At 32.1% G+C, this 576,716-nt stretch overlaps 7 protein-coding genes across 25 annotated transcripts in view; 2 read left to right on the top strand and 5 right to left on the bottom strand.

Moving 5' to 3' along the window:
- The window catches only part of LOC125073656 (latrophilin Cirl), a 282,217-nt gene extending 41,632 nt beyond the window's left edge, over positions 1 to 240,585 (top strand). Inside the window, exons 3-26 of one of the 7 annotated variants that reach the window (XM_047684572.1) lie at positions 27,117 to 27,158; positions 127,511 to 127,951; positions 224,966 to 225,155; positions 227,904 to 228,010; positions 228,151 to 228,359; positions 228,466 to 228,619; positions 229,178 to 229,309; positions 229,570 to 229,711; positions 229,941 to 230,101; positions 230,485 to 230,592; positions 230,815 to 230,945; positions 231,086 to 231,245; positions 231,543 to 231,710; positions 231,818 to 231,940; positions 232,207 to 232,388; positions 232,887 to 233,014; positions 233,156 to 233,381; positions 233,835 to 234,000; positions 234,135 to 234,349; positions 234,437 to 234,534; positions 234,876 to 235,044; positions 235,371 to 235,550; positions 237,206 to 237,499; positions 238,558 to 240,585. In XM_047684572.1, coding sequence (XP_047540528.1) covers positions 127,591 to 127,951; positions 224,966 to 225,155; positions 227,904 to 228,010; positions 228,151 to 228,359; positions 228,466 to 228,619; positions 229,178 to 229,309; positions 229,570 to 229,711; positions 229,941 to 230,101; positions 230,485 to 230,592; positions 230,815 to 230,945; positions 231,086 to 231,245; positions 231,543 to 231,710; positions 231,818 to 231,940; positions 232,207 to 232,388; positions 232,887 to 233,014; positions 233,156 to 233,381; positions 233,835 to 234,000; positions 234,135 to 234,349; positions 234,437 to 234,534; positions 234,876 to 235,044; positions 235,371 to 235,550; positions 237,206 to 237,499; positions 238,558 to 239,403 — 4,650 coding nt within the window. In that variant the 5' untranslated portion in view covers positions 27,117 to 27,158; positions 127,511 to 127,590 and the 3' untranslated portion in view covers positions 239,404 to 240,585. Of the gene's footprint in view, positions 1 to 27,116; positions 27,159 to 103,641; positions 103,686 to 127,510; positions 127,952 to 224,965; positions 225,156 to 227,903; positions 228,011 to 228,150; positions 228,360 to 228,465; positions 228,620 to 229,177; positions 229,310 to 229,569; positions 229,712 to 229,940; positions 230,102 to 230,484; positions 230,593 to 230,814; positions 230,946 to 231,085; positions 231,246 to 231,542; positions 231,711 to 231,817; positions 231,941 to 232,206; positions 232,389 to 232,886; positions 233,015 to 233,155; positions 233,382 to 233,834; positions 234,001 to 234,134; positions 234,350 to 234,436; positions 234,535 to 234,875; positions 235,045 to 235,370; positions 235,551 to 236,145; positions 236,510 to 237,205; positions 237,500 to 238,557 lie in introns of those variants that run through there. The other 6 variants (XM_047684573.1, XM_047684574.1, XM_047684571.1 and 3 more) reach the window with 6 other exon arrangements.
- A 2,290-nt stretch (positions 240,586 to 242,875) lies between these two features.
- Positions 242,876 to 247,660, bottom strand: LOC125073736 (growth/differentiation factor 8-like; the record flags this gene model as incomplete). The annotated part of the gene is made up of 2 exons (XM_047684751.1): positions 242,876 to 243,546; positions 247,112 to 247,660. Coding segments are annotated over 2 exons (933 nt in total), but the record flags the coding sequence as incomplete, so codon positions are not given.
- A 35,214-nt stretch (positions 247,661 to 282,874) lies between these two features.
- LOC125073688 (glycine receptor subunit alpha-4-like) lies at positions 282,875 to 291,259 on the bottom strand. 5 transcript variants are annotated; one of them, XM_047684650.1, is made up of 9 exons: positions 291,161 to 291,259; positions 288,892 to 289,152; positions 288,398 to 288,581; positions 287,877 to 288,103; positions 287,480 to 287,562; positions 286,546 to 286,680; positions 285,055 to 285,231; positions 283,715 to 283,920; positions 282,875 to 283,240 (listed from the first exon to the last, which is right to left on the bottom strand). In XM_047684650.1, exons 2-9 carry the CDS (start codon positions 288,978 to 288,980, stop codon positions 283,067 to 283,069), a joined length of 1,275 nt encoding a protein of 424 aa, XP_047540606.1. In that variant the 5' UTR covers positions 288,981 to 289,152; positions 291,161 to 291,259; the 3' UTR covers positions 282,875 to 283,066. The 5 variants fall into 5 exon arrangements, with proteins under 5 accessions (XP_047540606.1, XP_047540608.1, XP_047540607.1 ...); XM_047684652.1 differs by having other exon boundaries at positions 288,892 to 289,135; positions 291,163 to 291,259; XM_047684651.1 differs by having other exon boundaries at positions 291,171 to 291,259.
- A 2,730-nt stretch (positions 291,260 to 293,989) lies between these two features.
- Positions 293,990 to 299,990, bottom strand: LOC125073762. Its single transcript, XM_047684793.1, has 4 exons — positions 299,614 to 299,990; positions 297,732 to 299,243; positions 296,261 to 297,019; positions 293,990 to 295,526 (listed from the first exon to the last, which is right to left on the bottom strand). The coding sequence occupies exons 1-4, from the start codon at positions 299,678 to 299,680 to the stop codon at positions 294,502 to 294,504; spliced, it is 3,363 nt and encodes a 1,120-aa protein (XP_047540749.1). The 5' UTR covers positions 299,681 to 299,990; the 3' UTR covers positions 293,990 to 294,501.
- A 5,526-nt stretch (positions 299,991 to 305,516) lies between these two features.
- Positions 305,517 to 367,781, bottom strand: LOC125073755 (endothelin-converting enzyme homolog). Of its 4 annotated transcripts, XM_047684782.1 has the most exons (15): positions 367,596 to 367,781; positions 352,349 to 352,459; positions 314,752 to 314,917; positions 312,073 to 312,285; positions 310,998 to 311,211; positions 310,303 to 310,375; positions 309,545 to 309,865; positions 309,276 to 309,373; positions 308,797 to 308,960; positions 308,303 to 308,485; positions 307,995 to 308,156; positions 307,247 to 307,436; positions 306,933 to 307,063; positions 306,642 to 306,781; positions 305,517 to 306,097 (listed from the first exon to the last, which is right to left on the bottom strand). In XM_047684782.1, the coding sequence occupies exons 1-15, from the start codon at positions 367,626 to 367,628 to the stop codon at positions 305,921 to 305,923; spliced, it is 2,376 nt and encodes a 791-aa protein (XP_047540738.1). In that variant the 5' UTR covers positions 367,629 to 367,781; the 3' UTR covers positions 305,517 to 305,920. The 4 variants fall into 4 exon arrangements, with proteins under 4 accessions (XP_047540738.1, XP_047540736.1, XP_047540737.1 ...); XM_047684780.1 differs by lacking the exons at positions 352,349 to 352,459; positions 367,596 to 367,781 and adding an exon at positions 339,999 to 340,708; XM_047684781.1 differs by lacking the exons at positions 352,349 to 352,459; positions 367,596 to 367,781 and adding an exon at positions 339,999 to 340,708 and having other exon boundaries at positions 312,073 to 312,282.
- A 362-nt stretch (positions 367,782 to 368,143) lies between these two features.
- LOC125073723 (dihydropyrimidinase) lies at positions 368,144 to 425,893 on the top strand. Of its 2 annotated transcripts, none has more exons than XM_047684711.1 (14): positions 368,144 to 368,340; positions 402,375 to 402,469; positions 413,533 to 413,717; positions 414,008 to 414,084; positions 416,875 to 417,072; positions 417,930 to 418,076; positions 418,338 to 418,464; positions 419,185 to 419,290; positions 419,841 to 419,989; positions 420,592 to 420,779; positions 421,067 to 421,151; positions 421,680 to 421,814; positions 422,727 to 422,849; positions 423,288 to 425,893. In XM_047684711.1, exons 1-14 carry the CDS (start codon positions 368,299 to 368,301, stop codon positions 423,365 to 423,367), a joined length of 1,737 nt encoding a protein of 578 aa, XP_047540667.1. In that variant the 5' UTR covers positions 368,144 to 368,298; the 3' UTR covers positions 423,368 to 425,893. The 2 variants fall into 2 exon arrangements, with proteins under 2 accessions (XP_047540667.1, XP_047540666.1); XM_047684710.1 differs by lacking the exon at positions 368,144 to 368,340 and adding an exon at positions 401,277 to 401,392.
- Positions 425,894 to 427,426: 1,533 nt separating this feature from the next.
- LOC125073652 (protein pangolin, isoforms A/H/I/S) lies at positions 427,427 to 575,271 on the bottom strand. 5 transcript variants are annotated; one of them, XM_047684560.1, is made up of 13 exons: positions 575,042 to 575,271; positions 547,995 to 548,458; positions 511,551 to 511,614; positions 495,016 to 495,131; positions 445,005 to 445,128; positions 444,677 to 444,773; positions 444,199 to 444,294; positions 443,007 to 443,117; positions 435,795 to 435,999; positions 435,060 to 435,225; positions 432,728 to 432,797; positions 431,582 to 431,738; positions 430,397 to 430,526 (listed from the first exon to the last, which is right to left on the bottom strand). In XM_047684560.1, the coding sequence occupies exons 2-12, from the start codon at positions 548,160 to 548,162 to the stop codon at positions 431,612 to 431,614; spliced, it is 1,344 nt and encodes a 447-aa protein (XP_047540516.1). In that variant the 5' UTR covers positions 548,163 to 548,458; positions 575,042 to 575,271; the 3' UTR covers positions 430,397 to 430,526; positions 431,582 to 431,611. The 5 variants fall into 5 exon arrangements, with proteins under 5 accessions (XP_047540513.1, XP_047540514.1, XP_047540515.1 ...); XM_047684561.1 differs by lacking the exon at positions 435,060 to 435,225 and adding an exon at positions 434,217 to 434,370; XM_047684557.1 differs by lacking the exon at positions 431,582 to 431,738 and having other exon boundaries at positions 427,427 to 430,526.
- Positions 575,272 to 576,716: the final 1,445 nt, after the last annotated feature.

Below are 576,716 nucleotides of genomic sequence, written 5' to 3'. Positions count from 1 at the left end.
GGTATTGCTTTAATTTTTATTTGTTTACTTAGCTCCGTCTCAAATTCTTGTCGCTGCAACCAAGTTTTTTAGAGAAAAAAGTAGATCAGTTTTTATTACAATAAAGTTTTGTGGCCAAGCTCGTACATTGTTCGTTTTATATTTCCTTTGCTTCCGTTTTGAATGTCCTTGCTTCAGTTAAATCAACGTCGTGACTACATTGGGAACAATTTTAGGGAGATCCTTTTTGTTCATACGTAACAATACCTACTTTTGAAAATTGACTACTATTTAGTTTCCTCTTTTTTGTCAGTTGAACATTCTACGCCATTAACACTTTAACTAATTTATTGTAGGATTTTTGCTTTATATATGTTTCTGGAGTATTAATTTATTTTTTGACTTAATAATAATAATAATATATTTTCGCTTTTATAACAAGCTATTAGTTACAAAATTACAAACATTTTAACAATTTTTGTACCATAAAGTTGTCCGAAAACAATGTTAAATTGAAATAAAATACCGAATTTTATCGTGGAAAGAAGCACCTATTACAAAAAGAGACAAGTGTAAATGAAAACATTACGCAAATACTTTAGTACAGTCGCCGAGGAAACTTCAACTTTTTATCTTACTTTTAAACGACATTATCTTCAAAATATGATAATATTACAAGGGCAATCTATGCACAAAGCGCTCAGTACCAGGACCATGGAGAAATTTGTCAAGGTTCTCAAAGTAAACTCTAAGGGAAAAACTACCCTCCTGCTTCGGAAAGATAAGGAGATGTAAATTACGCTCTTGGATGTTAAACGAAACTCTGAGCTGCTTTTGAAGGAAATTAATGTCACAATAACAGTAAGATGCTATGTTTGATAAAATTGTATGTGTTACGCGGAGTTACTCGATGCCATATCTCCAATGATTTTTGTCATAGTATTTTTATTAGATATATGGATGTCTGAAATTATTATTGATGTAGGATTGACTATTGCTTGAGATTAACAGAATTATACACTGTTTGACTGAAAATCGTGATAGAGTTGACACATATAATTATGTTTTTCTTCAGAATAGGTTTTTATATTATGCTTTTATTTGTGACACGGCGCTAGATGGCGCTGCAGCATGTCAAGGTCTTCATTGTTCAACCGCTTACGATGACAATTAGTTATATACACATACACAACATCCGCCAAGTTTTGCTAGTATGATAGCAAAGAAGTATTAAATTTTTTTATGTAACTTGTGTGTATTTAAATAATTAATGTCATGTGATTTTAATTGTTGTCTAATTTTATATGGCTGTTTTGAGGTGTAACGTATTAATTTTAAAAGCTTGGGAATGACCTTTTAGTGTCGTAGCCGTTACTTCTTTATTATTTAAGAGAACCTTTGTTCAGGTTGCATAATAAGCTCCTTTTTAGTTGCTTAATTTTGCAGCGCTATCATTAAAATTAGTAGAACGTATAATGAGCCATTTATGTATGTTTAGTTACACGACCCGTTAGGTTTACTTGGTCGCGAGTTCTGTATCTTATATGATTTAATGTAACTTTACATAAAACTTGATACATAAATTGTAATGCTAGTTTAAAATAAATCTCACGTTTATTTTTATTTATCATTGGTATAGTATATAAAAACAGTGTCAAATGCACGTACTAATCAAAGGTACTAATCAATTGGTGACTAAAGGTTAATAAAAACGGACATGACAGACCAAACATGCTATCCCACCAAACTAAGACTTAATTGAGTTATACAGAAAAGAGCTTATTACACAACATCGTTCACATCTTAATTTTGTCGGTTTATACTTAGTAATAATTTATCCACACAGAGATACAATTTAAATTTAGAATTTATTTCAAAACAAATGCCGTTCGATATTTTAGAATTGGCGATCATAAATTAGGACAAATTCAACACCATCTTTTTATATATTTTCTTTACCTTAATCTACTAATACACACGCTTCTTCGTTCATTTATCAACACGTTTGTTTAAATGTATGTGTCATCAGATATAATTCAATGCCGTTCGATATTACATGACTAGGTTATTGTTCCCTTATCTGCACAGTGGTGCATGATGCCCTAATGTGGGACAAAGTCGCTTTATGTGCCGTAAGATAATTTCAAAGGCAGGAATAGCGTGCAGTGTCACAGTGTTTGTCGATAAGCTGTATAAAATTTACTAGCTCTTTCTTGCGGGAAATTAGAGCTCTATCTTAAAACGCAACAGCTTGAATCTTTGATATATGTAGAGATTAAAATTTGATCAAAGACGGTTCTTGAATTTAATAACAAAAATATGTGCAAATATATCAATAATATTATTTGAAAATGTTCCTTTGATTTGTAGAAAGTTAATATAATTAGATTACATGAGTACAGCGAAGGTTAATATCGGTTGAGGTAAGAAAACGAATACATTTTTAATTTGTATAAAAAGAAAGAGACAAAACTCGTCGTTTCTACTTCAAAAGTGTTATTATAAATCCCCTTAATCGTCAAAAATACGGGCTTTATAAGATTTACTTTAATCCTGTAGCAAGAATTCCTTGCGATTGAGCCGTGGCTAAAAGTTAATGGACTATAAAAATATGAGAACGCTAGGAATAACGAAGTTTTATAATACTCTTACTAAGTACCAAGTAAAGATACAAGTATACTTAATGTTTTACGTAGTTTATTATAAACATTTTAACTAGTGGTTGGGTCAAGTGTATGTTACCTTTCTTTCAATTTTGTTACTTTTCTGCATAGAATTAGTACCTAATTCTGTGTTCTGATCAAATTTATCGGATTGTCAATAAAAAGGACTTTAGTAAAAAAACTATATGTATATAGTAAAGTTTACATTCAATTATAAAATTAAAATCTTTAATAGATTTAACATTTCATGCTTCACAAGATTTTATAGATGATGATGAACAATAAATGCTTATAAATATACTGTTAACAACTTAAATTAAATTTGGAGTATAAAAAACAGCCAGATCTTTGCCGGTTCTTGTCGGGAGAATCGACCTTCGGAACTCGTGGGAATTAGCGTTAAGATGTTCGTATAAGCCTATTAGATCTATGAGAATATTTTGTTATTTAATCTATGGCTTAGGGCTTTGTGAGACTATTTCATACTAAAATAATTTGCAATAATTAATAAAAACCTGCATCGCTAAGAATATTTTCCACCGTTTTATTCATATTAAATCTATAATATTAACATTTGATTCTTTTAAGTTAATTATAAGTTCATAAGTTGATCCACTCGTATTACCTGTTTTGTTTCGAGATTGGTATCTGTCAATTAAATTAGCTACCGGCTGTAAAACTATATGATAGCTTTTATGACGAGCCCATTAAAGATTTTCTGCTATACGAACTGTAGTAAGAATTCTTAGTAGTAAAATTAAAATGGATATAGTTATTGAATATTTATTACCAAATTATTATCTCCGTTAAACTTACTTAATTGAAATCAGATTTTCTGAAGCGTTACTTATAAGATTAACGAATATCTCATCAATTTTATCACGTTTTAATAATATTTATATGAGTTATCTTTTGTTTTTTTTTTCGACAGTTTTATTTCTTGTTGCATAAAAAATGTTAATGAAACGAATCTTTAGTGCGACTTGATTATTCTCATTCAGCAAACTACCAAGGAAAACGATTCGTTTAATTTCGACATATATAAGAATTTCGCTCATAACTTTAAAATTTATGTCGTCAATAAAAGAGTCGCTACATCTAAATAAATGCTGAGGCACAGTGGGTGCAAACGGCCGATAGCGTGGACAAAAAGATTCCCCTGCATTGTAAGGAAGGCACAATGGCGCGCGAGAGGCAGACTTGTAATTACTATTTTCCTTCTGCCGTCTTTTCAGGGGTATATTTTTCAGCAAAATGGAATATACGGGTTTCCTTTGTATGAAATTTCATATCGGTCGGGCCAATGTTCGGTATGCCTCAATTGTGTCTACGTCTATTCTTTGATAGTTTGATATGTTTATTAGAATTGTTGCTACATGATTTCTATTTGGTTTCAACAGATTCATATCAAATATTTATTTTATTAGCCAAAATTTTATCCTTTTCGACTTACGACGAAAATTTATCGACATTAATTTATGAATGTTGTATGTAAATGTTCACAACATATAATCTTCTTTAATTTTAATAGTCAAATGGAGAACGAAGTATCTGACAAATGAATGCTAGTTATAAATTAGTTCAAATTGCTCAGATGACTTTTACAACGTAATTAAGAACAGCTAACACATCCCTGTCAAACATTAGCGTGATTAGTGACCCAAGTTTATTTGTCGTGTCACAAATTATCGAACTTTGAAAATATATAGGTATCATTTTTTTTGACAATTTATTTACATATTTACATTTTGTTTTTGCTCTGATTAGATTCTAATAGAAGGTTTCTCAAAGACCTTTAACTCAAAACAACATACTTCTGAATCAAGATCTAGAAATAGATACTATGATTAGTTTTGATAATTTACTTTATAGATCAAATGAAAACTCACACCAAATAATAAATTAGACTAACACCTGAAGAGTCTGTAAAAATATTTTAATAGAGTTTTTAATAATGTTAATAAAGTAAAAGATATCTTAAAATATCTGCTCTGAAATAGCGAGCGCCAAAGGACTATTTTGTTGTAAAAGTTTTTAAGGATTATTGACAACTTCTAGCACAAAGGGATATTTTTAAATTAAAAAAAAATCTACTGTAACTTTATTGAAGTTGACAGAATATTTTAAGTTTAAAGCTATGAATAAACGTTGCTTATAATATACGTAATAATGCTTTATTTCAGATTTTAATTTTCGTTATACGTAAAGTACCCGTAATCTGGTAAAGGATATGCATAATAGCTGTGTTCAAGAGAATAAAGTGCACTTCAAAGGCAAATGACAGCATTGAACCGATCTCACTGCTCGGATATTTAGCTGGATGGCACATCTGTAATTACAGTGCATCGTATACAAGACTTAAAATATCTCGCCGCTTCGTATCATTTCTTGTTCCTGGAATCTTGGCGTAAATGCCCTTAAAAACAGGCAATTTTCAACCTTATTAACTCTTATTAGCCGATGTTTAGGCGACAAAATGAAAAAAACTGTATACAAGTTAATAACTACAATAACATTACACGCTTTCTGAACTTATTATATTCTTTATTGCACTAAAATATGTTACAATCATGGTACAGTAATATATGTACAGGCAAAGGTGGACTTATCTCTAAAAGAGATTTCTTCCAGTCAACCTATGGAGGTGAGTGACAGGGTGATGTAGCGGGCAAAATAGTGCATACTGTAGTATAAAGAAATATGAAAATATAAATACTTACATAAATAAAAATATAATACATAAACATACATAAAAATACAATACACAAAATACATATACTACGTATATTATTTATATATACTATATAAATACATATACATACATATTTACAAATCGGTGTTAATTTAATATGCAAAATAAAACAGAAAAGACATGGGGAGAAGTAAGGTTAAGATGAAGGGTTAGCTTGTGAGAGAAAATAATGTTTCAAGCGGCTTTTAAATAAATCAATACTACTACTGTTTTGGATGGATTTCGGCAGGTTATTCCACAGTATCGGAGCTCGTACTGTAAACGATTGCAGACGAAATTTTGTATTACTCCTAGGCACATCAAGCATCGAAGTGATGCAAGAGCGCCTGGAGCGTATGGGAGTGGGTAGGAGGTTGATCCGGGAGCTAAGGTACGAAGGAGTATGCGGGTTATTGAGTATGTTGAACAGGACTGAAAGGATGTGCATATCTCGGCGAAATCGGATAGGGAGCCATTTAAGTTGAGCGCGGAAATGAGAAACATGGTCATACTTACGTAGCCCGAAAATAAAACGAATAGCGAGGTTTTGTAGGCGCTCTAACTTATTAAGTTGCTCCTCCGTCACATCTAGAAAGCAGGCATCGGCGTAGTCAATAATTGGGAGAAGAAGTGATTGAGCGAGCATAATTTTGGTATTGAAGGGGAGAAAATATTGGAGACGTTTGAGAGAGTGAAAAGTGTAATGAAAACGCTTACTGATATCGTTGAGGTGAGCAGTCCAGGACATGTTGCAGTCTATGATCAGGCCCAAATTTTTTACTTTGTCATGGTATGCTATTGGAACCCCAGCATACATGACACAGGGTACAGATGACCAGTCTATTTTACTTCTTAATCTACTGCTACCAACAATCATGGCCTGAGATTTGTCGGTGTTAACCAATAAACCAAAGGATTTAGCCCAGGACTGAACAGCCGAAAGATCTTCATTAAGGCAATTAACAGTGTCAGACAGCTCACTCAACTCAAAATGACGATACAACTGCAAATCATCTGCATACAGATGAAAGGGAGAAGAAATAACACGTGATATATTATTAATAAAAATAGAGAAGAGCAGAGGTGAGAGAACGCCACCTTGAGGAACACCGGCAGTAAGGTTTGTCCAATCAGAGGATGAATCCTTTGTTTTTACACATTGCCGGCGCCCGAAGAGATAGGAGTGGAACCAATCAATGGTAGTTGAAGAGATGTTAACTGCTCGGAGGACACCGAGAAGAATGTCAAAATCAACAGAGTTGAAGGCATTGCTGAAGTCCAACAAGGCAATTACAGTAAGCTTGGTATTATCCATAGCATACCGCATGTCCTCAGTTATATTCAGCAGTGCTCCAACAGTGCTGTGGGAAGGTCGGAAGCCGGATTGGTAAGGACACAAGAGGTTGTTGATGGTGAAATAGGAATAGAGTTGCTTGTGAACCACAGACTCTAGGACTTTAGAAAGGATGGGCAGTATAGATATGGGTCGGAATTGCGAAGGGGAGGAGGGATTGGAGGTTTTTGGTAATGGAATGACATAGGCATTCCTCCACAGTGATGGAAAGACATTGCACGATAGTGAGAAATTAATAATGTGTGTGATCACAGGTGCAATATCCTCCAGCACAGGAAGAATCATGTCCAGGCTGAGATTGTCACTGCCGATGGCTTTCGTGGAGATAGACCTGACATTCCTCTTTACGGTATCTTACACCGAGTTGTAACGTCAATTTAATGTTCTTACTATCTTTTATTGGTGAAACCTTTTACATTTAAGAGTTGAGGTCAAATGTGATGTGACTAATACATATGGACAAAAAACATAAACACGCTACTTATTACCAATAAAAATTTGAGAGAACAACGCTTAAGTGGCATTTAAGTGTCAGTCAACTGGCGTTTAAGACGTTTCAGCTCGAAGCGTACGTATGAGGCGGACTGGTTTGGTCGAGCCGGTTGGGCTAAGTGTAGCGACTTAGTAACTCGGTACGGATACTCCTTTGTGGGCACATTCCGATAGATACGGCCCCGGTCGAGTGAAATGCGGATAATGAAGAGCGGTTATTGTGATTTGTGTGGCATCCGAGTTCGGAACTAGACATACGTTGCAGCTCGTCCTGTACTCTCGGATCACTCGATTTATGCCCCCGGCCGCGTCTTTAACATGCTAGATGTGAATAAATTGCCCGCACTTAAAGCTGCCGCTGGCGCGTTTTGTAAAAAAGTTACGTGTACAGAAAGCAAATGGAATGAACCTTTTTTTAAGACACGACGCGGCGTGAATCTTGTGTTATTCAGCCTTAAAAAACCTCGGGGCACGCGGCCCGAAATCGGGTGTTTTACGATTCACAGATAGGGTTATTTATATTGGGTGTTTTATTTAATAATGTTATCCGAATCGTTGTCGTTAAACCCGGTAATGTTTTGTCGACTGCGTATTTTAGGTTCTTTAAAAAGGAATTCCGCTTCGCACTGTTCGTTAGTGGATATTTTTCTTGAAACACCTTATCTGGTAATGATCGTGATTACGCCGGAGTTTCGGGTTATATAGTGGCACTTTTAAATTTGATAATGGAAATTCGCATTCGAATTTACAAACTTAACTTTTTTATTTATTTAAATCTGAAACCGGTTTTTTAAGATTTGTTTTTACCGTTATTACTAAAGACAGAAGGAACGTACTGTTGTAAACATCACGGAAATCTTTCACTGCCTGCATAATGTTGATTTAAATAGTGTGTTGGCTGCTGTTGCCGTGTTCTTAGAATCTCTTGAATATCTAATGCTTCATCCCCCACTGTTTCTTATTAGTGTTTTGAGACCGATACACTTTGTTTAATTTTAACATCATGTAAATTAGATATTTCATCGTCTAGGCCTATTCTGTGTAATTGATTTCGAATCATAAAAAGCGCTCTAAAGTTAAGTTAAAATAAATAAATACAGCGATTTTTTTAATTGAAATTTATACTTCTAAACATAAAAAATATATTTGAGAAACGTAAAAGTTTTATTGAATATTTACTACTTAAAGTAGGATAATAATAAATTGAACGAATTCATTTTATGCTAATGATAAAGAGTATCGAATTAAAACATTTGTATGTATGTTGTGGGTGTTTTGTATATTAAATATAACTTATGTTATATCTCTCACAGATGCATGCTATTAATATAATAAGGGGCCAAGAGTTCAAAGATGATCCGATGATAATTATGAAATGTTTACGAACAAATTGACTTTGTCTGGTTTTATCGCTTATTAACTGTAATACAGCAAGAATTATCTTCAATATAAACAAGCCTATTGTATTATACTACCAATTTTGAATGTATGTTTGCCACAATTGTTTTAAGTAAATTATATTTTATTCAAGTGGGGTTTTATAATCACTTTTTTATCGTCACTTTCATTGATGGTTTCGCATCTAAAGATACCATCGGTTCGATTAGATTCTACCAAGAACTGATAAGCAACTGCAAATTGAATCTCACTCTCAAATGAAGTTAAATTTACATGGTGGTAAAGCTTTGTTCAAGCCCGTCTTGGTACCACCAGATATTCTACCGCTAAACAGTAATACTTAGTATTTTTGTGTTCCGGTTTGAAGGGTGAGTGAGCTAGTGTAACCACAGGCATAAGGAATGGTTAATATTTCTTACAGCGAATATAACCCTATCATCTAAATAATCTTATATTGAGTAAAATGTCTTAAGTTAAACTATAATGTGAATCTTCAAACTGATTACAAGTTTGAGAAAAACATAGGCCTAATGCTAATTGATCTTTAGTAATTTATATTTGTTATTTAAGATAACAAAAGAGAGAAATTTGAAAACATATACTCGGAGCACCCACTTAGATTTTTGGAAATTTCATCTTTAAGAGGTTCAAATGGAAAGTCTATGAATTTTAAGGGCAGCTGTATAATATTCTTATCGCAATATACCTGCAGTTATAAAACAACTGCTTACGCTAGATTTAATGTAGCAAATAGGAGTGACTTAATACCAATTCAGTCGTGTTGTACGCCCAGTATCACATTTCTGTTGTAACGATGTTTCCATTAAGGCTTTTCAATCCCCCCATGCTTACTATATAAATTATCTTTGTTATTAAATATCATCTTTAGCTAGATATCATCTAAAGATATATCTTGAGCTGGGGTTACCTTGGTGGTTAAAATGGAATAGTGAACACTTGATTTTTTAGTCAAGATTGCGGGTTTGAACACAATTATTGGCAATTACATTGGTATTGGAGCATCGTAAGGTAACCTACATGCGTTAAACATGCATTTGTTATTCTTATATGTTACATGACATTATCGTTACTAAAATCGTTGTTGTCTATTCTGGTTGGAATCCACTCGCTCGCCGAATATTTTATCGCCAACAGGTCAACACTGAATTGTTGTGTTCCAGTTTGATGGGTGAGTCACCGAGAGTAATTACCAGGCTATGTCATCATACAAGAAACATATTTAGATTCAATGGTGATTGCTTAGTGGTATGGTATAAGGGTTAAGGTGACGATTTAAAATCCGATGGTATCTGGTGGTCATATACATACATCTAGTTAGAATAAATTTCACTTCATGGTGCAATATAGTAAAATACAAAGGACACTTAGCTCGTTATATCCTTGTATAGCGCTATACATCCAATGAAGAACCGGCCTAAGTGATGTGGGCCGTCATAATAGGACACATCCTGTATTCGTTCCTATGTCGTAATACAATTTACTGTAATCACATTAGCCGTAATGACATCAGCTGTAATCCTTTTAACCATAGACAGAATTATGTAACTAGTTTTTAGTCTATGTTCTGAATACTCTGTGGTTAGTCCTGAAACTATGTCAAGAAATTGTTGTGAATAATTAAATTTATTTGGATATGCTGACTGTAAACATATACCATGTTTTTAAGAACGTTTAATTTAGTGGCCTATAAATTTAAATAATCTAAGAACATTTTTAGGTCTTACAAAATGTTATTACAAATTTTTTTTTTACGGACTCTATGGCTAACGAAAAACACTTAAATTGTTACAGAACTGTTAGTTTCTCTTACATACAATGTAAATTACATTTATTTCGCTTCAATCAACATAAATATAGATTTTCACTGTAGTTTTCATTAATAACTTTTTGTCATAATTTTGCAATTGAGACTGTGAGGCTGGCTGGTAATATAAAACAATAAGCAGGCACATTAAAACAACACAAATAAGGTATAACAACGGCACACACAGCGCGTCTATGGAGATACAATATTTAAAAAAAAAAAATAGTTTAAGCGGTACTTACAAAAACATGACGTAGAAGAATTTCGAATTATTAACAATGGCATCATAGTTTGTAGGAGTCATTTATGAGGCTTATATAAATAAACTATAAATTATATAAAATTTCTAAAGAGTTAATAGCTCAACGGTATCCAGAACGTCTGCGATGTAAAACTCTTGGGACGCAGATTCAATTTCAAACTCTTGGGCGAATATTGTACTCATTCTTATGTGTATTGTGTGTATGTATTGATACTAACAAGCAAACAATTTCAACTTATAATAGTGTTTTTTTTTTTATGGTATTGGTTGGCGGACGAGCATATGGGCCACCTGATGGTAAGTGGTCACCACCGCCCATAGACAAAGGCACTGTAAGAAATATTAACCTTTCCTTACATCACCTATGTGCCACCAACCTTGGGAACTAAGATGTTATGTCCCTTGTGCCTGTGATTACACTGGCTCACTCAACCTTCTAACCGGAACACAACAATATAGTGTACTGTTATTTGGCGGTAGAATATCTGATCAGTGGGTGGTACCTACCCAGGCGGGCTTGCACAAAGCCCTACCACCAAGTAGATCATATTTAAATTATAAAAAAGGTATTTAATATCACTCAAATTTAAAACAAATTTTACGTATCAACTTAAACAGAAACAAAATTGTTTACATTCAACGCGCGTAACACCGAACCCATTGTTTTAACGTTTAAAATTCATGAGAAATATTTTGTATATATTTTATGTGTTATTCGCGTTGCATCTCAAGTTGAGTGACGTAATAACAGGTTAGAATTAACACGGCGGAAATTAGGTAAGTGTTGTATCTTAAGCGTTTCCATGCTATATAATTACCATTAACATTGAATAACACGAATGCTCAACTATCCTAATATTATAAATTCGATAGTGAATTTGCTAAATTGTTTGTTTCTAACATTCATTCATTCATCATAAATTTTGCTATGTTGTCAGGGTCACACAAAAAGACATAGGGTACCAATCTAACACCTGTCTCCTCCATATCATACGTGGTCCATATCACGCATCGTTCGGAAACGAGCGCTACTAATTTAAGAATGGCTAATTGAGAAAATGCGCTTCACACACGATACCACGTAGCGCAGTATGGATTTAATGTATCGTTGGTGTAATAGCTGGGTTCAAACCCCAGGTCGAGCCGAACAAAATTATAGGGTTTTTCTATCACAAAAACTCTCAGTAACCGGCCGAAGACTGGAAGTGTGCACACTCTCGCGCGTGGAAGCTGATGGTCAAGCTGTTGGTCCTCCGCCTTAACACTTTCCTGTTGCCTAATCAGATTTGCCGTTCTACTGGATTATGAGAGTAAGGGGATTGAGAATGTACACTTATGCACAATAATATGTCCAGCTTAGTTGGCTCGTTTATAACATAAATTTTAAGGCATATATATATTTAATGTTACATATGTATATTATTCGTTATTTGAGCAAATAAACGATACTAATATTTTTATCGTAAATTCTTCGTCACTTTAAAGTGAAATCGGCCCTTTGATCGCGGACCTGTCAGGAATGCATGCCCTCAGCGACCGGACATTAGTACGACCGACGCTTTACAAGCATGTGCACCTGTTTTTGCACACACATACCTGGACGATTATCTCTTTTGAACGTGAGCTCGACTCCGTTGACAGTCACAGTCACACTCGGGAGAACTCTCTAGATATAAATTTATCATATTGTAATTGACAGTTGTTCGGAAATTTTTATTTTCTAAAACTATAAACAATTCTGTTCTAATTATTTAAAGTTATTTTGTATAGTGAGTCATGTTTACTTAGGAATAGCACGATTTGTAAATATTTAGAATAATTTTGCACACCTCGCAATATGTCGAAACAAATACAAGTAACTGCCTTCCTCGATACATAGTAATGACTGTTACCAACTTCAAACAGTAGTCTACACTGTTTTCAACTTTTTTAGATTTGTATCGTAGAAGTCTTATTTTATTTATCAACGGTAGGTCAAATTTTACTTCATTCAATATCTACAAAGCACTTTTGAATCGTCATATTACAAAATGCCATTGTCACTTAACATCTAGATAAACCTTTTCGACCTTAGGTATGTTAAATTATTATATATTTAGCATGAAAATCAAATGAGTCATGCTTAAGCAAATTTTGCACGATTTGAAAATACTAAGAATAATTTTGCACACCTCGCAAAACATTTGGAAACAAATATACAGACTGCCTTCCTTGATACAAAGTAATGAATGTTTCAAACTTCGAACAATAGTCCACACAGTTCGATAACATTATAACCATGGAACTCTGTGCCTTATTCTGTGTGACATAAATAATATTTTTCTATTAATACATTTGTAATTCAATGCGTGTGTTATTGTACGTTATTTTATAGGCATATTCTTCTGGGTCTTTTATTACGGCACGTCAGCGTTCTTGCTAATATAACGTTTATTAACTATTGTTATTAGTGACCTTAGTATAAGCAAGCGTGAATTGGTAATGAAGCTTTGTTGTGAAAATATTTATTTTCGAATCTTTGAAGGGTGACTTATTGGTTGAAACGGTTGGGCTTAATACTATAGATTTGTTCAGGTATCGAATATGAATCATTTATTTGTTTGATGCAAGCCTAGTCTGGGTTACCACAGGTACCACCCGCTCAATAATCTACCGCTAGACAGTAATAACGCATGTTGCGTTTGTCACAGTTACGTTTGTCGAAGTTAAAACTCACTGAGGTTTTTTTTTTTAATTTCGTTAATGACAAAGATATCGTCCACCCCATTTTTTCTATCTTTAAAATCATCGTATTCCTATATTTTTGTTAGCAATGAATGACATTTTTTACATACCACCGTATGTAAAAAAAAATATAGTTCGAATTTCGACCAATGAGCAACCACTATATTAATACAATATTTTATAATTGACAGCGCGTTTCCAATGAACACTATATAATATTACCTGCAAATATAAATAAAAAACATATACAATGGCTCGTTTGCTAGCTGTCACATTAAAGTCAGAATATATTCGCTCCATTTGTTTCTAAATAGGGAATTTAAAAATTCATATATCAAAACAAACGCAAAAAAATTATGATGGACGAGATATGTTACCGATATGTACATATAAAAATGTTAAACCCCGCTGTCAAACTAAAATATATTAAAAATCAGTCAAACCGCAAAAACACAGCAAATACAATGTATTCGATTGGTATTTTATTACTCGACAGTTTTATTGAACATAGTAATACAAATCGACGCGAGATGTGTACAAAATAAAATTTAAAAAAATATATTTCCGTCCTTGTTTCGCAAGTAAGAAAATATACGCGGTGGAAGGAGACGGCTTTTTATGGCCCAATGGTTCGAGAACCGATTGTTGCAGCCAAAAACATTTATTACACACCATCAAGTTTTAAAAACCCGTGTAACGTGACACCTCAGAAACAAACGAACTCGTTCAAGACAAGCGTAAATGTTTGTCCGAACACGCGCACAGTGGGCGCATAGCGATACGGCATGGCCGTAAATTCCCTCTTGCCAAAGTTGATATAAAACGCACTTAAATTATACTCAAATTGAACGTTGAATAAAATGTTTTAAAAAAACAACATTGTTTTGAAATAAAATAAAATGTCAGTCAAGTTTTAAATTGTTATATGCATTTAAATAATTAAATAATTAATTTAAAATATTTCATTTTATTTACATAACTAATATTATTTTTGTATTTTAAAATGTTAATTCTAATGTTTTATTAAACTTATTTATAAAAAATCGGTAAAAAATAGGTTTTAAAAAGTAACAAGACTTATAATAATTGTAGTCGCTAGTTTAAAATTTTTAAATTGTTATTATAACGTCGTGAAATTTAATTACGTTTTTAAATTAATTCTTTCGATATAGAAGTACCTGTACGGAACGAAGATATCGAAAAAAAGTATTGAATTTAACAAGGGTCGGATTTCAAGGGTTGTTTATTTGCATCTAGCCCGTCAGAATATCGTTAAGCTATTTTCAACGTTAACGACATGAATATAAGATTTATATTCGATCAATACGATATATCAGTCTTATTATTTCACATGTAAACTTGACAACTAGTGATATCGTTATTTGCGATATCTTTTTTTTTTTATTCAAGACTCCGTAAATTTTTCGGTTCCGAAACAAATTGCTTGTTTATTAAAAAAAAAAAGTTTGTAAATTGGAGTTCGAAAATTGAATGAATTATTTTGACCTATTTTAGAAGTTTCATTGTCTTTATTTTGAGTACATATGAAATTTAAATCATTAAATCGAAAAATTTATTTTCGTAAAATCGAACACTGAATCTTCCAGGTTTAAATTAAATTTAAGCCACCGTTTCGGAATGTATAATTCTACGGAGAAGAAACAGCCAGACAGTCAGTGGCTACTTTTCTCACCAATCAAATTACTTTAGGTATCGTTAGGAAATTAACGATAACTACCCCCAAGCTTCCTATCATCTATAAGTACGTACGTTTTATGTTTTTAACGAGATTTAAATTTATTATGTGGCATAGTATTTGCGGCATTTTATAACAGAAACATGTTAACTAATGACGGCCAGTGGTGACCACTTACCGTCAGGTATCCCATTTGCCAGTCCGCCTAACTACATGACATACAAAAAAAAAATAGTTTTTCATTAATTCTGGTGTTTATACATTGTTTATAAATATACTACTGATACTTTTTTCACCTAAACAGTCATGCGAATGTTAGTAGCTATTCAACATTATTAAAATAAAACAGAAGGGATAGTCGCGTGCTGATATTGTATTAAAATTAATTAGTTCAAAGAGCTCTTTTTGGACCAACTAATATATACTAGAAAATACATATTTAAAAGGGGTCGGGTTTTATTTTTTAAATTCTTAGCTGACTGTTTTATTCCAAGTATTAAAAGTATATTCGGCGTTGTGATTGTATTACAAACATATTGTTTGCCGCAACTCGGTCAGTCATAAAATTAAACGTAAAAGCGTAATGGGTGCCATTACAGAGTTAATTAGCAAGACGTTTGTCAGGGAGAGTTTACGAGGTACGTGACTGCTGAAAATCGGTACCGTTGACCATATGTTCAATGCTACAAAGTAACTAAATAGTGCACGGAAGATTCGTTTTTATTACCTAAACATTACGACTCAAACTGCCGTAAAGTGTTCTAGTTTGATTGATTGCTGAGTGCAATCATCCCTTCAAAATTGAAACACGCTAATTTCATGGTTATGCGCTTGTGATAAGTTTCACTTTGGCGTGTAATTATAGGCGAATTTGTGGTTAACTAGTTGCGTGGTACATCTTAAAGTGTTTTAATGGGATATAATGATCGTTCTTATGTTTGTAAATGTTTTCTTAATGTTTTATTGAATAGAAAAGAGTATAAACATTAATGCAGTCTTTTTAAGAACTCTATAAAAACTCTAAATCATCATCCTCATCCTCCTGCCCTTATCCCAATTTTACTCTGGGTCGGCACAACATGTCTTCTTCTTCCATACTTCTCTGTCGGACGTTATCTCACAAGTAAAATTCTTTCTAACCATATCGTCTTTTACACAATCCATCCATCGTTTTTTTGGTCGTCCCCTACCTCTATATCCATCCACATCCTTTCTCAAAACCTTTCTTTGTGAGAAAGGTTTTGAGAATAGATGGTCCTCATGGTCCTCATGGTTCTCATTCCTCTGACAAAAACTCTTAAAGTTGAATGAAAATAGATACGTATAACATTTTTTGAAGGACGATCAAGGCTTAACGAATCTATGAACAAGTCAAGAGACAAGTGATGAATTATCGCATTTGGGTGCAGTCGTGAGTATCTGATGATATCAAAGTTACCAACTGCAGTTTTTATTAGGAAGACGAGCGAACGGCTTCCTTGATGGTCATTTATGATATCTTACAGAGACAGCGTGTACCGGCATTGCCTCTGTAAAATACATAAATAATATCTAATATCGTCAATGAGCTGCCAATCAGGATACCTAGATGAGTCATGAGACACTGGCACAAAGCTAAAGAGTTTGTTTGTTAAAACGCACGTTGAAATTGCTGATAAATCTTTGTATCAAACGACAGATTGGTGACAACTTGTTAGTTTCTTTTTTGATACACTATCACGTCTCAAATTATCATGAAATCTTCCATACATATTATCAGGGGTACCGAAAAGTATCCAACACATTCCCCACCCAAACTGTCGAAGCGAACGAACACTTGAATATAATAATAATTCGCACAACAAATTTTATATTTAATAATATCAAGGGATCATTGACCTAAATATGAAATCGGTCATATAATAACTGGAAGGGGCCATTACTATATAATAATGTATTAAAAGTCAACGTTTCTCAGACGTTTAATTAACTTGAGTAGGTGCAGAAAGGTTCCGTGAAGAGTCATTTCCTTGCGTTATGAACAGACGTGAGCGTATGCGAAGTAGTTGAAATGGTGTGTTTTTTTTTTCAGTCAGCTCGTTAAAATGAGATTTTCATGTTTAAAAAGTCAACTAAACTAGCACCCTTTAGCTTAAGTATTGTTAAGCACGGCGAGTTAATTGTGTTAAATAGGGCAACTTTTGTCTTAATACATACAAGTTATAAAATCTCCTGACGTTTTTACTTATATTATAAGTAAAAACATTGCGGTAGGATTTGCTAAGTTTATACTGCAGGTCTTTTTTAGGTTAGATGTTGTATCGAATTGCGGGTAGACTGAAAATTTAATAAAATCATTATCGGATAGCATTTTATATATATATATATATATTTGATTGGTATATTAATAATAATGTTATTAGTGTTCGTTCGCGGATCCGCTCAAATTTTATAGGTCGGTCGTCAGTGTAAGACTAAAAAAAGTTACCCATGCTTGCAGTTCAACCTTGCTTCATACCAAATTTCACCAACAGACATACATCGTTTCTTTCGCGTTTATAATATTAGTATATATTACCCGGATACAAATACCACATACAAATACTGGGCTACATGTCTACAAATCCATTTCATGACAGCCTGTAAATTTCCCACCGCTGGGCTAAGGTCTCCTCTCCTTTTGAGAAGAAGGTTTGAAGCATATTCCGCCATGCTGCCCTAATGCGGCTTGGTGGATCATCATGTGGCAGAATTACGTTGAAATTAGACACATGCAGGTTTCCTCACGATATTTTCCGCTAACGTCGAGCACAAGATGAAATCCTCGGTTTAAATGCACGCGTTCTAACCACTAGGCCATCTCGGGTCTTATAATACATACATATACGGATTAACATGTCCATAGCTCCCCATTGAATTAGCATTATGAGGTGCGCTCCCAAAAACTTTCTTCAAAAGAGGTTTTACATTTTCATAAACAGCACAAGCAATAATGTCAGATCGGTTACTTCGCGATCTTTGGACAGCCGCGACGTCCACTGAGCCATCTAGATGATTTATCAGCTCAATGATAATGTATTGAAAATTTACTCAACTTTGAACAAGGTTTGTATTTATGCCATCGTAATCGTCACGATCTCAAATTGGCAGAACGAAGTAGGTTAAACGACTTCGACTTCCCTTACGCCGTTTCCTCAAACCTATTAAAGACAAATTTCGATGTCTCAAAAGATTTCGTACGGTAAAATTTTACGAGCGATGTAATTTATCGGCATACTGATCTTATATGAATGTAATTTCGAATTTAATATCTGTACATAATAATTCCATCAATTTCGAATTTGAATTGATGTACGAATACTATTTGTATAATATTAATGACAAATTATGAAATGTATTACGAATTTTCTTGGTGGTAGGGCTTTGTGCAAGCCCGTCTGGGTAGGTACCCCACTCATCAACAAGAGTGCTTAGTATTGTTGTGTTCCGGTTTGAAAGGTGAGTGAGCCAGTGTAACTACAGGCACAAGGGACATAACATCTTAGTTCCCAAGTTTGGTAGCGATGTAAGGAATGGTTAATATTTCTTACAGCGCCATTGTCTATGGGCGGTGGTAACCACTAACCATCAGCTAGCCCATATGCTCGTCCGTCAACCATAGCCATAAAAATATATACATATATATACTTCTTTTTGACCTACATATGTCATGTCATATATTATAGAATTTAAAAGTAAGAAATAAAATTTACCTATTTAATATATATGTACGTATATATGTATTCTCAATGATGAATCGGTAAAATTACAAATATCTACGATATATATACATATAGAAAGAGATTGATCTCCGAGCCCAGGATTTTCGTTTTTCATGCGTTATCTGATATTTGGCGTCTTAAGATAAATTCCACATAAAGGAAAATCGATTAAACCTATCTCTTAGTCTAATCGAACAGAATCGAGTTAATTTAAACAAGAGTACACGATGGACGATAGTTATTAATTACTCAATCTACTTTGAGTTATAATAGTTAAATCGATATTAGTGTACCTAAATTATAATTCTATATTGAGAACTTGAATATGAAATAAACTTACTTTTAGGTAAGGATTTACGTAGACCGCAATTCTGTCGACTGTTTTACCGATACTGAATATTCTATAAAAAAAAAAAAAATACAGACGAATTGATAAACTCCTCCTTTTTGAAGTCGGTTAAAAAGACTGAATTTGTGTCATCTAGATACTATTAAGGATTGTCACAGAACTGTTGACATGTCATTGTAGAAGACTGTTGGTTTTTTTTTTAAATTAAAATTTTACTGTATTATTTGAAAGAATATTAGCGACAATCATGATTCCAGCTTTACATAAAAACATACATACATCAGTGCGATTCTGAATGAATTCACTTCGTGATTCACTAGTGAAATGTCGACAGTCGAGTTACGTTGATACGCCATTTTGAAACCTGTATCCTATTCATTTTATAATTGTTATGGTCAATATCGGATATCTAATTCTGATACGTTCGTGTTCTGCGGCGAGTTTCGACTTTCTTGTTACATAGCACCTGCTTACAAAATATTCGGAACATACTTAAGAACTGCCCTTACATTTCAAATTCATCAATATACAATAAATAAGTTTGTGATCGTAATTCTATTACGTCGTATAATTTAATTGAAATTATAATTGCTTTTTATTTATTTAACTGTATTTTAAAAGGGCCATAGACGATTTATTTTAACGCTTGAATACTAACCAACCGACTAGAGCCTGACCCTAGTTGTAACAAGATTCGATCGTAAAATAATAATTAAATTTTATATTCTCAGAGAACGGAAGTATTTAGCGATTACCGAGCGATAATTATTCATTATAATTACTTGTAAAATATTTATGGGCTATTGTAGTTTTACGAGTTCCTCGCGGTCTCTGGACCGTTGCTTAAAATATAGTATTTATGTATTATAATTTCGTTTTGGACCCCAAGATTTATGCCCCAATAGACGCATGATTTGTGACCTGGTATTACTAAACATAAAACGGAAACGTTTAATGATAACGTTCATTTATTGATATTTTATGTATATGTTACTCTAAAAGCTCGAACTGCGGTAAATCCTAAGATTTTCCAGTAAAACCAAAGATTTACCAATTCTTAATAGTAAATGCTCAAAACGGTTTGCGATTCGACCTTTTGCCACCATTCACTTAGTAAATCTTAGGGTTTATATTTCAGGCACGGTAAACGTTGAAAAAAATTATGTCATAACGTGTTATAAAATAATATCCGAAATGAAAATAATTTAATAGGTTAGGTTAGTTATTTAATTATTATCGTTTGATGCCTAAGGTTTTGACTAATAGTTAATTGAAATAAGTGATTAGGAATTACTCATTGTTTTATTGCTAAAACCAACATCTACCAGCTGACAGCGGTAAATATTCTGAATTCGAATGGTAAAAGCCCGAAAAAATCGTCCCATTTTCAGAAATACTTACATTCACCAACTCGTATCGGTAAATCCTAAGACTTACTCTTAAATCTTAGGATTTACTGTAGTTCGAGCCTTTACAGTAAGATACACATGTTAGACGTATACGTTTCTCTCATACTGACATAGAATAGATACGTCATAGTAATTTCTAGAAAATTCAATAAATTTAATGAAGAAACAGACTCATATAAAATGAAAAACATTTCTTTGTAACGATGAGCGACATTAGATGACAACTCAAGAAAGCATATGACGTAACAATGCTAAATTTATCCGTGACATAGACAATTCGTGTGATTTCATAAGCGCGTTAAAATCACTAGCCAAAGCTTTTATAAGATTCGGTATTCTTGGTTATAAATTTTCTGTTATTTTGACGTAACGTTACGTTTAGAAACACCGAGCAACTTATCACGTTCACGAACAACATGACCTAGACGTCAATCACAACATTGTCACGCTTAAATATTGTAAGAAATCAAGGAGGTCTTTAGCTATTTTTTATCTGTATGAGATTTGTTCCAAAGTTTTGAATATGAATAATTAACAAATGAAAAATATTTTAATATTATTATAATTATGTTAATCTATATAACGCTTCTACAAGGTTATTTGTTACGATTTTTTGCACTCGACTTCGATATACACTTTTTTTGTTGCAATCGTTATCAGCATGTACGAAGGTGTGAATTTAATTAGATCGTGAATTTATTTTTTATTAACACTGACCGGTTAAGTTAATCCGTCATTCATTTTAAAAATTAAATTATATGTTTTAAATTTAGAATGTTGTTTTATAAAAACTATAAACCTCCTATTTGACGCCCTTAGTCACTCGTGATTTGTAGAGAAACCATTGTAGATTTTCATCTGCATCTAATTAAGGGCTTAGTGTAAATAATTCTTATGTATAAAAATACATTTATAAAATTTAAAAAAAAGCTTTCTTTTTAACTGAATGACTATTTTTTATCCATTAAAATATTACAGTTAAAATCAGCTTGGATTTTATATACTTAACATTTGATTTTCCTTATATGAGAAACAAATCAAACACGTACACGAAGAACAGAGAATCGAATTTCGGGGCAGGAGTGTACAATGTTCTATAATACTATATAAGTGATTACAATATTAATAATCTTATTTATGTTTAAAAAAAAATCCAAATTCAAATATAATTCTTTTCATTAATAATAATAAGTATGTAACAGATGTTTTAGATTCTGAACAATTTACTAGTTAATAAAATTAATTGATTCAAATGTATACAATGAACTCCAGAGTCAGCTATGCCGTTCAATGACCCCCAAAAAAAAAAAATTCGCAATTTTTGTCGAAACATAAAAACAGTTAAAAATTATCATCTCGGCGTATTGGGCGTGTTTCGTTAATTGCTTTAGTTGTTCCTTCCCCGATCAAAACATGTCATTTTCATTCATGTGACTTCACGTTTATTTACTAGGACTTCATTGTAAAAACACGGGATGAAATTTGACTTTTAAATGTAGCGCTTTTTTTCTATTTCATTAACAAATTATCGCTTGATTCACAATCTGCTTGGCATAACCTAAGGATACCATATCGATGGATTTGAATCGAACTAGCGACAAATCTGGGAGTCAGTTGCAAACCATAAGATATTAATCATTTTGTTTTTGGGCATATTAAGTTTGCCCGCCTTTCGAAATCCATTGTCTAATATTGAATTGTGTAATTTGTAAGTACATAGATCATGATAACTTTTATATGATATAATAAATAAAGCTTTAAATATAGCTAATCGAAATACATAATTCTTTCATTTGGCAGCGACTGTGATAAATATTATAATATATATTCTTTGTCACTTTGTAGAATATTTTCTATTAATTTTTAATAACAGTTTTTTGATATATTTAGATATTAAGTAGCTTTTAGAAGATTATAATCAACTAATTAAACGTATAATATATTGAAATAAAACTAGTTTTTTAAGACAACATTACGTATAATATATGATACAACGTAAAAATTATGTCATTACGTGAATAATAAATTAAAAATAGTTGCGTCGGTGATTAAATTACGTATGTTTTCCAATAAAACCGACAGTGACCGACTTGCTAAATATACTTTACTTGGCCGCTAGTGTAGAAATCATCAACAAAATTAGATTTATGTGTTTTATTATCTGTTTTATCTGTACGTCGAGAGTAATGAGATGACACGCTGGTGTAATGGTTACTGTAATTCGTTGCTGTTACAACGTTCTTGAGTTCAATTCCAACTACTGACTATAATGCAATAATTAAAGTATTTTCAGTATTTATATATCGAAATCTACAGTATGAAAATGTATGTGTGTGTAATTCGCACACGATAGCAATGAGACTTAATATATATTTATTTCTTGTAGTCTCTATTCGTGACGCAATTTCGTTTCATCAAGTTTCAAATCGCAACGATTCTAAATATTTCACGAGTAAAGTAATATTACTTTAACATTTAACAATGTTAACCTGAGAACTCTTTTTCTCAAGTGAATAACGGACTGAAATTGAAACATAAACGTGTTAAAGCAATTAAAATAATCAATTTACTAGTATTCGCCTGCAGATTCGTCTGGGTGTGGTCGTATATCCTTTGTCCTTTTACGTGTGTAGAAATTACATGACGATCGGTTGTGTGGTATATCCGTGACAGCGTAACAAACAAGCAGACTCGTATTTATATTAGTTACAATTACGATACCTAATAAGTAAATATTATCAGCAGAGCTGTTCCAACGAGTTTACAATGCTCAAGCAATGTGAAGCGGAAAGTGCGTGATACCGAGATCAAAGTGAACGAGTGAATGAACGGTTGGTCTGTTCAGGCGAATGATTCGCTGGAGTGACCGTGTGCGTCAACCGACGAGGCGTTCAGACGTTAAACTTTCTAGGCTTTTAATAACTAACTTGTGTAACGTGTATTTTTAATACTCGTTATAGTTTAGATTTATTTATCTTAACAATTTAATTTTAGATTGATATTTTAAATTTATTAATTGTACTCACATTAACAAATTAAATTAATTCTGTTTTTTTTTTTTATATTTTGCACATTAAAACATTACAAACTGACATGTATACGAAATAAAATTTATTATGTTTTTACGTTGACGTATGTTTGCTCTGTGAGATATCTCATAATAATATGGAATTATATGTCTGCATGCTCACCGAAGAATTGACAAGTATAACAAAAAAAAAAAATTCGGTCCTTCGTATAATAAGTCTAAACCAATAAACACTGTTTCACATTGATATCAGCAATGTATTCAATAATAGTATTTAATAAAATTAATTTAATATATACGTCTCGTATATCAAAATGACTGCTCTTGAACTAAAAAAAAAAAACATAACCTTTGTAATATTACAAAGCTCCGCGTAATATAAATGATAAATATAATTTATTATTTTGTTATGAAGAATCACCAAAAAGTATTACATTTTTTATCATTCAAACTCATTCATTTGTCGAGAAGAAAATATTACACGAATTAAAACTAATTTATATAGAATGAAAAGGTGAATATATATGTAAGTTCCAAAGGTAACTTAGAACCTCGTCTAAATAGTAAAAACTCGCAATAAAATAAAATAACCGCCCATAAATGTGACACTAGTAGACAGAGGTCCTTGTGTAGGGTACCGAGTCTAATCCGCCATGCTGTTCTGTGTATTAGCGGGGATACACATGAATCAGCATTAAGAGAAAGGCAGGTTTCCTCACAGTGTTTTCACTGCAGAACACGATATAGACTTGCAAAATTCACAGGTGTCCGGGCTTAGACTCGTTTAGTTTCCTAATTCGCTCGGCTATTTTTGTTACGTGTTACGTAAAGAGATAAAATTGTCATACAAGCTGAGCCCAAAATAATTTTCATATTGAGAACTAAGATTATATATCTCTCATGTGTCAACACACTGGCTCACCCTTCAAAATGGTACATGATAATACTAAGTAGGTAGTACTTTTAACGGAATAAATAAGAGTCGGTTGTACCTACCCGTCTTACTACCAAATTTATTACGAAATCTATATATAAACATTCGATCAATTTTGTCTATATTACTAATAATAAAGACGTATGTGTCTGTACGACGAATAAACTTTACATTACTTAGCTAAGTGTTGAAGTTTAAACGATTTATTTATTAGAAATTATGTGTGTGTGTCACGCTGTTCATTGAGCCAATGAAATGGTTTATACAGGAATGCGTTCACTTCGGATTGAGTAATATTAACTTGTTTGTTAAATTATGGTCGTTGTATTCTGTCTAAATATTATATATACTGGAACTAAAATAAGTGTTGTGGTAAACGCTTTATGAAAATTTATTGCGTGTTGCTCATAGGGAACAATTGAATTTGTCATAAATAAACTCAACTGCGCCAAAATGAACCGAAAATTTCGATCAATAAAATATAAATCAACATCTTTCAAATTGGTGTTTATGGATGTTTTTGAATTGTGTTTTAATATTTACGAGTCTAGGGTTAGAAAGAAAATTTAAAAAAAATAATCAAAAAAGTCTTCGCGTTAAATAATAAATAAATATTGGACAACATCACATACATTACTCTGATACCAATGTAAGTAGCAACGACGGTAACACAAACACCCCGACTCAAGACAACATAGAAAACTAATGAACTTTTTCTAATTCAACTCGACCGGGAATCGAACCCGGGATCTCGGAGTGGCGTACCCATGAAAGCCGGTGTACACACTACTCGACCACGGAGGTCGTTAATGTTAGTAGAGAATTAATTTCATGATTATGATAATTAAATAAATTGAAAAGAACATTATAATTCGAACTGAAAACCTTTTTTTTTTAAACTGATTAACACGTTGTCATTTCAGCTTCATTTAAATATATATCCTTGTTCAATTAATTACTTATTAACATACCAAGTAAACGAATAAAATTACATAATTTTAATATTGGATTATGTGACATTTTCTGATTCTAATCTCTTAATTACACAATCGTAATCAGTCACTTGTACCATTCAGAGCGGAATTGAATGAATGAACGGCTGATTTATTTGCTCGCCGATCCCAGCGGAATGGTTGCATGTAAATCGGCCTACAAAGCTTTGACCGGAATTATTTAGAATGCTTAAATAGATGAAAACGAGTATTTACTTCGTTCAAACACGTCTTATTTTAGACAAGAGTTTAAATGGAGCTATAGGTGTTTTTGTTTGTGTATTTAAACATGTTTTAAATACATATATATATATATATATATATATGCTATAAAGTGTGTCTGTGTTATCGTTGTACGCTTAGTATAGCATATCTTGTTAATAGTTACAAATCTATTTGTCCCTTTCGATCATCGGTAATTTCACATTTGAAAGAAGAAGACAACACTATGTAATTATATACTTATAGATTAAAATCAGTAATTCGAAGGCAATTCAAATGTATATGCTTATGTCTGTTTTCACGCTATCTTGACTGTAAATATATATATTTACTAGCTGAACCTGCGGCTTTACCCGCGCGAAATAAATAAAACACAAACTTCCAAACCCCCGTTTTACCCCCTTAGGGTTGGAGTTTCGTAAAATTCGTTCTTAGCGGATATCTACACCCTATAAGGATCCTACCTGTCAAATTTCAAGTTTGTAGGTGTTATAGTTTCACTCATTAATCAGTGAGTGGTATTTCGCTTTTATAAATATAGATTAAAAGAATTTTAGCAACCCAATTTAAGCTATTACTATTTTCCTATTTACCCCTCCAATTAGTTTAAGGCTTGTGCTGGAAGTGGGGAGGACAATAGCCTAAAGGTTCATTCAGGGTCAACATTGAACCACCGACTTATTACATCGCTAGCTGCCCCGTAAACCATTGCGCTATTAACGCTTAAAAGTAATGTTTGTAATTATTCCACAAAGTGTAGGGCCAATTTTAATCCCAAACAAAATCGCGTCTAAAACATTGATAATAAAAAAGTTCTGTCACCTACCGTGGTCGATAGCAAGTAGGGTGGACAAAAAAAGGTAAATACGTATATTATACCTCCGTAGGCTTTACTCTCGAAATTTGTCCAACAAAAGAATCTTTTTTTTCTGTTCAATGCTAAGAAGACTTCGGTTTTCTATTGAAGTACCGTACGCAAAAAAAGTCTCGACATTATAGACATCGTATTTTTTGCTTTTATTGTAATAATTTTAACGTTTTACGACGAAGTTTTTCTATTGGGTTTATAAAGAATTAAATGTTATAAATAATTTTAAGAAAATGTAAGTTGCGGTAATATTTTTTAATTTCCAATGACTCAAAATGTTTTTTCAACTATAACCTCTACCTCATCAAATAAATATACGTTTACCTAAAACAGTTCAGTTTCCAAGTTGAATATTATATTTCACAATAAAGTCTTTCGACTATTTTTTTTATTTTTTTTTTATTTATTGGTAATGTATTCTATAATTAATTTTAATACATTTTGTTACAGGTACATACAACATATATATATATAGCAACACTGAATTCTAAGGTAAAATAATATTGAAGTTTAATTAATACCTTCCTCCACATATACTCGCAGATTTTTGTATTTTTGCAAAGTCGTCCAGAATTTCCTTTTCTTGCTGACCCTACATCTAACCAAAGGGACTGAGACGAATGCCGAACAAAGGTAGAGAAACCAATTTGTTACGTGATAATATGCCCCCTCCCACCCCCCTAAATACGAAATGAGACTTATTTCAACTTTACTTCTTGTCTTTAATAAAACCTACAGCGTCCATTATTTTTGGATCAATGGAACATAGCATAGACAACAATTAACAATTTTTGTTTATTATATTTATTTGATTTTAGATATATTCGTTGAATTCCAAGTTTAGTTTTCATTTTTGCTTTCAAATTTATTAATGATTAATTTTCGCCCACGACTTTGCCCGTCGCGGTATCACTTTTTAGGTATAAAAATGTCCTTTCTCATCTTAGCGATGCTGATTCTATTAATTATTATTTTTTTGTAACACGTAGGCTGACCGGCAAATGGGCCAGCTGATGTTAAGTGGTCACCATTAGAAATATTGACCATCCCTTACTTTGCGAATGCGCCACCAACCTTGTGAACTAAGTTGCTATGTCCCTTTTACCTGCAGTTACACTGGCTCACTCATCCTTCAAACCGGAACACAACAATACCTAGTATTGCTGCTTAGCGGCAGAATATCTGATGAGTGAGTACCTACTCAGACAGGCTTGTCCTACCAACTATATATAAGGCCTAACTAAAAAGGCTCATCATCATCCTCCTCCCTTATCCCAATTTTACTTGGGGTCGGCGCAGCATATCTTCTTCTTCCATACTTCTCTGTCAGACGTCATCTCACAAATAACATTCTTTCTAACCATATCGTCTTTCACACAATCCATCCATCGTTTCTTGGGTCGTCCCCTACCTCTATATCCATCCACATCCATACTCAAAACCTTTCTCACAACATTGTCCTCATTCCTCCGCATAACATGCCCATACCAAGACAGCCGGTTTCCAGATAGCTTCTCGGTTACCGGTGCCACTTTCAAACTTCCTCTTATGTACTCATTCCTTACTCTATCCATTAAATTAATATTAGATAAAACTCAAATTAGAAGATATAGATAAGTCACAGTTAAATTAAGACTATTTAAGTACAAGTATTAATGTTTGTGCTTAACTTTACAAATAAGATCTGTTTGCAATAAACGAATATAGGTATATGTTCTTTCAAATTCAACTTCATACTAATTATACATCAAAATTTCAATTTATATGAAATGATTATTGTCATATCTCCGAATTCCTAAAATTACGTTTTCACAATAAATATAGGTAATTCTCGATTCCGAGAACTCTACGAAAATCGACTTACGTCAATATTCGTTCCCTTTTCTATTGGTCCAATATTTGTCAAAGACAGAACATTCTAGGGCTGTAGAAGATAATATCTATAAGGCGCTTATGTTCATGGATTTGTCTTTGAGGATTGTAATATGAGAGCAAAGATTATACTTAAAATATTGTCTTTGTGTTAAATAAGGTGTCAAAAATTTATCATTGATTTTATGGGTGACTTAATCTTCTAATTAGTAATAACTAGTTTCCGATAGCTTTGGAGGGGGAGGGGGTTATCAGGTTAGATTTCCTATGTTCTTTTCTGTACCCTGGCAACGTGTTTGAAATCATTATCATCGAGTATTTAAGAGGTGAAAGCGTAATAAACAAATCTCTTTACGCATTTCACATTTAAAAAAAGAACACTCAGTATAGTAATGTTCCTTTTTCCAAATTTCCATTATTTTTTATCTGTGCTGAACTAATTATTTCGCAAAAAATTAAGCAATTTAGTTATCGTCTATAGAAACTTATTTGCGTGTAGATGAATGTCGAAATACTTCGTAACTTATTTACAGAGCGAATCAAATTTTGATATTGGTGTCAATTTCAAAAGCCGAAGTAACTAAAAATAAATGTCCTCGTAACAAATAAAATGACAAAAATGATAGAATCATCCTCAATATACTTTTTGAAAACTTCAACGGACGGGAATCGTAACAAACTTTTATACGTTGTAAAAGTATTGATGTTCATCCATTGACTCGGTTATCAAACGAAACAAGCTTGAAATTAAAAGTAGTTCGATTTGAAAGAAGCAAAAAAAGCAGCGTTTAATAGCTTTCAAAGCACCCATGAGAACTCCGTAACCGGTTAGGGTTACTTACCTTTGTAAGCAACCGGCAGATAGAAAGTAAGAAACGATACCACGACACGCATACGTATCACGATACTAATACAACTTTTAATTGTAATCGTATTATGTAGTAATAAATTTTCCTCCTCTCTATTTTAGGAAAATATTTTGGAGCTAATTCCACATTCCTGCTCCAGTATGGGTTGGTGGATACATATGTGGCAGAATTTCAATGGTGCAGGATGCAGAATTTCATGATCATTTCAATCATACATGCAGGTTTCCTCACGATATTTTCCGTCGAGCAAGAGATGAATTATATAATTCAAATGTTTGACATTTACCCATGTTAGAGGAAGAGAAACCGATGTATAATACTAAGTCGCAATACATCGCCTATTAGTAAAGCGATATCACTTAACAAGATAATGATTTATGTAGCAATGTATATAAAATAATTTTATTGCACATTTCGAACAGTGTCTTTTAATATTTATTTTTTAGAGGAATTTATAATACCAAATAAGCTTATGTTACTTATAGGATTATACAAAACTAACCTTTTGTATAAATAACACAATAAAAATAAGAACGAATTGTCACATTTTTGTAGTATTACAGATTAAAAAGCTATGGCGCATGTCACTGAAAATCCTATTACAATTAACTCCAGCAAATCGTAAAACTTACGTGACAGATCACCTATCTCTCTTTCCCTCGCTTCATCTCTTTTACTCTCAATAAACAGAATACTTTACTATTTAGGTCAAGTAACATCTAAATCCTTTATTCAGAACCAGCCTTAAGCTCGTTCTAAATCATTTTAAATATTCACTATAATTAACTAGGACAAAAGCACTCAGTACATTTATCGTATTGCATAGTTGCAAAAATGAAATAATAACAAAATTAATACCTCGTTTCATTGATTTTCCAATTGATATAATTGACAGCTTCCATTGAAACGCAGGATCTATTTAGATTGACTTATTGAAATCTGTAACCCGTATGCTTTGATCTTTTGTAATTCTAGAAACATCTGTTCGTAGAGCTGGATTAAATTATAATTATGGATGAATTTTGATTGCAGATCAATTCACTATGGTATGCTATTTTTTTATAAGTATATTCTTGGTCCATGATAGTTAGTATTTGGGTCAAAAGATTGATCAATACTAGTTGATGTTGATGAAACATTTATAGAAATAAAAAAATAATTAATACCATATCTCACACCTGGGTTACAAGAAAAATGGGAGAGTTCCTTACATATCATTAATCTCATCTAGTCCAGATAGTTCCAGATCATTGTAACCAAATGTGTTATCTTTATGCTTGATCTAACAATCATTTGGGTGTCGAAAATATGTGACAGACTTTCTATTCCTATTCATTTAATTAATATCTCCCACTACCCTTTGGATAAATCATTCCAAATAATACCTGTGATGCTTTGATAAAGTCTTAAAATTATAAAATCCAAGTCCAAAAACCCTTAAAAACGTAGTTGATTAGTTAGATCTTTCAATTTTTCCCAGATGTTGGTTTACGAATCCGAATATTAAACAAAACGAATATAAGCGAACTAAAGCAGTATGAACTAGTTTATTTCAATGTGTTGTTAAAGCAAATACCATAATACAATTTGAAAAACATCGAGTACATCTGATAGTACTTTTATTTGAACTTTTCCTTTGTATTCACAAAGAGAATTGCCTAAATAAATAATCATATAAACTTTTTCAAACAGTGACAAATTAAATATGCATACTGTATTAACATATTTAGCTCCAATTTACATAAACGTAAGTAGCTGTCAGGTTCGGCCACTTTATGACACTAGCGCAGTCTATAATGAATACGAGTTTATTCCTATCTCCCCATGTACCCATTACCCACGATGGGGAATCGGGGAAAAACAAACACATGCCTGTGCAAATACAGTGCCCTTTTCGGTGCGTCCCATGTGGATGTTACTGTCATTGTTTGAACAAAGAACGTGAGAGTTTTTTGACACTTGAAAAAGGATCAAGCTTTTTTCGTTCCAATTCTGTTTAGCAAAATATTTTTACTAGTGATGGGTGTGATTTTATTTCATGACACTGTTGAATCTTCTGTTTACAGATTAAGCAAAGTTTACGTAGCCATGTCGGCAACCAGCTTTAGAAGATTAATGTAAATATCGTATTTAATCTTCTCTGTGTTGTAATAATATTATTTTTAAAATAGCGCAATCTTAGCATACATTTTAAAAATACACACTCGCACTGACACATACACACACATAAATACAGATACAAACACAGGTACAAAATTTAAGTGAAACTTGCAAATGTTTAGTTTCTTTCCTCAACCTTTAGTTAATTATAAATAATTTAAACACTTAGCTTGTTAATTATTAATCATAAATAGTAAAGATGGTATGTAAACTCTTTGATTCATTGTAAACCTATTTTTAAATCTTCTGCTTAAATAAAGAAAAACAATAAAAACCGAAGTTAGCTTCCAATTTTAAAATTTGGTTCAGACAGTCTAATAGTTATTCGAATATCTTACAAAGATATAAAATAAAACTGCGTTTACGAAGAATAAACAAAATTAATGGTTATCATCTTCAATATTAAATCATGGCCTCATACTTATCTCCCCTTTAGAAATACCATTCAGCAATCTCCTATATTTATTAGCAACGATTTGCACGTGTTGGACACGTGTCAACTATATTGGTTGCTACCATATTGTATTGGGCTGTGGTGACCCAAGTGATTCAATTATAATTTCTGCTTAGCAATAATATACCATAGGCAATTGTTATAAAAGCAAAATTTGCTTGATAAAATTTGCATTACCAAACCGCTTGGCCCAGTGTATGGAAATTATGAGGTTTCATGCCTAACTTTTCGCACATTTACAAAACGTCCCTTAGGAGTGAGTTGAACTTAGTAATCTGCCCATTGATAGAAAGATTCTTTATAAAAGATTGATATTTGGCATTTGTGTGACGTTTCGTGGACCTATTTATCAGGCTTAGCGACAGTGCCCTTTTGAAAATTATACTTTATTTTCTATATGATATAAATATTAAACCTTTAGCATCCTATCTTTATTATTATGAACAAGAAACATGCCACTGTCTAGTTTTTCTTTATTTTTATTACCGCAACATACAGTAAAAGATAAAAGTACGTTGTGTTTTAAAATTTCTCATTGTTTGGAAAGGTCTTTGCCCTTAGAAATACTAAAATAGACTCCTATATTTATATTTTACTGAAGGTTATATTATTCTTAAGGCTTCAAAACACGCAATGCATGAATGGTAATTACAATATTGGACTTTAATTGGTCATTAAATTATTACAGTTTTGACTGCTTCGCTGGTCTAGTGGCAAGCTAAATGAGGCTGCAGTTCTCAAGTTTCTTGGTTCAAACCCCGAAGTTTTTCAGTCAAGATTTTTTTTAAGGCAATCCGTACTTTTGAAGATGACAGTGTGAACATTCCTGTGCTTTGAAAACCACGTTAAACTACAGGCCTTACACGCGAATTCGCTCCGGTTAAGTCCAATTGCCATTCCATCGGATTATGAAAGTGAGAGAATAGAAAGAGCGCCAGTTGCGCCCATACTTAAGCACAATAATATCTTCGCAGTTGGCCATACGCCGTCTAATGGCCTGATGAAAATCGATTAGGAAGACATAGAGATCATCATTAAACATTTCATAACGTATCAATTAACGGTACGCCTATCTCTTCTCTAAAACATACGAAGATGGTTTACAAAAATATCCTGATCACCATCTGTTTTTAAATGAAACTTGTCAAGCGAGACTAACAAATCGGAGGTAACAAAAGCAAAATGTTTGACCTAAAAATCTGAAAGCTACGCCTATCGTCGATACAGCTTTAAGCTTGAAATAGTAAGGGCAACATCACACGCTATGACTTGATAATAATTATGTATATCATGCTTATACAAAATAATTTAAGCAAATTGGATTAAACAAAAGACAGAAATAATTTGATCTTAAAAGTTATCACAGTTTTGATACTGTAATTTCTTAAGAGTTAAATATTATCATAAGTTCTATATATGTCGCTATGAATTTATTTTCCATAAGGGCTTACGGCTTTATTAGTTTAGTTAGTTATGATAGTTGTTTGTAGTGTATGTAGGAGCCCTATCCGCGATTCAAGAGAGGGTGTGGCGGACGTGGAAATTGCGTTCCGGAACCCTTTGTCAGCTACGCTTTTTTTTATTTACTTCGGCAGGTGTCGTTTCTCCAAACGTCGGTACATAGGTATGAAGTATTGGGATGTGTTGCTTTCACTGAGTTTCTTCTTTCTCCCCTATTTTTGTTTGATTGATCTTGACTTTGTAGTTTTAGGAAAAACATTTCAGAAAAATTGCAAAAATATTTATAATTTTTTTCTCAAATCGATTCATTATAATTTTTTTTTTCATCGTTCACAAAATAATTGCCAAAGCGGAGAAGTGCTACAGGGATCGAAAAAAATTGAAACTCGTTCTAGATTCTAGACAGTAATGAACTTCGCGACTGAATGTCACAGCGTTCGCGTTTTGTAGGCACTGAGCGTGTCAGAAAAAAAAACTGCCCGAACCAGTCTGCAATGAAGCGGTCGGTGCCAATTATTGGGGGCGGGTTATTTCGTTTTTAGTAACGATAGACTTTTTTTCAGTGCAAAATACATCATTAGTGATACTTAAATTATTTTGTATAAAGATATATGAAAGATTAAGGACATTTTTTCAACTCAACAAACATGTCAGATATTTTTTCTCATGTGAATTATTAACGTTTAAAAATATCTTCTGTTGTTGTACTCCGTACTATGCACTATAACACATTCGTGTTTGTCCTTTAGAAGCTACGGAGCAAAGCCAAACGTGATTTTTAGCGTCAAAGACGAAGTCAAAATCTTTATTTAATATAAGAGCTTTTCGTTTACTTATTGATTGTCAAAAATCTACTACAGATACGTTACTTTTATTCCGGAGTGCATGGGATTGAAGCCACACATGGCTAGTGTAAGCTCGATATTAGTAATGGCTTAAAATGGATTCCGAGTAAGAAAATATTTCTAGGATTGGCTAAATGGTTCCAACGATCTCTCCGATTGAATATTAAAACACAAAAACATTAATTAGTGAACGTTAGTAGAAGCCAAAACGAATCAGGTATAGAATTTTGTGTACACGATATTTAAATCTAAATTCGTCGAAACAACTTCACTTGTAATATTTATAGCTTATCCAGACTAGCTAATATTTCAGAAGTGACAGCGATAATACTAAAAATGTTATAATATTCATCTATAAATCAAAGCGATTACGATCAGATAATTGCTCTTTGTTAAATTGGTGCGGTCGACCTCATAAGAATAACGGTAGATATTTTGTTCTAGTAACAACGATTCTTGCGTCTATGCACATGAATTATTGTCTTTGAGAATGATAATTTTAAGTTATGGATAATCAATCATTTATTTGTAATAATTGTATTTCTGATTTTAGATATCGAAAGCCTCCTTATTTAAACAATTATATTTTTGAGTTTAAAAACAAAGTATGCCGATATAAAGAAATTGTGGACCGCGTAAATTTTAAAATTTTAATCCTTCATTTGTTTCAATGATTCCTTTGTTTTGTTCGCACGCTTGAATAAGAAAGTGCAAAATTCCGGAAATAGGAATTTAAAGACAATTTAAATCTAAAGTTGACGAATAAAAGACTTGTAATCGTTTTGATGTTTTGATCGATATTCATTATTCATGTTAGATATATTGTCGAATAAATTTAAGACCTTATAGAATTTAAAAGTGGCAGGAACTGTAAAGGCGCGTCACAGTTTGTTTTGATCAAAGAGATTTGATTTTAAAAGCAATGTCATATAATGAATTCGAGTAATCGTTTAATCGAAAGTAATAGTTAGAGCTTATTTTTGCGAACTAGTTCTATGCTGGTAATTAAAACAAATCCAATGGATTAAAAGTAAGTGCTTGATGATATATAAAGCAATAATATTGTTCCCAGTATTATTGAAATTTTTAAGAATGTCAAATATCACATTGATACAAATTGAATCGAAGTTTATGTTATATGTTTGAATAACGTTTCTTCTTAAATTAAAACAGTCATTTGTTTTATCTCGAGATTACACGTAAAAACAAAAAAATCAATTAGTGCAAATTTTAACTTTTAAACGTGCATAAAAATGAAATGTTGGTTATAGTAACGTCGTTTATAGTTGCTTATTTTGATGTGTCTTCTAAAAATGAATTTACAAGTGTTACAATTATCATAATATTGTTAAGTTCAGTCAGCGTGCTTAAACGTAAATTTTTTCCACTATGAATTCAATTTCTGTATTCACTATAATTATTCAGTTTCTATCGGTATTTCTACAGAAAATACGGTACAAACCTGTCGTACCTTTAAATTTAATACAATCTTCTAAAATGAGAAAAATTATTATCACAAGTGCTTGTAAGACCTATTTGATTAAACATACATGACTTTGTCGTCAGCCTTAACTTGAATAACGCACGTTGTACGTAAAGGAAAATCAAAATCGACTAATTGTCGCTTAATTGCCTTTTAGTGATCCTGATGGCAGATTTACCAAATTTAAGGACGTTAGTGATATAGCTAATTGTTGATATATGTTGGTACACGTAAATGTATATGTGATAATATTGTATTTAATTCATAGCGTTGTCGATGGTTTAATATATCGTGTAAATCTACAAACATTCATTCAATTGGAATAAATTTGACAAATTATTCTCGTCAAAAGAATCATTTTGCCGAGCCGTAGAATATTTGAGGAATATCTACCGCCTAAACTTAGTATTGTTAATGTCTGTGTGTTTATATGTTGTGTATTAGTATTGCAGTGTGAAGGGCAAGTGAGCCAATGTACAAGAGACATAATACCTGAGCTCCAAGGATGGTGGCATATGGTTTAATATTACTTACAGCGACAATTTCTATAGGACGTGGTGCAAACCTAATATCAGTTTTGCAAGTACGCCTAATTATTAAAAGAAAAACAAAACTTACTGTTAATATTATTATAGAAATCTACCCGTTCATTATATTTATCATGGCAATAGAAAAAAATACCTACGCCGCTACGTACGCCGTAATATAATATATCATTAAAGGCTTTATTAACATCGTTAAAGTGCTTAAGTTGATTATGTAAACACGTGTAATGTAACGGATTGAACTTGGCTAAAAATTTATCAAGTACGTTTTTCCTCAATTTATTAATAACAGGTCTTATTTATTCTTGGACACCATATTTTACGTAAAATGTATTCATGCCTAAAATTCCTCTTTCATTGTTATTAAAACACTATATCTCTCAGATATATAAAAGAAATATACACTCGAGGTGAAAATAAATTCGATCTTCCCACTCGACACATCCACTAGATCTAGGCGGAAATCATTTGCGCCAATATCACCCCCTTTTCCTCCACCCCTCCAGTCTTATATAGGTTGATTTAATAGGGTGACGAGTACTTGAGGAACTTGGTAAATATAATTTTTGGTAGGAAAATATTGGCCTTGTATGTCAAATTCAAGATTGTTTGATATGTATTCATAGAAATTGTTTTTTATTAACTCTGTCTGTTAGTCCATTGTCTTCTTTTTAAGAAATGTATGTAATGTCTCGATTCTCAGATCATTTCTATGTTCATAAAATTTTGGTCAATACGTATTAAAACAGCTTAGTATTAACTGTATCGTTCTAATATCGTTTGTAAACAATAATCTATTGACAGAGTATCTTTAATAGTAAATTATCAATATTGTCAACTGCTGCACTAATGAGCCTCATAAAACCTGCTTTTGTTTTCAAACATAACTATTAATATAATACTAATATATAGTTACGATATATATTTATATTTAAGAATATGGAAATTGAAATATTTCAAGCTGAAGAGACAACGAAATAAGACAAATCCTTTTTACACAAAATACTAGTGTTCCAAAAAGCCTCAAGGCTCATTACATCACTTCCAATTCTTTTCAATAAATCGAAGCTCGTGTATTGTGCTCTTCGACTATTTTGTGACGAATTGGAACACTTGCCAATGTCAGGATGGTGAGAGAAATTGGCCGTAAGTTCAATTTCGCTAGATGAAATTGTGGTGTATGACTTTAATATGTATTGAATTACCATGCTCGAAGGTTGCATCAATTTATATTTCGGCTGTACAAATTTGATTAAAATTTTCTGTCATTTTAGTTTTATCTACTATTTTATTAGTAATCATTGCATTATAAGTTTGATTATTTTATGCTTTACATTAAATTATAATATGATCATTATTAAATTATACTTCTACATGAGTAAGGATTTTTTTATTGCTATTTGAAGTCATTTTATTAGTTAATATTCATCAAATCTACCTTTGAGGATTTTGACAACAGTAACTACTGAGTTGTCTACTGACTCTACTCGTTCGAATCTACATTGCGAATTGGTGGTAGCCTTAATCTTAATTTACCTTGTAATGTCATGTTGAGTAGTCTTTAAAAGATTACTTGAATGATGCAATTTTGGCTAACACTGGATATAAATGCTCATGTTGAAAGTAGTGCTTCTATCAAATAAATAATATCAATTTTAGAATTCATTATTACTTAAAAAAAAAACAATGAATAGTTGTATAATTAAATGAATTCCACAAATATGAATTGAAATATATAAAATTTCATTAAGAAGTATTTGTTCGCAATTATTATTTAAAATTACAAAGTAATTAGATTAAATATTAATTGAAGCTTTAATTATCACCTCAATAGCAATATCCAATAACACCAATACTACCTGCTAAATTCTAATTAACACCAAGTTGGTTTTGGCAATTAATTTTAAAATTATTTTATAATTATTAAAAATGTAAATAAACTGCTGCCAACTGCTGGGCTAAGGATTCCAATCCATTTGAGGAGAAGCTGACCTTTACACTGATTCCATAACGATGTTCCAATACGCATTTGTGGATATAGAGCAGATTATATGAAAATACAGCGGAGCCTGGTCTCAGATTAAGATTCAGGTGTTCTAAACACTTAACCATCTTGGCTTAACTAAAATTGAGAGCTTACGAACAATGAAAATCAATTGCATAAACTTTATAGTTATATAAATAAATTTATGTTCGAAGTTGAATAATAACAGGTGCCTTTTAAGTGAGCGTGTGAGGGAATGTGATTCCATTGGCTTCCATTTCGGAAAGTGGTTTTCTTAACACTTTGACTTGAAAGCATAAGTTAAGTTTCCGTTTCGACGTGATACGGCAACGGTCAGACCATATTTCAAAGAGACGAGTTCTTGGGCGAAGTCGTGACCTGGATTCATTCTGTCCGGATAATCAGCACGTATGGACGAAAAATGTTTGGACATGCAAGAGATTATTGAACCAATTCTTTCATTTGCCTTCGTTTTTTTATGTTTATGTTAACTTGCTAAACTTCTGCTTAACTTACGTTTTTAGCATTGATAATTGCATAATGATTAATAATTAACAATAGTTTTATTATTTAAAACGAAACGTGTATTGTCTGTGTTTTGTTAAAGACAATCTTGTCCCGATAATCCTAAAATGTAAGGTATACAAATTGGTACTTAGATCAGCTAAATTATCTTACTCTCTTTTAGTTTCTTTCTTTTTGAGGAGTTTTGGAGATTATTCCACGATACTGAAAAAGTATGTGAGAATTTCTAACAGGTATCATGCAACGTATAAAATAACATATTTTGTACGAAATCTAAATTGACATTAATATATCCATAGAAATACTCAGACGATCCGAAAATACCAAAAAATATATAGACGCTCGTTAAAAGTACATCCTAAAACTGTACGTTATATTTAAACATATCCGCAATGAAACTGAACGAATCTTTGACTTTCAAAGCAGGCTTGATAGGTTTTCCATGTTCGGAGTGAGTTTGTTTTTGTTGATTCATAACTCGTAACTAGACAAACATGGATACGTTTTTACGATCGGTATACAATTTGGGCACGGATAAACTTTTCAAATTGTTTCATCAATAATGATTTCCATCGGAGGTTACCATCAAATTTCGCTTGTGTGTTGAATTATATATGATTATATGGCAAGTTTTGTTGTTATAAAATTATCATTTATTTTAGCCTATATTTTAAAATAAAAATTGTAAAATATTTGTATGGTGTAACTACAGGCTCAGGAGACATGACATCTTAGTTCCCAAGGTTGGTGGTGCATGGGCGATTTAAGGATGGTTAATATTTGTAAGTGTCAATCTATTTGAACAATTTATCTATCTGCTTACATATTCTAAATAAAATTAGATATTCTATCACTCTCATAGATATATATTATTTATTTTCTATACATTAAATCATCTAATGTTACCTATATGACTTATAAAAGCTTATTATCTATTCTTGTAATTAACAAACATTTCCTTTATATCAAAACACAGTAAGGGATATTGTTGATATAATATAACGCATTAATAATTTTAACGAAGAACTAAAGTTACCCGCAAGATTGTTTATTAACTTATATGACTGTTGACTGATGTTGATTTCAAATATTCTAAATATTTAATTTAGCTATTGTTCCATAATTGATTTGATATTAAAATATGTAATAATTTTAAAAGGTTTAAATATCTTCAAAGCTGCCTTTTTGATTCCTACGTTATTTGCGTAGAGCTGTAGATGCTACCACACTTTCAAAATATGAACTTATGTACAGCGCTTACAGCGTCTTAGGATCTGAGTTTGAGTCAGATTGCTAGTTAGGGTTGTCGACGCCTTTGAAATATTTGTAATTTTATTTTCACTGAACTTAATGAAATTGTGTTCAAAGTATTGACGCTGTAAATGTCATCTTCTGGATTGTAAAAATAAGTAATTATAAGACTTATAAGTATATGAACAAGAACCTATTCATTCTTCAAAGACCGGCAACGAACTTGCAAGTCCCTATGTGATGCAGGTCGGTCCATGGGCGGCGGTAGTCACTTTCTATCAAATTAGCCTTATGCCTGTTTGTCATCTTTTACATAGAAAAATCGGTTACTTATATAAAAAATGAGGACTAACGTAACTACCCGTTTATGTTCTACGTTTTTTTTAAGAAACAGAGCAGCAAAGTATTTTTTATGGAAAGAAAAACACTAACACATAAGTATACATTTGAAAGGAATGACAATTATTCTACATAATATACAGTATATGTAAAACGTCGCTACAAACATATTATATACTTAAAATAGATATTTTATAAGCGAGTTATCCAAAATGTCAACCCTAGCCGCATCTTATCTCACGAAGAGACACGCTTGACGTGGCTGCGTCAATAGAACGAACCTATGGGCTGTGGCACAGCTCGATGTCTGTCGGTGTGTGCGAGGCTTTATATTATCTGACGTGTGCGCTTTTAAACCCTCGTGTAGGTCGGATCTTTATATATCCTCCTTATATTATAAGGACGTAGAATACACATTCGATATTTAATAAAATATAAAAGTTAACTTGTATGAATGATTTTTCTGATAATCTTTGAACGAAAATGACCTTTCAATATTCTATCACTGTTAATTGACTCGATATTATATTCAACAATATCCGAGTCCAATACTGTTAGGATTGAAAAATCTAAAGATAATTTAGAAATGAATAATCAAAAAAAAAAAAAAATCTAGACGCTCTCAGACTGCGCCGAATCCGAATTTTAATTGCAATAAAATTTATCAATACAGAAACTACGTAAGTGGAAAGATTCGGAAGCGATCCGCATTTTTCCGACGTAGGAAAATATGAATTCGAATTTAATCTTCAATTTTTTTATCGCGAAATAATTTTCGAAATATTAAACTTGACGATTCGATATTTTCATTTGTTAAATAATATAGTTAAGATGGTGCTTCGGAAGAAAAACAAGTTACTCCTGAAGATAACAATAATATCAGAGAGACATATAGACCGTTTCGAATGATTAAGATGGCTGGAATCGTAAGGTATGGCGCTCTTGGGGATGAATTATAGGAATTAATGCGTGTTATCTTTACGATTGTTCAGTCTACGAGTGGATCTTATACTAATATTGTTCTTGTCAAATTATTCTATATTAGTAAACCGCGTCTTCGCACGGGTGCATTAAATTAATAGAGCACTCAGGATTTCGACCAGTGTAATTAATTTAGAGTTGTGTTATAAGTTTTAAATGTTCCTACATACAAACAAACAAATTGTTCTCTTTATGTATTACGATTAATAAAAACTATTAAACGTATATATATTGTATGTATAAATAAAATGATAATTATGTAACTAACTCCAATATCTCTAATTCCATTTTATTGTCTTACTTTGATATAGTTTATACTTATATTCCGGTAGGTATAAAAAAGTGAGTCGACACTGAGCAGCATTTAGAACTCGTAAATCTTAATCGATTGCGGGTTTGGGAAGCGTCTCAGAATATACACGTGGTCTATTCTCCTCAAAGAGACACGAGACCTTAGGCTTACATTAGAAAATTTACAGTCATCAAATCATAAAAAAATCAAATCAAAATGCCAAAAGATTATAAAAAGGAACAAAATATACGATGAAAACATTGATAAACCCGAAATCAATTACAAAAGAACAAGAGTCTCCATTGGCACAGAACGTTTAGTATTGGTTCCATGATAATACATTTCCTCTCCTGGTCCCGCTGTACATCTGTTCGACTTATTAAGGCACCCAAATTACTGCGGAACACCGTTAAGTAGGAGTACGTATCGCTAGCGGAATGGCTCCGAGATTATCTTGAATAAAAATAAAAATTTCCTACAAAAAACCAACCAGGCGTGGGCCCGCTCAGATTAAACGCACATTCTGCAATATTTTCCACAAAAGGATACCTTAATCCTTAACAAGTGGGGAGCGAGTACGGGGGCAATTCTCGAATCGCTCTCTTCATTTAGACTATAGACGTTTCAGCCATGTTAGAAGAATGAAAAAGCGGGAATAAAAGTTTTTGATGAGGGGGATTTAGGCGGATTGCTTTGCTGAAAGCAAAAATCAGGAAGCATGAAAAATATGAACGTTCGTACGTAATCACGAGACGCTATCAATGTCAAAATGAAACTGCAGTTGTATTGGCGGAGTCTGTACATACAACAGGTGGTATTGATTTAAGAACATTCTAGTTTAATGTACCTAATATTAATATTTTATTGAAAAACATATAACGTAAACATATAACTTTTCCACTAATATGAGTTTTCAAATGTCTCTTAAGATTTTAATTCAAATTAATTGTATCCTCAAAAATTTTTGAAATATGCACTTGATAAAAGTAACTCATTTAAAAAAATATATATAAAATAAAACCAATTTTTAAATTATGAATAGAAAGTAAATCTCCAATCAATCACTTACCCCTATTTAGTTTTCTCAGCGTCTGAGTCGTGTGCGATAAGCTTATCGCGTGGTTGCCTAATACGTACCGGCTCTCATTTCAATATTAATATTCCAGTTTCTAGGTACATGCCGATGAGTTTTATCCTACCCAAGCCTTTCATCGGAACTTTTTTTTTAATTCTGCCTCTATAGGTAACAGCTGAGCGGTCAATGACCGTCTCTAGTTTCATTTCATCCACTCCTTCAGTGTTCAGGGATATTAATTACCGCTAAAGGATTTTGGAGTAAAGTGAAAATTTTAAAAGACGCTAAGGTGAAAGAAAATTTTCTAGATTATCATCTATAAAGAAATGATCTAAACTGTAATGGGAAGTTTACTATTTTCTTTAGTCATTTGCGTAAATTACATTAACATCTCTAACACAATTTAAAAATCCTCCAAGAAAGTACACGACAAAAATATTTCTCGTAACATGAATGCTTTTAATATTTTGTCTGAGAACGAGACGAATTTGATTGCAAGCACTGAAAAATATGAAGAGGATTTGAATTCACTATCACTTGTTCCGTGCTTAAGTATTCTAGACATTTCAACTTCCGCTTAAAAGACTAAAGGAAAAGCATGTTTACAGTCTTACATAAACGAACCTTAAATGTATCGAGTTTGAATACTATACGCAAATTGAAATCTTCCACACCAACGATTAACCAAGGTTTTGTTTTTAATTTAAAAGGTAAATTTGAGGTTACATTAAGACTTAATTCGAATTTATATTTTAGACGGCAATAAAAATTCTGAGTCCACTTTAACATTTAGCATAAATCTGCAATGCTTAAAGTTTCCTTGGGGAGAAGCGAGTGTTGTCTTTTTCGAAAACGAGGAGCTTTTAAAGATGTTTTATGTAACTATTGCGAATTTTCTAAATTAATTCATATTATATAATTATTTGATATTTACTTTCTCGTCTTCAAATAATAAGATTAAATACACATAAAATATATGATAAGGCAGCTTAGAATTTTGGTAGTAGACATTCGAAGATATTTCTCCGAAATGAAATGTCACTTACAAAAATACTAGTGAACATTTTAATACATACGGAATGAATAGTCTTACGTAGAAATTCAATAAATATACACGAATATAACAAGATAGAAAATGACCAACAAAAGTTACCAAAATAAAATTGGTTCTACCATGAATAAAATAATAGAGGACACGTGATGATCACGATTGTTTTAAATATAAATTAAAGTTGAGTAATCAGTAAATCTACGTCATCACAAAATACTTTTATAGAGAAAATATTTCAATACTTCAAACGTAATTCATGTAATTACAGGGTCTCATGACAAGACTCTGAGAAAAGAAGCTAATTAGTCGTTTTTGTCATCACTTTTATAACAAAACGGTTCCTTTTTGTCATTACCCTTTAAAAATATTCTGGCTCGTTAAATAAAAACTCGAAAAGAGGATATAAAAATTTAATTACCAAAACTTTGTTCGCAATGTCCTTTTAAGAACAAAGAACCTAAAATGGCGAGTGAGAAAAGGGTGATTTTCTTATAGAAATATTATTAAACGATGGCGGATCGATTTTAAGCTTTGTGAAGACAAAGGGATGATGGTCTTTCAATTTGCTTTTAACTTGTTTGTTTGTAAAAGACCTTTTGTTGACCAGTTTCACCGGTAGATTTAATTAAATATTTTTAGATGTGCTAATATTTTTTGCCCTCAGGAGAAATTGAAACGTGTATTATAATTTTCATTATATAACAGTTTGAATCTGATATCTAAAATATTTTAAATCATATCAAATATTCAATATTGCCCAGACGGTATCTTACTAAAAACGAAAATATAACAGAAGCAGTTATACCATCATCAAATTCTTGTCGTTTACTTTTCAGTCCCAGAATTTCATTACAAACTTATTTCTCTCCGTCCTGAATATTAATTGAGCCGTTTCTGGTTTGATAACTCGCTTTTAACTGCCTAATAAATTGTTTAATACGCCATGAACTTAAAAAGATTGCTTGAAATGGTCTATAGTTCTGTTAGAATATTATGTATGGTCCTTATTTCATTTAGTTTCATTGTTACCTATTCGTTCATCTTTTAAGTCTTGTACTTGGTTAGCGTTTTCAGTTTTAGTTCATCAGTTTATCTTCCACTACTTTTGTTATCTGTAATAATAGTTATGTTGATTAAAGGAAAATATTTTACTTTTAAATGATTACGTTTTTGGTGCAATGAACGATATTTTCCTAAATTAATATTTACAGAGTGGTTTTGTTTTACGAGGTCTATGTTTATTTTGTATATCTAGTTTAATTAAACAATACCTAACAAAAATAAACCCTTCCAATTCGGTATGATTATTTAAGTAATATGCGCTTTGGGGTACTAAAATATTATTGCAATGGTTAAAATTTCTTCGTTTACAATAAAATTTTGGGCATCTACGACAAAACGCAGGAGCGTCGATGCGGCGACTCCATCCTAATTAAAAATTTACATTTTAAAGAGATGTTTTAATTCATTATTAAAATTTTGTGGTCGGAGTCGCTTTAACGCGAATAATTCACATAATTCACGTCAAATAACGTATTATCGCGCTAAAAAGAGGGGGCCCGTTGGTGGGGGTCCACCCACAATTGTTTTATTATGTAAACCACCCGTAAGGGTGTCCCTAATTCTTTGGTCGGAATCTTTTCTAACTTCTCCTGAATTATGGTGTTTAAGCTTAATTACTTTGGGTTCGTGACACTTCCATAAAAGGACAAACGTTTTGAAATATAATTTCTTTAAAATTCTATTAAACTAGCTAACACATACACACACATAGAATATAATTAATCATTTAAATTTATCTTATGTTTTAATTGAACATGAAGTCTGTTTTATGTTCCTCCTTTAAATTTATCCCTTTATTTCTTTTTTTTTATTATTCTTGAAACAGTTATTTACGTCTTATTTACTTTCATATCAATCAAAAACGTTAAAATAAAACTACAAGACATTATAAACGAAAAGATAATTTTCTCTTTGAAGAAAAGTAAGTAAAATATTTCTTTGGTTTACTTAAATATATAATAAAATGTCAAAAATAATTAAGAGAACGAAATGAGTATATTGAATCCACTTGAATTAAAATTACCCAATATTTGCCTTAGAAATAAAATGATCAAACTTAATATTTAATTTATAAGGTAGAACAGACATAAAAATTCTGTCAATAAAGTTTTTAAAATAAAAATAAAAAAATCCTTATACGAAAATCAATTGGGATAAACTTTCTAGAACTTTCTTCAATATCTTAGCAGGTGACAAAAATCCGTAAAAGTCAATAGTAAACGTAGTTAAGATTCCCTTTACAGTTTAACTCCTTTGATTTCCAATCCCCGAGGCTGTACGAAAAGACAGACAGATATAAAAATGTTACTTAACTCATCGCGCCAAATTGGGCTTTTTCGGTCGGTCATAGAGTTTAAACTTTATTGCACCGAACGTCAATAAAACTTACGAAGTTATTTCGATCTACCCTCATGTTATGAATTATTCAGGTGGCGTTTAATAACTAGGAGTGTAGTTTGCGGATGGCCGCTGGCTGGGATAAATGGTTTTGAATTTACATCAACTGTCTCGTTCTATTCTTTTAAATTTGAAAGAGATAGACTTCAATAAGTGTAAGATTGAGCGATCAATGCAACACCGAGGCGTTACACTTTGTCTCGGAATACATTTGAATGAACAAATCCTCGTAAATCAAAAGAAGACGCTTTGTGTCGATGCCGTTGACAGGTGACAACGTCTAACGTATAAAATAGGACTAAGTTGAAATGTTGTGGGGTAATGAATTATTTAAACAGTAATTCACATTTTTATTTACATTCGTCTAGAATTTATTAACCTAAGTATTTTAGGTGCTTAAAATTTCATATGAATAATCAAGTATGTATTTCCATTTCAGGTACACGTCAAGTTTATCCTGCTTCTAAATATGCCTAGTAAGATTTGAGATATATACTACGATTTACAAACAAACTTCACAATTGCTACAAATATGTTCATAACGTCTGGTTACCAGATTTTGTCGCCATAATGGTCCTTGAAGCCGGATATTGATTACAAATACTTAGATCCAATATAAGTTGGTCTATTCTTTTGTTTATAGTTCTTACTGACGCTTTATATATTCCCGGTTTCCATTTTAAACCGGTTAGAAGGCTTTTCAAAATATTATCATATTCGCTATTCAATCAAACATCAACCCTTACATTAATATCATTAAATTTCGTGTCATTTTTGATTCATGACAGCGTTTATTAATATTTATTCTTAAATATAATTAATATTAATGTATAAAGTCGGGTTTGCGTGAAAAGAATGATGAATATAGATGAAGGAAAGAAGTGTGTCGGGAACGTGACTTCATTCTGTCCTCGCAAGTGACACTGATATTTACATATTTTATATTACGCTTTTTAAACCGGAAAATCAACATTTTATATCATTTAAACTCGTAAGTACTTCTTTTACATTTCGTAATAAGTTCATTTATAACATTTTTTTCATTTGTTTTTTTTTTTCAATCCTTAAAAGTATACTATATGTAATTGTTTATCCACACACATATTCCGTGCCTTTGGTGCATCCATATTCCTTTTTTTTTGTTTGTATATTTTGTCACTAGGCAGCAATACAATTCCATTTTCAAGTGGTGTTATTTGTCTACTTGGGATTCGGGATTCCTAGGCCGGTCTGAATGGTATTCGGTCAGTCTGTTTACTATCGGATCGACTCGATCGTAGTACAGAAACTCCTCGGTAATCGCTATTTGTGTCCTCTTCAGTGTTTTGTATTCATCTACTTTAAAACGTATACTTAAAAAGCTTTCAAAATTGTAATTCCTCTATTGCTCTGTTCAAGATATCAAATTAATAGTGTCTGTTTTATTGTTTCTAAGATAGTTGCTAAATTATTTTTCTTGGAGGTCATACTTACTAACGCGCTTCAATATTTGACAATACGTATTGTGTTTTGTAGATTTCAAACGCTCATAACGCTTTGTAATATCCCCGTTTATGAACACCTTAATATAGTTTAATTTAAACTAGTGAAGTTTATTTAAAAGTCGATGAATAGAAACAAAACTCGTAATAATTTATCGTCGTGTTTCAACTGCAGTGTGTGACAGGAACTTCTTTTGAACTTGTAAAGCGATATTACTCCCACGGTTGTGTCGGCTTGATTAATTGCTTGTATCGACTTGTTTTGCTATGGATTAGTGATGCACTCGTATGTAATATTTTATAGGCTTGTTGCTTAAATTGTTGTTTTATTTTATTTTCGCCTTATCGACGTAATGTGTTTAGCTTTTAATTACCATTTTTTTTTAATATCACAATTTCCTCGTCTGCCCTATTTGTTCGTCTAACTTTTTTTACGTCGCGTATGTCACTAATATCTATCGTCTGTATAATAACATTATCAAAATATTTATTACCTAAAAGACCATTTATTAAAACATCACTAATTTTTACTATATTTTGATTGTAAACATTGTAATCTCTTTCTAGATTGGGCGTTCGCATGTTTATGTTAAGGTCTTTATTTGTTGCGAATAATATTCACAGCTTCTAAGATAAACTGTTTGTTCTGTAGATATATCATATTTTCAAAGCAATTTGTATCTATCTCAACTACCTTACCAACGACATTGGTACGTGAGCTATGTGTTGGTTTCCGAGCTATGTATTGACGTAAAGTAATTTAAATGCACTATTCATATGGACGGTATTATGATTTCGTTTGTGTATTTATTATTTAACTTGTAAAGATACGGCAGGATATGAATGGTTCTCATTATCCGTTAACTGAAAATTGTAGCCAGCGTAATTAGTTTCCAAGTGTTCTCTAACTTTTGTCCTAAATGATTCGTATTACAGAAGAAATTATGTTTCATTATTTTATTTTCAAATAAAAATTAGTAGAATTAATTATAATCATTTTAGAGCCGAGATGGTTCAGTGGTTTAAATATGTGAATATTAATAAAAAAATGCAGTATCTAAAGTGTTATATATGTGTGCGTTTTTTTTAATATTACAAACAGACACTTTTATTTAATTATATGTAGTTGTGATGAAACCTCCATGACAGATGACAATCTGCCAAATATGTATTCACAAAACTGCGTTGGAGTATCGTATAAGCTTCAATCCTCCTCAAAATGGAGAGGAGATCTTACCTCAACGTTAAGACATTAACGGGCTGTTACTTAATTTTTTTCTTTTCAATTTATAGAATACTAGTTTTTACCTGTTGTTAAAGAATTCAGGTATAAAATCTCTTGTGTCCTTCCTTGGAGCTCCATACAAAATTTCATCAAATTCAGTTCAGCCGTTTAGCCGTGACAGAGTAACAGATGGACAGACACAGAGTTCCTTGCGTATTTATAATATTAAGTACTAGCTGACGCTACGGCTTTAACGCGCAAACCAGCACACATTTTAGCGAGGGGTGAATTAAAAAAAATAGCCTTTGTCCTTCACTGGGACTCAAACTATCTACATACCAAACATCAGAACGTGTTCTGCGATTTAAACGTGAAGAGCTATTTTCGTATTCATACATACATTAATACAGTATAGATTATGTCAGTATAGATGGAGTAATTTGAACATGTTCTACTTATTGTTACAAGCATCATCAAAAAGGAACTTTTCCATAAAAATTACAGTTCTCCCATAGAATTGCGGCTAAATTTGCGCACCAAATAGCCGGCGGTAATAAAGACAAACCGCGTTGGCTAATGGGATTTTATTGTTTGACTCAATCTCGCATGACTACAACCCTAAACTAGGTCAGTGTTGGTGCATACTGCATGAATGCTTGAAACCCGTTCTGTACTGAATTAACCCCGTCAATTGACTTCACATGTCTTTTATTACAGATATTATGCTTGTTCTGTGGTAGTGGTGCGAGCTGCGGACGGTGTTATGCGGAGGAAGCATCAGATTAAGACCGATATGAATCTGTCATTATAGTTTTTGTTTTTATTAACGGGATGGGGAAAGGGCTTGTTCTGTTTAAATTGCGCCTTCAACTATCATTAAAGGCTCGAAGCTGAACCACATATTACAATCACTTTACCGCAATAAATTCTCTATACTAATATTACAAATGCCAAGTAATTGTGTCTGTCTATTTGTGGCTCTTTCATAGCGAAACCACTGAACCGAATTTGATAGAATTTGGTTTGCTTCATAAGCAAGCTATGGCCAAGAAGATAGACACTTTTTTAAGGACAATAAACAGCGCCGCCTCGAGCACTAGTTTTATAATACAGATAGAAAAAAAAACACTTGTGTATGGTTGGACCAAAGACTTTGACATTATAAAACAAATAAGCATTTCTGTTATCGCCAACGTGACATCGACTATGTTTACTAAGATATCCTGTGTCTGTACTTACACTGGATCAGTCAACCTACAAACCGGAACACAGCACGAAGTATTCCTGTTTCATATAGGATAAATGATGAGCGGTTAGTATCTACATGGTTCGCCACAGACAGAAAAATGAAGTCAACGCTAATAGCCTATAAAATTACTACTGTTGGGCCTTGACGTTAATTTAATTAATACTTACATGTAAATAATTTATGTGTGTGTGATTTAAACGAACTGTGGAAAAATGTAATAACGAAATATTTTCGTACTATTAGAATTTTTCTTATCGTACATATTTTCTCATTTTATATAAAAAATATTAGACCACGTAATTATTAACGAGTTCACACATTTCATTCCGGCCGTATAAACCAATGTTTCTTAGCAATAGAAGTCTCATGACACTCAACACTAGTCACAACCAACAAACAAAACCCCTTAGCTCTTATCGTCATATTAATAGAGCTCATAATTAGAAAAACATGTCTAACTTAATTCTGTCAGGTGTAGCCTGTAACTAACCATTTTAGTCGTTATTTTTGATACGAATAAGGTTCATATTTTTTATAACGGATATAACACGGCCAATTTAAGTAGGTCAGTCTGTTTTATACATGTACATTCTTCGCGAGGGCTCTCACGCCGATTAGTACGGTAATTAGGTTGGAAAAAACCCTTAGTATTAGTCTATTCCTATTTAAATTGAATTACGAAAATTTTATATATATTTTGCAACTACTTTTATATTGAAACATTCTATAATACATATCTATACTACATATAATAAAATTGGAGTGTCTGTTTGTAATATTAAAATAACCGCTATTTACTAAATTCATACTTATGTTTACACGGTACATATACCAAAATAAAATCTTCTACAATTTGTGTCTGTCTGTTTGTTCCGGTTAATCTCTGGAACGGCTGCACCGATTTTGACGGAACTTCCACTGGCAGATAGCTGATGTAATAAGGAGTAACGTAGGCTACAGTAACAAATTTTTGTTAAATTCAAACGCGCACGAAGGGCAAAGCTAGTGGTTTTATATATGGAAACGGTGCTAACGGTGTGTCTAACTGTTGGACGAAATTTTATAAAAATTACCATAGGGTTCTATATTTTTTAGAGAGGAATATACAAGAATTAAAAATAATATAAGTAAATGATATCTCTATCCTTACTATTAATATAAATGCGATTCTGTTTGCCTTAACTACTCAACTGATCATGACGAATTACAGAAAAGAACGGTACCACCTGCAAAGTATTTCAATAACCATGACACTAATAATCAAAAAGTTTTTATATTTTATATACATTGAATATGTCACAAATATATAAAAACAGAATTTACTTCGCGTATTATCATTAGATTTAAATCATTTTATGAGTAATTAGTTGCTTGGTTCTCGGGGTAATGGGATAATTTTATTTATTAAAAACTCTTTACAAACTGCGCGTGTTGCTCCTCAGTAGGGCTACCATAATCAAGACTTATGAGAGGATTGTTTTAATTAGAGTTGCCATTTAAAAAAATGCTACTTCATTTAGAAGTCACTTATTCTTAATTATTCTGCTGTATAAGTTTGTTATAATTACCAAATGTAAAATATTAAAATATTGGGCAACATCACATGTAGATTTGATGACGTCGTCCTAACAGATTTGAGCTACAGCGGCTAATCTCAACAGAAACTAGTCAACTACGCAGGACGTATAATAGTACAAAATAATGTGCGTAAACTGGAGCACTCTTCATTCCCTTCCGGTACGGTACGGTACGGTACGGTACGGCAAAACCGACATGACCTTCAGAGTTCGGGTAACGGCTTTACTTGCTTTTCCGAAGCACGAGACTGTTCACACATCAAATTTCCAGACTCCGGGCTGTTACGATATAAACAATTTATATATACACAGAAGAAACAGGAAAAACTTACTAAGAATAAAAACACGAGAACGATAGAATGAACGAAAATTCGCAATGATTGTCACAATTATATTTCATACATGGTCACCCTCCTCGTCAGTAATAGAAGCACGTCTTGAAATGGTTACGCCGGATTTGGGAAGCTCAGGAACACTTGAATTTTTGCTTCGGTGTGATTTATTTTTCTTTTAAATGTTATTATTTATTATTTTTAAATTCTTCCAGAATCTCGACACTAATAAACTGTTCTCTTATAAACTTGTTCACATAACATAATTTATATCTTTGTTGATACTTGAAACGTGATTTAGTTTTAGCCCCACTGATGGACTGTCTCTTTTTGAAAAGGTTTTATTTTTTTACATATTTATTAAGGACCATCACTTACACATGTTATACATAAAACCATATTTATACTAAATAAAAAATAAAGTGTGCGACTCTTTAAGACGGCCACAACATGCATTTTTAGGTACAATACACAGGTATATTTTTACTAAAATAATTTTATAATAGTAAAATACTAGAGATTAACTACTAACTAGATTAAATAAAGCAATAAATATTATAATTAACAAGCTTAGTAATATAACTGATCACGTTATATATAACATACAAGAAAATAAAATAAATTCAATAAAAAATGAAGAGAATTAGTAAATAGTAATAACTTAAAAAATTTAATTAATTAATAAATTAAATATTAAATTTAAAAATAGTAATAAATTTAAATACATTTTTCATTGATCTATAAGATTAAAAGTTTAGATTAGTATAATTTTCATTAGAATGAAGCAGGTCAGCTTTAGCACACGAAAATTCGGTAGCGCTCAGATTCACGTGTTCCATGACAGCAGAATGTAATGTTTTACAAGAACAAATATATTAAATAATATATTTATTTATTTCGATTGATTTTTCGTAATGATTATAACATTAAGTAATGAATTCTACTTTATCTAAGTTAAAGTCTTTATAATAGTCACTTCTGTTATAATTCAATGGCCCATACGGCGAATCTCCATCATAAATCTAGTATAATAAAGATTTCGTATTTAGGCGCAGTCACCCGTCAATATTCGATAATCTATTGCTCCGCTTACATTAACAAACGGAGCGGGGACAGAAGCGGAAGCGAGAAATCATAGGCCAGAGATTATTTTAGTTTAAATATTTTAAATCAATATCGTATTTAATTGATGCCATATTTAAGTATGTAGCGTGTTAGTATTAATTCCGTGTTGTAATTAGACGTATTGTGTTCCATATTTAAATTATTTTTTGTCAATTTTCTCAAGCATCAATTGGTAATAAACTACAAGTATGAAACCGTCATCAAGAGCAAAAAGTAGTTTAACTGGCTGAAACCGGTTTGAACTGACCAGGACCGCTTAGCGTTTTGAATGTAGCGTAACGTAATTGGCTTGACAATATTAAATTATTGTAAGATGTCATCGTGATACCCGCTTTCGCTCATTCAATGTAGTACCAATCTGTCGATATCGTGTGTTAATATATTTTTACGTCCCATTATTAACCCCCTCTCCCCTATCCATTACGAACGTATATTAATCCATTTAATCGTTTATTATATTTTTAATATAAATAATACTTATCTACAGTTACTGTTATATAAGTCTGTTTTTATTTATTTTGCTGTTAATATCGAAAACGAATGGACTTTGTGTAAACCCGTCTGTGTAGATACCACCATAATATAATGTAGATATATTTATTGATCTTATTTTTTAAATTAATTGTCTCTGGTATTATTACTGGTTTACACAATTGTCTATGATGAATATAATTGTATATTATGCGTCGTCCATAAAATGACACTAAATTTAGTGAAAACCATAAAATGTACAACTAACTACCGGCACGTGACTCCTCTCGTTCACCCCTTGTGATGCAGGATTCACACAGTTAACGAGCGATGGGAAACTACTGAAAAAACAGTGTTTAAGTTGAACCAGTGGTAGTTTTATTGCTTAATATTTTCCAGTGACTAAAAACGTGATTTTTATATAGATTACGGGTTCAAACCCGGTTTGACACTACTGAGTTTTAAGTTAAGAAAAACGTCGCGTCGTGAGAAAACTTGTATATTTTTGTTAGTTTTTACAAAGACAATTTTAAAGTATCTTCCATCTCAACTTAATACTTTATACAAAGATAATAAACAATAACACTGAATATTTCTTAAGAAAGTCCTAGAAATAGTTCGCGCAAAAGAGAAATTAAATAAGAATAGTGTAGACGTCATTTTTCAAGACCTATCGGGACCTCTCGAGTTTTCTTTTAAACTAATATTAAACGTAATCAACTGTTCACGTCAAGATAAGAAACTGTAGTGTAAATAAGTACTTTTTAACACTTTTATTTCGAGAATACTGAACCAAGTGAAGGTACAATCAAGTAATTATTCCACTCTTGTGAACTGAACCTTTAAATTAAATTCGAAATTTTACACATATTATTTATTTAAATTCGCACGATAACACACCTGGAATTGAAGCCGCGACCATAGCTATAAGATGGTAATGGTGTTTAAATTGACTACGAATACTCTTGTTTGGTGGTAGGTGGCATTCTCTATGCACCATCTATCACACTGGCTAAATCAACCCTTCAAACCGGAACACAACAGTACTGAGTATTTTTGTTTGGTGGTAGAATATCTGATGTGTGGGTGGTACCTACACATACGCTTCCACCAAGCAATTCAAAAGATATTCATACAATAACACCCAAAAATACTTTAGTATATTGTACATATATATATCAATGTCGTACAAAAATATCCCAAGATAATAATTTTCTAGATAACATATTGGACATTAGAATGATACACCCCTCTTTTTGGGGTAGCTATCCGTAGTTCGTAATAAAGGTCCTATTGTCCTACCCTGTATTTATTTCAAGGGAAAGATAATCTTTTATTCGGCACAATTTATTTACGTAGCATTTCATTTGTCATTGATGTTACATTGTAGTTGTACGATTGTGAGTCTATTGTTGATACGAACTTTTGAAATATTGGATTTTAGTAATCGATAGCAGATTTTTTATTGTACTTTCGAATGATAGACGAATATTGCATGAGATATGGAAACGGATTTACTCTGATTTTTTTTTTATGGTCGGTAATCGTCGACCATATATCACTATAAATATTAACATTTTTGTCATCTAACAAATCAAATTATAATTCAAGTACATCTTGCAATCATTTTTAATCGTGTTTTAAAAAGATTATATTAAACTAACCAAAGTGGCTTTACTAAACCACAAAATGGTAATTTAAAAAAGGTAGCCTAACACTTCACCTATGGCACTCATAACGTCACCACGTCTTACCACTTCTAGGGGGTGAATTATGAAACTAATTCTACGTCATTTCCCCGGGACTATAACCTTACCAAATTGTATCTAAATCGGTATATATGTAGTATAAGCTTGAAGAGGTAACAAGAGTTACTTTCGCATTTATAATATTAGTTTTGATACAGTCAAGCTACCGGCAACAAACTCAAAAGTTTCTTTTGTCCACTGATTAAATTACATCCCATCAAAAACATAAATGTAAAAATGAGAGCCAAGTTAAATATTATGATATATACCTTGGTTGTTGTCTTCAACGACAAAAGAAGTGAGATCTAAATTTGTGCCAAGTTAAATAGTCCTTTCTGAAATGTATTTATAACTACATAAAATATAATTTCTTCTTATAACTTGGGGTAATATATTGTTGCCTAAGGTCTGACTTGGCTAGTTCTTATATGTTTATAAACACAAATTGTAGTTTGTGTTTAGAATAACAAATTATAACTCAGAATTGCTTAGTTAGTATTAACGTACATTAAGAGCTGCGATGGACCAGTCACTAGAAAACATGAATCTTAACCAGATATTGCGAGTTCATATCCAGACAAGTACCATTGAATATTTGCGTGCTTAATTTGTGTTTATAATTCATTTGTAAGAGGCTTAAAACTTCCGAAGGCTATAATATAATTTGTATATAAGAACTAGCCAAGTCAGACCTTAGGCAACAATATATTACCCCAAGTTATAAGAAGAAATTATATTTTATGTAGTTATAAATACATTTCAGAAAGGACTATTTAACTTGGCACAAATTTAGATCTCACTTCTTTTGTCGTTGAAGACAACAACCAAGGTATATATCATAATATTTAACTTGGCTCTCATTTTTACATTTATGTTTTTGATGGGATATCACTACTTTTTGTATATAAATTATTAGTAGGTACTTATTAATAACAAATTTAATACCAAATGGTTTTTGTTAAGCTATTCTATTTTCTTATGTTTACGGGGTATAATTGTCTTTTTTTTGATACATTCTTATTTTTCTTGTAGGTACCTCTGAAATGTTTGAGTGAATTGCCCATTCAGTGTCCGGATCTTTTTTACGCGTTTTCTGTTTATACTTAATTTGCCCAAGTAGGGGTAGTTTAATGTGCGCAGATGGTTGTACTCTACAATAGAGCTCTCTTGTGTCTTGATTTGACTTGGACCTAAATTGATAAGATGTACTCCATCTACCTTGTGATTTGTGTATAGTAGTAAAATATGCTAAGCAAATAGAGAATTGTTTCTTTTGAACATATATGTACATTACTTAATATCTGTAACTTGGTTTGGCTTCTAGTTCGCAAATTAAATTATGTTTAAATTGAATTGTTATTTTACGTGCGCTATTGCTGTTGTCGACGTCCTCAATGTACTTTCTCTATTTTTCCATTGGACCCTTTCACCAGTCCTTTGCTGACATCAGCATGCTCGCTCGATACTGTTCTTCCAAGCAATAAGGAACCCCGTTTGTAGCGCTAGAGTACAAACTTAAATCATTCCTGTTACGATATACATACTCTACTACAGTCTCACGAAACCTATTTTATTGTTGTATACTAGTAAACTCAAACAAAAAATATGCAGTCGAATAGACTAGGCAGCTTCCATCGGAAGGCATTGAAATAATTCTTATGAGCGCGGTTGCCACTCGCTCAGACACGTCCGCGTTAAGGTTTAATCGCAACGCTTCTATCCCGCTGCTTCGGCGTCACGTCGCGTGTACCGAAATGCCTATTATTTTTTTTTTTTAAAGCATATATATATAGATTTTGCACCATTGATGTGCGCTAAATGCTAGTTAATAACGTAATAAATACCAAAGTCGGCTATACTAATAAGCAATAAAACGGAAATATTTGGATTTAAAAAACTTAAGGGTGGTATTCAACTTGTTATATATTCACGTGAAGACCTTAAAATCTACATTAAGACCGGCTGTTATAAGTTTTGATTGCTGGTTCTTACATCATTTTTTTTATTAGTACATTACAGTTATTACAGGAACTAAGTATATAAGTGTTCCTATAGACCCAATAAAATGAAAAATTATAATAAAATGATAAAAAATTACCAGTTTCAGATTTTTTCCTTTATATTGGCCTAATTATCTACCTGCATGCCAAATTTCAACTTTCTAGGTCACCTGGAAGTAGGTTATAGTTTTGATCTATAGGTCAGTCAGTGATAAAAATGACGATTTTTAGACGTTAATATCTAAATAACCATTTAAGATGCGTTTATGAAATTTGGAACACATATGTATCTCGCGAGTCTCAATATATGAGCCAAATTTGACACATTTATGTCAAATAGTTTTTGAGTTATGAGGAGGTCAAAAGTGGCTCCAAATGGTTCGTGTAATATTACACACGGTGCTGCACGCCAGTTCTGTTACTAGAACTTGGCTGACACGCTACCGCGTGTCTAGATAGGTACGTTAATTAGGCATTTTGCCAAAACGCCAGTGGTGTCTTTACGTTTAATTTAATTTTTGTAAGCTTGTTTTAGAGTTAAGAATCAGTTAACATGTTAAAGAGACAAAACTCTTAATGTCAGTGAGATAACCCGCTGATTAGAATACGTCGATTTAAACAGAAAATTGTGTTTTAATCCAAGAAGCACCTTCGAAGTAGAAGACAACATTATGAGGAATCATTTAGACCTAACAAGTCTATGTCAAGTTGTGCGACGATCCCGGGCTTTTTACTTGTATAAAATTGCTGGACCAGTATTTACCACTCACCGCCCATTGGCGTTTTCAGGTTTCTCTCGAGGTACGCATCCCAAGATCAGTGGTGCTAACCCGGGATGGAATCCGAAATCTTAGTTTTATATTCACGCGTTATAGCCACTTCTCGGCTCAATTTCTAAGCATTAAACAAACTTACTAAGCCAAAAGGTAACACCTTAATTATTTATTATTGACTGGTTGTCGTCGGCTTCGCTCGCGTTTAAGGGGCTGGTTGTCATGTGTTGGGCAAAAAAAGTAGCCTATGTCCTTCCTTGGAGTTCAAGTTTGCTTCATACCAAATTTCATCAAATTTGGTTCATTCGGACAGACAGAGTTACTTTTACATTTATAATATAAATAATAATATAGATAGATAGATGCATCTTAACCGATGATTTCGGGTTCAAACCCAGGCAGGCACCACTGAATTTTCATGCGCTTAATTTGTGTTTATACTTCATCTCGTGCTCGGCGGTGAAGGAAAACATCGTAAGGAAACCTTCATGTGTCTAATTTCAACGAAATTCTGCCACATGTGTATTCTGCCATCCCGCATTGGAGCAGCGTGGTGGAATATGCTCCAAAACCTTCTCCTCAAAGGGAGAGGAGGCCTTTAGCCCAGCAGTGGGAAAATTTATAATGCTAAAAAAAAAAGACGCAGTACTGATTTCGATGCTTCAGTATACCGTTCCGCCCGCTCCATCTGCATTTTGTTTTATGCATTTAGCTTTAATCCATAAAATCATGCGATAATTATTATTTTTCTTTGCAATTGTTACACCGTCAACAATCAGCATATCGATTAAAAATGAACGATTAAAGTCAACGTTTTACGATAAAGCGTAATAACTTCGATTATAAACTATAATTGATTTTTAAATTATCGACTTTAAATTATGTGGTGTAATCATAGTCAAGTTTTTATTGCTCTAAGTATTTATTTACATCATACACTAGTTGCTCCTCGATTTCAATGATAATGATAGTTAATCAATAAAGTTTTTTCGATTATTTTTATATATAGTAAGAGTGACACATAAAACAAAAGTGTTAACTTTATTCTTTCTATTTTTTCTTGGTGTGCGTGACAGCTACGCTCGACAAACGTCATAGTACTTTACTAGTGTGCGTGTACTTAGTACAATTTTATTTTGACCCGTTCTCCGCGTCTAACCAGACATATAAATAATCAAAGTGTAGTCCAGTCCATCAGTCATCCAGTTTTACCTCACACATACAAAGCCGTGAACTGTCTTCAATAAAATTTAACTGATTACCAGTTAAATTTTATCATGAAGGACTTTAATCAACGATATCACTCACCAAAATTCATGTCCAGTTTACCACGTTGGAACAATGCAAGTATACGAAGAAGTAATACGCGTTTAATTTACATTTCACGCACATGCATATCGACTTAATTCTCACAATTAATTGTATAACTGAAAGTTAAATCATCGTCAAATCAGACTTAAGTTTAATCTCATCTTGAATAATAATTAAACAGACCTAATTACTTCATAGCATATTACACAGATTTGTTAAAATAATGAGTACAATATCTCTTACATCTAGCTTAAAACAAAAATAGATATGTGTGCGTCTCGAGACGCTCGACAGAATTAATAATTTAAGCTTCCCGAAATACGGATAACGCCGTGGGTTAGAGTGAGAGGGGAGGAACCTGCCTACCGCTGCTGTATGCGTAAGAGATAATTAGACAAACTGACGCCGTAACGCGTTACGTAACGAAGCGGTTTACACTTCCATAAGAAGTTATCACATCAAAAATAAAAATAAATTATATATAAACACAATTATTAGATGTATTTGCTCCCAAAAAAAAGCTTTTTTTTATTATTAAAATACGTCTATTTTATTTTAAATAAAATAACTGGTATACAGTGTAACAGTAGATTCATAATTTATTTTTTATTTATCGCTGTTCTGAGACTTACTCACGTTTCATTGTTAACGCAGATCGAAAGTATGTTAATAAATGTCGTATGTCTATATTTCTACCTAAATCATAATTATATGATTTAAGTATGTGAAATAAAAAATATTATTATCGCCTAATGCATTAATACCTTTGAGCGTAATGCATTTAAAAAAAAAGCGCGCGATCGCCTGTCACAGAAGGCTTGGGTTTACTTTTTGGCGCGAAATTTGAGTACTTCAGACTTATTCTGAGACGTAGAAAACTTGTCATTTTAATTTTTGTTATGGATTATTTAAAGTAATTAATTTTATTTGTAAATATAAACTCAGATAAAATCATTTTCACTTCTCGTAGTAATATATTATTCTTTTAGTAGTAAGTTTCTCGTTTCATTTGTTATATTCTCGTTTTGACTGACAGCAGCTTGTGACCACGACAGGTGCAGCTCGAAACGTCGGGCAAATAATAAAAAAGGTACGGTCGCGGTCAAAACCTGATCATAATTTATGAAAGGGTTAAGTTTAACGCGTACGATAAAAAATACTCTACAATACATATTATTAAAACGTATGACTACAATAATTGAGACACAAAATAAAAAACAAGAAATTATTTTTATTGTAATTTATTAAAAGCACTTTTGAATCAGTCATTTCACAAAAGATATTCCATTTATCGCTCTCACTAGTTCGGAATGTAGATTCTACCGATGATAACCGGTATATTTTTTTATATGATATCTTCATTCATTTATATATCCTGTGTGAAAATCAAGGAATACAAACTCTACGCACTTTTATTATCTGTGTAATCTTGTACAGAATAATATGCCTTGTTTAATTTTGATGACTTTTAAATATATCGGTAAATGTGTCTTACCAACTACTATTTGCATCGTAGGTACCACCCATAACTTACCATACCGTCAAACAATAATATTTAGAATTATTGTGTCCAGTTTGAATGGGGGTTGGTCCAGTGTAACAACAGGTACAAAGGACATATAAATTTAATCCTAAGTTTAGTGGTGATTTAATCGCTTAATATTTCATATTCTACCAGCACTATATGCGGTAGTGGCCACTTAAAATTAGGTGAACTATTCTCCAGTCTGAAAACTTCTACGAAATAAAAAATGAACTAAGAAATAATGTCACACTTTAATTGAAAGCTAGGATTTACAATTCAATAATTGATTATGAAATAAAACACGTTCAAACAAGCGCAGGTCAACATGAGCCTGATTGCTTCACACTCAACAATAACCTTTTGATTCCTAAGGAGCCATTGTGTCTAGAAACTTTAGTGCTCATTAAATCAATTTATGTTGATGAAAATCATTCGCAGGGTCGTAAACTGCGATACGTAATTAGACCGCGACCGGTGGCCATTGCTATTGCATTTGAAATTCTAATTGAAATGGGAATGTCATGTTGAATGGTTATATTTGACGTTTTATTTAGGAGTTTTTTGGATTCCGGGATAAATAACAACGTAATCTTTCGACCAATAAACTATAACTGGGAAAAATACGATCGGTTGCTCCGTTGCAAAAGTAGGACAAACTAACGAATATAGTTTTGAATTTGTAGTACTTTAAATTCGGAGATTTATTTTGACTTCGAATTCTTTTTCATTAGCCGGATTTAATGTACCATATGTACTTTAAATCTGGCTAAAATTTAATTTGTCAATTTTTTTTTATGATTTCGGTAGTTTGGATAAGCAACCTGATGGTAAATGGTAGTGACCATATACCGACAAAAGACAAGGGCGCTGTAAGAAATATTAACCATTCCGTACATCAACAATACGCCACCAACCTCGGTAACTAAGATGTTATGTGTGTTGTGCCTGGTACACTGGCCCACTCACCCTTCAAATCGGAACACAACAATACTGAGTACTGCTGTATGGCGGTAGAATATCTGATGAGTGGGTGGTACCTACCCAGGACGTGCTTGCACAAAGCCGTAACACCGAGTAATAATAATTCAAAAAAAAGGATAACACAACGTCCCCATACTAAATAGAATAACGGCTGCTCCAAATTGGAGTTGAGACGTTATAGTAGGACTATGTCCATTAGTAAATCTTTTAAAAACTGGTGAAATGTCTGTATGAGAGACCAATATAAATTCTATGACTTAATAATTTTAAAATTAACAATTCGAATAATTGCTTCAATTTTTTACCAACAAATGTATATTTATTAATTAATTATTATAATAACAGCTTATTAAATAGTTGCCTTTTGTAAAATCAAAACATAATGAAATAGCAAAATCTAATAATGATTTCATTCATTCACTCATTCAATAATGAAATTCCTATTTCAATCTATAATTAGTTCCAGAATGTGCGAGTCAATACAATTTGTCGTCGTTTGATCTGCATAAGCCATTTTGCGGAGTGTTAGCTATTCGCTGAAAATACAGTTATTTATACGAAATGAATGTGTTTTGGTTGAATTTAGAGTATTTGAATGATGTGTTTTCAATGACTGTGTTCGAATTTTGAATTATATTAATATTTAGGCTTAAATGTTTTAGTTGTTTTACCACAATAGAATATAATGCTCAAGCTATTTCCAAGAATTGATGGAAGTAATGGAGGTGTAGGGTTTTTTGAAAATAAAGCTGTGTAGTCGTAAAACAAAGCTAACTACGGCTTAGGAATCTGCAACTGGAAATGCTGTTACACGTTATTTATGCTTCTGTACGTTTTTGGTTCGGTTACCACGTTTTAGAAGAAACAAGAAAAAAACCCGACCTGAAAATTTTAAAAATGAGATTTTCTGGGTTCTTGATAAATCTGGAAATTTATCTGCGCTAGAGAATAGGACACGTGGTTCTTATATTATGGTTTGATCGACCAAATATAATTGTCTTGTTTGTTGTTGTTCATTTCATTTGTGTTCATTTACTTCACGGTCGACGATGAAGAGTATTCCTTCCATCTTGAGGAAGCCCCTTTTAGTTAGATGAATTTCTGACACATCCACGAACCGGCGTTGAAACAGCGTGAAATAAGCTTTCCATTCTCCTTACGAGAGCATGTTTAGTCGCAAGAGCAATTCATCAGGAGGCTAAATAATCATATACAATTTTGGAGCAATTAATAAATTTATAATATCTGCGTCTCTTAAGTCCAAATTACTAGCATTGTAATCTTTCAAAGCCGTTCAGAGAGCTTTTGACGAAACACGTGTTACGCAATAAATGCTTAGTATTATTTACTGAATTATTAACACGAATGAAACACACGCGAACATATTCATTAATTTGATTGGAAACTTAACTAATTTTCATTTTTCTGGTTGATTACATTTGGTTGAATTGTTTAATTTAACCTCATAGTTTGATCGTTGTTTTTGTATAATTCTGCTTCTGCTTATCCTGATCGAAACGTAACTACTGGTGTTACTACTTGCTCTCACAACTGACCATATTTCATAATTTATGTCTGATGTGAGCGAACGAGGTACGTGCGTTCGTAGCGTAGTAAGGTAAGGCCGTGTTTCCTATTCAAAAAATACCTACACATTTTTATGTCATTGTTTCATTCATATAATTGATATAATTATTTTCATATTATATAGAGTATATCATCAAATTGATATGTTAAACGAAATAAAACAATTATTAATTAATATATATATAATTCGACGAAACTCTGCCACATGTGTATTCCGCCAACCCGCATTGGAGCAGCGTGGTGGAATGCTCCAAACCTTCTCCTCAAAGGAAGAGGAGGCCTTTAGCCCAGCAGTGGGAAAAAAAATTACAGGCTGCTAATGCTATATATATAATACATAATGTCTTTCAAATGTAGGAAAAGAGTAACTACGGAATTTTTTACCAGATCTTCTCAGCATAATCTACACGTCGAACCGGTGCTAGTTTTACTTTTAATATAGTTTTGCAATATGACGAAAAGTGCTCGTAAAAGCCTACTCGAATAAAGTATATTTTGAGAACGATTGATATATTTGGGAACAGTAAAATCATTTTTCAATAGAATTAACGTCAAAGAATGGTAATCCCACACGTATGGTCAAGGGAAATCTAAAAATCAGATATTGCACGTAAAATTTTTGTGTGGAAATATTCAACGGAGTACTTCCAGACAGCGCTGTTCTTATGGTTATATATTTTATTGACATATAAGAAAATTCAATGAAATTGAACAAAATGGTGTAGTTTTATTATTTGTGTATAGGTATGGTAACGAATACAAACGTCGACATAAAATTCGAACGTGAATTGTCACGAAGTTAGATGTCGCCTTTAACTCTGTGACACTTCACTTCAATATAATTATAATAATAATAAAAAAATATTCTTCGATTGCCAAATTTTTGTGGAAAAGATTTGTAGGCCAATTTTTTAAAGTCTTTGAACATAGGCTCAGCCTGCGGTTTCCATAACAACGGATAAATTTTGAAGTTCATTCTGAAACGGGGCCATAAGTAGCTTGGAACTAAAGACTTTAAAGTCGATGTCTAGAATGCCAGGAAAGTAGCGAGAACAGGTTCAAAAAGTTCTTATGAGAAAGTCGGTCTTTTGTCAGAATTTATTTTGATATGCTATGTCTACATAATAATATAATATGTCTATGTTTGCCATTAAAGTACCTTTCATAGCACCGAAATGGCCCAGTGGTTAGAAAGCATGTATATTAACAGATGATTGCGAGCTCAACCCCAGCACCGCCGACACATTTGCAAGTGCGTGATTTATAATTAATCTCGTGATGAATGAAAACATTGGAATTCGGCCAGTTCTTCAGTTCAATGTTAGCCACTAACATTGGAGCAGCCTGGGGCATTAGGCTCCAAACCTTGTCCTTTAAAACGGGAGGATGCCGAAGCCCAGCAGTGTGACATTTAAAGACTTTAGTTTTATTTTTAGCTTTAAAAGTGACAAAAATATGTCTTACCATTTATAAATAGATTATGAATATAAAAAATAAAATAATGTATAAATTAATGTCATAATACAAGCGAAAAAAGTATGAATGTAAATTGCTATGAGGAAAACGAATGGCCGGAAAAAATATGGGCGAAATCTTGATAGCTGACATGTGTGAGGAGGTAAATGAGGATATGACTCGAGACGGAGATGAATTAAAGGAAAAACCTCCGCACCGACCCTAAATAAATGGGAGGAGGCCAGCGAATGATAATAATCATACAAATATTATGAATGAACGATAGATTCGAAGGTCGTGTTATAAGGACATTGTGCTTGGATTATTTGATATTAAATAATTTTATTTATTCACAATTCTCTTTTTTAATTGATCAAATGTTTATTAATTTTATATAATGTAAATTATTATTATGGAAATTAATACTTATATAATCATTTGTTCCTGTACGGTAATAAAATACTGCAAACACTACGGAATACGAAACTCAATATTTGTACGGATTGCGGTTTGGCAAAATTATAAACGGAAAAAAAAATAGAGGTTTAATCATAATTAACGTTGCTTCTCAGTTCTTATCATCAGGTAATCAATTAAATATACCGTGATTACTGTTTACTAGATAAATAATAGACTTTAAATAGCCAAATATTGACTAGAGCAATATCATATTCTATGAAAAATGATTCATTCTAATCAAACAGAAAAAAGCTAAATAAAACACTTACTATACTTCAGATAGATGTCAATAACGCTTGATCTCCGACTTCTGACCTCGCAAAAGGGGAGTAAGATCTAGCTAGCTAAGTAGTGTCAACGGCTGTTTAATATTGATGATGTAGTTCACACGAAATCTTTCGAGAACATTCTTGGTAATATTTTTACAATCGTATTCGATTTTCGTTCTTTTATTGTTATTTTCGTTTATTTTCCAATGTCAATAAAGAATATATTATATCCTTTTTTGTGTGTTAGTTCTTAAAAACAAATGAGATAAAGATTGCTAGGTATGAATATGTTTGAAAATATTACTACTGTAAATAATAAATATTTATAATAGTATATGTTACCCCACTGCTTTATGAGCTGTAACGACCAAGTGGTTACAATACAATCTTAACTAAGATTGCTGGTTCAAATACAGCAAGAATGAGTTCAGACATGGAATATTTATACATGTAAAAAATATATCTGGGCTTAGCAGTTTCATTGTATCCATACGAAGTCGAAGTAGGAACTAGAGGTTTAAATAAAATGTACAAATCATTTTTCACACACACACACACTTGGACAAAGTTATACAATATATTCAATGTAAGATAATTCTTTATAACCTCATTTATGTAATGAAATTTTGAACGCAAAATAATTGTAATCCTTCATTATTTTATAAACTTCAACGCTTTGATGTTGGCGCCGTGTCGAAATCATAATTTAATTCATACGTAAGCAAGATAAATACGAATGTTGAACACGAATTTGATTATAAATTAGTGAAATAATCTCCTAATCCACGCCCACATTGGAATAATTGATTCTATTCATACATCGAACGTATTACGATTCGTTTGTTTAAATACAGGTTGCATGAGGTTTTTCTTGCTCACTAACATATGTGGACAGGAAATCTTGTAAGCTTGTGTCTTTAGTGTGTAAAACATTCATTATAACTTTGAAAATAAATTTAATTGATTTATAGTTAGACAACTGATGTAGATGATTTCAATATTTTAACGCTTGGTGATAGGGCTTTGTGCAAGACCGGTTTTGGTAGGTTATCCAGTCATCTGATGACCGTCAAACAGCGATACTTACTTTTGTTGTGTTCGAAGGGTGAGTGAATAAATGTAAACAAAAACAACAGGACAATTACGATTATTTAACGTAACAATTTGATATATTTGGACCTTTTGAAGTATTAGTACACCTCGTCCTATTGCGTCCACTGGTGGTTAATTTTTTGTCCAGAGGATCGGAATTGCAATTCGACAAGAAAATGATGTTGGCATTTTTGCCACCATTCCATGCGGTCATGATTTGTAATTTTAATTTGTTTATAATGGCGTTCATGTAAATAATGATTAGAAGCTGAATTATCACTCAAGTCAGAATTTACTTTAGATATTCAATACACTCTCTTAAAAAAATGTAATTACTCTATAGTAATATTCGTATTAAAAACACTTTTAATACGTCGTAAATGATGACCGCAATTGCAAATTATATGAAACAACCCACGCTATCGAACACAATGTTTATATAAATTAATACCATGAAGCCATTGTTTTAAAAACATGACTCCATAAGGTATTGAGTAATGGAAAACAACCTACATTTCTTACTTACTTATTTAGAACATCTTAAATTACTGCGCGTCGTGTAAAAGTATTTTCTTTACTATTCTTTCCTTACGTAATAAGACGAAGATCAAAGCTAATCTTTGTCTTATTTAAATATTATGTAAAGATCAGTCAAGCTTATCAGAGTTAGTTAGATTTGTAATAAAAGAATTACATCAAAAGATTAAACAGATCAACCAAAAGTTTCTAAAGTAAAATTATCGAATATATTCCATTTATGGCAGAATTCAGGTTCTTTCAGATGACACATTTAAATAGCATATAGGTAGCGTTCTTGACTTCTGAACACGTAGCTTGCATAAGGAGATAGTATCCCAAAGGTGTATCTTGAGTTCCGTATGCACATATACCTAATTAACTAAAGTTCTTAATTATATTAACTTGGAGTGTATTTGTTGGATATAAATAACATTTTCTTTATCATAAAATTTACCGTTTTATAATTAGTTTCCGTATGAAAGGATAAAGATTAAGATATGGGCCCTATACTTTTATACTCCTGACAACATATATATGCTAAAAATCATGATGATCGGCTGTCTAAAATAGAAAATTTCTTAGGTAGGTATTTTGCTAGTTTAAATCTAAAGATTTATGATAAAATTTCGGTTTAAGCTCCAACCATAACCGAATATTTGAAACGTCGAACCGTCAATTTTGAATACACTATTTACGCGTAGAATTTAAGCCACATGTTCTATGCCACTAGCAGAAACTTCAATCTAATTATTAATGAAATTTCATACATTGTTACTATATTTTGAAAGTGGCGATTTACCTGTAAATTAATTGTGTATCAACATTCAATATTACATGTGTACAACCCTAGCTATGTATAATTAGGGCTGTCGCGTGTCGACTGTTTGGAAATACTTGTTCGATTTAATTAAACGTCGCCCCTGTGATTATACTGCGTGTTTTAATAAATGCGTATGAATATCAAACTCAATCTATTTTTTTATTTGTATTACAATCTGTAGACGTTAATTTTTATTTGTTCGAATTGATGTCTTGAAACAAATTTACCTTTATTATAGTTATGGGAAAATATCGGTGACTTGTATTCCGAGTAAAGATATACAATTCGGATTGTTTTTACCTCTACAGATATTACCAGAAAATATTTTTTTTTATAGAAAATAGATTATTTCACATTTAAATGTGTGCAATTAAGATGGATTTGAGTTAGGTAGAATATTATATAATTATATATATTTCGTTTAAAGTAGTAGTTATATTTTTACTAGAAAATGATTTGGAACCTAAGTCATTACTCTGCTGGTTAGTGAATAAACATGAGGTAGATTTACATCCAGGTTTCTTGAAAGTGTTTTGCTTCCAATAACTCGAGGACATGATCTCGAATTCTGTTTATGTTTCGCCAAATTTTCTAGAGTTATAAATATATAAATTAACAATACGCTGTAATTGTTTTGAATATTTCCGCAATGAAAATTAAATATCTATTACAACAAATCAATAAATATAATTAATAAATTACTTTATTGGGATAATTTCAAAGAATACCAATAATTAATTTCAAAATTTTCACAGACAACCCTAAAAGGCCTCGTTCCCTAGGGTTGGCAACTTCGCCAATTTAGTTGGACAAGTTCGGCCAGTGTCCGCATAACGTATTTACTGCGTCGAAATATTAATCTGCTCTGTAACGAACCGGCGATAGTTCGGACAGCTGACACAGATGAGTAGGTACCTACGGCAGACACGACACTCTTTGTTTCGGTAGTCATTGCTCTAAAGTTTCGTTAAGTACTTTTAAAGTTATGAAAATAAGTGAAGTAACAATCTGTTTTTGGTGTTTGGTTGGCCTCTCCTTTTGAGGTCAGGATCTATTTCCACGACTATTTCAATGTATACTTTCATGTATACACATATAAAAAAATTCCACCGTGTAATACGAGATCAATTATAAACACAACACGTTTAGTTATAAATATAAGTTATAATGTGTTCATTGCAAGGGACTGTCATGAAACTTTAACATAGATATAGGGATTCTCTTCAATGAATATCCCTGGATACTAAATCGATTTAATAACGTATAACGTGTAGGGATCTTATTCTGATCTTTGAATGAAAATGATAAATAGAATCATCAGCTTGCAAACACGACCTTATTATTCTAAGAAAGTATATCGATTTTTATATTACTATATCGATAACATGTTAATCAATTTAGTATATATAGTTATATTATATTCTCTGAAATGCAAATGAGTTAAATTTATGTATTTTTTTTTTTAATTGTAAGATCAATGACAGATGTGCGAAGAATTGCAGCGTTACTTCGGTAGAACTTTGAAGAGGTTCGAATTTCAAATTTGTGCGTTTCTATCTTATGTTAGTGTTTCGTGTCATGATCGATAACATCCCCAAGGGAGTCGGACTCGACAGGACGGACCTTACAATTTACCAATTAAAAAAAAAGAGACATCATATACTAGAGGATAAAGCTTGTGTGGCTTCTATTTTATGATTTTAGTCTATGTTAAAACTAAAGTGTACAACGTAGTATTCATTGCAGAAGTTACTTTATACCGGATCATAATAATTGCGTTTGTCGTTTAGTTTTAAACCTTTATTAACTATACGCTGTTTTATCTCGTATATGTTTTTGAATAAATTATGTGTTAATACTATGTTCTGTTGAAGTGTTTATGCGGGTTTAGTTTTAACGTAATAATGAGATAATTTTAATGTTATATTATACAAATTTTGATTCTTAGTATGAAATTCGGTATATATGTTCAACCAATTAATTAATTTAAATGTCGTGTTACATTATAATAGATAAATAAAGCTTATTACACAATAAAATTTGATTTTAATGGAAATAAATAATATTTTCATTGTAAATATTTAATCAACAAACCTATCCAATTTAATTTGTGGAAAAGATGAATCTATTTAGTGACTATTCAATAAAAAACAAATTCACAAAATATTAAGCAACGGTAAATTGTCTAGGATGTAACGAAATAGCCCCATTGCTACTTCGAAACTCCCGGTGTTGCAGACACCTTCAATAAAGTGAGCCTTGTTCGCCACTTACTCCATAAGAAAAGACATGCAAAGAAGATAACCGAAAACTATTTGATATATTTAAACGACAAGGAAATAAAATGGGGGTATTTACAAAACAATTTAGTCCATTTATCAATTTGACAATATCTATCAAATATCTTGAATAGCTTCATGGTAGACATGATTTCAATTATTGTATGAAAATTAATTTATGATAAAAAATAATATCTAATATGATAATCAAATTAATTACAATGTCGAGGATAATCCAGTACAGTCTACCCAGTACACAGTGCCAGGTTAAAGACAAGGCCGTCAGACTGGCGCCAGGTCCTTTTATATCCCCTTAAATAACTTGTTATGTAGTGGTGAGATCGTATAAAGCGTGATTAGTGCTGCTTTCACTGAATATCTCTAATTCAGGAAATATTCGTACAACTTACAACGAAACCAACGAATATAATATTTAATTTAATAACATATGAATTAGCTATGTCGTCAAAAATAGTAAAAAAAGTGCCTGTGACATTCGGACAGACAGACAGACATGACGAATCTATAAGGGTTCAGTTTTTTGCCATTTTTGCTACGGAACCCTAATAAAATATTCTAATATCTATACGAGTTTGCGAGCACAAGTTCGTGTAAAACAATTTTTTAAAGTTTTACATACGAGTCGAAGGTTTCGCGTATTCCGTTGTGACAAACTTTCAAACTTTCCAGCATCAACGGTGAACGATGTCCTTTTAACAAAAACAAAATTTAAAACAAATCACATTTGCCATTGTCACCTGTGAAAAATAAAACTGCATGACGATCTGCCGTTCCGTTGGGACAACTTTCATACTGACCTTCCAGTTGAAGCAGAAATATGAGCGTTTTCATTATTTTGTAGTTTTATAATAAATTAATCTTTTGTTCTATAAATCACTTCCTCTTATTCATTGAAACTGCTGATGTTTTAAAGAGAAAAATTGGTATGGAACTGTTTACCCACTATAATTTTTTTGAGAAGGTGTTTAATAGAAAAAGTAAATAGTGTTATTTTTATTATTATATTTATTATATAAAACTTGAAAGACACATCCTTAAACATGGAATATATGTTATCAAAAATGTTCTAGAATTTACGTGAATTCATAATTGTTCCAGTGTTTGATGACATAATTTCCGAAGAAATATATGAACTAAAATCACAAACAAAAATAAACTCTATTGTTAATACAAATAGTAACCCAGATGGCATTGGACGTGCTTTTAATCACACGGTGACAAGCATAGCTGCCACTGCGCATGCTAATGATAAAGACGTAACAGTAGATCACGTTTATCGTATCCGTTAGAACAATCAAATATTCGTAGAATGTGATGGCAGGCAGGTATGCTGTCATTATGACAGCATCAAAGATAAAGTTTGATTGATTGCCACACGATAGATATATGACTATTTAAGAATTCCAATATGAAATGACCCAGTAATAAGACATTCTAAAATTGAAAGTTTTTTATATTTGGTTTGGCAGTAAGTATATGTAAGTGGCCTTACCGATGGATGGTCGAAAAAGCATCACTGACCTTAAATATTGATGCTGATAGATATATCAGATGCTAGGAAACCATGTGGTAGAAAAAACTGTCACTTTTATAAAACTGGATATAATAGAATTGACATAGAAATCGAGCTCATAGAAAAGGCTATATGACAGACGGATTAACCTTCAAGCCAGCACTTGAATACTTAGTGTTTTTAAATTAATTGTTCGTTAGGTAAAGGTAGCAAATACCCCTATCGTCATATGTGACGACTGCGGATATCAGTAATTATCGAGGGTTTTATTTTTTTCTAACTTTAATAATGGATGTTTTCGGTCGTTAAATGTGAGGTGCTCTGTATTTTTATCGCAAAGACTATGACTTTAGAAATAATTCTAAGCAACTAATGAAATTGCAATTAGCTCATATAATAATTCCTCCACACTCTTATCACCTTAGAAATTATGGCTATTCAGTAATTTTTATATCGATGTTCATATTTTTAAATATGATGTTTCAAATTTAAGAAAATATTTGAACTCTATCATGATTTTTATATTTACATTAAATATGTCACACTTGTGGAATCGAAGCTGTATGCCTTACAAATAAATAAAACTAAGAGTTTAAACCAGCGCCACCGCACTGCAGTGGATGAGGAGCTTAATCTTCTCTCCAGACAAACAAATAGTTCTAAAACCCAAGTGTGAATGAAATCGTCGACCAGACGTCTGCGGAGGAACATTTTAACGCTAACATTATGGCCGGGAATTGGTTTAAATCTAGAAATATCTTTAAATTTTTATTTGGAAAAAATCGTAATATGTTCGGTTTTGGAAGTATTTTTTTTTTATCTTTGAGCTATAAAGCACCCATAACTACGTACCAAAAAAAAACGTTTTCAGAGGAATAAATGTGTAGTATAGTAGTATAATACTTCAGAGATGCGGTGCACCTTGATATATTTTTCAATATCGAATTCTGTATTTCTAAAGGTATTTCAATTCGCCTGAATGTTGTTTGTGTTGGTATGCTACTATTGTAAAAATAACACATGTACCTAGCACCTGACTCTCACACGCAGGTGAAGCCGTGGACTTAGAACTAGTTTTATAAACAGCTACTACAGTAGCATAAAATTAAAAGGTACAACTGTCGCATAGAGGCGTAACTTAAGCTTAATGCACATATTAAATGTATCAAACTACTGAAATAAATCTTGATCCTCATAATGCGAAATATAAACCAGCAAGGAGTTTCCCTATTTGAGAAACTTTGGCAAATAACATATAAGTACGCAAATGTCATAAATAACAAAAATATAAGAAACAGGAATGGCTGGTATAAGGCCGATTCTTGGTCCGTTCGAAATTTGGAAGGATGAGTTTATAAAGCATGGAAAAAACGCAAAGCCTGTAGTAGATTTGTCGCCCCGTTCTGAGTATGAGAGTGGATATTTGTGTTTTAATACCTACTTGTGTACTAAAATTTGTCCTGGCTGCTGGCCGACCCCTTGAGATCATCATCATTTATGCAAAAAAAATCTCACTTTATCTCAACAAGATCTCGTCTCACGATTTAGCTTTGCACTTATAATAAAAAGTTAGCAACCAACGCAGACGTCAGCGTGGTACTTAAAATTCTTTTCAATAAAACTTGAGAGATATTTCACCGAGTCAAAAAGAGACAGATATCCTAAATAGAACTTTCTAGATTTACGATGGACAGTTTTTAGTTGAATTCTGTAGTGTAATAAGTTTCGAGTTTCGGGTTATATGAAAATGTTTCGTTCGCGTTGACTTAGTTCGGTCTGTTTATTGTAATGTTATTTTTAAGTCTGTTGAAATATATTTTATGTTTAGAGAGTATTATGGCTTCGCACGAAAATAGCATTTGCTTGCGGAACTTAAATTGGAATATTTTTTTTATCAAGATATGATTTGGCGTCAGTTTGGAACAAATTACGTTTAGCATCAGCGTAAATAAGGTGTGCAATTGATTACAGCTTGTGGGATTTTTTTGATTCCACCCAAATGGATGGACATGGTTTAAAAGTTAATTACTTAAGTGTATTTATGTTTATTATTTAGTTAATTAATTAAGTGAAAATGAATAGGGTTTTTTTTTTTTAAAAAAAGCAAATTAATTATTATAATATTTGAACAATTGACACAAATGAAAATGATTTTCGCTCCAATTTCTTATATTTACATTATATTAGAAAAAAAAAAAAAATTTAACAGTAAACTATTATCTTATGAAATAAAGTTGGCACAGATCATTAAATTAATAGCAAACATTCCGAAAACTTTCAACATTTGTTTGATTCCAAAATATTAAAATAAAAAAAAAACAAAGATTCTGAATTGCCTATACATCTTGTTACACAAAATGTAATTGTAGTCAAATCTTTACCCGAACAGAAACTTCAGCTATTACATCTAATGGCCGCTTTAATTTCGCTATAAAACTTTTCCAAGGCCCTTGTTTACGTGTTTCCTGCTCAAAGCCCTTCCCGACTCTTATATAAGCACTTTATATTATTCTGAATGATAGTCCAAAATTGTTCATCGGACAAAACATATTCTTATAAAACTTTGTGCAATTTGAAATCGTTTTTGTGTTTAAACTTGCTTCTAATAATCTGTTTACAATTAATAATAATAATTATTATTATTATAATAATAATAATGAAGCTTTATTTCCCTTATTAGTTATATATAACAGTTTCATCGTTTATTTATTAGTATTTTAGTTTATTTATTTATTTATTCTATTTTTGTCTTTTTTTCTCTAATGTATATTTTTTATTCTATGCCGCCATTTGCGGTAAAAGCCTCCTCCTCCTGTTTATAATTATGACGTATAATATTCGTCGTTGAGTTCGTAAAAAAGTACATATTTGTAAATAACTCTCTTGAGTGGTAAAGGTGTTTTGTCCTCTTTAGGAAGCCTTGCAGCTTATAGCCACAATACGAATAGTATTGTAACAAAGCTGGTTGATGGAAACCTTTCGGTTTTTTGTTTATTTACCGCCGAGCAATACGTCACAATCAGTACATATTAACGCTAGTCGATTAGCTAGATATAAACATAATGGTGTATGTCCGAATTTAAACGAGCATTCTTCTGTTAAGATCCACCAGTTTTATACACTGAACTATGTAAGCCTTTAAATAAATGACGCGTCCTCGGGGCGTGTCCCTGCTTCAATAGAGTAACGAAATCGGCGAATGTATGTTAATACAGTTATTTTCACGCACGATACGTGTATTTTATTAGGAAAATATCGTATAGGCACAAAAGGTTACCGTTATGAATCTGCAGTTAATGTATTGTACCGTTAGCCTCTGGATATTGTAAAAGGCGGCAGCGGAAGCGAGCGCGTGTTAGGTTATTTTTGGTTTGAGTTTTAGTTTATATAAGTTTTTTTTGTCTTTTATCCATAAAGATAGTTAAAGATAAACTTCTTTTGAAGTTACAATCTATTCTTAGTAAAATTATCGCAATTCGGAATCGTAAATCTTTTTTTTATATTTAAGAAGGAACTTGTTACCTTATTGGATGAAAGCGTTTATTTTTATTGTAATCATATTTAAAAATAACACGTAATGTGATTAATTCCTTAGACATATAAGTTGTTTTGTAATCAACGACCAATCGCTACATCGCCCGCTTCCGCGTGTTATGTATCAATAACCTAATATGAGATCTACCTCATGTAGCGTACATGCCTTGACATCCTGGCCTTTGAGATCATTATATATCTAATGATCGATAGACGTTACATTACGATAACTGTAAATTAAACAGATAGAAATAAATTAATGAAACATGCGAATATGCAGGTCTCCTTGCCTTTTGTGTCTCTTCTAAGAGTTGGTAATTTCACCGTTCAGAAACGATGTATCGTGACTTGGATTTTATAGAGTTATAAATCTACGAACTGTTCCTTTTCGGTGTAAATGAAACCAACGTAAATGAACGTATTTTCGTACAGATTTTATTTAAATCAGAATACATTTAACATGCTAACGAAAAATCACACTGTATGTCTGTTACTAATAACAATATAATTAAAAAAAAATTCACGTGAAACTGGCAAAATTCTTCGCCCTTTTCCGCATGTATATTTTTTAATATTCATTAGCTAATTTTTTATTTAATATATTAATTGTTACTTACTTATCTTTTAGAATGAAACTTAAAAAGGTTTACTGAATTAAATAAATTTAAATGCTTTTGTTTTAATCATTTCATTTTTGAAACAGCGAAGCGGTAGATTTTCTAACACTTAATTTTAATTTCGGTAAATATTCATCCCCGACGACTTTCCGCTGAGATTTTTCAAGCTCCTCTGCAGATGTTTTTTAATTTTCCCAGTTTTCACTTTCGCTAATGAGTCCCCAAACTGGCTAATTACTTAAAATACTTGTTTACTGATCTAAACGTCGCTTAGCGAAATTAGATTACGCAGTTATGTAAATGGAAAAAAAACTGACCAGATAGAATAAAATTAGTTTATTAATATGCAGAATAGAAATTATTAAAGGCTATATTATTAATAGCAGTAGAAAAAAGAGAATTCAAAGCTTTACTTACATTAGCAGCCTGTAAATTTCCCACTTCTGGGCTAAAGGCCTATTCTCCCTTTAAGGAGAAGGTTTGGAGCATATTCCACGCTGCTCCAATGGTGGAATACACATGTGACAGAATTTCGTTGAAATTAGACACATGCAGGTTTCCTCACGATGTTTTCCTTCACAGTCGAGCACGAGATGAATTATAAACACAAATAAAGCACATGAAAATGGTGCCTGCCTGGGTTTGAACTCGAAATCATCGGTTAAGATGCACGCGTTCTAACCACTGGGCCATCTCGGCTCAGCTTTACTTGTTTTGCCTAAATCGGAAATTCAATACGTTTCTTTTTCTAATTTTGGTATAAAAATGTTCAATCCTAAAACCGATAAATTGAAAGGTGAGATCGTTTTAATTGGCTAGTTTCAGATATACGTAAGGGCAAAAGTTTTTAATAGGTTTCGAAAAATGTACCAACATTTTTGACGAATTAAATGCAAAAAATTTTCGCATAAACAAAGGTTTTCAGATAGATCCATACAAGATATAAAAAATAATTTTAAAATGATAACATTTTCACGTTTACATAGAAAATAATTAATATATGATAAAGTTTTAACATCTGTCGTTTAAAATGCTTTAGATGAAGGCTTGTACAATTTCTATAACACAAACATATAGATGGTACGACTATGTTCGTGGGATGTTAAGTGCGTCTTTCACCTGCGTGTTCGAACGTTTTTAGTTACACGACTGTGGGCGTCTTTACGTTTGATATTTATGTTTTATGTATCACATTCAGATGTTTAATCATTAATTTGATTTCGTTCCTATCAATATTTGAAATTATGGCATGTTCTTGTATTGTCTGTCGCATGTTCCTTTTAAAATTAACATCTATTTTAATATTAATCTCACTTGCAACCATTTAAATTGGAATCAAGTGATTTGTTGCTTTACTTTTATTTGCTACTGTTACATTTACATCTTCAATAGTGACTCGATTCGAGATCTCTTTCGTTACTTTATCTTCATTATCATTATATTTAGGTCATACAACGAATTCCGTCACCTTTCCTACATATATTTCTTCATTCCTTTCATCTGTAGCTTTAAAGATTTTAAAAGTATATTTCATCACAACTCTCCAACTTCTGCAGCCAGTTTTCAAAGTACCGTGTCATTAGTCCCGTAATGACAGTACGTGAGAGGGTTGGTCTAATTAAATATTCTTATTCCGACTTGGCTAAGTGAGGTCCGCTACCGATATAAGCAGATGGTCGGGATATCATATTTACATAATTAAAGTTCGTATGGAACACCTTAGTGTCATTAATTTTAAGTGGGCGTATGTTTCTCACCTGAGGATTTTGTGTTATGCGACATTCAAACGTACTGTCATAGACTTAAGGTTTATTTATAGGTTAAATTATATTTATTATAATTTTTGTTCTAGTAATTTTTTAATTTATCATCTAACATGCATTTCTGTTTATATTGTTTGTATGAAATTTCGAATTCAATTATAATTTTAACTCATTATGATGATCGTAATTCAAAGAATGACTCCATGTCTTACAAATAAAAACGAACGTTTTGATGGAAACGTCTAACATATTAGTTACAAGAATTATTAAAATTCTTATATTAATACTTGAATTAACACCAGTGAAGTTGTATTTAAATGTTGATTAGAAAATAATAAGTGCTGAGTATTAGCTTAGTCATAAAACGTAATAAACTACAATTAATGACTGACGATTCTATTGATACCTTTTAATGGACTATAATTATATGAGTATTATCGTTTATTAGCTCTATCAGTTATTTTAATATTTGATGCAAAACGTTTTTGATAATTTCTTTAAGAGGAAGTTCTTCATAAAAAAAAATACTTAATTCTTTAATTTTTATAAATATCAACACCAAAAAGATTGTTATTAAAAACTTGGTTGAGACTATTAATCAGTGTACAGTTGTCCTCAAACCTTTGTTTAAGACCGGGTACTAAAACGAGCAATAAAAGTACGGAGAAAATTTTCATCTTCCTCTCTGTCCGGGTTTTTTTCTTGGCATTCGTTGGACTGGTTTTAGTATTCATTATTTGTCTTGTGTATTCGAAATGTAAACTATATGACTAATTTATCAAATATTTATTCATAGATATAATTTTATGTAAAGATGAAAGTTTATTAGGATTATAAATGTTAAATATACCATCTAGATTCAAACTCGACTCTCTAGGGCATCTTGTACGAATTACTGCCAAAGAGGTACCTAATATATCTAACCGGTTACCGTCATGACAATCACGACGATTACATTTGAACCTATAATTGCCATAAATTGAACTACATTACGTATTAAAATTTAAAGATGTGACATCATTTTTTATTTTTAAAATTAATACGAAGTAAAAGTAAAGTTTCAGCCATTAAATGTCAGCTGAGCTAAGGGTTACCTCTTTATGGAAACGTATTGAGATTGCTCCACCAAGCTGTTCAAATGCGGATTGGTAAAAGATAACTTAGCTAGTTATGAAATCTGTCCTTAATTTTTTTTTTATATTGGCCTTAACTATCAAAGGTTTTAATATCATTGTCATTACAAAAATGCAGACTAATGCTGCTTTGTGTGAAGAATTAACATCCATAGAAAGTCGGCTGTGAATATCTTAGATACGAATTATCTCACGCCGGCGAGAGCTATCAATTTATCGATATCAATAGGTAAATTACTTTGTACATTCGTCTGTCCGTGTCATTAACTCGAGTTATAACTAATGTCAGAACAATGAATGTCATTACAGTCTTAGAAGAAGAATGGAAGATTTTTAATTTTTTTTTTTTATAAATACAAACTTATTGCTTCATAATTTTTAAATTTGAAACTATAGATCCGATATTCAGCGGCCATTCTCATAGATTAACCAACTGTTTAGGAGATATTATTATATTGCACACGTATACTCGTATTCCCTCACTCATAATCTAAGAGGATGACATTCCAACATGAACGGAGAGAGTTCAGGTATAAGACCCATGACTTCACGTGCTTTTCAAAGTATGGGAGTGTTAATTCTGTTTACTTCCATATTTTGGATTTCTACTGAGAATTTCATTAGAGAAATACTCAACTATCAATTGGCCTGATCTGGAGCTTCAATCCTGATCTCTAAGCCAATGAGGCAGTCAGACTATAAAATGAATGTTATATCGATTTACAAATACTAGTACTGATCGACAGAGCGACGATTTAAATACAAATGCCGATCGTTTTGACTGTGTTTTCTTTTGATGAATGTATATTGCATACGTACAATTTTATTAAGATTTTTCAATTTTTATATTTAATTAAATTACTGTTGGCGTTATTAAAATATAACATCTCGTTTTATTGCTTCTACTTGTGACAGGAGGGCTAGTTCATATTTCGCCTAGAGGATCGGAATTGCGATTCAACGGGGAAATGCCGCTAACATTGCTTGCCACCATTCCACGCGGTCATAATTTATTCAGTAGTTATTTTTAATTTTGATTTGTGTATATACTTAATATCATAACGTAAATAATTCTCATGTAAATAAATACCAATGCAAACATACGCGTTTCATTTAATACTTGTGCTGTTTTTATTTCGATTTATATTTCGTTTGCTGAAAATTAAAGATTAATTAATATCATTATTGAATTATTGTAAATCATGAAAGGTTGTGAGGATTGTCAATGATGTTTTAATTATTGCAAGAGCATGAATGTTCTGCGGAAACGTCATCAGCACTATCAATCACAAGTAACGCGTTCGACCAAATCGTCTTCCGTTCGAGTAGAGAGGTTTGCATATTAATTAACAGAGCGGATGCAGGCTTCATAAATCTTCACGGGTGACCTTTGTGAGTTTGGATTGCGATAGCTTTGCTGTTTGTGACCGGGTGTGCAAAGGTATGGAGTTCCGCAAGGTAAATTATTAGGGCCGCAACGTTTCCTTTCATTTATATTTGAATATTTTAATTTTATTGACGAATCGAGAATATTTAAATATATTATAGATATATTAAGATTGCGCATACATATCTTTAAATTATGAACGTATATGCTTAGAACTTTTTGAAACGTCGATTTAAAAATAAAACACAAATATTTTGATTCTATTATTCCTAATTTATCTCGAATTTTTTTTTTTCGTAGTCATGCGGTCGTGCTATTGGGTTCGTGATGGTATGTAGTCACCGCTCCCATAGATATTGGCGCTGTTAGAAATAATAACCATTCGTTACATCGCCAATGCGCCACCACCATCTTGGGAACTGAGATGTTACGTCTCGTACCAGAAGTTACGTAGCAATAATACTAAGTATTGCTGTTTGGCGGTAGAATATATGATGAGCGGTTAGTACCTACCCAAAGCTCAACCACAAAGTAAAATTATTAGCCACGTAAATTATTTTAAGTCTTGCAAAGACCTAACTAAACCTACGGATTATGAATTAACCACAAGTATCGGATTTCTAATCTTTCACTAATGAGGCTTCAAAAGTCAAGAAAGAACATACGTTAGTGGATTATTTACTAAAACGCAAACACAAATAGACAATGTCTGTTTAAATATTAACATTGGCAAGGCGTACACCCTAGCATTGATCGGTCTAGCCCCTTCATTACAGATTACGCTCAGGAATACTACCTACTATGATGGATAACCGGAATTTGTCGGTACAGATACTTGTGATACCTATTTCTCGGCAAATAGTTCATCTGTTATTCCATCAAAACACGATTAAGATCATCCTAGATATGAGTTCAGTCGTTTCTCGACGCTTGATTATCTTGGATGTATCGTCTTTTTTACGTGTAGGATGATACGATTGCGTGTTTTATATGTTGATCGCTAACAATGAAATTTAACTTTTTGGCAAGAAGTTGTTATATATGTTTTAAGCGTCTAGAAATACAGTACATTAGCAGACTGTAAATTTCCCACTTCTGGGCGAAAGGCCTCCTGGACTCCCTTTGAGGAGAATGTTTGGAGCATATTCCACCATGCTGCTCAAATGCGGGTTGGGGAATACACATGTGGCAGAATTTCGTTGAAATTAGACACATGCAGGTTTTCCCACGATGTTTTCCTTCACCGCCGAGCACGATATGAATTATAAACACAAATTAAGCACATGAAAATTCAGTGGTGCCTACCTGGGTTTGAACCCGTAATCATCGGTTAAGATGCACGCGTTCTAACCACTGGGCCATCTCGGCTCTCAAGTAGAAATACAGTGTAGATGTATATGCCGAGAAATACTACCAACTTATCAGTTGTTCTAAATCAACACTTTATGTAACGAAAGTGTCTACTATCAGGTAACCTATTTGATAGTCTACTTATTTAAATTAATTAAAAATAAAACGTTACGTATAGTAACGTAGAATTCCTGTTAGACCTTTAAACGATAGTCTTATCGCTCACATACAATCTATATATAAAAAAAAAAACTTAAATAAATGGAATTGAATTGAAAACACTCATTATTACAACTAACATTTTTTCTACTTTTAATTCTAATTAAAGAATATTTAAAGTAACTTTTAACACACATATTTTATGTGTCAAATTAAAACTGACATCAGAAGTCGTAAACCTTTTTTATTAAAATAGCTTTATTAACAGCGCGTAACTTCGTCTCATATTTCCATGCATAATGCATAATCATGCTCGCGGCGATGCCGGGACTAAGAATGGTAAAACGTATTAAATCTAAATACTGTAATACTAAAATTATATCTTAATAACTCGATTATATAGCGATGAGGTTAGTCTATGAATATCGTAATTTAACATGCCTTACTATTACTTATAAATACATGTTTTATTCCACGCATTGAAGTTTTAAGCTAAAGTAAACTAAATTGTTAGCTGTAGCGCTATTATTTTACATCGCAATGAACTAAGCGATGATGAAGCAGCGATATATTAACTATTTGCGTAAATATTCTAAGCCATACTACTGTTAAAAAAATTACCTCTATTTCTAAATCTAAATTTCTATCAAAAAAATTTCGTTATTTTAAAATAGGTAGTCAAGCTTACACATAGGTCAGCTGATGGCAAGTGAAATGAATGGAATGGTTAATATATCTTAAAGTATCAATACATTTCAGGATATATTAACCTTAAATTCAAACACAACAAATTAGTGGGGGTTTCATGCTAAAACGGGTTCGCATAAAGCCCTACTACCAAGTAAAATGTCTAATCTTTGTTATTTGATTGCAGGTAATCTTCTCGTTTCAACCGACAAATCTATCAACAATTGTGAGTCATGTAATTTTTTTACTCCATATGTATATTGTGAACACCCTATATATTAACATGATGTCTAGTCAATCGCACTTAATGCACTAAATTTCCATACATTGCTGTATGCAATTGCTTTAAATGATCGAAAATCAATTTACGTTTCAAGCCATCTGCAAAATAACAATTTATCGGAAATGGAAAATGACCTCAAACGTTGTCACGGACTTGTCAGAGCGACAGGTGCGAAATTAAATTTTATTATTACATTATTTAATGTACAGGAGACAAAGGTTCACCGCCCCTGGCTTTGATTGGTGAATTAAATTAGACGGATTCGTTTTTCACTCGAATCAAAAGGGAGGTTACATTAAAGCGAATTGAAATTTTAAATGATTTTCCTAATCCATAAATGTAACTTCGAATAATCTTAATATCGAAACCTTGCTAAAAGTTTTCCAGATTTAAAAGTTACATAATGTCATTATATATGATTTTTTCTTCTCTAAGATAGACTTCATTCAAACGTAGTTTATTTTTACGATATATATTTTTTTCTATTTTGGCTTATATTTGTGCAAAAAGGACACTTATTATTTCGCATACTTGTAATTTAATAGTTAAAATTAAATTTCATATTCCAAGATGTAATCACAGTGTCAAATCGTTTGAAGGTAAATGCCTTAACATTCTTAATTATATTTATAGAGCAAAGTTTTAGGACTATATAAAATCATACTACGAACCAACGCGGCAGAACCGTAAAGAAAATAAAAATCATATCAGTTCAGAAGACTATATTATTATGGCTAGAAGGAAACATATAAATCCTGATATAAAATTTTCGGAACGTCCTTCACCGATCCCTCACACCATAAAAAGCATCACATGCTATTTGTATCAATTATCCCCAAGTATTCGACATGGCGGCCATTATTCTTAATCGTGACCCCCATAACTAAATGGACCCACGCCTATTTCACACTAACCCAATACTTGCCCTATTTTTACTGACTACAATGACCAAAACGGCTTACTAAGTCATTATGTATATATTTGCATGTATAAAGATATGTAAAGATAATTATATAATATAATTATTTTTAGTTATATATCATATAGAACTACATATATAAGTATGTTTTCAAGAAAGAAAGTTAATATATAACCCTATTATAATGTCGACTTTATTGTCTCGCGAGATGGTCAGTTCTACTGATCGCCATAACAATTTGTAATTACGTATCAGGCAGGATAATCTATCGGATTTCGTTATTAATAATATACAATATATTTTATTAAATTTTCCCAAACAATATACTCAAATTAATTAAGAGAAGTAATATTTGTAAAAGATAAAATCCTTACTAATATTTTAATATGGCGAAAGTTTGTATGTATTTTTGTTACTCCTTCACGCAAAAACTACTGAATGGTTTTTAATGAAACTTTACAAGCATTAGCATTAGCAGCCCGTAAATGTCCCACTGCTGGGATAAAGGCCTCCTCTCCCTTTGATGAGAAGGTTTGGAGCATATTCCACCACGCTGCTCCAATGCGGGTTGGCGGAATACACATGTGGCAGAATTTCGTTGAAATTAGATACATGCAGGTTTCCTCACGATGTTTTCCTTCACCGCCGAGCACGAGATGAATTATAAACACAAATTAAGCACATGAAATTTCAGTGGTGTCTGCCTGGGTTTGAACCCGAAATCATCGGTTAAGATGCACGCGTTCTAGCCACTGGACCATCTCGGCTATTTACAAGCATATAGCTTATATATTAGATTAACACATAGACTATAATTTTTAAAGATAAGACCTGTCAACGAATCCCTAAAACGCAAGCAAAGCCGCGCATTAAAACAAGTAATTATTAAAAAAAATATTGGAAAGATTATTTATTTGTAATGTAACCCTAACTTATACTAAGATTTATGTATGAATATCTGTGTTACATATATAAAAAACCTCTTTGATTCTAAACATGTCATTTCAAGAAGAACTCCTTAAATCTATATAAGATATCTTCGAACAAAGACTGTCTCAGAAATCAATATTCAGTAACGAATATAATTCAACTCAAATAATTTCCAAGTAGTCTGTTTTAATCAAATCAAACTTAAAACTCGGGAAGCCGCATCACTTAAGTAATTAATATTCGTGTTAAATTTCAAATTAATAGTAATGTTTCATGCTTAGTAATAATATAATATTTTATCATTTAAGCAACGTTTACTGAGATTTTTAGGGAATTCGTATTATAGTTGAACCCTTGAGGTTCGCTTAGTATATAAATATATATCTAAGTAATATTATAAATCAAGTGTGTAATCTAAGTAATATTATAAATTAAAATGTGTGTAGTATGTGAGCCGAGATGGCCCAGTGGTTAGAACGCGTGCATCTTAACCGATGATTTCGGGTTCAAGCCCAGGCAGGCACCACTGAAATTTCATGTGCTTAATTTGTGTTTATAATTCATCTCGTGCTCGGCGGTGACGGAAAACATCGTGAGGAAACCTGCATGTGTCTAATTACAATGAAATTCTGCCACCACGTGCATCCACCAATCCGCATTTGAGCGTAACGGAATAACCTCTCAATTTTCTCCTCATAGGGAGAGCCTTAGCCCAAAAGTGCGTCATTTACAGGCTGTTCATCTTACATGAATACAAGTGCTATGAGTTTTTTGATCGGTTATAAAACTCGGCTCCATCAGAACGAAAATTAGTGTTACTTGGTGAGAATTTTCACGCCGGCGTGTCATTTCAACCCTTCTAATTAATATACGTCTCTTGAACAATTTGTTTAATAGGCGTATTGATTGTGTGTATTATAAATTGGTTTCAATTAAAAATTATTACGCTTATTTATAATTGATTTTATTCGGCTCTGGTACTAATTATTTACGATAAGTTGTGTGAGATTTGAATTCTTATTACAAAGACCACAGTGGCGTGCATTTGGAGAGGCCTATGTCCAGCATTGGACGAATGTGGGCTGATGATATATATATATATATATATATATATATACATACATTTTTAGAACCAGCACCAAAATCCAAACGAGCAGGTATAATGGTTAGCGTATGAGGCTGCAAATCACAATACCCGGGGTTCAATCAGTAAAATGTTTATAGGTTTTTCGACTTTTAGTCGAGGATGTAGAGTTTTTCAAACATTTTTTTTAATAGTATCGCTGGAAACCTGATTTAATAAATTATTTAATTTAATTATTTTGCTTCAATACGCAGACATACATACAGACTTTCAACTTTCACGAATAGCAACTTTTGTCTGCGCTGCTAAGTTGCACAGACAAAATTCAATAGAAGTCTATGCCAAGTCTGTGTCGTGTAGATCTACCATAAGAATAGACCGTACTTGTGCTCATGTACAACTTTGTATACTATAGTATATTCTGCGGAGATCGCTACTGTTTGTGTAATGTTTACATTCGTGTATTTGTGTGAGTTTCTTTATTCCACCATAACTTGTAAATACTGAACAGATACTAGGACTTCCTATTTTGGCAGGGTTATCGTATTATTTAGACACTGTGACCGAATACACCAGGAATATAAATCAACATCATAGGTATAAATTAAATCTACCCACTATTTCCTCTTTTCCAAACAAAAGTAAACAATATATTTATTTACTGAATAAATATACATCTCATAATACAAAAACTGCTATAATATTTCACAATTCGTACGAAAATCGTGTTCTGCGGATAAACGAAAATATAACCCTGTGAGTTTATGTATCCAATATTATAAGATGCCGTTCTTACAAACTAAATGAAAGATTTCTCGCAAAAATATTATTTCTATTGAAATTTGTATCAGAAAATTGAAATAAAAATTCAAGGTCACAAGTCTCGAGATTCCAAAGTTCGACGTTTATAATTCATATTCCATTTTCCCACTGCTGGGCAAAGGACTCAACTAATATCTACATATTCCTTAATATCTTAGGAGATGTTAAATGTTTTTGATTCTTATATTGGTGTTAATGAAAATTTGTTTCTATGAAACTTAGACACGGGTTGTCTGATGAAAATCGACTAGAAATCTTGTCCTCGAAAGGATTCCATAGGTCACCAGTTGGCATTTACACGCTGTTGTTTTTTCAAATGTATATGTTACTGTAAGAGCTCGAACTACGGTAAATCTTAAGATTTTCCAGTAAAATCTAAGATTTACCGATTATGAATAGTAAATGTCCATAAAACTTTGGTATTCGAACTTTTACCATCATTCATTTGGTAAATCTTAGGATTTACATGTTAGGTTAGGTTGGAATGGTAAAAGTCCGAAAAAGTCGTCCCTTTACAGTAACTATATACATAAGTCACTTTGACAAATTTATGATCATATTTTTGAAAAAAAGTACATTAACAGAATACCGGTACGCTTTAGCTTATCTTATTTTCAACAAGTACATTTCTTATAACAATAGTTGATCCCTGTAAATAAAACTCGTTTTACTAAACTAAATATATGACATTGATATAAAAAGCGTTATATTTCAAAACAGTTTCCATACGAAAGTGAACTTTAACGCGTTTATAATATGATTGAAAATCAAATAGAAAATCATGGCAAATTATTTGACAGCACAATGTCCCGGCTAATTTAAACGAGACAGACAGACTGACGTCGATTAAACTAAGAATAAAATTCAATGGCATTAAATGGTTAGAACTCGACCCTCGAAGATCCTTTATTTTTAAACAAAACATTTGTATAAAACTTGAATTGTCGTAAGGGAGATGTAGGATTTATTTTTAAAATAGCTTTTGTCGAGTGAGTTAAGTTGTTTAATATTGTTCGCTAGTCATTTATGATTTAGCGTTCTGAATGCGATGTATATAAAATTCTGGTTGTGTTCGAGAGCGATTTCACTATTCACTTTTCACTTGATACAGATAAAATTAGTTATTTCTGGACGGAGTAGCTTATCTTGCGTTACACTCCAGACACTTGGCAAATGCTAGACCGAAATTCTTGTAAGACTTATTTATTTAATTCTCGAATCTCCAACAAGAGATACACATTAAATACATATTCTTAAAATTAAACAATATAAGCGTTACAAGTTGTGTGCTCCTTCAATTATAGGAGACCACAGCATGCTATCAGCATAATCATTTAAATACAATTAAGTTCAAAAGTGAAAAAAAATATACGTCGCAGTAAAAAACAAATACAAATTAGTAACTTAAAAATTAGGAATAGCTTATTAATTAAATATTTTTTTTGTGTTAGGTTAAGAATTTAGTTAGACACACTCTGAATTTGGACAAACTGTTACGATGAATATCGACTTATCTATAATGTGTGTGTGTATTTATAAGTTTCTGTTTATGTATAGGTATAATACTGCAGTATGTACACGTGGCGTTCATAACAGCTGTATCCGTAATCTACAATTTTGTTATATTTCTCTTATATATATATTAAGCAAATGGGCCACTTGACTGTAAGTGGTCACTCATTGACCGCATAAGTCATTTTAGCCATTCCTCAGAGCACCAATGCGCAGTCAACCTAGGAAACTAAGATAATATTACCGGAATTAATTTTAAGCAGTCTTGGTGGTTTTTTGGTCATCTGCTTTCTAAGTCACGTTCGCCAATAACACTGGCGTAGTGAAATGTAAGAACCTGTCCTTCATCAATACTAGCCATAGGATCAAATATATTTTGTCCTTCGAGTCATTAATCACACAGACGTATTCTCTATCCAAACCGGAAGCATTATTATATTGCAAAGATGTATAAAAGGATTTAAATATAGAGTTTATTTTTGTGTTAACAATTATCTATTAACAATTATGTCTCTTGTGTTTGTAATTACACCGGGTCACTCATTAAACCGGATCTCAGCAATACAAAAAATTGAACAGATATTACCATATAAAATTAATAATTCCTGACTAAATTTATCTTTTGATATAAGATCCATTAAGAGTAAGTTCGATGTTCTGAAACTTGTATAAAATGTATCGTATAGTTTAAACGGACATTTGAATAAGTATCTAGTTGGTCGGACCTATTCGAGCAATTTGGCAACAAATTCACCGCTGTACACTATACAATACTGTCATAATGTAGGAACTAGGGTTTGCCTTTATTGAAATTTAATAATTAAATTTAAATTTAGAAAGTAAAAAAAAAATAAAAAAAAGTATCATAAAAAACAATTCCTCTTTTAATATATCTTCCTAGTAAAATAAACAATAAAGCTATGATATACATAAAATATTTGCAAAGAATCTTTTATCAAAGCGAATAATACATTACCGTAAATAAATAAAGGAATTTTATTTTTTTTTTTTACGACTCAATAAAGTTTATTCTTCTGCAAGTTCATGAGACAAATTTAAATAAAAATGCGTTTTTAAGAATACATGTGTGCTATGAAAAATATTATTCAACGTTTATTAAACGCGTGCCAACCCTAACCTTTATTGAAGTTCAAACCCGCCGCTACGTCGCCGCCAATTTCCAGGGTTGCGTTTATTGATTTTAAGTTACGAAGGGTACCTTTAAGTTAATAATAAAATAATATATTATGATTAATCATTTATTTTTCTGACCGCGTGAAAGGGGGCAGGGATTAGGTACCCTATGGTCTTTTATGTATCGCTTAAAAACTTGTATGCAAAATTTCAAGATGATCGCTTTAGTAGTTAATACGTTACAAGTAAACAAACTCACTTTCGCGTTTATAATAACGATACAGTATAAACCTTGTGAACGTCTAAATATTGTCAAATCAGTTGTTAGCAAAAATTCATACCTCTTAATAAACGGTGTTAAACTGTAACATTAAATGGTTCTAATTGAAATTCCCCATTCTAATAATCGAAAACGCAACTGTCCGCGTTACGTCAACTAGCGACAAATATTTTGTCGAATGTCAGCGTACGTACATTCCATTCCTGGAATACGGAATTAGAAACAAGCTTTTATCATGGATTCTGACGCGTGGTATTTGTCATATTGATTTATGACGACGTCACTTGCTGTATCGTTATTCAACTAAAAACTCATCTCGAAATTTGTTTCGGTACTTGTAGTATTTTTAACAAAAATTCCCTTTGAAGCATTATTTTCTTTCAAATTATAGCTTCGAAAATAATAAATAGGGTGGGTAACCTGCACCACGATCAGTACCAGCATTTTATCTTGAAAAGGATGACCGTTCATTAAAAATAATATATTATTTCCAAATTGAAATTCAAACGTAGATTCTTTCGTCCTAAAATTTCGATGAAATATTTTGAATCTTTAATAAATAGATTATCTCTGAGGATTATTGAGATTACAACAACTGACGATAACTCCGTGTTCCTCTGAGCAGTGGATGGGGTTGATACTCAAGTGTACTCGAGACTTCGTCACCGGTAGAGCGAAGGAACTTTGTGACTTTAGTCCTTCAAACAGTAAAAACTGACAGATCACTACCACGCTGCTTAGCGTTCGATGTTTGAAATAAAAAGACAATAACAATTACCAGTGTGTCTCCCGCGAAACTTCGCGTTTATTCAAAATAAAGTCGAAACCTATTGCTGGTTTTGTTTTGATTTGATTTCACTGTAAACTGCAAGTTACTCGTCTACATTTGTCGCCAAAATGTTGAAATCTTTAATGTCAAATAGTACACATTAGTTCAGTTAGAATTGGAGTTCTTCGATATCAATTTACTTTAATTTTGTTTTTTTTTTACAACTGTAGTACCGCTCTCTAACCAGCCAGTAACTGTTTTCCGCTCTCTAAAATTAATTCTTTGTTGAATTGTAACAATTTTGTAAATTGCATTTAAGAATACTTTTTAGCTTTCTGCACATCTACGGCTGGAGCTGTTCAAAATGAGACTAAAACCGATTTTTTTTGTCCCATAATCACTTGGACAAAAATCGGCTTACACTATTAATGAATAAGATTGGTTCTTAAGCGAGTATTAAAATCAGAGCTATCGATATTACAGGCGATGTTTTGAGGTCGTTGTGCCTAAATTCATTGTTAATATGAATTTAGACTACCACAGAGAGCTCTTCTAAAACATTGATATTGTATTGTCATTCACGGTGAATACCCGCAACTCTAGCATCTAAATGCTCTCAGCTTCCACACCCACATAAACACCAAGCCGCTAGAATCATAAATAACCATTCAGTAGATAATACCTAAACAAATGGGCCTTCTTCTATCTCCAGTGAATGCCAATACAAATAATTGAATTATAATCAATGATGACATCAACAATAGCAGCAAAACTGACCGCATAGCATGCAAATCAGAATGAAACAGCTAACGCCCCTACCAATAACCGTTCGCGTCGAAATGAGCTGACCGGTTGGTCAGAGGAAATTTGCCTATACACGTAATTGCACCCCCAGGCACACCAGCTACCGTATATCATTACAGAGTAAGAGCCCATTGCTAGAATCAATACCCACTCTTTATGTAACTAGCTTATTTGAAATAGTAACGTTATTTAATAACGTACCAGAAATATTGTTAAGGTTATCGTACCTTTTATTGACTATATTTATAGTCTATTTAAAACAAGCGGTTAACGAATAAAAATTCTGACTTTATTTTAGTACTTTTCCTTTTAAAATTACCTTGTATTTGCGACGATTCAGACGATTTTATGAATGCTAAATTTTAAGTCGATACATATTTTACTATCTAGTAAAACAGCTGTGTTACTTCTGAATGTAACAATAAAAGTATTCTTGTTGCTATATTTCTGTTGACATTGAATTCAAAAATACTCAAAATAATATTACATTAGCATTAGCAGCCTGAAAATTTTCCTACTGCTGGGCTAAAGGCCTCCTCTCCCTTTGAGGAGAAGTGGAGAATATTCCACCACGCTGCTCTAATGCGGGTTGGCGGAATACACATGTGGCAGAATTTCGTTGAAATTAGGCACATTACTCACGATCTTTTCCTTCACCGCCGAGCACGAAATGAATTATAAACACAAATTAAGCACATGAAAATTGAGTGATGCCTGCCTGGGTTTGAACCCGAAATTATCGGTTAAGATGCACGCGTTCTAACCAAGGGGCCATCTCGGCTCCAAAAATAATATTAGATATGTTAAAAGTATATGCAGATGAACTGGAGGTCTTATTTTAAGTCGTTTAACAAACTAACTTACTATAAGATACAATTACGGTAACACTCAAATTTATGCGAAAGAAACCCGACTTATTTAAAAAAAAATAGCTTTTTTTAATATGCTATAACAATAGATAATATTTCGATACTCTTTACAGTAACGTAATATTTTAATTATTCCAACGTTAACTATTTATAAGATACGAACATTTTGGAGCGGTTGAAACTAAAGTTAATAGATTCTACCTAACTCCAACCGAACTCGGTACTTCTCCGGGATTACGTTAAACTTTCTTTAATCAAGATACGATCAAGGTTTAAACTGGACAGAGACTTGTGATTACTTTCTCTTTAAGAACTTGTAAGATGCCTTGTGAAGTAAAAATCGCAATAAAGTTTATTTTACTAAGAATTTCAACTTATGCATTATCTAGACGAAGAAAAAGATGGAATAAAATTCGATAGACTGAAGAATAACGTTATAATGGAATTACCATTTTTGGCGAATTATACTCTACCGACAAGTATCTATTTAAGTTGTTTTCTTAAATAGATAAATAGATAGATATAAATAGAATAAAGGAATCTCTGTACTCAAGACGTGAAAGCATTGGAACACTCGACACGGTTGCTCACACACGAATATGGAGTTTCGGAGTTTAATAATGTTACCATAATTCGTTCCTACAAATCCCTGTAAAATTAGCACAAAGAACATTGAATCGTAACGCAATAGCGAAACTTGTAGAATCAAAGACGTTCATATAAATCAAATATATAGAATTTGAAATTGTAGGCGTGACAATTTACATACATTACGAATCAGAGCTATTCAGAAACGTCTCCCTTACGATATGATTATAATTTTGTTTGACTTGCTTCTTTATAAGGGTGACTGGAGGGGCAAATTTAAATTTTTACGATCTTAGTACTTCTTGATGGCACTTATATATCCAATAGCTTCAGTATAGCGTCTGAGTGAAAAACGCTTTGCATAAATTTCCAAAACAACACATTCAGTATCGTGTACTAGATCATGATAATATAAATTCAACGAGGACTACAGACTATATATGCAAAAAGACCCTTCAAATTACAATGTCACTGTTATTACTAAGAAGTTTTATTACAAGTATGAGATGAATAGACTGTATTAAATATGATTTTAATATCAATACAAATGTCGGAATTGTACGGAGACATTGCTTTGTACACATTTTAACACCTTACAAATATCAAAACCTCTGAACAATAGCATTGCCGCCCCTATTGTGGAGGGTTGGAGGTTCAACGAACTCTTGTTTGAGAGGTGCGAAGCGGTGTAAACAGTAATTCAAACACACGATAAGGATTATCGTTGGATTGTTGTTATTTAAGTTCATCAGATTATACCGACTGTTATTAGATGGGGTAATAACTTTAGTAATTCTAATCAAAACAACAATACGCGTTACCAAAACATCATTTAACATAAGATCATTCACAATAATTTTGTTATCAAAAATAACTTTTCAATAAACTCACATAAAATACAACTATAATCGAAATTGCTAAAGCATGACCTCGTTACGTAATACCTAATTTACAAAGAGACCAGCATGAAATAGGTTAATTCGTTATGCGACTCAAATCACAGCCAAGTGCATTAGTATTAACTTAGCAGTAATGCAATCCTATCCCAGTCGCTTGAACCTCAAATTACTCTCAGGATTTATTTGTATCAGTCACATCGTCTGACACTAAGTCTAGACTTCCAGAATTGTAGACGAGATTGATCTTTGCATTAGCATTACATTAGGAGATAGTGGATGATCTTTAAAGTAATATCTAATGCTAAGTGGTTAAATCTCACTATTGTCGGGCTATGTGCTAATCTTCGAATGTATATCGTTACTTTAATTTAACCGAGTTGCTTGGATTTTACTTTGTAGTTTACTTCACAGGCTTATTGATGGTGTAGAGGCAAGGGCTATTTGTGTAGATTTAAATGAAATAAATTTTCGTTCCTCAACGCCTTTCGTTTCAACTACTTTGCTTAAAAGCTTCTAAAGAAACGAAGTGTTGTGTTGTTATTTAACGGTGTTTTTGCGCTTACAATATTTTACTATATAACCTTCTTTGTATTTAACGAATAAGTACAGGAATATATTTTTGATAGAGCTGTGTTTAAATATTGGTAACGAAATGTTTAGTTAATAATAAGAATTATTAAAAAAGCAATTTTTTTTTCAATAGCACCAAGTGATCACATTGTACCAGACCATTTACACGATATCAAACCGGAAGCAGATTCGAACGAATTCACGTGCGTAGTTAACTGAAACATGGCGCCCGGAAAGGACTTTTAGTACCCTCCGTGAACCCATGTTTCGTTTTTAGACCCATTTTAATGTAAAATTCAGAATTCTGTCAAAATTTTAAAATGAAATCGGGGCACTCATTAATTTTTGTGGCGACTTTGTATTTATTATAGAATTATTTTGTTGGCTTTAGAATATTTACTGAGTTCAGATTTATTTTTGAATAATTCATCATCAAAGATCGGTAATGGTCGAAGTCATTAAAAACATCCAAGTCCATCCATCAAAATAACAATATGCACGGACATATTTATAGTCAAATATTAAAAAGAATCTTTAGACAAAGTTTTTCATCCTGCATATGCATTCCATTGTCCAACCCTTTCCACATAATGCGCTGTCTTCTAACAAAGAGCCCAATGGTAATATTTCTATTGAAATCTGGATACATTAAAGTCATAAGCACGAAGCGTATATCCCTACGCTTAACTACACACCCTCATAATGCAAAATCCCAGGGGACGGAATTTTCATAGACTCGATTGCAACAGAAGGGAACTAAGATGAAAGTCATGTATGGGTCAGTATTTATTAAGTTCATCCAAAACATGATGAATCGCAACTGATATTTGGTTAGAATATATTTAAATTAAAACCAAATGAAATATAATTATATTTATCTTACTTATTATCAAGTGTAAATAAAGTGATAATGATATATAAATTAGAATTGAATTTAAAAAAAAGACTAAATTCTTTAAATATTGAACTCGTCCGAGGATAGTCTGCTAAATATTCGCCTCTGTTTTGTCTATTAAACTGGTAACAAAGACACATTAACAATTTATATTTAAAAAATAAACACACATCTTCCATCGTTACTGGTAGCACAGCATTGTTCATTGTATGCAGATTTGAAAACACGTACAATAAAAATTAAAACTTGACCCTAAGGCGACTTTTATCTTTTACAATGTTAAAGCCAGATAAGATATTTTATCAATAGCGCATCGGTTGGACGCAAATATATAACATTAATTTCATCATTACCATTTAAATGCGCAGTCAATGAGAAAACCATAAATATCCCAAAAACGTTCAACCGAACACTTTTCTCTCCGGTCAATACATTTAGATTCTTATCGAAATGAACAATGTCGAGTCTAAACTCTTATTCTTTGTTAGCGGCCAAGTTAAAAGATATCAATCGAGCTCATTTAAATTCACATCTATTCCCAGTATTTAAGGTCCATGTTCTTTGTTTAAATAAGTTTGTTTTAATTTGTATGCGTTTGGTGTTCGGTTCGCCTGATTGGTCGTACGTTCACAGAAGGGTGACAACCATAAGATTTGCCTTCTATCGTTACAGTTGGATGACTTGATTTTAATTTGATTTCAAAGTCCTTAAATGAGCATTACTATGTGTCCTGAATGTTTATTCAGGACACATAGTAATGTCTCGTGTCCCATTTAAATTGACTTTGAAGTAATATATATCTTCAATGAAATTAAATGTTACGTTCGATATTGGTTTTCAAAAAAAAATACTAAAATAAACACGGAAGATAAATGATTAGTATTCAAAATGATTCTTCGTATATTTTAAATGAAATGCTCGAATAATTAAATTTAGTTACTAATAATATTTTATAAATTCTAAATTTTGAAAGCAATTTGAATGTTTTTACAATTTATTTAAAGTTTAAACCACGCCGGGGTACTACAGTATCTTCAAGTGGCTTCCACACTTTAAACTCCTTCGGAAAGTTTGATTAATTGTAGGCCGGTAATTTGAATGGGACACTAGTTGTTTTGAAATCGTATGAATAGACTTGGTCCGGAGATATCGTGATTTAATTTCTCGGTGCTGGCCTGATGAGAATGCCTGTCATCGTATTTAAATTAATGTTTACGTTTTGTTGTTTGACAGTCGTACATTTGTCTCTGCTGTATCAGTTGTATTTATTGGTAGCTATTACAAAATTTCTCATTCATCATTTTCAGTTCTAATTTCTGTTTTTGCTCGAGTTCAGTTTCAGCAAACGATTTTTCATTGTAACGTAAAGCAAAATGAAGTTGATTTTAAAGAGATCTATTCTTTAAAACTGATTTATTTATATCATTTACAAGATAGATTTTTTTGAGATTTCCTATCTGGCTTTTCACTCCGTAACTCTTAAATGGCTTAGAAATAATGAAGTACACGGGACAGTCTAACGCGACTGTCACAGACAAACTAATGACTGTCAATATCGCAATAGTAACGACTTTGTGGTTCAGCCTCTTGGAACTGATAGCTAAAGAAATAATTAACTCCTCTGCTTTGACACTTATTTCCTTTCGCTAACGTTCTAAGTCCTTTGATCAGTAAGATTTCTGGATAAGCGATTGATCCGGTCTAAAGCTGCGTATAGACACGTGAAATCAGTGATCTCTTAGTTGCATGGTGCTCAAAGTAAGCAATAAAACAAAAAAACTTGGCTTATAGAAAGCGCCAAAACGTGTTGCAATTTGCTTGTTTTTTTGTCACTACCACTAAATGTCCTCGGAAGCGTTGCTTGCATTGAGCGTCTCACTTAACGTGGCTAACGCTAACTGAGGCTATTTTAAAAACAAACCAAAACTGTCAATAGGTTGAAGAGTTGATGATCAAGAAAAGAAAGAGCAAATATATTGATAGTAGTATATTTTATATGTAGCTTGATTAGACTCAGTAGGAAAAAAAAATGTATATCACTAGAGCTGATAGCTACTACATTTGACAAAAATTCTGCATTATGTCTTAATAAATAATGCATCGAAGAATAAAACTTCTAATGTACTAACATTACAAGTAGCAGCAAATATGAATTCAGGTTCAATTTAAATTGCTATATTTGCTAACGAATTAATTGAATCATCTGCCTAAATTCCAAACAGAGGACGTTAAGTGTATATGTGGTTACGAATCTTAAGAAACGAATCTTACCCAAGTGATTCTTAAGTAATACGTTCCTCAGTGTGCATTGACTCTAGTTTACAAAAGGGGAAATTTGCTTACCGTTGTTTGAACAGACTCAGGGATAAATGGGGTGATTTTGCTTTGATTTGCTTTTTTTGTCTCCTTTATTTGCATTAAACAAATTTTACTATCATGAACATTTTGTGCATTAGTCTTTTTAGTCTAAAGGTAAAGTTGTAGACTTTGAATTTTAAATTTCCCATTAGATATACTATGGTCATAGAATTTTATTTTTAAATTTAACTAAAAAGCTTTCCTCAGCTAACGTTTTAACAGTTTTAAGTTACTACATATTCACATTGTCATTTTAATTGAATATTCATAAAGGACACTATCGCTAAGGCATGTACTGCCTTTATCGAGTTTTTTTTTTTTATTATAAGAGGGAAATATATTAGTACTATGAGATAATTTTCAGTTAACATTTTATACAAATTATTTTGTGAAAATGTTTTTTTTTTATTTCATTGTTATTTGTATCTTCATAGCTCTTTATAATTTTTGAAAAGTATTAAAGTCATATGTCATTAATTCAATATAAATGATCCATTTAACAAATATCTCCAAAAAATGTGAACACTATAAATAAATATTGAAGTGTAATTTTAATAAGTTTTGTTTTAAGAAGTAATATTATAGTCTCATTTTTTATGGCTGCTTAGGTATATTTTTAACTGATGGAACCGATTGGATTCCGGCGTCTTTATAAAAGTAACGCAATTCCTAATGATAAAATAATTTAGATTCTGGTTTGTAATATTGTATAATTCAGTAGTAAGCTGAAAACATCGTCGTAGAATTTAGACGTGAGATTGCCTAACTTTAGCAGTTATTTTACAACGCATCTGAGTTGGAAATCTTTCCAGCCATGTGATTATTATCACATTCAATCTAAATCAGATTTCAGAAATGCAAAATGAAGAGACATAGAACGAAAGAGTGTATTATATATAAATTATTCAAAAATTCATGAACAGTACAAAAAGGCCATCAATTTAACATTTTCAGAGATAGATAATAAATTCGAATAGAATCTTTACCGCATTTGGAGACTTTATATGAAGATATACATAAAATATGACAAGCCCGCATGGCGAGGTGACATTTATTAAATGGTGTAAAATTTATAGGCACCGTAACCACCACTTAACTATCATGACTGTCAATTCGGAATAACTGGCGATGAGTCAATTGTCGTGGAGGGGGAACGAAGTACTTATGGCTTAGTGTTTAATGACGATATATTCCATGCGAGCAATTGGTGAATGTTTGGCACATTGGCTGCCAAACTTTAACATCCGCAGTTGATAGCTCAAAACCTTCATGGGTTTTTATCGTCGTATCTATCTTTAGAAATTGGTTAGGATGTATTTTCATCAAAACTCCACATATATCTGACAGTAGTTTAGGCATTGGTCCAGTAATTACGAACATAATAACAATAATAGATAAAGAAATTGTCAATTAATAATTTAAAGAGCTATTACCGGTTTGGAATGTGATACTGGTTCTACCGTCACGATTGGGAAAGTCGTGATGCAAGTCACTATGTTAGAACTAGTATTCTGTTAGATCTGAATCTAGATATCTAGAACTCTAATCAGCATAAGAAATTGTACTGGTGCTATTAAAATGTTCAGAAGTGTAATTAGAATCGAGAACTTTTACAGTTTAATACAACGGCTTGAATGACTGTTTATTTTCAATGATTGACAATTCTATTGATGAGCTAACTCCTTAATATTATTTAAATCCCGATGGTTTTGTCTTGAGCGAGCTACATAGCTTTATAATTTGCTCCTTGAACTCAACCGATATCGTGACCCAATTTCGTCGGAAAATTTTACATCGCCCAATTTTACGGAAATTTCGGAAAATTAAAAACTTCACCATCCGTCTACACAGAAGCAACATTTTTTATTTATAACCATCATAAATAGATTGAAATTTATACCAGGGCTGAGACAATAAAAACAAATTGCTTTTCGGTCCGTTTTATTGGCCGTCAATACGTAACAAATAAAACGACAATAACGCGGCCCGATAACTTTTCAAATAGATACACATTTATACAATAGCATAATAATCTGCAACACAAAGCACCGGTCGTTTGGGTAAGAGCGCAATTTTCAACTGTCAACCCCAAGCTCTCACAACGGCATTTGGCAACCAAACTGTAATGGCACAATAAATAGTTTGCAGCCCTTATCCATCTGTCACTTAACTAGTAAAATATACAGACGTCATTCAGCGGGCCGCGTTGAAAAATCGCGGCGTGGTTGAGCACCCCTGACGGAGCGCGACACGCGCGCCGTTTCAATTCGCACCTAAATGGGATACTTTAAAGTTCATTTTAGATTGTATTGTTCAATGAATAAATTTAAATATTTGTTAACTTAAAATGTAACTCGTGTTGCCGGAAATACAGTCTAAATTGCACGGCTGAACATTTGTTTCTAGGATTGTAGATGACGCTTTCGGAATGTGTGTTTTATTGTCAAGGTCATAGAGTTCAATGTTTTTTCCGGAGGTGAATTGAGTCAACCTTACGTAGGGGTTATTTAACTTTGAAGTTCTTCAAAAGACCCTCGATTTCGGATTCTGGTGGATTTCTTTTCGGATTAAAGGCCTCATGAATTTAATGATAGTGCATTGGGGTTATTATAGGCGAATATGGCACGCGTCAGGTTTTAATAACCTTTTTTTGTTACTTCTGTCTTGGTTGAAAAAAATCGCTAACAAATAATTTACTTTAGAAACTCGAGACATTTCTGAAACAATAACTTGCTTACAGACAACGGAGACCACTTTTTTACAAAGGCCCCGTACTATCTCGTTGACTTTTAGACCTTTTGAGATTATTTTTTTTGGGTTTAATATTAAAATAAAGTGAAATTAAATTATATTTATTTATTTATTTAAATTCTATTAATCTATGCATTCAGATAACAATTACTTATTAATATTTTATAACCTTAAAAATATCACATTTAAAGGATAACAAATAAAAATAAGTTTTTATACCTTATTGATAACCTCTTCTCATATAAATCTATTAACATTAGACGAAAATTAAGTTTATACACAAAGAAAACACTTTCCTTTTTAATTGTCATAACTTTTATACATTTTTTTTATTTGTTTGTATACTATAACTATTAATCATAGTTCCCCTAATGCTATTGAAACTTTTCAAGGGTATATTAAATCATTATGCATGCTTCATAGATCATTGCCTAAAAATGTATTAATAATAGTTTAACATTTACTTGGAGGGCTTTGTACTTACCTGTCTGGGTAAGTTCCACTTACTCGTAAACTCGTGATACGTATTCCTGCTTGGCGTTGGAATGTATCCAACGCCAAGCAGCAATACGTATTATTGTTATTAAATTGTGAGTGAGCCAGTGTGTACAGGCACAAGGGACATAGCAACAGATTAGTTCTCAACGGCTGAACATTTGTTTCTAGGATTGTAGATGACGCTTTCGGAATGTGTGTTTTATTGTCAAGGTCATAGAGTTCAATGTTTTTTCCGGAGGTGAATTGAGTCAACCTTACGTAGGGGTTATTTAACTTTGAAGTTCTTCAAAAGACCCTCGATTTCGGATTCTGGTGGATTTCTTTTCGGATTAAAGGCCTCATGAATTTAATGATAGTGCATTGGGGTTATTATAGGCGAATATGGCACGCGTCAGGTTTTAATAACCTTTTTTTGTTACTTCTGTCTTGGTTGAAAAAAATCGCTAACAAATAATTTACTTTAGAAACTCGAGACATTTCTGAAACAATAACTTGCTTACAGACAACGGAGACCACTTTTTTACAAAGGCCCCGTACTATCTCGTTGACTTTTAGACCTTTTGAGATTATTTTTTTTGGGTTTAATATTAAAATAAAGTGAAATTAAATTATATTTATTTATTTATTTAAATTCTATTAATCTATGCATTCAGATAACAATTACTTATTAATATTTTATAACCTTAAAAATATCACATTTAAAGGATAACAAATAAAAATAAGTTTTTATACCTTATTGATAACCTCTTCTCATATAAATCTATTAACATTAGACGAAAATTAAGTTTATACACAAAGAAAACACTTTCCTTTTTAATTGTCATAACTTTTATACATTTTTTTTATTTGTTTGTATACTATAACTATTAATCATAGTTCCCCTAATGCTATTGAAACTTTTCAAGGGTATATTAAATCATTATGCATGCTTCATAGATCATTGCCTAAAAATGTATTAATAATAGTTTAACATTTACTTGGAGGGCTTTGTACTTACCTGTCTGGGTAAGTTCCACTTACTCGTAAACTCGTGATACGTATTCCTGCTTGGCGTTGGAATGTATCCAACGCCAAGCAGCAATACGTATTATTGTTATTAAATTGTGAGTGAGCCAGTGTGTACAGGCACAAGGGACATAGCAACAGATTAGTTCTCAAGGTTGGTGGCGCATCGGTGTATAAGGGATGGTTGAAATATCTCACCGCGCCAATGTTTATACGCAGTGGTAACCATTAAAAAAAGTTAATATTCCATGTTTGGGATAATCTTAGGAAAAACTACATAACTACATTTAATTCGAATATATTTTATTTATTTTAAAATACTTTATTGCACAACATAAGAGAAACAAAAAAAAAATTAGATAAATAATACGCAAAGGCGGTCTTATCGCTTACAGCGATCTCTCACAGACAACCTTTGGTGTTAGAAATTTAGAACGAAAACAGATAAGTGGAGAAATAGGTAGAGAGAAGAGAACCATTTTATATTCAGTAGTTTTAGGGCGAATCTGTAACAAACATACGTTCCAATTTATAATACCAGTGAGCGGTCTGAGTCCGGCGGGTATCTACCATTACATTGGAAATACAAACCCTTGTCAATATTTGTTCAATGCACGTCCCTTATTACTTATTTTTAATTATTTGTCCTCTTTGATGTTTGCGTTGTTTGCATTTTGTTTTTAATTAACGACCCATATGCGGCACGAATGACATGTAATTACGTACAATTAGGGCGGCCGCAGACAAGACGGCTTTTAAACATCGGTATGTAACGCGGAACATTCGTTAAAGAAAGTTACGTGATGAATATGCATGAAAAAGGGTTTTACATGCACATGTCCGATAATATCGTTTGATATTATCAACATGCGTCTCGAGCGCTGCATACTTTATGGTAATTTTCATGAGAGTAATTGATAAATAGTTTTTCGGTTATCTTACCATATTTGAAACGCGTGCACGTGATTGGATGTTATCTGTGCAATATTATTTTTAGTGATGTACTCGCGATATCTTATTGGACTGTATTAAGACCAATAACGAGCGAGTCTTTATACTGACTGTCTGACTCTTACTGGTGTGTGAAAGCACTTTTTTGGTTGATGAACACGAGCGAAGGAGAAAAGTTCGTTACACCAGCTGACTTTAAAATGCGGTACAGCACGATACACGTAGCTTAGAACAGAAATAGGTCATACGTCATAATTACGTCATGGACAAGAAATAACGTAGCAATGCTATGCATAAACTCTAAATATACGTCAAGTAGCTATTTCGTTTTAGTTATTTATCGAATATTCGTCGTGTTTCGGTTAGCGCCGCAACGCGTCCGCTCCACGATAAGATCCGTAGTCTTCCCGAAACGTCAAGCAATCCTCCAATGTTCTTAAGGTTCATATTAGTAAAATTATCCGTTGTATAAATGCAATGAACGAAATTTCATGCTAATTAATTGGATCTAGTCTATTGAATTTTTTTCACATCGTTTAGAAACAATGAGTTTTTTCCAAGATTAAACTAATTACATACATTACATGACATTAGCAGCCTGTAAATTTTCCCACTGCTGGGCTAAGGCCTTCTCCCATTGGGGAGAAGGGTTGGAGCATATTCCACCACGCTGCTCCAATGCGGGTTGGTGGAATACAAATGTCGCAGAATTTCGTTGACATTAGACACATGCAGGTTTCCTCACGATGTTTTCCTTCACCGCCGAGCACGAGATGAATTATAAACACAAATTTAGCACATGAAAATTCAGTAGTGCCTGTCTGGGTTTGAACCCGAAATCATCGGTTAAGATGCACGCGTTCTAACCACTGGGCCATCTCGGCATTAATAATCAATTTGTCTTCATCATTTCTAGTATTTAATAAATTATTTTATCTTTCCAGGTAACAGACAATGAAAGTATCCGGATTGAAATGTCATTAGCAAGGTATTGTTTGTTTTGGATTCATTGAACATAACAAAGTTATATTGTCATATACGGACTCCATCTTAGTGGTTCTAGAAATTATTCATTTCGTTACAAATATATATATTTTATTATTCGCATAAAACTCAGCAAGGACGCTGATTACATCTCGAGTTAACGTCTAAATGTTCAAAGCTGACCTAGGTCTTATCTAAGGCGCCTAAGATTTAGGCTACATTTCTCTTTGGTCCAGCGCAGACAGAATTATTACACTATTTCGTGCTTAAAGAATTTATTTTCGTATTAACTTTGACAACAACTGACAATTTATACATAGTTCTTTTGTCTATTATGAAAGTACGTAATTTAATATTTATTACAAGATGATGAAAATTTGTGGAAGGGATTTGTGCAAACCTGTCTAAGTAGGTACCATCTACTCATTAGATGTTCTACCGCAAAAAACGGTATTATCGTGTTCCGGCTTAAAGATTGAGTGAGCCAGTGTAACTACGGACATCTTAGTTCTCAGGTTGGTGGCACATTCGCGATGCAAGTAATCATTAATATTTCTTACAGCAACATTGTCTATGTAATGGTCGTTGACCACTTACCATCAGGTGGCCCATTTGCCCGTCCATAGTCACGTCCGTAGTCTAAATTTAAAGCGGGTGCAAATACAAAGTGTAACTACTTATATATATATATGTACATACTATTATAAGTTTCATGTAAATTGGTTTAGTATTTTTTAATTCAATAAAGCATTATCATATGTCTTCTCGTTTATTACTAATGAATAATAAGAAGTTCAATACATTTCTATCAAGTCAGCAGCTAACCTGTTCCGCTTCAGATTATGACGTCATGAGTTCGAATCCGGACACTACTGTACGGTACTTTGAATCGTCTTAGTATACATGAAAATGCGTATCTGAAGTCTGTTAAATCTTAAAACTATTTGTGTGTCTGTTTATAATTAATGTGCAATTTGCATATAATAACTACCGTATTATTATTGTTAATTGTTATTACTAATTACTAGAATTATTAATAATATGAATTACGTGACAATTTTTTTATATTTAATATCGCTTGGTTTCGCTAAGCAGAGATCGTCTTAAAAATTCGTTATAAAGTTATTAGACGTCGGAATATTTTTGTTCTCAGCCAAAGTTAATGTTTTCGTAATGTTTGATCGCTTTCAAAGTGAAATAAAATTCGTCAAACTTTTTAATCTTAAACATTGCTTAATTATAACATAATTACAAAAAAGTAAATTATAATCATTTTATACGACAGTATTTATTTAACTCGATATTTTGTTATTTTTATAAATACTTCGAAATCGAAAAAAAAAATCTCACTTTTTTGACGGATTGTAATTATCGGAAGATAATCGAATACTGGGGGAGACCCAGGAACCTTTTTAAAACTACCATTATAGCAGACATACAGCTATATATATATATATATAATATGCACCTAAAAATAAAATATCTTACATAATTATAAAATAGTGTTTTGTTATTCTCAAGAAATTTCTACTGTTACATAAGACTCAATAGCGCAATGGCGTACGGGCCTAGGAATGTAAAAATTCGCTGGTTCGATTACACAAGCTTTACTAATATTAAAAATGTTTCTAAATTGATGTTGCTATCATTTTAAAAAGAAACGATAGTATTAGCGTTTCAGATGTAATTAAACTAAGCTAAAGAATCTGTTTCGCTGTTGACAGGATTAAAGTTAGTGAAAATAACTTAAGAATAAGTTAACTTGAACTAAAATAGTGTGTTCTGTTCTGATATAAGTTGAACTTACTATCAACGGTAAGACTAAGTAAAACTTATATGCAAATTCTAGTCTATGGTCCAAGTTAAAAACCTATAATGAAACTGATAAATATATTTGATTTGTTTTTAATTGTGTTGCCATAAATATATTTAACATATATCATAAAATTTTACACATACGCTATATATTATTTAAAATATTTCCTGATTAGTCTTGTATACCTGGAGGCTCGTTGATCTAATAGCTTATAAGGATGCAAATCCCGATGTTCTGGGTTCAATTACCTCATTGGAATACTAAAAGTGATTCTGGTTTCCTGTCAAAATATTCAATGGCAGTTCAGATCTTGGAAGTCGAAAGTGTTCATCTATTTGTTATAAATTTTAAACAATCGATTACATATATCATAAATATGTGTATATATAGTATTTAAAATGATGTTAAAGGCAGACGACGCTGTTCCAAAAAGCCTATTCTGTTAATTAAGTTTGAAACTTGTCCCAGCACAATATTAAATAGCGGATATCTATTAGACCCTGAATAAAACACTTAATAAAACGCTGTCGCTTCTAACTCAAACAAAGACACTTCGGATCATGTTTGACGATTACGCGTATTACTTACTAAGAAAGGGTAATATTAACAGAAATAAGTCCTTTTCGAGATTACAATGAGTAATTTAGTTTCGTCTATTGAATAACTAATGTCATTACATAAACTGCTTGTCAAATTGTGATAGTATTAAAATGTCCTTTTTAGTGGTGAGTCCACTAAAAAGGACATTTTAATAATTTTACAAAGTTCCAATTGAGACACAAGAAAACATTCATTGAATGTATATGTAAGTAATAAAGCAGAGTATTCGTTTTATTAATTAATGGAGCCGAGATGGCTCAGTGGTTCGAACATGTGACTCTTAAATGAAGATTGCGAGTTCGAATTCGGTGAAGTTTCTCATAGGAAAATTATGTGAGGAAACCTGTATGAATCGAATCTGTCAAATGCGTAGCCAACAATCCAATAAAACAGCGTGGTATTAAATCCAAAATCACTCAGAAAAGAGGAGACTTGGCTCAGTAGTGTTATTAAAGTAGTTAATTGTAAATTTTTTACTGTTGAAAAAAACAATAAAGATATAATTTTAATCATATCACATAAAATATATATATATTTCATAAAAGTATATAAAAAAAATTTGTACCGAGGTTTTATTACATAATAAACGAAAGTGCTATTTTATTGAAATAACTTATTATCGATTACAGATTTATCTTTTATAGAATATGTAAATTCTTTACAATAAATAACAGCTAAGTTTATTTATTTACAAGATAGAAAGAGAAAGTTACAGTTTATATAATCTGTTATATAACACGTACATACAAAGGTGCGACTGGTGTTTATCTCTCAGCTATAGGTTTCTTTTACAACATTATAACTTGGTGGTAGGGTACAAGACCGTCTGGCTAAGTACCACCCTCGCAAGCAATACTCAGTATAGTTGTGCTCTGGTTTGAAAGGTGAATGAGCCAGTGGAACTACAGGCACGGGACTTAACATCTTAGCTCCCAAGGTTGGTGGCGCATTGGCGTTGTACGGAATGGTTAAAAATTTCCATACATAGACATTGGTCTATGAGCGGTGGTCCATTTAGCCTCTATATGAAAAAAAAAATATATATGAAAATTTCGGATACTATGTTTAAAATTGGAAGGACATTAGTGATAAAAAAAATCGAGTCTCATAGATTTTAACATTCATGCCTTCGAGGAAATTGATAGGACCTAAGAGATGTACGTATTCTTTTCGTGATATTATTTTCATGTGGGAATTATTCATTGCCTCTTTTACACAACAAAACCGCTCTAATAAGTCAGTGCCTTGATATTATGTAATTTTTGATTATAACTTAACAAACATGATATGCAATGACAGAAGTATTTCGCCTCAGAAACTTACAAACAAGCATTATGCATACCAAAAGGGTAATATATGCAAAACCACAAAAGTAGCTTGTATCACGCAATCCTAACATTTTGTTAGCATTAAATTAGACCACCAACAACGTAACGACCTCCGAAAACGTCTTATAACTCGGAATATTTCCTAGGAAATTAATCCTTAATGATAAGACATTAACGCATAATTTTGTTCCGCATTCGAGGCTAGTTCGAACGTTTTTCGATTTTATCGTGAGTTATGGTTAATAATAACAAATGATAGGTCAAGGGTGAAACATACAATCAAAGGAAATTAGGGAGTTGCTGAAACGTTGCTTTAAATATACTTTGTATGGAATTTTTCGGTTTATGAATTTTATTTAATAGCACTCGTGTTTTTTTGACATTGTTCGTCTTCGAACTTCTAAATTTCTTGTCAGTTTTTCGGTTGACTCTACATCTCGATCCGGTGGTAACTTTACATTTGACATTACTGTAAAATGAAGCTTATAAAAGCCTACTTGATAAAACTCTTTTTTTTTTTTTTTAATTTTCTTACTTATTTAATTTATCGCGTTCTAAAAAAAACCAAAAAAATGTCATTGTGTATTTCAACAGCTCCGATGCTATACTTTTCCATGTTTCAGAGTTGTTGTAAGAGCATTCCAACACTGTTGCCTTTCATTACAATTCTCGTCAGTCGTCGTTGATTTTAATATATGTTCAAGCTTCTATGTTTCTTACTTAATTATGAGAAAAATAAACGAATAAATGTTTTAATACATACAGACGAGGCGACCTTGTTTTATAATACGTAGTACTAATGTCGCTTAATAGGTATAGTTTATATATATCACCATCAATGTATATTATGAAAAGTGTGTCTTATAGCAATAAGTTATAAAAATACTTTGTTTTATTAGTACCTTTTTCTTCTTCACTCAAACAATCGGAAAAGCGATTGAACTGTGGAATGCTGCGAGCATTCTTGCCACCATTCCACGCGGTCATGATTTGTACACCAGCTTTTTTTTATATTTGTTTACTTGTTATTGCCGGCGGCTTCGCTCACGTTTTTAGTATTAGTCGTCGGGTTTTAGGTATCAAAAAGTATTCTATGTCTTTCCTCGGGGTTCTAAACTCACTTCATGCCAAATATAATCCAATTCGGTTCATTTATTCAGCCGTGAAAGAGTAACAGTACAGATACTTAACTAAGTCCTTAACGTAATTACATCAATACCCTGTAAATTTCCCACTGCTGGGCTAAGGCCTCCCTTTGAGGAGAATGTTTTGGAGCATATTCCACCACGCTGCTCCAATTTAGGTTAACGTAATTAATTCGTAAGTAATTTATAATATATAAAAATAATTTATATAAATTTATTTTTAATTACTAAAATGTTTATTATGATATATTAGACATTTAATGTTTAATACAATTCCGAATAAGATATTTATGGATACGATTACTTTCACAAAAATATGCTTCTGTCAGAATCGACGCTATACACAATAAATGTCAATATAACGGTAAACTGAATCTATCACTCAAAACCCGTTCATCCGTCTTTGTGTTCCATAATCCCCTAAAGTATTAAAGTAATCCTCTAGCTTCGACTCGAGGGATATACATACAATTGACCGTAAATCTATGAGACGCCATTTTGATCGGAATTCGAGATAACAACGAAATATTAAAACTCGTTTTAATGTTGTCATTTGATATGTATTGTTATAACTAATTTAACGTTACAAAATATAATTCCATTAAAATTGTTTCACTATAAATTATTTATATGGCAACGTATTTTTTTAATATGGCAATAATTAGGTTTTCCAAAAATATATCTTTGAAATTAGAACGACGCGTTTTTCATTTCGAATTATTCAAGTTCGTTCTAAGAAACTATGTTGAATATTATTATTGAATTTAGAATTATGTATTAATTTATTTTCTTTTTATTATTTATGCTATGTTGAGCTCAAAACTATGAAATTCTCTGTAAATATAAAATAAATAAGAAAAAACTTTCCATAGTGAATTGTTCGAACCTATAGGCAATAATCAGTATTGCCACATTTAAAAACTGTACCATAAAAAGGGTTCTAAAGCAATAAAGGTATGCTTATCCCTCAACTTGTGCTATATATCAACTTAAGTACTACCAGAATCGTTACACGAAAACAATACAAAAACCCGTATCGTACCTTTAAAATTTTATTCCCAAAATCGAGTTAGAATCTCAGTACAGTAGGCACAATTTCGGTAACGTTTTAAGGGATTAAGGTCCTTTTATATATTATAATAAGGTTTATATACGTTTGTATAATGTTGAGGGTAAAAAGGACCGAATTATCATAAGTTTGGATACGTCTTATCGGGTAATCCTTGCTTAATACCGGGTTGAGGTTGAACGAAGCCCCTTGTTTAGGTAGGTGTTACACCTGATTACAAAGATACGTGTTGCCATATACAAAAATTACTATTCTATATAATCATATATTGTTCATAAAAAAATCCTGATATAAACCTAAATTTAAAATTTTGATTAAAAATAAAAAAATATATATTGTTCCTTCATATCTATTGTGATTGTAAAATAAAATAATTTACTGACATATTATTTAGGGTCGAAAAATTCGAAATGGTTGTAATGAAGACATAATCGCGGATTTGAACACAACTTAGGTCTACATAGATTTATCAGATACTAAATATATTTTTCAATTTACATTTGCCAAGGGAAACTTAGTCAGAAAACCAAGTTATATAAAAGTGTATTCCGAGGCATTTATCTCCACTAATCCAAAGCATTTTAGTGTGATGATTTACGCTCTGTATTCTTTACCACAATAGATATCTTTCCCTTAAGGACACTTAGGCATAGAGGCTCTTTTCCTAACCATAAACTTGTAGATATCGTTACGTTATGCAAACGTTATTTCTACATATATAAATAAAATATTATTACAAAACTACAAACACGTACAAATCATAGATCACTCGATTCAAACACTACAAATTTAACCAAAAATTTAGCATTTTAAATAGAAAAATTTAGATAAAGTCGAGAGGAAAGCATTGTACTTTGCCGGTGGCCACAAAGAGTTGTTCAGTTGGATTTTCGACTTTAACCCCTCGTGATAAGGATGTGTGTGTTAAGGTAACCTGTACTAAAATCTACTTACGGTCCCAAGACGAGTGCCGAGGCAATGCAATCATTCTGTGCCCTAAGCGAGGGATGTGTATTAGCATTTTTATCGATAGAAAATTGTAAAGTGGGGGGATATTCGTGTCACAATTACATTGATAATGTATGAAGATTACTAGACGTTCGTAATACGTAAATAATATTATTTAACATTTTCTATATATATTATTTTGTATTTATTTATTGATGTAATATTTATTTCGGTTTAAATTAAGTATGTCAGTTACTAATCGCTATTATATAGCAGTTTTAGAAAAAAAGGTTTTACCCGAATAATTTTAATTAAGAGTTTAAATAAATTAAATAATAGAAGATAAATAAAAAAAAAATTGCATTTATACTTCAATATTTAAAACAGTACATGATGATATTAATGAATAGTGATGTTCAAAGGAATCGATATCGACATTCGAACATAACATTACCATACGTAAATCTTCAAACCCAGGAGTTATTGGCCATCCCTCGGGTATTCAATATATTCGTATTTTTATTTACTTGAAAGAAGCTTTCTCGTCGACTAGGTCTTGCGGATACAGAACGAATCTAGAATACTTCATTTAGTTGCATTTACATATCTTCAGGGTTTAGTTTAACTTCTTTGAAGACATGTTGGCTGTATGGAATGAATACATTGCTTTATAATCTGTGTGTGTTTTTATTGTGCAATATATTACAAAATCATTTGAGCAACAACCATTATACTTAGAACCTACAGCAAGGAAGGGTACAAAGGGTCAATGGTCTACTGCAATTATAGGCACCTGGGACGCAACATGTTGGTGTCCATGATCCGAGTAAGAATAGGTTAATATTTCTTACAATGTCGTGTGCACCCCACAGAAGTCGTTTTAAGCCGTTTTTTATGTATGAATCAGGCATTTTTTTTAGTAATTACAAATGCTTAACTGTAAAAACGTTTTTCTTTCGTGCAGCCTAAGATTCTATACAATAGCTAATTTACATATATATTAATTTGTTTATTAATTATAAATTTCGTTAACTTTATTTGGGACAAGCAGTCAGTTTTCACACGAAGCGAACATCTGGAACTCGCGACCTCTTTACTAAACAAGCAATGGCGATTAAAAACGCCGGTTCTCGCAAAATTGCAACATTAAATCCGAGCAAACATTAAGGTAACTTTAAAAACAATTGTGTAGAAAAAAAAGCGCGGAGTTTTTAATTAATAAAAATGGCGTCACAAAATGTCTGCAATTCAAACATGGCGGGTGCCCTCGGCCAATGAGCGAGTCTCTTTATGTACATATGCTAATGAGTGACAGCCCTGTGTGAATGGAATTGTCGTGTTAGGGCTGTCATTACGTTATTCCACGAGGTTACAGGGATGAGACGCCTGTGTTATTTTTGCTTTTCATTTGAATATAACCATAGACAATGTCGTTGCTTTTTTAAATTAGGCATAACGTCACTGTTCGTTTTGTTTTTCGCGCTCTAAATGCGAAGTTTGTTTAGCCTTTGCGTCAACAAGTTGGTTTTTTTCTATTGTATATGACTTGTTTAAAATGTTTAATTATGATTGAAGTCGACATCACGTGAGAATTTAATGAAATTAGTATAATATTTTTATATTTAAGAAAATATCACACTTACAATAGTATATGGTTTTATTTGGTAGATTGGCAAATGGGCCAGCTGATTTTAAGTGGTCAACACCGCTCTATGGCACTGTAAGAAATATCTGCTTAATATTGCCTGAAGTTTATCGCCAATACGTCACCAACCTCGGGAACTAAAGTGTTAAGTTCCGTGTGCCTGTAGTTACACTGGCTCACTTGTACTTGAACTTGAACACAACACTACCAAATGTGTATGGTGGTAAAATAAATTATTATGATTTTATAAATATACATAAAATATGTATAAAAACTAATTATACCTTACACTTGCATAATTTAAATTGAATGGTATCATATAAATATTCAGGACTTAAAACTGATGTTTTAAAAAAAAAAAAAACGAAAGTAATTTTTGAATATATTAAATAAAAAAATAACCAAAAGTATATCTGATCAAATCAACCCATGCAAATTTAGGTATATTACACCGCCATAAACAATTCATTTATAGCCTCGTGCAATGGAGTGCTGGAGATAAAATATTACTATAAGTAAGAAAAATCCCGAATACAGTTTAAATCGAGTTTGCATTTTAAGAGGCTTTTTACAGCACAAATGTTCTCCCGTAAATAAAAAAAAAACGCTTAAATTATGTATTCATATACATATTTAAAAGCCGGTTTAATTTACAAATTATATTTCTCACTAGCGTCCCGCCCTGACTTCGCACGCACAATTTATTAATAATGATATCGATGTAATTCATAACCTATAGCACTAAAATTTAAAATTGAATCGTTCGTTCCGGAGATTACTCAAATAGATTATATTATTAATAATATTAGTATTGATAAAATAAAATAAAATAATATACTAACAGAATAATGGTTACCCAATCAAGTTACGTGGTTTCCTCTCGCTTGAAAAGACAAACACATTTATAACATACTAAACTTACAATACTAACTACTTACTATTCAAATTCAAAATAAAAAAAAAATACTTTATTCAAGTACTTTTGAATTGTCGTTTTACAAAACTATATTAAGTAAAAGAACCGGCGAGAAACTCAGTAGTTATTCTTTTCCAATATTTAAATTAAAAAATCATATTGGTTAAATACAATTATTTATAAATAATATATCCTGCCTGGGAGTCAATAAGTATTAGCTCCACGCCTTTTTATCATCTATTTAATTTTGTGTTGAATAATATGTCTTATTTATTAATGTATTTTTAACAAATGATTTGAATTTATTAATCGGCAAAGTTAAATTTAATATTGTATAATCGAGATGGTCCAGTGGTGTAAATCGGGTCAGACACTACTTTATAGATCTTCTTAATTTTTCTTGTGCTGAAATACATCAGTTCCAAACCTCCTCAAACATAGAGGAGGCCTAATCCCAGTAGCTCATTTACATGTTGCTACTTATTTTACTATTTTAGGTATATTTTGCATCGCAAATTTAAGTGAAAACATTTATCCACTCTCAGAAGCACATTTTTATACACGGAGAAAGAAAAATTTTGGTCAAGTTACTGTAAACGAGATAGTGATATCAAGTTCAAGCGATTAACTACCTTATTATTTTTACATAGGAACGATTATAGCTTGCACGGTAACGATAAATTGAGTCGATAGCAATCTTACCATTTTATCTCGAATGCATTTTATGAGAGGAGAAATTGTTTTTCTTTTTATCCATGCATGATAAAGATAAAAGGATGATAGTGTTGTATTTTTCTATATTAAAGTATTACGGAAGTTCTCTGAGCTCAGAAGACAATCTAACATTATTGATATTCATATCTCGTTGGTCTATTGAATCGTTTATCAAGAATTCAGTTCCGGAAGTTTCAAGTTCGAGTTTCGCCTCAAACAATACCCTGCGTTTAAACCTTTTCTGGAAATATTGTATTATATCGCACAGTTGGCTAGCTCCCTTCTAATACAGCTATGGCCGAATCGGTCAGGAGAAAACATCACACCACTGAACTGAAAGCATCTTACTCGAAATTAGTATAGAAATATATTATGTTATAGAGATTAATATTGGACTCCTTTATAATACTTGGTAGGGTTTTGTGCAAGCTTGTCTGGGTATAACAATACTTATTATTGTTTTGGTCCAATCGGAAGGGTGAGTGAGCCAGTGTAACCACAGGCACAAGAAGCATAACAAAACCCAAGGTTGGTAACGCATTGGTTGTAAGTGGTCTATGGACGGTGGTGACAACTTACCATCAGGTGGCACATTTGCCCGTCCATCCATCTATACTATATAAAAATACTTTTAGAGGAAATAATTTTCTTTAAAGTATCGAAGCACTAACTGTAACCAATATTTCCCGCTAAAAGCAATTTAATTCCAAGCATAATGAAAATAACAAATATTTATATCCTGGATCTTATGTAATCTACCTCTAACCGAAACCAATTTCGTTTGTTTGCCGCCAACGGGACAAACAAGGAACTTGTTTTTTCAATGTTGGATAAACAAACACATTGATGTTACACGGAATCGGAACGTGCCCCATCAGAATGTCGTTGTGGCATATTTAATTGTCGCAAATACAATTATATGAATTTTACTCGAATCAATATTATTCGGACAAATAAAGAAGTTCTTCTTTACTCATATTAGCTTCTAAAAGCCTGTTTCATAATTTGTTTGCTTTATCTTCTTTTGAACATGGCTCTCGTGTTGGTATTGCTTATAGCTTAATAGTATACAGACGTTGTAGCGATCAGTCTCAAGATCTATTGTTATTCCTTGGAATATTTTCGCTCACAACGTCGCTCATGTGTGAGGGTAGGCAGGTGTTAAGTACCTACCCCATATCCTTTTGTGTCACGATGCATGATTGTAGAAGTAAACGTAACACATAAATAGTCACTTTCGAATTATATACAAATATAAATTAAAAATAGTTACTTTGTGAATCATGACCTCGTGGAATGGTGGCAAGAAAGCAGCATTTTTCCGTTGAATCACAATTCCGATCTCTGGGTACCTCATGTCACCAGTAAGACTAGGTATTAAAATGTTAATAATAGCTTTTATTATTTAAATTAAGGCCATAATTATTATGTAAATAAATATAATATATCTTTCGCATTTATAATGTTAGGTGTGTATATGATTGTATGAATTTTATAGTCTTGATATTTCCCTTTTCTCTGTTCATATTTCTTATATGAGATCTGTTTCAACAAAAACAAAAAAGGTCGGTATCACAATAAGATTTCGCCTCGAAACCTTCTCAATCCATATATATCTCCTAATACTCTGCCAAAGTTACGAACCCTAAAAATAATACCGGTTGTTTATTGCTTTATACATATTTAAATGAGTCGGATATCCCATCCGGAATGTTACCGTATAAATCTTTTATGGTTGCGTCAAAAATGATTTGATGGATGTAGATTTTTATTGACCGTATTAAATTCCCTTAAATCCATTGCGTTTGAATTTTATTTTAATTGTATTTGATTTTCTTATTAGTTTATTTTTTTTATGGCAACATTTTAAAACAAACTGTCAAATTATCTATTTCTATATATTTCATCTCCAACCTTGAGAATTGAAATTTGATATATCTTGTCTGCCTATTGGTACACTGGCTCAATCTGGTTTTAAATTCAAAGTTAACAATTCGAAATTTTTGCGGTATCTACGGGATTAGTGGGTGGTACATACCCAAACGGGTTTACAAAAAATGTTACCACCAAGTTAATTGTCAAATTCATACAAAATATATATATATATATTCATGTATGTAATATATGTTGTCGGCAGAAATGTTTTGTGAGATTTGCAATAAAATGTTTTGACAAAGGGAAACAAGGAACCCGAAAATCCTTTTGTAACATTTTTCAAACAATAAATTCTCGTAATATTTTTAAATTGCATACAATTTTCCAACTATAAATCCACGTTCACACAAACAAAAATATAAACTAAAGTAATTGTCAAAACGTTTGAGAAACTTACACGTAGTAATAACATAACCTTATAATCACAGTAGATATTTTACATGAGCATTCAACAAAGCGAATATGTGAACGTGAAATTTAGAATTATTAAAATAATAAGGCGATATGGTCCAGTGGTAAGAACACGTGAATTTTAACCGAAGATTGTGGATTCAATCTCGTCACACTCACCAAACTTGCAGCAGCGCAGAATAAACTCCAATCCTCTTTTAACGGTTTAAAAGCTTTAGCTCAGCAGAAAGATTTACAGACAGTTACTTTTAACATAGCGTTAAATTAATTAAATTATAAAAGCGCATTCAGACAGCAAGAAGTGTAAAGTATTTGTCAAACATTTCTATAACGTAATCCGTCGTGGACACTTACAAATGACCGAGAACTAGCATCTATTGTTCTATCTTGCTGGAAACCAGGTGCACAGAAACATTTCTCGCTGTCACTGCAATCTAGTTTTTACGAAACAACATGCTTTTATTTTACGTAGCTTTTGGGGAGAATACGGGCTGATATTTCGTTTGCAAACGCTTGGAATGTATTGTTTGTTTGGTTCCTGTGTTATATGTAAATCTTCTCTGGTAGCTTTAGTTGGGAGTAAAATTTGCAACGTCTTTATGTGTGTACCAGTTAAGAGAGCTAAACGCTTCTGACGCGTAACGTCAGTTTAGTTTTACGTGCTGTAATTTTTTTACAATTATGGCTTGATGACTCAGTGTATTTGACACAATGTAATTAATGTAAGAATGTTATATTTATTATTATATTTGTTGGAAAAGGATAATTGTTTTTAATAATTATTGATTGAAAAATATTCTTGTGAATAGTATATACATCCTTCATTTGTTGTTATGTGAATAAAGACAATACAGACAAGTCATGTATAAAAATAGTCATACATACCTATAATATAATTTAATATTACCTTCGCTATACAAATTAAATTACAATTATATATAAAAAAAAGTAATAAATTATTTTTAACTACGAAAAAAAAGGAACTTATTGTGTAATTCTTTTAATCGAGTTGATTTAGCTTGAAGAATACTCCACACGTATATAATAAAAAATGATTTTTTTTTCCTTAATTTTCACTTAATCTTCACGATATCATATTCATTTAAAAGCTAATATGAAAACAGTCACAACACATGGTAACTATTACTTAACGCGACGTGTACACACAGAACATCCGTTCGTGTGTTTTCTAACTAAAATTTTAGCGGAACATCGGTTAAGTGTGATGCAGGGCCATAAATTTTAGTTTTTATGTACGTAATATCTCGTCGTGAAACCTTATGCTGCGGTTGTAAGTGGAAAATATTGAATCTGCAGTATCCCGTATTCATTTCTCGTAGATAAACCTTAAGGTGGCACAGTTCTAGAGAATAATTCGAGTCATTTTATTGACTCGCTTATTGGAACCGTGTCAAATTATGGCTAGTTGGAACTGGGATGCGAGGTTTAGAATGGTTTTATGATAAATAAGTAAAGGTGTTAGATTTAAAATAAGGTATATTGCCTGAGAGTATATTTTTTATGACATTTCGTATAAAACCTTTTTTGTTTTATTCCAAGTATTGTGGAGAGTTGATATTAAGATTTAAGCAAGTTTGTATCAATAAGTTTCATGATCTCGCAATAAGTATTGTAGAAATTGTTAGGAAACCTAAACACCTGTAAAATGATATTTTTAATAAGCCGTAAGTGTCTTACAACAGCAACGGTTTGTATATTTCCCACTGCTGGGCTAAGACCTCGTCTCCCTTGGAAGAAGGCTTGGAGCATGTTCCACCACGCCGCTCCAATGCGGGTTGGTAGATAAATATGTAGCAGAATTTTGTTGAAAATAGGCACATGGTTTTCTCACGATGTTTTCCTTCACCAACGAGCACGAGATGAATTATAAACACAAATTAAGCACATGAAAATTCAGTAGTGCTTGCCTAGTTTTGAACCCACAATCATCGGTTAAGATACACGCGTTCTAGCCACTGGCCGGTCTCGGCTCGTAATTGATTTAATAATTATAAAAATTAAAGAGTGTGCTAAATATAAAGTATACACTACAAATTTCCCGAGTTTTCCGGCGTTAGTTTCATCAAATCTCATTAGTGTACTTGGTTTAGTATTCTTGTTTTAGCTCGTTTTGGCTTCTCGAATGTAATTTTAAACTAATTATATGAATTCAGTGCTTAGTTAAACGTTAAAAACGGAGTCACAAAACTAAAAAGTTTCTATCATATGAATCGCTAGGATAGATTTAATGCGAGTTAAATAATAAATCATATAAAATGATTTCAACCGAAAATCACGAGTTAAAATTTAAAGAACTGATAAGTTTTAGATATAAAAAGCCTAACCCTTGGGGCTGGAGCTGACCAAATTTTTTATATTTCGATTAGCGGTTTAACCGTGGAAGCGTACCAGACATAAAGACAGACTGAGTTTCTTTCGTATTATATATATAGCTTTGATAATAAAAGCATGGATTTAGTCCGTGCGCAAGTATTCCACATGCAAGTACATATTTTACAACTACGAGTATATATAACTATTCTATACGACTAATTAATTTAATTTGTTTTGTTACTCATGATGTTCTGAAATTAATTCAAAAGTGCTTCATCATCCTCCTGCCCTTATCCCAATTTTACTTGGGGTCGGCGCAGCATGTCTTCTTCTTCCATACTTCTCTGTCAGACGTCATCTCACAAGTAACATTCTTTCTAACCATATCGTCTTTCACACAATCCATCCATCGTTTCTTGGGTCGTCCCCTACCTCTATATCCATCCACATCCATACTCAAAACCTTTTAAAATAGTGCTTGTAAGATCATATTCGAATGAAGTATATTTTACCATTATTAAATATTTAATAGACGAACCATGACAATTATATAAACTGTTAGAATTAAAAGCTTTAAGATACTTCGAATGCACTATTAAGTGTCCTTAACGAGCGCAGTGCAAGGCACTTCACGTATGAAAATTCATGCATTCGAATTGAAAGGCGGATTTACCGGCCGCCGCATTCGCCAAATTGTCTTGAACAAGGAGCCACAAGTGGCTGGTTGCTAAATAATGACAACTGCAGTCAATGAAACACTTTGGAAAAAAATTTGGAACAGTTTGTACTGCGGAACTCAGTACAGTTTGCACATATAAATAATAAATTAAATATATCATTCAATTGATGGTAGGGCTTTGTGCAAGTCTATCCAGGTAGGTACAACCCATCCATCAGATATTCTACCGCTAATCAACAGTACTCAGTACCTGTAGTAATTACAGACACAAGGGACATAACATCTTAGTTCCCAAGGTTGGAGGTGCATTGGCGATGTTAGAAATGGTTAATATTTCTTACAGCGTCATTGTGTATGGTGGTGACCACTTACCATCAAGTGGCTATGCAATAAAAAAATTATCACGACATCATCAATATAGGTATATATATATACCTTCGAATAATTAGTTACATATATATTTTTTAGTTCGTTAATATCAAAGCTCAAATATTTTAGTGGTAAGAACACGTGAATCTCTACCGAAGATACCTCTGTATTTTTATGTGTTAATTTGTGTTTAAACTATATGCATATTCATATGTTCGGTAGTGATTGTGAAATGCATGTAACCTATGAATATCTATCACTTTTGTATCCACCAACCTGTATTGAAGCAGGGCGGTGGAATAGTCTTCAAACAATCCCCTTAAAAAAGGAGGTTTTAACCCAGCTTTAATATACACTTTATAAAATATATATAAAATGTTTCACAACATGTACATAAATACTTGGTCCTAAATGATATGTAGATACTAAACAGAACCGACAAGAAACTCAACAAATAGTAATTATATTATATTCATTTTTCACTTCACCTGCTTTAACTTAACATAATTATAATAAAATGTATAGATACGTCTAAGCATTTTATAGTCACCATTAGACTAGCTCTTTTTACACTTTTAAACCTTCCACGATACCTTCCCATACAAGGGAAAACAAGTCCTTAACAGGAAATGTACAGACAGCAAAAAAAAAAATATTCTGCTTATCAAAATGTCAAGTATTTATTTTTTGTAAAATAACTTCGATGCTATCATTATTAATGTTAATTACCGATGTAAAGTATTTATATATATTTTTATTAAAATGCAAACGAAACCGAAATCAGATGTTGTCTGACATGTTATATACTAAAACCTTATTAACAGCTGTTTCGTCTGACATAAGTTTCATGTACATTGATTAAATAGATTTGTCATTATAACACAAAAAAACATCTCATAATTTATTAACATAGATATTCAACTTTAATAAATAAGTACCAGCATTATATACAACTAGATATTCTTATATCAACACGAAGGCCTTAAAAAAACATTTTACATAACTCAACAGAACCGTACCAAGAATGCAGAGGGCAAGTCAGACTCCAAGTCTAAATTTAGTTCGTCTCCAGCGTTCCTTTTAAAGATTAACGCCAGGACTAGACTTGCGTATAAAACCTTACTAACGATAGACCCGGCATCTAGTTTTTACCTCTAGTTTATAAAGAAAATGCATATTGAATTATTCATAGAATATCAGATGTGCTGTGTAAACAAAATGTTTTCTAATATTACGGATATCATTTTAAATATAGCTTAGAATATAAGGAAGTACAATAAGTTTATTATTTTTAGTTTTTTGTATATGTAATTGTTGCGTCTGTCTGATTGTGTTGAGTAATCTTCAAAGTGAGTATTTTTTTTTAAATATACTAGTTTTCGTCAGCGTTTTCACTCGTGTTTTAGAAGTTGGTTGTCAGATATTATACACACTTATAAATTATAACCTCTGTGTTATTCTGATGTATTAACTATAGTTTCATTAAAATCCATTCAGTAGTTTTTGCGTGAAAGAGTAACATCCATACATACATACTTTTGCTCATATTTTAGTGAGGAGTTAATTAGACAATAAATCTAGTGAATTAGAAAATTGTGAACGAAGTATTAAATGAAACTAATGTATATTAAAATATATTATTGTCCTTTCGTTGTAACTTAAATGAGGAATAAAAATAATACGTATATTTAATTTATTGAATTAATTTTAGTGATTGGTTTCTGTAGGGCCAGTAGGTGTCCTGTCTGCTATTCTATATCTTCATGTACGTATATATATAAATCTTCAGTACGTGTGTATGTAATTGAAGTCTTTCCACACTGTTGAACCGAACTTCATTTGTTTTTGTGTGCATTTGAGTGGGTGTATGGCTTAGAGTGGTCTCGGTAGGGTAGTGTTCGAAGTAAATAAAATTCTCATTTCGACCGGACGAAATTTGGACAACCAGCTCATTATAAATCACTTCGATAGATTATGATATATCAAATTATTATTGCGTTAAATTGTATGCATTAGGTTATAGTTCACAATCTTTCGTCAGTTTACAATCTAACTAGATAGATTATAAATGTAATGTAACTTAAAAGTTTTACGGTTACATATATCGTCCAATAAATACATATATATAGTTAAGAAAATAAATTGTTCAACATTAATCTGACGTTTAATCTGTTACGTAAAAACGTTGCAAGTGCAAATTCTCTAAAATATAAAACTTACAAAACCAGAGATAAAACAAACAATCCGTCAAGTGGGGGCAGCACCTGCGCCCTCCCTAGAGCTAGAGGAATGGACCTAGGGATTGCAAGGATAAATTACTGTTTATATTTCTTACTGGCTTCCCCTCGCAGCTGTCAACGGCTGCATGATTATAAATTAATTCACTTAAAATATGAAATTGCCGTCTTAAAAACAATTATGTGTGTGTGTTTATCTTTATTTTATGAAGTAGTAAGTTTCAATAGTTTATGTTTCGTATTCAAACGAAATAAAAAGTAGTCTGCGTAGGTTTTAACGTAAAAAACCCCAATTAATTGCGATATCGTTGAAATTCTTTCACATAATAACAAATTCGGGTTTTGTCTACGAACTTTGTTGAAGTTGATCTGTTTATATGGGTGCTATCTTGCAACAAAAAATCTAAATTACTTCTCCGATTGAGTTGAAATTTAGCTGGCAGCAGTACCATCTAATATCGAACTGTTACTAATTTATCGAAATGGTCGCCAAATATAAATATTGAAATATTGAAAAAGGTTGTTCGCGCCTACGACTACTAATTTATATGTATATATAATACAGATCATTGATTTAATTTTAAATAGCATTACTTTCTATATAATCAACCGTTTTTTTACAACATTTTTTATAAAAAAGAATGTGTCAAAGCGAGTGTGCTGTTTTCCTTCTTTTGTTTTTTTTTCACTTACTTATAAGCCATCTTATTAGCAACGATACAAGTTGTACTAGATTACAAGAATATCTTATACTAGTTTTTCAAGCAAATTTTGTTTTTATTGAGTTCGGTATCGGACTCCAGTGTCTAAGTAATAGACAAAGGTGTTTTTACTAAGTGTTTTAGTAAAATATTGTAAAATTTTAAAAACTTAGAAAAAAGTAATAGGGACACTGACATCCTGATAACGTCCCACTGCTGTGCTAAAGAAAGCCACCAAGCTGCTACAATGTGGTTTGACAGATACATATGTGGCAGAATTTCATTGAAATAAGACACATGAAAATTTGCTCAGGATATTTATAAACACAAATTAAGCACATGGAAATTTAGTTGTAATACAGGAAGGTGTCAAACGTTTCTAAATATCAGTGCTCATTGACCTCGATATATCTTACATCAATTTCTTATATTAGGATAAAAACAATCAGACAACGTAAATTCGTAACCGAGTCTTTACTGCTCATAGTGTTCATGGGCACAATAGTGACGCTTTCGTCTCTTAACTACTCAACTGATCGTAGTGAAATTTAGCATACCCATTATCAAGAAAGAAAACGACATAGGACACTTTCCCCCTCCCCCCACTACACATGCGTGGACGGAAAGTATTTTAATATAAACTATTTTATGAAAGTGATTTGTATTTATTTTGTTAATAATTTCGAAATTGAATGAAGTACATTATAATTTAATTATATTATTAAATAATATTTTATTAAGTCCCGTAAATATCAGGGATATTAACGTAATGTCTATAGCTACAAATTTATTTAAGATGTTTAACCGTCTAATAGCTTTAATTCTGTATTTATTCGTCTTTGAACGTTTGAAGGTAAATAAGGAGAATTAGGGTACAGAGGATTTTTGTATGAATAGTTGAGTTGAGATGGCTCAATCGTTGAAACACGTGAATTTTAACCAGAGGATCTGAGTTCAAATCCAGTTATGCGTCACTAAGTTTTTAAGTGCTTTAATCGTACTAATTATTAACCTTGTTCTTGACAGCGAAGTTAATATCGTAAGGCCATTTGATGATAAAATTAATTTTACTTACATGATCTGTAATCGGAATGGCGAAGAGTAACAAATGAGCTCAACACTGTGAGATGACAATTCAAAAGTGTTTTTCTGAGCCTACTTGAATAAAAAATAATTTGACTACAAGAATAACACATGTGCAGACTATAACGAACTACTCTAAAATATTTGATGTCTAACAGAATGTACTTTTATTGGAAAGAAATAAAACATAGTCCACATAATACCAAATACAATAAACAACATCCATCGTGGTTCCGTATATCTGTTCACAGCATTCCGCAAACTATTCTCATATAATGGTAGATCTTCACGCGCAATGAAGCTTCTGCTATGACACAATAATTCATGACACCTGCAAAAGGTCTCACAGTATCCAATGAAACTCCAAACTCCTCCCCGGGGAGTTCTAATAATTTTCATTTACGACCTTTTTATCGTGGAACGGACAAATTTTCAAACGTTATAAAAATATTGCATCGACGTGCTATTCGATTTGTTATGTTTCAACTTTAGTTTTATTTGTTGACAAGATTCTCTTACTATTTAATAAAAAAATTTACGAATGCTCTTCAACGATAGACTAAACTATCGAAAAGGAGAATGTTATACAAAACTATTCAGAATTTACACGAGGTGGTCAGACAGGGTAATGTTTATATAAAAAATATTTCAATAGTTTTTATCATTACAATTGCTCACCATGGCCCAGTGGTTAAAACATGTAAATGAAAGCCAAAGATTATAAGTCCGAATCCGAGCGAGTATCTCTTCATAGTAACAAAGGAAAATATCGCGAATAAATCTATATATATCCGATAATTATTCTATACATGCTTACCAATACATATTGAACCTCCTCAAGAGAAATCTATTTGGATCAGCATTGACAGTTTATTGGCAAAACATTTAATTTTATATGAAACATATAAACCTATTGACTGTAGAGTATCATTTAAAAATGGAAATTTATTTTGTTAGGTTTGTAATAAAAAAGTTCTGAAATAAATACGTATAGGATTTCTATCCTTTAAAACAAGTACAGCGGGATAACAGAGGAGATTAATGATTCAGTCCGGTCCGCACCTGAGGCTAGGACTTAGCTTCAGGATGTACTAAATAGAAACATCTTATACACAAACTCAGTTACATTAACCACAGATACTAATTATTCGTTTTAATGAGTAATTGTTATATATAAACCGAAAAATAAAAAAAAGTTTTTATTTAAATATATTTTATATATCTCGTATTTATATATATATATATAAATACAGAGGTTCTTCGTCAGGTGTTATGCTTAAGAAAGTAACCTGTGACTTTCCTTGGAGATCAAGCTTGCTTCAAATCAAATTTCATCTAATTCGGTTGAGCTCATTGATCGTGAAAGAGCAACAGACAGACAGAATTAATAGCGCATTTATAATATTAATATATATAAGTATGTCAACTTTCACTCCTAGTAAATGTTAATTGTAGTATATGACACATACATATATATCTCCCAACTGTGAGTTCGTATGTGATCCCAACCGAACGTAAACAAACCCATAAGGATAGTGTCCATCCCATAGAAGTAATGTGGAGGGATAAAAGCGGGAGATTAATGATGCTGCGCGATCTGCACCTGAGTTCGTAACTGCATCTGAACGTGGATGTTAGGTTTTGTTACATTTTTTAATACAATATGTTACGGAAATTGGAAACATTTGTTGCAAGTTTTTAGGTAACTATAAACTGGGTTACAATGTGGATTACTATCGAGTTTTCCGCTAAGAATGCTAACCCAGCAGTGGGATATTTACAGAACTGTTACTTTTATAGTACGTTTATATTGAAAGACAAACGTACTAAGAAAAATATCCTCTTATTTTGGATCAAGAAACTTCGTGAGCGCATACTGATTGACTCAAAAAAGTTTCAATTCAATCGTTATAGCAGCGCATAGAGATCAAACATAAAACTTACATTTAATTCGTTAACAAAGGGACAATTACGCTCACATATTTGCGAATATACTTGAAAAAATGAATTCATTTTTATCTTTTATAGTATCCAGACCCGATTCTCCAATATAATTGTATTTAATGACCGTTAATAGTAATAAGTCTGTCTTTGCATATCAATTGTATTTTCTGCTTTTATTGAACCTTCTTTTTGTATTTGTTTGCATTTTTTATCTATCCTATCTATTCTTTTCACTTGTAAGTACAAATAACAGAGTTTATCCCCTTTTCATTAATACATTCATCTGCCCGTAACAATTTATATACATTCATAATATTGTGGGATCACACGTTAAAAAAGTACTTTTTTTAGATTGATACTCACCCAATCAAATATTAAACTCGACTAAAGCGTTAGACGCGAGTAATTGGCGCTTATCATTCACTCAGCGAATAATATTCAACACATTCAAAAACATTCGGTCATTGGCACAGGCAATCGATCAAAAATAACGAGGTCCCAACAAAAGCTCGTTAGTTCTAGACGATCGTTAATACTACAAGAACAAGTTCATCTCATTCATTCTTATCTCCTCGAAGGACGCAGGTGTGCTCCCTCCCTTAACCCCTAACACACGATAACACAATGTCACATCGACTGATGAATTGCTTATTAGATTGGCTACACCTTTCCTGTATTTCGCGTTTATATTTTCACCAATATTCTATGAACCATCTCTAAGGACCTCATCGTATAAAATTGTTATATTTATAACCAACGGTTATTAAAGATAAGGTAAGGTTTATTAAAAGTTATTTATTGAGGGAAAGTGCTTTTAAATTGACAATTAATTAGGCCATTAACATCATGCATTTATTAACGTCTATAGTTTTATTGCTTAAAGACAATATTTGTAAGTGTTGGTCCATTTTACTGACATTCACGGCAGTGAACAGTTCCACGAGAAGGTATTGGCCTTTTCCTTTTATAAAGAAAATAGCTACTGTATGAGGTTTGACAAATGTTAAACGTTACTGATCCTCCCTTTTTGATATATAGCTATATTATATAATCTATCTTTCTCAATTAAATAAAATGAATGAATTTTTGAAATTGTATTGAAAGATCCTGAAATAAGAGCATACAAACAAATAAACTTAAAAAAAAGTAGTAGAAATTGGACTAACTGAGTACGAGATTTAGATTACACTTCATATATTGATTATAATTAATGAATTAAACTGGTGATTAGTGAAATATTTGTAGACTACATCCAAATCGCGGCCAAAAAATCATTCGGCTTAGGCTAAAATGTTGACCTTTTTTATTAATAAAATTGCACCCGTATGAAGCCGCAGCAAAGGGCGGGTCGCGGGTTTAAAACTGTTGAAAGATGTTGTACAAAACCTAGACTAAAAGTATAGGTAGTTACATGGTCTGTAACCTGTTATAGCATTATTATTGAGAAGAAACAAAACGAATTATTTTGAAATACAGTCTAAGCGAACGGAAACATAAAAGCTTCTCAAGGCGCTTGTTTATGGTGTTGTTTCATAAAAATAAGGCGAGTTAGCGAAACAAATTGCGTGTAAGTTTTATGATAGAATTGTAACAGTGATCTTCCACTTAAACAAACGTTATAAAACAAAATGAATAATAACCGTAAAATAAATTAAATATTTTACTCAAAATAAGTTAAAAATATTCTTTGGAGATGGTTTAAAGTAAAATCAAAATATATTTTGTATGTGAGAAGAAAACTAGTCAGTAAGAAACTCAGTAGTTACTGTTTGTAAAATCAACCTTGACCTGTCTACATTCTGTATATATATTGTGTATATATATAGATATTTCTTATATAATTACATATGTATATGGGTGACCCTATATAAAAAAAAAAAAAAAAAATAGCAAATTATATTATAAATATAATTTATTTATATAATAATATTAACCTATTGTTATGTTTGTTTCAGATGCCAACACAAGATGAAGCGACAATTTGACGATACAAATAAAATTAAATTTTAACACCAAACATAAGAAAATATCAACTATGACGGTTAAACCTAAACGGGTTTCAGAACCTTTAGAAAGGGTCGTGAACACCAAGAAAAAAAGCCTTCTAGATCTGAAATCTCTTCTAGAAGACAGAGGAGGAATTATAGAAGCTAGTACGAAAGGAGGCTTTAAAAGAAATGTCTTCGAAAAAGATAAAGATTCTAGCAATAATAGTCTTTACCGTTTAGACAATAATGTTAGTTTTGGTGTAACAACTTTTAGTGAAAGCAATAATACTATGAGGTTTAGTGGAAAATCAGTTAAAGGACGGTGCTGTAGACTTAAAACAATAATGTGTTTGTTATTAGTGGCCATATTTGTGGATACGAGACTGCAGGCAGAAGCGAGAAGTTCAGGTAAGAGAAATTATTTTACTTAAATTAATAACCCGACCAATATTATCAATGCAAAAGTGATTTTATTTATTTATTTGTAACGCTTTTACACCATAACTACTCAACTAATCTTCATGAATGAAACAGAAAAAGACAAAGGGTACCTTAACCGGTCTACCTCCTCATCATACGTGCCCGCAAAACCAAACCAACATTAACAGTACGACTCTGCTACGTCTTAGCCTAAAATTGAATTAGAAATTTGAAGTTAAATGAGCTATCAAGGAAAAAAACAATGATGACTAAGTTCGTACGTGAGGCAAGTGACCTAAACTAAGTTTAAGAATTATCGCTTAGTCACAAAACACACTAACATACACATTAACCGCAATGTTTTAAAAATGTTTACTCATAACCAAATTTACATTTCGAGTATTTGCTTAGGAGCGTTCTATTTGATTTACCTTTATGAATGGCATTATTGAATCATTTTTATTATTCATCGAATCTTTCATTAATTCTTTATTTAAACTTAGTGTTAATTTGTTAAACCAACGATACCGTTGTTGGATTCCAATTCCATCGAATTTCACAATGTTTTAATTATTCTCTTTTAATATTTTCTTTTCCCGAAACAAAATTACTAATGTACAGGTTATTAGCATGTTTAGTAATTTAAAGTCCAAACCTTATTACTTTAGTCGGCTTGAGGGAAATTATCATCTCTAGCAAAAATAGTGTATCAAATAGTAATAAGTACTCATTTAGGACAGCTCGCTGTTTTAAACGAGTCTCTTACCAAAGTGCTATAAGTAAAAACATTTAAATGTATTAAAATTGAAGCAATAACTTGAGATACAAGTAGACAGACGTAGCAAAGTTACAAATAAAATAAAACTTTTTCAGCAAATGCTATGAACCGAATAACCCACATTAAAAAAGTCGATATTGTCTGTAGTTAAAATTTTTACTTTTAGAACTTGGTGTATTAAAAATATTTGTAATTATTTTTGTAGTGTTTTCAACATATTTGTATGTGGTTGAGTTTACCGTTACTACGTCAGATCAGGTAGAGCAAGATCCTGACCGAATGGTGTAGACCAGTGAACAAATGGTCCCGGGTCTTAAAGCCAAAGTACAGGCCAACGATATTCCCGATTTCGCGGTTATTTTCACGCAATAAACACAACCCCGTAAATAATGGTATGGACTAAGCCAAACTTATGCCCAATAGTATTCGAGCTGTTGGTGATGTGGACTTTGTGCATGCCGATCTTCTTACCAGGGATGTACCAACAACAAATTCACTAATTCATCCTTAATACGATACGGTACGGTATGATTACCTACAATTAAATAGCGCTTGTGCTCTTTAGATAAAAAAGAGCCATGCGCGATAAAATGCGATGCGATATAAATGCGATATGCGCATATGACTTATGCCATACGTATCGACTACGCTTGTACAGCTACATCCTGAGACGTAGCGATGACCATTCCGTCAAGAAATTCTTAAATACTTCAGACCGACCGCGGGCAACTTCGTGGTCAAATATGAAAGTAGAGGCCCAGAAAGAGAATCTGAGTAAACAGACAAGCCAGAACGGAGCTCTCTGGCGCAGACGTACAAGGAGACCAGACCCCGGCTGAACTGGGAAGAGGCTTTGGATAAAAAAGAAAAATAAGACATATCACACATGAAATGTGACATCTAACCCTGTTAATAAGCAACATGAACATAATATCCTTTCGAAAAATCAGTTGGTACCATTTGAAGGCCAATACAAGCACTGCGTGCGTTAATTGGTCAAATCAAATACCACGCGCTACCTGGTGTTACCGTATCTTATGAAAACACTCCCAAAAATTAGGGAAGCGCGAGAAAAGACACATGGCAATTAAATGGTCTTGCCTAGGTTTGAGTCCGCAATCATCGGTTAACATGAATGCGTTCTAACCACACGACCATATCGACTTTCATTATTTACTATTTCATATTATATAAGTGCTATGGTACGCCAGTGATCGTACTTCGACCATAATAGTTATTGAAAATTTGAGTAAAAAATTGTGACGGAGACAATTTTTAACTCGTCTTTTTTTTAAGCACTTAAATGACTACCAAACAAAGAAAAAAACGATAAATCTTTACGTATGTTTATAAGCCATATATGGAGAAAATGTTATCAAACTTCAAGAAATGAGACTCCTCATACCTCAAAGTCCGGCAACGCACCTGCAAGACCCCGGTGTTGCAGATGTCCATGAGCGTAGTAGTCACTTTCCAAAAGGTGCACGATAGTCACCTATTTAAAAAAAAAGATATGGTATTGTCTATTTATATATAAATACTAAATAAATCTTTAAATAGATTTATTTAGTATAGTTATACAACAAACGGTACAAAGTCTAGTCACTAGTGAAAGGAGAATAATTTACATGTGCCAGTGAAGTGGATAAACACTACGGGTTTTGTTCTTCATTTCGCGTGATTAACACTTTGATTATTGTATTCTCAGATGTTGCTTTACCGCATATCTTTCAATTTGTTTTACTTATGAAAGTTAAGAAAATTTAGTTGAACGAAGTTAATTTTAAATCCGGTTCGATAAATTTTAGGGCATTCCCATTTAGAAGAAATAATTCTCTGGATATTAAGTATAATTAGTAAAGATTAATTATTTAAATGTTTTAGAATAATAGAACGATATTACTTAGGATGCAGATTAGCTCATGGATTTCCTGAATCACAAACTCAGACTTTTCGATATATTTAAAAGTATTGATTTGAAACCCGTAGGAACAACGTCAATATCAAATATATTCATAAACAATATCGCTAAAAGTATCAATACAGGTATTTGACAGCCAGTAAATAGTTGTGAATGAAGGTTTCCTTTCCTTTTAAGTATAAGTAAAAAGTGAAGTAATAGGTTTTAAAGGCTAGGCTCAGCAGTTACTACTGCCCCTCTCCTTTTGAGCAATAGCGTTGGAACTTATTCCTCTGCGCTGCTCCAATACGGGTTAGTAGATGTGGCAGATTTTTTGAGGCATACAGGTTTCCTTACAATGTTGTGCCTTGTGAATAAGCAATGAATTATGAACATAAATGAAGCGCATGAAAATTCAGTGCCGCTCGCCCAGATATGAACCAGCCATATTATGTTATGACTCATCACTGGGACATCTCGTTCCTTATATCGCCAGTGCAAACTGAGAAGCTAAGATATTACATCCCTTGTATCTTTAGTTACACTGGCTCACACACAATTTAAACCAGAACAGAATTGTTCTAAGTATTGCTGTTTGGCGGTAGAATATCTGATGAGTAAGTGGTATCTATCCAGATGGACTTGCGCTAAATAAATAATGACTGAAAGCAAAATTTGGTAACATTTGTCATACACACTCACGAACCCATAACATAACATCACCTGTCAAGAAAACACTGCTACTTCCCAACTATAGTGAAACTATATGCGGAAATAAACTTCCTGTTAACTTAGTTACGAATATAGGCGAAATGTTGTATAATTTATCAGAAACTACATGTTTATGGAGTATTTTGTCCATGGACATCGAAATGCTTAAATATAAAAAAAAGTTTCCAATTTCATGGCATATTCTATGACTTGCTTTCATTATAATTTGGACATAAATCTTGCATCGATATTGTTTCAGAAACTATTTACAATACGAATAAGGTTCCATTACAATTTTATTATACGTATTTATTTCCATAACTACATAACGATAATAGCCATTATTAATTTCAAACAAAAACAAACATTAAACAATCAGCAAATAACATTAAACTCGAAATGAAAATGAACACGATACCGTAACAGGAAACACATAAATCCAGAAACATTTTCCGAACGGTTTAATTTTTAAAAATAATATAATTGGCCGAATAAGCCAATCGTTTGCAGATTATGAAAAAAAAAAAGAAAACATTCGCTCGACCCTTTCATAATACGAAACAATCTGCTAATCGAACGATTGCAAAGCTTTGCCGATACATGAAAAAAAAAAAAAAACAAATTAAATCTACTGCAAACTGGTTGAAAAAAATTAAATTGTTATATTTCCTAATTGCTCGCGATCTAGAAAACACTCCCGGAGCGATGCGAACCGTTTAATCCTTTATAGAAACCAATCTACCGCGAATCGAAAAGAAAAAAAAACGTGCAAAATATCCTCAGGTAAACCGAGAGGTCCAATCATACCATAATCCATTAAGATTTCGCTTCGCTCCGTCGAACACACTTCCAAACTCCCGCGAGGTAAATATTTCAACCTCCCCCTCCCCTTTCCTAAGTATAATGTATTCTACACCTCCCCCTCAGACCTCATCTTTCCGTCCCTATTTTGCATGAAGGGGGAATTTAAATTGTGTAATCTAACTTTCAATTCATTCATACATTCAACGCCATCTCTAGGTGATAAATTGAAACTCGAATGGATTCTTAGAGTCATTTAGCCTTAGGAAAGGAGAAGTTATTGATATAGAACCTAGACTTTTCTGTCACGTAGGTAGCTAAACAGAATAACCGGAATATTTTGATAATTCCGCTATTTAAATGTGAAGCGAAGCCGTATAACATGATATTATACAAATCATGAAAAAATTGGGCATACCATGGCGTGTACTGTATTAAATGTAACACTTGTTCGGAATGTTGTGAGTTTTACCTAGAAGAACCGCCATTAAAATCAGTAAATGATTTTTGTAACTGTACAAACGTAACGTCTGTTCATAAGTCTCTCAATTTTGCACATAATGAAAAAAAATAACGCTATACTCTATAATGGAATTATATGCAATATATTGTTAAGTACATCTCTTTCATCCATTCATAGAAAAATGCAGCCTGAAATCTAGAACAATGTATAACAAAAACAAATACATCTTAACTAAAACGAAAACCAATACAAGCTTGGAACCTAAAAGTGTCAATGTTATTTAAAAACTTGGCATCAGCAATCTGCATCAAGAGATTTTTGAACAAAAATCTCACCGAGAACAACATAACAAAGTTAGATTTTGTACTAGAAGTATTACGTAGTGAATGTCATTAATAAAAACCTTTATGAAACCGACGCTTACAATAAAAAAAAGTTATGATGAAAATTCAGTTGTGTTATCAAATATAATTCTGTCTCCAAGCTAGCTTTACACATTTCACGTGGATTCCCTTTGTCTTCATTTAGACGACCATTTTTCTTGTTTATCCGTTATCTGGTTAGAAAAAACATAGCTCCTATTTACAAAAGCGTCGGAACTATATCCGGCAAGTTTCCATTTTGTAAATGCCCCGTAATTAAATTACAGTGTATGTCGATGTTTTTCGACGAAAAGTGCTTTTGTTATAATCGAATTGTGAGGATTTATAGCAAGTTTTATCGAGACTAATATCACTATAATTGTAGCGTACTGCGCTATCAATCTTTGTTCTGATACTATTGTTCTATTTTCAAAACGATTGAGTATTCGATCTAATATTTTACACATTGATAGGGTACATTTAATAATAAATAATTGTCTCGTCTTTTGTACTTCTAATAGACCAAAATCAGGAATCATTTTATTAGTTACAAAAACACCATCAATATTAAATCTGATTGTAATTGAGATTTTAAAAAAGAAATCGGTAGGGTCACTTCAAGTCTTATTAAAAAGATTTAAAAAATCAAGTCCCAGAGAAAGCATTATCAAATGCATTCATGATGTTAATCTCGGAGAAAACTCAAAGAGATAAAAATTATACAGGCACATGTTCACCTATTATCCATGACACCTGGATAAGTAGATAAATGGGAACTCGAAAAGGTTCCGAGTTTTATCAAATGAGAATTGCAATCAGTGTTAATGAATGGAAGAGGGGCCGTCTGAATGTGACATCATAAAATTAGCTTCTAAAAAGCCTAAAAAGGTACCAACTAAATGCATTAACCCTTTCTAATTACTGATAAAACGGCTGAAGTAGAATAAGTGAAAGTCTATAGTTTCGAATTTCATTTCGCTATTAATACGTTTCGTGAGCTTCGATTCGAAAACAAGATTTTTATTGGAAGAATTATTTGCAATATATATTTTAATGTCGAGTAACATTAATACATCGTAGTAAAATCTTCATTTCGCATCAAAATTACGCTCAGAAATGCCAAATAGTGGAATACCACAAGCTTCAATTTTCATAATTAAACTTGGCATATTGCCAATGTTCCATCATGACGAATATCTTTGAAAAGAATCAACCAAGAATTGATATCGAATAACGAGAAAGCTACTGAAGCTTTGTGTGATGTATATGCAGCATTACTTTAATGTCGGTTTATGCTATTAGGAAAAATTAAATTCAGATAAACAATTTACAAATGCGTAATTATAGATTCGATCATTACTTAAATTTCGTTTACACCTTTATGAACTAAAACTTAACAATATTAAATTTACTATATAGAAATCCAATCAAACATCGATGTTAAAAAATATATATGTGAAAAATTGTATATCGCTACAGTCGTATACTTTTTTGGCGATAATACAGAAGTGTCATATGAAAACGTGATGAAAACGCCAGTTTTATAGTTCCGCTGACCCGGTTCTTTTTCGTCGTGGTAGTTTTTGTTTCAAATCTATTTATGCGACAGTAGCTCGATTTGACAATGCACATTTTATTTGACGAACGCAAAAAATTAAAACAAATTTACTCTAAATCTGCTCTGAAGGTTCTAATATATCTTTGATTTATCATATATTATTTATTATTGATAAATATCTCTTGAGTTTAATTGGTCATTGGTTTTCTTCTCCGAACAAGTGGTAGTGTTTATTTTGACTATCTTTAAGTAAATGCTCATTGTGCAAGTGTGATTCAATATTGAAAAAAAATTGAGTCATTTGAATTTGGAATGTTGGAAACTTTTAACTTAAATTTTTCTATTTATTGTCCTCTTCTAATCAATCATTTGGAATCCTTAGGGTATTTCCATAATAGTTGACTTATTACATAAGCAGCCCGTAAATGTCCCACTGCTGGGATAAAGGCCTCCTCTCCCTTTGAGGAGAAGGTTTGGAGCATATTCCACCACGCTGCTCCAAAGGCGGAATACACATGTGGCTGAATTTCGTTGAAATTAGACACATGCAGGTTTCCTCACGATGTTTTCCTTCACCGCCGAGCACGAGATGAATTATAAACACAAATTAAGCACATGAAATTTCAGTGGTGCCTGCCTGGGTTTGAACCCGAAATCATCGGTTAAGATGCACGCGTTCTAACCACTGGGCCATCTCGGCTCTTTATTATTATAAGTGAAAGCAACGATTTGTTTGCATTTTGCTATCAATTATTATAATTGATTGTTTTGTACTAAAATATTTGTTCAAATTTAGTAAAGTCATTACAATGTTAGGAAAATTTATTACCAGGTATCCAATATGATTCTCATATAACCTTTAAAGGAATAATCGACCTCTGATAATGTGATAGGTGTTTTAATTACATGTCATGGGTACGGACGGTACATGACTATGTAAATTGCCTGCATTATATCATCGACAAGTTTACTAGACCCATTGTCCTCTAGGAAACAATGCGGCATAACTTATAGATTTTCTTACTTTGTCTTTGTGAAAGGAGAGCTAAGTTTCTTTAAGCTTCCATTTTGCTCTTAAAATATCTAGAGAACTAAGGAGGTATAATTTTAAAGATGACAACAGCGTACAGCCTCTTCAGGTGGACGTAATTGAAAATTGCCAGTAATGACCTTTATGGAGTAAACGAATTTGTGCCTTATGATGGTGGAAATAAAATTGAAATTACATTGAAGCTGAAACTTATTGCTTATAAAAGTATGATGTAGGACAATGGCTATAAGAAGGGTTGTGTGATAAAGGTGCAGACAAAGGTTTTTGACGGTTAGTATTGTTAACCTAACCTAACTTTTATTATTAAACAAAGTAATTTAAGCTTAAAAATGTAATACCATTTCTAGAATGTTGTTACTCGTACACATCATAAAACTACAAAATTCTGTTTGTATATGAATTATTCTTACGATCTAAACATAATTTAAATCTGTTCTCACGTTTAAAAGAATCAGTTCAATTAATTTAATCGAACAAAACACGATGATAACGTCTATTGTTAACAAAAGACAGCAGTTTTGGAATAAACGTACGTATTAGGAAATAGAAATATAATTGTCTTCATGTTATTTTTTCAAGAATTAACAGTAGTTAATATGTTAATACCGTTGACATAAGACCATTAAGATTTCACAGTACCGTAAGATTTTACGGATGACGACACAGTTATGGCCACATACATAACAGTTTCTAAAATGTATTAATCACACAAAATGTACCATCAGTGAGTACTAATAAATGTCTCCATCTGTTTGCTAACTCTTCTATTGTTAATGAAAGAAAAAGACAGCATTGCATTTAATTAATTTAAAGACCATAAATAGTGTAAAGGCAAACAAATAGTTTACCCTTCGAAGGCGGTTTGCGTTGAGAAAATGGGAGTGTACAGACAGCCACTGACATTGAAGTGTTGAGTGGTCAATAGTAGAGGTATCTTATTGGTTGAGCTGTAACAGCTATTGAATCGTTGGTCTAGTTGGCTATATATATATGACTACAGATTCCGAGGTTGGGTTTAAACACGTTAAAATATCTGTCGACCTGCTATTTCCATCGGAAAAAGTTGGAAGTTCGAACACTCCTGTGCCTCGGAAAACACGTAAAGCCGTTCTGTGCCTGATTTTTTTCCGGCCATGTCGGATTTTCCGTCCCATCGGATTATAAGCGCGAGACGAATAGAGAGTGCGACTGTGTTTGCGCACTATAAAATATTTGTGCACTATAAAGTGTTCTGTGCAATTTGTAAGTATCCCTTTAAATTGGTCGCCCTGTTCGAAATCAGGACGATATAATCATCATCATCACCATATATTTAATAAGAGTGGAGCCCATTCTATCGTACAACTTAGTTGCGAAGTGGTGCCTCTTGCACATTTAGCTTCCTTAAAATATTTGATGACATTCAAACACCAGACGAATTTCTACTAACTGTTTTCATGAAAGAAATTCTTCCTGAAATTCTAAAAATTTAAAGACCTTTGTCAAAACTGGAATAAACGTGTAGGTAGTCAAAGGCTATAAGATCGTACTGCACATACGCATGATATAATTAATGTACAAAAGCTAAATAAACGTTTTTAAAATTTCCATTCACGCATTCAACACTGGACAACGCTTACTGCTATCGCCCCTCGGGGAATCCCTTGAAGTCACCTTTTTTGAGAGATTTTTATTCGTTAACAACCTTCACAGTAAAAAGAGAAGTTCTGACCAGGAAAATTTGCCTCGAGAACATTACAGTTTGTAAACAAGACGCAGGTCATACACCAGGGAGTAATTTAACAACGCGTAATAGAGTCTGTTGATGTAAAAAAGGTTGGAAGACGTTTTATTTTAACAATATCTATTAATTAATATCTATTAAATATTGAAATAGATTTTAAATTCAGAACTCATTTTGCTGTATGAATATTTCAATGAGGTTTTAATACTTATGAAACGATTTTTAAATAAACTTTATCATGAGTGTATATATAATAAGGTCTTTTTTCGACAAAATTTGTCAGTTTATTATGATTATTATAGGTATATCCATGCTCCAAACATATGCCTTATTGATAAGAAAACTTATATTGAAATAAACTGGAAATCCAACACAGCGTCTGTCATTTATAAATCTATATTTTTTAGATAGACTTCCAAATATTAATTAACTCTATTATTATCCGTATATAACTAGACAGTGGCATATTGTTCTTTAGCAGTGAGCAGTAGTTAAATACCTGCACTTAGAAGTTATTCCTCATCGACTACCATTACTACTGCAATATCTACGAACTTGGTATAAATGTTGGAATTCATGATGTATATCTTTCAATCAAAAGCCAATTACAATAGTTTCAGCGAAACATAACTGCTATAGTAAACTTGTATACAATCAACGCAGCCTCACCTTGATCAAATGTTCCCAGTCGAACTAAGAACGACCCTCACGGGAGAGACCTGTATGGGAACCCTACAATACTGGAAAAGGAAATTTCAAATAGTTCATCCCACTCCTTCCTTTATTAAACTCAATAGGTCAAAGAGAGATAGCACATCGAAGGTGCATAGTGGTAGCCAGAAACAAAAGTGATGACAAAGTGAGCGTCATGGTTTTCGGAGTATGAATTCTACCAAGATTATGATAGAGTCGGATTTTGATTGACATTTATTTGTAATGATATAAGCAAGTTTTAATTGGTATACGGGTAAGATGAAGTCATATGTAAGAGTTATTTCTTGTGGTTTTGCTCATATGAAAATCAGATCAGAGTAAATTTAAAAGCGCTGTATTGATTTTTTTATATTAGACGTTATATAAATATAAATATTGGACAACATCACATACATTATCTCTGATCCCAATGTAAGTAGCTAAAGCAAGTGCTTTGATTTTCCATAACACAAGTGTGTTATGGAAAATCAGAAGTAACGACGGTACCATATACACCCAGACAACATAGAAAACTAATTAACTTTTTCTACATCGACTCGGCCGGGAGTCGAACTCAGGACCTCGGAGTGGCGTACCCATGAAAACCGGTGTACACACTACTCGACCACGGAGGTCGTCGTTATATAAAACTGACTTCGTTTTATGAGAGATAGCAATTAGTTTGATTGAATATGTGTTTATAAATAATATATAATCTTTAAACATTGTACAATATTTTTAAAACATAAAGCTGAATATATATTAAAATTTCGATATCGTGTTTTTATATCTTTCAATGCACACCTAATAAATATATTTCTATGAGTAAAATCATTTGATAACTTATTCGGTTCTCTACATATAGTATGTAAAAATTGATATTTTTTGTTAAAGTTCTGTTATTACTTGAAATTAAAAGTTTTTATATAATTATATTTATTTCCCAACTTCGTAACCTCCAACAAAGTCCTCTTTCGTTGAGAAAGATTAGAGCTCAATCCACCACACGATCAATTTAATACATGAAAATTTAATGATGCTTTGCTCGGGTTTGAAGCCCCAATCATCCGTTAAACTTCATGTGTTCTAGTCCTTGGGCCTTATTGTTATAGGTATGATATAATATATCATACTCTTACTAATATTTAAGTCTATTAAGTAATTGCCAAGAAACAAATTAAAAAGGTTTCAACATGTAAGCTGATACCCAAGTTATAATAGAGTTTTAATCTTTATTTAATTCCATTGTTCACCTGTCTAATAATATTGTACGGATTATCATACGAAACATAAAACCTTAAGGGATATTTGACCTTGCCATTTGAAATTAGTCTTTATACAAAAGAAATAAGGGTCATATGTTGATACTATTATTCTTTCGTTAGGCAATTTGACCGGCCAATGTTTCATTGTGAGGTTTAAATTTGTTTTACGCTTAGTCAGCACTGCTTGTAAGTTCCCACGAAGTGCTATGATTCCAGGTGTACTTAATTTAGGTAAAACACCAGATTAATGAAAAACAGAGCTATCAAAAACATTTTTGAAGATTCTGCAAATCTGTCTATGTGTGTTTGTTATAATATATCTTAAAAATATTTCCATGCGGATTTAAAATGAAGAATAGAATAATTTAAAAAAAAACAAATCACTATCAAATATGTATAAATAATACGATTATTCTAATTTTGTAACATAAAATGCTTAAAATACCTAATTTGATAACACCTATTAAGTAATTTACTGCCATACCTTAATTTACGCGACATTTTCATTAATATTTTATATGTCTTTATTAACGAAGTTTTACTACAAAAGGATTAGTGAGTCATTTGACGTTTCGTCTGAATATTAACATAATTTTTAACGAAAACTTTCAATAAATATAACGGTGGGTGTGAAAAATGTATAATTATTGTATTAAATTTACGTCAACGATGATGTTTATATTAAAATAATAATACAAGTTATATTTCTTATGAAGAATTTTTGACGTAGCTGGGTTTTTATGATAGGATAATGTCTTAATAGGTACTTTACTTAAAAATATATTCTCTATATATAATATTTGATTCATTGTTAATCCTTAAAAAGAACATGTTAACTATTTTATTAAATTAATATATAAATATCATGACGAAATGCGTGAACATTATAAAAATAATTTTGTTATCTTCAAGGAAACGTAAGTGGTTTTCTCTGATGTATCATTAATCTACATTGCGTAGGGCCTAGAACGCGTTGGTACGAAAATAATGGATCCTTTGAATGGCTTAAATGCTAAGGCACTTAGGCTTTGTAATAACGTTCCTTTATCAAAAACTAGGCTTCTGGTCATTATTCTTATCATATGATTTTATGTTAGCGTTATGTAGAGGGACGAATACGTAATATATATCTATATATGTATTTGTTAAATTGCAACCTCAATAGAGCAAGATTATACGAAGGAATATCATTCGACACATTGTTGTTTCCTTTTTGAACACGCTATTGATTATAAAAACAAATAAAACAAAAAAAACAGTGCTTTCGCGGATTTGAATCCTTTACCTACATTGGTACTTTTATTAAATTAATACTAAAAATATATATTTATATTAAATTTAAATACATACTCAGACGACTTAGTAAGTGGACATGGATTGGAGATTTTTTGTGCCTACGCATGTAGAGTAATAAAAATATAGAGTAATAAAAAATCAGAAACTTCTAAAGTGTCTGATCTTACAGACTAGAGTTACACTAGAGCTTTCAAAAAAAGCCGCTACATTTTTCAGCTCTTAGTCTTGATACCATTTCCTGTTCTTCCTCTTCGTTATTATTAAAGCCAATAGACCTTTTTGAATTGGTATCAAACATAATTAATGCAACTCATTTAACATTATATCTTAGTGGTTAGTGATTAATAAACGCCATCAAATTTAATGATCAATATGTTATCATGTTATTCCACCAACCCGCATTGGACCAGCGTTGTGGAATATGCTCCAAACCTTCTCCTCAAAGGGAGAGGAGGCCTTAGCCGAGCAGGGGGAAATTTACAAGCTGCTAATGTAAAAATGTAATGATATCATGTTTAGATTGATATAGATATCCGATATCCGATATAAACTGTTTAAACCCTTAGCTTTCAAATAATAAAATCAACTATCCTAATGAATGTAAACATGTGTGATTTTAAAAGAAACTTTAAAACAAATGATTCCAATATTCATAAAGTATCACAATAATAAAAACATTGATAAATCTAAGACCACCCGATCGTTTAAATTAATACAGTCTTAAAGCTCGTCATAATCTAACTCATTACTGTGGAATTTAATTTATAGGCCGTAGGGCGATGGCTTAATGCGACCGGACGATTAATAGACGCGCCCAATGTGATTGGAATAAATTTACCATCAACTAATGATGTCTCCAATAGATGCAGTATATCATCTTTTTGTTTAACGTCAAATGTGTCGTGTATTTAAACTTTAATGTCGCAATGCTTATGATAAATCGTGTTTTCAATTTAAAACGAAATCGACAATTTTTTAGAATCAACATATCCATTTATGTCTCAATGTTCTGATGACGATAATGTTTTTAGTAGGATTTATTTTGAATTCGTCCTCAACAACAGTACCTCTAACAACAGGTCCTCTAAAGTTGGAAGATTTTTTTTGAACTGAAAAGACAACACTTCAATATGTTATATCAAGTTCTTCATTAAAAACAACAATAATTGCAATGAGTCATTAAGTAATAGATTTTAATGAATAAGAACGCAAAGCGCAAACGATACCATTTCCAAATCGTACAACATCAGTCTTCGCCCCAATATACATATTTCATATAGAGCTATCAATCTTGCCACACACCCACACATAGCGAGACCACAGATTTACGGGACACCGGCTCTTTTCATTTTTATTCAAATTTAATGCCATGATGAGTTCATTTAATTTAAAATCTCAAGAGTAAAGATTTATTATTCGAACCCAACACCTATTTCTGTTAATTACATTGATTAGAGAGTATCAGCTATTATCAATAATTGTTTTATGGTGACGATTTTATTAATTCTCTTAATGGAGCCTAAATCTTTCTCTCGTTTCTGGCTTGGCTTCTTGGTGGAATCTACACTCTGAACTAGTAATAGCTTTGTATTAAGTTTAACCTTGTAAAATGAAGATTCAAAGGCGCTTGTAATAGTTTCATGGTTGTAATATATTTTGATTCTATCAGCTAATACGATTGTAACTTTTGTTTTTTTTTTTAGTAATTGATACAACCTAAATGAATGTATAATTATGTCCTAAAACTAGATTAAAATGAATAAACGTTTCGATTTAGAAACTAAACGAGCTCACTTATTTCTGTTTTCTATCATAAAAATTAAACGAGAAAGTTAATGATTGTAATTAAGAAGGGTGTCATTTTTATGTTTTGTATTTTTCGTAATTGCAGAACTCACAAATGACCGTAAATAAAATTAATCTGTACAAAAAAATTTGCATTCCTATCGACATTCTGAAGCAGTTTTAATCGTCCCTCATTAAGCACATCGCTTCGCGTAACCACGCGGTTTTACGAGCGCCATTTTGAATTAATTTCACGCCAAACAAAATGGCGACGTAGCCGTCAAGCCAACAATAAAATTTTTATTAATCTCGAATGAGATCTGGGACCGTTAAATGAACTATTTAAATTTTCTCATATCTAAGAAGTCGTATTAAGTTAAATCCTATTATAAAAACTCAAAATAAATAAAATAGATGAGTCAAGTCTTCAAAGGTTTAAAAGAAAACCAATAAAAAATAAAATATTTGCAAAAGAATTAAAAACATCGTAAAACGTCATATAAAATTAAAACATAAAAAAGCGCCGTGCGAAGTTATAAAACAAGAAATGTAGTTGAAAAACAGAATAGTTTTTCTATAAATTCTAATAGCAATCACTGTCAACCGCACCCGCCGTTCCGAGCAAAACGCTAAATATTTAAGTACCCGTCTTTTCCTTTAACGTCTGTTTGCAAGTTACGAGTGACACGGAACCAATCCGTGTAATGGATGTTACCTTCAAGGTTTTAATTTCATGTATATAACGCAACACTTAACTTTGCTTCGTTAAATTTAACACTTATCTATTATATCTAAATCATTTAAGTAATCTTAGGCAGTAACTTCTAAATGACCTACTTTTCTGCTTAACCCGGTCATAAAAAGGAGTACGTCATATTAGCTAAAGACCTGCTTATGAGGGTTTGAAATTATAAGTGTTGTATTTTATTGTTAAAAATAATGATAAATACAATACCTTCTTCTTATTTGCCTTTAATATTAAAGCCTTTGTATGGTTCTTTCAATTATAATGTCAATAGTTGTGCTTTTATTGTTTTCAGTTCTCGAAATGGAATTGTATTTTGACAATTAACAATAATGGCATTACGATATAACATAGTTCATTTGTAATTAATTTTACCGTACTCTTTAATTAAGAAAAATCAGCTCAATCGCTTATAAAAATAATCTCAAACGAATGTCTAAAATAAATAACAATCACAAGATAATACAGGAGAAATAAAAAAGGATCCAAAATTGAGAGTCAATTATATCATCAATGATATATTTGACGTTAATTTTATGCCATTACACATCCAGTGATAAAATATCATTGTTTGCTGGAGCAATTTAGTTCTCAACGACTCTTATGCCTTAGACCGGTTGATTTATAAAAGATTCATGCGACAACTACACTGTTTGTCCATGTCTTTGTAAGTCACTATTAAGTAAAATGTTTATTATGGCTTACATAGGCCGTTTGTGTACATTTTGTTCATTCGTTAATGTTCCACGTTTGTTTTACTTCACTGTATTTCTAGAACGTCATACATTTAATAAGCAGCTTCATTTCTTATTATACTTTTGTCTTGATTCCGCTTTGCTTCTATTTAGTTTATCACTGTTGTTATAAGTATTTATTCCTCGAATTTTAAAATTAATAATCACTTCACTTTATAAATATTAATGTTAACACATTGCTGCAATTATGTTTGAAATCAGTAAGAAATTATTAAGCTGTGTACACTCATTATCCATAAAACACACTTCCGTATGTTTGACACTAAATACCATTTTACATTACATTACATTAGCAGCCTGTAAATTTACCACTGCTGGACTAAGCCCTCCTCTCCCTTTGGGGAGAAGGTACTAGAAACCATTACTTGGCAATTGCAATAAAACACAAAATTCCAAAAAGATTCTATATATATTTGATACGAACCAAACGTTAGCGCGATTCAGAAACCAGCCTCTTCATAGAAATTGTCAGTACAATTATTGAATACATTGGTTACGGTTTAACAGTCATTACTATTAGAACTTAACTTTTGATATTTATTATCTATTACATGTTTATTTATTTGTGTATATTTACGTACATAATCTAAAAATAAGCTGAATGCTATCAGCCAACCTTAGGAAGCTGGGGAACAAAGTCTGCAGGCGTGGGAAATTTTATATCCCTGGTTACAAATAAATGTATTTCTTCAGTTATTCTAACACCATGCCGCAATACTTTGTATTTAAGTTAGAAGAATGAGTCTTAAAGAGTAAAAACAGTGTAAAAACAAGCTGACAAGTATTGACAATTTGAATTATGAGCTAAAGTACACACACACAGTTGTTGTGTTACGGTTTGAAGTGTGAGTGAGCCAGTGTAACTACAGACACAAGGGACATAACATATTAGTTCCCAAGGTTGGTCGCGCATTGGTGATGTAAGGAATTGTTAATATTTCTTACAGCGCCATTGTCTATGGGCAGTGGTAACCACTTACCATCAGGTGGCCCAAAAAATTTTCAATATCCATTACCAACAAAAAAAAATACATATTCCCATTACCGATTTATTATATGCAGATTAAATTTAATTGCATGGATAAATTTAAACTTTTGCGTAATAATCCGTAAGTAATCTTTTAGATACATAATGAATTAAATTGGGCCTTTGCGAGGCCCTTGAGACACTCCAATCCTCGAAATGGATTAATATTTTGAATAAAGTTAAAGATACTGATTATGAAAATAATTACTTATGTTACTTAATTGTAATTGCTTCGATCGTCGAAAACGTACATTGGTTAATGTACGTTTTGTAAATTTTAGATTCGAATAATCACGGCATTATTTGGATCTGAATCTATGAGCAGCGTCGAGGAATAAACGAAGTCGCAAGAAATAGCTAGCAATGTGTAGAGGGAAGTTTGTAAAATGTTTCCAACTTCGGATTTCCATTATAATAAAGTGGATGGGAGGACTCTTGGAATAATTAATAAACAATTGTCTGCAGACAGTACGTGACGAGAGTGTGGGTCGAAGTTAGGAAGTCTGATTGTCGTCTAATGCCCGATAATTTAATTCGTTTGTGCTTCAGAATATAGAATCCTAATACATATCTTATTCTAGATACAGTGTGTCTCAAACTTTATTGATTGCTTTACATTTGATAATCATTCAAATTGTTGGAATTACTAGATACGTTTCTTCGAAAAAATATGCCTTACTTTTTATCATTACTAGTTATCGCCCGCGGCTCACGTTTTAGGGGTTGGTCATCAGGTACTTATAAACTATATGTACCCTTCCTTGGAGCTGCTTGCTCCTTATCAAATTTTATCAAATTTGGAAAAATGGTTTATCCGTAAAAGAGCCACAGACAGACAGACAGACAGAGTTACTTTCGCATTTATATGTTCCTAAATAGTTCGCTCATTATAATAAAAAAAAGGGAAATTCTTGTAGCTCTGCGAAGCATCCTGACTCAAAAAAAAGTATTTACGTTTTATGTAAATTCTAATTCTACCCGTGTGAAGCCGACAGGGTGTAGCTTATAAAAAATAAAAAAAAAACACTCACATATCCTTTATTTTCAATATTCTACTAAACGTTTTTAACGTGAAGCATAATTTCACCAACAAAAAGAATTCTTTGAAACATTTTGAACGTTATATAATCCAGTCTTTTGCAGATCGTTCCACCGGCCGTTTGCTTCGCGCCGTTTTCCATATGAATGTATTAAATCCCTTATGTGCTATCCATAGTAATACAGTAAAAATATCGCGCCATTTCTCCCTTACTTGCTGATTTACGATCATTAAAGTGGGTTGAATCGAGAGTGTTTTACGCGTGACCCGAGGCATTTCGCCCAAAACATCGAAGAACCTAAAAAAGTGTGGATTCTAACGTTGTAACGTAGCAATATCTAGTAAAGTTATTAAGGAATTGATTTATATCGTCTATATAAATAGGATAGACAAAGAAAAGGAATATAATGACAAATGATACGACGAAGTACTGCTTTAAATACCATTCATGCAACCACTGAGAACTAGCATTGAGGTATCATCCTCACCTTCAAGCGTAAAAACAAACGTGGTGGCCAATTTTTTGCGTCAAATTTCTTAGTTACGTTTAATCATATGTATTGAGAAGTACGATTCGCCTCATTTTATTAAACAAAAAATATTTAATTAAGTTAATTTCTTTGTCATGAATACAGTAGCTTACATTATCTTTATATGTCTTATATTAATTTTCATAAATATACACTAATTGACGACCTCCGTGGTCGAGTAGTGTGTACACCGGTTTTCATGGGTACGCCACTCCGAGGTCCCGGGTTCGATTTCCGGCCGAGTCGATGTAGAAAAAGTTCATTAGTTTTCTATGTTGTCTGGGTGTTGGTGGTACCGTTGTTGCTTCTGATTTTCCATTACACAAGTGCTATAGTGCTACTTACATTGGGATCAGACTAATGTATGTGTTGTTGTCCAATATTTATTTATATAAGTAAAAATAAAAAAAATACATGTCATAATTATGATTTTCTAATTATATTAAGTCGAATAAAATGTTAAATTAAATGATACATTACCATAATTTTAGATTGAACGATGAAATAATTGTATTCTTTCTTGTTTCAGGTAAAACTTTGTTCGTACAACTCTAATGCTTTTCATCACTGACACGCTAAGCGCGAACTTATTTTCATAATATGCAAATATTCAAGGTAAAGTCAAGCATGTGAAAATTTATAATCATTGTTATTAATTTAATGTGTGTTACATCATAAATCAAGTGTCGGGGAATCCTCGAAATTGTACAAATTGACGATGACGCCGCAGGAATTTCATTTTAACGACGTGAAATACTTGTGATCTGATAACGCTAACCAATACGACACACGGCACCATTGCTATGCTAACAGTGATGTCCAACGCCTTTAATTCGAGTTTTTAAAATCCACACCCTGTAATCGGTCACACATTCGTATGTAATATTAAAACAAATGATAATATACACTTCGACATCCATCGATTGTTAATGAAATAAATCCCTGGTTATACTTCATTTTGAAACAGCAGTGGAAATACAAATCAAAAGTAGTCGCATGTTGTCATCGACAAATGTTTGTATCTTCATTTTTCTTTTACTCCCTTACTTGTTTATTTGATTCGATAGTGTGTAATATACTTTTTATAATATATGTAGATGGGCAGGCAAATAGACCACCTGAAGTTTTATAGTGACCACCGTACATAGACATTCGTCAGAAATAGTATACATTCCTTACATCGCCAATGCGTCACCAATCTTGTGCCTCTTCAATCTTTTCCAGTTTACAAAAATACTCAGTACAGCTATTTGGCGGGAGAATATCTGCCCTTGGAAAGAATTTGGGCAACATTTACCCCGGGCTACTCTGACTGACTGACTGTCTGATGCTATAATCTTTGAAAACACTCTTGCTGTTGGTTAGTTTCCCCATCACTATAGAAGTGGTTGAGACGATTTCGTGATACCCTAAGAAAAAGCCTTCGTCAGTCCTTATAATAGCCACAAGTTGAGATGGGTTACGTATCATTCACCCATTTCCTAGTTATAAAAAAATAATACGGACATTTTCAACGATCATGCAAAGTTGAGGTCTCGGTATTTACAACGGTAAATATAAAATAGTGTTACCGTTTCAAGGATTACTCCAACAGTAGGTCAAATTATTTGCAAAATTTCAGAACTAAAGTTTAATCCGAACAAAAAAGACAACCACAATTGTTCCTCAGTGGCCGTTTTTAGGTTACCATAAATGTGAGGGGCACTAGAGCTATTGTTGCTATCAAAGTTCGTTCCCGGCGTAATTGTAAATTTAAAAAGCTCGTAAAAATATTCAGCAGCACCACTCGCATTGCAGCACCGAACGTCTAAATTTAACTTCAACGAGAAGGGAATCCAGCAACCTAATTAAGTCGTTGTCTGTCCCACCTAGCGATGTATCACACGCCAACCACGCGTTCTAAGATTTTAATTTGCCAGCCGGGTGAAATGTACTCGTTTTAATCAGAGTCGAGCACCACGAGGCTTGTTTAAATTTTCTATTAAATCCGTGAGATGAGTACGAAAAGACAAAGCGTATCTCCGATCTATTAATAAGGCAGTTTAATTTGGAGTAGGGACAGTATAAAAATGGGACTCGAAAACGAAAAAGTTTTAATTTATTCCGACTCGAGTTCGTTCAAACGATTTGATCCTGAATGTTTTGAGACTTTGTTACTTTAAAACATTGTATATATATCGGGTTTTTAGATAAATACGAAATATAAAGGTCAATGATTACATTAAATGTTTTTGTATTATCTAGATAATTTTATCGTATAGAAAAAAAAAGACTTAATACATATTTTATGCCTTCTGTGAATAAAATACATTTTGATATAATTATTTCATAATGACATTTGTTGAGTTTATTTCAAATATCAAAGATCACATTCCATGTACAACGTTTGTGAATGAAGAAATCATAGTAATAGAACAAGTATGTTCAGATATAATAAATATTCTTTAATTAGAACTTCTGATAGTATTCGCGAGGTACTAGACTTCGGCCCACTCACCAGCTCACCAGCTGCCAACAATCAATAAATATACCATGTATGTGGGTTGATTGAGCTAGTGTCATTAGGAACCTAACTTACAACCAAAGGTTGGTAGACCATTGACATTTCAGAAGCAATAAATTTTGCACAACAAATTTTGTTAAGTCAAAAAAAATCGATTTTTCTACGTTTGTTTTGCTATCGATACATCCTGTGACAGTCGCGTACACGAACCAGATTAATGGTTATATTTTAAATTATTCTCGTACTTCACTATGTTGTTTTTTTTTTCAAATATTTTTCTCCTTTATTACGTTCCGCGCCGGCTTTAACTAGCTGTAATCTAAGCTTGCATTTTTCATTCGCATCAGGACGGACCTTTGTATTACTTTGAAATACGAAATTTTATTTTTACTACATTTTGAATTGTATTTTTAAATTGGATCGGATCTATATATTATTGTGACGTCTCGCTGGGAATCGGAGTGATTAATTTCTATCAATCTTTCTTTGTTTTCAAAGAACATTCTAGAATATATTTAAAGGTTGTCATATTCACTCAATTCAATTTTCTATCCACTAAATCCATATTCAAATATTTATATTAAAATTAATAAAATCTAATAAAGAAAATAATTTGTTTTTATTGTACTTACTTCATTAAAATATATATTACAAAAATATTGGACCGTCAACAAAATACGATTTTCAATTAAAATTAATATAATAGAAGACGCCCAAATCAATCTTCTTTTGTATATTAATAGATAGATAGGTTCTATATTTGAAAGCCAATATAGATTCAGTACAAAGGCACCATCCATTACAATTGCTTTCAAATCATATCTCATAGCTTGCAGACACCAATTTACAAGCAAATAAGACAATTTCGTCATCATTAGAAGCATGGCATATTACATACGCGGAAGCGATTTATATATTAAATTGAATTTAAATTAGCTATATTAGCACTATTATATCAAGGATTTTTATTTAAAAAAAAGCTTTAATTTGGGTACATATATGAAATAAAATAATTAAGTATATTGTGAAGAGTATTTAATTGTTCCGCTACCGCCTAATCGTCTTCTAAATGGTGTAAAGAATGGCTTAGATTAAAGAGGGGAGGATAGCAATTAAAATTTGTATTACGGGTATCTATCGCCTGAAGCCACGTAGCCATCATGGTGAGATGCAATTAAAGGGGAAGGAATTGATTCAGATTAACACTTGTAATTAAGAAATCAAAATTGAAGACCTTGAAAGTGTCACCCAAATGATTTCTCAATAATATTCTTTGTATTAATTAATTTTTAAATGAGTTTTAGTTGAATAGCTATTGCTTATCAAAAAATATTACTTGTTACAGTTAATTACACTTTATAATACCAAGTACTATTTATATTATATAAAAAATGTAAAAAGAAAATATCACAAAATAAATGTGTTAAAATCGTACGTTCTTCGAAAGCACCGAACAAAATAGTTTAAACAGCCATTTCGAGTTGTTCTCTTTCCAGCTGAAATATTTCCATGAAAAGCAATTTCCATTCAATGCTGCATAAGTTTATGAAATATATTCACACTACGTATTTATGTTAGTTTGTGTGTAATCTCAGTGTAACCGTGCCAAAGCGGCACGCTAAATGTACATTAATAATAAAAGTTCAAGAATAAAATTAGAAACTGTTTAAAGCGAATCAAGAGCGGTAGCGGTTTTTTTGTTAAATTAAAAACTACATTATATAAATTAGGTATCAATGTGAGAAAATTGTGGACTTTGTAAATTAATGTATCATTTTACTGAATGTGATGAATTTGTTATGGGTCTGTATTGGATCGTAGATATTGTCCTATACGCGGCTGTTATCAGCTTATAGTGTATATAATAGCTAATTTATTTTCGCCCTGGGAATTAGAAGCAGTCTATATTTTCCGTGGTCATGCTTTGTACATCGATGTATATATTGATTTTCATTTATATATAATTGCTTTATATTTCTTTGTTATATTTGATATTGTTGTGTGGCAGTACTATTAACAAATGTCAGGTTTTATCTACTTTTTTAATAAATTTTCATATGTTAGTTTTGTAAATAATTGATTTCAATATTTCACTGCAAAGCCAATGTAGAATGTAAATTTGAATTCAGCGATAATATATACCTTTTTATTTAAGTATCTCACAATTTAGGTAAGATAATTATGTTTATGTCAAAAATAAGCTTATAAAATGAACTGATGTTCCGCTACCGCTCATCAATACGCCCGAGGTATTAAAACGCGACGTAGTTATTACGAAAAAAAAAATGATTGCCAAGGCGATTTACTCGACTAAGGATATATGGATGAAAGCCTATGTTTCTTATAAATAATACTCTGTAATTATAGTTGTTAATATTAAACGCCTGTTCACATAAAATATTACTTAGGGGCAGGGCTATATAAGTTGTATATGTACAAGAAATTTTTAGTGTTTTTACTACCATTCGACTAATCATGATTTGAAAATCAAGTATAAAACGGTCATAGGGCTTTGTAGACACCACCAACACATCAGGTATTTTGCCGCCAAGCAGCAATACTTGGTACTGTTGTGTTCCAGTATGAACGTTGAGTTAGCTCCCGAGGTTGGTGGTGCCTTACGATATGAGGCATGATTAATGGGCTATGGACAATGGTGACGACTTTGTGCCTGTAGCTACACTGGCACCACTACCACTACCACCAATAAATTTCTCAGTCATAATTACATATTAAATCTAATATAAGAATGTAAATTATTGTCCTTAATTTCAACTTTTTTTTGGTATCTTTGTGCCTGCCCGTCTGGGTAGATACTACCCACTCATCAGATATTCTACCGCCGAACGATACTACTCAGAATTGTTGTGTTCCGGTTTGAAGAGTGTGTGAGCCAGTGTAATCACAGGCACAAGGAACATAACATCTTAGTTCCCGAGGTTGGTGGCGCATAGGTGATGTAAGGAATGGTTAATATTTCTTACAGCGCCATTGTCTATGGGCGGTGGTGACCACGCAAACCCATGACATAAAAAAACCTCTATTAGTTAAACGTAACATTTCTATTAATCGGTGGTTCTCCGCCGATTCTTATAGATAGATTTGGTTAAATTCTCGCAATATTTTCCATCACTTCATTTAAATTTACATATAGCACTAATCGATGGTCTGTAATATTTACAAGCTAATTAAGAACTCAGTAATCTAAAGACTTTTTTGACTGAGTTATTAATTCGCTTGAAAATATACGTCTCATTCGATTTAGAACTGGAAACCAAATGGATAACTTGATTGCTAAAAAATGAATGATACCATTCATTAATCATTCTTTGTCATTTTGAAATAATCGAAAATATTTAATACGTATTATTTACGATTTGCTAACAAAAAACTGTAATATATTTTTCGTAATATTCCTTAATAGAATCTGTCATTATTGTCAGATCTGTTTGGTAAGAAACAATTTGAAGAGGCCTAGATCATTCTAAAGCATTCGCTGCGAATTGGCGAATATTTGCTTCATAAATCTATTCGAATTATTTTAACGATCATATTTCGCTACGTATTAGCGAAAATACGTCCATCACGCTAGAGAATTAAATCTCTATGGACAAAATGTATATTTTAATAATAGTTAAATAACGTCCTTACACCTTAAAACGTATTGACATTTTGATGATACCAATTTAAAAAAAAAAACTCGTATATTGGCAATATGAAAAAAAAAACAAAATTCAAAAAAAATGTTCTCTTGTCCAAATTTGTATTTACATTTAATAAATGAATGCGTTGTTATATAATTGACCGATGTGAAACAATGAAAGCTAAATTTTCGTAACGTCTGTCCTGTCAGTCTAATTTACGTACGCTGAAATTATTAATTCAGAGCTTTTACAGTGGATTCAAACTAAATACATTAGGTATTAAGCTACCGGTCTGTCTGTTTAATTTGCCATGAAAACACGCGATCACAGAACATAATCAGATTGGAAATGACTGAGCGCACTTGTTAACATGCTCACGCGAGTAAGATTAAAATAACACGTGCTCCCAATGGTTGTTTAAAATTTTTATAACAATTTAATGAGAAAATTGTTATTTAATTTTTTATAAATTATTCTTTAAGCAAATACGGTTTAAATGATTACTTGATTATAATCTGTTTTGGAATGACAGCTATGAACATGCTCACGCGAGTAAGTTTAAAATAACATGGTTCTTTTTTTAAACATTGCTTAATACAAATTGTTATGGTAATTGTCTTAACAATTACATACATGCTCGGTAGAGTAAAAATATAATGTATTTTTACTTGGGATAGAATTTGCATAGGATTTTCGGTATATATGAATGTCTTCTATCCCATCCCATCCTAAATATTCACTAGGGTACGTTTAATTATCACGAGATTTAATCAGTTATGTACCACTAGATCTAGTGTGGACCAAAGCGTGTTTCAACTACTCATTTCTAATCCAATGTTAATAATTTAGACATAGATATCGAGATCATAATATATTTTATTTAAGTAAACATATAAGTACTCCTAATAAGACGTAAGACGACCTCCGTGGTCGAGTAGTGTGTACACCGGTTTTCATGGGTACGCCTTTGGTTCATGGCGAGGCGATGTAGAAAAAGTTCATTAGTTTCCTATGTTGTCCTGGGTCTGGGTGTTTGGTACCGTCGCTACTTCTGATTTTCCATAACACAAGTGCTTTAGTTACTTACATTGATCAGAGTAATGTATGTGATGTTGTCCAATATTTATTTATATTTATAAAAAAAAGTACTCAAAATGAATTAATTATCTTTTTTTATTAAATATCGCAAACACCGATTTGGATTGTAGATTTTATCAAACCGACAAAATTAATTAACTTTATAAAATTTATTTCGTTCGATACTTGCATAATTCGTCAAATAGGTTTTAATAAAAAGGAAATTATACCGATGTCAGGTTAACGAGTAATTGTTGATAATTTAAAAACATAATGACGCGTTATCATATTGAATTATGACAATTTAAAAACTGTCCGAAACATGTGACAACTGATTGCGGTGATATTCAAAATGTCATTATTTTAAACACAGCAATATGGCTCCAACTTCTGCCATTAATTTCGCAATCAGTGCCCGGTATTATGTACAGTGTAAATATTATTTTAGTTACGTAAATGTTATAAATGTTTTTTTCGTTGATAACAATGTTTAATTGATGAGAAATGCTTGTATATTTATTTAATTTTTAATCTGTGATATAATTTACATCCAAAATAATGATTATATTCATAGTTAATTTAATATTTTATATTCATTGTGTTGGATGAATAAATTAAACGTAGAAAAAGACTCAGTCCAAATAATACGACAAAATTAAAAATGTACATACAATCAAATGGATATTATAACTCCTTGTCAAAGTTAAAAGAAACAAAAGAATCACCGAAGTACAATTATTTATAATACTCAACTAATATTAGTATTGATTCGATACAGTTTCCAAATTTGATATTTGTCACGTCAAATAACGCAACGGTAGGATTAAAAACAGCATTCGTAAACCATCAGCTAAATTCAATTCCTGTACAGATCTTAGATACACAATATTATTATATTAGCGGAGAATCAAACTAGAAATTCAAGTCTATATTTGCCAATATTGGATTTACTCACGATTCGAGACGAAGATATCTCTGAGTGATAAAATTATCGTCTATTCTGAAGACGCTATATTCGATGCCAACTTATCATCGTAACACGAATGTATTATTACTTCAGTTGGGTATTTTTAATGATATTGTTATTTCTGGTATTATTTCATTATTTGTAACTACTTGTCTCGCGCTTCGTCCACCATTTTGGGGTTGGGGGTTACGTGTTAGGCATAAAATGGATCATGAAGTTCATCAAATTCGATTCAGTGGTTTTGCCGTGATAGAGCAACAAACAGACTGATAGATTTCACATTCATAGTATTAGCATAGTTTGTTATCGATTCAATTTAGAAAAAGCTAGTATTGTTTTGGTGGTTTCTAGGCTTGGGATTCGAAGTATTATATGCCTAGAATAACAGCTTCGAAGTCAAAGTTAACACCGTTATTCGATATATAAGCGTTTAACTTACTCATTGATTGTTAGTAATCTACGGCTGGTTCGGAAGTAAACACCACAGACTCGAGAAAAACCGGTGAAAGAAACTCAGTGGGAACCTAACATTGTTTAAATTATGATAACAATTGATTACACGTTTTTCCCCTTACTAATACGGATATACAAACGTACCCATAAGCGCTAGAACATTTTATAAGTCTTCCAATATATCGCTCATGTGCTATAATATATATCTAATTGAGTTTCAGTACCAGTCTCTCCATATTGTACTGACGTAAAATATATTTTCCTCCTAAAGGCTGTTATATCGATTGATGGGAACGTAGCTTAGATTTTCTCCGATACTTTGATGTTGTCAAATCATATTTCGTTTATTGTTTGATATATGTTGTAAAAACATATTTAACGATCACATATTCATGCTTATTTAAATTTAAATCCCGAATCGTTAACTTTTTATATTATCTATTTGTAATGGAAACTCTAAACTACCGCAAGTCATAGGTCCTTATATGTTATATCTTGTGCTTTTACTAACTAACTCACCTAAAACCTGTGCAGTATATGCTGATCAATTAGTCTATTTTGAATTATTTAGTATAGTATTGTCTATTTGTAAATGTTTTCTGTTGCTGACTTTATTCAGTATTTCTATCCAAACCGCGAATTTCGGAGCCCGTTTCGACTCAAATGTCTCGCCTATTGATTTTGTCGGAATAGCATCACGTACACGATCCACGGTTCCAACTAGGGAATAATATTTCCCTGTAAAACGTCGTTTAGCATCAAATGTCTCTTTAAGTTTTCGGTTCTTACGTTTATTCCGTTACTGTTAATGTTGCTTTATTTATTATGCTTTCGATTTAATATCGAGTTTAGTTTAAATTTATTTTTGTCTGTTTTGAAGTGTTCGTTAGGTGTGTTGAGAGATTAACGGTGGAATGGAAATTATGTCTATGTTTGACGACCTCCGTGGTCGAGTAGTGTGTACACCGGTTTTCATGGGTACGCCACTCCGAGGTCCCGGGTTCGTTTCCCGGCCGAGTCGATGTAGAAAAGTTCAGTAATTTTCTATGTTTATTGTCTCGGGTCTGAGTGTTTGTGGTACCGTCGTTACTTCTGATTTTCCATAACACAAGTGCTTTAGCTACTTACATTGGGATCAGAGTAATGTATGTGATGTTGTCCAATATATTTAATATATTTATGTCATAAAATTACAATACGAAGATAGCTCAATATAGCTAAATGTATAATAAACTCATAAAAGTATACTTTCAAAATGGTATTTTTTTTTAATTAAATTTCTTAGTTACGTTGACCTAAAGTTGACGCATTTATTTTATCATAAATATAAGTAATATTTCTCTTCTTCCCACAACACACACGGTGTACACAAAAAGACATAAAACTTTACACTACTTTAAAATTTACACCGTATCCTCAGCTAAAGGCTTCCCACATAGCTGTTCGCGATTTCTCCGAATTTCTCTCGGATATAACTCTAACATCTCGGATGCTGTGCGGCCATCGTTTACTTTGTTGTGACAGTTACATATGGAGCTTAATAAAAGTGTTTCGCTGCAATTGCAGAATTGTTGGATAAAATCTTTGAACATTTCTAGTTCTTTAAAGTGTTTTAAAAGGCATATTAAGTGAGAGACCACGTGACATATATGACTGGAAATACTCTGTATATAGTTGTTAGTATGACTTTGCGTATGGTTATTGGTTGATATGTTTATGTATACTTAATTTGTTTTATTGTATTTTATACTATATTATATATTTAAATAGATAGATAGACTGGAAGAATGACTAGTGATCAATAGATATTGGTACTATTAAGAAGTATCTATATCTATACATCTAATGAAATTGGAGTGTCTGTTTGTAATATTAAAATAACCGCTTTTTACTAAATGAATATGTATGCATACGCGGTACGTATACCAAACTATTTTTTTTCTGTCTGTCTGTTTGCTCCGGATAATCTTTGGAACGGCTGAACCGATTTGGACGGAACTTTCACTGACAGAAAGCATGTAATAAGGAGTAACTCAGACTACAACAATAACTTTTTTGTTAAATTCAAACGCACAAGAATTCGCGGGCCCAGCTAGTTAATCATATACTGAAAGCGCCACCAATCTTGGTCACTGAGTTGCTAATTCCAAATGCCTGCAGAACGGCTGTCATTTCTAAAAAAATATCATACAGTTCTGATAACTATGGCTTATACGAAAGTCTAGACAATACAATTAATGAATTCCATTAATATTACACGAGTAATGACAAATAAATCGATATGTCTAGAACACGTCAGTTCTAAGTAATTAGTTCTATATTGTTTAATACGAGACATTTTTTGAGAGTCCAAAATAAAGACTCGACTAAACCGCGATATACGTTAAACTTAAATCGGCAGATCTTGCGTGTTTCGAAGAAAACATAAAACTTCAATATTATCAAATAAGAAGATTTGAATTTAAACTATTTACATGACAAGCGTAAAATATAAATACTAGTTGTCGCCCGCAGTATCGCTCGCGTCTTAGGGGTTGTCGTGTGTTGGGCAAAAAAAGTAGCCTATGTAGTTCCTTAGAGTTCAAGTTTACTTCAAACCAAATCTCATCGAATTCGGTTCATACAGACAGATACTAAGTCTATCTGTCTGTATGTCTATCACATTTATAATATTAGTATAGATAAAAAATTACAACACACATCAACCGAATAAATTGAATGTATAGATTACAACAAGTATATTGAACCCTTGTTACCCTTCCTTGGAAGGAGAATATCAATCTGATTGACCTTGAATTACATTTTGAAGGTTATATTATACAGATAACATAAAGGACGTGTCTCCAGAGAGGCTCATGAAATCTTGCCGGTACAGTCATAATATAGTAATTGAATTAAGCTTATAATTACTCATAAACGTTGAATACAGTGTTTAATAGATTTATTTATTAACTAGCTACCGATCCTGTCTTCGCACGTATAAATAAAACCTTTATATTGAAGCGAGAAGGAAATGTCTTGATCTTTTTGGGCATGATCCCAATAGAATCAATGGTATAGGAATTAATTAGTTTCATTCAATCATTTTTATTTCATTTAGATAACTTAGGACAAAAAAAAAAATGGTTTTTCTTAAATTTAATTTGAATTGAAATAAGTGCTGCCCCCTTCGCATCTATGTTCAGCAGTGCATTACGATTGGCTGATTATTTTTTAATTGATTGATTTGATTGGTTTATCACAGCAACGTCTTGCAAAATACCTCATAGCTGTGCTAAGATATTTTAGAAGAGAAAGCTTATAATAAAATACATACAAGTTTCCTTTAGATGTTTTCTTTCACTGTCAAGAATACTATAAAACACTAATTAATCCATTACATTCTACAAAACAAGATCTTCTTACTGGGACTTTTGCAATAATTTAATTCAAACCTTTATATCGGATCGGTCGAAATAATAGACGAATTCATGAAAAAAAAAATGCTTGATAATTAATTTATTTAAACTACAGATAGACAATGGTACATATACATAGACGAAACGTTGAAAAGGGTGGCAAAAACATAACAAGTATGTACATTATATCAAAATAATAGTATTTAATGTGTCTCTGAATAATTTTGATGTTAGGTGTATTCGATGACGGGCTTTAGGTACTGCTATCGTAGCCGTGATAAAAAATTCGAATATAGAATTTTATTTTAAAGAACTCATGTCATATATCTAAACATAAAAACAATTTATTATTGAAGTATTAGTGAAGTAAAATAAAAAAGTAATGTTGATGAAACAAATAGCGAAAAACTATTGTGGAGTCCACAAAAATTTTACTGTCAATGAATATTAAACTCTGATATCTTACACTCAGCGAATATTTTACGATGTCGCGTATAATTCAGATTTTTATGTCCACGCGAAGTTTTATCTGAAGAAAGTTGGAGTTTTATTCAAGTACCATTGAAATAACCAAAAATGTTTGACTATAAACGGAAATTGAATTGTTCAATTCTTTCTCGTTAACATTTGAGTGTTTCGTATTCTTCTAGAAATTTCTCGTATTAATGGAACTGATTTATTTGCAGGCGATCTTTTGTTATAAGTATATCGTCATTAGAAACAGCTATACTTTTGGAAACTGAGTTTTAAAGTTAGGTTAGTAAATATCATTTTGCAAAAGTACCATTTTGGCGTTTTTTCCAGTTCGCTGAAGGAATATGTGAATCTTAAACTTAGATTCAAACCTGGTCGCGCAAATTTGTGTTTCTAATTAATTTCATATTTGCTGATGAAAAATATCGAGAAACTTACAAGAATCGGGTGAAATTATAACCTACATGGGTCAAGGTCAATACATCAAGAGAAGAGCCTTTGTCCAGAAGTGGAATATGTTAATTTTTACGAGTATTAGTATTATTGTTGACTGTGTAATCTTTATCATTAACCTAACATCAAATTTATTCAGAGACGCATTAAATATTATTATTATTTTGATATAATCTACATACTTGTTATGTTTTTGTTTCGTCTATGTATATGTACCATTGTCTTTAAGAGCTGCTATTTACAAAAGTTAAACTTTAACTCCAAATAAAAAATGAATCCCAGTACAATTAATTAAAATTGCAAAACACGATCTGTATACAAGATTAACAAGTTATTGAACGCTAAACAAAAATAATAATAGTTTTAAATTCCCATCAGCGTCGGGTTTGAAACATAAGATAATGATCGGAATCTGATTGTAGGCAATGCGTGTGTAAATTATACGGTATAAACCAATTAGTTCGCAGTTTCTGCGCTACGACGTAAACTTGTCGAGATTATAGCTTCAAATTTAATAGCACCATTCGAGACGTTGTCTTGTAAAGGGCATTTCATACCTTATACATCGATATTAATAGTGATTAATGGCGAATTTCATAAACAATGTCGACACAATAATTATTATAGAGGAATTTCGGTGACATACGTAATTTTAAAATAAATAACATTAAACCAAATAGTTGAGGGCATTTTTGATCAGAAATTATACGACCAAATAATTGCTTTAACTTGGTTGTAGAGCTCTGTGCAAGTCCGTCTGGGTGGGTAACCCACTCAACACATATGGACAATGTAACAAACGATATATTACCTTAATTTTCGTGGCTGGTGACGCTTTGACGATGTAAGGTATGGTTAATATCACTTACACCACCTTGCCTATTGTTTATTTATCCAAAATTTATACTAAAAATGGAATTACAATACAACGATAAAGAGAGATTAATTAGAAATAATTCCAAAATATTTCGTCAGCCTCATCTGTCTCTCCTAAGCTTAATATGACTTATACATTAGTTCAGCAATTACTCAACAGACGCCTGTTCTTATTAAATTAAATAAGACTAATGAACGATTAAATTATAAAGTTTAGACATTCCTTATTTCATAAAAACCTTTATAAGATATAATGATCTATAATTATTTATTGATATACACACGGTTGCACCTGTGGTCTTGAGGTGGTTCGAAAACCAGTTTACGAGCAGATGAATAGTATACTAACCGATACATATTTTTCTCTCTCAAGGATCCAACGTTGCAAGAGTATTATTACTTTAATTCAATTAATATACACGAACTTGACGAAAGAACAAAGTTAAAAAACATATCATGAATCTAAGCTCAAAATTTCGACTACACATTTCGAAATGGTACCTAAAATAACATGAGAATTTAAGCAGTACATTCAACAAACTATATTTTATCTGTATCCAAACTTAAACTCAAGTGTATTGTATAAACATCAACTGTCAGAACAGTTTAATTTATAACAGTCGAATTTCCAGGAGATAGCCCAGAAACTGTAACTGCTCGCTTATAATTTGGATCTCAGTGGCTACTATGAACTTTAAATGAATGCTTGCAACTTTGAGAGTTTCGACTTGATTCTGTACATTATTTATAAATTTTCTCTATATTAAAAATTCTAATATATATAAGCTTTATATTACGTGATCTAGATCCATGTTTTAGAATATAAACGCTCAATAATAAATTAGAACTTTAGTTAATTTATGAAATCTTGTAGTTAAAGCCTAAGACATGTATAAACTAATGTGGCTTAGCTAAAACCGGTCGAAACCGCTTCGGTCCGCTTCGGACTGGATTACAACCGGGGCAAACTGGAATAGAAACCGGATTAGTCCGGTAAAGTTCTGGGCATGGTTACGCTGATTTAGAAACTTGTTCTTGTTTGTTTCTTGAGATATTAGCCAACATTCTATTGAGAGTATTTTACGGAAACAGAACTTACTCAAGATTCCATTTAATGGTATAATGTTTAGTTAAAATGTCGTACGTTAAAAGTTTTTGCATAATTCGACCGAAAATTGGTAATGATAAGCATAGCATAGCATTTGTGTATCTGATACAGTATATCCGACGTATGTTAAAATCATATTATTTATTTTTAAAAAATGTTACCCAGCTCATGTCGAGACTGCGGGCTGTCGTTTTTGATTTATTTATTTAGTTCACATATCTATAATCGAATGATATTATTTAGTTGCCCGACAATATACAGTTACTGAGAATTTATTACTTTGCTGATAAAAAAAATAACTATAAAAACAACCCGATCGTTTTTAATAAAAAATATAGCGCGGTAATAACTTTTAGTGATTTATCCTTATTTATCAGTTTGTCTGTTCATTTTACAAATAAAGCTGAATCGTTGTATAAAAATTTAACCAATAAAACTATTAAAAAAAAATGAGTAGAAAACTCAAAACCAGAAACCACATAACTAGAACTAAGTTCTGAATAAGCATCAAATAGAATAATACGCTGTGCACATATTTAATTACATAAAGACAAAGTTGTAACTTCGTGCGGTAAGCGACAAGAATATTTATTCAAGAATAAAGTGAATATACGCTGCATTCTCCACTAAAACATGATTTCCATGCGAAAGGACTGTAAATAAGTCGGTCTTTTAAAGACCGGTAAAGTTGAAACCGCGATATACTAAAAGGGATAGAATATTCTAATATCGAACGCCTATAATTTGAACTGACTTTTGGTAGAATACATTTTTGGCTATAAAATTTAAGTAACAGTGAACAAAACAAACAACAAAATGTCTTGCTGTTGGACTTAAGCGCCTTCTCCTTTAAAGATTTGGAGCTTAATGTGAGTTGGTATATTTGGATCAAATTTTTTACGACACATGATTTTTTCTCACGGTGTTTGCTTTCGCCAAAGAGCTATTATAAACACAAATTGAGCACGTGAAAATTTAGTGGATGTGATGAACCCACAAACTTCGGTAACGATTTAGGCGTTCTAACCACTGAGACGCACTGATTTTATTATTGATTGCTTTTTAAATTAATGGTTTAATATTCACGAAGGCTTTAAATATTACCTCTATTGTATGTTTGTTTCGAATGAAAGTGTAATGACAGAACTTCAACGAACTTTGCTTTATTGTATCAGTTCGGAATTTCGAACCGGCACCAAATATCTTCGGTTTCTGGGTAAAATTTATCTTTGTCGCGGTCTGGAACTACTTTATTCCGTCACCTGTGAAAGGTTTTTCTTCGAAATAGGACTTGTGATCGAAATATTATTTTAAAACTTTGTTATATGAATATTCAATATTTTCGTTTTTATTTCAGATTTATTTATTTGCATTTAAATTTAAATAAGTGTTAACAAATCAAAATTAAAAAAAAGGTATTAAATCATTGAGGAATGCTAAAATGCTGTAACTGTAACATGCTGCAAGAGTGCTAACAGCACTTGACCGCTGAAAATGGCAAATGAAAATTTTAAAAATCAAAAATAAAATAAAAGTTATGTATATGATTTTTCAATAAATTAAAAAAAGTTTTCGGCTTATTATTAAAATAGTTACAAGTTAAAAGGTTAATAAACGCGAAGGTCGCTTCAGGCTTCATAGATGCAACGTAGCAAGAATTTCATCTCTGCAATTAGTCGAACAATTTTTTAATGAACAAAGAACTATGAACCTAATTACCTAAGGCTTAAAGTTCAAGTGAATAACGACGGTCGCAATTTTAATATGATTTTCAAATTAATAAAAAATCAAATGATACGTCTGAATAAGTTTTTTTAATAGTTTTGATGTTCTTCAATCTTGGACTAGACGTAGAAATATAACTGTGGAATTTCATTGGTCAAAATCTGCTGAATCTTTTTGGTATTGTAAGCAGAATGCATATTTCACCCTGCTTGCTGACCCGTGAATGGATGATACAATGATTAACCAAATAAACATACTCGTGCGTTTAAAATATTTGCAATAAATATTATTTTTGTTTACTTAAATCTAATATTACTCGAGCTGAGTAAATTCAAAATCGTTGGAGAATATTCGCTGGAACTTATTCCATTATTCAACAAAGCGCACCATATGTGGGCAACGCTCACAACGTGGTCCTGAACCAGAAAATATTTTAAATTTCTAACACCTAGTTCGTTTATTTCAACATACGCTTTTACATGCTCTTTTATATATCGTAGCTTTAATAATATATCAAGGTACACAACCTCACGTACAGACACTTGAGTTTATTGTTAATACGGTAAAATTATTTTAAATAAACTCTACGAAGTAATTTTAATAAATTTAAACTTAACAAAACGTCTTCAAACTAACAATGGATATAATTTTAGTTTTAAAGCTAACAATGACAAAAAATAACTTTAAATTAGTATAATTTTTCAAGTTTGAAACAATGCAATTCATGTGTGAAATGCTTTATTATAACAAAGATTTTTCAAATGCATTTGACTAGTTATACCATAATGTTGGTCTAAATACATTTGATACATTTGTCGACGAGAAGCATAATGAGCCAGTCTTCATTTTTAACATGGTACGATTTAATCTCATAGATATATAAACATTTCAAGGTCAAACTAACTGAAGTAATAATAATACAATTAAAAACTAGATCAAAGTTTAAACAGAGCAAGCAACAGATGTTATTCACTTGAATTCACATACCAAGTTGCTACAGAAACCAGCTGAGCGTAAATTAATTACTATACAGTAATTAGACGTGTGATCTTCAAAGGACGCATATAATGTACGTAATGTACTTAATAAAATAAAGAAATGAACTCATTTTCAGCTGTCATGTACGAGATACGCTCGAATGATGATGAATAATGTTTTGAGAGCTTTTCAATTTTAATATGGATTATTTAACGCAGTGATTGTTTATTGTATTGCGTTTATTGTAACATAGCATATAGTATAGCCCATTAAGACTTAAAGACTGTATATCAATTATATACTTTAACATAGTAAGCATAATTATATTTGAAATGGAAGTAAAATTATTTTTTATATTTAATGTAACACTCAATACGTAGATGTACAAAAAACAAATGAGCACTACCAGTTTTGTAGGTAGCTTCTATTTGGATTATAATATTCTTTTTAACGTTATAATTATAGCTTGACACTTGTGCTATTTATAAATATACTAGTTATCGCCAGTGGCCTTGTTCGCGTTTTAGAGGTTGGTTGTCATGTGTTAGGTAAAAATATTAGCCAAGGAAGTATATTAAATTATAATCTTCCTTGGAGTTCAAGATTTCTTCATACCAAATTTCATCTAATTCGGTTCATTGGTTTGATAGTGAAAGAGCAACAGACAGACAGACAGACAGAGTTACTTTCACAATTATTATGTTAGTATAGATAATAATATTTTGACAGATATTTTTATACATAAACGCAATACAAGTAACAGCCTTTTCATGTCCTCAAACGCAAACGCCTCTTCATCTTTTGAGGAGAAGGTTAGGATATTATTCCACCACGATGCTTTAATATTGTTTGATAGACACATATGTGCCAGATTGCACCTGACTCAATGCAGAATTTCTAACTATATTCTGAGTCTACATATGTATATATCCCTATATGCTTATATAAATTTTTAGATTCAGTTTCTGGACTTTGAACCAGCGGTCTTCTAAAGTCAGATTCACGTGTTCTTATCAATGGGAAATCTCGGCTCCGTATATAAATAAAAACAAACTAGTAAATCGCCTTTCTTTGCTCAGCGATATCGGAAAAAACCATTACAGCCTAATTGCACAATCAACTTCTGAACAAAGGAGTTTCATAAAAGAGGAACAATGTGTGCTCTAAAATATCTCCCTGTGAGACGCTCTTAACCACTAGATGTTGCTTACCCCACCGACTTCCTTCGCCATTGCGGTCTTGAAATACATTCCCCGGGATTAAATTACAGTCTGCAGCGGTATCGAGTCGCGAACATGTCGAGATGACGACACGAAGTCTGGTAATAACATTATCATACGCTGACTTGAAAAGTTTTTGGATTCGTCTTACGGAGATTAGCATGGTAATACCGCCATGCACTTCATTTTGATGGAAAAGTTTTTATTGTTCAAACAGCTTAAGTTTTTTCCGTAGTTATATACTTCGGAAGTTAGAGAAATAGAAACGATATTTTTTAAGTCTTCAGACTGGTTTTTTAATATTTATTTTTATATAAATGCAATGTGATAAGTCATTATTTATAACTATCGTTCCAAATTACGCCATAAATATCAAAACTATTATGTGAAAATGTATCGATTAAGATTCATCATGAATTTATGTACAAAAACATAGTATTATACCACAAATCGTAATTATGGTTAAACAACACATACATATAACGCTAACCGCGTTGATGTAAATTCAGCCAATTTGATTTAAATTTCATATTCCAATTAATATCAATCATTAATAATTTCTAATATTTGAATGACTTTTTCAAGTAAATCAATAAAACATTTCGAAATTTCGGATATACATCTAAACAGTTCTTAAATTCGGTAAGTCGTAAAGATATATGAAGTTACAAAACCACGATGGAATTATGGAATTTAACCGAGACGGGATCGGTCGAACGGATGCGAATATCAAAACTTTACAGTGAGTTTGCGAAAAGTTACTAAGTCGAAGCAACTCCGACCGCGGCCGGTTTGAAAAATGAATTGTCTACAGTTCAAATATATAGACAAAGTTGAGAGAGAGTGAGAACTATTTCTTTCTATCAACATGTTCATAATACAAATTCAATTAATTAACTAATAATAACCGTATATTATATTTTAAATGAAATATAAACTTATTCGAAAACGTAGTTGAATAACTAATAAAATTTAGCTGTAAATGACCCACAGCTGGACTAAGGCCATTCCTTTCGAGAAGTTTGGAGATTATTCCATTAAGTAGATATACATGGTGCAGATTTCCAACATATGAAGGTTTCCTCACGACAATTTCCGTAGATGACAAACATAAAGCACATGAAAATTCAATGGTCATATAGCCAGGCTTAAAACCCGCAATCTTAGGTTGGTATTAACTCTAACCACCAGGCCATCTCGGCTAACAGTAAATTCATTTGAAATTCTTAGAAAATGCAAGGCACGATGGTCCGCCTTCTATTTGAATGTAAGCAGAATTTAGACCCAAGACAGGTTTATAGGCACCGTCGCGTATACAAACGGGTACTAAGTCATGTGACGACGCGCCACATTAATACTGACGACACTAATGTGTTTATTGTCAGAATATAAACGGTATGTTTATTTCACAATGTTTTCTCTTCTTTAACGGACTGTTTTCGTAAATTTGGCTCATAAACAGACAATTTCGCAACGCTTTCAACCGTAACTTCTTTTAATATATGCACTTATATGAATTTAAATTTAACTGGTTGATATAATTTATTGTATTTCTTTACAAACATAGACATCAGGCATGGCATCTTTGGTTGCATCATCGTCTTGTTTTAATTTAATATTTGCTTCGTTATTAATGAAAACAATAAATTCTTATGTATGTATATACCATATTACACTAAATTCTGGAATTGTACTACTTATTAATTCTTGATATATACATACATTATGTGCGTCTGTTGCTGAGAGATTGGGTGTACATTTAATGTTTCCATGTAAAATAATAAGAGCAATATTAATTGATTCAGAATCAGTTAACAACGTTGATTTGATGTTGAATATTGTTTCAAAATTCAGTTGTTGTGTAACCGCATTATTTGCTAGTACTAAACTAAGTTTGTCAGGAGGGTACCTTAAACCGCTTGCCATCTTAGCATCCGAGTAATACACAATAATCATATGCAAAGTGATCATTAAGTATGCGGGTTGCATCTAACAGTGCAGTTGAAATGTTAAACCTACCTCGAGAATAGTATATGAATTCATACTCGTTTGATAAAGGATTGCGGATCCTAATTTGCATATATCCTACTTTGAGTTTTTATTGTGATATTACGTTTGAAATTCTCTCGATGCAACGTCAAAAATATTAAACTTATGATGAATATAAATTGCTCGCTTACTGTTTTAATTATTTTGATTAAATTTTATTAAACTTTCAGCAAATTTATACTTTAAAGATAGATACGTGACGTATTATAATATTCGTTTAAAGTGAAGCATTAGACAACTTGATTTCGCAACACAATCGTGTGGCCGAAGACCTTTCGTAGTAATCGATTCAACATGAATAATTCTATGTCCCATTCGTTTCGAAATTGAATTGCGAATGCGTATCAATCGATACGGTTCCAATTTTATGACACAAACAAATGCCTTCACGTCATATTCATATTGAAAAAAAAAAAAACTATTTCGTGTAGCAGCTATTGTTTCCATAATATTAAATTACAATTACTACAAAATCTAAATCAATAATATACGATTGGGACTATACCAGTACTTTTGGATAAACCGTTTCTGTGTGTAGATTCAATGGAAAAAAATATTATGCTCTTATCATCTATACAATCTTTTACAATAATATATGCCTTATTTGTAGTGTGTGACCGTCTAAATTACCAAAAATACCAACATTAGGACATTAAATTATTTCAAATTTGATCAGATTAATTTAATGCAAAAAGTACACAGAGATTAAAAAATAAATTAAATAATCAATGTATTATCAATAATAAATTAGAAGAATTTTACTTATCATTAGATCACATTGAGTGAAGTTCGCTACATAATAACAATCAAAATTACTGAGCTTATTAAAAACCTTCGGCTTCAGCCAAAACTTTGGCCCATTTTGGTCCAAGCCAAAGAAAGCAGAAGATTCAGTAGGACTTATTTATAAACACTTTTTTAAATTTATTTGTAAATGTATATTCATACTGAATAAAAAAAAATAAGTCTTGGTTAAGAAGTATCGAAGTTAATACTTGAACGAAGTAAGTTGGCTTATGTATACAAATGCAATAAAGCTGCTCTATTGATAATCTACGCTGTCGTGCAATCATCTCGATTACTGGAATCGAATAAATGACAACCGACCCCCTACAATTTAAGGGGAAGATGAATGTTGAGTGCAGACGAATTTGATTGATAGTCCAATAAATGCCTCTGAACTGTGGCCACGCTGTCACGGACCAGAGTTCAATTTAGATTTCCATTGTTTCGTTTTTGCGTCTATCCCTTAACGGAAATGGTACGGGTATATGTACGCATAAATGAATAAACCAGATTATTGTTTTGTTTTACTGGTTTTAGATTTTTTTGTTTATTTTTTAATGTCTGCAGCGCCATTGGTACCTCTGTGAACGGAAAATTTTAAATTGTCTTTACTATTAACGATATTTTATCGCGCGTATTCGTGCAAATCATATAAACGAGTTGTGCATAATTTAAATAGATATCGTAGTGACCTCATATCGTAAGCTTGAAATAAGAACAAAGTTATGCAATTTAGTTGTCAGTATGGGTACAAAATGAGAAAATGTCATTTAAAATTATCCCTTGTTAGCAGAGCCTTCAACGTTACTTATAACTTCTATTTTCAACTTGTTAAAACTGAAAAACATGAGCGTAACTCAAGAAGTTACATTTTAGTTTTATGTCCCAGAACATGGAAGGAAACTGAATTTCGCAGAGATTTTCTAACAATATCACGAAATTACAAAGTCCCATCTTTGTTAGTAGATTCCGTGTACACAATCTACTGACAATCCGACGTCAACTAATCCGCGAAAAACCTTAATAAACATAACAAAAACCAACATTTTTTTCACCGTTGTATCATAACATGAATTATTCGCGCACGAGCCAGCAGGTTTTTCTCTGAACAATATAAAACCCTTCTAAATGCTCAAGCTATTTTGGTATTTGGGAAAACATTGTACGATGTATTTTCGTCTGAAATGCTTTGGGAGTTTGCGTGAGTGGAAGCCTGTAAATTCGTTTTCCTTTTAATATACGGGTTGGGAGATAAATCGTGGGAGACATTGGGTATGATTGATAGCATGCACGCTTAAATTCGACCGGTATCGGTAACAGAGTCGGACCTATTTAAATCAGAATATTTAAAATACATCTATCAATATACTAGAAAAATTGCTTACTATAGTAAATATTCTATATGCTTATGATTAAGGGACATCATTTTTGTCTTGTGTTTAAAGCGTTTTGTCTATATAAATTGAAGATTCTTCAAATTCAGTTCATGAAACAAAACCAGTTTCAATTGTAACTTTCAAATCCATTCCTTTAGGAGATTTTGTTTAATTTAATTCATTATTTTTACCAGGTTCAACAAAGAACTTTTAAAATTTCAATGTAAATTCGAGTCGACTAGATTCTTCAAGATGCAAAAAGTAAATTAAAGTGTAACTTCAATGTGAAATTCAAATCGAATCAATGCTACGTCATTACAAATCTTTTATCTTTCCCCTTAAGGTCTTAATGCGCCAATTGTATAAATAAGTACGTCCAAAGATTTTTTATCCCTCATCCCGATTCTTTTCTTTTTTTCTTTATAAATTTGCATTTACGATTAAAGTACGTATCGGCTAATTTGACGAGGGGAATTTCTTTTGTTGTCTATTTAAAATAACGTCTTCATTTAGAAGTACCGAGTAACTGATATCGACCTTAATATAACTTTAAGTGTATCAAATTGCATATTATTACTATCTAATCTTCTCTTCGTCTTCTGCTTTTAATGTCGTCTTTTTTATATTGTTTGACTTTATTTATAATGTCTACTAGTTTTGAAGATGGCTATCAATAATAATATGGTCTCTTAATAGCTGTTCTGTTTTTGATTTTCATTTTTTTAATACACTTAAAAATCCGTTATATTTTTTAAAGTCATCAGATTTATTCGATCAATATGCTTCTTTATTATTTAGACAAAGGATGCAATTATTAAAGGGAAAATCAATTAATAGTTCAATAATTGTATTGACTGTCATAAAATGATTGATCGTTGAACAAACAATTATGACGTGAATTAATTGAACATTTTTACGATTCGTTTTCGCTCCCCTCCTAAAATTAAATATAATATCTTGTAATCAATACATCCCCCGACTCCGAAATGTGTAATGAAATTCATCGTTCTTTATAGCAGTGCAGCTGAATTTGAAATGATGACGTATATATTGACATTCCAATTTAAAAATGTCAACTATTACGTCATATAGTTTGTTTACATATTTGATATTTAATTTCCTACACAAGGCATACACGTCACATACAGAAATACATTAGTGTCACATATTCATGTTTTTTTCTTATATTTCGAACTGACATTCGTTATTTGGCGTAATTTCCGGGTTATCTCATACCGGTTCCGAAACATTTCAATTGGTTATTGATTTTTTTGCTTTACTAGCTTAGCTAAAAGAAAAGCTTGAATTCTGAATATTTGATTCTTGATTCTTTACAGTTTATAATTATATGTTACTTATAAACTCCTCTTTATAATTTTTGACATGATTATCGAAATTTGTTAATGTATTTTTTTAATTATAATTTCAAATCTAATATCAAAAAGAGTTTATTTGTGTATTGGTATCATTACAATTATAAACTATTTGTATAATCATACGTTCTTAATTTAAAAATTATATTAATAATTTTTTGTTTATCTCTCTGTCCTTTTGTTTTGTCATTCCTCAACAACAAAATTGCTTGTTGATTTACAAACAAATATTCGTTTTAATAATATTAATTCAACGCACACATCTACAATTTGCAGTAAATTACGGCGGCGCTCACTAATAAACCACAACATTGTTACGCAAAGCTAACTGTTTGGGTAATATATTAGTTTGTAGTTATGTATATGCCTTAATCCTTATCCTCGATGCATGGTTCGTCTGATAGTTCTTGTTTAAAGATTGTTTCTGTAACGATGAAAACGTCTATTGTGTTTCATTTTGTTTATTTCTTTTAAAATTCTCCAATCACAGCACGTTATTAACCTAAAGAGGAAAATGTAACCAATCACAATTCCTCAAATATTTGGCGGTGAAGGGAAATCGTGAAAAAACTTGAATGTTTTAACGAACTACACATCAGTATTCACACACACACACAACGGCAGAGCTGTAGCGTGGATAAGCTTCAAAGTTTCTTGTGTTACTAAATATAATTTCTTGTATTACTAATATCATACTAGATATTACCGGTTTTGTCATTAAAGGAGGATCTATTAAATCCTTTATAGATATCCGAATACTTATACAATAATGTGCACCTATAATTAATGTTATGGGGTTCCATTTATTTTTGTGGAAGAAAAAATCAAGAAACATAAAAATCCAGGAATCATGAAGCTTAAAAACAATTAACATTAAGGATTCAGACTAAATAAGAGAATAACTTAAACCACTGCTTTGTACGATTTTTTGATGAAATTTTCAAACAAATTATTAGCGCTTCAAGCTATAATAATTTGCGTTATATTAAGTACTCATTTATTTATAAGCGATAAAGCTGTTTATTGTAAACCTTCTGTAAATTTACATTTGAAGGAACTCTCCTTATAATGACCCAACAATACGATTCGAATGTTTAGTAAATGCGATATGAACACATGTGACACTAATCTTCGGGCCATATGCGAATCAAATTGCTACGTTAACCGAAAATCTGGAATAACAGCGACGAATAAACTATCCTTTATTGCAATTGCAATAGAGTTCAAAGTATATTGTCGTGAAATAGCGAAATTGTCATGGAATAATTAGATATTAAACGCACCTAATGTGCTTTCGGTTGTGAGAACAATGTGGAAGCTATAAACAGGATTATTTGTGCGTATTTTCAAAAATATCATAGGAAATATTCATCTATATACCTAGCTGAGATGTCTCAGTAATTATAACATGTGAATCGTAGCTGAAGATTGCGGGTTCAAAACCATAAATGGACATACAGGGTATCTAGCACCTCTCTCTACCCGCCTTACATCGAAGCCGCGATCGGATACTAATATATATTTGTTTGTTTCAAAAAATCTTTAAGATCTATTCACGGTTGAGTTATTTTATTTTATCTGTATTAGTTAACATACAGTTCGATTTTTTTTTTAATTTTCTTTGTAAAAATTAAGCTGTATCGCAAAATTTCGAAACCGCTGTCATACGGACGCATAGCTTCAAAGGCAGTGCACGTTGAACGCTATACCCCCCGGATATATAGTCTAGCAATAATGTATCGAAAATTTAACATTGTTTTTCAAATAAAAAAAAATAATATAAATATTCAGATGTAAATATTGCTTTATTGATACCAAAAAAAAAACATTAAACTTATTCTATAAAATGCTGATAATAGAACTAAGATTAGCTCGAAAATTGGCAAAAATGGCGCGAACGCAACGAACCGTGGAAGTACATTTCAATTAATGATATAAAAAATTACTAGATAAATAGCCTTTATTTTAAACCTATATCCCGAGTCGAGATTAAATAACGATTCAATAGTGCTTCTGGGAGCCTACATGAATAAAGTTTTTTTTTTTTTATAAAAAGAGGTTTTACTTAAATACAATTTTACCACGGATAAAAAAATTTATGTTTAATAATATTTCTATATTTGAAGAGGATAATTATTTTCACTATATATATTTGACTGTCTCGTTTGTCTGTTCGCATTACGTGACATAAATATAATATCCATTTACGTATAATCGTTTAAAGATAGAAAAGATTTATGGAACGCGATACATTGGCTGATTTCCGATGTATTCGTATATCTGGCTCCGACATTAAATCACAGGTGTTGCTCAAATGAACGAAAATAAATGTGTTATTTCACTATGAATACATGAAGCGTTCTTTTAGTTTCGCTCATTTTCTTTGTTTTATATCTGAATTTATATTATAAATGTGTGAGTTCGTTTGTTTGTTACGCTTTTACGTCTAAAGTTCACAACCAATCGTCTTGACATTTTGTGTACCGAAATTGACATAGGGTACTTAACACCTTTTTTGTATGTGTCTGAGAAGGCTTAGTTTTTTTTTTTAATTTCTTATTTTACTAGTACAAAGTCGGGACGAGTACTTAGTTTAATTATAAAATATATATTTTTATTTTCTTATGTATTAAAATACAATTTTAATGTATAATATTTCACTGGCTGTGGGGTCTCAGAAATTGCTTGTATTAAAATGAGTATTATAGTAATCCCCTTATCTTATATTTCATCACGAAATCATTAATAACGGATTTACGTTGATAATTTATCAATTCAAAATAATATTAAAAATCACACCTTAAATTATATCAGGTCATTCACCTTTACATTGTTTGTGATAACAACAATACTTCTATGATCGAAGCGCAAAATAATACTTAAAAAAATAGTAAATCCATATCAAAGAAACATCTAGAAATTTAAAGTTGTTTTTAAATAATTTTATGTTGTAACAACAATGTAAACTAATCAAGATTAATGAATATTCTCCAAATAATATTGGAATCTGTCCAACTGTTCGGGCGTTATGTAACAAACGGACAAACTTTCACATTTACAATATTATTGCTTGAATAATCACATGAACAGGAAACAGTGAACTATGTGAATGTCCAACAACAAAAGATGGATGCCTGTTACGAAGCCTCTATTTCGATTTTGCAAATAACGATATTTTCATTCATATAAACTAATGTTATTTTTTTATTTCATATGTTGGATTGGTAAATAAGTCTGATGGTAAGTGGTCATTCCTCATATCAACAATGCTCCACCAAACTCGGGGGTATGATGTTATGTCCCTTGTGCCTGTAGTCACACTGCCTAGCTCACCCATCAAACCGGAACACAACAATACTAAGTATTACTGCCTGGAGGTAGATATGAGGAGTGGTCTACCCAGACGGAAATTCACAAATCCCTTCCACTATATAAATGCGTGCTCGTTAAAATTCAATGCCCAGATCTATACTTCCGTGTCTTCTGACCGCTGGGCCATCGTAGCATAAACATGGATGATACATGATATTATCCAAAAAATATATATATCGTCACTATGAAATAATCATAAAGAGTAACATAAAAAAAACTATTTCGTCATAGTTAATTCCGTTATAAAATTGGTAAAGTGACTAACGTGTTAACAATGGCGGTTAAATACCGCCATTTTTGTTTTCTTGTGACGTCATATACTAGATAATAATAAAGCAAGTTATACATATAAACCTCATTTATATTTGGACTGCTTAAATGCACGTCTTCGACATGGTTTCGCATTGTTTAAAACGTTTGTAGTAACATCTCTCTATTTGACAAAATTTTTGGTAATGTTACTAAAGGTAATAATAATAAATACATTATTGATGATGAACTATATCAACGTATAGATCAAACAGACAAATAAGTCAAATATTTCGAAATATTTGCTCATCCCGTAGACCACAATGAGTTCGCAAGTTGACGTACACAATAAGAAGCCAAAGAACGAATTTATTGTGGAAAAGAAAACATCGTGAGGAAACCTGCATGTGTCTAATTTCCTTTAAATTCTGCCCCATGGGCATCCACAAATCCGTATTGGAGCAGCGTGGGAGAATTAGTTCAAAAACTTTAACCTCAAAAGGAGAATAGGCCTTAGCCCAACAGTGGGACATTAACAGGCAGTTACTTCACACATCAAAAATCGCACGTAAGATCTCGATCCGTCATGTACAATAGAAGCTGAAATACCCGCTATTAGGAAGTCATGCGTGTACAATGTACATGCGTACAATCCGACGTCCGAAATCAATCTGAGCGTGTTTATTTTGCGTTTTCGTGCGTAAAAAATATAAATTGAATATCAGAAATATATGAAATGATTGTGAATACAGAATATTGCTTGTCGTGAAATTCTGTCATTTTTTTTTTTTAATATCTGCCTGTAAGAGGCAATTTTTTGGGTACATAGGGGAAGGTTTATACACAAGTGCCCAAGTTTCAGTCTGTTTCATTCGACACATATGTTTTACTTCTACACTGAGCATGAGTATCAGTGGAAACTTGACTGCTGTATGTAATATTGTATATTTTTATACCACAAGTGTCATCTCATTGTTTGTTTCCCAAAATTAAAAAAAATATATATATGATGAATTAGTATATGAAAATTAAGTGGAGTTTAACCGAAATAAAAATTAAATTAGTGAAATTTTTTAAATTAATGTATTTTAGGGATAACTTGTCTTACGGCTACCTTGATAATGACGACATAGCAATCTGTGTCAGAAGATAATTTTATTAAGAAGAAATAACCAATCTAATTAAAAACCACCTCCTTTTCTTAAGTCGGTTAAAAATGCTCCGATTAGTCAAATAACATCTGTTTTGTGTTGTAAAGTAAAGAGTATAAATGAAAATAAATAATTAATTTTATTAACCCGGTAATCGAACCCAGAACTTCAGGATCTGCAGCCGTATAACCTAACCACTCGATTAACAAGTCAAAACCAACGAGGCTGCAATAAAACGATAGCGAAAACATACAATGCCACAGTACTAGGAACTCATATGTAATGAAGATGTAAAAATGCAATTCCGTTTTTCTCAACTTTTCCTGATATTAATCTAACATCGTTTTTGTTTTTCTCCAACGTCTGAGTTCACTTTGAAAGATTTTTCTTTTATGGAATATTTTCTCGGCGTTCACTTGAATTCCTTTAATGTGATTATCAATTGAGTGTTAGTTTGCTTCGTACAATTTCCATAAATAAACATTCGAGAAATTTCTTTAAATATACTCGTTGGTAAGGCTGGATAAGTTACACCCACTCATTGCCTATTTTACTATCAAGTAGCAGTACATAGTATTGAAGAGTTCCAGTTTTAAAGGTGACTGAGCCAGTGTAACAGGCACAAGTGACGTAACATCTTAGTTCCCAAGTTTGAGGCGCATTGGTGCTATGAGAAATGATTAATATTTGTCATAGTACCGATGTTTATCGACAGTGGTTACCACATAAGCTGACCCATTTGCCTAAACCCATAAAAAAAAATCAATTTAAATTTCAAAGAGTCGTATGTGTAATTTCTGTTTTGTTTTCACAATATTGATATCGAAGTATTTATTGAATGTAAATATCGTATGTGCTATTGTTATTATTATAGTGATTTACTTACATTTATTATTATTAATTTATGCCTACTAACAACCTTTTGGATTTTTATATGTTTAACATACGATGTGAAACCAGGACCGCACTAGATGAAAGAGGCAGTTTAAATAGTGCATAATAAGACACACAGACAGCACTGATATAGCTTTTTTTGTATGAACTCGCATTTGTGTGTGTACACATCCTGTAATTTCAAATAAACCTCGTCCGTAAATAAGACTTTCACTTAAAAACGTGTTGTTTATTAAGCCGTTGTGTGGTAAAAAACTGCAACAAGTATCGAGTAATTTGAGCTGTTGAAACTATAAAAATCATATTGCGGTTTCTACCGACCGGTGGTACCACTTGTATGCGGGTACACGCTGTGGGTGGTAGACTATGTTTATGTATACTAATTTTGATCGCAGTCATTGTATGCGATTCGTTATTTATACATATATACTTGATTAGCCAAGATAGTAAACAAGTGAATTCAATCAAAGGCTGTGTGGTCAATTTTTGCATAATTCATCACGCATCTGGTGAACAAAAACATCATGAGGAGACCTGCACGTGTGGTGTCTGCTATCAGTTATGTGTAACGCAACACTCACAGCGTTGCGTTACAAAATCCCCAAATCTTAACCTCAAAAGTTATAAAGGCCCCTTGCACACTGATGCAAATTAACACTAATACCATCAAAAATATAATAACATTAATTTAATCACCATAAACAAAAATTTAAGCAATCATCGAAGTCCTTTTGTTTCTGATGTAGCTAACGATATAGGTTCGATATAAGTCGGAAGCCAAACAATTGCTATCTGATGTAAAACACACTACCAGTCGAAAGCCGATAGCAAAAAAATGATTTCGATATACCACAACGTTTTTAGCTTTACATATTTTAATTTTAAAGCAAATTTCCTTTGTACTAGGTCTTACTGCTCATTTAATTTTATTAAAACAACGTACAAGTAGCCTTTAAAACAAACCATACAAACAGTATGTTGACATAACGCCATTATTTCATAAGTGAAGTGAAAAAAAAACCGCTTCAACCAATCCGGTGTGAGTTAGTGTTGCTGACGTAATAGTTGTACCAATGAATGTTAGTATAAATTGTTCTCTATTGACATATATTTTGATCAAAATAAGATAATTGATTGTGTGCTTTGTTCATATTGTGTCTTTTTTTCCTTTATGATATTTGCATTTCATTCAATTTCTGAAGTTATATTCGTGTCTTCTCCATCGCACGTGACATTGGCGAAATAATCTGTGCGATGTTAATTACAAATGAATAAAACGTAACCAAGGATTACATACTATTAAAAAAAAAAAGAATTATTATAGTTCAATTTTTTCGTTAAAATTTATATAATATTTATGAATAAATCAGCAGTTTTAAATTCAACTGTAGTAGTCTTATGACATAGTAACACTAGTGCGCGGGGATGGCAGCCATTTTGATTTCGTTTTAGTTCCTTCGTTGTTTTGCCGTAGGTTAATTTGATGCGTTCGGATACTATATTGTTTACTAGACGTGAACTATTTCAGAAATATATATATAATATCTATAATCTATAATAATATACATATTTAGATTCCAGGCTTTTTGTTATTTTATTTTTACAATTCTCGTTCGATTACTAGCGTTTATAATTGAATTCCTTTGCAAATGAAATTATTTAAGTTTTATTAAATAAGTATGACTTTTGCTTTAAAAGAGAAAAACATATGAAAAATACCTCCTTTTTTAATAACTATCACGTGTCTTCATTCATAACATAATATTTAATCTGTTGAGCTGAGAAATCGTGACTTATAGTTACAGGATGCCGTAGTTATTAGTATGTAATTAAGTATTTACTTTTACAAATCAACAATTAAGTTCGGTTGTGTTTTAACTTCAGAAACTCAATTGAATTATTACAGTTATGGTTAGTGTTTTTGTCTTGTGAGATAATCTTATAAGGCAATCAATATCTTATGTATAACTTGTGTATATATGTCTCTTTTAGAAATTATACGCTCTTTTAGAAATTATATTCTAAAGTATTTTTGTAAGATTAATCTCTTAAATCTTTAATGATTCCTCGCACTTGATGTGATGGCATATTTTGTATATTTTCTTTTTCTGTTTTAATTTATAATGTATTAAATTTTTTCTTTCTTTTTTCAGGTATGCGTCAATTTTATATCGCGTCCAGAGGTCAAGAGTAAGGTTATAATTTTCCATACATAATAGTGCTGATATAAAATTACTTACAACGAAACATATTATACTCAAATTATAATAAATTCACTCTGCCCAAAAGATTATTCTGTGGGTTTTGTACTTAGGAAGGCACTATTACCTCTCTGAACTGTTAGGCCCAGTCTTTGAACTGAATAATCACCAGCTCTTGAGTCACTTGAAACCAGACCAGAAATAATATTTATTTCAAAACATGACATGGCAATTCGCAATTTTAATTAAGTACAAGAAAATAATATTTAAATACTGGTCACCCTACTTAACGACATCGTTAGGAACAATTCGTTCGAAATTCGAATTTAGGGGTGTTAGAAGCACACATGGGGAAGACGGTGATTACAGGTTATAATCACATTAGCCAGCTCGGTAAAACTGCACAGACACATAAATCAGGCGAATTTTGGCGATTGTAACTGTGATTGCAATAGTTCAAGTAGGATGACTATTCGTTTAATGTTTTTAGGATACGTCCTATAAGTTTTTTTTTCTTTCATTTCTATTTTTAAAAATATTTATCTTATCATTAAAATCATTACATTTAGATGTATTTATACTAAATGTACAATGAGATCTATCTAATAATATTTGAAATCTCAAAGTATAAAATATACATAATAATATCTATAACAAGTATGAGTTGACAGGGATTGACACTTGAGACAACTTTATTTCCACGATGTCATCAGATAAGAGATACGCTGAATATAATTAAACGAAGAACTGTTTAAACATAAGTAAAATATTGGTTTGTTTAACTAAAATCACATCCAAACCACCCGTTAACGAACCCAATCTTCAAAACTAGGGTGTCAAAACGATGCCTTATAATTAAGGAAATTTGAAAACCGACGTGAAGTGGGAGTTTGAACCCCGTTTGTAACAATCTGATAGGGTGGGTATTCATTAATCAAGCGAGAGACAGATCTCACGCCACATGCCTCTCCATAGATTATACCTCATCACTAGTTTACTTTGTGATGTAATCGTTTTAAATATACCTAATGACTTGTTTGTTTATTATGTATATAAGGTTCAATACTATATGAGAGGCTTTATAAGAATTTAATTACTTTATTCTTGGATAATGTTGTATATAGCTGGAAAATAAAAAAATAAAAATTATGTTAAATGTACGTTTTTTATATATTTTATTTGGTGCGCTTTAAAGTATAAAAGTATTATTTGTATTTAAATAGTAATAAGGAAAAAAAAGAACATGACAAAACTCGAAAATTTATGCATCATAAACGTTACTTAGTGTATTGTTGCACTAAAAGTCGATATTGAGATACTACTCCCTTCTCATCCAAAGAAGGAAATGCAATATTTATGAGTCAAATTTGCATTTAATATCATATTTTTTAAATCAAAAAGTGCCTATATAACCGGTTTTTTATAACTATTATACGGTTTTAGTAAAAGCAACATTAAAACTGAAACTGATAGCTTATTTAAGCTTTGATTGGTTACAACTGTAATTGAATGAAGTTTTGTTTATTTAGGCCTATTGGTACGATGTGACCTTTACTTTGATGGGCATTTCGTTGGCGATGGAATTTCCGTATAATTATTTTGGAGTCTTTTGGGATTCCTGGAGGTCAAAGATAGTAAAATTCCTTTATGAATATTTACGCCTTAATTATTTGACAAAGGTTTGTTTTACGTTATAATTTATAACATCTTTTGAACTAATACTAACGGACCTAGTGACATTAAACGATTTAAGACTTATATCAAATTTGTTAGTATTAATTCGAAAACAGTTCATGCTATTAGACGTGAATTTAAATATTTTTATGCATATTAATGTAATATTAAATATTTTATGTTTGGAATAGTGTGAAAAAATCTTAAATAAATTAATAGACTTAAATAAAATATAAAATGAATTAAGAGTTACAAATTTCACAAGATGCTAGAGTCATAAGTCAAGTGAGAGGAGACGTTAATTGGATTCTTAGCAATGAACACTATTCCAGTTTGGAGGGTTTTATTAAATAAGTTTGCTATGGACCCTGTCCTGATTAAAACTTAAACGCGTGGTAAACACATGAGATACTGGTGTAACCAAGTTTATATTAAATTCTTACGAGAAATTCTTAAGTTATATTAAAAAAAATAACAATTTTAGTCATTTATTTTAGGACAAAAATTAATTGTTATTCAAAAAAATATTTTAAGTAACAAGATATTAAAATTAAAAAAATCTATATAATAAGTAACTGATTAATTATTTAAGGAACTAAATTGTCTCACCTTAATATAGTCAATGATGATGTATCATGTATGTTTAATATTTAGGGTAAGTCCCTACTAACAAATATTCATACATTTAAAAAACAAATTTAAAAATTACCAATCGTCACACTTTAACCATTGTGTTCGATTCGCGTTACTCTGTCACCCAATCTTGATCATTTTTATTCTAAAACGTATTCTTTTCTGAACACCCCTAACAAAGAAACTTTTCATTCTTGTTTCCAACACTTGTGAAATCAACATCACCCCATGCATTTGATACACGAACGTAACAAAAGTAATTCACCACGGTCTCCCTTAAATCTACTACAGACTCGCCCTCTATAATTAGTCTTTGGTATAAAACGCATTCGACTACTAATGGACGTTTTATTCCACCCCTCTCAACGATTGAGTGACCCAGTCCTTTCATTAGTGCATTACCCAGCGTTTACACCTTGGTTTAAGTGATGATATCGGAGGCATTATTAATTTAGTTTGCACTCTATGAGCCTCTTTAGAGGTATGTTCATCTATCATGTACGGTTGATTCATTTGGTAGTTCATTTGTTTTACACGGACTATTGAAGTATTTTTTAAGTACGTTGTGTTATGATATGATCTAAGTTCAAAACTTTGGAATAACATGACGATATTGAGTAAAGATTTAGTTGCACTTTTGATCACTTAATTCGGTATCATAAAGTGTATCACAACTTTTTTTTATAGTATACCACTAACTCACCTAATGGAAAGTGACTACCATCGCCCATGGACATCCGCAACACACAGGTGTTTGCAGATACGTTGCCGGCCTTTAAAAAAGATAGGCTCTTTTTTTTAAGGTTCCCAAGTCGTATTGGTTCGGAAAAACCGCCAGCGAAAGCTGCTTCCATAGAGTGGTTATTGCGAGGCAGAAGATGTCTAAGAAATCGCGTTGTGCATTCTCAGATTCCGATGTGACGGCAAATCCTACACGACTTGAAAGAGTTTAAACGCATGATCTACGGCCATACTTTGATTTTCGAGGCATTATATTACACACTTCAAAGCCTACGATTTAATTTATCGAAAGCACATCCCAATATATTTTGATTCCACCTGTAGAAGATAATAACGACTGAACTGCGTTTTCAACGAACAAATATGGTTCACGCGTAATAACTAAAGCCGTTAAAAATAAACGTAAATGATTACGAATTACAATAATGATAAACAATTATGTATTTTAAAATAATATTAAAAAAAAAGAAATATACAAAATCTATAGTATATATAAAAAATTATGTCTATAAACGAATATACAATTGTTATAATATTATATATATAGACAATTAGACCAAAGAAGTATTAAAAAGTTTAAATAATATATATTTAAATAAATAAACAAATTATCTTGCCTATTTCGGTAAAAAGGTTACAGCAAAAAAGATTTCATTTAAAAAAGTCGAATTCAGCGTTAACTTACAAATTGAATCGTCCGTCCCGAAAAAAATGCGTAACATCAAAAGTGAGATGTTTCAAACCTAGGCATCAGATGGAACTCGTTTGTAAACGGAACACGAACAAAATATTTGTTAACATTCAGGAAAACTGGGATCCAAACGGAGTATTTGTTTCTTTACAGGTTAATGCCGTTACATTAGTATTCTGTTCATTTAACATTTATTTGCTTCTAAACCCTGAGTTGAGATGGATCGCATTCAACTAAGACGAAATTTGCTTGTTTCTCTATTTATACACTTTTATTTTATTTAACAAGGGTAGGTGGACTGACAAATAGGCCATCCGATGGTAAGTCGTCATCTCTACCCATAAAGATATAAACCTTCCCTTAAATCTTTACTGTACCACCAACCTTAGGAAATAAGATGTTACAAGTATATCTCTTGTGAGTTTAGCTACATTGGCTCCTCATACCTCATACCCATCCTTCAAACCGGAATACAACGACACTAAATTTAAATGTTTGGCTGTAATGGATGTGATGAGTACGAATCCTGACAGGCTTACACAAAGCCCTAACACCAAGTCAATCTAGCACGTATAAATTTAATAATAATTAAAAAAGCTTCTATTTAATAACTTCGGCATCCCATTTTATTATATTCCATATTTTTAAAAAGCGAGGCTCTTATTTTCACTAATGGTATACAGTTTTTTTTCAACAATTATGGAAGTGACATGGTTGTATTTAATCTTACTTTTAAAGTCTAGACGCCGTTTATTAATTTGAAATTCATTATTTATTCAACGCCATATATTATAAAGTCACCCTGTGTAAAGTTGGCACATTTACAGCGATCGGTTCTGACGCTCATACATATTAATATGGCTGACTCCGTGACGCATTGAATGACTTTCAGCAACCTGTATATTTAGCCGCTCGGTGAAGCCTGAGGTGATTGTTGGTGTGAAATAAAAATTAATTTAAATTTGGAAAAATATAAAAACAAACATGCATCTTTTATGATTTCATTATAGAAGAAATAAAGGATCTGCTTTAATGATTATTAGAAACAAATTTGTCAATTCATACTACAAATACCAGATCTTTGAATCATTTTTCACAAATTCATAAAACGTTTAATATTAAAACATTTCATGTAAAAAATACCGTCAAACCAGAAAAAAAGCGTCGTCACTAAACAATATTCCCACAAAAAAATGAAAATTAATTTCCTGGCGCTACATTTCTTGTCTAAATATAAATAAGAGAAGGCTCGAAGGCTTAGCGTCTGTCGGCGGTTGTGTCCTCGCTTCATAATATCGCTGTGTTGACACCGCTCGCTCGATTCAGCGGCCATATTCGGCCGCCATTTTGGACGCGCCAAAGCGCGGGAAGCTCGCTGTCATGGCGGCAAAAATAATTAGATTTCGTCGGCGTACTTCTTCTCGGTTCATTTCTGTATGTTTTGTTAATTATTTCGTCATGATGGGCCTCGCTTTTTTCTGTTTTCATTTTCCAAGGTGTGACTTTTGTTCGTCGCTTAATGTAGAAGCGAGATCCAAGTAATAGTTGCTTTTTACATATTTTTGTTTAACTCTGAACAATGTGATTTGGTTTCATTGTATTTTAACTTAAACGTAAACGTAAAATTGTCATTCAAGTCATAAATTTTCACTAACAAAAAATATACATTCATAAATATCTGAATAATTTGTATTTGAACGCGAATACTAATGTAAAATGTTAAAACAAATTCATTGAGAGTTCAGGTAATAAAAATAAACCTTTTAAAAATAAACGTTCACACAAATAAATTTTATTAAATTACGCTGACGGTTCGACAACAAAATATGAGCCCCCTCGAACTCGCAAATTGATATTAATTGTATTACAAGCCCCGACCACTGTGCCCCGTGTGTTTTTCTTAACAATCAACCATTTGTACATAGTCTGTGGCATCCGCAAAATAAGTGCCATTGAATTTTTTACTCTGTTCCATTCACCGAATGTGTCTATTTCTGTGTTCAGGTACAAAATTAAATTCATCGAATATCTTTTGTCTCTTTCCACAATTTTAAATTAAATTGAATATATTCGAAATATAAATTGTGGCGCGGGAATCCCGCTGCTTAGGATATTTGTTCTAATTTTAGTTGTCAAAGTTGCGCGGGTGAACTTCATGGGGAATTATTTATTTTAATGCAATCTAACCCTTATTATTATGTGTATTAACGCAATAACTTTAAAATTATCGTGGGATAATCTTGCCGATTGAAATATTTAGTTTAAAGTAACAATTAAACAGCCATATTAGTGTTATATTTAAATATATATTGTTCCATGTATAAAAAAAAAAACTTTGAAAACATAAACTAATCAGAACAATGATATATCGTTTCTACGAAAAACCCGATACTTTACGCGATGTTTTCACGAAAAATACAACTTCGAAAATTCGAAACGGACTTGGATAAACTCAACTTTGTTACTGCTCTTTTCCTGCTATCAACAACTATTATAATTGGAAAAGTTTACTCATTATATTTTCGGCAGACTTGTGTCACGAGTGGTACATTCAAAAAACACAATTTCTTATATACTTACATCGCAGTATGTAGCCTCTAAAGTAAAAAGTAAAGTAACAGCTTGTCACGATCCCACAGCTGGGCTAAGGGTTTGCTCTCTCATTGTGGAGACGCTTTGCATGGATACACATGTTTTACAAATTAAGGAGATGAAATTCAGTACTGCTTGCCAAGATTTGAAACCGCAAACATCGATTGAATTGCATGCCTTCTAACCACTGGGCCATCTCGAACATCGGTCATTAGCTGTCGCAGTTTTCAAATTCATCAGACGTCTTAAAGATATTAAAATAGATTCATAAATAACTCAATAAACTTATTGAACACGGTCTCGTCACGGATATTGATTACTATTTATTATTTATTTAAAATATTAATATTATAGATGTGTGTGTGTGTGTTATTATAATTAAATAATATGAATGAAATATTAATAATTATTCTTTTACGTTGGCAGAATATTTACACTGAACGTAATTATTTTTTTCTGTTCAAAAGTAGTCACGGTTTTCAATGGAAATGTTTAATTAATTTTCATCTAAAATTAACTATTTGTTGAATGCACATTTAATATGTTCTGATATTCAATATATTAATTAAAAAAATGAATACTTTATTTATTTATTAATTGAATTTCATTCATTGTGTAGTTTACATAATGATATATACATATATTCTTATGTTATTAATTCTATTCGATAAAGTCATTCCTTAATATGTCATCTTTGGTTATATCGGAGTACAAGTTAAGCTCAAGTAGGACTTAATTTAGGTTAGTCGCTTGGGGACCTTTCTAGAAATATCACGACATTTAAACCATATATGCGTCCGACATTTTGTGAAGGTTTCCAATATGTTACAAAATGGCTGTCTCTAAATAAAATCGAATTTTCCTTATTTCGAACGTATTATTGAAGTGCTTATTTTTTAACAAAGAATAACTTCAATTATATTTTTAATTCATCTGGAAAATATGTGTTTCCCAATACACTTTACTTGGTGGTAGGTCTTTGTGCTAGCTCGTCTGGGTCACTCGTCAAATATTCTACCGCCAAACAGCAGTACCCACTGTCATTGTGTTCCGGTTTGTAGTGTGAGTGAGACGGTGTAACTACAGGCACAAGGGACATAACATCTTAATTCCCAAAGTTGGTGGTACATTGGCGATGTAAGGAATGGTTAATATTTCTTACAGCGCCATTGTCTATGGACCTCTTACCATAATCATTATGATTTTATAACGCTTGTATTGACATTCCTATATTGTGGGTTGTTTAAAAAAGAATTTATTTGTATCTAAAAATCTATTGTTATTTCCATCATTGTCGGTATTAAAAAAAAAAAAAAAAAAAAAAAGTACACCCAATTCCCGATACATATGTCAAAATTCACAAGCGTTAGGCTTGGGTCAAGCGTCGAAACATGTAACCTAATTACCATTCCCAATGCCCTCCGCCGAAAGGAAATTGATGATTGAATGATCTGTCAACGTGTGAATTATTCTAGATGTTTGTCAAATAATGACATACATTTTAACAAAGATGAGAAGAGCCGAGATTGCCCAGTGGCTAGAACGCGTGCATCTTAACCGATGATTTCGGGTTCAAGCCCAGGCAGGCGCCACTGAAATTTCATGTGCTTAATTTGTGTTTATAATTCATCTCGTGCTCGGCGGTGAAGGAAAACATTGTGAGGAAACCTGCATGTGTCTAATTTCAACGAAATTCTGCCACATGTGTATTCCGCCAACCCGCATTGGAGCAGCGTGGTGGAATATGCTCAAAACCTTCTCCTCAAAGGGAGAGGAGGCCTTTATCCCAGCAGTGGGACATTTACGGGCTACTAATGCTAATGCTAATGCTTTTAACAAAGGTTAATTCTGATTACAATCTAGAAGTATGAACCGAGATGTTCCAGTGGTTCAAAGCCGGTTCACTGTGTTAACGGATACGTTTCCGAAGGAAAAACAATTGTGTTAGAATGTTCTGGAATATATGTGTATCTGGGCATAATAGCTAGCAAATTAGCAAAGATACCTGAACTCGTAAGGGGTAACTCATATCTGATCTAGATTGCTTGTATTAATTTGTAAAGGAAAATTATTATCATTAGCTTAAATATTTTATTATAATTAAATTGAAAATCTACATATGGTTATCCAGTTATTGTTGATATATATTTAATTGATACGAATTATGAAACCGATTCTGTGCGAATTCGCGCCGATAATCAAAGATACCGCGACCGGTGTTTCTTGAGCCTTTCTCCTCCCTCGACACTCGACATCGCCTTGAGTAAAGGCAAGATGAATGTGTAGTCAAGGCTCTTGTCTCTTTGGACAGGTATATTTCCGTGTCGTCATCTGATAGAGGGATGCGCTTGTGGTACAAGTGACGGAGCGTCTATTAATTAGAACCAATTATTCATTCGAGTGTTTGTAGAAGCGATGCAAAGGAAGGCTTTGTATAGTTACATACCTGTTGAAAGTATACTTAAGTATAAAAGGTAAATAGGTTTCTGATATATGTCATATTATAATATTTTTTAGGATGATGATGACAGTCGTCAACGGTTACGGATTGTGATCACCATCGCATATAGTTATTGCCACTGTAAGAAATATTAACCATCCCATACCATCCCAGTAATGCTACGTATTGCTGTTTGACAGTAGAATATATTATGAATACTGTGTGGTACCTACCCAGACAGGCTTGTGCAGAGACCTACTGTCAAATAAAATTACCGCTTGGTTGATATATAGTTGTGTGCTTTATACGGTTATTTATCAAGTGCTTATTACAATAAAGATGTTTACTATATTTTAAATTATTAGGTTTTATAATAAAAGTTATATAAGCTCAAAATTAATGGAACAATTCGATGGATTATTGCTTTACTATGTTATTTTACAGACATGCATGTACAAATATAGTTCGTTTCTGTAACGTCCAATAAGTAAGAACCAATTTTGGAGCAAAGGATCAAAGTGGGTATGAATGATACGGACGTCTCGATCAAACCCAAAGACCCACACGTGAGTCATGCACGGTGAACGTGTTAACAAAAAATCCTTCTTAATTAGAATGTATTTACTTGGAAAAATAGCCTTAAAATCTCTCATTACGCTGCCGATCACGAGACATGAAATTAAACAAATGAAATCTCGCTGATGTTTGAATATGGAACCGCGATCCACGATTAAGCTCTAATGGGCCATGACGGTTTCCACAAGTACATTATAAAAAAGTCCTCCTGCCGCATCTGCGCGGTAAACTCAAAAACTGCCAAACGGATTTTATAAGGTTTCCCTAATGAACGGAGTGATTCTTGAGGAAGGCTTTGGTCTACAATTCATTATCTTTTTTATGTAAATTGTCTGAAATACGACTTTAACTGTTGAGTTGTCGGAAAACATGTATATACAAATATAAATATTATGATATAGTACAGACCCTTATTCTGGTAGCTGATATACGTTAAAAATGACGCTTCCCCTGAAGATAGACAAGAGAAGCTAAACAGAAAACTCCGTAGTGACTCGTATTCCTTTACCTTTAGTTCACTTTAGGCTTAATTTCTAGCTTAATCATGCTATAACCCGCTTTATCTAATGCCATGGGACATACATACTATATATATACCATCGGGGCAAGGGATCTAAGGATTGTGGCTAACGGGTTGACTGAAGTCCTAATTACAGACTGTAGGTAGCACCTTTGATATAATTTTATTATTCACTTCTAAAAGGTTCAATATTGAATTTATGGTCTTTGTTCTAGTCATATCAAGTATAGTAAAATATACTTTATTCATATAGGATTTTAAGTCGTTTTTTATAAGATTTTATTAAATGTCTCTTGTGCTCTCTTTTCCACCAGTTAGTAGCATGTTTGTGTTAATAAATTGCAATTAAATCAATGTCTTAAATAAAATTTACCAAAACACGTGGAGTTCCACGTGTTTTATTGTCTATATAATCTTGTATGGAGTAATATGAAGGTCTATCTAACATTTATTGCGATCTGAGTCAGATCACCTGACTCAGTGTATTTCTATAATGCTTAATAAGGAACCAAACCAGTGGTATATTATACATATTTATCTGTATGCATATTAGAGATTGTCAATTTTTTCTCTAAGAACGCTATGAATCGTGCACCAAATTTATTTTTGACAATTTGACGCCCGCGGCTTAACTTGCGTTTTAGGCAGTCTATGGCAAGCTTCCTTCATAGGAAATTTCATTAAATTCAATTCAGTGATTTGGCAAGAAAGAGTAACAGCTTAGCTTTATATGCAACCCTTAGGACGTATAGACAAAAGAGCCAGATTATCATCGCAACTTTTTAAAACCAAAGACAACATTTTTATTCCTGTCAAGATTCTGTCAATATTTCAAAATATTCCTAAATGAGATATCCAAGAGCATTGTCACTAAAAACATTCTAAATTGTTTTGCAGCTCATAAAACATTTATTTATTTATTCTTATTTAAATTTTATACATAATAAAATTAAAAAAAAGAACTAATTTCTACGTAAGTCTAAGTTTAGAAATCTAGACTATTAAACTGTTTACTTATTCTTGGTAGTAAAGTAGCCTTTATGTTCTTTATCAGATCGTTATCAACCTGTAATATGACAAGTTGCATTCTTGAAACTACATCATTTTATAATGTACCCTAATCCCTTGTAATAAAGGCCGTATCCGCCCTTTGAAACAGGTTTTACCCGTCAACTTTCTAAAGCAATATCGTAGTCTATAAACAGCCTTGTCATATTTCACTAGAATATAAATTTCTTGATGTATGAAAAGTTGAAATGGACATGTTTTCACCGTATTTTGTTTGTTTTGTATTTTCTTTAAATGTTTAATGACGTTTTGTAGTTAATATAACATAATCTAAAAAAAATATTTAAATACGTAATATTAAAACTATTGGACACAATATTGATGAGTACTTTTATATAAGCAACTACATTCCTATAAAATATACAATGTCTCTAAAATTCAATTACATTTAATTTGAAATTTCAATCGCTATAAGTAAAGCGTTTATCAAAACTGTTGTAAGAAGTGTTACTTGCATGTTCTGGCTGTTCATCGTATTTAAGCTGTGACAGGGTGCTGGTTTAATATATGGGGACCTATTACAGCTCCCACGAACTCCAATATATCACACACGACAAACACAAATAAGAGGTATAAATTTTAGACCGTTTAAAACAGTTATCTGGCTCAGATTTTGAGCGCTTCAACTTGATTTAAGAACGTGTCGTATTGCTTAATGAAATTGCCTTTAATTATTTATACGAAAATTATTTTAAGCATTTTTGTGGTGACCTTTATCTATTTTTAAATTAAAAAAAATAAAATAGATTAAGATGTAATTTTGTCTGCCTACTTCCAAAGAATAATATTATGTAATTCGAAGATCGTTAGGCGATTATAAGTTTCATTAAATTAAATCTCTGTAATTTGTACTTAGGATAAGCAATGAAATACATACAGACGTTTCATCGTACTCATAGGTATATTCAATTGTAAATATGACAAAAATATAGTTGTTAAAATCTAAAATTAAACTGCTTGGACTTTAAACAGATATCTTTCAAAATTAGACAAGTCTAATCATACTGTTCTCCAAAGGTAAGAAAATAAATAAAAACCTTTATTCCCCACCACTTGAGGTATTATTCCACCACGACTTCTACTACTTTTTGGGAATAATACATAAATTAAATCATACAGGTATACTTAGTACTGTTGGTTTGAAGGGTCAGTGAGTCTGTCTAATTACAGGCAGAAGGGTTAGCTACCAAGGTTGGTGGCGATTTGACAGTGTAAGAAATCGGAATGTTTTAAGGGCGTTGAACTCATATCATCAGGTGGTCCATTTGTCTATATATTTATAATATATAAATATGAAACTACTATTAAATAAAAAATATATATAACATAAATCAAAACAAATCGTCACAATTTACATGCTATAGTATACCGATTACTGAAGGGCCTTTGAAGTTTACGTCTTTGATGTTTATTTTTAGCGGATGAGTAATAATCACTTGCCCCAGTACTGGGACAAAGCAAACGATGCATGGCCCGTGCAGGTCAATGGACACTCGTCATAATTGCCTACAGGCACGGGTAGTTATAAAACTCATAGGGTTTAACCTTACCTAGCTATATGTTACTAGCCGCTGTGTGCTTGACTTATATAAATGTATATATATATATATATATATATATATATATAAATATATATATTATATAACTGAACCCGACTGCAATTCAAACTATCAACATGCCAAATTTCATCTAAATAGGTTCAGCGGTTTAAGCGTGAAGAGGTAACAGATTTAGGTATCGCCTTTAATAATAGAAGGGATACAGATAGTGAGATTCTTGTTGGTTCAGTTGAATACATCAGATTTGCCTATTTGCCATTTATGATAACTATTTTATGTATTTAAAAGTACTTGCCTTGACCTACTAGCACGATTTGACTTTAATTTTTTCTTTACAATATTGACATCGACTATGATGGGAACAAAAACCACTTCTAATTGACACTTGTGGGCATTACATTGCAATGGTATAACTCAAATCGTATCTAAAAATATCCAACTATTTATATAGATTTATGTGAACCAAACGTCAGCGCGATTCAGACATTTATTACTTCGTACAAAATTGAGTACAAAAAAATATAACTTTTTTTAGAATAGACATGACCTATTTACATTTTAAATGGGTCGAGGAAATAAATATTGAAAAACTGTTGGAGTACTTATGTATTTGATTCATTACTACGTCAAACTTTTAATTTGCTTCATTTTCGTTTAGTTCCAATATTTTTCGGGGGTGACGGTTTCGTGAGGAAACCTACATGAGTAGAATGATGAAAAATTATCGGATTCAGATCAACCCACACGTAAGCAGTGCTGCAATAAGTTCCTTCTCTTAAGAAGGAGGTTTTGCCCAACAGTGGTTTATTTACGGTATTTTCGTAAAGCTGATGAAATATTAGAGATTCATTTAATGTTTATAAATATTATAAAAGCTCTTCTTTTCCAAGAATCCAGCGTTTATCTTAATAGCTAGACTGAGCTGAATTTTATCCCAACGTATAATACTGTCTCTTGTGAATTCTGTGCCAACAGAAACCATTTCATACATAAATAAAGTATATTTCTCTAAATATTGGCCCAGTGGTGATATGTGAATCTTAACCGATGAATGTGGGTTCAAAATCAGACTCAACTGAGCACTACTGAACATTCACGTGCTTAATTTTTGTTTATAATCTAGTCCTTGGTGGTTTAGGAATAAATACATCGTGAACAATCCATGTGTCGGATGAAAAACTGCCACATGTATATCTAACAACCTTGCCAGGCTCAGCCTAACAGTAGAACGTTTATTGGCTGTTAGAATTTTTTTACTATGTTAAACAAGTAGGCAGACTGGCCATCAACATCAACGCATCATTAGTACTGTAAGAAATATTAATAATTTGGGAACAAATATGTTGCATCCCTTGTGCTTGTAGTTATACAGCCTTTAAGTCATAACACATCAATACTACGCGATCTTATTTGACGTATAATGTATGATGATTATTTGCTACCTACTATTCCACAAGGTCTATTAACCCACCACGTAAAAACCATGTCAATATATATGTATATGTCTTATTAAATTAAGATAGCCTTAATAAAAGTCTTCCTTTAATTAATATGTCACTGTACTAAATAAGATATTTTCTCGGACTTAAGATTTTTAGTGCACTGGCTGTTCAAACTAATTGTTTAATTCTAGCTTGGACTAAAGGTTTAGTAATAGTGATAGCGTGTATACCAGTTAACCAAAAACTCGTACATACATATACACTATATCTAAAGAACATTATAAACTATATGACCTCGTATACCGAAGTGTTATTAGGGAAGTAAATTGCACATTGTTGAGCACATTTCTCCTCTCATATTAAAGAGTTTATTGCACAACACTTTTTTCAAATAAATATTATCCAATAAAACAGTACTAATTGTCAAGTCCATCACGATATATCAATATTTATGATAACACAGGTGTTTTTTTTATTATATAATTAAGGTATATAAGAAATACATTAAAATTCGTAAATAGAATTTCATCACTTTTCTTTAAATATTGATACTTAGAGATTATATAGTGCGCTCGATACCACTTGATATTTTATAATATTGTTTTATAAAACGCTATCATTTCGACCGTTTCTTTTTAGTTGCAGTAAATCTTCAGCTACTGAAGTGTCCCCGTCCTTTCCTCGCTCCAATAAATCACTGTTCGTGCAGATGGTCCTATAGATAAAGAGGGTATTTAAAACTTTAGATTAGAACGTCTACCTGAAAACTCTTAAACGTTAATAATGGCGGCTATAAATATTGATTATTGAAGCTTCGTATAGCATTTAATGGTTTGCTTACTTAAGAGCTTAAAATATTTTTTAAACGACTTATATAAATTAGGTTAACCCGATTAGAAATTATTTATTTTTATGTATGTAATCATAAAATGTTTTTTCCATTGCAAATCTGTCATATATCCGCGATTGCTTTTACAATTAAACATTCATTGTAATCTAGTCGAAGCTATACTTATGTGATGTTTGATACAGATTATATTTTCGAATTTTATAAGGGGTCGTAATGTTGACATAATAGTAGACTTATAGCTTACATTAACTGGCGAAATTTTTTAATAACACTTCATTGACTTCAAGAAAATTCAACCCGAGATAAAGTAAGCAGATTAACAATAGCAGTGTTAAAATGAAAATATAACCAATAATAATTCAATTATACTATTTACAGTATAAAAGAATTATCTAAAGAGATAATGATCAAAATGTATCAATCCAAGTTTTCAATTACTCTTTATCGTCACAACCTGACAGTTACAAGACTTAAACAAAAATAACCGACTGTTAATGAAACGAAAGCATTAAGAGAATAGTCGACGCGGAAAATGTTTTGACAAATATTTGAAAGAAAACCCCTTGCAATCAATCAACGACCCCTCGGCGTCTGAAGACATTTTTTATTCAACAGACTAATGACCCCGATACTTAATATTATTTAATAAAACTAATTTAAAACGAGATTATTGTAATGCAAATAAATCAAAGAGAACTAGAAAACAGTACGATAAGAGGAAATCTAACTTACTAACATTTATGTTAAAAAATATTATTTACAAAGCACACACGCATAGACACACACAACACACATGCATACGAGGTTATATTGAACTGAAATGAATATATTTATTTTTGTTTTTTTGATACACAAGGGGCAAAAATATTTATTTAAATCTGAGATTCTTAATAATATTTCTATCTTATTTTATTCTAATCTGACATTAATGAGATTACAATCATTCCTATTTTGTAAAAGTTCTCTGATATTATTTCCTTCCAAAATTTTTTAAAAACCAAGCAATAACGTCACGATACGAAAACGCATCGTATGTGATCCTTAGTTTTTTGAGCTCTAATGAGGTCGTTCAACGCTGTTCCGGTTCAGCAGATTTTGGATTAATGGGTACGAGATGCAGTTCGTTTCTTGATTGATTACGGTTTGGAGAGTATTCTTATGTCCCTTGATAATGAACGTGATTTGTAATGCATGACAGTGATAGAAACATTTTCGGGCTTTTATCCTTGACCACGATAATACCTGATCGTAAGTTCTGATCCAATCTAGGATGGAACTTACTTCCTTAAAAAGTAGTTCCTTTGTAATAATAATATTCTAGTCTAAGGCTATATGTAGAATCAGATGTCGACCCCGCCTTCGTTTAAAAAGTTTATTAAAACAGGTTATTACAAATTTATTTGAATCGTAAATACGGAATTAAATCACAGTTTCGAAATGTAGACACTATCAAGAAAAGCCGGCAAAAAATCTCTGTACTTTCGTAAATGAAATTCACATTCAACAACACTACTAATAAAATTATTTAGTACAATTTAATATAATTTAAGTCAAATCACATTACGAAACTAAAATATTTCCAGAAGAATCTTTCTAAATTGTCATCTTACAATGTTTCAATATCATTTAGAGGGAGGTCCAAATCTTTGCCTTTCAGGAAATTAAGGCTTTCAGTGAGACGAAGGCGTTTCCAACCTTTTGTTCGGATCTCATAAATCTACCCGCCATTCACATTCCCTCAATCAGCATTGTGCAAACTTTAGTCTACTTCTTCTCCTGGGTAATAGGTTCAGGTGATTCATGGCGCTATTGTTGTATAATTAATTTTACCAATTAATGTCATTACCATTTACTCTCGGTGAAGTAATTTTCGTAATAATATAGAGAAAATTTAGTCGCAGCCAACGAATTCTCGTAACCATAAATACTATACGAATTCTGAAGAGTATGTTTGAACGCGCTAATCTTATGACCTTGATATTTGATTTGAAAAATCTTCAGCTCATTGTTGGAGAAGCGCTGTAGACTATCATGTGAGGACGCGGAGGTATTTGTTATGTATTCAATAGGAATTACAGGCATTATAAGTGAAGATATTTATTAAATCCGAAATATAACACTTAATAAATTAAAAAAAGTTACGTAACAAGATTATTGATATTTCTTCAAAATTTTAGCTGGGCATTTTCTAATATTATCAAGTCTACGGTTAGAAGTGACCAATTACCACAGAGTCTATTTGCCTTGACATCACCATACCATTATTAAAAATAAAAACAAAATACAAGAAAGTATACATTCATTTGAAATGTGTAATTATTTTCATATTTACTCGAAATAAAATACAAGAAACTTTTTGGACTAACATAAAAGTTTAATTCATCAATAGTGTATTAGACATTAAAATTACTACTACAACTAAATTTAAATTACTAAAAAATATCAGCTGTTCGTGTTTGTTATTTATAAAGCAAAAAAATAATATGAAACATCATAATTATTTAAGAAGATCATTTTAAAGCGTATGTACGTATTCTATCATATATGCGATTTTATTTTTGCAAATGAAAACGAGTTTTAAAACCATTCCAATTCCTGAATAAAAGTTATATAATTTTATACTAGCGATCCGCCCGGCTTCGCACCAATGCAAATTATTAATAAAGAATATGTTTTGTTGTACTATTATTTTTATTAAACATTAGTAAATATTAATTATTTATTAAATTAATTCAAACGTTATAAAGAAGTCTTAAAAAATCAACTGCGGTACTCAAAAATCTTTAAACAAAAACATCAATAACGGTTCTAAAAAAACAAAAGACGATCTCACTAAAAATATATACGAACAAAATATAGAACAGTGAACTACGTCACAGATTAAACACAGATATTATACATACGGTCGTAAAGGACGAGGAGACATTATCTTTCATCCGGCTAATAAAAACTTTATAACCCACAACTGCTTATTGTAACTATTCTATTCTATTCTAGAACGTGAAGATTTTATGACGGGTATAACGTTCACTGGTTTCCGTACTCGTAGATTAAAATGGCTTTAAAGACTATAACCAAAGATCTAAAGTGGGGGATAGTTCTGTTATTTTACAGCGAATAAATGCTGAATATTCGTTATTAGGAATAAATTAGTAGCGCACAGTCGTACTCTCAATCATTATCCTACTTAACTATTTCCATAAAGTAGCTAACACGAGAGGGTTATTTCTGAAGTTATGTTCAGCGGTTTTCTGTTCGAATGAACGTTTGTAGTCATTTTATTAAAAGCAATTAAGAAATATAGAGATACTTTTAGATTAATATTAATTCAGAATTGATTATCAACCGAATGGTTTACACAGGTATGCACTGAATTTTCATGAAGAATATTCATTTGATTTGTGTTTATAATTCATCCTGTGCTCGGCGTAACCTTCATTGATGTGATGCGTGATGTGAACTCAAAACCTACTATACAAGAAGTTCTTAATCCACCAATATGAAATTTCCGGCTTTCCTTTTTTGATTAATATTCTATATAATTCCTCATCCAATAGAACGATGTGTTTTATAAAACTATGCGGTCAGACTCAACTCCAACGTATGAGCGGTTATGCGTTATCATCAGTCACCCGACCTAACAATGATGTATGGACCGAAACTATATATGTTTATGTAAATCAACGCTACTGTCTTGACACATTGGGGTATTTTTGAACAAATTATATTAGAAATGGTATCAACATTGTGACTACAGTACTACTACAGACAACAGTATGACTGGGTAAGCCTCAGTGACACGTTATATATCTATAAGGCACTGAAAAACTAATATAATTATGAATGTCGTAGACGCAGATAATATGCATATAGCATCATTTAATACCCATTATATAATACTTCCCAGCAGTGAAACATTTACTTATTTTCCTTTTCTTTGTGGTGGTCGGGTAGCTATGTGATATTCTACCGCCAAACAGCGGTGCTGTTGTGTGCTGTTGTGTTGTGAGCCAGTGTAACTACACAAGGTACACAGGTTTATTTGCTCGTCCACCTACTTATATCAATAATAAATAAATATAATAATCGTTGAGTAGTCATTCCAATTCTCTTCTACTTTTTGTTCTTAGTAAGTCTGTTGTATGTAAATCGACGCTGCCGTCTTGGTACTTGAAGCTATTTTTATGCTAATACGAAGCTGTGACGCTTAGATTTTATCGCTTGATTTTATCGTATTTGACGCCTATTGGCTCTGCGACTGACGATTATATGTAACTAGAACAAGTTCTTATTATATTTAATCTTAAGTGTTATTCCAAGAGATAGTATTATAAAACGACAGGCCAGAACGACAATAACATAAAAAATCACCAATAAAAATTTTATTCAAATAATTTAATTTATTTGAGACAAAATGGGAAGTATCCTCCGCCGAACAAAAAACAATAATTTTCCAAATATTTTATTAATAACGGAGATCTGAGCTGACAATTTTTTTTTAAATAAAATCACAATACAAAAGTCAATTACCTTTTTCTATTTTTGAAGTCAGTTAAACGGACAAGCCTGTTAATCAGGAGTCCTGGGGGGGAGGTGGTTGATGGAGAAGAAATGCGTAAGGAAATCCGTATCTACGGATATGGCTAATTAAATCCTCTATCAGTGAGTGATGATAAGATAGAGAAAAAGAGACAAAAACACATCGCGCGGATTTCAATCAAATGGGAGTATCCCATTAGTGAATTGAGTCATTATTCAGATATGTGGATTTCATGTGTAAAGAACTATTGAAATTCTTAATTTAGCTCAGTAATAAAGGATTAATTTTCAAGCTTCTAGCTGAATAATTTAAAGTTTCCCATTGTCACAGTTTTTCTACGGAACATCTTTCAAAACATCAAGTTTATTTCTCCAAGAAAAGCTTGAATGAAAAATTTATTATAATGATATGAGAATAATTTCGGCAAATCATTTTTTCCGAACAGATAATTTAATACGAAACCCATCTAATGTCACATTAAGTTGGTATCAATTACGAATCCGTTTATCCCTTGAATTATGCACCAAAACGCATAAGCCTATAAGCCTGTTAGGGGATTTACAGACGTAAGACAAAATTGTCGGCTTGACAAAGTAATCGAAATCGAATACGCAGTTTTTAAATAAACAATTATACATATTTTACTATTAAGACTGTAAAGTCCGGGAACATCAGTCATAATAAACACAATTCTTCTACGCAAGTCTTTTTTGGCCCTGGTGGTAAAACACATGGATATGCCAGCAGGTCAAGATATTTACAAGTGTGTTTGAAACCTTTCGCTATCGATCTCAAGTGTTTTCGAAATATACAGGATGTAATTCTTTATAAGCTTACGAGATGTATCATGTGTGTAGTCACCCTAATCAGCACCTACACCACGCGTGACGTAACACAATTGTTTACGGGTGAGCAGGACGGAATGATTAGTCGCTCTATTTCACCCGGGCATCGAACCTAGGGCGGCAGGTGGTCTGTGAAATTTGTAACCTAACAGATATCCCTGTACTGAAATCTAGGTCAAAGGGGTTGAAAAATTGAGCCTTATTTTTATTTACGTACGCAAAAGCATATTGTTTGAATATTTTAATTTAATTTTTAAGTAAAGTAAACTAGATTTTTTTTGTACCTCATATAATGGTAAAATTACTTCTTATTGAACTTTCAACGTTTACGTATCTACATGGTGTAACCTGATCCATCTATCTCATCAAGATCGGTTCAGCGGCTTAGTCGTGGAAGTGTAACAGACAAACAGCATAAAAAAACACAAAATGAATAAATAAAAAACTTCGTATCATTCGCAGTGGCGTAGCTAGGTGGGTAAGGGCCTCGGTGCATAGAAAAAGAATCGGGCTCTCACCCCCTCTTTAACGTATATTGGCATTCAAAATTATAGATAGTAATAGGAATGGGATACAGGATACAGTGAGTTGAACATATCATTAGTAAGTTAAATCCATACTTCATCTCTATTCAAAGCTCTTTTCATAGCTTATGTTAGAGGGCCCCCAGACCTCAGGGGCCCTGGTGCACTGCACCACCTGGCCCTACGATAGCTACGCCACTGATCATTCGTACTTAACGGTTAAAAAGTGTTAAAATTTTCGACGATCTAAAAATAAATAATTATATTCATAAGCCTCGTTTAGACGTCGACATGAGCCGAATAAACCGATCGAACATTCCAATTTCGCTAAAAGCCATGAATATCTACAAAAATGGCTTGATTCTAAGCATTTTTTTTAGTACATCATCGATCAATGCAAAGCCTAAATCGATTACGTTGTACATTCTAAGATTATCCAGTTACGATATTATATTTAAAAAATATATATCATTGAATTCAATATACCTTTATGGGAAAACAGTTTTGATATTTTGGTATTTAGTTGTTTCTTTAAAGAGAACATCTCTTATGTTGGCGTATTGCTTACTTATGATCGATGTCTTGAGAAGGGTCGGAGTTTTTCCAGCAAGCTGTGGAACAACTTTAGGTACAGGTTTCCTAACGATATTTTTTTTCATCATCGACATCATAATCAGCCTGTATCAGTCCAATGCTGGACATAGGCATCCCCCAAGGCGCGCCTCTGAGCCCAATCTTCGGCCCTTCTCATCCTCTTTCTACTAGCCAGAATCACAACGTCGCAACTCCACCTTATTTTTTCTTCTTTACGGTTTTATTTATATACAATAACAAATAATAAACTCGCTAGTTGAGTTTTGTTAAAGCTATAGAACCACCATTCAACACATATTCTATCGCCATACAGCAATATTTAGTATTATTATGCTCCGGTTTGAAGGTTGAGTGGTGACCACTTACCATCAGGTGGACCATTCAGTTCGCGTACCTACATTACATATACATTAAACTCAGTGTTTTTCCGGGTCACTTTGGAGACTTACTTATATTTATTTATAAATACAAAAACAAATATACATCCTTCTAAAAAACACGGAATCGAACTCTGGACTTGAAACGTGAAGATCACTATAATTTCAAAATGAAAAGTCTATAAATCCTAAGTAAATATGCAGTTAATTCAGTGTCGTAATTCAGAATAAACACTTGAAGTATTTAACCCATTTGCATTTTAAACTAAAACCAACACTTAACTATGACGCGGAAAATATTTTCACGCTATTCTTTCTAGGAAAACCGCTATAAGCGCATAAGCTATAACTCGTTTGTAAGTTATAAACAAAAGCTGTAAGCCAATGGAATAAAATATAAATCCCAAAGCTTTGGACGAAAAAAAAAATTTTAACTTAAGAATTTCTGTAATAAAATAATTTATATTATGAAATATTTTTTTAGAACTTTAATAAAAAAACAATTGCCCTAATTTTGATATGTTCGCAATATATTTAAATATTAAACACTAAATAAATAAAATTCGTTCGAATGCGTTCCCGCCAAAACGTAACGACATTTTTTTTAAAACAGCGTTCTATTTTCAACTTTGCTGTTCGTTGCTGTGTATAAATTTTAAATGTAGAATTACAGAAGTATTTTATTTAACATGTTAAATTTTGACATTGTGGTATGTAATATAATTAATGATTTAAGAACAATTTGGGCGTATATTGTCATGTTTATTTCATGACAAATGACGCTAACAAAAAGCTTTCTAATTAGTACAATATTAATAATGTTAAGTCTGTTATTTGTAATGATAAATGACCTCGTGTTTTCGCTAATATATTTTTATTCAATCTTAGAGAATCTCATTGTAAATTTCATTTATCTGAAGTCTCATGAATTTCGTGCGGAACTAAAAGCATAAAGGAATAAATAATTTAATTGCATCCGTTTTGCGGAAACCACATACGTGCGGACGGACAAGAATTTTAATTAGCTTTTTAATTAGTATTTTAAATATATTTTTATAAAACAATTTTATGTTTCACAATATGTTTTATCGCAACTAGATTGAACTTATGAAATTCTAAAGTAGATAATAACAAATTTTGGCGTGGCTTTTTTAAATATATATATATTAACTAAAATATCTTAAAAACATAAACGGACCGTGTTACTAAGATATTTATTCTGTAGTCATTGATAACATTAGCTAGTCATTCATTTATGGTTTCCAGAAACGTAGCTTTTTCTTTTTAATTGTTTTTTTTTATTATGACAAAAGTCCAATTATATACAGCCGCAAATTTATAGATGACTATATTTTCGTAAAACTTAAAAGTATTTCAATACTTACCTCATAGCTGTAAAGGTTTTAAATCATTTAGAATTTCTATTCAATATGATCTAAGACCTTCTGAACGTAATTTGTAATCTATTAAAATCCCCCTTTTTGAATAGTCATATTCAAACAGCGTACAATTAAATGATAATTTCAACTCTTGAAATTATTTTATTAATAAAATGACTAAATATTTACATAGTCTTAGTTTTTTAATTTGTTCGTTTGTAACAGGTATGAATTGCCGTAATTAAAACGTGTTAATTGATTTGTTGTAACAAAAAGTTCTCATATGATATATTAATTATATATTTTGATATAATATTTAAATATCAGGAATTCATTTATCAATCTCATATTCGTATTAAGTTATTCATTAACAGCCTGTAAATTTCCCACTGCTGGGCTAAGGCCTCCTCTCCCTTTAAGGAGAAGGTTTGAAGTCTATTCCACCACGCTGCTCCAATGCGGATTGGTGGAATACACATGTGGCAGAATTTCGTTGAAATTAGACACATGCAGGTTTCCTCGCGATGTTTTCCTTCACCGCCGAGTACGAGATGAATTATAAACACAAATTAAGTACATGAAAATTCAGTGGTGCTTGCCGTTTGAACCCGCAATCATCGGTTAACGTGCACGCGTTCTAATCACTGGGCCATCTCGGCTCGTATTAAGTTAATCGAAGAATTAAAAATAAAAGATAATTATATATGCTATCCAAACGAAGATATCTATCTATATATATATTACTAGCTAATAAAGTAATCAAATTTCATGCTAATTGCTGAAATAGAAATGGCACTATAAAATTCAGATCCTTTTATATACCAACCAAAAGACAGCTACTACCCTTATAAAGCAATCAAAGTTTCCACGACAATACCGTCCTTGCTACACTAAATTGACGGCACAGAATCGCTTGTACATACCACCGATTGATATTACCATAGAGTAGGCAAATCCGGTATTAAAATTCGATAGACCATACGTTATCCAATGCGCTACATGAGAAACGTTTTAAGCTGTGCGTTCGGTAATGATTCGGTCGGATCGGTTTAGATAAGCTAGGATTAATACCTTATTGGTGTCCAGATGATATTATACTTTTAATATTCAATATTCGAAATTTGAAAACCATTCGAGAATTAAGATATTCTAATTAAATGTTTCAATCAATTTCCTAACGACATTTGTTTGATTAATATACCTAATTCGTTATACGGAATTCTTATTGTTCTGTTTTGTCTTGTACTTTACTGGTAATTATTTTAATAATAATAATAATATTATTATGAGGTATTTTGGATACTGTCTAATGATATTTATCTTATATATGATATATAAGAGCCGAGATGGCCCAGTGGTTAGAACGCGTGCATCTTAACCGATGATTTCGGGTTCGAACCCAGGCAGGCACCACTGAATTTTCATGTGCTTAATTTTTGTTTATAATTCATCTCGTGCTCGGCGGTGAAGGAAACCTGCATGTGTCCAATTTCAACGAAATTCTGCCACATGTGTATTCCGCCAACCCGCATTGGAGCAGCGTGGTGGAATATGCTCCAAACCTTCTCCTCAAAGGGAGAGGAGGCCTTTAGCCCAGCAGTTAGAAAATTTACAGGCTGCTAATGCTAAAAAAAAATGATATATAATGAAATCCAATAAATATTGTATATTAATTTGGCAGAGGAAATGATTTTAGCTCAAAATCATCACGAAGTTCGTGGCATTGAATTGTCCTTGATTGATTATAGCTCGGGCAGTTGGTGCGAATTTGTGAAGAATATGCTGTGGCAAATTGAATAAACTATAACTCAAGGAAACATGAATTCCATGCCTTTAAAACTAAGTCTATAGCATCGTTTAAACAACTTGTCCACGTAGTAACCGAACGTCTTGATGATGACAGCGACATCGAGGCGGAGCGCCGGGCGCTGTCAGTCCGCGGCACTTTGGCTCGAAGGTGTTTACAAGTAAAGCTTACATTATTTAGAGCATAGTACCAGGCCTTTTACGTTCAGTAGATGGACTATACACAGCGGCACTATATCGTGCGGATCATGCGTGCTCAATATAATAATGTGATGAGAGTGTTTGAGTAAGAGCCGAGATGGCCCAGTGGTTAGAACGCGTGCATCTTAACCGATGATTTCGGGTTCATACCCAGACAGGCACCACTGAATTTTCATGTGCTTAATATGTCTTTATAATTCATCTCGTGCTCGGCGGTGAAGGAAAACATCGTGAGGTAACCTGCATGTGTCTCATTTCAACGAAATTCTGCCACATGTGTATTTCACCAACCTGCATTGGAGCAGCGTGGTGGAATAGACTCCAAACCTTCTCTTCGAAGGGAGAGGAGACCTTAGCCCAGCAGTGGGAAATTTACAAGCTGCTAATATATGTATGTAATTTATGAGAGTGTTACGGAAGCCTCAATATTGTAGCTCGTCAGCAATGTTTGCAAATGCTCGTGCGGATGACTTCTACCCAATCATTTGCAAGCGTACGGCATCTATAATGAGCAGGCTTGTGAGCAGTACTATACTCTCCTCATTACTTTACCGAATAAGCTGTACATCCCCTCTCTGGCGGGCTTGGAATAATTTACACATCTCTGTTAGGTGCTGCACGATTAGGTTTGACGATTTTGGTGCTTCTTAGTATCATTTTTTTTATATGATAATATACTAAAACAATAGGTGAAAATTATGTACTAACAAAATATGGATATACTGTCTCAAAAGATGATAAATTATTCTTAATTAATAAAGCACATACTCAATGATATTTTCTTGAATTTAAACCCTCAATCCACGGTCACGTGTACCAAATAAGGTACAACAATTTCCAAGCTATTGATTCTCTAGACGGAGTCATAGTTTCAATGTATTTAGAATACGCGGTCCAACATTTCAGTTTGTTTTAAATCGCCGTCTATTCGCTCAGAAGTCCATTAACAATATCAAAACAATAGACAAAAGCAGGGCAGATTTCAAAGCGGGTTAAGGCAAAGTTTGAAAAGCCCGGCTCGAAGCCGCCGGATAAATCACGGGTCTCGATTATGAAATACAAACACTGGCTACTATTGAGGGTAGTTGCAGAATGTTATGACTAAAGTTTACCTTCACTGTAGGGCCAATATCATTGTATATCCTTGACAGAAAGTCGTTGGTTTAGGGGCTTATAAGGCCCCGAGTTCCTGAATCCCAGCCCAGTAAAAAAGTTATTAGGTTAGCAGCCTGGAGTCTAAGTTTAGCCTTGTACTCTTTCTGGTCGAGTAGGATCTCCTGTCCCATCGGATTATGGAAGAGAAGAGCATAAAAGTACACTTGTGGGCCATGTTATATCCCGAGTCGGTTCCAAAATTGCTAAAGAGGACATAATTACCAAAACCTATTTCCGTAAATATTATAATCAATGTTATTCTAAATCCTTTGTAATTTTTAGTAAAAGAAAACTCTTAATTCGAACGTTATTTTTTCCCAATTAAAGCAAAGCTCATTACGGAAATCCTTTGAATAATTCCACTAGAAATCAACAAACCGAACTTCCCTAATCACAAAGCTATTTACAGGGGTAAATACTCGATTTTTAACTCTTAACACCCTTTATTTTTTTACCTAACCCCGTTACGACAAATCCCTCATAAATCAATTATCAGTAGCCGTTTGTCAATGTAACACTAAAATACCTACGCGAGGTGCACCTGAGCCCTGAGCGCTAGCAGTTCCCACCTGCTAATGTCGTGTACAGTTAAGCCGATAATTACGGGATTATGCCCCCTCTGTCTGAGTCCCCGTCCCCCACTCGAGTCCCCCCACTTCACTTTACTTCAATGCACCGCTGTATGTGTGGTAATGGTTTTTAGGGCTATAATTTTTCGACTGATGGAATTTTTCGTGAATAATTTCTGCGTAATTGTACTTCAATGTTACTCTTTCTTTGTTTTCGGGAGCACAGATGGTTGGCAGGTGCAAGGTTTTTGTCGAGGAAGCGGAATTATGCGTCTCGAGGTGCTCTCATTGACTTTTAATATTTATTATTATGCAAAATATTATTTCTAAAGGAAAAATTTTGAAGGAATATGCCGTAATTGACCAGATGTTGCAGAAGTTTTACGTTATATTAAACGATGTATTTATATTGATAATAATTGTGGTTTTGAAATTTAAGTATAATATGTAGATTTACCATTTGGTTAGAATATATGAAGCTCATCGGAAGACTGCGGATTCAAACCCGGACTAATGACTCTGAATTTCCATGTGTTTAATGTTTAAATTATGTTTATAATTCATAATCATCTCGTGCTCGGCAGTAAAAGAGAACATAAACAAACTTATATATATTATGAAATTCTGCCACATATTTAATTCGAATTGACTATACGTTGGTGGAATTTACTCCAAATATTATCTTCAAGAGGAAATGAGATACAATAACTGTTGAGCGCGTGAAATGGTGATACCCACCCAAACACCCTGCACAACACTCTTCTACCGCTACATATATTATTGATAACATTTTTTATTTGCACTCATAACACTCAATGTGAAATGTGAAATTGTGCAAACAAGGAATTTAATCTAAATATTTAAGTAGACTAACATTGGACTAAAATACTTATATATCAGTACAAATAGCCCCATAATAACTAAAGTTCTAAACACGTCTCTTACAAGCGAAACTAGTTTGATTTCTTATATTTCCCGCCAACCTTCGAACTGGGGACATTATTTCAATTAATTCCTTAAACTGTATCCAAACTCAATTAAATTAACGACTATCTTACATTCTATGAAATCCTGGTCGAGTCGGGACAGTGAAATCCAGCGCGTCTTATTAGACCAAGTTGGATTGGATGGTAATTTATTACAGTTATTGCAAATTCTGCCGGCCGGGTCGTTGAGACCACACCGAAGTTACAAGCAGGGCTACAATCAAGGGTTTAGTTTGTAATGTTTCCTTACAGGAATATTTGAACTAATTAACTATCATGTTGTATCAATGATAATATTTTAGGCATATTTATAAATAAAAAAATAAGCAATGTACTTAATATATAGTAATATCATAAATGCGAAAGTAGCTCCACTAAGTCTGTTGCTCTTTCACGGCGAAACCGTTGAACCAATTTTGAGGAAATTTGGTACGCGAACTTGATCTCTAAGGAAGGACTTATTTTTTATGCTTAATACCTGACAACAAACCAAAAAATATATTATTAATATTATAAATGTGAAAGTAACTCTGTCTGTCTGTCTGTATGTCGCTCTTTCACTACCAAACCAATGAACCGAATTTGACGAAATTTGGTATGAAGGAAACTTGAACTTCAAGGCAGGACGTATGCTACTTTATTTGCCTAACACGTGACAGCCAACCCCTAAAACGCGAGCGAAGCCGAGGGCAACAATTAGTACATAATACTGTATATTAATGTTAAACCACATTGCTTGAATCTGTACTATTATATAACGCTGAAGAGTTGTTTGTCTGTTTGAATGCACTATTCTAAAGATGTAGCAAACTGATTTGAAAAATTTTGCTTCCGTTATATCTCATCAAATGTTTTTAGCAATGGGTCATTTATTAAGAAAAGTTATATAAACAATAATATTATAGTGTATATATGTAATATTAATTACGACCCTAGGCGTTGTGTATTCGACTGATACCGCACGGGGTAGCTCGCTGAAAATTAAAACAAAAAAAAAATTACAGAATTCGAAAAAAAGTTTCGAATAGTAATTTTACACTTTTTTGAATTTTAATTAAACGTTAAATTACCACCGGCTCAGAATGTAGATTCTATCAAGAAGGACCAACAAGAAACTCAATAGTTGTCTCAATAAAAGCTCCCAATATTAAGACCAATACAGTTCGACTGAGTAATTTTGAGACGTTCAAATTAATTTATAACAGTCGAAATTAAATTTTTCTTTCAATTTGAATGATATAAAAATACCTTCTTCATTAATTGTTAATATAATTAAGACTAAAGGGTTCGTAATTGATTTATATACAAAAAAATAAAATCTCGTAAAAGTCTTTGTAATTCTCCTGTTAAGTGGAAGGCTTAAAACGAATTCCATCACGTTTACCTGATGGAATAAAATGGATCATATTATATACCGTGACAAATATAATTTGACACGTAATAGTTGCATCACGTTTTATATTATCGTGTGAAAGTCATTGGATATACCCTTCAGGTACCTGAACCAAAGCTCTGTTCTTCGCTTTTCATATCCAGTCAAGTCCCTCCAACTCCTTCAGGGCATCGCTCCATCTGGTCGTTTCTACTGTAACAGCAATCGAACAAGGTTAATAGTTTGAAACTGTTTTAAATCAGTTCGAAAATAAACCAGACATCCAAATACATTTAGTATCATAAAATGTACAAAGACTTAAGGTTTTAAAACATACAAAAACCGTAAACGTGAAAAGTGTAATGTTCAGTTACTATAAAGAGTCAGTAAACAAACTATTTATACACTCAGAAACGTTGAACGTAAAAAGTCAGACATATAAAACAAATAAATCGAATTCCGAACGATCGGTAATCGTACGATTTACCAGAATTTACGAGATCCCCGATGTTTCTGATATGAAACCTGAAACTAATGCTGCGTTAATTTTTTCATTACTTTCTTCCTCTGGGATAAACGGAATTTAGTATTGTGAATTGAAATATACTCTAATAAATTACATTAGTGTATATATACATAAATAAAGTAAATAATTAATGTGTTAAGACGTTTTCGAGTTGTTACAATCTTTAAAATTTATAAGAAAATTAATTTTACTTTTTTTAGTTCTTTTAAAGTCTACTTACATAGAGTTAGAAATACGTAGACAAGACGTTTCAAATATTCTCAAGAATTTGGTTGAGTTTACTTTTAGTAGAGATGTCAAAATAAAAATATTCTTTGTTCAAATAGTCACGTTAATAACACTGTATAGCGTTCAATTGAATGTAAAGCTTCCGGTTCGGAAAGTAGATTCTACGTAGAACTGGCAAGAAACTCAGTAGTATCAAAAACTAGTACATATTAATTGCGTGTTCATTTAATCAAAACTTCCATTCAGTATAGCTAAATGATAACTGAATTACTGGATGAAAAGAATGTATTCACATCTAAGTTTATAACTAAAAAAATCCAAACGAATTTCTTTTCTTCCAACTTTATATCGAGTCGGTACAAGGGACCGTGAGTCCATAGAAAACGCAAACAAAAACCATAATGTATTCTCGAGCTAATCGAGTGACGTACAAGAAACAGGGGGTAAAAATACAATTATTTTTATGGCAACACAATTTTCCTCGGCTCATTACGTACATACCGTGCTATGTACCTTGCAACATTAACATGCCCGCTGTGGGTAGGGCTCGGCTAATGCCCATTGGGCACGCGAGCAGGTTTTTGATTATTTCTCCAAAATTATATCCCATTTTCACACTAAAGAACGTGTGCAAACCTCAGGATAATGGCGATCGTGACCAAAAACAAGTATGGAATCATGAGTGGCCGTAAATTGGCGTGATTTTTGCACAGAATATACGTCATATTCAGTTATTATAACTGTATCGTACACTTCGACATGATAATGACCTAAGTATAGTACTTTTCATTAAAAAAAGTTGGAAAGTAGTTACTAAAACTTCACGACTTACGTAATTTCCCTACCGTTCTAATTTATATGTGGACTGACCTTAATAAATTTGTAATGTCGTAATAGAATCGTCGGATCATAAACCGCAGGATTGCCGCCAAAAATACATTTTGACACGCATTTAACGTCCAAAAATCTCCAAGTGCCCGCTTATCGGCGCAGTCGAATCGGGCCCTCGAATACTCACATTAGCATCCATAATCTGGCAAATGAGCTCAACAAAAGAGAAATTTACGTAAAAATCCAATAACAGTAGTCATCAGCCGGAGTCAGGCGATTTTGAATTTTACTAACACCGAAAATGTACTGCTCATTCAACGGATTATAGAACTTGAAATAAATGGGAATGGTCACGAAAAATGTTGTTATATATAATCTGGATAACGTTTTTAATTAAATTGTTTAAAATAATAAAATTTTAAATGTATTTTTTATTTTTTTTATTTATGACCAACTTTGTCATAATTCGTGTAAAAAATTCTATTATTAAACGCGATAGGAACTTTTTTAACTTTTTCCTAAATTAAAAAGAAACATAATATATAACCAGCTCGGTTTACATTCATCAACTTTTCGCATCATTTATATTCTGTGGTAAGCAATATTTGTTGTTTTTTAATCTACATCGAATAAATTTATGTTCGAAAACGGAGACTTCTATTTTTAAAATAAAATCATCATGGAAGTGAATTCTGAATCACATATCGTTCTATATATTCGTGAGGTCTTTTATCAGGTGTTTTTATGTAACTATTTAGATAAAGATGTACAGGTTGAGGGAGTATCGAATTCGTTCAACTTTTTATTATCTGTTGTCACGCGATTGCGAAACACGAGCCAGGAATGTTGTTATGCCTCTGATTACGGATTGACATAAACGAATTTAATACGTCTGTGTTTAGTGAAAATGATCAAAGATATTGCTTTAAATTAAATTGTTATGAGTGATATTTAATTATTTTTTTTAAATATGCGTGCGAAAGAAATTACATACTAAGTACATTTACTGTTAAAACATATTTCTCAGGCATAAAACGCTATTTTAATTTTTCAATGATAAAAATTAATGTTGATGATGTTTTGCTAAAAAATGCCTTAACACTAATATTTAACTCTCCATTATAAAAAAATACAAATATCAGAGATTTTTTTTTATAAAACTATAAAATATATTTTTTATTTAAAATAAAAGTTAAATGAAGTAAACGTTTGTTGATACATATATTTCTTTATTTTGCTCGACGTTTCATTGAATATGACTGTCGAAACGTCGCCCTAAATAAAAAAAAGATAGGCTCCGCTTAAAACTCGAATAAAATATATAAAATGTATAACATACATTATATACATCGCAAAATTTTTGAAGTAATTTTTGACTTGTATTTTTGTAAATTAAAAGCTTAAAGTAGTTTGATTGTACTTTTATTGGCAGTCTATATCTGGAATATTTGGTTTTTTAAATACCATTTGACATGTTTAACATGTTGGATTAATAATTGTAGTTTCGTTTTCTAATAACATAGACAAGACGTCATCGTTACATTGAATTGTAAGAAAATGGTAACAAATTGGTCGCGATATGTTGACAAAAATAAATATTGGTTAAATCTCTAATCGAATACGGAATATCGCGTCGAATTTCGAATGTCCCAAGAGTGAAGTTCGATTTTCAAACGTTTGGTGTGAACCAAGATGGCCGACACATGACAGCGCGCGATATCGCGCCAATTCTTTTGTGCCAGCTCGGATATATCTTCTAGTTCGTATTCCGATTCGATTTGAAAGGACAAGCTAATCTCGCAATCATTCGAAGGAATTGTACTTTAAATTTTGAACTAGAAAACGGGGAAAATTTTCGCTTTTGTTCAAAATGGTCGCCCTTATCTCACCGTTGACGACTCGTCTAGTCTTTGGTCGCTAATGGAACATCGCATTTATTGACGTTTGACACAATGATCTTGCATCTTTTATTCCCTGTTCTCAATTTCAATAATATTTACTAATATTTTACTCTACATTCACCTGGCTAATAGCGACGTTTGGACACTTCGATTTTAGTTGAATATCCTGTATTGCTAAACTGCTAAACGTCAGTCTTTATTTAAATCGCTTTCGATTAAACGTTTGAATGCGATTGATTTTTTTTTTTTAGTTTTGGAATGCGATTGATAAATATAATGTAGGTAATTTCTATGACAGCAACAAACGATTGTCATTATTATGACAGTCCTTTTTTAATCTATAATGTTGTCTATTCCCGCCCGTATCGCTCGGAAAGCTTTAAGATATCGATGAAACTAATCAAGGTAATATTTTACACCTTGAGTCGGCATCAGATGTTCTTATCCTAAGAAACAAAGTGTTCCTTGGGGAAGGTTTGTACATTCATGTTCAACGCCCACGCGATGCAAAGATAAAAATAACTAAATATTTAATTTATATTAATAACAAAATTATTTATGAAAAAAAATAAAATTGATTGACACATTACATTAAATTCGAATTTAAGTTTAGAATATATAGAAAAAGGTAAGTTATTGCAAATAATATCTATAATATAATACATAATCTTTTTTGTTGACGTGCTATTCACAAGCAAAAATTATATGTACATAAGGAGACAGAGACTTCAATATTTTTACTTTCTTTGCCCCAGAGTATATTGAATTGAATTACCGATCGCTGGATTGTTGTACCCTACCTCTCAAGACTGCCTCGGGCGCCCTCAACGAAATATTATTTCACACATTACGTGATGACTGACAACGAAAGCAATTCTTTTCTATATAAAATACATTTTTTTGGCTAAAAATAAGCAAAATATATATAATGTATAATTGTAATATATTAAACAGTTTAACGGTATTTGTATAAACATAATATGGATTAAATTATCCAACGCTGTCTTCCTTTCTCGAATGTTAAATCAATGATGATGGAAAGAGACATCAGTATTTAAGTAATGCCGCTAAAGTTGGACTTTATTTGGTACAAAATAAGGAGTGTTAGTTATACAAGTTACAGGAGTATTTATCCTGGTAATTTCGATTTAACCTCACGTCCTCTACCATTGTGGGAAAATAAACAATGTTCAACACGAAAAAAGGAAATGAAAGCGATTCAAATCGAGATTTGTTTAAGAAAATAGAAATACGTGACCCCATTGACATTTCGTTACAATTCTGTGACGCTTTTCAAGATGGCGACATGTCACGTCAAAACATCTTCCCGCCATTTTCGACTTTATATATTTTTTTAACCGCACACGTAATTTCCTGAGCTTTATATTTTTTCGGCGACGCCGTGTCTCCTCGCCATTATAAATGGTATTTACTCTTGTAATGATCACTTAATCGAGGTGAAGTAAGGTAATTTATTTTGGTGTTTTTTTTTTTGTTGTATATTTTCCATGAGGCCGCTGTTTCTATTTGTGCGTAATGCTAGGGTCTCTAGTGAAATATTAGCGTGATAAGAGGAATTTCGTTCGCTATAATTATAATGGCGGTAGGTTGTTTATAGTGGAAAGAACTCGTTTACGTTTTAATGGTTACCACTATATTACGCGATGGGCGTGACGTGACTGCCCAGTAAAAATAACCTTATTTTACCTTCTCGTAAATTTGCACTATTAACGATTTATTTAATATCCTCTTATTAAATGTATTAAATGCGTTTTCGTGTTCATTTAAACAGTATAAACTATTTAAAAAAATGTTACGTCACGTTAAAGGCTTCTAAGGAGGCAAAATAAAACACATATTTTTCGAGCAGTGAGCGCACTATCTTGAAGAAGGTGGATAATGACCGCTTCAATGTCTGTTTTACCGCAATCCCGGGCAATCCCGGTGAATCCCGGGAACAGTAATGATCGCTTAGACACTCGGATCTGCCATTTGATGGCGCAAAGCCTTCTGCTATGACAATCGCTTTGCAGTCTAGTTGTTTTAAAATCCCGACCACCATTATCTAGAGTAATTTTATGTTTTTTTAACGATATTTTTTTATACCAGCTTTAGAATCTTATTTAAATCAACATTTGTTCGTGCATATGCGGATAACCTTAATTAAAACGCCTAATTTTTTAAATTATCTTATTTGTTCGTCTGAAATTAAATTCCAATTATTCCCAAAGTCTTCTAAATTTATTATAGTAAAGATATCTTCAAACGCCAACTCTAGAAAAAAAAAATTAAAATTCCGAATAATTATACTTTTTGCGAAAACGTAATGTATAACAAGCGCTAACGCGTCTCATTAAATCATTTTCGTTTATTTTTTATTAAAATAGACGTTGAAATATTATTTGTATCTTATATCTAATAGAGAAGCTATTAACTCTAACATCTATGTTTAGTAATTATTATTATTGAAAAATGTACCGTGTAACCTACGACATAAGATCTAATTCTAAAAGATAGCAGTCCGTGAATGTCCACGGCTGGGCTAAGGCTTTCAATCCTTTCGAGAAGGTTTGGATCTTATGGATACACATGAGGTACAATTTCATAAGACAGATATAAATTCTCAATGCTTGTCATCACAGCCGCGCGCGAGAGTTTAAACACAAATTAAGCACGTAAAAATTTGTTATGCTTGCCCGGGTTCTAACCCTTAATAATCGCTTAAAATCCATGAGTTCAAACCACTGAGCCATACCAAAAAATTAAACAAGTAATACAGCTACTTATAAGGGATTATTAAGATCATCGAGGATTCAATAAAATTATCCCACAAACTAAGAAACATTCAATAAATATAACACAAAAACAAAACCGGTTTCCCCCCTAACATAACAACTAAAAGCCTAATCCAATTATATCGTGCTACATGTTTCATTTTGTATATTAAAACTGTAGTGTAATTTTACACCAGACACAATCCTTGGTTAGACCGCATAATTCCGGCTATACGATGGGTGTTCTGTTACAACCGCACGATACCTTATACAGCTGCGAAGATATTCAACGAAATTATATTGAAAGTGACAAAACAGGTTAATTTTGATTAAAGGTAGGTATTTTAATAATGTAGGCTTATATTATGGATATTATATATTTAATCGACACGTTCAGTTGTTTTCACGTAAATGACGGATAAAGGAAACAAGACTTGTATATATGGAAGAAGAAAAAGTTCAAGACTGACTGGTTGATAAATGTTAATATACTTTCAATGATGTCATGGACACCTTTGCATGAACTTGAATTTAGTTTATCTGGTGGTTTTTTTTTCATAGCGGTTTCATGAATAATTCAATATTTGATATTTTTGTATATTTATATTTTAATATCATAAGCCTTTAAGGCAGGACGTTAGCGATATGAAAATCAAATGATATTTAATAATACCTTATTGGATACTAGAGCCGAGATGGCCCAGTGGTTAGAACGCATACATCTTAACCGATGATTTCGGGTTCAAACCCAGACAGGCACCACAGCAGTGCTTAATTTGTGTTCATAATTCATCTCGTGCTCGGCGGTGAAAGAACATCGTGAGGAAACCTGCATGTGTCTAATTTCAACGAAATTCTGCCACATGTGTATTCCACCAACCCGCATTGGAGCAGCGTGGTATCCTTCAAAGGGATAGGAGGCCTTTAACCCAGCAGTGGAAAATTTACAGGCTGCTAATGATGATGATTGGAAACATATCTTAAAAAAAGAAGAAATTATAAAATTTTATTTCTATGCAAATGCTCAAAACGACATCAGTGTTATTCTGAATGATCTCGCTTCGTATCTCACTTGTGAAACGCTAAAACCGACTTACAGTGATACGCTATTTTGATCCTTGTATCCTTTAAATGTTATAATTATTCTTATCAATGTCGTGTAACACTTTCCTACTTTTTTTTCCTTTTTAATATCTAGTTATTTTTTCTACCCTACATTAACTATTATTCTATTACTCACGTATTTCATCTCCCTCTCTAAAATAGAACGAATATACCAAATGAAAAACTACTCAACCGCTACACGTACGGACGTACAACACCGGATGTATTTATAGCTTTAGTTGGAACCCCACAGAACCTTAACACTTAAAAATAATCCAGCCTCCAGTGTAGGGTGTGAAGTATCTCGAGTTACTCAAATGGGAGATAAAAAAAATTGAATTATGTGTCTTATGTATGTATATATTTTGCGAGCTATGCACTTTATAAAAAATATAAAAATTAAATGGAAAATTTAAATATTTTTAAGTAACATAGTGGTATGTCCAAATTTATTTAATAAAATTAACTATTTTTATGGAATTTGACATGAAAGCCCTTATTTTTAATTTCAAACAATATTAATTTCAAATTGTTTATTTTATGCCTTTACCAAAACATTTAAAAAAAAAATGGTACACGAAGTAACCTAACTTTATCAGCAGTATAATATATTCTCGAAAGTTCAACGTCTCTATCGCAAAGTACGTAAACTTTCCAATACACTTCAGATCCCACTAAATAGTGAACGCCCTTACATCCTAAATTGTATAACCGGACACGAGTAGGCCCCAGGCTCCCTCGATTCAGGAAAAAATCTTATTTGACAGGCCCTTGCAATTCTCACCTCCCCCTCCTTGAATAACGTGCACTGAGTAAAGCATTTTTGACGATAGAATATTATGGAATAAGACTACGATGAGTACTAATCATTTTGTAAATCGAGATAAATAATTTATAACCTAACAATATGTATGTAAAGGAAAATTAAAGTTTAATCCTATCGGCTGCTATACTTTTAATACTACCATTTCTTTTTATAAAATAAACTACATTAAATAAATTATATTGAAATGAAAAACAAGCGCTTACATAAGCTTAAAATTTTTGTTTTGATATTCGTTTTTAATCCATAGACTTTTAACCCTTGTACTCCCTTATATACCTACACATGTACATATAACGGTTAAATGTTACTCCTTCTACACATAACTAAAAATGATTTAAAATCGATCTCAGTACACGTGTTTAGATATGAAACCTCTTTGCGTCAAATTGTTTGACTTTGATTCTTGGTATCTGGATTTTTTATGTTCTTCGGTGTGTTCACAGAAAGAAAAGAAAAAAAAATCAACTGAGCGTGTTTTCCGAGTATAATACTTTTGTTTCGAAACAATGAATAATTTTTCGAAACATTACCTCGAAATAATTTCCCTTAATTTTATATAATAAAATTCGTAACGGTCATCCGAGAGTCCATCTCAACAATGCAAAAAAAGAAAAATGAAAACGCTTAGGTAGGAAGCTACTTCATACGAGACGTGACCGGGGGTGCATATATCACCCGAAAACTGTTAAAAAAACCCCTAAGGGTCCTCTTCCGTACCACGCAACCCCTCATTGTTAGGTATATACGGCGTTTCCTTATGGGATCTAGTTTTTTGATAACTTATTTCAACAAAAAACGGGCTACCATACATTGTAAAAAATCATGCTTTATTTTTATATGTCTGTATATTTGTGCTTGCATTACAATAAAACCAACGGATCGTTTTCGATAAAACTTTCCATGAATACAGCTTATATCCTTCGTCACCTTATACGTTATTATTAGTTAAATACATAGATAATAAATATATAACATAATTATAAAAGAAAAGGAAAATTAAATCTCTTTATGACTAACATCTTTACACATTTAACAGTTAACATGTCTTAATACCCGAATAATTTTCACATAAAAAACATATGAATTTTGTTTATATAATGTAAAGGCTTGTCTGGTAGATGTCTCATTAAGTACTACAAACTTAACCGACTGTTATAATCTCGTTGGACAATCAAAGGTAAGCGATGGCGTCCCTTGTTAATAGATCTACTCAATCTGTAATTGATCTCACATGCGTGAAATTCTGTGATTGTTTGGTATCGAAATAGCCCGCAAATTGTAATCATTATATTTATACAAATTATAAAGCTGATGAAATTATTTTATCGAACGAGCATATTTAAAAAATCCTTTTTGCTTTAAATTTATGTTTTGTTTAAAATTTCTAGACCAAAAATAAACTTATTAAATTAATATCGGAAATGAATAATAAATTCAAAAGAACCATGTTCTCGCTTATAAATATACAGAAATATTACAGTTTAAATTCGAAAACGATGTGTTTTTTTTATACTATAAATTATTTGACATTTGAAATGATACAGAAAAATGACGTATATATTTAAAAAGGAGTTTTGTGTAAAAATATACTCTTTGTTTTTTTTTTAAGTAGCGAAATTATTTCGATCTTAGAAACTTTTAATTAATTAAATCAAACTTTACTCCTCTACAAGAAGAAACAAATGTAATTTTTATAGCTTACAAAATAAATTTGTTAACAAATTATTTTTTTATTCTGGCAATACTATGTTATATAAATTAAGGCTATTTTCTATAGAACTGCTTTATTATCAAGGGATCGTGTAAACACGCAATACGCTCATTATTGCAAAGACAGCTTTAGGATGCAGTGTTGTTTAAAAATAGAACACTGGGTCGATTGTGTTTGTATTAAAAAGAAAATTATATTAATACTAATGTTGTCGGTAGGTGTGCTCCGGTTTGAAAGGTCAGTGACCAGGAGAGTGTAATAGGCACAAGAAATATAAGATTATCGCTCACATTAATGACTGTATATAGACGATGTGTGTGTTCGACGGTGATCACTTAGGTAACATCACATGGCTCATTTGAGAGTATTGTAATTTTAACTTCTGTTAGGGTATACGATAGCATAAATTGAATCTTCAACTATAAATTACAAGACGGCCCGTATACATTGCATTAATTCAATGCAGGCTGAGGCTACATTAATTGTGAAATACAAGGAACATTTGCAATTGAATTGTATCCTTAACAGTACTACACCCACACATACAAATGCACACACAAACATGAATAATACTCTTTTACTTATATACTTGTATATAGAAGTTTATTCTTGTACATCTGTGTAAAGTACCATCTTGTAACTCGTTCGATTCTATATCGACCGACTGCGGTGAAACGTCAGTCCAGCTCAACGTATCGAACCGGCCCCGGATTTACTGCCGGTTGAATCTTTTAAATTTCGAATGCGGTTCCCCTGACGTTCGGATAGTTGTACCGATTCTTCACAGATAATGTGTAACTCCTTGGAGCTTAAACTGAAATTCGGAATACATTTAAGTTTTTAAAAGTAACTAAAAATGGAATATATTTATTCTTATTTCAAAATGCAAGCGAAGATGCGAGGAATGTCTTTGAAAATGTGTTTTAAAAACGTGTTCTGTCATAGTTTTCATACTTTTAGCTGTGCGTTACGTTTTTATTGCTTGTCTTTATAGCGGGTAATATAAGTAGGAAATGTAATAACCTATTTTACGTTTTAAAACAACATTGTATGACAGCATTGTGTGAAAGTTCTAACTACAGAATATTTAAAAGTGTTGTTTTTAAAATATTTACAAAAGCAACTGTTAATTTAAAATTATCAATTCTAATAACCAGCCCTGTGCCAATAACTTCTGCTAATTTTGCAAGCTAAGCTTGTTTATGGATAACCTAATTTCTGAAGACATCCTTGAAAGACTATCCACAGTTCACTCCATAGCACGTCCAGAGACCTCAAATTTTGGATAAGTTTCGCAGTGTCTACGTTTCGACAACGTATGTACGATGCATTGGTAAATATATTTAACTATGATTTAATTTAAACCTGCTCGTAAATACCAGTAAAATTAAATCTGAGTATATTCATAAAGGACATACCTTTTAACCTCACTATTTTCTTACTCTCGTATCCGATTGCACGGCTAATTCAACCAAAGGCCATGCTATACACTGCCAACTTTCAGAGTCCGTGTTATTTCGTAGAATTAATCCCACAGAAAAACCCAGTAACTTTATAATGGCCCGACCCGGGATGTAACTGATGATCTCAGGATCTGTTTTACAGAGCCACTAACCAACAAGGCAGTCAGAAGGTAAATAATTATACATCGCCCAATATTCCATCAACACGGTAATATGAACACACCCCATGTCGGAAAACGTCAATAGGCGCTTGAACCGTTCAAATTCAACTACACCTGAAGGAAAATTGTAAAGGAAAAATCTTTACTATAAAAACTCTTTTCCAATTTGCCACTTTACGGAGATAGGGTTTAACGTTATAATTTATGGTGGTGACGTATATCGATGGGGTAATACTGATAGTTTATAAGAAATAATAATCGGCTGTTATTGCTCGTTACTGTTACCGTTACTTCTAAAAAGGAAGAGGTTGTATATATAGTCGGGTATTACTTTTTAATTTGTCATACCGAATTCGATTATTGTTTTTGAATTGGACCAGTTTATTAGCACTTTTAAGATAGTCCTATCTCAATTTAATTTTTACTGAACATTGTTAGGTTTTTAGGAAGCGTATAGAGACGAAATATTCTTTTTTTTTGTCGGAAATAAAAATATTTTTACAGGCTTTTGTTTAACTTTACCTGTTAGTATATTGTGTGTCAAATATTGTGACTAAACCAGTTCCAACCGATCTAAACCAGTTCTATGCGGGTATACATACAATACAAACTGTTACACTAGATTTTATTCGTTTTATTAGAGAGATAAAGTAAACACTGGATTTTAGACATAAATAAATATATTAGAATATTTTTATTAACTATAACAATAAACTGTTCATTTCCCACCGTTGGGCTAAAGGCTCCTCACCTTAAGATGATTGGAGCTCATTCCACGATGCTGCTCTAGTGTGATTTGGTTGATTCACCTGTGATAACATTTCATCCGAAAATTTTACCCACGATGTTTTTCTTCACTGCCACGTGTAAAACATTAGAAATACAAATTAAGCCCAGATTGGAACAAGTAATCTTCGGTATACATTCACGTGTTCTAATAACTGGGCCTCCTCGGCTCACATATAAATATATCTACAATAATTTATTAATTTTTACAATCCATATTAAAATAAACAACACATATATCGAATAATTGTATTTTCACTCGTACGAAGTCGGGAGAAGCACCTAGTAAGACATATAACTCCACACAATTACAAAAATACAATAGTATACCATTAGTTGATCCAATTTATTTAAAAGGCTGCTAAGGTCGGTACATTGCACATATTAAATTCACAGTATCCCATTTGGTACATTTAAGCCTATTATAAAATAATACAATATAATTGAAACCATATTACAACAACATAGCATTTATTTTTGAATAACGAACGAACATAGCGACGTCCGTTTCATTCAGCGGCTGGATATCAAATGACAATACCGTGTATTCGCTAACGAGTTTCCATGATAGGGGCTTATTATCTCATTGCGGTTAAATCAAGCGATTGTATACCTTATCAAAAGGATACAAGGTTGATAATGTGTATTAAATAATTATTTGAGACGTGGGGTGGTTATGGCGTTTGAGGGAATTGTTTAAAAGCGAATGTAATTACAATTTTACGTGTGCAGAAGTGCTCTCGGTGGATTAATAAAACATATCTTGAATGCAGCGTTAACGATTAGTAGCGGAGTCCTGGTCCCCAAAAAAATAACCTGGATGATTGCTTAGTAATGACAATTTGTTTCCTAATTGAATTATGGTAACAGTTGCTTAGAGTTGGGCTGGTGGTTGATTCACATGGTTGAATAACGGAAAATGTCACATGTGGCATTCACAGATGTAGGTACAGCCTGTAAATTTCCCACTGCTGAGGTAAGGCTTCATCTCCCTTTGAGGAGAAGGTTTGAAGCATATTCCAACACGCTGCCCCAATGAGGGTTGATGGATTCACATATAGCAGAATTTCGTTTAAATTAGACCCATGTAGGTTTCCTCGCGATGTTTTCCTTCACCTGCCTGCCTGGGTTTGAACCCGCAATCATCGGTAAAGATTTACTCGTTCTAACCACTGGACCATCTCAGTTCCGTGGCATTCGTTTAAGTAAAATTATATAACGCTTAAAGGCTACATATGTCGTTATTCAACGTTTTACGAGAGCGTGTATATAAGTTTTTTTCTTTTAAATGTGTACAATACAATTATATTTTTTTAAGTGTCTAGACACAATCATTTCACTCCCATGGTTCTATAAAGGTCCTTAAAGTTTCATCAAACACGAGTTACCGTTTTAAAAAGGATAAATGCTATCTCCGATGACGCCGTGTTTGAAGAATTACCAATTGTCCACATTTTTCTCGTAAAAAAATAATGGATGTCATTCAAATCAGTCAATCCTTTACTCGATGTATTTATTACAACTTATTGATAGTCAAAGTAACTAAACTATTTAGGTTTTTCTTTGTCTGGAATGATTCATTGTTTTAACTTTAACAAAGAAGCAACCAGGAGCCGCTCGTTTATTTCGCAAGTGAGCTATTTATCCAAAATTTGTCGTTAGACCGTAAATTGTTAAACTTTAACTCGAAAAATTCCAAAGTATTTTCCATAAACGTTGAAAATAATTATCCCTTCCCGTGAATCTCGTAAATTGTTTTCGACCCTCCATACCAGGTAACACCGAAAGTACTGGACATTTGCTATAAATCATATTTATTACACACCCCTCGCTTAAGGGGGTGACTCGAGATTTTGCCCACGATACCGGTTGTTATATTCGAAAGGTTTAAAATAGTTTCGCGTATAGATTTTATCTTTAATATCGATACAAACTGCAGTTTCGCGTGCACCACTCACTTGTTAGTGTTGAGCTCGTGTAAATATCGATAATTTTCGAAAATAATAATTTATTAAACACAATAATAATTTAAATTCAATTAATGTAACCTTACTTAACTTACGTCCTATTCGTCTCCTTGAAACAATTAGGTCGCCCTTCGTCGAATCAGGCTCTTTATCAATTAATTAGTATCACTAAAGGTTGTAAATATATCAATGGATATATTTTGTCGATAATTTCTCAGTACCAGCCCTAATCCCAATGTTTGGAAATAGGCAGTGTTTACAATGTACCTCAGAAAAAACGCAAAATTGTTACTACTGCACCTACCCTGACCTGGTTGAAATGCCGTACCAACGGCTTATGAGAGTGTATGATTAGATTGTTCACCTGTGTTAGCACACACACTTCAGCATTGTAATATTTAACAGGCAGTAAGCAATTATCATACCCATTCAAAACATAAATACACGATAATTTTAAACGATAATCTATTTAAATATAAATGTTAAAATAACCATATTGCCCTTTCAAATTATACACCTAAACCGTCAGTAGTAATAGATAGTTAGATAAGTAGCAGTAGTTAAGCCTCTTGTAATTCCCAATGGCAAAATAGAAGATATAAAATACGGTACGACTGTAGGATCGAAGTCGAACCAGTAACATTTACACTACTCTACCTATATCGTTGAGCTCGTCTTTAAAACTATATCCAACATTTTTTTTTTCGATGTTGTGTCACTCCCTTAAATAAATACTTCATAATTGATTGGACTATCGCCTTATTAGATTACTCGTGTGTCAACTTTAACGCCTGACAAATTTCTCCCAAGATATCACCTTTCTATATCCATTTATCAAGTTAAGCAGTTTCCTCGAAATTCTTAGACCAATTTGGAGACAAACACGTGATAAATATTAATTGTGTAATAAAGGATAATTTTAACTCAAATAATTAACAATATATAATAAAAAACATAACATTTAATTATAGGCGATATGAAATTGTCGTTGAAATTAAATACAAGCATGCTATTAGTGTTTTAAATAGTCGTTATGTTAATAATTAATTCTGTCGTTTATACTGTCATTATAATTCTCTTCGTATACAACGAACACGCTAATTGTCTTAACAAAACAATACATGAAATGATTTATACAATTCTATTTTCAAAAAATCTACGTCAACAATATGTTTCGTATTTAAAACCAATTATGTAATATTCATTAAGAATTGTCCTTCGTACGATAAAATTGATATTCGATAATTACCATCACTATTCGTACTTAAATTTACTATATTCGATGTAAAAATAGTTCGTTTCATTGGGGAACTTTGATTATAACCGTGTTGTACTAATGTTTTATAGTCAAAGTAATTTATTATTCAGCCTTATCGGTATTTTATCGCAACATTAATTTACTTATGAACTTCAGATTAATAACTCAATTTTTTTCGTCGCTTTACGTCGTATATAAAAGGAAATTATTCCTTGAACAGCTTAACGGTTACACTTTAAGTTTATCGACACTTTTCTAATTTAGATCAGAAGCAACCCTATTATAAGATTCACTGCAGTATATTATGTATTGTTAGGGGCCCTCATTTCGCTGTATGACGTAGCGAAAATGGCTTAAACGATCTGTCGGTGCTGTCATTAATTTACCCAGATTTATTATATCCTATCCAGAATATGCACACCTAACCCGCTATGAAGTTAAAACGATAAATCTTCTTAGGAACTCATCCATTGCATCTTAAATTTCGCGTTTAAAAACTAATCCGGGAAAATTGACGTCGATGTAGAGCGTTCTAGTTTGGAAAATATTGTTTCACGCCCTTGTTTGTTCTCAAGCTGATGAATCGTCCAGAAATTGATTATGAAACGTTGAGTCGACAGTTTTTTTTTTTACGTTTTGTCTTTCATTGGGTGTTTGCTTTTGAATTGGTAAATGGTTTCTGGACGTAACGATCCGATGAACAATGTCGGATCCGTTTAATTGGATTTATTTTTGGTGCGATGTTTTCAATGCGTTGTTTTTCTGGAGCGAACGCTGCCAGGAATGAATAGCTATGCCGCGCCAGCTTGTTTTCGGGAAACGTAGTTAGGCACTAGGTTATTTGTGCTGTTGAATTCGCTGACCGCAAAAAGTATTTTTTTCACTGGTTTCAACAAGATAAATTGATTGAAGATATGCCTACAAATATTGTATGCAAACATCTTTTCATGATTGTAACCTTTCAAGGAATTGAACGCTGCGCAAAAAGTTTGCGTGACTTTCAACATTTAATAACTTCTCTCAATCACTATTTGAATTTTATGTTGTTCTTTAATGTAATATATTTAACTTTAATGATTTTAAGTTTTAATTTATATAATTTAATAATCAATTTATTTTAATTATTCCTTTTTTTAATTTAATTTCAAATGGTATCTACCGCCACTTGAATACTAACTTAATTAACAATACATCTGTTAAACCTATTTGGCAACATAGTATAACTTTTCATTTTAAATCCACTAGATCAACCTGCTGATATTATAAGAATGGGAATCAAGATGTGTACCATGTGCCTTAAAATAGGTTAAATGATAAATATTAAGGGTCATTTACGAAAATACAAACTATTGTTTTGCACGTAGCCCTGCTACAAGTATGAATGGTTTGATGAACACAGTAATATATTTGTCAATATTATAGACAGTCTTGATCTATGTAATGTCACGAATTGTAGCATGATTAAGTACTGTGTGTCTTCAATTGTGAAACTAAAAAGTTTAACATATTTATATTTCTTTCAGAACCGAGATACGAAACAGCGTACGCGTGTGAAGGGAAGACTCTCAAAATTGGTTGCAGCGAGGGCTCAGTCATCCACCTGATCAGAGCGAACTACGGCAGGTTTTCGATCACCATCTGCAATGACCACGGCAATACTGACTGGAGTGTGAACTGCATGAGCACGAGGAGTTTACGGGTTTTACACAGCAGGTACGAACTTGAAATAGAATATTAGACGAAACTAATTTTTAATTACCGACGTGGTCTAACCGACCGTGATGGTTAACAATCATTTTTTATCCTAACACTAATAATATTAATTTTAGATAGATAACTAGTCTCATTCACCGATGTCGTGTAATTCTAAACTTAATATTTTGTAGAGTTTTATCAAATAATAAAAAAAAATACTAAGTTTATAATACTAGTAAATAAACATATATAAATATAAAAACTCTATGGTATTTTCAAGAAAACAATGACAAAATCGAATAGTAAAGCAACAAGACAAGAATCCAATCTTAAAATAATAGATAGATATCATCTATTGTGATCTAATATAAATCTCACGTAGTTAATCAAAAATCCGATAGTTCTGTCTCGCTCATTGTTCTCTTACTGCCTTTGTACCATAGACAAAAGCGGATTGTTTAATGTTAATTAATTATTACCGTTTTATATGACCAATGCATATCGATATGGCTTTTTGTTTGTTGTATACATAACATTGTTTATAGTAAAGCTAGGATACCACCAAAACAAAACTTGTTGCGTTCATTGTAATTCGAAATGTATTAATTAATTATTCATTTGAATTGAATATCTGCATTGATTAAATATAGCATTATGTATTTGTTTGGTTATCAGTGCAATTTTCAAATGGTAAATAGTGTTTTTTTTTATATAAAAAATGTTTTTTTTTTTTTATAATATAAGGTTTTACTACTTGAATTTGGGAAATAATCTTATGTCTATCGTCGTAAAGATTGTTTTTAAAGATTTATTTTTTAATCCGGTATATAAACACCACTTATATTACAAGATATTTTGGGCAAAGGTTCGTTTGTATTATGCCAGCGATCAATATTCATATTTATAGTACATACTATTTCATTATGTTTCACCATTAAGACTATCAAAAAAGTTCTTAATTTAAAAAAAATATAACCGCCAATTTACTTACTCATTTAAATAAATTATTGCTTCTTTAAATTAGTGTGAACGAAACCTTACTCAAATTGCAATTTTAGCTAAAATAATGCTTGTAACTATATCGGGATTAAATGTCTATATTGCGGTTTAATTTGTTACGTTGGTATTATTGCGGTAATGGAATTGTTGGTTACATTGTGTAGACGTGGCTTTATTCTGACCACAGACAAATAATAAGATTCACCAAACGATTGCTCGTGTTTAGTGATCAGCCGGTTTCGGTGGAGATATTTATATCTAATTCTAAATATTAATTCTTAAAATGAGTAATTATTAGTATTCTGCTTTTCATACAATCTCTTCATACAAAGTGCACCTAAAGTTTGTCCTAGATACTGGAACGTCTCGAGCAAAAGTTATCAGGAGAAGTATATATTTTCTAAACCTAACGGTAGTACAGTTCGTACAGTACTTTTAAGTAAATACTGGCTCAATTGGGATAAAAGAACTGCTTATGCAATGGACTTTAGCCTTTTAATGGGTTCTGTAGAATCTTTCGAAGAATTTCGCTATCTTTGAAATGAAATTGATTTATAAATACGATTAATAAATCATTCAATCAAATATAGATGATAAAAATTATTGTTGTTAAACAACCAATTAATCTAAAGTCATGTGATTGGTGGATCAGGACCTGGTTGCTGGTTTAAGTCCAGGCAGTATGCGCTTAGTTTCACACCTAGGTTGTTAATTTTCTTATCACCCATTTCGTTCACGATTAGTAAGAAAAACATCGTGACTCGTATGTGGAGAAAACTAACATGCAGTTTAATTTTGAAGCGGAAAGATTATTCTTTGATTTTCTATACGCATTAAATTAAATAACAGGCGCTTAAAATAAAAATGACCATAACAAAATATACAGGTCAACTCAAGTAACCGATTTTTAAATAGTTGATAAAGAACAAATCGTATAACACGGAGTCAATGATTATCCCAGCGTCGGTGACGCCGAAAATTAAATATTCTCCCAACTTTATCACGTTACCAGACAGATTGCCAATAAAATACCCCTCACTCGTGTAAACGACGCCTAAATTGATTGTTGATAAATGACGCGCCCTGTAATTATGCTGTTGATAGTTTATTTCCAAATTACAAAATCATTTGCGCGTGAAAATAAATCAGTACGTATTGAACATCGTTACTTTTAATAATACGGTTTTTGTGACTAGATTCAGTTATATTAGAATTACATTTGAACTGTTCATTTAAACTGATTAATGAAAGTACAATTCAATTAAAGATTCGAGATTTTGTAGCAAATAGATTGAAATACATATCTTTTTCAGGATTTTAAGTTTTACCACATTTACAATTATTTCTCATGGTCGATCTTAAATAAGACAGAAGGGGTGGTTGATCTGAGAGGATGTCCTCACCATCAGACATTATACATTACAGTCGTAAGACAGTTTCTAGACGAGTTGTCTGTACGGCGGTTAGCACTGAAGTGTAGTGTCACCGACTGGCACCAACCCATCTAGACTCCGTCGAAGCGTTATCTAACACTGACAACGCTTGCGGTTCGTTATCAAATCAACTCCTGTATTGTTGACATCTCCGACAAATATAATATTTCGGGTAATAATTTTTGTTCCATTAATTTCCGATGCCGAAACCAGTCGAATTAATCTGCTTAAAATTTTCCTAGCAAGAGATATAGTTCTAACCCGACCAAAATTCAACTACATTTATCTTTTGAATTTGTCTAATGGTCTTAATCTGTAATGTTCTTGGTTTCAGATGTAGCATGCACCAAAACTGCAGTATATTAGCCAGTACAAACATGTTCGGTGACCCTTGTCCGAACACGCTTAAATATTTAGAAGCCCACTACCAGTGTGTACCAGGTAAGACACAGCTTATTTATAACGTAACGAAATAACCTAATTGACAGGAACTTATAATGAATTTGTTTACGATATTTTAACCACCAATAATCTTATCATCAAATTGACGTCGATTAATTCTGAGAACATCTATTTTCTAGCATCAACAACTAGTACAACGACAAGGCCATCACCGCCATGGCTTATTACCTCCCAGCCAACCGTCTGGAGGTCCACCGCACCTCCGATACCTAAAAGCCCTGTGCTTACGCAACAAGAGAAGAAGAAGCCCACGGTTATCACGCCACCGACATTTAGACCTCATATTACCCTACCACCAGAAGTACAGCTAGGAAATATTGGCACAAAGGTACAGTATAATTAACTTTATATATATTTTGATTATTATTTTCTTTTAATTTTGCTATGTAATTAATTGTTACAATTTGATTTACAAAGTTTTCATTCCTCTATAGAAAACAACAACAAGACAACCAGACTCATCATCCGAAAGGGAACCGCCACTAAGTACTTTAGACAAAATACCAGAGATAAAAGAAGAAACACCAAAGGTTGCTGAACCAGAAAGTCCTAAAATGGATAAACCTAAGGACAAGGACGATGAAACTTGTAAGTATTAAACAGCATTCACAATAATCTCTTATAGTGACATTGGTGTGATGATGTCGTCGTGACCGGTTTCGAACACAGCGAGCAATCTTAAGACCAGCCGACTACGCAGTACTTATTATAGTGCACAAGTGTGTGCAAAAACACAGTGGCCTTCTCTATTCCCTCACTCTCATAATCCTGTGTGATGGTTAACAGACAAGACCGGAAAAATTTCAGGCGCAAGGCGAACGGCCTCACGTGCCTTACTAAGCATGGAAGTGTGCATGAACACACCTCCAACTATCTGACTCCAAGCTGTAACTGATTTGAATTTGAATTTTTCGACACAGAAAACTCATTAACTTCTTTCGACCTGATCTAGTGTTTAAACCCCGGAAATCTCAAGATCTTATATTTAGCCACTAACCCAACGAGGCAATCAATAATAATATATCTTCCTAAAAGGAGACTAAATGTAAACTAAAGCAAAAAACAAACGCATAGATTAGACTGATTAATCGGTTTATATATTTGAGTATTGGATACTATTTAAGACTAAAGTTATAATATTTGCAGCAGCGGTCACTGATGAAACTCTACACTGGCCACCTAAAGATGAAGATTCAGATCCAACTTCGCCTATCCATATGCTTCCTAAAGAAAACCGGCCCGATCCTGATATTGTCGATGATTTTGATAAAACATTCTGTAAGTGTAATTATTAATATTCAGATAATTTTATGGATATTTCAATATCATCATAGCATCATTGAACTGATGTTATTATAGTTTGGGGCAAGATCAAATTAAGTCAATATCAAATTTAAATATTGAGTTATCGACAAATATAATATTCATTTTATAATTATATAAACGTTTCGGAGGGTAAAAATATTGCTATTAAATATACTTTATTTATTTACTGAAAAATGAAGCTAATTGCTGAAATGGAATATTTCTTTTTTTAGCAACAAGTGCAACCCCAGCGTTGGGAAGAAGAGCTTACTGTCCTCAAATCAATGCTCGTGGCTTACATTGGAACTGGACAATGGCTGGAACGTACGCTGTCCAACCTTGTCCAGGAGGTGCTACTGGTTTGGCCAGGTGGAAGTAAGTATTTACATTTAAAGATTTTAATTAAGTCTCATTAAATACTGTCCTCAAATCAATGCCATGTATATGGCAGATGTAACATGGAATAATGAGAAAAGGTTCTAAATGTTAAAGAAAAAAAAGCTGAAAAGCTTTTACCCAGCAATGGGATATTTACAGACTATTACTACTTTCCTTAAGAAAATCAAATGAAATGCAGCTTTTAACATTTTTTTTTCGTTTTCAGATGTACTCTAACAAATCACCAGCACGTTGAAGAAGAACGTCCTAGGCGACGAAGTTCAGGCTTGCAGTCGGGAGAAAACTATCACGATCTCGGTTTGGACCAGCCTAATGATAGACAAATGCAACTCATCAGAAGATTAGGATCAGAAGCTTTATTGAAAGGTAATATCACGCATAAGCACATAAGTAAGAGTTGAGATGACTTCATGGATGGAATAAGTAAATCTTAACGAAAGATTGCCGGTTCAACCCGGTTAATCATCACTTAGTTCCATGTGACATATTTATAGTTCCTTTAATGCTGATAGTGTTGAACGAAACCATCATGAGTAAGCTGCAGATATCATATCAAGTTTTGCCATATATGTCTCCATTCATACCCGCTTTGCGTCTGCGTAGCTGCGAAGGCTCTAGATGAGATAAACTATGGCCCAAAAATTATACATATATAATAACTTATTTGATTACAAATGTAAATTTACAAATTCTTCAGCTTCATATTATAAGTATTTGCAATGATATGTTCTCATTTTATTTGAATTCAGGTCGTGATGGAGATTCATCTGAGCACCTTATCGACTACCGTGGTACTGCGAGTATGTCTGATACACAAATTAATCACAACCTTGTCGTCAATGGAGACTTGATGTACTGTACGTATTATGTTTATATATGACTTTCAATTAAACATCATTGAATATGGTGAAAATAAAATTTCAATTACATCAAATGAATTAACTTTTTTTAATGTTAGACTATGATCATAATATAAGAAACTTCTTCTTAGATATTTTTGGGTTATACCCAAAATCTAGTTGAATTTGAAAAAGTAAAGACTTACCTTGCAATGTGTTTTTTTTTTTTTAATATTTTAGCGGATTCAATACCTGAGTGGCATGGCGCTACACCAGATCTCAGTGAATGTAGGTCTGTTTGGTTAAACAGCCTGGAAGCGAGAGTCAGGGAAGGGGAATCCTTGCTTAGCATCAGCAATGACTTGGCACAGGTATTTTAAGAATTTCATAGAATTTATATTTTTGTAAACCAGTTTTCTTCTTGGAATTCGACTTCTTCGACCAAAGGTCGAAATAAAATATAAAATATTGTTTTATTAGATAAGTAGACTTACAAATCAAATTGTTCAAGGTAACGTCTTCAAAGACCCTCTACGGTGGTGATATGATGACAACGACCAGTATTATGAAGAAATTGGCGCAACGGATGTCACAGAACGTCCAAACATTTCCCGATCCGAGACAGAAGGAAGCCATCGTCACTGATATGCTACTTGGAGTTATTAAGACTGGTAAGTTATTAGTGTAACAAAACGTACAATTTTGTCCAAGTCAAATTTGAAAACTAATAAATTATAATTCTAGAAATACATTTCCAACGACCGAAAAAGAGTATCTAAACGCCTTTACTGGTTATTCTCAGATGAATCTACAGTCTTGTCCGTTGATAGCATTACATGTTATTTAGTATCCTATAATGACGGTTCAAAAGTGTACAAAACGAACCTGAATGAAGCGTGTTGTTTTTCAATACAAGTTGTTAAACTTGTAACGATTGATTAAACTTGACATTTTTAATTTGATTTTAGGTTCAAATCTGCTCGAGGAAAGTCAACGCGCGTCCTGGTCGGATTTGAGTGCAGATGCTCAAAACCGAGTTGCAAGTGCACTTCTAACTCAATTAGAAGAACACGCCTTCCTGTTGGCGGACGCAGTCACCAAGGAAAAGACTATTTTACAAATTGTTAAAAATATATGTAAGTTATAATTCATATGATTCTAAACATGAAAAATAATTTGATTCCAAGGATTTTTATTTTATATGATTGGAACTGCATTTTTTGATTAAATAAAATATTTTTAGGTCTCTCCGTGCGTGTTCTTGAAGTAAAAAATGTTGAAGATGAAACATTCCCGTCGGTGATTGCGCAGGAACAGTGGAAAGCTTCCGAGGATACCATTACTATACCAAAGGCTGCTTTACTAGGTATGATTAAACGTAGTTCAGGTTGATTTCATAGACTATATCAGATAGTTGTTTTATATGAAAAATCATATTATTATTATCATTAATACACTTGAGTTTTTATTTTCAAATCAATTCGTTGGTAGTTTTTAAAGGCCTAAATGTTTCGAATATTTTAAAGATAAACATCTGAATAATTCAGACTTTTTATTATTGCAGAATCAGATCAATAACTTTTGTTTATGATGTAATAATCCTTATATAACGTACTGCTTTTCAAATTTCAGAAAATCATCAAGTTGACCTTGTTCGGATAGTTTTCTTCGCATTTGATCGTTTAGAAGAAATTCTTCCACCGACATTTGGCAAGAATCCTGAATTTGCTGCGTATTCTACTGATTCTGTGACATCGACTAGTATTAACTCTGAAAAAGAAAAGAAAAACGTGACACGTGTCTTAAACTCTAAGGTAAATGATTTAGAAAAAACTCGAATGGCGGGATACGACTCGATCAGTTACACGGAGAATCGCTCGCATTGGGAGAGGTACAGCAAGATTACAATTGGCTGATGAAGATTTTTTTAATGGAAGCTTTAACATTTTTTATGCTTCAACGATTTCTCAATTTAAATGCTGATTGGTATTTTCACCGTCAGATCTTTTATTTCTATACTATAATAGAACATTCGTATTAACTAGCATACAATACAAAATACTCCACAAACCAAGAAAAAACAAAAGCCAATTAAAATTGTATTCCTAATCGTTATTCTGCCAAACTTATTGCCAACATTATTATATTGGTGTGCGTGACAGATACTATCTAGATAATAAATCAAAAACTGGATCCAAACCTTCTCCTCAAGGGATAAGAGGCTTTAGCCCAGCAGTGGGAAATTTACAGGCTGTGAGCACATTAAACCATTTAGGATTTTGGATAATAGTAGATACCCTTTTCCCTTACAGGTCATATCAGCAAGTCTGGGGAATGGTAGACACATACAACTATCGCAAATGGTGCGTCTAACTATGAAACATTTGAAAACCGAAAATGTCACCAATCCGTCTTGCGTGTTCTGGGACTATACACTACAGTGAGTTCATATTATTAATACTAAATTATATTTGAGCTGTATACTATATTTTGTACATACTAAAAGTTGTAATTTCATACTGGTTGGTAATACTTGTGAAAATCATGAAAATTATTCGCTAAAAACCTGCTATAATTTCAGCGGCTGGTCTTCCGAGGGTTGCCAAGTAGAATGGTCAAATGCAAGTCACACTGGTTGCGCGTGCTCACATCTTACCAACTTCGCCATACTCATGGACGTCCACGGCGTTTCTATTGGCGCAACTCACGAGATGGCATTACGTTTGCTGACGTTCATTGGTTGCGCGATATCAGCTGTTGCGCTATTGGCAGCTATACTCGTGTTCCAGTGTTTCAGGAATATGAAGGTAAACATTTAATTTCTTAGATGAAAATATAGTCTCTATCAGGATCACATATTTAGGGGAGGAATTTCCTTCAGGCCCCCACAAGAGTGGGGTTCACACAAATCCAATAAGTTAACAATTTTAATGTAATTAGTATATTATATATTAGTATATAGTCAAATTATAATAATATTATTGATTATTGTTTTAAAAGTTACCAATAGAAACTCTACTTTGGAACTCCAGAGCCTCCACTTCTATGTGGTCTCTACAGTCTAGTCAATGCCTAATTAAAAAAATATTAAGACAAACATTTTCATAGCTTTTTGTCAAAGGGGGGAATTAAATTTATTAAAATTTGTAGTGCTGACGTTACTTACTGTAAAGTATCACACTGTAATAAAGTGTTACAGCAGCAATAGACAAAATTTGATTAATTAATTAACTAATAAATAATTTTTAATTATTTTTCAGTCGGATCGCGTGCTAATTCACAAGAACCTGTGCGTCTGCTTGCTAATCGCAGAAATAGTATTCATGGCTGGTATCGATAAAACGCAAAATCAAATACTGTGTGGCGTCGTCGCTGGACTGCTACACTACTTCTTCTTAGCCGCCTTCGCTTGGATGTTTCTAGAAGGTATATTTCTCAACAACAGGAATCATAGAGCTTATATATTATGATATTATTTAAGGTTGTTATTTAGAGAATAAATAATCAAAAAAGGAATAACCAAACGCACGCCCCCCCCCCGCCTCCCCCCCGCCGCGCAGGCTTCCAGCTGTACGCGATGCTGCAGGAGGTGTTCGAGCCGGAGCGGCCGCGCGCGCGCTGGTACTGCGGCGCCGCCTACGCCGCGCCCGCGCTCGTCGTGCTCGTGTCGGCCGCCTGCTTCCCGGCCGGCTACGGCACGCCGCAGCACTGCTGGCTCACCACCGAGCGCCTCTTCGTGCTCACCTTCGTCGTGCCCGCCGCCGTCGTGCTGGCCGTGAGTTATACATACCTCGCGCTCGGATCGGAATATTCTATAATACGTCCGACCGTATTCATTTTCACGTGCATTTTTTTATTTCAGTTCAATTGGGTGTTCTTGAGTATGGTGATCTACATGATGTGTCGCCACTCAACGGTATCTGTGAAGACGAAGGAAAACAACAAATTATATAAAATAAGGTGAGATATAAATATAATAATTCATTCCCTAACATTATACTAAACGTCTCAGATAAATCAACTATGACTTGTTATGCTTTGCAACGCCGGCCTTCAACATAATTCATCATAATTATTGTACAAATATGTGCAATAAATAAAACTGTTAAATTTAAATTTAATCGTTTTAATAATTAAATACTAGATAACTAATAACCGCTGTCATGGCGCACTGATTACATTCTCATTTTTTCCAAATCAAAATGGCCGCCTCGCTACCATAGACAAGATACTTCACTAGAGTAGAACATAACGCTCCATTCATATACACGCCTTCATATGTTTTTTAATCTTGTTTTCAGAGTCTGGCTTAACAGTTCAATAGTACTGGCCATTCTTCTCGGACTGACGTGGACGTTTGGACTGTTGTATTTGAACGAGCAGACAGTGGGCGTGGCCTACGCGTTCACCATATTGAACTCACTGCAAGGACTCTTCATATTCATCTTCCATTGTTTGCAAAATGAAATCGTAAGTTCATTTAAAACTATCTAAAGTAATATTTTAAAGTTCTAGGTCATGAGATGGAAACTATATAATTAACTATATAGTTATGTTATTAAGTAATGGCTTGTTTAAATTGGCTTTAACGCAATAAATAACGTCTATATATGGACAAGCGTTAGTAATGTAAGAAACTTCTTAGAAACTGTTTGACATAAAGTACTTATTTGTATAATTAAAATTTGCCAAGTAAAATATCTCAGTTTCCTATCATATTAATATTTGATAAATCGTATTATTTGGTTCTGTTACAAATTAGCAATGCTAGCAATAAACGTGACCTCCCCCTACAGTTCCAGAAGGAGATGGCCCGCCTGTGCCGGCGCCACCCGTGGCTGTCGTGCTGCCTGTCGCTGGCCGCCGCGCCGCCCTCCTCCAACCACGTGGACACGCGCCAGGGCTCCGTCAAGAGCCGCCGCTACCACCAGGGGCCGCCCGACGGCGACGACGTCATCGACCCGCGTGACGTCACGGTGAGTGTCTGCACGCACTGCGGGTGGAGGATATTGGTTAAGTAAATACTGGTAGACGGACCAGACCACTAATCGGACCGTAATGGACGGAGGGTGTCAATTATTAGTGATTCTCTTTATGTTCCGTATCCGTCCATATTATTAAAGCATAGAAGGTGATCAAGAAACTTCCGAATGATGGTAAGTTGCACGATTGGTACAGTCAGGTTAAACAACCCAATAATAATATATGAATATTCTACTTGTAAGCAATTGTCGCTTCTATCATGAAGGCAGTTCGCTGTTACGGTAAGTATGTCATGACAATCAGGAAATATGGTATAAAGGTGTTTTCACAAGAAAAATAAGGTACAAATACACTGTGAAAAATAATAGTTCACTATCTAAAATCTAATTTACTTAGTTGTAATTTGATGTCATTTAATAAACACAATTAGTACAAATTTCACACAAATAATTGGATGCAGACACACATGAGCTTGTTATAATATACCATTGTATGATTAATGAGGTGAAAGATTTAACCTTCAAACGCTTTATTTATATTATGGGATATGAAAAAAGATAAAGTTATATTATAATATTGTTGCAACAGAACTCAGCGAGCACGTCCATGTCAGCGTCGACGACAAGCAACGTCGTTATCAACAATCTCAATGTTGTCGTCAATAACAACAATCACAACAATAACAATGTGATCAACAACGCCTCTGTCGCGTCCCTTGCCGCCGCTGCCGCAGCTCACAGTTATCACTCCCATAGAAACCGTAGAAATTCTCAGGATAACCAAAACTTCGGACCTTCTACCAATTTTGGTCCCACTCTCAATGCGACTGGAACCAATTTCTCTCACAACATCCCCGAAAGAGAACCTCCAGCTCCCATGTCGCACCTACGGAACCCATTGAACGCCGGCAGCGGCAGATACCCGCAAGGATACCGACAAAATGTCCAACAAGGTTCGTACGTATTCCGTATATAGAGATAGGATTATTCAATAAATTACTTTTTTTGAAATAAACCACCAAAAACACCACCCTGGCTTTCAATTGTGACTAAAATTAAAGACAGCTCAATTTTTGTCGTTTTTGTTTAACGTTTTATATTTTGTGTTTTTTTTTTCTGTGTCACTAACAATTTATTTATGTCCGAGTCAAAGATAGAATTTCGATAAATGAATTCGCTTGACATTGATATCTACGGTAAGTCGAAATGTTTTATTTTATTATATAGAAAATTCTTAACCGCAACTAATGCTTTCAGATGACTATACTAACAAACTTCTATCACGATTAACAATTAGTGGTGTGGTGGTTTTAGAGAAATGTAGTAATGCATCCGCTAAATGGTATTCGAGTATTTTAATATCGCTTATAATATATTAAAATACTTAATCCATTCAGATGAATAATAAATTTAGACTCAAAAATCCTATCTCTAGATGACGCAATGCGTATGACCTTGAACTACGCTATCTATAGAGTTGATTATCTGTCGTATCTACTATTAGATAAACGTCTTCTCTTTCAGCATCTTCTGTAATTTTCCCACGTGGTCTTAAATATTTATAATATATTTTTTATATTTTATTATTATGTATTATGTGTAAGTGTATGTAGATAAATCTTTATGCAATCTTTCCGACTATACGACAGAGTTACAACTTACAACCCGAGGCGTCTCGCTGGAACCTGCGTCCGACCGCTCCGATATACGTACCCAACGAAGACGTAAGGAACCCTCGCGCGCCAACGCCTCAAAACATCCCTCATAGCTCGTCTCACTCGCACAGCATCGCCTCGATGCATAGCTACAGAAACAATATCGAAGTGCCGAACGATTACCAGAACGTTCGGTCGCGGTCGCCATCTTGTTACTCGAACAAAATGGCGGCTTCGATTGGCGCGAACGAGTGGACGCTCATGGCGAATACGGGCAATGTGTGGAAGGTGAGGGGAGGGCGACACTACTAGAGTGATTTTCGATTAGTTTCATCGCTTTGGTAAGATCTCAGAGTATCCTCGAAAAATGTCTAATGAAGTTGTTATCGACGATATTTGCAGTTGTGAAGACGTCGATATTCAAGATTATATAATTATGTCTTAAATAAACATGGTCTTATAATATTACTAGATATTATGATCTGTTATTTTCTAGTGATGTACCGATTGCAGAATAAATTAATTAATATAGCAAGGTATAGAATTAATTATATTCCATTTATATGAACAATTTATGTATTATGATATTATTATTAATTAAATTGTGTATTTATTTATTGAAACCTTTCAGGTGATGGTTTGGATTAAAGAGATCTTACTTAAGTGTAAATTAACTGCATGGAACCTAACATAGCGTGCATTGCATGATTCACCTTGACACGCACAAACTCAGTAGCCCATCCCACCTCCTTCTAATTTTACTCTCATAAAACTACATTATCTGCGCATCCGTCATATCGACATGTCTATCGCTTAGGTATTCGACAACGCGTATCGATATCTAGTTGTATTGTTTGTCATACCTTATTCATTAGAAATCTATCACATTTTCATATATGAAGGAAATAATCTTTGTGTTTAGTACTTGGTTATTATAAATGACTTAAGCATGTGTTAAAATTCTATAAGTCGATTTGACAGAATTTCAACCACATAACTTCTAGATCTATAGATTAGTGAAAAATATCATTTTTCTTATCATTCTATACCAACATTTATACATTATATTTTTTGTTTGTAAACAAAATACTTCAAATAAATTATGTAATAGTACCATATCATACAAAATGTAAATATTATTCACGCTATAAATATCGGAGCAGAGTACCCGAGTAGCAGAACAAAAAATCCATCGTTTTCGGTAGTTATAAATTTGAGCTGTCTTTAGACTATTTTCATGTTTGACTAGATGTCGCTTCTATCGTTCTTGACATTTTCAATAACAGTTTTGTACTTAAACTTGACGAAATTTATTATAATTTCTCATTTTTATTTTTCATTCACAGAACACTTCTTCTAAACATCATTCGGTGAACGCGTCGACCCTACCTCACCACGACACACTCTCGCGTCAAATGGCTCAGCAGAGTCATATTCACAGTCCTTATCCTGAATGCGACGGTCAACTAGCCCCTGGTTCTCCAAGACACGTGATAAAGGACGAGGAAAGTCCTTTACATCACTCACAGGGCTATCAGACTACAAGAAGCTACAATCACGATTTTAGAAATCCTCACGTCTTCATGTCCCAGCAGTCCCCTGGAAGCCAGGAAATGATATTTCGTAAGCACTACAAGGATGAGAATCGACGCAAACACCATCACCATCACGGGAGCCAGAACGTGAATCACACGTATTCGGAGATAGCTTCCCAGCAAGGAAGGATATATAGAAGAGGATCCGAAGAGTTTCGAGTGATCCAGGACGATCCTGTTTACGAAGAAATTGAACGAAATGAAACGCTTATGTCTGATATGTCTGATGATAATTCAGGACCAGATAATTGCAGGCAGAACCCTGGTCACCACGGATCGACCAGCTCTAAATTTTTTGGGGATCATCGACCTTTAATCTCTTATAGTCCAGGAGATAGGCATCACCACGAGCAAGAGCATTATGGAAAATACGGAAAATGGGACACTTTGGAAAGGGCGTATGACCCGAGGCACGCATATGAAAGCGGCAGACTGATGCATCCATATCACCAGCCCCAGGAAAACAATATGAGGGCGTTGGCAGCTGTTCTCAATGGAGAGAACAATGTTGTGTGTCACTTGGAGCCCCACAATTCTTACGACGTGTACCAGCCCCAAGCTGGCAACCCAAGAACTGTTTCACAGCCCAGTTTCTAAATATCCGATGTTTGGATCCGGCCGGTGTCGTTTATTTTCGAGTGATAGTGATTTCGATGACTTTTAAGACTTGCAGATATTGTACAGATATAGCGAATGAATTTTTCTAAGAATGTAGGCATAGAAATTTTAGTGTCACAATCAAGTGATAGCGTTTATGTAGAAACTTGCCATAACGTGGACTTTACATTACATATATTATATTTATAGACGGTTAGATTAAAACGTAAGTTTATCACTTTTTCCACTGTGATCCTTTTTAAATATAACGGCTCAAGTTTCAGTGTTACGACCACGTTTCGTTTGTGTCGCTGTACGTAGCGATTTTGTATATACTTAGCGTTTAGAAATAGATTTGTATAACTTCCTGTGTGACCTTACTATTTCTATCGGAGATTCGGTTGAGATCATGGCATTCTTTCAATATCGCATTTTTTAATTATTAGGTTTAAAAATCTGTGATGTTTCATTTGTAAGGTTAAGTTTTTTTTTTTACGCATTCGACAAATGTATAACACTGCCATACCTTGTGCTGGTTTTTTATAGCTTTTTCTCGAGGACATTGTGCTGCATCATTACCTCTTTTAAATGGAACTCCAAAATCCATCCAACCTATTATAGACTGACACTACTCGATGTTGTGCACATTCAGAAAATTAGCCTAGTGTGTAATACTTAAAGTAATCGTACTGTTTCCGTTTCCGTTGAAACGTTTCGTTTTAATGCCATGAACTTATTTTATATCAACTATAAAATAAGGAATTGTTTTTAGAATTGATACAGGTACAATAATAGGAAAAAAAAAGAAGCGTTAATTTCTTGTATATTTTGGATCGATTAAGCAATATATTTAGACTGAAGTATTTAATAAATTGTTGGCTTATTTCTTGTAACACAATTATTTATATATCTTATCTTCGCCAACATTTATGAAATACTTTTAGAAGAAATATGATAAAAAATACGTGGGGACATTTATTTTTTCTAATTGGGTATACTAGTCCAACTCCCACTTTCGTAAATGTAATTGTACATGAATCTTTGTCTATTTCTGTTATATATTTTTGTTTTGATTGTATTTTAATAACGTTGAGTATATTAATGTAAAGTAGGAAAAACAGAATGTGTAAATAATTTAAAGTTTATATAAATAAAGAGTGGCTGTTCTGAGAGAACGACCGCCAACGGAACGATGTTTTTTATTATTCCTCATTCGGCACAGATAAAACATAAGTTACAAACCCAACATGACACATTGTTATTTTAATTTTTGTTTCATAAATTAATTGAAAATTTCATTCCAAATTCAAATTTGATTACCTTCTGTTATAAATGACAGTATGTAATGAAACAATGTTTTTTTTTTTATTCCTTTATAGCACAGGTAATGAAACAACATGTCACATTGTATACTTCATATTTTTCATATTTTTATTCTAAAGTTATTTATCTAGAAATTATTTTGATGACTTTCGTATTACTTTAAAATACTTTTTATCATATTCAAGAATGTAAGATTTTCTTACATAATATTGGATGTTGAGAATTAAAAAAGCGATAATTACCTATTATTTTGAATTCTGATTAACTAGTCAACCTTACTTTCAATGTTATATAAAATGATATTGCATTTTTGTGACTCTAATATCCATTAAATAAATTTTAAAACATTAAATAAATTTTTAGGTCCATGTCAAATCTAAGTATCCACCATAAGCAAGCAGCATACACACATACAAAACTACTTCCAGAACATATTCTAATAAGCTTTTAGCTAACCCAAGTTAATACATATTAATTGGTACGCTTGTTGTCATTTGTCTATAAGGCAAAATACAAATAGTTTATAAATATTATAAGAATTATATTTATGCCCCTTTCGTACAAAATGCAACAAGTATATATTGGCAAACTGTGACAACTCGAAATCGCATACATTCATCATTTGTTTCGTTCATTTGTTAGTTACACTTTCACGTTGTTACTACTCAACGGGTCATCTCAAATTTTAATATAGGATACCTAAGAACCCCCCCCCCCTCTCCCTCCTACAAGCGACGGATACTAGTAAATAAATAAAAGGACGTAATAAATCATAACAAAACTGTTTGTATATGAATTGAAAATTTATTTCATAGATCAATTATGACAAGAGTTTGTTAGTTAAATTTTGACAATATTTATCGTGTTACGGATATACGGAACGGTAACTTATTGCTAAAATGTTTGTAAAGAAACATTACATAAACGCAGTTCAAAAACCTCAAAAGCGACAGGAGATCTATTACAAGGCATTTAGTTAAACGGTTGCCTCAAAATGAGATCCAATTTTGAAAAATTCTAAATCCAACCTTTTTTTCTAAAACTTACGAACGAAATTAAAAAAAAAAAAATATTCTCTCATTCCTTCAACATAATACGCTTAAACATTTCAATGGGTAGGTACTGGAAAATAAAAAAAACATACATTTAAGCACCACCCGCTAAACCTAGTAAAAACCACTTTTTTTATAAAAAATATAATTTTGATCGAGATCCAAACAATGTCGAGAGAAATTTTCACAAAATACGTTACATTTAGAAATACATCAAATTACATAGACTATCTACTTAAAATTAGAATTTGATAGTTTTCGTAAAAAAAAATGCTACCAATGATAAATCTGTACAGACAATAAACGCATAAAACTTTTTACACTTGAAACGATGTTTTATGAATATGAATCATTTTTTAATTGTAATACTCTTATAATTTGCAACGTAAAAACAGATTATATTTAATTGTTGGTAAGTATTTTTAAAAGTAAAGTAAAACTCTTTGCTTTTACATTTAATATATTTTTTATTTTTTAAATTATATTCTGTCTAAGGATGAAATGTCATTGGCGAGCACTTCGTTTACATTCACCTAACTAACAAGGCGACAGATTAAAAAGATACGAAATTTTAAATCACAGGCACAAAAAAAATATTATAAAAAAAAATGTAAAACAATGCTGATTGTGTTGGTTCATAAACCTTTATGCAATTCCTTTGATGATTGCTAAGGAATCTCTGTATGGTTCTCATTACCATATTATCCTATTGTTGCTCCTTAGTTCAACGCTCGAACGATGATAAGTTTAATGTAATTATATTACATACTGCATTCAAATTAAAACAAATATTGTGCCCGCGTTACATTTTTGCTACTTACAATTGAAAACGTCTCTTACTAACTAAATTTGAATTAAGATCTTATTTCGAATATAAATGCCATTTTAAAAGAAAAGTAAATTGAATCGAAAATACCTGACGTATTTTTTTTTTTTAAGGAAATAAACAAAATCAAAGGACATAAAAACGTAAAAAATATGCTTATTTTTTTTTTAATGTACCCTTAAATATAGGTATACAAAGACAGTATAAATAATTAATCAACTACACAAATACATAAATAAAAACAAAATATATAAGTAGATTATAATGGTTGATTGATTCGAGTTTATTTAAAAACAACTTTACATAATACGAATAAAATTCAAAATTGTATGAATCTAAAAATCTGAAAGATGAAATGAAATTTACGCTAGATGTTACTACAGTAGTAAATGTACATAGTCACACTCACGGCACACAGCACAAGGGTTCGCAGTCTTCAACCGAATGTATCACAATAGAAACGAACACTACACTTAAAGCCCCAAATAATTATACGAAAGAAGAAACAACCAAAATAACTTCGAATGTCCAAGGTACCTATCATTGATGACGCGGTCGCTATGAGCAGCCACAGCTCTCGACGACCATGCCAGGAATAGTTCCATAGATGATGTTCAAATCGTGGTCGAAGTACAGCATAGAAATACTGCTCATTCTTCTTGGGGCGCAGCACGGGCCACCGCTGCCTTGGGGAGCGGCCAAATGGACTAAATGAGTATGAGGATATTTCTGCAGAAAACTGTAAGGGCATTCGCCGCTGCAGTAGTTGGCATCATACTGCTTGGGGGCGATAATCCAGTCCCAGCCGAACTCTTCGAAGTTGACTGAGAGCGGGTACCTGCAACACCGAGCCTCTTTGGAGTTTTCAGTGCAGTCCATCCCGATCATTCTCCGGGTTCTCTTGTGCGAATTGTCTCTTAGGCTTACTTCTATATATGGCATCTGCAACAAAAACGTTTTCACTAAGTAACATTTCATGAAAACTGCAACCGCGGGGAAATAATGCTCTTTCAATTATTATTTTTTGTGGTATATGGTATAGGACGAGCAAATGGGCCACCTGATGGTAAGTTGTCACCGACGCCCATAGACAATAGCATTGTAAGAAATATTAACCATTCCTTACATCACCAACGCGTCACCAACCTTGGGAACTAAGATGTTATGTCCCTTGTGCCTGTAGTTACACTGGCTTACGCACCTTTTAAACCGGAATACAGCAATCCTGAGTACTTAAAGTCAAAGTCAAAAATCTTTATTCAATGTAGAAGTGATTTTAATTATTACAACACAAACGCTCTTTAACGATTATTTAAAATTTTACAATTGAATGTTTTGGAACGTTTTCTGGGATTGAAAACGTATAAATTGCCCCACAAAAGAGTTAGTAACCCTGCGTAATCGGGTGCTCGAAGTAACAATTTTATGCTTGGTCCTAGTATTAATAGTATTTACGTCACAATATCTGGAAAAATCATTTGTGTTTTGCGAATATAATAACAATATCAAAAACAAATTGAAAGGCGATAGTCATTATTTTTATTTACTTAAATTTACATCTCAACGAATCTTTTGGGCCCAGATTATAGATTGTACTGTTGTTTGGCAGTAGAATATCTAATGAGTGGGTGGCACCTACCCAGGTGGACTTGCATAAAACAAGCTAATATAATTGTTTAAAAAAATGTTATTTTTTATATTTAGAGATATATCTAATATATATATCTTAAAGAATACACAAAAAATATTGAAATAAGTTATCTAATATAAATAAATATTTCAAGAGTCAAGTGTATCAAAATATAATATAATAAATTTATAAGAATTCATTTTCGCCGTCAATGTAAGGTGTGCAAAATTAGCAACAAATTTAAAGCCAATTTAAATGCTTATTTAAAAAGATTTAAATAATGACAATTAAAAGTTTTTATCGTAAAATTAAGTGCAATTAGCAATCATTTTAAATTAGGTTATCGCATTTTTTTGCGTTAAAAAATTATAGTCTTCGTATAATCAAATCACATTTACGTCATACGTTTTCTGTTACTACTTCCTTGATCATTTTACGCGTAGTCATCTAAAATATTCCTCAAAACTTTCTTTCAATCATTTTAATACATTAGGGTTAGGTGCAGATCTCTTTGGGTTAAGTTTTATTAATTACTAGATTTCGCCCGAGTGTTAGGTGGCTTCCATAGTTTTTAAGTATAACAACAGAAGCCTACGTCCTTCCGTGGAGTTCAAGCTTGCTTAGTTGGCTTAGCCAGATAAACTAACCAGTGAAAGATTAACAGACAGACAGACGGAGCTACTTTCGCTTTCATTTGTATTATTTTACCGCTCATCATCATTACTCCATTCCAATTTGAAAAGTGAGAGCTCGTTCAACTACAGTGATAAAGGATGCTAGATCTCAGATTATATGGATGGAGCGCATTTTATGAGTTGTTAAGAAATCAACAATTTGGATTTACAAGGGGCTCGATATTAATATAATGAAATTTTTTTGAAGTCACTATATTTATTGCTGTTGGGTTTTTTGCACTAATTATGTGCACTAAACACTGATTTGCAGGCTACAAAAGGGTTCATATAAAAGGAAAGAGATGGGGCTTCAGTAAATTTGGGGTCCCTCTGGGGTCTATTCTAAGTCAATTTTTTCTCCTCCTCGTTAACAAAAATGAGTTATTTCTATCAGTTAGTAAGCAGGAGAACGTTAACAATGTTAATTGTGAAATAGTAAAAAAGCTAACATTGTTTATATTAAAAACATAATTTATAAATATAAAAAAATACTGTACCTGTAAATTGCCCTTAATAAGTATTGATAAAACAGAATTCCTTAATATAACTTTATAACGATATAACATTAGATACTACAATAGTCAATCATTTAAATAAGTTAATTTGATTCAATACTGCAGCTACAGACGGAAAAAAGTCTGCGGTGGTGACGTTTTGGATGTAAATTTGGCTTACCTTATACATAATTTTACTTTGAGGTAATGAGGCCAATATCGAGACGATTTTTGTTTTGCAAAGGAGGGCTACTCGCGCAATTTATAACATGGGCCCTAACGCTTCACTTGGAAATTAATTTAGGGAAATAAAAAATATTGACCGTCGCTTTTCAATAGATATTTGATAGCGAAATAATTATTTTTCTAAAAATTGTGACAGAGTCCTACAATACCTAGTCAATCTTTGAAAACATTTATATCGATGTAAAAAGTTATTTCTACTCCTTGCAATGCAAGAGACTGCGTTCATCTAGTTATAGAATTTAATTCATCCTGACTCCTCAGAAATTTAAAAGAAAACATGTCTGTGTGACAAGGTCTGCTCCCATTGTTTTCAACAATGCTCTACCCAGGAAATCTTTAGTATATAAGAATGCCTAGTTAACGATAGACATCAAAATAATTAATAAAAAGTAAAAAGTATCAGTAATACAACTGTTTAACGATATCTGTTACTAACGGCTTAGTATGTCAAGAGCGATTTTATGTCAAGGAATCAATGATATCCCTTTAAAGTATAATACGTAAGAAAAAAAGTGATGTATACGCGATTGTACTCCGTACACTATATTTCATTAGCCTTTTCTCCTTGACGGTACATAAATACAATCGTCTTCAGATCACGTCGATTGACCCAGATATTGACCTGCTAATGGGTCAATTCGATATAAAGAGCCAGATATGAAAAAATTATTCGAGCTTCAAAAACTTAATTTATGACTTTTTTATTGCCATTATCTCGTATGTTAAAATTGAAATTTATTGAGAACAATGTAATGATTCATGATTATAAAACTCATTATATATCAATTCATTTTAATTTAAACTATTTACCCTTGGACAACAATGTTAGTCGTTTACATAATAAGACGTCATTAATATTTCTACATTAAAATAAAGTGACTTAAACTTCGAATCATCCCAGAGCTGGGGCGAGGACTATTGTTCCTTTGTTGTAGATTTTGAGTAAATTTTATCAAATATGGATTGTAGGAGACACTTAAACTGTTCATCTCACACATACAAGTTTCTCTACGAGGTTTTCCTACTACACCTTGCAATGATGGGTTGTAAACACATATGAAGCAAATTCAACAGGGTTTGTACGTGTTTGAACGCGCAATATTTGTTAAAGATTCATAAGTGCTAAATCGGATAACTACAAATGCTAGTCTTTCTCTAAATCTGAAGAATATATTTTAAATTGTACAAGTCTACATATTCACTATTCCTATAGCCGATAATTCGCCATCACCATGAAAACTAAATTGTGCTTGTAAATATGCTGACTCACTCCCAAGAAAGGCTTTTACAAGAACTTTGACATCATTGATGATCACCGGTTCAGACTTTAGATTGTACAGAGATGAATCAGCAAGACACTCAGTAGCAGTGGCAGAAAACAGCAATACAAACTATTGCTATTTAGAGGTAAAATACATTATTTGCACAGCTGAAATAAATTGTATAAAAAAATGTTCACTCACCAATGCATTATTTGATTCTGAGCTCGGATGCGGCACAACCAAGCTTATCCTATTCTTCGAGTCTTGTACTCTCACTACTATCGCTAGATTCTCCCTCGGCAATCTAAAGAATTCCGCGACCATATTCGTCACGTTGACCTTCACCCACTTCCCAATCTTCAAATCCTTCCTCGACAACTTGATCGAACTCTCTGTGTATGGTACAGACGCTTTATTCCCTTGACTATTACGAGTTACTCTATTCACTTGAAGATTTATAGTAAAATGATCATCTGTTATGGTAATATTATGTCTAGGTTCTAATTCCTGAACGTGAAGGTTCAAGATTGCTTCGTCGACTTCGTTCTGAAGTACTTTGTTGGTGAAACGAAAGTTGATCACTTTGAGACCCTTAAAGTGGTTGTGACGCCTTGTATCTGTAATTTTAAGAAGCCAAATTAAGAAGTATGAAGTTTTATAGACCTGTCTTAGATTTGTCAGTACAATGAATAAATATGGGTAAAATATAGTCAAATTCGATATTGCCCAGTTGATTTTGCTAGTATTTAAGATTTTAAACGTTTACGTTATTACGAATTCCTTAAAATTCTATCTTTTCGTAAATTAATGAGTAGTTTGACCTCAATCGTGTATACAGAAGTAGTTTCCTTATTCAATAACATTGCAAACACCATCCAGACTTTAGCAGAAATTCGTAAAGTTATAGTGATTAGAGCCGCCACTCTAAATACTATAACCATGTTCTGTTTTTCATCACCTTTCATACATTTTGCAAATGCTATAAAACAATTAAACTACCCCCAATAAGGTCTTATATATTTTTTAACATATTTTATAATATATTGTGCTTTATTGATTAAAATATAATTAAATAAAATATTTTGTTTGTGCGTAAATGGTGACATCCGTGGCAATCCTGGACAGCTTAATCGACCTGAAACAAATGAAAACATTGATTTTAAATATTCCACTTATAGAAAAAAATATGATATTACTAAGAATATATTCATGATTTTCTTAAAAATCATTCAAATATCAAAATAATGTCGACATTTCGATCCCTCTTATCAAGACAAGAGATTTTTATATTTATAATTCTCAAAGCAACACTACAGTTACAATGGACATAATACTTTTGTCCTCTAGGTTGGTGTCGTATTGGATGTAAGGAATGGTTAGTATTTCTCACAGTGCCAATGTGTATGAGTAGGGGACCACTTACCATCATGTTTCCCATTTGATCCACCGTCATTAATATAAATAAGAAATATAAAATGATCTAATCGAGAAAGTAGTATAAACTCTTAGCAATATTGGGCAGTTACGGAAGATATTCGGAACGTTAGTTTCCTGGATTCTCATCTAATACAATCTTATATCTGATCAAGTTCCAATCCAAAAGTTCGCGAACTGGGCAGGTGTTAAAAGATGTTTAAAAATAACGAGTTCGTTCATCCAATGCAGAAGGCCAGAGCCACCCACTTCGAAGTAATGGCGTAATTTTTGCAAACTATTTAAAAGTGATCACGCGTACCAACAGATATTTATTTTGTTTTGACATAGTGTTTACAAATCCATCGTCGACTGTTTAGGATTAAGTTTGAATATGTTTATTTCCTTAATCACTCTTGAAGCTGTCCGAAACAAGTCTTGTCTGTTATATTTTAAAATGGAAGATGATCTAAGTTTTGAAAACTTTCCGTTAGTCTATCAATGCTCCATTTATTTTATTAATATTCATCAAATTTGTTGATCCTTAAATTAGAAAAAGCATTGTATAGAATTTAGTTTATGGCTATCTCTTACCAAACTAAAGTTAGCTTTGTAAGACGTATTATTTTATAAGATTATATTTATATATTATATATTTTCTAATATTATCTTGTGTTTTAAGAGTCTTAAGAGGAAGCAGAATCTGTTCTTTTTGCAATAATTTTCACAATATTCAATCATTACAATAATCCTTCACATAATTCCTTCCAACATCAATCTGCCACCAACCGTTATGTCTAAGATGTCATATTATTTTTGTATGTAGTTTCACCAGCTCACTCATCCTCTAATTCGGGAAAAAGCAATACAAACGATGAACAAGAACAAGACGATGTAACGTATAAAATTCCAGCTACCCAGATAAACCATAATACCCTTCAAAGGTAAGTATAGTAACAAAAACTACAACAATAAACAGTACTTCTGTTTGACCAATATGGTTCCGAAGAAGCCAACATAATCGTTTATACACCATCAACATTGTTGACAGGACTAGGACATATTCATTTTAGACGGATCGCCAATAAGTATCACAATGTGTGTGTGTGTCTTCCAGTTTCTTTCTTTCTGCTAGCTTTCCTTTCTTCTAATAGGTATTGGTATACATTAAAATTGGTCTCATATAGATTTAAATATTTACCTAAATTTCAATGTATTTCTAATTTTAAATATTATATTCGATTTGACCGTAATATTTACGGATGTACGAGTACATGACCTAGGTGTAGTTGCGTGGATTGGGCAAAATTATTGTTACTCTGAGTAATCCGGTGACATCATGACGCGCGTCTGGCTTAAACATTAACATATTGTGCCTTTAAGTACTGATAACGTTTTTTATAAGTATTCTCTTTAATAAAGAAACGAATTTATTAGTATTTAGTAACAGTAATAAAAGAATAAACAGTACCATCATCTTTAAATAAATGTAATGGTGGTGGGGAAGGATAAGACGGGGATGACGATGTCAGATTGCGATTGAAATATGGAAGTTTGGGGATAAAAAGAGATAGAAAGTGTACCTATGTACCATATGTATGTTTACGCAGACACTTGTAAAGTATAATATCTCGTGATCGTTTAGTTACAATTTCAGATTGCGAAGTCTGAATTTCTGTCAGGAGAACTTCATTTTGATTGCACAGAAGCATTTTATTAATATTATTATTTTGTTAGGTAGAGGACTATTTCGTTGCTCGAATGATTTTTGATTATACATAGACTAAAATTCCTTTTAACATTTATTTACTTCAAGAATTTTGACAAACTCTTTAATTTCTTTGCTGTAACATGAGAACGAGCGTGCATAGATATGTTTAATATGTTTTAACAATTGTAAATTTACAAATACAATTATATATGTATGTTATGTCTCCTGACTGGAAGTCAACAAGCATTAACTCCACGCTTTTTTATCATCTATATAATCTTGTATTAAATTATATTCCTTGTTTACCAATTTATTTTTTACAAATGATTTAAATCTATGAAACGGCAAAGTTAAAAATGTCTGCGGAATTTTATTATAAAAACCTACCTTACCTTGATACCTTGCCCCAAGAATTATTTATTGACTTTGCGGAGTCGGAAACATCGCGTTATAAGCTTATCCTTACTTCTTTTGCACATACAATGATTATCACTGATTTTATCAAAGTGATCAATGCTACTGTGAATATCGATAATACAATGAGAATACGTTTTATATACCCAAATCCGAGGCTCGTAAACTTCAATCACATACGGTGTATAGATGTAAAAGTGAATAAATACAATTAATTTTTCCCAACAAATCTCAATGATTCTTTCATTATTATTATTAGGCAACCGGAAAATAAGATTAATCATAAAATATTAGGGCGAAGTGGTACATAAAAGATTTTATTAATAGTTTATTAGATGAGGTTTATCTCTATGAAAACGAACACGCTCTAGAAAAACGTAATTACGAATAAGATAATAGATCTCAAGTGTCTTACAGTTACCTTTTAACTATGTCTGTCCTTTTAAGAAGTAGACCGTGCTCTGCCACTCTACTCTGCATTTCGTTAGATAAACGATTGTCAGAAAATCTTCTGTACATACCATAAAACAAAGTCACTTCCCAACGTCTTTAAGCTTGGAAATTCTAAACTATGCAACGGATTTTGATGCGGTTTTCAACAATAAACAAAGTGATTCAAGAGGAAAGTTTATATATATCAGATTTATACATGCATATTATAGTAAGGAAATGCTGAGAATTTCAAATTTCCTATCCGGATAAATTGTATTGTACCCGTGTGTAGCCGGGACGAGTAGCTAGCTAGCTAGAATATTCCATAGATTTTCCTGTGTATTAAATCTATACTAATATTATAAATGTGAAAGTAACTCTGTCTAACTGTCTGTATCTCTTTTACGGCTAAGACACTGAAACGAATTTGATGTAATTTCATATGAAGCAAGCTTGAACTCCAAGGAAGGATATAGAGATTAGCCGATTTGTCCGTGTGCCATCTTAATATACCTTAATCATAATAATCTTGTCCAATTAGTAAACAATGTCCAGTTTCTGAAGACATTTGTACGTCAGTCATGCACTGTAACATCTTCTGGTAGTAAAAATAAACATTTGTAAAATTTATTATAAATTAAAATAGTAGCTTTGATCTAACCATCTGAGAATATCGGAAAGACCCTAATGCTGTTCTATTTTTAAATGACTAAAATATTTAAGTTATACAAAAAAATCAGCATTTGTTGTAAAGGCTCGTTCATACAGGAGCCGAGGGTTTTCCATCCTCATATCAAAGTTGCTGGAATGTTTGTGTAAACCTATCTAAGTAAACTCTTTAGCAAGGTCTACTCATAAAATTTCCTACCATCAAATATATATACTTAGTAAAGCTATGTTCCGGTTTAATACGGTGTAATACTGATTTTTTGCTCCTGAACTCCCCCCATTTTTGTGAAATTGCTGTCCCATTGGACGTTATGAGTGCACCTGATACACTCACATACTTATATGTAATAGTAAGATTATTAGTTTGAATGGTAAAAAAATACAGTCGAATTGAGATCCTGCTCCTTTTTTGAAGTCGGTTTGTAAATATGATAAAAGGCAACTGACGTAACGACTTATATCTCATGTTTGTTGGTACTTTGACGTTGAAGGAATGACTTAAATTTCTCACATCTATCTATGGACGATGGCGACCACTACTCATCCAATGGTATAAAAATACTTTTTTTATGTTATAGGGGGCAAACAAGCAGGAGGCTCACCTGATGGAACGTCATTACCACCGCCCATGGACATCTGCAACACCAGGGGGGTTGCAGGTGCGTTGCCGGCCTTTAAGAAATAAGTACGATCTTTTCTTTAAGGTTTTTGCGGCTTTTGGTTTTATTCTAATATGAATAAAAAATCCTAATTAAAAAAACTAGACATTGACGCATTTGGCATTCAGGTTTTATCATAAAAAGGGGGTTTAATCGTTTATCTACTAAAAACTTTTATCTATTATAAAGATTTTTTTAATTTTTGTCATATTGATAAAGATTTTCACATAATATTAATTAATTTTTTTTTTTTTTAATCATACCGTACGCACATTGTTGAGTTAACGTGATCTATTTAATTAAAAATACAATCATATAATTCGTCGCCATGCGGTAGTGACACGTGCTATTTCGTTCAGAGAAACGTCCTTGTCCGAATGTATATCGTTATAAATTGCTCACTTGTTTCTCGAAATAACCTACATTTTTCGCACAATCAGATGTTTTAAATGTGTGCATTACTATATCGCGTTGACGCGGAATCACACGGAATTACACGAAAAAGTTGCCTGAAATTCAGTACAAGGATTTTTTTTATAGCCACATATGATTTAAAAAGGAAATTATTTAAACCATATATATATGTACATGTTCTAGTATTAGAATAGTTTTAAGTATAGTTGCAGTTGTAGGTTTGCATAAATAAATATAAAATATAAAAAGTATAACGTAATTAATATAATATAATATTTTATTTACCGTTTAGGGACAAATTTTCACTTCACTTATCACGTTATACACGTTACGTATATATTATCTTTGCTTTTTAAAAGGCTATTTTACAAAAATGCTTTTAGAAAATATGATTGGGATATGTTAAGAATGTTTGTTCATATTTTTTTTAATATATAGACGCTGAAGTATGTCGTGACGAAATGTGCTCCGGCACTGGTGTAGTGTGCTGGAAAAAGTTCCAATAAACTCAATTTACGTCTGGTTTTACAAAATCGACAGATTTTTTTATCTGTGTGTATACAAATATGTATATATTTAAATGTGTCATTGTATTAGAAAACGTCAAATCATAAATAATAATGAAAAGCAATTTATCTTGTTGTTTGTCAGTTATATAATATGACCGTCCTTTGTTTTTCTATTCACTGTCTGGTTCTTAGGACTTCTCTTTTTAATAACTGTAAATTCATAAAATTGTCTATCAAATATTATATTATAATATATTCCTTAAGAACAAACTCGCAAGTCACCGCCGAATACGACCATGATGTATCAAAAACTTAGTTGCGAAATTGACTCCAATAATTGAAACATTTAAAGGATACACGTATCATAAACCAACTTTCAAGATTTCAGATTGAATTACGATGTGAGTTCATACAAAATAGCACTGCTTTAGTATTCTGTTAGAAAAAACTCACATCAGAAAGCGAGCGTGAAATGTCCAAATGTAATATGAGAACCTGTCTATTATAATTACAATAATTTAATATAGGATAGGATTCACGTATCAAAATGAATAAGTTTCAAGTTAAGTGATTTCCTACAGAATCGCACTGTTGCCCAATAATTCTAGCGTGATTGAAACATCTAAACGCAGAAATGTTCGCTAATCTTATTTATGACATTATCTATTTATTTAATAAAATGTAACAAATAACTTGAAACATTACGATTACAAAACGTAAAAACTGCGAGGTTTGTCAGTGTATTTGTGATAAAAAAAAGTACCAAATTATTTTATAGGATCTGGCCGGAAAGTCAATTTACATGTATTTCAAGTGCACTAAAAGTAATTAAACATTATTTAATCATAGATATTATTCAAGAAACAAATCAAAATATCAAAATAATTACGATACATATCATGACCGAGTGGAATGTTGGCAAGAAAGCAACATTTCACGTTGAATCGCAGCTCTGATTCTTTAGGCGGAAATCAAGCCAGCTCTATCTGTCACCAGAAAACAATTCAAGTAAATGAAAAAAAAAACATTTACAAAATATCGCTCTATCGATATTGAATCGATTACGATTGAATGGGAAATTCAAAGAAAAGGAACAGCCCGTAAATGTCTAAGGCCTCCTCACCTCTTGAGGAATACGTATGTTTGGAGCTGATATACCACGACGTTTCAATACGGCTTATGATGGACCATATGTGGCAGGCATCCTCATGATGTTTTCATTCAGCTCGTCGAACTCGAGATGTTTTATAAGCATAAAGCATGAAAAGACAGTGGAGCTGAAAGCGTTTTGTTCCTGCAACTATCGTTAAGATTTACGCGTCCTAACCGCTGAGCCATCTTGGCTCTAAAACAAAGTCAGAAAATCAGAACAAAATTCTGATAAATAAAATTCGAGGCCATACTAATTACACTCGAACTTTTTTCAACCTATTATATTTAAATATAATTGGGACTAAATGGGAAGTATACCCCAAATCTAAAAGCCTTTTTTAAAATCTGTTTATAAATGAGGGAGTTTTGAGGTGACCTTCGTTTTTGTCATCATCATCAGTCATCTATACTCTACCTACAGTCCTATTCCAAACCAATCCAATTGAAAAAGATCAAACACAGGACTCATGGACTCATCGAGCTTTACGTGTTCTCCGAGACAGACTGTTATTATTATATTGTAAAAGACTATGTGTAATAGACTTGCTCAAAGAGTTTTATGTAAATAATAATTGTGATTATTAATAATTGCGATATTGCTATTGCATAAAAAAGTTTTTGCAATATTCAAAGATATTTTAAAAAATGAATACTAAATATCTCTCTTATATATTCGGCCGAGGATATACGTTGTTTTTAACAACATATAAATATATATATATATAAATTATTAAAACGATTCTACATATCCGTTCGTAAGATAAGAAGTCTAAAAGTGGATGATTATTTTTAGACTCGTACACGATAATAATGCCTATTTTTACTTTGATTATGCATGTTATTGATATAACAAAACCAGGAATTTATGCCAATTGAATACGTCATCGCATTCCTCCTCAGGCGTTTCTAAAATTCGTTCAATCAGAATCAGCAGAATCTTCGCTGATAAAATATTTTACAAGTATTCTATACATATAATAAAATTGGAATGTCTGTTTGTAATAAAAAAATAACCGATTTTTACTAAATACATATTTATGTATACACGGTACATATACCAAAATAACATTTTTTACAATTTTTGTCGGTCTGTTTGTTCGGGTTAATCTCTGGGACGGCTGGATCGATTTTGAAGGGACTTTTACTGGCAGATAGCTGATGTAAAGGAGTAACTAAGGCTACTTTTATGTTAAAATAAAAATAAAGTCACGCTGCAATATCCAATTAACTTAAATTCAATCGCGCACGGAATCCCGGGCACAACTAGGATAAAATAAAATGCTCAAGGAATATTCAATTAATACAATGGACCACCTGATGGTAAGCGGTCACCCCTGCCATTGAAATTGGCACTGTAAGAAATATTAACGACTCCTCATATCTTCAATGTATCAGCAACCTTGGGAACTTTGTAGTATGTCCCTTGAGCCTGTAGTTACACTGGATTTCGCCCTCCAAACCAGCACTTAAGACTTAGTATTTCTGTTTGGCGTTAGAACACATGATATGTGACTAGGAAGTCTAAGTGCGTAGAATTATCTGTCTTTGATTTTAATGAATTTATATTTTAATTATAATAATGTAAAGTATACATTGCATAACGGCTTTATTATATAACGGCATATAAATTGTTGTCTATGGGTTCAAATGAAGTACGTTGATTTTAAATATTGCGGAAACTTTTATATAAATTAATTTCACTTGATAGTTATAAATATAAAATATAGATATAATAATAGATAGATAAAATCAATTGTATAAACAAATATTAAGTAGAGGCACCAATTAAAATCAAGATAGATATTCACGGCAAATTTTCAAACTTCGGTGTATCTTGTTATTATTTTGATTGGATAAAGCACAATAAGGAATCTTAGATCCCAAGGTTGGTGGCGCATTAGCTATCTAAGGAATGGTTAGTATTCCCTACAATGCTGATGGCATAGGGCCGTGGTCACCACTTACAATCAGATGGACTATTTCTCGTCCGCTTATATCGATAATTTCAACAAATCCGGTACGAATTTAGAGTCTACGTGCAGAACCAACGCCCTTACTTTTAAAGTACGCGGACTGTATACACTGGCATTTTTAAATTACAGGTTGCTACTAATAATTTATTTACAGAACAACCATATAACTTTTAATGGACCAACTCGGATTTTAATCCCCACCCATAAGCTAGTCAGTGGAAAACCAAGCAGCTAGAGGAACTATACGTATAATCGTAAAGCCACATCGAAACTGGGATGATTGTACGTGAAGAATCTTCACCGCATCACGGATTTGACTTAAGTCAGATTATAAAAAGTTAAAAACAAATACGATCTGTGTAATAAGGGAAGTGAGGGAAGATAAAGAAGGTATGGAGCATATTCCACCACGCTACCCCAGTACGTGAAAATTTCGTTGAAATTAGACACATGCAGGTTTCCTAACGATGTTTTCCTTCAGCGTTGAGCTCGAGATGAATCATAAACACAAATTAAGCACATGAAAATTCAGTGGTGCCTGCCTGGATTTGGACCCGCAATCATCGGATAAGATTTACGTGTTCTAACCACCGGGCACCTGGCACCTGAGTACTCTACTCAGGTGCCAGGTGACAGTATTCATCAGAATGAAACGTTTTTTGGTCCATATCAATGAAGATTGTCTTCTATTACTTAAAGCTTCGTACAACAGTAATATTCCGATTTTGAAATATTTTAGGGTTGTTGAAATCAATATTTTTTTTATCTATACTATATATTTATAAATCAATCAAAAAAGTTTGGCACCAATATAAAGAAATCCATTATCAGTTAACGTTGGATATTTTATTGGTTTTTTGGTTCAATAATAAGACTTTGTGCCAGCCCTATACACAAAGGCCAAGGCGGTATTACCGCCAATCAGCAATGCTTAGTTATTTTGTTCATGAACGGTAGGTGAGCCAATATAACTTCAGGCATACCATCTTAGTGCCCAAAGTTAGTAGCACATTGACCGTAGTCTTCGCCAATGTTTATGGATGGAGGTGACCACTTACAAATAATTAAAAAAAAACGGTAGATAGTGATCTCATGGTTTAAAAAAGAGTAACTACTGAGTTTCTTGCCGGTGCTTCTCGGTAGAATCTACTTCCCGAACCGGTGGTAGCTTTACACTACATTCAACACAGTAGCTTGGCGATTCAAAAGTGCTTTTATGAGCCTACTTAAATAAATAATATTTTTATTTGATTTGATTTGAATGAGCCTAATACTAAACTACAGACTACTTATCTTGAGTCACTCTCAAATTTGAGTGATTCCAATGACGTATGCGATTTAAATTAACGGCTTCTCAGATAGTTGAGTTGGACTTAAATATTTTAGTGACGTTTCAATATTCGGCCGAATAAATCTTCTTTGTAACTTGTCCAGACCTTCGTTTTTTTTTTTAATATGTTAGTATTAATTAAGATAATAGTTTCATTTTAATTAATAACGCTGCTTCAAGTTAATTTATATGTTTTATATGCTTTCCTATGTATGTAATTTAGGTATCGATAAAAAATCATTACGGTTTGTAGAAAAATGGTCACAGGGAGTTTCTTGTAATAATCGATATTGAAATCGATATTGAAAACGGTGGAAAGTCAAATTAAGTAAAACCCTGTTAACGTCCCACTGCTGAACAAATATTTGAAGCGTAATCCATCATGCTATTTCAAAGCGGTATGGAGGATACACGTGGAAAGAAAGCTAAATAATTATTTAAATTATTTTTTCAAACTTACGAATCACGTCGTCTTAAAATATTTTGCAAAGACTAAAAGTTACATTATATTCTTTTATATAAATAATACGTTTATTATTAGCTAATGGAAAGTACAGTCTACACGGATAAGTGGTACTTTTAATTGTATGTAACCAGACATTTATAGCAATTGGGTTAGGTTATAAAAGTAAGTAACACAAATTAATAACATGACAAATTTGGCAATGGCGCGAATAAGTAATTCGTGATTGCTTACATCTTTTAAATTTATAAACATACAAAATACTTTTGTACTTCGTTAAAATATTAAATAAATTTAATTTTGTATCGATAATAACTTCCATCACTACTTAACCGTTTCAAACATATCTCAGAGATACGTTTGAAGTCGCTTTAAAATTTCTTGGTAAAGGTCGATTTGTAAATATTAAAACAAAAGTACAAAATTACAAAATATATTAATCTTTCAAAAAAATCGTAAGTATATTATTTATTTATAGTTTTAATAGATAGGCTTTCAAATAATATATGTATTTTAAGTATTATAATTACATTACAACATTTACGATAACAATACAATGTCAAAATATGAATGGTAGAAAATATGTTTTTAATAACTTTTGGAGCCTTTGCAATGTTAAGTTTTTTTTTTATTTAATTCACTTTCGATAAGGTTTAATAAATATAGTTAAGGCTCTTTTATATCGAATATAAAAGGATTCAAATATAGTGCTCATCATATTGTTAGGTTTTTTTGGAATTGAACCCTTCTTCAGAGAAAAGATCTTAAGTTTTTTTTTTTTATTTATATCTCAAATGATAACAAAGAAAGAATATTATTACAGCTTTTTTTGTCGGTACTATTTTAATAAATAGTATATTGTTAAGTGCTTTGAAATTATAAAATTAATTTAATTTATCAAAAAGGAGATTAAAGCGAGTTGTCTCAATTTTTAATAATTTGCATGCAATTTAAAGTAAAAATTATATTGACATTTTGATATTAACAAACTTAGTTTTTTTTTTTTTTATTTAAATATTCATCAATAAGCATACATTACCCACCCTCTGCCACAAAACAAAGAAAACCAATAATTTATAAAACACAAACTTTCACTAATTTTTCAGTCCGCATTATTAACGATTCTAAAATAAATTTTCTTACAATACTAGAAAATTTTGAAAAAATCATTTCTATCTTTTTTAATAAATCGAATGTTGTCAAAAGTTTTAAATGTTCTTTTTTCGAATACTTTTTTTCGCGCCTTGCGGAATGGAATTCGGCTTTCCCGGATTCCATTTTTGAATTATCGAACGCGCGCGCTTGATAACCGCCAGTGATCAACTGCGTTCGGGAGATGGACCGACTCTGTACAGAACTAAAAGGCGTGGGTTAGGAATACGTTTCCATTATTATCGACCGGCTTTATTTCTGAAATCTAACTCAACTGAAATCCAAAAAAATATATATATTTATATTATAGGCACATTCTGTCTCATCCATAATCTTAAGAATTTTAAATTCTATTATTAAATTTATCGGTTTTCTTAATACGTAGCTACTAATAAAAAATTACGGATGTTTTTATAGATAACAGCTGATAATTTTTTGCAACATCATTTTGTCACAATAAAAACCATTCATTAATTAAAAACTTATAAACAATTTATTTTAATGAAAAAACACTTTATTACGTTTATAAATTGATATCAATTTAAAAACTCTATCACTATGTAAAATAACAATGACGTTAAAAAGAGTACATAATATTAAATTCTAATTTAAATTTCACTGATACGTCATCACCTTTTCTTTTTAAACTGATCGTGTCAATGGAATCAAACTCAAACGTTAGCTCACAAGGAGATTCAATCATTGTACATACATTTTTAATGTGTTTTAAAATCGACTCTCTTTATTTAAATTTAAGCGTCAATTTTTTTTGATAACACTTAGGTGCACTAATTAGGTATTTATTCATGATAAGTTACTTTAATTATTTGTATAATATGTTTTATCATGAAATGCCAGATATTTAATTTGTGTCTTTATTATCTGTGTAACCATGTTAAATTCGGTGATAAATTAAATACGTTTTTTCGATTGTTTATGCTTTAATTATTTTAATAAAGCTCTATCTTGTTCGACATTTGCCTGTTTTGGGAAAATGTTAACAATCTATTATAGAAAAAAAAATTAATTATTATAGAAAATATGATAATCCACATCCATCATATTCCATTTTTACTCCACGCTTTTTTGCACTTGCAACAATTGATTTATTTATTTTATAGCTGTTTAATAACAATCAAATAGTTTATTAATAAGTTATATCTAATATTTAAGCTTGATTAAAAAAATCTATAGTGTTAGCTTAAATATCTGTTTTTTTTAATTTCCCGCGTATTCACACGTCACTAATTATGTACATTTCCCCCCTCTCCCGTTCAGCATTTTTAACAAATTTTGAATTTGTTCAAATTATTAAGTCATATAAAAATCACAAGTTTCCAACATGTGTTGTTATATTAATTAATAATTATAAAGATACTTTATTTTTATAATATTAAACACATGTTTAAGCTAAACAATTATTTTTATCATCACAAACTCATCTATAGACTTTGTGACGCCACAATACAAATACATTAACGCACACGTCCACGTTAAGTACATACGTACTTAGATTGACAGAGCACTACATACGCGTCAGATGTGTGTGTTAGTGCGTTCTAAGGTCATTCATACCCCAGGAACCCTAACAGGACGAACGCCAATGACCTGGGAAGCGTGTGGGATTTTTTTGAATCTCCCCCCATTTAGTACTTGTCATCAACGCGTATTGTGTACCTGTGACTCTTATTTTGATTGCAGTAAAGTCCATATTGTTAGTTAATTTTCTTGAAATGTCCTGCACTGTTGTTTTAGTAGGTATAATAATTGTATGTATGTCATATTGGATTTTTTGTTAAGATCTCACTGCATAGAGGATACCATAATTAAAAAGGGTTTTTCGATCAGAATTATATTATTAAAAATTGTAACAAAGATTTTAGTATACTATATTGTTTTTTTTTTTTATTTTACGAATATACTTATTGGCAAAGATTTTTCGATTCTAGTGGTATTTGTTATTTTATCTGTGAAATAAAAATCATCCAATTAAGAACGTCAATGTCGTCCGTTATATTATCTGGATCGTTTTTGATAAAAATAATTTATTGTTAGAAATATACAAATCTATGAATAACAGTTAATATATACAACAAGAATAAATAACGCTATTTTTTGCCAGGTAGCTCGGTGTGTAACAAATTCTTTCAAGTGAAAAAAATCCGTAGTTTAGTTTTTCTACATTTGAACGGTAAATTATTTTTTGTTCGAATCTAGACCGAGTTATTCATATTAATTACATTAAGTAAATTATTTAATTAATATCTGATGAAAAAAAAATATTAAGATATTTTAGACGTTAACCACAGACCATTGCTATAAGAAGTATAGTTAGTAAAAAAGTTATATTAACTACTAGCTTTGCCCGCGACTAGGTGCGCGTTTTAATTTAACAAAAACCTTATTGCTGTAGCCTAAGTTACTCCTTATTACATCAGCTATCTGCCAGTGAAAGTCCTGTCAAAATCGGTCCAGAGATTAGCCTGAACAAATAGACAGACAATAATAAAAATATGATATTTTGGTATATGTACTGTGTATACATATGCATTTAGTAAAAAGAGGTTATTTTTATATTACAAACAGACACACCAATTTTATTATATGTATAGATTTAGTTAATTAGACCATTCAGTAGTTCATCAACATCGTTAGTTACCATACACTCAACACATATTCTTCCGCTAAACAGCAATATTAGGTTCAGATTTGGAAGGCGAGTAAGCAACTACGGGACCACAAATCATAACCACAAATCTAAAGGGACATAGCATCTTCCCAAAGTTAGTAACGTATTGACGTTGTAAAGACCATTCCTTATTATTGCATATAGTGCGATTGTTACCGCTCACAAGTGGTCCATATGCAACTATGCCTACCTATTTAAATTATATATATATATAAATCATAAAAATTGCAATCTAAAAATAAGTAGGCACGTAACAAAACAAACAAAGCTATCAGTTGAACTTAACAATTACTGTCGTGTTAACAATAACATATTTATAGGAGATTACATTTTAATTATATCTTTTTTTTTTGGAGTTCGCGCCTACATTTCGGTTTCCATTCGTCTGTTCTGTCGATTCTTCCTTCCAGAAAATTCTTTAATCAGAATCTTTTTTAAGAATTAACTCCTTGGTACGCTATTTTGGTACTTGGTACGACTGATTCGAGCAACTTTTCAAAACTAGCGTTTTGGGGGTTGGTTTTCAGGTATTAGACATAAAAAAGCCTATGTCTAATATCAAGAAAGGTTTGGTGTTCAAGGTTGTTCATTGAAATCGGTTCAGTAGTTTGGCCGTGAAAAAGCAACTGACAGACTGACAGACAGAGTTACTTTCGTATTTATAATACTAGAATACAATGTATAAACGTTCTTCAGGCAATATGAGCTAATAAAATAGCTTCTTTTGACAGGAGAACAACAAGTAATTGGTGGTCGAATCAGTGGAAAATTCGATCGCAATGTTACCCCATTACAAATTTTGCTCCAACGAATCTTGATTTAGAATAGTATCCTAGTGTAGAAGTATTTTAAAAAGTCAAGCTAGTATCAAAAGATTTGAAAACACAATCGATTGTGAACACTTCTAAATCTGTCATGATGTGTTTTATTACGTCAAGCAAGTTATACTATTCGGGTAGGAATATGGTACTCCTCCTGATGGTAAGTGGAAGTGGAGTCCAAACGCGAGGACGAACGACTAGTACAGTCAGCAAGTATAAGCTGCACTAGTCGCCCTCGCCATGCCGACCCACAAGATGCCTCTTCACGCCTTGTTGTTGAACATGGTGTGTATCTGAATCTATATCTGTGTAATCTCTGTACAACCTATTAAATTACGTATATTTTCTCATCTTCTAGCCTATTATAATTTCGTATTAACATGCTAAATTCAAACCAATAGAAATGATATTATTGATAATTGCAATTATCATTATCTTCAAAAAATATTGGAGATTTTAACCCGCGTGTACTTTTTAATATATTTAGGTAAGTTATAGACTTATTTAAACGGACTTTGTTCGTTTACTATCGTAATATTTGTTTCTCATTTGAGGAATAATTTACAATTTATAAAATTGTATTAATTTATTAACACAAAGGTTTCGTATAGCGCTGGAGATATTAAACTATTGACGACCTCCGTGGTCGAGTAGTAGTCCCGGGTTCGAGTCGATATAGAAAAAGTTCATTAGTTTTCTATGTTGTCTTGGGTCTGCGTGTTTGTGGTACCGTCGTTATTTCTGATTTTCCATAACACAAGTGCTTTAGCTACTTACATTGGGATCAGAGTATGTGATGTTGTCCAATATTTATTTATTTATATTGTTTTGCAAAGGCGCAATCTCTATTCTCTTTTGTTGTCCATAAAACTTTACGAACATTTTGAGGAGCGGAGGTGGAGAGAAGTATTGTATATGCTTACTGAAAATTCCTTGACAAGATATTATTTCTCAATTGGGCAATACAGCGTTGTAAGCGATCTGAAGTAATCGAAGTCGATACAATATAAAAAAAAATATGATATTAACTATATTTTGTACGGAAACTAAGATGCGAGAGTCCGACTCGAACTTGACCGGCTTTATTTTTAGGTATTACATAAATGTCGTGTCAGTTCTAGATTATTTATTTTAATGTCTGGTTTCTGTCAGCGATAAACTCGTATTTTAATATTAACGTACGCACTTTCAAAGTGTTTTTTTTTTTATAATACACAGACAAACGATTCTCGAAATACATACCAGGCAAAATATATTCGTTATTAGAATTCGCTTTTATAACCACTTGTAGTAATTTTACAGGATTCAAATTTATGTAAAGCTACCATTTATGTAATGTTAGTTACATTACAAGTTTAATACCAAGAACAAACGAGGAATTTAGTAGTTACTTTTCTCTCAAATTAAATACACGTTCAACTATATACAATAAAATTTATATACCCTGTATGGAATTCGAACTGTACTGTTTTATCATCTATATATATTGTGTAATAAATCTTATCATTTATATATATATATATATATAAAAGATTGGAATGTGTTAACATGCAAATTTGAATACATTTTCAGACTTCGCGGTAGGTGTGTCATGATCTTGGTGTTGTAAGCTTCTCTTTACTTATATTTATACAATGATTGTCACTGTTGCTTATCAAATGTTACCACCTACAGAAAGTTACTTAGGTAGTTTATGAATTGGAAAATAATTTAGGTAGCCTATTCCAATGGAAGAAAGAAATAAAGATAAACAAACCTTACGTAAATACGTAAATCACGTATTCCATGCGATTTGCTAATAACTCAGCTATATTGTGCACTACTTAGAGTTTATGATTAGTTTCGTTGACGCTCAAAACGCTATTTTTTCGCAAATCCATAGGGAATATCATAGATTAATCAAGCTCTCAACCAATGATATCGAGTCGATTTGCTGTCAAATGTTTTTATTTGGCTTTTTTTCTGTTATTGTTAGAATAGAGTATACGTGCTAATTTATACGTTAAATAAATTGAAAGTAATGCTGATAAAAAAATAAATTAAACGAATTCATTGATTATGAGTTATTTTTTAATTACGTATTTGAATATAATTAATGTGAGGTGAGACGGCTCAGTGGTCAGAACTCTTGAGTTTTAACAGATGATTACTTGATCAAAAACCGAAGTACGAAGAACTGAGATATCATGTCTAAATTTGTGTTTATAATTCAGGAAACTAAATAAAACCCTGTTACTTGTTTATATATTTAAACCGTAAATTTCAAATTCCGTATTATAAATATTTAAAACTTTTTATCATTTGTCACAAGCTTTAGACCTCGTGTAATAATTCGTATACAAATCGGTTTGATTTAAGTGGTCATACAATGTCCTGCCAATCCTTTATAAATGGAGGCCGGTAGGAGAGCTAGATTTCGGCAGAAAGGTCACGGACCCCGAATGACACAACCAGGACATTGTCCCTCTAACTCGCTTCAACGACATTTCATTGCAGCTAAACGAACTCAGATTTGTTTACAAGATACTTCTCACTACAAACGAAATATGATAAATCTATAATAATCATTCTTATCAATTAACATTATTTGTGAAAATTGTTTTAAACGTTTGCGTTATCATAGCAATTAAAACATTTCAAAATCTATTAAATATGTTAAAGTAGATCAGTCCACATTATTTACTAATAAATGAGCGCTTTTTTATAATGCCTTACAGAAAAGACTACTGAGGCAATATACTTAAATCCATACCAGATTTCAGTGCGTTTCAAAGAAGGTATTTAATATATAATTTCAATATGACGTGATTAGCATGAGTTTCATATTCTTGTTATTATAAATCGTATTAATATTTTATTCTCTTTTGTATTGATAATCGGTAGAAATAAAAAGTCTTTGATAGGAAGTTGTATTGAAGGCTTAATGATTCACAGAAAAACCAACCCAAAGAAACCCACGGTTGACCTGTCACCGAACGCCGAAATGTCGATTAAATTAAACAATTACTGACCATATTGTGAATCGCATACGTGAATATAAAACTTATTTATGAAGCGTTTGACGAAAACTCAAGCATTTATTTTGAACCTTAAACCATAGATATAAAAACTATTGTTGTAAGAACTCCTGCACTGCTCTTTGGTTTTCCTGTGCCTAAAGTTCAAAGTCACCGCTAAGGATCGCATAGTATTGGTCAGAGATAATTTGTGCTTCCAAGAAGCGTTTTGCCGTATTATGCATACACTAATTTTATCATAAGCCATTTTGCGATAAAAAATATAATATTAAAACTCTTTGTAATATTCTATATTAAGAACTCCTTAGATTAAATTCTATTCGTGGTCTCATTTTCGAATATTAAAATAGATTTTGTATTTTTTCAAATCGCTAATCACTTTCCTGATATATCTCAGTATGGGTCAAGGGATGCGATTTCATTCCCACGACGAAAGCGGATGCCCGCGGTCAGTACCAGAGATGCTGAGCAGTGTTGTATATTTAATCGATATAAATTTATCGATATTAAATTCGTTACGTTATTTATGTAAAAAACATTTTTTGAATAAGCATGTATTTAAGAAACAACTGACCAAATCGTTGCAAAAGCAAAATAAAATGGTATATGTTTGAAAAATACCAGAATGGATAAAACTCCTATTATCAACTATAATTCGAGTTTCGCTTTAACAATATTCTAGATAGTCAAAAAGTTTGATTAGGAACTAAAGTACGAATACAACCTTGTGACAGGAAACCAACTAATTTGCATATCGTTTTAACCGTGACGTAACCATACAATCATTTGGTAGATAACCGTTACATCTAAGGTTAGCCAGCCATTTGCTTTATCGACGCCAGTCTGTCTGGTGTTATATAATGAATTATTCATGTTATATAATGAATTATTAATGTTATACAATAATTATAACAATATTTTATTTATTCGATATCGTAAGTGGTTACCGCAACCGTACGCAGCAATATATTATTATTACCGTTAATGGTTCCCCCAACCATAAGATCTAAAATGTCCCTTGTCATTTTATCCACTGACATACTACAAGCCAAATGTGATTAGCTACATACACCGACAGACGTTGATCTGACTGTGTACATATCGTCAGTGTATTAGAAGAATGGCTAAAGCGCCATTATGGTAGTTTTAGAAAATCAGATTTAGTAACATAACGTTAAAACTCAGTTTCTAAAAGTACAATTTTTGCGTTTTAGAAATGTTTTCTTTCCACTATCGATATAATTGTCTTTACAACTATTAGTGGCGATTTTTTTGATGATATTGGTAGACGGACGAGCAATTGGACCACCTAATGGTAAGTGGTAACCCCCACCCATAGACAAGCGTTGTAAGAAATTTTAAGCATCCCTTATATCACCAATGTGCCACCAACCTTGGGAACTAAGATGTTACGTCCCTTGTGCCTGTAGTTACACTGGTTCACTCACCCTTCAAACCGGAACAAAAAAATACTGAGTACTGCTGTTTGTACCACCAAGTAAGTGACAAAAACCAAGTGAGAGTTACAATTATGTGGAGAATACAAAGAAGAACTCCATAAAAAAAAATGGTGAGTGGTTGAACTCTATTGAAATAATACCCTCAACGGATATACGACAGTTATTTTTTTATATATCAAATGATTGACATACTAGGATACAGGATACAAATATATACAAAATTATTTTGTATATATTTTTTCTTTTAATACAGTTTAAATTTTAAATAAGATTTTTTATCGATGTCAAACTCCAGCACTACTAAGAGATAGGGTCATTCGCCCTCCGCAATAAATCATTTTTAATTATGTGTGTATACTTCAATCTTTCCATTACTTTGCAAATGGTTGGTCAACGAAGTCGGTCTTTGACCTTATTTCTCCTTTTTTGCGAGAGGATGCGAACGATTTCGGAAATGGGTCAGAAGAAATTTTTTTATCGCATGAACGGCGATTTTTGAATTTGGGTCAAGTGGTTTTTCAACAGTGATTTACAGTCTGAATTACTTTATAACTTTTGATGTTCCTTAATCAGATTTTGTCGGGTCTATTTACGATAATGGTACTGTGTATTATTATCTAGGTACAAATGTATGTCGTACTTGTAGTATTATAAATGTAACTGATGTATTATATTTTAGAGAAAGCGTTTTAAATTCCGATACTATTAATAAGTTAGGTAAGCTATTAAATGACTTATAATTACTATTTATAAGTCATTGTATTATATTAGTACATAACGCAAAGTATAAATTAAACAAGATATATATTTCAATAAATACTTTTTTGAAGTCTTTTTTAAGCAATGCTATATCTATAAATATGTGTAGTTCTAAAATATTTTTACGATAAATAGTATTAATATAATAAGAATGTACCCGTATGTCAGCCCTGATTGGCACAATTGTTGCTATAAACGAGCCAAGGCTAGCGAAGGACAATGTTCACATCCGGTGCGCCAGAGTAGGGCGACCATATGGCCACTTTCGCCGGGAAATTCCTTTAAATTTTATATTTAAAAAGTTTTCGGGATAAATAAGTTAGATTTAGTTCGGCTAATCTACGGAATGAAACCTAAGTAGCCGTAGTTTTATATCATGTTTATCACATTATTGTGGTTAGTATTCAAATGGAAGTTTTCTTTTATTTTTTTAATTTCACTTTAGTCGTCATTAGGGCAATCCTAACTAATATAATATCTGTAAAAAATATATTTTTAAGATAGTATAATAGTTTTTCATGAATATCACTCACTCGTTAGTAAACCTGCGTATATCAGTATTCGTTACAGAGTCCATTCAATCTTTAGGACACTAGTGGTTTATTAGTTCATTTTATTTGTACGGATTATATACGTAACATTACTAATTGAAAATAAGTTTTGCATCGACTGCATCGTTTTTTTAGTCGCTATGTATTTAATTACCTTTTAATAAGAAAATTTATAATGTACATATAAATATGTAAATAAAAAATCCAGTTACTAATTATTATAATATAGCTAAATCTTAAAAATGCAGATTAATAGATGAAGTTACTTCATTGAGATTAATGAGATAAAGTTTAGATAATTTGAGCACACCAAAACACATTAGTGCTTACCTAGATTTGAAATTACAAATACATGAATTATTTTCGGTTAAGATTCTTTGTACCCAATTCTAGTTTATTATTATTTTTGTATAGGGTCTATACGTTCAGTAAAGATCAGATCACAACGTTAAAACACAAAACGGTAAAACGGAATGTCCCACGTACGCACCCAACCCATGGTATCAAGAGTTACAACGTAATACCCGTGCATTGCCAATGCCACGGCGAGAGAGAAAGAAGATTAATCAAGGGTTAATGGAGTGGACGGAATGGAAACGCATGCGCAGAGGATATGGACCATTTCAAACATTGCCCGACTATTATAGTGGAAAATACGTGAAAGTGACAAAAGAAAGAAATTATTAAAATAATAATAATGTATCCTAAACTTTCCAACACGTCACGTGTAATATTATCACAAGTTCGAATATAGAATACAGATTTTTCTTTTTAATTGTCAGGTATAAGTTGTTTAATCAACTGATATAATAATAAGTTAAATAAAAATACATTAAATTATTTTAAACGATATAATTGTAATTAACAGCAACAACAATACAACAATATTAATTAAAATAAGGATATAAATTTTGTTTTCAAATAAAGTTTAATTTAGTTTATTATTTTATACCATAAACACCTAGTGTAGAGCAGCTTTAAAGAGTATAAAAAGAGAGTCATAACTTTTTAAATATACTTATATAATTTTAATTGAAATAATAATATTTAGTACTGCTTTGACTTATAAATACGTTTTTTTTGTTTAAATTGAAATAACGTATGAAGTATTATTATTGATTCGGTTATCGACATTGTGTTGTGGCATTCCCGTCTCTTCTGTCTCGTGGCGTGGTGAGGCGAGCTGGTACTGCCTGGTACGGAGAAGCGCGGCATTATTAACTGGAGAGAAAAACAGAGGACGAAGGACGGATTTGCTGTTAAAGTTATAAGTAATATAATATGTATCGAGTGGTTTTAATATAATGGAAGTTAATGTGATGTGAGTTGTTGAGTGAGCCAGTGTAATCACAAGCACAACGAACTAAAAGTCTTAAATTGTGGACACGGTGTTCATTGTGTAAGGATTATATAAACTCTTACAGCTCGAACGTCATGAAAAACCATCCATGGATAACAGTGACCATCAGTTTGCCCTTCAAACCGGACCAAAGCAATACACAAATTAATATTAATAATATTTTACGATAAAATAAACGATACTACTGACGGTTTAATAAACAAAATTGTTCGATCGAAGTCAAGTTTAGTCATTGGAGTTTCGTATGTTTATAACTGACCAGTAATTGCTGTAAGAAACTTCGCATCACGTAGTGATTATGGTGATACGATATTTGGATGCGTCCATCCTTCTTTATATATTTAGAATTAGTGTTGAACTACAAAAGAACTAAAATAAACAAGTCAACTTTATTTCTTGGTGTGCGTGACAGCTACCTTTAACACTCGCCAAACTTCACACTTCTATACGAGTTTGCGTGTACGTAGTATTGGCCACTATTTTTTCCGACAAGTTTCTTTTAAATGTTATAAGGATTACATTATTACATACTGCTAGGTGATTCTGAAACTCATATTTCGATTCCACATGTGGAATTTTTAATAAACACTATATTTGGTATTCAGAAACTCGAATTAAAGATATACTAGCGCCACTTTGTGAGATTGTAAGTAATACGAACTAATTTTCAATGAGAACTGTATTATTTGACATTAATTGCAATTCACAAACACGATTTCGATTTTAAAAAAAGAAACTAACTTCGACTACTTCAACTAACTAATACGTCAAATTAAAAGTTGATATAATGTGGCGGAAGGCTCAAGTGAAAACTGTAAATCTATGTGATTTATTCAAAAGGACCAAATAAAGCTACCTTGGCATGATATTATCACTCGGAAAGAGTTTTTTTCTAACGTAAGTATACATAAGTAAGCAAATTCGTGAACTCACCATTTCTAGTTTGTTCGAACAGAATAGCTCTACGATTAGGAAAATGTATTATATGTTTGTGTAAACATCAAGGACGAAAGTAGTACAAACACAAGCAATCAGTTTTTTTTCGACTAATTCTTAAAATTATAAATCTTTTATTAAATAACAATAAAATATAAATTAAAAAGAATACTTCATCACAATATTACGAGTGTAACGACAATTTAATCAATTTAAATTAGTTTCTTGATAAAAACTGTACTTAAACGATGACAGATAAGAACTACCATAATAACCATAGTAACTGGATGAGTAAGTAAGACAAAAGAGGTCCGTGGTTGTTGGCTGTCCTTTGACGTCTTACAGTATAGTCATGTAATTTTATTAATACGAAAAATTGGAAAGTTTTCGTGTTTGAAATTTTTCGGTTTCTTAAAATATAATAATTATAGAAGTCAATATCTCAAGCGTTTTTTTTACAAATCACACAAATTCTTTATAAATAGCGTATGTATTATTCTAATGTATAAGCTTATATTTCTTAGTTTTCGCGTCAAAGAATAATTAATTATTAGTACAAGGTATAATGATACACTATCTACACTATAACTATACACTTCAATAGTTGAAATGTCTCGACGTGAAAAAAAGTCTGCTAATGTCCCATTGCTAAGCTAAGTGCTCTCAATTTGAGACCAGAGACTCACCAACCTTGGAAACTAAGATGTCACGTCTCTGCCTGTAATTACACTGGCTCTGTAACTCATACTCTTGGCGGCAGAATATCTGATGAGTGGATAGTACCTACCCAGACAGACTTACACATAGCTCTACCGCCTAGTAAACCTTGTTTGCTCACGATGTTTTTCGTCGCAGAGCAAAACTATATTATAAATACGAATTAAATACAATCATGCTTGACCGGACGTTACGGTTCAGATGATTTCTCTGATTATATATAAAAAAAAACCCTTTGAGCCAAGTCTTATCAAATCATAAAATTAATTACGTTGCTCTGTATTGATTATTAAAACCTCTTTACTATCCTAAATAATTAAATTTTAGGCTCAGCATTTAATACTTCGGCATTAATTGTAGGAACGAAGTGTATTGATGTTATTTGTATAGGTAAGTTATCAATCACAGGAAATCGTGTGGGGTCTAACCCACCCTCATGATAAAACCTGGATTAAAATCATGCGGGCGACCGCACGCAAAACGCCTTCCGTTATTTTTAACCTACTACATTGAAAAGAGGCTAAGATTTATACACCAGACATAATTTAATTAATTAAAATTTTCGAAGTTAGAATAGTTTTACGTTTAAAATTTATCCTATAAAAAAAAATATTGAAGTCGAATCAAAATCAGCTTAGACATTGTCATCCCCTTTAAGCGATATTACGAGTCCTTAACGGACTGTAATCGATACTAATATTACAAATGCGAAAGCAACTCTGTCTGTCTGTCGCTCTTTCAAGGTCAAAATGAATAACGTCAAAATCGGTTCAGTGAATTTGTGTGAGTTTAGTTCGTATTCTTAAAAAATGAGCCATTAGAGATATTTGTAATCAAATCAAAATATACTTTATACAAGTAGGCTTTTACAAGCACTTTTGAATCTTCATTTAACAAACTATTTTAAGTAAAGAAACCACCGGTTCGGAATATAGATTCTACCGAGAAGAACCGGCAAGAAACTCAGTAATTACTCATGTTAGTTAAAGTCATGTTAGTTAAATACAATTATATATGCATGTTATGTCGCCTGCCTGGAAGTCAACAAGCATTAACTCCACGCTTTTTTATTATCAATATAATCTTGTATCGAATAATATGCCTTGTACCAATGTATTTTTTACAAAAGATTTAAATTGATGAAACGGAAAAGTTAAAGTTAAACCGAGAACAACCGGCAAGACAGTAGTTACTCTTTCCCACTATTTAAATATTAAATACTCTATGTATAACAGTAAAGTTAAATTTATTAGTTACAACAAATACTAATTCCACGCTTGTTTATTTGATTTGATTATGATTATCAACAACAATATCGATATTTTTTATAGAAACAGTGAAAAAAAGTCTTATAAACTTGGGAGCGTAGCTAAGACGTCAAATACATCAAATACTACATGGGTTATTCGATCGTTTAATAGAATCCCGCAAATCAATTTAGTTACTTTAATTATAGTGAATTATAATTAAAGCTGATATTAAAACAAAATTAATAAATAAGATATACATATTAGTAAAATAAGCTTTTAAAAGGATTAAATCGTGAGTTACATAGATAAAACAAGGAAAAGAGTAACTAAGCTTTTTTTAAATCGTTGAATTGAACCGCGGCTGCAGAACTGTACCAACACAAAGAAACAATAAACAAAAGTCGTTAAGATTTAAACGAGAAGTTAATTTCCAATGCGGGTTGGTGGAATACACATGTGGCAGAATTTCGTTGAAATTAAATACATGCAGGTTTCCTCACGATGTTTTCCTTCACCGCCGAGCACGAGATGAATTATAAACACAAATTAAACACATGAAAAATTCAGTGATGCTTCCTGGGTTTGAACCCGAAATCATCGGTTAAGATGCGTCCTAACTCGTCCTAACCTCTGGGCTATCTCGGCTCGTAATATAATAATAACATATATTAATGGTATATTTTATTTTGCGAGACTGTCAATGTGTCCCATTTGACCAACATAAAAAGTATTCGTAAAAACCTACTTAAATAAAATTCATCTTTTAATTTGAATTTCGAATGTCTTAGCCCAGTTTTTTAAAGTGAAATATATCTACTATAATGTTTACTTAAGAGTCTTATCGAGAAAACTACTAAACAATGTCCTAAGTGATTGAATTATCGTTTTGTTTTTCAACATAACTCAAAAGCTTAAATGTCCTTTTAAAATTTGTGAGTCAATGTGTTCATACTATACACGATTATTTATGTATGTGTGCCGTGAGCACACATCATTGCAACTTTTATGTATATTTTCGGATCAGACTTTAGTCAGACTACTGCGAAGACATAAAAAGCTACCGTTTTCGGTCTTAAAGGGGGTGAACACACTGTTAAAAAATGAATTTTACAAACTTTATTCGATGGTAGGTTTTTGCGAGCCCGTCAGGAGATATCTCATCACATATTCTACCACCAAACAGTAATAAGTATTCAGTATTATTACGTTCTGGTTTGAGGGTGAGTGAGCACAAGCACAAAGGACATAACATCTTTAGCGGCGCATTGGCAATGTTTCTTATGCCGTCGTTGCCTATGGAGGTGGTGACCACGTACCATGTGGGCCATATCCCTGCCCTATATAAAAAAAATAAACCTATATGATGATAAGGTTGATGATTAGGTTCTTAAAATACTTTTTTTCGATGTTTTCAGGTGTGAAGGATTAGTGTCTCAGTTTTTATTACAGACACATTATATGTTAAAACACATTATGCAAGGACTGCCTCTCTATCAACTTATTTCATGCGTGCAATTATATTATTAATAGAAAACATTGGATCTTATCAAAACTAATATAAGTAAATTATTAAATATTTTATTATTGATAATAAATTAAAAAAAAAAACATTAATAAGAAAAACTTTTGAGTAGCCGTTTTTATAAGCTTTTATTTAATTTGTAATGTTTTTTTAACTAACCAATTGGTCTAGTGGCTAGATGTACAGCAGGTTCCGAGGCTCTTGGTCCAAAACAAACGAAAAAAAAAAAATACCAGCTTCGGAAAGCACGTAAACCCGTTGGTCCTGCGTCCGAACTCGGATCATTTGAGTGCACCTGTGTGATATACACACACACTTTAGTATTATGTGCTGTGTAGTTAGCTAGTCCTTGAGATTAGCAGCCGTGACCAAAATTGGTCAGGACGAAATCATCATCATCAACGTGAATGTTCGTTTGTTTAGGTCAAATCTTGCAGGCTGATGTAAACTACTTTGTCTTATCCGATGGAGTTAATTTTTTACATTTTTGTTGAGGTCCGATGACATTTTAAATGAAAATGAAAATATATTTTACAACAAAAAAACCAGGTGTCATGGCACCTGGCACCAGTTGGAACGAAGTCGCTGTAAAGTAACAGCTTGTAAATGACTATATCCACTGCTGGGCTAAGGCCTGCTCTTGCTTAGAGGAGAAGAGGCTTTTCGCCATATATTACTTATTAAATAACACACACAATAATGAATTAATAAGTTTTGGAAATAATTAAATGTCACTGACAAAAATGTTACTTAATTTATTGAAACAATAACATAAAATACGTTTATATAAAAATATAATTTATATAAAACCATATACAATAGACAGAGAAAGTTAGGGAAAAGTCGTCTGAACATTTTTTCCTTACGTGACGATGTCTACCAGTTCACTCTACTGTAAAACGCATTAGTCTTGCAGATGCGTTGCCGGCCATTAAGGAAGGAGTACGCTCATTTCTCAAAGGTTCCCAAGTCGTATCGGCTTGGAAAAACCGCTGGCGAAAGCTGGTTCCACAAAGTGGTTGTGCGAAGCAGAAAATGTCTTAAAAATCGCGCTGTTGTGGATTTTCGGACATCTAGGTGGTGACTACTTTCGCTCGGTTTACACGAAAATTTATCAAACAATCCAAAAATCTTAAATTATTAACATAATAAAAAATATGTGTATGTATAAAATCAAAATATAGTTATTATCTAAGGAAGCGAACCAGGAAATAATTCTTGGTTTGACTGACGGAGCACATAACATAACATCACAAGCATTGATATAAGGAAATGCGTCAATGAAAGGAATAAAGCAACCAATGGTAACCACGACCTGATCGTACACATAGGATTGACTCCAGACAATGGAACTAGCGTTGTGCAATAATTAAATTAACTAACATTAAATGTGTGTCCGTTGCTTTATAAATATATTTATAAGCTCTCTGTAAGCTGTCACTGAGGCTTACGACCATTTCCCTTGTTCGTTTGTTTTTGTTTTAACGTCAGACTTTAACTGTCATCTTGTATTATAACTAGCGGTCAGCGTTTGGTTTTGTTTACAAATAACATCCATATATTATAAATACGAAAGTGAGTTTATTTGTTCGTTGCGCTGTCGTTTTAACTACTCAACTGATAATACATGACGGTAACTAGTATTTAGAGGTTAACTTTTTAAGGAGGAACAATACCTATTGTTGTTGTGTTTCGGTTTACAGGCACAAGAGAGATACCAGATCCCAAGATTGGCGTATTGGTGATTTAAGGTATGGTCACTTAATCAGGTATTTGTTCGTCCGCTTACGCTTGTATTTACTACAGGTCAGGAGGACTAAGTTCAGTGGTGGAACATATATAAACCGTAACATTTAATTTTTATTGGTATTCCAACTCTTTGGTTGTGTGGGGTTGGATTGGCTGTCTCATCGGTTTATGTGTGCGGAAGTAAACCTGTGTTTGCACGACACTTCTACGCTATAATATGCTAATATCTGTTAAATTAGACATTTCCATATGGGCCATCTCGACTCGGTTTCCTGTTTTTTCTTACTTCAGTCTTAGTGCTTGAGTAATTTAAACATTATTTAGATCGATAAAATTGTTCCTAACTATAACTTACATACTTTTAAAACTTCGGTAAAAATTTGATATTTACGACTTAGGTAAAATTTAACTTATTTTAAATAAAATTCCGCAGTCTAAACTTGGGCTGCGCTAAATAGGTTTAATTTTTTATTTTACAATATGTATAACATGTTGCCGCCCGCGATTTTGCCCGCGTGTAAGATAAGGAGCTATCAAACTATGAACTATTCCAGATCATAATATATCTGATCCGATGTTCAACCATTTTAGTGCGATTGAGTAGCAAACATTTTGAGAATTTAGAAACTCGATTTGATTTTAAGTAGTTGTACTCATTTACAAGTAAGTTTCTTACCGGTTCTCATTCCCATTCCGAACCGGTAATGCTTGATGATTCAAAATTCCTTGTAAAACTCATAAAATATTTTGATTGATAGATTGATTTGTATAAAAGAGTCGTATACAATCCCAACAGGGCATTATACTATGTTTAAAAAAGTACTTCAAAATGTTGATTTTCATATTAGAGATCCACAAAAAAAATATTTTGGCAAAATAAAAGACGTATTTATTGCCATACAATTAAATTAAATTTTAAACCTTTTTTATTCCTGCAAAAACGCTCTCAGACATTTTGGTGAAGTCACAATGATAAAAACAACAGATGTGTATGTACGATCGGTACGGTATTTGGCGGCTCGTGTTTGTTCACGTGATATACAGACTTTAAAGTACGACTTTTAATTTCAATATAATAAAATATAAAGCGATTTTATGACACAAAATCAAAATATTTAAGTATATTTATACATATATTTTAATTTTTATCGAATTTCATAATTTAATTATCACTACCGAACGCAAAACATGAACTTTGTATTAAAAAATAGTTTAATGTCAACAGGAAACATGTCAATAACAGAGAGAAAGATCACCATAAAACGAACGAACCGAGACTCCCAATAAATTATTGCAATAACAAGCCGTATTAATTACTTTTATCAGCGCACGTCTGTCCGTCTGTCAATAATGAAATTTACGCCGTATCTCGAGACATTTGCAATTTATAACGTCAACATAATAGAATCTTTGTTGAAATTATTAATAAATTGATAACTAAATATGGATCGGTGCGTCGTATTTATAGACCCGTTATCGTTTACTAATTTTATGAAAAAAATATTCGTTCGTTCGTTCAGTAATGCTTACATTCTACTATTGCTATGTTTTTAATATTAGTTCATTGTAGGACTTTTTGCAAGTTTCGTCACGGCAGCATGCGAAAGGAATCCCATGGCGCCCGCCGAAGAGACAGAGAGACTGACAAAACAGCGTTACCCTCTGGTAACGCTGTTTTGTCAGTGGGTATTCCGGTGTACTAGGGTGCACTAGGTGTCTTGGGCACCGGCACTATCTTATAAGCATCTGATGGTTCTGGTTTCAAATCAATAAAAATAGAAATAATATACAGAGCACCACGGAATTAGCTAGTTCCTAGTCCGAAGAAGCGCTCCCCACTGGAACCTGCCGACCACGTGAGCTGAGGTGACGATTTAATAGAAGTTCTCAATATGTCATTCAAAGTCTGAGAAGCAGCCACGTCTTAAGCACAACTAGTGTTCGGTGAGCAGTGTCCTCGTAATCATCTTAGGTGCCTCACCAATAGTCCAAGACTTGACGATCAAATGAGGCGCCCTACGACGCGCAGCGCTTGCTTTTTTCCCACTGCAGCCTGAAATAATATAGGCCTGCTAAAAACCTTGCGCCTTGGGTTCTTTGTCACAAGGGATATAACAACCTTTGTCACAAGAGACATAACATCTTAGCTCCCAATGTTGGTAGCGTATAGGTGCTTTAAGGGATGCCTTACTGCCTCCACTGGTGACCGGAGGGCTGGTTCGTTTTTAGCCTAGAGGATCGGAATTGCGATTCAAAGGGGAAATGCTGCTAGTATTCTTGCCACCATTCCACGCGGTCAAGGTTAATACAGAAGGAATTATTTTTAATTCATATATTTGAGGAGCTTAAGTTAATAATTCTCAAGGTTTATAATTATTTTAGCACCAATGCATATGTGCAGTGGTATCCATTTACAATAGTTCTTTTACTCGAAAAAACTAGGCATTTGAGAATCAAAAGGCAAATGATGCTTCTATTGAATAAAGATTTTGACTTCGACTCTGGCATCGTACAAATATTTTAACAAAAAATCGAAATGCATCCGCTTTGCATATACAATGGATAGCTTATGTAAGTCACTTCACGTAACGTCTAGACGTTTGCTTGTATGCAAATAAAAACAATTGACTTTCGGCTATTCACTTTGTATTCGCCGTTCGATTCGGATTAAGGCTAAGATGCTTCTTTAACTATTTAAACAGCTTAATAGATTTTATGTTGAGTTTTTTTTTTTTATATACTCGTAGTGGCTGGTTAACAAGGTCGCAGAATTCGAGATTCTAGGTTTAAATCTTGAGCCAAGCCAATCAAATAATTTCTTCTTCTTTTTTTTGATAAATTACTAGTTGGCACTTTTTAAACTCTCGTCTCTCCTTTCATTACAATCATACATTTACAGCCTGTAAATTTCCCACTGCTGGGCTAAGGCCTTCTCTCCCTTTGAGGAGAAGGTTTGGAGCATGTTCCACCACGCTGGTCCAATGCGGGTTAGTGCAATACACATGTGGCAGAATTTCGTTGAAATTAGACACATGCAGGTTTCCTCACGATGTTTTCCTTCACCGCCGAGCACGAGATGAATTACAAACACAAATTAAGCACATGACAATTCAATGCCTGGGTTTGAACCCGCAATAATTGGTTAAGATGTACGCCTTCTAACAACGCGCCATCTTGACTCTTTTAGAAATTTTAACAACTGACTTACTGTGGTACGTCATTTTGATACGTGTATCCTATAAAATTTATGCAAGGTTTTATGCAAGTCTGTATCACCAAACAACAATACTTAGTAATGTTGTGTGTCGGTTTAAAAAAAAAACAAAACCAGAGTTACTACAGTCAACAGATAGATATTAACGTCTTAAGTGTCCACTTACCACCAGCTAGTCCATATTTTGCCAGTCCGCAGTAAATAAAAAAAAAATAAAATAAAATTGAAGAACTTCCCCTTAAACTGCCTAAAATCGAAGTCTAGACTTCAAATAATAATGAATACGATTTGATGCCTATTTTAATACACAATTGTGGACTCTAGGAATCTATGCTAATTATAGACGTAGCAATTGAATGATAGTTAAATGTGATTTCAATACTAAATGCAATTTTGTGTGGACGAAGAATTTGTAATGTATTCCTCTATATCTATACACCTTTGGCTATATCTAAAGGCTAAGCTATGTTTTTTTATTTTTTTTTTTTAAATAATACCAGTGATGTCTCATATTAATTAAGGAATTACTTATTTATCCCTCCTTTTAAGCTTATCACTGGTAATAGGAGTGGGGAGGACGATAGCCCAAGGATCGATCCTGCGACATTTTACATCACTAGGCAGCCCATAAACCATTGACGTTTCAATGTACATTTAAACAATTAACTTTTTTTTTAAAATAATAGATAATTTAGGTAAATAATTTTAAATAATTTACGTTAGTCAAACGTCTACCAATGGTCACCAGCGTACAACTATTTATTTCATATAGTTAGCTACAGCATCGACGCGTCACCGAATATTCAAACTAAAGAGCTGTTCCACACACCTGAGTCGTCGAGAAAGCCTTTCTCCAGCTATGGAATACTTATAACCTGTTACTGTTTATGTTGATCCAGGTTGACAGATATCTGATGGTAAATAATCATTAAGACAATAGCATTGTAAGAAATATGAAGTATCCATTGTAGTAGTTAGCGGCGCCACCAAGATGGTATGTCCCTTGTGCCTGTATTTACACTGATACTTCAAATTGCTTCAAACTAAGTGTTGCTGTTCAGCGATTGAATAATATGCGATGGTATCTTAGGTGGGCTTGCACATAACCCTATCACCGAGTATAATAAACTAATGTTAAAATATTTTATATCATTCTTAAGACAAATGGATCTAAAATAATAATTAAAGGATCAACTCGGGTCCTAGTACTTACAACTACGTACATCGCTACATACATCATCCTCCTGCACTTATCCCAATTTTACTTGGGCTCGGGCAGCATGTCCTCATCCATACTTCTCTGTCGGACTCCATCTCACAAGTAACATTCTTTCTAACCACATGATTTTTTACACAATCCATCCAGCGATTCTTTGGTCGTCCCCTACCTCTATATCCATCCACATCCATTTTCAAACCCTTTCTGACAACATGGTCCTCATTCCTCCGCATAAGATGCCCATACCAAGACAGCCGGTTTTCAGATAGCTTCTCGGTTACCGGTGCCACTTTCAAACTTCCTCTTATGTACTCATTCCTTACGCTATCCATTCGCGTAACACCACACATTCCTCTCTTATAATTTTATCATTCTTATAATTCCGAGGGCCTACATCCTAATCTCTCTTCCTAGAAATATTTAAAAAAGCGGCCAAGTGCGTGTCGGACTCGGGTCCCGTAGCAGCAAGTAACAAGGTCTATGTTTATGAAAATATTTTTATTATTTTTAAATTTGTGTCGATTGAATTATAGTTTCGAAAAAAAGAGGCTGTGACATATGGATAGACAGACAGACAGACATGACGAATCATAAGGGTTCCGTTTTTTGCCTATTGGCTACGGAACCCCAAAAAATACCCATTTAAGCGTTTACAGTCTGTCACATTTATTTATTCTTCATTAAATTTATATTTCATTGCCTAGTATCTAATCAAGAAAAAAATCTTTAGATAAAACTTATGTATATTTATTTTAAAAATACACTCTTTTATATTTTTCTACATTTTCGTAACATTTATATTCTTATATCTATTTATTATATTTATGCTCAAAATTGATAAGTAAACCTTAAAACTAATAACGGAATAATCTAACACAACTTCAAACTTATATATGTATATAAATATATAATAAACATTAAAAATCTGGCCAGGCGTTATGGTATAACAAACATCCAAGTACGCAAAGACATGACATCAGTAAGCTTATAAAGAACAAATATTAAATGAAACAAAGAAAAAATGTCATTAAAATATTTTTTTTTCTTGAGACAATTAAACATTCCTCGTTAATTAATTACAGCCTTTACATGTATAGCCGATTCCTTTGGCAGGAGAAATAAATAAACTACTTTGACCTTGAATTGACGTGGCACGATAGGAGATCTTGATTATCTGTGGTATTTGTTAAAAAAATGGCGTTTTTAATGTCACCGAAGTTGTTGTTGGAACTTAATAAGTAAAATTAAAAGTGGATATAAATATTGGGATTTATTATAAAATATATATTAATCAGAAATGTTTGTATATATAATATAGCAGAGCTATTAAATTGCATAATAATAAATATTTCCAATAATATAGATCTTTAAGAGAAACACATAATTTCCGACTTCTCAATGTAGAGCACGCTACTCATTTAAATAATAAGATTCCAAGGTTATTTTTAACTTGCCCTATTAATAAATTTAAATCTAATGTCAAAAAAACTTTGATAAATAATGCATATTACTCAATACGAGATTATATCAATGATAAAAAAGCGTGAACTTTGTATTTTTTTATTTATACGATAAAAATATATACATAAAGTTGTATTTTATCGACTTAAATTTGGAATTAAATGGTGGAAAAGAGTAACTTAGTTACTCGTCGGTTCTTCTCGGTAGAATCTACTTTTCGAACCAGTGGTTGCTTTACATTATTTAACGGTAATATAACGATTTATAAAGTGATTTGTATTCTTTCTGTTTTTGTATAGAACATGTATTTCTAAGGTTTATTTATATTTACCCCTCCTTCCATAGTTATTAATATTGATCGTTCCACTCTTTACAATTAATTTAATTACACTAGCTCACTCACCCACCAAACCGAAACACAGCAACACATAATATATATCTTCTATATATATATAGCAAAACTACACTATACCGATATAACAGAGCACTAACACACGGGTTCGCTTCGAGTTGTGAAATGTTTTGAAGATTTTAATTATCTTAAATTTAGTAATTATTGTAATGTATTTTATTACATTTAATTTATATAACGGATTAACATTCCAAGGCCATATTTAATTACAACGTTTCTACATATAACGTTTCAGACGCAAACTTTGGACGCACTTTTTTGTAATATTAAAACTGGTGTTAAACTACAACAATATAACTTTGAACACGATAAATAAATCCATACAATGGACTAAACTTACGTAACTTAGTATTATGGTTATGGACTAGAGTTTATAATAAACATATTTCATTATATATTCAAATACATATCAAACAGAATTAATTATATTCGTATTTATAATCTCATATATAAATAATGTATGATAAATCTCTAATTGAAATAGTTTTAATAATATATCGATCAACTTTTATTTGCACAGATAAAACAAAAAAGAACAAATAATAGATGACAAAATTCTGATTAAAAAAGTACCTACAATAAGCTGAGTGGAAAAAAAAACTTAACATAATTAAATTTGAATATGATAACTAAACTATTTTTTTTATTGCCATTACTTTTTTTTTTATTAGTTTGTCTTATGAAACAAGAAAAGGAACTTTAAAATAGTCGATAGGATTAATGTACATTTACAAAAAAGTGGACCAGTATACAACGTTTAATATAAAGAAAGAAAATGGGAAGAAGAAACGAGAGAACCGATCTATGTATACAGCTGTCTCCCTCCCGTTGCAGAAAGTGTCGTATTGAGGGATCGAGGCGGAGGTACTGGCACGAGGGTCCACGGAATTTGGAAATATGTGCTGAAAAAAGTTTTTATATTATTTATTTATAATAATAACACTATCTTCTTGAACCGGCAATAGTACTTTTATAAATACGATGTGGACTGTATATCCAATACAGTCCACATCGTATTTATAAAAGTCAGCTCCTTAGCTTAAGCTAACGCACTAGATTTCATTTACAAAAATATTAAGATTCTAAAAGAGAACGCAAGATCGATCCTGACCCATTGGGCTTTTCTCGTCCCCACACTCTAATACAGGTGATAAGCTTAAAAGGATGGGTAAATAGGGCTATTAGTAATTCCTTAAGTATTTTTGGGAATTACTAATATTCTTTTTAAAAAACAAAAAAATGTATTGATCGAACAGCACCTTGTCCATTCAATTTTTAAATTTCTTACAATAAGTTGACAGAGATGACTCACCAATAGGCAGCCCACTTGCCTTATCATATTCTAAATATACATATATAAAAAAATATATAATTACCTTATAAGCATCTAACTCTCTACTGAGATCCTCGTCAGAGTAACCCTTCATCGCCTTAGTGGCTACTGGACCCATATAGTTGTTGACCACCGCGAACTCGAACAGCGATAGAAACACGAACACAGAACAGGAAGACATCCAAACGTCAATCGCCTTGACATAAGAAACTGGCGGTAGACTCTGTTGCGATTGGGTGTTTTGTGTTGCTGAAAAATTAAAAATAATAATCATATTTATATTTAGAACCGAGATAGCCCAATGGTTAGAACGCGTACATCTTAACCGACGATTGCGGGTTTAAACCCAGGCAAGCACCACTGAATTTTCATCATTAATTTATGTTTATAATTTATCTCAAGCTTGGTTGTTGTGTTTATTTGGCTCTTGTTCTCCTGTGGTTGGAATAGAATAATGTATATTCTTCAAATATAATTAAAATCGTAAAAGCCTGTATATTTCCCAGTGCTGGACTAAGGCATCCTCTCCCTTTGAGAAGGTTAGGAGTATATTCCACCACGCTACTCCAATGAGGGCTCCAGGTTTCCTTACGATGTTTTCCTTCACCGCCGAACTCGGGATGATTATAGTAATGACATCAATTAAGCACATGAAAATTCACCGATGCTTATCAGGTTTGAACCTGCAATTTTTGATACAGATTCACTTGTCCTAACCACAAACCTTGTGCTCGAATTATCGGAACGAAGTTCTTTTACGCGGCTTACAGTTAACTAGAAGAAATCGTCGCGTAAGTTAAAAGCATTTTGCTCTCGCCAGAAGATAATTTTTATTAACAATTTTATTTGTTATCATTGCATTATTCTCAGACATTTTTTATTTATTTATTTATTGAATATACATTTTTTATATTGACGACGATGTAACAAAAACCTCATTGGATTTATCCGTACATCGGAATTCGTTGTCAACACTTAGACTAAAAACTATACAATAATTATAACATAAATATAAAAGAAATAAAAAATCAACAAAAGTACCTGTATGTACCTGACATAGCAAATATTAAAAATTAGTTGTTTGTGTTTTTTTTCCATAAAACAGCGATAAGTAAAATGTCGCTGTGACTATTCATTAACCAGCTTAAAGCAACATCATTTAGTGAAGCGTATACAGGTGTTCCATGTATTTTATTATCGTTAATCATATTTCATTGTTACTATCAAAACACAATATATAACACAAACATCATTCCGACCTACTATCCCGAGACACCTATTTTTTTTTTAATATATTTCGATATTGTTTTAAGCTTTTCTAATCATATTTGATTTTAAATATTTAAAGTAGTCTGTTTAATTGCTGATATAGAAATTGCTCACCTAATGTTAAAAGCGATGTCACTCCCAAGGTCACTCTGGCGGGTATTGCTTCAGGTTTGATCCAAAAAGAGATCCAGGACATGACAACGATGAGAGCTGACGGTATATAGGTGTGAAAGAGATGGTAGCCGAGGCGTCGTCGCAAGTTGAACACGACGGCTAAGCACGTGAAATTCCCTGGAATTCGTAACAATATATTTAACTTGTATACGTATGTAGTCTTGTGCACACAATAAATATGTCTAATGCAAAAAAAATGTCGCAACGCAACCTCATATATAAACTGATTTGATTTTATCCAGAAGAGAATTTAGAATAAAATTAATACAATAAAACATAGTAAATCACGTTAAGAAATTTTCCATTTTTTTTTTACATACTACACGAAGACACATTAAATAGAAACGAAATCAACGTTAAAAATATAGCTACCTATAAGGCTTGTATTTGACAATAAAAAAAAAAACACATAAGAAAGTACTTATATGTATCTTTGTAATTCCGAGCCTCTATGTACTAGAAATGTTGAATAATCAACGAACGTCACATATAGAACGCAACCGATGAAACATGACTGACATCGCGAAGTTTTACTTTAAAACCTTGTCATGCCATGCCATGTCACATTTAATTGATTGCAATAGAAAACTATTAGCCCGGCAAGATGTTTGTAAAACAAATGATGATAATATCTACGCTACTACTTAAAACAGTATCTCAGAAAACAATAAATTTCCAAGTTCGGATCGATTGTTTGTAAAGACTTTATTATTGTATAATAATACAATATTTGACTTCATAGATGGCACTATTTGAGAATTAAACAATAGCGTCCTTATATATTGGAAATTGTAAACAATTTTATTATTTGACTAAAAATACATCGGTCCTTCTCAAGTCTTCTTAAACGATAGTAAGTAATTCAGTAATAAGTGAATCTTAAATTATTTACGTATCTAGATAGTATCGCACTACAAGAGTACTAAAACAAACGAACTAACTTTATTATCTTATAGTTTGTGTCAGCTACGCTTTGCCTTCACCGAACACTTTACTGTGTACATGTACTTAGAGGCTAACCGTTGGCCACTATAGTTTATTAATAGCCTATAAATAAAAAATCAAATATTCTAGCTTCTATGTAAACGATAAAATAAACGAATTTGCATATCAATCGAAATTTAGAAATAAGAAATAAACTCTTGACGGTTTTCACAGCTAATTCGATTAAACGATTTTATATATTTGATATGACTATAGGTGACCCGGAAGCCGAACGAAGTTTCAGAAAAAAGCCTATGATAGAGATTTTTAAAATTAATTATTCTTTTAAATTTAGAACGGTCTTCTTTATTTTATATTCTTTAAAATCCCTGACTTAGGTATAATTGCATAAATCCTAATAAATATTATTTAAATGGAAAAAAATATGAAATTATATATCTTAATTAATAATCACAAATATATAATTTAAATAAATAAAAAAATTACCAGTGGAATATTCGATAGTGCAATCTGATGTGTAGTTGTTAGAAATATCAAGCTGTGGCAGTTCGATTTCTGGGTTAACAACGAGTGGGTCAGTCAGATTCCAAATAAAGACAAGGTCGTGAACCGTGTGTGATACTGAAAAGCAACCAAGTATATTTATAACGCATAATTAAATCAATTTATGAACATTTATTTTAACAAGTTTTTATTTAATTTCGGCTGCAAGTCACGTCTTACTTTATTTTAAACTAGATCCACACTAGCGTACAAGGTAACATTTTGCTCACATTTTTGTCGTTGGTAATTTAAGGTAATGTACCTATACTTTTTACTCCTTTAGTTCATGGAATAAATAAAAGCTTGTTTTCTTATGACATTTATAACAAGGTAAACGGACGGTTATCTGATGGTAGTAGTGACCACTGCCCATAGACGTTGGAGTCGTAACAAATGGTAACCATTCCTTAAATTTACCACTAATCTTAGAAATAAAATGTCATATATGCCTGTAGTTACACTGGCTCACTCACCAATCAACCCGGAATACAACAACACAATGTATTGCATCTTGGCGGTAGAATGTATAAAAAATATGATGTTAATAATATTATATAATTGTCAGTTAATATTAGATAAAATTTCAATTACATTTACAATTTCATATTGTAGTTATATGTATAAGCTAAATATCAATGCTCAAATCATATAAACATAAAATATATACCTACGAGTTGTGTAACAAATTTTATATTTAATATTTACAAAGTAACTACCCGTCCCGACTTCGTTCGGGTAGGAATAGGAATTTTATTCACTTCACGGTAGCATCGCCTATGAGGGACAATCTCAACCATCCAAATACATACATAAACACGTACAGAATAGTTATATTTATTAACGATAAAAGATCTGTATCAAACGAATTAACACTTACAACTCTCTATCATCATGGAACAGCTCTGTGTGTCGTGAGGATATGACTCGAACTTCATCGCACAAGACAGGACCAGCGTTAACCTGGAAAGACATAGCATTACAGAACAATTTAACAACAGCCCGCAAAAGTCTCTCTGCTGGGTAAAACACGGAGTCTGTTAAGAGACTCTTAAGTTAATTAGACCACCTTTATCCAGTGCAATTTCATGGCTTTAAAATCTTATAAACTTAAGTTAATATTAGTTACAAAAGTTTACTCAAAAACGTTAAAGTAAAAAAAATATATTCAGGACGTATCTTACGATAATTCATACATCAAAATCGAAGTTCAAACATTTATGTAACAAGTTTATTTACATATATTAAATCAATATATATTTTTGGGGAGTACTAACTTTGACATATAAAGGAGAGTTTTATCATGGTATAACCAGAGATAATGGTTTGGAATGCTCATTTCATGGAAGGTGACTTTCTTGGCGTTTTTGAAGAAGCAATCTGGTCGCCAGATCTTGTTCAGCCAGTCCACATCGAGGATCCGGTATTCTTCGTGCATATTCTCCGGTAGACGAAGTCGAGGATCACGCCATGATTGGGCAAGAAATATATCGGCAACGTACGTCTGGAAATAACAAATTTTATTAACATGACTATCTCATTTGATCTTGAGCTTTATAATGTTTCTGTTTATGCCTCAATTTAAAACATTACATATATTTTTTTTAAAAGATTGTACGAAAATATTAGGCTTCGGCAAATACTGTCATGAAATATAAATCATAATTATAATGAGTTTAATCATAAGAATTAGCCCCAAATCAATACATCTCCAAAAGCCAAGAATCCCCTTAAAATTAAATCACAAAAATAATTCTGAAAATAATTAAAATTCTACGCAGAAAATGAGATAAATTACCATACTCTCTTCATTAATGGAATCCAATGACAAAACAGTCACGTGGAAATAAACAATAGTAGGCTGTCCGGAGAGCTTGGGTGCTCTATTTTTGTCATAGTATTTGGCTTTCACTGGTAGAATATCACGAAGCGATAAACTTGATTCGGACTTCAATTCCACCTCTTGATACGAAGAATTGGTGCTGAAATATGTTGAAAATAATAATGAAGTTGATATTTTTTAATATACAGAACTGAAAACATTGAATGAACTTCTCTGACAATGCTCAATTGCCTTTAGATTTGGTTTAAATTTACAATTCAAAGGCAGTAAATGGACCTATTTGGGTATGTGCTCCTTTAATATTGTCGCTATTTTTTTTAAATTTATCTTTACATCGTCTACGTCCGACCAATCAGCAAGATGTTATGTCTCTGGGACCTATAATTGCACCAAGTCTTCTAATCACTAATTATACCATTACTTTATAGATGGTAAATATATGAACTCACAGAAAACTGACGGCATGTACCCGACTTGCGTTCGCCACCCTCAAAAGCAGAGGCATGCAAGAGAACATGGTGATCACAGTCCACTTCATTTTGTTCACTAACGTTCACTAAATCCTCGTTCCATTCACTCACTATCACCGTTTTGGCATTTCCGTTTTTTTCTAATTTTATTTCATAAAAGTGCTTTACTCTTGAACGAGTCGACACATCTTGTTATGTGAAGACTATTCGACCTTTCTATAATCTTTTTAAAGGAGTTACCTAACGTAATAAATGCATTAACACGTGTAACAGAACATGCAGAAAAGATTCTATTACAGCTATTAACCACAATGCAAAGGGAATTCTTGTAAAAAAAAAAATCATGAAAATTGTCTAAAATGTTAATTCATTCCATAGAATGAATTACAGTTGTTATGGATTAGGGAATGCAATGAGAGATTTACTAAATAGTTATTAAATAATCATTATGTTAATAATTATTAATTCTATAACATTTCTGAAAAGACCTTCTGGTTAGAACGCCCGAAAATTGCAGATTCAAATTCGGACTAGCACCACTAATTTCCATGGGCTTAATTTATTATAAATTTGTACTCTGCTCTCATATTTTGTAACATACAAAAAGGGGAAGGGACTGCTACTCCTTAAACAGATTTTGTAACCTAGCCAGGCTGATTGGAATTTAATTGTAAGAACCTATTTTACTACTATTAATATTGATTGTAGTAGGTAGATTTTGTCAATAATTTGAACATGAAGAGTTTTATGTTCAAAAAATAATATTTAATAGATGTAAATTGACTCATTGATAAAATAGGATATTTTATTACGATAAAAAAATAATAAATTATTATTAAAATGTTAACAGCTCTATGTCTATTTGGCTTAATAATTAAATGAAATATTATCAAATATGTAATGTCGAAAAAAATATATAAAAAATCATAATTATTTCAGAGAGGAGAGTGAGTATTTTTTGTAACTAAGTAGTTGTATTATGTGGCTCCCTATGCAATGGAAAACACGACAGACAGAAATGATAGACGGTATGATGATGATGATGTATATGGAAACAGTGCTATTCTCAAGAGCTTCGCATCTCACTCATAAAATTGAAAACTTAATCATTATAACCAATTTCGTACATCACTAACTTAGTTTTACAGAAAAAAAAACTCTACAGGCAAGAAAAATGTTACGTAGTCGCCTGCCGCAAACAATCCAAGCTATAGAAATATATCAATAAACACGACCCATTCTTTACTAGGTATATCCGATAAATAATTAGAGTTAAGTATAAAATATTTAAAACCTTGTTGACATAACTTTTAATAGGATGGAATGTATAAATGATTGAACCAAGATGTTTAGCTTATCATTTTTATAAATATCGAATTCGATTAATTTATCTTTTATATGCATTTCAGAGATACCAAAGAGTATAATATACCCAATAAAACTACTTATTTGATACAGAATGAAAGAAGCTCTTTAATACAAAGTTGCAAATTATATTCCGTACAACGCAGATGTTCCAATTAGATATAAATATTTTTCGTCAGTATAACTATTTTTCTTGTAGATCATTGTATGTCTAGATGGTGCATCGCATTAAAAAAAATAGATATACAAATACCTAATATACTTATATATACTAGATGTATAATGCTCTAGATAAAGAAATTTGCTTAAGACAAACGTTTAATATTATTTTTCGGTCAATTTGTATTCGAGATATTTTATAGTTATAGTTTTTGTATAAAAAAAACATAACAATGTATGTGTTATAACAATGACTGCAACCAAATTGATTCTACCTAACATTGATAATATCATTTCTAAGGTTTCATTACCTACACAAAATGTTACAAGCGAATGTCACTATAAAATTCTAGTAGAACATTCCAGACTTCTATATTTATTAATTTTCTATTTTTATATGTATAATGACATCGCTAAGGCTGTTTATATTAGCCCTTTGACTCACATATTTAGATTAATAAAAATGTATTCAATTCTTATCCCATAGAAATCTTCGTACTGTTGAAAACACAAAAAATAAATCACTTTAAATGCAAGAATTTCAACAAAGTAAATTTAATTTAATTCGTCAAATATTTAATCTATTAAACAAGCGCTAAAAACACATCACTTATCGTTTTGAAAAGTTAAACTTAATAAATTTATGCTCAATAGAATTTAAATTATCACGTTTTTTTTTTAACAGAAAGTCCAGTAGATAAAAAATAGAAAGTAAGAAGCTGACACATTTATACTTAATTCCACGAATCCACACGTCACGGTTTTTTTAGAACTATCTATATGAACAACTCGCAAAATGTTTATAACACATAGCGATCATAGTGAGTTGTAAGGAACGACTGAAAGTGTCGTATGAAATTCGTTTAGCGGTCTAAGTTATAAGCGGAGCGATGAGCGATCTATCTTTTGTTGTAGCTGGTAAAATTACAGGAACAAAAGGACCGCTTCGTTTTTGTCTTTGAAGGTAATAAATATTATATCTTACGATAATTCTAGAACTTATCCCTCGTGCCTGGAATTACACTGACTGAGTCATATACAAGAAAACGCAGATAATTGTGGCTTTCGATTCTTTCCAAGGCCTTTCTTTTTAAACGGATAGTGGATTATTGACAGTCAATTGTAATTTAAACCTATTTGATTTTGACTAGACGATAAAATAACTGTTCAGACGCTTAAATTTTAAATTATAATGTTTAACAAAATATAATTACTTTAGATACTTCTAAACTCTTTATAATCTTATACAGAGTTTAGAGTTTAGTTATATTTTATTAAATGGTTTATTAAAGAAATCGATTCTTATTTGTATCGAATAAATGTTTATCGTTTCTAATATGGTTGTAATTAAATTAATAATTATTCAAGTTGTCAACTAGCCAATTTTATCAGTCAAATTTCATCGTTTTTAATGCATTCACTTGGAAAAGATTCTATTAGTGATAGCCAAGTTCACTAAGGCTTAATTATTTAAACATATTTATTTATCATTGAGCGGTGCCGGGTAATAGGATTAGCGAGACACAGTAGGCAGAGACCTTGAGCTCTTTACTGTATCTGCCCCTATTAGTTATTTCATCAATACATTTATAAAACAATTAATACAAAATTATGCTATCATAATATTATAGTATGGTCTAGGTAAAGTAAGGCAGGGCCGGACCGTAAGTTTAGGGGGCCCTGGGCTATCACTACTTAGGGGCCCACCTAAGACATATCTGAACGTAGACTTGAATTAAATCAATTGAATGGGTTTGATTAATTGCAGGACTCGCAGGACTGCAAAGCACAACTGTTTAATTTAATAAAGTTATGGATTCTTTCGCATTATAGTCTATTTTTGACTTAGACTTGACTTAGCTGGGGCCCCCTTGAATCCACGGGGCCCTGGGCTATGTCTGAGGCTGGCCGGAAGTAAGGGGTTGTTTACCTTCTGTATGTATGCATATATAATATATACCTAACTATTATAACCGCATGGGTCTTAAACGTTTACTTTATTAAACAAATAGATGTAACGCTAAGTTTTTGAGTTAAATTGATAAAAAAACATCAATAGGATACTTACAACTAAATACCGATTCAAGTTCCAATCCGTAGCCGCCGCTTGGTAGGCCATTTTATATTCCCTTTATGAAAATATTGGGTAAGTATATTTTTTATGTTCTGTTTTATGGTCTATTAATTGACGTAAGGGGCTTCGCTCGTATTAGAGGTCGGTCAACAGGTTAGGCATAAAAAGTCGAGGCTAAGCCTATGTCTATTCTTAGAGTTCAAGCTTGCTTCGTACCAATATTCATTAAATTCGGTTGAACGGTTTGGCCGTGAAAGACCAACAGACAGACTGACATACTTTACTTTAACATTTATAATATTTGTGTGTTTTTGTCAATTTTTACTTAAAAGTCAAGCAATATTCCAAATGTATACTTTAGCCTTTATTTATACTGAACTTAAATGCTAAATAAGACCATGTTTCATATCCAATGAGCAATATTTTCAGTCGAAATACTGACAAACTAATAAATAAACAAAATGCTGTAATAATCATCGTAATAGAAATGTGTCCATGCCAGACTAAGTTGATAGCAACCACTCATCAATTCTTCTACCGCTGAATAGAAATAATTTTTATCGCTTTCTATGTATTTTTAGTGAATTGAAACAAATCAAACCAGTTAGGTTAGGGGCGTACCACTCACTCATCATATAGTCTACCGCCAAGTAGCAATACTTTGTGATGTTGTGTTCCGTTTCGAATGGTAAATCAGTATTACAAAGGAGACATCTAAGTTCCAAAGATTGGTAGCGCTTGGTGATGTTATGGTGATATAAAATGTAATGGTTAAAGAAAACGTCACGAAATTCTATGGGCAGTCTATGGGGAGACTGGTTGACTGTACAATGGGTCACCAAATAGCCCATTGTCCAGTCCAGTGTAAAAAAAAAAACTAACATTAGTCGAATATCTTGAATTGTGTTTGGTATTCAATATCCATTATATTTGTAAATAATGGCGCTTAAAGTTGAGTAAAATAAATTTATAATTTAAAAAATATATGCTAACCTAGAACTGTTTGTACGGCATAATTAAACACAGCTATTAACAAAACGCATGGAATATATATTACAAATTTGCTCAACTCATTCTTCGATTGCTATTCGGTTATGCAGGTTTTTACAAATATATTATCCCCAAACTATTGTCATTGAGTGCGTTCTGTACATACAATTTTCTTAATAACCAATACAAATTTGTATCTTTAAATATATACTAATAATATCGGCCAATTCTAACAATTCTAAACCTAGGACTTACTCACATAATATGTGTCTTTATAATACCAGATAATTCCACCAACGATTCTAACCCAAGGACTTAAAAGTAGCGTCAGTATGTCGGCAGCAGGTTCGTAGATTAGATTAATATCATTTTTACCGCTAGTTTCAGAATCTAAAAATAACCACTAATTAAACTGACTTTGATCATCGATTTATAAACTATAGGTTAGCCTTATTAATGTTTAGGACATTTGAAATAAAACTAAGTAAGTGTATGTACAGTTTTTATTTAATTGATAAAGACAGAAGCAATGAACACTTACACTCAAAAAGTCGAGCAGAAAAATAAAATCATACTGTAAAAAAAAAAAAATTTTTTTTCTTATATACCTGACCCCACAGATTATCAATGCACAGCCAACTTTGCCGAATGAGTCTGAAAAGCTAAAACTTGGTTCATTAATATTTAATTTATAATGTAGCATTCGATCAAAAATACTTTTGGAAACTTCAACTTTAAAGGAGATAATCGGTAAGTAGAAATATATATTTATTTTCTCATATTGTTTATTAAACTTTAGAGAGTTTGGTGTTCATCCCTAATGTCGCAGTATGTAATTAATTATACGCTAAAAAATTCGTACATAATTGTAATATTTACATTTAATTCCTCGTCAGACAAAGAACTTTGATTTGTAAAAGGTTTATTTTAAACATACGACAAATAAGTCCTTGACATTATTTTCAAAAGATTGATTGAATTTGAATTCAAAGTACACTATTTTATATATCTTCAAGACCCTTGTTACTAGTCGAGCTCTTCTTCCCAGTTCCATAAATTCTCTGACACAGATTGTAAAACTTCCAGTTGTCTAATTCCTCTGGATTTTCTCTAACCATTGTTCTGTACTGGGATCGTATCTCGGACATTTTCTTCGAACAAACCAGTGGACTCTTCTTCAATATATCGGAGGCTTCCATCCATAGATAACTTCGAACGAACTTCGGATTCTTAAACTTATCCAAATGGGCTAAGTACCATGTTAGAAGACGCTCAGTTTCAATATCCGACCATGTTTGCTCACTATCCTCCTCTGTTATTGGATCAGGATCCTTATTTATTTCCTCTCTGAGTGCATTTTCCTTTGTCAATATTTCATGCAAGATCTCCTTAAAAGGAGTTTCTATTTCACTATCAAATGTTTGCTTCAAGTAGTTAATTTTACTGAATATTTTGTTGACTGGCTCAGAAATGAATTTCGCTAGTTCCGTCCAAAGATATTTCTGCTCAAATTTTGGGCTGACAAAATCTTCAAGATTCTGCAAGTAATAATTTAAAGCATTGTAAACTTTCTCATCGGACATTGGTATGTCTTCGTAAGTATTGATTTCTTCTAAATCCTTGTTTTTGTTTGATTTGGCAAATTTAGGTTTAAAAGTGAGGATTTTCTCTAAGAGGTTACTATACGGAAGTTTGAAGTCAGCTTCGTTAAGTTGCTTGTGTTGATTTTTTAGTTTTAAGAACATTTTCTTGCATGAAATGGGCGTTTTTTCATCTAATTTCGACGCAATTTCGGTCCACATTTCTCTTTGATTAATCTCCTGTCCTTTGTGCACCCTTAGGTAATTTAGATAAAGGGTTAGAAGTCGTTTTTTACTTCGCTTATTCCATTTCGTTATGATTTGCTTTGAATTTGTTATTTCTGTGGCCTCTTGATCTTGATCTTGTTCTTGTTCTTGAATAATAATTTGAGTATTATTAATGTCTTCGCCTTCGGGTATAACGATGATACATTGATAATCATCATCTGAAAACATATCAAAATTATTAATATACAAAAAATATATAGTTGTCTATGCTTGATGTTTTTGTAATATCGAACGTAGCTTCTATAAAAATCTTATTAAACAAAAACGAATGCTTGTTTGTTTATCCTTTATGTGTTTATTGTAATTGCCTCGTTGAGATTCAACCCCAGGGCACGCCCATAAATAGTTATAGGGTTTGTTTAGTTGGGAAGTTATAAGTGTGTACACTCGCGGCCCTCGAAAAATACTGAAAGACGTTGGCCCTGCGACTGAACGCCTTCCGGTCGTGTTGATTGAAAGAGTGAGAGAATAGAGATGATCTCATGTTTGTGCAAACATGCACAACTAGTTGTCGCCCGAACTTCGCTCGCGTTTTAAGAGCTGTGTTAGGCAAAAAATTTCTATGTCATTCTTTGGAATTCAAGTTTGCTTCATAACAAATTTCGTCAAATTCGATTGGTTTAGCAGTGAAAGAACGACAGACAGACAGAGTTATTTTCACATTTATAATATGTCAAGCAAAGTTGGCGTTCTCCATTGAGATTTGCCGCCATGTCCGAAATCCAACTTTAACTATTTATCCTATTACGGCGAAACTTTGGTGAGGTATTCTATACATGTGATATTGCTATTCAATTGCGAAGTATAAGCAAATATTTTTTTTTATACTTTGACAATACAAAACAATCTTTAGAATTATAACTATCCTTAAAAAAGCCTATTTAATACTAACCTTCCTGCATTTCCAGCTTTAATTCATTATCATCATCATTGCACTCATCAACTTCCATATTTTCCAGAACTTCACAGTTTTGTTCACCATATTTATAAATGTCATCGAGCATATTAAAATATTTCCAGGAGACTTTAACATCTGGATTACGGGCTTTCATCGTCTTCAATTTTCTATAAGACTTCCTTAACTCAAGAAATTTATCACAACAACTTGTTTCGGTCCGACTGATTTCTTGGGCTATTTCTGTCCATTTGCTTCTTGCTTCGATATTTTCTTGGAAATTGCTGAAGTTTCTAGAAAAATAATTGATCAACTGCTTGATTTCCTTTGCGGACCAGTCTTCTGCGTCGTCAGAATCCATCTTCCCGTTTTTCAATTTCGATTTTATGGCTCTATAGCCGAATACTTTCTTGCAAAGGTTGTAGTATGGCCAAAGTATGGGCATTTCGGGCTTATTTATTTCCCTTTGAACGTATCCCGTGTAAACTTGTTTGAAATTGCGGAATCTGTGAGCGCATTCCGTTGCTGTAATGCCTATTTGTCGTGCCAAGATTTCCCATAGTGCCAATTTCTTCTGCTGCGATGATGCAAATTTATCTTTATTTTTTAAATAGAATTCTAGTATTTTGAAAGCTTTTACGTCTCCGTTGCGTTTTTTGGAACGCTTTGTAAAACCTCTTTCGTCGTAGAGTTCCTCGTCATCTGTTCCATTTTCAAGGAATTTATCATCGTTATCTTTGATGGTGATCTTTTTAACTGTAAATATAAAATTGTATTTAGATCAATAGCCATGTATGTAGTAAATAATATATATAAATATTTTGATATGTAAATAGGCATTAAAAATTAAGATAATTTCTTACGCTTTTATAAATGTAATCAAATTTATAAATGTAAATATCAGTAACATTTCATAAATAAATTATTTATAATAGTGTATTCTGTACAATCTTTATAAAAACTTTTATTGGAAGTCAATAATCCTAATTTAAACCTTTGTTCTTTAGTTCTTTCAAATAGTAGAAAATTAAGACATTGTCCTTATATATTGACATTAATGTACTAAATATAAATCATTTCATTCTCCTTAATTTCATGAAATATTATTATCCCTGGTGCTTTAATACCACTGCTAATTTATAATGGCGCACAACTAAGTTATTTACAAGCAAACTAACTAGTGAAACATATCAAAGACAATGTATTATTATTATACTTCACTGAAGTCTACTTTAGTGAAGAATACATATATACTTCTCTTATAACCTTTGAATAGTGATGATACAGGATTAAATTGAAATGACTTTCTCATGGGAAATATTGTAGATAAAACTTAAGTATATACAATAAAATTTATATGTCCTGTATGGAATTGAGAATCTATGTTAGATTCAAAAAGAAATAAAAAGAAGGAAGAATAATTCCTGGATTGAAATCAGTAAAATTTACCATTAAATAGTTAACTTACCTCCCACTTTATTAGATTTATTTACTTGACCGAGTTCTTTCAACTTCTCGTATCCGTCCAGTAGATTGCTATCCATACCGTAATCAAATATTCTATCAAATAAGTCAATGTACCTCCAGTCTATTTGCATATCAGGATTTTCTTTTTTATCATCTAAAATGTTCTTATAAAGTGTAGTCAGATCGTTCCATTGTTTACGACAAGATGTTACACTTCTTTTCAATTTCCTCGCAAGGGATGCCCAACTGACATAATAACACACAGGATCTTTTAACATATCTATATTTTCATACAAATACTGCACCAATTCATCAATTTGCTCCGTCTTCCATAGATCAGGACCATCTTTTTCGGGGCTATTAACCTCCATTTCTACTTCTTTGGCTATTATGTTATCAAACAAAATAGCCAACGGTATCCGATTTGCTAAATCATAGTCACCTTCTACGAGTTTATCGAAATGTTCATTCTTAAGATCTTCAAATTTTTTCTCACAATTTTCCGGTGTCTTGTCTATTAATCTACCAACTTCTTGCCATAAAAAATTATTTGGTATGCTCGGATCGTGGAATTCATTGAAACAATCGAAATAATACTTAACCAAAAATGTTATTTCAATATCATTCCAGGAATTTGGATCATTTTCAATCATTATAGAGACTTTAGTGTCATTTTCTTCACTGTATAAATATTTACGTGAGAAATCTTCGTCATCACCAAATATTTTATCAAAGTATTTCATGTATGGCCAATTAATACTATCAGCTCCACTTTCCTTACGTTTGTAGATCATCCTTATATAGTGTTGTTTGAAGTTTAAGAAACGTTTGTGCCAATAATCAACATCCTGTTCTCCCAAATCCATAGCAATAGCCTCCCATAAGCCTCTCTGTGTATTATACTGTTTCTGAAAGAAAGTCTTGTGTTTGATGTATGAATTGAGCATTGCTTCAACTTGCTCATCTTTGTTTTGACAACTATTGACTTTTTTAACAACTAATATACCATCTTGGTTGACAACATTTTTAACTGGCATATTCACAGTAATTTGATTATCGCTATTATTTTCACTAAGGCACATTTTAACAAAGTTGTCATCGTGAAATGCCTGATTACACAAATTGTAATAATTCCAAATTATGGTACCTCCGTTCTGATTTTCGAGGCACACTTGAACATATTTTTTTTTTAATTCTCTTAATTTTACTTCACATGATATTGGAGTCTTACCAGCCAGCATTGTTTTACACGCAACAGCCCATAAATGTGTTTTCTTTGTAGCTCCACTAAGAAATGTTTCTTTATTATCAAGATAGAAAACTATGAGTCGTTTTATTTCATCTTCTAACCAAATATCATTGGAAACCTGTTCTGATGCCTGGGCTATATCCAGTTCCTCAGCTGACTCCCCTTCACCTAGGTCTTCTTCAATTATGTACTTAGTATCTGGCAATAATTGTACATTATTTTGAACTTCATTTTCCAAACCTCGGAGATCAGATTCTTCATTTTCTGTGAATGAATAGTTTATTTTATTATATAATGAACATTTGTTAAAATATAAATTATTTTTTCTTAATTGTTACTTTACGGCATTCAGATATAAGCCATTTTAAAAAAATGTGAAAATTTATGTAAATCTATGTAGCATTTGAACAATGGTATTATATTTTTTTTGAGATTCAAATTAGCTAGGTCAAATATCAAGCCAATAGATCAATCTCGTTTTTTTATTTTTTTCTAGGTATTGGGTAAATTTTCTTCACTGAAATCTAAAACTGGGCACTAACTTAAGTAGTTATAGTAAATATAAAACCTAGATAATGTTTTTAGATAAAATTATACGTTTTATATACAATATTAATTTTTAAAAAGTATTTACCATCGACGTAAAAGAGCAGTATATCTCCATTTGGTTGTACCTCCGTTTTAACTACTATTTTTTCCATAGTTACTGAAGTTATTCTGTTAATATATAATTTTTTAACCAATTCGTCGTCGTATTCCGATGTAAACCTGGTCCATTATAAAATTAATCGAAAACACGTATCTATATACAACAAACCAAATTCTATCATAATTTTGAAATCATTGTTTCAGTAACTTGAATTCACATTAAACTTTAATTAAAATAACCTTTCTTATTTTAGTATTTATTAACTATTTGTTTTGATAAAAAAATTTGACGTTCCCGGCAAAACGATCGGAAAATTTTTCGAACCACTTCAAAGTTGTAAGCGCAGCAATGCTTGTTTACGATTTCTTCCATCCGCCATTTTATGAACATTATAGAAACAGATAAATAAAGAACGACGTATTTCATATATCATTTATTTTTTATCTGTGTATCATAGCCAATACGCGGTAATTATAAAAAGCCAAATATTCATAAAATGTAACTATTAATAATTGGTTTTATATTATTTCATTACATATCACGTTTTTAAGATATCTACTGATGTATTACTTAGTTTCTACTCATCATCATTACTCATCTCTTTTATACGTGCCCTTGGCAGATTATTTTGCCGGTTAACTAGCAGTAATATACGACAGAAAATATATATTAATTTCTTATTATATATTTACGATTTTAGCTTTTCAAGGTTTTCCATTATTATAAATTTTAGCCGTATTAATTATAGGTAACAATTTACTTTAAAACTTTGAGTAAAACATTAAAATCGATTGTTACTCAAAGTAACAATAAAAATTAAGGATGCTTACGATTTTTTGAGTAATTTTACTATCAAATTTTGTCGTCAAAACTTTTGTATGATATGCAAATTCTACAAAAACAATTATTACCCTAACCTTTAACGACACAGATTGTTTAATTGTAAATGAAATTATAAGTTAATAAATGAATACAATAAATATAAAGACACTGAGGGTTTTTTTTTTTTAATTTATTGGGGGAAGTTTTAAATTTACCGAATAAATGTGTGGCAACTGATTCTAAGCACACAATAATACAAAATAAAAGCCAATAAGTCACAAGTCGGTTATAATGTAGATATTGTCACCAGAAGAATATAATTTTTATAGTTGAAAATTTTAAGATAAGTAAATTAATTGTAATTTAAATTAAAAATAATCAGTAATCAAAACTTTATGATATTAAACTTTATGGTTGCATAAATATTCATTCAGGTAGCGATGTAGTTTTGTAGAAACAACATGAAGTTTGAAGCTTAATATTGGAAATTTACCCTAGTTTTCATTCCTTTTTTTCTCAAAAATTATATTAGTATATATTTTTTTTTATAAAAACATTCTAGGGAAAGCAATCTGGTCTTTTATGTAGTATTAACAAAAATAACTTTAAAGTAATTTTATGGGTAATACAAATGCTCAATTTACACTCAAATGTACAACAACAAACGTCAACAATTTGACAATATGCAGTTTTAAAAAAAAAACGAATATCAGTATATGTTTATTAAGGATTAAACTTTTATTCAGTATTTTTTGTTTAAGTATGAATATTTGAATCACAATCCCTATAAAGTCTCGTGGATACGGCTAATTCGGCAAAAAGCACTCTTAAGGCATTGACAATTTTACGATTAAGATATATTCTTAACAAAAATCTTTCGTAATATCAATAATTAATTGGATCACTACAATAGGATTTATAGCAATAAATTGTTCAATATAATTACAAAATAAAACACATCCAATAATGTTTCAAAACACAAATTTAATGAGCATGTATAGATTGAACGCGTACAACCAGTCAAAAATAAATGTTATCATTTATTATGTCTAATTATATATATGTTAACACTACATAATTTGATGGTAACATAAAATACGAAATTCTCAAACTTTATAAAATGTATACAAAACCTATGAATATATCTTTTTAATATAAAGCAATTAATATTTCAACTGAGATGTAGATATATTTTAAATATAAGCAATCATAATTATTAAACATAATCTGTATACGAAAAAAAAAATCCATGATACGTAGTTTTTTTAATAAAAATATATTGTTATAAGAGTACTTGTTTTATTCGGTTATTTTACATAACTACGGATATGTGATCATTACTAGCAGAATACATTAATACAGTAGAGTCCTGTTAAGTCGAATCCTGAGGCAAGAAAACGTTTAAAAACACACAAACATTATAATAGATATGTATAATCAAAAATATATTTAGAAAAACTAATGGTAATGGTATAAGCATACCATTATTTTATTTCGGGAAACGATGCTGACAGTAATCCCATATGACGTGTAACATCATCAAAATGTGTTGATACCATTTGACAGCCCACTCCCGCTTATCGGTCAAACAAAATAGCGCGCATTTCTCTAACTTCCTGTTATACACTTCCGTTTTCACGAAATAGTTCCTAATGATTTCAGGAAATCGAGAGGAAATTAGACTCATAAAAATAGTAATAACAATAATTTCTGCATCTTCTTATGTTTTTATTATTCGATTGATATTGTGCCACACGAGTATTCATCGAACAAAAAGCTCTCGCAAAAGATTTCCCTAAGAGGAATTTAGATGAAATAGTTTGTATGTATTGTGTTAATTAAATGTTAATTCCCGAATTTAATGACGAATTCTCATCTCTTCCGAATAAACAGGACTTTACTGTATGATAATATAATCATAATTAATTTATGAAAAAACGTATCTGCAGTTATTTTAAAATAGATTAAATACACGATCCTTAAGATAGATATACGCTTACATTATGTAACGTACGATATTATTAATTAAAATATAAATATAAAGAAAGGGACCTATACTTCAAGTGCGGGTTTTGTACGCAAACTATCTCGTCCTGAATGGTCGCAGTGTTTGTTAGCTTTTTTTTCATAAACCTTATTGAAGGAGTAAGGATAAACAAGCATTAAATTTAAATATCCATACAATTTGCTAATAGCTCTGTAAAATATTGCACTACGAACAGTTTTGATTAATAAATATTTATTTAAAATACATCTCTGTATAATTTCACTTAATTATTCATCGTCAATATCCGAATTCACAGGCCTAGTCAATTGTAACGCGTCAAATGTCAATTTAGTGTCAAAGTTGTTTATTTGTCTTTACTCCTGTGGCACAAATAAGCTTAATTTTTTTTTTACGTTGGACGTTGATGCATGGGCTTTGCATCAAAGATGATTTACGGTTTAAAAATTTGAACGCAGTTATTCTTAATTTACCATAGCCATCATCGTAAAACAAATTACTTTTTCTCGAATAAATAAAATATATAAATACAAAATAAATTAAAGAACATTAGTAATGTGAGCCAACACTTTTAATAAATAATAACAAATTCGTGTTTTCAACCATTTATTTAAATCAATCACAAATAAAACAAAAAATAAAAAATCTTTGAAATTTAAATGTAACTGGGTTCAAATTTAAATAAAAGTGTCGAGTGTGATAGTGTCTAACAAAAACAAAAACATTGTTACAAAACGTCAACTAATGCATAAAAATATGAAAGATTACGTCGACATTACGGTCCCCACTAAAATTATTATAATTTTGTTGATTAATGACTAGTTACACTTAACAGCAATTACTGCAAATAAATATCCTATGATATTATCATCTACTATTATATAAAACCGTAACACTAATACTGTTTAAAATCTGCACTTGTACATAATAATTAATATATATAATTTTTAATATATTCGATATTACTTAGAGCCATTTAAAAGAAAAAAAAAATTTAAACGAAAAGAGTTTGACAGTTGACATTTGTTAGTTAAATTTAAAAAGCAGCAGAGGAATATAGCACTTGATTTGTCCTTTAAATGGCTCACCGTAAAAATTAAATACAACATCTCTACTAATAATATGTGCAAATGGTTCTAGCTACTAAATGCTGTTTTTATGACTTTAAAATATGTATGTAAAGGCACGGCCATAAATTAGTTAAGTATGCGGTAAATGATCTGAATACCTTGATTTACAAAACTAAGCATATTGACAAAAGTCAGAATCATTGTGTAATTATTTAAAAAAAAAAACGAAACACAATGAATAAGCCTGGTACATTATGTATATTTAATTTATGTTATAACATATAAGAAATTTGAAATACTAAACATACTTAAACCAGAATATAAATAATAATTAATAAAATTTTAAATTCGTAATTTAATTTGCTTTTATTCTACTTGTACTTATTAAACTATGTAAGAGGAAGAACAGTGAAGATGTGATATTTGTATAAAGATGTATGTAGATAGTTGAATCTTATTGTCAACTCTATAATCAGCTTTGATTACATTATTGCCCAACTACAGGATAGCTAAGAACGACGATATACATATTAAGGTATGTTGTTTTCCCGAAACAGGAGACTATTGCACCTTTTACCGGCTGCTGATTATTTTCTAAATTGTAATCAATTAAACACGATGTATTATGTGACGTCACTATGAATATAAGATGGCGTGCGTAGCCATTTTGTATAACACTTCGTAAAGGTTCATTCCGTATTTACCTATTCTGTATTTGGGTATATGTTTTACATTTTAATTTATGTCTATGTTAATGTTATGCAACATAAAATACATATTTCAATATTACATCTCAAACTATTTACGAGATTCATTACATATTTTATTCTAATCATATAATTATTGATAAAATCGGAATATAACATTCTTTAAATAAAATTTAATACATGTACGTAAGCATTTAAAATAACTGTTATTAAGAGTAAATAATAAAAGCGTTTTTACTGTTTTGCTAATAGTCTTAACGCAAAAAATTCAATATTAATAGTTATTATTTTGTATACTTTTAAAACATGGATGGATTTAATTTAAATATTTTACAATAAAATAAATAATAATTATAATTGTTTTTTTTTTTTTCAACTACAAATGATTGTGCGTGACATTGACATCTAAACGTCAAATTATTTAGCGCGCACATTACGATTGTAAACACTTGAATATAATATAATTATATCACACAATATCTACTTTTATATTTATCTAATATTAACGTAACTACAATTATAAAGTTAAAATACAGACGAACACTATATATAATGCTGTGCGGTGATTTTTTTATATATAAAAAAACTTTTATAAAATAATTTATTTGATATCGTTACTAAATAAAAATATAAAGTTTTTGAACTAATTCATTTTATGCAATTTAGTACTTATCACTTAAACCTGTATCACTACATTAAAACATGTACTTATATCCAAAAAGCGATAAGAATTGGAAGGCAAATAATTATTAGTTCATTTGGTCCTTTAAAATGATTTAATATGACAAATATTTCAATTAAAGAAATACCAGCAGTTTTAAAATATTCGACTATTACCTGTATCCATTTGAGATTACTATTTGGTATAAGGTTGCCATTTAAATAAAATAAAAAATGAAATATATAAATTTAAAAAATATATTTTATATTAAATGGAATATTCTTAAAAAAATCGGTGATATTACGAATAAAACTACATTTAATTATGGAGCGTGCGCGATGTGACAATATATTATTCTATTAGAGCAAAATAAAAGTTGTTTTAAAAAAATATTACAAACTACTCGAAAGAGACTCTTTTTAAGCTTAACCCCAAATAAAAAAATCCGAAGCGATGTTAAGCTTAAGTTAAATGCTCTGATTTAATTTATATTGTAAAAATAGTAATCTCACATAGAATCAATCGTTACCAAAATAAAAAAATAAATCTGTTATTATGTAACAACTGTTGATAAATTAAAAAGTACTAGAATAAAATAAAAACAAGCAATTAAAAAAGTAACGATAAGGTTACACGGTGTTTTTAATAGATATATCTATCAAAGATCTCATTAGATTCAGATCTACATATTTTAAACCATAGACAATACTAGACGCTGTTTGTTCTTAATTTATAAATCATCATTACATACTAGAATATACCCGTTTTAACATTGCTAAGCTCTCGCAACTCACTATTAAAATTTTATTTAATTGAAACATAGATTATTATTCATTTGGCACTTTATTAATGGTTTTTATATGAAATTGACGATTAAATAAATACTATTTCCGAAATGATTTGCGATAATATGTAATAGTATAAATTTTGTCTAATCTATGTTACAACTTTTAAAATTTTTGTATGCATTACACTGCACGTAATCAGCGTAGCCGAAGCATTATTTACACCATGGCTTGTGGTTAATTTACCATACTTCACATTTGTATTTAGGATTCATTTTTGTACCTACGGGACAGTTGAACTCCTGCGAAAAGTCTGGAAGGTTCGATATCGGTCCAATTACTCTATACTTGGCGATGGTGTGATCGTCTTTTTCGATTTGCATCTTCGTAGATTCTTTGGTCATAGCTGAGCACCACACCTGAAAATTTATTTAACATGATTTTGATTATTTTTCAAATTCTAAATGTATTTGTTCAATTTAAACTGTCGCGGTATTAAAACATTTTTAATACTTTTTTTGACGTTTTGACTGAGTTGCACTCGTCTTGGCCACGAGCAGAGATTTGTTTGTGAGATCATGTATGGAATTCTTAATTATCTTTATAATTTTACGAAGATATTTGAATTACGACCTTTTATTCAAAATAAGCGAGTACAGCAGATTTTGTAAACAATATGTTATAATCCCCAATAAATTGTTTTTTTTTTTTCAATATTACAAATGCCAATTTTTACACCTTCGCCTTGTATTATGATAGAATGATTCGTTGTATGATAGCTGTATTAAATTAGGTTTGTATTGTTATTGTTGGTGTCCCTCATGGTTCATTATTGAGACCAGTACTCTATAACAGCTATATAAATGAGAAAAATTAAAAACTGTATAAAAATAAAGTTTAGATAAAATAAAATTCCGATCAGGGTAAATTTTTAGTGAATTCGGTACATTTTGTTTATATTACCTGTGCGAAAGATATAAAGAACAATTGACGATGATTGTATTTCAGTCCAGGTAATGTAAGATTGACTTTAGCGTTCTTGCTGTATTCAAGATAGGCGTGGAATGACGCTTTGAGACCGCCGTTGTCTGCTATATTTTCACCTGTAAATGGCAATGTTCATGTAATAATAATAATAATACTTAGACTATTATTATTATCAGATTATTGATAAAATATGAGTTATAATATTATTATTTGATCAATACTTTTCTAAATTTGTTTTGGTATTGTTAAGAAGGATTTGCAATTTACCGAGTGTTTGTTTGCCATTTAAATTCTGTCCCTCCATCTTGTATTTAGAGTATTGTTCTTGAATACATTCAGTTCGATGCTTAAATTTGCCAATAGTTGCGTTGTTCCACCAACGGTTAAGATTACCAAACCTAAAAAAGAATGATATGATCAGTGGTTATTCATAGTCGTCTGATAAATAACATATATATATACACATATATAATTTTTGTTTATCCTCTATCTATAATTACTACCTTTGCTTCATAATGATTTCAGAAGTTCGAGGATATGTATTAAAAAAATAAAAACTACTTTCTAAATTTGAAATTTACCTATCATACTCTCGCCCTTGATCGTCGAAAGCGTGTGTCAATTCGTGTCCCATAACGACTCCCATGGCGCCATAATTGACACTTTTCGGGTTATCGCCGTCATAGAACGGTAACTGAAGGATACCAGCTGGAAATACTATTTGATTCTTCGTTGGTGTGTAATATGCGTTGACGGTGGATGGGGTCATTCCTATGATAAAAATCACATTTAGAGGCATAATAAAGAAAAAAAATGAAAGCGCGTGTAACACTTGATGGACAAGAAGAAAATTATATTGTTTGTCTCTTTTGGTTACTGGTTCGCTTAAAAAAACTACAGGTCCTGAAGGTTCTGAGATAAACAGTTTTAATGTTTCTGTTGAAATTTTCAGCATCAGCCCCGAGGCTGGAAGTTGGATGTATTCAAACTGTGTAGTTGGTAAACACATTGCAAGTCGTTAGATCTGCGTTTGAACTCGCTCCGGACCTGTCAGATCGTCGTCCCATCGGACAACGGGAGCGATGGAATAAATTGTTATCCGTTATTGGACAAATTTGTGCGCTTTCCTAGTCAGTTCGTTGATCTCACCCGCAGACACTTATATTACCTAGTTTTGACTTGGTTCGCGAACCAGAGTGTCCTGGCAAGGGACTGGAATGAATCCAAGATAGGAGGCATAGCTCGGTTTATATTTAAAGCAGTGTCATGCCATGTTGTAATTCGTTTAACAGTCAATTAAAAAAATAGAGATATTATTATTATATTTACCCCATTTCGTTTTATTAACAGGCTGATCCAATTTACTGAGGTCGTGTTTAAGACTAAAAACGTTGAAAGCGATATTATTGGCGAAGTATTCGTTAGGCTTGACTTCCAACTCTTCGTACTGCTTGTCTAAATCTTCTTTGTTTAATATGTAGTCGGGAAACCCTAAAAATGATAATTTTTCATCTTTACTCAATACTAATGTTGTTTCACTGTTCAATGAACTATACAATTGTATAATTATGACTATTGTCTGTATATAAAAGTTTGCCTTAAATAATTAAACTTATTATATTAGTAGTATTGCTTACCTATCATGTCAGTGATAGCATCAGCCTTCGTTTCAGCTGCCTCTCTAGTTTCAGCGTCCATCCAATCCAGTTCTTTAAGATGTTTTTTAAAAGCTGCTCGTATATTATCTATCATTATTTCACCTTGCGTCTTTGCTTCACCATGAAATACTTCGCGGACAAACATTGCGCCCACAGCGAAACCTAAAATAAATAAATATTGCACAAAATTGATACGCGTCGTACGCATAATACTTCTATTAGCACAATTCAAATTCAAGCCAATTGTTGAATAAAATAAGATTATTGAATTAAGAACAAAGCTGATCCATGAAGAGAATGTAAAAGCAGGTCTGATTTAGTCTTGCAAAATATCGGAACTACATTAATTGATGAATACTTAAATACTGCTATCTCTTTTTAATGTGTGAAGTAAAAAAGGATATAAAATGTTTGTGGTATTTTTGTCAGTTTTAATTACTTTCCTAAGAGTGTATCACATAAGCAAGACTTACCAATAGCATTATTGGTATCAGTAACACAATAACGCCAAGATTCCTCCGTGCCTTCAGAACCAAAGAGGGCCTTCCTTAGAATTTTAGTGGCATCTCGGAAGGACTTGGACAAATAGGTGGAGAGAGATCTGGACACCTGCCACATCATGTAACTAGTGAGTGTTCTGAAATTTATGAAACAAACCTAGTTAATAATTACATATTTCGTGTTTAATCCTTAAAACAAGCAACAATTTTGAAATGTATAACGATTCTAAAAATATTCATATTAAAAATTATACAATTTTATAGAACAGTTATTAAAGTATACTTTCAGTATACTTTAATAACTGTTCCATAATTTTACATACATAATAAAGTTTTAAATCTACATTAAAACTGGTTTACGTTATGTTTTTGTAGAAAAATATCTTCACATACTTTTTTAGAAGTAAATTAAAAGAATAAATTGAAGAATTATACATAGTATATTAACTTACTTTTGGTCTTCCTCCGTTTTACTGTATTTTCTCAAAATTCTTGTTAGATTTTTAAAATATTCTGGAGCGTATACAACTATTCTTTCATTGTCAGGTATCTGCAAAACAAATTAGTTTAGTCAAGAACTTAATAAAAAACATTTTTTAATAAAATGTATTAAAACCTTAATATTTTATGGGGCAGTAAACGCCTCTAGTAGTTATAAACATTACTTTACTTCTGTGTCTAGTGAACTCTTCCTCAAAATGTTAATGTACAATGAACTTACACTTCTATTGACAAGTTTGAAGGCATCGTTAAAGAACATAGACCAATTCAGGAATGGTGCTTCTTTCTGCCACTGTTTCACGGTATACGGATTATATAATCCTTCTTCGTCCCTTCTATCCTCTGCCGGGATAGTTATATTAGCTAATTCGGATTCGAATAGAATTACTTTGTTCATCTGCACACGCGCTTCAGTTTTATTAGCTCCCAGTAAAACACAAATTCTGGTCATATAGTCTAAGTATGCATCAAGAACTTTCTTATGTGCAGTCCTGTTGAGATAATTGTCGCGGGTGGGCAGATTTAATCCACCTTGATCGAGCTGTGAATTTAAAAACATTTTTTATTTATTTTAAGAAGCTGTAACGGTCACTTTTGTGTAAATAGGCACTGCTAAAAGTGTAAACAACTCCTTGCGCCATCCGTGCAACGTCTACTATGGGATTTCAGATGTTATGTCTCTTGTGCCTGTAATTTTGCTTGCTTTCCCATCATTGAAGCCACAACAACAACAACACAGCTGTTATCGATAAAATAACTGATAAATGGACTAGACTCATTTTCAAAACCTACCACCGGTGAAATAATCGTATTTTAGTTTTCCATTGTTTTAAGTTAGTATTCACCGATGGAATGTTGCGAATTTAAACAGAATCATTTAAATAAAGGATCGCATTAAACAATTTGAAAAAAAAATAATATAATATTCAAATTTGGACATTCAAAAACTTCTTAGTCTTAATCCGAAAAATCACTTACAACGATGACGTGTTTAGATGAATTCCTGTCATCCTCTGTAACAGCCCAATTAAAAAGTCCACCTAAGTTGTATCTGAAAACGAAATAACTAAAATGAAGAGAATGTTTGAACATGTTAATATTTCTTTAAAGCTTAAACGTCCTATTAAATATCCATGGATCGTAAATTTACTATAGCAACATATACCAAAGTCATTGCTTGTTATAAACATTAGAAACGACTCCATTGTTATCGTTTACATTGCAAATAACATTGCAAATAAATTAGTATAAAGCGTACACGGCAATTTATGTAGACTGTTACTGTAATTGCTATCGGTCTGAGTCACTATTTATATCTCATTAAATGTCTTATGTATGTAATTTATTAAATAATCGATAATGACCGTTCTAAATAATCCGATTAATTATTTTAATCAAGTCTACAATGTGTGTGTACATCTCGTTAATGTGAACAGTGACGTATTTAACATTTCAATTTCGAGATGGGAGGAAATAAATCATCAGAATTGCATCTAATATATATATTCCTCGATATTTTACTTCACTGCAAAGCACGAGGTGAACCATAAATACTAGTTAGGTAAATGAGAACTCAAAGGTGCCTAGGTTTAAGTCAGCAATCTTTGATTCAAGTGTTCTGGACTATTAGTCTTGGAAGTTAAATGTGTGGGAATTATCGTTTTATGTCTTACGTGTTCTGCACATCTTGAAGCAACTTCTGTAAGTCCCATTTGTGCTGTTTGATCAATGTGTTCGGTAGTATGTGCCAACCACCTAACTTCTTTATAATATTCACTAGCGGCTTCTCTCCTAATTTCTCTATTGTTTCGTTCGTATCTATACACGCGTCATAATAAACACGTGCCTTGGCTTCTGCGTCTGACGGATCAGTTATGTTGATTTTTTCTGCAATAACAAGTCGTTTTTGAATCTCTATAATAAAATTAACTCAGTTTTCCTTGTTACGATTTTTTTTTCAATGATATCTAATATAATACAAAAATTTAGGTATACGTTTAGCACGTAACAAACATAGGAAATAATATATATAACAATACAATCAACACTTCTTAAAAAATAATGTACAGGAATATCACCTGTAAAATATTTGATAAGAAGGCAAAGATCGCGTGAAAACTTTTAATCAATACCGTACGAACCTTTTTACGCATGTGCAATTCCATTATAAGCCTTATAACTATGTTACATTGGACTAAATATGCTACAAAAATATTTGCTAGATTTTTTCTGAAAATCGGTTGTGTGACAAATAAATTTGCAATGAGATTCTAATTCTATAAAAATAAGCGATCGTGAGTCGAAACTTATCATAATAAAGTAAGAAAATATTTAACAAATTTTGCAAATAAAATGTTAATTCATATTCCATTTTGTTTGTAACATATTTTTATATATTATAGCTGAGATATTGTATGTTAATAAAATAAAAATAACATTACAATAAATCAAGTGTCACATTGTTTCGTTTTAAAGTAATAGCGAAACGGGAAAGTGGAATGATTCATGTCCAAAGGCTTTGTTCCCATTTAAGGAGACATTTTTGAGGATTTTCAAGAGTGCTCTACTGTTATAAAATTTAACGATTCATATATCTGCAATAGAATTTGAGGTGACACATGCAGACGGTTTTCTTCTTCGCAAACTTGTCCTCCTTTTGTGAAAATTCATTACAAAATACTTAACGGTACTTAATTTTATTTTACAATTTTTTTTTTTTATGAGTAATGCAAAATCTCAAGCCGTTACCTATTGCCGATCTGATGATAAGTTGATTCTGAAGTTCGATTTTACTGAAGATTCCCCAGCTGGATTTACCCTCGGGTATCGGATTGTTTCTGATCCAACCTCCGCATGCGAAGTCGTAGAAGTCTTCACAGGGATCCTGAGTTTCGTCAAGAGCTCTGATAACTTCACTCGCTGTGTAGATACAAGAACTAGACAAACAGACACTGCTCTCTTCTGAAAAGATTCCAAATTATTTGTTACTCCGCGTTTTATATTCGTAAGAATTTTAAAATAGCAGTAGTAGAAATTATTTAATTAGTATTTATGTTTGGGCCCAAAAAAATGCACTAGTTATTTTATGTAAGGGTGTTTAGGCTGGCTTATTTATGCATATTATAAGATAAATTATTAAATCGTTCTATAAGCTAACAATTTTACCGACTTACTGTTTACAAAGTAAATAAAAAAAGGCTAATAAGTATCGCTTTTAAGAATGATGAAGTACCAGCAAATTAAATATTTATGGGTCGGCTTTGAGCAAAGCTCAGTAGGTATGTAGCACCCATTCATAATGGGAATACCACTACCGCTAAACACTAATACTTGGTATTGTTGTATTCTAGTAAAAAGTTTTGAGTGAATCGGTGTAGCTCCAGGCACAATGGTCATAATAACTTATTTAGCTTCCCTACCTATTACAAATACATAAAAAAAACAATAGTATATTTTCGTTATGATCAACATAAGAAAAAAATGTTTACAGTGCGATGTTACTTTACAGTAAACAACACTATAAAATGATGTGTGAGGTTATAACGAAATGTTTTCTCAGCGATCGTACACAAGCTTATTATTTAGGCAAACTACTGTATAGTTTGCCTAAATAATGAACTGATCCAAAAAATATCGTTTATAACATCTCGCCTACATTTTTTTAACTATTCTGGCAGTATTTTTTACTTAGTTCAAAACATATAACAGCACTTTAAATGTAATTTTAAAAGTCATGAGAATCATATTTAAAATTGTGGGCGTTGTCGCCAACTCCGCACTAGTCTTGCCTTTTGGGTCAATTGGTTTACATTTGTAATATAAGAGCTATAAAGTTACTGGGTTCGGCATTTGATGGGTTGGGTCCAACAGATCGATATAACATATAACAATGACCAATGACATACAATAATAACTACACAGAATCCTTGTTAATATTGCGAAATCCCTGTCTGTTACCTCTTAGATCGCTGTACCGATTTTGATGAAATATATTGATAGTCTGAGATCCGGGGTAGGACGGGTGCTTTTTGTATTTCGAGGAGGAAATGTTATAATGTGGGTGCTAAAGTTTTATCTATTTCGAACAGGTAACTGCGTCCTCGGCTAGTACCAATATAATTATACATGTAAATAAAACGGAATTAATTCAGCTAATGTAATTGTTATAAAAACGGAAATAAAAATTAATTAAAAAAGCGAAAGGTTCGTATATTTGTTTTTTTATTACTCAACACGTTTGAACGACTGGAATCAAATGAATTTTGGTTTAGTTTGCTTTACGTCGATTGGATCTATAGCCTATTCCAACCACAAAGAGGAATAATGAACGAATAAAGTGAACAGAATTCATTGATATCGATTTGATCGATAACGTTGGTCGAAATCTTGATTATTCCTTGGTATTTATTATGGACTAGCTGTGCCCGCGTTAGAAATTAGCAAAAAAAAATAAATGACTTCTTATTACATCAGCTATCTACCAGTGAAAGTCCCGTCCTATCCGGTCTAGAGATTAGCTGGAACAATCAGATAGACAGACAGGTAAAAAAAAGTAGTCTTCCTTCGGTCTCAAGCTTGCTTCATATCAAATTTCAAATTCGTTTAAGTTTTTATTATTATTATTATCCATTCCAATGTTAATCTGACTGTCTTTAGTATTATTTTTACTTTATATTTAATTATTAATTTCTGTCAATTTCAAATATATCTGCAGAAATTTTATTGATTTGTTTATTAAAAAAGTTGAACTTTTTATTTAAGAATTACGTAACAGTTTGTTTCCCATATAAAATAAAGACAAAAATATTTTCACAAATTCCACGTGTGACAGCCAGACAGACAGCTAGTCCGTTATAAAACAATTCCAATGTTGTCCAATATAGTACGACATTTTGACAAATTGAATTAGAATTAACTATAGGCATTACCATATCTGAATACGAACGGCTCTAAATTTTCGTGTAACGTGATCTAATAAACACGGGGTGACGTTGAGACTGCGATGACCTTCGTAACAGCCCCGAGGCTCGTTTATATTTCACTTAGCCCGACGCTTTACGACATAATAAACTATATTGTTTTCTTTCCATCTCAATTAGGTATAATTTTCGTTATATATACCAATAAATAAATATGTCTGTCTGTGAATAAATATCGCATGTACATATACTTTTATTAATATATCAAATTTCCTGACGATCGGTCGAGTAATCAAGACGTGAAAACATAACAAAGCAACAAACACACTTTACCATTTATTGTATTAATTACTATTACTTAAATAAAAATGAGTATAACAACGTTAATTAATAATCAAATGATAAAGTTTACTGAAATTGTTATATTTCATAGAAAATATTAATTATATCATACGAAATTAAATACTTAACCCCTAAATATTTGTATATATAAAGTTCAAGATCTCACCTTTATGCTCAGGTTGGTAGCACGGCGGTACTGGAATATACGACGGACCACGTAGAGTCAGCAGAACGGATATAGTCAATAGTACAACTACGAGAAGGATAGCACTCGTTACGAGAAGCACTCTTTCTAGCTTGGTTCTCTGATGCCATCCTATAAACGAAACGCCCTGTAACAAGGAAATAATATTCTAATTAGATATAGTTTAAACTCAAACTCAAATTTGTAAACGGGTTTTTGTAAACGGCTGAAATTTGACGGTACTTGTTGAAGCTTTCTGGTGTGCGCAAACACATGTGCACAAAACATGCAAATTTGTGTATTACGAATCGAAACGTAATCGTTGCCTTGCTACTAAGCTTTTCTAAAAATACGATTGTAAAGGAATGTTCTCAAAAACGCGCGGGGTAAGACCGAAAAGAATACAAAGAGTCGGAAGTTAACAGAGTCGATTCACTGTCAATTTTCCTAATAAACATATGTAGATTCATAAGATTTTTTCCCATAAAACATACGGCTTTTCGGATTTTTCATGCCGAATGTTTTACGGTTTTCCTCGTTTTTTAATTTTATCTCATAAACAAATTCATAATTATGTTATTTATTTAAAAATATATCGACGAAAAAAATCGATTTTTTCGATTTTAGAGTATCGATATCTCGGAAATTATCGAAATCGTGGCCCTCCAGATTCGGATTTATGACGTATCGATAGAATCTACGAGTGACACTGACACTGGCTATTTTAAATTCAATTCATTATTCAATCAAGACAGTCGTGTCTTTTAATTTTATTTATGTAAAAAAATGTCGTTATTGAGTTAAGAAGTTCGAATTGCTATTAAGAATTTATTAATATTTTTAAATTCTTAATCAACTTAATTTATGATAAGTGGTTTCTTTTCTTACTTATTTTCGCGTGCGCCACTTCGAGATTCCTTTATTCTACTATTGTTCGTTTCATTGTAAAGGCACGGAGTCTTTTGTATTATAAATTAACTATTACCTAAATATATTCAATTAGTTTACTAAATTAGTATTTACAAATTACCGTAACATATAATGATAACAGTATGAAAATCAGTCTTAGTCATGTTTGTCCGCCCCCGCCATTAAAGCGTGATTCATTAATTTAGAAATCGCATTTTGATGATGTACAAACTTATAGTAACTACTCAAAAACCACGTTCAACGTAACTCTAAAACAATTTGATGTACCAAACGATTCGTTAAATATTTCAATGTTAAATCAGGTAACAGTTACCTATAAACGTTGTAAGGGTTCAACAATGCAGTCATCTTCCATCGAATGTCAAATCAATGGTGACAGAAAAAGAGGAATCAGTTTTAACTGAACACCCGCTAAATATCGTCGTTTTTATTTACTTATTTATCCATAGGTACACAAACAGAATACAATCAGAACATACATTAAAATTACGTACTTATACAATTTTGAGCTAGATTACATTCCTAAGCATGTGTACACGGCTTACTCATTAGAATTATATTCATACAGTCAGGGCTTTTATATATAATAATTAAATCAAAAATAAAAAAAACACAGTAAATATTTAAAAAAAAATAAATTAAAATGATGTAATATTAACACAAAAACTATCTAAATAATATTTTATACTCATCATTATTAAACTAATAATACATTCATTCATTCATTTGAATTATAAGACTAAGAAAATAAATTAAATTCAAACAATACAATTATCGAAAAATTAAAATTAAAACAAAAGGTTGATAAGTGTATCACTATTTTTATCGGTTACTCGATCGTAATCGCTTTAAACTTGACCGAATGCGCTGTAAACAAGATCAAAAGATTCTGTATAGCACATTAAATGTTTTGTAGGTCACTTTGCTAAATTTAATCGATGTTGTTGTTAGCCTGAACTAAAAAAGGCCCGTAAACTACCGGAGGCAATCGTCTTTCTCTTCTTAAGAAGAATGTTTAGGCGTTATTCTAAAATGATTCCTCTAAATTCCAATGGTTACGTTAACGTTATAATTCAGTTCACTTTGTGGTACGACTTTGTACAAGCCGGCTTTCTATCGCCAGACATTAATTCGTGTTGTGTTCAAGTTTGAAGAGTGAGTAAACAGTGAAGAATCTACATTAAACGAATTTGTCATGAAGAAAATCATGGATTGTATTTGTTTATAAAGGATAACAAGTACCGTTTAACGAAAAAATAAACTTAACAAATATTATATAATTTGTATTTTTTTTTTGCTGTCTCTACTCTTAGTCGTCCTACGCACACAAAGATATCTTATAAACACGAGCGTCACCCATACTAATGCAAGCTGATTATTGTTAAGCGTGGAAGGGCGCGCTTTCGTAAATAAATAAAATAAGTAGCAATCGCAAAGTTTTGTGGGTATTAATTAACAATGCAGGATTTATATCAATACAACACGTTTCCTCACACTGTTTTCTTTGAAAGCAGATCATGATAATTATAATAGTGCTTACTCAGATTTGATTCTCCGATCGTTACATAAGATCCATACCATTTTGCAAATGTATTAAATAAAGCATTTTACTTTATCTTTTAATTTGTAAAGGAGTAACTTCAGAGTTTTTTTTTATACTTCTCGATTTAATCATATCCAACAAGTGAAATAAAGTGAAGTTTACGAATAGATTTACATTAATATATTATCACCTGATTCAGACAAGTTAAATACCTATTATGATTCTGACTATTAATTTATTGTCTATCTTAACTCCCTCCGGCATAGACCCTACTCATACAAAGTCATCTGACGTACTGTCAAAGATAATACATACTAGACTAAATACGTAGACAATGAGATTTAGACATAGATAATTTTACTGCTTTTTACTAATTTCATATATTTTTAAAATCATTATATATGATTTTTCTTTAAATACCGCACTAGTATTGAAACGCAGTACGTGTACTGATTACCAGTTTTCATATAAGACGCGATGACAGATTAAGACATACGTAACTTGCCCTTCGATCCTGCAATTATATTCGCCTTATTATGCATTTGCATAGTCATATTGATTAGACGTGTAATTATGATTTATACACCTATTACGCTCTGCGGTGTTATTGTGGAAGAATTTCGTATAACATAGGCGAGGCTACCTCATCGGTCTTGCGGCTAAATATAAGGACGCAGATCCCAAGGTTTTAGAGTCGTTTTTAAACCTCCTGCAAAATTCCCATTGCTGGGCTAAGACCTCTCCCTTTGAGGAGAAGGTATGGAGCATATTCCACCACGCTGCTCCAATGCGGGTTGGTGGAATACAAATGTAGTAGAATATCGTTGAAATTAAACACATGCAGGTTTCCTCACGATGTTTTCCTTCACCGCCGAGCACAAGATAAATTATAAACACTAAAAAAAAACAATAAAATAATATATTGGGTTTTTCTTATGATTTTTTTTTCAGTAAAAGTTTCAATTTTGAATGTAGGAAATGTGGCACACCCGTGCCTCGAAATAAAGCCGTTGGTTATCCGCATGGAGTCTTTCCGGTCGTGATGCTGAACACATATGCACTATGATAGGATCGGACGATTTTGATACGTGTAAAATTCAAATATTATAATTATTTAATAAACAGTTGTACATCACTTTATAACATTTCACGAACGTATTCAACGTTGAGTTTACAGTTTAATTGTGCAATACTGTTTTGTAACAAAATAAATCACTTCGCATCTCACTCGTGTGATGTTGAAAACCGATTAACAATGACACCATGGATATCTAAGGTGATATTTTAAATATTATAATGATCATGGACTGGACATGGACATTGTATAACTTGTTTTTTATAGAATTTCTAGTTTGTTCTTAGAGAATGACTATTCTAGATAATTATTAATTAGTGTAAAAGTTATTATTTCTTCGAAAAAGATATAAAAAAAAAATTTGGACAACACCACATACATTACTCTGATCCCAATGTAAGTAGCTAAAGAACTTGTGTTAAAGAAATCAGAAGTAACGACGGTACCACACACACCCAGACCCAAGACAACATGGGAAACTAATGAACTTTTTTCTACATCGACTCGGCCGGGAATCGAACCCGGGACCTCGGAGTGGCGTACCCATGAAAACAGGTGTACACACTATGTGTATTACGGAGGTCGTCAAAATCGGAAGATGAACAGTACTCATTTATAATAAATATTCTAGTTTATACATAACATTATTACTATTATGTAAATGTTTTTATATAATTTTAATTAATGTTAATAATTGCGCCATTAATTAAAATAATATTATAAACCATTTCTCTATGTTCCGAGCCTAATTAAGTATTCTTTGAAGATCACAAATCGTCACAAGGTGATCTGCGTTGTACCCGCGTGTATCTTTACTGACAACCCCGTAGGTCATAGCGTGATGTTTTATAAATATACAGCCTTTTCTAACCATAAGAGGAATAAAGATAAATAAATTACTTTAACATTGAATTCACGTTATATCATTGAGATCTTGAATAAAATCTATTACATTCATTTTGAAATCGCGAAGAAATTGACGTTTGATTTATGTGGAATTTTGGAATTAAATTAGTTATAAGTAATTAAGCAGAATATTATTAATAAAGATATATTAAACAAGAACTATTTGTAATGCACAATATAGCAGAGTTATTAGCAATCGCACGAAATAGTTAAACGTAGGCAACGTTGATTTTAAAAGCATCGACGTTTGTAGGCGGACGGGCAAATGTTCCACCTGCTGGTAAATAGTTACTACGCCCATACACGTTGACGCTTTAAGAAATATACACCATTCCTTGAGGCGAGATGACCTAGTGGTTAACTGATGATTGCTAGTGCAAACTAAGGCTAGCACCACGGAATTTTCATGTGCTTCAGTTGTGTTTATTATTCATATCCCGCTTGGCGATGAAGAAAAACATTGTGAGGAAATCTGTATTTGTCTAATTTCAATGAAATTCTGCCACATGTGTATCCAGCAATCCGCATTGGAGCAACGTAGCGGAATAAGCCCAACCTCAAAAAGGAGAGGAGGTCTAGCCCAGCAGTGGGACAATATTTTTTTGCCTGTAGTTACACAGATTTCAAACTACAAACCGAAACTCAACAATACCAAAAAAATATGAATTAGATTATATTTTGTTAATCTACCACGATCATTTAACGTGAAGCTGCGTCTTTGTGAGTGAACCGATCTATAATGATAACAGTATTCAAGGTTTATTTTTATAGAAGGAGAGCTGGTTAAATTTTTGCGCATGGGATCAGAATTGCGATCGAATGGGGACATGCCGTTAGCATTTTTACCACAATTCCACGCGGATTGGTACAGTAAGTATTTCTAATTTTGATTTTTTACATATGTTACCGGACCGTTGGTTTATAATAAATCTAAGGCGTTTTGTAAACTGTCGGAAAATTATGAACGGTTATTGTTTTTCAAATAACGAACCAATTTGATTTCCATTATAAGCAAGCTAATTTCAAAATAAACAAAATAAAAAATGTTTATTTCATGACTTAAAAAAATATTTGCGTTACGTCATTTCGAATCCCCAATTAAGTAAAGAATTTACCTTTTATTATAAATTATATATTCTACTGCCAAGCAGAAATACTTAGTATGGTTATGATCCGGTTTGAAGGGTGAGTGAGCTAGAGCGACTACAGGCACATGGATCTCTATGGGCGGTGCTGAATACCGACTACCTGGTGGTCCATTTGTCCGTCCACCTGCTTATATCCGTTGAAATATAAAGGTCTGTAACACTGAGCAAACGCTTCTTCGACCATATTCCGTATATTACCTAACGCCTCCCCCCTTATACCTACGCCTAAGCTAAGCCACGAATGGAAACAAGTCAGAGTCAGTCTTCCATGCTCCACAATTTTAACTTTATTATTGTAACTGAACGAAATAAGCTAACCTAAAATTTTCCGATAGCTTAAAATTAGTCTAGATTCATATTAACTACAGAGAGAGAGAGATCATTACAGTTTTATGGTCACATACACAAATTTAATTTTTTGCTTAAACAAACTCCTTATACCTTATTTCCGTGGCGTTTGGGGTCAAATATTGCAATTGCAATTATCCCTCTTCCAAACATCTTTTCCCTCTCTTTCTCTTTATCTCTTTCTAGCATATACAGTTTAAAATAATATTATTGAAAGTAATTTGTTATTATTTTAATTCCCAAGAGATTCCACTATCATTTTATTCCTTGTCATTTAAATATTCAATTTTAGGGTTAGATACGTTTTTATAGGTGGACGAGCAAATGGGCCACCTGATGGTAAGTAGTCACCACAGCCCATATACAATGGCTCTGTAAGAAATATTAACCATTCTTTACATCGCCAATGCGCCACCAACCTTGGGAATTAAGATGTTATGTCCCCTTTGCCTGCTACACAGGATCAGTCACCCTTCAATAACAATACTGATGTTAACGTACCAAGACGGGCTTTGACAAATCCGTACTACCAAGCGACCATAATTCTGACGTTACCCCCATAATTCTACATATATCTATCGTATGTATATAATAAGTAAATTAAGAACAAGGTTACATTCGATATGACCAAGTCACATTCAAATAGAAACAGATGCTCCGTTTATCATTCTATAAATAGTATTAAACATAGTCCGTTCACTTGTGTCTTTGTGTTAGATTAAGTATATTAACTGCGTTATATATTTCGTTAGGGATTTTATTTATTTATTATATATGTCGCAGATGCCATCTATTGCTTTAACTGACAATTAAATATAGTGATGGTCATCCTGCTTGGCCAAGGACCGAGCTGGGTACGGGCCTCGAGGTTGCCCTCCTTACTCGGGCTGTTCCTCCGCGGTACTCTTAGCTACCGTGTCCTTTCTTTCTGACCCAATGTGTCAGGGTCCTGTGGACCCAATGGTATGTCCATACGTGTGTATGACAATTAAAGAATGACAATATCTTCTTTAGTAGATGAAGCGGCGGCGACTGGATCGGCATCGGGTTGATAGCCGTCATGGAAAAAAAGGAATTATCAAAAAAATATAAAAAAAGAATGAACGATTTTAAACAGTAAAAATATTATTTGAGTTGCTACGATGTCACGTCCGATCTGATAACAATGGTCCTCGTTTACCTCCGTTATATATAAATATTAGCGAGTATATTGACCATAATTACATATATTTATAACATTTAATAAGTTATTATTTTACCTACAGGTTTCCGATCGTGGCTTAGGCTTAGATATAAGAGGGGAGTTAGATAATATACGGGATAAGGTCGAAGAAGCGTTTGGCCAGTGTTACAGACCTTTATATTTCAACGGATATAAGCAGGTGGACGGACAAATGGACCACCAGATAATAGGTGTTCATCACTTCTAATAGAGATCCATATGCCTGTAGTAACACTAGTTCCTTCACCCTTAAAACCGGATACTAAGTATTACGAATACTAAGTATTTCTGCTTGGCCGTAGAATTTATAATGAGTGGATGCTACATACCCAGATGGGTTTGTACAAAACCCTACTGCCAAGTAAAAAAAGTACTCCACTAAATACAAAGAAAATTTATTTTTAAAAATTATCTTAATCTTTATTTCGATTGAGTGCATGTAACATGTTTTCATTTCTAGACAACATCACGATCGAAATTTTAGGACATACTGATGTGAATTTACAATTGTATAATTAAATAAATTATTATCACTATTAATAGCACTAGTAACACTTTATAAGTAGCTGAGACAACAAAACAAAAAGGAGAAATATCAAAGTACTTTAATTGTCATATAGAACGTATATTATATTTATATATAGATCAGTTTCTAACTAGAAAACTAGATATATCTAGAAATAAACAGAGATAGAATAGTATGCATTCTCTACGACCTCTAAGGTATGTTGATTTTCAACAATATCTAATGTAAACAAATGATAATTACTTGTAATATTTAAATTTAGAATACTAATTACTTTACATTTCGAATCAATAATAATTTACGTCAATGGAATCGAACGTTAATTTTTTATATCGATTCATGATATTAATAATTCATTATCTGTGGAAAGAGCCTATACAAGCAGTTTAGGCGGGCTTTTTAAAAAATATTAGATTGAAGAAAAATAAAATTGCTTGAGTTATCTAATTGATTACAAAGATAAATATAATTCATAAATTAATTAAATTACGGTTAAGTGTGATTTTATAAAAAATAAACAATAGAACGGGATTTTCTTGCACTAACTAGAAAGCCAGTGAACTAAGATACTAGCGTAAATATAGAGTATCAAAATTAAACAAACCGTTATTGTCATAGAAAATAGCTTATCCTTCCTTGCGTCACTTGTATATATATTATATCACTTGTATATGCTTAGAAGGTAACTGAGGCACTAAATCCGATCATCGAATAGTTGTTATCCTATTGTAGCCCAATAAACAGCTATTGAAATGTTTAGGTATAGACCGTCACAGACTAGAATATATGAGAAAATGTGAGTATATCAGCTTTAATATAACGAGATTAATATTTAAAAAAAAAATTAGTTACCTGTAATTGTGTTGGGAAAAGGTTTGGAACTTATTACTGTATACGGAGTATAGTACGACACAATATAATAGTGGCATCGAAAAAAAAATTATCGTCAATTTGTCGAATGCATTTGGTTATAATGATCCCATCAAAAACATAAATGTAAAAATGAGAGCCAAGTTAAATATTATGATATATACCTTGGTTGTTGACTTCAACGACAAAAGAAGTGAGATCTAAATTTGTGCCAAGTTAAATAGTCCTTTCTGAAATTTATTTATAACTACATAAATATCATTTCTTCTTATAACTTGGGATAATATATTGTTGCCTAAGGTCTGACTTGGCTAGTTCCCATATACGAATTATATTATAGCCTTCGTAAGTTCTAAGCCTTTACAAATGAATTATAAACACAAATTAAGCATGCAAATATTCAATGGTACTTGTCTAGATATGAACTCGCAATATCTGGTTAAGATTCATGTTTTCTAGTGACTGGACCATCGCAGCTCTTAATGTACGTTAATACTAACTAAGCAATACTGAGCTGTCCTCCATTCTATTAGATGTTCTGAATTATAATTTGTTATTCTAAACACAAACTACAAGTTGTGTTTATAAGCATATAAGAACTAGCCAAGTCAGACCTTAGGCAACAATATATTATCCCAAGTTATAAGAAGAAATGATATTTATGTAGTTATAAATAAATTTGAGAAAGGACTATTTAACTTGGCACAAATTTAGATCTCACTTCTTTTGTCGTTGAAGTCAACAACCAAGGTATATATCATAATATTTAACTTGGCTCTCATTTTTACATTTATGTTTTTGATGGGATATCACTACTTTTTGTATATAAATTATTAGTAGGTACTTATTAATAACAAAATTAATACCAAATGGTTTTTGTTAAGCTATTCTATTTTCCTACGTTTACGGGGTAAAATTGTCTTTTTTTTTATACGTTCTTATTTTTCTTGTAGGTACCTCTGAAATGTTCGAGTGAATTGCCCATTCAGTGTCCGGATGTTTTTTACGCGTTTTCTGTTTATACTTAATTTGGCCAAGTAGGGGTGGTAATACGTGCGCAGACGGTTGTACTCTACAATAGAGTTCTCTTGTGTTTTAATTTGACTTGGACCTAAATTGATAAGATGTACTCCATCTAAGGTTTTAACTCTGGAGAGGCCAACGTAAGCCTGCTCTTTACTTAATATAGAGGAGCCTATGTCGAAAAGAGCACCGTCAATGCGAAGGCCTTGTAATTTGTGTATAGTAGTAGAATATGCTAAGCAAATAGATAATTGTTTCCTTTGAACATATATGTACATTACTTAATATCTGTAACATGGTTTTGACTTCTAGTTTGCAAATTAAATTATGTTTAAATTGAATCGTTATTTTACCGACGCTATTGCTGTTGTCGACGTCCCCAATGTACCTTCTCTATTTTTCCATTGGACCCATACACCAGCCCTTTGCTGACATCAGCATGCTTGCTCGATACTGTTCTTCCAAGCAATAAGGATCCCCGTTTGTAGCGCTAGAGTACAAACTTAAATCATTCCAGTTACGATATACATAGTCTACTACAGTCACACGAAACCTATTTTATTGTTGTATACTAGTACACTCAAACAAAAAATATGCAGTCGAATAGACTAGGCAGCTTCCATCGGAAGGCATTGAAATAATTCTTATGAGCGCGGTTGCCACTCGCTCAGACACGTCCGCGTTATGGATTAATCGCAACGCTCCTTTCCCGCTGCTCCGGCGTCGCATCGCGCGCCGTGTACCGAAATGCCTATTATTATTATTATTTTAAGTATAATGATTTTGCACCATTGATGTGCGCTAAATGCCAGTTAATAACGTAATAAATACGAAAGTCGGCTATACTCATAAGTACTAAAAAGGAAATATTTGGATTTAAAAAACTTAAGGGTGGTATTCAACTTGTTATATATTCACGTGAAGACCTTAAAATACACATTAAGACCGGCTGTCATAAGTTTTGATTGCTGGTTCTTACATCATTTTTTTTATTACAATTATTATAGGATTATAGGAACTAAGTACATATTAAGTGTTCCTAAGAGACCCAATAAATGAAAAATTATAATAAAATGATAAAAAATTACCAGTTTCAGATTTTTTCCTTTATATTGGCCTAATTATCTACCTGCATGCCAAATTTGAACTTTCTAGGTCACCTGGAAGTAGGATATAGTTTTGATCTATAGGTCAGTCAGTGATAAAAATGTCGATTTTTAGACGTTAATATCTAAATAACCATTTGAGATGCGTTTATGAAATTTGGAACACATATGTATCTCGCGAGTCTCAATATATGAGCCAAATTTGACACATTTATGTCAAATAGTTTTTGAGTTATGAGGAGGTCAAAAGTGGCTCCAAATGGTTCGTGTAATATTACACACGGTGCTGCACGCCAGTTCTGCTATACTAGAACTTGGCTGACACGCTACCGCGTGTCTAGATAAAAGTTATTACGTTTGCGTAATGATCATTTTCAAATGATTTCAAATGGGTACGCACTTTATTCGGATGAGATCGATTTTACGAATACATATATCTATGTTGAGTCCTACTATACCACAATACTGATTGGTGGATACGCGTATGGTAGATTTTTATTCAATACTTTGCGAAGTTTTGGATACGGGATATTGATTAAAAACACAATTGAATCATCTGAAAATAAAAACGTTTTGCTTGCTTGGGCTTGGACCTATAATCAGTAATCTTTAGGTAAAATTAACGTGTTCCAGTATCATAATTATCTAGGTTACCTGGACTAGAAATGTGCAAGATTATAGCTTATAATTAAAACATATATTATCCCATTAATTATTTATTATTATATAACATATATGACGAAGAAGTTCCTCCAGGGTTATTTTTAAAAAGCGTGACGTCAGCATTGCTGACGTCACTTTCACCAACATGATGGCTCATTTTGCAATGAAATAATAAAACTATTTCAGCAAAATAATAGGTTTATTCAACAATCGATCAGGACACAACGTTCGTCTGAACAGTCCGACGGCTCGAATGAGAATGAACCCCGAGCAATCGTCGCACTGCTTTTTATAGCAAACATAATAATAACAACACCTGTTGAACACAGGTGTTCAATCAATGAAATAACATTTAAAATTCATTTTTATGTTTAGTTTTCACAATTATTAATTCATTTCTGATTTTTAAACAATAAACAACAACTTATTTACAAATTAATTAGAAATAATTTGATTAAATAATCAATTTAAAGCGTTTGCGCCGACATATACTTTGTGTTCTTGTGTGGCAATTAAAAGAGTGAGGGAGGAGTAATTCATAAGACTAGGGTGATGACATACTGAGCAGAATACAGGGCATTTACGATATAGGGAGTGCATGCAGTTTCTGTGTCAATGTCATACTTTGTGTAAATTGTTCCCATACCAAAATGTGGCCCATTTGCTCATGAGCGGTCTTAAATATACCAGTGTTTACCCGCAGTTCTCTCACGTTTTAAGTGTCTGTCGTCAGGTGTTAGGTTCAAACTTGCTGTATACAAAATTTCATCAATTTTGGTTCAGTGGTTTGGTCGCGAAAGCGTAGCAGATAGACAGACAGAGCAACATCCGCATTTATAAGAGTATTAGTATAGATATATCTATTATTGTAACACCTGTTAGAAGTGATCCTCATCTATAGACTCAAAAAATCAATATCATAGACAAAAAAAAAACCTTGCATACTGATAAATTTATCCTACGGTCACTTCGTACGTCATAAAACTAAATGCGCACTTTATATTTGAATTTTATTGGTGTATTGTATGTCCTTAGACATACAAGCATAATAGTGTAATATATTATCTACACCTTGTTCTATTACACTAATGGCATTCTTGTACTGATATCGGTGTATTATTATTTTAAAAATAAAGTTAAATATTTAAATAGATTCAAAGATATTATAAATTAATTACTATTTTAGTTATTTTCTTGGCGGTGCGCAAGCCTCTATGTAGGTACCACTTACTATTCAGATATCTACCGCCAAACAGTAATAGTTAGTATCGTTTTGGTTCTGTCAAGTGGTGACCATCGCTCATAGACATTGGCGCTGTAAGAAATATTAACTAATCCTTAAGTTAATGTACCACTAAACTTAAGAGCCCTCGTGGAATACAACAATACGGAGTATTTCTGCTTGATGATAGAATATGTAATGAGGTGGTGACCAGATAGACTTGCACGAAGCCCTTAGAATATGTAAATGCGTCCTATAAAAGATGTTTTATGTAGAACACTATTTTACGCATGTCAAAACGGGATGTGGTCCACCGTTGGAACACGTGAATTGGCTGTTTTTTATGTGCTTTGATATCACAAACAGAGTTGTAAGGAATGCAAAGGTTATTTCAGAAATGTGTACATACATCCCCGTATTGGAACAGCGTGTTGAAATAAGCTCAAAGCTCAAAGGATCCTGGTGAGGAGGACTCAGCCCGACGGTGCGACGTATATATACAGATTGCTACTTTGCAACATTATTTAGTATGTTTCCATATCAGTACCTAAATAACCCTGAACATTAAACAACACACTTTCTGATTCACTCACTCACTCACTGAAAACTACAAAATACTATTACAGCCCTTGTTTAAGGTCATCTCTATTTCTAGCCATTGAAGCTATTTCTCTACGAAATAGATTCAAAGTTGAATGAGTATTATTCTTTGTTAACATCTAAGAAGTCATATTTAATCAAGTGTGAAAACGAGTTCATTGACCCGTTCTGTGCTTACTTTTAATTGATTAATGAAGCAACAATCTTCAAAGAAGTTTTCATTTCGTATCTACATTATTATACCATGCCTGCCTTGGTGGTCCAGTGGCTAATTTATAGCCCACGAGGTCCTGGGTTCAAACCTCGATTTCATTGGCCCAACTAGGGGTTATTGGGGGTTTATATTTAATTATAATAAGATACCACAGTTATAATTGACTTGGCCTATTAAAAAAATTAAAGTTCATGTCAAAAAAGCTTTGATTAATAAAGCATGGTATTCAATACAGGATTATTTTAATGATAATAAAGCGTGGATATAGTATTTTTTCAATTTGGCAGAATATATATATTATAATTGGTCTTTATTGACATACACTGTAATTTTAATGGTGGAAAAGAGTAATTACAATGTTTCTTGCTGTTTCTTCTCGGTAGAATCTAATTTCTGAAGCGGCGGTAACTTTATAAATATAAAGCCTTCTTGAATAATAAAAATTTTGATTTTGATTATCAATAGGATCTTGGAGTATCGAAGTTGGCAGTTTACATTTCCGTGCCTCAAAAGGTAAATAAAGCAATCTTACGACAATGTTCTTCCGATCATGTTGGATGCTGCTGTCTCGTCAGATATTGGTCATATAGGGAATAGATGTTAGGAAGCAAACCTCCAATAAATAACGACTTAATTTATAACAACCCATCCAGATCAATTTTTCTTTGTTTATCTTTTGTTTTGCATTTTAATCTCAAATTACCGATTTTTTGATATTTTCGGGATGTCGCAAGGTGGCACTGGTGGTGAAGACGAGATGACGGTATCATTAGTGCAACCAACTTTGTTTCAGAGGTGTTTTCTTAGTATTATTCGCTGATTAAATTTAACTACTAAGTATTACCAATTCATAGCATACAAGTAGACGTAATAAACTATTTACTTTATAATGTGTAATGCGCTGATAAATAGTACAAAGTTGGTTAGGAGGCCATTATCATATTAGAATTGCAAACCTGTACAATTATATATTCATATATTTTCATATATTACTATGAAGGTAATTAACTATAATTTTTTATTGAGTTATATGGTAATTAAATTAAAACTTTATATAATACACTCTTTATAACGCTACAAAATACCCTTATAAAATCTTGAAGTAATTTATTTAGGCTTCATAAGAATACAATTTCAAGGTCTAATTTGAGTTCTAGTGTTCCATACACAATAAGTAAAACGGAGTGGGAGAAAGGGGTAAGACGCAGCAATATACATAGATATTTTTTTTTTTTGTACTAAGCGCCTGATATAAAATCATAGCAATATCTCGTATTTGTTATACACATTGCTATTATTTTTACGACAAATTCTGGTGATTTTACGATACATGGGAAAATGATTTGCTGAATGCTGGAATACCATGTATACGATGACTGGAGTGATATCGTTTCGAAAAAAAATTACATTTAAAAAAATAAAAATAGTTGGTCCCAATGGCCTCTAGAGCTTCAACGGGCGAGGAGGCGAGTTAAAATACTCTAGTTGGGTGTTCGGAGCCCACTTAAAGTTTTAGAGTAGTCCGCGTCCTAATAGCGCATCCTGTGAGGCCGAACGTTGTCACCGTCGACGTAAGGATGATGTATATAATACTACTGGTTGTTGATACTATGTAGCAACAAATCGTTAAACATATAGTAATTCTTAACATACAAGAATTTAAATGAACATGGTTATTTTTATTACTATAAGTATTTGAAATGGGATATTTACCATATTTTTTATTTTTATTTGGTGGAGCTCGATATTTCGACATTATGTACGAATGTTTTGTTCACGAGACTTTTTCTTAACATGTTAGGACTCTTCGATTTTAAAGGAACAGTCTGTTAATTTCCTACTGTTGGCCTAAGGTTTTCCTTTTAAGGAGATTTAGAGCGTATTCCACCATTCTGTTTCTGAACATAATGTGTTTCGAGTTGAGCACGGTACGAATTCTAAACATTGCAATTTCAATGAGTCGAAAACATAGTCATCGGTTAAAGTAAACAAATTCGAAACACTGAACCATCTCAGCTCTTTTTGTAAAAAAGTTGATTTTATTTCAAATCGTGACAAACATCTTTGCTTTTGCTGATTGAACGAGTTCTTGTTAATCTCTGAGTACACAAATGATATTACAAGCAAATACATTAACCAAAAGTAAATTGACGTATACATAGATTTACTTTTTACCATTCTTTCTTTATTCAGAACATATTTTATTAATGTAGGCTATATGCCTATACTATAACTAGCTAAACTGTGGCTTTAACCGCTTTTATTGTTTATAAAACACAAACTTCCAACCACGTTACCCTCTTAGGGGTGGAGTTTCGTAAAATTCTTAGCTTCAAATCGAGAATAATTAAATCATATTACGAGTTTAAATTAAATTCAATGTTACATGTTCGGAATGTAAATTCTACCAAGAAAAACCGATAAGAAAATCAGCAGTTAATCTTTTCTGTCACTTGAATTACATATATATGCTAATATATGCTAATCAAAAACAAATAACAATTACATTATTATTTAGCTTCCATGAATCAATTCCACTGTTTTTTATCATCATAAAATTATAACAAATAATTTACTGACATAAATTTTTGAGACCATACGGGAAGTATTCCAATAAAAAAAACATCTATATTAGCTCATAAATGACGGAGTTTTGAAATAACAAAACACAAAATAAATACCATCGAGTGGATAACCTCCTGCTTTTTCGGATTCGGTGAATAAACAAAATATCCTTCATTCAACTGGCTCTGAGCACGTGTGATTATTTTTTTTATGTAACAGATATGCGGACCGGCGAATAGGCTACCTGATGTTAAGTGGTCACCACCGCCCAAAGACTAGAAATAGCGCTGTTAGAAATATTAACCATTACTTCGCCATTGCTCCACCAACCTTGGGAACTAAGATGTTATGTCGCTTCTGCCTATGGTAACACTGGCTGGCAATAAAATACAATTAAATTTATGTATCCTGTCTGAAAATCAATTTATACTAAGTAATATTAAATACTCTTACAGTTTCAGCGAGAACGAAAACAGACACAAGGCAATATCAAATTTTATATGTTTTTTTTGTATCTTATCATTATTTTGTAATTACAAATATATATAATTTTTTTATATATAAACTGAACTTTTTGCATTAAGCACAAAATGTAACTTTCACTTTGTAAATAATAGCGACAGTTTCTTGTAAACAATGCTACTGTTTTGTCTAGTAACTTGAATTAAAAACGTTAATTACACTGTAACACACTGATGTAGAACTCGCTGTATTAAATATTATATAACTAGATGTGCTCCGGGAACTCGCGTTTAATTTAGAATTTAAATTTTATTAAACATTTAGCTCATCTAGAATTAACACGACATAATCCATAAAACTTGTTTTCTGGCAAATTCGTAAAGCGTATCTAAGTTTTTGATGACTTTTAAATCATTTTTAAGAGTAAACTCTTAATTGTCTTATCATAGGTAAATTTTGCTTGTTCAAATTATTTAGCTATAACGTTACATATTAAAAAGACTCTAAAATAAAGATAATTTTTTTCACATTGGACTTAATCATTTCTTTTAAACAGTTTGGTATGTTTTTATAGGAAGGCAATTTTTTTCTGATGTTCTTATTTTATTTGATGACTATTCTTAATTAAGTGGCTTGGCTTAAATTTGATAGATATGTAAATTTTCTTGGTTACAATTACGCTTTGGTTGTTCAGATTTAGCTTAGTGGTTAGAACCCTTGAATATTAAACGAATATTTTGGGTTTAAAACCTCGGCCAGCACGTCCGAGCTATCATGTATATTACGTGCTCGATACTGAATGAAAACATTGGATGAAATTTTACCATAATATGTTTCAATACTAAGATCCAGATTTTTAGTACGTCTTGAGTTTAGCGTATTGAAACAAACAAACTCCTCGACTATATGTATAACAATGTCGCCAAGTTCATTGCAGACAGCATCGTAATTTTTAGTCTCGCCGTCATTGGTCAGAAATAAAAATCAAGTGACCTATTTCTCAAGTTAATCATATCGTGGAAGGAATATCCTAATTCTATGAATAAAAAAAAATCAATATAGTATCAGTGTCTTTCTCTTTTTAATAGAATCAATTACTTTATCTCCCTCACTCACTAAGTTCGCTTTAAGCGATAAGACCTTCTGTACCTACTGATCCCATATAAGTACATTATATAATTGACGTAAAATTTGATAAAGAAGAGTACTGTTGTGTTGTCTCAATTTTTGATAACACGGGAACTATAATTATATTCAATCTTCACATTGGAGTAGCGTGGCGGTTAGAGTTCCAAGTTTTCTCCCAGAGAGATATACTTTTATGCTTTTACTTTTTAATATAGATAACCAAGCTCACATATTTATAAGTTCTCTTATCAGACAAATCACTGAACCGAATTAGATGAAATTTGTTATAAAGGAAACTTGAATCCCATGGAACTACATGCTTTTTATTCTTAACACCGGACGTCGACGTCTAAAATGAAAGTAAAACCGTAAGCGACAGCTAGTTCCAAATACAATGTACGTAAGAAATGTAGATCACTAATACTGTAACAATAGTTTTCACAAATAAAGGCCAGTCCGTAACTGATAAAGATTAAATAATCTTTCTATTGTATATGAGGTCATTGACATTCAAATAGCGCGATAATGTGAGGACACATCCTTGATAGATAACGTTTGTATACCCATTAGTAGTATTTTAAGGTATAAAATATTCTAGTACATAATCATAAGGCAATAATAATATCGGCTTATAAACAAAAACGTTATACACGAACACTACGTTAACGAAACATGTTTACGAAGAGACAGATATACAGACAGAGACTATATATTGACGGTCACTCAGAACTTTCCGTTATACATATATAATCGTATTACATTACATAGTATTGACAAAATGTAAAAATAACATATAGTAATCATTATGTTTTTAATAAGGTTTACTAATCGTATGTTCGCCAAGTAAAACAAAATATTCAAGCAGAATATTTGGTCGTATTCCTTACAAATTTGTTTAATCGCAACGATAGATATTCTGTCCACTATTTATAATAAAAACATATCAAAATATACGACTAAAATTATAATGTGTTTAGTTTAATTATAAAATATTCAATTTAAAAAAAGTAGGTATAGATATCACGATTGGCCCAATACAAAACAAAAGGCCGAAAACACTAGCCCAAGTACTCGTTGAAATTCTAATTTTAACATAGAAATCCCACCACTAAGACTTAAATATAGATCTATTACATGCATGTCGATATCGTTCATTAATGTTATTTGAAATTCCATCGAAAGCGCCATTTTGTTAGCGAATTTAGCGTTAGTCAAATTAGCGATTATTTTAAGTCAATTTCTCGAAACAATTCGAGAGAAATTTTGGAATTTGCGAATTTTGGGCTTCAGCCCAGGGCCCCGTGGATTCAAAAACCCCCAGCTAAGTCAAGTCAAAGTCAAAAATAGACGATGATGCGAAACGATCAATCATTTTATTAAATTAAACAGATCGTATGGTTTGCAGCCTTGCGAAATCTGCAATTAATAAAACCCATTCAATTAATTTAATTCAAGTCTACGTTCAGATGTGTCTTAAGTGGGACCCCTAAATAGTATTAGCCCAGGGCTCCCTAAACTCACGGTCCAGCCCTGCCACTGCCCCTAGACATTGGCGCTTTATGAAATTTTAATCTCCATCGCGCCACCAAAGTAAGTAAAGAATTATGCCCCTGTCAGGCACAAGTTACACTGGCTCTGTTATTCTTTAAGCCGGAACAACAATACAATACTGCTTGGCGGTAGAATATATGATGAGTAGGTGGTACCTACCAGACACAAATCACTACCACTTATTACACTTATTTTGTGGTTATTATTCAATTGATATTATAGATAAAAAATATAATTAGTTAACCCGTGAAATGGCAGCTATGTCAGTAAAATTTCCCGATTCAATCGAAATGATTATCTAGGCAAAAATAAACTAGCTCGTCTGTCACCAGTGGAAGCAATTAGACACTAATACTCCAAGTAATCCAAGTGTAAATAGGGCAATTATATAAACACACACAACCTCATACTTATTGCTACAAATATATTGTAAGTACGTCGTTTGTTCGTATATTTATTATCATTTTTATATGTGACATCTTCCTGACCCATTCCGGCCACGGCGCCCTTTTTTGTCAGAGACTAGATGTGCGTGCACATTTCGTGAAATTTTATAGTCCATTAGTATTTGCACACATAGCTGTGACAACTGGAGATTTCGGGAGGAGGACCGACGGCTTCATGTGATTTCTGGGACGCAGTGAGGACATAGCCAAACTTTGAGCTGCTACTGAGTATTTATATCCGAATACCCGATTTCGATCTCATGACTTCGGGTATGTAGCCTTGTAAGCCTGCCACTAGATCAGCAAGGTAGACAATTTCCGTTTTTATATACTTATTATGTAAAAAATAAACTATAATAGCCAATAAATAGTGTTAATGATAGAAAATCAAAACACCCTTGAACTTGTTTGTGTCGTGACGTCATAACTGACAAACCGCAACGCCGAAACTACGAATCCTCGCTTTTTGCTATGTTTTCATAAAAATCTTACACATTTTTGTATAGAAATATCGCGGAAACATTTTTCCTTTGTGATGCTCAACCAACTGTAAACAATTTTATTTATTCCAGTTAGAGCTGGTTCGTTAATTTTTATTAATGGTGTAAGAACAGCCCCATTAACTTATTGTCTTGAATCTAGATGACATTCCAGACTGTAGTTTAATATGATTACGGGTAGATTTTAAAGGAATTGGTGAAAATGTGGCTGTACGGCGCAAATCCTTTATATTTTCCAAAAAAAAAAAATGGACCCAAAAGTACCCTCTGCTGGTTGTTTAGGGATTTGCAAACTAACTTAAATCCTCTGCTCATTCACAACTCAAATCAATACTACACATTGAATCTACCACGCTTTTTTAATAATGTTTTTCTTAATTATTTTAGGAACACAAACGAGAAAATTATATTTAAAGATCTGTGTGCCTGATATTACACTGACTAAGTTACCGTTCATAAAGTATAACACAATACTACAATGAATTACTTTTAGGCGGTTGAATAAGTGGTGATTGGGTAGACACCCTGATTCAAGTTTGCTTAGTAAAAGGGTTTAATTTGAGGCCAATCAGTCCCATACGTGTCTTTATCATCACACGTGACATTATCATAATATTCCGTGCCTAACTAGCGTAAATATACGCCGTCACAAAAGAGAGAAATACACTAGAGGACAGTTTACCTGTCGTCGTTGACGTAAGCTGATGTCTGACTACAATTAAACTTCTACAAATTGGACAGTCATTTCAATTCAAGACTATAATTACTTAATTTATATCTCAGTAGTGCAATACGCACTTATTTTATCTGAAATAGGTGGGCATCCATTGCATTAATAACGTGCTATCAATTTTGGAGATGACGTTACGTCCCTTGAGCCTATAGTTACATTGACTCACCCTACCGAAAAACAAATACACCGCAAAGCAAACCGAAAAAGAACAATAATAAATATTTCTGTTTGGCAGTAGTGTATGTGAGTGGGTTTTGTCCTGGATTTTTTTTATATATACTGAGGGCTAAAGATGTACCCTTTACACAGAAAATTATTAAATAATGGAAAGATGTTTCACGTATTAGTACTGTATAGTACTTGTTCGTAAATTGCAAGATCGATTTTTATGAAATATTATTCTTTTTTTTTTATTTTTTTTTTTTTTTTTTATTGCCCGGGAGGGCAAATGACTCTGCTCCACCTGATGGTAAGTGGTAGCAGAGTCCAAACGCGACGACGGCTAGTGCAGTTGGGAAAGGTGATCTGCTCTAGCCGCCCCCGCCTTGCCGGCCCGCAAGATGCCTCTTCACGCCTCGCTTATTATTTATTATTTATTCTTGTACTTATGGGATATTCCAGATAGTTTTCCAGCTTAAACTTGGACCTGGATGGAAGCGGTGTTGCCGTCAATTTTTCCTTTTTTTTTTTCTTATTGTACTCACATATGAGTTATAAAAATATTCACCAAGGAAGTCGGGTCAGACAGTTAGTTAAACTACACAATGATAGCAATCAGCGTAATTGATACTTTAGTCATTACAAACTCTTTGCAATATTATTAAAAGCTTGTGTACTAAGTAGAAATGTCATTGTAATTATTCGTTATAGTACGGTGTATAATTATTTCCACGTGACTGCGTCCTTACAAATTGTAACATGATTCTAAACGCCCATATCGTGCAAACAGTTTTTATTTAAACTCCGAACTCCAACTCCAGCGAAGGTCTGCTAACACCTAACTAAAATAAAAAAGGAAAAAAAGGCATGGGCAACCGTGTAAGCCGCATATGTAGTATAATTTAAAAAAAAAAGTTCAATGAGTGGGTGGTACCTATCCAGACAGGTTTGCACAGAATTCTCTACCACCGAGTTAAGATAATATTGAGACTAATATAACAAAAACGTGGCAAAAAAACCTGAGAAGCATCTCTTTTATTAAAAATAATTTAGAGTTTTATGATAAGCCAAGAGGGATTATTAAAAGAAATCCTGGATACCTTTTAAAAAAACGATCTTTATAAGAATATGAGGACAGTTGATAATCCTGTCTTGCCGCAGTTTTCTTTGCAGATGAAAATAAACAAAAAGGTTTTATATTTATAAGTTCTTTATAAGATCTTTTAAGCGTGGTTGTAGACATAATATTTATTTAGATATTATCCATCGCCTGCTTTCATGATGTTCCAATTTTAAATTATTAAAATGTATAATCATGTTTTTTTCTTTATTAAATTTAAGTAGAAACGAATAAAACACAGATTGTCTTTTAAACTACTACACATTAAAGTTAATAATGAATACAGTGTTACGATGTATTTCATTTAACTCAATTGCGATAATGGCTTACCTTAATAAGCCATTTGTCTTTACATGATGACCAAGAAAAATAATTGACAGCTTTTTTTTTTTTGTTAAAGACACTAATGTTTAAGCCTAAAACGATTGCGTTAATGGTAGTCAGTACAAATATAAGTAATAAATGAAACGACACAGACAATTTAATAAAACAAATGAAGTAAAAAAAAGAGATCTTTAACTGAGTACAAAACGTTATAAATTATAAAATTCTAAGTTTAAACTATCTGCTTCTTAAACTAGTTTCAGCATAAAACATCTTATATGTCAATCACTGAAGCCTTTCATATAGAGATCACGGAAAACATTGGAAATTAACAAATGAAAAAGGAAATAAGTTTTCAAGTTTAACATCCTTACTTTATGATAACCTACTTCCTGTAACAAAACAAAATTACGTTATTGATAAATTTATACCAGTGTCAAAAGAATGTGCGAAATTGCAGCTCTCTGCTTGACCCACACTTACAAAGAGGTAACGAAACTCTTAAAACTAAAGATAGTTCTTATAGAAAAAAAATACATAATTAGTGGCTGATAATAGCTAATGATAAGGTGCAAGGAATTTAAATGGTTCTTTTCTTAAAAGATAAGCTATTAGATAAGAAATCTCCTAAATCCAAATAGATTTTCTTCTAACGAGCTGAACCGGGATCTTTGCTCTCGTAAATATTAAGTCAAACGTAAATATGTTTACAGCGAACAGGAAGTAATTCTACTAACAAATTGTCTCCGTATAGCAATCGAATCGAATTGTAGTCGTCACCTTTTAGTCGTGTTCTTGTATTACCACAACGATTCAGTTGCTCGGAAAATAATCAGGATCAAAGCGTCACTTAAATAAGTAGAATTGCCCTCAGTTACGATCATGCTAAGGTTTATTTTTGTGAGAAATAGTTAATCTTGAATCGTAATACAATCGGAAAAATATCATTACCGTGTGTAGAATTGGCCCCCGGCTCTATTTAAGATTACACGCGTAACGAAACTGTAAACACTTTAAAACGCGCCATTACTAATCATGGCGTCTCGTTTAAAACACGAAAATACATTTTGCGCAATACCTTTAAAACCGATTTAATTGTAAATCAGTATTAAAGGTATAAGCGAGTATTTGTGTATTTCAGTCGGATAAATTATTTAAAAAGCATAATGTAAGAAATAAAAATTAACGTAACATTTAAAATTTTCGTATATAATAATGATCTCGTGAGCGAATTTGTTCATATTTTTAATACACTATGCACAAATTATGTGCACTATATATGTGCGAAAATACAGTACTTCACTCCCATAGCCCGATGGGACAGCAATCAGATACCGGAAAAAGATGACAGTACCACATATATACATATATTTACGTACTTAGCGCGTAGTTCGAGAAACAGAAAACTAAAACACGTTTTACAAAATATTGTCCTTCAGACCGTGAACTCGTTTCATTGAAACAACCATCGGTTTTAATGACATGTTTATAAAATTATTGAATATATTTGGCATAATAACAACCGACCTTGGGATGCAATGCAAAGTACCTTGGAGTAAAAAAAGTTTATATCAAAATAGCGAATTATGTATGTTCATATTTTACTTAGTAGTAGGGTTTCATGCAAGTCCATGGAAAGGTACCTCCCACTTAGGGAGTCCATTTGCCCGTAAGTCTATCTAGATTATAAAAAAAAAAACTTTATATTCAACGAATCGAAACAAGTAGCAATCGCTCATAATATATGTACAAGAACGCACCGCTGACGCACATAATAACGTTAAATAAAAATATATTTACATAATTAATATTAGTAAAGACGTCAGAAAAGATTTTTGACTTTTTGTTATATGTTTACAACGAACGGCCTTTATTCCGATAGTTCTAGTTGTAAATAACGATGATAATAATAATAAAAAAACCTGAATAACTCAAACAAATGCCTCACTTTGAGTCTATAGAACATACAAAGAAGATAAATTGTTATAGAAATAACAAACAAGACAAGTCGAAGTCACAAGCATCGTCGGGACTTCAAGGATCGGGTAGCAGATACATAACTAGTTTTCGCCTGCGGTTTCCACGTGTGAGGATGAGGGGGACGGTGTCCCTTTGACCTTTTCAGTACATCTCACGTGTACATACAAAATTGTATCAAGATCGGCTGAGGAATGGAAGCGAAACAAACTAATAAATAAAGTCATTTTTGCAATTATAATATTAGTTATACTCAATAGTGGATGAAATATAACTTGACATAATTGCTATAATTATACACGTACTAGTTTTAGGTCGCTGCTTCGCTCGCGTTTTAGGGGTTGGTTACGAAAGAGTCAGGTGTTAGGCGTGATAGAGTACATGTCCTTCCTTGGGGCTCAAGTTTGCTTCAAACCAAATTACATCAAATTAATTTCAGTGGTTTGGCCGTGAAAGGGCAACAGACAGATAGACGGATACATACTTTTCAGATTTATAATATTAGACTATTAACTATTACATCAATTCATTTGTAACAATTACCTACTTTATTTAATAGCATTAGTTATATTGTTAACGAAAATATCGGAATAAATTTATACGTTGATGATTTATAAATGAGATCCTATAAAGAAAACTACTATTTGTTTTTTATTTCACGAACAACTTTTTGCTTGATTATTTCTCATCTTTTCACCTTGAAACAAACTACTTTTGATATAAATAATTTCTAGATAAATGCTCATTCCATAAAATATATTTAATCAACCGAACAATTCTTTAGAACGTTTGGCATCTCTATAGTTTCTGAAGAATTTTTTGTCAAACCTTAGGGAATTTTTATAAATTAAATGTATGGATTTTTTACCTTGTTATATCCTTGTGTGACTTCTGGTTTAGGCGCAGTGTCGAAAAGATTCAGACGTGAATTTTGAAAAAAATCAGAACTCGAATTTTCGCGCGAGAATAATTCCGCCGTTGAACTCTCTCTGTTTAAAGTTGGACGGGCTCTCACAAATGGGTTGTTCCTTGCGTTCTTAGCATGTTTTAACCAGTTGAATTTATTCACAGGTTCCGGACCAGGTGACGGTGAAGGGTTCTCTTCGGATGCGGAGCTGGATGTTGGCGAATCGGGGGTAGATGCCATATTTGTTTTACAGCCAGCTCAAATTTATTTTGTATTTAAGTTTAATTTTATGGATTATAATTATAAATATTTATACTATTGTGATTAGGCTTTTCTGTTTCTTTGGTTGTGATGTTTGCTATCGAAGCAATTATGTCTATATACTAATAAAACATTTTTAATCTTACGCACATATCTAAGTTCACTTACATTGATAATTCACTATAATTTAGATCACATTATACAAACTATATTTTAGTTGATTACTAAAATTTGGCGCCAAAATTATTCGACAACAAATTATTTATTTTAATCCCAACGGTTTTTTTAATAATTATTATCACGATGAGTTATTTGAATTTTCTATATTGATGTAAATTTCTATGTATATAATGGCGTTGATACTAAATTGTTACACGTCCGTGCGCGTTTAAAAACGACGCGATACTGTAATGAGATAGATTCTGAACGACTGCCACTGCGCGTGCGCAATTTACATATACAATAAAACATTTCAGCTAAGTATCGAGATAAATTTATATCGTATATTGCTCACTGACCCCCGTATCGTTTCAATTTATCTGTAACCTTCGAGTTCCAAAATATTTCCGACATTTTTGGTATACGATATATTCATGAAATAAAATAAGCTAAATTTGATCATTTTTAAATTATTTGTATAATTTTTTAAAACAAAGAAACGATATGTCTCTCAAAATAAAATGTTAAGTCACAAATATTTTATTTGAAATTGATGTGAAGTAGATGTTAAAATGACAAAATTTGGAAACGCGAAAATAAAAAACATCGCATATACATTCCTAAAGACGTTTAAAAGTAAAGAGAAAGTACTAGCCTTAAATATCCCACTGCTGGGCTAAGACCTCCTCTTCATTTTGAGTAGAATGTTTGGAACCTTTAACTAAACATGTTTAAGATACATGAAATTTAAGTTTATAATGCAAAAATTTAAACAAATTTATAGTTTTCGCCTTTAATGAATCTTAGTAAGTCTTTCGGGTAATCTTACAGACATATGATTATAAAGCAATTGCCATTTTCTCAAAGATTAAACAATGATGTTTTCTGTATAGAATTTTCAATACATCTAAGTCGTGACTTGACGCTCGCATTCACCACTGAAATGAAGTTAAACATAAGCTTGTTAGAATTCTCATGGTAATTGTCATGATCTATACAAGATAACGTTATCTGTCATACAGTTTTATAGTTCTCATAACTCACTTGTACTCTCATACTCTCTTTACTTATAGGTATATATAATATTTAACTAACATAACTTTATATTTAAAATATTGGAAAAGATATCCTTGCCGGTTCTTCTCGGTATAATCTACATTCTGAACCGATTATAGCTTTACTTGAATAAAGTATACTTTGATTTTACGTTGTTGTTTGCGTCCTTCTATCGAGTCGTAGAAGTATTTTTTTTTAATCTATCATTCGATATTTGAATTCTATTAGATGTTATTAGATAAATTCTCATCATCATCAATAGTCTTCGGAATAATTTTATCGAGACAAATTGGCAAGGAACTATGGAAATTGTTAATCATTTTTAAACAAGCGACCCAGGCTTCACATGGGTGCAATGGTAGCAAACGAGCAGAAGTCTCACCTGATGGAAAGTGACTACCACCGCCCATGGATATCTACAACACAAGGAGACTTGCAGATGCGTTGCCGACCTTAACGTCAGAGATGAGAGCAATACTCTATGTGAGGCCGAATTTGCGCCTTATACAGTTTCGATGGGCCGACGTGAAATACAGTCTTGCCTTGCTGAACACAGCGAGCTTTTTTAAAACCAATTTGGTTTAACATTCCTATTGACCTGAATTGAATTACTGAAATTGGCCTGACCGGAACTGAATTAGGCCTGAAAGATCAACGACAAATATTCCGACAGCTAGCTGTGTCAAGGAGAATGATCTCAAATCATGAAGATACAACAAATGCAGATTTTTTTGCGGTTAACGCGCAAACTTGTGTCTTTTTGGGGTTAAATTGGACTACGCTTAGCCGGCCCCAGTCCGAGACTTTACCAAGATTACCCCCAAAGTACACACAAACAAAATTTACCTGTTTATAATAAATAAAGAATAATTATATACATTCAAGGAAAGATATAACTTATAAAAGTAGTACATTACTCTTGTACTCTATTTTTGAGGAATAGAGCACAAGAGTAAAGTAAACTCGAAATTACTCCGAACTCGCTGTACACAATTTTATTTAGTAAGTGGCTTCATTACACACAACGCTCATCCCGTCCACTTTAATAAGACGTTCAGCTACTAATGGGATTGTCTAGCTGTTATAAAACCTGATGATGACAACAGAGATGGAATTGAAGCTAGCGTTATTTTCACATAGGTATGCAAAAGATCAGCCGTAATGATTAAAAGATTATTTATTCGGGAATTTAAAATTTATGGTACCCTATTAAGATTACAGAGAAAATATTTTTTCTCGTGTCAATAACAATAATATGTGACTTTATTCCTATATAAGCTTATAATTATTTATTTGTAGTCAAGGATATCACCATAATTATGATAATTACGAAGAAATTATTTAAACCTGCTTACCTTAATAATCTTCTCGAAATGTTAAGCGAAGGTTGCTATGCCGTGAATTTATAACTCACTAGTGACGATAATTGTTCGAAATTTTTTCATTAAATTAAATTATAGTTGTATCAATTCAAGTAGGCTTTTGCGAGAAATCAACGAATACTTAATACATTCTAATAAGAATGTATACGAAAAATATTTTAACGTCATTTAATACATTTTTACATTGCATTTATAGGTATGTGGGATCTCATACTGAGTGTTAGATTATTTTCTCCTTTCCGGCTCTCACAATAAGGCGCTTCGGGATCGCTTGCGCAAGCTTCGGGATATATCAGTAAGCCTACTTCGCCTTGAAGCAGTTACAGGATATCGAGAGCACGCTTAGTGGGGTTATGTATTAGAAACAGGAGAAGTTTAGCAAGTAAACAGGACATTTTACTCTCAAATTCTCAGTCTCTTTTAGTGGGTCTGTTTGAAGCAGAAAGAGGCCATAATTAACAAGCATCTTTTCTCCCCAAAAGTCAATAGTGACCATAGATATAAGAGATTAATAAAAAATGTGAAATTTCATTTATAAAAGAAAATATTCTTTACCAAAGAGCGAGTAATTCTAGAGAAACTATATTCTGTCATTGTCAGGTTATCATAATTAATTATCTGATTACGGAACCGTGAATCATCTGGACTTTACCATTGTTGCTTTTTGGTATCAAAACAAATATTACGTGATCCTTGTTGTTACTTTGTGGATTTCAAAATTGAATTCAGTATATTCGTTATAATTTAGGACTGCGAAATATGTATGAACGTACAAGACTATTCTAAGAAGATGGAATCAAGGAATTAAGGAGTGGAATATAAAAAAGGGAACATATCATGTGTACGACCAACGGCTTTACGTTCTTTTAGAACCCAGGCGGCTCCTGAAAATTTGTGAGAACTGAAAACCCAATTATTTACTGAACCAACGCTGAGTTTGAACATAGGACCTCTGAATCTGATGTGAGCATCGGAATACTTTGCAAACGTTGTAATTTTTTTTTTTTCGATAATACAAAGCCTTGTAGCCGAATGGGTTTAGACACGATAACAATATTATAACATGAATTTCAAAATGTGAATGGTTCCCAGTGACCAGAATAGGACGTTCTTGATGTTCAGTTCTTTTTTCAAACAAGGAGAATTTCGTTCTTTGAACCTGGCATGGTTACTTATAAATAAGTATTGTACTATCGTCTCTCCATAATCAGATTGCTGTATTGCGTACTACATCTGTTGTCGATTGAACAAAATGTGGGTCTTATTGAATCAATTATTGCTTAACGCTAAGGATACATGTATTATTTTTTTTCATAAAGGCAGACAATTGTCTATTACAATTACTTTTCGTTGAAGATCTAAGAGAAACATTTTTGTGACTTGAAACTCGATGAAACAAATAAATTATATAAAATTAACTATTAAGTTCCACTTGTACCGTGTGAGAACCACAGGTCAATAAGTTTTTTTTTTCATATATTTAGGCGAACTGGCAAATAAGCCAACTGATGGAAAAGATCACCAACGCCCATAGATAAGAAATATTAATTATCCCTTACAACGTCCATGCGTCACCAAACTTTGGACCAATGTTATTTCCATTGTACTTAGACATTGGCTTAAACACCCTTCAAATCGGAACACACCAAAAACAAGTAGGTACCTATTGTTGTTTGGTAGACTATACGATGAGTGGGTGGTCCCTATTGAGACAGGCTTTCACTAAAACTCCACTAATTAACCATATTCATTAAAAACAATAATATTATTACATATCATAAACACTTAAATACATTTCGAATAGAACTGTCCTAAACGTAATTTGTCCCGCTCAGCTTGACGTCACGATATGTGTTATATCCAATATAGCGGACAGTACACGCCATAATTATATTAGTGCATGGTTAAGTTATTTACATCAACGTAATATATATCTGCACAGTTACACATTTATTTGAACTAGATAGAAACAGCTATAGTCAAGTCCAATCGAAGACGGAATAATGAGAAACAAACCTTAGATTTACGTGTTCCGCGCTATTTTTTAATAGCTCTGCTGCATTGTGTACTACTAACAGTTCTTAAGGAATATATCTTTATTTATAATATAACGCTATACAGCTTAACTAGTTGCATCCACTATAATTTTATTTCCAAAGTTACGAACGGAAACGCAATTTTTTCGCAATTCCATAATTAAGATCATATATTATTTAAGCTCTCGAAGCAATGATCGCGTTAAAGCGCTGTCAAATGTTACTATTTGGTCTTTTGTCCTCTTGTTGGAATAGAGTATACATACAACTTTTTTTTTCTAATAACGTCGTGACTGCATGTCCAGAGATGTTCATTTTTAGTCAAATCGCAATTTAACATCTCAACTTATCCCATATTATTAATGTATTTGTTTATATGCGAAGCCGTAGGCGGATGTTAGTAATAATATATTTTTCAAGGCATTCCGTACAAAGTGAGTAATGTTGTAGACGTTGGCCATATTGGCGTCGACTGCCTAACGGATGGAAGCGAGTAATGAGACTCCGGTTGTTGGAAGTCGACTTAAAAAATCCAGTCCAAAGGATGCAAGGGAACACCTGTGCAGTTATCAATCACCCTATTTCATAGGATAGGAAAAGTAAGCCATCGGGAAAATTAACCACCTGACGGCCACTAACACTTATAGACATAAGCGTTAAAAGAAACGCCAACCTTGGGAGATAAGATGTTGTGTCTCTTGTACCTGTATCTTTTACCAAACACCATTGTACTGATGATATTCAATGTGGAAACTTAAATAAAAGAGTGCTAATAAAATCTTAGATCCCAAAACGAATGTAAGTAACCATTCATGATCAGTGGTAAAATGTACCTACTAATAATTTCTTGAAGGGTCTTCTCATTACCGTCTTTACCATAAGGGCACACGGGGCACGTGCCCAGGGCCCAGTGCCCTCATTCTGAGAGGGCCCCGAAGAAGGAACAATTTCTCTCACACGTTTGTGTACACGTTGACTGTTATGTATATGTTCAAAATTGGCATATTTGAAAAAAATAACTAACATCTTTATATAAATGGTAGTGACGATAGTCGATATCAAAAGTTGAAAGTTATAGACGTGCTCTTCATGATAGAAATAGATATGCTATGACCATAATATGATTGTACCACCAATCAGAATCCTGAGAATTTCCGAAAATTACCGCACCATTTGAAACTAAACTGAATGCTTGGCTATAAGCAAATTATTTGTACGTGGAAGGCGAATTTTTAAAATTAAAAAAAAAATGTTTAATTTTTATTTTGCTTGATATTTAATTTTAGTAAATATCTAACATAAGGACCCCAAATTCATGCGTGCCCAAGGGCTCAACTTGAAATTGCTCTGGGTCTTCTGGTTAGAATCTAAATTCGGATTATATTTAATATAAGCTTGTAAATTGATGTTTCAAAAGTGCTAACAATAGCCTACTTGAATACAGTCTATTTTTGTTTTGATTTATTTACCATCAAGCGAGGTGAATGCTCTCACTTTTGCATTTCTGCTTTTACAAAAAAACAATTTCGCTAATCAAATGTTTAATTATTCTGCATGTCCAGGAATACCAGCCAATCAAAATGAGTTTCAAAATTCATTGCTCAATAAAACAATTTCCGTAATGTTTTCGAACCAGTCGTAAATATCACCTTCGTAGGTACATGTAAATCCATCTGCCGTGAACGATGACGTATACCTACGTCAATGAGTCGATTTCGTGCGTTGAAGATCACGTGACTGGAAATTGAACTTAATGCTAAAACCACTTCATAAGTGATATTATCAATATGTCAAAAAATATGCTGTTAAATTTTTCAGATTTCCTTAAAAACGGTTCAGACGGAAAAATTGTGTACTCGTATCATTTATTTAATTATTTCGGCGTATTGTCTCGAGGCTATAAGAAATACAGACTCAACATTGATATTGATGACGTTTCAAAATATTTACTAATAATAAATAGGTATTAGGTATCTGTCCATATAACAAGGAAATATATATAAGTATTACTTATATTTTGAAGAAGTATTAATTATGATTTGGAAAGAACCGGAGAAAGAAACTCAACGAGTTTTTTTTGTCATATTCTGATTGTGTATAGGCTGGTGGAATACCGCCCAGACTAGTCTAGGCTTTCAGAATCACATTAAGATGAAATGACAACAACACAATATAGACAACTGACACACAAGAACAAAGATAAACAAAAACAGTAAACCTTGAAATTTTGTGTTGTATATAGTGTTGTTTACGGTCTTATATAATATAAATATTATATAGCGGTTATTTAGTTTAGCAGTAGATTAATTCTTTCTGTCATTATTGATTTGATTTCCAAAACGAAAAGACGCAACACTGTTTAACTAAACAACAATTAGGAGTGGGTTAGTAACGAGTGAATTTCAAGAAATATTTTTGGTAGGATCATAGACAGCAAAAAGACGTTAGTTGAAGTTTAAATTACAGTACATACCTACTTCTTTTATTGTGTTATTATACCAAACTCCTATTCGAAATTTAAACCTACTCGGGTCGTCTTAAGTGCATCTCTTACGTAATAGTTCCTTGGCTCAGGTTATGTTTGGTAGAATGAAGAGCACTTTTTACCGTAAGTCCTCCCCAAAAATAACTATCCCGAATAGCGAAAGTTATCCTATCGTCATTACCTTGCAATACGTGCAGAGGACATAAGGACGCCTGAATCTGTCTGGTCGGTGACCTCTAAGCGATTTTCTTGAGAGGGCATCTGTTATCAATGGGTAATCTGTTGTTGTCTGGCTCTCAGAAAATACATTGTCTCCAAGTTTATTTTTAATTATTTATTTATTTATTATTTTGAACTCTTTGGTGATAGAAACGTCAAACGACGTCTTTATGAAGTTCGATAGTTCGAATGTACCACGGTTAACTTGAATAATATGTAATCAATTTATTACAGGCTAATATGGGCAAAGACACCTCGTAAATGTCATGGAACTCAACGGTTTTTTTTTATTTAATATCGGTAGACTAACAATTAGATCACCTGATAAGTCTTCACCAAAGCCCACAGATATTGGCGCTGGAGGGAATATTAACCAAACCATACATCACCAATGCGTCACAAACCTTGGGAATTAAGATGTTATGTCTCTTGCGGCCGGAACACACAGATACTTAGTAATACTGTTTGGCGGTACAATAAGTGACGAATCGGTGGTATCTACCCACACGAGCTTACTATGGCTTGTATTGGTCATTGGGTTGATTCGGTAGAGTAGTTACGACTCTATACAGTAACAAACAAACTCACGTCACCCCCTCTATTTAACTTATATTGCCCTTAATTATAGATAGGAAAAAATCTAGTGAGCAGAGTCGAGGTTTTCTAGCTTCACACTAGCTGACATACTATCAAAACTTAGATTAGAGCCTGAGCTCCGGAGCCCTGGTGTATTGCACTACCTGGCCCTACGATAGCTACGCCACTGATTCGCATTTACAACAGAAACAGACAAAGACGAATATGCAATCATAATACGAATTGGATTAAATATTTAGAATGATTAATGGCATTAAGGAGATCATTGTTTCGCCTTGCATGTCAATAAGTTTAATACCGAATGGAAATATACCGATGAACAATAACGAATCGTATTTACACTAAGTGATAAATAAATAATTCCCGCTAATAAGTACGAGGTGTCTGCTCCTAGAATGAGTTTTGCAAATATACCGTGCGAATTGAATATTTTTATGCAAATAATTGTCATTTTAATGTGAGATGTACGATCACGGCGCCGGTCGTGTTTGTCTGACGAAACGAGACGTAATTTTTTTTTTGTTTTTTTTCTAACACTGTAATAAATAAGTAAAGGACCGATTTTGTTTCATTTATTTACTATTTATATTATAAAATAATTGCGATTTTATTCTCAGTCTCATAATGTAAATATTACAAAAATGTACACAATTTAGAAGTGATTCTTAAAAAATAATTATCAATGCATTTTTTTATATCAAAAAAAGGTGTGTCTGTTTATGTACGTGCGTGGATTTTTCTCTCTTCGGCATAATAAAAGATACTTATTTTTTAATTGCACGCAAACTTAATTAAATTACAATAAATAAATTCGTCTTTTATCTACTAGGCATTAGTATTAAGACTCACTCAAACTTTTAACATTCACAATTTTGTAAATTACTTTGTAGAATTAGTTAAATTGTAGAATTGTTTATTTCGAGCATTGTAGTTTGACATTAATTAATCGTCAGCTTAGAGAGCAACATCACGATGTGCCATGATCCTATACGCGCACATCATAGAATATCACTCTGGTATATTTTCATAACACACCCAAAGAAGTATAAAAAATAAGAAAAACCTTTCTATATGTATATTCCAATACTCTTTTCAAATAATCATCTATTTAAAACCGTGTTGATTCTATTGTTTTATCGAATTTAGTAGTTCCACATGAATATTTGTTTAATTTTCAGGCAGTGGTAGTTTTAAGATTAAATACTGGAATATAGGATAATAGGATGTAGGATTAATTATCAAAATTTTAATTGCCGTCCAATCATGTAACATTTTGACTGCAACATGGTGATCATTTAGTATAGTAAATATTGTCTTTAATATGTGGTTAGGGCAAATACATCGATTGGAAATTGTTTTTTTAACACATTAATGAAGAAATAAAACGAGATAAAATATATGTATAATGAGACTGGGATTTAAAATAATAATATTTTATTTAATCGAAAAAAAAAACATGTTTCGAATGCGGATTGCACTATAAAAAATCATTAATGTTTCATAATTCATGAATATTGTTTGTTACATAATTTAAAATGCTCCTGACTAAAATTAACACGCAATATTACGTGCAACAGATTTGATTAATTGCAGCTATTATTTATGTAGGCGTTAGTGATTACATCTAAAACAGTATATTAAAGCATTTCATAAAATCATTGTATTTCTTTTAACGAAAGTAGGACAATAGACAGCAATTGTTTCCGTTCGTCGACTGGTTGTAAGTAGTACTTAAATAAAAAAAATGTCGAAGTGCAATTTTGAAATTCAACGTTAAAAAAATATATACTTAAATGTAAATTACAATCATCAATTTTATTCTCGGTTGGTTTCTAGTGACTGTATTACTTACTGGTTTTAAAAAATAATTATAGCACGAATGTGGCAATAATTCACACAAATGTGTAACGATAGGGGGGGGGGTTCATTGTTGTTAGTGCCTAGATATCTTGGTACGTTACTCTAATTTCCAATATCATTCATTTATTTTATTACCAATAAATTGTATTAAAAATATCATCAGGCAAAAATCCACATTATCTGATATAATTTTAGACTTTTGAATTTTCTCTTAGCAAGTATTGTTGTTGTCTAATTTTGTATAAGTAGCATGTTGGGTTTGCCTGAATGTCATCTGTGTTAATTTAAATTTAATTATAGAATATATTCATTAGATTTATATAAGGTAGCTTACGGTAGTCTTCATAATAAAAATAAATAAATACATCATAATTTTTATTTTCATGCCCTTATTCCATCCTCCTCACCACCTCACATTTAACCCCTTAAAGTTGAATATTCAAAAAATCCTTGTAAGCGTTTACGTCGCGAAAGGACTAACTGTTGTCGTTTATATAAATATATAACTATATAAATATGTTTATATAAATATATAAATATGTCACATTATTTCCCCCATATTATGTCATATAGCTAATGTATGTTTCAAAACTGGTGTTTTCCCCCAACCATTGAAACTTTCCATCGTTACCCCAGTGTACAAGAATGGTAACAGAGACGACATAAATAACTATAGACCAATTTCCATTCTACCATCTATAGCCAAAGTGATTGAAAAGTTAATAAACAACAGATTAATTAATTACCTTAATAAATTTAACATACTTTCAAAATCACAGTATGGTTTTCGGCAAAATAAATCAACAGAAGATGCGGTAATGGCCCTCACTACTCTTATTACAAAGCATCTTGACCAAGGGCATAAGTGTTTAACTGTATTCTTAGATATAAAGAAAGCTTTTGATACTGTCTCTGTTCCCATTCTTGTACAGAAACTGGAAAATATTGGCATAAGAGGCTATGCATTGTGTCTTTTTAAAGACTATTTATATGGAAGAAGGCAACGTGTAAAACTTGGGGAATTTATAAGTCATGAATCAACGTTATCTTTTGGTGTACCACAAGGTAGTGTTTTGGGCCCTACATTATTCCTTATATATATTAATGATTTATGCGACTTAAGTCTTGATGGCGGTAGCATATTTTCATACGCAGATGATACTGCGCTTGTCTTTTCCGGTTCCTCATGGAATATTTTACAAGGAATTGTGGAGTCTGGTTTGTCTAGGGTTTCTCATTGGCTTAAATCTAATCTCCTCTCGTTAAATACTTCTAAAACTAATTACCTCTGTTTTACTCTAAATAAAAGAACGCAACCGGGAAGTAATTTTCATATAAAATTACACAATCAAAATTGTAATGTCAATCGTAATAATTGTAGTTGTCCTTTAATAACAAAAGTATCTTCTACTAAATACTTAGGTGTGATGCTAGACCAACGCCTGTCTTGGTACCCGCAAATAGAATTTGTTAATAGTAAAGTAAGAAAACTAATTTGGATTTTTAAAAAACTGAGACATGTTACGACAAAAAAGTTATTAAGCCAAATTTACGTCACACTGGTACAATCAGTTTTAGGTTATTGTATATCAGTGTGGGGCGGGGCTTCAAAATCTAAATTTCTAGAGGTGGAAAGAGGACAGAGGTCTATTATTAAGGTAATGAATTTTAAGCCTTATACATTTTCAACGGATCAACTTTACTCAGACTGCAAATTATTAACTGTAAGACAACTTTATTTATTAAGATGTATTCTTAAAGTACACAAGACTATCACTTTTGACTGTAACAAACAAGACAAAAGAAGAAAAAAATTAGTCTCATATACTTGTCCAATTAAAACTAAATTTGCATCCAGACAATATGCATGGCAGTCTAGCTATGTATATAATCGTGTAAATGAAAAGTTAAATATTAATTCGCTAAGCTTTTATGATTGTAAGAAAGTCGTAACTCAGTGGTTAGTGAAATAAATATTTTATTTATTTTATTTATTTTATAAAGGTTTGATTTCAGCATCATGTGTATGTACAAGAAAAACTATTTAACAAACATTTACGTTTATAAGTCTGATCGCTTCCCTGAGAAAACTCCTTGGGAATGCTTTAAGTGGATTGGTTTTCCGCCTCGAAAGAATTGATAAATATCCTTATAAGCAGTTTTAGACTCATTTGGTTTTATTAAACCACAAAGCTATGGAGTAATACCAATAAATTTCACTGCACATGCAATAAAAACACAACGAATATCACTTACCATGTGGTAACGAATATGCGTGCCTCCAGAACGAACCCCTTCATTGAGTTGTATGGAGCTAACACTGCCCGCATCATCATCCATAAATCCTGTCTTCTTGTAACGAGCCATCTGAAATAAAAAACAAAATCTATGTAAAAAATCAGATGACTTCCAAGATAATAATATTGACACGGAACACATTTTTTTTTTATGTAGAAATTATTAAATGGATTTTAAGAAAATTTGAAATTAGGTTATATCCTGACATGAACCTAATTCAGAAGAATGAATCCAAATAAGTGCAAATTCACAAAAACAAAGGTAAATGAGTTTTCAAATACAAAAAACACATTTTTTTTAATACAACGCTTTTTTTAAGGGCTACTTATGGACCGATGGAATGTCTCGTCATGAATCCGTCACGAAATTAAAAAATACCTACCTAAAAATAATACCTTTTCTGGTCCTATATTTTTTTACAAAAGAGCTCTCAAGATTCAGGAGCTACAGCTTGATACGCCAGCCATATTTAATTATTTGACCTTGTAGAAAGCATCAAATTCGCGTTATACCTCACACATTTTCCAAAACTACCGTGACCGGTCACCTACGTAATTCAAAAGACTCAACACTTTCGTCTCCTTCTGGTTTCGAAGACCGATAAGCTGCTAGATCAAAAACATTGTAAAATTAGCTCAAAATAACGTAAGAATGGTGATATCAGAACAGACCAATTGAGGCGTGAACATTTCCTAATTAAGAATGCCAACCAAAATTAGCAAAATTCTTCACAATGTTTCTTATAATTAAGAATCAATTCATAAACATTGGGATTTTAAGAAATATAGCCTATAACTGATTATTTATTATTAAACCTACCCAGTGGGTACCCCTACAAAGCCCTAACACATCAAGAACTCAACCTCGAAGTCTATCTATACTATACTAAATATTGTAAATGTGAAAGTAACTCTGTCTGTCTGTCGCTCTTTCACTGCCAAATTAATGAACCGAATTTGAAAAAATTGGTGTTAAGCAAACTTGAATGTTTCAAAGTATAGAATTGCGCATAAAAATAGGTCATGACGGAACATCTCAATTAATTTCATTGGACGGAAATAAACAATTAATTTGACATGAATTATATTTTAACTACTAGAGTAAGCGATACGGTGACATATTTTTATTCTAGTGATTTATTTTTATGATTAATGTTCAAATAAATTTTGACCATAAAAGATTAAGTTTCATCATCAATAAAAATATATATAGTTGATATATATTTCACATAAATCGTTTTTAGTCGGTTCATTTTAGTAGAATCTAAATTTCAACACCTTTTTTTGCTGGAAAAATGCATTAAGAGTGTGGGTATATGGGACTCGCCGGTACCCAGGACGCCTAAAGCGCCCTAGTACCGAAATACCTTCGGTCATCAATACCACATTGATTGAAGCGGAATACCCACTAAAAAAACCAACGGTACCCTCACCGTCTCTTCGGCGGGCGCCACGGGGTTGGTTTCGCATGCTACCGTGAGTATATTCCAAAACCGCTGGCAGCTTTAATTTTAATTAAATTGTCATCCTTCTAAATTGGAAAGCGCCTTAGAATGGCCGAACAAATGATTAGCGCCATTTCTTCTACCACACAAATTCAATGTACTAAAGGTTAACTTAAATTTATTAATAACAATGTATTCGAAAATTTGTGTGTTATATATACAAACAGAAATAAAACATCCACCCACTTATTTCAAATATTTACTATAATGTAAACAAAAACAGGCGTTACTGGCGTTTATCCCATAATACATTTACATTGACGTCCGCTAAGAGCTATAGTTCTTAATAATACATTACATTCTCTTCTAAAGTACATCATACATTAAATTGATAAATTGCTACTAAAATGTATAACTACCATACAGTTCAGTAAAATTCCCAAATCAAGTAATTTGTCGGTAGAGAAGATTTTAAACACCAACGATACATATGATGGCAGACTGTGGCGCCGTCGTGGCTGTGAATGTCACTCTGGTGGAACGTCAAAAGGGTAACCATTTTTTTGGTTTGAAGTCATTCGTATATTGTTAGGTATGTAAGTTCTTACATACCCTCAAAATATGTAAGATGTTATTTTCAACTATTTGTCGTCCGCGGGTGCGTTGGCGCTTTAGGAGTTGGTCGACAGGTGGTAGGCATAAAAAATAACTTAGGTGTTTCCTTGGAGTTTAAGCTCGGTTCATACCAAATTTCAACAAATTTGGTATTCAGACAAACAAAGTTACTATCGCATTTATAATATTAATATAGATTTAAAAAAAGCTAACCATTAGAGAAATGAACTGTTAAAACAGCTAGTTTATTAAAACAAACATTTCTAAGCCATCTAATTCAAAATGGTTATAACGTTTAAAACTCAATATCCCGGTGCGGATATTAAAATCCTGCATGTAGGCATTTCATTGATTGCAATAAAAACATCGATAGAAACATTATAAACTGATAGAAAGAAACTCACTGAAAATGTATATATTTAAGACGAAAAATTTCTTTTTTTTTTATTTTGATTTGGCAGAAACTTTTCCGCACTTGACAACAACAATGTATAGCTTATTCCGACCACAAAAGAAGTAGAGACAAATAAGCAAGATTTGTTATCAAGTTGACGCGATATCATTGGTTTAATATTTAATTTTTCATAGCTTGAATTTTATCTATGATATTCATTATGGATTCGCGAAAATATTGCGTTTTTATTATCGACGTACTTGTTATCAGAACTTTGAAAGTAAAATTAAAGTGGATATATGTAGTTAATTATATATTAATCAACAACGGTACAATATACCATAGACAGATTTAGCTTAGACTGGATACTACCCGTTTGAGTTACAGATATACTTGAATAAACATTGAATTAATTAAAACTTATTTGTGCAACATAATTACTTACCGATTATAGGCAATACTTCGATTTAATACCCTAGAAGAATTATAATTTATACCGGCACAATTCCACGAACACAAAATAAGGAACGCCTCAAGCACAAAACTTCGGGCACGCTTGGTTAGAAGACTTGTGATATCCAGCCTACTCTAAATCTGACAGCATAGAATGGGAAATAAGTGAATTTAAGGATTATTTATCGTTTTTATTTATTTTCTTACATAAGCCTACTTGAATAAAGACTATTTTGGTTTTATTCCTTCTTCGAATGGAAAAGGCTACAAAGTGTTAAATAAGAGAACCAGATTCTATTTTTATAAGGCTTTTTTTTACAACTAACAACACAATATTAAATTTACGTTAGTGCCTAGTATTTCTTAATACAAGACACTGGGTATGAATTTCCAACGGCTATGTAACCTTTACTTCGGTTACGTAATATTCGGGTTAATCCTACCCTCCTACATTGTCGACATATTTATCATCTCCGAGCTTAGTTCTTTCATGATGTAATTCATCATAAGCCAAAATATTAAATTTGAGGAGACGACCTTCAATATCCATGCGATGATTAGGTTTTGAATCTTAAGCACGGCTACTGTGTTAAAAAAACAATTCGTTTTGCTTACCGAAGCATTGTCTAATTGCCGTTTATAATTTTCATCAAAACATTAATATCTGTCATCATTATAGATGTATCCTTTTCTGGTCTGTAAATATCAAACCAATGGTAGCTTCTGAAATACGCTTCGTAAACAAGCATACTAACTATAAGTTTTGCTTATCGATAGTAGAATAAATTATCTTTTAATTTGTTACTGGTACATTTGTAATTGGACTACTATTTTACGGTGTCTTATCAATAATATATTCAGCATTTAATATAATTCTAAGCTTATCTACATATTCAAAATTGTTTTGTTATTTTGCGGCTGGCTTATAAGATTTCAAATCAAAATATATCGGGACGGGTTTTAAAATTTCATGAGTTTTGTCAAGAAATTATCAGGATAATCACGGAGGAAGCGAACTGTTTTCATGTCTCGGAAAGCTTGATCTCAACAGTTTTCCATAATAATATAAATATTGGACAGCTTTCCATAATATTTTGGATACTAAGAATATTTTTTACAGTTGCTAATATTAATGTTATTATAAATATTACTTGAGTTCCTATTAAAGATTATTATTAGGTATATTGATAAACTCGTAAAATATTAAAATCTGCCTCATAAAAAGGCAAAAGCACGAAAAACAAATCGTTTTTAATATATTATACAACTTGAACGGATTGAGCGACAAAATTGGGAACGAAATCCTTGACATCGTCCCAATTTCTGTGCCCGACAGAACAAATAAGGATTAGGTGGAGGGACGTGACTTTGTGAATATTTGTTTTATAAATAAAACTAGAGTATTGCCTACTTCAGATAATGTTCAGAAATACCTTCGAAAATAATCTAACTTGGAAAAAAAGCTGTATTTCCAAACGTTGGTGACGATTCAAATGTTATTAAAGGATAGTAAAATAACAACCTCTAAACTGTTCCTGTCCCACTGTTGGGCTTAGGCCTAGTCTTCATATAAATAGGAGGCTCGGAGTTTATTCCATCATGATGCTTTAATGCAGATTGGTTACTCATGCAGTAGATTTTCGTACAACAAATACGGGTTAGCTCGTGATGTTATCCATACTGGCGAACACGAGATGAATTATAAACACAAATAAAGCCCATGAAAATTTGGGTGCTTGCCCGGAATTGAAGCCGCATTATTCGGTTAAGGCTCACATGTTACCTCTTGACCATCTGGGCTTATTTAAAGGTAAGCTCGAAAATAAGAATATTTTCATACGATTTTATTTGAACTTAAATTTTGTTGACGCGAAAATGACTCGATAGCTTGTTCAATGGTTATCTTAATTGACTTTTGTTACGTTTTGATTTCCGATTGAGTGAGTGTAAACAAGAAGGAACATTTTTATATTTTTAACTGTGTTTTGGTAACTTATTTATAATCATTGTAGCTGTGTATCTATAGTACAGTACAGTATTGAATAGCCCATTTATCGAGGAAGGCTATAGACTATGTAGAAGCTAAAAACAAATTGGGTCGGAGTATCAACTAAAATATAATAAAACGGGAGAATTAGGCGAAATTATTCCTTTTGAGAGCTTCCGTTACGTACGGTGTGTAAACGGATCATGTTTCGCAAAAAACATTTATGGCAAAATCTCTAAGAAGAGCTGCTAATATATTTATTTATGTAATGTACTGTGTACTGAATTAAAATGTCAATTTTTGTTCCTTAAATGCGTGAACCTAATTAGTGTTTTGTAGTAAATTCATGTACATAATACTCGAACCATTCAATCGCTAATAATATATTTTATACTTGACACTTATAGAAAACAATATTAAAATAATACTATAATCATTTGGGACATTGACATTTTACTTGGTGGTAAAGCAAACCCATCTGGGTAGGTACCACCCGTTCATCAGTTATTCTACAGCTAAACAACAGCACTCAATATTGTTGTGTGCCGGTTTGAAGGGTGAGTGAGCCAGTGTAACTACAGGCACAAGGGACATAACATCTTAGTTCTCAAGGTTGGTGGCGCATTAGCGATTTAAGAAATGGTTAATATTTCTTACAACGCCATTGTCTATGGGCGGTGGTGACCACTTACCATCAAGTGGCCCATATGCTCGTCCACCAATCTATACCATAAAAAAACATTGATTTAACTCCATGGACATATTATAGTTTATAATTATATCCGTATTCCGTTTGTATATGTATATATATCTAACACTTATACTAATTTCCTCTTTCCTTGTTTATTTTTCGCCCAGATAATGGACATTGCGATTCAACGAGCAAACATTTCCAGCATTCTTGCCACCATTCCGTCCGTGATGCCGCAAAACTAACACACGTTTTATACGTTTCGTTTATATCCACTTATTTCAAGTAATCTTATTTATATTCTTACGGAATTAAATGGTTTTGAACTATTAAGAAAAATATATATTATCAGCACGTTGAATGGAATACAACGAATTTTATAATCAAAGCATAAGTTATCAATAGATTTAGAAAGTATACTATTAAAAAAAAATCTCTCCTTGATATCAAATTAAAAAAAGCAATAATTCTTTACCATAGTATATCTAAGGTCCTACCTCTAGAGAACATAATACATATTCGTGTCAGAGGATGCCACTCTTCAACAGCATAGTATCTTGTATAAATTCAACAAAAGATAAGACAATTTAATGTTAACAATAACGATCAATAGTATCTCAATATTCTATGCACGAATAACATTATATAAAGTAGGTATCTGTCGAGCTTACCGATGGCTGTACGAGATACGAGAAGAGAAAATCAATACGACACCTATATCATCCTACATTTGTGTCTATCTGTTGGTCTGCGGCGGATTATGTGTTTTAAACTTCGTTACATATACTTTATTATATTATGAACAACACACATACATATAGAATATAATAGACAGCTTATAAAGTTAATTTTTCTGTTGATTACAAGCAGAAACTGTTCATATTTGACTTCTAACTGTTGACTTGGTGGTAGGGCTTTATACAAAGTGTTAGGTTAGGAACTTATCCAAATATTCTACCGCCAAGCAACAACACTTTTTATGTTCTGGTTTAAAGGGCCAGTGAGCTAGTATAATTACAAGGTCAAGGCAATTTTAGGCACAAGGGACATAACTCTTAGTTCTCTAGGTTGATGACGTGTTGCCGATGTAAAGAGGGGTTATTATTTCCTACAGGGCCAATGTCTATGGTGGTGACTACAATGTAACAGGCGGCACATTTGCCCATCCGCCCATGACTTTTTTTTATTTTAGTGTGCCTGTATTTTTTTAATATCAGCCACCATTAAGATTTCCGCTAGATACTGCCTGACTAGATTCTACTAGATTGGCTCCAGATGGAGGATCTCGTCAATAACCGATCCACGAAATTTTGTATATAAAAAGCTTGGTTATTGAAACGGGATATTAGTATTAATTTATTTAATAAGATCTCAATCGAAAGTCAACTAAATTCATCGCTCCTGTTACTAAGTAACTACTAAATTTCTTGAGGGTTCTTCTAAACAGAATCTACATTTTACGAGTAGCTTTATATTTAAATCTTGTAAAAAGACGTTTTTAAACATTAACACACTCATTACTTATGCAGGCTTTTAAGTCTACGGAATAAAATCTATTTTTATTACTAACAGTATTTAAAACTCTCGTGTTGTTCTCGTGAACAAGACATTTGTAGATAATGTCGAAATATCGAGCTCCACCAAATAATATAAAAACATGGTAAATATCCCGTTTTAAATACTGTTAGTAATAAAAAAGAAGCCGAGATGGCCCAGTGGTTAGAACGCGTGCATCTTAACCGATGATTTCGGGTTCAAACCCAGGCAGGCACCACTGAAATTTCATGTGCTTAATTTGTGTTTATAATTCATCTCGTGCTCGGCGGTGAAGGAAAACATCGTGAGGAAACCTGCATGTGTCTAATTTCAACGAAATTCTGCCACATGTGTATTCCGCCAACCCGCATTGGAGCAGCGTGGTGGAATATGCTCCAAACCTTCTCCTCAAAGGGAGAGGAGGCTTTTATCCCAGCAGTGGGACATTTACGGGCTGCTAATGCTAATAATAAAGTAATAAAAATAACCATGTTAATTTAAAATCTTATAACGTCTATTTTTATGTTAATTCATACATTTATGACATTGAGTAAGATATAATTCCAAAACAATGAGCTGGGTGAACTCTCGGCACAGACTATTAAACCATTTTTACTCCACCCCATAGTTGGCACTATAAGAAATATTCATATTCACACACCATCAATGCGATTTCAAACATGGGAACAAAGATGTCTTCCTATATAATTATACTGGCTCACACTAATTTCCTATCCAAACAATGACGTGTACCACAACGATGAGCTACCATAAAACTATACCAATAAACAGTGGTCCATAAAAAGATAATACATACAGATAGAATGTATATAGAACTTTATTTTTATATATTTAAAATGGAGTGTTAATCCTTATCAAGGTATAATCACTTGGAAAGGCGCACCATTCAAAATTTACCAATACTTCGTTTTCCGTTCTGAAATCTATACTAATAAATGCGAAAGTAACTCTGTTATGACTTATGACTTTCATTAAAGCACTGAACCAAATTTGATGAAATATGGTTTGAAGCAAGCATGACGGTTCAAGCAAGAAACGACATAGACTATTTTGTTATAACTAAAACCTACGAGATCCCCCTCCAGAATACCCACGCAAGTCAGACGAAAAGTACTGCATAAATAAATCCAATATTTTTACATAGAGATAGAAAGCGTCCAACCGTAACATGAGTGTTCATGGCCGATAGATTTCTTATATTCATCATTATTTTTTTGACTGCACCATGATCATAAATAAATACACGCACATTTTTTTTTCATAAAAGATAAAGTTCGTTACTTATGTGCTTGATATTTGGAGACATTTTCAAGTACTAAAACTTTCTCAGATAATGTTCCTAAAATCTATTATTATAGTTTAAATTGAGAGCCAAAGTGGTTAAGTAGTTAGACAAGTAAATTTTACACGGAAGCTAAAACGGGTTCAAGCCCTGCCAAGCACCAATTTGAGTTTATAAGTTATTTCGTGGTTAGCTTATGTTAGATGAACCTCAGCTTGGAGTCATTTTAACGAACATTTTGGTTATTATATAAAGTATACGCTGATATGAAACAATTCTTGGTGATACTAACTTTAAGGAAAAAGGAAAGCTTGTTAATTAACAAAAATAGCCAAAGTAATTTTAAGTAAGTAAGTTTTCGATAAGTTTTGTTTTTGGTTTCAATTGCTAGGGCCAAGGCTAAGCCTTTCTACCGGACTGATCGTATATTCTGTCGCCCAGCAGCAACACTTAGTACTGTTGTTTGAGAGGTGTTTGAGATAGTATAACTATAGGCAGAAGGGACATATCATCTTATTACATAAGGTTAAATTCAAATTTCACTTGGTGGTAGGGCTTTGTGCAAGCCCTTCTGGGTAGGTAGCACCCACTCATCAGATTATTCTACCGCCAAACAGTAGTACTCAGTATTGTTGTGTTCCGGTTTAAAGCCAGTGTAACAGGTTGTTGGCGCATTGGTTATGTAAGGAATAATTAATATTTACTACAACGCCATTGTCTATGGGCAGTGGTGACCACTTACCATCATGTGGCATATTTGCTCGTCCGCCTACCGATATCATAAAAAAAGGTTAATAGCGCATTGGTAACCATCACGTGGCCCATTTGTCAAGTGAAATTAGGAGTACAAATAATTTTAATCTTGGATTTATAGATATATAGGATTGATTGCAAAAATGGAAACCACAATATATTAAAGAAATAAAACGGCAAAATTTTAGCAAATTTGTAACATACATAGAACAAGTTACTCAAGTAGGTTTTTTATTCGATTCTGACCGGAACTAATTGTTTTGCACTTACGAAGCTACCAAGTTCACTTAGCAGTTAATCAAGTTTAAAGGTCAGATGAAATTCCCTCGTTTTAGAAATTAGATTTAAGCTTTGTCTCGCTCGATTTAACAAACAGAATTTTCCGCTCGAGGAACATTTTCAACAGAATAAGATGGGTGTTTTTTTAACGTACAATACCAAAACACAATTCCAAGGTTGTCTCACTACACAAATGTTTGTGTAGTGAGACAACCTTGGAACAAAACCTTGGATGAAAACATTGTTAACTATTAATCTATTGTTGGTGGATTCCATTAGGGGTAGGGTTTTGAGCAAACCCGCCTGAGTAGGTACTACCCACTCTTCATATATTCTTCCGCCAAGCAACAATATATGGTATTCTTTTTGTGTTACGGATTGAAGTGGGTGTGAGCTAGTGTAGGGTACCTACAAGGGACATATGGTACCAACTTAGAAAATATGAATTACGAAAGTGTTATTTCATTAATATAAATAAACTAGCTTTCACCTCCAACTTCGCCCGCGCTTGAAGAGATTGAAGGCGCTAGGTTTTAGATACCCTTTCTGTACTTCTGACATGTATGCAAAATTCCATGATGACCGGTAGAGTTGTTAAAACGCTAAAACATAACAAACAGACAAATCAACAAACTCACTTCCGTATTTATAAATTAAGTTAGGATAGTCATTTAAAAATCCATTACAACATCAACATGGAGTTTGGATTATAAATTCTAACGAGAGAAGTGACCTTGGGGCCAATAGGTTATTCTACTATGTTTACAAAAGTAGGTACTTCAAAATGTTGATTTTCCTAGTAAAAAATCACTAATAATAAAAATATATTTCGACAAAATAAACACGTTTTCTGGCTATAAAATTAAATTAACTATTAAAACTTTTTTATTCAGACAAAAACGCTGTCAGTCATTTTGGTGACGTCATATTGATAAAAACAACAGTTGTGTATGTACGATCGGCACTCATTCAACATTAACAGCTATAATATATTTGGTGTTTTTTGGGAAAATAATGAATTACAATCGCTATCGTTGGTGTATATTGTGCAAATACTAGCATTAAAACTTCAGAAAAGTTGTTTATCAAAGATGATATTGAAATGACAATTTTTGCCTATACACCATGGCAGCTCGTGTTTTAGGTCACGTGATTACAGATAAAAAATTACGACTTTTTATATAATAAAACAATAATGTGCTTTTATGACTAAAAATCAGAATATTTAGGTATATTTTTACATTTATTTTTATTTGTTATCAAATTTCATAATTTATTTTTCACTGCCGAAAGGTCCATATATACTAAGTTATAGCAGTTCCGATACGTTCCCGATTCCAGACTCCGAGTATTCTTCTCAGAAAATAATTCTCAGTGGAATCGTTATCAATTCTACTAATTTATAATGTTCATTCATTTTTTATGTTTATGGTTAAAATGTTGTTTTATTTCCGATTCTTTTCCGATCTGAATTACAGTAGAACTTCGATTGTCCGAACTAATTGGACCATGATTAGTTCGGACAATCGAAACGTGGGTACTTTGGGACAAGGTCAAAGAAAATCAACACCATTTCACATAAACACTAGTCTATTAAAATTTTACATACGTATTTAAATATTAAATAATGTGTTTATTTAATATTTAAATACGTGTTTATTTAATCCTAAAACAAATCCAATGCATTTTTGTATATATTTTTTTATAAAATTGTCAATTGACAAACGGCTGCAACGCAACGTACTGACTTAGTTTATCCGAACGTTGGGTTCGGATAAACTAAGTCAGCGTTCGGATAATTAAGATTTCGGATAATCGAGATTCTATTGTATATGCAAAATTTCGAACTTACAATATTGGTTAGAAAATAGTTTTTTTTGCTTTCGTTGCCTACCGAATTTTACTCGATCCTGCGATTTCCGCTCAAACATATTACAATTTAGAAAAAAAAAAAACGGTTATATTTATAATGTTATTTCATTTCCGATTCTTTTCCGATCCAACTTCGACCGAACCGCAACTGAATTGTTGTGTAAATAGAATAGTAAAACGGTTCAAGAGCAACGATTAGATTTTGATTTTTGTTCGTAGAATTGGTCCCTTGATATCCGGCACAATTACTCTGTATCGAGTGATGCGATCCGGTTTGAAGTGTCCGGCCTGAATCAATTGATCAATTTGATTAAATTATAATAATCTTTATCTCCCAAATTTATGTTACTGAGCTGGAAAAATTGTATACTTGAATGTAATATTCTAAGGAATTTCTAGATCGGAAAATACTACATAATTTCATGCGATAACTCCGATGAGCTGAGCAGATAAACAGTGCCGGATTTAGGGCAGGGCAGCTGGAGCCTCCACAAGAAAGGTGCCGCAATAGAGATTTCGTCGAGTTAACAATTTTAATGTAATATATGTTTAGATATCTAGATATATATAACAATATTATATGATAAAAACCACTGAACCAAATTTGTTATGAAACAAGCTTGAACCCCAAAGAAGGATAATACGTACGTACATACAAACAGTCCCTAAAACGCGAGCGAAAACTATTTAAATATATTATGTATATCTTTGATTGACATAAATTTATCCTAATTTATTGCATTTATTTTTTGAGTTCTTCGGCTTTTACAAGGCCCATAGAACTCGTCTCGATTTACAAAAGTAAATAATATGAAATTAATATTGTTTATAGTTGAGACGGTTTAATATTGAATAAAAGAAAAATATCTACACGGTTTGAATGTCATCAATCTGATTGAATACAGAATGCCAGATATTTGCGCTGGCTATGCTCTATGTTCATTTGTAAAATATTTTTTACCATATAAGCTAGGAACTATGTATAATTAATAATCACTTCATATATGTTTATCTCAGGATTAAATCTTCTATGCATATCGGGTGGCCTTAGAGTTATGCCATGAAAATCTGTGAAAACTAAAAGGCAAAAATTCCAATAATTTTTGGTAAGTAAACCAAACTTGTCTTCAAGATTTAAGAAACTACCAGCAAATAATTAAAACAAAACGTGTTGTTTTTCAGGCGAACCTTTTAGAATATTTATACTATATTCCTTTGACAATTAGCCCGCATGATTTAAGGGGGAAAATTCTACACGTCCGGCTGGATACTCTAACTTAAACAGAAAGACACTTAATATTATACAAATAACCTTTATCCGCAAGGTTTTCACACGACAAACATGTACCTAATTTTCTATAATGGGATTAGTTCTGACGTTTCCGTCCTTTTTTCTTGGATGTCGGGTATGTAAATGTTTTTATGATTATTCCCATAAAACTGATAAAAAAAACCATTTAGAAAGATTATATGCTAGTTTCCCGAGACTTGATCCCAGCACGGGGCTATGTATGGCTTTTTAGGTGCTTTCATTCCTATTCCCCTGACAAAGTTTAAGCACAATTTCAGGAGCAGTTAAGACATTAAACCAAATCACTTTTGCACTTATAATATAAGTAAGAATATAACTATTAATTTTTGTTACACTTTCGTAGCATAACGTTTCAAACGATTCTAGCTTCTGTGGTTTGCGATAAAACTGATTGTTTAGAAAAAAAAACGGGTTTGTTTCTTTAATATCCATTATTTTTATCTTGACGATATCACACAATCGATATTACGTGTAGATAAGATTGACATGGCATGGCGCCATGAGAAAAGTAAAGTTGGACTTTCGAACTCGCGTTACTAGGAAGACCATTGGATCGCTTTCAAAAATACACAACTTGGTTACAGCTGACCCGGCTTAATGATAAAATATTTTCTTATACAAAGAATATGTAAATATACCACAGTTTAGTAAAAACTTCATTTAAAAATTGCTGGATTATTTATCCCGTCACAATAACCCAGTGGATATGACATGTTGCTGAATTTATTTATTTTTTATTATATCTGTAGGCGGACGAGCAAATGGGCCACCTGATGGTAAGTAGTCACCACCGCCCATAATAAATAGCGTTGTAAGAAATATTAACCATTCCTTACATCACTAATGCACCACCAACCTTGGGAACCAAGATGTTACGTTCCTTGTGCCTGTAGTTACACTGGCTCACTCACCCTTCAAACCGGAACACAACAATAGTACCGCTGCTTGGCGGTAGAATATCTGATGAGTGGGTGGTACTTACCCAGGCGGTCTTGCACAAAGGCCTACCACAAGTAAATTTGACAATTTGACACATACAGGTTTGCCCTGGTTGTGCCTTGGGTTCGAGCGACGATGTTTTAATAAAATATATTTTATCAATGTTGTTGTTGAGTTAACTAGATCCAATTGTCGTATAGGAATTCGTATAATATAAATATTATATTATGTATATTTAAACGCAGAACGAGGTATACACTCTCATTTCAGAAAGTCAAAATAACTCTATACAATATAGCACATTTAACTACTATTTTATTTATCAACATAATTATTTAGTGTGCTTGTTTTCGTCTTATTTATTTGGTGTCTGTAAACAGCTCGGTAAGGATTACGTTAAATTTTATGGCAGCCCGAAAGCGTGAACGCCAACCCCCCTTGGACATGCTTTCGACTGTGGGGTGTTGCCCCAAATTCATTTTGAATTTAATTTAATTTTACTGCTATTATTTAAATAGTGTTAAATAAAAAGGACGTGCAATTAGGAATTTATGTATAATTTGGTACGTACGTTCACGTAATTAAAGTGAAAAGGGGTATTGTTTGTGTATTTGTTTGTTTACTGTTTTACTGCTTTGTTTTATGTAAATTTAAAATGTATAAACTACGCTCCCTATATTAATATATTAAGGGACACCTATATTTTCTCCCTATATATTATCCACGTGTCTGAAACCGAATTAGATGGAATTAAAAGTCTATGTCCTTATAGGTAACTACTTTACTTGCTTAATTATCATTATTGTGTTCTGCTTTGAAGGGCGAATGAGCGCAATTACAGAAGGGACGTAACTTCTTAGTTCCCAAGGTTTGTGCCACATTGGCGATACAAGAAATTGGTAATATTTCTTAAAGCGCCAATATCTATAGACGATGGAACATACCATTTGGTGGTCCACTTGCTCTTCTAGTTTCTCTATTAAAAATAAATCAAGAAAACGATATTTAAACCTTAATCGTACCTTTCAACATATTTACGTACAAATCGCGAGTCTAATCTAGTATATCGATATTGAAGTTTTGAATACAAGCCTACTCAATCAATACTTTTGTTTTGATAATAATTTTTAATAAATTATAAGAATATAGTAATTATTAATAATTTCACATTTAATAGGAAATATTTGTTAAAAAATTAAAATATCATTTAAAAAGCAACTTGATTATTTTTAAAATCTTGCATTCACAAAATAAATTAATTGCTTTTGGCAAAATATAATTGTCCTATGTATCCTCAACAAAATTTAAAATATTTTGATATTAAAGTTTAGGATTGGAAAAGTTAATAAAGGAAAATACTTTAAACACCACCCGTAAATTTATTTTTTTTTAATTAAATAATATGTCAGAGAACAGATTATTTTTGTGTATCAATATTAAAAAAAATGTGTGAAAATTATAATATATATTTATTCCACAAATTGCAACATTTTATAGCCGATTAACTGAAGAATCAAGTGTATTTTAAGTTTTCTTCATAAACACAGCCATAAAAGAATTCATGGTTATTTCTGTAACAAAGCCAAAAATATACTTGTAATATTCGACTGAAGAAAAAATATTTTACCGTCAATCCTGGCTTGAGGTGTAGTGTGGGCATTAGTGCAGAGTAAAATATTACACGGACACTTCACTTCACATTGAAATTAAAAAATATATCGTCTTCTATCATTAATATCGTGTAATGAAACGGGCGCCAAAAATCGGTATCACCCGACGCATGGTTCGATTAAATGTTTTGGTCGGGAAGAGTCGGCCCAATCCTTCATTGTAATTTCGTATCGACTTTTAAATTTTGCTCCCAACGCCATCTATCGCAGACGTGCCTAAGATTCGTTTTCGTCGTGAAGAATATGTGACAAGAAATTTATCACTAATCAATTTTAATATTTAAAATTACTATTCATAAATTAACGGACATAATTTTATAATAATGTAGTTTATTTTCTATTAAGTATTAATGACAGTTAGTAGCTACGCTAATGCCACCTAGTGAAGCGTTAATTCAACTATAATATTACTACTTGCAACAATATCAGTTTTGACCGTCCAATCAGATTAAAACGATTTTTACGCATGCGTATAGGAGGGAAGTGTTTTCTTTCATTGAAAATAATAATCAGTAGGTTGGCTAACGTTCGTTATATTCGTACGTTTAAGTGCATTTCGGCTAAATCAGTTTTGCGAAAGACATAATTTGCGAAACCGCCTACACGTTTTATAAATAAATTTACTAGTTTAGTGAATACTGTGCTTGGATTTTTGTGAAAATGGCCAACGCACCTGTGAAGAAAGTCCCTATCCATTTGCAGGTACGTAACGGTTTTGCACAACCTGTTGTTTTTACGATATATAAAAATATAATAATTATTCAATGTAACAAAATAGGGAATCTGTAAAATACGCCAAATTTACTTATTATTTGCTGTTCTAATATATAATTCTAATTCAATTCTAGATATACATATAAATCGTGCGTATACGTTTGATCCCCTGGGAAAAATTCTGACCTATTTTTCATATAGAATTAGGTTGCCGGCCGGTTCTTGGCAGTTATATTGCTTCATGTCTGTTAAAGCGATAAATATTTCGAGAGTTAAAATGAGAACTAAAGTTAAAAAATGTCGTTCGGTACATTATAACAAAATTATAATAAGCTATTTATTATATTATAAAATGTTATCGCTTTATTTATTATTTGAACGCTTATCGCAATAATATTCATTAAACTATATTTTTATATTTATCGCTTTTTAAACAAAAATATACCGATTAATGTGGGTAGGTAGATTTATATAAGTTGAGGTGAATTTTAATGTGTTTTTGCTAGCACGGTCTGCTTGCTTTGTGAACAATGTAATTTTGTTTCCAATGCGATAACTTCTTATTATAAAGTACTATATAAAGTAAAAAAAACAAGTTATATTATTTAAATGTTACTTTAAAGAAATAACAATTATTCGTTGAAGCAATTAATTCATGTTATAATTGTAAAATTGTTTAATTATAAAACACCAGTATTATAAATTATGTAACCGAAGAGGTTTGATATATATCTCTGATATAAGTTAAGGGTGAGTCGGGTTCTGATGGGTGAATGACCCTATAACGTACCCGCAAAGGGTCTAGGTTGGCAACAGTACGTGACATGCGCAATACACTTTAGCTTAGAGCAAAAATCGACAAACATTTTGTGTGCGAATATTATAACTATTAAATTAATGAAAACGCTGTTCTTTTTAATGAAGAAATAATACATTTATGAATAGTATTGCATTTTGAGCGCTCATCCCATATTATCAATTATGAACAAACTTTCCACTACCCGTATACTATACTGTATTAATAAAGACCAAAGAACTTTACAGTATAAATATATAAGATTACCATGAGAATTAGACAAATCGACCGCGGTCTATTTAAAAAAAAATCATGATTGTTTTTTTTCTTAATTAATTCGACTCAAGTGCCTAAAGGCAGATATTTGTCAGCCATCTCAAACGATCGTCATAAGATAACATACCAGTGTGTTCTCTAAACATTTATACCATTCGTCTTTAGTACGAACACAGATTGTTCTGTCTTGTATCAAGTAAATATTTGTAAACAACTCATTCGATCAGCTGGAATGGTATCTTGTTACTGGGAATACGTGAATACTCAAGATACTTACCTTTATAAATTGCGTGTCTCGAACGCATAGCAGCGTGGTAGTTCTCTAATACAATAATAATATATAGTAACTGTAACAGCTATTATGACATTTTTTTCTGATGAAATAAAAATAAATCTGTAAAGTTTTTTTTTTAATTTATTGTGGCAAAGGCAATCAAGAGATAAATCCAGCTGATGATAATTCGTCTCCTCCGTTTATAGACAGTGATACTGAAAGAAATATATACAACTTGTTAAACCATTAATGCGCCGCCACCCACGAGTCATCTAAGTTATGTCGCTTTTAATTACACTGGCACACACCATGCAACCGGAACACAGTGGTACTTTGTGTTACTATTTGGTGGTAAAGTAACTGGTAAGTTGGTGGCCGAGATGTTCCAGAATATTAATCTACGACTGAACTCAAACCCAGACACCACTGAATTTCCATGTACGTATTTTTTGTTTACAATTCATCTTGTGCTCGACGTAGAAGGATAACATGTTTCGGATGAACCTCTATAAAAGTGTATCCCACAATCCGTATTGGGGAAGCGTGAATAAACTCCACTCGAACTCGAATCCTGCTCCTCAAAAGCAGACGATTCATTATTTCGGCAGTGATATTTTTTTTATTATAAGAAACTGTTATTTTTCTTGCCTTGGTAGTATCGACTACGACCTTGCACAATGTCGCCTCAAAAGACATATTAAAAAAAAAAGAAAACAGTCATCCACCTCACACTATATCAAATAATATCTGGTAATCTAAATGGGAACGCTTGGAAATTCCCAAGTGAAATATTCGATAACGATCTGCTAGGGGTTTTAATGCACTTAAAACCGGATGTCTTTAGTTATATTTAATTAACCTAATTAAAATTTTACCGGCAAAATGTACCTTTCTACAACATTATAGTCCGTGATCAAGTGAATTCCGATAGTAAGTCGCTGGCATGTTCATAGACTTGCTCTACTTTTGAGGATTAATGGATTTTGATACGGTTTTCACTATAGAACCATTAAAGATTGGATGGTCGTTAACACGATAACGATGTTAGGTTTAATTGTTTTTCATCAACGGTATATGGTCCAATAATATGAGCATATTTTACTTAACCTCATGTACGCTCACAACAAACACTCGATACAAATACTTGGTGGTCTACTTAGTGGTAGGGCTTTGTGCAAGCCCGTCTGAGTAGGTACCACCCACTCATCAGATATTCTACCGCCAAACAGCAGTACTCAGTATTGTTGTGTTCCGGTTTGAAGGGTGAGTGAGCCAGTGTAACTGCAGGCATAAGGGACGTAACATCTTAGTTCCCAAGGTTGGTGGCGCATTGGTGATGTAAGGAATGGTTAATATTTCGTACAACGCCATTGTCTATGGGCGGTGGTGCCCACTTACCATCAAATGGCCCATTTGCTCGTCCGCCTACCGATATGGTAAAAAAAAATGTACCATAATTATATAATTAATACATATATCAGTTTAGTACATTATTCTTCAACTAATGTCGCCCGCAAAACATCGCGTTTAATCGACAGATTTTTAGAAATTTCGAAACCTATGACAGGTCGTTTTGATTTTATTTCATTGTAAACCGACGATGTCTGTTTGCACGTTTTATTTGTTGTTTTTTTTTAAATACAGCTATAGCGCCGCTCTCTACCCAGCCAGTGACGTTTTTCTGCTCTCTAAAATTAATTATTAGTTAAATCGTAACAATTTATTCAATGCAATCAAGAATCCTCTTTTTCCTTATTGTTCTGCACATCTGCGGCTGGAGCTCTTCAAAATAGACCATAACCGATCTTCTACGTGCATCAATCTGATAAAAAGATGTTTCACTTTATCTTTTTAGTTGTCAATAAAACTGGTCAAGTGCGATTCGGACTTGCGCACTGAGGATATCCTTAACAGCAGACAGATAGACAAACAGACACGAATGTAACAACAAATTAATGGTTTTCGAATTTCACTTAGACCTCAGTATTGGTTATTTATTTAAACATTATACCTGTACAGTTTCGGGGAGAAAGGGTGTTGAAAGGGTCAGATAGACAGACGGACAGCGCAGTTCGTTTATTCCTTTAGTGGTACGGAGTCCCAAAAACGAATTGAACAGAAGACGAACGCCACTTACAAACATTGTTTAATATAATGATTAATCACGACGCCTAATTAGTAAAATTATTAGACTTACGCGAATTAAACCGTTTTTTTCTCGATGGCAATACGCTTTACGCGTTCCCCCACATGACGTGCGAGTTGGGACTCACCGGTGTCCAAAACTCCTAGTGCGCCATAGTACACCGAAATACTTACTAAGAAACCAGCGGTACCTTTACGTCGTTTCGGCGTTACCGTGACACGCGAACTAAACCTACTATTACATTTAAATGAGCATATATATAATAACAGGATTGATCGCAATATTATGCATTCCACGATCGATAAAAAATATCGTACGTATAGACAGTCGCCATTTTTTTTATACTGATGGTCATTAATTTATCAAGCAGCGCGTGTATCATTAATGAGTTAAAGAGGGTTGTTTTGTTTAAAAAATATATAAAGGTGCCTCTAGCTATTTAAACACTTCCGGCTTAAACAAGGGGAGCCGAAGGTTAGATGGTAATCTTAGCCTGTAGGCTTTTGCGAATGTTAAATGTCGAGTTAATTGTGGCTTACCACAAGTTACACGTAACATAAGTTAACTTGACGTAAAAAAAAATTAAGTTTGGTTTTTATGTTATAATTAATTTATATATAAGTGTAGCAGACGTGTGACTGTCGCTTTTAAAATTCTCCTCTGGTCTTTAGTGATGAAGATTATTACACCACACTGTTACACGGTGTTTTGCTTCAACATTGAACACATGGTTTAATAACGTAAGAGGTCATTTTGAATGAAAAAAATATTAAAGGTAATATACAACACAAACATCCGAGATTTGACGTATTTTTTTTAATCACGAATACCATTGCTGATACAGTAAGCAAATAAAATAATAATTAGAACAAGATACACAAATGTAGATGTTTTTTTACAGAGTATAAATCACTTTAAAGAACATCTTCATTCTAATAATATTATAAATACGAAAAAGAGAGTTTATTTATTTGTCTGTTGACGCTTTCATGTCTCAACTTCTCAACTTATCATCATAATAATTTGCACACACGTCCAGATTAAAAAGAGTACCTAAAGCATGCACCCAGCACACAACGCGGGTGAAACCAGTTAAGAATAAACCCTCTTCCTAATAAAATACGATAATAAATTAACAAATAAAATCTTAGTATAATAAGCGTGTTGACGCATTAACCTAGTTTTGTTCATAAAATTATAAATCCAACAGCGATATAAGTGTGAGGATACACACACGATCCAACTATCTTAAATAAAAAAAATATAAACTCACACCATTGCTAAGAATTAAATCGATCTTTTTTAAAAGTTATCCCTAAATCTATTTTCGCCGCGGAGGGCCCGTCCCTCACAAAGGGCCGTAACAATGATTTATGTTAAACTGTTAAGTCCAGGCGTTACTTACGCTTTGCGTTTCAACCACATTTCCAAGAATTAACAACAACATGGCAACAAGAGATACGATAAATTAACTCTTATAGTTATTAGACTTATGGATCAAAATTGTAAAATCTATTGAACACAATATGCGGGTTTTAATTTAAATTTTTGCGAATAATCATTAATATAATGTTTATTATAATATGCATGAACTTTCTATTGTAATGATTATTTATTCCGAGATCTCGATATCGACAAAATTTCATTCAACATTACACATTTTTCTCTTGACAGTCACGACACTACCGGTCGGAAAGAAGCACCTGAGAAAAAATATAAAGCGAGTTTATTTTTATCAGAAATGTGTCTTTACGATGATAAATTATATATTTCTGAAACTGTTTCAAACGGTTTTATTATCTATAAAATAAAGACTGATTTGATTACCTCCGTGGTCGAGTAGTGTGTACACCGGTTTTCATGGGTAAGCCACTCCGAGGTCCTGGGTTCGAATCCCGACCGAGTCGATGTAGAAAAAGTTATTTTTCTATTCTCTGTCTGGCTCTGGCTATTTGTGGTAACGTCGTTACTTCTGATTTCCATAACACAAGTGCTTTGGATACTTACATTAGGATCAGAGTAATGTATGTGTGGTCTAATATTTATTTTTTTATTTTATTTAGCACACAAACCCAATGTGTATGGGAATTTCTATACTTGAGCAACTTTACCCGTGCATGAATTACGTACGAAGTCGGGACGAATAGTTAGTTATACGTGAAGTAATACCATCGTCTCATTTCCGTTGAAGCACCTATTGAGCGTTATGGAGTGCTTAATGTGTTGAGATGCCTGTTACGTACTGAGTCACTTTTCTGTAACGGTATTTTTGCGAATTTTAATTTTGAAAAAATAAATTACATGAAGTAAAAAATAAATTTAATGAAAAAACTGTTCCGATTAATACGGATTTTTAATATATTTTTTATTTTATAGCCTTAAAAAATATAATATTAATATGCAGATCGCTTTAGTTATAGCTTCATATACACGTCTGAGAGAAAATAGTCGGTCTAGATTTTGAAGTGAATGCTGCCAAAACTATAACAAAAACACAATATTACCTAATAAAGTTATAAGTTTCTAAACTCTCTCTTATACATACATTTTTGTGACATTGAAAGAAATCGCAGGGCGTGTTGTACGACGCTTAGATCGAATAGTTCGCCTACTCATTGCATATGTCATTGGTTAAAATATACCTAGAGATAGAAATCTTTATTGTAGTCGTAGGAAGACGGGGCGGGCTGATAGTTTAAATGTCGTGTTGAAAGATGGCGTTTCAACAGAGCTTATAGCCTATTCGAGTCTTAATGGTATTAAACAAAGTCACCTCTCAGTCCAACAAGGTTTATATGTATAATACATGCATATTATAGAAGTGATAAGTAGTAAATTTCAGTTTAACTAACCGGAAATAACATTTTTCTTTTTCTGTTTTATCTTGATCTTGAACGAAAAACTAAATTTCGCTAAAGTAACATAGAACTCGGTAGATTTATCGAAGAGCTATAAAAAGCCCCTAGTAGCTATGCTTTCGAGTAGACATCTTAACAATGGGGAAGGGGGAGTATCTTGAATAGAGTGGATATGGAAGTCAGTATTGATTTTTCTTGAAAACTCCTCGTGTGGTATTCTTCGTAGTTGTTCTTCGCACGAATTTAAACACTATAACTAACCATTCTGCACTCCTCTTATACATAAATATTTATTTGTATCTGTCCTTGTCGTCTATTTTGTATAAACTAATAATTACATTAATAAAAAAACCTTTCTGTCTCTCATTTTAATATATCTTGCAAAATACATCTTTTATTAAATTCTGATCTACTATACATAGTACTTGAAAACGCATTCGTGTTTGTCAGGATTTGAAGCCCTGAAATTTGTCTATATAAAAGTATTGATTTAATTATTACTATATAGGAAGAGATTATTTATTTTTGAAAATATTGATTAGAAATGTAACATTCGACACAACGAATGATAATAAAATATTACTAATTATAGAAACGATATAGTTATAACTTCCAGTATTCATATAAAAACATAATATATACATAAGGTCAACGATCACAATAATTACATTCACGTAAAATGTAATAGTTTAATGACCTAATAAAAACACAAATTATTAAATCTGTTTGTTACATATTTAAACAGTTATGCACGGAACACACTTGCGCGATTAAACGAAGCTAAAGCGACCGCGACGCTGAATTATTTCTTCATTTGTAGAGGTATACAATTATCCATCCAGTCAATAGAATAAACTATATCAAAATAATAAACTTAGCAGACGTTTCTGCGCAGAGGTGTTACCGTAGCTTCCGCGTCACGGTCGTTGTCGCTTCGCTTCGTCGCACAGATGCGTTTGAAACTTAAATCCGTAAAGCTACGGTTACATATGCGACCAAGCGAGATATATGTTATATTAAAATCATTATAAACACTTATGATTGTGTATAATCTTTTCCAAAGCGATTGGCTAATGAATCTGCTATATTATGCACTACAAAAAGTTCTCGATTAATACACATTTGTTTTCAATATAACACTATTCTACCTCATTTCTTGGTGGTGGTCTTTGGTGGTAGGGCTTTGTGCAAGCCCGTCTGAGTACCACACTCTCATTCTACCGCCAAACAGCAAGATGCGGTGCTGTCAATGTGTTTTGTTTTATAAGAAGTCACATTTACGAAATGATAAACAGTTCGTAATAATAATAATGTTATTGACTGACAAGCCACTATTGTTAGTTTAATATCGTCAACAAGACCTTTGACACTGAATAGGTACGCAGAGTTATAAAAGCGGAATGAATTACGTCGAATGTTACCATATCGTCGAATGTTAAAAATTAGTCCAAGATTTTTTCTTATCTTCCATTATAATATTTGTATGCACGGGTATGAATCTATAAAATATACATTGTATTCAAGTTTAGACGAAAGGTTACTCGTATATTCGCCAGTTCATATTGTTAACTGTTTCTGAGGTTTGACGTACATTAAGTACCACTAGTATCAATTATTTTCTTATATAAAATCACATTAATTAAAAATGTATTAAATGACAGGTACTATTTAATAAACTAACAATGCAAAAGTAACAGCCTGTTAACGTCCCACTGCTGGGCAACGCCTCCCTCTTTTGAGGAGAAGGTTTGAGAGCAAATTAAATTAATATAAAATAAATAATTCGTATCGAATTTAAAAAAAAATACGAATTTATTTAATCATACATACTACACATATACAAATTCAGTTTAAAAGCACGATGTACATATATATTTATTGCACTTATATAACTATGCACATTTGCACAGTCATATGCTTATAAACACACAAACACATTGCACAAACGTGACCGTCGAAGTCTTACACTTAGCTTAGTTTTCAAGTGTATAGTGCAAAGAGCTATAAGGAACTTCATATCACCAGTTCGTTAAAAAAACTTAATGTACTCAATTTGTGTTCCCAAATTAAGCCTTCATTGAAAGGAACGGTTCCCGTATTTTGTATGCAAAATCCCCCTATGTCAGTTACAAAGTTAAAATGATATATTGATGACGTGAACGCATTGCTTCCGGGAGGTTTTCGTCGCCGGCGAATGGAATTGAAAATATCCATGAAATAAAGTGCACACAAACTAATCATTCTTGTATGCTTGTTTGTATATATATATATATAGATCTATGATCGTTTAATTAGAGAAAATATATATATATATATTCAGTATGAATGTTCCTTGGACGGACAAGTTGAATGTTTATATAGTGTACATATATATTGTTGTCTGGAAAATGTAGAACCTTGAGCACCGTCTTTAAAAGGAAAGTCTTTTGTTATCTGTGTGTTTTAATTTCAGTTCTTTGTATTTTTTTTTTATAATGAGACAACTCTTTGTGTTTAATTTTAGTACGTACAAGTCAGATGTTTTGAAATTTATGATTAAATTATTTATTATAGTTTATGACTGATGATTTACTCGGTGGTTCGGCTATTTGCAAGACTGCCTGGGTAGGTATTCTATCACCAAGCAATACCTTATTTTTGTGTTCCTATTTGAAGGGTCAGTGAAACATAGGCACAAGGGACATAACATCTTAGTTCCCAAATTCCTAATTATATAGTATAAGAAAAGTACTTGGACTAATAATATAGTACCTAGTGGTCCTATACCTAATTCGTAAAAAAATCTTAATAAAACTTCAAGTAAGGAAGTTGTCAATGCAACACTGTCGTGTCTCGTGACGATGTAAGTCCTGATTTTCAACGGTCGTGTGTGATTGGCGTTCCATAGGATTAAGGGAGCGAATATTGTAATTTGAGAATACACTCGTGCATTCTAATATTATCTACGGCGTTAGCTAGTTTTATTTGATGATGTCTCCAGATGCCGAAATAAGATATCTATAAAATATATAGGTGAAATAGTACTGACTCACTCATCAAGAAATCTCCGAACTCTTGACTTAAACTTTCTCCAAAGCAAAGTTTCTCCTTTAGCGACGTAAACTACCAATTTGAATTTTTTTATATTGATTTTTTTTTTAATTTTAACTTCAGGGGAAGTGGAAGGGCTAACTTTATATGATTTTTTACCAGTACAAAGTCGGGATGGACTAGTTATACATGTATTTATTAGAGTGAAATCGTACACGTAAATCTTAGCTGAAGATCGTTCATTCCTAGATCTATTGACGCGCTTCGTTGTATTTGTTATTCAATTTATGCTCAGCCGTGAACGTTAAGAATGAAGAAACTTGAGACAGAAACACAAAAAATGTACAATGAACCGTTCATTGACTGAATTCATCGCTGATAGAAATCGAGTTTTCCGCACGTAACTACGTTAGTTTCGCAAACAGAATCTTTGATAATGCTTATCAATTCCTACTAACTAAAAATCTCCTTATTGTTTCAAAATATTGTACCATAAATTATGAAATTATTTAAAGCATCTATGCTATTAAGATTATGCTAAGAAAGAAGACAAAGAAGAAGTAAAAAAAATTACGCTTATTTTAAACCGTAACATGTCTTATTTAAAGGTATATATTTTATCTAATTTTTAATATATAAACAACATTTTTTTCCTTACAATACGAAACCTAACACATTTAAAATTACTCAAAACAAATTTGAATCAACTTATTTTTGAATCATTTTATATAAAAATGTTTGGAATACTTCGTGTCTATTATGAATACATTCTTATTAACACCAAGAGACGCATAAGTATGTGCTTTTGTTTTGTTATGTAGGAAGTACCCTGTCACAGCAACTAACTGTACGTCAAGTAAAGTTATGACCCCTTGCAATTGTATACGTGTAAAGACTACCATTGAGGTATGATAACTGCGTTAGGAATTCCTTTTATGGCGTTTCCAGCATAAACGTAATTGGTTTACCAATTTGGACATAATTTCAACTAGTTTTTGTTTTAATCATAAAGTCGTAAATAAAGCCGTTAGGTAAATTAATGACAATCTGTAAATTGCTTTCTTCTGGGTTGAAGCGTCATCGAAGCTCGTTAGGAACCTCATTACAAATTAATGTCCGACACTTGATACCGAAATTATAAACTTAATTAAGCACATCAACGCTCCGTAATTCCTACCCAGGTTAGTACCCGCAATCACCTGTTTGCCAAAATCACGTTTGCCAACCACTGGGCCATGTTGGCTTTTAATCATATAAATATCCAATTCGTTATCTGTGTTTTTTCTTATCTTACTTATCCATGTTTATATGTAAATAATTTGCATGTCAATTTGATTCATCATTCGATAGTTATATAAAGAAATACATGCTGGCTTTATAATATCAGAGGCATCATTGTGTATCGAGCCTAGCTATTATGAACCCTTACTTAGCTACAACCGGAAACATAGAAGTCTAGTGCAATGACATGGTACTGCATGTCAAGGAATCCGTCACGCGAGTAACCATAGCCTTAGCATTAGCTCCCTTTGTGAGTTTATCAACGACAACACTTGCAACGCAATGAATCTGTGCCTTGCAACTTTTCAACCATAGTTTTGGTATTGGGTTTATGCATAAATGTTAATTACAACACCAAGAATTCTATTATTTAATAGTTTTTGCAAGCGTGTTAGGGAGCGTGGGTTTTAGGTATAAAAAGTAGCCTATGTCCTTCCTTGAGGTTCAAGCTTGCTTTATACAAAATTACATCAAATTCGGTTCAGTGGTTCAGCTGAGAAAGCGTAACAGACAGACAGAGTTGCTTTTGAATTTATAATATTAGTATAGATAATTTTTTAAAAAGATTTTTCTTATACAATCATCCTAGAATACAATTCGCTCATTTTTAAAGATCAATCTCTCTAGATAATAAATCAGAAATTAGAAAAGTTATAATAAAACAATGTTACTAAGACGTTACCTGGGTTCGAACCCCAGGGTGCGAATTCTACTAACAAATTGTTAATTTATCGCCATCGTATCTTAATTCAAAATCAACCTTATCGATGCCATTTTCCTATTCTCTAAATTTCGTTCGGTCGGATGTTGGATGGAAAGTACAACGTAAAACTATACGTAAATTATAAGTTAATAATTTACACGTAACCGATATAAATAAGCAGAATTAGCCCTCAGTTATGATTGGAATAAAATTAAATAATAAGCTTTATTTTTTGGTAAGCAATAGTCAAAGGTGGATCGAAATAGAATCTAGGATATGTCATAATCGTTCGTATTAGTAGAATCACCCCCAGATCGAGCCGACAAAAAGTTATTCTTTTCTCTAATGCGATTCTCAGTAGCAGCCGAAGTTTGGAGGTTTTATTTTTTCCTAAACGACTTCTGCTTTAATTTGTTTTCGTTTTTATGGTTTTAATAAATTCAAAGTTGCTCAATTAGTTTATACTTTGAGTCTACGTCTGTTTCTGTTTTTGTGAAAATATGTTCGGACCTAATGATTTTTGTGTCTTAAATGTTTTAATTTTTCATTTAATTTATTGTACGTGTTCCTCTATAATAGACAATAAATACACGTAAAGTTGGTCCTTTGTATGAACATTCTCAGATAGTGTCGAATTGTCGACCGGACTACGAGATCGAGAGAAGCGCACACATTTGACCAGTATATCTCTTGCACAGTTGACTGTTCTCCGTTCAGAATGGTCGCTGTGTAAACCGTCTGGAGGATATCATCACGATCATACAATAAACATAACAATTATTTAAATTATTCATTATAGTACGCATTTTTATGTGAATCGCAAGATACCGCAATGCGCTTTTTTTATTGCGACTAATGTCTGGAAACTTATATGAAACATTACATATTAAAGAAATGCCAGCCATTATAAATCAAGTCAGAATGCCGAATAGCTTTAACAGTAATTTTTAAATTTGGCAAGAGTCAACTTAATACCCCAAGGTCTTTGGCAATTTGAGAAATAACTCAATGTTTAATAGGCAGAGTTGTCTGGCAAGTTCATCTCCCCTCATATCAATAAAAAAAAACTTGCAAATAATTTTAAACTTAATTGTGTATGTATAAAGGATGATATTTACTTTGTAAAACATGCAACGTTATAGTTTCAATACGGTGCCCGTTTTGGGTTTTATATTTATATACATTTTATAAAGACCAGGCTTGGTCGAGTGCTTGGAACCCCTGAATCTTAACCGAAGATTGCGGGTTCCTAACCTGGAATAAAATTTTGATTCTTTATATTGCATTTATAATAATTCGTTTAGACGGTAAAGGAAAACATCGTAAGAAAATAACGGCTGAAAATCTTCCACAAGTGAATCCGTATCTTTAGGTAAGGAGTGAGACAGATACATGCCGTTTCTTATCGTTTTATTTATATATAAGACTGGCTTTCTCATTCCAAAAATCTGAAATAGTTATAGAAGCGTTCTTACTTGGGACATAAATTAACGGAGCTAAGACAGGTTTTCTTTTTTTTTAACCAGGTAGGCGAAATGGCTCCACCAACCTTAGGAACTATGATGTTATGTCCCTTATGTATGTAGCTTATTCCTTAAACCGGAACAGAACAATACTATCGGTGTTTGGCGGTAAAATATTTTATGATGAGTTTTATTTATTTTCGTATCTACCTCCAAATATTATTAACGTGATTTTAATTATCCGCTGATATTTTTGGCTTTGCGATTTATAAATTCAAATCATTTGTAAAAAATACATTAATAAAAAGTCATATTATTCAATACAAGATTATATAGATGATAAAGCGTGGATCTTATACTTGTTGACTTCCAAGCAGGATATATTATATAATTGTATTTAACTAACATAACTTTGTATTTTAAATGTTGAAAAAGAGTTACTACTGAGAATCTACATTCCGAACGGAAATGGCGATTCAAAGGTGCTTGTAAAATCTAACTTGAATAAGTATATTTTGATTTTGATAATAACTGCACCTTTATAAGTGTATTTAACACATCTCGTAAATAGAATAATCCATCGTCATCCGGGATTTTAATGATTGTGTATAGTTTATCTAATAATAACTATTATATTGCCACGCACACGTTACGTCCGTCTGTATCCCCTGCCATTCACCTTCGGTCCCCTCTGTGACGTTCGCTCACCTTAATATCATAGTTGCTGTCTCAATAAGAATTATAAGTAGATCAATTTTATAACTTACCTACCATCGTTGCTTGGATATGCAAAAATATATTTAACTTCCGGTTAGACCTTAATACTACAGCTTGTTAATATTTAAAAAAATAATTAAAACTTTTTTAAAAACATAATTAGTTTATTATTTAGTCCTTACAGCTTATATGGTGAAAAAAAAAACAATATATTGTTTTTTCAAGTAGGCTCATAAAAGCACGTTTGAATCATGTTAAAATATTGAAGCTACCACCGGTTGGAAAAGTAGATTCTACCGAGAAGAACTGGCAAGAAACTCAACGTCAGTTACTTTTTTCCACCATGTTAATTACAGAAAGTTATTATTTTTGGTTACGTATATAAATAAAAGCGTGCAGTTAGACTATTTGACTCGGTTACGAGCTGGCTACTATGTTACATATTATACAGGAAATTAAAATTGTCATTGTTTTGTATGTGGCAATAAGAAAGTACCTTTCTTTCTTTCTGGCTAGGCAGTATAATGGTTTGATTTTCATGTAATATACATATAACTATTGACAACTTCGAATGAAGTTTTAACAATTAATATTTCTTTCATTTACATATCTATTGACGGTGGTGACCACTGCCCATCAGGTGTGGCCCATTTGCCACCATTTGAAATTTAAAAAAAAATGATCGTAATTTCCTAGTTTTTGCATTCAAAGTTACACATTTAATTTAATCTTGGTATTAATTCGATGTGATTTTTAAAAGTGATTTTGTGTTTATCACTAGAGTAATAATACAAGATTTTAAGATAAAAAGATATACTTCTAGATTTAGTCATGTTATCTTAGTAGAGGTTAGATTTTATACGCAGAATTTAAAAAAAAAATTACGTATCAGGAAGGCGAGATTGTAATGAAAATGAAACGTCTTATCATTGAGGTTGAAAATATACGAGTTGTTGATGTATTTATTACAAGTTGTATGTTCGATATGGAGAAATTCCAGTCCATTTAGTGGTTTCCGTATATTTCTCGCTTATTGTTAGACTATTATATATCCAATCCATTATATACCTACCTATGTATATATAAAGAACAAAATATAGGTATTCATTTCACACTTTATTACATAAAACAAAAAAATACAAAACGAATACAAAAAGGTTGTATGTAACATGATCTTCACTTTCGTTGAATACAAAAACTAATTCTTATTATTTTTTTTTAATTTCAATGGTAGCTAATCGGTAATATAACTTCATACGCAATGTATGTAATAAATAATTACAAAAAAAAATATTACATATGATTTCGATTTTTTAATTAAACTCAATTTTTACATACGTTTATGTTTTACCTTTAACAAAACAGAAGCTATTTTAAAAATAAAAAAAAAAACATAGGAAAACTCGACCTTGTTAAGGTTTTATATAAAGAGATCGCTATATTATTATTATTTATGCAGTGAACAGTGAAGTGATGGCGTAAACGTTGTCAATTTTGTCATGGCAATCCGTCACCAGTGTAAATTTTCATAAAACCACTAGCGGTATAACATATAAATATAGATACAAGTGGTGAACGGATTATAACATTTAATTTGTAATAAAAGTTACGATGTTTAAATATCTTATGATCTTAGATAAGTTAAGTTATTTAATAATATTGATCAACAAAATTCCGTACAATTTTACTGAAATTTACCCAGTAACGTACATATATATAAAATCCTAGAAAGGCCTATCTAGAAATCAATAAATACTAAGTCCACGCTCTTTTATCTTTCTGTCTATATATAGAAAGATAAAAAACCGTGGACGTGATATATATGTATATATAAATAGGAACAATTAACTAAGTATATTGAACTTACTGTTCTGTGAGAGCTGACTTCGTATATCATTCGAGATTTTTGACTTACATTGGTAACGTTTGATGCGTATTATTATAGTCAACCAGCTACCTGACCCGCCCTCACACGTTACAATACATAGATATAAGAACAAACATAATAAGAAAAAAATTCTTTTTTTCAGGCTAGGGATGTTAAAATTTTTTGGCTTATCTCTACTATGTATTGTATATATAAAACTTCCTCGAAAATCACTCGTAAATTTATTTTTTAATTATTTAAATCATTAAAATCCTTTGCGTAGTTTAAAAGATCTAAGCGTACAGACAGCGGGAAGCGATTTATTTTTAATAATACGGAGAGATGTCGCGTATCACTCTCTGGGTAAATACGATTGTGTTCTGCGGTGAGTTTCGAGTTTCCTCTAACAGAACAGTTATAGTGCTTTAAAAAATTCTTACATAATCATATATTCTAAGCTTAGAAAATAATATTAAATTATTTTGAAATAAAACACTTTATTAAATAATACTTAATTACCCCCGTTTTCCCCATATAAATGTAGTAGAATTAAACTAAGTTTGTTAACAAAACTCTCTCGAACCTTTCTAATTCCTAAACATGCAAAGGTAAAGAGATGTAGGCGTTACGAGAAAGTAGACATCGAAATCAATATAACGCGAACGGACACGTTATCTGTTATCACTTGTTTAACCGGATCATGTTATGTAGATTAGCGTAACGTATTATTTTTATACCTGCAAAGCAGTGGTTCTCAATCTTTTCATAAATAATCCTTATTCAAGTAGACACCCCCACGAGCATGTTACGGGATTGAACCAAATGCAAAGCTAACAATGGTTCGAAATGCAGATAGGATATGGTTCGAATGCGTAGGATGGTCTTGGTAACATCTAAAAATGATAATTTTATAACAATAATTTATGTCAATTTTGAAGTATGAATTGGTTATTAAATATAATTTTAAAAGTTTGATTATATGGACACAAAATAATTGTGGCTACGGAGCTCTGTGGACGACGGATTGAGAACCACTGCTCGAAAGTGTATCAGAGATCACATTCAATCGAGTTTTTATAGTATATGTATTTTGTCCTTGACTTTTGAATACTTATCGACTTAAATGGTTTTGATATAAAACAAAAAAATGATTTAAATTCGTTCAATAAAGGTAGTTTTGTTGTAATGTTAATATTAATACTTCAATTACATGCAGGTCACGTTACACACACACACACATTTGTGTTCTATTTAGACTATAATTGGCTAATTGTGCTAAAGTCCAGTTTAGCTTAAGACGAAAGTTCTGGAATGATAAGAAATAAAAAAAATTAAAAAACACTTATAAAATATCTTTAAATTGAAATGGGACATAACCAAGTACTTAGTACATATACGCCAAACAAAAAATCCTAATCACTTCACAAATGAGAGTTCTGAAGATACAAACATAAATACAATCAAGTTAATGACCTCCTCCTCCTCCTTTTCAAGTCAGTTAAAATGTATGAAATACTTAACAAAATTCTTACCAAGTAAGTTTACTTGGTGGTAGGGCTTTGTGCAAGCCCGTCTGGGTAGGTACCACCCACTCATCAGATATTCTACCGCCAAATAACAGTACTCTGTATTGTTGTGTTCCGGTTAGAATGGTGAGTGAGCCAGTGTAATCACAGGTACAAGGGACATAATATCTTAGTTCCCAAGGTTGTTGGCGCATAGGTGATGTAAGGAATGGTTAATATTTCTTACAGCGCCTTTGTCTATGGGCGGTGGTGACCACTTGCCATCAAGTGGCCCATATGCTCGTCCGCCATTCAATGCCATAAAAAAAAAAGTTTAACATGTTACCTTGCACTTCAACATTAATTTATATATTTTTTTAATTGAATGTTTTTATTTATGTATCCAAGTGAGATAGTTATTGCGTTTGTAAAGTCACAATCTCATTAATCGTAGTCGTTAATGAGATAATACATCGACAATAAACATACATTATTATGTAATGTTGATTAACAAAAATAAATATATGTGTATTGTGCAAAGAGAGTGTAATAAAATTAAGTTTTAATTTTTTTTTATAATTTGTAACAAAGCCAACCGTTGCGCAGACGCACCTAAGAGTGTTGCCATATATATGACTGATCAAATAGACAAGGTTTATTTTAATTATAAAAAATGGTGCTTATAAAATAAATAAAACTAATTATACACTTCAACTTATAATTAATTTATATTTTTAGGGTTCCAAAGGGAACCCTTTTACTAAGACTCCGTCCATCGGCCCGTCCGTCTGTCCGTCTCTCACCATGCTTTACCAAGAATAGTGATAGGTAGACATTTGATGTTTTCACAGATGATGTATTTTTATTGCCGCTGTAACAACAAATACTTAAAACAGAATAAAATAAATATTTAAGTGGTGCTCCCATACAACGGACATGATTTTTTTTGCCGTTTTTATAGATAATATTCCGGAACCATTCGTTCGCAAGTCCGACTCGCACTTGACGGGTTTTATGTTACTATGCATTTATTGATGTACTGATAATTCATAAATAACGAAATCTGATAAATTTATTAGATAATAACGAATATCTCTCTAGTCACTTAACACATTCATAATTGGCAAATCAATACTATATTATCGTACTAAGTACGAAGACCGTTAGAGCTAGAGTGGTGACTGCCGCACGATAACCGAGAGACGAGAGAGAGAGAGAGGAGACGGGGAACTAGGATCTTTCGCCCCCTTTTTCAAGGCCTATGCCTAGTTCCTATGCCTAACAGTAGATTGCAATTTGCTACTGATTCATTGATAGAAACAAAAAAAAACAAAAAAATTTGCATATTTTTTTCGCATTCAGTGCGTTGGTGCACCGTTTAACCAATTGAATCCGATGTTGTTATTTGCACTTGTGTCAAGGTTTCTCACTTAGTACTATTAACGTTTAATAGATAGCGCGCGAATCGTACCAAACATGTACATACAAACTTTAAGAGATATTGCAACGCTTGCTTTTTGTTAAGTCGATTTTTTTCATGGCATTGTTTGGCGGACGAGCATATGGGCTACCTGATGGTAAGTGGTCACCACCGCCCATAGACAATAGCGCTTTAAGAAATATTAACCAATCCTAACATCGCCAACCTGCGCACCCAACCTTGGGAACTAAGATGTTATGTCCCTTGTGCCTGTGATTACACTGGCTCAAACACCCTTTAAACTGGAACACAACAATACTGAATACTGATTTCTAGCGGTAGAATATCACCAAGTAAAGATAAGATAAGAAATGGAAGTCGTATCGATCGTTAAAAGAGCGATCTCTCAGAATATTTTATTTTAGAACGATCGTTTGAAAGGCAATTGTAATTGGCAGTTGAAACACTTAGACTTAGAAAAGTGCAAAATTATTTCTATAACATATAAAACCTATTTTATTACATCTACTGGTGGCAGGAGGGCTGGTTACGTTCGTTCTGTGACTTTTATTTAAAAATGAAAAACTCATTTTATTTTTCCTTGCTAACACAGTTATTTTGTCACAAAATCCCGATTGACTTGGAGTTGACATTGAACGAGATATTGCTGCCAGCATTTCAGGCGGCATGATTTCTTACAGTAGCTTTATTTTTTTATGAAATAATTCATAAATAATAAATCATTAAAAAAGGTTTTATAAATACTACAAACAAATATTATTTTTATTCATGGAACCAAACATTTGCAACATTATGACAATGATTTTTATCTAATACAAAAATACGAATATCAAAGTTTTCGCAACCTTAACGTTATTCAGACCATAAAAATAACATACTATGCTAGTATATCATGATTATGATTCAGACATAATGTATTGCCACAACTGACGTGTTTGTTTTGTGCAGAAATAGATAAAAATCTTGTGAATGTATTTTTATACAATAAAATAACTTTAGGTATATTGTTTTCAAGTTTATAAGTTTAATTGTACTTTATTGACATTTATAATTAAAATAGTGGAAAAGAGTAACTACTGAGCAGAGACTGAGGCCCTTGGGCATCCATAAATTGGGGGCCCTTTTAGTAGATATTTACTAGCATGTACAAATAATTTGCTCACAGTCAAGCCTTAAGTATAGTTAAAATTAACGGTGGGAAAATTATTAGGAATCTTATTGATTGTACAATCTTGTGGCTATAGTATATTTATTTGTATCATGAAGTGCACGTTTATAGCTTTCTACTTTTAATATCGACTATCGTCACTAGCCTTTTGATAAATATCTTAGTTATTTCTTACAAATATGGCAATTTCGAAAATATGCATAACAGTCAATGTGAGCGCGAACGTGTGAAAGAAATTGTTGTATCTTCGGGGCCCTTACAGGATGGGGGCCCTGGGCATGTGCTCCGTGTGCCCTATGGTAAAGACGGTAATGCTACTGAGTATCTTGACGGTTCTCTTTGGTAGAATCTACTTTCCGATTCCGGTGATAGTTTTGCATTTAATTTATCTAACATGACGATTAAAACATGCTTTTATGAGCCTACTTGAACTTCTGAATTTGATCTAATGCATTCTTCTGCAAGTAAAGAAGCGAAACACGAAAATTATTTTAAAAATATCGGTATTAAAAAATTATAACATCCAAAATTCGGATCGTGTAATCTGTAAAATTCGTTTATCGGCTTAGTCCACGCTGTTCCATTCCAAACATAATCCGAAGTTCATTGTAACCGCAACTAAAACGCAATTTTATATTCACACACGCCATAAAACAAACATCTCTCTCGATGTTACCACAGACTAACAAACATTGCGGCACAGCTTAACTAACCTACTTATTATTTGCAACTTAAGATAAGATTGCCTTAAGATGAAGTATTTTTAAACTTCTTATTCAAATAGTAAATGAGAAAGTTGTGTGTTTTGATGCTCGTTACTCAATCGCACTCGAACGCTTGCGTGAATTCTCATATAATTTGGTACATGAGATCCTTTTATATGTAATAGAAAACAAACTTAGAAGTAACTAGATGAACCTGCGTCTATACTCGCGCCAAATTTATAAAACTTTACCTATAGCACTCAAACCGTCACCCCCTAAATCCCTCGAGGGATGAATTATAACAAGTCCCCAGGACTCAAATTATCTCCACACCGTATTTCATTTAAATCGGTTCATCGGTTCAAGCGTGAAGAGGTAACAGACAGAATGACTTTCGCATTTATAATATTAATATAGATACATGTAAAAAAAAACAAATTAGTTACAAATTAATTTTACGTAATTATATTACATTACATACATTAGCAGCCTGTAAATTTCCTACTGCTGGGCTAAGGCCTCCTCTCCCTTTGAGGAGAAGGTTTGGAGCACTCCACACGCTGCTCCAATGCGGGTTGTTGGAATACACATGTGGCAGAATTTCGTTGAAATTAGACACATGCAGGTTTCCTCACGAAGTTTTCCTTCACCGCCGAGCACGAGATGAATTATAAACACAAATTAAGCACATGAAATTTAATGGTGCTTGCCTGGGCTTGAACCCGAAATCCATCTCGGCTCTTTAGTTATATTATCATGACATATTTTTGGTCGCATTCTGTACTGCTGTAGGTGTCCTTGAAAATACTGCATCGAATGATATGTTTACTGTTTTCATTTTATATGGTTTTAAGCTTAATTTAGGGCAGATGTTACAGCAAGACAAGTGATTGACGTTACTTGGTCACACCGCCGCTGTCTCTTATTCTTGAACTACCACAATCAGTCTGTCAAGATTATCTAGTTGTCTTCGGCTTAATAAAATGACTAAATTGCTGAGGCTGTTTCTAGCGATTCTGTTCGTGTATATTCCATTTAACGTTGTTACTATAATGTTTAAGTCCTTAGTCATGTCCTACTTCAATCACAAATTTCACGAACTCAGTCGCATAGCCTTGGATCTAACAAAACAGACACATAGGTTTTTTTATAGTATTTATAATATGAACAAACTACTCCTCTTTTACTCGTGTGAACGTTGCTTAGGTGGGCAGATTGTACAAGTCTATAACCTTTCTCAGTAAATGGGTTATCTAAGGCAAACATATTTTATTCAAATCGAACTGATAGATTCTGATATTAGTGCGATCAAGCAAATAAATACAATAGTATAGATAGATGTAAATGAGCTCTTCTCTTGTTTTCCAGCTTCAGACACGATTGTCTAACAAGGCGACTATAGACTTAACATTAAAACGTTTTTAAGGACTGTTCAGTTAAACACACTTCTATTTCTTTCAGTCACCATGGATGTGACATTCGAAAGAAAAAGATATTGTTTAATCACCATCTAATGCAGTCTTATATTATATTTTCCTGGCAGCGTTACGGTATACCATACTTACAGACCAAATATCCGTCAAATTACCGAATGATGTCATCAACATGGGGGACTGACTCACGCACGGGGTGAATAACAACTTGAAATTACAAGCACGATAACATGTAACTTGGAATATTGCTGAATGTCTGGATTTTCATGGGTTGGATCGTTGCCAGACGACTTAGGTAATAGAATAGGGTTAGGGTTCTTTCGCGTCTTATTTATAGCATTTCCGTTTGCCAGATACAGAAAGTAGATAGATATTTTTGTAAAATTTATTGGAACGAAGTTCTTTTACGATGTGTTTTAATTATATAGGTTGGCGGACGATCAAATGGGCCACCTGATGATGTAAGTGGTCACCAACGCCCATAGACAATGGTGCTGTAAGAAATATTAAACATTTCTTTCATCGCCTCTGCGCCACCAAACTTGAGAACTAAGATGTTATGTCACTTGTGCCTGTAGTTCCACTGGCTCACTCACCCTTCACAACACACAACAATACTGAGTACAGATGTTTGGCGGTAGAATATCATCATCAATATCATACAATCCAAGAATCCTGGCTTTAAAGTGATTATATGATTTTTACCAATATAGTCTTAAATCCGCTGCTAGACATAGGTCTTCTCTCTCACGCGAGAGACCAGATACCAATGCATCGCTCAGTCCTGTCTTGAGAGCAATCTTTTATCACATCATATTTTTCAAAAAATATCATACCAACGGTTCCGCTTACCAGTGATTTATACATTTTTAAATAAATGAATTCGAAAATAGAATTCGTCTCAAACTTATTCCAGAAAGTTCTTCATAATTAAATTTGATATATTACTAATGAGTTTAGTTTTGATTTATCGAAAAGACGTTTGAAATAGACAGTGCACTTGTATTTGCGCACAAACTTGTGCAGTATATGTTATGCGCATTATTATTTAAATAATTAATAATGAAATCAAATCAAATCGAACGTAATTCCATCGTTTTAAACCGAACACGTTCGTATTTACAAACAACACAAAAGAGCGCGTGTATCTATTGTCAAATGATTTAAAATGATTAGTTAATTCAATTTTATCCACAACGGACACAACAAACGGTTAAGTATTGCATGACCATAAACGGCGCATCGCCTTTATAAGTTGACCTTGCTGTACAATTACAATGAAATAATCTTTAATTCTCTACAAGGTTTACAATAAAGTTGACATTTTTGGACTTAGATTTTTTTGGTTCTATAAAATAGAGTATTTTCTAGCTGTAGATCTTTTTTTGTATCAATATGAACTATGATTCAATGTGTTAATGTATATAAGTATGTATCTGAGCACGAAATCAATAAATAAGGCTCTGATTTGGTTTATCGTATGACTTATCCAAACGTTAAAGTTTTTCCTGATTGATTCAATCAACGCAAAACTCGAACAGTTCTTATGTCATCAGATATTTAGACATAATTTGGAAAAACATGCCAATGCATACAATATTGGAAAATTAATATAAGTAATTCACTTTTAAAATGTAGAAACAATAAATATTATTAAGTTTTATAATTAAAGATATAGATTAAGATATATTGTTTTAGGCAAAGTGAAAAATAATTCAAGCAAATTTGAAGCTGAAATGGGTTTGCGGAATTGGTTGCACTAAATAAGCCTGTTAAGTTGTCTCCCGTGTTTTAAAGGTTGACCGTCGGGTATTAAAGTAGCATATATCCTTCCTAGGAGTTCAAGCTTGCTTCATATCAAATTACATCAAATTTTGTTCAGTGATTTGACCGTTGAAAGAGCTACAGTCTTTTAAATTATATTATTATAGTATAGATAATGAATCATATAAAATAAGATAAGAAGAGAGACAAACAGTTTCTTTGGCAGATATCGCATTACGTACTTAGATCAACCTCTATACTTTATGTTCATGACATTTCAGTAATGTGATACGAGATATCCATTAGATCATCCATAGTTCTCTTCATAGATGTCGAACACACTTAAAAAAAATACGTAATTGCAAAACGAAAATGAAAGGAGATATTCAATCCGTACGCTTTTAGTTAACCAAACATTTGCCCTCTCTCGTAATTTCGTACTCCTCACTGTATTCGAGTTCTACGCTCCGAAATGAAATGTATAAAAATAAAAATTTGTTTTAATTAAAAATAACGTTGGATTATTAATAATATGAAAGACAGTTTTATACCTCGTTTCTGTTTCTCGTTAGCGTTTTAAGTTCAAGTCGCTCAAGTGGCCCAGTGAATGACCAAACAGCGTTGAATCAGCGTGGCGGAATAAGCTCCAAATCTTTCTTCGCAAAAGGACATCATTACATAGTATAAAACAAAGTCGCTTACCGCTGTCTGTCCCTATATATGCTTAGATCTTTAAAATTACACAACGGATTTTGATGCTGTTTTTTTTTTAATTGATAGATTAATTCAAGAGGAAGGTTTATAATATACTAGAGAAACATTGATAATTTTAGAGGTTTTTAAAGTGATGTCGTAAATAAACACATTTTTTGCGCTTACATTGCAAAGCTGAACCCTACGAGCTAGACCAAAATAATGTAGTAGGGTATATATAGTACACCTTCAAAAGGCCTTGTATGTCTATCTCGTAGGGATAACCCACAATAACCATTTACTATCCTTTACTTTTTACGAGAAATATTGGCCTATTTTATTATTTTAAGCAATACAGCATTAATCCTTATCCAGTTTAGTACCTTAAATGCATTGTGCATTTAATATAGATCAATATGGCCCTTTACAGCATGTAATTTATATTTATATTTTCGAAGATATTACAGATTTAAAACGTTCCCTACGTTATAGCGGTTTGTATTGTCTAATGACTGAAAAATTGTGAACGATGTATAAAACATCTGTCGACTCATATATTTTAATTTCCTACCTTATAATATGAAATCCAAAAAAAATATCCCTGTTTTCGTTACGTACGTACGTTCACGTATTAATATATACAATTAATAATTCCGATAAATAGGTTTAAAGAATTTTCCAAACATTCATACAAATTAAATTATTATACATTGCTACAGGATAAGTAAAAAAACTCTTTTTGAACTTTGCTGCAAAGTTCACATCGTGAGTTCGCTCAGACGGAATTACGATTCAACAAGCAAAGCTGCTCCAGTAATATTTTTAAAATTTAATTAATTAATATTTATGAAACAGCGTATTTAATTCCGCTAGGCGAGCCGTATTTAATTGGGCTATTGAGACGCTTAAATAAACTTAATAATACTATTCAACATCTCATGATATAATTATGTAACCTCTTCACCAAACAATAGCAAGATTGACAAACTTGGATACTGATTGGTACACATATTTGATTCAACGCGATTACCGACACAATAATACTAGATGAAAACCCGGCTTCGCTCGAGTGAAATAATTAAAACTAAACGAATACAGTTTATCATTTACTTTTCATGTAACTATTTTATAAACGCTGTGATTATCAGACATCTGTATTTTCTATTTAGGTGGTAAAAACTAACAATAATCATTCTTTACACCGCTAAACGTCAAACATGGCCGATTTAATATCGAAATATTTCGATTATAAGAATTTTGCGGATATATTATTGTAAACTTAAAACGAAATTATTAATATAGATGATATTTTATTTCTTTATTATATTTAACGATATTTGTCAGTATATTATGTCTTAGAATAATAGTACGAATTCGATCATTGCGAAAATTTCAACAACAGAAACAACTGCAACTTGCTTATTATTCAACCAAATATCCCACGAAATAAACAATATATTACATGCCTCAATTTTCTTTTAAAACGACTTACTTCGCATTGTTATGCTAACGTAATTAGTAATTGAGATCTAGCGTGTGATCCAGTCATACTTTTGGTGCCGTCATGGCGTTACGTCTTACGTAATGAAGCATTTAAACACATCGTACATACATATATGCCACACTAGCTGTATACATGACTGTTTTTGCCGGTGCTTATGCTACGCAAATAGCCCATTATTCAGTGAAAATACAAATAAGATTTGAATCTTAAATGGGGGTTCAAATCCACGAAAACACGATGTACTAATTCGCTGTTAATATTTTTTCTGACCAATGATATCGAACAGCGTTATAGAATAATCTCAAATATATAGAAGAGATATTACTTTACATATTTAAATATGTATTAATGATTGAATCATATCAGATATAAATGTATAAGTTTTTAAATGTACTGAATATTACATACGTAAATTTATTTCTTAAAATTTACATCTGTTCGTTTTTATAATACACATGTTTGTAATTTAACAAACGGAATTTATAAATATTCAAGAACAATGACCATCAAGTTACCTCATGTTGAAGTAAATTTAAATTCATGACAAGTATTTGAATATAATTATTATTTTATAAATCGTACTTCAGTAAGAAGATCGCCTAAAATATTTTGACACCAAATTAATAAAACTCGTACAGGATCCATGACACTAATATAATTAAAAAAAAATCTCTTATAACATCTATTATAGTTGTGCGCTTGATATTTGACACGGAGACATTGACACTAGTAACAGATTAAATAGTCTATGTTTTAAATTTTGTATTAATAACTAGCTGAAGCTTTATTCGCGAAATTTATAAAACCCTACCTTTTAAACTAAAATATGGGTGAATTAAAAAGAAGTAGCCTATGTTCTTCCCCTAAATTCAAACTAACTCCATACTACATTTCATCTAAAACGAATCAGCATAAAGAGATAACAGACAGAGTTACTTTCGCATTTATAATATTAGTATACAAATGAGTAGAAATTATTTAATACAACAGTATGTATTAAAAACAATTCGAAAACATTACTCTATTATAAATATAATGAAAGCCATAGAATATAAAATAACAGTGAGTTAAATAAAAATCATTACTATAATAAAACATGAATTACAAACAGTGCTGGTGAAATCAATTTTAAACACTCTTCAGTACGATAACTACCAGCATCACTTTATATTCGCCATCGTAATGTCACCACCACACTTGAATCAAACACACTTTAAGACTTCTATTCAATTGTCTAAATTGTTTTAGGTTAAGGTTATTTCTTTGAAAGTAGAATGTTCTAAAATTAAGAAGTTTATTTCTTTGGTAAAAAAAGATCGCGTTCTAAAATGCCATATAATATTTTACCCAGAGCTTAGGAGACGGAAATCTTAACGGATGATTCTGAGTTCAATACCCCGGTATTGCATCAAGCTTCTCTGTATTTTCATTATTGTTTTTATAATTCATCGTGCATGGCAGTGAAGGAAAATATTGTAAGGGAACTTGCAATGGCGAGTGAGAAATCTACAAATCCAACCTACATCGAAGCAGTTGAGTAAGCTCTAACTCATCTCTAAAAGGATAAGTCGTACCCAGCTGTGGATATTTACATTTAATGTTAATTCTTATATTGGAATATGGCTATCGGGTGAACGGTATAGCTTTTCACGTGCTGTAGCGCCGATGGGGCGATTGACGGCAAAGTGAAACCATCGTCCATGAACGGTTAAGTCTTAATCTAAAACAGATAGACCAATTTCAATTATTATTATAACGTCTATATTCATTATTACAATTGGCCTCAATGTCAAAGTTGCATCTTGAAGTTCGATGGCCATTGTTAGCCCCACTCCTAACACAAGCTTTACCCTTAACCGTAGTGTACAATATGAATATTATTATATTATGTATAATACAAATTATATAAGTATATTAGTTCTTTCTGGAAATAATCATTGTTTACTTTAATAATAAATATAATAATGTGCTTATTTATTCTATTTATAAAAGGTATTAAGTGTAATTTTGTAATTATACCTGTGTGGAATAGAGACGTACAATTAAACAATACATAGATCAAAGACCTCACACATAAGACATCCATCCATACATACGTAACTATTATGTGAAATGTCAACGTTTCTTTCGTTATCCAGTTATAAATACTGTAATTATACGTCATTGTTGCAGTTTCATTCTTTCGTGTCTGATGTTTTTGACGGATAACGTATATTCTTAGTTTTTGCTGTGTCTCAATTATAGAGAAATCGATTTAGAGAAAAGCGTGTACAGATTCTTTTGTTTATGTAAAACTTTGATGAATGCCATTAAAATTTTTTTTTTTTTTATTATTCATATTTTTATTTGATATACATAGATGAGCAGATTGAAAAATGACATGACTTTATTTGTTTTTTTTCCTGTTGTGGTTGGAATAGAGTATACCCAGCAGCCTAGTACCATCAAGTACAATTTTAAGTTGCAAAAGTGGTTCAACGTTCCTGTATCGTAGTAAAAAGTTTCGGTCGCAAATATGTATAACTATTGTGACATGTGCTGAGTTTATTTAGATTATGTACATTTTTTAGAAAACTTCATGTGTTTTATTCGTGGTATTAAAAAATGTTGATGGCACTTGAAACGTAATCGTGTTCAAGAGGCTGACTCAATAACAGATAACGCAGATCTTCATCGAAGGTCACGTACAATCGATGAAGAACTACTTTTTCAATTGCTAAACATTTATTTACAAAGTGTCCCGTAATTTGTTTGCGGAAAACTTACTATTAAATACTAAAGGTCTAAATTGTTAGATCACAAGTTAGTGTTACTTTTAAATGAAGATTATTTGTTCAAACCTTGTCAAATACTACAGTATTTTCATGTTCCTAATTTGTGCTTGTAAATTGTTCGGCGATCAAAGAAATCATCACGAGAAGTTCTGCATATTTGGGATAGTAAAATCATAAATCTGTCACACGTGTATCAACGCGCATTAAAGCAGCTTGGTAGAATAATGCTTATTGCTGTTAGATTAAACTCATTAAACCATTTAGACGGAGAAAACATAATTATCATTAATAAACAAGAAAAACTAACAAATATTTATTTACGGTGTAAGCCCAAATACAACTTTTCGATGGATTATATACAATATACATACATATAATATACAGCAAATGTATATATTTAATGATTATATAATAAGTAATTGAATACAAGCGTGGCCGTATTCTTATTATATAGATGGGCTATGATTAAAAGACTTGTAATTCTTTCTATAATGAAAGTCATCAAACCAGCTGAATCCCGAAAGGCTAAAACATCCAATCAATGGAAACCGTATCAAGCGGGAAAGTGGTTTTATTTTCTTTCGAGTTTATCAACATTGCAAATGAAATAGATTTCGTTTTGAAATTAATATACATTGAGATATATTAACGACTCATGACTTCGCTCGATTCAATTTAAAGAATATAATAATACCCTTTAGCACCCACGTCACGAAATCCACAACAGCGCGATTTCTAATACATTTTCTGCTTCGCAAAAGTACTCTGTGGATCTAGCTTTTCAGTGCAGTTTTTCCGAACCAATACGACTTGAGAACCTTCAAAAAAAGAATCTACTAATTTCTTAAAGACTGGTAACGCAACTGCAAGCCGTGTTGCAAACATCCATGGGCAGTGGTAGTCACTTTCCATGAGGTGAACCTCCTGCTCGTTTGTCACCAATGCCATAAAAAACCCAGAAGTAAGGCAGCTAACAGCGAAGAATTATTTTGTGAATTGGATCATTAGTTACGGCGAGCCGAGATGGCCCAGTTGTTAGAACGTGTGCATCTTAACCGATGGTTGCTGATGATAGATGGTTAAACCCAGCCATGCACCACTGTGCATTTCATTTTCATGTGCTTCATTTGTGTTTATAAGTCATTTCGTGCTCGGAGGTGAAGGAAAACATCGTGAGGAAACCTGAATGTGTCTAATTTTAACGAAATTCTGCCACATATGTATGTATCCACCAACCCGCATTGGAGCAGCGTGTCGGAATATGATCCAAAACCTTCTCCTCAATGGTAGAAGAGGCCCTTAACTCAGCAGTTAAATTACGTGCTGTTAATTTGTACGTGTTCCGGAAATTACCCCCTACATACAAACAAATTTTACCTCTATAATAGTAGTAAACACGTATACTGAAGCTGAGTACACAGATATATATACATACGATAAATTGTCGACGCTTGTATGGTCGCGTTGGTATTTTATTTTAATCGTTAACAATGGATCAACGGTTTACGGCCCATGGACATCTGCACCACCGGAAACCTGCAGGTGCGTTGCCAAACAGCAGATTCGATGGTGACCAAAAGCTTGGACGACAATCGTCATAAGTCACAACAAAAGCTATAAGCATAAGTGATTATTAAAAACTAATGCATTTATATTTTACGTGTACAAAATAGAAGCTTGGGTTATCTTTAAAATGGTAGTCAGACAGGCAAATGGCTACCTTTTGTTTAGTGATCACCACCGCCCATGAACACTGACATTGTAAGAAATACTAACCAGATTAAATCCTTAACGACCCTTGTACCTTTAGTTACACTGACTCACCGGTCAAACCAAACTACAACCATATTACGTATTGCTATTTGGTACTAGAATATGTTTTTACTGGATGGTACCTACCTAGACGGGCTTGCACAAAAACCGGAAACACGGAAATTACCAGATATTTCAATGGATACACGGCAACATTGTACGATTCAACGAAATAGTTAAAATTACTTTGTAAGATATTCTCGTATATTTGACGTATTCATCGACATTTATTTATAGATGAATGAATAATGTACAAAGTCGAGATGTTTCAGTTGATAGAACGCGTTCATCTTATCTGAAGGTTGCGGGTTCAAACCTACTATTACTTATCATGTATTTGTACATTAGTGTAATTAATCTTTTAATCGGTGATGAAGAAAACGTAAAAGATCTGTAATGGTCAAATAAAATTATAAATATAAAAGATACGGCTTTCCGTATGTATGTTCGTTTATTTTTTTGTTTCGGTTACTTTTGCTGAACAATAAAATTTCATGCGGTTCAAACCATCATTTAGGTAATATGTTAAAGAATGATTGTGTATATTAATATTTAATTAAAGTAGATAATTATGTCTAATTACTACTACTAATACTAATTTCCAGCCGCGGTTTCGCTTACTTTAGTGGACTAGACTTGCAGGTGCTAGATTTTAACGGGATAAAAAGTAACCTATGCAGACTATAATCTACTGCTGAGCCAATTTTCATTCTGATCTGTTCAGGCGTTCCGACGTGATCGATTTACAAACATCCATTCAATCGTTCACATTTATTATATTAGTGAGATATTTATCAGCAGCCCATACTCGTCCACTGCTGGACATAGGCCTCTCCTATTGCACGCCACTGTGATCTCTCTTCGGCTACTCGCATCCAGCTCCTAGTATATTGCCTCAGCATATTCATTTCAGGCGATTTCTGTAAGCAAAGAATGCAGTTGGTATTAAATATGTTACAATTAATATATGTGAGAAGTACGCTGGCATAGGGTAAGGTGAATTAATAACATACTTAGAAGCAAATAGAACGCTTGGGTCGATACTAATTATAAATTTAATATTTTTTAAAGCTATGTTGCTATACATACATATATACTTAACTCGCAGTAAACTTCATGAATTGAAAATAATTCTCTTTCAAATAAAAATATAGAGCCATTACCCAAATACAATATTAAATAACGCAACGTTTAAAATTTTACTAATAAACGATGAGTAGATTTAATTAAACACAAATTTCTCTCTTTCCGACACCTTCGATTTGTCATTCGTAAGAAGAGGACGCAACATTGTTTAACTAAATCACTCCCTAAATAATATTTTTAGGAAGTATAGGAGAATATTCATTAATTTAAATTTAAATGCTACTAGAGAATTTATAATCAGTTTTCGGTACTTACCCTATTATCACATGTGAAGTGTTTATTTACTCATTGCGTGCTGCAAGCACCGACAAGGGCAGCTATATTGGTTTTGATTAAGTACGAGAGAGACAGCTAACCCGCGCGACATTAGGCTTATTTCAAATGGACAGTGTAAACCTGATACATATTATATTTAAATACAATTATACTCACCAATTATAAAGATAATATATATGATGTAATAACACAAGTAAACATATTTATGTCGATACAAATATATACTCGTATTTAATTTTCTTATTTGGTAGTAGGGTTTACAACCATGTACTACCTGTATTTAGTGTTGTTGTGTTCCGGCTTGAAAGGTGACATACTCGTATTACCTTTCTTCCCTTGGTTGGTGGCGAATCGGCGATGTAAAGATTCCTTAATATTTCTTACAGTATCAAAGTCTATGGGAAGTCCTTCCCTATTTGGATTAAAAAATGATAAGAAATAATTGAGAAATGAAACTTCATTAAAAATATATATATAAAACCAAGCTGATATTTGGGTATTATTTTGTACAAATTACAAATTACTCTAGACTCAAAAGTCAAGTCAAGTCGAAAATAAAATTGTTCGGGTGAAGTGGTTTTAAAGTCAATTGCAAAATCATACCCGCACATAAACGGGTAAAATACCTCCAACCGCAACGATATAATAAGTAAATGAATATACTAGCTGACCCTCCCAACTTCGTACGGGTAAAGTATCTCGTGGTATTTATTAACCAATGCGTTATTAACATTCGAAAACCGATATAATATGGTCTATACATCGTGTAATTATTTAATAGGTACTTATTACACGGATTAGTAATTTTTTGGAGATGTCGTTATTTTTCTTAATTTTAATGCGAGTTATATGTCATCATTAAATGTTTATGCACCACGTTCACATGTTAACCTGGACTGTTTTCTCTCAAGAACACGTCAACATATTGAACTATAAATCAAAAATATGCATGATGCTTTAACTACTTTACTACATTCCGAACCGGTGGTATCTTCACGATTCAAAAGTTCTTGTACAAGTCTACTTGATTAGTGCATATTTTAATTTTGATTAGAAAAGTTACATCTGTTGTTTTAAAACTCGACCTTGAAACGTCAACCCTCACCGCGCCCAAACAAATTTAAGCTTCAATCAAACGAAATGTTATTTGATACATATAAGTAACTGAAAATAAATAAATGTATTAACGTATAAAATGTCGTATGTGTGCGGACTTTCTATTACAATAAAAGTCGCTAGTGTGAACGAATTCAACTTCTATTTTCGGCATCACATTTTCAGTTTCAGCCATCGCGGCGCGAACGACGCGACTCCATATTGTTGACGCGGTACTGTTTTTACGTATTTCGCGGTATTTTGTGGCAATGGCGGGCCCAGTCGCGCAATCTCTTACCGGGATCAATATTAAAGTAAGGTTTCTTTCATCTTATCAGGTTTTATCGTGTATAGAGTTTTATTGTTTAATCGATAAACATATTATTTCAACTATGTCAGACGTTAATCAGTGTTGCTAATTTGGAATCGTCTTTCGCGTAAGGCAAGTGATTCATGCCGTTTTTGCGCATATAAAAAAAAAACATATTATTTTTAAATATATTCAATGTCATTCTCTTTTTATTTTTAAAAGCGAACATTTGTGTAATATTATTTTAATAACAGTTAATTTTAAAATAATTTTTAAATCTGGAATTAACTTATGTTCATTTTTCATTACTTTTTTTTTAAGCTTAGCCAATATTTGTTTTGTATATAAGCCAATAATCCGACGTAGCGTAATGTCTTCAGGAGTTTTAACGGTTTTTATGTTATAAGTTTGGATGTATGTATATATATCTTGCGCTTTGAACTTAAAAATATATATTACCTACTGCAGATATTCTATTATCTGTATATTTTTCATTATGAAAATACAAATAATTCGCTATTTAATACACCCTTCTTAAAGCCGAACGGGCTCCGTTCCTGTGGACGTGCTCTCAATGTAATAAAACTATTCCTATTTGTGGTATTAAATGAACCGCAGTGTATATACGATTAAGAAATTCTAAACATTATTAGCAACTGATATAAAATAAGTAAATTTACGTAAACATCGAAAATAGACTTAACAACTCAGCGGTCGAGAAATTTGAAAGTCGTAGGTTGGAACTCATTTGGATATTGTCAAATCACTTGATACAAGCCGAATGCCGATTTTCAAAAGTACTTACAATTGAAAATCAGTTGGGTTTTTGAACACAACAGACATTGTAATGTAAATAATTTCCTTTTCTTTATTTATATTTTTTAATTTCAAAGCTGAATGTCGAAGCTGAGAACGCGTCGTAAGTGTATTTTCCGTTACTTTCCCAATTGTACGATGATCATTTAACATGTATTTATTATTTACAGAGCTCCCAGAACCGACTCCTCATAAAGAATGGTCGCGTTGTCAACGAGGATGGTATGGAAGATGCTGACGTTTACATCGAAGATGGCATTATTAAGTGAGTACTAACACATACAGTCACACACACACATACAAACACATAGAAAGAAAAATTAAGAGAAACGATTTTTGTTGTTTTTCTCTTTGCACATAGATACACGTGGCAGATGTTACTAGTTGACTTTATGAGAATAGCACGCTTAATATTTACTGCCCATAATATTGATAATCCTATTAAATACCATCTATAAACAAATAGCTAAGTTGCCATTTAATTAATCATTCAACACAACGAAATCTTGAAAGTAAAACTCGATATGTTTTTATTAGTTCGACCCGGATTTTAACCCATGATCAGAATCCATATTAACCACTAAACCAACGAGGAAGCTATAATATAATACGAACGATGGCAGCTATCGAATATTTTCTATAAATAACAATAATAAAACTTATAAATAACGTGTTTGTTCGTAAACCCGTCAGTCGACATGTTAAGTAAATATTTTAAAAGCTTGCCCCAATTGAAAACGTTCCTCATTACTTATCAAGTTAAATCATTATTAATTATTTATATGCCGTCGAATATTTATATGAAAATAGTTTTTCGTATAAAATAATGTACTTTGTGTTTATATAAGCTGTTTTAAGAGGATTTAGTATTGAAGAGGTTACTGAAATATACCGTTAGGTCCAATTGTTTTTGTTCATATCTCAGATATAATGGTTGTAAGATTTCTTATATATTATGACCTTACGTATGAAATACATGAAAACAAATGAACGAATTAATTTTAAAAGTAGTGTCTGGGATTGATTTTAAAGTTAATTTGTATTTGGAACTCTTACACATTATACATTCTTAAGACTCGGTAATTTCATAGGTATCCTAATAAAGCCAGTGCCTATGGGCGCTGTTGATAATCTTCCATCCTTATTTACAACTGGGAAGTTGAAAATGAGATATACAATATTTATTTTTTAATGACGTCCATTCGATTGTACTAAGTCTTCATCGTTACAAGTTATAGCCTATTCCAATGGTAGTAGGAAAAAAGGTAAACAAACCATAGATTTACGTATGTCATGCGATTTGCTAATAACTCAGCTATGTTGTTCAGTACTAAGAATTTATGATTAATATATATTTATTTATAATAGTTGTATTGTTATACCATTGCACTTAACTACTTATTTCCACATTAATTTTACTTCCAAAATTCCGATATATTCCTCGACGTTCAAAACGCCATTTTTTCGCAAATCCGTATTAAATATCATAGATTAATCAAGCTCTCGACCCATTATATCGCTTCAATTTGCTGTCAAATGTTATTTATGGTTGTAATAGAGTTCTTTACCGATCGTTCACTAAAGTATCCATACAGATAACATTAAATATTTATCCTAATTATCATTCACGGTAGATCAATCTTCTAAATCCATTCATTCATTCATTTCAACCATAATCTACAACGATATAATAAACTCATTACCCGCTAATAAAAACAAGTTTCGTGATTAAACAAGCAAGTGCACATTTCCTTAGAACACTTTCATTGTTTTTTTCATAACTTATTAATTAATTCATTCACGCGATATAGTTTTATGTTTATTCATTATGTAACTAGGTATGTACAACATGGAAGTCGTTTTTATTTACTAGACTAAATTATGTTCGCGTGAAAACTGTCACTATTAAAACTATTATAAAGGTGAAGAATTTGTTTGTTAGAACGTACTAATCTCGGCCTAATGCAATTTAAAGGATGATTACGGGTTCAAATCCAAGCAAACACCACTGAATTTTCACGTGCTTGCTTTGTATATAATTTATCTCGCTTGGCGGAAAACATCGTGAGGAAACCTGCATGTATCTAATTTCAATGAAGTTTTGCTACATGTGTATTCACCAAATGCATTGGAGCAGCGTGGTGGGTACACATGTAGCAATAAGCTTATAACCTTCTCCTTAAAAGGAGAGGAGACCTTAGCCCAGCTGTGGAACAATAACAGGCTGTTACTATATATATATACTAATCTCGGTATAAACAGGGCCAATTAAAAAAGATCTATTTGCGTTATATAGCCCTTCTTGTTCTTCCTTAGGGTTCAATCTCGTTTCATACCGTGTTTCATCAAATTCGGCTCAGTCGTTGGACCATGAAAGAGACAGAAATACTTTCACATTTATAATAGTAGTAAATATTCTATAATTTAGTTTTTTATAATCTGTACGCCACCTATTCAATTCGTCACACCTCGTGTATCTAGCGAGTCACTCTAATTTGGCTTAATTTGTTCCAATGGCAGGGTTGGTGAAAAATTTGTGTAAAGTATTAGACACATATGACCTTATTGAACTCGTATGTCAGTCATGATCATTTAAATTATTTTGTTTTTTGTTATAACAGTGAAAAATATATTATTATTTACTAATTCGATGTAAACGCTATTTATATATATTTTTAATTTTCACAAGCGTGTTTTTTTATCGTTATTGAAACAGATAAAATACAATATATATTGTCATTTATATAACAACTAATTATTACTTTTTGTTTAATTTTTCTACATGCATATATATACATGCCCAATAAAGCCATTACATTATCAATGTTTCAAATAAATATACAGTTCGGTATGAAAGTTATTTAACATTGCCAACCCTAGAGTGAGTCATAATGACCTGCCCTGTTTTACGTCGAGCCCAGAAAATTTAATTAATTTCAGCTTTATTCTGTCGCCAAATTTTAATGTGAAACTAAGTAAAATGGCTTCGTGGCATGGCAGTGGGTAGAATATACGAATCTTAAAAAGAGATCGTATGTTCAATCTTCCATTAAAGGACCCATTGCTGGGCTTTTTCTTCTTTTGACGAGAAGTTTTGGAGCCGATTCCAACACGCTGCTCCAAATGTGTTGGACTCGTATATGACTGAATTTATAAGACATATAAAGGTTGCCTGACAAAGTTTTCCTCACATAGCACTCGATTATTATAAGTAAATAAAAACTCTATAGTTCTTATCCGGGTTTGAACCCTAAATCTTTCTTAATATTCAGGTGTCAGCGTGAATATTCTTTAAGTCTCTCGTGTTTGCAATATTTATGTCAAGTCGTGGGCCGTACCCGTACTCCATGTAGTTATATATGTATAGATAACGTTAGTTTGACGCGATGAGGTGTGAAAGCAGAACAAACAAACTCACTTTCACATCCACAGTACTATGAAGGAATAAAAATTGTATACAAATGTAACATGGTAAAAATATATATATCTCGTAAATAAGATTTAATTCTCTACAAGCTGTGATGTGCTTTGACTTTAAATTTATATATAAAAACCGAAAACGATTTTTTTCGTATCGTATCCTATTAAGGGGAACATAGATTTTATACTATATAATTTTAAATAGCGGTAACTGTGTGTAAACTAGTTTTTTTTTATGTAATTTTTGATAGACGACGAACAACACATGCAGATTATACCCCAGTACCTTCACTTCACTTAAATAATCCAATATATATAATAAATATTTACATTAATAAATATTTTTTGATCTGGAAATTTCCCAGGACACACATACAGGCAATAATCATAATTGCAATTAATAATGATTGTTATTAACGTAACAAAATTGATACCTATTGACTTATTCTTGGTAAGTACCATCCACTCATGAAATATTCTACCGATAAACAGTAATACTTGTGTTGTGATCGGATTTGAAGGATGATGGGACCAGAACTGTTGGCACAAGAGACATGACATCTTAGAAGGTATGTCGCGTATTGGTGTGACGAATTCCATAAAAAAATCATTAATATTTTTTAATCACAAGCAGACACTTTAACAGTATTTATTTGTAGATATGAAACTTAATGTACATATGTCATCGTAAAATTATAAATACCTTTAGATTATAATCTATCTCGCGAGATTGTAAACTTAAAGTTTTTCATGAAACTTTCGTTCGAAAGGTTCAATTTATAAAGGTTGCGAGAATTTGAGAAAGAACCATGCCCTTTAATATTATGAACATTCTTGTTACAATTAGTTTAACACTTGTTAACATTTTTAAATCGGGTTAATTTCATTTATATATAATAAAGTGTTTAAGAAATAAATTTCGTTCTTATATTTCTTTCTCCCCATAATTCTTGGTTCAAAAAGCCTCATGCCGTGACGTTCATATTGCGTGATGCCCTCATTACGTCAACGTACTTGAAATATATACCATTGGAAGTATTGTTCGTTATAAAAACGGTAAAATAACAAGGAACCATGTTATGTAAATTGATGGAACGAGTTGCGTTTCTTGACTTTGGTGCTTATCGATAGAATCTATGTATTTTGTGCAAGCCCGCCTGGGTAGGTATAACCCACTCAAGGTTGGTTCCCAAGGTTGGTGGCGCGTTGGCGATTTAAGAACCATGGTATTGTTAATATTTCTTACAGCATCATTGTCTATAGGCAGTGGTGACCGCTTTCAACCAGATGGCCCATTTGCCCGTCTTCCTATCTATATCATCAAATCTACATCCCAACCTGGTAGTAGCGTGGCATTTTATTTAATACTGTAACATAACGATTTAAAAGTTAGCAACGCTTAGAAAAGTCTTGTATAGACTTACAATTTGAAAATAAATCATTTACCTTTTAAGTCCTTTTTTACCCACAAAAAAATTAGCGGTACCCTACCTCTTCGTCTCTTCGGCGGTCGCCCCGGGATCTTTCACATGCTAAGTGAAATGCGGGCCACCAATTTCTAGGGAGGATTCTCGAGTAACTCTAGTAGAACTACCATAGTCCCTGCGGCACCTTTTAAAAATCCTGGATTGAGGTTTGAACGTTTTGACAGAACCAATATAATTTGTTAGTATTAGATATAATATTTTCTTGACTAATATATTGTGTATTTAATATAGTATCAACGATATGGCGCGCGAATTATATCGGATACGATGTTGAATTTTTTATTATGTGAAGCGACTGTTGACGCGCCTTTAGGTTGCGACCGACTAATATATCTTGACGTCACCCTCTTATGCCGTCATGCATCCTCTCTACTGACTCTATTTTCTCCCTTCTGTCCAGCGCTTATACTTAATACTTTATTCAAGTAGGCTTTTACGAGCACTTTTGAATCGTCATTTAACAAACTATTTAAAGTAAAGCTACCACCGGTTCGAAATGTAATTCTACCGAGAAGAACCGGCAAGAAACTCAGTAGTTACTCTTTTTCGACATATAAAAATACAGTCATGTTAGTTGGAAGTCAACAAGCATCAACTCCACGCACTTAAATAAGAAAAAAATATTCGAAACGAAACTATATTTTTATTTAATAAAAAAATATTTATTTGTTTTCATTCATTATAAACTTTAGCAAGTATCAAAATTATTTATTTTTATATACATATCCCCGGCGATCTGTGTACGATAATTACATCGAGCAAAGCGGGCGAGACTAACGTTTGGTAATCTTGTCTTAAAAATAGTAAGCGCTGGCTATATAACACATTTGCAATAGTAATAAGATCTGTATATTGAAATCCGCCATTTTTACATCATGATGTCATAGAGCTTACTAAAAATGAATTGAGTTACACCTACATATAATGAAACTTCATAAAAACTTCATACCGCGGCATTTATAAACGAGATATTACCGTTTGTGGAAATCTAGACTATTTAACTAAATCCTATTAATGTTAAGCGTTACTATGGCTTCACTGTATTTAGATTATAGAAGAGTTGATTTTATTGTTGCCGACGATTATAGTATTTTTACTTTAAATTTTTTATCATATATTGTGTAATAGATTTTGAACCTACTTTGGTATATGCCCAAAGTTCGTCATCTAGACAAATAAGCATTTTGATTTAGATAAAATACACCCATTCAACAATTAAGTGATTAAATTTTCGCGTCCAATAATCTTTTTACCGACCTTCATTTTTTTTTTCTTACAATAACTTATTATAAAATTCATCACTTTTGTGCTGAGCCTTTGACAATGAATGACATTATCTCATTTGTATGGCGAAGAACTCCTGAATTTAATACAAATATTTAATTGAATTTAATACAAACAGGCTTAAATCCAAAGCCCCATCGTCGGGTAACTCTTGTGTATACCAAGTCTTAAATTTGCGGCGAAGCACAACATCATTTGGTGATAAGGCTTTGTGCAAGCCCGCCTGGGTAGGTACCACCCACTCATCCAGCTACCTATATCATAAAAAAATGGGATACGGAATTTCCAAGGGCTGTTTGTTACAGATAATTCCTTGACTGGAAAACTCTTTTTTGACGCAACCCAGCTTTTGATTAACACATCTTAGATGGAAATGTTTAATAGAACCTTAAATAAAAATAGCTACGTGTGTTACTTTACTTTACTTATCGACACTTAGATAAAAATAATATTGCGTATTAATACCGAGTGATGTATACCGGGAACATTAAAAACCATTATAATCAAAAATCTATCTTCAGTCTTAACACTTAAGGTTGATACTTAAGATTATTAAAATAGTACATACGACGTTTCCACGAAAACGTTAAACGTGTCCAGTATACCTTGAATAAACATAGCGACATAATAAAGTACATTTTGTACTTATATCTATACTAATATTATAAATACCTCCTCACGCTTAAACTGCTGAATCGATTTCGATGAAATTTCTTACGGTAATACTTTCAATCCCGGTGAAGGACATAGACATTTTTTTTATCCCTCGAAGGATTGTAATGAGGTTTGACGATTTTTGTGCTATAGATAAAATTTTATGTAATTCGCGTAACGCTGCAGGTTGAACTAGTTATATAAAACAATGTCTATGAATCAATTAAATTATACTCGAATAATTGTTTCATAAAATTCCAAATACAATTAAAATAGATATAGTTTTACACATTACAAACATAGCTTAAATAAACATAAGGCGCGGTACACATGAAGAAACTATATATTGTGCTATACCTGTGATTATATCTTGAGAATTATCTTTATAGTATCTTAAGATATACGCGAATAAATACGATAACATATGACACATATACATACCCTTGAAAGTCTTCTCTTAACAGTATACACATCGGACGGTATATTTACTTACATATAAATTGTTTGTTTATTTATTTTTTCCCGATTTACAGAAACATTACTGATTATAGTTCATAGGATTTTAGGGCAAGCCCCCTCTGGGTAGGTTTTATATATATTCTACCGCCAAGGAGCAATTCGTATTGTTGCGTTCCGATTTGAAGTATGAGTGAGCCCGTGTAACTACAGGCACACGGGACTTAACACCTTACTTCCCAAGGTTGGTCGCGCTTTGGCGATGTAAAGATATTTTTACATTTCTCACGGCGCCAGTATAACCATTATATTTATATTTTTTTATAGTGTGTTTATATTATAAATCGTACATATTAGGAGACACAACTCATCATGGCAAAGTAGTATTAAAAGAAAATTGACAATTTGGGGTCTTTCTAAGCGACCTATTAACCTAAACACGAAAACTAACTATGAAATAACGTAAATCTCCTTAATACCTCTAAATTCAACGACGTTATATATATCTTTATATAGACATGTCAGCAACCATCTGTATGTTGAAAATATTTGAAATAAATAACAAAAAAATAATATATTCATTTTAATCGTAATATGTAGTATGTATACGTATGTATGTATATATGTATGTATGTATACGTATTGCCTTTTACAGTTTGGAACTAGAACCATCTTAGAATTAAAAGTAAAACGTATAAGTGCCCCACTGTTGGGCCTCTACTCCTTTCTTGAGGAGGTATTTTTTGGCTTATTCTTCTCGCTTCTTTGATACGGCTTGGTGCTCATAGGAATTAGTTCCAACAACTTCTTCTTTCAACAACCCGTCAAAAAATACGAGTTGCAAATTTTATGTATTATAATAACGGTATAGGCGAATAGATAAGTGTAGGTATTCTGTAAGATGAAACTTAAAACTCACCTCAGAACACGAGCGTGATATGCGTGAAGGTGATATGCGACATTGCTTATTATAATTATAAAATTAATAGGATTCAAGTATCAAAATTGCGTATCATCGTAGGTCGAATGTCAACATACATGTATGACATATGTTCGTATCTCATTGTTGAAAAAATCCTCATATTGCCAAGTGGAGTCGGGGCAGTTATTAATTTCATCAGACCTCAATATCTTTAGATGATATAAATTATCTTCGCTATATTTTATCTTAAGATAAAATATTATTCATCGTGTGTGACGCGCTTAAGGCCACATTTAACAAGCTATTGCAAACGTTTCTTAAACATACGGCTTCCGCTAAGAAGTAAAATACCTTCGAGGCTCTATTAAATAACAATACTGAGCTGAGCGTTGGACCTGGCGACCATTGTTTACTAACGAACAGAACGTAACAGATACGTATGGAATATGTGACCGGAATCCCTTTACGATTACCTCGTAGGTTTTACATAATAAGACACGACGTGACTTATGTAACTGTATCCGTGGTTTAGACTGTTGATCCCAAGGTCCTAGTCCTTTCAGGTTCAAATCCCGAGTTGTTAAGTAAGCTGAGCAAAAAATGGCGGTGTTCCAATCGTCGTATTGAGCGCACGTGTTTGCGCATACTTATGTTTACTATAATATTTTTTACTTGGATAATAAATTTGGTCAAGGTTCCGTATCTTACGATGATTACTTAATATATATTTAACTAGTTATCGCACGCGGATTCGTTTTTTTTTTGTTTTAGGCTTTCGTCGTCAACTGTTATAATAAGCATAAAAAATAGCTTATGTCCTGAATTATATCAATTTCAGTTCAATGGTTTTACCATGAAAGATCGACAGACAGGCAGACAGATTTTTTAATTTCTATTATTTAACGTTATATATAATGTCTCATAGATATGATACGAAAGAGATTTTAACTGTTTACTTGTTGAGATCTAAAAAATATACAAAAATTCAATTGCTTATAAAAGGGTATTTCATATATTTCACGAACCAATCAAAGATTTTTAGTAGACCGGAGTCCTTATTCACGCGCCGACTCTCTGACTGACTCAGTCCGTTACTAGACATCGAATATTCGTTTACGGTAAAACCCATATTCACCCTATTGGTATTGCTTGATAAGGAAATCACAATAGTGTTGTGTGTAAAATTTTGTTCCGAGTTTATTTTGGAACAATGTTAATAGTTTTTCTAAATGTTAAAAAATAAAATTAATTTCTTCTATCATAACTTCAATTTTTTTTTTTTGTAAATTAATAATAGTTTTCTCCTAATTAAGGGTTCCGCAAAAAATACGATACTATTCCATAATCAGGTTAAGAAAAAAATATACAAGTCATTCTAAAGGATTGCCAGGTAGCCAAGGGCAGAAAGAAATGCATTTAAAAAGCTTGTTTTCGCCTTTATTTAATGAGCGAAAAAATTAATTAATTTACTAATAATACTGCGTTGAATAAAAATAAATTAAAACGAAAAACAAACAAATAATATCATTCGCGTTAAACTTCTCTAACGAGGAAGCGTAACCATATTCAAATATTTTCAAATTAAGAACATATTCGATATAATATTCATGCGCCACACAGGATGTAACTAATGCGGTAACAAGCACATCCGCACCACCATAACTGCCACTTCCATAAATGGGTGCCAGTTATTATCATAGATTATAGACGCATGTCACTCGAGAACAGACTTCAAGGAACAGATAACGTGACAAAAATGTCACGTGCGATGCCATTCGTTCGTCCAATATTTTACATTCGAAAATAATTTGACAAATGACGAACAGTTATTTTGTAAACAAAATCATGAATCACGTTGGTGAATTTTAAAAATGGAATGTCTGACCGAGACGCTTGCGACACACGATGGAACTAAATGAGATCGATTTTCTTTAATTATTTAGTAAGGACGTTATCGGAATCCCTAAAAATGTTTACCTCAGTATCCAGCAAAACAACATCGCAAGGCCGAAGAGATTTAGATTAAATGTCGCGGTAAATTGACACTGATTTACGTTTATAGCTTCAACGACCTTTTGTAAAATATCAAAGAGTCAGGAAATGTTTTGTTTTGATATTTTATTTTTCTTTTAATTCATGAGTTAATTGTTAAATTAAAAGATTATCGCTCGTTGAAACGTAACGTATGATTGATATAATTTCTCTTTTGTCCTTTAATTGAAGATTCGTACGGTTTTGGATTGGTCTAATTTTAAACATTAATAAAAAAAAAAAAGTTAGTAAGTCAGGATTGAACCCGTAATCTTCGCTTTAGATTCACGTATTCTAACCATTTGGCTATCTCTTCTGAATAAAAATTTATTGGAACTATTTTAAAAAAAAACGGTAACCATAAAAAGTCCATTATCGTTATTAGGCCGTTATATCGTATTAAATCAAAATCCCGCATTCCTATATAACTTAAATAGATTCTATTAACCCCAATCAACGCTATAATGTTCCTCACAATTGGGTAAATTAAATGGTTTTGTATCGTAAATAAAGCACGTTGAGTCAGCGGCAATTTTATTGGATTTAATACTATTAATTTATTTTTGTAATTCTATAAGTCTTCACAGTTTTGATCAGTTTCACCGTTATGGTAAGGCGGAGAATGAAACGAGATCCTTCGAGGAAATAATGGCATCAAAACTTTAGAAATTTATAATCATTCCGCAGATTTTTTTCGCTTCTTTTCTTCAGGTCTGAGATATTTCTCTACGGGATCGTAAATCATTTTTTTTAAATATTATTGTCTATGCTTTTTTGGAGGAAATATTAAAGTTGACATTTTTCTCTACAAATAAAGGTAAAGCTTATGCTAGGAGTGGATACGGCATCGAACCTGACGTGTAGATCTGTTTTCGTGGAAATTTGTTAACTGTTACGTTATTGACACTAAATTAATTTATTCAAAATCAAGCATTGAGATAGAATGCTATTCTTTTTTAAAATTTTATATTAAAATTCATGTTACTTGTTGGCTTTATAAGAAGTTTTCTGTACTGTCCTTTGCGTATATTAAGTACATAGAAGTTATTTAATTAAAATATTTTTGTTATTCAGGCAAGTGGGACGCAACCTTATAATTCCTGGTGGTACCCGCACCATCGACGCCACCGGCTTGCTAGTGATGCCCGGTGGTATCGATCCTCACACTCACTTCGAACTGGAGATGATGGGAGCGAAGACTGCTGACGACTTCTACAAGGGTACTCGCGCTGCCGTCGCTGGTGGAACCACTACTATTAGTAAGTGACCTTATATACATTTTAAAATGCCTAAGTCTGCCATTAAATATATTTTTTAATTGATAACAGATTTTACTATCCTTCCTTCTATCCCTTTGGATCATCAACTACCCGTAGTAACGTCTCAGTAACGCTGCCCCGTTTTTTCATTACATCTAATAAAGACCAAATTGTCGTCTATACTTATAGGAAACATATTTATTATGAAAACGGTATTTAATCTTCAAATGCAATTTTAAGTTTTAGTATATTTTTAATACGTTTTTTACATAAATCTCCATATTTTTCAGTTGACTTTGTGCTTCCCGAAAAAGGGCAGTCGTTGGTGGAAGCATATAATCACTGGCGGCAGAAAGCTGATAACAAGGTAAAGATCCATTTATGTCGATCATCGATATATCGTAGTAAGTAATGTTACAGCCTGTAACTCTCACCACGCATCTCATGCGGTTTGAGACGTATTGGAAATTTTCATCCTTCATATGCATAGACGGTCAAACATTCGTTCGTAATGCTAAGACCATAGACATCGGCGCTGTAAGAAATATTACCCATTCCTTACTTCGCCAATGCGGCACCAACATTGGGATGTTTCGGCCCATTATAGTTACACGGGCTCACTCAATATCAAACAAGATCACAATAATACTAAGTATTGCTGTTTGGCGGTAGAATATCTGAAGAGTAGTTGGTACCTACCCATACGAGCATTCACGAAGCCCTACCACCAAGTAAAAATACAAATTAAGCACATGAAAATTCAGTCGTGTTTTTTCTGGTAAGGATCTTCGGTTACAAGGCACGCGTTGCTGCGTGCACAGTTTTAATAGAAATATATAATTCACACATAGTTTATATTATTAAAATCTGTTACAAGCACTTTACAAGATAAATTAAGTTGAAATCTGCCACCGGTTCGGAAAGTCGAACCGAGAATAGCGACAAGAAACTCAGTAGTTAAATATTCTACATCAATGATCAATATTGTAATAAATATAATAATAAAAAAAATAAAACGTATGAAAATCAACTTAACACCTACACAATACAATACTCTTATCATCTATAGAATTTAGTTTTTATAATTAAACTAAAACAAATCTAAAAAGATATCTTACTCTGTATGTAATGACATTAAAATATTTCAACAACGTTTTTAGTTCGCACCCGTTGTTCATAGATGGCGTTGGGTGTAACTTAAATCGCGCTATCGTTAGGTTGTTTCAATATAGTAGGGTGCCGAGAGACATCTTATACCAATGACGTCTTGTCGTTTTGAAACAAGATTTATCTTGAAAGGGTGTTGACTGGCTAATAGTCTGGTCAAGACCCAAGAAATGAATTAATAATACTTACAATACGACGCGGTTTTACTCGTTATGTATGAGGCTTACACTAGAGTAAACTGTCTGAATTCACATAAGGAAAAGCGAATTACTTCTCCGGGCTGCCTTATATATATATATATATATATATATATATACCAAATATAAAACCAAATATATGTATATATATATATACACATATTTTTGTTTTTATATAAAATTACAGCTTTTAGTTATTCATTAATTAAATTAATCTGTCCAATTCAGACGAACTATCTGAATTGGACAGTTTGTTCCAAAATTGTCTAAACATTTAGATTTTTTTTAATTTATATTATTATCCTTGGATGTTCTATCTCCGTAACAAGTTAAATTAAAACGTTTATACTAGTATTATATATAACTTGTAACTAAGTAACTTTGTTTGTCATTTGTTCTTTCACTGCAAAATATAATAATAATAATATAAGTAAAAATAAATATAATATAAGTTCAAGAAACAGGGTTTTAAAGCAAAATAATATATTGTTCATTTCAAATTATCTAATTTGAAACCATAACACTTAAATCTAACTAATTAAAATGCATACAGTGTTTCAACTGACCCCTTTTTTAAGTTCTTGAGTGTAATTTTACTACTTTTGTATGTACGTGTTAACATGCCTTCACCCTAAACTAAATAATTACTATTCAAATTAGTGAAAGTCTATTCATTAATTACACAGTTTTGTTATTGACCGTTAAAAAGATCCACTTTTAAATTTTGTTGTTACTTTAAGTAAAGCAGTTCAAGTTTCATAAATAGAATGATGATGAAAGGAAATGATAATAATTGATCACACTTAAAAAGCGTTCTAGAACCTTCTAGAAATTTTGGAATGTCATAACGATATCTTCAGATGTCCCACGCGGGCTAAATAAATAGGTATTTTTTTTAACTCTTTGAGCAAGACCGTCTGAATAGGTACCACCCACTAATCAGGTATTCTACCGCCAAACAGCAACGCTTAATATTTTTTTGTTCCGGTTTGAAGGGTAAGTGAGCCAGTGTAACTACAGGCACAAGGGACATAACATCTTAGTTCCCAGGTTAGCGCAATGGGGATGTAAGGAGTGTGTAATATTTCTTACAGCGCCAATATCTATGGACGGTGGTCCGACTATCTATATCATAAAAAAAATAAACAGATACAATATAAATGACAAAGATAAGTAAGTATAGAAGTTATCATCCCCTTGAAAAGATTATATATTATTACACGAAGGAAAACAAACAAATATATAAATGGTAGACACGTACACAGATATCGTACAAAAGCTAAATTAGTATGTAAAATAAGAAAATCAGATATAAAAAATTGTAATTTAAAGATAATATTTAAATAATGCTAGTAACATTATTAAGTGTTGTGTTGAACAAATTAATAATAAAACGTTTTTTACGTATAAATATAATGTATATATATATATGTATATGTAATGTACATGTTTCACCACTTAATTTAAGAGCACTATTGAAAATAAACTTACGACTTTGGTGTTAAATGAGTTTGATGCTAGTATACTTTAAATGTTATGATCATTGTAGCCAATATCACATATCACCCTGACATTTCACGATCGTGTTCTGTAGTGAGTTTCGAGGTTGTTCTTACAGAATAGTACTAATGATTTATATGTCACTTCAAAATAGTGATTGAGTCGGTGTAATTGCTTCGGGGACCTATAAATTCCCTTAATTTCAAAGCAGTCATATAGGGAACCGATAATGTTCCTCATAATGCCTGTTTTTATGGTAACCGTCTTCAAATCTCTCATCTTTCACTCTTCAGGTGTGCTGTGACTACGCACTCCACGTCGGTGTCACGTGGTGGTCGCCATCCGTGAAGAAGGAAATGCAGCAGCTGGTAGCGGAACATGGTATCAACTCGTTCAAGATGTTCATGGCTTACAAGGACGCTTGGATGCTGAATGACTACGAGCTCTGCCAGGTTATGGAGACTTGTGTCGAGTTGAAGGCTTTGCCTCTAGTGAGTATAAAATAAGATGTTATCAATATTATAATTGCGAAAATGAGCTTGATTATTTGTTTGTTTGTAACGATTTCAAGTCTTAGCTTCTCAATCAATCTCAATATGTGATATGTGGGTGTAACTTATTGTTTACTACCATAATAAGTATGTACTTGTACTTATTATGGTATTAAACAATAAATACGAAAATAAAAGTTTATGACAATTGTTTATTACATATAAACAATTATGATGAACTTTTTCTTTAAATTTATATACGTATATGAAATATACAACTAAAGATATAAACGATGCCCTGAAACATATTTGACGGCACTAGTTTTTCGGACAAAATATAACGTTGATTAATTTACGAAATCTATTAATGAATTATATACCCTGAAACTTCCGCGCGAATCCCAGACAGATATGGGGACATACTTTTATTAATATCTAATAAGATAAAGATTTTATCTATACTAATATTATAAATGCGAAAGTAACTCTGTCTATCCGTCTGTCTGTTGTTCTTTCACGGCCAAGCCACTGAACCGAATTTGATTAGATTTGTTATGAAGCAAACCTTACCTGCAAGGAAAGACATAGGCTACTTTTTAATGCTCAAGACCTTACGATTAACTCGACGATTTACGATTAAACCGCGGCCGGGCGGAAAGATAAAAATAAGAAATGTTTTAGATAGTTAAGTTGCCACAACATTTTGACCACAGTTACCATCTTTAATAAAGACCAAATTTTCTAAACATAAAATGTTTAATTAAAACATAAATTCCTCTCGGTAAACTATTATTATAATTTAAACTTTGCATTGCGTTTAAGAATGATCTTTATTAAAATAAACGTGACAATTTCAGATTCACGCTGAAAACGGTAGTATAATAGCTCGCAATACCGAGAAGCTGCTGGCTGCTGGAGTGACTGGACCCGAGGGCCATGCGTTGTCCAGGGACGAGGAAGTTGAGGCTGAAGCTGTCAACAGAGCTTGTGTTATCGCTAACCAGGTAAAATTATAAATACAGACAAATATGCAACATTTTTTTAGGTCTCTGAAGTTAGCTGGGATAAACACTCATTCTAAGGGTCTTCCAACAATAACACGGACCATGTTATTGTTTAAAGACCCTTTCATCACCAGGGTTAAGAAAAAAGTGAGATCGGTTTGTGTGCACTTTTAAACAGCTTGCAAAACAAATTGCAATGTCCTAAAATCTTAAGTTTGTTCTATTTGATGAAATTAAGTTTGATCTTTATTAATTTTTCAGATGAACTCTCCTCTCTACATAGTCCATGTGATGTCTAAGAGCGCTGTCCAAGCTCTCCGTCTCGCTAGGACGAGGCAGAAGCAGCCCTTGTTCGGTGAAACCCTGGCTGCTACCATTGGTACTGACGGTAAGTACAAAATCTACTACAAAGCCTTTTTTCCAAAAACAATAATTATAGAGTATTTTTGGAAGAGAATTTCGCACATTTGCCTCTTACGTTTTCTTTTTAAATTGTAATTGTTAAATTTTGTTACTGTGTTATTATTGACAAGTTAACGGCCTTGCTAGAAATGTTGTTTAGCGGGTATTTAAGTACACAGTGATAACTCCCTCAAAGAATAAAAAAAATATCATAAAAATAGATATAGTTCGTCTGGCTACTGTGTTGGGTTTTGTATAAACAAAGTCTAAACATAAATATTTGGTTATGCCGGGTGTCGCCTTTAAGGACGAATGAGGCAATATAATTGTAATCTAAACTTACAAGAAACATAAGACCTTAGTTCCTATAACTGTAAACGCATAGTTCTCAGAAATTCTATTTTTAGTATCAGTTTGAGCGTAGGTGTCCACTTACAACTTAAAACTTCACAATGATTAGTAATAATTATTATTGGTACATCTATATGTGTCACTCTACGAAATAAGTAAATCGAACGAACCAACTTTTGACTCTGATCGAACGTCATACTGCTTTACTAACGTGCGTGCACTCAGCGGCCAAATGATAGACACTATTTTCCTGATGCGTTCTCTAATTATCTAGACATATGTGTATATAACATATCACAATGACACGTCGAGTTCGCTGTGGTATCGGAGCTTGACGCGCGTGTCGTTCCCGCAGGCTCCCACTACGGCAACGCGTGCTTCCGCCACGCGGCGGCGCACGTGCTGTCCCCCCCGCTGCGCGCGCGCGACACGCCCGCCGCCATCGTCGACGCGCTCGCGCAGTCAGTACCGCCGCCGCACCGCCACACCGCCACACCGCCGCACACCACTCGCCGCCACACCGCGATACGCCAATCACGATCACACCACGATACACTACTCGCGATCACACCACGATACACTACTCGCGATCACACCACGATACACTATTCGCGATCACACCACGATACACTACTCGCGATCATACCACGATACACTACTAACGATCTCAACATGATACACCACTCGCGATACGTCACGATACACTACTTGCGACCAAACCACGATACACTACTCACGATCACACCACGATACACCACTCGCTATCACACTACGATACACTATTCACGATCTCACCACGATACACCAATCGCCAACACGTCACGATAAACTACACACGACCACGCCGCATCACACCACGACACATAGAACTCACTACCTCAATATACTTCAACATCACCATTACATTACACAGTGATGTATATTGATATATAACAGAATATAACCTCATCCAATTTAAAATGTGTTAGTGATATACTCTTATAATTTACATTGATATAATATTGTTTCCAGTGACGACTTGCAAATAATTGCCAGCGACAACTGCACTTTCCACGAGAAAGACAAGGAGCTTGGGAAAGATAACTTCAGCAAGATACCCAATGGCGTCAATGGCGTTGAAGATCGTATGGCTATTCTCTGGCAGAAAGCGGTTAACACAGGTATGTGCATTTGATTGAATACAAATTGGAAAGTACAAATTGGAAAGAACCATCGTATAATCTCTTTTAATCTTCTGTAAAAACAGCACAAGGATAAATTGTTCTGGCCAAATATACAAAATATTTTATACCAAAAATGGAATACCATAGCCGGAACCCAAATATTATACTGGCAAGGGTGGACAAACGAAGACTACGGTATCATTAAAGTGACGGCAAAGGAGCGACAATAATAGTTTGAAAATCATACGTGGTGAAAAGTCAACTAAAATAAAACCTCGATGCAAAAATGACCAATTTAATTTGAAGCACCTAAAACCGATCAAAACTCCCATAATTTGATTTGTTGATCTATTAGAAGTCGTCCATAAACTGATGACAGAAGTTGCAACTTTCCAGTCGGTTAAAATTAGGGAAAATTACCGTTTATTAAGAGGGTGATCAGAAAAACTGTTTAGCTCACTCGAACTGTTTGGAACGTCTCCTCAAACCTTTTGTTTTATAGAGTCCTCATGTCCTAATAAACTAACAAAACGTCGACGAAGTGTGAGCTTTGCCGCCCACGGTGCACCAGTCGAGTGATTCGGGCGTGCGTGTCGCAGGCGCGATGGACCCGTGCCGCTTCGTGGCGGTGAGCAGCGCGGCGGCGGCGCGCGCCTTCCACCTGTGGCCGCGCAAGGGCCGCGTGGCCGAGGGCGCCGACGCCGACCTGGCGCTGTGGGACCCGCGCCGCGAGCGCACCGTGTCCGCGCACGCGCACCACCACGCCGTCGACTTCAACATCTTCGAGGTAATCGTGATGAGCCTCGGGAGTGAAACGAGCGCTTCCGGGCCGTTTTAAAAATAAATCAGTTATGATTTCAAACACCAAAATCAGACAAAAAATTGTCCCGCTGTGTCTTAAGTCTGAAATTATTCTCTCCGATGTGGTGGTAGAATTTTGACAGTAAATATAATTGAAATTAAAAAAAAAAAATGAATTTGGTCGAAGTCATGTTATGAAGGCATAATGTATAACAAAGTTACTTATCAATAGCTTCAAAAAGACGGAGCAGTAAAAATTTATTATATTTTCAGGGTACACACGTAATCGGTAGCCCCCAGTACGTTATCGTCAATGGTCGCGTTTGTCTAGACGACGGCGAATTACGGGTTGTTGAAGGTAACAAAATATTATTATTACAACACTTGTATTGTAATATTCGCTTTATTTTTAAATATTATAACTTTGTCATGAAAGATATTTTTAAATCGAAATTTAAATGTATAATGACATCATGTATATTGTCTATTCCAAGCACAAGAGGACAAAAAACAAATAAACATCATTTGACATCGAATTGAAACTATATCATTGGCCGAGCCCTTGAATAATAATATATGATATCATTATAGGTTTGTCAAAAAATTACGATTTGAATTATGACAATGTTCCATTTATTTGTTTATATATTGGAAATCAATGTGATACAAAATAAATCTAACTGATTCTTTAAGATTAAGTTATGTATATACAATATACATTATGTTTAAATTTTTCTCTTAAACTTCCAAACTTCCTAAAAAATCATTATTATATAAAACTTTGTAATTGATTCACGAATTCACAACGACTACCACAGATAATGTCAATTCAAGGTCGTCGTTGTTAGTTGTCATTGAAGTTCCATAGCGAGTGCGTTTGGTGCAGGGTTCGGCAAGTTCCTGCCCACGCCGCCCAACGCGCCGGCCGTGTACGGCGCGCGCGACGCGCCGAGCGACGCGCCGCCCGCCGACACGCACTCCCCGCGCGCCTCGCCCGTCTACACCAACGGGACCCCCACCGGTGAGCCACCCACCTATACGTGTTGGATTTTCTCAAGGAATAACTTTTAGGGGGACAAACCGTTTCGTTACGTAACGCGTTACGGCGTCAGTCTGTCTGGCTTCCCTTTCTCTTACGCGTGCGATTAGTTTAAGTTCATCACTTCTGTCTGTCTGGGCGTGCCGAGACGCACATATATTTTTTATTGTTAAATAGGTAGACGAACGGGCAAATGAGCCTGATAGTAAGTGGTCACCACTGCTAATAGACATTGGCGCCGTTATAAATTGGGCGAATAAGGTGATTAGGCGAAATAAGTTATTATATCTCTTGTACCGGTAGTTATACTGGCTCACTCACCCTTCAAACCGAAACATAACAATACGGAGTATTGCTGCTTGGGACCCCCCAAGCAGCAATACTTGAGATCTGATGAGTGGGTGGTACCTACCCAGTCGAGCTTGCAAAAAGCTCTACCACCAAATAAGTGGCCTAGTTTATCACTATTCTATTGACATGTGACGAATTGTATTTGGTTTGAGTCCTCGTCCAAATGGTAATATTTAAACGTGGACATCAAGCGTTTGGTAAAATAGTATCACATTATATTAATTTGTAACTAAAAAACCGCTTTTAAAAACAGAATTTATCAAGCAAGAATATTTAAATTAAAGATTCCATTAAATACAGTTTTAAAATTCAAGATCTTATTTAATTTTATTGAAATAATTTAAAACTTTGTTGATAACATTGCAACAGAGTGTCTTAACCACACTGCATATTCCCTAAAATGTTTGATGTAGGTATTCAGGTTATAAATAATATTTCTTTAATCAATAAATTATTTGTATTCGTAATTTTCAGTTAAACAGATCACATCTTTAAAAAATTTGAAATTGAAATAATAACCTTTAAATGCTTTATTTTTTGCAGAACTGAGCATATCGAACAAGCAGATGGAAGGTCTGTCGGTGTCCGGCTGCAGCACTCCCACCGGACGTAAGATGCGGGAGCCTGGACAGCGAGACTTGCAAAACTCCACCTTCTCTATCAGCCGTGAGTCATATATAATTTACAAATAATCACACTCGATAAATCTTGTACATACTCAATGAATATCAGAATATACTTTATTCAAGTTGGCTTTTTTTTACAAGCACTTTTGAATCGTCATTTTACAGAACTGTATTGAACGTAAAACTACCACCGGCTCGGAATAGATTCTACCGAGAATAACCGGCAAGAGACTAAGCCTTTAGATAGTTTAGATATAAATAATATACTGCCTGAAAGTAAGCAAGTATCATCTCCCAACTTTTTATAATCTATATAATATATGCCTTATTTGTTAATGTCATATGGTTGAATACGATAAACGCTTTAATAAAAGTATATTCTGTTGATAAAAAAGATTTTTTTTTTTTTTAATATTAATGTAATATAATTATGAAACACGGAACAAATCATAACTCTTTATTCATTTCCATTTCACAGAGGAACTCGAAGGCTTGGACACGAAAACATCAGTGCGCGTCCGAAACCCACCGGGCGGGAAATCATCCGGCCTCTGGTAAACCGGTACGAACCGGTTACAGCCGGAACAGAAGATTGCTTTGCAGCGGCGCTAGTTATGCTTGTTTGTGGAAAAATAAAATATAAAACATTAAGGTAATGTAACTGACAGTTGACTGACAGTTAACTAAAATGACAGTAGACTTTATTCTTTAATAAAAATATTTACATATTGGTACAAATTTTGATCCGGTTTGTTAAGGAAATACAATCGATAGATTTGATAATTGTGAATTATTCAATTTTCTACGATACAAAACTTTTAACTCTTTATTCATAAATATTTATAAAACATTATCGACCAGACAAAATAGCCGTATTTTGTTGAAAATGTATTTTGAATTGGAATGTATTAACTAAAATTTGACCTTTATCAAATTCAATACAATACATAAACAAAGTTATGGAATTGTTTATTATTAACTTTATGAATAAGGCTGTTCAAAGGGAAAGTATTATTTTTTGACAGATATGACTTTTTTATTTTTTCACAAATAAAGCGCATTTTTGTTTGAGCTTGGAGCGTTCAGGAACCAATCTATGTTATCTTTTATATGCTATAATCACATAATTTAACATAAGATCAGTTGATTTATATCGAGATATATATCATTTTCCTTATTAACTACAACTACAATTTTTAATTAAAAAAATTGTTTTTTTTTTTTCATTATAATATTTTATTGTATTTTTTTTAATACATACAAATAAAAATATTTTATTTAAATGTCAGTTGATATAATACAATTTGTGATTTATGGTAAATGAGTGCAGAATGCAGTAACAAAAATCGTATCACAAATGTACACAAAAAGTTATCTAAACTCCGTAATAGGACTTACATTACATTACAACATCATAACAAGGAGTTTTTGTCCCCTAAAGACACTCCCCACTAATAATATAGTGCTATACTCCTACACTCCCCACTAATAACATAGTACTTGTATAATATACTTTACTTTCAAGTGATTAAAATGAATGTTTTCCACTGGACAGCGTGGGGTACGACCTTACTGGGCCCTTAGCCCAGTTGTGGGACATTTACGGGATATTATTACTACATATATAATTTAGACTTATAATTAATGTTAAATCAAAGCATTTCTATTGGACGAAATTTGTCTAATTTCATGATTTAATGGCATTTTTTTTACATTTGTTATGGGAAATTATGTAACTATAGCCTCGTATATTAGAATGCTTACTTTATGCATGTAGCTCTAGGAAATTTAAATGGCGTTTATTTATTCAGTTCTCTAATCTATAGACTGATTCCGTAGACAAAATTAGATTTAGATGAACATTTTTACATCACGGTAAAAAAAATATTTTTATGTTATTAGCGATTTAAGATGTTTAACAATATTTTGTATTGGAATTATAATTGACCAAATAGTGATTGTGGGGTTTTATAAAGTTTAAATAAATTATGACAATTGTGACAAAGTTAACTTAGAAGTTGTTTTAGTGTTACAGGTGAGCCTCACACGGGCTCGGCTGTATCATAAATGTAAAATGAGTAAATTATTTAAGACTCACAAGCTCGATGGTATTTCCACCTCTTAGCCATATCAAGTCACAGGTTCAATCCTGACACTATATTTTACTAATATCGTACTCATATCTAACAACTTTAAGCTTCATTAGAAGAGAAAAAAATGTTTTTATTTGAAAATGTGAACAACTAGGTTGTATTTTTCAATTCAGTGAACTTAAAATAATTTAATATTGTTAACACCATTCAATATTACAAGTCAATTTACTTTTAATTGTCACTATTTGCTTCCTCTCAGTAACAGATTCCTTTATTTTTAAGATGTTTAATTTTACTTGTTATATTGTCACTGCGTTAAAACATTTATTTAAACTTTATAAATCACTGTAGCCGAGTAGAAAAAAAAAACAATTTTGTAATTTTCTAGCCAAAGCATACGATAAAAATAAAATTTTAAACTCGTGTAGTGTCAAACTGTATTGGTCTAATATTTTACTGTTAGTTAAGATTATTGATGAGAAATAATATAGTTAGTAGCTTCAGATATGATTGTGTTCTTCGTTTGAATGATATATTATATGCTATTATATGTTATGTTATTTTTGAATCAGATGTCACAATTATTTTTAACTTTACAAGTTAGCCCTTTCTGTAGAAACTTATTGTACTTATAATAATGTTATTATATAACCTATTTGTGTGTTCCAGTTGAAAATGTTATTTGACGCTATAAGTATAAATTATTTTAAGATTATTAGAATTATTAGCACTTAAAATTATTTCTCTACTCTCTAACGACATTCTCTGTACAAGTGACGCCATCTCTGATCATTAATTGTAATTAATATTTTTAAAATACTTCCTACAAACTTTGTGTAACCAAAGATCTTATATCTTGTATTAGACTCTACACTATAACTTTGAAACGTTATTTGTCTTTGTAATCGGCATCATATTTTATAGTGTTTTATAATTTTTGTACGTCTGTCCTTTACTCTGCATTGTCACAAATAAACAATGTAATCTCACACATACCTGTTTCATTTATACCTTTATTTACAACTAAAACAGATAATCAGCTGCTTGTCCTAAACTCTGATTAAAATATGAATCTTACTATAAACTAAAAATAAAATATTCTAACAATTCATCTACTAGACAAAATAATATAATTTAAGAAACACTGCAAAATCTGTATCCAGAACAGCTAGTGGAGTTATTAAAATACATTGCTCGCATTCATCAGTATTTTACTGTATGTTCAGGTATTATTCATAAATTTTAAATTAATTGTAATGAATTTTTTCATTCAAAGTTGCAAAGCCTATGACAGTCTGATAAAGGAGTCTTCACGGTGGAGTAAAAATTTATACAATGTTTGTTTTGAATATGTGTATTATAGATATATATATTCTAAGCAGAAAAAAGTATAAATCAAAAAGCCAATTCTTTGTTTAAATCTAGACGACTTTAATAAAATAAAAAATAAAGATTAGATAAAATTATTTAAATGTATATTTATTTATGGCTTTTTATACTTCGTAACTTTTTTTTCAAACACGACCTAACACTAAATAAAATAATGTTTTTTTTAATTATTGAATGTATGTTAAATCACTGTACTCATATTCATTTTTATATGTTATTACTGGTCATTTAACTCTTTTATTAAACTTTTTTATTTTTCTATTTTAGTTTTAATACATTCAATATCTGAACTATCATTGACATCATTTGTTAAATATTCTAGGCTAGGTCCAGCAAATACTAACATTAGCGCCGGGAGGAGGGTGAAAAAGATTACACTTGCACCTCTCGAGCCATAGTAATAAATACACGGAATTTGTTTTTATTAAAGTCAATGTTTATATAAAAAACTAGTACTCGCACTTTTAGAAGTTAGTCGGCGGGTGATAGACCTAAAACAGTAGCCTATATAGCCTTCCTTGGTATTCAAACATGCAGCAAACCTTGGTAAGCAAACTACTGAAAGGAATTTTATTTGCATTTTACAAAAGACAGACTGACATTTTACTTTCGCATTTATAATATTAGTATAGATTTTGTTTTCCTAATTTGTTCAAAACCTTGTTAATGTATACAGTGAACTCAACCCTTTTCCTGCGAACACTGACCAAGCACTTAGCCTCAGGGTCATCTACTTTTTGACAAATTGTATTGTACTAAATTCTATGCTGTGTATGTTATTTTATTCGTCAATAGTATAATGTGAAGATTCTGATTAACGTTCATGAAAACATTTTTGCCAATCAAAAATATACAAATAGATAATCATGCAGTTTGGTATAATGAGATTTTTGGTGGGTTTTCTTTTGTATTAAGCACATAGTACAAGATTATCTATGAATAATCTCTACTGGATAATGGAGCCAATCAATTTTTACATATTTATGTACATTTTTTTAAATATATTTTCAACACCTTCTTTGGCACTCGATACATTGCCCATATGGACTAATCGCAGACATGAGATTAGCTTATTATTTTTCAAGATAACTTACTTGTAAGATAGCGGGTTGGGATGTGGAAATAAAGACAAAGATACAATTTTATGCTGTTTATTAAAATAATATTCGTTCAACTGAACACAAGACACGGGTCCAGACCTAATAATTGAGTTTTCTAATTTGACAAATTTTTCCTACAAAAAAAATAATAACCAGCTCTTCGCAGGAGCCGCTTTGTCTTTACCATCTTAACAATAAAAACAACCTATAAAATCTATCAACATAAAAGACCTTTCAGAGGTATTAGGTATTGGATCATACCAGCGTTTAGTTAAATTTGGCACAGATTATATATAGAAAAGTTTACTGTCCACTTGTATATCCCTGGCAATCTGCTTTAGGTTCTAAGATGGTTTTGGCACGCATTCGCTCACGTCACGAAAGCAAATACAAACTCAAAATAGTTAAAAAATAAAACGTCTTCCTTTAGAACACAAAATATCAAATTCCATATAAATTCAAATATCCTTAAAACAAATTTTACGGAAAATCTAATTAATATTTAGCAAACTATAAAGTACCCATATTATTTCAGTATTGCACAAGTTCGAATTTCATGCAAAATCAAGCCATTGTTGAGCGAACGAAATCTTGTCAGATTTGTTATAAAATCGATTCGTCATCTTGTCAGATATTCAATATATAATAAAAATAAACTATTCAGGATTCGATTTTCGAATAATTTCCTCGTTAATTTATCAATCACAAAGCACAATTTACGATTTATGAGTCACGGTTTGAAATTGCATTTAACAACGTTAAAATTCTTAATAATAACAATAAAACAACAAAAGAAGTGTTGGACAAAACAAACCATCCGAGAACATTCCGAGGGTACTAATCTTCACAATAATAATAATAAATGCAATCATTTTTTTTCATAATAAAAAAAAAATGTTCTAAGTATTTCGCGAATTACAAATTTATTTACAACATACGAGCGATGATATAATCTGGGGTCGTTATTGATAAAACTTTTAAACAATAATTTAAGATTTTCAGATATGTACGACGAAAACCTTTCATTTGTATCAGTATTCAACTAATATTTTTCATTTAAACATCTTTTTATAGCAATAATGTATATATATGTATATATGTAAGTAGAATAATACACTTATTATCTAATATGACACAGTTAGATTAGCCTAGACTTTATACATTTACACTGTGTATACACATATACAGGTCGGTGATGTACCGATAACAATTTCAACGATTTTCTATATGAAGCGACAAATTAGTTAGCAATCTTAAGATAAATTTATTTCATATTACTTTAATATTGAAGAAGACGATAGTTTAATTTATAATAATCTGTTTTACATTAATTTGTATAAAATTTAAATGTTTACCGAATTAATAATAATAAAATATATATTTTTAGTTAATTTTCAACGTTTAAGTGATGGTATATCGAAAGAATTTCATTTATTGATCAAAGAAGCGTGATATAGTTTACATTTCATACAAATTATATAAGAACAGATTGGATTAGTTTAGTTTGGAAGTTGCCTCCGGTACATCCCCGTGTGATACCACTCATACAACGTGCCTACTCTAACCTACGACAGTCTAATGAGTTCCGCACAACGGAAAAACAGGTATCCCTTCCTCGCATCTTAACTTTTACTTTATACACACGCCCGACGAAGGGAATTTATAAACTAAAATCGAATTCTAACGCTACATGGAACCTTATCTGGTGCAGGCCGTCAAGAAAATTATATAAGGTTAAAAACGTCCGTAATGAGAGAGCAGGAGAGGCGAAAATCGCTCAGCGGAACATCGTCCGTACTTGGTACATACGTTGCCGTTCAAAAACAACTTAAAAGTAATCAAATTTTTTAATCGAATTTAAAAAGACGTAAATCTCCACATGAGGGTGTAAAGGCACCTAACAATAAACACGGACATACCAAAATTCCATTCACAAAATGTTACATCGTGAAACATCATTAGGAAGTGATTTGATGTCAGAGACTATTACTCGGATGGCACGAAAGGTGTGACTAGTGATGGAATTAGATCGCCTCGGCGGAGCGGCGGTCAGACGTGCGATGACTCGTGGGCTAGTTTTGAGATCAACGATGGCTGTACTGGGATCTAAGTTGGTAAGTTATTCGGTTATTATAATATACGTGAATATACATAGTTTTCTTTTCACAGAACACACTGATTGTCGGTAATATCGGACATTCCGTGAAATAATAAGTAAATGCATTAGGCCATTCGAAATTAAAATCACTCGATCCTAAGTTGTAACGATATACGGAATAGGTTGTGATTTTTCTTTTCTCGTAAGAATCAATTAGAAACGAAACGAATCGAAAATGTCGATATTCCCGACGATCACGAAACCCGTGTCTATTAGCACCCGATAGAACCTCTGCAGTTATCTCTGAACCAGTTTATAAAGTTTTCAATGGTACCTTGTATTTATCACAACCAACACGAACTGTTTCCGAACCAGCCTACTAGATGGCGCTTCCACGCTACTACAAACAAACGACAGGTGTCACTACTGTACTTGAAATTCTGCTATCCACTCATAGTCCATTTCAAAATTTAAAAACCACGTTTAACGCACACGCATTGTATTCCATTACGATCCTAACCCAGTGTGAAGCGTCCATGGAGTGTCTAGAGTTAAAATCGTCAAAGAGTACAATGAGGTTCGAAATTCATAACTAGTTTAATGTTTTGTACGTTCAGGCTGGTCCGCGTTCAGTCGCGTCCGTGCGTCGGCGGGCACCGGACGTGTTCCACCGTCACTATGAGACCGATATCACTTCGTGGCCGGGCCGCGCCTGGGCCGCTCTCGGCCAGGACTGGGAGGTGAGCTGGCCCACAGACAGAGGGTTATTTGCGTCCCGGGGATTCGTGCCCACGGGGTTCCGGGGCGGGGGCGGAGGGTCGGATGCGGGGGACGCCAGCGACGACAGGGCGCTGAGGCCCCCGGGGCTGGAGGCCGAGTTAAGGGGTGTGTCGGCCTCGTCGCTCGACGCGTCCGAGAGCTCCTCGAGCTTGACGTCCTCCTCAGAGCAGGGGGACTGAGGGGTCACCATCGGAAGGGAGACGGTCCCCGCGGCAGCTGCTAGGGCTTCCATGTAGCGCACGCACTTCTTCTTCCGCCTGGAACATTAGATACAAAATGTTAGACATTGTCCGTTTAAAGAATATTCAGGAATATTAAGCATACGTTTTTCTGTTTGAGAATAAATTAAATCAACAAATATATCTTTGTTATCGATGCTATCAAACGGATTATGTGAAAAACGTGTGGTCAATTTCCTTCAAAGAAAATAAAAAATAACGACTAATTACAAGCTATGTTACAAATAACACATCAGATGTTTGTGCCCTATAAAAATAAAATAAAAAACAAAAACGAACGAAAAACATCTAAAGCTAGACCTAAAAAAAAAGAACAAAAAACGACAATTCCAAATATCAACACAAATGTTAAACAAAAGACATGCTTGAAAATGTTAAAGTAATTGTATAAAGTACTAAAAACGTAGAAATACATCGAATCACTCATGCTGCGTTATCAAACGGTTTAAATCAAAAAGATTCCAAATATCTACGACAACAAAAAAAGTAAAAATCTACTGAGGAATGAAAATCCTTTAAGCTTACGACATTCAGAGCAGAAAACGCAATATTTAGTTCATACAGACAATTGCTTCGTTTTCTGCGGTTTGAGACATTGGCATCAATATGGTCGAAATTAATAAAAATATAGCTGTTTCTAGACCAGCTGAAGACTGGTATTTGCTACAGACAAAAACAAACAAAACAAACAGAACATTATTTGTTTAAGATGTGAACTCCATGCTTCAAGCTCACACACATACGGTGATCATATCTAGAATTCCTTACAGTAAACTTCATGAATCATCGATTTGAATTGACAAATTGCGTTAGTTAGTTAATGAACCATGATTTAAATACTAAAATTCAAGATTAAATCTTAGTTGAGATTTGTCTCGAATGCTTTATGAAAACGGTAATGATATTTTTTAATTTGTTTTAATTATTGCAATGTCGTCTACAGATAACGAGTTGATGACACAACGAGCTTCAAGTTAACCTTCGCATTTATTTTCATATTAATCTCGATATGATCCACGTATTATCTAATCACTCTTGTAACACAAATGCCAAAGTCTCGCCTAGAAACTGACCGTGTGTCGTCCGGCGGCGGCAGGCCGGCACTAGAGGTTCACATACGTAGGCTCTTGGGGTGGGCTCCCCACCAAGCTAGCGGCCGGTAGTGGCGTCGCCGGTTCTGGTCGGAGGAGCCCTAACCCCCCCGATACCATGACGCTACTTGATTCCGGACTGATTAGCAAAATATAGAATAGGAAGAAGAAATGATATTTTTGGATGAATTTATAGCAAGTTTGTAAATAATTAAATGTTATTAAAAATTTAGAGCACATTTTTATTTAATACAAAAAGGATGTTTGAGTAGTAATTAGTCAATATTTAAAAAGAAAAAGCGTCGTTACAATGTAAATCGATATTTATTAATGAAAATGAGAGGAAGAGTGTAAAAAACGATAAAAATCAAGAATCAAGTAGCGTTTGGTTGAATGATCAAAATGAAAAAAGAGCGACGGAACCGAAATAGTCACCAATAGTGCCAGCGGAATCCAGCATCGATCCGTGAGAAGCGGCAATCATGAGTGGAAAAAACATTTCAATGAGTATAAATGTCTTCACGGATATCTTATAGTACGACTATTAACAATATTATTCCAAAAAAAGCGAGCGTTATTCAGAAAATGTGTCAAGATTTTTTTGAAAGCTTTCTTCGACAAATGATTGCCCTCTCTCTGTTCTCAGGTCTGTCGGAACTATTCTTCTAATGCCTATATTTTCACTACGACTTCACACTTTGTCTACTTTCAAAAAAATCTATTCCGTGTGATTCTACATCAAACTTTTATTTCTTTGTGAAAAGACACATTTTCTGAACTTTTCTCTGCTTCGCTTTTAACGTATGCCCTTATTCTACAGGTACGAGGTAAAGAGCACAGCGTAACAGGATATTGGATATATGTGTATGTCCAAACACAAAACACAACATCTACTACAGATTTTGTCGAGTTTTATAAAACTAATTAAAATAAAATATATGTTACGACTAGGCTCTTCGTGGACTTTCCGTAAAATAAAGACATAAAGATAAGCCAAGTCTTTCCACATAGAAACAATATAAAATTGAAAATAATGACCCTTTAGAATTCTATTGCTGTTTTTTTATCGGTTCATTATTGTTTGTTTGGAAAAGCAAAATAATAAAAAGAAAAATTGAAGACACCCACCTGCAAGGTTTGCACCATTGGTTCTGTTGGTCGAGACCGTACCTCGCTCGACATTTCTTCAAGTTATTTCCTGGAAATTTTTAAAAAATTCAATTAGAATTCGTTCTCGTACTGGACAAATACAAAACAAAATTGATATCGACTCATTAATTTCAAAACTGCGGGTCTTTAAGGCAAATTAAATATATTCCAAATGCAAATTAAGAGACTAAGTATAATAGTAAATTTTCAAAATTTAAATGACGTCATAAAATTTAGCAATGAACAAATTAAATTAAGGGACCGGAATATGACGCCATGGATTGCAGAAAGAAATTTACTAAAAAAAAAAATAACGGAAGCGTTAAAACAAAATATGCTAAAAGACTAAACTACAAAGCGACATGCACCAACACCGTTAAACATGTTAGTAAACATGCAGGAACAGGAATGGATCAAATGAAAATAACAACGGAAAAAACATTGGTTTAAATAATAGCGCTCTACTCGCATAAACTTCGACAAAATAAACCTCTAACTACGCTATTGCTAGTCGAAATAAAAACAATCACAAATAAACATGACGCTCATAAGCAAATTCAAGCAGAATAGGTTCTCCGGAATCAAAATAAATATTGATGTTCATTTGGCCAGTATCATTAATAAAGAAAACAGAAGCATCGGCAGCTTTTGTTGAAATTAAAACAGTCTAGTCGAGTCCTCGGGACATGTCTCCTTCAATATTCAGGCCTGTGCCGTCAACCGTTCGCTTTGTAATAGCAGGACGTCTTCATGCATACTGGTAACTCACAGAACTCCTTCGCATACTTGCAATGTATGGAGAAGGCTGTCCCAGCCTTTACACTGAGCACATGTATACAGTCCCTGCAAAGCAATTACTCAAGTATTCAAATATTGACTGTTGAATAAAACATGCACGCTCCCCGAATACGTAGGCGGCACTTCGGAGCAGGACGGAAAGCCAAAAACCGGGACAACCTTCGAAGGAGTGCCACTTACATCAGGGATTTTTTTCATAAAATAGCATTGTAATAACAAAAGAAAAATAAATAAATGCGATATATATTAAATAAAAAATGCTCATATATGTCTACAACCTGTACCCCTTCAACCATAGACATTCGGCAATATTTCTACGTCGTTCGGTCGGTACGGATAAAGTTCAAAGCAATTGAACTCGCACATGGGAGCGTGAGCGATGCCAGGGAAGAGGGGTCGGGCGAGGGAGGTGGGGGGTCTGAGAGCGACGGACGTCTCTAGCTAATCCTTTATTAATTGACCTCATTTTTAAATGAACTGAAGCGACTATGCGCGACGAGACGTCCGTCGCTGACCATGTGCTGAATCGTGGAAATCGTGACTGATTTTCATCGTTTCGTTTGTATTATATTCATTTTACGATGAAATGTTTCAGACACGGGGAAAACTGACGGAGACTGAGGTACGGAGGGGATAGCGAGGGTTGGCAGCGGTCGTTGCAAGGCAGTACCTCCATCGGTTGTCTCCTGTTTTCGTTTCCTCTTCTTGCCCCTTTGCGTATTTGCCCTAGACGACCAATCGGGATAGAGCTGCATGTGCAGCTGGCGCTCGCGCCGCGCCAACTCGTAATACTTGGCTTGCTCCTCACGGCCGAGCGCATGCCACTGTACCGAACACGCCGCAATATGGAAACAAAAGAGAAATGCACTTCGACGGTGGTTCGCGATCGCGCCCTAGCGTTAGTGCTAGAAAAACAGCCCGCAGTGAGCGTTCCCCTCGACAAATTTTGAACCTACGCCCCAAAAATGAGAATGGCCAATTGTGGTGTTCCTCACAGAACCTATTCTGCGGTCGGTATCGTCGCGCCTCGTCTAGACATAGATCAAACCAATATAGTTTCCGATCGGCGTACAGGGGTGTAGGGTGAGTACACGAGTACACGGTCACTCGACGACTACAGTACACAGAACACGCATAGGAGGCGAGCGACGCGGGGGGCGCAGGCAGCCCGGAGTGCGAGCCCGCGCGCCCGACGCCGCTCGCCTCGCGGGCGACGGTTCCAGCCGCTTTTCTAGCACAGGCACCACCGGCCGCCGCACTAACACACTGGAGTAACACGCACACACGCACACTCACATACAGGGACACGGGTCACGGGTGCTCGTCGGCGGGAACAAGCCGGTTAGTTCGTGTTAGGAGCCCTGGACGGCGCAAGCAAGTCTCTGGAGGTTAGTGAGGAGTGCGGGCAGGTCACGGGCGAGGTAGGGGGGTGGGTAAGGGTGAAGCGAGTGTACAGAAGCGTCGACGTGACAATCCATCCCCTCGTGTCGGGTCTCGGCCTAGGGTCCAATACCTCCCAGCTCTGCGGGACCGCGGTCCTTTTTCCGCTTTTTCTTTTTGGAACCGTAACCGTAGTTGTCCCGCGCGCTCCACCCGGGGTACAGCTGCATATGAAGCTGTCTCTCTTGTCTCGCTTTCTCATAGTACTTTGCCTGCTCCTCGCGACTCAACGAATGCCACTGCGTATTTATGAGTATATTGCATTACGAACACAACGTTGCCATCGGCGACCGCGGCCGTCGATGGCCGGTCGAGCGTGCGGCCACGAGTGCGTGGAGCATCGGTTGCTACTCTTGTTAGGAACGAGATCGCGTTCCGAGAAGCGTAACGGCCCCTTCTCGGTAGCCGGCCGGGTTACGGCCAGCGATATTTGTTATTCGATACACCGAGCGCAGATGTCAGATACGGACACGATTCATTGTCTTCCAGAATGCGCGCCGAGTTTGTGTTTACTCACGACACGGATCGTTTTCCTAACAAGATTAACAATGAGCACAACGTCAATATAAAATTATATATATACATATAATTCTTAGAAACGTTTCAACTTAAAAGATCACGTCGTATACCAAAAACAATAGACAAATAAGATTCGATGACCTTGAATAATCCTAAAGTATAACTTTTAAATGCGGATTTCAAATCGATTCAGTAGTTTAATAAAGTTATTCTACAAATAACATTGATATAACAATCAAATGGTGTAACAGAACTATGACACATGTTAACTATCAGTGACGTCACTCACCCGTCTGCCCAGTATCTGGTTGATCGCCGCGGACTCCTTGAGCGTACACTCCGCCACTACCTTCGCCCTCATCTCCTTCATGTAGAGCATGAAGGCATTGAGGGGCTTTTTGATGTGAGGTTTCTTGTTCTGTTCCTTGTTGTTGCTGGCTGAGCTGTCAGCGGGCTTCTCGGCGCTGCTGCTACTGGAGCCCTTCTCTTGCGACCTGGAATTAGGATTAACGGGGAACATGAAGACGGTGTCACGGATACACTATTATCTCGTTACAGGTGAGACGTTAAGTCACTGAATTAACCTAAAAACTAACAAAGCCTGTAAAAACAAATCGGAGAAAAAGAAATCCATTTTATTGAAATGTTACGATAAGTATGATTCGATTTGTTTAACGGATTCAAGGAATTATATTTATGGAACTATAGTAAAAATAAAGGAACATAAACTGTAGGTACAGTATGTTTATACGATATATAAAAAATAACTGCTTGTTTTTGTTCGTATTCTGCGTTCGTCATTCAGCCGATTGACTTGAACTTTTTGGTATACTTGGTACTCGCTAGCAAATCTAACGCCGCGCATTGGGAGGCATTGGGCCTCACCGATAATTTGAACCATGAGTAACCCAAGAAGGTCTCTTATATATATGTATATATTTGGGACGGTGAGAGCCAGAACACTGCTTGCACCCGGGTTCTTGTTGAGCTTAAGATGAGGCTGGCTTTTGGTACATCAAAACAAATTGAAGCTTTATATATAGTTCATAATATTTTTTATAGATAAATCAATTTTCTAAACGTCTAAGAAATGGACAATATTTTACAATGATAATATTTTTTTTTATAATGATGTTAAATAACTTTTAGATATAATAAATTAATTTTATATGAATATTTATATTATTGGTCAAATTTATGATAATTACGTAATTTCAAGTCAAAAATATACGCCTCATATGTAGTGCACACCTGGTACGTACATTTTTAATCAATCAGCCCACCATCTATCATACTTATCTTATATCAATGAACGTCTTAATGCGAGTTTAGGTGTTAACGACACAGACAGACATACAATAAACAAGCGCGCGTCCGGTTGGAAATAGACGGGGTTTCCGGTGCGCGTACGCATTGCATTGACACCGGCGAACATGTGGAATCTATTATCGTTTTTTTTATTTAATTTGAATATTAGATTGTATTAAACGATTCCAACTTTGTATCAATAATTTTTCTTAACACTCAATTCGCCCTCTGGAACTCAATATCACATAAATTAAATATTTATGTTTTTCTATGTGATAATTATTTACTCCTATTATAGTGGTGTCCCCCTTCCGATGTGAAGATTATTATTTAAGTACTAGCTTTGCCCGCAATTTCGTGCGCGTTGTTTGAATTTAATTTATTTGGATATTGTGTAGCGTGATTTTATTTTTATTCTATATATAATTCTAAAATAAAAGTAGCTTAAGTTACTCCTTATTACATCCGCTATCTGCCAGTGAAAGTCCCGTCGAAAACGGTTCAGGCGTTCCAGAGATTAGCCGGAACAAACAGACAGACAAAAATTGTAAAAAATGTTATTTTGGTATACGTACCGTGTACACATACATATGCATTTACTAAAAATGGGTAATTACAAACAGACATTCCAATTTTATTATATGTATAGATTAAACACGCTTTGTATAAAAACATCCGATAGCTACTAACAATAAAACACTAGTATACGCTGATATATTGTGATGAGCTAATATAAAAGATGGCTTAATGGATAGGACGCGTGGATATTTAATTGAAGGTCGCGTGTTCGGATACGGACGTGATCATTCTATGTACTTTGTATTAACAGAGCCTTATGTGCTCAGTATTATAAATATAGGAAATACTAAAATTTTAGAATATTTTAACTAAAGTTAGGATTTATTTACTTCCAAACAGACATGCTTACTCAATATAGGGACATAGACAACCAGGATTCCTAATGATAAGATTCTTTGTCAGAATAAGATAAATCAAATTGAAATAATACTCAGCAACTCTTGTCCGAATTTGAACATGCAATCTTTGGTTAAGATCGACGCGTTCTAACCACTGTACCGTGTGGGTTAACATAAATAATGATCAAGTTAGAATCGTGTCATCCCAAATCCAATTAACGGGATACCTTTAAAAGAAAGACAATTTTCAAGACAAAAACGTAACTGTCCACCCAAGCGATTTATTCTAATCGTTGACAATATTAATAATCACGAGGAATCCTGAATAACGACTTCCTGCGATGTTCAGACTGAAATAGTCGAAACGAATATACTTATTACAGTCAGTTCGATACGTCAAGTATAGTTTAATTCGGTAAATTAGTTCCGAGAAAACGACGCGAATGTACGACTTCCTTTGTGAGTTAAAAATGGGAAACGGGAATACTTATTTAAACTTCTTTGTTTTTTTTTTTGTATCATTTTTCATCAGTTTTTTATTTCCTATTTGGTATAACTACTAAACGATTTTTTATAATCCGAATTTTGACATCTTTATCGAGACGTCCCTACATCATTATAGGAGAATGTTTGGGTGTGTAATGTACGTACGTATGTTGCTATTTTTTCTACGTGTCGTTGGTATATTCAATGAACAAATGATACGTACTGTTATCCTTTTCAATCCTCATACATAAGAAAGTGATAGCAAAATTATAATTCCTTTCGGTCTTGATAATGTATTCAGGATCAACACCCAAAGTACAGAATACAGACTAAAAGTCAAGACTATTTTTAAATCTTGGTTAAATAATAATCAGAAGTATCTGGAGATCGATAAATCTACGCTGGAAAAATAATCAATCTGTTAGTAGTTGGCGATCATGAAGGGTGAGTCAATCTATATAAAGCTGCACAGGCAAGAATAATATGTAGGTTTAGAATAATAACCAGACCCTAATAACTGTCCAGACAGTGCTAGGATGAAGACGATTTAAGGATAACGAGAGTTAGTCACCGGCGAAGAAACAATTGGTATTAAATGAGATGAATATATAAATTACTAGCTGTCATTTGGTGTACGATGCTGACCATATTTTTAAATTTTGAATTGTTTTTTTTTTTTTAATATAAAATAATTAATTTAATTGCAATTTTATTAGATGTTATCTACGAATGGCGTGACATTAAAAATAGAACACAAAAGGCTAAGCCCTCGTCTTAAGATAAGGGTCTGTAACTTTTTCCATCACCAATGCGGGTTGGTAGAACACACGTGAAAGAATTTCAGCCGAAACATGCTTTCTTACGATGATTTCGTTCACCGCAGAGCACAAATGAATAAAAATTATAACACAGAAATGAATTCACTTTTTAAAATACTTTACATTTATTTGTACCCCATATATAAACTTCATTATTGAAATATAAACAAAATATTTACTTTAAAGACTCGTCCGCAGCAAACACAGATTTGATGGATACCCTACAATTCAAATGTGGTTATAAATATGTATAAAATAAAATTACTTTTGCGGTTCTAATTTTTACTATTCGCACCAGGACATTTGTTTACGATTAATATGTTATAGCAATGGTTTATATAAATTTATATTGTTATTAATAAATAAAATTGTTATTCTCATTACTTTGTGATAACAAAAAACTTTTTACAAGACGTTAAGTAAATTACATAAAAAAAACAAACTTCAATACCACTAAAACGGTTTTTAAAGCCAACTATACACGTGTAAGGCTATTTAGTGCGTGCAGAGCTAAGTAGCTTCGTTTTAGACTCGCATTCAAGGAACTCTGAAGCGAGGTAAAAAGAGAAACACAATGGTCGTACGTTCCAAACGAGGTATTCAGTGGCGTGCTGTAATTATTGTGTAGTGTGTACCGTCGAGGAGAATTTGTTACACACGAACGAACCGGCTTTAAAAACTACCCGAGCCAAGATGTGAAGGGAAATACGGCTTTATTTTTAAAAAAATTCAACGTTTTTTTTTTCAACAAATTGTGTATTTTTCTTTTTTTTTTTTAAATAAGTTTCGGTGTACTATTTTTGAAATGCGAATTTTAAAAAACTTCGCTTACATTTATTTAGCTTCGAAGTTGAGTTGTTATATTTTTATTACAAAAATGCGATATTCAAACATTGTATGGAAGAATTAACTTTTGACGCGGACCATAATTTAATTTCTTTTAGCTGTCACGTGTCATTTGTACGGGCCCTTGTTTTATGCGCGCAGGGCGTCATAAAATTCATATCTTTAGATCTTGTCGTGGCGATTGTACGAAAGTAGCCCGTTAGCCGAGGGCGTCTCATATATCATCTTAATTAAATTTCTCCGCCAGCAGCTTACTTACGTGATTGTACCTGGACTTTTATGTATTGATGTTGTGTGCGAGTGTTAGCGTATACGCCGAGCGGTTGAGCTACTGTGAATAGTCTTTAGAATATGTTGATTCATAGAGTCGAGATCTAGTACGTTTAATTAGGGCTTCTTTTAAACTTCGTATGTAAAACATTATGTATTATTTTTTCAAGATTTGTCATTTATGGATCTCAAGTGACCAAAAGTGTAATTATAACATTTAATGTAATTAATGGGAAATCTAGATCTGTAAACTAAATAAAATGTAAATGAATTCTATATAATAGAGCCACAATACGGCTTCGCTGTGAGGTGTTCAATATGAAGTATAATGCACACCTATAAGTAGGCGTTAACAAGCACGTATGTATTGTAACTTTAAAAGTCCCGTGACAGTGAATAGTAAAGCAACCACAGGGTATAATCAAAATATCAAACATTTAATATATCTAGGTATCAATGTTTTTTTTTTTAATTTTGTAATTGTCTAAAATTTTTAATATGATAAAGAAATAACCAATTTCAATTGTATTTTTTTATTAATCGCTTGAGCGATTGCTGCCCGCTTACAATAGCACAGTACAAAGGAGCTGTGATTATATGTTTTTGACGGATGTGGCATGTATTAAACGATGGGTATGACGCGCGGAAAGGTGTAAGATTACAATTTCGTGCCTTCGACTTGTTGATTGCTTTGATTTTAAAAAGCAATTTTCAGTTTTAATCTGATATGTATACATTTCAAATTCGTTACTTTGTAACATATTCTGTGGAGTTGAGTTTATTTTTTAATAAATTATTGAAACAAAAATGACATTCGATTGATTTTATTAATTCGATAATAAGTCTGATAATATTGAAATATGATTTACGTTTTGTTTCAAAAGATTATAAGATTAGCTTAATGTTTATAGTAATAATAATTACACGTGATGGAGCAAACACGTTTACCCCTAATACAGCTATCGAAAGTATCAACAAAATCTTTCTCAAATTTTATTTAATTTGAGAACAATACAGACAACTATGTATATGTATAATGTAAAAAGTAAGGCTTTGAACAAAAAAATATGATATAAGTACAGCAACAAACAACACAGACGTTCAAACTATATTCAATAAAATAAGTGTGTTCGTTTTCGTGTTACACAGTACGAGGGATTTTTATATAAGTGACGTATTGAATGTCGATAGATTAAAAACAATTTGTCCTAAAGCGAGTCACTGCATCTGTCCCGCTTATCGTCGATCTGCAGGGGTTAGCCGTGTAATAGCACTGATAACATCGCTGATAGCATCGCACTTTCTGGGGGAGGTTAGTGAGAAGTGACGCTTATTTTAAAAAGTTGAGTTAGATTTTATTTTCAGTGTCACCGATATATTATTATTTGGAATCTATGTGATGCTATACTTGCTTGCTTATCTAACCTTTGTACAAGCCATCAGATATTCTACCGCCAAATAACAGTACTCTGTATTGTTGTGTTCCGGTTAGAAGGGTGAGTGAGTCAGTGTAATCACGGGCACAAGAAACATAACATCTTAGTTCCCGAGGTTGGCGTATAGGTGATGTAAGGAATGGTTAATATATCTTACAGCGCCTTTGTCCATGGGCGGTGGTGACCACTTATCATCAGGTGGGCCATATGCTCGTCCGCCAACTAATGTCATAAAAAAAGTATAATAATATCGGGAATTATTTATAATCAAAAACGAATATATAGATTAAATAATCACGTACGATGATAATGACCGATTTTAGTAGCTTTTCTCAATTGAGACTTGCAAACTTTGGATGCTATAATATGCGCAAACAAGAGAACGCTGTCTATTCTCGCTATCAGAATCTGATCGGACAGATCTAATATGATCTGAGATAATCCACAGCAGTGAAGGCAATCATCGCGAGAAAACCTGCATGTATCAGATATTCAGACGCTTGTATCACCAATCGGCATAGAAGTAGCCTGGTGGAAGCTCTACATCCCATCCTCCAGAGAGGTAGGATTTACTTAAATAATAGTTACCATGATAAACGGAAAATAAAGAAAGTTTAATTAAAGTATAAGAAGCTGTACTAAAAAAAAACTAAACAATTTTTTTTAATGTAAAAAATCATAAGTCTAATCTCAGCCTTACATTTAAATATATCCAATACAAGGGTGGGTACCCTTATCAAAGTGTATAATAAAAGTACGTATTACCATAATATATAGTTGCATCAATGTTAGGGCGTTATACAACAATGAATTTTATCGCAACGATTATATTGACGATATAATTGAACCGGGCGAAGGCTACAAATTACCTTGTATTATTCCGGCGCGTGTTTCGAATTGTTTTTGTAATCTCTTGTTAACTAAATGTTATTATTTATATTATGACTAGGTATGAACTCTTTTTATGTGAACTTATTTAACAATGAACATGTTTTTATTCAAATTCATATTTCGTAATCGGTACTAATATTCAGTGGTAGAGCTTCCCGATAGCACCCTCTCATTAGATATGCTATCCCCAAACAGCAATGCTTATTGTAATATTGTTAGACAGACACAAGGGACATAACATCTTAGTGCCCAAGGTTAATGGCGCATTGGCGATGTAGGGAACGGGTAATATTTCTTACAGTGTCGATGTCAATGAGCAGTGATAAGGAAACAATTGACAATCTACGTATTTTAAATTTAAAAAAAAAATACAGAAGCTCTATACGAGTTATAAACTGTTCCATTACAGACATATATAATGACTTTTTCTTATTATCTATATATTTCTTATTCATCGGAATATCAAACGGATTTAAACTTTAATTGTACGTAGGAATATACTATTATACTCGTAGTAATAAAATCTTACCTTGAATGATGCGTGAAGAGGTCTGCCTTGGAGTGGGGAGGGGGAACGAGCGCTGGGCCCAAACCGAGTCCCAGCCCGCCGCCCAGCGTTGGGGAGAATCGATATAATTCACTGTAACAACGGGAAATTATACAATTTATTATATTTTATGAAAACACGGCACAGTGAACTGTATTTATCTGGTAACCCTGAAGGATAAATTTATAAGAGCCGATAGCCTAGTGGATTAAACACTTGCATATTAACCAAAGATCGTGGTTTCAAAAACAGGTAAGTATTACTGAATTTTCATATGCTCAATTTTTGTTAAAGCTTGATTTCCTTCTCAAGGAACATCGTTAAGAACCCTGCATGTATCGACTTAAAATCTGGCAAAGATGCGTTCCACCAATTCGTATTGGAGCAGTTGGTGTAATAAACATGGCCTCTCTCTATCAATTAATATGTGAGCATCGAGACGTGATAAGCTTGTATCCTTTTCCTAAAATAGAGTAGTTATTTAACTTTTCAACTACTTCATAAAAATCAAACCAATGCTTTGAAATATACATTTATTATATAAATTGTTTATTTTTTCGTTTACGTTACAATAAATATTACGAAACATTAAAATCGATTGCTAAATTAAGAAGTCTTGTAATGACTGCAATTATTTCGTTATCGCTTCGAATCAGCGGACAGATGTTCCCGATAAAATTATATCAGTGTAATATTTAATGTTTTCTCGGAAACATATCTATAAATTGCCACAATAATCGTTGTTTATGTCAATATGTTGATCGTGATATATAGTAATTGATTTCTGAACGATTAACTTATGTTCTTTATTTTATATTTAGTGAATAAAAAAAATTTAAGATTAATTTTGCTAAATATTCTAACAGTTGTGCCCTTAGTTCTGAGTTTCTAAGTTTTTCAATAATTTTTTTTTTTCATATAGCTCGCGGATGTTTAATGGTGTTAAAAGTGAAATACCAAACACTTTGATTAATCAATCACGAAATCTCAGAAACTGTAACATCTACAAACTTGAAAATGGTAGAGGTAGACATCCGCTAAAAACAGATTTTACGCAACTCTAACCGTAAATGCTTAAAAAGTGAGGTTGGAAGTTTGTGTTTTATATATTTCGCGCGGATATAGCCGCAGGTTAAACTAGTATATTATATAGGTTAATAGTACTAAGACATACCTTGATAGACTAGAACTGGTGATGGGCAGAGATGTAGGGTACGGACTTCGGAAGCCACTTGCCGCCGAGGATATAGGATACATACTTGGAGTGTGCCTGAAATTATATAAAAAAGTTAAGAGGCTTAATGAGACATTGCAAACACGAGAGTGTAATACTGGCGACTTCTTAACTTATGATTGAGTAAGTAAGTAACTCGTTGAAGCATAATCCCAATGATTATTATTTATACCCGAAGTAGGATTTGAACGCGGACCATCGGCAACTTTACTGCCTTATAACCTAGCCGATGATACGAGACGATATTTCTTTATTATATTATATATTAAAATTAAATTATAATATATATGTATAATCTAAATATAAATGAAACTCTTTCTTAAAAAAAATATATATTTTAGTCTTCATGTAATATATTAATAAATTATTATTTAAGAAAATACAAAATGTATGAATGATTAAAATATTGTATACGTACCACGAGGCCGCAACCTGCGACATCTCAGGACTAAGCATGGGGTAAGGGTAGGTACCCCCCGGGAAGGGGTACATTGGGGTCCGCGCGAGACCTGCCGCTGGAACAAATATAATTATTTTAGGTAACATGCGGATATACTCGTTAGATGAGCTTTTTTTGTATTTTATGTGCTGCGTGTACTATTCGCAAAGTACTATGTGTGTGTGTGTATATATATATAGTTACACTATATCACAACTCAACATAAATTAACAAAATGATCCTTATAACCATAAAAATAAGATATCATTTTCTCAATACATTTTAATACGATTTCATTTCGACTTACCCAACTTGGAGTCTAGCTGATACGGAGGTGGGATACCCATGTGTGCAGGAGGAGGCTGCCCCAGTTCTCCACCGGGACAGAACAATGATAATCCACCACCAGCTGATAAGCCCATCTTGCCAGTCTGCAACAAAAAACATATTATGTATATTAAGTTTTATATTTTTTACACATTAATATCGAAAATGACCGTCTTTTCGGCAACCATATTTAAATATGTCATTATTACGATTACCGATGTTTCTTTGTTTTTTGATAACAAACATTTTATACCAGAAAAAAAATTAAAAACAACGTACAGTGGTGTTTCTCTATATTTGTTTTTCTATCTGTTAAAAGTAGAGTAAATGGTATATGGGTTTGTTTTTTTTAATTATTTTTACGTCACCAGCCTTGTTTTTTATATATTTAAATAGACTGTCAAACAGTTAGCCACTAAGTACACACACTAGTAAAGTAGTATGTAGTATGTAGTACGTTTGGCGAGTTTGGAGAGTCAACCGTAGGAGTCACGCACACTAAGATAATAAGTTGGGTCATTTGTTTTCGTTATTTTATAAAGCAACAAAAATCTAACTAGAAGTATAATTGATTAAAGGGCACCTGCTATAACTATTCATTTGTTAAATTATATTAACATAAATCAAGTGATTATCATTTTAAACGTCCAGAACCTCTTTGTGAATAATGATGTCTTCTACAGTAAATCTTTTCAGACGGTGTTCCGTGTAACGAGATCCCATTTACTGTTCTATTATATGTATAGACGCCAAAATAAGCGACCATATTTTGAAATAAGAACTCGTTTCAAATTTAATGTCAAATCTAAATGTACCGTCCTATGATACAAAATGAACAAGATAAAAGGCTCTGAAAATACATTTCAACACACGAACAAAACCGAGGGAGTGTGCAAGACGCGTCATTAGCAAGTAAATTGGCGCCGGTACCGTATAAATTTCGTCCTACCCTCCCGCCCAATTATGCAAAATGGCGCCCGACGAGGGCCATTCAACCGCGTCGTACTTCCGAGTGTCTCACCTCTAATTAAACTGGATCTTCTTTTCAGCACTTTATTATGCGAAATAAACGACAGGATCACTGGTGACACGTAGGCGTAAATTAATTATGGTGTTTCCACTAGAATCCCTGAATGGTAGTGTTTTGTGTGATTTTATTCGCTTTTGAATATCAACTTCTATTTATGCTACATAAAAGTTGCAGTCCGAGCGCTTCAACTAAAAACATATTATGCCCCGTGACTTTTACTTTTGAGTCGTTGTAAATATTTTTTCTCGCTTTTGTTATTAAGTTTGTTATGGAATATATACAAAAAATAAAACAAGTTAGATTCTTTGGATTTCAACTATGATGAAGAACCGAGTAAATTGTAAGAAGACGACAATAATTTTGTCCACTTCAAAGCTGAACAAACGTAAAAGTACTAATACTAAAGCTCAATGAACCAGTTTTAAACATTTCAAGTCTCTTTAAACCATTTTAAAAGCGAACTCACTGACAATTCCTTAACCGATCCTTCACATTCGAGCAGGAACTGCTTATTAAGACAATAATTACCACGAACAAAGAGTCCCCACTAATTAATAATAAAACACGCACAAACAAAGCCCTCCATTCACGCTCGGGACAGCGGATAAAAAAAAACAAAAAGAGAAAAAATAACCGAAACGGTGGTCGAAAAGCCTCAACATGCGAGGACGAACAAAAAGAGCCCATAGACAATGATGACAGTCGAGACGCATAATGCGGGAGCAGAGCGCGTTCTTAATTTGAAAATATTTCCATAATAAGATTTGTCTATGGCGCGACCGGTAACAAAAGATACCGAGCAGGCTTTGTTCAACTGACAGCTCGTAATAATTTAAAAAAATTAAATCACGCAATTACGCGGGCGGGCTATCGCAGCGCAAGAGTTCGCTAGTTATTAGCTAAACAACTTTTCTCGTTAAAACTTGCATTTTTGAAATTAGTAGGTTCGCGTCGCCTTTTCAGCTCTTCGCGTGTATTGAGAAGGTTCCTAATGAAGGCCAGGTGGAGTGGCCAGCTATTGAAGGTACGTCGAGAGGGTAGTTATTGAAGGCGCATGAAAGCGCCGCGTGACGTCACCGCCACTCAAGCGACAAGCTCCAGTCGCTAATTGGAACTCGTGGCGATAGGACGCGAGAAATGTTGCCTCAATCGACTAATACTTCAAAATTGAATAGGTTTGTTAACGAGCGGCCGGCTGAATGTTGCGAATGGAGTCGAGTGCTTGGTTAGCATTCGCTAACTACCTTATACGTACGTCTATTTTTTATTCCCTTTTAAAATTGAAGCCTGAAAGTTTTATGATTATTATAATACAGAGGCAATAACGGCATTCTAGATGGCCGTCGATGTCACGAGATTTCAGTTCAAAATGGAATTTCACGAGATCGCGGACTCTGAACGGCCTCACACTAGCGCAGCGAGAACACCCCTTTAGTTCACCAATGCGAACGAAGTAGGGCGTAATATCTTGAGAGTTCGCCCCCAGGGTAGTGGGCGTGGAAATAGGATGCTGCGTTGCTATGACAACCATGTGTAGGGGCGAGCGTTCACGTGCTCCACTGTGGTGTGGGTGCAGGGAGGGAGCTGTGTTAGTGTGCGTTTAGGCTGGCGTCGGGCGACCTTGGAAGTTTCGGTCTAGTTATAGTTGCATTTCTCTTTTTATGCAGGACAAAGTCACCAAAGCGTTAACCTTGACAATCACAACTATATTTTTATAGACTACTGGTTTCAAATGTTTGTGTTATTATTTTATATGAATTTTATTAAAGAGCATTATGCAATTTATTAACCAAGTAATCTTGAAAAATCTGTACACCCTCGACGGTTTTCCACATCATTTCTCACACATTTCCGTCATTGGTCCTTTAAGCCGGATGTGAGCGCCGCCGGAATCTTATAACGAGAAAAGCGCCGAATATATTTTATACGTTCTTTGTTGAAAGAAGCCTTTATAATGTAATGAAAGCCTAAATTCGTATTATTTTCAATATAAGAATATTTCTGGAAACACAATTTACTTATTTATTTTTCCAATCGTTTTTTTTTTACAATTTAATAATGTTTATTAAAAAATAAATAATATCACTCTTGCAAAATATATAATGTAATACATTAAATAATAAAATATAGACATTAAATTGATTCTACCCTTAAAATATAAGGGTATGAAAAATCTAATGCTTAAATTTTCGAGGGCAGAATATTCAAATCTACAAATCGGGGTGGGTACTTAGGGCAGGGGTTGTTGACCTTTTTCCGGAGGCTGGCATGCGGAGATCGACACAGATATATATGTATATAATGGTAGATATAGAGAAAATGGATAAGATATAATGTTTTTTTATCAAATGAAAACACGGAATAAGTTATTTAATTTTTTTACGGTTTCTAGCTTATTCAAAAATAATATGGTTTGATTTTAATATAAAATATTCACATAACTTTTTCAATATATTAGTAAAATATATGTTACTTAGCATAGTAGTAATGTACTTCCAATGTTTTTATAAAGAAAACTGACACAAAAATATTTGAATAAATAAAGTTCAAACGTAACATAAAATAAAAATAAAAATCATTCAAAATTCGAACACAAGTGTTGAAAAAGTTCTGTGACACGACTTTTCTTAAAACGTATGTTTCAAACATTTCTAGCTAATATTTCGTTCCCATTCATTCATTCAAGATGCCCTTCAGTCTCGTGTTCTCGTCATTAGTTGTACACCTAGTCTAGATGCTAGACGCTAAGTTAGCTATTTGCGTCTTTCTGCAGGGCGTCTAGCTACGGGGCACACTCGACGGTTAGTGGATGTTGTAATAATGCCAATTGTTGTTGACCTGTTGTTTTTAACGGGAATATTTACTTTCTGACGTTTATTATCATTCTATCACTTTAAATAATTAGCAATAGATATGATCAAGAATTATAATTTTAGTTGTGTGATATATAATAGCAATTACTGGCCGGATATAATGACGGAGTTGTCATAATGTTTTATTATACATAATAATTTTAAGTTATTTAAATTAATACCCATTAATTCATTTGTATAATTTAAAAAAAAAATTAAGACAGTTTTCAATGTTCACGCACATAAAATACTTAAGCTATATTAGTAATACTATCTTCATTCTTGTATCATAAAATCTACAAACAAAGATTGTCGTAATCTTTTACGAAGACAATAAAAAAATAACAACAAAATTCCTTTTATAAATTGAACATCTTTACTAGTAGTTAAATCTTTTAATCAATACGGCTCGGCGTTTCCAGGCAAATGCATATCCTGGCTGAGGGAAGGGTATGCCAATTATGTTTTTGACGGCAGCCAGTGCCTCGGAATCGGAAGAGTTTTCTGTTATATATAGCATAGCCGTTGTATTAATTTACCTAAAGGGTGTATTTTTTTTAAATTCAAATGATCTTATATATAAAAAATATTTTATTAATATTTATTATACGACTTATTTGATAAAATTATCTTAAGATTCTTACTTAAGTAAATTGTAATGCCTGATTTTGTTCTTCCGTATTTTTTTTTTACTTTTAGCGGTTACCTGGAGATCTCTGTGAGCGATAAGTCCGTCATTGCTTCATATTTTTTTGTTTACTTCGTGCAATAAAGAATAAATAAATAATTAAGGCGAGGAATTTGTATGGATCGAATGGAATATTCTCGGGAACTACTGGTGCGATTTGATTTTATTTATCTTTGCGTCTATATAAGTTCTTGCTACGACTAAGAAACGGTACAGTGATCATAAATTAAAACAAATGTGGCAAAGTGTATGGAATTATAATATAAATGTAACGCAAGTAAAAAAAGCCTTAGATTTAATCCTAATTAATATTATATATATTTATAATATTTATTTGTTACGCTTTCACATCTGAACTACTCAACTGACCATTATGAAATTTTCCATACACATTTTCAGGGGTATAGAAATGGATTTAGGCACACATGACCCCCTCCCCACACGTGGAGGAAAACTAATCTATACAATATTATAAATGCGATAGTAACTGTCTGTCTGTTGCTCTTTCACGACCAAGCCACTGAACAGAGTATGATGAAATTTGGTATGAAGCAAGATTGAACTCCGAGACTTCTTATTTCTAAGACTTGATGACCAACCTCTAATACGCGAAGTCGCGGTTAACAACCTTCATAACTGCCTAAACGTCAGGTTTCATATATAAAAAGAACAAGTTGAACATCCCCTAATATAAACTTATCCGAACGATAAAATGAAAGCAATCAAACCATTCGCCTTGACACACCTAACCCGTGTCCATTAATCTCAATACGTTACCGCCACTGAGTCACTGTGACTCAGAGCTAAGTATTATTCAGTATGAAACAGTAGACACTCCACGCTTGACATGGTCGCAAAATATTTAAAATCGACTTACAGTGAAACGTATTTCGATGCCTATCTGAATTAATATTATAAAAACAATTTGTATGTTTGTATGTAACCTCTAATTCTAAACAAAATACCATGTAGAAAGTGAGATTATTGCTGAGTACCATAAAGTATAAATAATATATATGTATATATTTGTTATTTATTAAAAATTATATTTCAATTAATTGTCGTCAATATCGTATTTCGCTTATTTATTACGATCGAGTTCGACATTCGAGTTGGTAGAGAATAAGCGCACTGATTCTTGGTAAAATATGCACAATATAATATTTTGATAACATTGTTTTGAGACACGATACTGTGTGCAATGAAATAACTATGAAGTAATGTTACTTGTCGCAAATTTAATTAACCATTAATTAAATTAATGAATGAACGAATGAATGATTGAATTATTTATTATTAACCGAAAAGGAAATACATTATTTATTAGCACTTATATAGGATTAAACTAATCCCGTGCTAGTAATTACTTTATAACATAAATTTATAATACATGAAATCGTTGATATATTGAACTTAACGATTTAATATAAAATTAAACGAGATATTCATATATAAATGAATTTCGTCCTGATGTTTGTTTGAAAAACAAAATAACTTTAACCGGTATTAACGGTTCCGAGTGTCACATACGATATTCCTTTATCTTTTATTGTCAAGTTTTCTCCATGTAAAGTATTTTAGATGCGCGCGCGCCGAATATCCTCGCCATATCGCGCGCTCCTGACATTACGACCATTATATGAATCTCCCCAGAATATCTTATGACGTAACGAGAAACATATTCTAACACTTTATATTTAAAGTTCAAATTAGTAAAGCATTTCTGAGCTTTAAATTTTAATGCGTCTCAACGATTGTCTCCGCGGCTAATCGTAAAAATTCTTCAGCGAGGGTTTCCATTACGGACACTACGAGACACTGTGTCGTTTCGCTTCGATAGTCTTACGACACACGTGTGAATGACGATACGCTGAGTTTAAGAATGGAAAACGTATTTAGTGTCATCCTTTCTTGTTCTTTCTTTAACGTACGTGTTGCTATCTTGACTCGGACGGTCGGCATTTCCGCTACGTCCGCTATTCGAGAATGATTTTGCGTGACATTACACACATATACAAGACAGATATATAAATCAGTCCGATTATAAATATATCAAATATAATTCTTTTTTCAAAAAAAAAACACAAAAACAGAAAGTAACCGTAATTTGATGTTATCAAATCATATATCGTTTCGTTTTGTTTAATTTCATGATCATTCAAGACATTTATAATTGTATTTGAAATCGTCATGGCACGGAATTACATTGAATGTAAAGATAGTAACAGTTCAAATTCTAGTGAGTACAAACAAAAATCATATCTGACCAGTTAAATGTGACGTATGAAATAAAAACTAAAACATACACACACACATACACACTAAATATTAAAAGAAAAAAACAGTTGAACGTTTCCGATAATCAAGCTAACATCAAGAAAATAATAAGCCGACTACGTATAAAGACACTGGACATGCATTATTAATCAAACAATGCGATTATGTTGTTAATACAAGAACCCTCTCTTTAATATCGTCGGGTTAATAAGATATAATCACACGTACTAGATTAGAAAGTGTCATCAAATAAGAATCGTTATTCTGGAAGGAAAGGGTTTATATAGTGAAATTTTATTGATTTATTTTTACTGTTTTGTCATTAAAACAGTGTTTTATATAAACTAGCTCATATAATTAAATTCCAAATACGACATTACTTGACAATGTTGAAAAACCTGATCCCAAAAATACTTTCTTAAATTTTACAATTGTTAATTTAATTATATTTAAAGAAAATGACAAAAATAACAATTACACTAAAAAAATAAATTAAAATATACTTCATTGAAGTAGGTTTTAACTTGATTTTTGTACAATCGTAATTTTACAGAATCGTTTTAATTGTAAAGCTATCGTAAAGTATTAGATACGACCGAGAATCACCGACGAGAATCTCAGTTGTTTCCTTATTTCCAACATGTTATGTACACATACAATTCAATCGAATATAATATATCCTCCCTGTAAGTCAACAAGTACTAACTCCACACTTTTTATCGTCTATATAATCTCGTGTTCAGTAATTTGCCTTATTTATGTTTTTTTAATAAACGATTGGTATACTGCCATAAGTTAAATAAAAGCTTATAAAACGGCTCTAAAGTTGGAAACGTTTTTTTTTTTTTTAATAATATTCAATGAACAAGAATAAGTCCGCGGGGCCATGTCGTGACAGATAGTGTTTTATAGACACACATTTAATAAGCAAACTGTAATTAAAGTAAACGACACGTCAAATGGTTAATACTGGGTTGTACACTTCCCATGGCGTTTATGGAAGGGTTAGATTTAAAAATATGTCGCTAAGTGCTGATCGACGACATCGATTTCATTTTATCCTGTCATTAGAATGGAAATGTTTGATATAATTAGTGGCAATCATATCAGTTGAAGAACTGATAAACGATGAAGAATTTTACGAATGGTGACCAGGAATTGGAAAAAGGAGGTAAGGACAATCTTGGACCAGTTTTGGATTGGAAGGACTGTGAGAAAACTCTGGATACAGGTGTTATAGAATCAGTCGAAGTGGCGCCAATCAGGGAGCTTGTGTTAAGCAGTCCTGCAAAGGTTGATGGGTGGACGTTTTACCCTCAATCAATCCTTCATCTCGATTTTAATATAATTTAATGTGAACATCTAAATTGCTCGAATTAATTATATACATAACTTATAATCTATTTACAAATAATTGAATAAGGACGTTCTAATTAAACAACCGTCATCATTGTAATTTTATTGACAATAGAAAAATAGTATATTATTTTAAGAAAAGACAAAAACGACCCTTAAAAACTTTATAAATTAAAGTATCGGCGTTTAAATTTAAGAGTTTAACCCTTTAAATTATAACGTAAAATTCCATTTTTATACTAGCTACATCGTTCTCAATTTCCAACGTAATAAACAGATGGGGTTAAATCTGCAGTTGACGTCGCCCGCAGCGAGACTTCAAAGGAAAAATAAATGTATGAATTGTTTAGCGAAAATACAGCCGCAGGCAGGCCCTTCCGACCTGCGATTATGTAAAATTCGGTTGTTATTTTGTATTTCGTAATATCGGAAGGTGTATGTAACTATGTACTGAAAGATAGTTTATATGTTATATCAGTAAATGTATGCTGTTCTGGTGGTAAATATTTAACACTGGCTTCACAGTGAGGGTTTATACACAACGTTTACATTGAAGAACAAACATTAAATGAATAATTCTTGTTTTTTTTCCGGCTAGGAAACTTTCGGCTTTTTTCTACTATATTATTATAGCATGTTGCATGTTTTATACATGTTAACTATCTTCTTTCTGTTCATTGATGAAAACTTCATTAAAATCCGTTGCATAGTTTATAAGATCTAAGCGTACAAACGGCGGGAAGCGACTTTTTTTAAACTATGTAGAGATTCTTAAGAATGTCTCCAATGTTAATTGTAATTTATCCTTATAATTGAGAATGACATTTCTTATTGACGATGGTATAATATTGTAGAATAACCATTAAAAAAAAGTACCAAAAAAAATATAACGTACTTTATTTACAAAGAATATTTTAAAATTTAACTAAAAATTTCAAATGTAATCTTAATAATATTTGCATATTTTTTTAATAAATAAAAAATAACCTGTCAATTTCATATCGAACCATTAAATGGAAAAGTATAAGTATCTGTTGCGAACATCAAAAGGAAAAAGTAATGCGCGGTACTGACGCGACATTTCGCTGTAAAATATTAACTGGGGTCGGACCCGCCCCCACGGGTTAATACAGGTTAAAACATTTATTCCCTTTATACTAGTACGATTGTACGGAATTATGCGACTTAACTTACAGAATTTTCTGTGTAAGATTTTTTTATGAATTTTATGGTGTAATTTTTTTTACATCTTTACGTATGCCGTATTATTTCAACAGGTTTTGAGACTGAAGTAATTCGGTATTCTGCCTTGAAAGACGCTGATGGCTATAAAATGTATAACAATGTCTGAAACAAATCGAAGTGAGCTCGAAGTGTTTTAAAAGTACAAAGGGTCTTGACTGAGATTTTTCTTGCGTTTTTTTTCATGAAATAGGTTAGTTTTCGAGATCTGTATAGTCTATCGATTAACAAATGGATTACATTTCTAGATAAAACACACAATAATTAGTCTTAGTAAATAAGAAGAAGGTAGAGGGCATAAATTAATTTAAAAAAAAACTGTTTTATCCTTGTTAGTAGGACATAAAATTTCTGATACGGTTGACAAGCCTAAATGGGAAAACTTAAAGAAATATACCATAGATTTAAAACATACAAATCAATGTACTTTAAGATACTATATAGAGCAGTCTCATGTCTAGAAGCTAGGGTTGTCGCTTACAATAAATCAATATCTCGTCAATACAAAACATAGTATATCAGGGACAATCCGAGTTAGACGCTTTATTTTATTCAGATAATAATAATATATTTAAAAAGAAAGTTAATTTATTATTATTATATAATCTTACAATTTTATAACAATAAAATTATTTTTGGGTGAGTAATTCTATGAGTTACTAAAAACATTTTTTTTTTAAATTATTTCAAGCGATGAAAAGTTTAGTCTGTCAAATTGTATTAAATCATATTTTTATATATAACCCAAATGATACATATAATCATTAGGAAATAATACTGTTATAAATAAACTTACAATAGCAAAAATGTTACAAGTGTCAACCCTACTTAATAAATTAGAGGCTAATTAATAGAAAGCTCATTCGCAATGACTAAGGCATCTAAATATACGCGTTACGTACACCAACGCCTTATCAAGTAAAAAGCGTACCATAAAGTACGAATACGGTGGTACGCAATAAGTCTATTTTAATTACTAGCCGATATCGGCAGATTCCTGTCTTGCCTACTCGGGAGCTGTGCTCTACTACGTTGAGTGATGTGACGCGTATAGTTATCGATGTCGATGGTATAACCGTTACTTTTATAGATGTTTTATTTTTGAATGTCAATTTTTAAAACATTAGTTTTGAGATGTTGATCTCAATTTCTCTATAGGAATACTAAATTGTTTTCTTATATTTACTTAAATATTATACTTTTTTTTAAACTGTCGAATTCAATTATAGAAATAAAAAAGTACGAACGATAATTGTATGTTTTATACGCCTTAAGAAAACATTTTACTATACATTGATAAAATATATGTTTCGTTACTTTTAAGGAAAACACTTTTTATAATAATTATCCTGTTATAAAAGGAATCACACGTATTCGTAATCAAAAACGCGTGGAAATGTTTCCGAACAGAAGCGATACTAATATCAGAGTGACTTGAAGATTAAAATTAATTAAATCACGTCGATATCGATACAATTAATTCAATCAACGTTCTAACACTATCTTACACAAACAAGACTCGATAACGAGGTGAAATATTCACATTGCGAGCTCCACAATCGCCTTTATAGTTGTCTCCCTCGCACTTACAGAGTTAGACGTAGTTTGCGAGGGAAACGAAAAAGACGGCACGCGCCGGCGGCAAATACAAAGGGGTCGAGCTCTCTTTGATCTCGCCGCCGCGCGTGCGTACAGTGTGTTTAGGCGTGTGTGCGTGTATGCAGATGAGACGAGGCTGAGAATTTGATAATTGCAAAGATTTATAAGATTCGCTGAGGTCCGATGTCGTGAGGTTAAAATTGATACACGGCTTTAATTAATTTGTGACGTGATCTCGTTATTGTATTGACGGCATTTTATTGCATCCTTTAGTATTAAGTATGTTTGTTTATGTAATTAAAGATCCTGTATCTTTAATACTGGTCGCAATTGATATATTTACGATATATAATTTAACGAGTTACAATATACCAGTTTAAAAAGTATTCTATTTTATAATATTTAAATGATTTAAATGTGATCCAGGCAAGGACTACTGAATTTTCTTACATCTTAAGGAAATAGAAATCGTTCATTTCATTATTTAATGGAATAGGTTCCAAACATCAAAAGGATTAGAGGGCGTCCCAATGGTAGGACATTTTACACTACTTATCTTAACGTATTATTTTGAACATTCTTATTGTGATTAATAAAAAAAATCCTTACAGTAGTAACATTTGATATAATTTCGTTAAGCTAAGAGGCAATTGCTCGCTAATGCGTTATGTAAAGTAACATTGTTACATCGACGGTTTAATTGATAACGAGATAACGTTAATCCTCGGTAATGGATCTCCGACACTTATCACTTCTTGCTTAGATTGAGTTTTAGTGTGAACTATTCGGACTAATTGGTGTAAGTAGCTTAGTTCGCCGGCACTGGTAATTCTGTTTTAAGCTTTAAATTAAATCATATACGAAATTAAAATAATTTAACTCATATTTTATTCCTTTGGAAAATAATACCTTTTCTCGATAATCAAAATATATACAAACATACAAGTATAATATTAGAAAGATGGATTGTATTCTCATTTACATAAGAAATAAACTTTTATGTAAAAACTATACTAGTACAACAAGATTGCAACGTTATTGATACACATTTAAAAAAGTAACTAAAACATGAATATTATAAATCTCACAGTTTTTAAATTTAGGTATTTAAACTGTGAGATATTGATTATAAAAAAAACATAACGAACTTTATAGAAAATCTAGAAATGCTTAAAATGGTTATATACTTATATTTTATTTATCAGATATCTATATTATATATTATATGCAATTAAGAGTTAAAATTGTTTCCATTAAAGTTTTACAAATTTATTATAATTTATATTAAGATAAATAAATTAATATCTCGTGATATTGTTTAAGAGTCGAGATGGCCCAGTGGTTAGAACGCGTGCATCTTAACCGATGATTTCGGGTTCAAACCCAGGCAGGCACCACTGAAATTTCATGTGCTTAATTTGTGTTTATAATTCATCTCGTGCTCGGCGGTGAAGGAAAACATCGTGAGGAAACCTGCATGTGTCTAATTTCAACGAAATTCTGCCACATGTGTATTCCACCAACCCGCATTGGAGCAGCGAGGTGGAATATGCTCCAAACCTTCTCCTCAAAGGAGAGGAGGCCTTTATCCCAGCAGTGGGACATTTACGGGCTGCTAATGATATTGTTTATAAGATTAAATGTTCGCGTAACAGAACGAATAGAGCGAGTACAGCTTTAAAACGGTAAAATGCAATAAGAAAAACAAAAGCTAATGAAACAACATGACTTCAGTGGAGTACTCGTTGCTAATTTGAGTGGTTTCATTTTCAGTCATCCATTGAAGTGTGTTTCTTTGCAAACAGCTCTTTCAGTGCACCATGAAGCCGGAAGAATTCAGTAAAATCACATCGGCCTTTTGTTAAATCGCGCGTCAAAAGCTTCGAAGGAATGCATACGGGTAAACATTACATAATTCTAGCGCGAAAAACTAAAGAGAAAAGAAAATTCGTAAGGCCCGATTTCCCTGTCCATTGTCGTTTATATATATTTTTTTCATCTTATTTAGCGCTTTGTCGGCGAGCCCTTTGAAGTCCTCCCCCCTCCTGGAGGGTGTTACAAATTGCGTCACGCTCGTATTTTGAAGCGTAAACATAGGTCGCTACTATGGGTTTGTATTACGAAAACATCGAAATGCCAAGCATTCTTTATTATGTGGAATTTAAAAAAAATAATCTATATTAAATATCTAAATATCTAACAACTTATGGCAATAACTTCTATTTATAATATTTTTTAATATATTATGCTCGTTTGAATATCACCTACATATTTATGTACAACGGAACTTATCAGCACAACTTGAGATTAAATAACATCGGCAAATGTCGTCTGATTTTATAAAATTTGAAAGATATTTACATAAATAAATTCAAGATTTTATAAAACACTGCTGATATAAAAATGAGCCGAAGATGAAATCTCGATCTATGTTTATTAGCAAATCATTAAATAGTTCTCGATAAAAGTCACTAAGTTCTCGCTTTAAAACATAAAACAAATGGTACTGGTTCTTGTAATCTACGCGAATTTAGTGTAAAGCGGGCAGCGTGGGATTTGACAAGTTGGAATGTCAACAGTCGCTGACACGGAGCGTGCCGTCGTGAGCAAACTTGAAAAACATTTTCCCGAATATATTTTCTATTTTATATTCATACGAACAAAGCAACACTTCGATATTTGGTTTAATAAAATATTTCGCTTTTGGTTTCCACAAAACACTTTCTATCTATTTGGATATTTATAAATCTAAAATAAGGTCCCTAGTGTTATATAACGTTATTTATTAAATAGCATACAGATTTACATCATTATATGTTAAATAAAGAAAGGATATCCGGCAGTAAAATTCTCTATTATATAATTTAAATATAACACATTGAAAACAAATAAGACTAATTTCGTCTAACGTTTTGCATGTGTCGTAACGGTCGAAGACTTACACGTATTCGGCCTAGCTCTCATTTGCAAAATATCTGTTCTGTAAAATGCGTAGGAACGTCACTCTAAAATGTGATGACGTCACAAGCTACATGACCAATACTTTCATCAATCTAGTTATTATGATTTTATTTACTTTTATTTTTAGGTGGAGTTGACACGTGACATGCTCCTGAGACATCCTACTGCCCTGAAACTAATTTCACATAATTCTTCAGTGTTCATATATAAATGTCATTACCGCAATACCGCGTTATCAATCAACAAATAACGAGAACCACCAATCATCAATACAATGCTAAAAAAGCAAAAACCGCAGAATTCGATAAAATTACTTAAAATAACACATGAATTATGCGAAAGCCGTGATAAATTCTGATGACCGCCATCAACAGATCAGTTTGATGTTCGGAACGTAATAAATTAACCGAATTAATATATTTAACGTTAATGGCATCGGTGTGACATTATTTATTATTTTAAAACACGTAGAGAAATGCCTCTTGTTTAGAAAGTCGATTTATATCAATCAAATATTCAAATAAAACGGCTGTTTTGCATGAAGATTTCTTCGAGATGTCACACGAGGCATTATGGCCCAGTTTTTAATGCATAATTACGTTGTTATCATGTATCCAATATACCGTAATAGGGCAGAGTTTTACAGACATTCGCCCAGCTCTGGGCTGCTTACGAATTGCGACTTACAGCCGTCACACAAAACACAGATATTAAAGTGTCCAGACGCGATATACTTGTGATACACATCAGCAACCAATATGAAGATACAATATAGTACTATGTATATTTTGTGTGATTATTTTATTTTTCCAGTTCTATTATTATATGTGAGTGTATACATGTATGTATGCATGTGTATTAATATTATATGACTACTTGAAGGGGAGAGAATGATTATCTTTTATTGGAATCGCCAAGCTGGGATAGTTGGTACTGATCTGACAATTGTTTTATGAATATATTATTTCGATATTCTATATTCTTAAGTACATATATCTAAAATCGAATACGTCATAAAATTGCTTAAATGACAGGAAAAAAATATTGTTACTATTGCTACATAGAGTAATAGTGATTTACATAAAGTAAAAAGTAAATTTACAGTCTATAAATGATCCAATACCGTTTGGAGTTTATTCTACCAGGCTACTCCAATGTGCCGGCTTTCATCCGTTAGACTCCTCACAATTATCCTCCACACAGGGGTTAATGCACGAGACGAATTAGAATTATAAATTAAGTACATATCAATGAAATATTTTTAAATAAATATGGATTTTGAATATAACTTAGATGCTTCGAATATTTCAAAACAATGTGATTTATTCAACATCAATTCTATCTTCTTAACAAAGTTGACGATAAATCCTTTTATTTTTACACCCACGCCATTTAATATAAATGAGATTAGTAGAATAAGTGAAAATATAAATCTAGTTTCTCAACAGACAGAACCGTGACGCCTTTCAATAAATCATAAGAAATATCAAAAAGTATTAACTACACACGGTTTTTCGTTGATACTTAAAGACAAATAAAACTCAATTAAAAATACTGAATCGAATGTCTGGATGTTGCTTCATCGTAACCTATTAAATGAGTGAATTAAGATGAAATGATATGAGAAACAACTTAAACTACATCAATAAAAACTTAGCTAGAATAATACTTACGGCCGGATTTTATAAAGGAGGTGACCAATTAATCGCCGATAAAATCATTCACTAATACAAAATACTTATTCATACCAAGAATAAGTTAGTTTTTCTTTGTAATTATTAAATGCATTATTATTGTCAGTTAATACTTGATGTCGCATATATCAAACCTAGTTATATTGTGTCTTAAAAGTATACGAAACTAAATGATGTCCAAAAGAACAAAAGATAGGCCGTAAAAAAGATTTAAAGATTTTAGTGTAATATGTCATTGACCCAAAACATGAAACAATACTGGTCATTTATGTAATATGGTCTTTATGTAAATTGTCAAACTCTCGGACCGTGTGTCTCGAAATAATCATAAATCTAGTGTAAAGCTCTTCAAAGCGAAATCTTAAATATGCATAAAAATGTCAAATATAAAAATTGATGGCACTCGAGCATCGCTCCGAATTAATTTTAACGAATGATATACTTACAGACGACGCTGAAACAATTTGTAAAAATAAAATGTGAGGACAGAACAGATCGGCATATAACATTTGTATTCAATTCTATTTGGTCTTAAAAATTGTACAATCAAATTTGAGGTCGTTAACCTTTCACCGGTTTTCAATTTGGTTCTTACAATAACTAATCAATCTATAATCAGTGTTAATATGTGTCATAGTGGTTGCGACTTAGTATGACGATACTACGGCCAAATGTAAATAAAGAGTGCCTAGATTTAAACAAATGAACTTGGAGATATTAAACAGGCAGATACAATGACTGCTAGTGACAATTGCACCCCAAAGATATAAATTGGATGGGAAACAGAAGATTCATTGTAATTTTATCGTGCTATAAATATTAAGATTTCTTAAAATCTATCACGATATGAATTATTATAGTACGAGGCATTAAACATTATACACATATCTTAACTAGACTTGGATTTACGACTATTAAAATTCACAAATAGCTCCGTTCCAGTTTCAACTTACGAACTGAAATGTTAAAAACGAGAACAAAGTCTCCCGTTCATCCCGAGACATGATTACGAGCTCTTAGATTTTATGGAGGGCATAATAAAAACCGAAACTAGAAGCTTTTTTTAGATTAAACTGTTCAAGATTAGTTTTAAAAGAGAATCAAAGTTGATGTGCCACAATAAAGCAATCGTTAACCGCTTAAGAAATTATAAGAAGTGATAAATATAAGCGATAAGTGATTTAAACATGAAATATATGAGGTAGATTTTTCGCTAGCGTTGAAAGGCCTTGATCAAGTCTGTGTTAGCGACAAGCCGTGACTTCGTGCAGGTATATGTTAACGTTCTATGCCGTAACGTGATTTTGTTTTTAATTATATTAGTATTATAATACAATAGTATTACGTCAAGATGTTTGAAGAATTTTTAAGAAACCATTAATCCAAATTTATATCGTTTATTTATTCGTGGAGCGGATACTATCTGATTTTCGCAGTACTTAATGGATGATTCACTAACACATTGTTGAATGTATTACAATGACTTGTCTATAAAATAAAATATGAACGATGGTTTGCTTAACGAAAGAATACAACAGAGTTTCCTATAAACAGTTTGAGGATTCCTATCGCGTTACATTATTTGCCTTTTAATCAAATCTTTACTAATAATAAATTTATTTAAGGGACCCCTCAAGGCACTAACCTGGGTCCACTTTTCTACAATATAGCCGCAATAAAAAACTGTAACGACGGCAACGTCCCGCCTCGGATGAGTCGTTTAATTTACTAATTGGTCATTATTCTTCCACATAACGACCCAATTAGGTCCAATCAATCCCTGGTACATTATTTAATATTGAATATAATGTATTAAGTATATGACAGAACAGTGGAATTTACAACTTTTGATGTGCTATAAAGAAAAACTTGATCACTAAACAAGTCCGATAGGAAATAGTTTTAATAGTGGGCTGAGGATAAATTAACATTCGGAATACTTTCTAGAATAATCGATGGGAATTTGTATTCTTTGATAGTTCTAACGGTATTTAGTTCTAGTATTACATTATCTATATTTTACCTGTTTATATATATTGTAATGATGTTGTTTTATTAATTAGTTTTTGGGTATCGGTTTACGACTTTGTTTTATTTCTGATTCTATTCTCTTTATCGAGAAAATTTATTCCTTATTTGAGATTTTTTAAACTTTGCAGTAGTGTCCTTTGTGAGTGGGAGTCTCACTACAAGCAAACGTAATGTAAACATTTGCTATTACATAAATCGATTATAAGTAATTGAATGAGTTTCCTGAGTAATGAAGGGAAAAAAATATAATTTACTTGGGAGCTTTCTTTTTGCAAAAAAACTACGTAATAATTTGAAATATATTCAAGTTTACTAGTTTCGCTGATCCCGTATTGGTGATATGATAATAAAACACCATATGCGCTCACGTCGACACAAGCATAAATCGTTTCTTTCGAGACCATTCTGTTTAGTTGAACCACTGTACTACGAAGGGTATAGAAGGTTTAATGTATTGGTAATTTCACAGAAAGAGTTTGTTGTCCTCTGATGTCGTCTTCTCATATACAATATTCCAATATTTTAAATAGGAATTATTTTTTTTAAAAACTATGGCATGTAAAATGCCTTGGAACTGTGTTTTCAGTTAGATTATTTGAGTAATTTATTTTGGATGTATGTAACTATGGCATTATTTCTACCTACATATTTCCTTGTCCGTGTGTGGATTTTGTGACATCGCTTATTAATTCTACGTCGCTCTACGTTCTCATAGTTCTGCGGCGCGCGTATTTCGGAATCGTTTGATCTCGCCGCTTGCTTTAATGAGGCGGCCAGTATAGACGGCAACTAGTTCGAATTGTGTTCTGCCTACTGTCTGATTTGTTGACTTTTGGGAGGTGAGGTTTTGAATTTTGAATAGATTTTGGAAATCTAGGTCTATTATTTTTTTTTAAATGTAAACATAAAATTAAATCTTCAAATTTATTTTTAACATGACTTTGAAATCTCATTATAAATTAAATTATATAGGTACGTAATATATTTATAAGGAGATTTTCAAAATATTTACAGATTTTTGTTTCATTTCACATTTCTGCACATAGAAACAGTTGTCAGTTGGAATTTAGAATTAGTAAATAATCCATAATAAAAAAGATTATATATAATTACAAACAATGAAATATGAAATAATTATTAATTAATCCATGGTAAAACTTTTATCATTTAATAAAACCGCAAATCGTTTAGCTGAAAAGATTGCATTTGGCTTATCAATGAAAATTGTCATTCGCACCCACACACTGACGCACGGATAGAATAAATACACACGTTACTGTGCGTCAGAAGACTACCGAAATTTGATTGTTCGTTTCTTTATGAAATTTTAATAACACTCGTAACCGATTGTGAGTTTGAATTATTACTCTATGTAAAACCTTAAGTATTTTAAAGAAGAGTTGATGCATTTTTCGTCTTTTTAAATACACTGCTTGTATCTTTCTTTATTTATTAATAATAATTAGGAATGGCGGTATATGTGACCAATATATTACTGAAAAAAGTTGAGCTGAGATTAAGAAAACCTGGATTAAAAATGAAGTTAGTTACATGTATAGGAAAAGAAGGAAGGTACTGTGGTGAAGAAAAACATCTCGAGAAGATCTGTATTCGATCAAATTCTACCACCATGAGTTCTGTACTACCAATAGAAAGGAACACGGCTGAAATAAGCACTGATTTTCTTAATTTTCTTAACCTTCAGAAGGAATTTCCCCAGTTCATCACTATTTAAGCCTTAATATGTTGCTTATAATAAAAAAATAATGATTTTATCTCTATTTGTTATTGTTCTATATGTGTATTTGTTCGATTGTAATTGAACCATGTAATTAACGATTCATTCATTAAGACAATTAGATTATGATATGTAGCTAATTGTAATAAATTTCAGTTTAGTTAATTTTGGTATTTATATACTTAATTAAAGGTTTTGTCGTCCGCTGTCAATGTATGCAGATATATTTAGTATCTATATTGTTTGAGGCTATGGTAGGATTCCTGTGGTCAAAACAATCTATATTATTTTCATAACACTTTCACGATTTTAGGGGGGAAAGTAATGGAAAATATTCACGGAAAAGCTAATATGTATTCTATGCAGGAACACTCGCTTTGTAAATTCAAACATAAAATTTGACTATCCTTTCATAGCTACAGGTCGTAAAGTTTTACTCGTTAAACAATCGTAATAGAGTACCCATGAACCTAAACTGACATTCAAAAAATTCGACAGTGAGAAATGAACAGTCTCTATACAAAACAATCTGCAATACAGCAGCTGAACCGTAACATTTACCGAAAAAAAGAAATAAATAAATAGGAATAGCGCGACTTTTCATTTTGTTGGGGAAAAGCGAACAATGGGCGGGAAAAAAGCGGGAAAATTGCGCGTCACTCTGCCGTACCAATTTGTCAAACGGTCGCCGCAAGATGGCGGCGGCGGATGCGCGGCAACATGGCGGCTTCCGGCGGGGTTTAATTAAAAATGCGTCTCATTTTAGTCTCGCCGCGTTTAGGGAGCGTTAGACGAACTGTTTAACTAGTTTTTAATTGTAATGCCATTACTGTAAAGTTAAATTGTTCCTTGAATACGTATACTAACTACGAGGGACAGTCTAGTTTCCATACAACTGTTTATAGAAAAATTAAATCTTAAGCCGAATAAGTAATATCATGCTATTTTTTATATAATGCATTACAAATTTTAAATGTGTAAACATCTCAGTACAGTTAAACAAAGCTTGCTACAATCCCAATCAATAGTATAAAAGGCTGCACAAAAGTACGAAATTGAACGAGTCTGATTGGCTTCAAAATGTTCTGCAACCGAAAAGTAAAAATAAGAAACCGTAGGAAACAATTAAAAAAACAATAAGTGATATCTCATTCACAGCTAATGGCTCTATTGTTCGACTACGTTTATACTCTATGGTTCCTGTGGGAGTTTAAATTATTTTTTTTTCGTTTAATGATAGGCAGTGAAATAAAAAATTGTAGATTAAAAAATATTTGTTTGTTTGATATCAAACGTTACTTTTATACATCAAGATCAATATTGATTTTTTTAATTATTTAACTTTATTTTAAGATTATTTATAAAAAAAAAAATAATAATTAATTGCATTTGGTTTATTAATAGCACGGGAGTTATAGGAAATTATTTATTTACAGATTTTACAATGAAAATGCAATTACAATGATGGATATCATCTAGGTATCAATAACAGCTCATAAATGTACAACAGTTGGTATAAGGCCTAATATTAAATCAAAGAGAAGATATTATCCAAACAGGTTGCATTCAATTTGAAATAGTTATTATATAATATATTTTTATTTATCCTGTTTTTTTAAACAATAGACAAGGAGTAACTTTTCAAGTCACAAAACAAAAGCGGTTTTAATTAAAAAGGTAAAAAAGCTGAAATGAAATAAAAATCCATCGAAGAGCAATAAAATTAATGCTATCAACATTTTCAAAATCACTTGACCTCCCACGAGATCATTAAGGCACCAAAATGTCGTATCCCATGCTCACCCCATAGCCAGCCACAAAAGGGAATTCATGTCAACGTACGAAAACAGCGCCATTTATATGACGAATAATAGAAAATACCCTCTATTAAAAAACAAGTGGGAATAAGTACAATAGGGATCGAACTTGGGCCCTTGCTATCCACTCCACGTTAGGGTTGAGCGTGACTTGAATTTTTAATAGATTTTTAAACATGTTTACTTTGTCGTAGACATTTGGACGTAGGTGTTTTTCAGTGTGTGAGATGAATATAAAGGTTCATGTAATCTAGACCTCCTTATACGCTATTTGTAGAATAAATCTCTCGTCAGATAAAAATAACGTTTGAATCAAACATGGAATTGTTAAAATAAAATGATGAAAAAAGTCATACCATATTTATGGTAATGAATTATAATCAATAAAATTTATTATTTAATAAAAAAATACAATCGTAAATTGTATCAGAGATGTTTTATTTTAACCAACCTGCCACCCCTGCCGTGAGTCTGCTTCCCTCGTAAAGCATCGAGTGTATCAATAGCTGTTGGATTTGTTTGAATTTGGTCTTATTAATTAACCAAATAAAATACTAGAGCGACCCGCCTCGCAGGCACCCTATATTAATTACACTCGGTAATACTATTTGTAACTAGCTGAAGCCACTTGATTGACTAGACAAATGAGAGAGAAACTTGTGATATGGACAAATTGAATTAGTAACGTTTGGAAATACAATACTAAAGAGTTCTCTATTTCCAAACTTTACTAATGGAGTATTCGAGGCGTAAAACAATAACAATAAACTAACTATCTCATTTATAATATAAGTCAGGATTCACAAAAATAGATACGAAAAAGATCAGTTTTTTGAATGAAATGTTTTATTGGATAAGCAAGTTCACACACGAGCAATCGATCAGTGTTCCAAAATTGAAACTACTAAAACTGACGATAAACAAATCTATACAATCTTTAATATATGCAAATGTGATTCTGATAATTCGTACAGACCAAAATGATTAAGCATCAATAATGATATCTTCGCCAAATTCTCTTTAATTCATATATTTTATTACGACGTGTAAATTTTTCATTCATTCAAATATTCTCAGTAAACGGCTCTTAAAGATAAAATCTACAAGATAAATTGTTCTGATAAGCTGATGATATAACGATAAATATTATAAGAATCGCTTATCGCCGGACCTATCTCTCGTGATTCTTGACGTAGAGAACCAAAAAAAAAAAATTTAAAAGTTGAATTATTTTTACGACTAATTTCGAAGAATTTTTCAATGAATAAAAGTCTAAATTTGGATTGAAAGAAAGTCGTACATTTATGGAATTATCTTATTCAAAAAATGATTAAGTAATTTTTTACGTAAGGGATATAATTTTTGAAATATTAACGGATGATAATTAAATTTTTCCTACGTGTAGTTCAAAGCAAAATATCCACCAATATGTTTTTCATCCGTGCTTTTTATATTCATCACGTTTGTAGCACCGCAAAAATAAATCGTTTGCCCGCAGGCTAGACGGCTAAACCGATATTAACGTCTTTATAACCAGTTGCCTAAGGCATGTCGGTAATTCTTTGCGAGTATGTCCAATTAGACGTAACCGTCAATTAGGAAATTGGCGCCCGACGTGGGACCGTGCTACTGAATATATTGCTCTAATTATAATTTGATAGCTCGTGCTAAAAAATATAGCTTTTGTGTTCTTACAATAGTGGTTTCCAATGTTGACATTTTTATATTTTAATTTATTAAATATTTCGTAGTTAAAATTTGAAGACAATGTAAAACTCTATGTAGCTCAAATGTCTATAAGATCGCTTGAGATGAGATAATGTAATTTTAAATAAATTAATAATGTTTATTAAAAGTTTATAATATTAAGTGCTTCATCAAGTAGTGTTGTGATTTCATAATCTTAGTTTATATGTAACGTAAAGTTAGCAAAGGTAAAGCTAAATCAAAGTGTTTTACACCTGAAACCCGAGACATAACCGCCAATTAAGAAAATGGCACCCAATGTGGGATCGCGCAGCTTTACATATAGCTCTAAATGTACCACTGAAATAGGTACTTGTATTATAAGAGTATTTGACATAGGAGTATTATATATTTATATAATAAATAACCAACGACATTTTTTATCTTATTTGTATAAATTTCAGATAAATTAAGTGTCTATAAACTTAGAACACATTCAACATGTTTTTGTTTTTAAAAAAAAATGAATAAACAATATGTTTTAAACATTATCTATGTTGTTTAAAGTTATTTTAACATCGTACGTGTAACAATGTAAGTTTTTAACAGAAAAGTTATAAATCTCAAGCTTTGGTTGCAGTCTTGCATATTCATCGGTTGATTGCAACGCCCACCAACGTAGTCGAATCCGAACAAACTAGAAACCTTAGAAAAATATTTAAAATGACAATATCCGTAGCATTCGTCAAACAATAAAAGGGAGTGTGCGTTCGAATTTTAATGGGACAGGACGCTCAACGAGATTGTTTCGAAATTAAAAAGTGTGTGCGAGCGAGAGGGGTGTATATTATGAATAAACCTCACTCCCTCTATCCGGCACGTGGCCATCTCGTCTATGAATATTGATACGTCTCATTATGCATTGGATGCTTGGGTTGGTGCCGTTGCTTGAAATTAAAGTTACATTCATTTTTCGAAAGAAAAAATTGAAAACAAATCCGCAATATATAAATGAGTGTACAATTAAATGGGAACCTCGCTTTTAGCAATTCCATTCCATTTTATAAATACCATTTTGGCGAAAAACTGATAATAAATTTAAGGACCTGAATTTAAACTTTAAATAAATATAATTACTCTGACTATAATATAATATACACACATATTTTAAGATTGTTTTTTGTTTGTTTAGTAATTAGATAATACTAAAACAGAAATTATATATGTCTGACCGTTCTATCAATTACATATTGCCACCTGTTAATAAGCCAGAGTAAATAGACCCAAAATACAATACACAGACCCGACAGCCGTGGCCTCGGGGCAGGGTTGGGTGCGGTTTCTCCCTTTGAAGTGCCGTCTGCTAACGAAAGCTGGCTAACCAACGCTTAGCTTTGTTTCCTAGTTAAATGATAGACGTTTTCTGAAATTAACTGCGGTTGATGTCTTATACGAGTGTATTGAACTTGTTAAGAATTTATTATAAATTATAATAAGGGAATAAATAATTAGAAAAGAGCTGTCTGAGAATTTACGTCTGGGCCAAAGCTTATTCAAATAACTTGTCGCGCTTCATCCGAAAAACCAGTACTTAAAAATGATCAATAATACAAATATGATCGTCCACAACGATTGTGATTAATGATTTAGACCAGTGTTTGATGTTTTGTCATATTAATTACATGAATTAAAATAATCAATTCTTATTAAATCCATCCATCCATTTTTTGTATACTTATTTAATATATTTATATATTTATTTAATTACAACAATCAAGTGTTTATTGATCTGGATACATTTGTCAGTCTGGGTAGGTACTCATCAGATATTCTACCGCCAAACAGCAGTACTCAGTATTGTTGTTCCGGTTTGAAAGGTGAGTGCAACTACAGGCACAATGGACATAACATCTTAGTCCCAAGGTTGGTGGCACATTGGTGATGTAAGGAATTGTTAATATTGTGGTGACCACTTACCATCAGGTGGCCCATTTGCATAAAAATAAACAACGATATAAATTACAATTTTTCACTATCCTCTATATGTTAGTTGTCAATTATGTTCTGCACCCAAAGGTTTTTGGCATAATACTAGTATAACAACAATTTAGCTGTTTGGAATTTTATATATGTATATAAAATGATTATTAATGTACATCTATATAAGATTACAGTCTTCGAAACTGCGTTATACTACAATTAAAGTTGTCACATTTTTTTTCAATTGATTGTCGTTAGACGATTTCTTAACCGAATACCATGACAATTGACATCGACATACATTATAATGCAAGAAACCTTTTGTATTATCAAATCTTCCTCAAAGCAAACATTATTTATATACGTGTAAAATTCTGGTTATGTTTTCACGAGACACAGCACGGGTAGATGGAAAACACCCGAGCACAGTGCATTAATTCGCCCTTTCCCCGGTCGCATAAATAAAACATCATCTACACCGTGTCCCCATATGTTATGATATTATCAAGCAATTTGCATGCTACTAATCTATTCAAATTAGAGCGTTTTCTTTGATGTCTCCATGAATTACGTTTAACCTTTGTCCTCGTTTTCGTATTTTATTGTTCGTATATTTTAAGTGTTTTTGATGTTTGGCGATTTTTGTTTTTGTATAATATAACATTTGAGGGAATATGCATAGATAACATCGTTATAAGAACAAACGTTACAAACTTTTATTGTATACGGAAGCCAGGCTAAAGAACAATGAATTTATTATATGAAAATTCAAATGAAGTTTTATAATTAAACTTACATACACGCTTACAGTAAACATTAAGTAACATTATTATCCATAAGCCACAATATTCGTTTTGATATTTTTTTTTATGTGCAATTATAAATATTTTTAAAATACTTATTAAAATGTTATGTAAATATCATATTAAAAGTTGCAACAGATATTATCTGTGACCTTGATTGGAGTATAAAAATAAACAATCAGATAATGAAAACAATTTAAATTTTTAATAAAATCGAAGAACATTATTGTGAAATTTTCAAGCATTAAAAATAGATATGTATATTATTCCAAATTGACTCAAGAGAGTTGTAATTTATTTAACTCGATTCTGTGATAATCTTTGAATAAGATTAACGAACGGTGGTCCAGTGGGCGATAAACCTTACGTGCAGTGAATGCGTTAGAAATTTCGATTAATAAGATAAAATTATATAAAGAAATAAACGATTCATTTAATATAATTAACAATCAGATCAATCAATAGAAAAAAATATATCAAGATATACTTTCGTAGGTACATCTTCATTATTTTAAATATCGTTCAAGACAGCACTATTGTCAACTGACAAAAAATTAAGATTTGAATACGGTTATAATTGCTGGTGTACTTACATCCTTATTCCTACGTAAGTACATAAATTTGTTCCAAAAAATATTTTTTATAACTCACATTTAAATATCTACATTATATAATGAGGTATATTTCAAAGGTGCTTTAATTCACTGATCGTTATGAGAGTACTTATTTTTTTTATAGCAAACGAGTTCTTAAAAAAATAAATTTTGTTTAATCCGAACATAAAATGCAAGAAAAAATTTATGAGATTATCTTGTTATTTTTATATTTAAAAGTTGAACATTATTAACTTACGATCACTTCAACGGGTACTTAGATGACTTACCTGAAACAAAAACATGATAATAAGTAAGCAAAATTTAATACATTTTTACACATAAACTGGGTCACGTTCAAACTTCATAGCGACACAGAATGCATAATCCAGCTTGTCGACGCAGTCAGATAAAGCCGTCAAATGCTATATTTTAATATAAGAACGAAATAAGATGATATAATCACAGTCTTCCTTACTTATCCGTTTATCTCGCAGCTCGTGTCACTAAGCTTTGCTTAAGATAAGGAAGATTATTCGCTGTCTCCTTTTAATACGATCCCGATTTTTTTTAAATATTTTGACGGTTTTATTCGGAAAATAAAATGTCATATTTTATTTTCCGAATAAAACCGTCAAAATATTTTCTATTATCTAAATTATGTGTATAATAGTCACGGGGTTCCGTTGAATGGTTTAGAAATATTTAAATATGAATATTCAATTATATTTATCTAAATGGAATTACTAATGATAGCGTCATGTACAATTTAATCTAATTAAATGATTTTAAAGTTTTATTAATTAATCGTTGTAAAAAAATATTATAATACTAACAAAACTATTAATAAATGCTAATAAGAATTATTAATTCATAAAGCTATTAGTAAAATAAACACAGTCCGGTGTATAATTAATAAAATTACACCCACGGTGGAAGCAAAAAGCTTAGTGTTATCACGAAGCTCGTGCGATCTTTATCAATATCGCTTGAAGCGTAGCCGTGAGATAGTAATTTATTTCTCCTTGCGCCTGCGCATGCGACTATGAATTGTTCGATATACTGAGACGAGAACACGTTTTTTATTTAATTGTGTCGTTACTTTCCGAGTTTATTTTATTAATGTTAACAAGTTAAATTTATAAAGAAGCGTATTTTATTTCTCAAAGTCTAAAGGTTGCTTGCGATTGCTAAACAGGAAAAATTTAAAAATAAATAAAATAACGATGCAGTATTAGTTTTCATCAAAACCAAACCTGTGAATCAGTTATTACTTCTATTTTTAAATTTAACAATCCACGCACATTTAAATAATTTATATTCGTATAAAGGTATCGAAACACGTACGTAGATATAGCGATCTTTATTACTATAACACACAACGATATGAGGTTGAGCATGTTGTTTAAAATAACAAAGCTTTTATTTCTACGAGTACAGTATAACTACATTATAACTTAAAACGTACTTTGCAAATCGTTAAAAAATAACAAGACTGAATACAATCGTTGTCTCATAAAAAACCCAGAGGGCGGAACGTGTCTACATATAAAAGAACCTTCGTTCGAAAAAAGAACTCATTAATTAAATCTATTCGCTAAAGACTGTGACATCAGGCGATTATCTTGACTTGTTCGATCAAACGATTTTAACCCGTTAAGTCTATCATTTAAGGTTGATATTACTTTGTATGAATTTTCAATAGATACTGTCATATAGTAACATCGTGTCCGTTAGACCGCTTCGGGTATAATTTTATTCTAATTTCAAAAGAAGGCGTGGCTTGGCTACCGAGATACGCAAAATGGCCGACTGAATAATTAATAGCGATTCTTTATAGCATAATGAGACGTTAGTGGATTATAATGGATTAAGGAATATAATTATTTATTGAGCTGCAATATCGGAAAATTATAAAGGTTAAGATAAGGCACGTGTTATTTAAGAGGTTTTGAATATAAATTAATCCAACACAGCTCTACGTTAAAAAGGTCGGTTCGCGATGAAACTTACTTTAAACTATTGAAATACGAATAAAGATTTCATATCATGTTGAGTAGTAATTATCCTGATTTGTATAAACTAACTAAGAATCTTGTTATCTTACTACTACCAAGTATCCTACTCTAATAAAGAAACCTCTGAGATGTATATTGAGAAAAGCAACTCGATTTTATAGAAAAATTCCCAGGAAGCACTAATAAAAACAACAATTCCTTTCAGTTTAAGTTTCTGTCTGTGCTTCATTAATGTTGCCATCAAATTTATATTAAAATTAATTTCCATTCTTTTACCGAATTTTCACAAGTGATAAATAAAATACCCACAAATTACACTAACACTACACATGCACAAATACTCACACAAACACTAATACACGATGTTAAATAAAAAGATTTGCTAGAATCAATCAAAACGACTTAAGTCAATATTCGTTGACTAAGTTGATACACTAGACAAAAATCTCATTTGAAATAACATATCTGTCTCATAATATATAATACTTAAAGAAACATTATCTAAGCACTCAGAATCACAATATTTCAAACCGTTCTCCATCTTTAATCCTGTCGCTAAAAGCAGCGCTGTCTACGCATCAAATATTCAACATTACGTCTGCCTAGACTGCAGGTCTTAAATGTGGATTTAGGTAAGAAGTTGCAAGGTTTAGCTTTAAAACTGGGTGAGGCTTTGTTCGAATGTAGGTGACTAGGTTTTTTAATAAAAACTGGATTACATTTTTATTATAAAGATGTTACAAATGCGAAAATGATTATATATATATATATTCGTTTGTCACTGGTAAGCCGTTGCGTCGGTACCGTTTAAATTGTTTCATAAACTTCGTCAGATTGTTTGACGTTTACGATGATTACCAATCCTTAAATTGCAAAATCCTTTCCCAATAACACGACATTTTTTTTTTAATTTAAATTTTTTTTTATTCAAATCGTACATTCCGATAATCCAATAAGATAAGCCTATCAAATTGTATTACTCTTGTTTTTTCATACAATAGGCGATTGTGCACTTGGTCAACCTGACGGCACCAGATCACCACTGCCCAGAGACATGAAATTCTAACCATTCCTTACGTCACCATTACGCTAACTTGGGAACTGAGATGTTATGTTCCCGGTGCCTGTAGTTACTATCATTGATGTACATGTATTTAGAAAAGACTTTAGTTATTACAATTTAAAGGGGCATTATTTTTTTAAATTATGCAATAAAATTTTGTTTTTGTGAACTCGGTATAAGCTACTTCATAAAAAAAAATATAATATACTTTCGATAAAACAATGTATTTTAGTAGAAAACTCTAGCAAGCAAGCTTGTCATCTGATATTCATTTCCTTAATAAGTGATTTTCTTTTTCTTCTGAGTCTGACATTGTATGAGTTATAACCAACACCTTATATTTTCTGGAGTAGTCTATCAAAGGTAGGATTTAAGTTTTAATATGTAAAAACTTATTATTAAACACTCACTAATTTGAAATGTTAATTCGATAAATAAGCAATTGTTTTAAAATTTGGCGTGTTTGCAATACGACATACATAAATATTAAATCGGAAGTCTATATTATAAGCGCGGTATTAACGGTGCGGGCGTCACTGCGTCTGTTAGCGGAAGAAAGTATTAAGCTTTGAACATAAATATAATTTTATCACGATTTTTTTTATAAATATTTTATGATTAAACATTTACATTTTTTTAAATAAAAACGTTCTTGGGTATAAATTGCTGAAGTTTAATTAGCAAAAAAGCCAACTTAATTTAATTCTCGCTGATTCATCTAGATAGAATCCACTAGTATAAAAAACTGCAAGTAGGTACATTTTTTATTTTATTTTTATTCTATAAATTATCTCATTATATTTAAAACCAGTGAAAAAATGTAACTGTTTTAATTTAGTTTCTTTTATACTTTTAATGTTAAAGTATATTTAGAAATTAACAAACTATTGTAACTTTTTTTTTATATAAGCTTTTGTTTAGAAACGAGTTCCTTAGAACAATAGAATAAGCCATGAATTATTATACCAAGTGTTTAACAAGGAAATCTAATTAAAAGCCTCTCTTCAAGAAAACAACGGACAATTTTCTAGACTTACAGTTACGCAACATAATATATTTAAGTACTAAAAGCATATTAAATAATTATTTAATATTTGTATAATAAAATAAATATAATAACATAAAAGGCTTACTAACACCGTTAGCAGACAAAATTAAATTAATTGCTTTATTTTTGGAATTGATGGAAATCATGAGACGAAGTTTTAAGTGTCAATATTTATACGTACAAACGGTATCGTAATGAACGTGTTTAAGATTAACACGTGTGTACCAACCCTAACCCAGCGATTCGACAGTCGTGATCGAGACAGACGGAAGACATCACTATTCATACTACGTACGAGGTTTTCGTCTAAGCGGATATCAGGTTAACGCTCGCTTCTTTCAATATATTTTTAAACCTAGGTTCACTGCATTTCCTGGTTCAATGCATTTAGTTAATAAGCCAACGTTATAATCAAATTCAACCATGGATTTATTAATTTTAATAAAATAATAAATAATTATACATTATATATTATTGCCAAAAAGATTGAGATAAGATTCAAATTAAAAATAGCTCCGGTATAAATCATGAGCGCGTGAAATGGTGTTAAGATTTTTTTTAACTATTAAACAGATACAGCAAAAAACTTTTATTGATAATTATTAATTCAATTTTGAACCAGAGATAAAAATAAAATAATGACACTAAAACACGAATACATAATTGTTTAAGACACATAATTACAGACAATGTGCGCACGCCCATCGCACACGTCGGCTGCAACCGGCTTGCGCACTAAGCTACACGATCGAATGGAGTCGTAAGCATTAGATAATCTCTCATTATTTACACGAATTTAATTAAATATCAACATATGTATCTACATGTTAAGTATATGTTATTTTCTAACAATTGTGTAAACATTATCGTATACTTCTAAAATCAGCCATGGATTATGATGACTATATATTTTGTTTTATATACATATATGTATTATTATAAGTCATTTACTTACTGTTAATTATACAACTTAAATATACAAAATGTCTTTTGGGTAAAATGGTTATTGTTTGGCATAGTACATGTTCAAGGAAAAAAACATTCGAAATTTTCGTAGGAACAAACAAAATACATGTTCCTATGTCAATTTATTTAATAAAGTATCCATATTGCAACGTCGTAACAATTATTTCTGCAACGAAACGTAAAATAGGGCGAAAGACACAATGCGCGTCACCTGAAGATGCGCGGCGCGTGTCTTCATTCAAACGGGTAATACATTTTTTATTACCCGCTTACCCCTCTTCTGACACTGACATGAGAATCGTTGCTGAATAACACGTCAAAAAGGGCAATTTATCGGCGCCTGAATTCACGTGAATTATTGTTACAATATTGGGGTGTTATTGACATAGGGTTAACTTCATGAATGTTAATCATTTGTGGATATTGAGACCGTTACGTGTTAATTCATATTTCGATTGATTGTTTATTTCATTACGTTTTAAATACGTTATTAGTGCCGTCGTTTGTAACTCAATTTAGTGTAAATAATTATACATTAAATACATTTAAATAATTTAACGTTATTCCTTTTAAAATTTGTGGGAAATCTGTTTTTCAATCAAGTTCTTTTATAATGTCGCTTCTGTAATCATAAGTGGCATACCCATTCGACATCATTCTACCATCTCTAATAGCAGCAAATCGAATTGCGTTTTCTATGACAGATGGGCCAGTCCCGCTCGCCGGAGCGATGACAAATTTGCGATATTACATGCGGATTAATGTCCGTGCACCATTTTTTAGGGTTAAATTGTCTTTTCAGGATCACCCTCGCGGTTTTCTTTAAGAAAGCACACGAAACTGAACTCTACTCAATGTCCTTAAGGTTTAAATCAGCACGCAGTTATTTTCTATTGTTTCGACGTAGATGCTGAGATCGCAAAGGGTGATTCCCCAGGCTAGATGGCATCCGTACGATGGTTATCATAATCCCTCCATTGACATGATGTGATGACACATGTCGTGCAGACGTGTTCTAAAATTTCGCTTTGAAAAATCCGCGTGCGTAACATTTGAATTACAAGCACCTTTACCCTATGTTACGTACGCATAAGGAACAAATTATGTTTTTTTAAAGAATATATAACTTTGTCAGTCCTGGGAAGATATAGCGTGGACAGTTCACAATGCGATATGTTGTTTGTATATGAAGATCACTATTTGTGTTTAGGCTTACGTTATTTCTAACTGTTTGCTTAGCTCGTGTCGAGAGTTTAGGCATATGTTTGATTATTTAAAAGAAATTAAAAAGTCAGTTAATATTCTTGAAATTCCTATAAAATTTAATGGCTAATAAATTCTATTAATGAATGAAAGGATATAAAACAATTCTCATTTAACAACATCGATAGCTAAATATTGGTAGAGATTAAAAGTCTCGAACAAAAGACCTAAGAGTAATTCCGAATTAATATCGGCCCTTTGCAATTACGATACGTAAAAACGGGGCAAACTGCAGAATCATAGAAAATTACAGGATTCCAAACATTGCACAAAGGGACCCCTCTTGTCGGTGAAATGCTCTATGCTCTACTAATGGGGACAAATTTTTAATATGGGGTGGATTGCTTTTAAACAATTAAGCAAAAAATTTATGATATATATAATATTGCATTAGAAATTGAGAAAAATATACTAAAATAATCGTTCATGATTAAGCTGGAGGGTTTAGTGGCTAATAAAAAAGCATCTAACCCTATGCGATTTGAGTGGAATGGTCCTCCAAACTGGAATACTTTTCTTTTGTACGAAAATTATAAGAAAAGCTACTCGATCGTGAAAAGCTAACCATTAACAGTGCTTCAATGGTGAGCGCTACATGGACGAAAAAATGCGAATATAATCGTACGCAAAAACCCTCGCGACAAATGAACATCGGGGCTCGAGAGGTCATTAAAACGAGGCTCGATCTAAAAATGAGGGGGAGGCCAAGAGGGGGGACTTTTGAGAACTCTGTAATTGGACCAGGGAGGGTCTCAAATCACATTCGAACCAGTGGAGGCGGAAAGGCGGCTCAACCGACTATAATTAACAACAAATATGGGTGAATCGATTTTTTACAACATTCAAAAGTACACCCATTAGGCTATTTCGCGAGGCGAGCAATTACTCAAACAATAACCTCTTAAATATTAACGTTAAACCCACGTTTTTGTGGGAAAACTTTGCTTGTTTCGCAACTGCGGCGCAGGTAATGGTGTGTTGTGTTTTCTTTCGCATTTACAATGTCGGGTTAAGCGTATTTTTTTTACTATTTTTCCTTTTCCCTTGTTTACGTAATTGAGTATTTTGTGAGTAAACGGAGGGAGTCGGTAAACGCTTCAGTAATTTAAGTTTTACTGTAAAAATATTGTTCAGCCACGTATTAGTGGGCGAGCTTTGTGTTTTGAAAACAAGCTAGCAATTTAGAAATTGAAACCACTTAAATGCCACGTTGCATTACAGGGAAAATGACTTAATGTTTGTTCTTTCGTGACCTAATATGAACGATTATTCCTGACGTTAATACAACCGCAAGTCATCGATTCTTAGAAAAAAAAAACGATGACGTAACGCGGTGTCTACTAGACCACACAGTGAGTTGAGGTGTAAAAAAGTGGACAAAAAAAATTGAGACACGGGAATCATGTCACCATGTTATGTTAATATGTTCGAGATGTGACAACATCGAACGTAATCCGCTTTGTCCAGACGATGGGCACATTAAACCACTGTCGGTCCACTGGGAATCGTTCCTTTGATTTTCGATTCGATGAAAATTAATACACGTCTATAGGGTACATAATAAATGTATATAAGAGGATTGAGTAAAAACGGATTACTTATAAAAATATCCATTATTTTATGTAACGGCTTTATTATTGAAAATATTATCAACAATACTGATATTATGGTATCAAATTGAAATTTTACTTCGAACATTATTCCCGTAGTATAAAACACATGGAACACTGCTATGTCGCATGTCCTATTCTATCTAACGTCATGTGTGATTAAAATTGATATGTTTATCTTACTTGGGTACATTCTTATATTAGTCAGATTACTTATAATTAATCCATCTGTATCTTAACAAAGTATCTATCAATTAGCTCGATTTCATTTCTACGGTATGTATATTTGTATGAATTTGCCTATGTGTGTGTATTATGTAAACATAAATTAATATGTGAGTTTTATTTTTCTTTTAATTCGCGTACTACTAATACATTTCAAGTACATTTTGATATTGACCGGTAGAGAATGCTGTTGTTTGTTCCTATTAAGTACATGTAAATGCATATAAATATCACAAAGTAACTCAGATTAACAACTATTTCTAGATAGTAAATATTATTAAATCGTGCTTAAATAAATACAGAACCAAAATTCGTAGAAATTTATACAAATATGAAATAAAACCGGTAATACACAATGCTCATTAATAGCAAACATAAAGCAAATAACTCGCTACTTTTGTATGATAACAATGATATTATGATAATAGCAACACTGAACGCTTTACTAAACACATGATTCCCAACAATGATTACAACGAACCTGTCAGGCGAACAAACAAAAAAGACCGGCAGAGCAGCGAGATGGATCATAATTAGGGGCTATCGCAGTTCCCAACCACACGCGATACAAAACGTGTCAAATAGCTCGTTAACACCCCTCACAAATAGAAATATTACTCATAACTTAATCCCCGCTTATAATAGATTTAACCTGCCATAAAATCATATTCATTTTTTTGGCTGCGCAAATAGCGGGGCGAGAACACTGCGTATTTATAACGAATTGACGATTAAAACCGCACAATGGCCTTTAAGAGGTTATAATAGTCATAATTCATGTTTTTCGAGAGGATAATCGAAGGGTATAATATGTGGGGTAAGTTTGTAAATTGGATTTAATATTTTCGTTTATGGTAACACTTGTGTGAAATTGGACGCTCGTTTAAGGGTTATATCGTATGAGATAGGGTTAATCCGTACCCACTTTTAGTAACGATTGGGGATTACGAGGTATTCGTTTATTTAATCGTGTCAGTGACGGCATAATTATTCAATTTGTTTAATTGCTACTGAAAATAAATTTGTATTTATTTATCGTACCAATGATTTACACAATTTAACAAACAATTCGTGAAATGTTTGTTTCGAATGAAATAGCATTTTCAGTTATTTTTGTGATAAAATATACTCGCATGTTTGCTTTTTAATTACTTTAAGCGTTTTTTTAATCATTGGCTATGAAAATTACATAGTATTTTTCGATTTATAACCTACATTTTAAATTGAAATAGTTTATTCAATATGGAAGTACTACACTTATTGGTAGCCTGAGGAGAATCGGCGAAATATGAGTTTAATATTTTTTTTACATTTCATAGTATTTTTACAATTTTTATCAATTTTTTGGTGTTTGTTGCCATTTCAAATTGCCAATCGTTATCCACTGCTGGACTTAGGCTTCTTTAAAGGTGCGCCAGAGTTCCCGATTCTCCGCCTGACGAATCCATACGGGTCCCGCCATCTTCTTTAGCTCATCGGTACACCGGGTTGGAGATTTGCGGTCTGCTCCAACGGCCATCTGTCCTTCGACATTCATGACCAGCCCACTCTCACACCGGTACTTTTCCGGACAGCATCATTTCTGAAAGATACTCCGCCCTTCGTGGACCTGTCCTATAGTTAGTGTCCACGTATGGACACCATATCTCACGGCAAGTAAGCCGCATTGATTGAGATTATAACAATGATATATGAGTATCTTTGAGATCGAATACTGGACCATCTCTAAAGCTAGCCATCGACACGGATATTATATTGTATAAGCGAGTTTGCAAGCAAAGGTACACTCTATATTCCCTCATGATATAGTTTGATAACAGAAATCGAAAACCTACAAGAGATCAAACAGAGGGTTTTACTTACTTTTCATAAAAGGGACTGCCAACTTCCTAGCTTATAATGTGAATATCTTAAAAGAAAAAATCTATATTTTTTTTTAAACCCAAGTCATGATCTGTACCTCACAATATAGTACAGATTAAAGAGGTATTTAAGAGAAATTTCATATATACATACATATCGAGTGAGGTATTTATTATTTTTTTATTATTATAATAAATATATTCGGTTAGTTCGTTGATGTTAATTGAATTGGATGATATGAGTACCTACATAAAAATATAAAATTATACACAAACTAACTAGGCTCGTTTTAATTTAAACTTTCGAAATGCGAAATAGCAAACGAAGCAACTCTGATAACACAATAATTCTTGTAGAACTAAATAAACCAGGCTGGAGTCTATTCATGTCAACCTATTCCTTATTGCTTAATGTATAAAGGTGATTTCGCTATGGCAATCTATTTCTACATGTTGCGCGGAGTACGGCAAGCAAAACAAAAATATAGATCAAAGGGAATATGAACTTTATTCTATGTACGATATAGCTGATTTCGCCGTGTTACAGTAACTTTAGTGTACATCTGCGAGTGGTGGTTCCCAGGTGGGATGGGGGGTTTGAAAATGGGACTTTCTAGGCAATTACCAGGCAGGGATGGACTCGCATGATCTTATTCAAAACGGCCGATGCAGATGCACTAGCTAGAAATTATGTTGAAGTTTTGTATGATAACCTATTTATGTAGCAACTGAATGTGTAGTTAGTGTTAGTTTGCGTGATAAGTTTGTATGTACATAACTTTGTTACGATCGCTGCGTACTCCTGTCTGCAGCGGTTGTATTACGATAAATTTCGTTGCATCGTTTTTAATTGACTGTTAAACGTTTTTTTTTCTATAACTTAGTTTCCTTTTGTTTTAATAAACTCGTATATTCATTTGTAAAAAAAATATTTGCATTTGTTCATTATATAAAAAATCAAATATAAAAATTCATGTAAATTAAAAAGTTATCTTATCTATACCTTAAAAATTAATACCTTTGCCCGGCAATAGTGTTATTTTTAATACATTAACATAAACATTTTTTATCGAATATCTACAGACATGTAGTTTGAACCTTTGGTATATATTTTACTAGTTGTCGCCCGCGGCTTTGCTCGCGTTTTAGGAGCTGGTTGTCATGTGTTAGGCAAAAAAGTACCTTATGTCCTTCATTGGAGTTCAAGTTTGCTTTATACCAAATTTCGTCATAGTCGGTTCATTGGTTTGGCAGTGAAAGAACGAAAGACAGACAGAGTTACTCTCTCTCTCTCTCTACGTCACATTTATAATATTAAGTATAGAAGTTTAGATTTGACTATAATAAATTTATAATAAAAAGAGAACACCCATACATTTTTAAAATTTAAAAATTGTAATATAATTTCAACGTCTATAAATGTGAAATAAAGCGTGCAGAAGTTGTTAATATCGCGAACGACTTTTCCCGTCGGTGTAGCACAATACGATCTTATACAAAGCTAGAGGCGCTTTTAAAAGTATTACAACCCCCTCGTTGCGCCCTTCACACCCTCGTATCAAGCTGATAGGATTCTAAATTATGTGAGACTGAAATGCTTCAGGTAAGTTGGGAATGCGATATTGATGATACATAAAAACTTTTAAGATTATTGAAGCGTGATTTTATTGTATTTAATATAAAATAAATTCTAAATATTTTTTTCTTTACAGTACAGCCAGTCCACTAGAGACAGGAACGAAAATAATGTACATCTCTATTCTTTGAAGCCCACCATCCTAAAATGTCAATAATTTCAAAATCCAAAAAATATTCACGAGTGTATGGGAGATCTAACTTGAGTCCGGCCAAATAAAAATGTTATTCGATAGAATATCTGTAGATAAAAATGAGCAATTGAAAGTAGCCAATTTTTCAGTCATACTTTTCACTATCGATATAAATATTAATATTTTCTTCAAAGCACGCGAGAGAAACTAGCAGACAGACATATACCATGAATATGTATGTAGACGATTATTTTTTTTATTATTATTACATTGAAGTTTTATAACACAATTAAATATTAAAAGGTGGCACGCGACGTGTTCGAAATCGATTCAACTAAAGACATCAGTGACAAACATACAAATTACGTTTATTATTACGACACGCGGCTTGTGTCGGCGAATTTAAAGGACGCCCGAAAACGCCGACACAACATATTAATAAAATAATACTTCCGAATTGATGACTCAAGTCTCGTGATTTTTAAGTTACAGAATGAAGCGAAATGGTAAGCTATACCAATTAATGAGAGACATTTTTTGTTGTGATGCCTAATTAAAATAAAACTAGGTACTAAAACGATGTATATAAAACTGAGCTTAGCAGTCTTAGTCGCTTTAAATTTAGACTGTAAAATTAATTTTATATTCTCATTTCTATACAAAAGACATGCACTGCTATTTTTAGCCGACCTCAAAAAAAGAGATGGATATCAAATAAAAAATAATGTGTATGTAATCAATAAACACTCTGTCCTACTTAGACGTAGTTACAAATATGCAGGATAATAGCCAATACTAGCAAAATTATTTTTTTGTTCGAAAAAGGTTTATTTCAAAAAGGTCAAATTTAAATTTCGTTAAGATTTGAATATGAACTTTGGAGACAGACAACGGTTCTCTTGAATAAATGCCAACAAAACAGCAAATGCTGATACGCTATATTAATAAAACTTTTATAATTTGTTTCAATGACGTTAAAATTTAATTTTTTTTAATAATAAATAACAGTGCAAAAAATATTTTAATATATATATCAGCCCGTTCTGATAGTGATGACAGGAGAGCTGGTTCATTATGCTCTCAGAGAATCGGATTTGGGATTCAACAGGGATTGCTGCTACGAGTATTGCGAGCGTTTTAGGAGGTGTGAGCTGCACAGTCGCTGATTTTATTTGTATAATTATAAAATTAAAATAAGCGACTGTGCATATATGTATATTTAATTAAAAAAAAAACATACAATAAAAGATTAATTTTATGATCTGATTTGACATTTTTGTAATCTACAAATACGTTAAAAATTTTTTTTTTATGTTATAGGGGGCAAACGTGCAGGAGGCTCACCTGATGGAAAGTGATTACCACCGCCCATGGACGTTAAAATAAAGGTGTAGTATCTTACAAGTAAACTTTTCCGAGTTCGAAAGAAAGCTGGTATTATAAAATATCGGTAACAATGTTTTTATAACACGAGGCTTTAATAATAATAATTAATATTATTATATTAAACAGGGTTGAATATATAAGCACAAAGTTCATATATTTATTGTTTCTTTGTTGGATGGTTTACCATCGAAGTCATTTTTCAAAAGTAAAGTCGATAAAACATATTGATGTACATGATTGTGAAAGTGGGATTAAATCACGACGTAGTGAGTTTTCGTATGCTGATTTGTTTTATAGTCTTCGACACTAAAAGCGGTATAACATCGCGCGTTACCAGGACCCCAGCGCCGTGAAATAGCTTAGCTGTAGATTTATCATACAACAGAAATGCTAACGCAGGATTTTTATTCTGTATATTTTTTATGTACCTACTAATAAATCAATTTTGTCTCAGATCTGCTTGTTAACACACGAATTAATATTTTTGTGAAATAAATAATTAATAATTAAATAAATATTTTTTTAAAAGCATTTTTCTGATCTTCCGAACATAACTGGAAACATGCAGTTTTTTTTCTGCCACGAGTGTATCGTAATTTAGATGCTGTGGAATAAGCTCTACGCTTCGCCTTAAAAGAGGAGACCTCATCTGACATAGGACATAGGACTAATCCTCCTATAATACCGTAGTTTTCAACTACTTATTAAATATTAACAATTTCTTGAAAAATATAAAACAGAAGCATACTTTGTCTTTATGAATTCCCCGCACCGCTTGCGCTTTTTACATGCAATGATATTTTTTGCGCTATTGTCTGCTTCTGTACCAAGCAGACGGTTCAAGGGCAAGCAAAGACGGAGAATGTGGCCTAGCTTCCGGTAGGCATTTAATGGGCAGAATATTTATTAGATAGGATAAGAGGATTGTTATCACGTAATCGAAATTAATAGTAAAATAATTTACTATGCGAAACATATTTATTAAACCATTTATATAAAAGAAATATCTTCTCGCGCTCAGTACGCTTAGATTTTTTAAACTACGCAACGGATTTTAATGCGGTTTCTTCAATACACAGCGATTCAAGAGAAACGTTTAAAATATGTAATGCGTATAATAATATTGAAAAGCTGTAAATGTCATCTGTCTTGGTCGAAGACAAAAATCTTTTCCTGCAATTCTTCAAACTAAAAGTTTTATCCGTATTGTTGTATGTATGGTCGTATTGTATGATGATTCTATGCCAGTAATATTCACGCAAGTCAAAAACTCAACTTAATCTAATGAATGCTATAAATTGCTTACGCGACTAAGAAATATGGATGCTTAAGTATAGTCTTCGAGTATATCTTATTTTCGCATTTATTTAATTAAGTATACGTAATCATATAATTATTGCATAATGATTTTAATAAAAAATACCTAACTTAGAAAAGAATAGGTTTTGAAGTAAAACAAAGTATGAATTATTGCGGTGAAACATCAAGGAGTTGAACAATGCAAAAGGAAAACTTATTAAAAAGGACCGCGCTCACCAGCACAATATATTTACGGGGAGGGCTAAGAACAATGGCAGAAAACGCTTTATTAAGCCAAACAAAGACGGTAAGCCTTATTAGTCTTAGCTGCTAAGGTACAGAATTAGAATTTTTACATTAAAAATACGCTACTTTAACAGCAATTGTTTAAACTAACGAATCGCGGGAAGCCGTAATTCCCTTTTAATTAAGGTTATATTATATAACTACAAAAGTTACTTAGAAAGTAGAAATGTTTTCAGCGTAAACAATTAATTTCGAAGTAATATGCGATGTCTAATTAAGTACTTCGGGACAATTCTACTCCACAAACAAGAGTAGCTACAATTTTTCGAAGTACAAAAAATCTCTGATTACACACCCTCGACGAAACGGCAACTGAATAAAAAGATATCTCCTAAAACGTCATTACGGGCATAACTCCGGTGTCCCGGGATATATCTCCCATACAAAATACTTTAAGCGGAAACCCCACACGCATCAAGACTTCCAACAATGGAGTATCTTGCAATCGCGAGTAATAAAGGCTGCGAGCGCCCACATTAAAATCTTATCCCTTTCTTAAATAAAAAATTCACGAAAAAAAATAAAGAGAGGATGCCTCCCCTCTATTATTCAGCCTCACCCCATTCCACCCTCTCCGTTGTTACAGTCCAGATCCGGTCGCTCGATCGCGAAGAAAGCTCAAAGAAATTCTAACTTTAGGATATAGGGCACAAAGTTACAATTGGCGTAGCGATTCGATATGTCTGGTTAGTGATATTCGGCCTCATGTATCGGGGCATAGAGTTGATATTTGAATAGGATGCGAGCCGGAGGCGATAGGGGAAATACGGCTTAGATGTTGGTATGGTATTTGAAAATGAGATGCAGCGTGGAGGGTGGGCTGGGGTGAGGAGGGTCTCTCGAAATCCGAATTACCGGGGCGTGTGTAATGATTTTCCCGGGCGGAATTATGCCCGGTATCGGAGACGAATTGGAGACTGGAATTGAATGTTCTTTTTAAGGGAGCAGCGATGAGGGAAATCGATAGATGCCGGAATATAACCTGGTTAATTTTATTACCTTGGAAAATGTATTGGTCGGTATTAAGCGCAATTAAATTTGTATTTCGATTTTTGAAGTCGTTCGGTTGAAAATATGCACACACGGATGCGATTCAATCGTCATTGAGGTTTATTAAAACGAGAGATGAAACAATCATTACTGCAACAGACAAAAACTGATGTTATTATTAAGTGTTTTTGTTTACGTTAAAATATTTTCTGGTTCTTTGATTCGTACGATTCGTGTTCAACTCATTTAATTAAATACATAGAAATGTTTTTGGCAAATAAATAAGCATTTATGAAATAATAAGCATTATTAAAAAAGCAGTTATGTATTTTTATCAAAACACCACACATCTCTATGGGGCACGACTCGAGATGGCATCACAGGGTGATCTCTCACGACTCTACGTGGTCTTGATACGGTGGGTGATATCCTACGGCGTATAATTGGGGAGAATGACTGTAGTATAAAGTGGACCTGTGGCTGTCCGTATTTGTAAATTTACCGTTGTAAAAATATAAAAAAATAACACGATTTAAAAAAAGAGGTTCTATGGTTTTTTAAATTACTTTCACTTGTGGATATAATTATTGATCATCGTAGATATCATGATTTTTATTGTAACTAATAGCAGATTTAATAGTAACTTGTATCCCTTAGAACAAAAAATGTACGTCCAATGAGAATTGGGAAATGATTACCTAACTTAGCGATCAGATTAAACAAAAAAAATTAGTATATCTAATTATTATAAAGATAGATAATTGATAATAATTGTTTGTCAATTTTAATAAATTAAAAATGTGATTTTGATTGGTTATAAATACAGGAGGATGCATGAGTTTAATATACAAACGCAGTGATGAGGCTTGGGATTTTTTTTAAATTTAATATTTAACGTTATTAGTATTATATACATATATATGTATTACTTTAAGTAAAGTACAAAAGGTTAATGTTCACTTAGCAGTTATTCATCCAACAGGCTGTATCGTTATGAAGGAGTGAGCCAGTGTAATTACACAAGGGAAATAACCCAGATGTCACGGTTGACAGCGCTTTGGTAAAGAGTGACTAATGAGCAACCACATGGCGTATAGCTCATTTACATTGTACTTCAATTAAAAAAAGAGTAACTGAGTTTCTGGCCGGTTCTTCTGGATAGAATCTAAATTCCGAACCCATTGTTTTAGATTCAATTTATCCGTGTAAGATGACGAAACAAAATTGATTGTAGGTAAGATCCAATTTAGGAGTACTTTTATAGTTTTTTTTTTTTTTTTTAATTTATTTAAACCTTGGGATCTAGGCTGTCGTAAAACTATGTCTTGTAATTACACTGACTCACTCACTTTTAAATCCTGAACACAACAGTATAAGATGTTGATGAACTCGCCAGTGTGTGGTACCAGACCGACCAGAAAAGATTTAGACATATAAATGACATAGTAAATCAACTTATATCGTATAAGTGAAAACGTTCGTGATAACAGTGAGGACCCGCGATAAGTGACTCTACAATAACAATGTGTAATTAATAAACTATAATTAATTCCCTTATCAAACCAACACAATTGGTTTACGGAAAATTACACAGACTCGATAATATTTTATAATGAAATCCTTAAAACTAATTTATTTATTTAAATACTCTATTTAAGGAAATTGTTAGAAATATGGATATCATACTCAATCTAACTTGTAAGATACATCAAAGAAAATAATGATCTGTTAGTTTTTTTATGATATAGTGAGTCGGTCACCACTACCCTTAGACATTATCGCTGTGAGAAACATATAACCATTCCTTACATCAATGCGCCACCAACCTTTGGAAATTAAGATGTATCTCGTACATTTAGTTACACTGTTTTAATCACCTTTCAAACCGTAACACAATTATACTAAGAATCATTTCTAATGAAGTGATTGGTAATCAGACTTGCATAAGGCATACTACCAAATAAAACTTAAGATATACACGGATTACAAGTAGACGACTATTTTAAATATATATATTATCTATATATTAATAGCGTAAGCCGATTTTTGTACCAGTGACTATGAGACGATAGCTGCACAATTGCACATAAAAAAATCGGTTATGGTCTCACTTTGAAGAGTTTCATCCGGAGATGTGCAGAAAAATAAAGAGGTTTCTTGATTGCAATTTATTAATTCATAACTCCAATTTTAACTGAACTAATGTATACTATTTGACACTAAAAATACATTTAAATAAGGTTTCATAATTTTAGTGCCAAAGATAAGATGCAGTTTAAAATTAAATGAAATTAAAATAAAACCTGTCATATTCCTTAAAAAATATTTTGAATAAACGCGAAGTTTCGCGGGACACCCACTAGTATATATAATAAATGTAACAGGTAGTCCACAGCTAAACCTTTCCTCCACTTTAGGAGGACGCTCGGAACTTATTCCAACACGTGAGTGTTTGTGGATAAACGTGGCAAAGTTTTCACAGAAACAAAGCGAAATCGCATATGGTGTTATTCTGATTAATAAAAATAAAATTGACGGAGTCCTACGTACATACTTTTAAAAGACAATAAATAATTAATATTATTTTGTCTTCAAACTTCTCGGTGGCTTTTAATTAAATCTTTTCGATCGATGAACAAATCTACGCTTATATTTAAAGAGGTTTTTTGTTTTAAATATATTTGAAAGCGTTGGTTTTTATAAATTGTTTACAAATTGAATATGTTTTATCATATTAAATATAATAGTAAAATATTTTAAAAGCAAATGAATAATATATTTTAGTTTTAAATAACATAACTCTAGTTCCGGAACGCGGTCAAATCATACAAAATCCATTTTGGAATCGAGTCGGGACGTAAGCGACCCCGAAATTGCTGTCCGCATTCACCCAGACAAAAGCCGTAAAGTAAAAAGAAAAGCATTTCCATTCCATCCCCTCTTTCATTTCCCGCCCCATGGAGGCGGCGACTGGGGGTGGCTACGACGACGCGACTTAAAACCTCATAGAAAAGAATGAGACGGCCGTATGTCCACCTGTTGCGTTTTCAAGTTTCATATTTTCGTTATCTTTTTTCTTTAAGAATTTATGTGTGTGTAGGGTTAGGTATTGAACGGCATTGATGTGAGGTCGTGTTCGATTTTAAAGGAATTCGATTTTTTTTTTAAAAGAACATCGTACGATTCGCTTTATGTGCTAGTGCTGCCGCATTTTTAATACAAAACATATGTACATGATAATTATTTTTGCATTGAAAGCAATGACAATGTCATTAAGTTTAATTTTACGAATAATAATTATCATTTACCCAGGAATATTTTTATATTTAATAAAAACAATTATACGTAAATAAAACAAAAAATAAATAAATATAAAAAATCTTTTATATAAACAATCATCAGATACATTTATATAACATATAATTTACTAGACCGTGTCCTTATACCTATTACATCTTTTTCCAATATAAACCTTTATCTAACAAGTCAACCAGGCGCATGCGTTTTCAGTAGACAAATATATTTCAACATCAACTCTTCCCTATAAATCATACAATTAAAGTTTAGAGGATTTAAACTGAACTTTAAGTAGTCCAAATTAAGTCCAAATTGGCCCCTTTGGAAATAATATATAACAAAGATTTCTCTGATCAATATTATTATTACACGGGCAAATTAAAAAGTTTATAAGGTCCACTTTTGAGTTTACATTAAATTCAAGTTTAAAATCAAGCACTTAACATCGAGACGAGCCTGACGTGTGCTGAACAAAAATGCAATAATCAATATGAATTTAATTATCACATTCTGCGTGACAACGCTGGCTTATAATTAAAATTGTTTTACAAAGTGACGCACCAAATATTTCACAGTGTGAACGCACCCCTTTACCTCTTGGTTAGGGTTGCTACGTTACAAGCTATACTAATATTATAAATGTGAATGTAGCTCTGTCTGTCTGTCTGTTACTCTTTCACGTTCAAACCACTAAATCGAATTTGATGAAATTCGTATGAAACAAAAAAAAAATGAAACAAAATTGAATTCTAAAGAGCTCGAGATGATTTATAAAAATAAGTTAAGCACATGGAAATTTAGTGATGCATGTCTGGATTTGAACCCGCAATCATCGGTTAAGATGCACGCGTTCTAATTACGGAAACATCTCGGCTTAAATTTACAAATCTACATGATCCAGTAATTTTATATTTTAGTATCTGATTATATTCATATTTAAATTGCATACATATATTATAATATATCATTTGGGGTTAGGGCTTTGTGCAAGCCCTTCTGGGTAGGTACCACCCAGTCATCAGATATTCTACCAGGCAGTAATACTTAATATTTTTGTGTTCCAATTGGAAGGGTGTATCTTGGCTCCAAGTTTGGTAGGCATTTGTGTGATGTAAGAAATGGTTAATATTTCTTAGAGCGCCAATTACTATCGTTGGTCGGGATCACTTAATATCAGGTGAGCCATTTACCAGTCCTCCTACATATTCCATAAAAAAAATGGGTAATGATAATGATATACGAATATAAAATGATTATAAAACATACGCTCTTATTCAATAAAACATAAGGACTAAAATATCCATAAAATAAATAACGACGAACCCAGGATGAAGACAGAAATAAAAATGTTTGTATTACCGTTTCCGGCGAGTCCCGGGTTCGAACCCGGACACGTGGTGCGGTTATTACGAGGAATAATTCAATAAAAATAGTATCTAGATTAAATTACGATCCGGATCGCCATATTGGTCAATGTTTATTTATATGGTTTTTGAAAATAAGCAGTTGATCTTGTTTCGTTTTAGGGTTCCGTAAATAACCTTGAATTATAATAATTATTATTATAATCTCGTTGGTTTCTAAGATAATATTTATTAGGAATATTATAAATAAATAAATGACGATGTAGGTAATAGTTATTATTTATTTTAGCGCCAATGTCTATGGGGGTGATGACCATTTACTATCAGGTGGTCCATTAAAAAGCTATATAAACAAAACTATAACAGTTTGGTTTCAATGGAATAGTAAATTAATGGTATAATTTTATCGTTAGCGATAAAATTCAAATTCCAAAGTTACGCTTTTATTAATAGGTATAGGTAGGTGATAGTTATGTTTACAAGAACGGCCGAGATATAATTTTCATTTGTAAAACCGAATCCTACATAATTTCGCGCGCCTTTCCAAAGATAGAATAATTCTAATAACTAATACAGTGTACTACAATGGATATGAGTTCTTAGTATCAAATGCATTAACAGTTAAACCTTGAATTGACAAGCTAATGAGCTTGTCTACCTCTGTGTCATAAATTAAGCAAAATAAAAAATACACAAGAAAATTGCTCTCATTGTATCATAGGGTTCTTCTATGAAACTTTACTATAGTTACTAAAATATTAGCTAATTATAATGAGATAAAACATACAGTATCAAAATGATGTGTTGTTGGACAACTGTAAAATAAATTAAAATGACATAGACGAAATTGTTATTAAAAATATCGTGCGATTTAAAACAATAAAAAAATAGCTCCACCAAATAAAAATAAAAAACATTATAAATATCCCGTTTTAAATACTGATAAAAATAACCTTGTTAATTTAAAATCTTAAATAAAAAGTAGGTTTAAATAAAGCTATATACAATAGAAAAAGAGAGAGAGAGAAAAGTTGTATGGAGGCATAACTCATTTTCCTTACGTATAAGACTCTTAACTATTATTTTTTTTTCATACGATTGGTTCAGGACTAAGACGTGCTCTACACATTTACAGTCACATAGCGTTCAAGAGAGAAAGCTGCTGATTTTCTATTGTTGATTGGAATACCTAGGCTTACACAGTCTTGTTAATTTGTACGCTAGTGACATGCATATTGCAGAAGTCATCGGAGCAGACGTCTTTTAAAACTGCGGACCGATTTTCTATACTAATACATATGTAATATCTTACTGGAAGGACGACTAAGACGATACATATGAAACTTATAGCGTTGGTAACTATTTATACCATAAGAAGATGCAGTGCGTTTCGTTTATAGCATATATTCTATAAGAATCAGCGCTTCGCAGTGTCACCTGCAGTTTGACTTCGATATCAGGACTTTCGATTATACGGAATACTGACATTTTTTTTATCCGGATAATCGGGATTCAACTATACTATAGCAGTGTTTAATCAATTTATTTTAGTTTTTATATGTATTTTTATGACGTACATAGATTATTTTTGTAATTGAATTTCAGTTACTTATTTTTTCTCAAACATTATTGCTTCAAAGTAAAATTGTTCAATAAAAATCATTAAGGTGAGAATTCAATGCAAGATAAGTCGCTATCTAAAGGTTTAACAAACGTTAAATGTCATTATGATTCATTCACACTGGGCGAGATAAGACGAATGATTATAAAAATAAAAATTAATAGAACTTTAAATAAATGATTATAATCATATATGGTTTACTCAAGTAAATTATAAAATTTATTTTTATAATAAACAAGGATAGTTTATTATTAAGGGCGGAGATACTGAAATTCTTATACCTCTTATAATTAACTAAATATTCAGTTACTTGTTTACTTATAATTACATAATATAAATTATATTTTTAATATGATCATAAATTTGTATTTTTTTTATGAAAAGTATTAAAATAGCAATTAAAATATTTTATAAGTAATATTAGATTATTACAAATATATAGATATAATTAAATACATTTATTTTAAAATATTAATAACCAATCTAATATAACCGATAAAATGAGCCGAGATGGCCCAGTAGTTAGAACGCGTGCATCTTAACCGATGATTTCGACTTCAAACCCAGGCAGGCACTACTGAATTTTCATGTGTTTAATTTGTGTTTATAATTCATATACACCGAAAACATCGTGAGGAAACATGTGTCTAATTTCAACGAAATTCTGCCACATGTGTATTCTGCCAACCCGCATTGGAGCAGCGTGGTGAAATATGCTGCAAGCCATCTCCTCAAAGGGAGAGGAGGCCTTTAACCCAGCAGTGGGCAAATTTACAGGCTGCTAATGCTAATGCTAATAAAACAAATTAAAACATATTATGTATAAATAATAATGATTTTTTTCGCGTAAAACATGCAACTTGTATGTTGCACCGGTCTGACACAACATATATTTAACATTTATCAGTACACGCAAAATTATAGATATCACATGAGTCGATATCGATAACAGCCGATAAGATTATTTGTAAGCGACAGGAGATTTTCTGTTGTTATTGAACGCAAAAGATTTACTTTGATACTATTATTAATTGCAGCTTTGAGTAACGTAAACTAACCCAGAGGATTGCACGTTAGTGAACGTATAAATGTTACGTCAGTTGCGTGAGTCGTGCACGTGTCGTTTAAATGCATAAGTCAGGCGGCAGCATAAAATTATTCAAGCAGTACTATAAACATCTTCATATGATCTTCGTAAGATCTTGTAGCGTCCACCAATGACAAAGAAATTTAGTGGGTAATCTGCCACTTGGCCAAGGAGTCCCACCTATCGTCTATTCCAATCGAAGGAATAAAGGTATACAAACCTTTGGTTTACCTATTCCATGCGATTTGCTATTAGTTCAGCTATATTGTGCACTACAAAACTAATTCACTTTTCCACTTTTATCCACTTGAATTTTACTTCGGAAGTTCTGATAACAGCTTCGTCAACGTTCATAACGCTTTTGTACTCTTGTGGATGAAATAGACTAACAAAAATAGATCTACAGTACATAAAATAATAATAAAACTATCTGACCTAAACTGTTTTTAAAATTAAGTAATTTGACTTACCATAGAAACAGGCAATGGATGCGCTCCGCCATTGGGGTAAGGGTACGGCGCCATTAGGTAGCCCATGTTGAAGCTCGCTGCAGGATGCGGCTCGAATTTACCTGGAGAGAAAAAACCTAAAATTATTATTACAGTATACATTATCAAAAACAACAAGTACAAATATATCTCGTTTATTTAGGGAGACTCTTTAAAACAGTTATGTGACGTCATTTTAAACGATTAAATCGAATGAAAAGCTAAAAAAACATTTGACATAAAACCTGTTGTTACTTTTTTATACTGACTTCTAAAAGAAAGAGTTTAGTTTGAGTATACATGTAGACATATAAGGCTTACGTAGCGATGTGAACGTCCAAGTTGGTAACTGATTCCTTGGGCGACTTGCTTGGACTATAAATACGAATCTACTCTAAGAACTTTAAACGCTTATATAGAAATAAAATAAAACTAGTGATCTTACTGAGGAATCACATATGTTAATAATGTTATACTTATTTACATTGGGTCTTAAATAAATAATAATATTCAAAACAATATTATATAGATGATAAAAAACGTGGAGCTAAAGCTTGTTGACTTCCAGGCAGGATATACAATTGTATTTAACTAATATAACTTTGTATTTTAAATGTTGAAAGAGGGTAACTACTGAGTTTATTGCCGGGTCTCCTCGGTAGAGTCTACATTCCGAACCGGTGGTAGCTTCACTTAATATAGTTCTGCAAAATGAAGATTCAAAATTCCTTGTAAAAAGGTATATTTTGATTTTGAATTCAAGATGACGTTTTGAAAGCAGAAAAGTTGATGGTAGTATGAGCCCTTATTGTTATGTTTATAATATAGATTATTATCTAATATGCCCGTCTAGTTTCGGCACTGCGGTTCCCATCGAAGTTAAAGTCGAGATCGTTTCATCATAATCATTTCTCAATAAATAAGTGAAGCCGGATGTAGTGGAAGTATGTAATACGGACTATAAAAATGTTCTGAATTTTCATTGGATATATTTATACGGGTATAAGATTCCGTTAAAGTTATCTTTGAATCTAGTTAAGAAGCATCCAATATGTTGATAGAGGATGTAAGTCGTTACTGAAGTATGTTTCATTAAAATTAATCAAGTGATTTCCGTGTGATGTGATCAGAATTGATTTTGTATCAATAATATTAAATGCATTGAAGTAACATTATAAATAATGTTTTCTTGTATATATATGTGTGTAAGGTTTTATGATTAGAGAGCAAGGAAGAGATAGGCAAGTGGATATCACTCGTCGATTTAAATGAAAGATCGTGAGTTTAAATCTGGACTAGCAACTATTAATATTTATCAATATCTAATAGATTGTGAAGGAAAACTTCGTAGGAACCTGCAAGTGTCAATTTCATAAAAATGTATATATAATATATATTTTATAAAAACTAAAATATTATATAACGAAGGAGTACAAAGAAGTTTCACTTCAATAAAAAAATCTTTGTCGAATAACGAAGTAATAAGTACAGTGAAATAAAATATCAGCTAGACAGAGCGTGAGCAGGGCGGGGCGCAGACAGGCAAATTGCACGAGTAATTTGTACGTGTAATTGTGCGCGCTACTGTACGAGCTGCCGGATGCTTTAGGCGTGAAAGGCTTAGGGTATAAACAAGGGATGAATATTTCCTGAATTGAAATCCTTGTAACCCACAATCCTCGTCCCATTTACGATGGCTATAGTAATATGTATATATTCAATTAACGCAAACATACGCCATGTTTGCCAATTTGAAGATATTTTTGATTTCAACTGGAATAACCTATATCTTCCCGTGACAAAAATATCTTAGTATTCCAGAATTATATTACATTAATTCATAACCTGTTATGACAGTTAAAATATATTGAACGTTTAAATAGTGAACACTTCACTGAATAGCAGTTACGATAATAGTATTCATAGTCCTTCCTATTAACTAATCTAGTTTAATCGTGGTGTTTTGTGAAAGCGGTAGGTGGAGGATGTTAAGTTGTCCCCACCGCACTGTAAGAAATATTAACCATTTTTTTCATCGCCAATGCACCAAGAACATTTGGGAATTAAGATGTTATGTCCCTTCAATCCGGAACACAACAACTCCAAGGTCAGAACTGCAGCCTTATAAATGCCACACCTCGTTAGTCAGTCGACAAACGGAGCAGAACCACTAACAGATGTGCACACATATTTTTGCTTCAAAACGAGTGACAGTAATATTGATCGCGTTTGTGTGGCGACTATAATAGACGATACAACAATTTCTTTAATAACTTAATACTGTATGTTAACGTTTTTATTATAAATTTAATTTTATAAGTAATTTTATATGACATTTAACTATTTTAATACGAGTTGAATAATTACGTTTTATTACTAGTAATCCCGTTGTTAATTCTAGTAGTATCATTAATGTCAAGTATACTTTTATAGCTAAAGCAATCAAGAGGAAATGAGTCTAAAGCAGGTGACCATTAAACCGAACAAAATATCTAATATCAATGAATAAATAGTTTTAATTTATGATAATAATATGTAATACGCATAAAGGCAATGGAAATAAATATTCAGGCAAGTTTGTGTCAGGTCACGCGGATTAGTTCCGTAGGCAATTTACTTTTCATAAAATATTTATTTATGTTACGGTCACAGATGCAGGTGTAAATTTGTTGTTCGTAAGGCTTCGGACTTCAATTGGTGGCGAAGATGGTGCGAGTAATAGATACGACAAAGTGCCAATGGTTATTAGCGTCTGTTTGCATAAATAAATTCATTCAGATAAAAAATTGGAAAGAGTAATCTCGTTCTGGTTACACGTTTAATTAAGCTCTCAATCCTTCACGAACAAAAGACGCCATTGCGTAGTAATTGTGATATTCACGGGCCGTTACTAACACTAATTATCGCACAAAAGGTCGTAAGTAGAAAAAAAAACTGTTCATTACTCATGTTTTATTTGTATAATATACATGTTTCCTCTGCCATGACCATGGCAACTAAAACTATAATTAAACCATTAAAATATAGATCGACAAAAAACAATCACTTGCGTCTTTTTGCAGTTGTAATTTTGATTTTTTTAGATAGAACCTTATCCATTTAAACTGCCTACCAAAGTAGTTTTAGACCCATCATAAAGATAAACCAGTAGCTTTTTTATATATATTTATAAAGAATGCAAAATATAAGAATTAAAAAGAAATTATAACAGCTGAAACCTCGCTATCGCTTCGCTAGGCTCGACAGCTGTGGCGAAACCTTGATTGTTTTGTAATTTAATGTCTGTCGATTAAATATAAATTAATCTTAAAATTACTATATTTTAGCGAATTCCTCCATATTAAACGGAAACACATGGTAATAAAGATAAGCGATAGAAACATTCGCGCATTTCAAAATAACCAACGACATCGTTTTAAATATTTTATTTCAATCCTTATCTTAATTTCGATGGTTATCGTTTTGGTTGACATATATTTCTTTAAGGAACATCAACCTTTATGTCATTTGATAGACAGATTATAATCCCATGTCCATAAAACCTTTGTTCATGGCATAAGGCACTTTAAATATTTGAAAGCTCAATAAAGAAAGTATAGTAAATATTAGAGTATGAATAACTAAATTTGTTACGTTGTTGTTGTAACGTTGATGTTCCAAGTTTTGATTAAACTAGAACTATTAAGGCCATAAACTTGAAGTTCGCATATTTTGCTGTCGTTACGAAGATAAAAAAAAAACTAATTGATCGGATAAAACCAAGAAATTCATCAATAAATAAAATAAAAAAAATCGTAAAAAAAATTGGTATATGAAAAATACGTTTGAAATGAAAAGATTATTTATTTGCATTGAAATCAAAAGTTAATTTAAAAAAAAATAGTCTTAAATAATTGTCGGAAATGCAGTGTATCTGAAGATAAGAGTTGCACATAAAAATACCAAATATTATTATCGATTGTTTTAAAACTTCATGTCCAAGTGATAGATGTTCACCGTGTATAATGCAAGTGCCTTGCCCAATATTGCGACATTTACACTTGTTACTTACTCTCCCATACATAAAACCGAAATTTAAAAACTGTAATGTAAAGAAAGGCGTCTAAATCCACTAATTGTGGTGCATCCCTACAATAGTACTCGAGCCCTTTCAATTTGACGGTAATTTGTTTTGTAAGCGTGGAATTATTTTAATGAGTGTTAGAAGCGTCTATAATGACACGACTCTCGTAATGGACGCCCGAGCTTCGAAATGAAATAAATGCATTAAAGTGAGATTATAAAACATTTTTTTTATATAATTACGAATTATATTCTAGTAATTTACTAATAAATTTCATTTGTTTAATATTATTATTAAATATATTGCAGAATTGTAAAGATAATAATAAAATTATCTTGTAAAAAACTCATTGATTAAATTCAAGCATTTTCATTTTATTGTTTTAAATGTACATATAATTACTTATAAAAACAACGCTTAACATAAAACGAGGCTTTAATAGTACTAAAACGAATATATTCCTTAAGTTGAGGGAACTAGTTATAATTTGAGTTACCGTTGGACTTACACATACTAGTGTTTAAAGTTAAATATAAGTTTGATATGTTTCTTAATTAGGATAGAAATTACGGGAGTTGATTACTTTATTTTTTATTTTGACCGTTTTCTAGTTATTTTGTAAATGCAAAGTCGAAGCTTGTCATTTGTTTATAAAGATTGTATGGTATAGATTTATACCTAAAATACTAGTGACGTAAATCATATTACTTGCGATATAAAGTTTATTATCTTAAAGATAATTGTCGATACGATTTCAAAATATTTCTCGGTAATATAAAATGAGTTAAGAATGCATTCTATAAATAGAGCGATAGCATCGATATGAAATATTTATTTGTCAGAAAATATATTTTTTTTATATTAAAATTGTATTAAATATATTTAGTTTCATTTCAATGAAAAACAATATTGACTAAACCAAAATCATACATTTAAATATGCTCTTACAAGCCATTTTGCATGGTTAATGACCATCGATATAAAATGCACTGGTCCGCAATGTAGACAATATTGAACGGGCAAGAAACCCTGTAGATATATTTCTTAAATGGCGTTTTATTCTTCAGTCTGTCACTCTTCCGTTAAATGTTCAATATGTGTACTACTATAAGAAATATTGAACTTACATACTAAATTCCTTATTAGTATATGAAATCAAGAAGAGTGGACAGACATATTTTATTGAGATAGACCCCGATAGACAAAAATACGTATATATAATGAATGTATGATTTTAACTTCTTTTTTTGGTTTATTTATGAACAATGTAAGATATTATTAAGGCTATTTAAACTGTTAAGGAAATATTCTATAAACCGCGTCATACTTACGTATATATTATATTTTCAATATTTAATTAATATTATACACTTTAAATACAGACGATATATTTATTTATAAGCTAAATAAGAGTAATTATAGATTCTGTTTGTTGATATTGCAGAATATGATTCTGAGCGAATTTATAACGCGGTTTATTAATTTGATATCTGTGAATGTTCCCAATAAATTATTATATTGTGATATTATTTCTATTATCGAATTTACAAAAAAGTAAAAAAAAAAGTAAATACCGAATTTATTTTCAATTTTAATCAGCAGAATACATTCCGAATTTAAATTAATCTTATACATTTCATCGAAATAAAATCATCTTACAATACGTGAAAACTAAGTTGACTGAGCTGAAGTTAGGCACATATTGTTATATATACATATATTCAAAATGACAATATTCTATATTTGAAAATATTATTGATATTATTAACTAAATAAAATAGATTTTAATCGAAAAAGTTTCAACTCGCAATTATAACACAAAATAACCAATGACGTAGCACTTAGAAGCTCGTTTACACGTCAAATCGGACACGTTTCTAAAACCCTTACAAAATAATTTCAACCACAGCGTCTATAAAACCTATACTAGTATTTCTCAGAACTACCGCGGTGGGTCCTAAGCCTAAATAAATATTGGTTGAGATGTAATACGAGGTAAAGACATGCGCACACATGTTATGAGAAAGATATACCAATGGGGACTACTGTCTGTTCAAAGCTTTTATTTATACAGATAATTAAACTATTGTGGCTGTATAAGGATTTTAATAACTTTTTTGGGTTATTAGGATGGTACGGAACCAACATCGCCCTTTGTTAGTTTGTCTCGATTAGTTTGATGTGATGTAGTAGTATAAAACTCAAGTGCGACTATTTGTTACAAGTGTATGTGTTAGTGGAAAACTTCCTTAAAAGGGAGAGGAGGCCTTAGCCCAGCAGTGAGTTTGTTGTAAATTTTTAACATAAATTAAATTTTTGACATTGGTTATCACATTTTAAACATATAAAAATGGGTATATACATCTGTTTGAACTAAATCATTTTTAAAATGGTTGTAACGAATTTTAATGTTAACCATAACATAAATTAAATAAACAATAAATTATACATTTATAGCCAACGAAGTTACCAATTTATAACGATATACGAATTAATATTTTAAATACGAAAAAAGATAAAATTTTATTATAATATAATATATTAGGTTTCGCAAAAAATGGAAAAGCAATAAACTCGAATATAACCCTGACAAGTAGAGTGAGTCATTTGATCAAATTATAGCACGACTATTGCCTGTCACCTGCTTCGTCTGTTTTAAATGTGTGCTTAATAAGCACACATTTACAATTTTAGAGTACTAAAAAAAATATAGTAAGATAATATCAGTTCTCTCGTAAACCTTGCTGCTAAATCCTACACTCACTGGACATAATTTTAAGGTGTAAAAATAAAACAATGAACATTACCTATGTTAGATTTCTAGTAAAGAATAACTTGAATATCTGAAGAATATCAAACATTATTTAAATGTTTAGAATTTTTACTTCCTTTTAGTTACACATAGTTTTTGGATAAACTTAAAGGGTTGATGCAGCTGTTAAGCTTTAAATAGATTTTGGAGGCTATTAAAATTATACGATTTTTTCCAAAACAATACATTTATACGACACGAGGTTTTTATATCCATTGCTCGATGAGTACTCGCTTTTTTTTTTAATTATAAAAGAATAAAAACTGTTTTATTAAAAATGACACGATATTTTATGTTTAAGTATAAGAAACATCTTTAGAATTGTTTCAAACAGTTGGGCGTGATGGGACAAACAGACAGATCAGATTTATAACATTTAGTGATACCACCCATGCTATTTGATATGACGTAAAAAAGTTCAACGCTACCTGGGAGGCGAACGGTTCCGGACCGGACATTGTGTCATTCCATAATTTTGCGGTCAGCGAGTTTGCAGGCCGTGAAACTTTTATTTGTTTAGGCAATATCCGTGTACACCTTATATCTTCCTTTACGTAGTTTTCGAGATAAATCTTCCTAAATAAATACAATTTGCTCTCGTGTACTATCTTAGAGCTTCGTGAAATCCCCAAAAAGCAAATATATATTATTGCCAAATACTAGTTCAATTTCTAGTTCATATCACTGGTAGAACGATACAAAAGACTACTAACTATATCGATTTCATCGTTAGGCGTTTAAAACATTAATAATATACATTTAGAAACAATGTTAAGACTAAGTTAACAGTTATATTTTTTTCATTTATATTATATAAAGTGTATAATCTAAAAGATTATTTACTTCTTAGACACATAAATATCCTTCCTGTTTCATCATTGCACAGAGTAAGGTATGAGATGAATCATAAACACAAATCAATTGAAAAATTTAATCAGATTTTTATATAATACCAGAATCGTTTACAATAATTAAGTATTTAATTATTTGATAATTTCATCAGCTTAAACTATTAATTGGTTTAATAAACATTTTATTTCAACGATATCCTCTATTAACAAATGAACACGTCATTGACGTCATCTCAATGCCAGAATTAATCATACCTTAAGTACGTATAATGAATGCTTTATAAAAAAATAATTACCTATTACGAAATATTTATAGAATTCATATATTGAAACAATACATCGTAAAAGTTTCTGTATATATAGAATAAATTTCTCAAACGATATTTTATAGAAAAAAAAAATCTATATGAAACGAAGTATTACCTTAAGTAAGTTTTATCCTCGGTTTGTCAAACGATTTTCGTTTGACTTTGTTTATTAGCTATCGATGGGATTGAGTATAATCAATAAAAACATGTATATTTACAATTACCAAATTATCAATACATAAACACTAGTATTATTAATTTTATTTAAATAATGTTTGTTGGCCAATAGCTAAGGATTCATCCAGTGTATTCGTCATTACTTAATTTAAACAAAAACCTTCTTGCGGATGATTGATGGACTTGATTCTCTCGGGTTGGATACGAGAAACAGTCTCCATAGCTGACAAAACAATACAAAACGACCTAGTGTTTTATTTAAAATTCGATCCCTAATATACCTACTAATATAGAATACAATTCATTAAAAACGGAACATGTTAAACAATTAGACAGAAAAGGCATCGCTTTAAAGTATATACATATGTATATCAATTTAAAAAAATAGTTTATTTCACACTGTGTTTCTTTAAATACGTTCGCATGTCAAGACGACATTTTCAGTTTTAATTAAAATAATTACATTCAAAATGTTCAACTGACAGTTGACACATGTCTTAGTTTTTTACAGAAATTTGTAACTTAACACATAATTGTTTATATGAATCGAATTAAAAAACGATACGACACAAGATCCTGCATAATACGTCAACTATTATAGAACATTTGAATATTTATATTCGAGCGACAAAAAAACGAGACGCCTTTTGAGTTACGGCTGACATTAAAATTGTTGCAACCGTAGATGGTGCGAAACAAAAAGCTAATGTATTTGAATAAACACCGTAACGATGGAAGATAAACGGCTGATTACGCCAATTACTTCTCTTTATAGGAAATTATATATATTTATATATATATGTAACATATCCTTATCTATTCGCTGTCAGTTCGTCACTCGAGCCTGTGATAGTGTAAAAAGCTCGTTAATCTAACGATGCCGCTTAATTGTGAACGCATATCAAGTTCCAATTAGAACTCGGATATAATGACATAAAACATCCAACAGGTAGCCAAGACTGGAATATGAATCGCAAATTGTGTGAGAGCGAGACGGATAATGATGATCGCTAGAAAAGAGCGAGACGAATGCTTACATATATGTACATTTATGAATATGAACAGAACGTGGAATTATGGATCAGATACGCGTTTGCAGTAAGCTAATGTTGATTCTCGGGTGCGAAGTCTGGTTACACATAACAAGCATTAGTAATAGACGATCAAGTCCTATTCAAAAGCGTATTGTGAATATAAACACTCAGACTAGTTGAGTCTAGAAAAAACTAAACTTATGGCTACTCACAAGTGTTTAAATAATAATTTCTTATCAGTGAAAATCTACTTTATACTCATATCTATAATAAAATCCTTCAAATTATTTTACAATTACAAAAAAATATATTTAAACTTTGATTATTATTATATATTCTGTTAAAATAATTCTGGTAATAAAAATAGTTACTAAGTCTCTCAGCGTTTCGGAGACAACTTCTACAAACGTACCTGATCCATACTAATATTTTAAAGAGCGAAGGTAACTCTGTCTGTTATTTCTTTACGCTTAAACCGCTGATCTAAGCTGTAGCTTAATTTTAGTTTGTTAAAAATTTCACTTCTCGAGGGGGTCAAATAGCGGATGACGCTTTGTGCGCTATAGGTAAGGTTTTATAAAATTCGCGCTGGTAAAGCCACAGGTTCACCTAGTAGTATATAATTAAACGTAAAAGTTAAATAAACAACATTTTATAATATTAATAACTGTTTTTAAAATGACAAATTGTTTTTAACAGAAATTTATCTTAATCGAGTAACAAGTTTAATGAAAACTATTAAGAATAGTGTTGCGTAAGAATATATCGAATCAGTAATTACATAAAATTACATTACATTTTAAACAAAAAAGTATTTTTTTTAAATCACAAGGAATGATAAGTACAGTGGTATTTGAACTCCGTGATCGTATCCGCAGTATAATTATTAGTGTGCTTGTGTAATTATAAGGGATATACCGGATCACGCATTAAAATTATTATTATGACTTTAAAAAGATTGGCAAGTACGATACCTGATGGTAACTAGTGACCACTACCTACATACATTGGCACTATAAGAAATATTGACTATCCCTAACATCGAAAATACTCCACCAACCTTAGGAACTATGATGTCGATACCCTTGTGTGAAGTTACACTGGCACCATCAAAAACACAAAAATTCTAAATATTTTTGCTAGGTGATAATTATAAGAAATATGTACACAGGCAACTCAATCATTTTATCCGAAGATTTAAGTGTTAGTGAACTAAGGTATTTAAGGAATATCCCTGGCATTGTCAGATTGAGGTATGGCTTATTGCATTGGCAATGTCTGGTTAAAGAGAGCTATCAAGATAACCGTAGAATTCGTTGTACAAAAAATATATAGTAAGTTGAGTTTAAGTTCAGGGGTATGAGTCGACCGCAGCCGTGCTTTCTATTATTAAACTGTCCTGAACTGTTGAAAATCTTTATTTCCGTTTCGTCTGTAATAGATTCAAATAAACTTGAAGCGTCAATAGCGCAGTGCTTTAATATGGCGATGAAACAGTCACAGGATCAATCTTTAGCCCTTGGGCTATTGTCATCCCCATTCCTAACATGCGTTAAGCTTAAATGGAGGGGTAAATAGGAATATTAGTAAAACCTTATACTTAGACAGTGTAGTGACTAGATTTTAATAATAAAATGTTACAAGTAAATTGATCAAATAAATAACTTGACAAATTAGCAAATCATTATAGATGCGTTTCTTAATCCTTGTAATACAAAAAAAGCGTGTAATTCCGGACACGTGACAGTTTAACCATATTTCGGTCGAAAACGTTACAAAAAATTATGCTTGAAAAAGATACTTCCAAATTTAAAGTAATAGCCCATAAATCCCACAGGTGGGCTATAGTCCTCATTTTTTAAGGAATAGGAACATATTGGAAGGGTTTGGAGCTTACATCCCGCATTGGAGTACCAATGCGGGATGGTTATCACATGTATGCAAGATTTTCATCAACAATATACAGGTTTTCAAGATTATTTTCTTACACCTCATGGCACATACGAATTCAGTGCTGCCTATTCATGTTTGACCCCGCAACTTTGTGTTAAGATTCAGGTGTGCTATCTCGACTGTCAAATCAAATGAATATGTTTTGTTAAAATGTTGATTTTAATCAATAATAATACCTTATGAATCATGTCTTCAATCATTACACGGATTGGTTGAAAGCATTCGTATATTACAAGCCTTTATTGAGTTTCACCTGTCTCGGTGCTCGTAATCAAAGCTTGCAAATTAAATTTCACCGCTTTGCCCTTATCCTACGGATCTGGGATTTTACAAGTATGTACAGTTCAAATGACAATCTATTTTTATAACCATGACGTGACACTTTGCCTAGGATTGGCTCTAGAAGGAACTCTTTAACAATTAATACAGACACGAAATTTCTGTATAACTAAGGTGTTGTCCGTTATATCGTTATGTCTGTTACTCTTTCACGTCCAAACCACTGTACCGTTTAATTTGATTAATTCGGTATGAGGCAAGCTTGAACTCCAAGGAAGGACATATGCTGCTCTTTTATCCCTAACACCAGACGACACTGTAGGAAGTCGCGGGCGACAAGAGTACTATATGTAGAATGTTTCAATTCATATTATGCTGGGCTTGCGCGGTACACAAAATCCAGAGTAGTAGCCACCGTCAAGTCACAAGACGGCCTTCTTATCGTAGAACAAAATTATACATTAATTGAAATGAACACACTAAGAAACATGTCTAGCGAAAACCAAATATATCTAAAATCTCTCATAAGTATGTATTCTCGTAACGAGTTCTTAAATCATATAAAATACTAATTTCTAAATATAAGAACAGTGATATAAAAGCTTTTTTGAAAAAAAAAAAATATTTTTCGCCATTAAGTAACTTACTGACTAAAATCACTTATGTTGATCGATCTTCTCGATATTTAATATGATTGAAAACTTTAAGTTTTTGTTGTTATATTAATATTTAAACTTATCTTGTAATGCTTTGTGTATTTGATAGTGTGTTATTGTGAAGATTTTATTGTGTAAAATTGATAAATTTTTGCAGGGATGTTTAAAATAAGAATTAGAATAAGCTATAACTAAAATGTTTAGGATGAAAATATAGAAAGTGTAAGGTTTTTAATAACTTATAATCAATTTTTTTATACCATCAACAAGACACTATTTATCTAAGAGCTCTTTTTATTGAAGCAATCATCTTCAAATCTAGGGTATTAGCCATGTGCCTGTAATAACTGGCTCGCCTATTTTTTATCCCATATGGTAAATACTAGTGGCCTTATTAATGATAATGTAAGGTAAATGTTCTAGACCATTCCATATGCTGTTAACGTGATACAAGAAATGGGCTTCGTAGTTTTTTTTTTTTTTTGGTAATTACTTTAGTATTACACCAAAGTCCAAAGATATACATCAAAGCAGATAACTTCTTAGTTCCCATAAAATAATTCAAAACTTCCCAATAGTCTTTGTACATCACATGCTTTATATTTTTTTTTTCTGGTTCGCCCGGAGTCGTGGCGAGCTGATCAGATTAGAGAACCGGTTCCACGAAAACATCCCGTGGAAAAAAAATAACAAAAAACGACACTAAGAACAACAAATAACGAGGCGTTCGGACGTGCCTGATAGTGATGGGCGACTATCGATAGAAAAATTTAATATTGATTTTTATTTTTTTTTATTTTAAAAGAACCATTACGCAGGTATAAAATCATACGATTTGATAGAATGATTCGAGAAAATATTTTATTCATAACAAAAGAAAGTTAACGAATATTTAAAAAATACTTTTTTTTTAATCACCGTTTTTGAGTACTTCCAATACATTTTCGGTATAAAAAGTAAACAACAGCGTTCAACGAAAAAATAACATCGATTTTCAACACACAAAATATCGACATTGAATATTTAAATTGAGAACAATGGCAACAGCATCCCTATCAAGAGGTGGAGTCGGATGAAATTATACGAAAATATTGTAACGATAGTGACAGATGATTATAAGCTGGCGATAAAACACACATAATTCTCACATAATGGCCGCTCCGGGCCGACATCACCGTGATAATTCCCACCTTCTCGACTCTATAGAAAACAATTTAACATTCGATTTACAATAATCTCTCGATGATTCACCTTGAGACAATAGTTTTTATATGCCATTTGAACTTAACGATGTTTTGAAGCTTGGATTCGAAATACTAGATTGAGTTTTAAGTATTTAAATTTATATCAATAATTATTATTTACCGTTCAGCTCATGATGAAAATGAAATTTTATTTTTTATATCATAGAGAATTTTACCGAACCTTTCGTATTTAAATTCAAATTTATTTATTAACCTGTACGTATTTGATATAACAATTAACATGAGTTCACCTAACAACATAAAGATGAAATTGTATGCAAATATTTTAATCCTGTTAAAAAATTATGTCAATATTCTAACAGTTGATTATCTTCAAAAGTCCGTTATATAATAAAAATATCATATAAAACCTTTTGTTTGATAAACGTAATTGCTGTTTCATAATGATAATTAAAAACATGTTTAGATACAGTATTTAAAAAGTGAAACCACATTTTTTTCACTTCTTGTCTAGCTTTCATGTCTTCAAACCAATCAAAATTAAATACAAATGATAATAACTTTATAAATAAACATCATCGTAAGACAAAATGTCAGCTCCTTTAATCAGGCAAAAACTACGGGTGGGTAAATTGACATACAATAATGAAGATTCTCGGAGCCTGACAAATTATCACAATCAATTCTGACCTTCAGTGTCAGACGATAGCATTTCTTTTAATATAACGAATATAAATCCCATTCGATAAAATAAGGAAGGTTGAAGTGTCTTGGAGATAAGTAATCGAATTAAATGTTGTGTAAAGTATGTCTTTAAGTATAATTCGGCAATGTCAACACGCGTTTTTCCTCAGTGCTCCATCACATCTGGACAGTTTTAAAAGTATAATTTATCGAAATTTTAACGTAATTACGAACCGAGTTCGTGATTTAATAAAATCATTTTTAATAATATTTTTGTTAATATTAAAATACAATGAAACGAATACACACGTTCAATCGTCTATAAATCAAATTCATTATTTGTTACGTTGTAATGTAATGTTTACGAAAGCATACATGTGACATAATTTCATTGGTAATAGCTATATATTATTTGAGTTCTTAATTTGGTTAGTAGTTTTTACTAGGAGTAAACTTCAGAGATCATAAGATCTTAGGTGTAACGTATGATGCTTTGGTTTTCAGCAGTTGTAGTTGAAAAATAGAAATAGTATATACTTACACAGAACCCGTACTTTGGGTAGAATTTACATTTCGAACTAGTGGTAGTAATTTAATTCATTATCTTCACAAGTGCTTGTGACAACGTTCTTGATAAATCTTATTGTTAATATCAACGTCTATGCGGAGTTAAATAAAATTGCATATTAAAAAAATTACTATCAATGTATTCAGTTGTGCCTCTGCCAAAAAGTATAACTGTAGTCCGTTACGAAGGACAAGTATGCTAATGTTGTTCGTGTCAATTACATGCACAAGGAACAATTTTGGCCCCAAAGTGTCACTGGATATGTAAATTGTGGCTTATATCTTCTACATCGTGAACATGAACCTCGACGAGTTATCAGTAAGTACGAGTTGATTGCACATGTAACCTTTGTAAAAAAATACGTTAGGGTAAAACTAAATCAAGGTCGCCGAGTGATCTAGACTTAAACCAAGTAATGCAAACAGCTTAAATAATAATAATTTTCATTAAAAGTGTAATAATTCTAGTTTCTTAGCATTTCATTCAACAAAGAACTTGAATTAAACAAGGACTTTGCTCCCAAACAGGTTTAGATGTAGGCATTATTTTTAACCTTGGTATTTGCTTATCTCGATTTTCTCGCAATTTTCAGTCTAATTTACGAACGGATTATTCTTTAATGCATATTTTTACCGTATGTCTTATTGAGCGAGGATGTTATCTCACATTTATGATAGCTAAGTATGAAATTAAGTATTGATAAGAAGGACAATTAGCAAATTAATATTATCTTAAGTCTATCTATACATATGATTAAACTGTCATGTATTTTTTTATATAATTATTTTAAAACAATCGATAAGTACTGGACGTAATCAATGCATTATTTTTACATAAATTGACTAACTTTATACATCTTGCGGAAATCATTAAGAAGAATTTTAAAGACATGTACAACTCATATATCAAATCAGTAAGAGGGAAAAAGAGTTTACTAAAGGTAACAAGTATGTCAAAGAAAACACAGAACACGAAAACTAACTTGTATTTAATTATATGTTCTTATATTGAAAAAAAATGTGACGCCATTACTGAAGGACTTACGGAGCTTTCATATGAATTGCACCGTCGTGATTTGCTATTTAATCTATAAAATCAAAATGTAACAAAGTAGATACTATTTGAGTTGGTTTCAAACAAAGGCGGATCTAAAACAAGAATACGTCACTAACATTGTAACCTGAACTCCATTTAATATTCTATCCTTAATAAGATATTCAGCGTTGATTTGCAAAAGGGCGTACGTTTTCAAACTAGACGGAAATTTACTTCGACGACTTAATTAATTGTGACTTTTTATTGTTAACAAGCTTTTATAGAATTAAATGAATATACATATATATAAAAATTATACATGTAACGCAAATGTTTTAGTTAAATATGTATATTTTTAGAACCCCCATTGCTATGTTTGATTCTATTTAAGTTATTTTACATTTATTAATGAAGTATTTTATGGTAGAGTGAATTAATAATGTCCTTTTTGCTATCAAGAAATTCATAATAATTTAAGCCTAACTTAGTCTTAATGTTTCACTTCGCTCTAACTAATACTCTGTTATTTATCATCAATAATAAAACATATAAGGTATGTACAGGTTTCCGCAAAAAATCCATGGGATATCGTCTACTCTCTCCTCAAGAAATACACCGTTTCAACTAAGCTTTGTGTACATATATAAACTATACGCCATGATTTTATTAAAAGCATACCTTAAAATATTTACGGACCAACAATGTAGGTCTTTCTCAATGTAAGAATACTTAACAAAAAATAATTTTAAAATTTGATCTTATCTCTTGTAATTTCAAAAATGATGTGTATAAGTCAGTTCAATTAAATGTAGCCCTACGTAGTTTGAGCCCAAAGACATAACTACTTCTATTCGTATTAAATTAGTTATCAATGACAAATAATAAAACTTACCAAACACAGGACTTAGATCCGACTTCACCGATAGTTTACCGGAATAAGGCTCGCCGGATTTTTCCTGAAAATAAAAAAGAATAATTTATTATTATTATCTATAGTAACTATAATTAATTAGACTAGTTGAATGTTTTATTTGATGGAATATATATGAAGCATAAAATGAATAAGGTCCTAATACTAACAAAAGATAGTGTACGGTTTAGCATTTAACAAAGCGACAAATGTATTGAAAAGAGCTTAAAAGAATATTCTAGAAATAGAAAGTTCTATCACAGATAAAAATTGATAGAATAGGTCCATCAGCAGCGTAACTGATAAATATCAATACTTCACCTGGCCGTGAAGTTAAATTATAGAAATTAATACATCGACACTAACGCTAATAAAAGATCACACGATAAAAAGTCGAACGAATCGCTCCCTCAGGGCCATGGCAACCGATTCATTCCACTTGAAACCTTTCCCCAAACAATATCAACTATAATAATGGACATAACAAATCGAAATGTTTCCGCTATCATTAATTCGGGAACAGATTTCCTCTCGCTAAAGAGCCAATGGACCGTTGAAATCACGACACCTTAGTAATTGTGTATGGGGAATATTATTGTATCATACGATATGATATAAATATTTATAGCGTTTTAAGTGATATGAGTTTTTTTTGCTTATACTGAATATACTTACAACATTGATTACTGATATTGAAAATAAAAGATTAATATTATATAAAGATTTGATAGCTAGTAAGTAAATTACTGTGCTGTACTGAACCTATAATTTGGATTGTAATTTGTGACAACTTCATAAGTTATTACGAGACTACAAGTAATGTTTTTTGATTAATAATAGTTATTTGGGTATTATTGTTAATTTTTTGTTGTAAATAATAAATAAATATAAATTATTTTTATCGATTAACGAAACGATACCAAAATGGTATAAAAAATAATTTGGACGATATCATTACGTACGATTCTAGAATAGTCTCCCAATATCTTTACGAGGGCCGTAATTGGATAGAGGAAACCAGTTTACCCCACTCGGACGTGTTTTCCCCAAATCAAGGGTAAGTACCATTACAACGTTTTTTTTTGTATGATCATTCGTTAAACGGATGATTGGGTATTGGTTTATAGCAATTATTAATCTTCGATAAATATTATTTAACAGATATAAAGTAGCGGGGTCATGAGAGAGCGTCATGACGTATGACGTATGACGTATGCCGCCACGACGTCCGATCCGTTTATACTCCGGTTGATTTTTCACATTAAAACGGAACTTTAGTATTTATACGTCTACAATGTAAATAAATATCAACACTGATCTGAAAAACATGGCTCAATGGTAAACTGATTTAAATTTTATACGAAAAAAAGCCGTGCATATTTTCCATATATGCTTTTTAATAAAAATGTGATATTTTCGTTTAGTGTGCGGATAATTTATCTTCACTCATAATTGAATATGACAGACGGTAGTCGATATATTTTAAATTCTGCATTCTATGTGTAAGCTTTATTCGAGTATTTTTTAAATTGTAACTTTATATGTCTGTGAGTAAAATAAATTCTATCAAAAACAACCAGTAATGACCACAATAGTACACCTTCTTTTTTTACAAACATGTACTAATTGAATTTTATATTTACCGAATTCAATTTAAATATCAAATATTACTTTGATTTTTCTATGATTTTTTTACTTCGTTCTTATATACTTACTATTGATATATAAGTACCAGTACTTGTTCAGATTTTATCGTTTAAATAAAGAGCGGAGTTATTACGGTCACTTTAATTTAGATATACAATTAATTAACCTTTATACATCCCATTTAGAGTTTAAAATAAATAAACATTATTGTAATGTTCATCAACACATTTCGTATAATTCTATAACAACGCGAATACATTAAAAATATATTAATGGCATATAATTATCGATACAAAAACTACTAAATGGCTCCTGTAATGAAAGTTGTGGTTTTTGTTAGAAATATCCGCATTTTATGTTTAAATTTAGCATAATGTTACATACTAATGTTGTTAATTGTTATTACTTCGAAGATGCATTTTTAAATAGTGATTTTTTTTAACGCAGCTGTATCCTATGGACCATATATGGCCTGCAGATGGTTTTATGTAACTGTAACGTTATGTTCCAGTGCTCGGGATGATTATGAAATATTTGAAAACAATTAAAAAATAACTTATGATCTGATAGATTGATAGCTGGAATATTTTTTATTGCATACTTGCTACCCGACCTGGCTTCGTACGAACGTTTATATTGAAGGACAAACGTACTAAAGTTGTTTGGGTCGAGAACCTTTGAGCTTATGCTGAATAAGTTACGAGTTTCATCATAATCGGATGAATTGTGTACGATACACAAAAAGGACAGACACACAAATAAACTTTTATATTTAATCATTCATATTGTAAAGTGTGTTCATATCTTTATGCAGTTAATTCACAGAAAGATAAGATTAATTTTATATTAAGATGATAGTTCATCTTGGGTCAAAATGTTTAACTACTCAATTTAACCATATAGAGTTTGTAATTGGTAAAACCTGAAATGCCACTGTTAGGCATACTTAAAACTTTTGAAGAGTAATTCATAAATACAATTCCTAATTTTGAATTAAATGAAGGAGATGTCTATAAAAATTTATAATTACTTTGTTCTGTGTAAGGCATTTTTAAGTTTTCATTAAGAAATAACTAAAATAACTTATAAAAATTAGCATAAATATGAGAAAGAAAAAATTTAAGGATATTTAAAGATGGACAACTACTGGATATAGTAAGAAAAAGCGCGTTATAGCTTTCGCTACTTTAAGTTACTATTGACATAAACTATTTCCGTTCAAAAAAGTTTATTAAAACATTGTTTAAACGTTAATAGGTAGACTACATTTTATGAAGTAATATAACAGTCTATAAATATCCTACGGCGAGGTAAAGGTATCCTTGAGGTGAAGTCTTGGAGTTAATTCCATTACGCCGTCATTAAGGTTGGGACACACGTGGCAGAATTTTAGCCAACTCTTGTATTCATCGTGACGTTTTCCCTCGTCAGCGAGTACGAGATAGATGGACGGGTAAAAAGGCCATAGCCTCACAAATATTAACCATATCTTACTGGTAAATCTTGGCACCTAAGATGTAATTTGCCTGTAGCTGTAACGACTCGCTAATATACAATACACAGAAAATAATAATAAGGATTGTTATTTAGCGGTAGAATATCTGATGAGTGGGTTGCACAAAGCCCTTTAGAAATTAACACAATTTAATGTTATCTATTTAAATGTTTCTTAAAATTCAATAAAATACACATACTTATTAACAATGATTGCTGTTTAACTTAAGTAGGTAATGAGAATTGTTCAAAATTTTTGAGACTTGTTTATATTCATTTTAACGTATCCGCATAAGGTATTGTTATACTATTGCAGTATATAGATATAAATAGTAATAAAAATAATATAGTATTATATTTTAATAGTATTGAATAGCAGTTCATAGCTTACTAAGTGGAACAAAAGCCTTAAACAAGACGACTAGCTCCTCCAGTCTAGATGACAAGATAAAAACTTTAAGTGCACCTTAAGTTGTAATTGATGGTCATCATTATGTAATGACTTCGCAAAAATATGACTGAAAGTATGTTCTTTTGTTTGTTAAGACTACACTCGAAACTACTTTAATAGACGGTTTTTACATGTATAGTATTGCTAGTAGATTCAAGTACGTCGGTTTTCCGTTCTGCATAATTAATTTCTATATGAAAATAAAGCAATTAACTTTAAACATTAAAATTCGTAATTATGTGAAATTGACGTAGCTTTAAGTGTATAAATTATTTGTTGATTTTTGTGGAGGATATATTAAAGTTATTATATATGTGAGTAATAATATTGATCCTAGGTGTAGTGGCGTACTTGGAAGATACAATACCACAAAATTTTCAAATGCTTAATGTATAATTCATCCCCTTTCATTTGTTAAGTACCTTAATGAACAATCAATAAATAAGTATTATAATATTTACTCTTTTCTTGTACAATAAAGCCTTACCCGAAATCTTACCCCATTGAACCATCGAAAACAATTATTACATTAAAAAATATATTTTAACTAGTTGCTTCGCTTGCGTTTTAGGGAGTGGGTTGTCACGTGTTAGGCAAAAAAAGTAGCCATATTTCGTCAAATTTGGTTCATTGGTTTGGCAGTGAAAGAGCGACAGGACAGACAGACAGACAAACACATTTATAACATTAATAATATAGATTTTTATTTTGTACAATTAAAGTTGCTACGTTATATCAAACTCAACTACACTTAACTAATTAAGTGAGCAGTTAAGTATTATAGATGACACATATAACTTATTAAGTTAGCAGTTGTTGATTGAATTATTCAGTAGAGTTAAACCCACCTTTAACGCAATTTAATTTTCATTCTGTAATAAAGTACGAGAAAGAAAGAAAAAAAAATACTTAAAATGAAAGTTATATACACATTAATTGATTCTATTTAATTTAAAAAATGCTTTAAGCAAACTCTTGCAGAAAACCTTTACAAGGAAAAAGATAGTAAATAATCTACAGGGCATTTTTTGTAGGTAGGTATATAGTGTACCTAAAATTAAAAACATACTTATACATATACATAAATATAACCAATTGAGTATTACATATAATTTTTTAATTGGCGGATGTATTATAGATAATATAGCGATTAAGAGATAAAATATGTATCTGTACGTGGCACAATGATTAATGTAACAATTGTTTCCTTTGTATTGATATAAAACTATGTTTATATGTTATATTGGGACAAGTATAAGTTATATGTTTTAATAAGTGGTTCCTGACAATATATTAAACAAATAAGTTTTTGAAATAAAAATAATTATAACTTTAAATATATTTTTTTATATTTTATAATAATGAATGCTTAAAAATTATGCGTGTGTGTTATTTAACTAGTTATAATTTGATTGAAATTTATAAAATACATGGATACAATACGTTTGTCTATATATATGCTATCAATAGCTGTCTGTCTAGTCTTGCAAATTAAACATTCGACTCTGTATTTAATGAAATATTTTATGACTAATTGAAATCTAAAATAAAAAACGGAATAGACATACATAAATATACAAGTTTGATCTGAATTATTGGTTAATTTATTTAAAAAAAAAAATCTTTAATTACGCGCTTATTATACTTATTTATAGTAATAAATCTTTCTACTTAAATAACATAAATAAATCTACTTATATATATAAATAAAAGCGAAATACCGTTCACTGATTCATCAAGAAATCTCAGAAACGTTAGCACCTACAAACTTGAAATTTGGCAGGTTATAGGGTGTAGAGATCTGCTAAGAACAGATTTTACAATACTCCTAAGGGGTTTGGGTACCCTAAGAGGGTTAAACGGGAGTTGGATGTTTGCGTTTTATAAATTTCGCGCGGGTGAAGCCGCAGGTTCAGCCAGAATTGTATAAAGATAATAAATAGACGTTATATATTTTAAAAATCACAATCGTTAAGAGATAAACTTGTTATTTATTTGAAAAGCAATAAAAACTAACGAATCGTGTTTCAAGTATGTATATATTTATTTGCGATTTAGATTTTATAATAACTGACCCCTAAACCACCAGTGAGAGGCTAATCTCAACAAATCCGTATCTAAATCCTCGGACAGCGGTGATGGATGTCGATATGAAAATATCAAAATATCTATATTCTCCCCAATTCACCGTCCGTATCTTATCACTTAACACGGAACACGTATTTCGTGTTACATGAACACGTGGCTTAATAACATTTTTATAAAGGCAGTGCTGATTGTACTGTTAATGTTACCACTTATTTCGTATTTTATCATATAATTTTTCTACTTAAACGAAAATGTTTAACGTATGCTATTTCGTTACGATATTCAATTTTTTTTTTTGATAATGTAGCGGTCCGCTCTCAGATGATGACATCGTGTTATTTATAAGGACTGTTTAACTTTTGTTCCAAATCGGACTGATAGTGCCTTTAGGTATTTCGAACAATCTTCAACTCCGTAAGATTAACAACCCGCTCCGCAGTTTCACCCGAATAAAACGTTACCTAACTCGGTCTTTACAAATAGTTCTGGTCTGGTTATTCAATAGATCATAAAAAGTATTTCTTTATACAAAATTATCTACAAATGTATGTAACGGTATGTTGTGTATTATAAGAAAACTATGAACAGTTAAAAAAAAATTTACATTTCATGACCAATATTGTACATATAGACATAAAGCGAAGTATACAAACAAACATACAAATATTTAATTGATAACTTCAATTTTTTACGACTCACCGAATACTCACTACAGCGTTATGACTTAAATCATAGGCTCATTTATGATAGAGAAATCTCCTAAATTACCAGTTAAAACCGGTTTCAGATTAGATTTTCGTAACAATGAAATGAACCGAAAGCGATTATCGTTGTTATATTGGCGAGTGACAATCTTATCAACACAAGGCCGTGTAAACTAACGCTTTAACACACATTCACGTAATTTTAGAAGGATATTAAACTTTTAGCTGTTTTATAAAATTCTAAGACTAAATCGACTTGAACTACGTAACGTATGCAATGACTTCTTTGATTTGTTCGTCAAATATTTTCTGCATCGACTAGCACTAAAATATACGTACGTCATTTAATTTACATCATTTTTTGTGCTTGCAACAGCTCCTTGCGATAAGATACAAACTGAGTAAAATAAAGACTTTCTTCGTGAAAAAAATAATCTTCCAACTTTTATGGTAATCGGTTTAGGGTACCAAAAATTAATCTCAACATATCCATTTTTATATACATATATTGTATAGACATCACAAACCGTCCAGTCCTTTAAGTATGGTTGACAAAACAACATACGTATAAACTATTTATAATTCTTGTGGGACTTTTTTAGCGGTAGGTACTCTATTTTTAAGGTTCCGAAACTAGGAATAAAAAAACCAAATAGGATAATTGTCCATCAAGATACATTCCATAGGAACCGCTGCAAGTTTTAACTTGAAATGAATATTAATTTAAATTAAGGTCAACCGTTCCATACTTTGTAAGTGCAATAAAAATATATGGCGAATATTGACATATTTTCTGTGACGTGACTCATATATATAAAGCGTGACATTTACCAAATTAGGTAATTCCCCTTAAATTTTTACTCATTTTTTTTTACTGTAACAAGTGTAGACAATAGCAATAAAATTTCAGTAATTATAAAACTATATTGTTTTTGAATTAAATTGCAATTAAAAAAACACTTCCATGTACGGAACTCCCGAGTAAAAAGCGACAATTCCAACTTTTTTTTTAAGTAATAACAAAATCGTCCTATCGACTTGTAGTTTTCTACTGGCTCTTTGTAAACTAATCATGTTACGAATAATTAAATAGATAAATATAAAAGATTATGTGTAAACTATTTAATGTTATCACTATTTAATGAAAACAAAATTATCATAATTAGTATTATATCAATTAATTTAAGTTCAGTATAATTTGAAACATTAAAACGAAATGGTACATTTTTTTTTTTCGAACGGATCTTTAAACTTTATAAAGAAGAAAAAATTTAAACAAATAAAAAAAATACAATAAATGTTATAATTGTTTAACGTTACAAGATAATGTGACGCAATCGTCTACACAAGTCGATGCTGAGAATGTTACCTGAACACTTTTCAGTAGCCAACATATGCAGAAAGGACAACGATAATTTTAACCCAATTAATTACACAGAACACGACGTAAAAACAAAAACATTGGCTCAACTTTAATTTTATAATAGCAATATCATATAAGTTACACATATAATAAGGGCCTAATTAAAAATCAAATGCCACCCATCCGAGCCACGGGCAGCTAACATAACTAACATGATTTGGCCAATTTTCCCCGAACCGTCATTATCGATTAAAAGAAATCACTAACCCGCAATGTAACATTACAAGTTAAAGTGAAGTGCCCAATGTTAATTGGTATCGATAATGGGTATCGACGTTCCCGGTACCTAATTACATGTTCCTAATAACGTAAGACATATGTAATCACTCGCAATAACAGAAGCAGTATTTGGACTTGTTTGAAAAACTGGTCAAATTTTACTTTGTTTTTATTTAGACTTAGTATTATTGAAAGATGTTTATCGTGTGCCCGTATAAGATACGAATTATTTCAAATCACTATGTAAAGCGCGCCTTGAACCCGAATGATGATATATCGCTTTTATAATAAGAAACGCTGAATTTCGTACGCGAATAAGCAATAAAATGTAACGATTTTTTATTAAATTACAACGCTAAGTGTTGTACTAAGCGGCATTATTGATGACCATATTACAGCTTTGTCACATAATCGTTTGTCACTGTCTAACATATGCGATACTTTATTGTGTGAGAGAGACAATGTATCGATTTATTCAACACATTATTTCGCATTTAAATAACATAATGGTGTCAACGTGGAATGATTATCGCTTTTATTTTCAAATTTTATTGTTTTTTTATTTATTAAATGTAATATTAGTTAAATACATTGCTATATATATCTTATTCTAAGTTGGTAGACTGTTTCTAGTATAATAATTTAAGCTGATTCTTCTTAGTTACATGATTATCGTAATACCGAATTACCACTTTTAAAAATATACTTTGATTATTTCCATGGCTAAAAAGACTGTCAAAGTTGTTAACGCGCCGAAAAAAATAGTAGCCAACCGTTGGCCTAGTACACGAACACACGTAAAGTGGTAAGTAGTAGTATGACAGTTGACGATTGTCAAACGTAGCAGTCACGCACACCAAGATAATAAAGTTGATTCATTTGTTTTAGTTCTTTTGTCGACACATAAATAATCTGAGAATTAATATATAAACAAAATTAATATTTGATTTTGTTCGTATTCTATGAGTTCAGAGAGTATGATTGTATCGGAACATTAAACAGTTGTTGGTACTTACGTGAAGGTTGTTGGCACAGTATCATCAATGTACATACAATAGGTGACGAGCGAGTCGTATATTGTTTAAAGGAAAGGATAGTTAATTGTTTAAAAGAAAATTTTAATGGACATTGCAACGTACACCTGGATGAGGTGTTACTATCTAAACTGGTGCTTGAATATACAACCAAAAAGTAAGCCTAATGAGATATAAATTATAATATGTACCTATTATGTGTGTAGTTAATGAAGATATAATAAGATTTACCGTTTATAAATTAAATAAAAAACATAAAATTAATAATTAAAAATTATGATATTTAATAAAAAAACGACCCATTACGGTATTAAATTTCACGACCGATATCGATACCAAACGATTTAATTCCAAATTTAAAATCACAACCCGTATATAAGAAGTCGTTGTTTAAAATTAATTATTTCAATATTCTCAATGTATTTGTGTTTGAACTACCTGCGTTTGTGTACAAATAATTGACTTTTCAATTTCGTGTCTTTTAATATAAGTTCAGTGTTGCCTGTGGTGTAATAAATGGTGATACTAACAAGTCCAGTTCTGAGAAAGGACGGTCCTTCGGCCTTTTTTTTATTTTCGAGTTTCGGTCACGAGTTTCGAAGATAAATAGTGGAAGTAGTTAGTGACGTCATGCTATATGAATTTTGCAGATTTTCGACATTCAATAATTTTCATTGTATTTTGGCGATTATATTATGTCTTTTTTTCTGTTAACTTAAAAAAAAACATTATTATTCGAATACTATTAAATAACATTGTATCTTATGTTTTTACTAAAAATAGCATAATAGAAGTGATGTGACTTATACGGCAAGATAATGATAAAATAAAAAGTGGATGGGCTGTTTGAAGGATAAAGTGTGCAAGAAATCAGTAATTGAGGATATTTATAGAGTTTTAAATGAATAGAAAAGGAAAACAGATTGTAGCAACCCTAGATAAACAGAAGGGTAAGCGCTGAAAACTTATAAAGAGAACAAAATACAAGGTCAATTTAACTTTAACGACATCATTATAAATATAATTGGCATACACAGAAAAAAAGACTGGAATCGAATTTTAAATTAAATATATTTCATTGTACTACAATAATTATAAAAGAATTCGATTCCATTTTTAAAATGAGAACGATGTTAGTGTTCGCAAAACCGTTTTAAAACGTATCAAGGCATCAGAATAGGTATACATGTTTGTGTTCACACGTAATTAGACCCCTCGCGTCTCATTAGCACTGTAGAGACGTAGCTTTCAACAGCTATCGGTCCTCGTCACACCTATGTATTTAATAGAGCGGTCTCTTTCTTCTAGTTGATTGAAGATCAGCCTAGCTGGTATTTGATTCCGTATTCCTGGCGAGCGATTGGCCTGAGTTTGCTTTATCTGTTTGTCTCGCTAGTTTGTACCATACTACATTTGGTATTTCATGTTTATATTTATAATGTAGACGTATTTGGATACTTGATATTTATAATATAAAATATTTGATATATACTGCTAACTTGAGATTCGCCAAAAAATATAAAATAATAAGAATTCTTCTAGTTTTTAAATTGCAAATAGTACATACATGATGTACTTCCGAAGATTTGTCCAATAAGAAAGCAAATTTATAATTATTATTTATTTTTTTGCTACCTACAGTTAGCAAAAAAATAATAAATCAAACAAAATTTCATTGAAAACAGAATTATCGACAAGAACGCGTATCTAAGAATAATTTAAAAATACTCGTAATAAATTGATTAAATACATATTACTCTTAACTAAAACTTATTTTTGATAGGGACGAAAATTCCTTAATACAATCACTTCGGTTGCGAATCGTTCTAAAATCCAACCTAAATACCAAGATGTTATCTTAACATTCGTAACCAACAATCGCCCACCTTCAAAATGACACTAAAATACTAAAATTTTCCCATTAGAGCACGTCCAGCGAATTTCAATAAACTGAACGACGGTAATTTACAGTTATTATCCTCGCTGACCCCGCAAAACACCCACCGTAGCCGGGCCAGGTCACAAAAGAAAAAAAACAACAAAAGAAAAAATAAAACAAAATCTGGTATGACCAGAAAAAATAACCAATTATCCAAACAACTCGCATTCTTATTCCATTACTTTAAAATTCAATTTAGAATACCGCAGATGTTCGGAGTTAGGGAGCGCCACTCCGCAAAAGGAGCTTTATTTCAGAAGCGAGAAAGCACAAAGTGAATTATGGAAATAACAAACCCTTAAACACGAACAATTTTAAGCTATAATGTGTTGAGAACAAGGTCGTAAATCGGGTCGGTGTGATTGTTTTTTTATAAAAAAGGACCGATCTCGTTTGGCGGGCGTACCTGCGCTTGCGCAGACGTACTGTATTTATGGCGCCTCCGATTCAACACGTGGTACACGGCATCGGTATTAAAAACCTTGTTAAGTGTAACTGTTCGTTTCCCTTCATTAGTTTTTGGAGTCAACGTGTTTTGGGTAATAAAATGTTTGTCTATGGTTACAAGGACAAATTGATTTCTCGACCCTTTACTCGGAGATATTCCATTACCGATATTTATTTTTGTTTAAATGAAAGTTATGTATTTAATAAAATTAAGATTTCTCATCAAGGAAGTATTTATATTGTTACCTTAAGACAATTGAAAAAAAAAGTATAAACAAATATGTATCTTAAAGTATTATTACTTTACTTTTTCGAGTCCTTAGCGATTTCAGTAAATGAGATATCATTAAGTTCGCGGCAGTTATGATAAGAAGTTATAAATTGCATTGTGACACGAAACTTATATGGCAGTAGGTAGCTGTTTTCGTTAAATGGAATTTTATAATTGTAAAAAAAAATGTTAACCCTTTGTACCGTCATGATGCCATTCTAGTAAAACAAAATCAAAATTTGGGATATAATGAACTCATTCGATCTGAAGCGAGTCAGTTCGTTTTTCACGTTTCACTTCTTCTTAATACCTTGTTCATTATTTCGATATTATTCTCGAAGCTCGGGACTCATTTGAAGACTAATACATCAATACAGACAGGTTAACGTGTAATTAAGAATATACTCTGAAACTTCTCAAGGCTGGACAGCCGATAAATCATCCGTCGAATGTTGCTCGTTTCCGGTATATGGATTTTTTGCGTTTTCATCAGGTTAATGGCGGGTAAAACTATTAGTAGTCTATGACATATAAGGAGGTGTAATTAACTAGGTTCTCGGTTATCTACAGATACGGTCGGACGCTGTTTCGAACTGTAGGTATTTCTCGAGAATACTTTTACTTGTGTCGAATAGACCAATACACTATAACAGAGAATTTCATATAAATAACACACTACATATTATATAGAATTACTCAAATTCCGTATTACAATGACATTACAGTTACCTCTAAATAAAAACATAAAGATTTATAAAAAAATATTTTCAAACTTTCTAAATAAATAAAACATAACCAAAAAAAAGATTCTCGAGTTACAGACAAATGAATAACAATGAAAGAAACAAATTCAAGACACTTCTAACACAAGTAACAGCAGATAATAATGTATTGTTTAAAAAAAATATTCGAACAATTGTCCCCACGATCGCCACTTCAACACCGGATGGGTCTACCTTGTTCTGTTTACCTTTATTTTGCTTGAAATTCACAAAAAGTACGAGACGATGCTGAGATAAGACGGTTCAAGAGATATGAATCATATAGACAGGGCAAAAAATGTATTCCGTAAATGTAAACCTTTTCCGTCATCAATTTTAATCTGTGATAAAATTTTTAAACTGTCATATTTAGTGTCAATAGTGGTTATTTTAATGTAGGTTACTTTTTAACCAACTTTAAAAAGGTGGACATCAATTGGAATGTCTTTTTTTATGTTACCTAAGAAATCCTTCGTTTATTAACTGGTTGGAAAATTGTTTTTTTTTTGGAACACGGTCCGTTTTTTCCCTTTCAAATATAAAAGAAAAAAAAATATATGCCGGTTTTTTTCTGTTATAATGTTTGATAATATAGAAAAATTAAATATAAGTACCAGAGTATATGTATTTAAATATTATATAAAACAAACACGAGTAGCAAAACTTTAATATTTGAAATATTAGTAGTATTATTTATATAAAAATAAATAAGCTCTTGCCTGTTTAAACGCCATGTCTAAACATATACATGTCAGTGAACACGAGTACCCAAATATTATGCTTTTGAAAGATAGCCAGGACATGCGCAAGCGCTGCAGATAAGATGTGCGTTAGGTGAAAAAAGGTTATTTCATTCAAAACTCAACCTTATTTATAAATGGTTAAGAGTCATCGCTCTACATTAGTCAAGGTTGTATTAAGATTACGGTTGAAAAAGACATGTCCTTCTTAATCACGGACTCAGAAGGATTTAGATAAAAATTTCAAGGGTTGCCAAGAATTGTTTTTTTTTTCTTTTTCTTTTAATAATTTATGTGTATTTTTCTTCTTAAAAAGGCAAAGGTTTAAAAAATATTATTCGTTTATATGGCATATAAATTACAATAGTCAGGTATTGTTATAAAAACCACCGTAAATAAACTTTTATATGTTAAATAATGTAAGGAAAAATTCACCAGCCCATAAGGAGGACATTGAAAAGTAATAATATATGTTATAAAAAACATTTGATATAATATTCTTTTTTTAAACCAAAATCTAATTTATTTATCATATATAATAATCTAATAGTACTATAAATATGAAGAGTTTGTTTATGAACACACTAATCTCAGCAATAATTATCAATCTGATTTAAAAAACATATTTTCCTGTTAGATAGCCTATTTATTGAGAAGCTTGATTATATAACGCAACGGCCCACGGCGCGGATTATCTATTTAATTATAAATTTAAACGAATAAGTCGTAATCGTCGTTAACTATTTTTTAAAAGTATAGATTTATTTCTAAAAAACACGCAAGTTTATTATACAAATGCTAATAATTATAGGTGCATATTTTAGCTTGAATCTTTATATCATATTCTTGTGGAGTAATATTTTATACAATTATAATTAATCGTTTTTATATTGCTTGTTTCTCGTTATAAAATATAATAGAATCGTCTTGTTTAATATGTTTATGTTACTGTAAAAGCTCGAACTACGGTAAATCTTAAGATTTTCCAGTAAATCCTAAGATTTACCGATTATGAATGGTAAATGTCCATAAAACTTTGAGATTCGAACTTTTTCCATCATTCACTTTGTGAATCTTAGGATTTACATGTTAGGTTAGGTTGGAATGGTAAAAGTCAAGTCGTCCCTTTATAATAAATATTTACATTTACCAACTCATGTCGTTAAATCTTAGATTTTACTGGAAAATCTTAAGATTTTTACCTTAGTTCGAGCTTTTACAGTAACATATTTATTTATATTTGGTGACACTGAGGTTTATGAAAACTTACTTATTACTTTTAATACTTCGTATGACTATGTCCGATATGTCCGATTTAAATGGTGAGTGTGTCAATTAAAGACAAGAGTATCATCTTAGTTTCCGTGGTAGTGTTGAAGATGTATGAAATAATTGATATTTCTTAAAGATTCCAATTGGGCCCATTTGCCCGTCATTATAAGAACAAGATATTAACATAAAAATTACTTAAAATTCCAATGATTATCTAAATCAACGAAAAAGCTGGTACAAATGCGTTTTATTTAAACACTTAACTGAATTATCCTTCTAGACTGACATAGTTAAAACAAGAGAACATCAAAAATAAAAAGAATACAAAATTTGAGTCGGTGCTGGAGTTTTTGTCACAAATTAGACGTGAGGGTTTCTTGTTCTTGAGAGTCCACTTTCCCTCTGCACATGGCATGCATTGCACTTGAATTTTTTGGGCTTTTTAAAAACGAAAACGATAAAAAGCAAGCGTCTTTAGTTTTTACTCAGAGCGAGAGTTATTAGTGTTGGAGATTTTAATTCGTTAACAATTACGATTTTTTTGTAATAGAGTTAAGTGTTTTATTTTGTAATAAAAGTAAAAAAATGTATGTAACATATCTCTTTAACATTCGTATAGATATATACGAATGTAAAAAAAGTCAAATTTGTTTGTTTCTTTGTAGGGGGAAATAAGGAACAAATTCTACAAAAAAAAATTGTAAATTTTATTAATATCATTTAATTTTTCTATAAATATTTTGCACCCGTGCGAAGTCTGGGCGTTTTGCTAGTATCCTATAGCAACAAAATATGACGCGTGCATTCTATTGTATATGTATTTTTAAACCATTTTAAATGATGTCATGTAAAGCTAATGAATGTAGAAATAAAGTCAGTATGTAGTTACTTATTTTCACCAATTAAATTACGTAAATATTTTAATTAAATACAATTAACTTATATAATGGCTTAAATCACCGAATATTACTTGTAACTCCACGCTATTTATACAATCTTTTTGTTATTAATTAATGTTTAATGAGAGTATAATTTATATCTAATTTATTTGATTTCACCAGTCATTTGAGTGCTTACGTATAATATGTCAAATTTATGCCATCTTTATGCCAAAACATTTTTTTTAAATCTTTTTTTGAATACAGTGATTGTAAACGGATTTAACTATCCTGATAACGATCACAGAAAACTATTCGGGACGGCTGTTAAAAATAATTAATACGAAAAATTTAAATCCTATCAAAATTGTAATCAATATATGTACTCTATCAATTATAAAAACCGATGTAAAAGTTATTTATTTATTTAATATAATGACACTGAGAAATAATTAACCATACTTTCATTGTCGATGCGCCACCAACCAACCAAGGTTATATGTTCCTAGTGCTTGTTATATTGAGTTATACTGACTCTTACTCAGAGTTAGTGAGAGTCAATGTTGCCGTTTGGTGGTAGAATATGTGTGTGGTACTTCGACTTACACAAAGCCATACCACCGAGTAAATATTTTCGTGATATTTACATTAACAGAATCCGTATTTATAGGTTTTCCTTCCAATCCACTCAGCCGTATCGTTACCCGCAAATAATTAAAACCATTTCATTTAAAGAGAATACATAAAAAGAATCCAGTCGAGTACTACCGAAATGTAACAATAGAGGCAAAGCAAACAAAATAATCCTTTATAGGAACGAGAGAAATCTCGTCTGACGTTCGTTAGGGTGCATGACTGGCAATCCGATCGTAGCTACAGATGAAGTATCTTTGGATACGGCTGTTGATTTGAAACACTGTTATATAATCGTATATTTATACTCTTATATACAGGGAGGTCTTTTTAATTTATTTGGTTTTTGTACACTTTTCTATGTTTTATATTTATGAAATGTTATACAGTAAGGCATAACGTAATATATGGCATACCTTGTGTAGGTGCTCAATTGACAGATTAGTATGATAATACCTAAAAAAGCAAGGAGTTGAAATTATAGGCATATAAAAAATGAGCAGTACTTTGTAACTACAATCTTTAATGAAAATTCAGAGTTCTTATTACTGGGTATCTCGATGGTTATTCTTATGTATTGAATTTATTAAAATGTATAATATCTATGTCTAGCCAGTAGCAATATACCAGTAATACTTAAATATTGTTTTAATCAAATCTGAAAATTCGGGCCAATTGATGCCTAAAATATACATATTTTCCTGATAAAAGTGTTAAAAAGTGAAAATTACATAAAAAAATATATTTTTATTGCAAATAGATACCACCTTTATATTAAATAGATACCACCTCTAAAACTTTTAAATTCTTTTATAAGTTCATGTATTTGTAATCATCCGAGTGACTAATGCACAAGATGCATTATATATACCTTCGTAATAATCTTTATCAACATACGAACATAGTCGCTTCTAAAAAAACGATTTGATAACAGGATATGGATTATCTTCTAAATAACATTATATATAATCTTTGGATGGATGGATGTTTGTTACTCAGAGTTGAATGAATCTGAATTAAATTTGGCATAGATAGATTATAGTCTGGATTAACACATAGGTTACTATATAAGAATGTATTATTGACTGATGACTGAAAGGTTAAACTCTTGTGCGTTCTTTCAAATGTTTCTATTTAACCATTTTTTAGATTTATAACTATATTTAGTTATAATATGTTTTTTTGCCCAGGTGATCGAAATTGCGATTCAACGGTTAGCATCCTTGCTAACATTTCACGCGGTCAAGATTGATACAATTACTATTTTTATATATTAATATTTGTATATATTTAAGGACTTAATTTTAGTGATTCTTATGTAAACAAAACCCATTTGTTTCTTATCTATTGTTATAATATTAATTTTATTTACCTTTTTATATAAATTTTGGTATCGACAATTTGTACAGTTGGTATAATAAGTTAAATAAACTTATTAGACTTTGTAAATCGTTCATAATGTTCTATTTCAATCGGTTTAGAATATAAGTGTAATTTAATAAAATTACTTCCGAACCATCTTGCATAACGTACCTCCTTTAATAGTAGTATGTATATTTTATAGTCTGTTAAGTGATCTAGAGATGTAACGTTAGGATGTAAAATGTTCTAAGTCTAATTCAATGTAAAGAAAGTAGTTAGTTCAGGCAGATAGCCAGGTAGCCGAATCCGATGGTCAAACAGTAGAATTCTTACGAACAAACAGGATTATTTGCTCACGCTACCGGTGTTGCCACACACGTGTGTACGAACAAATATTCCCCTTTCTAAAGATTTTTGAGAGTATCGTCAGCAAAACTATGATTTCTCAGATTCCAATATTCACAAATATTACAATGAACATTTGTCTTATCAAAGAAATAATAAATATTATATAAATTTTGTAAATTGTTCATTCATTCATTCATTCAATTTAACAGGTTTTAAGAGCAAAGGGAACGAAGACACGACTTGAGAATTATCGTGCCAAATCAGTTAACCAGACAGTTTCTAATCGAAGAAACAAAATAATTATCAGTTCCATAACTTCTTTGAGTTATACGATTAATTTAATCAAAAAACGTTCCTCATCAAACCATCCACTAGGCATATGTATCATTTATAATTTAAACAAATTTAAATAAAAAGAGGTCGTGAAATCTTTTCAAGTTTAACTAAGATATGATAATTATATTGTTTGCATGTTGCTGCTGACGTTACACCACCCGAGGCGTTTTTGTGTGGATCACGCGCTTTTATTTCCCAGTTAGTTCGACTTGTTAGCTCGACCACTTGTCAGCAGACCTCCCTCGAACTCACACATTGGTCCACCAAACCGTCGTACATCTGCTCATATTAAAATATTTGGTAAATTGTCTTAAGACTTTATAAGATGAGAAACTACTCATAATATGATAGTTTTTATTTTTTAGTATTGTTTTAAAATTATTTGATGACTATGAAACTTTTAATTGGGAATTCAATTCGAACAAATTGCATTTATATAGGATTCAGAAAACTGATTTCGTAACGCAGGAAGAAATAATTTACAAGTTTTTACAAGTCTCCTGTTTACCCACTAATGGGACATTTACAGGCCTTTAATATAATTTAAAATTACTTTACTATGTTATCTGTTGACTAATGTATGTACAACTACAAGTACTTGGGGTTACAGCTCCACTTATGGAGTTGTTTATCGTTAGTTTTCAACGAAACAATTTCCCCCCAAGACACAGCAAATCGACTCAATTATAGCAATATTCTTGGAGTAAATAGACATGACGTCAAATCACTTTCAGTATCAACATACGTATTACATATTAACGTAATTAAATACGATTTGTTAACTCGTAAGACACAGTGCCATTTCAGGATATCTGGATATCAAGACGAGAAGAAATAAGCATTCCAAAAGCCTTCAAAAACTTCCGAAATCCCTCCTAATATTATAAAGAGACATTACATTATTTGATCACCTAATGGTCTTCGCCCATATACACTGGTAACCTAAGAAGTATCGACCACTTCTTAAACGCAAAAACGCCACCCATTCGGGGTCTTGCTGCCGTATGACCTAAGTGCATTAAATTACACTGGTGCACTCATCCTCCAAATCGAAAACCAACTAAACAAAGTCATACTGTTCGACGTTCGAATAATTAGTTAATGGATCGTATCCAGACAGGCCTGACTAAGCCAAACCAAGAGTGATTATTGGCCGATGTATAAAATAAAATCTATGTTTCCATACCCTATTCCAATCGAAGATGATATCCCAAACAGATTTACATAATTCTTCCATATGACTTTCTTATAGCTGTGCTACATTACTTTTCATTAAATACTATACAACTTAACTACAAATATCCTAATTTATTTTACTTCCAAAGTTCCGATAACAACTTCGCTAATATTCAAAACGCATTATTTTTTTCGAATCCGTAATAAATATAGATTAATCAATATCTCGACAAAGTTATTGTTCATTTAACTTTTCTCCTCATGTGGTCCAACTTCGGATAATACGATGAGTGTTAGGTAAAATGATAACATATAAGACTATATTATATAAATAAATTCAAGGGAGAACTTAACAAGAATATTAAACGTATACAAACCCATCAAGTCATTAATAAAACTATTAATTCGTCCAACAATGCAACAATTTAAATCATATGATATAATGTTCCGCAATGTTAAATTGAAAATAAAATACGGCGCTATTCAGGGATTAATCTAGTCTAGAAGTGAAATACTGTCTAAGCGACAATCTTAGTACTAACGAGACGATACAGAAATTACAACTTTATTTTCTTCCCATAAGGTGCATTTTCAAATGCAGATAGTATTGTTTTGTTTTAGAGTACTTTTTATTTCTTTCCTTCAATACTTTTAAACCAGCATTCTGAGACGATTAAGTGGAATTCAAGATGGAATAATTATGAAATATGTTTAATTATTATGATCGGAGTTGTTATGTAGTAGGGGTTCTATTTTTATGGATCGTATTGTATTGTATATTACACAAAGTTTGTACGTGTTATCTACGAAGTAATTGTTGTTAAGTCAATTAAAAACAATAGTATTAAAATTCTTAAAGTTCATTAACATATTTCTAATAAACTTATATGGAACAGCATTGACATTCTTTGGCATAAAAGGTTAATGCGAATAGTTGAATAAAAAAAGTAAAAAAAAATGTCCCTCAACACACCCCAACTATTAGCGTAGCATTATCCGTAACTGGCAACACTAATCGCTCATTAACGAGTTCCGGCCGCACGCCTGGGGTTGCCCACTTACAAAACGATATGAATAAAATTGTGGGAATAATTGGGGTTTAAAGAGCACGTCCTACGACTATTATCGGATTTTTTAATTGCAACGCTTATTTAAACTTGCCTTCAAATTGTAACTATTATTACTTAAAAAAACTCGACTCATCCGCTAAACTTCACTACAAAAACTCTGGCTATGTTATAAAATCCAGTTAAAAACAATTAAAAATCGAAGTTGCGTTCCATTTACGAATTCTCTCTGATGATTGGCCGGGCAGTGATTCTCAGGGCAGTAATGGGTAATATTATATGGAATGAGCTTTTTACAGCTAAACCGATAGAAGGCCAGGACGGGTTCCGATTCCTTTTATACCCGTTTCATTTTATTGTGTTTAGTTCGCTTTTTATTTTATTATATTTTACCACACGTTTCGAATACTTTTATTTTTGGAGTTATTTAAGATTTCTTACACTTAAAACGAGAGAGTGTTTCACAGTTCGCTCGTGAAGTCCAAAGAATTAAAACTGAGCGGATTTTACTTTTGATTTTATTACTTGAGCTATCGGAACAATAAGCTGTAAACCAATTTCACAGAGGCGTAATGACTTTCCGAATGCGTCTCTCGACCTAATGGAGTTGACCGAGGTCGCCTTATAGAAAAAAAAAACCTATTATTTAAGAGCCACGGCAGTCCGACATAAAATTAAAAAGACAAATTATTGAACGTCTTCGTGGAAGTCAGCTTTTGTTATCTCACAAGTGTTTTTCGAGTGTTCTGTTTGTTTTCTACCCCGTTCTTACATTTACAATATCTCATCTTCTCTTCTCACTCTATCTTGTTAGTACACAGTGGGTTCGAAAAAGGCGTAACTCATGCTTCTACGCTTACAATAAACTGACACACACAGCTTTCATAACAAGGCATGATATTGTGGACTGAAATTATTTTTTAAATTTATCACGACGAATACGATAAAGGGCGTAACTGTTAGACCTTTCATACCGTGATATCGATTTATCGACGACGGAATAAGCATTTATTTTGCTTAATTGGCGCCTGCTTGGTACCTCGTTCATTTTGACACGGTTCGATATTTTTTTCTCTTCTTTATCGTCTAATGATTTGTTTGAATTTGGATTTAATGTTCAAAGATCTAAGGTTTATAATTGTTTGGACGTGGGATTATAATTTTGGAGAGCATTACCATAATGATGATCGGTCGTGTTTGACGGAGCAGGTGTGGTGTATATCGGTTTATTCTCAGTTTTTATGATAAAATCTCGTTATATTACAAGAACGGAACGCATCTCATAAGATTATGAGGTTATGCAAGCAATGGATACAATTTATTTAATTATACCTCATTTTTTAAATTGTTTAAATTGAATTATTCAATGAAAATAAAAATTGATTTAAAATGCATTTACACGTTTGAATATACTTGCGTTCAGTTATTATTATTTGTTTGGTAACAGCAGATTAAATTCCACTATAATATTGGTCTAATTTTGACTTAATATTTGAACTTATGCATAAACTAAGTGTAGTCATTTTTAATACGGTAAAACAGACGTAAAATAAAAAACTAAAACTAGTACATCATTTGATACGGAAACTATCTAAGGCCATTTATAGTCATTCAAATCATTGAGCTCTAATGGGCATAGCGAGATAGAACTTAAGAATTAAGAACAATAAGTAACTGTATGTAAATGGTCTAAGGCTGAGCAAAGGTCTATGCATAGAGAAGATTTGGAACTTATTCCACCATGCTTCACATATGCTGGTGGTAATACTTGTGGCAGAAATGTATGCAACACATGCACGATACGTTCTATGTTCTCACAATTCTTTCACCGCAAGGAATGAATTTATAAAAACTTAATAGCACAGGAAAATGTATTGAAGTCGTAATCTTCAGTTAAAGATTCACGTGTTCTCACCACTGGACACAAGGTCTGCTCGTGAGTTAAGTATTTAATAGATTATTTAAAATATTAAAAGCATGACAAATAGCGTCCATCCGTCATCACCGAAGCGAGCTTTCATCTAAGAATATACATTAACAGTTTTAATGGTCGTCGACGTAACTATCGAATATTAAAAATAGTTTTATCGATTTCGCAGCGTGAATCATAACGTTACATCCCAATGCGTAGTTTATTTATACAATGATCTAAATATAGGCACATACTAGCTTCCCGCTCTGACTGCCATATACATAGAATATACCATGTGATAGGTGACCTGGTAAGGTTATCCATAACATTGACACTGAGAATAATCAATTATAACGTTAAAGCAGGCAATTTGTAAATTTCATATAATTAGGCAGTATACCATCGAGCACTTTCGAAAATGAAAAAAAAAGAAACACCAAAAATTGCTATTTAACGTTATCTGACATATGGATGTATGAAAAAAAAACAAATACGTTACACGAATTGTGATAAAAATTATAAGTCAATTACAATATTCAATAATGATCTACGTTACAATGTTATCAATTACAATTAATAATTCTATTCATTGAAGTTACTATCGTAATGAATAACATTTCAACTTTAACCCAGTTTTAAATAGATTTTAATAAAGTAACAGTTCACTGTCTGTTATCTTAATTGTATCCTATTATTATTTTAATGAAATACGCATTAATTGTTTTAGGTCAACGAATGGAAACAAGTATTATTTTAAAACAATTGCCCTCACTTATGTTTTTAAATACTCATTACTCTCTTTCATCTTCCAAAAAACCTTTGTAATTAAGTATACAATTTAACTATTTTATTAAATTATTAAAACAAAATTTGGCAATACATGTATAGTTACAATGCTCAAGAAACGATTTCCGTATGCATCGTAGAATTGTCTACGTAATTCAAAAGAGTCCCAATGGACAATGTGACGTAAAAACTTATAGAAACGACTTTAACGACTAGTTACTCGTAACCCAAAAATTACGGTTACTGATGTTCAATAAAGATTCGTTAAAGAACTGGACGTTTGTAATCAAAGCATAAAATTTTATGCGTTCGTTATTTTTATTCGTATCCGTACATTTCTTTTCTAGTCTCATAAAAATGTATTAGATATAGATACATAATATTTAGTTTTACTTTTAAATTTTATTAATATCATTCCATTTTAGAACCTGTTCTTTTTTCAAATCTAAATACACGAGTTAAGTAATATTTTATATGGACAAAACATCAACAATTACGCTATACAAACTTAAGAATCGGGTCAGCATATATCAAACATTTTAAAACAGGATACATTACAAAAATTCTTACGAGGGCGAAGAACGACGAGTTAGGAAAGGCCACAGAAATAAATGTCCAATAAATTTTGATCTCTGATTATTTGAGCAGGTAGTGTGTGCTGGGGTCTTGGCATCTGGTGGGTTAGTTCCCTCGGATGATATTCGAGAAACAAACAAAAGAAGAGTGATAACATTTGTTCGTGAACATGAGTCAACGGGTCGGCCATGTTTGCTGAGAATGATTCCTTATTCGAATTTTGAATATTTAAATTCGTGCTCCATCTGTGTTCGTCTATGAATTTTAAATAATTATTCGTTTCAATTATATTATGATAGTTACAAATATTTAAGCAATCATACGTAATTCGAAATATAAACATTTTTGTTTCTTTTTTTAAATAACAACATTATTTTTGACTGGATCTAATGTTTATTTACACGATTAACGAAGGGCTCACGGTCAAAGGGTCTCTCGATGGTAAGTAATTTCTATTACACATAATATATTTATAATGTCTATCTAATATAAAATATTAAGTACTGACTTTAAGCCATCTTAACATCTACAATTATAAAGTCTAAAAGTAACTAAATGTAAACAAAGAAATCATTGTTTGTAAAGATAAGCGTGGCGTGTTGCAACCGACACTAGCGCCGCTTACGGAAGGCAATATTTAAAGAATTTAACTGATAAAGTATTTAGATAAAGCGCGTTATGACATTTCGGTCGGTGATGGATTAACTGGCTGCTAGTTTAGTTTTTTTTTGTTCGATAGGGTTGTCAAAAGTCCATTAAAAAGGTTAGATCTATGCGATAGAATATGAAGCGTTTCAGATGTACCTCTAATTATCCTATACTGGTTTTAACTCAATATACCTACATAATATTACCAGCCTGTAAATTTTCGACTTCTAGGCTAAGGCTTCCTCTCTCTCTGAGGAGGTTTGGAGCATATTTCACCTCGTTGATCCAATGCGGGTTGGTTGGAATACACATGTGGCAGAATTTCTTTGAAATTAGATACATGCAGGTTTCCTCACGATGTTTCTCTTCACCGCCGAGCACGATTTCAATTATAAACACAAATTAAGCACATCAAAATTCAGTGGTGCTTGCCTGGGTTTGAACCTGAAATCATCGGTTAAGATGCACACTGGGCCATCTCGGTTTTAACTTATTTACTTACCATTACTGGACATTAAGTAATTTCCAGCATTCATATGATAGTGGTTAAGTGGTCACCGCCATCCACAGATGCTGGTGATAGATTGGAAACCAAGATGTCATGTCCCCCAAACCGCAATACAAGAAAACTAAGTAATGTTGTTTAGCGATGGAATTTGTAATGAGTGGGTATCAACCCAGACGAAGAAGCAAAAGAAGGAAACACTAACCGAAACGTTCGCCATTTATAATATTAGTAAGTATTATTTATAGCAATGAATGACCCTTGCTTTGTATAGGCGGTTTTACGATATTGTCTGCATGTGTACGCATCACGCAGAAATGGAATCATGACATTTCGTTCGTAGAAAGGTTTTACTGCGAATAGTTTAGATAATAGCTTCATAAATAGTGTCGCTATGAACATCTTATATCTAAATATGAATACATATAGTTTTCGTATGGTATACAAATGTATACTATACGATATACGTACCTACTTTGTAAGAAAAGAAATGAAATGTGCTAATGATAAAAAAAAACCCTACACGATTAATAATAATAAATACGTAATCGCTTTACTCTGTACGGGCTGTGTCGAATATGTATTATACATTAAATCAAGTACGAATTCAATTTATAATAATTAATCTTATTTGTAATATGCAGCCGTTTTGAAAATTGTCAAATAAACAGGTGAAATAAAAATCATTGAGGAGATTTTAAAATAGCCATATTAACTTCAAAAATCAGGGACATAACGTTTTATTAATTTGTAAAGGTTAACATTAAATAATATATTTGTTTAAACGTTGTTTAATTTATAGTTTCAGTTAACAAACTATAAAACATTACAAGCGATGTCTTTTGTATAAAGTTATATTTGTCGTAAATACAGTAGTTGTACTCGAGTTGCGCTTGATCATAATTAATACGAATATAGCGCTGTAATTGACGAGCCACTCGATTTATGGCAGTTCGTACGTCTACGTGACTCGATTAACGATAATTTTATGATAAAATATATTTTTTTATTTTCGACCGAAATCAATTAACTTTTTAATTTAATGTTTAATAAAAATAATAAAAAATGTCTTATATTTAATTTAGTTCTCATCGTATCGTAACTTATAGGTTACGTTGAAAATTAAAATAAATATATACATAACAATAAATATAAATTTTACGATTAAACTGTATTGAGTAATGTGTTCAGTTGCTATACGCGATATATTAAAGATGTCTTTTGCCAATGGTCGGCCTGTGGTAATATCTCTATTATTCTACATATCACACAACAACACGAGTTACTATAGACAGGTGGCAGATTCAAAAAAAAAGTAGCCACTTCAATCTTAGTAAAAAATATTGTTATTTTTACATGTGATTTAACACGTAAGTGCTGTTTGCTAGGATCCCACTCGATCATGTTTTAACAGTATTTTTTATCTGTATTTGATTAAATTTTAAATTCATATAATATATGGAATGTTGTGTATTCGAAATTCAAATTTACATTCGATATAAATCGAACACACTCCAACTATTTCAGTTGAATTCAAGTACAGAACTGAAGACAATAATAAATTAATGCTGTACTCAAATAAACATGTTGAATAAACTACACATGGACAGTAAAACGAAACTACATCAGTTTATTTATTCGATAATGTTTTTCGAGAATAAAATCAATGAGTTGATTAGCCGTAATCGATTTTACGTCTAAATTAACTAGCATGTTGTTTTTGACGAATTTATTTTATACCATCTGCTCATTAAAAAGTTTTATTGGCGAGTTTTAGTTTTATTCGTAACGGTTTCAGAATAAGGATGTTATATTGTTGCATGATATAATGTGGCTGGTTTTTTTATTATGACAACGGGCAACATTAAAACGTGTAAATTCGTTTAATAGCAAAACGAAAGAATTATTGTTGGTTGAAAAAGGCAAATACAAAATATGTATGTGATCTTACTGTCTTTATTAAAATTTTTTGTATACTTCAAATATAGTAGTAGTTTTTAAGTTACGCCTTCTTAAATAAGGTTTATTTTTTAAATGACTAACTGAACGCTAATGATATATTTACACACATATATACACATTAATAGTGTGTACGAGTGTGTGTAACGGAACTCCTGAATGTTTGGACAGATTGGGTTCCTAGATGGTTTAGATGGTTTCCCGAACAAAGCTATGACGGCAGTTTGTAGTATTTAATTAAAAAGCAAACAAGAAACCTTTTGTGTTATATTTTAAAAAAGAAATTAACAAGAATAATCCCACATATATCTTTTGAAATAATAATAACTAAATCTCTGTTCTTAAAGCGCTTTCAATAAATAACGGTACCCAAAAAATGTTAAATAATAAGTCGACATCAAAATAAGCTACAGACCAGACTCGTATCCCCCAATCCCGTCATTAGTTTACGCAGCTATTTTTAAAAGCAATCTTTCTTGGAACACCGTCCTGATAGCATAAAACCTCTTTTAGAGGACAATAAAATAGTTCTAAACTCTATACAGAATTTTATGAGCAAACTAAAAATAGTTTTAAAATAGAATTTAAAAAAAAAAGAACCACGTTATTGACAGCGTTCATTAACTGATCGGTGATTTATCGTAACTACTGTTTGATTGGAAACGTTAGAAACTATGGCGTTTTGATTCACGCTTTGAACAGTTTAAACTAACAAATTGTCAGATTTATATCAGGTTTACGGATATGGGTTTTTTTTACTATCTAACTGATCGTGAATTGCTTAACGTGATCGACTGTGTCATTTAATCCCGTATATCGGATTTAGCTATGCGTAAAGTAATTACATTTTGTTTTAATATAAATAATGACATAGCAACGTTATCAACGAATATTAAACTATAGTAAATAAAATGAAAATCTTAAAAATATATAAAATTATTTTAAGTAATAAAATAAGCTAATATTACGTGTAAAACTATTTCAAGTCGATCAATTCGTCTGTACTGTATTTTAATATACATCAAGTTCACGAGCTAATAACTAAATGTAGCTTTTATCTTTTTATCCAGATGGTTAATTTTCCTTCTATTACGTGATAATAATTAGATAAAATAGCCTTTAATGCGTAGAATTTTATCATCTATGTTTTCAAGTAAATTACTTTAACTCAAACAATAGACTATACAATAGACTATATTATCAGGTTTTATTTCAAACAAGCAACGATTTCGACCTTTATAAAAAAACTTATATTAAATTTATCATATGCTTTTATTTCATTTATTAATATGTAAAAATATAAATAATATCTACTTTGTTTTATATATAAAATGACAAAGAAAAAACAGTTCAATACCTATTTCTCCTCAGCGACCGTCATTCTTTTTTTTTTTTATTTTATCATTCTCATATATCCTTAAATTGTAAAAAAAATTTATGAAATTTCAACCAGTTTTTATATGAAATATACAGACTACCGTCACCGTTGCTCATACTCATTAGAGCCGTTAAATATATTGACCATTCCTTACAACACCCATTCGTCAGAAAGACTAACATGTTACGTCTTTTGCCTGTAGTTATACACTCACCCCTCAAACTGGAATGGAACACATCAACAGACTAAACCCAGAACCAGATGACCATGCCCAAAGCCCAGTGAACTGGGCACCACTGGGCGAACACAACCAAGCAACATAACGAATACGATCATTCAACAATATTGTTATATCGACAACAATATATTTTACGTAAAATATTTTCAAGTCCCGCGATATTTTATTATAATATATCACAAGTGGTTAAGGCTGATCGATATTAATTAGACGGAATCATAATTCATATACTGATTAGGATTATATCAGGTCAAGCTATCAGTATATTACCGTCGGCCATTATCCGAATAATCCAATGCCAGACTTATCAGTTATAACCGAAACCACATGCAAATAACACATAATTCATAAAGGTCAACATACGGTGTCGTGGGTTCTTACCCACTCGACTTTCTCGTAAGAAATATTTTATTCAATATATTTTCAAATATACTCATGACTATTATTTAATAAATATATGTCATTAATTGTTAGGAAAAAGTAATTGAGTTAATTGCTGGTACTTCTAGGTTGAATATACATTCCTAACTATAATATCAAATAGAATTTGCTATTATTAGAGGACAATTCAAGAGTGCATGAAAAGTTCGTTTTGATTTTTGCACTAAATAGTTTAGGTATTAATAATCATTATCTATTAATTTTAAATGATAAAAAAAAGCAATGACAAGTAGTAATATGTACATCGAAGATTAAATAGTATTTTTATACGATAATCGTTTTTAAAGTCGAATAAGGCATACACCGTTGTCACAGTATGGTCTACTGTAATATTTCACTCTGTGGTTCCTTTCAGGGCTACAGATACGATATCAGGGTTTATTGGGCAGGAATTTATTGATTGCTGATAAGGACTCAGTTTCTATAGAACTGATTTTTATTTAATATTTTCGTACGTTTTTATTGTATGCTTTATCGGATTTTGTAATTCGGGATTTGTTGTTACATATTTTTTAACAAAGCCCTGTCACCGTATATTTGAGATAATGTAGTGTGCTGTGAGATTCGCTGACCTTATCATGATATTTTGATATACACACTTTATACCTACTAATAATAATATATATTTTTGACAAGCGGCTTCGCACAAGTGGATATTGATATAGAATATAAATTTATACTCTATGCACTTGTGTATGATGTAGATTTCTACCAGTGGAAAAGCATATGGAGCATTAGTTCCGGAGATTACTTACATAAAACCAAAATTTTACTCCTTAATAATATTAGTCAAGAGCACAGAAGGAATGTTAGAGTCAAGGGTCTAGTAAGATCCAAATGAACTCAATCCGTTATATTTTAAAACTACAATATTGTCAGCATTATCAAGTATTCGTTCCTCTATTGATTAACATATCAATAACAAAGAATCACAATAACAAACTTTTGAATTATAATTTTACTAGATAAATAAAATATATACTTATCATACTTAACGAACATAACGAATTGATTATACTTAAGAAAGTAAAAAGCATGCTTTGAATTCAAATCAATTTACCGAAAGTGTTAGTAGCAATCAATTTGTTACAAATACAATTTCTATAATCGGAGTTTTATCAACTTGTACGTACGTATGTTTTAATTGTAATTAATCACCTTGAATTCGTAATCTAATCGCGCGTGATGCAATTTGAATAAGACATGGAAATACGTGTTACCTTCAATTACATAAATCGTTGTTGTAAAGTACATTTCAAAGAAATGTTATTATACTCGCTTTCTAGTTTGAATATACGTTTTATGATTTATTGAATTATCGTTTGTTTGTAAGCAGCTTTTAAACCTAACAATAAGTAGCCTATGTTTCTTTTATAGACAAGATAAGAATAAAGTTTTATTGCATCTAAATTTCATCTGCAAATAGAAGCGATTTTAACCTAAAATTAATTCGCGGTAGCTTGAAAATATTTTAGATATATTTATATATGATATCGGTAGGCGGACGAGCAAATGGGCCACGTGATGGAAAATGGTCACCACCGCCCATAAAATATTAACCAAACCGGAACACAACAATACAGACTACTGCTGTACTGTATCTACTTAGACGTTCCCGCTCAAAGTGGTAGCTAGGTAGCGTCCACCATCACCGCGGTTCTCATAAAGTATTTTTGATCACGTGAATATCCATTACTTCGTTGCAGTAAACGAGCTAGTTTTCGCATTTATGATATTATAAGTAGGGATTAGTTGAACATGTTAGCTTGGACTTAAAGCATTGGTATACATTAATATCCTGGGAAACTGCTTTTAATTTTTTTTGCATAAAATAAATTCACGTTAGTGTATTGAAATATTGTGTTACATGTGATGCAATGCACTGCAGTGTCCCGTATCATTACTTTGATAAAATCTATACTAATATAAATTTTAAAGTAACTATTGTTATAGTAATCTGTAAAGTTGCTCTTTCACGTCAAAACCATTGGACTGAATTTGGTATGAACAAGCATGAACTTCATGACGAAGAAAGAAGGATATAGACTAATTTTTTTATACCTAAAACTTGACAAAAAAACGCAAGCCGTGAGAATCAACTACAAAGTTGACGTTAAACGACAGTAGTATTACTAAAACTATTTGTTTAAAAGTTTGAACTTACTGACATTATTACGTCATAGCCTATGCGTTCATTTAATTTCGTTGCCTAAAACAGAATTTACTTTTTGCGATATATCGGTTAATGCACATACATTAATACATACACAATTTGTCTGACTAACATTCGCTTCTGTAACTTAAGGTATAACGTGTAGAAAATTGATTTAAATGATTTATTAGTAAAATCAATGTTTGAACAGTAATTTGTATAATGCGTTGTTGTGGGTTTATCTACAAACAGTATGAAACATTTGGTAATTTGTAGTGTAATAGGTATTCAAATATTCTTAAATTGATTAAATGTATCACTAATTTTGGCATGCGACTACGCCCGCGTTTTACGAGGGCGATCGTACGTTGTGGGTATAACAAAGTAGTTTGTTCCTTGGAGTTCAAGTTTGCCTCATAGTAAATCACATTTAATTCGGTTCAGAATTAACCGTGAAAGCGTAACATATGAAGTTACTTTCGAATTAAAAATATTATTATAGAAGTATGGATATTTGAATCATTTATTGTAATCGTTGAACATGTCAAGCTCAAACTACGGAGAAGCTTTGAGCAAAGCCTGTGTTAATTTTACAGTTAAGTAAATAATTTATCCTATTTTGTTACTAATGACCGCTTCATATGCTATTAGTTTTTAAACAAATGTTACCATCAGAGATTTTCAGATTTCACAATTAGTAATAGTGTCACACAGGTCGTGTGATTAGAAAAAAAGTATAAAATCGGAAATCGAACATCTGATAGTAATATGAATATATATTTTTTAATGTTGTCAGATACCATTGTACATATGAAATAAAGACGGAAACCAGACCTATTTGAATAGTCGCTTGAATGTGTGGCCTTGGCAATGAAATTTCTAGAGTTTTAATGTTAAAACAAGTAAAACGTTGAGAATATCTCCCCTATTAACATATTCAACGATACAACGGAAACACGGCGAACATGGCCACTCATAAACAACAAATGACTCGCGCATGCGCACTAATGCACTAAACTTGCATAACTAATGCATTCGCGAAGGTGAGGTTACACGGCAGATCCGATATAAATCTTGACTAGATTTGAAGAACTGCAATTATTATTTAATTGAAGAAAATACTATCATTAATAATAACAATGAATTTTTCGTACAAGCTAAATAAAAGAAAAAAACATTATAAGACACAAGAGCACGGACTGAGGTATAGTAAGTACATCATGTATTTCGACCCTCAAAACTACAAAACGTCGTAACAGTCATGATTCTAGAAATATCGAGAAACATATTAAAAATAGAGCTGACTCTATATTATAAAGATAAGAAAATATAATATGACCCATATAGCACAATTCTCGTCCACGTTAGATCTGATCAACTTTTATCAGAATCTTTCAAAATTGAATCTATCAAAATCACAAGAGCCTTATTTGAAAATATATGAATAACCAGTTAGTTTATTTACGCCATACAAACAATACAAAATATACAAAGTACAACAATTTATCACGTCAATTGAAACCAGTATAGAGTTAGGTTTACCACATCCAGTCTGGCTAGATCTAAAACAATTGCTATGCAGGCCAATGCAACTTCCTACGTACAAATAGACATACCCATTGAATGTAATTAGCTACACGAGCCCACGCCGTACAGATATGGTATGTGAAATTAATAATACTAGTTTCATTTGGGACATTATAGAAGGTCACTTATTGCTAAAAGCTCTGCGATTATCTTGAAGGTTCTCGTTGACAGATACAATAATTCTCGAAATAAATTTGAGGAATAAATCGTAAGATAAATTTATGCCTTCAACAAACTATTATAAATCATTTGTAAGATTTAGTTAAAACTGAACATAAGCAGATGATTTGATAAGCTAAACATAGAAATAAAAAACAAATAGGAAAACAGCATCAAGATGGTTATCCTAAGTCTTCATTCCAAAAGTAATGGAATCATGTATCGAAATTAATCAGAATTAATTATCTGTGTGACACGATAATTGTCATTTAATAGGCCAATAAGCAAACGGATGACATGTCGAATTGAGATGGGCTTCCTATTATTATAACAAAGCTGCAAATCAAATGGAAAACTAAAAGTAGAGCTACACTTTAAATAATTGTAGATTAAGAGAAGACAGATTACTTAAAGCAAATACAATACCCAATTGAGCTCGATAAAAGAATTTACATTCGAAAATTATAACATCAGAGGGCGTTAAAGAAATAAGTCCTGGACGAACAATCGTGATTAAGGAGACAATAAACTGAATCAGTGAATTAAAGATGGCGACGGAAAGCGGGAAGCCAGTAAGCAATAAATACTAATTAACCAAATGTACGCGCAAGGCTGAATTAATATGAGGATTTGAGCTAAAGAGCTATTAGTGATGACAACACAAATTGGGCTAAAAATAATTTTTGTTACTCTTAAAGAGCTGCAAATTAAAATATAAAAAAGTTATTTCGTAAGATAAGATTAGAAAATTTATGAACTGGTGTTTGAGTTCAAATAAGTTTAATCAATTCTTAGAAACCAAGCATCCAGCATGCTATGACTCAAATATCCATAAAAAAGATGATGTTGATAGTCATTACAGTGTTAATGACCAAGAGATTATAATAAAATAGAAATCATTCGAAAAAATCATTTTAATCTTTAAAAACTCAAGCTCTGCTGTAATTAATTACTAAAAAAAAATGTTTAAGAATCGTAATATGAGTACCTACGAAACAGAAAATAAAAACCAAACCCTCAAATCGTCAGTTTCAGTTAAGGCCAGTATGGCGGACGGAAACGGATGGCATCAGACAAGAGATCGTTGTTTGCTAAATATAGACGTGGATTTCGTGCGCGGGCGCATTGGAAGAACTTCTCACTTTATACTTCATTGATTAGTCGATAATGATGAATTAGCTGATTTAGAACACAAAATTTATATAACACTGAAATTATTGCCCATTGTTATATTACTTTTGTACTAAAAGTTGTAACGTATTCGACTTGTAAGTGTTAAGAAATTAAGAAAAAATAAATTTTCTGAACACAAACAAATAAAATTTTAAATAAAATATATATTTCATGTCTCTTTGCAAGCAGTAATCTGGACTTGTCGTTATTAATGGGAATTTAATCATCACAGGAAATAACTAAGATATTGGCTTTTTTTCAAAAGTGGTGTAGGATATCTTAACTATTTTACTAACTGGTATTTGCTCACACCGGTCTTCAAGTTCATTTATTTATAGATGAGATGCTTTAAGGAAATAAAAGCTTGTACGTCATTATATAAAAAGCCAAACAGCAAACAATTGATATTGGCATTAATATCGACAATATGGTTTGACATAAGCACTCTGCTTGTACAAACAAACAGCATAATGAAATCAGCTCCGTTGTTATGAAAACATTTCCAAAAATCAAGCAGGCGTAAAAACATCGACACGATTCAAATCCAATTCACGAGCCGTCGAAAATTGTAATCTAAAAGAAATCGAAGCTCAAAGAAAATTGAACGTACAAAGTGTATTGTAATGGCATCACGTACGATAATCGATGCTATTATGACATACAAAGCAGAATTGCACCTAAGTATAATCCAATATTTATACGATCCGTGACTGTAATGCTTTGGGATTCTTGTACAAATCAGTCGAATCATCCGTCTCATTTGGTTCATTAAAACTTCCGACAGGAGAAAGAGAGAGGGCGGATTCATACAAGAGTTTCGTTTGTAGGTGTCCACGGAATGTTTGCACTCCCTCGCCTCTCGGGGTCGTCAGGTAAATTCGTCCACAAAAGCAGTGGGAGTCCGTGTTTATTATAAGACATACCTGAATCCAGGTAGACATGCATTGTGTACGCGCCCCCTCCTAGCGAATAATAGAGTTTTCGGAAATAATACAATGACTACGTAATTTATGTCGACTGGAATACAATATTTTACATAAATTTTCGGAAATGTACCTGTATATTTTTTTCTAATTTTTTTTGTACCGGCGCTCCAACAATCAGTGTTTGGGGTGACGTTAGTTTCGGTTCTTGCGGTTGATTTGTTTGTTTTACGGGTAATTTGCGATTTCAAACAATTTTTTCAACCATCCACCGTGATGTTATCTTTGTTATTTGTGGCTCTCCTACTACTAATTGAGTAGTTTAATCATTAAAGTTAACAGTCTCGATGTTAATCTACGCATAGAATAGGACATAACGAGGTCACTAACCGCTTCTTCTTATGAATATTAAAATACTCGACACTTCGACCGTATAAAAATTCGATTCAGTCGTAAATAGTGTTTTATCAGCATTTTTGACGTAAAATGAGCTGAGATGTGCAGTAAACATAACTAATTGATCCGTGTGAAGTTTCTGTGATAAAAACTGGTTCAAATGGTAGCTTATACGGTGGGCGGACTTGAATAAATCCAAACATAACAATTCGTTGAATTTCAATAGTTCGAAAGTGTAAAATCACAAATAACTCAATGCTTAACTCAATAATAATCTATTGCTCCTTATGCGAATAACGTTAAAGTCGATTTTTATTCTATTCTGCAGTATCTTCACATAGAATACCGTAGCGACAGGATGCACCGACTTTAGATCAATATATTACGATTGCGTTCAATACCATTGTACTTTAATGCCAAGAAAACATCAATAGAGATCTACCTGAAATTGGCACCTGCTGGGATTCACTGCACGTTAAAAAAGTTGAAATTTATCGCGCGATTTTGATTCTTCTGTCATAAGCAAATAAGATTACATTAGTATAAATAAGTATAATGGATATACAAATTGTAGCGCCGCGTGAAGAAATTATTTATTTTCCCAAAAAAGGGGATATGAAAGTGGAAAAACGTCACAATGTATACATTTTACTTACAAGGATGTGGTTTATGGTCGACAGGACCACCAGCAATGTGTGACCAACAAATAAAACCTGATGACTTTATATACAGCTCATAATGATATGTGATTACGAATACGTAATCGGACATTCAAATAACCACAATAATAATAAAGATTCCAATAAATTCCTCACTTATTCTCAATAATTCAGTTTAAAGGCTTAATTATTTTCTCATGCTAAGTAAATCAAACATTTCAAACATACGCGTAGAATGAAAAAAACAATGAAAGCAGATAACCTAAAAGTAACTTTAGTTGTGTGTTTACAAAACAAGTTATTTGCGATCAATTGGACGTTGTAGTCAAACTATGTCAAAATAAGAATTGAATTTGATTTTGTCTGTTGACTAGCACTCGTTTAACGACTGATTCTTCACACATTACAAAAGAGATACTCTGAAGGTTGTGTATCGTAACGGGTTTTTTCATTTCCAGTTATTGTTATTGCAGTAATATAAAAAAAATCGTTAATTTTATTTCATTTACAGAAGGCAGAAGTTATTAACCTACTCAGGCGAGTAATTAATACGATGGTATGTGATTATGGCGAGAAACTATTAAAAATAATAAAATAATTAATTTGTTCAAATACTTGATTGTTAACATTGACCAAACACTCACCTCACTTTCAGTCCAGTCGATTAGACTAGACTTCTCTTCTAGCAGGTTCTCCGAACTCCTTTTCTCGTCTTCTCCGTCACCCTCGTCTTTGAATACTTTGACCTCGTCCGTGGAGCCCAGGTCGTCGCCGCCCGAGCTCGCTGCTGAACTCGAGTGCGCATGCGGCATTTTCAAGAACCTAACGCCCACACTTCCATTATCCCATCCTTCAACAACACATACTATCTGTCATCCATGACCGAGCACTAAATTGCCATTTTTAAGCTCTATTCAAACGCCCAAATTTGGTCCTTCGAGCCGGATTTCCATAAAAATCGACGATTGTCTTTATTGTTTTTTTACACTTAAACTATTAGGCAATTGTTTTGTTAACTAAACTAAATGAGATCACAGATAACTTTTGTCAGGTTAAACTTAAAATGCTAAGGCTGAGGTGATCCGTTTCATTTTGCGTTGCATTGGATCTGAAACAAAAGGAAAAAGGATGTTAAGAACAATTAAAATACAATTACTGGAAAGCTTTGATTAACATTTTACAGCTAATTACGTAATCTAAGTCAGCGTTTAAACCTAAATTTAACTTTTAATTCACCGCATTGTACCTCTATATCAGGTCAAGTTGCCTGTCAAGCACTCGTCAAGACTCTGGCCTCGAGCCAAGAACTCAGAAAACCTTGCGATACTAAACATTATATTGGCTTTAAAACGATTTGGTCAAAGACGAACGTTTTTAGACAACGCGTATTTGAATACAACCGAAAACAACAATTGAATTCGTTATAATTAAATGTATTTCGTATAAATAAGATGAACGAGCACTTTTAAGATAAACTTTGAATTTTCGGCATTTATTCATTTTATAGAAAATATATCTAAGACATTTGAGGATTCAAATCACTATTGAACCAAATCTCTTTTACAGTTAGCAATATTCAGCCCCCCTATTAAAGCCCCTCTACCCAATAATTATGGCGTCGAATTTAAATACAACTGCACATTGACATGCATAACTCTCTTCAAACGTGTCGGCCACATTATTCATATGACACCTCTCTACATACCAATATGACAAATGCATTATCTGTACGATGCGCACACGCAGTCATAGGCACAGCGGTGATCGACATAACTATCACTTTAAAAACCTATGAAAAGATTAACTCTTTTTTGACTAGTAGTTCGATTGTTTAATACGGTGATCAAATATTTATTATACCAAATTAACGAATTTCAAGAATATTTCATTAACATGTACATGATAAAAGCGTTAGTTCAAGATGCGCGGGCGCAGCTTCGTTGTACTTAAATTATGATCTCAGATAATGCATACAATTAGGCTCAATTTGGACGTTGTCCAAAATATTATAGGAACGAATTAACATATTATTTCGTTTAATTATATACATTTTTTTAAATGTATGAAAAGTGTGTTAATAACAGTATATAACCGTTTTCAAAGAAATATTAATTTATATATTACATACATATAAAGATGTTCAATTCTTATTCCAACGTGAACTGATTATATATTAGGAAACGATTGAATATGTAATACAATTTGATATATCGTGTCTTTACGGTTATAGTACCATGAAATTTTATTTTTTATTTTTTATTTAAAACACTTGGTATTCTGTTAAATTCCACGTGGTAGTTAAGTACAGACGTGATCGTTACCAAACCTTTACCGGTAACCAGTGAGCTTTGAACGCCATAATTCACGGTTTTCCTGGCGCCTATTTTATCGTGATTGGAATTATAAGTATTGTCGTTGACCCTTAGTGGAGCCCTAATGGGAGTTCTATTACATTTTGTTTCTATTGAGATTGTATTTGAGCAACGATATTATATAAGCTTTCAAGTATTAAAAAATAAAGTTTCAAAGACTATTATAGGTTACTTTTATTTTTTGTCTATGGTTCTTATTTGTATTATTCTGTTAATGCAAAGATTACATAGCTTATTTTTTTATGCTGTTTCACGGAATGTAGATTCATTATTTCAAATGAAAATTTTTCTTAACTCATGCAGTGTGCGAAATTTTTCTATCTACGACATTTAGATTAAAATCTACGTGTTCTGTTAAAAATGTCATATTATCAAGGATTAGAACTAACATAATTAAAATAAATTAATATTATAATATATGATGAGAATAATTAAAAGAGTGAGGACGATTGTAAATGGACATCATGAATTGGTCTCTAAATAGTACGCAAGCAGATACACCTAAGAGGTCAACGTTAACTAGTTAAAATGTGTTTGTTTTGTTCATGCTGTTATTTATCTTGAAATCTAGATCAATAGATGTATCAAGATCGTCGATTTCGCTATAATTCAACTGACATTTGTCAACATCTCATTCATATGGTGTTGAAATCGCATCGTTACAAAATTAAAAAAATCAATTTTAATATTTATAGTCATTTCTCATTCTTAATTGCTTCTCATCGATAAACTTGGTCTTAATTTAAATCAATATATGGAATATTTTTGATTATAGAAACGATAGTGTTCTGATAAGAATTATTTGTCTATGATATAATCTAGTATTTTGCGTGGCTTATCCATTTAAATAACATATCATTATGTCTGTGTCGTTTAGGTCATCGTAGTTTAGAAGACTGCTCATCCTCAATAAGACATTGTCATTTCCTACATGCAAATTCTCAGTTGCTGCAAGGAGCTTGCAGTGCTACTCTCCGGTGCCTCGGAAAACACGAAAATTTTTAATCCATTGGCTAAGTTCTCTCTCATAATGACAGATTGCAATGGAATAGAGTTTGCTTTCGTGTACTCGTCAGTGTTATTTGTCTTAGGCTCAGACGGCTGTTTATGAATGCCATGGCAATTTTTCGAGAAGGGATTAAAATTATATTCGTCACTTTAACGAGGACGCCATGCTTAGTATTTTTATAATATTACCTCAGCGTATAATAATTACTTTTACACGCTTTATTAGCACTTTATTATATATATACATGTGGAAAGGCAATTAGAACCGGATTATAATTACATTTTAAATTTGACACATTGCAATTATTTTTAATATGCACTATACTGAAGGAGTCAGGAGATGGATATACGTTCCTTCCCCTGGAATAAGAGGCGTCTGAGCCCACGATTTAGGGCTCTTTTTTGATTTATTTAACTAATTGCTGTTTTGAACGATTATATGCAACATATACGATCCGCTAGGTGGAAATTATTATAAAATAATTTTGATAAACTACAAAACGAATATATATATCATACATGTCTATAATGTGTGCTACGTTCGAATCTATTCAGTAGATTAGCGTATCTTAGTATCATATATCCAAACATAAAACCGCATATATTAATATATATTTTATCTAAGTGAAACATTGCAATATCAATTCTAGAGAAAACTTATGATATATAAAGTATATAATGAAAAATGACTATATACACACTAATTAAATTATATACAGTTTATCTATGATGTATTACAAACAAAAAAAAAACGAACAAAGCTGACTATATAACATAAATGTGGACAGAATTTATCATAAATATAAATATACTCCTTATATATTTTATTGCTACTTTTAATTAAAATATTATCACTGTTTATGAACCACAATAGAATTTACAAACCGTAAAGTTAATTACTTCTGTATAATAACACATGTTCTGTTTATTTAACCGATTATAGGCTGTTCGCGCTTAGATATAAAGAATAAAATTGTATATGACTTAAATAAAAAAAAATAGTATTATTTCCTCTATTACTGCGCTCATCTAATTTTAAATGTATCTCAAATAATAGTTTTAAAACCTCTTTATTATATACGATGGAAATTATTTGTTAGATTAATTACTCGTATATTTGAAGTAATAACACTTCATTCTATATAAAAACTTATCAAGAAATCTGATGATATATATAACGACTTAATAACCTTAACCTTACACCGTTTTAATTGCCCAGTAACGCCACAAAGCATGTTATACTGAGGGTGGTTCTAAAAATTGAAACCCTGATCATTGATACGAGCCCAAAGAAAACTTTCCTGCATTAGCAGCCCGTAAATGTCCTACTGCTGGGATAAAGGCCTCCTCTCCCTTTGAGGAGAAGGTTTGGAGCATATTCCACCATGCTGCTCCAATGCGGGTTGGCGGAATACACATGTGGCAGAATTTCGTTGAAATTAGACACATGTAGGTTTCCTAACGATGTTTTCCTTCACCGCCGAGCACGAGATGAATTATAAACACAAATTAAGCACATGAAATTTTAGTGGTGCCTGTCTGGGTTTGAACCCGAAATCATCGGTTAAGATGCACGCGTTCTAGCCACTGGGCCATCTCGGCTCAAAACCTTTCTACTAATATTATAAATGCAAATGTAACTCTGTCTGTTGCTCTTTCAAACCAATGAAATATGGTATGACGCAAACTCTACCTCCAAGAAAGGTCATAAGCTACGTTTTTTATACCTAATACGTAACAACCAAATTAATAAACGCGAGCGAAGCCGCGTAGTTGTAAATATTATACAGTAATTAAGTGCTAAGTTCATAAATTTATTGAGTACAGACCGCAGAATGATTTAAATGGAATAAAATTAGGTTACATATCGTTAGAAATATACATTTAACCTGAGTATATACTCGTACGTTTAAACTTAGTACATACGAATAATTTATTTATTAATTTTAAAGGCCACCAACAAAACAAAACGATACAAACCTAAGGGCTCCCATAACGATATTTGTACAAGCTCATTATTATCATAGGCGACATTTTTAAAATTTCAGGTATTACATTTAAAAAAAAAAAAAAAAACAAAAATATTTATTGTTCAAATCAATTTGTACAGCAAGAGTTAGCAACAGGAATTTTGAAGTAGGTTAGACCTGTATCTCAAAATACCCGCTCCTCCTCCTGGATATACATATATCGAAACACACAATTATAAACTAATAAATATTTAACTTATTTTTAAGATTAAAAATGGAAACATTACATAAGCTTTACTTGGTGGTAGTTTCACTTAAAATAGTTCCGTAAAATGACGATTCTAAAGTGCTTGTGAAAGCCTACTTAAAAAGTATATTTTAATTTGATTTACTAACAATAATAATAGACAAGTCAGTCGTTTGGGATTCAGTTTTGGGTTTACAATTAAATTTAGATATTCATCTTACGCTGATATGTAAAATATTAGAATTTTATACATTAGTATATTTATTGTTCTTAATATAGAGAATACACTTGGCATATCACGATGTAAGACGGACTTTATATACGCTGTTATAAATGAGAAACGTATAGCTCCTGTTCGTTGACTATATTCATTATTCGTATGTGGCAAGATTGTTCGATTTGGATGTGCTGTTACTCCACGAGTTATATAGCGCTATTAAAAGCTAATCGACAGTACTTACTAGACTGTGATCGGTATATATAAATTAACTGAAATGATAATATCAGAGACAGCGTTTCCATGCAATAGTAAAGTTTAAGTTGTGGTCGTAGTAATATAATACTCGTATGTATTTCAAAATCGCTCCGTGCATCCAGTGGATGACGAAGCTTAAATAACAATGGTATGAGATAGAAAGGACATTAGCAACGCAAAACTATTGCAGTATATCAAATGTGTGATCCATCATTAGGACCTACGGTTAGATATTCGATGCATATCTGCGGCATGGATGTATGTTGCGTTTATTGTGATGAGATGATTTGAATTTAGATTGCACACTTTATAAACATTACGTTTATTATTCGACACCTATCTTTATAAGGAAATGTACTCGCTAAGAACTTTTGCGTGTTCTGTAAAAAATATTGTATTCTATACGCTCGTCTCGGGACAATTTTATATGTGTTAGATTATGATGACAAATTTAAGTGCATCAAGAACGCATCGACTCATTGTACTTTACTGTATTGTTTAAATTACAAGCGATACACGTTGTAGCACTTTTATTATCCTAAGAGTCCTCTTATCTGCTAAGCTGAACATTTATACACGCTGCTGGTGAACGTACAATAGATAAAATACTTGTTTTTGTTTTTTGTATTTGACAAAATGAAGGAGACTCGTTTCAACATTACATAACATAACTTTAACAGTCTGTAAATTTCCCACAGCTGGGCCTCCTCTCTAATGGATACACTTGTGGCAGAATTTCGTTGAAATTAGACACATGCAGGTTTCCTTACGATGTTTTCCTTCGCCGCCGAGCACGAAATGAATCATAAACACAAATTAAGCACATGAAAATCCAGTGGTGCTTACCCATCTCGTTTCTCAGACTCATTTCGAATCTTTTCAATTACAATATTCAGTGCAGTTTGCCAATATTTTTTGTAACGTTAACCATTATATATTAGCATGATTTAGTGATCGTAAACGAGATAGCTCGATAGTAAAATGTGAAATTGTAAATGGCAATACTATGGCATTGTAATGGGATACCGTGGGTGTCAGTTTTATGGGTGTTTTTACGAGTTAACGTGTTAAGCCTGGATTGAATGTGGAAGGTAGGTATTGTTTTGATTTTTTTTATTATGTATTTAAGTCTATTTAAAAGTGCTGTGGTTTTATTTCTGCTTCAAAATAATAATAAAGTTCAATAGAATTAGGAAAACATCGAACGCTTTAGCGCTATGCTCTTTTGCTCGACGTTCTTGGCGTCGCACTGGAAGGCAATAAACAAACAAGATCAATGAACTTATTATTGGAAGTGTAATCTATACTAATATTATAAAGGCGAAACTGTCCTGTCTGTCAGTTTGCCTGTTACACCTTCAAAGCCAAACCACTTCACTGAATTTGATATAATTTGGTAAGAAGCAAGCTTGAACCGACCAACTACTGAAACGCAAACGGAACCACGGGCGACACCTAGTCTTAAGTATATTCTTGGATAGACTACAAAAAGTTGTGGTTATAATACTATCTAAATGTATCAAGTTATTGAAAAAAGCTTCAGCATTTTAAGTACCTTTGACGTAGTAAGCTATTAAATCGTTGTTTAAAATAAAATATCTATTTCGGGTCGTATCTTAAGAGACTTTAAATAAAATCGCTTTAGTTTTAAAATTTTATAATTTTTTTTTTATTTTGTCACATTAATAATTTAATAAATAATAATGGCCGAAACATATTGATAGATAATCATAAATTTCGGTGAAACTTAAATGTTTATTGCTTTTAAAACGTTATTTAAACGGAATCTATATTTACATATTACGCTATGCTCCGAGGAGCCGGGATAGGCCTCTGCCCAGAGCACGTAAACCCGAAGACATTAGAAGATTAAAAGTACCAATGAAGAAATCACAACTTAGTTGTAAACATATTAAATGTATTACAAAATAATTAAATGTATGTTTTGGTCAGCAATGAGATCTCTTTAGATTTTATCGTAACCATACATATTTCGTATAATTCATAAATAGAATGAATAAAATGCTCTTTACATAAAATTAAAAGGCGAAAATTCCAATAAAAATCCCATTCTCTCAATCAATATTCCTCTGTTTACGCGATTTTCTTAAACGAATTAGCTAATTTCCTCGTAATTTTTATATCGGTAAAGATTCTTGGAACAGAGCCAGCTTTTAAATTCCTTTCAAGTTAATAATTTAGTGGTAGTTTGAACGAGTGTTTTATGTTTATTATATTTATCAAATTTTTTTAAACTAAAAACGTCATAATTCTTCTTTTTATTAGCGAAAATTATTTGTTATAATGGAGAAAACATGTTCTTGACGTTTAGAATAAAGTTTTAAAATTAACTAGCTGCTCCGCGCGGCCCCACCCGCGTTATTCGCTCTGCTCCGACATTGTGAGCGGTAGTTTTATATTATATAGTTCTTTCTATGGGCTATCTATACTTAACACAACAAGATTATATCAATACTGAGATTAGCGATGTCAAACAAACTCCTCAAATTTATACTTAATATTAATAAAGATTTTACAAACTAATCAATTATGTTATTCGTGTACTTTCTTACGGAAATATCGTTTCCAAAAAATATACAAATAATTTAAAATTTAAATCAATATGTACTTTAAAACACGCTTTGTATGGCTTCAATAAATGCCAATATGAATTGCATAACTCGGAAGTAGGTTTTTATATATTTCTAATAAATGTCGAATGGATTTCTTTGAAAGTACGAATTTGTATAAATCAGTTGATATCAAAATAAGGAATATTTTATAAAGCTACTAGGGAAAACTTCCACTTTCGGCACATTTGCTCGCTTACTGAATTAATTCGAGTCCCAATTGATTAAAGCGGTCTTAGTGTTTTAGTTTTCTTAACTTATCCAATCACATACACTTCTGATTTTTTACAAAGTTAAATAAAATATGAAGCTGCATTAAATGGACAATAAAAAATTTACTAAGCTGTTTTCGATGACCAAGCGCGCTTGAACATTATATCCTCGACCATACACACGCAATATTTTTTCTGCTTGTATATATATATATATACCTATACATTTATATTTATTATGTAATTATACTAATAGATAAGACACATCTTGTTTACAAGTTGTCCCCTTAATATAGTGCAAATAGGAAGTTATTTATATTCATATATGCACGCATGTACTCTATACATACTATATTTGTACCCATTAGCAATATCTGCATCGTATCTGGCACTATACTAATTTAACTCTTTTTTTTTACTTGGCTGTATGCTCGAGAGTCTGTGCCTATATAATTTGGCTGCTGACAATTTCCTTTGATACTTTTTTTTGTTTTGGTTGGCACAACTAAAAGACATTAAACTAAGAATTAAATTGATATTGATAGTTTTTTGTTAAGTTGTTGTTTGTTTTGTGTATTGAATTATAGATTACAGAGAATTAGGATGCAAATCAATTCATTGATATTTCGCGCTTGATTTAAATCTTAATCTAATTGATAGGCATTTGTTATAAATTACGAGATCAATCATTATTTTTTTTGTTCAAATTAAGATAAATTTGAATTTGACAAGAGAATACTTTCATTTAAAAAAAAAAAACGAAAAATATCCACGCCATTATGTACAGAAGCTTTAATACGTCCTGTATAAAATGCAAATCAGTTCATACAAAGTATCTTGACTTAAAAGGTTTGTGCATGTTTGAACGTAGCTTATACAGAATAGACAGCTACATCACTTCATGCATCATATACTCATATAAACATATATAACTTGGATGTGCCTTGACCGCTGATATAATTAATAGTTCCTTTCCTTTTTATTTAGGTCTCACTGATTTTTAAATCTTTGATTATTGATAGTTGCATCTGTGATTTTAAAACTTATCATCTTTATTTTATCTAGGTTAAATTTAAATATGTAATTTATGAAATCTATTATTTCCTATAACAAATGATATATTACAATAAATTTAGTTTATTAGAACATCTGTAGTCAGCACCGTTGTAATAATCCCAATTTTCTCTTTAATCAAAAAAGAGAGGTAAACTTGAGAAAAAGAAAACATGCTCATTTTTAGTCAAAGACGAACATAAAACACAGCATGTATGTATAAGTGATAAGGCTGTCTATATGCTGTGTCGTTAACGAAGAAGACTTCGTAGTTAGGATGCAAATTTAAAACGTATGGTTGCACGCAACCAAATCACGTCACGCATTCACGTCCGCTGCTTATCCGTAATGTAGCTACAACAAATAATTTTGATAATCCACATCATTTTGATAATCAACTGTCAATTGTGATAACATTTGTTCCAATAGTCTAAGAGTTACGACAAATTTATTGTTTTTGTTGTAAAATTTATTTCAAGTAGGGTAAATTTTACTATGAAAGTTATATGATTGCTTTAAATGTCAAAAGATATCTGAAAAAAGTACTAAAGTAAGTAAACTAAATTTTAAAACTTGTAGCAACAGAGTACTTAAAAATGATTTTTAATTGGATATCTAAATATAATCATAAATATTTATATTGATAACAAAGGACAGAACGTTGTCTTACAACGTAATAGGTGTTAAGCAAAATAATTATAAATTGTTATTTTATCGTAACATAAATATTTGAAAAATTCTTTCCAATTTTCGAAATTCAATGTATCTACGATTTTTTCCAAATATAATCATATTGACAGAACGACAAACATTATGTAACTATTTAGCATTTCAAAAAAGTATTTATAATATTTATATCGAATATATATCTTCGTATAATGTAAATAAAAAATAATGATACACAGTATAAAGGAATCTGAAATATATTTAATTATTTAAAAGCGAAACACACATAATTAAATAAGCCAATAAACTACAATCCCGATCGGTTCTCTCTTCAGCTGTCACGTATTGCAAATGCGACGCGTCCGACCTCTCTGGCAGTTAACATGCTAATGATCAATCTACTGAACCAGTCTGAGCAACTACCCACATGCTGTTCGATAAAATTGTTTTATGTTAATCGTTTATTTTATTTATTATTGTATTAAAACGCGATTTTATTTAAATACCCAATATTATAAATGCGATTGTGTACGTCCATCACGCTTTAACGACACAACGAATTTTAGCAAAATTGAGTTCAGAAGTTATGTATATATACGCGTATCGTTTTTTGATTATAAATTAAATCGCACGAACCGATAACGGTTGGTTTTAAAATATCTATAAGGATGTACAGTAACATATTCTGTAAATGTCACACAGTAAAGGAGCTCCAAATCTATAGACGTCTCGCTAATACCCGGCTTGAGTCGCAATGCCTTTTGTGCAAATAATTACTTAATACGACTCGCACTCCACCATTTGTACGTCAGTAGTAATTCCAGAAACCTTTAAGTAAGTGCCAACTCTACAATGTATCAACTTAATCGCGTGAAAGATGCGCAAACGCATAGGATAAGATGAAAGACAATCAATTACTTTTCAATATAAAAAATACCAACAATATTTTTTTTTATACTTAGCGAATGGCATTCTAGAAAAAGAAACGTCAGCTTCGATTCTTTATGTCACAGTAATATTATTATACGATTATAAAATAAAAGGAAATCATTTATTTAATCATTTAAGTGATTATTGATGTCTTTGTTTTTACTTTTAAAATAACAATATATACACAAAATGAAGGAAACTGTAATTATTACTTTAAAGCTTTCCTCATGTCATAAGTATTATGTGCAGCTTCCTAACGCCTATAAATTACAATGTTGTATTGTCAACTATGTATGCCAAAATAAACCGCAAATACAGTTGCAATGTTTGGACAACATCAATTAAAAATTGAATGCGTTAACAACAATGGACTAGTAAATAGAAGGTATTCTCTAAACATTTCCATGTAAACATTTCTATTCTACGTTCAACAAATTCGAACTTCATCCGAATGCGAATTGTGAAATTTTAATGTCATTTATGTATTTGACGTTTTATTGAATACAGAAATTATATATGTTTAGTAGAATTATGTGTGTTCGTGAGATATAATGAATTAATTTAGATTACGAAGTTTAATATTTCGACTGTCTGTCTGTGAAATTCAAATTCAAAGCGATATGCCGAATTTGGATTTTATCGAATACGAGTGTAGCGTCAAAAATTAATTGGTCGATAAAATTGAACCGAATCGAATATTTATATATATTTTTTCACTATATAATGACCTGGTCTCTGTGCAAATAATTTTATAATAATATATAGAAGTAATACTTACCCAGCTATAAACCAAAGACAAAGAATAATTTGATAAAAAAAATTAAAAAAATACTTAGAACGATTTTTCTGTTTTAACTCATCATGTCAAATCAAACCAGAACAAAATCTCGCAGTCACACATATTTTTGTCCCATATTAGTCTTAAAATTACATATTATATATATAAGTGTATATTATTAGGACTCCTGTAGTCCTAATACATAATTGTATCAACCTCTATTAATGATATAATGTAACGCAATGTAAATAATTGAATTGTTTTCGGCTATTGGATATAGGTATTTTGTAGACTAGAGAAACACGCATGCGCAGTCAAGCACGCAATGTAGGTACCAAATTCACTAATGTTAATTAGGTATGAATTATATTCATTATACATATACATATTCATCATTTTTTGTGGAAAAAAGTTTAAATAATGGTCTTTATATAAATGATAATAATGCGAACTGTGAATACATAACAATTATTTTTATGAATATATAAAACACTGGTTAACTAAAGCTCGTTTTTAAAATAAAACGTCAGAAATCACTAACAAAACCAACGTCACTCAGATTACTAATTCGTCACATTCCTATATATAAAAAACCAACCAACTTCAACCTTATCGTCATACAAATAAGAGTCACACGACATTATACTGCTAGCCCTAATTTCACAAGAACAGAAGCGTCGAATTACGGGTTCAAGTCACGTCGGTATGCGATAAGTAACTAATGTATAATTTATATTTGAAACTGTTTACACTTGTACACGATAATGAAGAAACAAGTAAATGTTTTAATGACAGAATAAATAATTTATACGGATTACGACCAATTACGCGGGCAGTGCGGATATGTTCATTTATTAAATACATTGATAAAAATTTGAATTACAAAAATCTAAGTAAAAAAAAAAAAAAATGTACCATGTAAATTATCCGTATGGCTTTGAGTAGTTCACGTAGGGATATGGGGATATCTATGAAGATACAAAAGATATTAATAAAACTTTCCTTGATGATAGGACTTAGTCTAAACCAGCCTCGGTGTGTACTATCTATTCTCAGATATTCTACTGTCAAACAGATCTTAGTTCTCAACGTAAGTGACGTATTGATCCTATGTCTATGGGCGATAGTGACCATTAACCATGGCCATTAGCTGTGATCATTGTCATTTGAACGTCCTCCTACTTATATCGTAAAAATTTACCTACCTATATAATTATATATATATACAATATATTAATTGTACACGTTACTGGTTAGATTCTAGGTCTTAACCGATGATTTCGAGTTCCAACCTAGGCAAGCACCACTGAATTTTCATGTGCTTAATTTGTGTTTAAAATCCATCTCGTGCTCGGCGGTGAAGGAAAATATCTTGAGGAAACCGGCATGTGGCTAATTTCAACGAAATTCTGCAACATGTGTATTCCACCAACCCGCATTGAAGCAGCGTGGTGGAATATGCTCCAAGCCTTCTCCTCAAAGGAAGAGGAGCCAGCGGTGGGAAATTTACAGGCTGTTAATGAAATGTAAAATTAATAAGAGAATACTATTTATATACAGTACAATTTCTTAAACATTATTCTTCATCATTCATTATACGAAAATCCTTCGAGGAGCAATTAATGTATAAATGATCGGTCATTGTCAGCGTTATCGTAAATATGGAAGTTAAATTAAAGTGAATTAATTTAATTAAATGAAATTGTTATTTATATAAATATATATTATTTACGAATTCCATTTGTACTTTATACGGCATAACTTAATCTGTTTCTCTCATTTCCATCGACAAATATTTAATGATTGCTTCAATATTTGTATGTTGAATTTTTGAATATAATTATGAAATTCGCGCGTTTTTCTGTATAGTATTCAATTATCCGCTCCGCGGTGTTCCACCGGCGGAAGTTGCTGCTCCCGTGGGTCGTTGCGTGATGTTACACAGTCTAGATCATCAAGAGGAAGACAAGCTGAGGCGCAAAAATAGTACTTTTGATAATTTGACAATATAGATCGCTGTATCGTTTCCTTAGCTCGGCGTAAATTTTAGTGTTTTTTATGAATACAAAAAGGTATATGATATGTCGAATAATAAATCATATAAGTCTCTATCGTATGTCATATAACTCGATCGAATCGGTCGAGCCGGATTGAAAACAATTCTCACATTCATAGCATTACTAAATCTATGATTAAATTGTTTGAAATCCTTTTATGCGAAATGTTTGGTTCATTTGTTATTGGTTCAGTTCAAATCATGACGCTTGACCCCAATCAATGAGAATCACACTCAAATTATTATATAAAATTAAACACGGAAGGTTATCAAAATTCGCATTGACATCCAACGATTACAGCTGATCACAGATAAACCCGACTTATTTAAAATGTTTACATGCTGTCTGACCTTACCTTTATATTGTATTGTAAATATAGCAATTATCAACGCTTCCACGTATTCATGGATTATAATTTAATGAGTTTTTCCGATCTTAGTAAAACAAATGATATAACAGTCAGTTTCTTTACACGTGACTTTACAAGAACTGTGGTTTCTTCCACAGTTATCGCTTTGGACTCAAAAATTTCTATATGTTATTTAATGTAGACTCTTTAAACCAGTTGGTTAATTTTCCCTAATACAAACTTTGGTTTGAAATACTTAAGTAAGAAGTCCAGAGATAAACTAAACGCCCGGGTCTGAAAAAGTGGATCCATCAGTCTTGCGTCTGACTCCCTTACCGTGTAGACTTATCTCATCGGACGACTATAATGGAATAGGGCGCACCTGTGCTTGCGCAGTAGCATGAGCTATAATATCTCATGAGCAGGTGGACTGATTGGCCGTTGGGCATTAAAATGCTTAAACTAACACGCCAAATATTGGCCAAATATATTGAACCATTTCTTCAATATGTAGTTTTTTTATTATTACTACCTAATAACTAAGTTTCGAACTTGGCAAACACCTGTTTTATATTTATAGTATTCAAATAAGACATTAACTAATTAGCGGAATGGGTCAATCAGCACTAATGAAGTCTTGCTTTTTGGGAACTCCGTGCCAAGTCAATGCATGTGCGCGTGTTCAGTATAGATTATTCGATCATTTCATATTATAAAACACGTGTTATGACATCAAAACTTTCGAGGAAAGATGGCAATTTATCTATCTATATATTTATAATGAATTTTAAAAAGTCTTGTTTCTTCCACTACATAAAACAAAAAATATATATAAAGTACCTCATCTCGTTTTTAAAAAGGTTTTAGAGCGAATCCCACCACGTCGTTGTAAATTCTAATCCATAATTTGATAATAAATTAGAAATAATTAGCTATTGTTGCTAAAATATACACATAATGTTAAAGCCTAGCCAACCGTAGCGTTCAATCACATAGAACTTATATAATTTACAAAAACCAACAGCGAGTGTACAGTGAACACAAAAAGTACACCTCATCGTAATAATTCATAAACATACCGCAAACATTTTACTTACACGGCTAAGTATGCTTACAATAGTGATGATTTAATTAGTCATACAAGATTCAGCGGTCACGGTTTGCTAGAGCGTACAGTCATGGGGAAAAATGAGATAAAATTATAGATATCGTTATGTACATATTGGCGATCTGTAGATTTTCTTCAGGAGATTTACTTAGTAGTAAGGCTTTGTGAAAGCCCGTCTGGGTAGATACCACCAGATCAATTATTCTATGATCAAACAGTAACTCCATAATGGTGGATGTTGTCGAATAGTTAATATTTCTTACAGCGCCATGTCTACGTGCGGTGGTGACCACTTACCATTAGGTAGCCGATTTGCCCGTCCGCCTACCTATATCATAAAAAGTAGGATAATAGATCAAAGGTCTCGAACTGGTAGATGACTAGACGATTTGGATCACTACCATTATTTTAGTTTCAATATCGTTATCAATACGAAATGGAATTTCAATACAATAATACACAGATAAAATATACAAAGATTGAAATGAAAAAAATAAAAATAGTGTGATATAATATAACTTTATCTTTATCGTCATGTGATATGAGCAATGCAGATTGAACTACACGTTTGTATATTCGTAACCGCAACAGGGAGTACGTTGTAATTATCGTGATTAAAAAAAAACAAAAAAAACATCAACTTTGTTTCAATACGCATTTATTTGCATTCTATATTCAAATCCAACATTATTGTAAAAAAAAAACCAAAGCACATAGGATTTCAATAAAAAAAAATATTGTAATTAATAAGTAATACGATACTTCCTAACTCTACATACGGATACATTGCAAAAAAAGTTCGCCCATCATCTTCACCGCCTCCGGCTCACCATTGGCGGTCAATTCTATGTCAACGTGATAATTAAGTATCAATTACTATCCACCTGAATTCCAGTAACTAGACCGCTTGCTGAGCGATAATGTCACTTTAGTAATGTCTAGAATTTCATCAGCTGATATATTATTGCAATCCTATTATTGATTAGAAAACAATGATAAGAGGGCGCCGAGTTTTGATACGATTTTATTTAGTGTAACATTTTGACGTGAATTTTATTTATCGTTATTGTTTCTATTATAAACGTGTAATTTTAACATAGATATAGTATATTAACAATATACATATAAAAATAACTATATTAATTGCATGTTCATGGAAGTTTATAATATAACTAATAATTAATTAGATAATTATCAATTATAATGCACAGAAAACACATTTAAACGTAATACAATGATGTTCTCCTGACCGATTTCGGCCTCACGAGTTGTGTGCAAGCAGTGCACTCTGTTTTCCCTCACTCTTATGAAAGGACGGCAAATCCGACACGACTTGTGGAGCACGGAAGTGTGAACACCGCCAACTTCTACACTCCGGGCTGCTCCTGACAAAAATCCAGCATATTTTTATTTGACCGACACGGGCTTGAACATACCTCGGAACCTACGCGGCAATTCAAATTAATGGCAAGCATATTATATATTTTAAAATCTTGATTTTGTGAGTTTCGTTATCTTCACGTGTAAACGGCCATATGGGCTGTACTTATGCCAAGTAAAGTTTAATAAGAAAAATAATTTACGACGTTTCAAATTACATTTGACGCATATGAAGCCGACTCATTGAAAGCCGTATTATAATAAGCTTAAAACAATATTAGAACGAGAAGCAATAAATTATAAATAATAGTGTCCCCACACAATGGACGCTGCCGTCACTTTTTGCCCTGGTCCGTTAGTCGGGAAGGCCAGGTAGTTTGGTTGAACAGGTCTTTTTATAGGACACCTTGGGTGAACTCAAATATAAATTACATAGAATGTTGTATATAATTATTATAATATACGAGAAAATGAAATTCACTTTTGTCACATAAATATTCTAAATTTAAAGCCATTGAACGAAGTGAAGCAATTTATATTATAAATAACGATATTATATACTTAAAACCTTATACGAAGCTTTAGATATACTTGGTGGTAGGGCTTTGTCCGAGCCCGTCTGGGTAGGTAACTACAGGCACAAGGGACATAACATCTTAGTTTCCAAGGACGGCTACTTCTTTCAACACCTATATCTACAAAGCGGTGATGACTACGAACAATCAAGTGGTTGATACAGATGATTTTAACAAGCTATTTACTCATCATCAAAATAAATATGTACCTTTTAATAATCGTCTTCAATTACACATTAAAATTTGTTTAGTTGTTCGTACGTGATTGAATCACAAACATGTAAGTTATTCAAACAACTTTAATCTATCAAATCAAAACAAAATATAATTAATTCAAAGAGACTTTCATGAGCGCTTTTCAATTGTCAATTCACAAGATTAAATTGAAATAAACTTACCATCGGTCCGGAAAAGTCAAGATAAAATTAGTAAGGTCATATAATGTATTAAAATGGTAATAAACGACTGGTTAATTCTACAAAAGCCTTTAAATAAATGTTTTTAATGAAAATTATGCAAAAGTAACAGATATGTGTTAATCTCGGAGGCTGTAAATTGATTAATTTATTGTGAATCATTTTATGATTTAGAACGATATAAAGGCGTATACATATCGATACTAGTGATTGAAGATACCTTTTTAATATAAAAGTACAATAGAGCCTAAGGTTTACTCCTAGTAAGTCCAATAGTGGGAATTGTAAAGACTTTTGTGGAGAAAATTTTGCGTTTATTCTATCATATGCTCATCTAAAGGTTGGTAGACACATGTGGTAAATTTTCATTCTTGATACTAAGGTTATGATTAACGTGTTCCACTGGGCCATTCTGGCTCTACAATATATAAATACAATAAGTTTATTATACGAATACACTTGAGTCAATCTAGCATCCAAATGATTAGCAGCATGGCAATTTACACCACATTTGTTAGCGACCTATTATGCCCAGTAGCGCGCAATTATGGAGCTCGCCACGCAATCCTTCCGAAACGAGTTTAAGCGGATAATTCTGAGACAACCGTTCTAAGCCCTTATTGCCTTTACTTAGAAAATATTTTTAATTTAATCCCTTTATTTTAATAATCATATATTTTATGCGTTTCATTCGGATTATATAAAATCGTAATCGCTTTGAAGCAGTAAAATTAGTTTCACAATTAGTTTTACAATAGACACCCATTGAAAAGTAAATAAACATTTAGTATACATCAAAAACATGTCATTAGGAATGTGATAAGCAGTCTAATCATGCTTTTAAAACATAAACAAACTGGTAGTCTATCGCATTCAACAGTCCAAAAAGCATTACAAATTTTTGTTCTAGTAAAATCATACTTTAACAAAGTCCAATAAGGTTCATTTTGAATTGATTCCGAACTTTCTTTACAGTATAACGTGGTGAGAGGCGAAAACCGGTTAAGATGTGCGTGAGCTCGTTGAGAAAACGATTATTATTATACCTTGGATGTATAAAACTTCGGAATATAAAGTCGATGCTAACTGCCTATATCTTAATGGACATAAATCGTGTTTTTTATCCATAATTTTTTTTTTAGTTAATTTAATTTACAAATATTTAATTAATTAAAAAAAAGGTAATATTATCTTCAAATTATATTATTAAATTTTAGTACTTAAACTATAAAAATATTTAGTTGATCAATATACTTACGATAAAATTATACTAATTATGAACGTTCATAAAAAATAACATAATTTCAATGGGCGTTGATCTTTGTTTATCTCGTTGGAGCTCACATCTTGTACCGCACCATATTCAAGATGCAATGTCGCCCAACTACACACCTTTACTAATTATTATTATCATATTAAATATACGGTTTCCATATGTCCCGTACAAGAGTTAAAATTTTTATTTGCCTTTGCGTCAACCATTTCGGACTTAATAATGTATTTTTGAGATCAGGCGGGACATATTATTGGCCAATGTGTACGTACAATTTTATTTAATTGCTAGTAATATATATATAAAAAAAATGTTGAACGCATTTTTTAGATTAGTTTTTTAACGAAATGTCAGCTGTAATGGTTCTTTGCTATTTAAAGAAGGTATGATAGGTATAAGTTTCCTAGAACGAAGTTATTTAAGTAGTGTTACAGGTATGATATGCTATACTAGCTGCTCCGCGCGGTTTTCTCTGCCGCTGTGGATTGTAACGTGATGTATATACGTTTGAGTTATAACTTATGTTGAGAAATTGCCTGTCTAACGCAACCGTTGCTCAATTTGGACTGGTAGATTTTCAAACAGACAAAATATTTGTATGTTATTATATATTAGTATTGATTATATCGAGATGGTATAATCACTATTCTCGTTTCTGATTACTTGAAATTTTTCATTCAAAAAACTAAATTGGTACGTTTGATATGAGTTAGGCTTTTAAATGTCGTTATAAATTAGAAATTTTAGGGCTTTAAAATATAGCCTAAATTTAAGTAAATTTGAAAAATATAAGTAAATTTATAAAATTTTAGATCACAATTTCGATTTTCATTTTTTAATGGGTAGTATTGCCATTTATATTAAATGTCCTTTTTTTCCTCATTTTTATGGTTTATATTATTTATTTATGTTATTCGTCCGTACTAAGTATATTGAAGCATGTTATGTTACACCTAACACCTATTCCAAACGAACAAGATTTTATTTTTATAAAGACAAACAAACCTTAGATTTACGTATTCTATGTAATTTGGTTATATTGTTAACAGTTCTTGAAAATCTTTATTAATTCCGATAAAAGCTTCGTCGACGTTCAAAACGCCATTTTTTTTCGCAAAACCATAATGAATTTATAGATAAATTATTCGAGCTGTCGACCAATGACATGGTGTCAATTCGATGTCAAATGTTGTTTATTTGGTTCTAGTCGTATTGATGTTGGAAAAGGCTATAATTTTTTTTTCACATTTAAGAATTCGTTTTAAAGTACTTCTAGATATATTTTTTGTGTCTCTATTAACTATATAAGTTAGAAAGTTAAATATTTGTATCGTCGGTTGACTCGTAGACTAAAACAAATGAAGTTTTAAATGTCGCCGGAGCCAATACATCATCGAATCATTATTCATTTGTAAATCAATGACAAAAGTACATTCAGAAGGACAAGTCACGCCCTTGTGCAAAAAATCAGTCTTTATTAGCATTCATTTCTTTCAACACACTTTCGAATTTGAACTTTGTATCGCTTCACACAGAGATGACAATCGCTCGAACGAACCAAAGGAACAAAAAACTTTTTGTCTCATTTTCTGACTTCAGTCTTTTCTAGGAATGTCCCATTAAATGTCGACTGAACGAAATTTATAACGTTCCGGTCCATATAACCGGTTTTATCAGTCAATTTTACGTGAAGCCACCTCACTAATTTAAAAATAAAAAATATATATATTATTAAGAAATTTAGATGAGTTCTGACTCGGAGGCTGCTGACGAAAGTAATATTAGACACCGATTCATGTTTCACTTTGAACTTGCTTTGCTAAAACAGAACATATGGACAGGACGGTGGTCTTGATTACAATATATGTTCTTGTTTTGTGTGCGTATTAAAGTTTTTCTTGGAAGATTATAAGCTTAAATGCAACTGCGTAGACCCTACTAATATGTAAGGTAGCAAAATGGGATTAATTCCATGCAACATAAATAATTGGAACTTTATGAGAGAATGTTTGCGTGGAAATGTTCTAGTCATTTCTACACTGACAATATTTAAAAAAAAAAATCGAATGTATCGTGGTATTCGTAAAAGTACTGGTATATTAAAATTATTTTGAATTTGGAAATGTCAACTCATACAAGAATGAAACGCATTCGTTTTTTATCTAGTAGTAAAAATAGCACGTTTTTTTTGTTCAACTTGCACGTCCCGTACGATTCACGGTAGTGTGACAAGTACGGCCAACAACAAAAGAATTATATTTGAATATTGGACTGTATGGTATGGTAATCATAAAAGATTAACAACCATGAGAACTCGACTCTATAAGTCGAAATCGATTTAAATTCTAAAAACGAATCGATTCTCTGGACGACATATCGAAATACTTTTATAGAATTTTAATCTTTATAGCGATTATAATAAAAACCAATGAGGTTGTATATATATATCGAATACACTCGGTTTAAAGGTTTTAACTGCATTCAAATCTCATTATAATGATTTCTTAGATCTGTGATAAGATGTTTTACATTTTAAACGAAAAGTATTTAAATAAATCTTATGTTGCTTTATGTTTATGTATTATATTTCTATTCTTGCAAAAATAATACGTACGGTATTCATAAAAGAAAGAAAGATGTAATTTATTTCTGCCAACACATTTTTCAATACATAATGATACTATATTTCCAAATATAAAGAAACTTTAATAAAGATATACTTTTTCAATTAAAAGAGATTTGTGATTCTTTTAAAACCGCTACACTAAATCTAAACTACACTACTAACTAAACCTACTACACTAAAAATAAACCTTGCCCTTTAAGTAATAAAAAAAAAGTTTTGATTATTATGTAGCATATTAGTTTAATAATATATATTTACTTTCCTGTTCATTTGTCAAGTCGCTTTGAGTGCATAGAAATATTTTTTCAAAATTGTCGTCTACAAAATTCCAAATACGAATATTGAATCTATATAAACAAAAAAGTCGCTGTACTATATTCAAAATAAAGCTAATATACTTTAGAATGTAAAAGATTCTATCACATCATTATGTGAATGTACTAAAAACGTTTAGTCATGGAGCGACATTAGTTGCACAAGTCGAAAACGCATTCAGTATGCTGCGTGTGAGCATTAAACAACACGAGCGTATTAGCATTCCTAACTCTCGCTTAGGTTCTCATAGCCAAGCACGCGTTTATATGTCCAAGTTAACTAAAACTAAATGAACTAACTATTTTAGTTTACTTCATCAATTAAGTAACATTTTAACGACAGTGCTCAGTATTTTTGTGTTGCGGTTTGAAGGGTGAGTGAGCCAGTGTAACTATAGGCACAAGGAATATAACATCTTGGTTGGTTGATCGCGCCCATAGACAATGACGCTGTAAGAAATATTAACCATTCCTTATATGACCAATGTCTATGGGCGGTGATGACCACTAACCATCAGGTGGCCCTTATGCTCGTCCGCCAATCAATGCCATAAAAAAATACATGTATATATTTAAAGCAATCACTTTTAAGGTAATATACTTGGTGGTGGGACTTTTGCAATATTGTGTTCCGGTTTGAAAAGTAATAAGTAACACACTTTTTTTACGGTAATGTTTAGGGACGGTGGATACCAGAGTGTAATTTACGAAGGTTTCAATGCGTAATATAGATATATATTTAAACACTCTTTATGGGCAATAAAATGTACTTTTGATACATACACTCATTATGTTATCCCTCGAGATCTATCATTCGACAGCGATACTGTAGTTATTGTCTCTTCGCAGTCGAAATCGAGATTGAATCGTAAATCCGTGGACTGGACGAGGTCGTAAATATTCAGCCACACTATTTAGATACACAAAAACAACGTGAAGCGCTAATATCAATAAAAAGATCAATCCTTTTTTGCATAGAGGTGGTTTGCCGTTTAGACTAACATAAAAGTGTCGAATTGTAAAGAAGCGCGCTCACCTAGAAGCCTACAGCGTTGCTCTACAGCCTTTTCTTGGCGATATTCAAATATATAAGAAGGGAAATTATTTAGTCATTCGCTTTTTAAATTATTTAAGTAATTTACTGCCAGCTTAAAACGTTTAACTTTTTCATGTTTATTTAAAGAGATAAAGTAATTGTTGTTTACAACTATTTATATTGTTGTTAATAGGATTGAGAGGATAGTAACTTTTATGATACTTTAGCATTGTTTCGTTTTACGCAGTACTTGTTGCTAATTTTCTATGCGTTTTGTATTGTATGACTATGACTTTTTTTGTTACGCATTCTTTAATTATTTGAATAATACAATTAATAAGCATTTGAAATGTAATAAATAACAACAGATATCAAAATACACTAAATTAAAAAGTTAAGGAAGCCATAAATATCCTTTTTAGAACGAAAGATTATTCAAATATTTATCTATATCAATCTAACAGATATCATTAAAACTATTAATTAAAGAAATGTAGTATCCATTGTCTATGCTAATTTTTGACAGCACCCGATTTATAACAGCCATTGCTAGTTTTGAGTAAGATATAAAAAAAAATAAGTTAATTAAACGCCAGTATTGCGGAGCGTAGGAAATTCGATTATATGAATAATTCATTCGAGATAACGACCAAAATAAGACGATTGTTCGCTTCTGAGAAGAAACGTTTGCGTTTATTTTTCGTAGTATGGAAGATGATGTAGACTTTAGAGTAACATTGGATTTCATTTTTTATATTTTTTTCCTTTATCTTTTATTTGGGGGTGAATTGTTTTTATATATGTAACTCGATTATGCAATATCGCTCACTAATTGACTAGATACAAATCGTTACTTGTATAAGCACACTACTAGAACTGAGTGTAACGAGACAAAAAATATATTATTAAAAAATATATATTGCCAGATTATACCTGAAATATAATACCAGTATCTGATTTTTACCGTTTTGCATTTCCTCATCAATATCGAGTCTATGAATACTATAGATTGTAATGACGTTTTTACTATAACAGTTATATACAATCAGATCATAGAACTTATAACATATATATTAATAGTTATTAGACTCAATGTTATTGACATAAACTAAGCACAGTTTTTTATATCGTGTAAATTATACTTTATTGAACAAAGGAGCTATGGCTGAACATTTACTTCCTTTGCTATACTAAATTTATAAAAATATGTACACTGACATTATTGTAACATGTAGTTGAAATAGTAAACAATTTCAACTTTATTTTTTATATCAATAAATAAATCATATTACGAGCAATATGGGTTCAATTTTAATAATTTATTTTATATTCCCATTTTAAACGCCCAGCTGACATTGCGGGTACTTCACACGTAATAATAATATATTGTAATAAAATTCTCATAGCATATACACGCAGCGGAATATTTTAGTTTTTATAGCTTTATTTCCTAGAATGGCTTTAATACATTTACCTGTGCATTTTTTAACAAAAGCCATTATTTACAGATAGACAATTTCAAATTACATATATATTATTATATCGAGTATACATAGCTTATGTGTACTGAAAGACACACTACTGGCCTTTGTTTAAGACACATAGTTCTTGGTTAATTTATAAACTGGCAATAATGGTATTAATTGAATTTATTTATATTTACGATAATAAGGCTTATTGAATGCATTTTTTAATTTCACCAAATGAATCGGACATTGGAGGGAAAATTTTCCCGCGTTTACCGTCGGATTTCCCGCGTAAATCGCATTATAAGACTTTATATACGTATAATAATGTTTATTAAACAATAATAAATATTACAGTATCGTTAGATCTGTGCCTCTCAAACAAGTTTTATAAAAAGTGCATTATATTTATATTCATTAAATTAAATGTTATTAGTGACATCGTAATGACTGCCTACTTACTACGAACGAAGTAAATTTATTACTCACGATTGTCTAAAATTGGCATAATATTATTATAATCTAGTTAAACTTTATTAAAAGACACATATATTAATATCTTTATACATGGTGAAAATACATTAAAGTTTTTTTACGAATAACCATGATAAGTGATAACGTATAATTTTGTTAAATTAAAAAAAAAACTTTTCTGTTGTTTATGGGCATTCAACTTTTTTTTATAAAGCAGGTGCATACACTATTTCGTTTATTAGGAATTGAAGAAAAAATATGTCACAGTAATTGTCATTGTCATCGTTTTAATTAAGGCAGGGTCCATTTCGAATTGAATGAAAAAGTAAACATTTTTACTATTATATATTTACGGAGAAAAAATGGATCGAAATACAAACATGTGCTTATAACTGAGATGGTCGTTTGTTATCTCGTTACTTTTTATTCCAAGGTAATAAATAGACTTTTTAGGTAGTAAGTTTTTAACCTTTTAACTAGGTAAACAAATATTTAAAACTAATATTTGCAGTTTTAGCGCTTCTGGTTTCCATATTAATATACCTATCTAATACAAAGTCATATAATCATAGACTAAAATCGTTCTTCTTCTATATTTTAACTGCTTAAATAAGTTGTTCGAAAGTATGAAATAGATATTTTTATAAACGACCAATCCAATTAGATTTAGATTATAATTTAATATGAAACGTATTTATTTTAAAAAAATAGAATCTATAGTAGTTCTTCGTTACAAGGCGTGATAAATAGATTTTTATTATAAGGTTTTATTCTAGTTCCATAAATGCCTTCCGTATGTTGACATAATAATCATGTCAATGATTTCAACGCTCTAGTTAGTATGAGTATATATAATAATAAGGTAATAGAAAAACTTAGGCTACATGTTTTTTTTTTTAATTGTCTTACTTTAAAACTAACGTCTTAACTTATGAGACTAGGCAGATAAAAACAACGTCTTCGAGTAATTAGAGTTAATTTTCGTTATTTATCCGATCCGATTTCATTTTATTGTTTGGGAACGCTATAAATCAATATTTAATTTACATTTAAATAATGTATTAATACATTTTAGTCAATAAAGTTTAGTGTTTAGACATAATAAATTATGTTAACACATATAAATAGGAAGAATTTTATAAAAAATTGGGTGTGAATTGAAAAAGTCGTTATATTTTCGCGCTATAAATTTTATGTCTGTTTAGCGTTGTTTTAGGTTATATCAAATCCGTTTCCGACGGTAACTCATTTCTATTAATATGCTTTTTTTTAAATATATGATTTAATTAAACATTTTCATTGAATTATAATAAACTTATGTCAACATTTTACATCACATTAATTTAAAAAAAATGCTTCATATTGACGTTACATTCAGCCATAAAATTGTTACAAAATATTTAATTTGTTAGTACCGATTGTTTCTTTGAGCTTGGAAGCAATTTGAGTCAATAGTCTTTCTAATTTTTTTTTTAGGTCCATGTTGACAACGAGATTGAAAGGCAGCAATTGGTTCATTATGAACACATATATCAAAACATCTATTATTTTAAATAAAAACATTGGATTATTATAATAAGTGTCATTTGTTTCTATTTATGGATGATAAGGAAATTTTACTTTAAACTTTATTTATAGTTAAAAATTCATTTCTACCCGAGTTCTTTATCTGTAACATTTAAAGATATAACAATCGCAAGTCATGTTACAGATATTACTAGAACGTTAGTTAACAAAACTTTTTAATGCGTTTCGAAAGTTTTTATGACTCTTTTGTTTCATAAATTTTACAGAAAACAGCAGTTTAAAGTGAGAATGACATTGTTTAACTGTCTCGTTACCTTATCTACTTTCATAAAGTTTTAAAACATTTTTTATAATAATTTAAATATCTGCGTCAGTCACAGGATGTTCGAATCGGTTAAGAATACTTGGCAACTGTACTGAAGCGGTCGAATGGATGCAAAGTTCGTATTACGCGCTGCGATCACTTCATCGAAGCCGATAACTTATTTAATTACATTATAAATTACACGACACACTTCCCGGGCCACTGATAACACGAATCGACGGCGCCGTATGCACATAAAACGCGAATAACTACAAATGTGACTAGAAAACTATATTATGTACTTGAAAACCAACCGCCGAGTGCGATCTTAAGCCCGGCGACTGTACGCGCTAATCATAAATAAGCAACCGGTGGACTCAGGAGCGAATTGATGGGACAGCGACCCCTTAAAACACTGATGGACCATAATTAATCGAGCACATACCTAAACACGACGGGCATGGCGTTGTCCACGCGCCGCGAACTCCAAAACACGTTTAAAAACGCACTTCGTTTAACACAACACGCACGTTACATTCTCGTTATCACACACTGTTGTCGCTTGTTGCACTCGCGATGCACGTAATGTGGTACACTCATTATTTTGTTTATCGCCGGCAGTTTGGTCGTATGAGCGATCAGAGAGCGTGAAACGAACCACGACCGACCGAGCTCCGCGAGTCTACTGCAAACAACAATGGTGCGTCGCGCGCGAGAACGAACCGACACTCACACTACGATATGAACACTCACACGAAGACAGCGATCGTGCACCGACGTGCGCATATAAAAAACCAACGATCGGTATGCAGACGTTCGGTTTGAGCAGGTCCTCGGCTTGACGCTGTTTTCGTCTGCGGTTCGGGGTGGTCAGATATGCTATTAAAATTTCCTCATGTATTTTACTTTTGAAATATGTGAATGCAGTAATTTTACTTTCATAATATTAAAAATATTAAGTTCTAATAGTTATGTAATAACAAATATATATTTTATTAATATGAACGTCAATATATTTTTTTTGTTAATTTCTAATTAATACAAATTTCGCATAAATAGGATTTATAACAAAATGCAAATATTTATCAAAATAATAATTTTCAAATTTTACGTATAAACCCACTGAGTTATTATAAATCATAAATATTATGTGAATTAATTAAAACTATCTCTATACTTTTTAAACAATATAGATGGGAAAAATTGAATACCTGGCAACATTAAAAACAAAAGAACGGCAGTCAGCGAACCTTGAGTGGGCAGGCGATACGATTCGAGCCTGCGCCCGAGTCAGCGCGCCATGTTGCCAGCGGCAAAAGCGAGATAACGCTCTACAATCATATCGCTATCTCACTCTCTCGCTTGTTAGCGTTATTGCGTGCTGTAACTATACTCGTCAGCGACTATACCACACACCCACACGCACATATTGTTATCTGACACAAAATTTATAACGAGCAAGTTGGATTTCGTCTTGGCGGACACTCCTAAATTCTTTACGGAAGGATTCTTTTTTTTTCGATCTTTACGCCTTTACTTGGCTTGGGGCGTTATAAAATTATAATGGTTGCTAATATGAAGTTTGTTTTATGATTTGGTTTGTTATTTTGGCGGCACTGTTTCACGGGTGTTGAGTTGTTGATTACTAAGCACTGTGAATGGATTCGATGAATGAATTTAATAGAGATCCCTACCTAGAAACAATTTGTTTGTTTGCGAAATTTAACATACACATTTTTATCTGGCGCCAATAAATGTAAGCTTAGATGACAACCTCAGGTTTGATTTCAAAGCCATTTTTTTTAAAGGTGTAGGTTGAACATGACATTGTATTAAACTTGTTTCAAACAATGTTATGTGGTAGTATTTTACGCGCCAATAATTTTAGATGACTTTTTATTTCTTTTTCGCTCTAGGCATGTTGTTATAATCTTCATTGAGTTAGGTATATATCTGAATATTTATGTAGAAAGGCTTTAAAGACAAAAGTATAAATATATATGTGTCTTGTTTTATGATTTTGAGAATAATGTTAACGGTTATTGTTGTTGATTTTTTATTATAAAACAGTATAACAAACAACAACTAATGGTAACTAATTCAATAATGATAGGTACTTT

Source organism: Vanessa atalanta, chromosome 25 (genome assembly GCF_905147765.1).
Source record: "Vanessa atalanta chromosome 25, ilVanAtal1.2, whole genome shotgun sequence".
NCBI classification, from domain to species: domain Eukaryota; kingdom Metazoa; phylum Arthropoda; class Insecta; order Lepidoptera; family Nymphalidae; genus Vanessa; species Vanessa atalanta.
Note: the sequence above shows the minus strand (reverse complement) of the source record. Positions and strands in the feature narration are given on the sequence as shown.

Coding starts and splice junctions, on each gene's coding strand:
- LOC125073688 (XM_047684650.1), bottom strand. CDS start 288,980: ATGAAGTGGACTGTGATCACCATGTTCTCTTGCATGCCTCTGCTTTTG. Junction 286,681..287,479: donor TTCCATGATGATAGAGAGTT/GTAAGTGTTAAT, acceptor GTTGCTTTTCAG/TATCACACACGGTTCACGAC. Junction 283,241..283,714: donor GAGAGTTAGATGCTTATAAG/GTAATTATATAT, acceptor AACTTTTTTCAG/CACATATTTCCAAATTCCGT.
- LOC125073723 (XM_047684710.1), top strand. CDS start 401,348: ATGGCGGGCCCAGTCGCGCAATCTCTTACCGGGATCAATATTAAA. Junction 418,465..419,184: donor TGCTACCATTGGTACTGACG/GTAAGTACAAAA, acceptor TCGTTCCCGCAG/GCTCCCACTACGGCAACGCG. Junction 419,990..420,591: donor GCAGAAAGCGGTTAACACAG/GTATGTGCATTT, acceptor TGCGTGTCGCAG/GCGCGATGGACCCGTGCCGC.
- LOC125073762 (XM_047684793.1), bottom strand. CDS start 299,680: ATGGAAAAAATAGTAGTTAAAACGGAGGTACAACCAAATGGAGATATA. Junction 299,244..299,613: donor ACTGCTCTTTTACGTCGATG/GTAAATACTTTT, acceptor ATTCATTCACAG/AAAATGAAGAATCTGATCTC. Junction 295,527..296,260: donor AAAGCTGGAAATGCAGGAAG/GTTAGTATTAAA, acceptor ATATGTTTTCAG/ATGATGATTATCAATGTATC.
- LOC125073755 (XM_047684780.1), bottom strand. CDS start 340,277: ATGGCATCTACCCCCGATTCGCCAACATCCAGCTCCGCATCCGAAGAG. Junction 309,374..309,544: donor TCAAACTTGTCAATAGAAGT/GTAAGTTCATTG, acceptor TTTGTTTTGCAG/ATACCTGACAATGAAAGAAT. Junction 306,098..306,641: donor TCTTTATATCTTTCGCACAG/GTAATATAAACA, acceptor ATAAATTTTCAG/GTGTGGTGCTCAGCTATGAC.
- LOC125073652 (XM_047684557.1), bottom strand. CDS start 548,162: ATGCCGCATGCGCACTCGAGTTCAGCAGCGAGCTCGGGCGGCGACGAC. Junction 445,129..495,015: donor ATCCATTGCCTGTTTCTATG/GTAAGTCAAATT, acceptor TTTTTGTTGCAG/ACTGGCAAGATGGGCTTATC. Junction 430,527..432,727: donor CAATGGTGCAAACCTTGCAG/GTGGGTGTCTTC, acceptor CTAATGTTCCAG/GCGGAAGAAGAAGTGCGTGC.